This window comes from Astyanax mexicanus, chromosome 11, assembly GCF_023375975.1.
Source record: "Astyanax mexicanus isolate ESR-SI-001 chromosome 11, AstMex3_surface, whole genome shotgun sequence".
Classification (NCBI taxonomy): Eukaryota; Metazoa; Chordata; class Actinopteri; order Characiformes; family Acestrorhamphidae; genus Astyanax; species Astyanax mexicanus.
The window spans coordinates 30863757-31435041 of NC_064418.1; the positions used below are offsets into that span (position 1 = coordinate 30863757).

The window sequence follows — 571285 nt, forward strand, 5'->3', positions numbered from 1 at the left end:
CTTGTATTGTGTTCCATGACTTGTCACTTGTCTGCTCACATGGACAATTCAAGCCAGGTTACGATCAGCCTTTCTTACAAGATAACACCTCCCAACTTATGTTTGGAATTCCCAAATTATCAGTTGAGGCCCTGTAAACACATGTCTTAAGAAGGAAATTATTGTTTATTTTCTTGATCCAATCTCATTGTAACTACCTACAGTCAGTAGGCAGTCAACTGACATACAGAGCAATTCAAACTATTTCAAAATGTATTCCTAAAATATGGAGATAAAAAAATATATAGTGTCTGAATGACTATCCATGCTAAAAGGTCTGCCATACATTAGCTATTTACACAAAATGCTCAGTCACACTTTAGGTAAAGGTATCTAGTTAGAAGCGTTCTTCTACTCTGAACCTGAGGGCAATATTAACCAAGGGCAGCACAAATGGTCAGGCAGTCAACTGTGAAGGTAACCAACTGGACACGTACGCCTCAAACACCACAGACAAACAGGGTGGTAAACATGTTTGGACACTGGCCACCTGCTTTGTACTATTAGTCCAGCCTTCCCTACACTAACCTAAAACTATAACTTATTCTTATGTAATGTCAATTTATATGTATGAATCTTTTCGTGTAGGTTGACAGAATTCACAGTTTTAATATTGTATTTTCATGTTTTTGGTCATCAACTTTCTCTCACTAGAATACCCAGCATGCATAACATGACTGCTAAACTAGGTGCAGATGTAAACGATACTACTTCTGCTGCCAAAGAAAACTCAGGACACTGTGTTTCTATATTTATTCAGCTTTAAATGATAAACAAGGATAGAACCAAAGAAAATCAGTTAGGTGAGGTATGTTAGCTACATATCTAGGTAACTTAGTCTTGCTTACTTAAGCTTTTAGCTTGCAGATCTTCCTCATCTGACAAGTCATTTTTCTTTTTTTTATTTTAATTTCTTTTCTCATTTTCTCCCCAATTTACACAAATTACCCAACCCACTTATTAGGACTCCCCTTATCACTAGTGATGCCTCAACACCAGGAGGGTGAAGACTAGCACATGCCTCCTCTGATACATGTGAAGTCAGCCACCGCTTCTTTTCCAAATGCTACTGATGCAGCATTGCCAAGTAACATCACAGCGCGCTCGGAGGACAGCGCAGTGACTCAGTTCCGATATATCAGCTCACAGACGCCTCTTGCAGCAGACATCACCCTTTGGAGTGATGCCCCAACACCAGGAGGGTGAAGACTAGCACATGCCTCCTCCAATACATGTGAAGCCTCTTTTCAAACTGCTGCTGATGCAGCATTGTCGAGTAGCACAACAGTGCGCTCGGAGGAAAGCGCAGCGACTCGGTTTAGATACATTAGCTCACAGACGCCTTCAACATGCTGATCAACATCACCCTTTGGAGTAATGTGAGAAGAGAGCGCCATTTACCGCATTTACCCACCCAGAGAGAGCAAGGCCAATTGTGCTCTCTCAGGGCTCCGGCAGCCGATGGCAAGCTACATGAATCTCCTGATCATAGTGGCAGCGCTTAGCCCGCTGGACCGCTCGGAGCCCTGGTGTCATTTTCCATTTTAAGGAAATACATAATTTTTTTTTCATTCTTATAATTATTTTAGAAGATATTCTGCCTCCAAAAACAAAAAATGCAAAAAACTGCTGCTTTCATAATTATGTTTCTATTTTCACAAAAACACCAGGCAGTGTTGCTCAATTAGTCATGTAATGCAGAAAGAAAAGAATTTCTGACCCTGAAATGTCACATTACATGGTTGTGCATCATCTTTTCTGCCCACAGGCTTGTCCAGTAGCCCACAGGGCAGCACTGTGAATGACAAGTGCGTGTGGACTTTCCTGCTGACTCAAAGTGTGGGCACAGACATTCTTGCCTCCTGACAAAACAAAGAAATGACTGCACTGATGAAGAGACTTCCAACTTCTAGTGGTTATTTGGACTATTGTGATGATAATAAAGACTTCTGTTCAGCCTGATGATGAATGAATCCCAGCATTAGAAAGATAGATTACACTAGAGAAGAAATTAATTACACAACGAAAGTATTGACCTTCCTAAGCAGTTGAAACTTTACAGCAAAAAAGAATGCATACAGCAAACACAGAATATCACAGGGACACTACGTATACAGAGTGTGACAGTGTGATAAAGCTGGAGTAGGTGATTTTGTGTATTTATGAGAAACATTTTTGCATGTTTTTTAAAATATTCTTTACATCCCAATAGCAACTAATAAATTAAATGCTCTTACAATAAAAAATAAAGAAGAGATCAAACCAAGGTTGCCATCTTTCTGTTTCATATTATAACTTGCTACTTTGTACAAAACATAGCATGCTACAAATGCAGCTACAGTAGCCTATGCATTAGTCCTAATGCTAGCTAAGCTAATGTTAGCTAAACTGCAGGGGTGAGCTAGCTAGCATAGCTATTGTTGTCATTTACTAGACTGGCTATGCACATGTAGTTCATGCGTTTTGGGGGAGGGGCTTTGATTAAAAGATGTAAAATAAACTTTTAAAAAGTATCTCCATTCACACAGACAAAAGATGAAAACGTGTCAATAGGCATTCTATCCATGTAAGTTACGATTGTACCATATTGAGAGAAACATCAAGACACCATGAAAAAGGAAGAAAATAAAAGTTTGATCTCAAACTTCACACTACTCATTATGTACTATACTAACATATCAATATATATATATATATATATATATATATATATATATATATATATATATATATATATACAGTTATAGTAAAACACAATTTGCTGCAATATAGAACCATTAATTTTCATTTCTATGAGGTACTGTCCGTATGAACAGACATTTGAACAGGTTTTCAGCTACAGTTGCACAACTCCAATCGTGAAGGGCCTCTCTAGCAAAATTTGGTAGTTGACTTACTCAAACCCACGCACTTAGACTGGTAATTAATGAGTTGATGAGTTGACTCAGGTGTGTTTGGGCAGACAAGCAGACCAAAGTATGGCTTTGCAAGACTGAAGTTGTGCTCCCCTGAGAAACAAAAAGCACATAAATTCTAATGTTAATAGTCATGGGTCAACTGATTGACCCCTTTACAGGCCTTGTCCTTGATACACGCTACAAGTGTAGATGATACAAAACTCTTTTTTTTCTGCAATAAAGTAGTTTTTTTTTTTACATTCTGAACACTTTGAGCACTTTGAGGGCTTTGAAGACTCCTACAGGTTACTTGGAGAAGCTGCCTGTACACTCTTTACTCCCTTTAATAATCTAAGATCAGTAACAGGAATCAAACCCAAAATCTGCAGGTTTGAAAATAGACATAAAAACTCGACAATCATAGCAAAACTTTAAAGGACATGAAATGTTTGTTTTGTATTCAGGAAAATACTACATTTAGGAAAGTGACAATTTCATGATTTTGTTCATTATATTTTTTTATTTTTTTATTTTTTTTCTATTACAATTAGAATTTGAAGTAACATTTATTATCAAACATGAAACTTTTTATGTACTGCATGAATAGAAATCCTCAAGTTTTAGATGTGAAATATCAGGCAGAAAGTTAACAAAATGCTGGTCTATTAATTAACATATCACTAAAACAGATATAGTGACAACATAACTGGAATTCTTAAATCACAGGTATATGTTTGATATGATGTTTCATTATAGCGCATAGCTTAAACCTATGCATGTCTCTATATATGGTATGTTCCTTTGGTCAGAACCACATGCGAATTATGAGTTCATGCAAAGTTTCTTTGGTGTTTAAGTGCGTGAGAAAATGTAAGAAAAGGAAATGGAACTGCTGAAAGGAAACGTTCAGTGGTAAGAATGAGGGCACTGAATGTATGGTTTCTGAGATATGGTCCTGTTTCCTTAAATGCACTGAAGTATAGTAAGTAGCATCTGCATGGCCTTTAGCACACTCTTCAGCTACCCCAGTGACAAGCCTTTAACTTTACAATTACCACAAAGACCCATAATAGCATTGTGAAAGGCCACAGTCAGTACATTTACATGTCTATGGAGCGGAGGAGACAGATGTTTGTTGCACGAAGAAAGAGCACAGAGACTTACTGAATAACAAAAGATAAGAATGATTGACAAATGATGCACATATGACATTTTAGTTTGGACAGCAACGTGTTCTGTACTCAACAAAGGCCCCCAACCATCAATAGCTATTTCACTGCATGAAATATTGATGTTTCCGAGAATAGCTCTTATAAAATGCCATCACACATCCGTGCAGGTATGCTGACTTTAAAGTGCTGCAGGCTTCTTGGCTGAAGAATTTTTAAGAAATGCTGCACTAGAGAAGCAACTGAAATGTGTAATTATACTGAAATTATTTTTTATGATGAATTCTACCATAATGCACTAATTTAAGATGCTTGGAAAAACATGCTTAAATCAATGGTGGGCAAGATTATCATAAATTAAGCATAATTATGTTTTTTGACCTTTTTGACCACAAATTTAATTTAATGATCCTTGTTTAGCTGTTGTTACAGTATTCTTACGGCAGTTTAAAGTCATTTTCATGAAAAAGCAGATGTCTTTACAAGAAATGTGAAAGTTACAGAGTCAGTGAATTTTCCACATTTTGTCACCTTTCAACCACAAACTTATGTATATTAAATGTATTTCATACAGATTTTAAGTGATAAATCAACACAAAGTAGCACATAATTGTGACGTGAAAAGTAAATAATACATTGTTTTGTGGAGAAGTTTAAAGTAGGGTTAGGTTATAAAAACATATCCTAAGTTTTGAGCATCCCGAGGAGTACTGTACAATCCATCATCCAAAAATAGAAAAGTATTCTACACCTGCAAACCTACCAAGTATTGGCAATTCACTCAAACTGACAGACTGAGCAAGGAGAGCATTGGTCAGAGAAGCAGCCAAGAGTCCCATGGTCACTCTGGAGGAGCTGCAGAAATCCACAGCTCAGGTGGGAGAATCTGTCAACAGGACAACTACAAGTTGTGAATTCCACAAATCTGGCCTTTATGGAAGAGTGGCATTAAGAAAGCCACTGTTTAAAGAAGGACATAAGAAGTGCTGTTTGTACAGAAAACATGTGGTAGAAGGTTCTGTGGTCAGGTGAGACCAAAGTTGAACATTTTGGCCTAAATACAAAGTCCTTTAAGTAGCAGAAAAGTAACACTACTCATCATCCTGAACACACCATCCCCACTGTGAAACATGGTGGTGGCAGCATCATGCTGTGGGGAAGCTTTTCTTCAGCAGGAACAGGGAAGTTGGTCAGAGATGATGAAAAGATGGATGGGGCTAAATAAAGGGCAATCCTGGAAGAAAATGTGGTGGAGGTTGCAAAATACTTGAGATTGGGAAGGAGATTCTAGACAATGTCTCTAAACATACAGCTAGAGCTACAGTGGAATTGGTTAGAATGAAAATAAAAAATATGCATGTGTTAGAATGACCCTGACCTAAATACCACTGAGCACAGATGCTCTCAATCTAACTTGGCTAAGCTTAAGCTGTTTTGTAAAGAAGAATGAGCAAAAATTTCAGTCTCTAGATGCGCAAATCTGGTAAAGACAAACCTCAAAGCACTTGGAGCTGTAATTGCAGTGAATGGTGGCTCTACTAAGTATTGATATAAGGGGGCTAAATACTTTTACATATCACACTTTTCAGATTTTATTTGATTATATTTTTAAATCTATGTATCATTTTCGTTCCACTTCACCCTTTTGTCTATTTTGAGTTGGTCTATCTCTTAACATTTCAATAAAATATATTTAAGTTTGTGGTTGTAAGGTGACAAATTGTGACAAAGTTCAGGGGGTATGAATACAAGCCACTGTATGTTATCAAACAGTTCTGTTCATTTTGAAGAGATGTGCATAAAAAAAATCATGGGATAGCACTATGTAATTATTCTATATGATTATGGGTTACCTCACTGGATGGCCTGGGAAAGCCCACATCTGTATAGGTTGTGAGGGGTTACCTTGTGAGTGAGACCACCCCCATTCCATTTCCAAAATTGTGAGGATATTTAACATTCCTCATCCACAGTGTCACATGTGTACTGGTAGTACATCACAGGTGGAATTACCACCACAGTGGACAGTGCAGTAGGTGGCAATGATTGTGCCCAATGGCAAAAGTCATGGTACACCACACTTATTCATGCACTGCACAGAGAATTCCACATATAAACAGTGGTAACTTGAGTAAGCACACATGACGCTTCTATTGATTATGGTCTGAACTTGGTTTTCCCAGCATCTTTGGCTTTAAACAAAGCCCACCATACATGCGGTGTAGATTTACAAACCAAGATTTACCAACAACCAGAGCAGACCCTGGGTGGCCGCGTAATACGAGATATTAGAGAGGCCACTCTGATTCACCTGGGACCCTTAAACAGAATGGAGCAGGGTAACCTGAGAGAGAGGGAAAGTGAACAAAAGAACATACCAGGTGGATTCTGGGATCTCCACAGATGGCATAGGAAATCACTGTGAGATATGCTGAGGTCTCTTCACTCTTCACTCAGCTGTTTATTATTATTATTATGTCCTAATTATACAATAATTTGTCTGTAACAGAAAACTGTGATATGTGTACCTCTGTCATTTTCATAACTTTAGATTTATTTATGTTTAGTGTTTAACCCATTTAGATCCTGTATGTAATGCTGAATTTACCTGCTGTCCATTGAAGAACAAGTTTTTCACCAGGAAGCGGGAAAGTCTGATCAAACTAGGCCGTATTGTGGTATAATCACTTTCCAGCATGGAAGAGCACGTAAATAACTGAAACATAATAAATTATAGTGTTCCTTTGTATGTTAATTCTAATAGTAGCATATTTTTAAAACATCTACAGTCAACATTTATGTTATTTAGCAAAAAATATGAAAAATGAAAATGACTTTTAAAAAGAATCTCCCACACATACATGTACAGCTTTACTCAAGTCGTATGACAAACGAGTTTCACCTCAAAATGCTCTTGAAAGGACAGTTAGCCCACAATTAAGTTCTTAATTTAGTACATAACTACAGTATTAATGAATTAATTAAGTAACCCTTTTAGACCTGCATTATGTTCCAGTGATAGGAAAAAAATATGAGAATATAAGTATGCTGTTTTTCTGACACAAAAGAGGACTGTAATATTTTAATATAAACTGTAAAACTTTAATATAAACCTAAATAACTTAAAAGCAATTCAATATTTGAATGTCCATTGCATTGTTTGGGATTTTTATTTTATATTTGATATTGACCTTTTTTATTTCACAAACCATACCTAAACAGAAATACACATTAGAAAAAGTGTTCTAAATCACATAAAGTTTGTCTGAGTAGCTGTGTTTTCCAGTGCTTTTTTATTGGGTGGTTCATGGTCTATTCTGATGGACAACAGACCTCAGTTTTTGTTATCTGCAAAAAACATTTAAAAAAGAAAAGAAAGTATGTGATGTACGTTGTAATGGACACAGGGTCTGAAAGGGTTAATAATCAGTTTCATAAACCCTAAAGTAGAGGATGCCGTGTAGACACAATAGGTCACTGCATTGCACTACACTGCTTTGCATGTCTGTAAAGCAGTTTTATTATGACTACACAGCATGAACCAGGATTCTCAAACTGAGAACATAGTGGGCGAAAGCAACATATGCCGAAACTGCAGCACAGTCTCTACTGAAACACTTCTTGTTTTTAGCTTGATAATTAACTGACTAGAGTTGAACAACTGGAGTGGAACGAGGGAAAAAACACAACACTACATAACCACCAGGACCAGGGTTTAAAAACGCTGGTAGAATATTCATGATCACATGATTTAAGGTGCACTATCTGTGAAAATCTACTACACAGTGTCTGTAGAACCTCTATAAAAAGCTTATACTTGACACCAAAACATACTGACGCAGTAAATCAGATTTCATTTGGCCATTAAAGCCTGGCTCTAATACAGTGGTCAAAAGGATAAATAGAAAAGAAACAACCTTGAAAGGCTTCTGTTTGATTCTCTCTGGGTTTCCACCTCCACACTTGAGGTTGGCCTGTGCCAAATCTCTGTTAGTAACTTTTAATTTCTGGACTGTAAAACCTGCAGTGAAAAGTCTGAACCTGCCAGTTTGCCTTGCATCAATGGCTGCATAAAAAGTGCTATTTAAACTGCACCACGCTGCATATCCGTCCATGTTGTGACAGCGCAGGCTCTTTTGTGTGGCGTGGAGAGCTGTAAATCTATCCAGCTCTATCCTCACAAAGGCCTCGCTCCCGTTTACGAGAGAGGAGGGGGGAGTGTTCTCCTGTGAACAATGAGATGTCAGAACACTCGGACACCAGCGCATTCTTTCTCAGGAAGCTCCTGAACACCGTAGTAGGAAACCTGTTCATATAATGTTGGTTGAAGTATGGATGTAACTTGATGTTGTAACTTAAGTTACTTGACAGTAAAGATAATTAGATAACTATTATAGGTTAGAAATAATACAAAGAAAAGTCTAAACATTGCATCATGATTAATCATAACAACATTTGATACATCAAAGTTTCTGTTGGGCTGTTCTGTGTTCCAGCACGTCCAATGCATTAGATACAATCCAGCTACTAAAACAGTTGATTGCAAGCATTATCATCAGGGAAGATGGGCCACTTTAAAAAACCCCACCAGTTTGTCCTCAGCTTGTCCAAAAATGCATGTTAAAAGCATGTCCTTTAGCTTTGGCTAAAGGCACCAGTATCATTTCTTGACTGTATAGGGGAGCCTAAAAGCAGGGAATGCCACTGCTCATACAATTCTGTTTCAGTGCTTTCTGCATTTTAGGAAAACAATTCACCATATTAATTTAAGTACATAGCAGCATGGTCTGTGCTGTGCTGGCTCATAGTAACAATCATACAATCCATATAGATACAGATATACAGCTCTGGAAACAAATAAGAGTTTCTTTGATTTTACCTAATTGAAAACTTCTGGAATATAATCAAGATGGATGATCACAAGCCATCAAACCAAGCTGAACTGCTTTAATGTTTTGGTGTGGCATAAAGTTATCCAAAAGCAGCGTGTAAGAATGGTGAAGGAGAACATGCCAAGATGCATGAAAACTGTGATTAAATATTTATTTCTGAACACTTAAAACGTGATGAATATGAACTTGTTTTCTTTGCATTATTTGAGGTCTGAAAGCTCTCTAAATACATGATCTAAATCAATTTTTTTTACTTGAAATTTGGGAGAAATGTTCTTTGTAGTTCGTAGAATAAAACAACAAAGTTCATTTTACTCAAACATAGACCTATAAATACCAAATTCAGAAACTGATTCAGAAACTGAAGTGGCCTCTTATTGTTTTTCCAGAGCTGTATATTCTTGATCATACCAACAATGCAATATAAAATGTAATACACATGAACCAGAACTGTTTTAAATAAACACTGTATTGTTCAGTTTTTACATAGCCAGTTTTTACATAGCCTTTTGACATATTAGCTTCATTTAGCAATGTAAAAACTGCATCTCCACTGTCAGGTTCAAAATGCCGTTAGATTTTTCTTTTATCATTTATGCTGATATATATGGATTAAAACTCATAACTAACTCTCATGCTTTTTTATCACTGTTATCACTACAACCACTAACACTAACAGCAGCAGCAGCACATGATCTGCAGCTCAGTCTACATCAGCTGCTGTCTGTGTGTGAGCAGTAAACAGTAGTAGTAAGGTGCTGCATGTAAACACAGCCTGAACTCCATTCATCTGAATCCACACACAGTCAGTCACTGGGAGGTAAACACACATTAACTCCTCGTGTGCTTTGTAATTTGCTGGACTCTTCTCAGGGTCAGAGCGTCGGGATAAAGTGCTGGGATTACCAGCAGGTCTGAGAGAGAGGAGATGGTTACTAGGGTGATGAATAACTCAGTTAATGACGGTAAGCATGGGTGATCCCTTCATTATCCAATTCACATTCCATTACTGCCTGAAATCACATCAACGAGTAATTCATTCATAACCAGTCTTTCAACAATTGAGCCCTTCCAATGTATAATCAACCATTTCTCCTTATTGGGAAAATGAGTTATGAGTTATTAATAGAGTTATATTGATAATTATATATTCATAAATTTTAGGTACATGCAAACAATGCCATGTTTATTTTAAACAGTTCTGATTCATTTGTGTGTCAAAAATGTTTCATATGAAAATGTTAAGATTTTTATTTTACATTAAAATCTCTAATGTGCCTAATTTTAAATTATATGTCTCTCAAAATGACGATTTATATAGTTTATATAGAGAATTTATATAGTTTTATATATAGATTTTTATTTTACTGTGTAGTTTGAACAGACAAACTGTCCCTTACACTGTGCCAAAATTTCTTGATAAATGGACCAACAGAAACTCTTCAAAATGACCTGAAATAAACTCTTTTTACATTGACTTCCATTAAAAGTTTACAAGGTTTTTTCTCTCTCCTGTAAAGCTGCTGTTTTGTAGATAAGTGTTTTTCATTGGACAGCAACGATATAGTTTATATACATTATATAGAGATTGATTTGTTGTGTTTGGTGCTAATCATCCATCCAACTTGCTCAAGCATAAAGGCACTGTAAACGTCTTTCTGAAAGTGATTCTAAATTATTAAGATGTATATATAGTAAAGATTTATAAAGTTAAACCCGAAAGAAAAAAAAAAAAAAAAATATATATATATATATATATATATATATATATATATATATATATATATATATATATATATATATATATATATATATATATATATATATTCACCATTCCAGCCTTTTAACTGAGACAGATTGAGAAAGATTTAGAAGGCTGTGAGCTTCATGGTGACCTCTGTATTCTAACATGAATGTTTAGGGCAGCAGGGGGACAGCGCACCACAGCGGGGCAGTTCACAGCTGATTACTCACACAATGGAAGTCAAATCCTTCACTTTCTCCACCACCTCCCCCACCCAAGCCTCCTACACACTGAAAAGATGGAACTATTTAGGCAGTGTGTTGGAAAAGTTGGTTTAAGTGTAAAACAAAACATTTCTTATTCATTGATGCTCAATTCTGATTTTGTTCAACACGGTAAAACATTTTTTAATTTATCAACTGCTTCACATTTTTAAATCTCCAGTCAGATCCATAGCAAATTAAGTGCACTGACCATGCAAATCCATGCAAACGAGATTGCATATGGTTCAGTGATGCTGAGTCAGGGGCTTTAAATTTATGGTTATTGATTTGCACCAATGTTGAATGGGGATTTTGCACAATCACAGAAAAATCTTCCCTGAAGGAACGAATAACCCCAGAAATGCATTTACGTCTCATTTCTTATTGATATATTAAAATTCTGTCTCTCCTATTTGTAAAATGTAATAATGCAGCTAACCTGTACAACAAGCCAGTGGTCAGTCCCAAAACTGTTGAAATATATGAGACCACTTCCGTTTCTGAATCAGTTTCTCTAATTTTGCTATTTATAGGTATATGTTTGAGTATAATAAACATTGCTGTTTTATTCTATAAACTACAGGAAACATTTCTTCCAAATCCCAAATTAATTACTTAGTTCAGAAATCTATATTTGGTGGAATAACCATGGTTTTAATCACATTGTTTATGCATCTTGGCATAAACCAGTCTTACACACTGCTTGTGGAAAACTTTATTCCACTGTATTAACCTCCTTTCTCTCTGTTATTTAATTGCCATGACTCCTCAAGGCAAACCACCACAGATCAGCTGTTATACAGTTAGTGGTTGGACAATAAGTGTAGGAACAAGGAGGTGGTCATCATATTTAGACTGGACAGTGTACAAGGTGAGCCAAATGTAACAAGACACCTTTTTATTTCAGAAGTGAGGGAAAAAGACTAAACCTAAAAAACCCAGCAAGTAATGGGTGACATTTCAAATATATCTGGAACATGGCACATTTTTGCATTATAGCAAAAGGAACATTATATACATGTTCCAGATATATTCTGTTTTCTGTATGTTTTAGTTACAGTTAGAACATCTAGATTTAGAATCAGGGTTTAGTGCATAGCTTTAAAGTGTTTTCAGTGCTAAATGTAATTTGTAAGCTACTATAGACAAGTTGTTCATGTGTACAAACATACTTAGCTAATAAGGCCTGAATCTGATTACGTACTCAAAAGGGGGAAAGGTTTTTAGTGCGGTACACACTGACTACATTAGGAGGTAATTTATAGCACACATCATAGTTTTATTACCACTGAATCTAATTAGAAACGATACATGACTGCTGTATGTTGACCACTTTGAATTTAATTAAATGCTATTGATTGAAAACATGATCCATTGTCTAATGTTATCCCTAGGCTGCTATGTGTCGCTGTTCTTCAAAGTGGAGGATGAGTGCTTTACATGAATACCCTTTCACATGGCAGTTGTCAGCAACAAATAGCGTCTAGACAGCAGAATCTGTATTCCAGACTACTGTCCCGAGTTTCCTTTTCTTCTATGATCCATTAGCCTTGCGGTCTGGGTATACGCTCTTTCAGGTCAACGCTGGTGAACTTAATAATTAACATATATTTATTAGACAATCCATTAATAGCTGCTGACAGCTGTCTTTGATGTGAGGGAATCTTATTATTACAGTAAAGCCTTCTCTTATCTCTATTAACTATCGTGCCCTTCCCCCAATGTGCATGTTCAGCAAGACAATAAATGGATTCACTAACCGTTTATGGATTTATCATAAATAAGACACACTTGTTGTTCCATTGATGTGACAATGATATCATGCCAAAAAGAGGGAACACTTCAAATAATATCATAAACATACAGTACAGGCCAGTATGCATTTTTATTAATGTGTTTTCTTTATTTTCATGACTATTAACACTGTAGATTCTCACTGAAGGCATCAAAACTATGGATGAACACATGTGGAGTTTCATGTACTTAACAAAAAAAGGTGAAATAACTAAAAACATGTTTTATATTCTAGTTTCTTCAAAATAGTGACCCTTTGCTCTGATTACTGCTTTGTACACTCTTGGCATTCTCTCAATGAGCTTCAAGAGGTGGTCACCTGAAATGGTTTTCCAACAGTCTTGAAGGAAGGAGTTCCCAGAGGTGTTTAGCACTTGTTGGCCCCTTTGCCTTCAGTCTGCGGTCCAGCTCACCCCATCTGGATTGGGTTCAGGTCCGGTGACTGTGGAGGCCAGGTCATTTTTTGTTAAGCACAAAACTCCACATGTGTTCATTCATAGTTTTGATGCCTTCAGTGAGAATCTACAATGTACATAGTCGTGAAAAAATAAAGAAAATGCATTGCATAAGAAAGTGTGTCTAAACTTTTGCCCTGTACTGTAATCAAATTAGCAGCTTCAAATGCACAAATGTCACTATGTACTAAGAAAAAGTACATGTATTTTTCAACTTCAATTTATCATGTTTTTGTAAAATTTACTCTAAATGTTAAATTCTGAGCTACTTACGCATACTACAGTTATTTCATATATGTTGTTTTGGTTTTGAAAATTTTCATGCACTTATCTATTTGTTGGCCATTTTAGCTAATCTATTTTGCAATGCACAACATCATGCAGATACATGCCAGTATCTTCAGGTAATGTACACATCAACTATTAGAAAGAAAGAACGTGATCACAGTGATTTTAAACGCCACATAATTGTTGGTGCCAAAAGTGTATGTGTACTTGCTCATGTTCTGGGATTTTTATTAATAAGTTACTAATAATATTGTAATGTTCAGCCATTCAGACCGGTTGGAGCTGAAAGTAACTCAGATAATCACACAGTACAATTCTCTCAAATAAAAGAGCATCTCAGAATGCTCAACACAGAGAACATTACTGTATGTCAGGGGTCGGCATTAAGTTTGGCCGCGGACCAGATATTTTCCAAGCCATTACGTGGTGGGCCACAAAAAACAGACTAGTAGCTCTCCAGCCCAGAGGGCTGTTGAACCCAATTGCAGAACAGTTGAATTCAAAGCAGGTAAACCCAAGAAGAAAGGAAAACATAAAAAAATAAAGTTTGTGGGATTGAACTCATGTCAGCAGGGTTGCGGTCCAATATACTACCGCTGCCACGGCGAGTGAATTGGAACACAGCTGGGAAAAAACACCCTTATACGGAGATAGGGAGCTTAAGAATGGGCAGAAAAACGATAATGAGCGGAAACTAAAGTCACGCCAGGCACGACAGAGAGACAGGGGAGGAATGTAAACAAAAGCTTGCCATAGAAGCATTTTATTTTATTTTTTTTTCAATATCATTCATTTCAAACAACCTCACGTCTGTTGCCGACCTGTGCTGTAGATGGACTAAAACATCAATAAGCCACCTCATGCTGAATAAAAAAATCCAATTCAACTTAGCAGTTTAAATTATTTTATGATCAACATCGATAAGGTTTAAGTAAAATCAGCAAGAAAGCATTTTTGAAAATATTGTACCAAGTTTTTTTTTTGTTGCGCAACTCAAAAAGTTCCATGTCTGTCCATCAAAAACAGGAAGCCCAGCGCAGTCGCTTACCAACTGGAGTGAAAAAAAGTGTAGTCAGTTCCATGGTAGACTGTTTGAGTATTGTTGCTGACCATGTGCATCCCTTCATTTTTTTTAAGTTTACCCATTTTATGACGGCTACACCTAGCATTAAAATACTTCATGTCCAAAGCAAAACTTATCCCAATCTGGTTTCCTGAATATGATGAGTTTAATCTTCTTCAGTGGGCTTTCCAGTTACAAAATCTTAATCCAATTTAAAAAAAATGTGAAAAATCTGCAGGAATTTTGTGAAGCAATCATAATGACATGAATCAAATATCAAACAAATCAAAGTGAAACCTTTAAATTCAAAATGAGTGCTAAGTGCTCTTGAAAAAAAAGGTTTTCTGTAAAAATGTGAAGTGGGGAACAGTGGGCTCTTTCCATATGAGAGAAAGTTCATGCCACCACTTGGGTGTCAGGCCAGAGAATTGTCTACATGCTTGTGTTCTATACATCTTTAAGGATGGTGATTTAGCCAGATCTAACTTATAATGGATCATATTTAGACTATTGCCACCAGAAAGGGAGGGGCTGGTACATTGTAGGCTTGGTAGGGTTTTAATATCTGATGCCAGCAGCTACAGAATGCTGCTACAATAGGGCAGTAACTATACTCTTCACTCCTGCCAATATATCTCATCAAAGTCCATTACTGTTGACATTTAAGCTGAATTTGAGAATCATATTTGACAGCTAAAGTAAGCTCCATATCTGCTACACAGAAGCTGCAGTGTATTTATCACTCCAGTGTGGGCATTTTGATGAAAGGCAGAGCCAAATTTGCACTCAGCAACCTGAGAGATAGGGCACATCCTAAGCAGCGTCTGTAGGCTTTTAGGCTCTCTTCCTACATGTACAGAAACTCTTAGCATTAAGGGACCTGGACTGCTGTGTCAGAGATACTGTAAGGGGTGTGTGCGTCACATTGTTTCCGTATGGACTCCCGTAATAAACTTTTGGAAGGTAGCACAATACTGTATTTCAAATTTTCACTGCTCAGACTAATCTAATGATGCAGTAGTTGTAGTACAACACATTAATGATAATGTGTTGTAGTTATAAACCTGGACTATGCTCAAATACACTGACATACAAATTAATCACTGGGCAGGAATTGTTAGTTATTGTGATGCATGAATTTTGATATGTTCCATGGAAGTTAAACAACATCTTAGAAACCATCACAGACACCATAGCAGCACCTTAGCAACCACCCAGCAACTGCTTAGCAACATCATAACAACCACCATGGATACCATAGCAACGCCTTAGCAACCACCCAGCAACTGCTTAGCAACATCATAGCAACCACCATGGATACCATAGCATAGTGGATGTAATTTTTACAGGAGCTTGTCTGTGCACACAGACAGTCATAACCAGATGCCATGGGCAAAAATCATGACCACTTCGCTGTGGGCAGTAATGCCTCCTATGACATTTTTCTAAATCATACGTGACACTGTGGACAACTTCAGAAATGGAATGTCCCATTCATCATATATTCATCATGGCACCCACTATCAGCCATCACTTCATTACATACTGCTATCCCATGACTTTTGGCATGTCATGCATGTTGGCAAAGGTGTGACCACAAAGCACACATGACTTTTTAAAGAAAGGTTTCATAGTTATATTGACTTAAGTCATTCTCTTGTATGAACATGTTCATAAATGTGACTAAGGCACTACCACTATGCTTTGGAGATCCTTTTTTCAGATCCCGTTCAATTGGTCTTGCTCTCTCAGAGTGGGTAGAAGGCGCTCTCTCCCCACATTACTCTAAAGGGTGATGTCATTCAGCACAAGCATCTGTGAGCTGATGTATCAGAACCAAGTCGCTGCACTTTCCTCCGAGCGCATTGTGATGCTACTTGGCAATGATGCATCAGCAGCAACTCAAAAATCGGCAGTGGCTGGCTTCACATGTATCAGGGAAGGCATGTGCTAGTCTTCACCCTCCTGGTTGGGGCTTCACTAGTGATAGGGGGAGTCCTAATGAATGAGTTGGATAAGTGACCTTGTAAATTGTTGAGAAAAATTGGGGGGGAAAATGTTTTAAACAATCCAACACCTGTATCACAAAAAATACCTTGTAAGAACAGCCAAATGTTAACATTTTAAAGCAATAGAACATTACTGTTTATATAGTTCTCTCACATTATAGGACATTTAAAAAAAACAACAGCAGCTTTTTTACAGCACTTGCAGGCGTCATTATTAGAGCAGGTGTGTGTGTGTGTTTGTGTCTATGTGTCACTGCATCATAAAACACACACTGGTGTCCATTCGTTAGAGCATCAGCTGTTTTGTTAATGTTTCAGTTGCTGCTACACTCAGCAGTGCTCTCCCATTGACGTCTGTCAACAAATGTGATAAAAAAGAGAAATGTATTTTCTAAAGACATTCAGAAACGTCTTTAGAAAATGTGGCTCTTTTGCTATCTGGCACAGAGCCACATAAGAGTTCAAAAATATTATAAACTGTAACAATAAATTATTTGTGGACAATTGAATAAAAACTGAATTACCCATAACGAGTAATGAAGGATAAACAACAGTTTTTGCCATTTTTATTCTTCTCAGAAGAACGATTAATAAGGCTGTTTATGCTTTTAGATCTTTATGGCTTTCTGTTTGGCTTTGCAATGATTTGCTCCATTGTCTGCAATAGCTAGTTTAAAAAAGCCTCAGAAAAAGGAGTTAATAAGGAAAGGCTCAGAAGTCTACGTCAACCAGTGAGTTCATGGCAGAGCTGAACCCAGGCTACAGTAGAAGGAGCAAGATAGGAGGAGCTTACAGTTCTGTTTACAGCTCTATTTACTCTGTATACAGCTCTGTTTACTCTGTTTACAGTTCTGTTTACACAGCTAGTTAGCGTTAGCTATCTTGTGTAAGTAATTGTATGTTTACATCGGATCTCCGGTTAATTCCGCACATTACAGAGGCCTTAAATATATAAATAGGTTTGCATGTATGCATATTTATGAGCAAGAGCCCAAATCCTGTCTTTCTTCAGAGACCAGTAATTCAGTGATCTAAGGCAGGGCTAAATAGAAACACCTGAGCACTTTTTTTCACAAAAAATGGCTCACATGGCATTCATTCATACTAGAGACCACAAATAAACATTTTAAAATGAATGAAAAAATTATGGATGAAAATCAATGTCAGTGAAAGAACATCCTATGAAAAATATGCTTTAAGCAAACATAATAAATAATTTCATAAAAATCACTTAGAGACTTAGAGACACTTAGAGAAGCTGCCTGTTTATTCTCTACTCCACTTAATAATTCCAGATCAGTAACATTTGGAAGACATGAAATGTTCGATTTATACTGACAAAAACATGGATTTTAAAATAACGTTTTGGAAAGCAGCAATTTATTTTATTATTTTTATGCATCATATTTTGACTGTTACAAACATACTTCAATTTAGTAGTAAAGTTTCTTATCAAACATGAAACCTTTTTAGGTGATGCTTGAATATCATTTCTTACACATTTGGCGTGCAATACCATTGTCAAAAATGCTGACCTCTAATATCTAGTCTGTGCATTTACAAGAAAACCAAGAGCACTGCCTGAGTCACATGATATGAAAATGTCATAATCTGTAGAATACTGTGCACATCAAGCAAAGCCTTTCTAGACTGTTTAGCCATTTACCCACTTGCTCCATGTCTCCTCCTGTTATTCTGACCTGACTGAACACAGAGCTCCAGCTGCTCTCTCTTACTGCACTGTGCCAAGAATCATGCTAATATCTTCAGTGTAGTGCAGCTGGACTGACTGCTGATTGGTTGTCTGAAAGTAAGTAAAACATACAATAAATGTCAAATAAAGTGTGACACCAGTGTGTAATGTTATTTGTGGCTTTAAGGTACTTGACATGTGGCCTTCTGTCTGTTTGATTGTTTGTTTATCACACCAAAGTTCAACTAGCCCTCAGTGTAGTTCTAGGAAAACTACTGTTTTAGGCTATGCTGGTAACCTCACTCCCACCAAACTTCAAAACTTGAGAACCTTTTTTCTGTCACAGCACATCTATTACCCACCAATGGGAGTCTAAAACATAACAGTCCTTACTCATTTTCTGGTGCTTTTTTAGCAAAGATTAATATAATAATAATAATTTCGTAAGAATGTATTGCACAAATTTAGCATGTTATATATTTAGTAGATATTTAGCATTAAGCATATTATTTTATATACTTTAGTCTTTCTGAATCTGTTTTATTTATCATTCAACTAAGAGCAGCAGCTGACCCCTAAAAGCAGCTGAATATTTGATGAATTGCACAGCTGAATGTGTGAACATGCTGAGGCCATGCTATTCCTTATCATCCTCCTTAAAACCCTGCACATCTCAGTGGGAGAAAAACTGCTAACAACATGGCATAGAAAACAAGGACAGCTGTACCACCCCCACAGCCTTTAGGAAAACTTTCATTGAAGCCACTGAAAAACTGTGATAAGCGTCATAGAGGCTTTAATCCACACTGTTTGAAACTGATGCAGCCTTTAAAAGCAGAGACATTTATTAGTCTATGTCCTTTTTTCAGGGTTAGGAACGTGTTTATATACCACTGAATGTGATAGAGGCGAGTTTTTGAAATTTAAAACACAATTCAAAACACATTATAAAAATACAACAACAAAAACACAAACCTAAACAAAAAACATACAAACATAAAAAAGAAAAGGCATTCATATAAGATTAAAAAGCTTCAAAATATCTATGGATTTATGATATTTCTTATTTTTAAAATTAGTTATTAAGTGTACAGCTCTAGGGATCTGAGTGGTTCAGCGGCCTAAGTACTGCCACTATGATCAGGAAACGGCCGGTTCGAATCCTGTTCATGTAGCTTGCCATTGGCTACCAGATCCCTGAGAGAGCACAATTGGCCATGCTCTCTCTGGGTGGGTAGATGGCGCTCTCTTCCCACATCACTGCAAAGGGTGATGTCACTTAGCACAAGGCGTCTTTGAGCTGATGTATCAAAACTGAGTCACTGAGCTTTCCTCCGAGCTCACTGTGATGCTATTCGGCAGTGCTGCATCAGCAGCAGCTCAAAAAGAGGTGGCGTCTGTCTTCACATGTATCGGAGGAGGCATGTGCTAGTTTTCACCCTCCTGGTGTTTCGGGCATCACTAGTGATAGGGGGAGTCCTAATGAGTGGGTTGGGTAATTGTAAAAAAAAATAGAAATAATTTAGTAATAAATTATTTTTAAAAATTAAAAAAAAAAAATTCCCTCCGTCATTACAGCCAGTTGGTGCTGCCCCCTTCTGGTTTATGAGTGTTTGTACTATTATTTTTCACACCCAATTCCACTAGTAACGTCAACGCAGATAGGATGAATCGAATGATAATAAAGATAATGATAATGACAACTCCAAAAGCAGTGAATAGTAAAGAGCTCTATATGTTTTATGTTTTGCTACAGTCAAACAAAACCAGTGTCAATCATTCCACTTAAAAATGATGAGTTTCTTTGATTTTACCAAATCGAAAACTTCTGAAATATAATCAAGAGGAAGATGGATGATCACAAGCCATCAAACCAAGCTGAACTGCATGATTTTTTTTGTCTCAGAAGTGGCATAAAATTATCCAAAAGCAGTGTGTAAGACTGGTGGAGGAGAACCTGCCAATATGCAGAGTTATTACACTAAATATTAATTTCTGTGATTATTATATATAATTATATTATGAATATGAACTTGTTTTCTTTGCATTATTTGAGGCCTGAAAGCTCTGCATCTTTTTTTTCAGCTATTTCTCATTTTCTACTAATAAATTCTCTAAATGTATATAATAAAACAACAATGTTCATTTTACTCAAAATATATTTATACATCGTTAAATCAGAGAAACTGAGTCAGAAACTGCAGTAGTCTCTACATTTTTTTTTTCAGAGCTCAATATACGTCTATGAAACAATAGTTTTTTTACGGGTAACATTTGTATTATTTACATCGTCGTTACAGCCAGTTGGTGCTGCCCCCTTCTGGTGTAAGAGTGTTTGTACTATTATTTTTCAGACCCAATTCCAGTACGACAATATAACATCAATACAATATAATGGTAATAATAATAATAATAATAATAATAATAATAATAATAATAATAATAATAATAATAATAATAATAATAATAATAATAATAATTACTATGTAAATCTAAAAGCAGTGAATAGTAAATAGCTCTGTATCTGGATCTGTATCATGTTTTGCTGCTGCAATAAAAGAAAACAAGTGTCAAATTTTCCATCAAATGAACAATGTATACCACATACATGTTTTATTCTGTTTTTTTTATCAATTATTTTGAGTCTTATTGTTTTGGCACATTAAGGTTACACGTTTTCTTGTTTTAATTAAGTTACATCAGTTTTTATCCACTTTATCTGTGATACACTTTTGTTGAAACACTATTCAAAAAGCTGTATAATGAACAAGCAAACACACAAAACATAAAGACAAGAACACTCAAAATATGTATTTAAGTCCTACAATTTCCCATGTTTATTTATAATACAATTTTAACACATTCGCCTAAAAATGATTTACTTAAACTTGCCAAAAGTTTCTATTTAAAATATTGCAATGTTCTTTATAACGTAAATCAATATTGACAGTGAAAGGGATTTCCGTGGCACAACTTAATTATTACAACTTGATTTATCTTTTGCCAAGATGGTGCATACGAGCTCCCCCTATATGCACTATAAAGACGCCCCTGTTACTAAGTCTGCATCAGATCACACGTTCTGCTTTACAAAAAAACACGTTCTACTGATCCTTTGTCGTTTCTTGCATAAACCAACTTAAAAGAAAAATTATCTTTTTCAGGATTGGTAGATTGATATGGTATCAAAGGTCTGAAATTATATTAACGTTTCAGAATATTTGGATTAAACCTCTGACACCAACTATTTGCAGAAGCACAGTTTAAAATGCAACAGAAGAAAACAAGAAAAAAATAGCAGCAGTGTCATATATGAGTCAATATAAATATAATGTGTCCTTTCTGTCTTCAGCATAGTTGTTACAGTTTCATACAGCTACTGTGTGACAATAACTGTTTTCATTTATTCACAAATTACAAATATAGAGGAATGTTTACCTTTACTTCAAAGTATGTATTGTAAATGTAACTATTTATTATTTTATTCATAAACATAAAAATTCTAAATCACAAAAATGAGCTTGTATTATTTTGCCTCATTTGATCTGTAGTGCTGACATGCTCTAATTATTTTTTTTTCCAGTGCAGCGGGCGGGGCTAAGCTACTGATTTATTGGCTGTTTTATGATCTATTCTGATCACAATTAGTGTTTTGAAGAAAACAAATGATGCCCATTGTAATTTACGCAGGGTCTGAAAGGGTTAAATAATTTAGACATTTCAATTCTTCATTTAGCAGTTTCTAGCCTGTCATCTTGGGATAATCGCCTCTTTAAGAAATTAACCTTTAATGTCAGTGACATCACAACCTTCATACTGTTTTTATTTCAGGGGGCTCAAGATACATGCTACATGTTCAGCAGTTCATAATAGTAATTTCAACTAATTTTTATCACATTATCTGTGTATTTAGCTGAGGTAAAGGTTAAGCTGTCCATCCTGTGATGGTATAATATACTAATTAAAATAATAACAAAAACAAAAACAAAATTAATTATTCGTATTATAAATTAAAGCACAATTTTAAGTATATTTTCTGAACAATTTGCAGTAAGAGGGCACAGTATTTTGATAACGACCTTGTGGATGAAGGGATGTGAGGTAAAGTGTATGCCAGTTTTGTTCTAAACTTGCACTTTTTTACCCAACCTTCGACAAGTGTGCACTTCTAGAAATGCTTAGATTTCGGACATGTCCTTAGTGTGGGCATACCACGTAAGCCACACGACAGTCAATAAACATGGACTACGTTAATTCAGAACTTTTTTTAGACAGATAAAAATGCGATTAATGTGTATCGCAGTGCTGCAAAAAATATTTATATTTTAACGATGTCTATTATTTTGAAAACTTTATTTAAATATTTTTTTCTTGAGGCATGCTATGTATTTTCAAACATCACAGAAGGGTTCTGATTTTTTTATGTTGTATTTTCAACCTGTGCGGTCACACTGCTTAATCCAAAATAAGATTCAACAAGCCAATAATTGCGACCGGCTCAGTTGGATTAATTCAGAATTTAAGACCCAACAACGTGGTTAAAGAGCAAGGCTTATAGAGTCAATCGATTTTCAGAACTGAGGCAAAAAGAGTAGGATTCATACGGAGCTCAAAATTCATCTACTGTGGTGACTTTTTGAAAAATACTGTTTTATATGTAGTTCATTAGAAAGCGCAGTATTCAACTAACCAAAAATAGTAAATCATTGGTTGAGAGTGGGCACACCAATCAGATTGCTGGATTCAATTAGCCAATCACAATATAAAAATCATTACACCAGTTATTGTAAGTCTAATTAACTGGGCATTAGTGTAGGCGGTTCAAGCTGACACTGCATGATAACTGGCAAAAGTGAACATTTTATATGGATCTGCTGTAGATGAATGTGCTTTAAAGAGATTAAATTATGTTTCCATCAGCAGAGGCCAAGAAATAATGATTAGCTGTACCTCTAGTCTGTTTGTTTTTATACTTTAGATCGAGAGGGACTTTAAATCTGGAGAAGGCCTCGATTGTAATACTTTTGTCGGGGTCGTTAGTGTTGTTCTGGCCAACAGATGTCGCACCAGGGCCTTTAAATGTTTGGCCTTTAGCACTGGAGTCAGTATATAAAGGGAGGTAAAGGTATAGATTAAATTAATACTTTAAACAAATCCCGTTTTATTTAAATATGCACATTCGTACATATAACTTCACTTCTTCACTTTAATAAATAAAATTACAAAAACAGTGGTATTGATTGCTTACTGTTGTCTTTCTTTCTTTTATCTTTTTGTTTCTTTCTTTGTTTATTTGTTTCTTTTTTTTCTCGTTTTCTCTTTGTATATTTCTTTCTGTCTCTATCTTTTCAAACTAAATCCTACTCCACTCTTGAGTCTAACCCAGCTGAGCTGTTGTCCGTGAACTCCTCGTCCATTGGCTGCTGGTCGCGCGCGACTTCATCCTCCCACGTGATGCAGGATAAATGCCGCGCGCTGCAGCCTCTGCTGACAGACAATCACGGTTCTGAGGTCGGAAACCACCGCCACCGCTGCTTCTTCAAAAACTTCAAGGAATGACAGCTATCATAAAAGCGATCGTTTATCTTTAACTGATTCTGAACTTTTGTTTTATCTCCGTTTTTTTCTTGGATGAGTGCCTGTGAATTATTTCTACGGTTTTAGTTTGAACAGTAACCATGACTGGAGTTTTCGACAGTCTCAGCACAGATATGCATTCCAACCAGATTACCTCGAGCAGTTACCACAGCCTGCACAAATCCCAGGAATCCCCTACTTTACCCGTGTCCACGGCCACCGACAGCAGCTACTACACGAACCAGCAGGCGGGACACTGCGCTGGCTCGCCCTACGGCCAACTCGGCGCCTACCAGTACCACAGCAACGGCATGAGCGGCGTGCAGTACGGAAACAAGTCTTACGACCTGGGATTCAACAGCTCTTTCAGTCCGTACGGCGCCTACGGCTCTAGCACCTCACCTACTCCCGCAGACGCAGGTAAACAGTTCTTCATACCGAACAATAGTTGATAAATTACCCATAAAACAAACCACGTACATTAAAAATCAATTCAGCTGTTGCACTTTAAGGCATTTGAGAAGAAAATCCAACAACTATTGCTAAAATATCTAACCCAATCTGTTGCTGTCCTAAGCTTTTTTATTATAATGCAACACATCTTATTTCAGAGCAAAAATCTAATAATTTAAAGCATTGTTAATTAAAAAAAAACTCACATTAAGCACTTAAACTTTACATCAGTGTATTTTTGGCTAGTTGTTGGTGTGCTTAAATTTAATTAATTAAATCAAATGCAACTATCCTGTAACTGCTGTTTAAGGCTTTTAAGTGGAAAACGTTGTAACGTGAAGTTGTATTAATGTTTGCAGAAAAAGAAGAGAGTGAGCCTGAAATCCGGATGGTAAACGGGAAGCCAAAGAAAGTGCGAAAGCCTCGGACGATCTACTCAAGTTTTCAGCTCGCCGCGCTGCAGAGGCGCTTCCAGAAGACCCAGTATCTGGCGCTCCCAGAAAGAGCTGAACTGGCCGCTTCACTGGGACTCACCCAAACCCAGGTATGTCCTGACCTGATTGCACATTTAAACAGAAAATACATACTAGAGCAAACAGTGTTTATGTGAGAATTCTGTCTGCTATCTAAAATCAACACAAACTGTAAAATATAGTCTAAATCAAATGTTGTAAAATATTTAGGAAAAAATACAACAATAATAATCACGTAATAATAACGATTGCTTTAACGTAATGTATTTTAGTAATTTGTAAGAGTTAAAATAGTGTAACACTCAATATAACACTCGTAGCTTGTAATAAATGTTTTAGCAATTTTATATATGAGTGTATAAATTGCTGTGTATTTAGGTGTATTTAATAAAGACCGGTTTTAACTATGATAATGCACTCTCAGAGCAAAATTATTACTACGTTGTAAATTTGTACTGAATATTAGCATCCGATTAATAGCGACTCATTCGTTAATTCCAAAATAACATCAATTTAAAAATTAGTCATTAAAACTTCGTTGTATTTAATAGACACGATAGACAAGCGATTTCAGACTGCATGATAAAAAAAAATCGCGTAGTAGCGAATATATTGCCTACGTTTTTACCAGGTTCTCACAAATTGCAAATATATTAAAAGGTACTTTTGAACCTTTTCGTGATGTGTCCAGTGGATTAACATGTCTTTATATATTATTCAAATTCTAGGTAAAGATCTGGTTTCAGAATCGACGCTCTAAGTTCAAGAAGTTGTGGAAGAATGGAGAGATTCCCCCGGAGCAGCACGTGGCCTCCAGCGAGTCTCCCCCCTGCCACTCTCCGCCCGTTAGTAGTGCCTGGGACTTTCCGCACAGCCAGAGGATGAACGGGGTTCCTTCAGCTCTGGCTCAGAGCAGCAGCTCGCCTAGCACCACGGCGCCGTCATTCCTAACCAACTACTCCTGGTACTCCAGCACAGCATCGGCGACACACCTACAGCCTAACACACTGACGGCGCACCACCCGAACACATCAGTGAGCGCCGGGACCATATTTTGACAAACAAAACAAACAAATGACTTTTTTCACCCAACTGGAAAATTCATTTTGCAAGACTGAAAGCTTCATGTGACTCAAACAAGCCTGGTTTTCCGAGACATGCCTCCACTGCTTAAATCGGCCAAGTTGAGAAGTACCATTGCGAATAAATACAGTTTTTCCTCTTCTCTTTTCTGTCGTCAACAGGCAGACGCTAAAGAATTAAACGACTCACAGTTATTTTTGTATTATTTGTTTTGTCTCTGGAGGTGGTAAAAAATTAAAAAAGAAATGTCATTGTTTAATATACCACTAAAATCCAAAGCTATGCTAAAGCTAAGGCTCCTCGTGCCCAGGTGAACGTTATAGCAGTGTTCATGTCACATTATGTAGCACAGTTTCAAGCTGTATCGTGCCTTTAAGAAAATGACCTCACTTTCGTTGTCCACCATCTTGTATTTTCAGTGTGCCCATTGCTGTTCATAATCCCTTGATTCATTTCTATTTTGTACATAAAATAAGTAGGAGGTTTGCAGTACGTGTCCCCTGTACATGTAGATTTCACTGCCATTTAGGTTATCGTATAGAGTTTCTTTTTGTAAGATGTTGAGGGGAAAAAGACATGGAAAGCACTCAAAAGCTACTGATTTCCCCCTTTTACATCTAAAGTCCCCATGTAACACGTTCCTCGGAAGTACTTTGTTTTATTTATTTTGTTTATTATGCTGAATGAACGATTCTGACATTATATGAATCAGACTTATTTAAATAAAAAAATGTTTTCATGTGAATTTATTTATTGTCCTTGTACTGTTTCAGAAAATTCAAAAATGCACAATCACTCCAAAAGGCTGGCTATGTATTGGAGTCTCTTGCTACAGGGCTTTTTATGCACTGCTGGAATTCGTGGCTCGGTCTCCTCCTCCACGCCTCCTCCCGCTGCTCTGGCGCCAGCAGAGCTCCTCGCGCTGGAAGCAGTCTGCTGAAGGCGGGATACTTGTAAATGTTTCAGACACGACTCACTAATACACCCTTCGTGCACAAACGCGACAGGTGTGTCTGGTATGCTGCAGGACATGCGAGCGTCTACGTGTGTAATAAACGACATCAGAATTTCCTTTTTTAAAACGATCCACGAAACACAAATTGTGCGACACGGCACATAGGCTATTATTAGGATTATTATTATGGCATTCCGTGTTTAAAAAGGGAGCCGGTGATGCTGTACTGAGGGTGATTTGCAGCAGGAGATGAGTGCAGACGGCGAACACGCCTCAGCCTGCTCTGGAGGAGATGAGCAGAACGGGTTCAGCCCCTCAGACTCTCTGGAGTCAGTTCAGCTACAAACATCAGAGCCAAAACAGCGCCCCAGAACTATTTCCCACAATATGCATCCCACCTACAACGTCAAGCTTCACACGAGCTCTGTCACAGACACATTCGGATTTTTTAGGCTTTTGAAATAATTATATTAGTGTAGATACATTTTTAAAATGTATTATAGTGTGCTGGTCCCGATGCTGTAAATTGGAATTTTATGTATGATATAAAATACCCGTGATAAATAATCCGGGTATTTAACGAATTACATAATAATCTACATTAGTAATTATTTATAAAAGCCCCCGAAAGATAGATTAATATAGATTACTATATAGATAAATATAATATGTTTACCCCTCATTTTATTGTTTTTAATTTAGTTCTTTACATTTTAATTTAAAATCAAAATAGGATTTTTCGGTTTTAGAGCAACCAAATCAGAAATAGAAAAACTCCAAATTCAAATGCTTTGAAATATTTTTCGTGTTGTTACAGACCAAATTAAATATAAAATCTCACTTAGTCATATGCTTTAATGTGTTTACAATATTTCGCTGAAAAAATGTTGTTAAGGACACGCCTTAAAATAGTAATTTAATTTAGCTTATAATACAGAGTTTATATAATATTTAATTATAATTATATAAATTATAACAATTATATTCTTATTATTTCAATTTCTATTAAATAAGTTAAAAATATTAAAGCAATTTAACCTGAATTAAAAATTAAAACGTTTATTCAAGATGTAGAAATGCGTAATAGCTGTCTTAACCTGCCGGTGAGTCCTTTAAAATTGTTAACGCATTTTAAAGTTGCATTATAATATGTTGTAATTGAAATGTAAAACAAATTACAGACATGAGTGACTTAAGTACGTTTGAAATTTGTGTTTTTATGTAAAATGTAAACACTTATTATTTTAAAATTGTTTTAGTTAAGCACACAAAACATAACAGGACACATGTTGCATTACCCCAAAACACTAAACCCCTGAATGAGCTGCAGCTATAAAGAAGACAGATGTAATAAGGATGTACTCTGTCAGTGATGGCCACATTACAAGATGTTGGAAGTCGCCTCAGGCTGTGGGTGCGCACATCTTGAACAGTGCAGTCCTGCGGATCGCTATCCTGCGAGAAAGAGTGCTCATAAATACCTTTATTAAATTATAATCATTATTCAGCATATTGATTAATGCAATTAAATAAAGAAAAGGGAATGTTAATATAGATATCATTCTACACACGTAAAAAGGCTCACGTCGTACGTTCTGTTGAGTCACAGGTCAACAGAAACCTTTAAAGCACGTTTTCCCCAGAGACATATGTTGGGCATATTTTACATGTGACCAAAAGGATCAAGTTAGGCGCACATTCACCTGCTCAGAAGTTCAGGTGACATGTTTGATCACTGGTCCAGTGGAAAACATCTTTTTACGCAGTGCTACAAATTCGAATAGATTGGGGGATAAAAAAGAAGACATTTCGTAAGTCAGTTTTTAAGTCGGGAAAATGTCACATAAAAGAACAGGAGTAGAGAAGCATTAGGGCCGCTCAGATGTTCTGCATGCCTCTCTCTCCCTCTCTTTCCCTCTCCCTCTCTCCCTCACAGATTAGCAATGATGCTGTTTTAGACACTTCCGGAATCCTGTAGACAACTTGAAAAATGCCATAGCCCTTCCCTAATTTATACTCTGATCTGTAATTTCATCCACAATTGCTCCAGTTTGAGCATTCTGGCTCCCCGATCCGAAAGCCTGCAATTACTGTATAATTCTTCGCAATTTTAGATGTCCTAATATGGACTGTAATTTTTGCGCAAGACAATTTCCAGCTATTTCAAGCATCAACATTGTCAAAGCTGTATGTACATAATAAATGGGAATATCAATGCATAGTTTTTAGCATAACATCTTGACTCGGCGATAATTATATCCGTTTGGAGCCTACGCAAAATTAGCCTGAATTGCATGGTAACTGCTGCTTTAAATTTTTAAAAATTACTCATAATTTTCCCAAAGATTACCAAGATCTCGAGTGCACAATGTCATCAGCGTAATGAGGAGTAAACATTTATGCTAATAATCTGCAATTTTTTCCCCCAACAGCTATAAAGAGGGAAAATAAAGCAGGAATTTTTCAGTGCTGCTCGGCTGCGCGGCTGCTAAAGCTCATAGCCCTGCTTAGAGAAGAGCTGTGTGGGACCTAAAGCCTCCAGCCAATGCAATAACCACTGGATACATATTCAAGAACAAATACTGATCTCTATATCTACACAGATGCAGACAGTATTTCTAATAGAAGGTAAGGATGGAGCTTGACTATTTCTCTCTATTTCTCTCTATTTCTGTCTTTGGGATTTTCTGTTATTTCTTTCTAGTTTTTGTTTAGTGTTTACGTTCTATATAGTGTAATTTTTCAAGTAAATATAACATGATGGATGGATTTATAGAAAAATACTTACATTTTTCTGATATTTTGAAAAACCTTGAAATGACTTTGAATTTTCAATACAGAAAACTAAAAAGAAACAACCCCCTCCTAAAATATTATCTGTAAATAATTTGACTTTGTTGGCGCTTGCGGTTATGTCTGATTGATTTAAATACAGTGCCAGGTGTGAAAAACAACATTGATTATTTTACCCACAGTGAAAGCTTGTTTAGTTTGCACATTGCTCTCTTTCCTGCAAGAAAAAAGAAATTAGAACACAAATCTATTATTGTTTTTTCTCAGACTAAAAGCAAATTCGCGACTGAATCCGTGTTTGATTTTTTTTAAAGCTAGCCTTTTCTATAGTTTGTAGCCCAAAATAAGGCAGCCCCTGTTCCATCATTTCACCGCTGCCTTAATTACTCCAACATTGTGTTATTGCTAATTTTGTCCGCTCTTCCTATTGACAATCCCTTCGTATACACCTGCAAGCAATTTGCCAGCCTTCCTTATAACGGAGCCGCTGTGAGGGGGGAGCCGAGCACCGATTTCACTCTGCCCGTCTCTCTCTCTCTTTTTTCAGCTCAGAGTGAATTTTCTTTCAGTGCTCTGTCTCTATCTCTCTCTCTCTTTTGTTAACAAAAGATTCCACGTGCGAAAAAAATTGCTCATAATTATCCTGTAGATGGGAAACTGCATTAGAATAAATAAGGGCGGAATGACTATAATTATGTGTGGTTTGATGGGCTCGACTCGTAATCAGGAGGAGAATACAGAGAAATAACGCTGACCCTCTCCGCTACACAGCTGCATTCTCAGTCACATACATGTTCATGCTTTAGGCTTTAGTCTTCTTAAGATTTATAATACGCATTAAGCACCTGTTTCATGTTGTGTAATTAAGATTTCCTTATGCACTAGCTGTATTAATTATTGAGCGTCCACATAGGTCATGAATAATGTATATATATATATATATATATATATATATATATATATATATATATATATATATATATATATATATATACTCATGTAGTATAGTATATGACAAGTTTAATAGATTATGGGGTTTTTAAATACGTTTGATTAAAATGTGTCGTCTATAGCCGCTCCGTGTAATATTGACAGGCCTACTGAGAACGAAAATTTTGGGAAAATAAAATATAAATATTAACATTCAAATTCACACCAAGGTAAAAAATATTTAAGGAAAAAAGTCTTCATTAATTATTAATTATTCATCATTATCCAATATGTTTTTGTAAACACTACAATATTACTACAAAACAAAGTACCGATAATAATAATAATAATAATAATAATAATAATAATAATAATAATAATAATAATAATAAGAAGAAGAAGAAGAAGAAGAAGAAGTGGCATTAAATTTGTTAGAACATTATTATTATTATTATTATTATTATTATTATTATTATTATTATTATTATTATTATTATTATTATTATTATTATTATCACCGTTGTTGCTGTTGCTGCTGTTTATTTTGGGGAGGAGGTTTTTTTATTGCTCGTTTGTTTTATTTTAAAATAGAAACCGTACTGGCTCCATGACATAGAAATTGTGAAAGAGAGAATCAACGGTCTCTCTCTGCTTTTGATCACTACAGTTTGCTGTAGGCTATAGCACGTTTTCCTGCTCCAGCTCAAACGAATTCAGAGCCCGGCTCTGCACAGGCCCCACATGAAGAGCGTCAAAATTAGTCAGAGTAATTGCTGACCCTCCAGGACACACACACACAAACACGAGAAACGTGGTCTGTAAGGTATTCCATAAAATGAATATATATATATATATATATATATATATATATATATATATATATATATATATATATATATATATATATATATATACATACATATGAAACCTTAAAATATACAACTTACAGCATCTGTGATCTGTGAATTTATGCAGTGGCAAAACTACAGATAGGGACCTGCAGTGACTGGAGCTCTCTGCTTGGACCTGTTTATTTTAACTTGCAATATGTATAAATAGAAATATGCTTTAGTCCAACATTATATATATATATATATATTGTCCAGGTCACGCAAGTACCTTGTATCACCATTTATGCCACTTTATTGTTTTATATAAACCTCAGTTCTTTATATTGTGTCAACATATCGCAATGAACAGACCAATAGAACTGTTCCAAAATGACTTAAATCGCATTTACTTCCACTGAAAGTTGAGATTTTCCTCTCGTGCAAATATTTATTAAGCGTGGCAATGACGATATATGTATAACAGACGTTTAATATACCACTGTATTGTTGCATTAAAAATAAAAAATACATTTTTTGGCGTCATTATTGCCTGTCCTGTTGATTAGCTCACTGGCTCTGCAGGCTCGCAGTGATTTTTGCTGTAAAAGCGCAGTTAAAACACCGGTCCCTTGAACCTGTCCCTTGTGCTCATCCTCTACTTCCCATCCCCCTGCACTGGCACCTGCCTCACACTCCATTATTCACTTAACACACACACACACCAGCGCCATTCAGCAACAAAACAGGCCACACAAGAGCAGAAAGGAGCTTATAGCGGCTAAACGAATGGCAAAAGAAACAAGCACCCTTGTTGGGAGAGGATTTACAGTGTTACAGAAACCATCTCGAGATTAATGGGGGATTCACACTGGAATAAAAGCGTCTGCTTTAAGGATGATGGGTGAACTAGAGCCGAGAGAGAGAGACATCGTTTGAATAAGCTAGTTAAATTACCTCATTGATTAGATTGATGTTGGCCGGCGGTGTTAAACTGGTTAAACTTTACAGATCTTAATATAAAAGCAGCACTGAATGAATTAATAAGAAATAAAGAATATATATAAATGTGTATGGGCTTCATCCATATACAGCAGGACGTACAAAAATATTACCACGCACCATATCACGCCTAGTGCACAAAAATGTGGTATCCAGTGGTGGCAACTTGAAAGTAAAAAAAAAAACCCTTTGGGACCTTTCTATTTCCTGTCATTTATCTTATTTGTACGTCCTCGAACATGTGTAAAATGTATTTCATATTCTGCTCATTCCCCTCTGCTGTAAAAATATCTAATGACAATGACATTTGGTAAAACATCTTTTTAAAATGGTCATTTTACTGTTAGAGTTTACACATTGTACAACGACTCCATGAAATAAACAAACAAACAAACAAACAAACATAAAAGGCAATAAATTAATCTGACAAATATAAAACTATCTTTGCTATGTAGAACGCTAAACACATGAGTTCGTAATAAACATATTCAGGTTTAAACTCCTTTTTTCACATCGTTAACAGCACAGTCTAAAAATGGCCATTTCTGTACAATGAACCAGCAGCTCATCTCAGGCTGAAGTGCTGCTCAATTTTAGTGCAGCCTCACCTCTTAAACAACATTCATTTAAATAAGCGTACAGACAAAAACAAACAGAAAAAAATAATAAAAATAAGTTACTTTAAATAAACACACACAAAAGCGCCACACACGCAACATCTTCATCTAGAAAGACTTTTTCTTTGGAATAAGGAAAACCAGCCCTTCGCATGATTTTACCCAATGCTATTCCAAATGCCACAGCCTGGGACAGCACACACTTTTTCACCCCTGCTTTGTAGAAAACGCGCCAGTTAGGACGTTTAAAAAAAATTAGATCACTGTTTTGCCTTCTTTGAATAAATTTCAGTTTTCTCCAGGCAAGGTGATAAACTTGAAGGGGTAATAAACAATATTTTAAACTTGTTACAGCTTTATATAAGTTCTTTTTTTCTGTACACAGTAAAATGTCTGGTAAAAAAGAGAGAGAAAAAAGAGCAGCAGCAGCTCGGTGTGACCCACTCGTGCGGCAGTTCGGCAGTGGACATGAGGCGTCGCTGGCTAGGTGTGTGTATATGCTTTTGTATTTGGGGGATCAGAGTGCAGAATGCGGGCTCTTCGGGCTCTTCGGGCTGCCCGCATGGGCCAGCCATACCCTCGTCCCAAGTGTCTGGACGACAGAGAGGAGGGATAGAAGGAGGAAGGGGTCAGTCGGACCGTTCACATCAGCTGCGGCTGCTGCATGGAGTCCTGGTGCGCTGTGGGATACCACGACGTATAGCTGGGGATGTAGGAGCCCGCCGAGCCCACGGAGGTCTTGACGGGCGTTGTGGAGCTCCAAACTGGTGCTGCGGACGGAGAGCCAGCGGAGAGTCCGCGACCGTTAGCCAGTGCACTGGTGTCCATGGCCCCACCGCCTTGTTTCATCAGCTTCTTAAACTTGGAGCGCTTGTTTTGAAACCAGATCTTCACCTGGAGACAGAGAAAGAGATTGGGCATCAAGGAGGATCTTCATTCCAAAATAAAAGTCATCATAAGTAGGCAATATGTTTTATTTTTGTCGAAACAGCTGGCAATATTATTCACATAATGCACACGCAATTTGTGATCCATTTAATTTTCAACTAAATCAATAATCTAAAAATAATCCTCTCATGAATTAAAAGACCAACACAAAGTTACTTCAGTCAGAACTCTATACAAGCTATAGGTTATATATAGTGGGGTGACTTCCAGGGCTAAATTCTAAACACTCACCTGGGTCTGGGTGAGTCCCAGCGATGCGGCCAGCTCCGCTCTCTCCGGCAGCGCCAGATACTGGGTCTGTTGGAACCTGCGGTTGAGCGCCTGCAGCTGGAGGCTGGAGTAGATTGTCCTCGGCTTGCGGATCTTCTTCCCCTTCCCGTTGAAGCGAACCTCTCCTCCCTCCACCACCGTGTTCTTTTCCGCTTCTGGCGCTGAGGGAGGAAAAAACACGAGCGGCCGAGTCAGAAAGCTGGAGTGTCACGCGCGCCCATCACCGCGCTGCTTTTCCAGTCTGCAGTTTAGGTATAATTACCCTTAATTGCATACATTGTTTATAGCATTACGCAATAAATAATTACCAAGCCTTAATACCCGCACATTTGGGCTAGTCCAGCAAGCCCGGCGCGCTCACCGCGAGCTGACAGCATAAACAGAAGCGGACGTTTTTAAAAAGTTGCGAGAATTTAGAAAAAAAGGCTTTTCTTACCTGAGTCCTCTAACCGAGTCTGCGTTAACGCCGTGCTGTTTTGGTACGTCTGAACAGTGGTGAGGTACGGGCTGGACGAATGGCTTCCGACTGAGTTGACGTATGGGTAACCGAGCGATCTTGGGAAGGACGGAGCAGGGCTGTACGAGCTGTCGTGCTGAGGATGGCCGGCTGAGTGTAAACAGTGCATTGAGTAATGTCCGTGAGACATGGAGGAAGGCGACATTTGTTGACTTGGTGGCCCAAATTCCATGAACACGTTCTTCCCTGAGACGGGGCTGTTTAGACTCTCTGGTATTGTAGTCATTGTCATGTCTTCGGGGCGAATCTCTCTCCTCTCTCCTGCTTTTTTTGTTTTCTTCTACGATCTCAGTGAAGGATGGATCCCAATTTAAGCTCAACTGATTTTTTCACTTTCCATTCATAAGAAAATGGAGTTTGGCTCTGTGAAAAGTCTAGGAGTGATGCAGTGGATCCACACAAACTCGCTCAAAGGTTTGAATCGGGGAATCATGAATATTTATCGGAGGTGGTCGCTGATTGGTCCGCTCGCTCCGAGGACGGCGCGGATTGGCGATCCCGGAGTAGGGTCCGAGGAATATGATCAACTCAAGAAATAAGACAAACCTGAGACCCAATTGTGCAATGCTAAAGAGGAAATTCGGGGGAGGGTCACTGAGAAAGGTTTTTTCTAAAATATCCCACAAAAAGCACGTTCATAAACACATTTCATTAAATTAGAAAAATAAATATAGATCGGCAAAACAGCTGATTTTTTAAAATTATTAACTATTACCTTAACGCCAGACTGTGCTTCTTTAACGATTAACCTAGTTTAATCTATAATAAACGAAACTACAACCATATAAAAACATTTAATATATAATAAATGTACTCCATTCTTCTTCTTCGTATTATTGTTATATTTTTTCTTCTTCGTATTATTGTTTATAGAGTATAATTATTGTCGTTTTTGATCATTTAAAAAATAGTAATACAATTTGTTGTTATTGTTAATATTATTTGCTGTTACTAATATCAGTGTTCTATAGTGTTGCAATTTAACAGTATACACAATGTATAACAAAATATAAATATTTACTACTACAAATAATAATAATAATAATAATAATAATAATAATAATAATAATATTAACAATAATTACAAAAAATATATATATATATAAATTAAAAATGTTTAGATTAATATTAATTTATATACTGTAAAATAATTAAATATACTTAATATTTAACTAATGATTTTAAAAGCTTATTGTTTTTTTTACATGTTCTTTAAAATTACTATATTAATATGACTTGTGTGTTGTTTGTGTTTTTTTATGTGTCCTTATTGTTTCAGGGACAGACGTATTACTTACAGCTTCATTTGATTAAATGCCAGTCTCAAGTACTCGGAGCCACAGCTGAAACCAGTTGAATTTGCATAACACTGTTGTTTAATTTTCATACGCATAATTAGCCATATATTTAACACTTCCACTGGCATGCAGATTCAAATCACTCTAAACCACTGAGCGGCCGTGAACGCACCTGGGCTGAGTCCTGTTTTTCTGCTCCACTGACAAACACCGCGCCCCAAGAGTGACAGTCTTTCTCTAGGTATTGATAAGTGATCACCCAGCACGATATGGACTAAACCTTAAGTACGAGGATTACACACACATACCGTTATACATAGGCAGAATAATCTTATTGATCTGTGATTGTTGAGTTAAAAAGAGAGGGACTGCACATTTAACTGCATCATTCATCACATCAGTGGACATCAGCGGACACCTTTGGTGTTTAAGATTAATGTGACAACTAAAGTGTAAGGCGTAAGTGTGTGTGTTTATAGCCTTTGGTGGCCTGTGCCGTGACCTCAAAACAATCGAAAATTGACCAGATATGAAAGCGTAGGAGCAACAGGCAATTTTATGTGTCTTAACCACGTTAATCGGTGTAAAGAGGAAAAATCAGACTATACAGACCATAACATTAATATTATTTGAACAATATTTATATAGAAAAAAAATAATTCAAATTTAACTTAGTCAACATCGAACAGTGCTCATGTTTTTGAGCATTTATTGAACATTAAATTGGATTAAATGAACATTTATTTAACGAATATAGGTGAATCATATTGTTATTTGGTTTTTAAAGACAAGAAACGTGGACCAAAGTAGCATAAATCGTTCACATATCCCTTATGTTTTGATCCACAGAGACTGATTAGTAAAAAAAAACGACAAACACGTTAATTCACCACAGCCCACATATATCCACAACGTTTATGAATCGGGTTTCCGGGAGTTTAAACCGCTTGTTTGTAATCTGTAATCCGCCAGAACTCCGGTCTCAGAGGACAGCTTCATTTTGGTAACTCGCAGGAGGTCCAAGGGTGATGGAAAACACCAAAGATGCTCCATATGACACAGTGTCAGCAGATTTAGGCTGCAGCAGCCACTGGGAGCTCAGCGAGCTGCACGCGAACTGCATTGGAAACGCAGCCTTTTTTTAGTAGGTTTGACTATTTGACGTTTAAATAAAAGAATGGCCGTCATAGCCTACTTTTTGTTTTACGCCAGACTGAAATGAAAAACGACAACATGTGTATTGCGATGTTATTGTCCTTTTAAATGGAAAACAAACCGCACACATTCTTTGTCCACCTCCTTGTGGTCTGCTAGCTGTGAGGTTTTAGCGCAGTTTTCGTGGAGCAGGTGAGAAAGCAAATAGGCTCCTACCATTGCCCATCGCAGCATCCTGGGGAAAGCGCACCATTGTACCTTCACACATTTTACTGTAGTCTGCACCGTCTCTCTGTCCCAAAACCCTCCATAGAATCACACAGCAGAGCTCCCTGTCAGCGCTCCCTTCAGCCCCCCTGAATCTCCACGATGGCTACAAAAAACCCTCGAGATCGCTTAAATTCCCTTAGTCACAAAGTCAACTTAATCAGGAAAAAAAGACAGAAAAATGAGAACCAAAAAGAGACGAGCAGAGCAAAAAACGACGGAGCTCCAAACACGGCGCAGCAGAGCTCTTCACTGACACACATTCAGCTATTTCTCCATGATATCCCCCCAAAATCGCCTGGCAAAATGGTCCCATTTAAAGCAATTTGTATTTGAAATTACATTCGCAAACTACCTGACAAAGATCTCTTATCAATAGCGAAAATAATAACAGTATTACAACCAACAATTATCATCATTGAGGGCTGAGGGAAGATTTTACATGCAGTACTTCATAGCTGAGACTGATAACTGTGATTATTGCGGCCGATTATGGTATCTAAGACTGAAATGGATGTGCAGCCTGCATATGCACCGTATTTTATTATGGGTGACAGATATGGTCAGAGGACGGTTTTTTTTACAAACAGAAACAGAAAGTCGGACACCAAAATCGCGTATAATATTGGCAAAATATAACATACTGGTGTGCGCGAAAGTTTTAGGCATCTGTGAAAAAATGAGTAAAACTTCTTATGTCGTCTGTTTATTTAATCATAGCAATAAAGAAACGGATTAAATGAAATGTTAGTGGTTTTACGTTTGTTATTGTGTTAATGAAACATTTTCAAAACTCCACGTGATAGTCTAAAACTTTTTTATAATAATCATCCAAAATAATCCTTTTTGGTAATAGAGTATTTAATTAAGTTAAATCAGGTGAGCTGTTGAAGGAATTGAACAAATCTACAATAATCCACATACTGCATGGGAGCATCCATGAACTGTAGCAACGCGTTACTCTTCAAATTAGCTCACAATTACCTACATTCATCAACATTTTCTGTTTCTAATTAATGTTTACAGTATAAATGCTTACCTGCGTCTGTCGTAAATTATATATATATATATATATATATATATATATATATATATATATATATATATATATATATATATATATATATATATATATATAGTATTTTTTTTACAAACAAAACCATTATTACTGCAAAGATTAAATAATTATTAATAGGTGCCAAAACCTCAGCATACTGCATATATTGACAATAATGACAATATGACAATAATGTCTTCCAAAATCCAGGTAAAAGTTTTAGTTTAGAAAAAAATATATACACATAAACTGCATCAGTATCCATCCAATGCAAACCAATATGTATAATTTTAAGTTATAATTTAACTGTCAAAAATATCAAAGCAGAAAGGATCATACGTGCGCCACTTCAGGCTAAAGAATTTATTTAATTGTCATGACGATCACCATCCTTGACAAAAGCACCACAAGCCATTTCCATAGAAACTAAACTAGAGCCACTTACTCTAAGCACTGTGGAGATTTGTCTTAAAAGTAATTCTACTGGACAGGAGAAAAGACCATGTCCATTCCCAAAGCTCCGACAGAAAGGGTTAGAAGATGATGAATGAAGGGGCTTTGGAAAACAGGACACAGGGAAAGTGGGGTCCTCACGTTATTTAAACACCTGCTCTCCTGCCCTGATCCAGCACGCTGGAGTGGCCTATATGTGTATGTGTGGAGGGATTCTATCTTAGAGACAACAAACACTATCTCAGCTCAAAGATGGGGAAATGGGGAAATGGGGAAATCCCTCCTTGCCCCGCCAAACTGTGTTATAGCGACACACACTTGAGTTATTGCCTCGTCTCCGGCATGAAATCACCTTCAGACATCCTTCCTTTCAGCATAACTTGATTCGACTGTAAAGGGACTTCCGACTTCATGTCCAGAGTAAATTTAAGTCAGAGTCTCTGATTAGTTTCTGTTTTTGGTGGCACAGGATTCTCTGGGAGATTTAATTGCTTCAGTATGAAGCAGCCTTGCTCGTCGTGGTTAGTCTGACCTTTCTGATGTCCATGTGATAAAGTGTGTCCCTGAGTAATATAGCCTATACAGCAACTCCAGATCCAGACAAGCCTTCTCCTATTAGCAAAAACATGTGCACCATGACTGGTGTGAAAATCCACTATGAGAATAAAATAAAGTTGAAAAGCAATTTAGATTAAGACTTTGAAGCTCTAACCTCTATCTCTAAGATTTAGAAACAAAATGCAGTGATATTTTATGATTTTATAATTTGGTCAATTAGTTTGGTTAGGTTAGTTACAAATAAAGTGTATAAAGTATATCAGAAGAACATGATGTACAGAGATGTAGAGAGAGATCTTTTTTTTGATATCCTAAGCAAGCACACTACTTTGGGTAGGACACCACAGGTCACCACTGGCTGTCATATAATTCCAATGCATTGATGGAAGTTGGTGGTCCAGAACAATCTTCAGAAACAAAATCAGAGCCAGAACTGACCTTTAGTGAAGGAACTGTTGGTGATCAAGAAGTTGATTATTTATCAGTGACTGCTTTATTAGATTTTTAAAATACCCTTATTCTTTATGGAATCTTTAAATAGGTTAAGAGGCAGAAAATGGGGCAGTTTCCCAAACAGAGATTAAGCCTAGCCTTTGACTACACAACATATGGAATGGAGATTTTCTATAAAATATAAAAATATAAAAAATGTCTAAGACTAAACTTAATTCCTGATTCTTAAGTTTCCTTCAGATTTTTTTTTTTTTTTACAAAAAATGGTTAGTCTGTAGCATCACACAAAGAGCCCTTTCTTGCTCTTTAATTTATAAGAGATTTCACTGCCAGTGAGGATCATTCGTTAAAAATCATTCATCCAGACATTTTTCAATTATTTTCAGTAAAAAAGGAGAAAAATGACAACCAGAAGTAAAAACAGAGGCGTAAAAGACTAACTTAGATTTAGGACGATGATAGCTACAAATTTCAAAGGATTTGCTCTTATTAATTTAAATACAGCTTTGGATTAACACCACTCAGCACTGCTGAACCCCCTTAAGATCCACAATAAACGTGTAATCATGTTATAAACAACCAAGCCCATTTACAACCAGATGTTGCTGCACCACAACAGGTCTCAGTCTCTGATTTCTGTAGCACCTCTGTTGTGTTTCATGTATTAGTTTAACAAACATCATGGGAACACTGCTCCCTCTACTGTAATAGTAAAATCACTCATCACATTACAGTTAATGTTAAGTAGATGAAATGAAAGTCTCCCATGATTTATGACGAGCACTTAAAAATCAGGCATGATCTCATTACTGTTTTAGTGAAGGTAAACACACACACACACATGCACTCACACACACACCTACAGATTTCTCAAGTTTCTCAGGATGACACACTGGACATAGACACTTAGGGAAATAATAGTGGAAGGAAAAACTCTCAAATGGATTGTTCTCCATCACATATTTGGATTGAACAAATTGTCCTTAAGTGCAGCAGTTTAAAAAAGCATTAACTCCACATTAACATAAACAGCTCAGACGAGTGAATAACAGCCCTGCTCCCCGTTTGGACATGTGGCCTAGTGTTTACCCAGAGATTTTCAATTACACCTTATTTACAAAGCGTCTACACACTCCGGCTAATATGAATCTGTCCCTGACTCTGTGGCAAGGAGCGCACCTATCGAAAGTGATCAGGTGTAACGATCCTGTTTCAGTGTATTTAATCAACCATGAGGATGGAGCAGTGCTTTACTGGACAAGCTTTTACTGGCTCACCATTGGACAGTTTAAGCAGGACGTACCTTCAATTTGCTGCCCCAGTAAGCTCTAATAAACAGAGACAAAAAGAGACAGAAAGATAGAGAGAGAGAGAGAGAGAGAGATAGAGAGAATGAGAGAGAGAGAGTGAGGAAGATGGGGTGGGTGTTGTAGGGGTTCTTGTTCAGATTCACAACAATATCTGAAAAAAAAAAGAAAATGTGCAGCAAAACACGAGTGCGTCAATCAATATAGGATGATTATGTATTGTGTTAAAAGTACCTCGCCTGGATCTGCAAGCTGCCTATTTAATGCAATTGAATTTATTCACACTGACAAAAATGCAAACTTGCAATGTATGACAATGAGCAAAATCTTGATGTGATTCTGGTTTGATAAAGACCTATTTACAACTGTGACATAAAATACATTTTATATTCTAACAATTAATTGTGTGAAACTTGTTGGTTAATTATTTGAAGATTATATGGCTTTGTTCCCATTTTTAAGCATTTTAAGTCTTCACAAATCCATTGTGTAAAAAACAGCATTGGTAACATATTATTAAAACGAATAAAAATTATTGTAAAAATTATTTTTAATTTAAGTTTAGAGCCTTTCAGTGCATACAAACGTCATCATTCTGCTTATAGTTTCCTATAAAGACTTAATTTATTTTAATTTATTTTATAAAAACTATAATTCACTTTCCATTACAAGTACAAGCAAATATTAAGCACCCTGTTTAAATGATGTTTTGTTGATATGCTTTTATACAGAAAATTATTTTTAAATATAGATTTTTAGAGCACAGTTATTATATTTTTGCTTTTTTTCACAGATTAGAAAAAAAGTTAAATTTTATATATTAAATGTTCAATAACATTATACTTGCCATGTTGTATGTTATATTTTTGCAGTTCTAAAAAAGTAACTAAAAAATAAATGGGCATTTAAATTTACAGATGTGTGTTCTCTACAGTATGTGCACTTAGAAAATCAATTTACCAGAAGTGCTTAAGCAGAACTTTTGCATAAGTATAAGTGAGTGTATAAGTATTGTTGTAAGCTGCGAAAACAGACCCACATTTTCACCTGTTCAGCAATCTACATCCCCATCAAGAAAATACCTTGTGTTTCCATTTTTTACATTTTTATTCACATAATGTCAATCTGTTTTATGTTTAAGACTGGAACAGTTTCATCTTTAATAATGAATAAACAAATGCCAATTCTCTAAATTAAAGATACAAGGTTTTGGTGTAATAATTTATCAAAACTTATTACAGTGCACCTCAGGGTAAAATGTTTTAAATTTGTTAAAATAGCCTTTTATAATATATTTAAATTTTGTTGAATAATGATAATAGCTGATAATGCTGATCATCTCCAGGAGACAATGGGAATGTACCAACAGATCTCTGTTAACTGTTAACATGAGGAGCCATCTAAGACAACTAAGATGCATTCTCACAGCAAATAGAAAAATACCAGAATGCAGAAATACCTTTCAAATTCAGTAGTCAGTGCATGTGTGCAAGGTAGTACAAATAAACTTTCAGTTAAAAAAAGTGTAATAAATAGCAGCCAGTGTTTACACAACTGCAGGTTGTGTGTGCTCCATATAGAATGGAGATAGATTAATGCAGGGCTCTGGGCCTCTTTTGCTCTGTCACTGCTTGGCTTCTCTTTCCCAGCTGCACACACTCAGGCCACAGTGGGAGAGAGTTAAAGGGGAGCTCTACCTCATGGCTCCTCTGGGAGAACAGACAGGAATAATTGTCTCCAGGCCCGGCCAGTGGTTCACACCTGCAAACAGAAACAGAAACACGCATACATTCAACCTCACACAAACATAAAGCTAACATCTGACATCTCCCAGTGCTTACCAGGCCTTCTGAACCCACTGAGCTTCAGAAGAGAAGAGCGGATAAGAAGAAATGTTTGATACTTTAAATTATTTGAAATTTAATATTTAATATAATTCTGGAGAAAAAGGGAATTCAGGATGGGGAAAAAATATGTCGATTCAGGTCTATTTAGCCTGAAGTTTCAGTTTTTGTATGGTAGCTTTATTTTAGGTTACACCACATATTTATTCTAAAGAAAGAAGGATAAAGACACAATAGTAAGAAAGGATAACTTTGGGAATTGCAATTGCTAAATTTTTACACTGTTTGAACAGTTACACCATAGTTTTGTAGCATCTTACTGCAGGTATGGTTAGCAAATAGCAATAAAATCAAAAGATCAGCATTATGAAATATACAATCAATATATAAAAAACACTAAAATATATGCATAGAAAAAACTAAAATTATAATAATAGTGTTTTTTTTATATTTATATTTAAAACTCAGTGTTAAAAAATATATACAACAACGAATGTTCACCTTGTCATTTCATTACCCTACTCTGGTCTTAAACCCAAAACCCAAAGCACATTAGCTCCACAAATTCATTCTAAATCCCAAATCTCCCAAATGACCGAACCCTGTCCCCAGCTTTACCATCCCTCCTCCAACCAGAGCCCCTGAGATCTGGTGGTAGATGAAAGATGGTCAGAGGCAGCCCGATTACCGAAACGAAGAGCCTCATGATTCAGTTATGGTTTATACGGGTGATTGAGTTAAAATGAGGGGGGCAGAGGTGCTCAGAATCTTCTTCGGGCTGCTATTCTACACCTATCACTCACACGCCTGAACCCTGGAGCCACGGCAGGCAGGGGAGAACCTATATAGCACAGAGCAAGCAGCAAAAGACTACCCAGCACTACTCACACACACACACATTCACACACATTCAGAGATACACACTGCATAAACACACTCCAGACATGTCTGTGACAGCCCAGCAGCCTTCACCATTATCACAGCAGCAGGGGTCAGAGAAACCTGCCCAGCCTCCTACCTGCCCCAAAATTGCCCTCCAAAATGACCAATTACCTGAGTTAGGTGCTAGTGGTAGGAAAAAAAACCTAAAATAAAAATACTATCCCAATAGATGGTGGTGGTTACTTAATGCATCAACAAGGGAGAAATGAAATGGCTGTAAAATTGTCGCTTGTCGTATATCTCTTATTCTTGTTGTGTCCACAGTCTAAAGGGTCGAGACAGGCAGTCATCAAATCTTCAAACTAGCCAGTAAATTAAAATCCATGAAAATCATACCCCGGCAAAACAAAACCATTTGGTGTGGGATGGAGTTTAGCTGCGGCCTGCCTGTGATTTTAACCAGCTGGGACTGAGGAGAGAGAGAGAGAGAGAGAGAGAGAGGGAGAAGGAGGGGATGAGAAAAAAAGAAAAAGATGAAAAAGGAACACATGCCATAATGTGGCTGGCTAAACTATTTATTTTGTCTTTTCGTCAGATGCATATTAGAACAATGCTTGATTGCGCGGCCGAGGAGAAGCGTCTCTTTGTCCAATTAATGGCCTCGCAAATGAGGAAACATGCAAATTTTCCAATTAAATAATTTGCTGTGGTGGTGGAGGAGGAGGAAGAGGAGGATGCTGCGGGACGTTCAGCTGCGGGGGCTGCGGGGGCCGCGGGGGCCACAGCGGCGGCAGGGCCCTTTTTAGGTTTTGTTAAGAGTTAAAGCCTCGAACAAAGACAGAAAGAGGTCAGTCCTCAGCGACACCTGAATGCTCTCCCTCTTTTCTCTTCCCCTTGATCCCTTGAGCCAGCCTGTCATTAGTCTTAATGATGGAAAATTGTCATGTTGATGTCTCTCTCTCTCCCTTTCTGGCCCTCTCTCTCCCTCTCTTCAGCCTCCCTCTCTTTCTCTCTCCCTCTTTTGTATAAGTAGTAGGTGGAAGCTCCATTTATTACAAAGTTCTTTTTGCCTAAAAGCCAGGGACAGTACATTTGTGGCATGAGGGAGAAAAAGGCGCTGGATGCTCTTTCCATCACTGGGATAATTATCCCCACTGTGACCTTAATGATCCGGCCTGCTCGCCCTGCGCCTCCTGCACGCGCCCAGCCGCTCTGCTCTGGGCCCTCTCTTTCTCTCTCTCTCTCTCCCTCTCTCTCTCTCCAGCTCCTCTCCTCTCCTCTCGCGACGCCCTGTGTCAGGGAATATGAAAACCCCTATAATGAAACCATTTTGGCTGATGGAAAAAAGGGCTACTAGAGCTGCACTTGCTACAAAGACGGCTCAATTATATGAGTAATTGTGATAATTTTCCTTCCATTCACGGCTCTTTCTGAAAGGGAAGGAAAAGGGGGAAAAAACAGAGAGATGCTGAAAGGGAAATTACACGGACAATGTGGAGTGTGAAAAATGTTACACATACACAGGCATGTATGCACACACACACATACACACACAAAAAATGACTGCAAGAAAAGTGTAAGACTATAAATAAATATGTTAATATACACTAGGTGGGCCGTCCACATATACGGCTCTGTTGAGCCAGGGAAAAAAACAAAGCAAAAAAGCAAAAGAGAAGAGGAGAAGATAAACACACAGAGAGATGGATAGATGAGATGGATGACCAGAGAGCAAATAATGGTATGATAAAAGTAGATGTGCAGCTGTCTGAAAATTAAACCTCTTTCTCCTTCCTATTGACAAAGCTGAGCTCCTGCAAAAGCACCCCAGTGGTTAGAGATCATTTGGAGCCCTGTGACAGGAAAAAGGATAATTACCTCTCCAAGAGAGGCAGGCGGACTGACGCGCCCTTAAGACGCTGCCGTGAATGCAGGGGCTTGATAGAAGGCAGAAGGAATAATTTTGTGCTTTGCTTTTTCCCTTTATTCTGCAGAACATGTTTTGTTGGGCAGAAGACAAGGCAGAGAGTGCCCGTGAGTGCATTAAACCCTAGGTGTTCGCAAATATAAGGTTCCACTGTCTATCAAAGCGCTACCTAGAGGAAAAAAACTCTTAAATGCATTAAAATGTCTCTTCCATTCTCCCGCCAGACAGCAATGCCAGTGAGATATGCATTAGGGCTTCTGTTTCGCAGCAGGAGTTGGATTAAACATTTCCCTCACAACAATAAAAAAGAGAATATTCTGGATTCTTCTCAGCAACTAAAAAGGGAAAAAAGAAGGGAATCATTCATATTCATAATCACTCAACGTCAATTGTAGGGATCGTAAATTTAACGTTTGCTTTTGTGCATATCGTATATAATGACACCAGGTCACTGTAGGAAAAAAACATTTCAAACGTCTCCAAAATGTCAACTTTACATGAGAAAAAAATTTGAGCATTTATATGTTGTGGTCAATTCATCATGATGGACACATATGGACACAATGTAAATAACAACTGCCAACATAAAGAGCAACAGCAGTGATATATAGCAATATATTTTAATGGTATGGTAGTATATAGCCGTAGGTAAATTGGTTCCTCACTGAATGGCATGGAAGTGTGAGGTGCTATCTTGTGAGTGAAGTTGAACACTGGCCAGCATTCTCATGGTAGTGAGGCCTGATGGATGGGACATTCCTCTTCCACAGTGTCATGCATGTGCTTGGAATACATCATAGAAGACATTACACCCACAGTGGACAGTGCAGTGGGTAATAATAATCAAGACCAGCAGCATCTGGCTAAAATTTGTTCACGCAAAGAGACATAAGATCCACATTCAATGCAAGAAGACCCACACACATATTCTACAGGTGTGTACAGCATTCTTTAACTTTAATTAATTATTATATATTTTTGTTGATTTCAACTCAAATTGTTTACGACACATAATCCTAGTGGTAAAATAATACTAACCGAGAGTAATTCTTCCTTAATGTGTGCTATAGTGTGATATCATGCAACTCATTATCCAAACTCTCTCTTTTTAGATATCTTAGTGCTATCTTAAAAAAAAAAAAAATAATAATTTAATGGGGAAGGTTACTATAAAATAAGTTACTCAAACTGCTTTTACATCTAGACTAAAGAAGTCCATTGAAGCAATAAATCACAAATCGTTTGAATCGTGACAAATGTCTCCAAAAGTCTCAACCACCTGCACCTGGAGTCCTTAATTTATAGAAAAGGAAGGGCAGTTTCAAACAGCCTGAAACAGAGCATCTTTTTTTCCTCATCCCCCCTTCCCCCCTCCTTCTGCTCTTTCTCTCTCTCTCTCTCTATCCTTAAACTGTTCCCACATGTATGAGGTCTGACCCCCCAGAGCGGGGGTCTGCCGCAATCTGGGTAAATCTCTACAGGCTAAGACAGCCATATCACAGCCTGGCAGCTCAAATACTCAGATCGGACTCAGATGATGGCTCGCTGTCGGCCACCGTGTCATCAGCCGCGTCCCAGAGACAGATCTCTTCTGGCCCATTGGGCAGACACCCTGAGGGCCCCTAACTGGGCGTGATTGGGTACCCTGTCCCAGAGAGGCAGAGAGGGGCACAAAACCAGGTTCTCAACAGGAGGAGTCTCATACCTCCCAAAATACAGGCCTGCTGCGATTTCCCCCAAACAACCCAGTAACAGAAATGGCTATCTGGTTGTAAGGTCATCTAATGGCACCAGAGACAGAGCTGGATGTGCTACAGGAGATGTAACACCAGAGCCTGAGAAAGGACCACGGTAGAAATCAGAGACAAACCTCAGACAAAAATCAGTCGCTAACTAACAGCCGTCAACGGGTAGGCTGACAGACTGATGATAACTCTCTGCACTGTTGCCAGGTTTGATTGACTGTTTCCAGCCCAATCATAGCCCCAATCCCACCCGATCAGTTAAAAGCCGGAACCAAATTGCTCTAGCCAGAAAACCAAAATGCACTGAAACCCAACCAAAGCACCATCAAATTCCCAGAGATTATATAACTAGCAATATAACACACACACCAAAAAGGAGCCACCAAAAAGAGCTGTGGGAGCAATTGATAATGACCAAAGATAATCCTCAAAACCCCAAACGACAAAAAAAAAAAAAAAAAACACACACACACATGACAGGAGACCATGAGAAACAAAGCCGTGGTCTGACATCAGCACAAACATCACGCTGCACGTTGGTAAAAGACTGAAATTATCAGCCCACACAAGATTATTTTCTCTACCGCACATCATAAAAAATAGCTCCTGTGGGGTGGGAACCATCCTTATCTGGGCTAATGATCCAAAGTAGAAACAAAGTGTGTGGACAAAGACTACTAGTCCATGTCTATTTTCTACTAATACATGTGAGAACATGCTTTGATATGGAAGCAGAACATTCAGGTGGGATTGAGAGTCATTTCAAAAGTATTAATAAAGATATAACTCTTCACATTGAAGTAATAACTAATTCATATTCACATTTTTGTTCCATATTGTCACTGTTATAAAAACTTTGTATAGGAGAAACTTTACAGAAAAAATAAAAATAATGGATTATAACTATTCGCTGACAGAAATTTTCTTTTAAAACCTACTTGTGCAGTTTTTATTAAGATACTTTTTGCTTAGTTTATGAAGAGAATGACAGTCATAATTAAAAGTTATAATTACAGTAGCTGGGAACTACTCTGCAGTTTAAAAACACATAATGTATCTAACAAACTTTTTGTTAGAACTTTCTCGCAAATACATTTCTAAAAATTCAAAGTATTGTTATATGAGCACACATCTGTTTCATTAGACTAAAAACAAAAAGCCCTCAAAAAATAAAGACATATACAGTAAAAACAAGTTATAATTCCACAGAGTCCCATTAATGATAGAAATGTGTGAGTGTAAGAAATTTATTAAAGGTTTAAAGACTTTTTTTTGCATATTGTAAAGGTTGTTTAACCCTCATGTAATGTTTCTCATTCCAGGAAGTAGTGGCTGCTTTGCACCCTGTTCTGTTCATGTTGATGAAAATCTGAAAGAATCCCAAATCTCATTATCAGACTGAACCACGTGGAGATGGAATAGTGTTAATATCTCAAAAAAATTACTACATTCTACACCACAAATGCATGCATGCACATGCATTCACTATTACGCATAATACAACCATGGTTCTATGGCATTGCATACAGAAGCATTTGTAGCATCCTATAAAAAAACATGTACAATGTACTAGTGTCAACACCAGCAGATGACATATCTCTCCAAACCATCACTGATTGTGGAAACTTCACACTAGACCTCAAGCAGCTTGGACTGTGTGTCTCTCCACTCTTCCTCCAGACTATGGGCCCTTCATTTCCAAATAAAATGCCAAATTTACTGATGATCAGTGATGGTTTGGAGAGCCATGTCATCTTTTGGTGTTGGTCCACTGTGTTTAGTAAGCATCTTACCTCTTAAATAAAGCTAGAGGCTAACCATATTAAATGATGTTTATAGATCTTTTTCCTATGATATATATTAAACTGATCACAGTACAATAAAACATTGCCTTTCTACAATAGCTCACCTGTGTCAGACCTGGGCTTTAGAATATGATTTCTGGTTCTTGGTTCATCAAAACAACAATCTGACTGTCTTTACTGGTCTATGGTGCTGAAATGTGTTGATAATGATGAAATGATGTGACTCTAACCTCATAAATAAAGCAGGAGAACAGCCTCATCACTTCACCATTTCAGCACAGCAGATCTCAATGCCTCTGGGTCTATATTAGTCAAAATAGGGATGGGCAAAATGATAAAAAGATTATATCAAGATGTTTAAAGACCTTTTCACTATGCATGGTATATACAGCTCTAGAAAAAATTGAGAGACAACTTCAGTTACGGAATCAATTTCTCTGATTTTGCTATTTATAGGTATATGTTTGAGTAAAATGAACATTGTTGTTTTTATTCTTTAAACTACAGTCAACATTTCTCCCAAATTTCAAACAAAAATATGAGTATTTATGTGTAGAAAATGAGAAAAGGCTGAAATAACAAAAAAGATGCAGAGCTTTTAGATCTCAAATAATGCAAATAAAACAAGTTCATATTCATAAAGTTTGAAGAGTTCATGAATCAATATTTGATGCCATAAGCCTAGTTTTTAATCACAGTGTCCATGCATCTTGGTATGTTCTCCTCCACCAGTTTTGCACACTGATTTTGGATGACTTTATTCCACTCATGGTGCAAAAATTCAAGCAGTTCAGCTTTTAGATTTGATGGCTTGATGGTGATCATCCCTCTTCCTCTTGATTATATTCCAGAGGCTTTTAAGTTTGTAAAATCAGAGAAACTTATAATTTTTAAGTGGTCCCTTATTTTTTTCCAGAGCTGTATATAAAGCTGTATATACGATACAATAAAACAACTGTCATGTTGCAGACCTCTGTGCGAGACCATGGCTTTTTTTGTTTGTTTTATGGAGTTTTTAGGATTACTTTTTTGTCCTTTTTGTCCTTTTCGTCCACAGAGTATAATGCTGAAATGTGTTGATGATGTTGAAATTCTGTGACTTTAACCTCATAAATAAAGCTGGAAGATAACCTCCATCACTCCAGCTTCTCAGAACAGCAGCTCTGAGCATCTGTGGGTCATTCCCATTAGGAACCTTTAGGATGAAAGGGGTTAAAGCCAGGCGAGAATTATATGTTCAGGAGGAGGAATGTGCAACATTTAGACTGAGTCTTGGCTCTTTGGCCCCAACATTCAGGCACTATTCCTGATAAAAGGGACAGCGCTGGACTGGAGGGAACAGCATGAATATCAGAAGGCCATGGCAGTGATGTCCAGCGGCCCTGGCGCTGCTGTAAAGCAGCATCCCCTGCCACAGTCAGGGGTTAAAGGGTTCCTAATGTGTCTGCGAGGCAGCAGGCTGTCAGCGGCTTTAATAAATACAGGGAGCAGTGTGAGAGAAAAGTGGAGCTGTCTATGTAGAGTGACACAGGCGAGGCCAGCAGTGCCGATGGCTCCTCTCTAATAACAGAGCAGGGTAATGACACAGCCCCGCTCCAGAGCAGCAGGAACAGGAAGATCAATCTGCAGCCAGAGACGGAGGGATGGGAGAGGAGGAGGAGGAGGAGAAGGAGGAGAGGAGAGAGGGAGGGAGGGGGAAAAAAAAGACAGACATGGGAACGTGATTTTCTATTACACTCTCCCTCCATGTAAGCCTGGATTCTCTCTCTTTCTCTCTTCATCTCTCTCTTTTCTCCATCCATCCCTCCCTTGCTGGACCATGCAGGGCTTGAACAGCTTTACATTAAAAACACAGCAGATCAATAGCCATTACAACTCCATGCTTGAATGACACGTAGTAGTGGTCCCTGTCTCCTCCACTCTCTCTCTCTCTCCAGAGTCTTCTCTCTCTCTCCACCCAGCATCGATCTCACTCTGCAATATTCCAGCTCGCAGCCTGATCCGAGTACACCCGGGGTTCACTGGGAATTGAAAAGCGGCAGAGGGAGGGAAGGAAGGAAGGAAAGAGGTGAAACAAAAAAATGAAGCAAAGGGGAGTTACCAACCAGCTGCTGCAGCACAAGTAAACAGTGTATCACTCTAGCTTTGCATTCCTCCTTCTCAATCTAATGTTTTTCCTGCGCTACCGGCCATGCAAAAAGAGAGCCAGCCCATCATCAAAGCACATCAACAACAAAAAAAAAAAAGCCCGCCCTGCACTCCATCCAGCATCCAGCTCCCGCCTTATTTACAGTGGGCCTGTCTGGTGGGGAGAAATACTCACATTGAGATCAGAATCGATAACATCTCTCTCTCCCAACCAGGAACACTGCAAACCCACAGCCGTAAAAAACAAAAACACTGGTAGCAATTTAAAAAAAGGAGGGAGTTTCTGAGAAGGCCAGCCAAAGATAAACATGCAGAAAAAAAAGCAGACAACATAAAATTAGCAGCAATTTAGACTAATTTCTCTTTAATTGTCCTCCGGGACAAGAGTTAATCTGTAGATCTCTTTACTTACCAGAAGCAATGGAGTAAAATAAGGAGTGTTGATGCAAACAAGGAGCAAAAAATAAAAACACTTTTTCTAAAAAAAAAAAAACATCAGAAACAGCCAATTATTACACATCGCAAAAAAAAAAATCAGGTTTGCACCATATTTGGATAGTACATTTCTGATTGACCACGTCCTAAACCATAGCCATGAAATTCCAATAGTTTGCTAACAAATTAAACATCTGAAGATGATCAAAATGGCTGAATTCAGTTTGAAATTCATTGAGTTTAAATGCAAAACAAAAAAATATATAGCAAACAAACTATATATCAGCTATTCATCCTTCTATTTGTCACCTAATTAACTTATTTACTTTATAAACATTACTCCTCAAAAAAGTGAATTCCACTGAAGAAGGTGTGAAGGAATCGAGTAAGGAAACATAATAACCAAATTCAAGTTGGAAATATAGCAGGGAATATAGCATATATAAAGCCCAATGTGCCTGTAAATGGTCCTTGTTAATGACACATGACCACAAAGGTGATGGCCTTCTGAATATTGATCAGAAACCAGCAGATTTATTTTAAGTATTTCACACATACACAGACACACACAAACCCTAACACATCACATTAATATAATGTTATTAGACAGTAACTAAACCCTACATTACAGTCTACATATGTAGCATATCCAACACTCCGAAGAGGATAACAAAACACAACTGTTGTTTATTTATTTAAATGTAAAGAATAGCCAATTTTTTGACCTGGTGAAAAAAAGTACTTTTAACCTAAAGCGTTTTAGCACCCATCCAGAGTCTGACAAATTGTGATTGTAAATAAGAATGTTAATTTGGTTGCAGTCATATCATTAGTGTTAACCCAATATACTTTAATTTTTGATGATCACTGTATGGATCAGACAAAAATCCATAGACTAGTTTCTAAAAAAAGGTTTCAGATATTATGCAAATTAGCATAGTACAGTATATAGAAGGGATTAACATGAAAAAGAAGAGAAGTTCTTGCAGTTCACACTTCAAACACGGATGCTTCTGGATTTGCCTATTCTGAGCAGTGAAAAGTTACTAAAAAGTTGATTGTCTGCAATATTAACCGTTCCTACTTACTAAGTCTTCTTTAATAATGTCTTAGTTCCTAGTATAGACAAAAACTGTGCCCACTGGTACAACTTTCTCGTTTAAATTAAAAAGTACGTTCAGTGCATTATCACTTATTAGAAAACACCATGAACATCAGACCAACTATACTATTAATGAGATAAGAAATATATTGTAATTAAAAAAAAATCGATTTTAATGTACTTTCTGCTCCAGTGACTTTATTCTATTGCATAAAGTTGATGTCTTATATTCCCAGTCCATACAAATCATTGCTCCGGCTTGTGTAATTTGTCCCTCAGATTTGTGAGGCCGGGCATCAATGAGCTTTTTCAGATTTCTACAATCTTTACACAAGTCTTCTGTCTCACCTGTATTTGATGATCTTTTTGTGTGTATGTATGTGTGTATATGTGTGTGTGTGTCTCAGTTTAACACAGCCTGCAGTGTTTCCCCTTCCGAACTCTCCTCAGCAGAGCTTTATCCGAGGCCGGAGTGGCCCGATCACAGCCGCACCGCCGGGCGAGCTCTCGGCACTGCTTTGACTGCTCTGAATGGGGAGTTAATCGGGCAGAGAGGGGATTCCCACAGCCAGGCCGGGGGCAGCAGAAGCCCTGAATACCTGTCAGGTGTACAGTGACATCCCAACATTGTTCCACGAGGCTGAGATTGATTGTGGAAAGCCGAGGCGGCCCAGAAGGGGCTGATGGGTAATGTGCCTGATTGCCTGAACACAGAACAATGCTGTCCATTTCATCTGTTGTCATGCCAACCTGTGAAGAGAAAGAAATAATAAAGAAGACAGCAGAATGACAGTGTGGAATAAATCCAGGTCTAGATCTTCACATTTCTTCACTAATCTTCACAGAGATTTAAGCATAAAACTCACTGCAAAAAAAGTGTCACAATCATAACTCAAGCAGAAGGTTGAGTTTGAAGTCTATTAACCAGAGGTTCCATTAACAGCGGGACTGTTGGTGGTGTTACAAGGCCTAACTCTATATGTGAGAAATGTACCGATGACATTGAGATGCTAATGGCCTTTGGACAATTATCCTCGCATCCTGAGCAAATGGACTCGGCCATGCATGGGTGATCTCTCCTCTCCGCTGCTGCTGCTGCTGCTCCGGAGAGTTTCCTCGTCTCAGCATTATCAGTGTTAAGAGATTCACTGAATACAAATCTAATGGACATTTTTAAAGAGGGTTTTTGTTAAGGTGGATTATTACAAAGCATACCACACCAATATAAAACATCAATTCACTCTCAATTCAGTACTTAAATATGACAAAGCATCTCAAATATCTCAACATGTAATAGGCTTGTATTCGTGAGCTATAGGATATCTGTGATCTGCCGGCATAAATTCTGGCTACGTTTATAAAACTAAGATTATACTGGGCTTTCCAAACATAGTAGAGTAGAATAGAGTAGAGCAGAGTACAGTACATTAGAAAAGTACAGTACAGTAAAGTAGAGCACAGTATAAAAGAGCAGAGTAGAATAGAGAAGAACAGAGTAGAGCAAAGTACAGTAGAACAGTACAGTAAAGTAGAGCCCAGTAGAGTAAAATAGAGTAAGGTACAGTACAGCAGAGTACAGTACAGTAAAGTATGGTAGAGTAGAGTAGAGTAAAGCAGAATACGGTATAGTTGAGCAGAGTAGAATTTATTAGAGTACAGGAGAGTATAGTAAAGTATAGTTAAGTACAGGAGAGAAGAGTATAGCAGAATGCATTAGAGTACAATAGAATACATGAGAGTATAGTAGATTATAGAAAAGTAGAGTACAGGAGAGTAGAGTACAGTAAAGTTCAGTAGAGTAGAGTATAGTAGAGTAGAGTACAGGAGAGTAGAGTAAAGTACAGTACAGTAGAGTGTAGTACAGTAGAGTACAGTAGAGTAGAGTATAGTAGAGTACAGTAGAGAACACAGTAGAATAGAGGATAGTAGAGAACACAGTAGAGTACAGTATAGTAGAGTACAGTAGAGAACACAGTAAAGTAGAGTGGAGTGGATTAGAGTAGAGTAGAGTACAGTATAGTATAGTAGAGTACAGTAGAGAACACAGTAGAGTAAAGTAGAGTAGAGTGGAGTAGAGTAGAGAACACAGTAGAGAACAGTATATTATAGTTGAGTGAAGTTGAGTAAAGTGTTGAGTAGTTGAGTAGAGTAATGTACGGTGGAGAACACAGTAGTGTAGAGTGGAGTTGAGTATCGTAGAGTGGAGTTGAGTATAGTAGAGTGGAGTTGAGTATAGTATAGTATAAGAGAGTACAGTAGAGTAGAGTACGGTAGAGAACAGTAGAATATAGTAGAGTGAAGTCAAGTAAAGTAGAGTACAGTACAATAGAGTAATGTACGGTGGAGAACACAGTAGAGTAGAGTACAGTAGAGTATAGTAGAGTGGAGTTGAGTATAGTATAGTATAGTACAGTAGAGTAGAGTACGAAGGAGAACACAGTAGAGTAGAGTACAGTAGAGTATAGTAGAGTTGAGTATAATATAGTATAGTACAGTAGAGTAGAGTACGAAGGAGAACACAGTAGAGTAGAGTATAGTAGAGTGGAGTTGAGTAGAGTATAGTAGAGTACAGTAGATTACAGTACAGTATAGTAGAGCGAAGTTGAGTAGAGTATAGTAGAGTGGAGTTGAGTAGAGTATAGTAGAGTACAGTAGATTACAGTACAGTATAGTAGAGCGAAGTTGAGTAGAGTATAGTAGAGTGGAGTTGAGTAGAGTACAGTAGAGTACAGTAGAGTAAAGTAGAGTAGAGAACACAGTAGATTACAGTATATTATACTAGAATGGAGTAGAGTAGATTAGAGTAGAGTAGTTGTGCCTGGATCTGGTATGTATAAAGCATAGGAAGCAGAAACTTGGCAATTTCTCACAATCTACAGATTCTGTCTCCAGCTCCCTCAGTGGCACCAAAATCTGATTCCCGTCTTCTGCATAAAGTGTGTGTGTGTCCGACTCTCTGTCCACATGAACACAATGCTTGTCGTCACATAGTCTGGGCCTGTAATGTGCTGAGAGAGGATAGAAAAGGAGATTGTACATGAAGATGAGACCAGGTCTGCACTCACAATGCCCTCATTTAGTGAGCTGAGACTTCCAGGCTCAGAGGCCGCCAGCCCCTCTGACTTACAGCTCCAGCCCAGGAAGAAGCTTCTGCCCTGGGGACACACACACAGACATCACTGCTGATGCCTACACACTCCTCCAAAACCAGCTCACACTAATCACATGCTCCAACGTGTACTATGTGTACCAACTGCAGAAATAACAAATAAACAAATGAATAAAGTTAATATGGATGTGGTTGGTCTCATTAATGGTAACACATATGAAAGAATGTTACTGATATACACACACACACACACGCACATTTATATGAATACATGTGTTACTTCCCTATATGTACAACAACTCAGTTAGATTAATTTCTTAGTAGTAAGAATGACTAAGACAAAGCATTAAAACCTTTGAGTTTCAAACATATTGGTGCAGAAAGAAGTTAAGTCATAAACAATATTTTTTCTTTTATAAGAAAATCTCTATTCAAAATGCTGTGTAATCCAAGAGTAAGATAAATCCCTGTGTGGGAAAAAGTTGCAGTTTAACATATGATTATCTGATCTTTATTTTAGCTATATTAAGAAATGGAGATAACATAACTACAAAAATTAAACTGATGATTTAAAATGATTTTAATTGAATAGAAATTTCTTGTCAAGAAAATGTTAGAACATTTTCACATTTATTAACACATAAAATGTCTAAAATTAGAATCAGGTGCCCAACATCAGCAGCAGATGATTAGAACATTGTTAGAAAGGATTTTGGAGAATCCTGTGTATTTAAACATCAGAAATTTGTTTAGTGTAGTTTGGATTGCTCTTGATTGATGAAGTTAGTGGATCATCGTGACCAGGTCCATGACGTTTTAGTGGAAGACACTAAAAACAACTGCCAACATGGTCAGATCAGGCTGTCCTAGCAAGTTCAGCCTAAAAGCAGACAAACCACATGGTTTTCATGTGGTGTCCTATTTTTTTTACATACTTAAATGAACAAAAACCCATTTACAATTAATCACATGAAACCAATAAGTAAAGTATAATACAAATTTGGGCAGTTTACATAACATATTGTACACATGTGGAAATGGTGTAGTGGAGGCAACCCACCCCTTTTCTTTCAGAGCTCTTTTTCCTCCGGATTTCGTGCAGGGCTTAGGCTTTAGGTTGATGTTTTTTCGCTTCAGTGGATTGGAGGTGCTGACTAGCTCCTGTTAGCATATGGATAGGGTGCAGCAGCGCTCTTGTTGACAGGCCATGATGTGTAGACAGCTGATATCCACCCACTACTACAGTACAGCACACACGCAGAATACTTAATATTTAATTTTATTTTACATTTTATTAAAGAGGGCCACTCTGAGGCAGTAAATTCATGATTTGATGTGTTTCTAATAGCTTTTCTAGCAAAATAATACACACAAATTAAGGCATATTAAGAAAATAATTGAAAAATTATAAGATAATAAGATCACACCAGCTCTTGCCTTGATTCCTAGATGATGTCCAAAAGCTAAGGTGCAAAGTCCAATAATTTCCCATGTCAATAAAACAGCACAGTTTGAAGATAACACAAAGTAATTTTTCTCAACGCAACACATCGACTAGAGGGGTGAAGACGCAAAACAGGACCAGAGGGACAGCAGTTCCCGAAGTGACCAAGCACCACCATCTTTTGAATGTTTTAGCATTGTGATTCTAATCCAGAACTAATCCAACATGAATACCTAACTTTCTTAATTCTCTTGGGTATGAATACAATCAAAACCTTATAGCAATGTTCCTACAGAAGGTTTACAGTAAGATCTCGTTTACATCCGGTAAGCATTTTGAGTATCAGGATTGTATCTGGATATGACCTAATCAAATAAAATTAAGACTAAAAAAAAAACAGATACAAATTCAATCCTGTGTGATCTCAGTTGTCTTTGGTGGTCTGAGACTTAAAAAGCCCAACATATACAGTACACCAGAGAATATCATCAAAATATTCAAAGACTCTGGAAAAATCAGTGTACAAGTATAAGTGACAAGGCTGACAATTAATATTAGATGCTGGTGATCTTTGGGCCCTCAGGTGGCACTCTTATTGCAGCTAATTTCCTTCAAGATAAATAAAGTAAGTAAGTAAGTAAGTAAGTATGTTATACGTATGTATCTATCTATCTATCTATCTATCTATCTATCTATCTATCTATCTATCTATCTATCTATCTATCTATCTATCTATCTATCTATCTATCTATCTATCTATATCTCTGTATTGTATTAGTACCACTTGCTTTTAAAGCTTTTTTTACCTCATCCAATCAATAAATTTCATCAATTTTTTAATAAGGTATTGTTTTCATGAAATATTTCATAAATAATACTTTCAGTGACCGGTTTCTGTTCTTCTATGTTTGATGGTGAATAAAAAATTAGTCTTTATGAGAGATTTGTTTTTAAAATTGGGGTTATACAGTATCTCACAAAAGTGAGTTCACCTCACATATTTTTGTAAATATTGTTTAATATCTTTTCCTGCGACAACATTGAAGATAAAACACTTTGACACAATGTAAAGTAGTAAGTGTACAGCTACAGTATACTGGTTTGAATTTGCTGTGTTCTCAAAACAACTTAACACACAATCATTAATGTCTAAACTGCTGGCAACAAAAGTGAGTACACATCTAGAAATAAATTGGCCAACTTTTGCCCAGTCAGCCTTTTTCCCTTCACAGTTTCATGTGACTTGTTAGTGTTACTAAGTCTCAGGTGTGAATGGGGAGAAGGCCTGTTAAATTTGATGTTATCACTCTTACACTCTCTCTCTCATACTGGTCACTGGAAGTTGAGTGCCAACATGGCACCTCATGGCAAAGAACTTTGAAGGATCTGAAAAAAAAATTGTTGCGCTACATAAAGATGCCCTACACTATAGGAAGATTGAGTGCACATGCTCAGCATCAAATCCAGAGGTTGGCTTTTTTTGGTGTACTCATTTAACTCTTTTGTGAGATATTGTATATGGTGGATGCACTGATGAAGATAGATCCTTACAGCACAAACTGATGCAGCAAGTTAAGGCCCAGCATTCTTGTGGATATACCAATCAGCAAGAGGCTTCAGATAGTCTGTATATATATAAGCCTGTATGACAGGAGAATAGGGAGGCCCTGTGTGATCTCACAGGACAATCAGGTCCTGAGTGGAGCCCTGAGGGTCCACAGAGAGAGTGTCAAACTTAACTCTTCACTGTTCAGACCCCCATAGAGCATCGCTGAACACCTCAGTCCAATGCAGGAATGTACACACACACACACACAGTCCTCCACAGCAGGGTTCCTCAATACACTCATTCAGGCATATTCTCACAGAGCCTTCAGAATGCTCGCTAACAGCACTCTCAATATTCACATAATCTCTAAGCAGATACACCATTTCTCACTCTCTCACACACTCAGACACCCATACACACACACACATACACACGTACAGAGGTAACAGCAGGACCTCTCGCTGCATACCAGCTCCCCAGCCATGCACTCATACCATGAGGAAGTCTCTCTGAATACATTCGCACACTGGCCCAGAGGGATGCCACTTCTCCGAGCTCTAGTGGTCTTTACTCCCATCAGGCAGCCTAAAGAATCGATGATGAGAGGTGCTTTCAGGTCAGGAACACACATTTCCTCTCTGTCTGACCGCCAAAGCCGTTCTCCACTGCCCCCTTTGTGTCTTCCCTGATTAGCTGCTCCCATAGATCACCCACTAATCACGAGACCAACCTGCACTAAGGTGTGCTTATATTTAGACCTCCTGATGTGTGTGTGTGTGTGTGTGTACGCATGTGTCCCATGTCTTCCATCAGGCCGTGCAGGCAGTGCAGCCATAACCCCCCCCCCCCCCTCAATAAATTAACCAATCAGCTCACTCCCCTAAAGAGGTTGCGTGCAGCCAATTCATCAATATCCCTCCAGCCACGTATCCCCTCTTTCCTCTCTCCTAAGACACACACTGATTTGATGGAGAGACAGAACCTCTTCCGCTCAGGTAGGCTGCAGTCTTGATTACACAGCTGTAGCTACAGTACAGAGCAGGAATAGAACCTCCATATATCCAGCCACTAAGCACCCCTCATCAGAGCTGCCTCAAAAATGTTCCTCCTGCTAAGAACCACATGCTTAGGCCTGGTCCCAGACAAAGAAATGTGCACATTTGCACATGTACAGTACATGCACATATTGGGATATTTTGTATTTATTGTCTATGCATCCCTTTCTAGTGTCAGTATCTATTGTCCATGCGTTATTGTATCATATCTTTTTTCTAAGACTGCACTGGAGATCTAGTCTTACAGTGTTTTGTTGTACTGCACAACATTGCATTAATATAATGATAAAAAAGTTTAATTATACTGTTTTTTTGCCATAATGTTGGGGATCAGCTTTTGATATCTGATTGTTCATGAATAGTTTTTCAACTTGCTCAGGGAAAGCAGATAAATTACTTTTACATTTCTAAATTATGTTTATTTATGTGTGGTACCCAGATATGATCATTTGGTATCATCTGGTATTGAAAAAAATATTCAGGTGGTTGGCAGGTAAGCATCATAATCACAAATTAATATAGCACTTTTTTACAAAAGGTCAACAACACAAAGCATAAAGCCCCGAATGAGCAAGCAAAAGGCCAAATGGAAAAGAAACTCTAACTCTAAGCACATCAAAGTGTGGCCTGTTTTCCTTCATGGTTCAAAAGTCTGTGTGGAATAAGCAAATAATACTAATTTCAGTGGTTAAATTACTTGCATTTTAAACAGTTAACCAGTATATGTGGAAAAAATAAAATTATGAGTTTCTTTGATTTTACCAAGCTGAACTGCTTGAATTTTTGCACCAGGAGTTGCATAAACGTATCCAAAAGCAGTGTGTAAGACTGGTGGATGAAAACATGCCTTGATGCATGAAAACTGTTCTTAAAAACCAGGGTTATTCCCCCAAATATTGATTTCTGAACTCTCAAAACTTTCTGAATATGAACGTTTTTTTTGCATTATTCTAGGTCTGAAAGCTCTGCATCTTTTTGTTAATTTGACCATTTCTCATTTTCTGCAAATAAATGCTTTAAAGGACAATATTTCTATTTGGGAGAAATGTTGTCCGTAGTTTGTAGAATAAATAACAATGTTCATTTTACTCAAACATATAGCTATAAATAGCAAAATCAGAGGAACTAATTCAGAAAAAGTTAATGTTTTCCACATGTGTATAGGAATATATATATATTCTTATAATACCTTTTAGGTAGATCCCGTTTGTTTGCATTCGGTAAACTGGCATAGATACATCAGTATAAAAAAATTGTGAAGGTGTTAAACCAACACTGTTATTCAGTACCACCGGTTATTGAATTTTTACATTTACAACATTCATTTTATACTAACAGTGTTGTCACATCAGACTTCTCAAATACAGACAGTTATCAAAACTGTTAAAATCAGAAGTGCTTTCCACAGCTTACGCATCTAACAGAACCGAGCAAGAACATGATGGTCCACATATTGGTGCTACTGTAGAAGTAAAAATGAGTCAGGGCGTTTTTACCAACACAGGATGTTGCTGTGACTCACCAACAGGACACGTATTCCAAGTTAACCATTAAAGATTCCCAAGCTTTCGTGTTTGCTCTTCTATTCTGCAAGTCAAAAACACATGTTTTTATTCCCAAGATTTAAACAAGAAGAATATTATAAAACAGATTTCAGGCTGGAATGAAGTCCTTGCTAATGCGAACACTCAGGAGTGGCTCACAATTCTACAGAAACAACATGAAAGCATTATCTGGGAACACGACAAAGAACCCAAGCATTGTTATTCTTTTTCCCCCCGATGTTGCTGCAGTGATTCCAGAATAATCATCTTCACAGGCCATTTATTCACAGAGTAAACTAGTGAATGGGAGCAGGAGAAAAAGGGAGATTCCTGTTTTTATTTGCCCTCTGCATGTGTTTTCAGAGGCGGTAAGTGGCTCGCCGGCCCATGGGAACAGTCTGATAGAACAATATGAGAATGAGCAAGTCAAAGTTTCAACCACGGCTCCAGAATAAGCATTATTTTCACAGGCCATTTCATAAGGCTACACCATTAATCACACACAACCTCTCTGCTCTCTCCAAACTGACCCATGCTTACACCACTGTGGTCCAGCCAGAATGTAGAACTCAGAGCACATCAAAGTTTGCATACAGACATCAATTACTGTAGCTTTCTTCTGTATGAAAAAAACACAAACTAACATTGTTCACAAATGGTCAGGAGGTAAGAGGTCGCATTGCTGAAGTGCACTATTTTGAGGTTGGGATGCACACAGTATTTGGCAAACTGAAAAATCGAATTGAAACTGGCTAAAAAAATATTATATTAAAAATACCAGATTATTTATACCAAACAAAGAATAATTTATCTGAAGTCAAACTGTAGCATTTCCTATAAAGTTTAGAGATATTAGCAGCAGTGGCAGACCCTCACTGCACCCACTCCCCCTCCGAAGGTGTATCAGAAATCAGGAGAGAGCTGGAGCTATATTACCCATCGATATGTGCTTCTTACCAGCTTTTTTAACATTTCTAACAACCAGCTTTTTAACATTTTCATGTGTTTTTTAATGGTAATGCTGTTTTCCCTTGCGTGCATTAAACAACCTGAGCTCATTGTCCTTATTAGCTTGAGTGTTCCAAAAGTGGAAAAGGCAATTAATATTGAAGAGAATAATGAAAAACCAAAAAATTAAATTAAATTTGCACTGATACAAAGATTTAGGCAATACAAATACGGTACCTAAACTCCTGCTCGGAGCATGTTCTCATATGGTGCTTTTTCCCTCTTTTTATATTTAAAAATACACTAGAGTAGAAAAGTTTAAAAAGGTAGCACCACTTGTCAGAACATAAGCAAACAGCTGGCACACCGCAGACAAGGTTCATATTAACTTATCACACTTTTTTGTTAGGGGCGATTCTAGAATCAGAGGTTTAGGGGTGCTGAACATTTAAGGAACCCGGCCTGACAGCTCCCCTCTAAAAAATGTAAATAAAATTTGAGGAGAGTTCCCGAAAGAAGTGAATGGGTCATTTTAGAAGAAATAGTATAATTTGGAATCAAATTAGACACACAAAATATGTATAGCAGCAGATAAGGGGCATTTTTAGCTTATCAGAGACCAACTACCATTTTTAAAAAACAACAACACAACTTGATGCTTTCACTATTAGGGGGGCTAGGACTCGTTTTTTTCAAGAGTGCTTGAGCCCCCCTACAATAGGGCTAGCAATGTTCCAGCTTAGTAGGAATCTACTACCTACCTCTTCATAAACTGGCTGTAAGATGAGAGCTGAAAGATACAAGCTGTACATGGCTAGCTGTGCCAGCTAACTTAGCCTTAGCATTTGTTTGACTGACTGCCCATCTCTGTGTAACTTTCACTCACACCTGAATTGAGAAGCACTGCTGAGGTAATTTATGACTAAAGTTGCACTGCTAATGTAGATATCCAGCCAAATCTGTGCCTAGAGCTGGGCACTGCTTCAATATACAGTATTTTTGTGATTAAAAAAGCAATGCTGAGGTAGGTAAATGCTTTGTTGGTTTGTCTGTTGGGATAATAAAATGTTTAAATAAATATTTTGAATTTGTAGTTCTATGTATGATTACTTTTTGTAATTCAAGACAAAAATAAATGTAGGCTATAAATATTAAATACTAGGGCTGTCAACATTAAAGCGTTAGCAGGCTGTTAATGTGGAATCAGTAACTTGTTACTATTTTTCAAGGCAAGTTAATTAAGGCACCAGGTTTGACCCCTACTTCCGCCGTAATCTGCCCCGCCCCCGCCCAACGCTCCGATTAGTTTTCTGGCTGAACGATTGAACGGCGCGCTCTTATGGTGTCCAGCAGTAACACTCCGGTTCAGACTTCCAGCTCCGGTTAGAGAGCTTTGTTTGGTTTGTCACTCTCTATTTTTGTCTTTCTCTGTTTCTCTCTCCCTCTCTGTCACTCTCTCTCTCTCGTTTCTGCGCCTAATAGTGAGCTGGATAGATAGCTTTGTTTTCTCTTCGCTCTTCTCTCTCTCTCTCTCTCTCTCTCTCTCTCTCTCTCTCTCTCTCTCTCTCTCTCTCTCTCTCTCTCTCTCTCTCTCTCTCTCTCTGCGATTGTCTCTCTCCCTCCCTATTTCTCTTTCTGTCTCTCTCGCTTGTTTCTCCACCAAATTGTATTCATTAATTCATACAAGAACTAATGCAGCACTAATACACACTCTGTGAATTTAGAGTCTGTTAAAGGAACAGTGTACACATTACTGAATACTGGCCATTCCATTTCCCCAAGGCTATTTATATGGTCATCCCTGAGATTTTTATACTCCGCAAATTAAGTTCAAATGTAGAAATCCTCACAACCAAGCTAAGACATTTACAATCCAATTTATCATGCATTCTTTATTCCAACACCCTACGTTGATTTCATCTCCCCTCAAACATACAAGTATGTACTATTATTATAATTGACACCACTTATATACATATAATTGCATTTTAAATTTCTTACATTCATTCTTTTATTTACATTTAAATATCCACTATTAAAATTTGCGTCTGAAGAAAAACAAATGTGATTATTTGCAGTTAATCACAAACTTTTGTTGTGATTAATTGGATTACATTTTTTAATCGATTGACACTAATAAAAACATTGACAAACTGAAGGAAAACCTAGGAAAAGAATATGTGAGGTATTTGGCCTTAATCTAAAAGTTTTATTTTGTTTGGGTTTGGGTTTGGTTTTGGCCCAAAAATGTTCCTACTCTAAAGCAACTATCATGGAAAGTCACCATAAAACAAAATCGACTGCAATTTTGAATGCAAATCAACCACCCTCACATGCCGAAGAACATCCAAGTCCAGAGCGAACATAGAAAAAAAAGTAAGCTGTGGTCAAGCGAGATGTAGCATAGCCCTTGAGTTGTGGATAAAAGGTTCAGGTTGAGGCTAAGGATGCTTCAGTAGTGCATGAAGAGTGAGGGTTTTGTTTTGCCCCTTTGTACACTAAGAGCATGGTTCCCTCTTTCACACAGTAATGGGAGAGCTAGTATTGACACCTGCTGACAGAGGCCAAAGCCGTACGTGATGCAGTCCCTCTTCACACGGCTCAATAATATCTCTGCAGTGCAAGTGTCTCCAATTTGGTGCCTTGCGTGTGAGGACGCTCTCTCTCTCGCTCATCTTTAAAGACAAAAACAAGGTACAAGAAGTCAGTGACTGAGCCACTGTTAGAGGATAAGGAACAGCCAGAGCTGTTCAAGTACACAGAACAGGGGAACAAGAAGAGCTTTGAGGAGGTTTGATGAGACCTGGTGAGGTCTGCGCTGGTCTGCAGCCTTCAGGGGTTAACCTCCCCTTCAGCCAAGCAAAATACTCCAAGAAGCATGCAATTACAGCCTCAGTCAAAGGGCATGCGCAATTTCCAAACCTATTTACACAGTGGTAAAGGGCCTCCCTTACCTTCCCCCTCCTCCTCGCTCTGCCAGGAATATAGCAGACCGAGATAGCATGATTAAGGTCGTTTCCACTGGATAAAAACACAAGCTCAGGGAAATTCACATGAAGCATCTTGGAGAGCGGGATAGCAGTTGATTTGGGTTGGCAAGTTACAGATATGTGGGTGTTTGGGGGCTTAAAAAATGAGCAGAACACTAATGGAGCTCTTAATACAACAGAGTTTATAAAGCCTTAATCTGGAATTGATGAGACATCCATCAAACCAGGTCTGCAGTGATGAGTTAAGCAGCTGCAGAACTGAACCTGCCTGGTGGACAGAGACATAGTTAAGAGAGTCTTTGAAATTAATGAATAACCATATATCAAATCATTTCTTCCTTCATGGAGAGAAATCAGATGTTGTCTTTAATATTGTACAATATTTTGTCTTTATGAGTGAAGAAGTATATAAAATAAAACCATAATTGTGTTTTTTTTTTTACATAAAAAAGTTTTTTTTATAAAAATTAAGAAAAAATAAAAGAAAACAGAGCAATGGATGATATATGGTTATGTGTATATATAATATTCATACTTTTAACATTAAAATGAATACATACATAAGTACAGACTAAGTGTGCCACTTACAGTGCATCCGGAAAGTATTCACAGCGCTTCACTTTTTCCACATTTGAGTTCTGAAAATTTATATAAAAAAAAAAAAACTAAGTCTAAGTAAATCACATTTGCGTAAGTATTCACAGCCTTCGCCATGAAGCTCAAAATTGAGCTCAGGTGCATTCTGTTTTCACTGATCATCCTTGAGATGTTTCTACAGCTTACATGGGGTCCACCTGTGGTAAATCCAGTTGATTTGGAAAGGCACACACCTGTCTATATAAGGTCCCACAGTTGACTGCATGTCAGAGCACAAACAGCAAGCATGAAATCAAAGGAATTGTCTGTAGACCTTCGAGACAATATTGTCTCGAGGCACAAATCTGGGGATACAGGATACAGAAAAATTTCTGCTGCTTTGAAGGTCCCAATGAGCACAGTGGCCTCCATCATTCGTAAATGGAAGAAGTTTGGAACCACCAGAACTCTTCCTAGAGCTGACGTGCCATCTAAATTGAGCAATCGGGGGAGAAGGGCCTTGGTCAGGGAGGTGGCCAAGAACCCGATGGTCACTCTGTCAGAGCCCCAGTGTTCTTAACATACTTTTAATTCTTCCTTTTCACAAGGGTAGTCTGATAATTCTCAGTTCTCTAATGTCCAGTATAAGGGAAAAATAGCTTTAGCCTGTATTTTTATCATGTATATATGTTTTATCTACTGACAAATAACAGAATAAAGGGATCTAAGAAGCAGATGAAGGCATAAAAGACTAAAATGTAATGTAAAAGTATAAAATGATTTTTTGGATCATATATGAAACAAAAAGGCAAAGTCAGAAAGTATCAACTGACCATAATAAGATGTAAATAAAACACATTATTTTATTTTATTTTTTTTTCAGTAAAAAAAAAAAAGAATGACTGATTTCTCACAAAAAAGTAAGAAATGTTCTATTTGTGGCTATATGTTGCAAAGGCTTATACATAGAGATTAAACTCACCAGCTCTCCCATCCCTGAAACCAATTTCAATCACATATTTCAAACCCTGAGATGGTTCATTTGAATGTCATTGATGCTCAACTGACATTCAACTAACATTCAACTAAATGTCTATTAACTGCAACTGAGCCATATGTTGAATGTAAATGATTTTACACCTACACCTAACCCTACCCTTAACTCTTTATCAACCCTAAAAAGTTTCGCAACTTTCTGCATTTGCTTTTTTTAAAGTAAGTTTAATTTCAGATAAATGGAAGTAACTTCAGCTCGGTTTCAAGACTTAAATGTTACATAAGTAAGTAAGTGAACTAAACTTTAGTCAATTCTTTCTTTTAGTAATCTTTATTTAATCCATTTTTGCTGAATTAATCCTTTCTTTTATTAACCTTTACTTTATTTCTGCATACAATATTACCTAACTCTCATACAGAGTTCCCCAATGGTGGAACAAACTACCTTCCACTACCAGATCAGGAGAATCTCTCGCTATCTTTAAGAAACTCCTGAAGACAGAGCTCTTCAAAGAGCACTTACTCTCCTAACACCTCTAACAAACTAACTAATTCTAACCTCATCTCCTTCTTCCTCTTCTCTACTCCTCTATCCCATTATTTCCCTCTGACCTCCTTAGGGCCCTATCTATAGATGCTTTATTTTTAACTTCTATTATTTTTGTACTTAACCTCTTCTATTATTTGCACTTCAATATTGTAAGTCGCTTTGGACAAAAGCATCTGCCAAATGTAATGTAATGTAATGTAATTACAATTACTTAATTTATATTACTCAAATAATTTATGATACATAATTTATTGTAATTCCTGAAATTTAAATATTTTTAGTTAAAAACACACAAAGATTTACATAATCTCAAAGATTTATATTGTAAACAGACCAAGTCTCACTGTCTCAACACATGGATGGCATGTAATACATTCTTTTTAGCATGTGTTGAGACAGTGTAATATGTTTTTTATCCAAAAATATTTACATTTCAGGAATTATAATATATTATGTATCGTGAATTATTTGAGTAATATTGCAGAAATTATATTATTGTAATTAGGTAATATTGTATGCAGAAATTAAGTAAATGTTACTTAAAGAAAGGATTGATTCAGCAAAAATAAATTAAGTAAAGTTTAATAAAAGAAAGGATTGACTAAAGTTCAGTTCACTTATTTACTCTATGTAACATTTAGGTCTTGAAACCGAGTTGAAGTTACTTAAATTTATCTGAAATTAAATTACTTAAAAAAAGCAAATGCAGAAAGTTGTGAAACGTAAATTTTACGCATCATTTTTGTCAGTGTTGAGTTGGACGTTGGGTTACATTCAATAGAGAATCATTTACTTTCACCTTTCAGTTCAGTTGCATTTAATAGACATGCAGTTGAAGGTTAGTTGAATGTCAGTGGAGCATCATCAAATGGAGCATCCAAGTAAAGTGTTACCATATATTCTACAAATAGGCCTAGTTCCAGTCTGAGAAACAAACATATAAAGTATAATGCTTTCTCATAATAACTTCCCAAGCCCATGTCCACTACTAGTTAGCAGGATCTAAGAAACATGTGCAGAATATTCCACACAACTTGGCACAGACTCTACAGCTCCGCCCCAAGTTGGGACAGGTCTCTCCTGGGAGCGGCGTGTGGTGGAGGGGTGGGGAGGGAGCCCCTCACAGCTGTTGACCAGCACCAGGGTCCAGAGGCCCTCTGTGCTTCCTCCTCTCACAGAGACGACAGAGGCTGGCCAGGGGGCACAGCACTCTAATAATAACAACATTCAACATGCAGAAACCAGGTCAGTCCTGCCCTACCCTGACCTCCCATCACTGTGCTGATGTCTGGACAAGAGCCAGCACACAGAACAAGCTGGAGAAAGAGAGAGAGAGAGAGAGCGAATGAGCATGTGTGTGAGAGAATGAAAGAGAGAGAAAAAGAAAGAGAAAGAGAGAGAGAGAGAGCAAGAAAAGGAGGGAGAACTACTTCCACTCACTGCAGGCCGCAGGCTATCGGAACACAGGGGCTCAGATCACTTCCTCCTCAGCGCTGTGTCCTTCCTGTTCCAACCAGACCTACATCACACACCACTTTCACACACTTTCACACACACACACACACACACACCAACAACTTACGACACATTCTGCACACCAGGTTTTTTGGGCAAGGTGCCAGGGACTCGCCGACAATCCCACTGACCTTTTCAATAATTCAGTGGTTTAAGGAGCGGTCACACCGAAGTTTCCTGACGCAGTAATTGTAGGTTTCCCAGCGTAAACAAAGTTATGGTATGTGTGATCCAGCAACACAATAAGGCAGATCTCTGTGCAAATATGGTATAGTAGCGCTAAGGCAAGGGGATCAGTGTGTGAATGGGTGGCCTAACGTCGTAAGCTGATTTAGTTGTTGCTAGGAAACCCCGTTCCCACATACAGTAGGTTTGCTCTTCTGCATAGGTTGTATTCCTCTAGTGTTTATCGGGTCATTTTGCATGGCCTGTTTTCTTTTTTTTCAGATATAATGTTCTTATTTTTGTGGCATCTCAATTTTCGCCCCTAACGTTACTGCTCTCAGCAGAAGGTAAATAATACACTAATACACGGTCATAACTTATAATGTGTACAAAGATGACCTCACCAGATTAGAAACTACGTGGACTGAGGACAAAAGAGAACACGCGATGAATAGTAGTAATGAGGTGTTGCCTAACCAAATTATTACATCTAATGATGTAAGGATGATAGGCTCAGTCTGTATAGTTAGGTAATCATTAGCCCTGTAACATTTACCAGTACAATTCCAAGTATAACATACAGCCCTGGAAAAAAAAATCAGATCACTTCAAAATAATCAGTTTCTCTGATTTAACTATTTATCTATAGGTATACGTTTGAGTAAAATGAATATTGTTGTTTCAATTCTATAAACTACTGATGACATTTCTCCCAAATTCCATATAATATATGGTAATTTAGAGCATTTTTTGGCAGAAAATAAGAAACAGTCAAAATAATGAAAAAAGTAGCAAAAGGTTTAAAACATTAAATAATGCAAAGAAAACAAGTTCACAATAATAATAATAATTGTAAACTTAATTTATATAGCACCTTTCATACATCAACAAGCAAGCTAAATATAAAAAAATTAATGAACATTAATAAAATATAATACTCAAAAAAATGAAAATTATGATAGAATAAAAATACAATCAAAACCAGACAGATAAAAATAAGATCTAATCAAAGGCTAGAAAAATAAAAATAAGATAATAATAGGGTAAAAATAAAATCAGAACCAAATAATAAAACAGTTATAATAAATAAATAATAAGAAGGGTCTAAAAGAACTTTGGCGGAATTACACTGATTTTTAATCACAGCTTTCATGCATCTTGGCATGCTCTCCACAAGTCTTTCACACTGCTTTTGGGTAACTTTATTTCACTCCTGGCACAAAAATCCAAGCAGTTCAGCTTTGTTTGATGGCTTCTGACCAACTTACATCTTACATGATTACATGCAGGGGTTTTCCAATAGGGTTCAGGTCTGGAGATTAACCGTCAACTTATTTAAATGTCAGTCAGCATCTGCAGGATGATAATAACAACAAATAGAATTGTCACCAATGGGACTGCTCTCTCTGACCACCATAAAACCAACACCTGTAGCAGCATCTCCATTTGTAGAGTGTAGAATCTGCAATAATGAGAATCATGGGACTGAGGAGATTTGAGAAATGAGTTTTGAGAAGAACGATCCTCAATTATAAAAAAGAGAAACAGGCAAAAACTCAGAAAGATACAAGAGAAATGCAAGAGAGATGTAAGAAAGAAAAACACATGAGAGAAAGATGCAAGAAACAGAGACATTATAGGTTTAATGCAGCATTCCATTTAAATCCAGATGTCCACATTTTCATGTAGGAAATTTATTGGACAGCCCCCCCTCCCCATCACTATTGCACTTGTGCAATAATGTCTTGTGTCTCTTGTCTCAAGCATGTCTACATCTGTGACCTTGTTATATTGTACATTAAGTGTCTTTCTTTTATATTTATAATCTTATTTTGCTGTACTTGCTGTAAGTTTTGAGAAGAAGTGTAACACAAATCCTCTGTAGGTCCTGTACATATGCAGTACTGACAATTAAACTATATGACTTGACTTGACTTCAGGAGAGCCTCATCAACCCCAAGTTCAGAATCCAAGATGGCTGCACCACACATAAACAGCAATAAAAGTAGTACTGCACAGATTATTATCACTTGTATCTGAGTGTGTCTCATTAAATCAGTTGTACGGACAGTACTGTCTATCTTCTGTTTATCTGAGGATATGTTATGTGTTGTTATCTACTGAAATACTGTATGATAACCTGAAAATTTTTATTAAACCAGTTGTGGTAAACAACTTGTAGCTCACTTTTATTTATTAAGGTGTTCTGAAATACTGTTGAGTGCAATATCATTTCTAGCTTGCACAGCCATCGTCTGTGGTAAAAGTAATACAGAAGAAGACTGGACATAATCACATGGCCACTGGCCACACTCATCAGAAAAAGAGAGAGAGACAAAAAAGAAAGAGAGAATATGGTGTGAGAGCACAAAAGAAAGCAAGAAAAAGAGCTAAAAACCCTTTTATTGTCTTCAAAAAAATCTTCAGGCAGTGATGAAACTCACACACAAATAAACCACATCATTGATTTCAATCTGTTTGAAAAAAATAAAACAGACCATCTTCTTTGTCTCTCTATGTGGTTCATCACTCTTTGGTTTTAAAGCAAACAGCAAAAAGTAGTATTTATTTAATGTAAGGGTCTGGGTTTGGATTATAACCGCTGGAGGCCCCCCCTCTCAGGCAGGTCGGAAAGGTTGCAGCAGTGTGGTGTGATGGTGGTTAGTCTCTCTGTCTCACACACACAACTGGTTTCTCACACACTCGGCACCAAGGGAATACTCCAGGCTAATTAGCTCCCTGCATCTGGGAAATGTCAGTCTGTCTCCTCTCGGCATAAGCAACATTCCTATTTACTTACTAACCTCAACCCATCTACTGTACACTGAAGCCCTATTTACTGCTGCTATTCAACTGCGGGGCTGATCAGATTTTGGGGCTATGATCTGTCCCGCCCCCTCCTGTGGGATTTAAAGACACACTGTGGTCATATTTTGGGCGACTGCAAATGCTTTCAACCCTTAGAGCCAGATTTTTGTCTGTAAGGCCTGAGCTAGGCATGGGGGAAATAAAGAATCCAAACAAAGTGCTGACAAACAAGACATATTTAGGACACATTGTTCTTCGCGTTGCTTCTTCACGTTAAGTGAAGCAGCAGAGGAAGAAAGAATGCGAGCGACAGAGAGCATTAGACAAAATACAGAGAGTATTGGCTTAAATATTATTTCATCAGTTCCTCTGGCTATAAAAATAGCAATATAGAAACATCCACCATCTAGTACCAACCACACAAACATACTGCAGTAACAACTCCCTATAAACAAAGTATAATACTGCACATAACAAAGTGTGAACTACTCCAAACACATATCAGTACACAATTTAAATTGTTTTATTGCAATATGTATTTGTGCACACAAAATTTACTAAAGTGTGTTTTCTGTTGAAAAAAGGTTACCTTTCTCCAACACTGGCCTGATTTCTATGCCTGAGGAAATGATCCAACCACACAAACATACTGCAGTATATTCCAGTATATTACAACTCCCTTAAAAAACACACATTTTGAACAAGTATTTAGATACTGCACATATAAAAGTGTGAACTACTTCAAACACATATCAGTACACAATTTGAATGTTTTTATTGCAATAAATGCATTCATTCAAGCACTTAAATAATAAAAAAAATACTACCATGTCTATTAGCTCGGAAGCTTCACTGCCACTACACTCATTACCCCCCGTAAAGCCATATGGAAAAGATTATTGCAGTGCATTTGATGCTGTGCTTCTCTCACAACATCAGCAGCAAACTAACATTGTCTCAATTGTGTTCAAAGCACATACAAATGCATATAGACTTTTTGCACTCTAATTGAAGTAAAATTAACTAAAAACAAACCCTCTACAGTAAACAAAATAATATGAATAATGCATAATGTAGAGTTCGATTTTTTTTGTTTGTTCGATAAGTGTAATATATCAGAACAAAAAGAAACAAACAGTATTTGTGCATAGAAAATGTACCAAAGTGTGTTTTCTGTTGGAAAATGTTACTTTTCTCCCACATTGTTGAGGTGTGTAATAAGTTCAACAGAGAATGGCCAGACTTGTTGGTGCTGACAGAAAGACTACTGTAATTTAGATCTACATCAGCAGAAGACCATGCCATGTTTCTAATTCTGTCAGCCAAGAACAGAAGGCTGAGGCTGCAGTCAGCACAGGCTGGGTAATAGTGGATTAAATTTGAAGACTGGATGAAGTGGTGGATTTCACGTGGGCATGGGCTCTGAGTTGGTTTGCTTCAATTGGGCAATCATTACAGCTCACTGTAGTCTCACATGCATCCCATCTATTTTCTAACTAGAAAAAATCAGTATCAGTATTTGCAGAAAAATGCACTTGCACAAGTTTCATGTGAGGAAGCTTCTAGATGTTTACAACTCTTTGGAATCTTTGGCCTGATTTGTATTTCCACTGCTACTGTGAACAATTCTGACCTGGCTCATTGTTTCTCTAAAACAGAGAGCGTTTCACACCAGACTACTATGAATTACTTTATTTCTATTTAACCATTCAACTAACAGTTGAATTATACAGAATTCGACATTTTGAAAAATAGAATTCCCTTTTGATGGATCACAAAAATCCTAATAAAAGCTTGTAAGATGAGGTGAACAGGATCTCCTCTATGCTCACATGTGGCTATATGTTACAACCGCTTACCATGAAGCTCATGTTGACAGATTCCAGCATTACCATATGGCCCCCTGACAGAATGCTCTCAAATTAAGGATTAGCAATAATTTGAAGGCTAGATGACATCAGGTTGACAAGTGGTCAGCCTTTGCAGCGGGAGGCCTGTAAAGATCCTCTACCAGACAACATCACACACACACACCGGCATCCTGTCTGCCTCCGCCGATGCTATCTGTCCATCCTTCTCTCACTCCCTCTACTTTCCACGATGTCAAACCAGGATTTTGATTTGGCCCTGTTGCTCCCTCTCTTTGGACCTCTTTCCTCCGTGATTCATCATAGTCTGATTCGGCTAGGTTAATTGCAGTGTGCCAGACCACTGCAAGCCCCCCCAACCTCAGATGGAGAAGATTAACGTCTCCGCTCTCCGCTACAGATTAGATGTAAATACGTTTGTTGTTCGTTATATTTACTGAAGAAGAAAAAAAAACTACTCCGAAAAAAAGGGGGAAAAAAAAGGAAAGACGACTCTTTCAGGTAACAGCAGGCACAAAAAAAGACAGCCAGAGAATTCACTGCAGAGACGTTTGAGAAGCTGATTAGGTTAAACAAAAGACAGACTCCTCTTGAGCAGCTCGAGCATAATCTCAAATTACCCCCACTCAACACCACATCCTAACCATGTTTGAAATAAAGAATAACACACACCTGTTAAAAAAAGGCGCAGTGAGCTCAGATCTCTCACAGGCAGGTATGGAATGTGTTTCAGACTAACAGCATCTGGCCATTAGTAGTTGTTCAAGTCAATATACAAATGTGAACGTTATACAAGCAAGACAAAAAAAAAGGAAAAGAAAAACACACTCGAACACACACACAATAGTGTAACAAATGAACCTATCGGATGAGAACGACAATAAAGGCAGAACATTGTGTAGACATACCCCAGCAGGCAGTAGAATGGTCTGCTTTGGAGTTGGTAACCCGATCTCAATCGAGCCACGATTCAGGATGAGTATGTTTGTATGTTCAGCACTACCTACATACATCACACCTGACAAAAAACAGCAAGCACAGCCGGGGAACTGTTCTATCAGCGTCAATCATCATAACCAGATGCAAAACGAACAAGTGCTTTTTACACACGTTGCCAAACTGAAATCACAAATCACACTCAGCTATTGGTTAAATCGAGTTCACTTCTGCTACAAGGCGAAAAAGCTGAAGAAGCTGAACTTCAGCGCAAGAAAAGAAAATGTTCCAAGCACCTGCAATCACTAATTAAACGCCAGCAATCACTTGGAACGTTTGTTTGACTTCTTCTGCTGCTGAAAATGGGAAATAGGGTCCCAACTTTACAGCCAACACAAATTTTCATTAAAAGCCCATCTGCATGCTCTGCTCTGATTTGTGTTTGTTTGTGTGAAGTCTTCACACGTTGCCACTACATAAAAGAAACCTCCAGAACTGATGCATAGTGTTATGTATGATATGTATTCTAACTGTGTCTGGATTAAATGTACACAAATGTACACTGCCTGTTTTGAGCAATTAAACTAACACTACGTACTATATGCCGCAAAACTCGATGAGTTAAGCCAAATCAAATGGTTTGAGGAAACTGTTTGCGTTAAACTATTTAAATTTTAATAACTTCAATCATTTGAGCTTAAAAGCCAACTGAGTACAAACAATGCACTTGTTAAGTCAATCAAGTCAACTGCAAGTCAACTATTCAATAGGGACTGGACATTCAATCCAGTGTCTACTCCTGGACTCTTAATAGGCATAGTTCTTAATAGACGTGATGCTACTTGGACAAACAGTTACATTAACTGTTCTCTTAACTTTCAACAAGAACAAAATTTACGCTAGAAACTGGATTTAAAGTCCAGACACATTTTACTGAAGACTTAAACCTAGTGAGTATATGAAAGGCCACTGTAGCATTCAGCCGACATAAAGCCATTTTCAACAGCAGTGTTAATTTGCTCTTACAGCCTACAACACAGACACATCAAATATGAACTACTCAAATATGAAGCGCACCCTAAAGATCGCCATATTTAATGAAGCAAATCAAAAAAATTGCTGTCAGTATAATGCAAATGAATCAATTCCCCTTAATTCAAAACATGACAAAAAGTTGATCTAATAAAAAGGACTAAGAGTGGTCAGAAAAACTATTTTCAAGATAGTTTTAAGTTTGACTCAGACATCTTAACCCTCTTATAATGTTCATCTGTCAGGAACAGCAATGGCGTTCCGGGGTTAATTTGACCCGGTGCATGTTTAATTATCAAATCCTTAAAAAAATGTTTTTTTTTTTTTACTAACTCCATTGCTAATTATTTTATCAATATTTAGTGCAATGGTGTCCCTTACCTCTAACAGGTAATGGTTCAATTAGGATAATTTACTAATTAAATATTTATTTATAAAAAAACATGTTAATTTTTTTTTTGTCTTACCACTTTATTACTTTTAAAAGACCAACATATAAAACAATAGTTTCACATAACATTGAAACATAACATTACATTTTTGTTTTAGTTTTTTTATTTTTGCGGGGTGTGGTTGCAAATATGTGACATGAACCATTTTCATATCATATGTTTTATACTAGATCTGCAAACTTTAAAACAGGAAGGTTATTTTAGTTATGTAATTTTACTTATGTTAACTTACAGTAATTCATTCAGTAAGTTGAGCAGTTCGATTTTACAGTGTGCTTCTGGCAGCAGGAGAGCAAAGTGAGGAAAGCAGACATGCCAGAGGTTATCGTGAAGTGACTCTGACTCAGGTTGACCGGCTATTAGCACTTGTAAGGTGTTTATATCTTAACTGTAATTTGAGCAGGGTAAACACCTGGATTAGCCAAAGTGAGATGTGTGTTTACACGCTGTGAAGCATTACCACCAGTCCCCAGAGAGTCCCCCTCTACTGTCAACACATTCACTTTCTCTATGCCTCCCTGCTCAAGTTTAACAGGCCACCCTATCACTCCACCTGATCCTACACCCCCCCTTCTCCTTCCCTCCCTCGCTCGACCACTACAATCAGTCTTCTGCTGGCACACGCAATTAAAAGATGTCAAACCTGGTTTCTTTTTTAACAGTGTTTAGGTTGGGCTTGTCAGCGCATCAAGCGCTATCTAAAGGAGGCCTCAATTAAGAAAGCAAAGGAAAGGTCTGGTTAAGTGACCATGAGGAGGGCTGATGTCCCTCAGGTATGTGAGGGAGCAGGGAACGGACAATGCTGTGGGAATATGATCGGGATCGGGCAGGAGAGGGGAGGGCCACGGTCTGGCCCCTTTCTGCCACTCCTGGGAATTCTGGGACTAAGACGCAGAGATTCTGACAGAGACGTATCAAATTCGCGGCTTTCCGAAGTGCGGCTGGGCCGCGTTCCAAACGGTGCTTCTGTCTCAAGGAAGGGCGGCAGAGGCGCCAGCAGGTAACGAGAGGACTGCGCCCGCTTGTCGAGTGAAACCAGAGATTTAAAGCTCCAGACTTGAGGCTTCCAGTCATTATTCCAGACAGATGAGAGCCAAAGTTTCAGGCTGGAAGTACAGTATAATATACAATATTGTAATATAGGATTCTCAACCTAATCAACACACCCAATCATACTTAATGCACAGCACAATTTTTACTATAGAGTAAGAGGATTCATTCTGGACCATTTCTATTGGTCCTTTTGTTATGACATTTACCCATTTCTGGTTAGCAATGGTAAGCACCTAATGACACTGGTTGTCTTATCTAGGTTAAACCAACACAAGACCTCAAAACACAGACATTTTAATGGTTAAAAGGTGTGGAAAATGTCATCAGAGTGATCATCAGAAGCATCTACAATGGCCAAGTAAAGCATCACAACTGGACACAGAAGCAATGTAAGAAGTGTCCTGGTTATTTTAATCTAATTTTCTTAATTCAATCACATGAACAGACACAGACGTGTGCAATATCTACATGCGGGATGTGCTAGAATGGTGATGGCAGCTCCACCTCACAACTTGAGGTGAACATGACTTATTATAAAGTGTCAGGGAACACAGTGTAAAATAGCACATATTATAGTTGCTTCTAAAATGCTAAAATATCTAGGGTATTGAATATTAAAGATATACAAGAACCTACATAATACATATGATGCATATTATGATGCAGGGGTTACAATTCAATATGTTGTCTGCATGAAAATGTTAACTGAAAAACAATACAGTGTTTTTGAGAATCAATACAGTGTTGCAAAACAACTCCATTATACGACTTTTACTTCATGATACAATATATCAATAGGTTCTTAATCTCCTAAAACTTGGATGAAAAAACAGGGCTGAAATATGATAAAACACAACCTAAAAAACGCTAATCATATCTATCTGATAAATGTCTGGTTCTAATATTCTTGCATGGCCAACATTTGAATAATATCAAGCCCAACTCATGCCAAAAGTATTGGATTGACCATCAACATTACTGAGAACACAGTTCCACTGCTCTACAGCTTCACGCTCTTTCTTTACCTGCATTTGCGTCCGCCTCCCCGTCTTCCTGCCTGGCTTCCCTGACACCCGCGACAAGTTTGTACTCTTTTTGGTACAAATCTGTACTTACTTTTCTTAGTGTGATATGGATTATTAAATGTGAAATATAATGCTATTGGTGCTGCACACTTTGTATATGTATAGTGAGTGCTCAAAAGTGCTAATTAGAAAGAAAACATAAATTTGGGCCTCAGGATTTTATGGAATCTGCAGGATTGTCCTGTTGCCAGATACGTCAGGGCATCTTCAGAAAGTAAGCTGTTTTGGTGTAATTCTGCGTGCACACAGCTTGTTAAGCAGGTGGTCATAATGTTTTGCGTGAGCAGTATTTACAAAGACTGCAACCTCTGATACTAACCTCAAGCCATTCCAAAGTAAAAGACTGAATCAGTCAAACTGAATCAGGCAAATCACTGATTTGAAAAAAAAAAACAAAAAAAAAACAAAGCAACTGTGTTAACATCAGCATACAAACCGTAGTGTGGTGTATTAACTAGAACACATATTTACAACCAAACTAAAAGGATCACTTACAGCTGCGCCTTCAATAAAACAAGCTAAATCCCTGATCACAGTGCTGTCAGTCATGCAGAAGATAAATAAGGTGAAGTGGCTGTAATTTAACCTCATGTGTTTCTACTGAGCTCAGAGCTTACGTTGATGGACAGACAGCGATGACCACCGCTTGTGCAGGACGGAAAGGAAAGGGCCCCGAGGGCGAGGTGGCAGTCTCTGATCACTGTGTATGATTGTTGAGCAGGCCAGGTTACGCTGCGCCACACTGCCTCTCTTCACTCACTCTCTCCAGAGCTCCACTGGCAGAGTGATTGTAGTAGGAGAGAACCCTACAATAGACGAGCAGCAATATTACAGTTTACACAGCCCTCTGAATGATTCCTCCACAAAACATGGTTATTTTCCATCACTCACTCACTCACTCTCTCCCTCACACACACACACACACCTGCTTTACAACATCTCACCTGTGAAAGCACTGTCTAAAAGTACAGGTGTGTAATACAATAGAGTTAAGCTCCTCTCAGCGTGCAAAACTCTTAAATTCAAGTCAGGTGCATTGTACAGTCAAGTGCTCGTCAAGATTACTTTCATGTATTTAAAAAAAAAAAAAGATATAAAAAATACAAAATATCTGCATGGCTTTCTTTAAAAGTTTGGATTCCTTAAATTGTTTTACTGAGAACCTCCTCTATAACATGGATTGAGAGTTCACCACAGAGTCCAGATCTTAACCTCATTAAGAATCTTTAGGATGTGCTGGATGGAGAAGAGAGGCTTTGTGCAGCGTTCAGACTCTACCATCATCAATGCTGCTGCAAGATCTTGGTGAAAAATTAATGCAACACTGGATTGATATAAATCTTGCGACATTGAAGAAGCTTATTGAAACAATGTCACAGTGAATGTGTGCTGCAATCAAAGCTAAAGGCGGTCCAACTAAATATGAGTGTGACCTTTTTTTTTTTTTTTACCTTTGTGCTGACTTTTTTGGGCAGTGTAGTATGTTTTTGACAAAAAGACCAGCTTTTAAACCACCTTGCCTTTTTTCAGTGCTGAATTTTTCAGCAGGGATTCTATATTGAGCGGGACAAAATAGCAATATTAAGATAGATCATATTGTTGTTTTCATCTGCGACAGAGATGTATAAAGTACAAGAAAGCCAGACTTCAGTAAAACTACAGGTGATCTATCAAAAAAGTGACTTAAGTAGAAGTTGAGGTACCACTTTAAAATAAGACTACCTTTATAAAGGCTTTATAAATGGTTTACAATAGTTTATTAATGTTTCTTAATTAGGTTGTAAATGCCTTAAAAATCATTAATAATCAGTTATAACACATACGTAGAAAGGGCAACAATATAGATGGCTGTGGGTTCACTGTTTGGCAAAAAACAGGTCATTGTTGACCTTTCTATATATGTGTTATAGCTGATTATTAATGGTTTTTAAGGCATTTACAACCTAATTAGTAACTATTAATAAACTAATTGTAAACCATTTATAAACCCTTTATAAAGGTAGTCTTATTTTAAAGTGGTACCGAATTTGAAGTGTTGTTTAATAAAAAAATAAATAAATAAAAATTACTATTACATGCATGCATTATTTTTTTTACATGATGTCACCTTAGGGGTTCCATAAGAAAATGGCCATAAAACATTCAAACTAAATATTGAACTATGATTTAAAAAGTGGTTATCATAATTATACTAATTTTTAACAGGGAAAACGTTTATGATCTCTGTTTTGAGTGTCTCTGAAAAATAGTTTGAAGGGTCATGTAGCCCTAACCTTTCACCTAACCCCCTCCAGCCTTACAAGAATCAGGATACCCTAACCCTCCACACACAAAAAAAAGTGATAGGGCTCAGTGGTAGGGCCAATAGGGGAAATGGGTTTGGGCTTCAGGATATGGTGCTACATACATTTGGCAAGTTTTTATTGTGTAATTTCCTTTAAAATATTTTTAGTGCGGTCAGTGGCAATGGTATTTTTTTAATCAACTGACAGTCCTAATATTTTCCAAATATTTCCTGATGTTGCAAAAAAATGAGAAATAACATATTTAATGGCAGTTTTAATTAAAGTATGAATACATTGAATAAACAGGAAGGCTTGTCTGTGACTTCTCCACTCAAGTGGAAAACAAGTGGAAATGTTCTTATGCAGTAAGCCTTAATTGCACCAGTGAAGCCACATCAGGAACTTCATCAGGAAATCTGCAGGGTCTTCATTAGGATTTCTGTAATAACAAATGTTCTGATGTAGCTCACAAGCTAATCTCTCTGCAAACACAAAAATAAAAGCCATCAAGATCATTAACTCTTACAAGTCAATTCTGGACCACTGACAGTGGATCAGGCAGCCAAGTCCAGGCTGCAGCAGCAGCCAGAGGCATGAGTGGATCCAATTAATATCTGGAGATGGTCAACAGTTCAGGGCATTACTTATTACATCTGAAGGGGAGAGGAAACTGAAAATTAACCCCCGGACCTTAATTTTTTAACTGCAGAGAGAGAAAAAGCAGCAGAAATGGTTATTCATCAGCATGATCTGCATAAGTGGCCTGTGAAATGGCAAAGAGGTTTTAAATTGAAAGGCATAACCGTCATTAGGGAAACACTCAATACCACACGCAATCAGAAGTAACATTAGCCACAGGAGGGTCCACAGAAAAAAAGGTTATGCTATAAATTCATTTGACTTAATATGTGGCTTGAATTAAATGACTCTATATTTGAGCTCGCATTCATTCTGCTGTTAAGCCTGTACTGTATTACTGTATATAGTAAAGTCTGAGCCTTCAGAGTGAAACCTAGATTCACACTACACACCCATTGCACACTACTGTATGTGTAGCTCACTAAATATTGCTCATAGTTATATGATTTATTGTCCCTGGTAAATTAATTTTACTTCTGAATATTACTGTAATCTGACACTTCCTTCAGGGTGAAACAATTTTTTGATGATAAGTGTAATTAAACAAGTTCCTACCCAACAACTGTGGGTTAACTCATTTAGTGCATACTGGTGTGATCAAGATTTCAAAACTGCTTTAGTTAGCAGTTAGCGACAGGGCAACACTGAGAAACCCTGAGTGTTTCAGTAAGCCATAGTGATATTAGCTAGCGTTTCGTCCCACGTAGCTTGTTTTAACATTGTTAACATGCAGGCCTCAGTCTGATATACTCACCTCTGAACAGCGAAAGAGCTAGCGCTGTGGTTAGCAGATAATGCTAATACTGCTCCAGCAGCGCTAGCCAGGGTAAGCGGCAGGCTACAGGCCGATAATACTCACCTCTGAACGGCCAAAAAGATAGCGTTTAGTGTGGTTAGAAGCTAATGCTAATACTGCTGGAGGACTAAACTGAAACTCCTATACAACACTGTACTTCAGCAGAGTGGCTTTACTGCTTCTTACAACCTGACTGGTAAAATTCATACATAAGGCGCATTGATGATTTTTGGGACAATTAAAAGGATAAACACACAATTGGGCAATATACAAAACATTTATTTTTTTTTTATGAAGAAGTGCTTCAAAACCGATATATTGTTGTATTCTGAAAACAGAGCCTGTTGACCGGAGAAAATGAAGACCGAAACAAGCAAACAAGAAAATGGAAGAAAAAAGAGCAAAATGAATCTTGCCACAATAACTCCACTAGAATGTCATCAGTGGTCATCTAGTTCAACTAGCTGGTTCCCCCCCCTCCCCCCTCACACACTGCCATCTAACAGGTCAAGTTCTACTTCAAAGATGTTACACAAAAAAGGGATGGGCTGCAAGGGGCGATGTAGGCGTATGTAAATATCTATGTATCTGTGAGCACTCCAATCTTCAGCTAGTCCCTACTGCAGTCCCAGAGTGATCCAAGACTCCTGGGTCCTCCAATAATCCACAAGAGGCGTTGTGCGTGTGTGTTCATGCCTGAGACAGCCTTTCGAGGACTCTACGGTAATCTCCCAGAACTTCCTGGTAGCTCTTCTCCAGTTCCTCATGCTGTATTCTCGTGTCCATCTGACTGATGTGAGACGCCAGCTCCTCTGGACTCAAACACTTGCGCATCTTGGTCAGCTCACGCTGGTTCTTCTGTAGACAAAAGAAAAACACCACAGTACAGTTAGGAGTTAACCCTAATGTAGAATAGTGAAAATCTCTCTCAGTCTTTGCTTTTATAAAATTTTATCTCCAAAACCATTTTTATGCAGTTGAATGGAGCCAAACCTCTCTAACTGTTAAACATGGGGGTGGATGGATCATGATTTGGCTTGTGTTGCAGCCAGTGACAGACAGAACATTTCAGTGGTATAAACAAGAATGAGCCAAGCAAATACCAACAAATTCTGAAGGCAAATATCACAGAAATCTGTAGAATAATATAAAAAAATACAAAATGAATAGTTTACCTAAAAACACAACTTAAAATCCACACGAGATTACTTTAAGATGCACATGCTGAAGGTTTTATCATCACTCTGAGTTTCCTCACCAAACTCTTCTTACAAATCTGTGAATAGACCTCAAAACTGTCCAAGCAAAATCTCACAGAACTGACCTGTACTAGAGCAAAAATCCACCAAAGAAGAACTAAAAGACTCTTAGCTGGCAATGAAAAGTGTTTACAAGCTGTGATTCTTGCCAAAAAGGTTGTTACCAGGGTTGCACTGACCATGCTGGGTGCATTAAATGTTTGCTATGGGCCATTTTCCTTTTCCTTACTTTGAAAATAAAACACTAATCCTAATTAAACATATATTAATAATAAAAAATCTATTCATTTAAATAAAATCGAGTCATGTTTTCCTTATGTAGATCTTATACAAACCACTGTAAAATTAAAGGGGTCTATTATTATTAAAATTCAATGATATCTACACAGTGTCATACACATTTTCTCCAACCCATTCATCTTAAAATCTTACGTACAGTGGACTGTAATTACTCGATTACCAAACACACACATGCAAAGGTGCATGTAAAAAATTACACATCTAACTCAAAAGGTTAAACATATATATATATATATATTATACCATAAAGGAAAACATGAAGTCATTTGGTTAATAAACCAGAATGTTTATTTTAGATTCTTAGCCCCTCTTGCTTAGATGACACCGTTGCACATTTTGGTATTTACTCATTAAGCTTTATGTGATCTACATTAAGGCTTACATTACATACAACTGTGCATAATGCACATGACATTCTTATTAACCCTTTATTTATAAACAGGTAATGCCAAGGATATTAAGGTATTTAATTCATTTTAAGGTAAAACATGTTAATAGATGTTTGAACCTTCCTAATGTTTAAACAATTGCAAATAATACTTTTTTTCCCCTTATATCCTCAAGTGTCAGTCACTGATTAATATGCAGAGTAGCACATTGTATCATACACACCATTCCCACCTGCAAACACCCCCATGCCCCCCCATTCTCACCCTGAGGGAAGCCAAGCAGGAGAGAGAGAGAAAGAAAGAGCGAGAGAGAGAGAGAGAGAGGAGAAGGAGAGAAAGAGAGAGAGAGAGAGAGAAAGGAAGGAGCAGAAGAGGCCAAGAGAAAGAGCATCTGGTCTCCAGATCCTTCCATTATACTCTACTAAGGAATTCCAACTTCCTTTTCAATCCCACGTTCTCTTTCCCCCCCAGTCTCTTCTGTGTCTCTTGGTTTTTTTTTTCTGTCTAAAGTTTGTACGCTGGTTAACGTCACAGTGAGAGGTTAGGGAGCCGTGATCCGCCGTTCCCCGCTGATCCCGCATCACTGCTAAATGTTTCACTTACAGGGGGCATGGCACCATGTAGACTACTTCACATACACCAATATTATCATATCCTCCCTATGGAGCACAATATGCATACATACATTTTATAGTGCCAACATACTTTACAATAAGTTCCTAAAAAGGGCATGAAGTAAACCCTGAACATCAGTAAGTAGGCCTGATTTTCTTTGGAAATAAACTGATTATGGCAATAATACATATTAAAATTATTAGCAAGAGTAGATCATAGTAAAATGGTGAGCATGTTGCCGTCATTGTAATTCTTGGCAGGTGATTTTTGCAACTATAATGTAAATATATTAAAATGTTATGGATTTATTCATGTGAAAAAAACTTTGCAGATCGATTTTATTTAAAAACTTGATGTGATGATTATATGGCTGTGTATTGGCAACATCTTGACAATACAATATGCATCACAATACAGGGGTTTCATTCCAATATATATTGTGAGATATGACCATACAGTTGGGGTGTGCCATATTGTATCGTATACAATAATATTGCCAACATTTTTTAATATCGTGGCAATATTATAACCTGAAATATCGTGCCAAATCACCAACCCCTAATTATCACATCAGGGTACTACTTTTTTTGCTGTTTTTAGCAAAAGAAAAAATCACATTGCTCTCATTTTTTATTATATATCTACTAGATACAGATTATATCTGTCCAGTATGATTCATTCGACTTTAATTCTGGATATATGGAGATATATAAAGTGCATTATTAGTATCATGACATTCTGGATCATTGACTTCTTTTACCAACTAATAAAATTCTTGTATTTTTTTAATATATCATAAAATTAAATTTTCATTTTGTTGCAGTAGAATGTTATTGAAATAAATTTTCAATGTTTTCAATGTTTGGTCATATCGTCAGGTATCGTTATAGTAAAAATACCATTATTATTGTTATTTTTAGCGTGTTATTATTTTAGGGCCATATCGCCCAACCATACAAAACTATAAGAACTATGATTTTATTTTTTAAATTAACATTTTTAGGAAAGTGTATAGTAATATATATATTAATATAAAAAAAACTATTATTTGCATAAAAAAATCCAGTCAGAACAGTGGGATCTGAAGACTGAATTAATTACTGTTTGCCACCAAACTTTATTGTAAACTATTGATTAATTAAACACAGATTCTGTGTTATTAAGAATACAGTATTGCAAATCTTACAGATTTTTCTGATTGATAGCAATGAGTTTGGTTTAAAGCACAAATTACAAAACTACTGGTTCTATTATTGTTTCAAATATGGTGGTTGCACTTCAAAACATATGACCTGTAAACCTTCCTGTAAACCTTCCATTTTTGCAGATAACAGTTTACGAACCCATTTTAATGCACACCTGAATGTTTTTATTTTGCCACAATATGCGCATATGAGAGCTTACTGTAAGAATACTATTGCACTTATCCAAAACGCTGTATACAAAAACTCCAGATTCCAGATCAAATCAGACAGACATGTCATGGTTTTTGAGACACCAATGCTGCTCATACTCTAAGAGGAGTAGCGGCTTCAAACCACCAGGCAGAATAATAATAAAAAAAAAATAGAATAAATAAGTATAATAATAAATAAGAACAACAATAGTGTACTGCACTGCCCGACACACCAACTAACCTGGGGGGGGGGGGGGGGGAGTTAACATTAAACACGTATTGTAATAAAATGTTTAAAGGATTAAACATTATACCCATGAGGATTTAAAAAACAAGTGTTGTAATCCTGAAACTGTGTGGAGAACTGGACAGCAATAAGGAGTAAGAGAGAGCGAGAGAGAGAGAGAGAGATAGAGAGAGAGAGAGAGAGAGAGCAACAGAGTGAGGGAGTGTGTTTGTATGATGGGGTATAACTGATTGTGAACAGTTTGCTACATTCCTCTCAGCAAATAGTGTGTCTGAATGAGATGCAAATCCCTTATAATGACAGCAGCTTTGAATAGAGCTCACAGTCCTGCAGTGCAGACTATAGCCACTGCCTGGGGAGAGCCATCAGAACCCCTCCCACCTGCTTACAGGCTTCACTTTAACACCGTGCATGACCTGTGTGTGTGTGTGTGTGTGTGTGTGTGAGAGAGAGAGGGAGGGAGAAATACTTGCCATCTCTAAAAAACATGATAATTTAAACACAAAAAGCAAAAATATGCTGCCCAAATTATAAACAATTTTGATTACACATTTTCATAGTAAACTGTATTTGTCTGGCATATACATGGTTGGAGTATGTGTGGGGGAAGAATACCACCCTCCCTGCCAGACAAATCATATTACACTACACCAGTCAGAATGTAACATTACTCAGATGCAAACTACTCTAGGTATAAATGAAAATGTAAAAATGTATATCCCTATAACAAGGAAATATTTAATTATGAAAGGTCTGGCATTTTAAACCAGAGCAAACGGTACATGTATATTTATAGACTTACAGACTCACAGCATTATTAAAACTTAATTTAAAAATTTACTGTTTAAAACATACAACATTGACACCTGAAATCAGATCAGCACAGGTATTTTTCTAACAGCAATTTTTACACTTTTATTTTGTCATTTTATTTTAAAAACTTTTCCCCAGTTTATTACTCAACCCTCTCCGTTCCAAAACATCAGCTCACAGATGCCTTGTGCTGAGCGACATCACCCTTTGGAGTGATGTGGGGAGGGAGCGCCATATACCCAGCCAGACAGAGCAAAGCCAAATGTCCGATATTGTATCATCCCCTGTATATTGACCACCTACTTTTATGTTTTCCACTTATTAGGTTCAAAGCCTTTTTCTTTTTTGGTTCTGCCCCAGTAGAAATTATTCATTAATATTAGAAACGTCTGTTAAAAGATCAACTATGATGTTTTTTGTACACTAATAGCGAATGTTAATGAAGATAAGCACTGGTTATATTTTACCACCACATTCAAAAACACAGCACTTAGATTAACTCATAGCTAGCCTCTACACTTATATTCAAACCATCACTTCACTTCACGTCATGGACTTACATACCCTGTAAGGCCCAAAGAGCCTTTTCTTCACTTCCAGCCTGAACTCTCTGGCCTTCTCCTCATCGCTCATGTCTGTGTTCCTGAGCCTCAGAATCTCATACACCCGCCTGGCGTGCTTCTGTGTGAGACAAAGAAATATATATACAGTGTTAGTGCTATATATATATATATATATATATATATATATATATATATATATATATATATATATATATATATATATATATACACATTTGCTATTTAAAGCACAAATGAAAGAATGAGTGAGTAAAAAAATAATTAAATAAATGCTAGACACACATTTATCGAAATGCTATAGATGAAACGGCACAGGCCCGTGCAATTAAAGAATACACACTACAATACGACAAACCCAGAATGGACGCCGGAGACTGCGGAAAGCATGTTAAAGCATTAAAAGGCCTTTAATCAAACCCAGTTTGAGAAGCACAGCTCTGAGCTCCGCACAGTACTCCATGGGACGAGGGGTAGCCATTTTGCCTGGTCATGCCATAGGCACCAGACTGTGATAATCACCCACAAACAACAGGGCCAGGGGGATTCTGGGAAATAAAAGAGGGTGCTGGGATGTAATTGGAGCAGTTAAATAGTGGCCTAAGTGCAGAGAGAGAGAAGTCATACAGGAGCCACATTGAGGTGAACTCCCACCCATTCACAGCTAATGGCAAGCTTCCAGTGGAGTGTGGGCGTGGGTGTGTGTGTGTGAATATGAGAAAGAAAGAGAGCTTGTCTTCTTTAAGATGAAAGTCACAAATTAGTAAAAGGGTATCAGGAGGAACAAATAGAAAAGAAAAAAAAACCACTTTGATGTAACTTGCTGAGAGGCTTGATATTGTCCTTCCTTCCATTATTTTTTTTATATATAAAAAAGTTGAGTGAAGCTTTTTGAAAAAAAGCTGAAAAATCACTAGTTTCTCAGGAACACACTTAATACTGATGTCTGTAGTGATATATTTTTTTGTTTTAACTGGAAATCTGGAATAATCAGGGGTGGGTGGGTGGAGGGTTAGATGGGTTAAGCAAGGAGAACGCTTTATTAAGTTAATGTCAGGATTAAAGAAAAAAGTATTTACATGGTCATTTTTAGATATTTTTTAGATATATTTCCCCAACATTAAGCTGGCTGTATTATAGTAAGAGGTAGGGCTGCACAATATATTGTTACAGAATCGCTCCTGCCCAATAATTACATCACAGAATAGAAAAAACTGCACTGCTCTTATTTTCCAGGATATATTTATAGCAGAACAAACACACATTGTGATTCATTTTTATAATATAATGCAGCCCTAGTATGAAGCATGTGAATCAACCTTGTTGATCTTCAGTTTCTCTCGTGCTTCTGTGGCCATCTCCTCACTGAAACCGTGAGCCAGTTTCTCTGTGGAGAAGGAGGGCAAGGCCATACACAGCTTCACCAGAACAAAGTCCCTCAGCTTCACATAGTTCTCAGAGGGATCCTCAGCTAGAAAGAACCAAAAGGAAACAGCATATTAATTTCAGACCAATTAGTGTGTGAGACACTATTTTATGCAACAGTCATTACATCATAAAACTTTGACATAGAAGGATTACAACAAAAACTAAAAATGAAAGCCTAGTACCATTAAAAAAATAACATATATATGTAAATAAATATAAAATTCATACATTTTGGCACTCTTACACAGAAACTGGATATCACCATTTTTCATATAACTGTAAATGTCAGTTGTTCTTCACATTGTGATTTCAATGATAAACCAAAAGAAATCTGGTAAACCATACAGAAAATCAATATTTATTAATAAGATACATTTTACATAAAACTCCAACCATTTCAGGTGACCAAAAAAAATAAATACATTTAAGTAAAATTTAAATTGTCACATTTCGCTTAGGAGCAAACTCTTCATAACAAATTACTAGTGTGACTCAAACATTGTAAGACACTGAGTAATTTTTAGGGTGATGAGCTACCAGGTGTGTAATTAAGCCATTTTCATAGGTAAGCCTCACAAAACAACAACAACAACAAAGGGGGATTAAAAAAAACCTTCCTTCAATACCCTGTTGCAGAGCAGCAAGAAATGAGGAAAAAGCAACACGTAAGTATCTCAAAATTTCCTTTTTACATTTGCTCGGAGACTTGCTAACTTGCTGTGGCCACTCTTACAGCTAATACACTGCTTATTTTGTTAGCCTTCTTGCTAGTATTACTGTAATCTACAGTTTGCAACAGAGGAGGCTGCTTTTATACTTTTTTTCCAGCTTAAAACCATGGATGGTGCATTTTCAAGCAATAACATGTTTAGCCTTGATGCATATTGTAATAGATGCAAGCTGCCAGTGCTTTAGATATTATTATTTTTCGATTTAAGCCTGATTTAGCTTTGCTGCTAGACTGCATGTACATTGACTGCAACGACAACTGAAGCAATAATTACCTAATTATTTATATTTCCCTAAAGCAATAGCTCATTTTTATACAAGGGTTACCATTTGTTTTAAATATACAGTAGTTGGTTGCTATTCTTAGAAAAACAAACAAACAAAAAAAAACATAATTTTTTATTTTTTGTTTTGATGCAAGTTTCATTGTTTGAGTCTTGAAACTAAAAAAATAAAAGAAACAGTTTGCTAACTGATAGATCTAAATGGTGCTGTTTCTGACTATTTTGGCACATCTATTATAAAAAAAGGACATAAAACTGAATTATCAGTTACATAAAAGCTTAAATGAACTAAATCCTAATCAAGGCTCACTCTTATTATTGCATAATATTCACAAATATCTGTATATTTAAAAACAATAGTGAAACAGTGTATGCAAATTGTGTATATATTCTGTATTTTAAATTTTGCTTATATGCTGATTGCCAATATTAACAGCATCAGATTATTATATTATAGTTCTTGATTGATAAAAAGGTGTTATGAGGTTTTTGCTACAGGCACTGCTCAGTTCTTACTGCATGTGGTCCAAGGATGGATATCCAGTGAACCGGTAACAGGTTCACTGATTTTTTTTTTTTTTTTTAGGGCTCGCTCACTGATCTGACCCATGGAGGCCCCATCACACAGCTTACAGGTCTTAAAAGGATCTGCTGCTAACGCCCTGAGGACGGATACAACCAGATTTATACGAAAGTCTTGTGGATTCCATGCCTTAAATGGCACAAAGGGGACCTACTCAATATTAGGCTGGTGGTGGTAATGTTATGGCTGCAGTTATATTTCTATACCTTTTTCACATCGTAATACATTTTATTTTATCATCAATCTGCAAAAAATACATTTCTAGAGCATATTGTGGATACTGTGGATGCATAAAGAACACTGATCAACTGCGCCTTTTATTACATTCAGTGTAATTAGTCCTGTTTAATTGAATAGAGTCCAGCCCATTCTGAATAAAATCACAGCACTAAGTATTAGTAAGTATTTGAATAGAGTTTCTTAAGAATCTGCTGTGAATTATGCATTTATTTATATATGTCTTTTAATATTGTGAAACTTTTTTTTTTTAAACCAACTTCCCACCCCTATCTGCACCTGTGTTAATGTGACCTGTTGATGAATGTGATTTGATTTGCTTTTGATTTGGTATTTGTTTCCATGCTGGAGCACAGACGCACAGTGTCTAAATTAAAATCAATATCTGCACTGCTGTGAGTGTGTGTACTGTATGGACTGATTAACTGGCAGACAGAGACCCAAATACAGGTACCCACAAAAGAGAAGAAGTTAGGGCACGTAGACAAAAAAGCACAAAAAGAGGGAAAAGGAGAACAAAAACAGGAAAAAAGGACATATGAAAACTGGGCGAATGCTGGCTGCAGGTCTGCCGCGCTAGAGTGAAGCTGTGTATTCAGTTTGAATGAAAGCTAATCCCTCTCTCCCCACACAGCTCAATAATTATGCCATTGTGTGAGAGAGCCCGAGCAGCAGCATGTGGCCAGCACATTTCAGCAGCAAACTGCCTGCAATTTACATACATCCCTCCCACCTCGCCACACGTTGGACCCAAGAGCTCCAAGCAGAGCCGTGGCAGAGAGGTATTTAACTTCAGTCGATAACTATGCTGGGAAAGGAAGCTCTGATCGATCCTGTCACACAACGAGACCGCTCTGAAGAAACAAGACTAAAAAGTATGACTGTCTCATTTGCATTACAGGGGAATGGAGAACGGCAGACGCAGACGTCCCCAACGTCTGTGTGTGTGTGTGTGTGTGTGTGTTTAGAAAAGGCCCTAGGCCAACAGTGGCTCATATGAGTTACTCATAAAGTAGGAAAAATGCAAGAACTGATCCCACATGTTACAAAACATACAGAAGCGTGCATTAAAGGCCTAATTTCATTAACCTCCACAACAAAGTTAATCCAAACGGGACGCTCCCATTTAAGCACAACGCTCATAAACTAAACATTCGCCAACAGCCCATGCAATAGTCATAACATGCAGTTAGGCCTGTCACAGAAGTATTTATACAATTTTGACCTACCTACCTAAAATACTGTCACAAGAATAACTGCAAAAATAGTGATAAAAGTTATTTTAAAACCATTTTGTGCTACAGATTTAATGAAAATTTAAATTTTTGACAATTACCAATATGTAGACATTGCATTTGGAATCAGGACTGTCACGATAATTATGTTTGTTAGGACAATATGTAATATCGTCCCAGACGTAATTGTAATAGATAAATGTTATTTTATTTTATTTTATAAGACCATATTATGCCACTGACACAATGATAATATGCAAGAAACTATGAAAAAAATACCCCATTAAACACCAATGTATCTGTAATTTTTATGAATATACAATTTTTTAGGTCTTTGTTCCTCTTCCATCTTTGCATTCAATCTTGATGCATCAACTTAAAACTGTCATACAAAGAGAGACCAACTACTTTTGTGCTTCTAGTTAGGCTACAACTAATGATTATTTTAGTGGTCATGATTCTTTTTCCGGTTAGCCATGCCTTCCATCTCTGCTTCCTGTGGGTACGACTTTTGTTCCTGACTTTCTTCATCACTTCAAAACGATAGAAACAGCTAAACATGGGATTTACAGTCTTTAAATGCCCAGAAGGCATTTTAATATGTGCTGATATTTAGTCAGAAAATATGTAGCCAGTTATGAGACCGAGCTGAGTGTAACTGTTTGAGTGAGCACCCCTCTCCTTCTTCTGCTTTCTTTCTATGAAGCATGTTAGTTTTATGCATTCTACATACAAATACATTCTTAGCTCTAGCCGAGGTTGAGTCAGATAACGGTAAAAACCTCCATTGATGATTGGTTTCAGAACGGATAGCAAAATCCAATAAGGTCATGGATTTACAGCCATGTGCACAGTCAGATGCAGTGCACAAGACAACACGGAAACCTTTACCAAACACAACACAAACACCTATTGTGAGATGAAAGTGGTTTCAGTTTTTCTTGCACTGGACTACAATCTATAGATGTCTGTCTATGGATTTGACAAATGTGAAAGACTACAGCAACAGTAAAACTGTACAAAACACTATTATGGTTAAACCTTGACGTCAGTTAAGCAACAGGTCACATGTATTCCAAACTATGCCTGTTGCGGTCGGCTCTGTTTGTATGGAGGCACCATATTAATGCATTGGTCACTGTTTGTATTGCACTCTTTTCTTGCCAGAGAGAGAGATGTCAGACAGACAGAGCTAAAATATAAAACATAATAGACTAAAACGGAAAAGGTCCTCCCCGTACCTGTGACGTCCTGTACTTTGGGAGAGTTGCAGTAGTACCGGTGGACTGTCTCGAGCAGCTGAGCTCCATGACCCTCTCCCTGGAATGGTGGCAAGATCAGCATCTGACTGCTCAGAAAAAAAAAACAAAAAGAGAGAGAAAGGTTTTCATAAAAACACATAAAAAGACAGAAAACTTTGCACTGAGTGACCACAGTCAGAAGATTATGAACTTAAAACATAGATATTGAACCCTATCCTTCCACAGAGTTGTGGCTGCAGTGTGGCTTCAGGTCTTCACTGTAGTCAAGCAGCAGAAAGTCATCAGTAGTTTAAAGACTGACCAACTGATTAATCAAGTAAAAAAAGATGTGCGGCTGGATGATTAGAATCCAAACCTGCAGCCACACAGGAGCTTTGCAGAGGAGGTTGAAACCCCTGGTTTAAGGTCATGTTCTTGAATCTTTTTACTGATGCTTTTTTTTGGGTTTGTTTATTTTCTTTCTCTTTGCTCTACTCTTCTCATAGAGTTAGCTACTACCCAGCACCCACTGGCACAATATCACACCCAATTCAGCCTCACATGATACAATGGACATTTCATGATCATAATGATGATCTGATACAGATATGACAATATGTTTTGTTTAATACACATAATTCATGTCCGGACTTCTTTATTTTCTCCAGCGCAACACTTGATATAGCTCTACCAAAAGATTATCTTTGTTCATTCACTTGGCCAACATAATGAAATGTTACCACGCTGTGCCAATCAATATATTACGCTGATTTTCTAAAATGGGCTTTTTGATGGGTGCTGCTGACTTCGCCATCCTTATAATAAGCAAATGGGGGCTGGCTTATAGGATATATAAGCCAGTAATTTGGGGCATTTAGGGACAAGAGAGCCAGAGATGTATAATTTTCTTTTCCTTTTTTCAAAGAATAAAAGAGAGAAGGCACGTGCTTCCCCCGGTAATTACCTGACACGTGGTCTGGTTTTGTCTGGGTATACGTAGTAATTATACACTGTCATGTAGCCAACCGTAGCGTAGAGTGTCTCCCCATCTTTGTTGTATTTCTCAAAACTGTAGAAGGAGAAAGAGAGAGAGAGAGAGAGACAGAGAGGAAGAAAAAAGAGAAAGAGAGAGAGAGAGAGAGAGAACACAAAGGCAAGCAGGTCAATCATAGGCACGCTCCCATGCACCGGACCTTCTATCACTCTTTCAATCCCCCCTCTCTTTCTCAGTACTGGCCGTTTATCACCCCCCCACCCTACTTGTTTTCTCTCCCTTACTCTCTCTTTCTCTCACTCTCTGTGGCCCGCTGTCAGTATGAGCATGCTGGAGCAGGGCAGTTGCAGTCTGTGCACCTGCTGTAGAGAGTGAATGCATTATGCACTTAATTGGTGCACTGCAACTTAGAGAAGAGAGGAGCGGAGAGAGGGAGGCATCTAGCCTCTTCAAATCTCTCCAGTCCATTTGCCCATTGTCAGCTTTAATAGGTGCCAAACTAAAGAAAACACTAGCAGAGTCTCCTTTTCTGCCGCTAGAGATTCCATTCACTGTTTCAAAAGACAACAGCATTCAATTCAGCCTCTTGCACTAAAAAAAAAAAAAAAAAAAAAAAAAAAAAAAGCAGAAAAGAAAAGAGACAAACAACACAAAAGGAAACTCTTGCGAGATCAACAGTTCACCTCTATGCAGGGGGAAATATAATTAAACAGGCCCGGTAATTGGCCGCAAGCACTACAATGAGAGGTAGTGAGGTCTCCTCACATGTGTGCGCGCGCACATGCACCTGACAGAGTGCAAGAGATTTTTTATTTTTTATTTATTTATTTTTTTTTTTTTATCCAGCATGCTCATGTTCCGCATGCTTTATTCATTCAAAATGCATTCTCTCAAGTTCACTTCAGGGTTCAGTCAGAACTCAGAGCTGTGACTGATGTAATTAAAAAAAAAAAAAAATACACATGCCTTTCCTAAAAAAAAAAAAAAAAAAAAAAAAAAAAAAAAAACAAGTTCCTGTCACTCACAGCAAAGGTTTAGTTTAGGGCTATACCAATTCATCGACATTATCGCTAATGCAGATAACTAAAACTGATGGCAATACTGACATATTGGAGCAGTTCAAGAAGGTGTAAAAAGAAAAAAAAAGAAAAAATCTTGTTTTTACATTAATTAGACATGGTGCCACTAGGTTCATGTTTATCTGCTTTTAGCTACTTTAAGTACCGTATTTTTCGGACTATAAGGCGCACCGTATTATAAGGCGCACGATGAGTGAACGGTCTATTTTTAGTGTTAGTCCATACACAAGGCGCACTGGATTATAAGGCGCACTAAATGAAACTTTATTTATATCAGTAACAATAACTCTGAGCAATAAATCCTTCACAATATCTGTGAAAAATAACAACATCTCTGAGCAATAAATCAACAAGCACAGCAAGTACGTATTACTCCGCGACGCTCCTGACAACGGTAGCCGCAACGCTCCGACAGACCATAATATTATGTTGAAGCACAGCAAGTACGTATTACTCCGCGACGCTCCTGACAACGGTAGCCGCAACGCTCCGACAGACCATAATATTATGTTGAAGCACAGCAAGTACGTATTACTCCGCGAGGCTCCTGACAACGGTAGCCGCAACGCTCCGACAGACCATAATATTATGTTGAAGCACAGCAAGTACCGCATTACTCCGCGAGGCTTCTGACTATAATAGCGTGTTGTGCCGAATTCGGTGAATAAAACGGTTTTAAAACAGAGATAAAGATTGGATAAGTTTCATTTCTGGATGAAGTGATTTCCAGCGCTGTTTGGATATAACTGTGGATTACAGGAGACTGGATTGATGGATTCTCTTTAGTCTGGACGGGTTTTGAAGGTAGGACCTGTGGCTGAGCGCGGGTGTGTGTTCGGGGGGTGGCGGCAGTGACCGGAGGTTACCCCAGGACAAAAGGAGAGCCTTTTATTACTGGAAACATGCGCTCTGACGCAGCTCTAATTCATGAAACATACATCCTACAGTAAAAGCACAGTTCTGGAATCCGGAGAGCCAGACGGTTCGAATGGTGTATGACATGACCGCATTCGATGAAATATGGACGAACGATAAACGCAAATATGAGAGTTATGAATTATTAAAATCATAACCAAGGCATATTTCGCCCTAAATGTTTATTTTCTCTCCGCTAAATAGGCTAAATAGCTCAAAAGCAGAGATTCTAAGCTTTAAAATGGTATATTGGATGTCTATATTGAACCTGTAACTGTTCATAACTATTCAGAAACACAGCCAGTTATGAAATATTAAATATTTCTGGCCCGCCGGTGGGCCAGCGCGTGTTAAGAGGTTAACTTTACTTAGAAGTGGGCGCTAAAAAGAAACAGTTTGTGCTATTACCTCAGAACGGGTGGAAAGGAAAGTTTACCGGCACCTTGTTCTGGCCACGGAGCTACAGTGGAAACTAGCTACCTTGAGCCACAGCCGAGAGGCAGTACGGCAGTCAAAGGTAACCGTGCGCTAGCCCAAGAGGGGGATCTTTTTCTGGCGTGGGTGAGGAATTCTGCACAACAGAGCGCCGTGTACCACATAAAAATCGAGGTCAGTAAACACAAGCAAAATCCATACACAAGGCGCACTGCATTATAAGGCGCAATGACGATTTTTGGGAAAAAATAAGTATTTTAAGTGCGCCTTATAGCCCGAAAAATACGGTAGCTAAATGCATCCATGAAAAACAGTGTCCACAAACATTTGGACATTAAAGAGCCAGTTTTGCAGACAGGGATTAAACCTAGTCGTACACTAGATATTCTTTTAAACTGAAAACGCGCATTTAAAAGTAGCCCAAGACTACACTTGGTCTATGTCTGGGAAACTGCCCTATAGTGTATGTAAGGAATGAAGAAACCTCATCACAGTGAGTGTCAAAGAGCTAAAGACAAATCCAAGTTGTGCTGTTTTTAACTATGCATTAGTTAAAATTAAATTTAAGCTTCCTTCTCAGCAGTTAGAAACCGATCATAAACAATGTTCCATTAAAACGAAAATAATAGGTTACGACTAGGCTTAATCCTTGTCCGGGAAACTGACCCGAGCACCTGACGCCGCTTATAGTGGGGCATTTTCTGTGGTAAGTAATTAGATTGGATTACAAGAGGTCATGAACTATTTAATTTAGGTTCAGCTGTATAGCTCTATTAAAGTATAAAAACCTGTTTTAATTTAATATCTTTGTTAAACATTTAAACAGAAATTATTAAATTAGTTTGCTCTATTTAAATGATAATTTTTGCAAAATGATAAAAAAAAAAGTTGAGTATCAACTGATAAAAAATTTGCAAATTTCTTTCTCCAATTAATCTATTATTAATAATTAATCTATTAATGTAAACTTTATTTCTATTAATCGATTAGTTGATCCAAAAGTCATTAGTTACAGACCTAACTTTTTGGTTTTGCTTCATTATTATACAATTATCGTGAAGTCACATCACATATTTAATACATATGACCAAATCAATACAAACAATCCAGCCTCTAATATAAAAATAGAATCTAATGAAGCTATCCAGTATCCTATGTCTGGTATATTCTATGTCCACATATATAACGACTTAATAAAGCAAAAAGCTTACACAAGAAAGAAGTCCCAGCGATCATCATCTATATCAATAAAGCTGGCTGTCTCAATGAACCACATCAGGAAGGTCTGGAGACGCTCGTGATACTCTCTGAACCCAGCAGACAAAATATCCACCTGTAAAAGCAAACAGGCAAAGATTAACTACTTTTAATGACGTTTAGCAAAGTCACATTATACTTCATTAGAATTCCCAACTGGGGGTCTTAAATAGAGCACAATAGGATGCTCTAAACACAATCCAGCAGACTGTAGCATTACAATTAGTTACGGCTAATTAGAAGCCACAGACAAAGTATTTAGTGGGATAATCAATTATTGCACAATCAAAAGGTGGTAAAACAATACATGACATGGACAAAAGTACTGGGACATCTGCATCCTCTGAAATCGAGGGTATTAAAAAAAAAAAAAAAAAAAAGAGTTTATTCTGCTTAACACAGAGTAACAGTCTCTATTGTCAATGAAATTAGATTGGGTGTGGTTGATCAAAAAGTACAGGACTGTTCTCAATTCAGATATAGAGGTTTGCACACCTATATCCCACACCTGGCATGGTGGATAGGTTCATGTGTATCTGCTCCAGAGAGTCCCGTACTGTTGTGCGTGAGAGCAGAGAGCATTTTGCATGTCTGTGTCAGCAATAGGTGCAGCTTAAAGTGACTTGCATTCATGGGGACCTATAGTGTTCTATGCATCAAGACAGCATGAGATGTCTGTTATGAGACTCAACAGGATCTTCAATATTCAATAGGCCCAAACATTTTAGCAAACCCTGCTTACCTTATGAATCTGGTAGGTGAGGTCTACACCCTCTTCCACGTTGTGAACTTTGTAAGTGTGCAAGAGGCTTCCGAACGGCTTAAAGTTTCCCTCTTTCTCCAGTAGAGAGATAAAGTCATCAGTGTTGCAGCTGAAACCGGGAGGAATGATTTCTCTGATCTTCCCTTCCACATCATCAGGCTGTGGACACGCACATGCAACACACACACACACACACACACAATACAACGGTCAGTACGAGTTATTACTATAACAACAGAACAATAGGGTAAATAACCATGTAAATAATGACTAAACGACTGCAGTAGCACTTTTGTTTAGTAGTTGTTTAGTATTAAACAAAACACAAGGAAAGAAGTCATACTGATTCGCACATAAACCACATTTTTAATACATGTCTGACAAGGAGACAAACTAATTTGGTTAACAGAGGCTTGCGTGCACTCTTTGTACCGAATACATTAAGTTAACAGTACACCATTAGGTGACAAGTTTGTACTCTGTATTTCCCAGTGCTCCGGCCTCGCGCGTAACCCCAACGGAGCCACAACAGAATAATACCCTATTGTTCTGTCATTAGGCTATACTTCAGCCTTGATTGACATAGCACACGTGGAATTAAAAAAAGAAAGAATACATATTTTTGTCGAACAAAAAGGAGAACCATTAGGCAATTAGTACTGTCAGCTGAGTAGGCCTTCAGCCCCCCTCTCTCCTCCTCTCTCTGAAAGACCACTTAATTGAATACATTTACTACTTATCTTAAACCATGAATATTTGATGAAGTCCCCCCACAATAATGCGTCTCTGCTTCTCACCGGGCAATAAAATTTAATGAATTGATCTCAACCTTAACAAAAAAACCCAGGCATCTATAATAGGCTCCTCTCCTCTAAGCCTGGCGAGCGAACTCAATCAAACGAGTTTGCCCCCGCCATTCAGAGCCTTCTGGGCAGACAAAAGACCCCTCCTCTGCCCTCTTTTGAGATTTTTTACTCAGCAGAATGCGCAGTGGCTTCAGCTGCGATGTTTGCATTGTATCCATTTCCATGCGGATTGACATGAGAACACTTTGTATTAAGTTGCTAAGCAGGGCCTTTGGCATCATTTAGACGCGTGATGGGCATTAGTTCTGTAGCAGGCCTCTCGCTGCTCCACATTCAAAACAGGGAAATGAAGAAGGACAAGGACAAAACGCACGACAAAAGGCTAATGCAACACGGCGCTAATTCCTGCTCTTTCAGACATCAGCTAATATCAGCCAGGAAGCATTGCACCTGCGGCTGAGAAACACTTCTCCATTGTTACTGTTCAACTGCGTTTCAGAGGGATAAGAGAATCGGGGAATGCGCATAAAAGGCAAAGGACAAACAAGTCAGATTGTCCCTGCTCTCTTCTATACAACATTTACAAATTGCACAATCTTCTGGATAAAGAGGGCATTGTTGGGTCACTATATTAACTAACTGCGCTTCTTCAGAGCTTTTAGTCCATTCGGGAATACATCATCTTTTCAGATGAGAGCTCCACAAAGGTAAATGCCAGTGTAGGATCTAATTCTTACATAAAAGATTTCATCTTAATCAAAGAACGTCTTGTTCTGTAAGAGAAAAGGGGAATAAAGTACCTCGATATGAGCAGCAGCTCTCTCCTTCAGAAGCACTATCTACAAATTTACCACAAAAAGACTCACCTTCATTGTGGAGTATACTATATGCTGTGGCCAGCTGACAGTAGGTTAAACAGACTAGGTGATTCACGAATCAGTTACACACGTGTTGATGTTTATGTTCATTGGAGGCCTTTCGACAGACTACTACACACTGCTTCCTTGATCGCTAAACGATAAAAAACCAATTTGTCTCAGTTCTGGCAGTTATTTATTAAAATAAAAAAAAGTTCTAAAAGTTCAGTTCTAAAGGTGATTAAAAATAAAGATTAAGGCTAGAAACACATTTCACACAATTACATAAACACAAGCATTTTGAACTTCGCAAACGTGCACTGTTGCAACGTGAACCACATAACACATTCTGAACACTGCAGCAAGGGGGCGCTGGCAACAGAAAAGCAGTCAATTTGCTCAACTATAATGGACACTTATTTGCAATAAGAACAAGAACTGGAGTCTTAAAGCAAAAAGGCCAACAAGATTACCATATTTTTGCACTATAAGGCACACCAGATTATAAGGTGCACTATTAATCACGTCTATTTTCATATAAGGCGCATCAGATTATAAGGCGCATTAAGGCGACACTAGTAAGTAAACACAATGCACCATTGCTGTGCCTGCACCATGACCAAGTTTGAGAATCTTACCTGCCTGATCATTTTTTACTAACTGTAATGTACTACTGTAAAATGAAAATTATTTGTACAGTAGTCATTTTATAGTCCAAGCAGTCATTTTACATGATACTATGATTTCTTATTGCTTTATGTTTTATTGCATGCAAGTTAGCACTTCCATTCTCTCTCTGAGAGTGTGAGAGACTTCAGGAAAACCATTGTAAACCAGAACTGTTGTGGATAGTAAAGCTGAGCATTTTCAATATTGATTAGCTTCTAACCAATCACAGCCTGGGTATGAAACATTACATGACAGCACGAGAATCTTGTAAGAATACATCTATCTGATGCAAGTATGTATTAATATTAGTTTATATCACCTGCACAACAGTGTAATAAACCAAGCACAAAAAACTGAGCTTACAACCAAAAGATGGATGAGACATCCCTATGTTGAATATTCCCAGGATTAAAAAACTACCACTCAGAACTCATTTTAGACATGCTAAATCTTCGTCTACATTGTACAATCCTCAAATCTCAACACACATATTAAAGTTTTGGAGGCTTACCTCTACACAGTCAAAGGTTTCGGTGACTCTGGCTGAGTATTTCACTTTAAACAGCGTGCTCAGGTTGCCGGCAGTGTAGTACAGCTGAATCTGAAGACCTTTGTACCCAAAAGCCACCTCACTATTCAGAAAACAAACAAATATATTTACATGCGAGCCAATTAAACGTACCAATAAGAAATATTTTTTGCATAATTCTCTAGAATTAACTTTGGAAGGTACTTACTCGTCACCAAACAGCTGATGGCTGTACTCAGGGTGGAATGTTGTGCCCTCATCCTCCACATCCTCTGGGAAACGGACTATAGAAAAATAAACGCTGATTACATTAACATCTTAGGCTAAATGCAGGTACTATTACTACTACTGATTACACAAACTGTGTAAGAAAATATCAGAATAATATGATAGGTTTCGCAATGTTTTTTTTTTTTATCAATTCTCAACAACATCAACAGTATTGATGTTTTATAATGAATAGTTTACATTTTAAAGATTGGTTTCAGACAGTTGTTTTCATTTCATTTTAAGTTTAAATCCTGACTACTAGACAGTAGGATTGGGCTTTGTCTTTGAGCCCCACTGTTTTGATTGGATAAAAAGTGAACTTTTCTTTTTCTTTATGTTTACTGTCATTTTTTTTCATACACTGAAAAGTAAAACTTGTATTGATAGGTATACATTTGACAGGTACTAACTAATACACAGCTCTAGTACACATCAATATTTAGATAAGTATAAAGACAATTTCTTTCCCAACTGATTTTTCACAATTTTACTAACACTTGAATTTTTATATTACCTAATTTTAAGCATATTGCCTCATTGGTATCACATTTATACTCTGCCAGCTTCTTCTCCATCTCATTTACACCTGGAAGACAGAAAAAAAGCATGTGTAAGCAGCTGTTATAAACATAAAAGCAAAATAAACAGCAAATTCAACAGAAGTTAGAACTTTTAATCAGAATTCCAGAAGTACACAAAATTTCTCGTGATTTGCAGGTGTAAAGCAGACGACAAAATCTCCAAAACAGAAACTTTACAATAGAGAGGTAGAACCTTACCTTTCAATGGAAGTCAATGTAAAGAGTTTATTTCAGGTGACTTTGAATAAATTCTATTGGTCAATTCATCAAGAAATTGACACAGCATAAAGGACAGTTTCTGTGATTAAATTATGTGGTACGCTAAATACACATACAAATATGGGGCAGTAAAGCACTATTAAGCTGGATGCATGCTGGAGCCATTAGTGAAGTTTGTAGTCAGTTAGTTCTATTTTTCTCACCCAAAATTCCTAGAGCCAGCTACAGTAGCTAAACAAGATGTCTATTTTGTAGTAAATTTATCTCATCTTCGTTTAGCAAACAAGTTAGCCATAGCATTTTCTTACACTATAGCTTTCTTAAATTCCACCTTAAATGTGGCAGCTCCAACCAGAGGTTCCAAAACATGCCATAGTTTTAATTAAACTAATGTTAACAACAGCTTCTATTTATTCTCACTCAGTGTTTCTAGGGCCTGATAGAATAGTTCAACAAGATATCTCTCTTTTTTGGTACTTAAATGCACTGATGTTTACAGCCCTTTCAATGTCTTTAATGACTGACATTGTGTGAAAGTGTTTGAGTATGTATACAATGTAGACACCCCCCCTTGTAAGAGAGTCACATTAACTCAGCTCAACATGCCCTTATCAATAATTTTTTCCCCTGTGAGAAATGCTAAAATCACTAATACAAACTGTACAGTGGGCAAGACTTTCATTGTTTTTTACTTTTACCAGACATGGATTTACTTTAGAGAATTCAGAGGTGAAATGAGTTTAATAGAAGCCATGATGCTCCTGAACGAATCCCATCCTGGAGGGAAAACACTGCCCACCCAGAGTAAAAACTGATTGGCTGACTCACAGACTCTTTGCAGAGAACAGGCCAATCACAAAACTCTCTGTTTTGCATGTGCTTTATGAATATGCACACGAAGGGCGCACCTTTTTCTCCCTCTCCCTCCCACAGGCGATTGGGGAAAAAAAGGTCTGTGTCGCCTGCGTGCACGATTGTGTTCACTCTTGGGCCACTCGTTCTAGATTCCCGTGAGATTTTATCTGACTTGTGGGCAGCAGGGATCCGTTATTAATATTCGGTAGACTCCCACAACTTCTGGGACACTTGGGAAGTCTGACATTACATACACTGTTGCTTTAAAAAAATGACAACAATAAAATTTGCATAACTGTTGGGTGAATTCTTTATGCACCAAAACACTAATATTCTAATAATGGTAGGTTGTGTGTTCCTTATACAATTACAAAATTAGAACAATAGTTTATTAAATAAAATGCTTTAAATTGTTCTTCTATTGCCCTTGTTATCAGATACATCGGATTAATACATTAGCAAAATAATCATTAGCTGCAGACCTATTTGATACAAATGTACACGTTATAAACTATGTATAGCAACATGTAAAATGTGTGTGTGCACATACTAGAGTACAAGAGAGTGGGAGAGGTTCCTATTCAGAAGGACTCTGGTACTACCAACAGTAGTAGCTAGCGTTACAGTGTATGTGTGCAGCAGTTAAAGGAGAAGGATGTGAGGTGGATCCTTGTTTTGTATTATCAGATGGCCTGAGGAATGATGGTGTGGACGTGACGGTTGAAAATAATTCTGGACAACCCTTCAGCTACATAAGCTAATTATTAGCTTATTAACTTATCGGTTATCGTTAAAGTTTAGCATGTTAACTCAAAAAGCACGAATATCTGCCCAAAAAGACAGTAGCAGCCAGCTAAATAGAAACAGCTAGCGTTAGCTAGCTTAGTCTGGGTGCTAACGATGAGGCTGAAGTTGGCTTCTTGTAGCAATAATAAATTCCACCTTAAATAGTGGGCTTTTACATGAGGGCATGTACAGGCGCCTCCGCGTAAAGTGACGTAGCATTTAAGGTGGAACAAACAATTCCAAGAAGAAGCATACTTCAGCTTCATCTGCGATTATATAGCATTAGCTGTTGTTTTAGCAGTGTTATTCATCAGTAAATCAGTACAGGACCAGGCAGAAACAAGTAACAATAACTAAACTACAGCACTTACGGAGATTCAGCTCACTTTTGACAGGACTCGCTAATGTTTGCTAACTACAGTGGCACTAACGTGAACATCAGTTAGCTACAGCAGGCTAACTCAAATACGCTACAAATACAGTTAGCCCGCTAAGCTCTCTCTTTCTGCTCTTATTTTCCTGTAAACACCAGTTAGTTTACTTGAGTCCATACTAGACTAAAAAAAACGCTAAACACTCGCTCTAACTTTATCTACAGTAGCATTACAGTGTTTATTCGTCTGTCTTCTTCAAGCTGGCTAACGCAGCTGTAGCTAGGTTAGCTAACCATCCTGCTAGCTTAGTTATCTTAGCAGCCACAGAGCTCAGCAGTGAACTCGGCTCACAGCGCTGTTAACAGCCGACCTACAGTCACACAGAGCGCTCTCCCGGATCACTAGCGCGCACGCAGCTGATCTCTACACAGATCCTGTAATATTACACTGAGATTTACAGTTTTAATGCTCCCACCGCTTACCCGCCATTTCCACGCACTGCTTCTCCACACGACCCGCGAAATGCAAAAGCACGTCCTGTTTACCCACGTGCTTCCGCTCCCAACTTTGATTGGACGAGAAAAGCCGCTAGTCTGACAGCATTTTCCAGCGCCTTCACTGTCCAAAGCCATCACTGAGAAGAGCACTGAGACTAAAGCATGTAGTTTATAGCAGCAGCCACTCACTACACTACTTTAATACAGGATGTGTGACAGCCTGTCTTTACCCCGCATACGGACAGACAATCTTGCAGGTGGTTCTCTGTTTGCAGGGCTGCAGCTACATTCTTTTAGAGCTTAATCCCCATAATCTACATTTCTGTACAATTACAGTTCTGTAAAAAAATTATTTGGAAAGAGTTGCCCCACGGACTGTTCCAAAATTGACTAAAAATGTATTTAAAATTCTTTTTTTTTTTTTTTTACTTTTTACGCCATAGTATAAATTTTAAGTTACCTTTTTCGTTTATCTCAACTCATCAAATTAGGTTTTGTTATGTCAACTAGAGTTTAGTAGTTGACCCAGGTATTTATAATAGTTTAACGAAGCACAAATCTGGAGTGAGTTAAAGTGACATTATTTTACTAGTGTAGATAATGCTATACACGGAGATGTATAATAACAAAGTAGAACTACTTTCCTACTCTAGTTAAGTACTAAAATGCTGTCTCTTAACTCTACTGGAGTATTAGAATAATTATTTTTCCCCTACTTCCATCTGTTCTACATAATTTCCATAAGTTACTATGATATATTTTTGTGTACTGCATCATTGATACAATTATAAAAATGTAATGAATCTTTCTAAACCCACTTTATCACTGCCAGAGTGGTAGATGCTCTGCACTGTCTCTGGGTTTGATAAAGCGGCCAATCATTGAGTGAATCAAGTGATCAAACTGATCTTATAAGAAAATAACATAACACAGTACTGTACTTTTAATCATTGTCATTATCTGTAGGTGTAATATATATATATATATATATATATATATATATATATATATATATATATATATATATATATATATAATATTCTGTCAAGTACATAACTCCACATGTGTTGATTCATAGGTTTGATGCCTTCAATGAGAATCTACAATGTAAATAGTCATGAAAATAAAGAAAACACATTAAATGAGAAGGTGTGTCCAAATATCATGTTTTATTTATTTATATGTATTTATTGTAGTGATGGGAAGGTTATAGTGGAGGGAATGTTAATAAATAAACAAATAAACAAACAAACAAATAAATAAATAAATAAATGGCTGTGGTTGAAGTTGTGGGGAGGGGGCTTGGTAATATCTCTCTGAAATAAGTTTTTTGTAGGGTTGGATATTTGACAATAACTGAATGTATTACTAAACAATGAAATATTGTAATATTTTACAGCTCTAAATGCGTATTTTCTTCGTATGTGACTCTGCTTTGTTTATAACCTGCTAGGACAGCAGTTCAGCACACACACACACACACAGGCGCGTGTGTGAGTGTATTGGAGCAGTGATAGTAGCAGCTGTAGTAAGTTGTTGTCTTCTTCAGTCTCCGTCAGCCGGCGAGCAGGGCGCGTGGGCTACTCGGCGTGACGTCAGTCCCAGCATGGCGGTCAAGGTGACTCTGCCAATATTACGCTTTTCTGAGATCATTAGACTCCAGTATTAGCTGGCGTTTCTCGTTCAGATAGTTTTAAGTTGTTTAAAACAGTGATAGCGGTCAGAGTCGCAGCATTCCTGCGCTCAAGCTTAAAAAGCCTAGAAGCCGGTGGCAGGCTAGAAAAAGAGAGAGAGAGAGAGAGAGACCGAGAGAGAGAGAGAGAGAGAGAATATCTGTTTCGGATAATGCAGCAGCTTTTATGTGAAATGTTATTGTTTTATTGTTATGTCCTATTCTGTAGCCTTAATGTCGAGTTTCTTGCACAGACTCATTCCTTCAAGCTGCAGTAAATAAATGCATAGTATAAACATAAACATACCTTGAATATCCTACTGTGTTTATTAATTAGCAATTGCTGGATCTATAGCCGCTCATATGTTAATTATATAAGTTTATAGCTGTACATGTCCTTGTTTTTTAATTATGTAATAAAGAACCTATTGATAAATGAATACCTTACATTACCTGTTGCACATGTGTGCAGGTGCAGTCCACCAAGCGAGCTGACCCCAATGAGCTGAAGGAAATATTCCTGAAGGTAAGAGCCTTCCTTTAATAATGTATTGCCATTGTCATTATCTGTGGCAGCAGTGGGCAAACTGTTTAAGCATTTTACCTGAGTTAAAGTAGAGATATGCAAGGTAAAACATTAATTAAAAGAAAAAGTTTTCCAGATAGACTTGAGTAAAAGTGCAAACGTATTTGCCTTTAAATGTAGTTTTGTAACAAGGTAAAAGCACCAGTATGTATGGCTCCTTTATTGTACAATTTTTATGTGTTCTATTAGTATTTGTAACTTGTGTGCCTCTGCAATTGAATAGCTCTAATCCTGAAGTCTGTTAAAAGTATAACAAAAACAGAACACTTAGGGCAAACTATATATAAAAAAACGATCAATGAGTATAAATTGCTTTTTCTATATTCCATCTACATATTCCATACATTTAATAATTTATGTAGACATAGGCTTACTCAAAAATGTAGTTGGCGGTGCTTCTTTTATTTTGATATGTTTTGATTTTTGCACACATAATCCAAACATAATGACAGCTTTGACATCATGGTACAGGAGTAAAACGTAATCTATCAGACTTCAAATTGTAGTGGAGTTAAAGTAAAAAGGTATAGGTAAAATAAAAAAAATATTTCAGATAAGATACACAAATATATAAGTAATGTAGTATAGTAACAGATTTCCTTTGCTTTACTTCCTTCCTTCCTGCCTTCCTTCCTTCCTTCCTACATTCCTTGTAGACCCTGTCCTTTTTAACGTCTTGATTTTGTCATGGTGTGTTGAAATACCTGTGCTGCAAAGATACAGTGACAACTGTCTGTCTATATTAACATTGTTCAGGACATTACAGTAATTCACTTTCCTTGGTTTTCTAATTGATCTTTTGACAGTAGTTGAATTGTGTTTACTGTGTGCAGGCACTTAACACAATCACAGGTGCAGTGATTTACACCTTAAACTCTAGATTCATGAATTAGTTAATAAATATAACCCATACAGGGTTCTTTTAAAACTGATGTAAAACGGATGTAAAATGTTACAATGTTTATATAGTGTAGTTATGAAAGTACACTATGTTATTTTATGTTTTGTGGAGTTACATTTGTGAAACTAATGTAAATTGCAACGATTACATAGTTCTCAGTGTGAAGATGTAAAATGTTAAATGTAATTTGCTAACAGAATAGTATAGCATATTTTGTGGAGTCCTATTGGGTTCTATTTTAATATTGTAATATTTGAATTTCTGAAATTAATGTACATGGTGACAGCGGTGTGGTGCTGAAGGTGAAGAATTAATGAAATATGGATTTGTTGTACATGCAGGGTTTAAAGAAAGCTAAGTTTTTTACATGTTACATGTTCTCCTAGCCTTGCACACTGCTTGCTAGCTCTGTGTGAGTAAAGGGGTCTTAGAGGAGGTTGTGTGTCAGAGCTGGCTGAGGTCCATGGCACGAGATGAAAGGTCAAACGCCTGCTTGGACTAATTCTGTCTCTCCCCTTCTCCCTGGTATCTGCCCTTTCTCCGCTCCTCCTGACCTCTGACATTTGCTTCGCTCTCTTGTTTTCCCAACAAGGCAATTGGTCAACAAGCATGCAAATTGCAATGCGGGGCATTTTATTACACTTGGGATATTTAGCACTAAATTCCTTGTTGTTCTATGTACCTGTTTGCCTTTAACGTCTATAAAGGCACAATGGCTGCTGATGTAATGTGAAAGTGTCAGAAGCTAGGAAGCTCTTCGACAACTCTCAAAGTGAGTGGTTCACAATTTAACCTAGCAACATTTAAAAGCTGCTCGCTCTCTCTTTCTCTTTCTCTCTCTCTCTAACTCTTTCTCTCTCACTCTCCACACATGGCTGCACAGTTAACCTTGCTCGACAGCGATCAAATCTATAATTGACAGAACTATGATTTTAATACCACCCTCGTCACACAAAATAATTAAGTAGCTCTCAGAAATGAAGTCTGCTATAATGTGTAAAGGAGCCACTGAAAGCAAGAGTACTATTTCACTCAGTGCTAACTACGTGCTTGATTTGATGATGAAGTACTTTAGGCTTACCACAGCTGAACTTGCGCTCAATTATATGGTGAAGCTGTTAATAAATTGATTGGAATTAATGCTTTCCCCACAAGCATTAGCTGTAGAGTGTGGAGCATTGTGTGTGTGTGTGTGTGTGTGTGTTTGTGTGTTACAAGAGGAAGAGTGATGGACAGAAAGAGAGAGTGTGTGTGTGTGTGTGTGTGTGTGCATTTTAGACACATGTCAAAGAGGCACCCATCACTGTCAGTGCAACCTGAATTTTCTGATCCAGCTCGAGCTGCCTTGACCTTTTATGTGATTATCTCCAGCAGTACTATGAACAGATGATATACAGTACTTGTACAGCATAATACTATAAAATATATGTAGTGACTATATTTTACTGTATACTGGTGCATTGGGAAACAACAATAAACAGAATCCAGAAATCACTACTTGGATTTAGTTTAAGGTGGTTTAACAACTCTACAACCACACAGTTCAAAGAGATAAATATAATCCAAAGGCACTGCTATGATTATATACTGAATATATCACATATGTCTTAGGGAAGCACCTGGACAACCGAATAAACTGCATGTAACAAACAGGCTGTCTATAGAAATGTAGCATCACATCAGAAACTAGTATTTGGAGATATGACCTTTATAATACCCAAATGAACTTATTAAAATATATAGCTCTGGAATAAAATAAGAGACCAGTTAAAAAGTATGAGTTTCTTTTATTTTACCAAATTGAAAACCTCTGTAATATAAAAATAAAAAAGAAGAAACCATCAAACCAAGCTGAACTGCTTGAATTTTTCATAAAGTTATCCAAAAGCAGTGTGTAAAATTGGTGGAGGAGAACATGCAAAGATGCATGAAAACTGTGATTAAGTGATTAAAAACCAGGATTATTCCACCAAATGATGATTTCTGAATTCTTAAAACTTTATTAATATGAACTTGTTTTCTTTGTATTATTTGAGGTCTGAAAGGTCTGCGTCTTTTTTGTTATTTCAGCCATTTCTCATTTTCTGCAAATAAATGCTCTAAATGACAATATTTTTATTTAAAATTTGGGACAAATGTTGTCTGTAGTTTATAGAATAAAACAACAATGTTCATTTTACTCAAACATACACCTATACATATCAAAATCAGAGAAACTGATTCAGAAACTGATGTGTGCTCTTAAGTTTTTCCAGAGCTGTATATAAGGGCACAATACTTGAATAAACATAACAATGGACGTCAACTATAGGTTCTGAATGTTGGTTTAAATTAATTGCACAGCCCTAAACTTAACTGTTGCACATTTTGAACAACATCTTTTATCCCCTACATGCAAATTAGCAAAACTGTGGAGATCTTTTTGCCACAGAATTGTACAACTATGTGGAAGTAAGGAGTGTTACAGTAGCCCATGCTTGAATAACGTTTATAACTGAAGAACACTATGATCAATACATTTTTTCCCCTAACTTGTATTGGATCTATACTGATCTATTAATTCATTTAAATAACCTATATATATCATGTTTATTAATTAGCAATAACTGGATCTGTAGCCGCTCATATATTCATTGTATAAGTTTATAGCTGTATAGATCCTTGTTTTCTTTAATTATGTAACAGAGAACCTATTAATCTGTCTTTATTTCCCTCTGTTTATCGTAGTGCTGTGCGATATGTCGATAAATATTATGGGGACGATAGAAAAGTGTCTATCGTGCTACTTACCTTCTATCATCCCTATCGTTTCTACAGTAATTTCATCAATTATTCATGCAAATATATAAAGTAGGCTACGATGAAATGTATTGGCGTGGTTACTTTGCATGAACTCGGTTTATATAAGTGATAATAAATTAATCTTCGCAAAAAAACTAGATGCTGTTTTACGCTATTTGAAGGACACTTAAAAAAATGTTAATTGAGTTTATTTTGATAACTCAAATTAAATACCTGTATAATTTTGAAAAAATTAACTACTGCATTTACCTCATCTGTTTTTATTTGATACATATAAATTGCTGCACTAAAAGGTAGTAATTCTCATTTGTGAAAGTTGGGTTTAATGTCACTTTGAAATAAAGTTTGAAAAAAACTAAGCAATGATATTATTTTGTCATATTTTTGAAGAATAACTAAAAACATACTCAGATGTGATATATCATGATATATATCGTTATCGTAATGTAAAAAATTCCATATCGTGATATATGATTTTTCCCATATCGCCCAGCACTAGTGTATCGTTTTGTCTGTCTGCATATCTGCTCACTAACCAACCAACGCACCACCCAACAAACAGTTTTCTCATCATTAGGCCTCATTTTTAGAGTTTTCCAAATTTATTGAACTTATTTGAGTCCCCTTTACAAACACATTTTCTCTCAGATTTCTGAACAATTGCATAAAGAGAATGTAATATTGTGGATAAGCCTAGCATATTGTATACCTTTTCATATAAAAGGATATTGGCGTCAAATAGTTCTTATGATCATCTGCCAGCTTTTTTTTTATTTCTTTGATAAAGATCCATTTTGGCAATACTATATTACTTATATTACTGCAGAAGTCACTGACTTTTCCCCACTTTTGCATCTTTTCCAATGTTATAAACATTTCACTAGCATTCTGAACATGTCTCCAGATGCATTCAGTTGCTGTAACTTTACTGGAACCTCAGACACAATTTGCTGGCAGGTCCAAAGAAGCAGGCTGTCCTTCATTCTTCTCAGCACAAACAGGCAAAATTTTATTAAACTTCAGCTAAAAGATGATTTGAAGATGAAACATTTGATGCTGAATATGAGCTCTACGCTGAATAGTGGGAGAAAATGGAACCGAAAGTTTTGATTGTGCACTTTGAACTTGTCAGCCGTCAATGAAATCCATGATAAGTGTGAAAATATTGATGCACTTCAAACAAAGTATACACTGGATTTAGAGAGAGAAACATAAATCAATTACATTGATGTTCTCACAGAGAGAGAGAGAAACGCAGCTGAAAAGCAGCCACAGTTTCCAGCAATCACTGTTCCAATGAGGCATAGAGTGGCTATATAATAGCTGTGAGAACAGTGATACAAAAGGACAGATTGCTGCTGATTTTACACCGTATTTCATTGAAGCCTTTATAGAGAAAGTAAACAAATGTTTGTCTGTAGATCATTTAATTTCCCTCAACTGTCAGAGCTACCAGATGTACTGTTATTTCAGGAGAGGAAAATGTTCATATTTTAAATGGTCTGCTTTAGCATTCAGTGCTTTTACGCATTTAAGACATTAAATAAGATGCAGCTCTGTTTGTGTATGTGTGTGTGTTATTTTTTTTTAACAAATGAATGTTATTAATAATTACCCATCAATTTTAATCAACTTTCAAAGTTTCTAGGTCTTTTTAGTACGTTTCTGTGTTTCATTATGTCTTCTTTTACAGTATGTAAATTACAGGTTTTTAGAATTATAATTTGATGTTGAAGATACATCAACAAGTAAAAAGTGTCTATCTATTTAGATATTTATATCTGTTTATATACAGACATCACCAGTCAAAAGTTTGCCACACCTTCCCATTCAATGTTTTTTTATTAATTTATTTCCTACATAAATTAATACTGAAGTCATCCAGAATATGAAGGATTAAATAAGGAATCATGTAGTAAATGTAAAAGCGTTAATACTCTGTAAGGCATTTAGGTGCTCTTATCTAAGGAGCTGTTAGCTTTGGGTTTCTGAGCCTGGTGACTCTGTTGAATTTATCATGTATGGTCTTAATATGGTCTTCCTTTCCTGGGGCGACCTATTGAGAGTTGGTTTTTGCGACTGCGCTTAAGGATACAGTCTTAAAAAAATCCAGACATTTTTCTATACATAAGTATTTTTTTCTATACTTAGTTGAGTAGTCCTTGCCATAATATGGATTAGACCAATACTCAAATAGGGATATTCACTGTATACCAACTTTACTTCAACTGATGCTCTCACACATTCAGAGGAGAGAAAGAAATTCAAGTAATTAATTCTTGACACAGTTCAACACAGTTGTTAACTGAAAGCCATTCCAGGTGACTCTACCTTATAAAGCTGACTGAGAAAATCCAGCCAAGAGTGTGCAAAGCTGTAATCTAAGCAGGAGGTGCCTACTTTGATGAATCTTGAATATAAAACATATTCTGGTTTGTTCAATACAACATTGTTAAGTAAATAGTTCTATATATTTTTCTACATAGTTTGGATGATTTTAGTATTATTCTACAATGCAGGAATAATTACAATTTTGAAATGTAAGACATGGATGTAAGACACATAAATTCATCATGAAGCCCACTGTTTTGAGGTGTTTATTACGTAAGTAAGTCTGAAAATTGCCAGTGTGCTGACGACCAGGTGATTTGAACGATCAGAATACGAGCAAGACCTAATAGTGGGAGCCAGATGCAGCACATTCCATTAGACATGTCAGTGTAGAATCTGTATTTGTAAACCTGATTGGCATATTGTACTATTAATAATTAATAACAGGTTTCTCTCAAACTCACACAGATTGATCTGGAGCTTATTTACAGGGCAAAGGATTTGGACAGCATAAACATGTTAAGCTCTTTGGGAACTTTGTATAAACTGTAGCTGATTGAGGCTTTAAGATGCTTTTATCTGTTTGGTCCTGCAGCACGCGAGTGTGGTGGAGGATGGGGAACATTACATGACTCCTAAAGATTTTGTGCAGAATTATCTGGGACTTCACACTCAACCCAACCATAATCCCAAAACTGTACAACTCATAGCTGGAGTCGCCGACACCACTAAAGATGGGTAAGAAACAGTATTTATATCATAAGTGCATTAGCAATTACAAATCCTCATATTTTATTTTTTTCTGAAGTATGTTGATCATATCTGAATCTTTTAAACAACCTGAACAACTTTTGGTTATTATTTGTAGTTATCATAATAGCAAAGAGTAATTTAATTGGCTGTCTTTTTCCTAAGCATCTAAGGCTCCTTAACCTAATATATATATATATATATATATATATATATATATATATATATATATATATATATAGATATAGATATAGATATAGATATACATATATAGATATATATGTTTATATATATATATTTTTTTTTTTCAGCTTAGCTTATAGATCTCACAGCTTTATGTCTCTTTAATATCTTATTGCTAGCAGTAATTGCCCCTGCTATTCTATTCTATTCTGGGCTCTAATCTTCTCACTGAGGCAGTATATTATGTCATAGTCATAGTCAGTCAGCTCTGTCTGCTCTGTTGTTTTCAGTCCGCCATAAACACTCTTGTTAATTGGAGTTGGATCTTGATCCAACTCATGTTAATGGCCACTTAAGCAAAAATGTTTGCCTATTCTAAAACTATTAAACAAAATTACCTCTATCGCAACTGTGCCAGTACAGTTCCTGCAATATGAATAGTAACTGTCTATAATATTGTAAATCATAGTGTAAACGGTCTATCTGAAAACATTTGTTAGTACTAATTTCCACATATGAAAAGTTCAAGGATCTTTCTGTCTTTTTCAGATGTCTGTGCTCTTTTTTTCTCGTCCAAACAGACTGATCTCTTTCCAGGAGTTTCTCGCCTTTGAATCAGTACTATGTGTGCCGGATGCCCTCTTCATTGTTGCCTTTCAGCTATTCGATAAGACTGGAACTGGTGATATTTCTTTTGGTATGTATTACTAATGATTACTAAATTACTTATGATTTATTAAATTCAAAAGTTTTAAGAGTTCAGAAATCAATATTTGGTGGAATAAACCTGGGTTTTAATCACAGTTTTCATGCATCTTGGCATGTTCTCCTCCACCAGTCTTACACACTGCTTTTGGATAACTTTATACCACTCCTGGTGCAAAAATTGAAGCTGTTCAATTTTGTTTGATGGCTTGTGATCATCCATCTTCCTCTTGATTATATTCCAGAGGTTTTCAATTTGGTAAAATCAAAGAAACTCATAATTTTTAAGTGGTCTCTTATTTTTTTCAGAGCTGTACAATACAGAAACATATAAAATAACCATGTCTGTAATAGAGATGGCTCAATGATATGGCTTTATGTCAAATGTATACACTTTTTTTCGTGGCCATACTGCTGATTTTAAGTTAATGGCACCTTTTCACACATGCTATTTTGGTTTAAATTAAACCAAATATTAATCATAAACAAGGTTTTATTACAAATATGTCCATAGCTCTTCTATGGCAAAAATATTATATGGCATCACTTGAAAAAACAAACAAACATTAAAGTACCTTTATTTTAAAAAGTGTATTCCTTTATTGATGGTTGCTGGTTATGTTTCTTTGTTACAGAAAATGTACGAGATATCTTCAGTCAGACCACAGTGCACCATCACATCCCCTTCAACTGGAACTGTGAATTCATCCACCTGCACTTCGGCCAGGACCGCAAAAAACGCCTCAGCTACTTAGAGTTCACTCAGTTCCTCCAGGTGTGTATAAAACACAGACACACAACACAGACCACAGCTGGCAGCCACCACTAACTTACTGCAGACTGCATGTTTTCACCCTGCCATCTTGTGGAGGCTGAAGAATCTCCATGCATGAAACATATGAGAAATTGACTAGCAACCTACACTATGTGGACAAAAGTATTGAGACATCTGCTTATTCATTGTTTCTTCTAAAATCAGGGTTATTAAAATAGGTTTGTCCTGCTTTTGTTGGAGTAACTGTCTCTATTGTCCAGGGAAAGCTGTGTGTGCATTTGCACATCTGTGTCAGCAGTGGGTGCAGCTTCTATAAAAAATGAAATGAAATTTGAACCTTTAATCAATGTAATTTTGCTTCTCTAGGTTAATATTTTTATTTAAATTTTGTTAATACTGTCCTCAGTGTGTGTATGTTTACTTACTGTCCTCTAACAATATACAGTGTTACCACATACAGCTCTGGTAAAAATTAAGAGACCACTTAATTTTCTGAATCAGTTACTCTGATAGGTATATGTTTTATAGGTATAGGTATTATAGATATATGTTTGAGTAAAATTAACATTGTTGTTTTATTTTATAAAATACAGTCAACATTTCTCCCAAATTCCAAATAAAAATATTTTCATTAATAGCATTTATTTGCAGAAAATGATAAAAGGCTGAAATAACTTTATCCTCCTAGTGTTGGGGTCAAAACTAGCTAACATACTAACTTTGGCTAGCTTAAACGAGCTAGCTAACATTACCAGGGATAAAACGAGGGTTGGCGTAAAGCTAGCTAACATTAGCGGCACGTTAGCTAACATTCTAACATTAGCAGCAAGCTAACTAACATTAGCAGCAAACTAGCAAACATACTAACTTTGGCTAGCTTAAACGAGCTAGCTAACTTTACCAGGGATAGAACTAAGGTTAGTAAAGAGCTAGCTAACATTAGCGGCAAGTTAGTTAACATACGAATGTTAGTGGAAAGTTATCTAACGTTACCGAGGAGAGAACTAAAGAAATTATGACTACATTTTTGGGTCTTAAATTATATTTATTGAGGTCTCAAAAAGGTCTTAAAAAGCATTAAATTTTACTTTTAAAATGGTGCAAGAACATTACCAGGGATAGAACCATGGTTAGCAGAGAGCTAGCTCACATTAGCGGCGAGTTAGTTAACATACTAATGTCAGCGAAATGTTAGCTAGCATTACTGGGGACAGAACTACAGAAGTTATGACTACATTTTTGGGTCTTAAATTATATTTATTGAGGTCTGAAAAGGTCTTAAAAAGCATTACAATTGACTTTTTAAATGGTGCAAGAACCCTGAATAGGCAGTAAATGATAAAAGGAAAACACACACTGTATGAACAAAGATACAGCGTAAAAACGTCAATTCAAGTAAAGGTGCTGATAGAGAAGTTGCGTCTACATAAATAAGAGATACAAAAAAGCATATAACTCCAGAAGTGAAGCTGAGAAGATAGGTTCCTCTTTTGTCTGAAAGTTGTGATTTAGAGTCCGGGCGTTTCCTCTGTCCGTCAGATGTGCTGTGAGAGGAGGAACTTGGAGAAGAGACGTCTGCAGTTGCAGTGTGATGGCATGTTGAGTTATGGAGATCAGAGGGGCTGCTGTGGTAGTATCTGATCACTTTTGACAGCCTTGCTGACTCCTGGTTCGACCCTCTTCTGCACCCCCCTCCCCCTCAGCTCATGTGTCTGATTGCAGGGCTGTCCGGCTGAATCATGGCTCCGTGCTCCGGAAACACCTGCCTCCTCTCCAGGGCACACAGCACAGGATCAGACTACACCTGATGTGGTTTTCATTAAACACACCCACACATAGGAGAAGTGGACACACAGAAATACACACACACATAGAAAAAATGCTGTGGTCGTCATTGAAACTGAAGTTACCTTGATTAGTAAAAAGTGTGAGAAAAAATACACTGACTCATCATGACATCATATAGTTCAGGTCGAGGATTCTGTATGATGTATTGAAGCACAAATAAAATCTTTCATTCATTCAACTCACGTTTTTAAAAGTGTTGTTGATTAACAAAAGAAAAGAAAAGAAATATCAGTCATTCCCATCATTATGTATTATAAATGACAGTTAAATGTGCTGACTTTCAGTACAAATGACTTATGTAACCCTATGAACATGAATAATGTCAAATACAGACTGACACTCAATTCAGTATGAAGTTGAAGGTCCTGCATGCATTTTTCTGTTTCTCTGTCTCACTGTACAAGTTTGAGCATATAGTGTCTAGGGATGTGCATTGATAAGAATATAATATGTATGACAAAGCAGGGGTTACAATTCAATATGTTGCAGTATATTGCAATACTTTAAGTAAAAAAGTCCCATTATTATTATTTTCTTCCATTTTTTCCCTAATTTACACATTAATCAACCCACATATTAGGACTCCCCCTATCACTAGTGGTGCCCCAACACCAGGGTGAAGACTAACACATGCCTTCGACAATACATTTAAAGTCAGCCACCGCCTCTTGCTCTGCTGATGCAGCATTGCCGAATAGCATCACAGTGCACTCAAAGGAAAGCGCAGCAACTTTTTATACAACAGCTCACAGAAGTCTTGTGCTGATCAATATCACCCTGTGTGATGTGGGGAGAGAGAAAGACCGCTCTGAGCCCCCAAGTCCCAGTATTATGATTTTTTACGTCTGACAATAAATGTGCTGACCTTCACTATGACAGAGTAAACCTACGAACATGAATAATGTCAAATACCGATTGACGATCAATTCAGTAAAGCATTTAGGTCTTACATGCATGTTTTTTTGTCTGTCTCCACTCCACTGTAGGAGCTGCAGTTGGAGCATGCCCGCCAGGCCTTTGTTCAGAAAGACAAGAAGAACAGCGGGATGATCTCAGCTCTAGACTTCAGTGACATCATGGCCACCATTCGCCACCATGTGCTAACGCCGTTCGTAGAGGAGAACCTTGTCTCAGTGAGTCTTACGCCTCTAAACCCTTAAGGGAAGTGCACACCAGGCACATTTCCTCCAGTAAACACCCATATTCTGAGGGCCAGAGTACACAGAATGAACACACAAAAATCAGACATTTCAAGGTTCAAGGATGCTTTTAAAATGTGCAGAAAAAAAAGACAAATCAAACTAAAAAAGTGGTTCCACTTCTATGCAGTTGCTAGACTGACTGTTGCTATGGTATTCTAGGTGGTTACCTGGTGTTGGTAGCTGGCTGCTGGAGTTTTTAAGTTGTTGCTAGGTGCTGTCTGTAGTGTTTCAGGTAGTTTCTATGATGGTAAGTGGTTGCTAGGTGGTGTCTGTAGTGTTCATGTGGTGTTGGTGGTTGTTAAGTGGTTTCTTAGTGGTTGCTGTGGTATCCAAGTTAGGTGCTGTGGTGTTCCTAAACAATGGTATTGTATCCCAGGTGATTGCTATGGTTAGCTGGTTGCTGAGGTGTCTAAGGTGGTTGCTAAACAGACACCAGATGCCTACCACAACATAACAAACCGAAAAATCTTTTTTTTTTTTGCATTATTGAGTCAAACACCACAAACTCTTCATGATGTTTTATACGGTTTTATCAGAGATTTAAAAAATGTTTCTGAAACGGAAATCTGACCTTCAGTTTCCAGTATTTCAGTCTCTCCCCATTCAAACATATGAAGGTATACCTCACTTTTTAAAACACAAATTTGGACTGAAAGTAGTTAAGAGGGCTTTTTATGATCTTGGTGTTGACTTGCTCTTGGCAACTTTTAGGCTCTGCATTTCCTCGATCTTGATTTGCTGTAGCATTTCATCTTGGACTTGTCTTGAACTCAAGGATACTCTGAGGATGTTCTGAATATTCGTTCCAAAAAGTAGTCTGCTGATTTCCTTTTTCTTTTCAGCAGTGTTTGTTTGATTACTGTCTGGCAAATGCTGCCTGAGAGTCCTCCAGAGAGATCAAACCTTCTGGACTTCTGGAAAATGTAGTGGACCACTAACTTTTTAAATCATATTGTTTTTTTATGTTGTATTCATAAACACATTTGACACAAACTAGTATATTTTTTAAATCAATTGAGTACCGCCTCTTTGGTACGCAGGTTGTGGGTGGAGGCACCACACACGTGGTCAGCTTCTCGTATTTCAACGCCTTCAACTCCCTCCTCAACAACATGGAGCTCATTCGTAAGATCTACAGCACAATAGCCGGCACGCACAAGGACACACTCGTCACCAAAGGTACCTACCCCAGTCAGCCCCCCTCTGCAGGGAGTTTAGAGAGGGCTGATATTACAGATTACAGATTCCTGATTTAGTTTGTTTGAATAGAATTTGAATGTGCATGTAACAAGGCCAGACACAAGACAGAAACACGTTATCTGAAATGGGTTGTGTAGAGTCTGCAATAAAAACTAATCTGCATTTATAAAAATTAAGGTGCTACAAAGGGTTATTTGAGCAATGCCAAAAATAGCCAGGAAAGAACAAAATAATTTGGGACAGTAAGGCATTTAACACTTTCTTAAATGCTTGTTTTGTCCAATTCTTCTTGCAAACATGTTTTAAGGTGTTTAACATTTAGAAGTTATAATTGTCACATTTTTCAGTTATAAGTTCCAGACACATTCTCTACTGGTGACAGATGTAATGTGTGCAGCATATGGTTTTGTATTGTTTAAAATGTATGGGTGTCACTTAATAAAATTATCTGTTTGATGGTCCATCCCAGATGATTTTGACTACATTAACGTAAAGCTTTGATTGAGCCTTTTGTACAGTAAAGATTTAGGTGGAATTTGTGAATGTAACTTTGTACTGTACCTTAGTGCTTGACAGTGCTATTGTTAACTATTGTTAAATGACTGTTCTTAAGAAATTGTAGATCACAAGTGTCTGAGTGATCATTTAAATAATGTAATAATATTATGCACTGCAGATGAAGAAAAATGCAAATCTCCTCCAAACTTTCTTTGAGGAACATGTTTTTTCAATATTTTTTATGCGTTTGTTCTCCAGCTGGTGACCCTTTGCCCATCCTTGTTTCTCAGCCTTTTATGGATACTGCTCTTGTTCCAAATCACGATTACAGTCACCTGTTGACATCATCTGTTCAAATCAAATTAAATCTAGTCCTAAACTGCCTGTCCAAGCTTTTTGTTGGAGGCCTGAAAAGCAAATGGATGTATATTAACAAATTAGCAGAAAAAACATTAAATATCTTTGTTTTATACTGTCTGCAATCAAACAAATATCCAAGATTATGTAAGACACCTTGTTTTTTTACTTTCCAAACTTTGTCTAAATTGTTCTATCTAGAACCAAAAGTTGTTGCTCTATGGCATTGCTCAGTGAAACACCTTTTGTAACACCATGTAAAAAATAATAATTCTTTAAAATATACAGTAACAAAAGGTTTGGGCACTCCTTTTGTTTTCTTTCTTTTTTATGATTTTGTGGATTGTAAATTTAATATTGAAAACATTAAATCTCTACAGGAACACATGGAATTATTTTGTGGACTAAAAGTGTTAAAAAAAAAACAGAATATGTTTTATACTTTAGATTCTTCAAAGTACCACATTTATCACATTGATCTGCAAACTCTTGGTATTTTAATCATGCTAGAAGGTACCATTCTGTACTATAAAGTTAAACCACTAAAGTACTCATTTATGTTATACATACAGCTCTGGAAAACCTCTAGAATCAAAATCAAGAGGAAGATGGATGATCACAAGCCATCAAACCAAGCTGAACTGCTTGAAATTTGCATCAGGAGTGGTATAAAGTTATCCAAAAGCAGTGGTGACTGGTGGAGGTGAACATGCCAAGATGCATGAAACTGTGATTAAAAACCTGGATTATTCCACCAAATATTGATTTCTGACCTCTTCAAACATTATGAATATAAACTTGTTTTCTTTGCATTATTTGGGGTTCATTTTACTCAAACATATACCTATAAATAGCAAAATCAGAGAAACTGATTCATAAACTGAAGTGGTCTCTTATTTTTTCTAGAGCTGTATATATTTTAATAGAAAATGTTGCTTCTCATTTCTGTTCCACCTTTATGAAGAAAAACTGCATGGTAGATGGAAAAGTACCCTTAATTATACAATGGTTTATCGGACAGTTATGTAAGCATGTCTGATTATGTGATATTTTTCCTCTCCTCCAATCTGCCCAGAGGAATTTGTTAATGCTGCCAACAAGTTTGGTCAGATCACTCCTATGGAGGTAGACATCCTGTACCAGCTCTCTGGCCTCCACGCTCACTCAGGGTAACCACATGCTGAGCTTCTATTCTGTGGACAAACTCAAACAAACCACTCTATCCTGCTATAAATCTGCCATTAAACTGTAGCCCTGGTGCTTTTTAATGCACATTTATTTGTTCAAAATTCAGCAACCCAGCAACAGCTACCCAGACATTGTTTTATGCGGATTATTTATTATGTTAAGTCGTAATCACTGTGGAAGTAGTGGTTTGGTTGAGTTTTGTCTCATATGACTGCTGTTCCGCGGAGGAATGTTATCCAGCGTGCATGAAGAAGGTCTCCTGCCGCAGACCTGTGTCATCTGTGTGGAGCTGTGCATGAGCGCTGACATTTAAGCGTGACCCAGTGATCTAACCTACCTAACGCATTTCTCCAAAACAGGCCCTGCTGATAGAACATATAAATGCCATTAAAACATTACAGGCCTGTTTATAGCTCGTAAATTTAGCATTATTGCCAGTTTTCTGTAACAACAGTGGCTCCACTGCTTGATTTATAGGGGAAAGGAGAGCGAGGGGGAGCCGCAACAGTGCCTGCGGCGCGTGCTGGAGAACGCTCAGTGTCTCTCGCCCTGGCTTTCTGATGGAGGCTTTCTGTGTGTGTGTGTGGTTGGGGGGGTTTATAAGTGTGTGTTGCAGGCACGTGGCCAGCTTTGTTTACCTGTCTGTGTGTGCAGGCCCGCAGTAACTCGGTGTTACGGTGTTGTAAAAAAGCTTATGGAAAATGTGACTTCATGCTGCTGGGAGGGTTTCAGCACGTTTGGTGTTCTTACTTCACTGAAGTGAAGCTTTCCTGGCATCCCCTAACCCTGCTGATCTCTCTTTTTCTACCTTTTACTCTCTTGCTTTCTCTCTCTTCTTTTCTCTGTCTACACAATATGTTCAAATGCTTGTCACCACTCTTGTGCCCATTACTGATACAGATGTGCAAAGGCACACACACACTAGAGCTTAGATTCTCTGCCCGAACCCTACCTAACCCAAGGCCCGACCCGAACTCGGGCTGCATCAGCCCGAGATTTCCCACCACTCAAGAAAATGGTCTGTTTATGTTATTTTTATTTTATATAAAGCTATAGCAAAGTAACAAATCAAACTGTTTTGCACAAGTGCGCAGTGCACACTCTACTTGTCCGTATTTACGCACTTGATTTGCAGTACCGTGCAGTGTAATGCATAGCCCTATTACTGTTTTTTTGTGTTTTGCACTTTGACTATAAGCTCAATATAAAATATAATTGTTTGTTTACAAATTATTTTCATTCAGTATATTCAGGTAGTCAGCTGAACTCATTCTATAAGCACATACTATTGTTGAACCTAGACCTGACCAACTGCAGCATCAACCCCACATCATTTACTTAGTTACATCCATGTGGCGATTTTTTTTAGCCAGGCAGTGTTGAAGAAGACCTTCCTTGGTCAATAGAAACAGTTACAATACTTGTCCCAATACTTTTGTCCATATAGTTTATCTCTTCTACTGTTTCTTCCTTTCTCTTTCTTATCTGTCTCTTTCTCTATCGCTGTGCTTCAATCTCAAATTATCTCTCTCTCTCTCTGTTCTATTTTTGCTGCTCTTTTACTAATGTATATCTTTTTCATCACTTCTGATCACATTCTCTCTTTCTCTTCTGCTATATCACTATTTTTTCTCTCTCACTTTCATCCTTCTGCTGATCTCTCTTGCTTTCTGTCTTTCTCTACTGATCTCCTTACATTCCCTCTCTGTCTTTATATTGTTGTATCTCTTTATCTTTGTAACTGTGCTGATATCTACCCTCTATTGCTGTCTCTTTGTCTTTTTTTTTCTTTTCCACTACTTTCTCCTTTTTTTTCTGCTGCTCTAATTATCTCTTTCATGATGCTATCTCATCTTTCTCTTATATTCTCTCACTTTACTTTCTTTTATTTATTCTTATTTTCTGACCTCTCTTTCTCATTTTTCTATATTGTCATCTCCTTGTCATCTCTCACTCGTTCTCTTTCTCTGGTTTGACTCCTCTTTCTTATTTTCTCTTTGGAGCCAATTTTCTTACTCTATTATATTGCTGTATACTTTCTCTCTGTCTTCTGCTGTTTTTTTTTTTCTCTCTCTCTCTCTCTCTCTCTCTCTCTCTTATCTTTTTTACTGCCCTTTCACCACTGTATATCTCCTTTTATTTCTGCTAATTACTGTTTCTCTTTCTTTCTTTTTTCTCTCTCTCACTCTCATCCCCTCTGTTGATCACTGTTAATTTCTTTCTCTTCTGATCTCCACATTTTCTTTGTGTTTATATGGTTGTCTTTCTTTCTTTCTTTCTTTCTTTCTGAAAATGTTTACTATTATTGTATTATATTTCTATTGTTCTACATCCTACTCTTTCTTGCTCTCTCTTTCTCTCACTCACTTTTGCTGTCTATTTCTCTCTCCACTGCTCTTTCTTATTTTTTTTTCTTTAACTGTTATGCATCTGCTACTCTAATACTCTCCTGTTCTGTCTGTCTAATTCTCTCTTTATGCTCTGTCTTCATTTCTCTCTATATTGCTGTCCTCTTTTTTCAATGGGATGATCTCTCTTTGTACTGCTCTGCTGATTTCTCCTTCTCTATATTGGTGTTTCTCTTTTTATACTGGACTGATTATTCTATTTTTTCTATCTAATGCTGTCTTTTCTAACTAACTTTCTTTTCTCTCTACTGTTCTCTCTTTATCTGGGCTAATCTCTCATTCCCATTTACTCTCTATCTCTGTCTCTGTGCAGTCGTTTGAATCTGGCTGATATAGAGAGAATAGCTCCTCTGGAGGAAGGCGCTCTGCCGTATCACCTTGCTGAAGTGCAGAGGCAGGTAAGTCTCTCACTCTTCCGCAGTTTCCTCTCTTTGTGCTCTGGTCCTGGATGCAGATCGAGAGCACGCTTTAATCTCTGTGCTTTTTCGCTCCGTAATAACGTAACCACCTTCTTATTAGAGTGAAAATTACACACACTCTCTCCATAACGGAATTAGCAGGGAGACTTTTTCTTCTTTGTGGTCTTGCATTACGTAAAACTAATTGGAGAGTGTATTATCCCCAATTTCCTGCAGTAAAAGCTTGTCACCCTCAGTCTGCGTGGACGCATATCACACACACACCTACACACGCTCACACACTCTCTCACACACACATCTGAGAATCTTTAATAGGTGCTTTTATCAGCGCTGGGCTTTCTGAAGCCTCATTGTGTGGAGATCCTTATGCAAGGTCTGCTCCACCTGAAAGTGAAGAGCTGGATTATTCGTGAAAGGGAAAAAAGGGGAGCAGGTTTGGGGAAACAAAGTGCACAGAAAGAACAGAATCACACAAACAGAGAAAGAAAGATGAGGAGAGATGGACAGCACCAGAAAGTTAGAGGGAATGAGGTGAGGCCTAATCTATATGCACATAGACACACAAGGGGCTGTGGTCAGGCTCTCCGTCTTCACTGCTGGAGGTCTACAACACAACACACACACACACATGCACACACACATACACAGACATTCACGTGCACGCTCACACAGTTGTGGTGTTCTCAGGCCTCCTCGGGTGGAAGTCGGGGTAATTGCACTAACTCTTTGATCAGAGTGCAGCCTCGTTAGCATTCTGCCCTACAGTAAAAACAGCTGTGTGTCTGAGAAAAAGAGAGAGAGAGAGAGAGAGAGAGAGAGAGAAAGAGAGAGAGAGAGAGAGAGAGATTACTCAAACAGACCTTCATAACTCATGTAGATACTCATCAGAAAACAGAATCTCACTGGAGTAATCATATTCTGTGGATCACAGTGAACACACACTTCTAACATATAGCCTCAAGGAGAAAAAAAAAGGAGGAGAGTGAGAAAGACAGAAAAGAGAGAGAGACAGAGAAACTGAGAACAGAGAAGAATGGGTGAGAGAGGTAGAGGTAGCTCTCCTCAGGAACTGAAGAGAAATAGGAAAAGGAGCTACAGTGGGATAAAATAAAATTGAGAGAGGGTAAGAGAGAGAGAAACTAAGATTAGATTTAAAAAAGAGAGATTTCGGAGAGAGTGGGAAAGAGGAAGAAACTTGTGTAGAAAGAGAGATAATGTGAGATTGGGGATAACGAGAAAGCAAATAGAATAAGGGATTCAAGAGAAATATACCTGGAGAGAGTAAAAAAGAAACTGGGATAAAAGTGAGAAATAAATCAGGGGGAGAGTGAGGAAGAAGCTTCTCTTCCTCTTCCTCTGTAGGAAGAAAGATTGGGAAAAAATGATAAAGTGTGAGAAAAAGTGAGAACAAAGAAAAATAACAAAAAGGAAGAGAAGCGAGATCAGGAGATTTGCAATTAATAAACTTGGGAAAAGAGTGAAAGTGTGAGAAAAAGTGAGAAAAAAGAAAAATAACAAAATAGAGGAAAAAAGACAGGAGATTTACAATTAAGAAACTAAGAAATTAAGAAATCAAGGGAGAAAGAATGAGAAAGATTAAAGAGAGCAGGAAAGATAAGGAAAATAAAGACAAAGAGAGTTTGGCTGATAATAAGAAAAGAAACTGACGAAAAGAGAGATTAAGAGATATGAGAGAGACATTTGTGAGAAAGAGAGATTGAGGAACATTTTATCAGAAACTGGGTGATAGCGAGATCAGATGATTGCAATAAAGAAAAAAGAAAAAGTTAGAATGGGTCGGAAAATAGGGAGAAAGAGATAGAGGGAGTATGAGAGAGATTTAGAGTTAGTGAGACAAAAAATCTCGGGGGAAAGTGAGAGAAATGAAGTGAGAAACTGTTGGGAGAAGGAGAGATTGGGCCCAGTATCACTAGAGGATGATTTGAGTGATGGGTAAGAATCAGGAGAATCACTGTACGCCTTTTTATGACTCTAGAACTCTCTTCTGTGACCATATTCAGACAGAACCTCATCTTCACATGAACAAGAGAGAAAGAGCAGGATAAGATATGAGGCGCCTACAGCACATTCCACATCTTTCCTCTGCTGTCAACCGCTTTATAGTGCTCTTCTGTCTGCACAGTATCTGGTTGACGATTGAGTTTTATAAAGCTCAATTCATTCATCCCCTCCCTCCTGTCTTCTTCAGTGTTCTATACTCTCACTCACTCTATCTCTCTCTCTCTCTCTATAGCACACAGACGCTTCACGGCCAGTCTGGCTCCAGGCTGCGGAGTCTGCGTACCGCTTCACGTTGGGCTCCATCGCGGGAGGTGAGTGACGTCCATGCTTGGCCTGCTGAGGAGTAACTCGAGCTGGGCACACTGACATAGGGAGGCCCCTGGACTGCTTATTGAACCTATTGGCTGATCTGTGGCTCCAGGCTGTCTTTGCAGGGCAGGGTTCCGGAATGACACAAATCTTCCGGAATTGTGGAGGAATCTCGGAATAATTACGAAGGAGGAACTGATACAACGAGACCACTGACATAATGGCACACACACACACTAGGCTCATGCACATACGCACCCCCGTACGCACACACATGCACACAATAGACTACACACGCTGGCTTGTGCAGCTCAATGTTCCTACTGGGAGTTTTGAAAGAATCGTACTGTCTGTCTTCACACACACACTCTTTTTCTCTCTATCACACACACACACACACACATGCACACACTCACACACTTTCTCTGCTTATGCTTGCATTGCTAATGCTTTAGGCCAAGGCCTTGTGAATTACTATAATAATAAAGTCAATTGTCAAACAGTAACTTTAGCTAGAAAAAAAAGGATCATAACTCTTAATGAATGAAATGTCAATTCATATACTCAGCAGAATGGGGGAACCAGTATAGTATGTAATACACTGCCATAACTGTAGATATGCTGACTGACACTGATTGTACTGGCTAAATGGCTATATTAGCTGTCAGAGGTAGTAATATGTAATACTAGCATTGTGTGTCCGTGCCTATATATTATGCTATATGATCTAAGCGGGAATAATATTGGTCTTTAAAATAAAAAAAAATCTGGAATATGTCAGGCATGACTGTTATACATTTAACGTTGTTTCATTGTAGTCACAGTCATTATAACTTCCTTTTTGAGTTCAGCCCAAACTCAACAAGCTGTCCTAAAGTACTCTAACCACCACCATCAAGTTTTAAGTCAAAATCTGCCTTGAGCTTTGCAAAATGTTGTCAAAAATGCATCTGCACCAATGCATCAAAATGGGAAGTGCCAATTAAATCATGATCTTTCTAGTTAAAGTATTGATTACATTAGTTTAGCAACAGTAATAGGATCATATATATTGTAGATTACAAGTCATACAGTGCTTTAAAAGGGTGTGATATGTACCGGTAGCTGCACTTTGCTACACAGTGTCTGCCCTGTTGTTGTTTCAGTGCTTGTGCTTTCACCACTTTCATTATAGATGTGTCCAAAACTGTGCTGTATTCACTGTCCCTAACATCTGAGAATTCAACCCACTATACAGCTCTGGAAAAATTAGGAGACCATTTTAGTTTCTGAATCAGTTTCTCTGATTGTGCTATTTATAGGTATAAGTTTGAGTAAAATAAACATTGTAGTTTTATTCTATAAACTACGGACAACATTTTTCCCAAAATTCCAAATAAAAATATTGTCATTAAGAGCATTTAGTTGCAGAAAATGAGAAATGGCTGAAATGACAAAAAAAGATGCTGTGCTTTGAGACTTTAAATAATGCATAGAAAACAAGTTCTCTTAATTTTTTCCAGAGCTGTATATCTCATTTTGTATGTTCTAGGTTAGTTTTGTAAGCATTATTCCAAATTTGCATTGTTAGCAAAGGCAGTGATAATACATTATACAGTTATTTTACACATCAAAACATGATGGAAACATATCCGCAGACAGAGCTCAGAAAAGCATTGTGTGTACGAGTAGTTTAATGACACCATAACAGATAGACGTGCTAATAAACTGTATAATACTGCTGTTTTTACTACTGTTGAATCCTTCTTTTTTTCTGAACTCAGGGTGATGTTGTTGAAAGTACCTGTGTGGAACTTGGAAATCCCGACATCCAAGTTTAGATGGAATGCATGAGAGATTCTGTTCTAATTCAGAAAACAGCCTGGATTGAAACCTACCTTATAAATTCAGCAGATGTTGCTAAAAGTCTGTAGTCAAAATAGGCTGAATTTATGCAAATGTGAGTTTTTATTTCAATAAAAAGCCTTTTTTTTGCTGCTGAGTTTCCTGGAAACTTGTACAATTAAAACAAGAAAACCTTATCATATTTTACTCTTTTGTGGCATGTCTCCTTCCATCTATGTGTTTACTCCTCTCACACTCTCTATGCATGTTTGAGAGGTGCAGCCCTTACCTGTGCTTTGAAGTTGAGACAAGACATGACAAGCTTTTGAGGCTGCGATGTGCATTTCTGGCAACCTGCTGCTGAACTGATACCACACAACATGTAGCATAAAAATTCATTCTTTTTACACTGAACTGAAGAAGGAATTTTTTTGCCATTTTTAAGCATTTTTTTTTTATCACAGCAATTATTATAATACATAGACCAACCAAGCATATCATCTCAGCTCCACTGATCGTATATGAGCACTCTATAGTTCAATAATTACAGAGGGTAGTCCTTGTGGTGGTCCTGTGGGGTCCTGATCATTAAAGAACAGGGGGAAAAGATGATAATTAAGTCTGTAGAGAAACATAAGGACTACAATCTATAAATATAGAACTTCAAGGTGTCCTATATGCTCATTGGAGTTGAAGAAATTCTAGGTGTAGAAACAAGGAAGTGGTCATAATATTTTGCTTGATCTGTGTGTACAAGCTTAACCATGTGACCAGGCTCTCGTGTATGTACACATACTCATCTTTCTCACACATTCTTTCTCTCATGGTCCAGTCATACACACACACACACACAGAGCGTCTGTGGGAATTGGAGTTGTCGCTGGCAGGCATCACACAGTCTGAGCCTAATGACTGTTTTCAGCACATGCAGTGTATTCAGGTATCTACAGCATGCAAGAAGAAAACAGCAAAAACAATGGCAGTTAAATCTAGCACTGAATGGGTATTACAGGCAGAACAGATTTTTCATTTCATTCGTGTGTGTATGTGGATTAATTGGTGAGACCCAAGGATTTGATTTGTTTTGTGTGTATTTGTACAGTGTTGTCCTCTAATTGTGGGGACTAAGTTACTATATGTATCCAGCTACTTTAATTTTCACTTTAACAACCACAGCTTTTATCATCTCTGTTGAAATATATTACTAATAGACTGGGACAGTGTGCTGTTAAGGTTGTAAGGAGCAGTAAAGCTACTCCGCTAAAGTACAGAGTTATACAAGAGTTTCAGTTTAGTCCTCCAGCACTGAGTCTGAAGCAGTATTAGCATTAGCCGCTATGTGCTAGCTTTTTTGCTGTTCAGACGTGAGTATTATTTGGCACATTACCTGCTAACCAGTGCTAAGCGCTAACTCTTTCACTGTTCAGAGGTACATCAGACTTTAATCTGGACGTTTACCATGTTAAAACAAGCTACATGGGACAAACTGCTAGCTAATATTTCCCTGGGTTACTCGAACATTTAGGGTTCCTCAGTTTAGCACTGTCAGGCAGCATTAGCTACTAACTGTATACTAGCGGATAGCTGCTAATGCTAATGCTGCTGCATCCAGCCTTAGTGGAAATCTGGAAATTTAAGCATACTGAAAATAAACATAAGTGAACAATTTTCAGGAGAGAAATCTGTGTAGATTAACATCCAGCGCTTGTTTGATAGAAAAACGTTTTTTTTTAAGAATTACAGTTTTGTTTACTTAACTTAGCCTAGCTTTACAGGTCTTGCTGAATTAGAAGAAAAACATGGCGACACCTTGTTCTTTACTAGTGTTGCATAATGCGCCTTATAATCTGGTCCGCCTTATTTATGAAAATAGACCAGAAAATAGCTGTTTATTGATAGTGCACCTTATAATCGGGTGCATTTTATAGTGTGAAAAATACGGAAAAATGGTAAAAAATAGGAAAATTAAATTCTGTTCTATTCTAAAAATGACAAAGATATGATTAATCATAGTAGTTTCTGAGAAAATATATTGTCAGAAAGAACTGATTATTATGATGGGCCTATTAGATGATATTTGGGGTCTAGGGCCAAGTCACTGTGTGCTGATTGCATATAAAAGCCACAAATGCTTTTTGGACTTCAGTTAAAGCTGTAAAGGGGGACCAACTCCACACTAATGCCTATGGATTTTTAAGGGGTGTCATGAAAGTCCTGTAGATATAATGTGTAGGTGTCCCAATTATTAATTTTATCCATATGGTGTTTATTAAAAACATATTTTTCTTCTGATTTAAAAAAAATGTCATGTATGCTAGATTTGTTTATGGTAACTTGTAGGTGAACTGTCCTGTGTGTCTCCATGAGTTCTGTGGGGGAAAAAATCATGTGCGGGTTAACGCTTGTGTGTCTGGCAAATGAGGTTTAAAGTTCAGGCACTGATTAATTCCTGCCGTCTCTTATAGCCACGGGTGCCACAGCTGTGTACCCCATAGACCTGGTGAAGACACGCATGCAGAACCAGAGGTCCACTGGCTCGTTTGTGGGAGAGCTCATGTACAAGAACAGCTTTGACTGTGCAAAGAAAGTGCTACGATACGAGGGTTTCATCGGCTTCTACAGAGGTAAACACACACACCTACACCATAAGAATGAAATAAAGCTCCTGAAAACATTTACGATGACATGTCTCTAATCTACAATGGCCTATTTTTGACTGTTTGCTAATAAACGTAATTCAGAAGCAACTAAAAGCAAGTTACAGGAAAGGATAGACATGCCTTCAAAGGTAGCTCCTGATATCACCTTTAATTAAAGTGGATTATGATTCACTGAGTATTGCGTCACTGACATGTGTGGCCTACACTGGATAATGCCAAATCAAACAGCTTTAGTGTTCATGGTTGATACAACATTGAGTGGTTGGTAAATAAAGAGAGCCAGCAAACAGCCCAAGTAATGTGCTGAACAAATTCTCTGTTGATTGCTCTCATGCTCTCATACTTTTACTGGGGTCAGGATCCATTACATATCAATTCAGCCTGTCCAGACTTGGCTTTGCAAACAGTTATATTGTCACACATCGACTTTTAAATTGAGTATATTCTCTGACATTGGCAGTAAAAAGCTCAGGTTTGCACTAGATTCAGTTCAGCCTATAAAATGTAATACAATTTTGCACAGTGAGTTTATGTGGTACAAAATCTGAAGTAAGGATAAATCATACTACCTATTATGTGTATATAATACAATGGGTATATACAATACCCAGTGTGTTTATCACTGTAGTGCATAAATAATTGTCATAATGTACATTTATCTGGCTGATTTGCAATTGAGGTGTAATTAAGTACTAATATAGTACTAAGAAACTAAACATGTCTCAGTAAAAATAAGTATATTGTTTTTGAACTGCTACATTGAACAAATAATAGGACAAGTTTGGGCACCCCTGAAAAGTTTCAGGATTTTTCTTAAATAAATATCTATAAATCATTGGATGTTCAGATAAGCAATTTCAGTTAAATATATCATATAACAGATGAACACAGTGATATTTGAGAAGCGAAATAAAGTTTATAGGAATCATAGAAAATATTTTGTTAAAATTAGGCACGTGCATAAATTTGGGCACCCCAACAAAAAAATTACATCAATATTTAGTAGATCCTCCTTTTGCAAAAATAACAGCCTCCAAACACTTCCTATAGCTTCCAATGAGAGTTTGGCTTCAGGTTGAAGGTATTTTGAACCATTCTTCTTTACAAAACATCTCCAATCCAGTCAGGTTTGATGGTTTTAGAGCGTGAACCCAGTGTGTTTTTCACTGTAGTGCATAAATAATTAACATAAGTACTAATAAATCTTCAAAAGGATGAGTATGAAATGAACATTCTAATAATTTACTTTGAATGTATAAATGAATTAAAATAATAATTCTCTTTTAAGAAACAGGGTAGTAGGAACAGATATTTAGACATATTTTGTTATATTTAGACAAACGTCTTCTGATCTGGGTTGTCACCTATAGTGCTGGGTTTCCCCTCAGCGCAAAATAAGGATCATTGGTAAATGGTAGAGTGAGCATTACATGAAACACTCTATCATTCATCATTCTGTGCGGCTGTTGAGGAACTGAACTGAGGTCAGTAGGCTGCTCTGTATCTGATCACCTTTGTTATTAGCAATCATTGCACTTACATATTACAGTGAAATAAACTGTCAGACAAAAGAGATTTTAGACTTTAATCAGACTTTAACATGGACACACACTTAAAGCAGGGTCATACATAAATAAGTACATTTATCAGTTTTCACACATAACTATAGCTACACTTACCATGTACGTACCATAGATCACATACATTCGCACACATAGTTCTACTGTTAAGCATGGTGGTGGTAGCAGTGGAAATGGTACATTTTACAAATTAGATAGAGCAATGAAGATAGTCATGTCATGTCAAACACGTCATATTTTAAAGCTTTAAAACTTAAAAATAGTAAAAATGTCATTTTTAGATCTGTATTTTTACCAGCTATTGCAGGTACTGGGGTAATATTCTTCCCTTTCTTGGCCCAGTCAGGGGCCTTGCAGCTGAAGCCAGAGTTTTCACCTGTGTAACAATGATAAAATATTTTGTACTTTTGAAAGATGGACCCAAGGTTTAGTTTAAAGTTTTAAAGCATGTATAAGGAGAAAATAATAGGTCCTAAAATAGAGCCCTGTGGTACACCACAAGCATAAGGAACTGAGGAAGCAGAAAAATGAAAAATAAACCCTCCAGACAGAAAATGTAAGATTTTGCAGATAAGAGGCAAACCACTTCAGAACAGTTCCCTCGATGCCAACAACACATCAGGCACTCCATCAGGGTGGTCTGATCAACAGTGTGGAAGGCTGCACTAAGGTGTGGAGGGTGGCACTAAGGTCTAAAAGAATTAGAATAGCACACCTTCCAGAATCAACAGCAAAAAGTTGTTTATTATCTAAAGAAAAACAGACTTAGAACTATTGTGTGTTCTAAAACCTGATTGATTGATTGATCCTGGATATTATATACACTTGGATGAGACAAAACATCCCTTTGTTGAATAGCCCACCTTCGCTCTCCTGCAGCTTTCTGAGATCCAATATTTTGTGCACTTTGCCCAAACAGGCTTTTAGAATGAGTGAGACGGGGCATGTCTTGCCCCTGCAAATAAATCGCTTTTCCACCGTTATTCAGGCTCAAAGTAGCTCCACACTTTATTGGTAGAATTGAAGTGAAGAATGGAAGTGTTTTCAATTATTTTTATTTTCAAACCTAATTTATTAATTCTGCATAAGGCCTGCATATGCAGAATAACTAATTTAGGTTTGGAATTGACTGACGTTCCAACTGATTTAAGGAACAGAACTGTATTAATTTTATTGCTAATAATTTCAGGACTGTTACAAATTAAATTTGTAGACATACAAGATCCTCTGAAAATGTAAAATAGGATTGAGACTTTCTTTCTTCCATTTCTGTTCAGTCTACTCTCCTGAGTGCAGGAGTAACACTACTGAGCCACTGCTGAGGCTTAATTTTAAATGTTAGTTTAAGTAGCATAAATAAATCTACAAAAAGATTTATTTAAAAAGATAACAGTTAAGGTTTTCTTACTTTTGACTCCTGAAGATAATTTAGATCAAGCAACCATGCAAAGTGAAAGTGCACCTTCCCCCTGATTTAGTTCATGTTTTAGCATATAATTTTTTGTATGTTTTCACCATATGAGGAGTTCTTTCCAAGGTTTTTGACTTTTTGACTGTTCCACACTGTAAACATCAGAGAATGAAAAACTCTACTGCCTTGTGGATATTGATTATTTGCACTGTCCGGTCTGAAGAGTTGAGGAGTTTGAACGGTTGAGAGAAATTGTAAAGCTTGAAAATGTAATTTAGCTGAAAAATAATTGGTGATGTGACTCATGCCTGGTTTGCTTATTAAGGTCTGACCTTAAACTGCTGATCAGGTTTGATCACAGATTTTGTTGACTTTCTTGGAATTCCCATATTTTGGCACAGGTCACATTGATGATTTTGATCAGCATGAGATTTGATCAATGTTGAGTAACAGTGGTTGCATTTGCTGAAAAATCTTTAAAAAATTATAAAATGTCTGCTCATCTTTGGAAGATTAAAGGGCTCTTGACTGCATACCACATTATCTGTCAAACATGGTGGAGGCAGTGTTATGGCACAGGCATGTACGGAGTTTACTGATAATGTCATTACTGATTCAATTGTATAGTGTAGAGAAATACTTTCTGCTCTGATTTAGTCAAATGCTTCAAAACTGATAGAATGTAGCTTTACTTTACTTATTTATTTTATTTTATTTTATTCATTGTGTTATTTATTTGGTTTAGTCAGTTGTGTTGCAAAAACAACCCCGCAAAAATCCAGAACATGTGTGCCAGGGATCAAACTCTGTACCTGTCCTGCTTTGACTCCTTTATTATGGCATCACCCCCTGAAGCCTGTGTGTCTGGAGAAGTCAGGCAGCAGAGAGATTTAGCAGAGCTAGAGCAGCAGCTTCCCACAGTCCACTAATCCAATGTAGATGTCTACACCTCCAGCCAGACAACAGCCTCTTCCAGACACTGGGGGAGTCCAAGACTGCCATCTGCTGCTGCTGCATCTCACACTGCAGCCTGCCTTCTGCATTACTACTGCCTTATTGCTCTATACCCTCCTCATCTCACTTCTACTATCCTTCTCCATCTGTTCCCACTCTCGTTCCGCTTGTTTTTCCCTCCCTCCCTCTCTTTCTCTCTCTCTCTCTCTCTCTCTGTCTTTCTCTCTTTCACTCTTTTTCGTTCTGTGTGTTGTTGAGTGGTGTAGAGACGGATAGAGGGGCTGGTTTTTCGCGCTGGCAGCCTGCCGTAGCCACTCACTCAGCAGTGCCCTCGTAACTTATCATACTGGCTGACGGAGGGTTACACATACACACACACACAGAAAAACCCTGCAGATGTTCACACACACACTCACACACCCTCACACACATCGAAACACACACACACAAACTCAGCAGGCTCTCAGAGCTTTATCAGAGCAGCTGACTGAAACCCACTGAAACAACTCTCTCAACCTCTTTCTCACATAAACACACACACACACACTTATAGACACACACTCACAGAGAGACACACACTCACACAGAGACACACACACACACACACACTTATAGACACACACTCACAGAGAGACACACAGAGACAGTTCCGCCTCTGTTCCCCCCGTCTCCACAGTACCATCAGCTGCCAGACCTTTCAAAGGCTAGAAAGTTGTGTCTCATTTTTATCTTGTTTGTCTGAATGGTTACTTTGTGGAGTGCTCTAATCTGATCTGTAAATGTTACTCTGCTCTCTGGTTTCATTAGTGGAGAACTGGTTCTTTTTACTGGGATGTCAGTCTCTCTGAACTGCACACACTTGGCACTAAAGCTGTAAATGTGTTGCATGTAATTATTTCATACTAGAGTAATTATTATCACTGTTTAATTGGGCTTCATTACTGATTGAAGGTCAATTATAGATATGTTCAAGTTAAATTAGTGCATTACTACTTGTTACATGCACAGGTGGCTTGCTGAATTATGATATTTTCCAGTATTTCACAGTAATATCATGATACTGGATGATATTTAAGTATGAATAAATACAGTTGTGACTTCATACTGTCTGAGTATTGATGTTCTATACTAGATTATGTTTACACACTGGCTGTTTCCAAAACTGTGCCTACACTACAGGGGTTGGACAATGAAACTGAAACACCTGTCATTTTAGGGTGGGAGGTTTCATGGCTAAATTGGAGCAGCCTGGTAGCTATTGCAATGTACACAACATTATTGGTGACATACGAGAGTTCAAAAGAGGACAAATTGTTGTTGCACGTCTTGCTGGCGCATCTGTGACCAAGACAGCAAGTGTTTGTGATGTATCAAGAGCCATGGTATCCAGGGTAATGTCAGCATACCACCAAGAAGAACGAACCACATCCAACAGGATTAACTGTGGACGCAAGAGGAAGCTGTCTGAAACGGATGTTCGGGTGCTAACCCGGATTGTATCCAAAGAACTGCTCAAATCACGGCAGAATTCAACATGCGCCTCAACTCTCCTGTTTCCACCAGAACTGTCCGTCGGGGCAATAAATTATTGTGGTCTAAAACCAGGTGTTTCAGTTTTATTATCCAACCCCTGTATATAATGTGATAGAGTAGCGTTGTCTGAAAACATAATGGCAAATTTTCAGTACACTGTAATGTTTCCACAGTACACCATAATATACAGCGAACAATGTACCCAATCAGATATGGAATACCTGTAATTAGGGCTGCAAACATTCACACAGGCTGGATGTTATTTTTAGGATATTCTAGTATACTTTTTCCAGGGAGATGCCATCCTAAAATGATTGTTTGTCTAAGAAAAGTCTGTAGTTACTAGCTAGCGTTAGTTTAACTAATGTTAGTAAATTCAATGAAGGAATGAATCCTGTTTAAACTCACCTCAGCAGCTCTCTGCAGTATTTTAACTCACCACAGATAATATAGGTCAGTGTTTGTGTACAGACACTATACAGAACTAGTAAAGATCGACTGTAGACTACTAAACACTAAATGTGTTTGTTTGAGTTTAATAGACACAGCACTGCTATTACACTGCTATTACACTGTATGTGCATCTCTCCTGCGCTCTCTCTCACACGCTGCCAATCAGGATGCTCAGGATTTGTCGATCTCTCACTTTGTGTGTGTATCTTCCTCTCTCGCGTGCTATCTCTCTGTCTCGCTTCATCATATATTCACTTTTTTATAGTCAAAGTTATCCGTGTAAAAGTTACACCGAGTAATCGTTGCAGCCCTATCTATTGTATCTATTGCTTTTGTCTTATTTGAAGATTTTTCTCAGCATATCTGAGGAATACTGACGTTTAGATTTAAATTGTTCATGTGATGTAATTTATGCAATAAACTCACACATAATGATGTGTCCAAAATTGTTCACTCTCCTATGGAATTCGGTGCCCTATAATAGTGATCCATATAGTGACCTTTTTTTCACATTTTAGGGAATAAAAAATTTTAATGAATCAAAGAGAAGCCAGATTTTAAGGAGTTTTGAAGTGTAATTCAGTTTAACAGCACTGTCATAAATACAACACTGCTGTAAACTGCTGCAAACATACATTTGTAAACAAGTGGTAGTGAAAGAAGCATGTGGATTGAGTCAGCAGATATTACAGGATTTTATACAAATATGCACAGAATTACACATTTCTGGCCGGAGATCTCAAGCAAATGAACACAGTGCAACACAGCATTACAAGCAAGTGGCGACTGTAGCGATGCCTTACCCTATTACAGTTTAGTGGAGCATCAGAATAGTTGTGACATTGTTATTTAAAGGTGGCATTATTTTATTACATAATGTTGCTTTTAATGAACGTAAATCTTGCACTTCAGTAAATGTTTGTTTCTATTGTTTGTTCTCTTTCTGTTACCTGTCACTTGTTCTGTTTCTCCCCTGCAGGTCTGCTTCCACAACTGATCGGAGTAGCTCCTGAGAAGGCTATCAAACTCACTGTAAGTCTTTAAAGCATCTGAGTATACTAATCCCAATCGACTATCTGTTCCTGTGTTCACTCACAGCACACCCGAGCCCCAGGCTCATGTTAAATAATACAAATAAAAAACAGCTCCCACTGAAGGTGCTCTCACTGCAGGCTCTAGATCTTTGATATTTAATAGTTGTATGTTCCACAGCAGAATAGAAATTACAAAAAGATGAACATTGCATGTTGTGCTGCTAATAAAAACGTGTTTTTATCATTGACCTGTTTTGCAGGTCAATGATTTTGTGAGAGATAAATTCACTGATAAAGACGACACCATTCCACTGGCTGCAGAAATACTGGCAGGAGGCTGTGTGAGTATGAACCCCTGTCGATATGATATGCATCATGGTACACAAATTCTTAGAGTTTATTCTCATTAAATATCAAGAGAATCTGATGTCTAAAATGTCTTGGAACAATTTGAAATACAACCCTGGAAAATAAATTATGAGACCACTTCTGTTTCTGAATCAGTTTCTCTGATTTAGCTATTTATAGGTATATGTTTAATAAAATGAACTTTGTTTTATTCTGGAAACTATGGACAACATTTTTCTTAAATACCAAATAAAAATATTGTCATTTAAAGCATTTATTTGAAGTGGCTGAAATAACAAACGATGCAGAGCTTTCAGACCAAACAAGTTCAAATTATAAAGTTTTAAGAGTTCAGAAATCAATATTTGGTGGAATAATTCTGGTTTTTAATCACAGTTTTTATGCATCTTGGCATGTTCTCCTCCACCAGTCTTACACACTGCTTTTGGATAACTTTATGCCACTCCTGGTGCAAAAATTCAAGCAGTTCAGCTTGGTGGCTTGTGGCTTGATGGTTTGTGATCATCCATCTTTCTCTTGATTATATTCCAGAGGTGTTCAATTTGGTAAAATCAAAGAAACTCATCATTTTTAAGTGGACTCTTATTTTTTCCAGAGCTGTATCTTAAAATAAATATAACAAATTAAAAAATGGCCAACTTCCTGTTGGGCAGAGACACTCATACTAATACTGAAAAGGTTTATAGAAAAACAAAATGAATTTGGAGTATGCAAGACTTCGATTTAACAGTTGGGGTTTAAAAACGACATTAAATCAACTACTGTCTAACACCAGTCCTTGTCTCCTTCATATTAACAATACTTGGTTTTTGAGAATCAGTACAGTACTGCAAAAAATTATATCATGATACTTCAATATATTGATATTTTTCTATAACCCTAGTTGGATGCAGCTACATATAGTATAGAGGGGTAAGGTGTGTATTCTGCTGGGATGGGTGTGTTGTAACTGGGGGCTGTTTCAGTGCTGGGTGTGTGCGGAGTGTAGAGGAAGTAAATAGGAGTGCGTGTGGTGCCAGTGCTTGGCTCTTTGTGTGTGTGTGTGTGTTATGTGTGTGAGTGTGTGTGTGTGTGTGTGTGTGGTGCCAGTGCTCAGCTGAATGGGCTCTTGTCCCCCCGTGTTAAGCTGGTCTAAGTGAGGCAGCTGCTCTCCTCTCTGTGCTCGAGCCTTAATTGATTCTGATGTGGTGGACGTCAAACGCTCTTTTTCTTCAAACTCAAACATTATGCCTGATTTTCCGCTTCCTTTTAATGAATATTTACTTTACTAAATGAATAAATCGTGAGCTTCCAACCAGGCCTTAAATAGAGAGAGAGAGAGGGAGAAAAAGAGAGGGGAGGGGACAAGAAAAAAGAAAAAGAAGAAGAAAGAAAAAATAGAAAGCTAATTGAAAACTTCACCGGCTCGCGATTTCCATCTCCTTCAAGCAAACTTTCTGACAGATGTGAAACTACAATTACAAGCTTAGAAATGATAATGTTCTAAATGATTTTTTCTGTGTAATTTGTGTCTCTGAGACTGACTGACTGCTGTGCACACGTTATTGAACCGTCACTGGGGCTCGTAAGGAGCATCACAGCAGTCACTGGCCACCGTTCCTCTGTTCTCTGAACCCGCTAATTGACCACAATTTGGAAAACGATGCTGCGCTTTTTTTAGCCAGTGCTCTAATTTAGCACCCGGTGCCGCTGTGTGGTCAGCGGGCTTCAGAGGATGTGTACGCGGCAGTGCCGGCTGCGTGTAATGAATCCTGCTTGACAGAGAGCAGGCCGGCCGGATAGAGGAGAGAGAGGCGAGGGCCGAGGCTGGACAAAAGCAGCTCGGGTCTGGGAGGTCACGACCCCTGTCAGGGCGTAATTGGGGGGAAGATGCCCTGGAGGAATCTGGGCAAAACTGGCTGGAGCTCGATCTTATTGAGTTTGACAGCAGCGTGCATACCTGTGGCCTCCTCAGCCTCGGGCGTGCAAGAACAGCCAACATGCAGACGAGCAAAGCGTGTACGCATCCTGCCAAGTACAATACAAGCCCCTGCTCTGGGGTACTGAAGTGCTTGAGCGAAAACATCATAGAAACATGAAGTTTAACTCTTAGGTGCGAAACTGGAGGCCAGAACACTGCAGCTCGATTGTTCGACCATGAAGGTATAGTTTTGTGGTACATAGATTCAAATTTGTGCAGCTTTCTTTGTTAACCAATGTGGAATAATATAGGCTAATATATGTGGCTAACAAGTAACAGAGGCTTTTGCTAGTAGTCAAGAGTAGTTCCTTTTACATTCATTATACATGATATATACATAATATATTTTAAAATTATATTTTAAAATAATGAATAGCAATCCGTGTTGGTCATCCAGCATGACTGCACTAGTTAACCAGCATGACCAGCAAGAGAAATCATGACAAACATTAAACATCATGCTGGTCAGGAGCTGGTTAACCAGCTAAATTACCAGAAAAGTGTATATAAGTACATCTCAAACAAATAGAATATCATTGAAAAGTTTTTTATTATTTATTTCAGTTTATAATATTATATAGATTTATTACACACAAAGTGATCAGTTTTAAGCATTTTTTTTTTTGTTAATGATTATTGCTTACAGCCAATGAAAACCCAAAAATCAGTGTTAAAGTTTTAAAGTAAATAGAATATTATAAAAGGCCAATTGATACTTTTGGCAAACTCCTGCTGGACAATGAAATCTGCATCTTTATAACAGTTGTCAGCAGAGGGAAGCATGAAGTGCTGTAAGATTTTCTAGCAGATGACATGTCTCTCCAAACCATCACTGATCATCAGTAAATTTTCCATTTCATTTGTAAATCAAGGGATCAGAGTGGAGAGACACAAAGTCCAAACTGCTTGAGGTTCAGTGTGAAGGTTCCACAAAAAGTGATGGTTTGGAGAGACATGTCATCTGCTGGTGTTGGTCCACTGTGTTTTATCAAGTTTAAAGTCAGTGCAGTGTTTTCCCAGAAACTCTTACAGCACTTCATGCTTCCCTCTGCTGACAACTTTTATGGAGATGCGGATTTCATTTTCCAGCAGGATTTGGCACACTGCCCACACTGCCCAAAGTACCATTTTTTTAAATATAATATTCTAATTTTCTGAGACACTGCTTTTTGGTGTTTTTTTTGGGTGTAAGCTTTAGTCATCAACAATAAAAAAAAAATGCTCAAAACAGATCACTTTGTGTAATATATCTATATAATATATGAGTTTCACATTTTGAACTGAATTACTGAAATAAAGTAACTTTTCAATGATATTCTTATTTTTTGAGATGCACAAGTATATTTTCCCAGATGTCCATTATTTTTTTAATCTGAAAGACCAGTTTATCTACCAGCCAAGGCATATCTTTGAATTAGGCTTTTTTAAATTAACTTTTCTGAAATCTGTTAGTTGATCATGATATAGGAACAGGACTTACAGTATATTTAGATTAAGCAAAGCCTGTTGTATACCAAAATCACACAGCATGACAGCAAAGTCAAACATTACAGCAGGACATTAGTGCCAAAATTGATAGAAGTATTAATTTGTTTCATACTCACTTTATTTTACTTACTTCATTTTATTTCCACTCCTCACTTCTAGGTAAACTTGCCAGTAATACAATGACTCCAGGGTCAGTGTAACGTTTAGCAGTTTTATTTTCTGACTTCATCAAGCTAAATTTGAAATGAAGAAGAAATGGGTTTTCATTAATTTTTTTGATTAACAAGTTTTTTATTTCAGATTTTTGCAGAATTTCTTGAAAAATTAAGTGTCGAATCTTCTCTGTATTTTCAGATTTGTCAGATTTTTTATATTGTAACACAAATCTATCAAAATCTAATCAAAAATGCAAAAATAAAGAAATCAGAAAATTAAGAAAAAATTACATCAAGAAATGCAATGATGAGTTTTTCATCCAATTTTATATTTTTGCATTTAGCCTCAAACGGTCAGAAAATTACATTAATAATCGCTAATCTGACGCACCAGCTACTGCTTCCTTTTGAACCATCACTAAAAGAATGCCATTGGGCAGCTAAGCTTACTTGGAGAAGAACACTAACTGATATAACACAACTAAGTCTTAGAGACACCTGCACTGACTAGATGGGGGATAGGAACGGGCGTCCTGTTCACTCAGTGGAGTGAAGCCAATAGTAACCTGTAAGTGAGGATGGCTGTGGCATCACTAGGGCTTTAACCTCTGATCCCCTGATGAAGGGGCCAACACTTAGGTGGCTGTGCCACTCAGGAGCCCCAGCTTTCACTTGTAAATAATATATTCAAGGAATGCATTTTGTTGTGTAGATGCAAGAGGCTCAGAAGTGCACTTTCATCATTGTTGCAGTGCATGTGGTAATTTAAAGGGCCTCACTGATTTCTGGTTTAAAATGTGCATAACTTTACACAGCTATACTCAAACAGAAAAACAAAAAGGAAATAAAAAACATTATTGGTCATTGATCAGTTAGCTTGCATATTGAAAATGTAGTGAATGTTGCATTCTAAATGGAAGGATTTACCATTTTGGAGATTCATGTTTTTTCTTGGGAGAGCAATGGTAATATTTTCATTAACAGTTTAGAACTGCATTGGAGTTCATTTACCTAATTTGTGTCACAGACCCTTTAAGCCATGTGTTAAGTTCCATACATCATAATGTCCTTTTTTTAAACTCATGAAGTCCCAAAGTAACACATAATGAACATCCTGAGAGTGTCACAGGACAGTGTATGAATCTGTGATCATCTGACCTTATTTACAGAATGTTAGTGCTGGAGATAAACCTAGCTTCATTTAAAAGTACATGTTTTGCTAAAATCATGCTTTATTTACACTAGTCAGATGTAACTAGTTCTTATTTCTAAAACTAAATGTTACAAATTTAAAAATGTTGCAATCTGTGCTGTGTCATTTACAGCTTTGAAAAATTACTTAATTTTTATAATAATCTAAAAGCATTGTGTAAGACTGGTTGAGGACAACATGCCAAGATGCATGACAACTTTGATTAAAAACCAGGGTTATTCTAACTTAATTTCTACTGTTAAAAAAGGACAGATATCAGCTAAATGGAGACATTTAACAGGCATGAGAGGAAATATATTAAATTATGGTTCTGTGCGAGAGTGTTTCTGGGATTTAAGCTAATTTTATATAAATAAAAATGAATCGACATTTTGTACTGAACAGTAGCAACTCTGTGTTTACACACAATGCTGCTTTTAAATTTACAGCCGTATTTTAGGGCCAAAATTGTTACAATTATTAATTTGTGTTTTAAAATATTAAAACACGAACATTTCTATATTAATCTTGTATTTCTTTGTATTTACATTAACAGCACTAGAAAAATACATGAATGAGCTGCTCAATTCATTTAATATATATATTTTTCAATATTCTGAACCGGTTCTTGGTTCTTTTGGGGTTAAATGTAGTTCAGAGAAGACAATCCTGTTACCATTTTGAGGAGGATGTAAAAGATAAAAGATAAGGACCACAATAAAAGCAGAGCCATTCATCTTTTATAGGAATATTTCACCAAGTAGCGGATACCCCTTGATCATGATGGACCATCTCTGGGCTTTTTTTAGGAAGCTGTTCGGATGTTTACAAAGTAGACTTTGACCCTGGGCATCACCTCCACCCTCTCGTGGCCCTGATTAGGCTCCAGAGGGTTGATAGATGCTCCAGAGTCAGAGGGCGTAGAGCCCGGGGCTGTCCCCACTCTGAGTGGACTGTCCCCGGGGATGTGAGGGGGAGGCAGGGGAGAGTGTGGTAGAGAAGAGTGACGGGGATCCTGAGGGCCAGAGACTGTGTTCTAGTAAGCCTAGGGAGGGTGCAGCCTGGGGGGCAAAGCAGGAGGGGAGAGAAGGCCGGTGTTGGGGTCAGGTCTGCCAGGCTCCGTCTCACACCAGCTCTGATCCCTCATGACCCCCACGTTTCCGCCCTGAATGGACACTAGTGTTGCTGTGCTGACATGGAGACTACACTCTGACACGGTGACATCACTCTCTTAAAGAAAGCCTTGTTTTGGGGTTTATGTAGCTAATTTAGAAATGCTTATTAGGGAGGAGAATGCTGAAGTGACAAAAAATTGGAGGCCAGATTGTCAACCTTATCTGATCACCCCGAAAGACCTCAGATTCCTCGACGAAAAAACGAACAAACTGCTTTAAATGGGTGTTTTGTTACAGGTTTATTGTGGGAATATGCTAAGCATTATCTGCATCACTGTTTGTTTGGCTGAACATTAGGCTGTGTTGTTTCTTAAATCAGATTATTAGAGTTATTTGTTAAGTGATCAGATTGGATTTGCTTGTCTGCTCATCACAAATATATCGCTCTTCTTGGGCCCCTGCACTTTAATTACTCTGGATTTTTGTCATGTCGTATGTGATAAAAAAGGCAAGAAGAAATCTAAAACTTAGGCAACCAGAGTGTTCAGACTGAAGTGCATCTTTACGCATCTGATTATAATCGCAAATCAAACCACTTCCAAATGTGGTTTCGGTCAAATTAGCTAAAATCCAATTTTATAGGGATCAAAAATCAATCTAGATACAATCTAGATATGCCAAAAATCTGATTTGGACTCACAGTCTGAACAAACATAGCCTTAGATTAGATTTTCAGGTGTTTTAGTTTCTATCAATAAACGGCTAATGGCTAGCGCTTAGTGCGTAGTGCTAATGCTGCTCCAGCAGTGTTAGCCGGGGTTAGCAGCAGGCTACAGGCTGATAATATTCACCTCTACATGGCAGACAAGCTAGCGCTTAGTGGCTAATGCTAATGCTATTCCAGCCTGGGTGCTGGAGAACTAAACTGAAACTTCTGTATAACACTGTACTTTAGAGGAGTGGCTTTACTGCTCCTTACAACCTGACAAGTAAAATTCATACATAAGGTGCAGTGGATTATAAAGCACTGATGGTTTTTGGCTTAAAAGGCTTTTGAATGAGCCTTATAGTGCAAATAATACAATATAAAGTAAGCTTGTATTTGCATTTCTACCTCAGGCTGGAGGATCTCAGGTGATCTTCACCAATCCTCTGGAGATTGTGAAGATCCGTCTGCAGGTGGCCGGTGAGATCGCCACAGGGCCGCGGGTCAGCGCTCTCACTGTTGTGCGGGACCTCGGATTCCTTGGACTCTACAAGGTGAGTGCTGTAATTCCACTTTTAACATGTACCTGCTTTTATTTACCAGAACCTTTAAAGGAGCTTTAAAATGTCAAACTGTATTTTCCTCTGCATCGTTGGATAATGAGAGCTGGGTACACGGAACTGACCTCAGAGCATGAACCTCAAACACTGTTGTTTCTTCCTTCAGAAGAAAGGCCAGCCTAAACCAAACTGAAACTAAAACTTTAAACTGTATTGCAACAGTCTTGACTTGTTATAGGTTATATTTACATCCCCAAAATGACATACACCCAGCCCACTAAAAGAGCCATAGTCAAATCTGGGGACACAGTAAAAATTGTCATTGACTTTGAGAGAATATGGTGTTGTTGATACTGGAGAGCAGCACATGACCACCAGACTCTTCTACTTGGGAACATGGGCTACCCAACAAACCAGGTCTTGTGACCAGGGCTTTAACTGTCTTATCTTGTGCTTTCCTGCAGTAGTCTATTGAAAAACAACCTGAAGCTAAAGTTCTGGCTTATTTTTTTACTGGGAGGATTCAGGAAAGCCAAAATCTAGGGAAGATGGTGGAGGCAAGGCTCTGTCGTGGCTATGATCTCCTCAGAATTCTAGTTGCAAGTTATACTAAAAGTACAAATAGAAAAAGGACAGCATAACTTTGACTGTGACTTAGGAATAATTACAGTGTTCTCATTAGTGTTAAAACTACACAATATGCTTCGGCTTCTTGAGCACATCAATTAGCAGTACGTAAACCAACCAATGAAAGTAAATTGTTTTTTTTTTTTGTTTTAAACAGGCTTGTATCATGGCATCTGAGCATTTATACCCTAAACAAAAATTGCATATTATTTATGTATCAGTAAACCACAAAACATAATTCTTACATCAATGAACAATGTCTATTTTCTGGTCTATTTTAATACATAAAACTCATTGGATTATAAGGCACATTTTAAGAGACACTATAAGGAAATTCTAATTTAGTAAAGCTAAGCTAAGTAAATATAACTGTAGTAAATAAAAAATACTTTCTTTCGAACAAGTGCTGGATGTTAATCTACACCGATTTCTCTCCTAAAAACTGTTTATTTGGGTGAGTAAAGCACTTCTGTTTATTTACAGTAAGCTTAGATTCCTGAATGTCTCCAGCACTAAGACTGAAGCATTAGTATTAGCAGTTAACCTCAGCTACACCCTGAGTGCTCTGGTAAGCCAGGGAGATATTACCAGCAATATTAACAGTTTATCACATGTAGCTTGTTTTAACACGGTAAACACACAGGCTACAGTCTGATATACTCACCTCTGAATGGCAAAAATCTAGCACTTAGCTTACTTAACGGCTAATGCTAATGCTGCTGCAGTAGTGCTAGCCAGGGTTACAGGGCAGGGTACAGGGTACAAGTCAGCGGATAATGCTAATGCTGCTCCAGTCCCGGTACTGGAGAACTAAACTGAAACTCCTGTATAACTCTGTACTGCTTCTTACAACCTGACTAGTAAAATTCATACATAATTATGGGGAAAATTAAAGGATTTTTAGTGCGCAAAAGTACGGTACTAATAATATACGGAATTAGATAACAGCTGATCAGTTTTTCAGGATATCAGATGGACTGGAGTAGAACTACCCAGTGGACCTGTAAGACTGCTCTCAGTGAAGTAATTGCAGTAATTGTCCATTAGTTTGCTGGAAGCGCTGAAGTGCTGCAGAGTTTGATGTGGTTGATCTGGACTTGCGCTGCGGGGAGGGAGATGTGTGTTTGCATAATCAGAGAGTAATGCTGAGCAGCACAGATGATTAAAACACACTTGACCTGACCCCTGCAGAGCCTTCAGGATTTCTGAAGATCAGGACATTCCTATCAAAACATACTGAGAGTCTCACACACACACTCTGGGACTTTTCTGAAACTTACACTAACGTTTAAAAGTTTCAGAACACCGAGGTACATTTATTAGTCCACTGGCAGTAAAGCATGTCCCAGGCAAGTCTGCATTTCTTGTTTTGCCATCTTAGCAATAGCTTATTTATTGTCACTCCCCCTGTCAAACTCAAAATCTTCACAGCTGACAGGGTCCAGTATTCAGCTGGTCTATAAGGTGGTGTCATGTGAGCAAGCTATTACACAGGCTACAGATTCAGAAACTTGTCTTCTGATGCTGTTGTGAATTTGGGTCAGCCAGACCTCTTCCTGACAGTTTTCTCAGTTTCTGTGAGTCTTAATGGTGTAACTGTGTAATGGTGTAACTCCCCATACTATGACTGTATTTGTAATTTCTCTAAAAGAAGACCCACATTTTAAAAGACCAGTTATTATGCTTTATCTGGAGTTCTATGTTCTAGATATTATTGTAGCAGCCCAGACATGTAGTGAATACTGGATACTGTGGTAAAAAGTGCAGTCTGTTCAGTCTGTTAATAACCAATGAAATTTCCCCTTAAAAAAGGATCATTTTTATACCGTTTAAATCTTTGTAAATTTTCTGTTTTTTTCCATTTTGTAAATGATCTTTTTTCAATTTAATAAAACATTCAAAAATTTAAGAAATTGAAGAACCATCTTAAAATAATGAGAACTTATCTCAGTGTATTGAGAAATTATTTAAAAATAATGAGGAAGCGTCTCAAACAACAAGAAAGCATATCAAAATAATCAGAACTTTCTAAAAATAATTAGAACGTTCTCAAAATCAGAAAGCATATCAAATACTGGGAAAACTACCGCTAATTAAAAATGAGAAATTACAAAATTATGATATCACCTTAAAATATTGCAAACTTCAACTTATTAAAAATTATCCCAAAATAATAACAAATATAAAATAATGAAAAATAATTTAAAAATAATAGTAAAGCGTATTAAAGACCCAAAATAATGAGATATTATCTCAACATAAGGACTGTGTTGATTTAATGAGAAAGCATCTCAATGAATTAGCATTTCAAATTAATGACTTATCCTTTTTTATCCTTTTAATGAAATATCAGTAATTCGTTACTATTTTTTTTTTTTTTTTTTTAAGTTGCAGGAATGGGCTTCCCTAGGTTTTAGTTATGTTTAGCTCCTGGGTAGTTCATTGCTTTCAGTTAAACCATTTGAGGTCGCTGGATTTTGTATTACAGGTTATTTACTATATTTAAACTTCTTAAATGTCAACCAAAACTTGAGTATTAGTCTGTACACATGTCCAGGTTTGACCTGTACTCGGTAATAAACAGTACATTATTAGTAAAGGATTATGCTGCTGCCGCTGCTCTCCAAGTTCCTGTGGCTTTTTCCTCTGATCTCCGGTAGTGTTCTCTGTCTCCGTATTCTAATGAAGAGCAGACAGTGTGCAGCTCGTTAAAACACCTACTTCCTCCTCTCTGCGTGGAAAGATGCAAACACAAGCTGCCTGTGTTTAAATTGTCTGCGTCTGTGAGTCAGACTGCCTTGAGCTTGTAGACGTGTCTGTGAGAGAGAGAGTGAGAGAGAGAGAGAGAGAGAGAGAGAGAGATGTGTGCTGTGCTTTATGTACATGTATATAAATATATATGGGTGTGTGTGTGGGTGAGAGAACGTCTTCCTGCTGGCCTAACATACCCTAGCTTAGCTTTAGATTCAGAATAACCACCAACACACAGTAACTCCAGAAGCTCCCCGAGGCCTTGTTCATGAAGTTCATGAAATTCTCAGTGGGCAGTTTAGACTGTGGGCGGCATTGTGGCGCAGTAGATAGTGTGTGGGCAGCGCAGCACCAGGTTGTGGGTTCGATTCTCACTTCAGTCCCCGTCTGTTAAGAGTTTGGTGGGTCCAAATGGTTTTCATCCAGGTGCTTCTGTTTCTTCCTATGATCCAAAAACACATGGTGGGTGATTTGGCTACTCTAAATTGCCCCCTAAGTGTTAATGTGTTCGGTAGCATGGACTGGCGCCCTGTCCAGGGGGTATTCCTGCCTTGAGCCCAGTAAATCCAAGTACGACCCTGAGGAGGAAAAAGCAGATGAGAATAAATAGAAGATGAATTTACACTGTGAAAACTGGGATGAATGTGGACGAGGGATTGCTGGAGGTGAATATATAAACCTTTTAGAGCATGAAACTGCACATTTTAGGGTTCTCCCTGTTCCAACACTCATGACTCAGCCCATTAAATATTAACAAGTCCATCATGAGTTTCAAATGGGTTCGCACTAAATGCGCATATAATACATAATAAGATAATATACAGAGTATTACCTCAGTTGTAAGGAAACCTCATATGCCTGAAATGGAAACTTTACAGGAGAAAATTGGGTCACACTTTCTATGAAGCCTGTGTTTATAAGGCATTATAAATGCAGTTATAACTCATTACATCTTGGTGATAATGTTTAGTAGGAAGGAATATATACAGCTCTGAAAAAAAATAGGAGACCACTTCAGTTTCTGAATGAGTTTCTCTGATTTACTATTTATACGTTTAAGTAAAATCAACATTGTTGTTTTATTCTATAAACTACGGACAATATTTCTCCCAAATTCCAAATAAAATATAGTTATTTAGAGCATTTATTTGCAGAAAATGAGAAATGGCTGAAATAACAAAAAAGATACAGAGCTTTCAGACCTCAAATAATGCAAAGAAAACAAGTTAAAAATCAAAGTTTTAAGTGGTCAAAAATCTATATTCTCCTCCACCTTTCCTACACACTGCTTTTGGATAAATGTATGCCCCTCCTGGTGCAAAAAATCAAATGTATTTAAAGGCACAACCTCTTGGGGCTTTTCAGACGTTCTGTATTTCTTTATGACTATATGGTAGAACCTGTAGAAGAAGAAGAGTTGTTGTGCAGAGCTCAGTATCAGCTCAGTATTTCATATCTTCAGTCTGGTCTTTACCTGCAACCCCACCCAATTCCTGACTAAGCCTTTCTGCTTTAGGGAGTGAAGATGTACTTCCTGAGAGACATTCCTTTCTTTCTTTCTTTCTCTGCTCTCAACTTCCAAATCCACACTACTTAAATAACAGAGCTATCAAATATGGAGAGCACTATTGCGTTTGGCACTGTTCTTGATGAAAATTCTATTTAAAAAAAACGTATTGATCAGAAGAAATAAAGGCCTTTGATATTTTATTATTACACTAACACTTACAATGTTTGCACAATGCAAAGCAATGTGAGCTATTATCCAATGTACTATTCACTTTTCTGTTGTACTGAAATACCATAGCAACACCACAGCAACCACCCGTTACATTGTGTAAACAATCATGTAAATTACCATTTGAAATGCCACCATAGCAAACAAACTGCTATGCCACTGCAACTGTATGATAACTAAGCAACCACCTGGAATACCATAGTAATCATTTAGCAAAAACTGTTTTACCCAGAGACCACGTAGATGCAGCATTTCACAATCATTTTGTATTTTGTTTTTAGAAAATATAATGTTGCTGCTAACTGTAATTTTTTTACATGTAATTTACACTGATTGAAACCTAGTATTCACAATATTTACACATCTTTACATCCTTAGGCCAGTGTACATAAAGGTGGCAGTAGAATTCAGGATTCAAATCAAATATTCGAACTGTCTTTTTTGCTGCTGTAAAAAAAAAAAATTGTTGAATAATCCTTAAACAAATTCCACCGAATCCTAGAAAGTGTCTCTTTTAAAACAAGACCAAAGTAAATGGTCCAGTAAGTGGCATTACTTAAGTGACATGTGTACGTAGTATGTTTGTACACTTGTGTCTGTAACATTTTATTTTAGTGGGTACTGTTGAACTTGCTGAGTAATTGCTGAGTGCATATTCTAATTTTGGATCTTGACCAGTAACTCTGCCCAAACCGTGAGTAACCCTTTCTTTTTGTGGGTGTAGGGAGCGAAGGCCTGCTTCCTCAGAGACATTCCTTTCTCTGCCATCTACTTCCCTGTTTACGCTCATGCCAAGATCCAGCTAACTGATGAGGAGGGCAGACTGGGGGCGCTGCAGCTGCTCACCGCTGGAGCTATCGCAGGTACACTGCTGTTCATCTTCATCCTTAACACCAGCGACCCAAACAACCAGTGCAGCTTATAATGATCTCTGATTTGCCCTTAAACAAATTTTACAAGCTTTTGATTTTTTTTTATTTTAACCCATGATGAAGTATGTGTCACAGACTTCAGAAGTTCCTTACTTAAAATTTCCTTATAGCACATTTTAAGTCACTTTAACTCAGGAAGGCCCTGAGATCTGCGTGGGACTGTTTTTTTAAACCCGCTCCTGCATACACATTTCCGCCGCTCCCGTCCCTCGGTCCTTATAGAAATTGAATTAATTACATTTTGTTCTTCAAATTTACTTATGTATTTATTAAAACAGCAATTCAGCTCTGAGTAGTGCTGTCACGTTTCCTCCACAGTCCAAACACATGCTGTCAAGTAAATTGAAGATGCTGAAAATCTTTTTGGGTTTTTTGTTGCTTGCATGGGAATCATTGCATGATTATTATAAATGTTTTAACTATTTATTATTTCAATAATAATTCAGTTCTGTCCCGCACCGCAACATATTCTGACGGATCCTGCGAGTCCCACGGGACTCCCGCAGGTGTGCAGACCTCTACCCTAAATGACATATACTTTTTGCTTCTAGATGGCTTTTTTATATAACTAATTTTATATAACTAATTCTGACACCATTTCTAGAACAAAATGTTAAAATACGTTATAAAATTGTTGCGTTTGTGTTCCTTTAGGATTTTAACCTTAAAATATTTAAAGTAATTTTCCTACAATAAGAAACAAAATGAATGAGCTGCTCACTAAATGTATCTGAATAAATGTTTTAATTGGTGTCAGGATTCAGAAATGGGTCTGGGCTGTAACGGGTTAAATTTGCAATACCAGGCCTTTCCTCATGACTGCAATCAAGCTAGAGCCTTAACAAGCTAAATAATGAAAGTCGTCTTTGGGAGATCTGTTCATGTTCTACTCGCATAGCTTTTCACTGCCAAAAGTCATGGGATGGCAGTATGTAAATTGATCATGAAGTGTAATCTCAGTAGATGGCTTGGGAACACCCACACCTGTATAAGTTGTAAAGTGTTATCTTGTGAGGTTAAACACTGAAACATTTTGACTTACTTTGAGGCAAACTGACATTTGTTTTCACCTTTAAAATGTTTTATAATCTAATGATACTCGTATAACTACCTGATGAGAAATATTAAGTAAGGTGGCTGGATTTAAGATGTTTTCACTCTCTAGATCAGATTTTGGCAGTGCAGAAGTGTTAGGGGGATAAGGTGACCCACCACCGGTGTGAAGCCATACATTTAAAGTGTTGTGTTAGTTTTGAATTCCCTGCACAGGATTTGTCTTGCTGGAAATTCAGATCAGATTGCATACCTTTGTGTGATGACACTGTCTGAGTGTATTGTGGATAATTGAACATGTCTTGTTTAGGTGTCCCCGCTGCTTCGTTGGTGACCCCTGCTGATGTCATCAAAACGCGTCTGCAGGTGGCAGCCCGTGCAGGCCAGACAACATACAGCGGTGTGATCGACTGCTTCAGAAAGATTCTGAGGGAAGAGGGTTTCAGTGCATTCTGGAAGGGAGCAGGAGGTACATAAACACACACACACACACACACACACACACACACACACACATACACACACAGCACTGAAATGAGGGGTTCCATGACTGTGGAATGAGGCACACCTTGGCTTTTGTAATAATCGCTCTGTTGAAGACGACATTGTCCCTGTTTCAGTGTGTGTATCAACTCACACAAGCTTTCTGTACTTCTCTCCACAGCACGTGTGTGTAGGTCTTCCCCTCAGTTTGGTGTCACACTCGTCACCTATGAGCTCCTGCAGAGGTGGTTCTACGTCGACTTTGGAGGACAGTACGTTCTGCATTCATCTTTATTCATAATTATTCAAAACCCATTAATGACCCTTTTTGTTTTATTTACTTTAACCCCAAATCAAAAAACATTAAGACTCTGCATTTATTTTAACTTTCATTGCAAACAGAGTAAACTTAATTTATTTATTTAAATATACATCCATTATTGCATTTCAGGCCAGCAAAACATTGCAAAAAAACAGTTGAAACAGTAAAGCATTTAGCACTTAAGACTTGAGTCATGTTGGCAGTGAGGATTTCCATGCGATGAAGTGTTTCAGGAGTTATTTTATACCATTCATCCTGGAAACATCATAAAGTGCAGCATAATGCTTGTGATCATTGTCACATTTATAATTTTCTGTACACATTCTCTATTGGGGACAATTCAGGACTGTAGACAAGAGTTAGTCTACTCTTCTTCCATAGCCATGCCTTTGTAATATGTGCAGCATGTAGTTTTGCATTGTCTTGTTTAGGTGTATAGACAACTTTTTTAAGATCATGAACAAAATTACACCCTGAAATATTGTGCCATATCACCCACCCCTAATTATCACAGGGTACTACATTTTAAGCTGTTTTTAGAAAAAAATCAGACTGTTCTCATTTCCCATTATATATCTACTAGAGACAGATTATATGTGTCCAGTATCATTTATTTTACCTTAATCCTGGATATATGGAAATATATGGAGTGCATTATTCGTATCTCAGGTGTGCCATATATCTATCAAAGTATGCAATACTGAATTTTCATTTTCATTTTCTTGCAGTAGGGTATTCTTAAAATAATTGGTTTAGTATCATGACCATGAAATATCTTGATATTATTTTAGGGTTGTATCGTCTATTCCTAGTCTTGTTAAAAATGCTTGGATATCCTGGAAAACATGTCCTGAAGGCAGTATGTACTGCATTATTGCTGCATCACAGAAGAGTTCTGACATCTCAGATAAATAATTAATGATATATTGAAGTTGACCAAACCAAATATGAAATATCCTGGGTTCATACTCTCTGCAGTGAATTGAAAGTCAAACTAAATGTAAGAAACACTTCTTTTATTATTATTTATAAGCATTTTCCATACAGTGGCAACATTTTTCTGATTTGGATTTTAAGCGTGCTCTCTTTTTCTCTTTGCATGAGCAGCCGACCCGCTGGATCAGAGCCAACAGCAAAGCCGCGGATCTCAGATCTTCCTCCACTGAGCACAGATCACATTGGTGGATACAGGCTGGCCGCTGCAACGTTTGCTGGAGTGGAGAACAAGTTTGGTCTGCACCTGCCCAAGTTCAAATCGTCAGGTGCTGTAACAGTCAGAGCCGCTCCGACAGAGCAGACGCCCCAGGCCTCATAGAGCGCCATTCAGCTCCAGCCAGCTGTATGATCAGCCTTCAGACGCCTCTTTCCTTCAAACTCAAACCCTGCCATTTAGCCGGAGTGACACTCCTATGCATTACAACTGTGTCCCCTCCTCCTGCATGAACAGGGCTCTTCGTATTTATCTATTTATTTATTACTTCTTGCATGGTTTGCACAAATGTTACTGCACATATTGTATATGTACGTGCAGGGAAAACTTTGATCCTTTAAAAGCGCTAAATCTGTTATAAATACAGATCTGGAAAAAATTGAGAGTGATTTTGCTATTTATAGGTATATGTATGAATAAAATGAACATTGTTGTTTTATTCTATAAACTACAGACAACATTTCTCCCAAATTCCAAATAGAAATATTGTCATTTAGAACATTAATTTTCAGAAAATGAGAAATGTCTGAAATAACAAAAAAGATGCAGAGCTTTCAGACCTCAAATAATGCAAAGAAAACAAGTTCATATTCATAAAGTTTTAAGAATTCAGAAATCAATATTCGGTGGAATAACCCTGGTTTTTAATCACAGTTTTTATGCATCTTTGCATGTTCTCCTCCACCAGTCTTACACACTGCTTTTGGATAACTTTATGCCACTCCTGGTGCTAAAATTCAAGCAGTTCAGCTTTGTTTGATGGCTTGTGTTCATCCATCTTCCTTTTGATTATATTCCAGAGGTTTTCAATTTGGTAAAATCAAAGAAACTAATTTTTAAATGCTCTCTTATTTTTCTCCAGAGCTGTAAATTAGTCTGTGCCAAAACCATGAGCTACTACTATGCCTGTGTTTTAATGAATGACGGCTTTAATAATTGTAGAAATAATAATTAAAAAAAACATGCTGCTAAAATTGTGTGCACAGACTTGAGTCAGGGTGTAAAAATATTTCATTGAATTTAACGTTAATGTTATTCGTTGTATTCTGTTTAAATTTTGAATATTGTTAATATTGGGTTGTTTAAAAGACAAACCTTTAATGTTAATTGACAATACATTAAACATTTTGGAATCATCAACAAAGTCAAAGACTGTTGAATCAACACAGCAAACAGTTGAGGTTTTGAAAGAGGAGTTTATAGAGATATACAAAGACATTCAAAGAGCTGGAAGAAAAGCTATCATTTCGTACAGGATACAAACGGACTTTGTAAAGCTGGAAGAAGAGGAGCCAGTTTTGCAAACACATTGGCTTAAAAATTTCGGCAGTCCGACGATCATACAGCATCTCACTGTGTGTAATAAATATGTGATTCAGTTCAGATTGTGAAGACGTACAGCATTTCATCTTTAGACAGTATATAAAAGCAAGAGATGGAGTTGGAGTAGCACTAGCAGCAGAGAGTGAGTCTTAACCTTAGTTGCCCCAATGAGACTATGCAAATCCAGAGTGTGTTCAAAATTTCACTTTTAGGAGGACATAAGCCTTTTTACTTGTGGAAAGATAGAAAAATCATGCCCTGCGTTTAAATGTACAATCTTAACGTATTAGTGCTTTGGTTGTCAAATGCATTTTAGGGAGAGATGGCTGCGTTTACGCTGCTTTAACATTTGGCTCAAATGCATCTCAAACCATTTCCTGAAGTGATTCATTTATATATATATAAAAAAAACAAACAAACAAGTGAATCATGTAAAACACACTCTGGCTCCAGTCAACAAGAGCTGTAGAATTTCCATGCCAGTTCCATGCTACTGCTTACAATTGGTTGAAAAGTTGCATTTGGTTATTATTAAGGGGTTTGCCACCATTAACGTAGATTGAGGCCAACTGAGAAACATTAATTTATGTGTTTTTCTATGGAGTTTCTACAAGGGGGCTTTATTAAGGCTTGTGGTCGTGGGGAAGAGAGAGGATCACTGGTGACTTGTGGACTGTTTGTACAATATGATCACTGTGTCTTTAATCAAACCAGTAGAAAAGGCAGATTCCAAGTCCAGTTTGCAAATGAAATGTCTACATTTTTTAAAGGAAGGTCTTCAGAAATCTAATTAACTTTGTCATCATCATCATCATGCCTGGATGTGGGTCTAATTAATTAATTTCTTTTTTTTTTATTGAAAACCTGTAGCTGGTTTCAGGAATGGTGTAGGATTATCGGTTATTAGGATGGCAAACGCTGGGCCGCCAGCTCCTCGGCATCGTCTCGGTTTTCGTTGATTTCTGCCAGCGTCCTCACGAAGCGTGTCCACTCGTCATTCCGTGGCACAGCAATCTGCTGTAGAGGAACAGATGCAGTGAAGCAGAGATATAGAACATTCTGCAGCTCAGAGGCTTTTTTTTTTAGTCCAGCCCTCAAGCTGATGTGTAAAACCTGCAGAGCAATTCAGAGACTGTCATAGAACTGACCTCGCATGGGAGAAGGCCAGCAACTAGTGCTGCTCTCCAACTCATTGCCTCTCTCACACACTCTCAACTGCGCTCCACCTCTCTCTGCATCTTTTTCCTGCACTTGCTTTCTGCCTCCTCTTTTAAGCAACTCCCGTTGCTCTCGTTTCGCTCTGCCTCTTTTTCTATTTGCCCACTCAGCTACTCTTTGCATGAGTGTCCCAGGCACTCTGCAACCCCTGGGGGTGTTGGCTCTTAGAGACCCCTCACTGACAGAAGGTTAATTGTGGTCCGTGCATTAGCTCTCCATTCTCTTAGCACGGGCCTTTTATTCTGCTGTTTCTGACACACACACACACAGAGATGACAGCTACTAACTAGAACACTACTAGATACATCACACAGATAGGTATTTGGGATCCTGATGACAAAAATGAGATACTGCACTAGATGCACAACTGAGAAGTGCTAAAAGTGCTAAGAGAACTAAAAGTCAGTCTTTTGTACAAACTAGGGGTGGGCAATATTATATCGTATACAATATATCGTGACACAGTAATATCGTGATATTAAAAATCCGTACCGTGATAATAGAGATGTTCTGTCTTAAAATTAGTCTATTATTTACTGTGAAGCTTTAGGTGTATTTATTGTATAATTGTTATAGTTTGCAGTTTATGAGCATGCACTAAATATTCTGCAATATTTTCTGCTGCATTATATTATTTTATGCTATATTATTTATTTTGCCACATTATGATTATACTGTTATACTCTAGTACTATATTCCTGAAATTAAATAATTATTTTTCTGTTTTCCTATATCGCTAAGTATACCGTTATCGCAAAAATACCCTGAAATATTATGATATTATTTTAGAGCCATATCGCCCACCCCAGTACAAACTATTATTCTGATAAAATCTGCTGTCATGATGTGTTTTAGTGTTTTATCATCAATCAGTACTCACTTCTCCAACTTCGTAGATGAGAATCTGTCCATCCGAGTCTCCTACTGCAATCTCTCGGCCCGACTGTGCCCACCTCAGCCTGTTCAGAGCAGGGGTCCCTTCTACAGTAATACTGGCAGTAGGAACCTACACATAAAAAAACAGTAAAAGTAAAAAATAGTTACAAAAAGCCAAAATCTTATAATAGCTGAACAAACATCTCATTGCTTTGCTGTGTATGTGTGTATGTATAAGTATATGTGAGATACCTCAGTGTCATTGTTGAGGTTCCACAGGTCCAGATGTCCGACTCCATCCACGCAGGCAAACAGGGCAGGGTGAACAGGAGACCACATCACATCGTACACATAGTCTGAGTTATCCTCGAATGAGTACAGAGGCTTATTGTTCTGCAGGTCAGGGTAAAGAAAAGGAAGGAGTCATAGTAATTCATAGTTGAATCAAAACAAAATAAAACCTTTAAAAGATATCTCTCAAAAAATAAAAACAGCATCAAAACAGGTCCCAAAGAACCAGTTACTCTTCCAGCCTGTTTGCTAGCTCTGAGTGATGTACTCGTGAGAGGGGTATCTGGTCAGAGGGGATAAAACTCTTTACTCTTTATGCGTCCCTCAAGGAACAGTTGTTTTACACATTCTATTCTATTCTAATGATTTTAAGTTAGATATTGTGAGTCAGTGGACTTAAATGGGGTCGGAAGCTATGCACAAGGTCCATATTGCCATCTAGCATCACCAAGCATTAGTTCAATAAGGAATTGTAATTGTAGGGTCCTGTAACCTTGTGCAACACTGCAGCAACTCACAAAATGTCAACTGACAAGCTCTCAGGATTGGCTAAATTATTATTTGGCTGCATATGTGGACTGAAAACTGGCTGATACCGATACATAGCCGCTCAATCGTAATTCTAGTATTTACAAATATCCACCTATTCATGAATAATAATATAAAGGGTAAAAAGGGTATTCTGCTTTTACACTATGACTGATAAATGAGACTTCTTTTGAAACTGAGGTTGCAGGCTGATAGGGTACCTTGGTGCTCCACAGTTTGACGGTCCAGTCGAAGGAAGACGTGAGGAACAGATGGGAGAAGTCCACAGGGCCAGCTGCTGTGTGGCAGTGGATGCCTGTGATTGGCCCATGGTGACCTTCAAACATCTCGCTGATACCAGCCTTACTGCTCAAACACATAAACAAACAAACAGAGATCAGAGATGTCTTCAGAAGTTTAGCTCTGTTCAGGTCTGTAGTCTGTACAATAAAACACAAGCTAATTCTGAATCAAGAGAAGCTCAGAAGCTAAACAGACTCCAGCCGATACAGACGAGTCAGACGAAGCACTCGGATGAGTGTGTTTGTGTATGAGAGTCTGTGTGTGTGTACCGCACCACCCTACTGCTCATTACTCTGAGAGGTAAATAGCCAGTGTGAGAGCTGCTTCTGCCTTATTAGCCGAGTTGAGATTAGAATATCATAATCATAGCATCATAAATGAAGTGGAAACACTGCAGCTCTCTCAATCACTGACAAGCACACAGCTTAACAGCTCACTGACTAAACTCCACTGCTCTGACTGCCTCTGAACGGCTCTGAATATGACACCATCCACACGCTGCAGAAATATTACCCACTTACCACTCGGGTAAATCCGGGATATGCTTTTGTCAACAGACATGTTACTGTTTTACCTCTAATGCACAAATGACTTCTGCATCCACTTATGAATACGGATGCCATGTGAGCATATGAGTGTGCCTTTTAAAGTAGATCAACAGCACTTCTGGAACATTAAGCTACTGTATCAATCAGAATAAAAAAAATAATACAAATTTGGAACTATTGAGAACTTGTAAACAACTATAGCCAGCATACAGTAGTGGCATAAACAGCATATTAAGTAGCTGACTCAATGTCAGCCCATTATTTATTTTTTTATTGTGTACCAACAGTATTTCCCTGTTCTTAAAGCAGCACTGTGAAAAAATGCTATTTTTGCCCATGGTTTGAGCTAGTTACCGTTTTTTCTCTTTCAATTACCGCTTCTATTTGTTTCAGTTGATAAAATGTTTCAGTTGATAAAATTGCTGCCTGTGTTTATGAAAGTAGTACATTTAACAGTGTTTTAAGTTATTTTCCAGTGTTTTCGCCTGTACTCTATGTAAAGTAAGACTTGACAGGTTGAATCCACCGCTAGATTCGCGGGTTAGCCGTTTCACCGGTAAAGCTAATTAACCCCTTTAGCCGAGTTTACTAGCCTTAAACGTGGCCGGCGCACTAAACTATGGGAACTCATGGGAACCAAACAAAATTTTTACAAGCTCTCGTTCCCTCCAGAAGCCTTAAGCTCTAAGCTTTTAACAAGAAAATGCTGTATCTGGTATTGTGGGAATTGTAGTACCCCAGAATAGTACTGTTGTGGTAATTGCATTCTTTTTTAATATACCTGCCATGCCGACAGGCTGTGTAGACCGATCCGTCTTCACTGCCCACCACAAAGTTATTGACATCACCCAGAGGGAAGGACATGGAAGTGACGGCTACTGCCTTAGACTGCTTAAACACCAACTCCATACTGTCCTGCAGGAGAGAAAAAGAGAGAGAGAGAGAGAGAGAGAGAGAGAGAGAGGGAGAGTGTGAGAGGGTGACGTCAGCGCACAAAATGCCCACAGCACAGTAAATAAGCTCTCTTGACAGTTTCTGAATGGATGATGTAACTTCAGCTAACACTTCATAAATGCTTAACGTCTGACATTGTGGTTTGGCGAAATGTTTGGAATGACACAGTAAAAGTAATGCTATTCACACGTTAAAAAAATACATTACAAAATGAGCTGAGACTGATTCTATTTAAGTGAGTTGCTTTCCAAGTCCAGGAGCACCTCTAAACCACTTCCCACAGACCTTTCCCCCCTGATCACTCATTGTACATTTCCCCACTAACACTTCTCAAAAAACATCATAAGAGTGATTCATATCGACACATAGGAAAGGTGGGTGGCAACTAGGAGAACTGTATGTTGTGTGTATAATTATTTCTACATAGCAAAGATGTGGTTAAAAAGGAAATTAAATTTTGGGTACCTGTGGCTGGGACAACATGTCCAAACTCCAGGAGCACATTTTACCATCAGTGGAGATGCTGATCAGGTTGTGAGCATTCTGAGTGCCAACAACATTTACACAGTACACTGGATGCTGAGGAGATAAAAAGGGAGAGATATCAGTGAGGGTATATATAAAAAAAAAGAATAACACTTAATAAAATTAATAACAAGAGTAAGTTAGTTCTGCATATCTGATTATTATAAAATTGGTCAAATTACACTGTATTACTGAAGCAACAAAAAGAAAATTACTGTCCAAAACCCCAATAATATATATAACTTTTGTCAGAAGGCAGAATATAAAGCATTATCTTTCACAGGTTTTCATTTATTTCAGCTTTTTTTAACAGACATAACAGCCAGCCTCAGTTTGGGCTAAAGTGGTTTTGGTACGATGCTAGATAACTGTTTTTCTGAGCTGGATTATTCACAGAGTTGTTTACAGAGGTCAGAGATCTCGCTCCTCTGTGGCTGTAGGGATACCTTCTGTCATTTTTTAATTTTTTTATTCAATTTTAACATTTTCTGTCTTTGAATCCAGTAAAGCGCCATCCATGCTAAAAGAAACCCTAAAAAAAATTAGCAAATGAGTCATTGTTCTGTATAAATGATTGTCTTTTCACTGTATTTTTCGCACTATAAGGCACACCTAAAATCCTTTAACTTTCCCCAAACATTGTCAGTGCACTTTTTAATCCAGTGTATCTTATGTATGAATTTTATCAGTCAGGTTGTAAGGAGCAGTAAAGCCACTCCACAGAAGTACAGTGTTATAAAGGATTTTTTTAGTTTAGTTCTTCAGCACTGGGTCTGGAGTAGTATTAGCATTCCTGGAGCGGTTAGCTGCTAATGCTAGGCCTTAGAGCGTGGTAATCTAAGCTTACTGTACATAAACCAATGCACTTTACTTACATAAATAAACAGTTTCCAGGAGAGATATCTGTGTAAATTAACCTCCTGCACTCGTTTGAAGAGTCTTTTTTATTACAGTTTTGTTTACTTAGCTTAGCTTTACTTTACTTAGTTACCCCCCCAAAGAAAGACCTGCTGAATTATAAGTTTCTTATAGTGTCTCTTAAAATGCTCCTTATAATCCAGTGTATCTTATGTATGAAAGAAGACCAGAAAATAGACTTTCATTGAGAGTGCGCCTCATAATCAGGTGCGCCCTAACAACGAACACCAAGCAAGTGTTTTTTGGAAGCAAATTTTATTAAATATTTTCGGTTGCCAAATATCCAGTGCATCCCTGCTACGCCGTATCCCTGAAGTCTAAAGCAAGACTATTACATAACTGGTGTAGGCTCCACAGACTTTAAGGAGAATAAAAAATATATAAAAAGCCATACAATTTGAAACACACTTCTTTTTCCACTAGTGCTTCTAGTTTCCAGAGAATTCTTTGTATATATAAGCATAGATTTGTTTTACATGTTTACTGATTTTGGATGTGCCTGAGATGATGAGCATTCTTTCTCTCTCTAGAGAACACTACCTCACCTCATTTTCACTGCAATCCATTACGCGGAGCATATGGCTCAGAGAACACCTGCACAGAATGGCTATGTATATGAATAAGGCTTTCTGTATGATTCATGCGCTGTGTGGGAGCTACTGCTGTAATCAACAGGCAATCCTAATGCATAGCAGTCTCCTGCTATACAGCTCTTTTGATGATGTATGCAACCGTACCGTGTGAGCAGAGGCGGAGAGCGGGGTCCTCTGGACGGGGGTCCGCTTGTTACTCCTATTGTCCCACAGCACAATCTGTCCTGAATATGTACCACCTACCACCAGGTTAGGATGGAATTTAACAAATGCCGCTGACATCACTGCAGACTGAGAGAGGAGGGAGGGAGAAAAAAGGAGAGAAAGAGATAAAGTGCATTCATTTCATTACCAATGCAACACAGTCCATAACCTTACTATTCAAAATGCCAAAGAAATATATTTATATTTTTTGTCTCATCCATGACTTATGGATGACCTACTATAATATCTTGTGTAATGGTAGGCTGTGTCCCAAACCACACAGTTCTACAAGAAATTGCATGCAAATATAGTGCACCACCATTGAAAGTACATTTATAGGAGTTGTATGGGAAGTTTTGATGCATGTGGTTTGGTGCGGAGTTAAACGCTACAGAAATGCTACAGAAAAGGCCAGATGACTAAAACTCTGTGCATTTTAAAGCTGCAAGTAATGACTTGTGGTAATTGACTAATCTGAACCTCCATCTCTAATAACGTTAGAAACCGCTGATCATGAGATTTAAAAGGCATTTAAATGTCTAGATGTTGTTTAAACGTGGAAAGTATTGATAAGTAGTGAGTAAATATGTCCTCTGTTGTGCAGAGAGACACTAAGTTGAGTGTGAGTGAGTCATTTACTCGGTACTGGTACAAATTAACAATTAGTCGAGAATTAAATTTAAATCGACATTGTCGATTATATCGACTAATCGCCGCAGCCCTAGTGCATTCTACCAATAATAAAAGCTCTAGATTAATTCTCGATTAGTGTTCACTGAGATTAAATAGTCTATGATAATACTTTTTTTTTTATTTTGGTATGCCAAAATATTAAGGCTAAAGAACAAATTATGCCATTTTTTTATTTTTTACTTAAACGTAAATATACTAAATTCTGATTTCAATCTACTAAAGTTCTATTATCGTAACTTTGAGACACAGCAGTGCATATGACAAGGAAGACATAACAAAAGTTTACGATAGTTTACAACAGTTTTAACCAGAACCAAAAGAACAGTAAATAATATTCCAGTTCTAAAATCACTACCAAATGTGCTCCAAATAGTTCTTTGACCACTGCCATAGAAGAACCACTCTGGGTTCCATAAATAAGCACCTGTGTGTGTAAAGAGTTTAATTGGCATAATTAAAGCAAAATATTATTAAAGCACTTTTATTTTTAAAAGTGCACAGAACAGATTTAAAGACTGTACAGCTTTTGGAATATTGCTCCATTGCTATAGGTTTTTGGGGATTTTCAATTGATATCAGTCATCCAACATCATGATATTAAGAATAATGAACTGTGTGTGTCCAAGACTGGAGTAAAAATAAATCATATTTGGCAGATATCATATCATAGATAACAAAAATATTTAAGTGTTTTTTCTAAAAAAAAAATTTCTTTTGTTTCAAGCAGGAAAAAAAAATTACATGCTTTGCTTGTCCTGCACTGTGGCTATTGCACATACCCACATTGTGATGTTGATACAGAAACAGTATATTCCAAAGCCCTATTTTAAAGTTTTTAAAAGCTGCTATTAGTTTATAAAAGTAGGTATTTCTCCATGAGCAAGACTGGAGGCCATTGGCCTAATCTTACATGGATTTATTCCTTCTAAACACATAAAGAAATCATGAAATGTGTTTTCTTAAATAATACCATAATTCTTTGTGATGAAATCACTCCATCCCAGCATACAAACAATGACAGCTCTGACTGTGTGCATCCTATTATACAGTACACACTGAACTGAGAGGATTATTCCATTTGATGCACAAACATATTCATAAGTGAACAAATGAAAGGGCAGCTGGACAAGAACATGCATGCATGAGTGAATATTGGTCATCCTTAAGAGATGGACTTGCTTTCTGCACTGGAAAATGTCCAGTGGCATCACAGCGATTTTTCACTGAGTGACCGACTGTCTGACTGTCTCTCAGCTACACAAATAAACTCCCACTGCATCCAACATAATTCTGCACCATCTACCCAACACGCCTTTATTATACACCCTGTGTGCACTGTGCCAAGCTAGACACAGTGAAGGAAGACAGACTTATCCCAAATTTTAGGAGAAAAAAAAAAATTTTCCACCTCAATCTCATTTTCTCCATCACACACACACACTATTTAAGAAGGAGGGGGGCAAGTTCACACTTATACATGTATGGAGTTTTTCCTCGGTCTGTGTAGAGTGTGTGAGCCGTGTATCTGCTCTGGAAGCCAGCACATGTGGTTCTACTCAGTCTGTCCACAGCAGACCACCTCAGGGCGCACACACACAGAGGGAGAGAGAGAGAACTAAGACAGTAGAGCTTAAACTTGTGCAGCCAGTGGAAATTTCAACTCAGCTATGCATTTACATTTTCTAGGTACACCAATGTAGTGCCTAAAGAGTGTCAGAGCTCGAGGAGGACACTGCACAGGTTCATGCTTCTCTAATTTAACTCTTTTTTTCTTTCTAACCAACAGAGCTTGACTTCTCAAAAGTGACCAGTTTGCTTGAGATATCTCAACTGAGACATCAGAGGCTTCATATTACTTTATGAATAATTGTATGTATTGTTTGGGAGTTTGAGCTCAAGCTGGGAGAAAAGTCAGTCCATTTTCAGGTCAGTAAATATGTAAAGAGCAACAAAAAAGTTAAGAGAATGCACAAGATATATCAAGAGAGAGCATGAGAGAGATCAAAAGGGCAGAGAACAAGACACAATGAGAGAAAGATAAAGAGAAAAGGGCAAAAGTGAGATCAAGTAAGGGAGCAAGAGAGCTCAAAAGAGAGTGTAAGGGTGCATGCAAGAGAGTGAGAAAGCGTGATAGCAATAAAAACAGAGAAAAACCAAGAGAAAGAGAAGAGAAGAGAGCGCAGGAGAAAGAGAGCATGTATCAGAGAAAAAGAGAGAGCAAAGCATTGAGAGACAGAGCAAGATACAGAGAGCATGAGAGAAAGACAATGAGAGAGAGTGAGAGAGAGAACAGGAGAGTAAGACAGGAGAGTAAGACAGTGAGAAAGAGAATAAAAAATTAAGAGTGTGCGAGAGCAATAGAGTAAGAGTGTGAGAGTAATAGAGAGAGAAAAAGTGCAGGAGTACCTGTGTGAAAGTAATAGAGAGAGAGAGTGAGAGCACAAAAGTAAGACATTGAGAGAAAGAAAAAATAAAATATCTAGAGAGTGTGAGAGCAACAGAGCAAGAGTATGAGTAATAATGAGAAAGAGAGAGAAAAAAGAATATAGCGTACAAGAGCAATAGAGTAAGAGAGTGTGAGAACAGAGAGAGAGAGAGAGCGCAAGAATAAGACAGTGAGAGAGAAAAAAATAGAGAGCGAGAGCAATAGAGTAAGAGTGTGAGAGTGAGAGAGAGAGCGCTTGAGTAAGACAGCAAGGGAGAAAATAATATCAAGAAAGAACAAGAGAAACAGAGAAAGTGTGAGTAATAGAGAGATAGAGAGATAGAGAGATAGAGAGAGAGAGAGAGAGAGAGCAACAGAGTAAGCGTGTGAGAGTAATGGAGCCAGAGAGCGAGAGTAATAGAGCCAGAGAGCGAGAGCAACAGAGTAAGAGATTAATAGAATGTGTGAAAAAAGAATGACAGTGAAAGAGAGAAAAAAATCGAGTGTGAGAGCAATAGAGTAAGAGTGTGAGAACAGAGAGAGAGAGAGCGCAAGAATAAGACAGTGACAGAGAGTGAAAATTCAAGTGCGAGAGCAGTAGAGTAAGAATGTGAAAGTAATGGAGAGCACAAGAGTAATAGTGTGAGAATATAAAAGAGAGAGAGCGAGACAGAGATGTTGTAATTTGTGTGAAGGTGTTTTATAGGGTGCTTGTGTGTGTGTTTTTCAGGGGTGGTATTTGCGAGGTGCTGATTTTTGAAAGGTGGGCACTTCCTCCTCTACCTGGCAGTGAAAGACGTACTCCGGCGTAGTTTTCTTATACTTCATGTTCCAGACCAGGGCCACTCCGTCAGGCTCGTGAGGAGCCTCCTCGTTGTTGTTGTAAGAGGCAACCAGCAGCTCGGGATACTGCAGACACAGAGAAGCATTAAAACGCACAGAGCAGACACAAACACACACACACACACAACCCCTCGGGCACTTCTTCCCTTCCCTCCTACTGCGGTCTGAGTGTGTGGATGCCAGGCAGAACGCGTCACCGCCCTGCTTCAACAAGATTTATTACAGGGAAACTTTTCTCTCAGCAGCGATGGTGAATAGAGGCTAGCGTGCAGCGGTGTAATACTCAGCCTGCAGACTACTAAATGAGCTAAGAGTGAGCTAAAGCATGGCGGCAGAGCTGCAGAGCTGCTGGGAAGCACTGCCCCTGGCTACTGCTCAGACTTGTTCAGGTTTTTCCCCCCTTCTCTCTCTCTCTCTCTACATGTTGAAGGTTAAGATTCTTAATGTGAAGCAGTGGTTTAAGCAGTGTCGTACATGTTCCCTTTTAATATTGCTGAATACAGGATGTCTGCAGGCCAAAGATTAAATTAATATATTTAACAACTGAATTTAAATATAGACAAACAGCTCTGGAAAAAAATATGAGACCACTTCAGTTTCTGAATCAGTTTATCAGATTTTGCTATTTATAGGTTTATGTTTGAGTAAAATGAAAATTTTTGTTTTATTCTAAAAACTATAGACATTTCTTCCAAATTCCAAATAAAAATACTTATTTTTTTAAATGTAGAGCATTTATTTGCAGAAAATGACTTTAATAATAAAAAAGATGCAGAGCTTTCAAATAATGCAAAGAAAACAAGTGCATATTCATAAAGTTTTAAGAGTTCAGAAATCAATATTTGCTGGAATAACCCTGGATTTTAATCACATGCATTTTGGAATGTTTTCCACTGCTTTTGCATAACTTTATGCCACTCCTGGTGCAAAAGTTCAAGCAGTTCAGCTTGGTATGATGGCTTGTGATCATCCATCTTCCTCTTGATTATATTCCAGAGGTTCCAGTGGTCTCTTATTTTTTCCCCCAAGAGCTTTAGTACTCCCTAAAAGAGTTAATAAAGCTTAATGTATGTTAATTAAGGTGGAATATTTAACTTTAATATGTTCAATTTAATGTTGATTTCCACAAATATTATACCCCTACTAAATGTTATAAATAGGCACTCTAAAGTATCTGTAAGTCTCTGTATTTATTTATTTTATACTACCGTACATAATATTAGTTCAATGCAATCAAACATAATAAATAAGAGACCTTAAATAAAATCATATAAAATCAAACCGCATCTACTTGTTTGGTGCTTTTTACAACTCAAAGCTTTAAATATATCAGTTACAAAAAAAATAAAACAATTTATAAAATACTGTAAGTAAGCCAGTAAGACGAGAGTGGCATATAGGCGCCCACTCTCCTCAAACAAACTATTTTTAACTGCTAAAATAGTTGTAGCATCACATAAAACAGTTAATATGCTCAGGTGTACTGATATAACCACAGTCGTGATGGCAAAAATAACTAACATAATAATCATGGCTAATTAATGATGGTAATAATAAGAGCAAATATTTAGCATACCGATAATATGAGTCATGGAGAGTGGGCATTAGTAGCTGAAGGGAGGGCAGCATTTCAATTTTTTTTTTCTTTTTTTTTTAATAAACATAAAAATTCCACATCTGGGTAGCATTTTATAGTAAGTTCCACAAATAAAAGCACTTACCACAGTAATAAATACTGTTAAATGGCTAAACTAACTATTAACTGACACCTAGACACCTAGACATCCAAATTTAGGAACATATAAGAATGTTGTAAATAATAATAAATTCAGACACGAGTTACACAAATTGTAATGATTAATAATGTCTTCGCCAGTGCTTATTCGTCAAGACATTATAAAGTACTAATCAGTACTGTACCATTGATGAAAAGTGTTAAATCTGCCTATACCTCATAAGTGCAAGACAATTTAATAATAAGTACTATTTATTAGTCAATCATACTTTTTAGGACGTTCAGACACTCTGTATTTGTAAGTTATACTTAAACAAATATGCCTAAATGTCTAAAAATGCCAAAGCCACTGCAGAAAGAAAAACTAACAAAACTACATCTCTACAACTTTGCCCGCAAAGAAGAAAAAGTGCTCACCTCAGCTTCTCCTAATGCACAATAAATGATTACAGTTTGTCAGGAAAGCACAAAGTACAGAAAGACACACAGACACAAAAGCTCTGAACAATCTGCGGGGGTGACAAATGGCTTTCGGTGTGCAACCAGTGCCAGAAGTCATTTAGACTTTACATATCACAATGCAGAGCAGCACACAGAGAAACTTAATCATTCCACCTCAGCCATGATTTACCAAAGCACAGATTTCAGCCTCTGGAGAAACCACGGCAGCTAAAACAATAATACATGTCTGTTTAGATTGTATACATCTGCTCGCTGGAGTGAAATTGAGAAAGCACCAGAACACATTGAGCCGATTACACATAACTAGATGCAATGCCTGCGAGCTTCAGCGCTGGGCTTCTGTTTTGACAGCGCAAAAAGCAATTTTCATTACATCATCAGCGAATAAATGTGACATTTATCTTGAGGTTTAAACTGGTGAGCTGGAAAGCAATAAAACGAACTTCAAATGTGGTATGAGGCACTGTCACACCCAAAACTTATTATTAGTAAGTCTAGAAAAGTAAGTAAGATTAAAGTAAAAGTAAATGAATATACTGCTTTAAACGTATACTGTACTTTTTTTAATACAGTATTTCAGAAGCTTTTTCAATGGCTATTTCAATGGCTATTAATTATTATTATATAACAGTCTTGCAGACATGTGTGCTATGTGTGAAAAATCACATTGAACATTCACAGGGGCACCGGTCACATTTTTTCTCTTCAAGTCTTACCTAATTGCAAGTGCAGTGATGCAATTGGTGATGACTGTTTAAGCAGGGACACGTTTATTGTGACTGCTCTTTCCTTTAGCGCTTGAGCCTCGATATCAAAGGTGCTGAATCAGAATGGGATACAGATGTGGTTAAGTGCCGATTGGGACAAATGTTGAAGGGCTCAAGTCAACAAACACGCACACCCTGGGCAGCCCTTATACCCCGCGTTTTAGAGTCGACGAATAATTAAAAATGGCACCACAGGACCCACATGACCTTTCTCATAAACTGAGACTGACAAAAAATAACATCATGGTGCAGGTGTTCTTTACCCTGACACAGTTTTTCAAGATGACTAAGGCCCTATAAAGGTACTTACAAATTCTATTCTCCCGCCCAAAATGTAGATTTTTTTGGTTATTTTGTATGTTTGTATTTGGTCCTAATATTTGAATAACATTTTAAGCCTCAAATTTGCATCCTGGGTCTCTACATTACCAAAATCAAAGAAAAAACACATAAAATCCTACAGAGCTCTGGCTGCGTTTTGTTCTGTAAGTCACATACCTGTGGGGACCAATCCAGGCAGGTGACCACTCTGTGCTTGGACCAGCGTTCATCCATAAACTGTCTATTAAGAGACAGCTTCGCTCCAGCCTGCATCTCACTGAAAGAGTGAGACAACCCAATTTATTTATTTGTAACATTTTGAGGAATGTTTAAAACAGGTTTAGCTCATACACTAAAGATTAATTTTAAAGTATGTGCTGATTCAGGCATGTTTCTTACCAAATTCATCATAAAACAAAACAATTAAGCTCTAAATGCTGCCCAAATGCTGATATTTCTTAATGTGCAGGAATACTTTTTTTAGACTATTCAAACATCCTTAAACTGCTTCTATGGCAGCCTTATGGCTTCTAAGATCATTCCATCTTGTTTCCAGTAAGGTATGTCTATCAGGAAAGCTGTGCAGATATTGGAAAAAGAGAAAAGCATAACATATTTAAATTCATTACCCCTCCTTCTCCTCCAGGTCACGGCCACTGTAGTCAAAGAAAACATCCACGTGTTCAGAAAGAGCTCTCTCAATAATACGAGTGCTGTGGTCAAAGAAGTCCATGAACTCCTCCGAGTGCAGGATCTGCAGCTTCTCTTCCTCAGTCAGCTCATGAGGGAGTGCTAGAGAGAGGGGGGTTAAAGAGAATGAACTCTATTAGATATGAATACCTATTAATAATGTGAAGACAGAATGCACATATTTTAGAATATAAAAAAAGAAAAGTTGCTGTAAAAACAAGAACAAATACACCAACCCTTACCTTCTTCTTCCTGTTTCTGCACAGGAGTCTCCTTCTCTACCTCTGATACTGGCTCTGCGGGGGCAAGCTCTTCCTCCTCTTCTTCGTCTGTTGAAGACAATAAGCCATTACTGCACAAGGCATTAAATCAACAACTTAAAATATGAATCTTTCTCTGTCCAGCAAAATCTTGAGTCTCAAAAATGCCAACTTTACAGGACAAGTGAAGTGAGTTCACGTATGAAGATTTTATTCCAAGCCATTTATGAGCATTTCTATTGGTCCATTCATCATAATATTTGACACAATATATGCTTAAAATTTTGAGAGGAGTTAGGGAGTTGGTGATGACGTGGCTGAATGCAATCAAATCCTCACAGCAATGCTCCGAAATCACAGTTACTCCAACAAAAGCAGGATAAACTCTTTCTAACAAACTTTAGAAGAAACAATGAATGAGCAGGTCTTAATATAGCACTGTCCAAACAGTATTTTTGCATTATTATTTAGCTGAACAGCAAAGAGTTGAAGTGCTGCTAACAATTTTACAATAATTCAATTATAGCTGACTCTTGTATAAAAATAAAATAAATGATCTGTCCTGCCACAAAATGAGAGCTATTTTCATAAGACTTGCCTGGTGTTTTGAAACGCTGGGTCGCAGCTTTAGTTTTAGTATTAGTTATGTCAATAGAGTAGAGTAGTCAATAGAGTAGTGTTTGTGGGATATTTGAGTAGTTTAACTAATATTCTCATAAACTATATATTTAACAAGTATTACTATTGTAGTGTAGTGTATTTTTGTATTGTTTAGTTTTTGTGTGTATTTCACTCATTTTATAAAATGAATGTGCATTTTCGACAGCATTTAAATCTTTTTAGCAATCAGTACAAAGTCAGGTAAAACAAATATATATAGTGACATTTTTAATGCTCACTTTCGACACTAAGAAATCTAGGGGGGGGTTGATGCTAACACAGTCTTCCACTGCATGTGATCTGACTACAAAAGAAGAACTATGAATAAATAATCCTAATATAGAAGTGCTGCAGAGGTCATAAGTCAGTCACCTATAAAGCAGAAGATCCAAAGATCCTTCTGAAAAGTGACACTATGCCTGAGTTGTTACTGTGTTAATGGTAGTTTGGCATTTGAAGAAAGGAACAACAAAGCACCTCCAAAATATGTTTGCTTCACAGTTAGCCCACCCTGCCACCACAGTGTCCCCTCTCCCAATGCTGCTTCTCTTCACATTACAAACTAAGACATGTTAGGACACAGTCGGGGTCCTCGCCCCCTGCATCCCGCCGGTTAATGAGACGCACCATTCAACAGGGAGTACACTTGTTAGAACTACTATATCCTCTCTCACTCTTTCTAACACACAGACACACACACAGACCCATTCGCATACGCACAACACACACTCACAAACACAGACACACACACAGACAGACAGACACAGACAGTCAGACAGGGCAGGAGGGCGGGCAGCAGGTGCCCTAAACCTCTGCCATTGGCCGGGCCAGCTGACGAGTGGGGTGCGTGAGGCAGATGGCTCCACTGGGATTGTGTGTGTGTGAGAGAGGTGGCATAGAGATGGCACTGAGGTTTTCTGCCTGACTGCTTCTTCTCAACACACTCGCCGGAACCACAAGCCTGTGCAATTACCCGCACACCAGGGGGTCCTACGACTGCTATTCAAACGGCGAGGATGTACAACAAAATACAGCTTGTGGCCCTGACCAGCTGGCAAGCCACACACTGCTCAAACAAAACCACATCAAGCTTTTCTACAATGAGAAAACACACACACACACACACACACATGCATACAAAATCTGAAACACATCCATTGCTTATTGTAAGCTCAAAAAAAAAAAAAGAGACAAAAAAAAAACATCAGAACAGAACAACATCCGTTAACATAGCTAGAATACGTTGAGGCACAAAATGAAGGTAAATTATACATAGGAAGAAATTAGCCACATTCTGCAGGTGATTATACAGACACCACGGCACAGGCCAGATTCGTCCTTCCTCGGGAGAAAATCAAAATGATAATGTCATCTGTCAGATCTTCCATTACGAACGTCTTCATCCCGCTCTCTGAGGGAGAAGGGGGGAGAAGGAAAAAAGAAGGAGGAGGAGGAAGACGAGGGATTGTTCTGATGAGTTTACAGAGTTGCGCTGATGACACAGGCCATCTCAATGCGTTGGGCCCTTAGTCAGGGAAGGATAGAGGAGAGAAGGTTAAAATCTTTCCTTTCAAGGGCCTCAATCAGGCTCAGAGGAAAACAGTAATCAGTGTCTTTCAGTCCCGGGCCCGAGCGCATGCCGCAGCCCTTTCTCTGCCAGCCAGGCCCGAGCAATCAACCTGCCAGGCATTAGCAGCGGAAAGACAATCTCAAAATAAAGGGTATAATGCACCTGCCAGCCAAAATGGCCATTTGGAGAAAAGCTAGTGATCCTGGTGACCCCACAGGGGTAAGGGGGGAGCAGTTGAAAGAAAGGAAAAGAGAGAGAGAGAGAGAGGGAGAGAGACAGACAGGTACATTGACAGAAAGAAAGATAGAGATAGAAAGAGAGAGAGAGAGAGAGAGAGAAAGAGAGAAATTGGGGGAAGGGGGAGGGGTGAGGGGAGGGAGAGAAACATTTAACAGAATTCACCCTGATGGCAGATTCCCTTCCCCATCGACACCTCATCTCAAAGCAGCCCAATTATCGCTTTTGTATCATTTAAGGAATAAAAGCTTTTGGGGGGAGCAGAGCGGGGGGGCAGGGGGACACAGGGAGTAATCACCCGCTTTTGTGGAAGGACAATATATTAATGCAAAAGCGCCATGGGTCCAGAGGTTGTTCGAGTACAAGACTAATGCCCTTTGATCTCCAGTGCAGGTGCATGGAGTCTGTGTGAAACAGACAGAGAGAGGACCCTGAAAAAAAAACCTGACTTCCACAGTTCGACTTATCAAAGGGGACTAAGCAAACAAACCTCAGCTCTCAGCACTGCGCTTTCCGAATTGGATTTTCCAGCATTCCGATTATAGTGGGGCGCTTAATTGTGCAGGGCTCGTGTGGATGGGTTTTACTATTGAAAGAGGGCACAAAGAAGTGGGCTGGGAGCACTTCTCCGCCACTTTAAGCAGGGAAAACAGAGGGGCATGCAAATAGATGCCACTGAAGTATTTGCAAATCTATTTATTTACTCTTGTAAATCAGGAAAACTGAACTGAGAATATGTTTTGCAACTCTTATTCAATAATGTGCAGGACAACATAGCGTATGTTTGATTTACAGCACAAAAACACATACATATTAGAGATTATTTCTATTATTTTTATCACTTTGCAATTATTTTTTTATTGTGATACAAAAAATACTTTTATGAGTATACTGTGAATATCATGCAGTTGTTTTTCATTGCTTTTCATTATAGAAATGTTGTATGGTAAAGTTGTGTTTAGTAGGATGAGGAGCAGCATATTTTGAGTTAGTATTATTGCATTAAATACATGAAAGTATGGACAAAAGTACTTGAATAGCAGTTTTCTGCCATCACTGATAGATTTGTGCTTGTTAAATTCATGGTAAATATTGGAACTGTGGTAATATCATGATACAATGTTTTTACCCTATATTGCCCACTCCTAATACATATTAGTGTAATGTAGAAATGCAAAAACGTTCTAAACCTTCTTAACTCCTTTATTATGAAATTTTGACAAAACTGAAAAGAAAAAAAAGATGTATTTTTTTCTGGACAGCAAAAAAAAAAAAAAACAGCCACTTAAACATGCAACGCTTGACCATATCATATACAGAAAACTATACACTCTAACTAAAACAAATGGTTTATTGAGCAATTTAAGAGAAAAAAACATTTTTGGTTACACCTTTAGTAGAAGACCGATTGGACCTCATGAAAATGCGACAGCTAGGGCTGGATAATTCATTGAAATTTAAATGCAACGATCTCTTGCTCCTATCAGTCATTAATTGTAATCTAGGTAAAATGTTCAATTAATCCCAACATTTAAGATCACCCAGCACTAGTCATATATACACCACCAACCATCATAACATAATAGTCCTCTTTTTTTACGCCTTTTACAAGTACATATATCTATCAAGCCTCCACAGTTTAATAAGGGCTATGTTTTAGAACAAATATATCAAGCGTCGATTTCACACCTACAGGATTAAAATGATTGGCGCTTTTCCGTCACGATTCTTTATATACTTAGATATTTCTCAGCGAGCAGTGCATCCAGTGCATTATTAATTTTTCATGATTGATTAAACACATGTCTTTAAGGAGGATAATGCTCACGTAAATGATAAATTCAAGCCCAGACAATACGTCTAATTTCGAAAGGCAGGCAGTTTTGTGGTTGTGGCAGTTGAGTGCTAGGTTAAGGGTGCCTGAGTTTAGAGAGAGGCTCTCCATATGAGAGGCCTCTCACATGCCCCAGTGATTAAAATAGAGTAGTACTCCTCCTCTACAGAGAGGATGATTAAAACAATCACCTTTAATTAAAGTTCATATTCGCAAAAAAAAAAAAAGGAAAAAAAAAAAAGCGTTACGTGGTTCCAGACGATGGTTCTGAAACCTTGTGAAGCAGACATAACCCTCAGGCCAGTCTCAGAGACTGGGACTCAGTTTAGCAAATAGACTGTCCAGTCACATGATGCCCAGACCAGCACTGCTATAATGAAGCCCATTTGCAACGGCATTCAGTGTGCGATTGGTTGCTCCACAACTCTGAGATTTGCTATTAGTCAGGTAAATTTGATTTTGGTTCATTTTTACCCTTGGTGCAATTTATTTGGGAAGGTGTGAACACAGTAATTACACCAAATTTGACCAAAACAACGGTACAGAGACTTTTGAAAGGAGATGGTCTCCTCGTCCAGTCCTACAGAAAAGTTGGGGCAGTTTGTCTGTTGTGAAAACACGATTCGATCCAAACATTACAATCCAAAAAATAAATATAAAATGGGGTACTACTAGCACTCACACTACTAACACTCACACACAGCATCTGCAGTAGAGAGCACCAATAGCATTGCACATTTTCTGACACATGCGATGCGCTTTAGTAGATAACTTGATTGAATCCAGCAGAATGTCCATATAATCAATGTGGGATTATTATGCTTATTACAATTATGCAAGTGTAACTGTATTGTGGCAATTCTTAATTCTACAAACTTTATCATCTTTATCGATACCTGAAAATCTAGTGTCGGTATTGGTGTTGGAAAAGATAAAGTGCTATCAGTGCATTCGTTCTTGTAAAGCAGATATATTCCTCAGGCCTATCTCAAACAGTGGTGCTCAGTTCAGCAATTGGACAGTCCAGTCACATGATGCCCAGGCCAGCACTGCTACATGGAAGCCAATTTGGAACTGCATTCACTGGAAGATTGGTTGCTCCACCACACTCAACTGGTGCATTTGAATAGCTCAGGGGTGAGCATGAAAAATGTATGTTTCCTAAACGAATGGTGAGGCTTTCCGTTAACAGCATTCGCATCCTTATGAAAAATGCATTTTGTAGAAAGGTAGCTAGGTTTCTGAAGCTCTAAATTCAGTATTTGGACTCAAGATGCCCGGCGTCCCTTAACTTCCATTAGGCCGCCCTGCTTTTAAGATTCTCTCAAGACTGCACAAGTACAGTGCAGACAAAAGACTGCAGAAAGGACACTGAATCTGAATGGTACAAATCAAGGACTCTAATCAGCATGTGTGTCAACCCAAGCCGCCAGCAGCCATGTCTGTGTGCGTAGCATAGCAGTGCTCAGTGCCCTCTCTTTCCGTACGGCACCACCCGCTGACCTTCAGAGAGCGGACCCCTCACTGCCTCCACAGCTCACCACAAATCACTCAATCAGAGAAAAATTGAAAGAGTGAGAGTAAGAGAGTGAAAAAGTGAGAAAGAGAAATAAAGAGAGAGAGAGAGAAATAGAGAAATGTCTCTGAGTGGCAGGGACGAGAGGCGTGAAAGCCTCCCAATGTCACCCAATGCGTTTTGTTATGTGCCGGCATGCCGAAGGAGAGAGAAGACAGGGGAAAGCGAAAGAGTTGATGAAATGATTACAGAGTGGCGGTGGGGACAGTGGAAGGAGAGGTGGAGGGGAATGTCGGTGTGGTGTTGTCTGTAGATATCGGCCCTGTTAAACACACTTTTATGATGCCATGGAGAGAGTCCTTACGTCCTTACACTTTAACAAGAGAGAAGGAGAAAACAGAGCATAAAGGGGAGGGGGGGGGGGGGGTGTGAGTGCAAGATAGACCAGGAAAGAAAGAGAGTGTGAAAGAGAGAGAAAGTGTGAACAATGAAAAATATGGCAAATATACAAGTACAACACATTCAGGATGACTGGACATTAATAAAAATAAAGGTATTTCAAATGGTTTTATGCTTGATGCCACAGAATTCCTTTTACTTTTAGTTTTTTTCTTCTCCAATACATTTTTAACTTCAGAGATAAAACATGTAGACAAATTTAAATAAATAATCTGTCTAAAATTATTAAACAATTATTAAAGACAGATTAAGATTACCAGTTTAAATGGTTCTTCAAATATTTTTTCTAAAAAATGATTAAAAACATTAAAATAACCCATTAAGATTACCCGTTTCAAATGGTTTTTCAAATAATCTTTCTAAACAATATTAAATATTAAAATAACAGGTTAAGATTATCTGTTTTAAATGGTTTTATAATTGATTCCACAGAAATAACAGGTTCAGATTACCTGTTTCAAATGTTTTTATTCAAATAATCTGTCTAAAAAGTATTAAATACTTTAAAATACTAAGTTAAGATTACCTGTTTTAAACGGTTTGTATGATTGATGCCACAGAAATAACAGGTTAAGATTACCTGTTTCAAATGTTTTTTCAAATAATCTATCTAAAAATTATTAAACACATTCAAATAACAGGTTAAGATTATCTGTTTCAATTTTTTTTAATAATCTGTCTAAAAAATAAATACATCAAAATAACTGGTAACTGATAGGTTACCTGTTTCAAATGGCTTTATGCTTTATGCCACAGAAACCCAACTTTTAGTTCCATAAAGAACCTCATCCATAATAGAAGTGTGTGCATGTGAACTTACAAATTGGTAAACACCTATAACATCAAGTAAAGGTTCTTCTCACACGCTTACCTCTAATACAAACCTTGGGTTTTATTGTGCTTTCACATGTGCAATTTTTATTCCGGTTTAATAATTGTGTTTAGTGTCTGGTCCCAAATGAACAAGTTTAAGATAAAATAACTTCTGCGGGTACAATTTAACCTGGAAGGGTGGCCAGATAATTACTAATGCAATGAACGATTGCAATCACTGCTGTTGCTCTACATTTTATTTGCATAGAATTATGCATTAGCCTAGAACCCAGGACCTTCTTACTGTATTTATATTTATATTCTGACCATAAAGAAAAATCTGTGAACATTCTGCATAAGAAATTCAATAACAGATACAAAGGTTAACAAAGGCTTATGAAGGTTAATAATTATTAATTTTCTTTAATAATCTGTTTAAAAATAATTAAATACATTTAAATAACAGTTTAAAATGACATACTGTTAGTAAAGCCTGATGTAATCACTACATCTACATGCCATTTTGCTCATCTACATTCTATCTTTACTCCATTGTATTACCATACCAGATCAATACGTCCATTCAGAACTCAAACGTAGCTGGAACAGAGTCTACCTTCACCCTAACAAAAAGCCTGGTAATGCATGCAAAGCTAGTCTGAGAGTGCTATCTGAACAACTTTGAACGTACTCACGCACGCGCGCACGCACACCCCCCTAGAGCAATTACTGCCCCCTCACCCCCACCCTCCAACATGTGCTTGACATGAGGACCTGGAGATCACTACAAGCCAAACAGTGAATGGAGCTTTTTGAAGACATGCACCGAGTTCCACATAAAAGCTACGAGCTGCAATTACATACATGTTGACATGCTTCACATGCATTAGCAAGGCACGGCACACTTCTTCATATCATCCTACAATCTTCTTACAATTTCCTGTTCTGCTGCTCCCACTCCCTCACTCCTTCTATACTGCCCTCTTTCACATCATAGCCCCCCCCCCACCCCATGCTAAATGCTAATTGGCAAGAGGGACCCTATCGTTCAGTTAGGCAGGGGTAGGTAGGGGTAAGAAGGCTGTGTGTGTGTGGGTGTATGAGGGAGAGTTTAATCTTTCCTTGGCTTCTTATGTTTCCCGAGGGCCCGCAATTTTCCCCCAGCTTTCATCTCTGTGCTCGCTTAAGTCAGATCACTTCCAAGGCAAGTTCACACACACACACACACACACACACACACATAAAGAGTTCATCTGATCAGAGGGGTTATAGCCATAGCCAGACCAGACCCAGTAGCCCCACACTGCACTTCTGACAGGAATATATGTCAGCACATGATGCAAAGCTAGCTACCAGTATATAAGTAGAAATATGAACTAGGTTTTTGCATGCTATAAAGGTAGCGTGGAATAATAAACTAATATCAAAGGTTGGGAATCTGTAGGCACCTAAGCATTTGATTCGATGCTATGCATTATTAAAATGATTATCAATCTTTTTCTTCTTTACTGGATTCCTTTTCCTTTTCTGTGTGTGAGACTAAGAGAGAGAGAGAGAGAGAGAGAGCCTGAGCGAAAGTAAGAGAAAGACATAGAGTTTAGCACAGAGCCGCTGTTTCGACAGTTTGGAGGATGGCACAATAGGTAGTTTTCTGGATTCTGGACCGCGAACATAGACTTAGGAAGGTATGAGGGAAATTCGAGACTAAACAATGTGTGTACTTTAAAACATGTAATCGTACAAGCTTACTAACTGGTTTAAAAGCGTACCTATTATGCAAAATGTGCACATGTTGGAATGTCTGAATAGATTTTTGGCATTTGTGATTCGATTCAGAATCATCCACATCTGAAACAAGATCCATCTTAGAATCTAAAATTTCCCCCACCCTACTAATATCATTATTCCGGCACGCATCCTGTGTGCACACTATCCTTGCCCGAGCACAGAACAAGATTATGTTAGTGATGAGAAGTTCCTGTAAACATACATGGCGGTGTTGTGCCAAATTCAGCACAATTCAGCAGGAAAACCGCCGCACTGTGTTGCTACGTATGTAACCATAACTGAGATAACTGTGACTTTTGGCACATATATCTAAGAGGGTGCATTAAACGGCATGGGTGTTTTTCAAGAACACACTACAGCAAAAAAAAAAAAAAAAGAATATTACATTTTATTTGGCAATAATATAGCACACAGTATGATATGGCACACCCCTAACAGTGTTTTTTTTACCTTATTGTATTAGAAGTCAATGGTCCAGCATGTCATAGTACTAAGAATGTATTCAATATATCCAGGATTAAAGTAAAAATAATTATACTGGACAGATAGAATATGTCTCTAGTGGACATTTAATGAGAAATGAGAGCAGTGTGTTATTTTTTTTGCTACAAACAGCAAAAAAGTGATGTCACACCCCTACACAATATCACTGTCATGTGCTGGTACAAAACCGATATTATATATTTAACTTTTTAAGCATTGTTTTTTTTCCAAGCTGGATTACTTGGTGATAAATGATGACAGTTCAATGGCACCGCTTTGTTTTAGTTGTAAACTGTGTATAAATGTCTGTTTGATACACTGTTATATTAAGCCTAGAGTAATTAAGCCTAGAATACTGACATTTAGGTTTGACCTCTGCATTTACATAATAATTTAGGCTAATGGATTGGACTGGATTATACATTTTTCTCTCAGCATTTAATTCAATGATTTTGTCCAGTATCTATGTAGTATTTCCTTTGTAAACGCACTGTTTAAAGGCATAAGAATTGTTACTAGCTTGACAAAGCCTCAATATAGAATGTATTAAGGGCAAAAACCTAAAAGTGAACAGTTCTGGGTCTGATAGACTGAGTCTGATGGTGTAGTGGGGACCTAAATAACAACTCAACAACTATAGCATCTGTGGATGAAAGAACTGTGTAATAACACTGTGTAGTAAAGGAAAACTGTGTGTTCTAGAAGCCAAAGTACAGCACGATGATGTCAGCAGCAAGGGCAGCTGTGCTGAAAGCATTTGCATGACCAGCACTCACCCTCTTTTTGCTCGTTCATGGTGGGCGTCTGAGTCTCCTTGGTGTAGGACACCACCTCTTTGGGAGGAAAGTCCACATGGGTCACCTTTGCCATGCCCAGCTTCACCGGGCCACGCCTGGTGGGGAGGGAACACACACACACACACACATACTGACTCAATTGTTCTTGAATTCCATCAACTATAAATAGACTACAGAGCAGATTTTTTTCTAAAGTAACGAATAGATATCAAATCCTAATAGATTCAACACTACATTCCTACTATAAGCCTCATTTATCAATTCAAATTTTTGCTCAGATTGGATTTATCTATTTGGATGATTCATATTCCTAACTGTACGTGACCTGAATCTGTCTTTTGTGTGAACAAATCTGTCCCTGAAACGGCCAGTGAGTGGTTGAAAAATGATTGGGAGTGTTCCTAATGCTCAACATGGCACCTGTTTATGGAAAAACCCACCATGTCACAAAAAGAGCCAATCAGATTACTGCTAACACTGTGGAGAAGATGAACATGCTTGTGGGGAAGCCAACCCTCTCCCCATTCATGAGAATGGGAGCCTGATCTTGCGTGACTGAAAATAACTGCCCACCTGCACTGCAAATATGGCCACTGAGTATACAGACTTTCCCTTAAGGACTTTAGCCTTAAAAACAATAAATCAGAAATCAATATTTGGTGGGATAACCCTAGTTTTTAATCGCATTTTCATGCATTTTGGTATGTTCACCCCCACCAGTCTTACATACTGCTTTTTGGATAAATGTTTGTCACTCCTGATGAAAAATATTCAAGCAGCCTGGTTGAATGTCTTGTGATCATCCATCTTCCTCTTTATTGTATTCCAGAGTTTTTTAATTTGGTAAAATAAAAGAAACTCATAATTTGTATGTGGTCTCTTATTTTTTCCAGACCTGTATATGAAGTCACTCATATCTGATTTGACAGAGAGAGTGTGATTCTTTAAAAGTCATAAGAAAACCATTACCTGACAAACAAAAAACAAAGTTCTTTATACTGACATTCTTTATTACAAACATGCTTTTTATGGCATCCCTCTAAGAATATTTTAAAGCACCTTTGTATTTTATACTTTAATAGTGTTTGCACTTTTTTTTTGTCCCTTTTGTCTATGAAAAATTAATACACAAAAATTATCTAGTATAAATACAGGTGCTGGTCAACGAATTAGAATAATTTGAAATAGTGCAATCATGAAATTCTTTGAATGCATTTTTTGTGCAGAAAGCAAATCAGGTGTTCACCGCACCTGTCCTACTCGTTAGACTAATCACAGAACTCGTTACCTGGAAAAAAAATTACTCAGCTGAGCTTTCCAAAAGGCCCATTTAGGCCATTTAACTGTGACACTGTTGTTTTATTGAATTAGAATAATGGAGAAACCGTTTCATTGAATTAGAATAATTTTTATTATAATTACAATCATCACTTTCTCAATATTTTGTGGCTGCCCCCTTGGCTTGTATGACTGCCTGAAGTCTCCGCGGCATCGATTTGACCAGCTTGTCGCAAGTTTCCGCACTCACAGCTTCCCAGGCAGTGGCGATGTTCTGCTTCAGTTGGTCCAGCGTAGTAGGCTTTCTGTCGCGAATTTTCCGCTTGACGATGGCCCAAAGGTTTTCAATGACATTGAGGTCAGGCGAGTTGGCCGGGCATGCCAAAACTTCAAGCTGTTTTTTAGTGAACCAATCTTTGGTCGACTTTGCCGCATGAGCCGGTGCAAGATCCTGTTGAAATATGAAGTCTTCTTCGCCGAACTGTTCCTCAACAGTCGGAATCAGGAACGTTTCCAGAACATCTTGATATACGGCAGCATTGACAGTCTTCTTGAGGAAGCAGAGTTTCCCTACACCTCGAGCGGACATGCATCCCCAGACCATAACGCTCTGGGGAAACTTGACGGATCTTTTCACGCACTCGTGGTTGTAGGTTTCGCCACCACGACGCCAGACACGAGGACCACCGAAGGAGATGCAGAAGCGTGATTCGTCACTGAAGACCACTTTCTGCCAGTCTTCAGCAGTCCACTCGCCGTGTTCTTTGGCCCACTTCAGCCGTTTCTCCATTTGTTTCTTGTTCAGCATCGGTTTTCTGCTGGAACGCGAGATTTGAAGCCGAGTTCGCGCAGACGACGGTAAGTGGTTGATCTGGAGACGTCAGCGCCGGTCTGCTTGTTCCACAAGTCGGTGAGCTCGGAAGTGGACTTGAACCGGTTGCTGACTTCGATCTTTCTCAGCTGCTTGTTGTCGCGAGCAGAAGTTTTTCGGACGCCGGAACAGTTGGTGCGCTTGCTGCAGTTTTTCTTGAGAGCTTTGCAGACGGAAGACTGGCTGATGCCGAGCTGCTCAGCAATTTTAGTTTGGGTCAAGCCTTGTTGGCGAAGGGCTTGAATTTGAGCCACTATTCCGGTTGAGAGGTCGCGCTGCTCACCCATGATTGATTTTACAACTTAGAAATTCTACTCAACCCTGACTTTATACTGCACAGTGAACACTCTTCACAGAAAACAAAAATTCGAGCATTTATTCTAATTCAATGAAACGGTTTCTCCATTATTCTAATTCAATAAAACAACAGTGTCACAGTTAAATGGCCTAAATGGGCCTTTTGGAAAGCTCAGCTGAGCAAATTTTTTTCCAGGTAACGAGTTCTGTGATTAGTCTAACGAGTAGGACAGGTGCGGTGAACACCTGATTTGCTTTCTGCACAAAAAATGCATTCAAAGAATTTCATGATTGCACTATTTCAAATTATTCTAATTCGTTGACCAGCACCTGTATTAGCTAGCTACTCATTATTCTTGTGTTAAAGGCTACATGCAGATAGCACTGTGACCTACTTTGCACATTTTTTTTTGCTAGTTTTAGTTCTTTACTGAGTAATGGTGTTGGTGATATGGTAAACATATTATGACAATATTTAAATAATTTAAAACAAATTAAAAATATTTATTATGCACAATGTTTTTAGTAAATTATTATTATTTTTGTGTTGTTGTTTTTTGGGTAGTTTTCTTTAAGGACGGACACTATACACAATATGCTTGGAAAAGTGTTATCACAGTAAGACAAAATATAGTCATATTGTCATTATGACCCATATCACTGTACTGGACGTAGACATGCCTTGTAACATTACATTACAAATAAAAATAAATAAATGGTATTGTATGGGATGGCAAAATAACCTAAAGATACCATAGAAGGTTAAACAAATACTTCAACCTGTTGAACCTTAGGTTTATTATTCACAGGAACTATTGGGAATTATTTAAGCATGTTAATTTAAGCATATCCTGTGGAGTCCCACAGGGTTCTATTTTGGGGCCTATACAAATTGTGTTAATTATGACACTAATATAATAATGAAATTGATTCTGAATGAATTTGGACTTGTATTCAGTGTCTAAGCGGTTTAAATGCAATTACCAGTTATGCTAATAGATCACCTGGACCAATGAAAAAAAAAGGAGGTAACAGAGTAAGCAGAAGAAAACAGGCAGAGAATGCAGTACCCCAGCTCAGAGTGAAGCAGTAGTGTAGAAGGATCAGAGTCCCAGTGGAGAGTCCTGTTAGTGTCACAGCAACAAGCCAAGGTTACAGAAAGAGAGAGAGAAAGAGAGATAAAGAGAGAGAATGAGAATAAGAGAATAAGAGCAGGAGAGAAAATATGAAGAGTGGTTATTAGAGGTCATTAGCATGGTTAGAAGAAGTTTTCTGAGAGATCATTAACAAGCACTGCCTACAGCGGCTAATGAGCACAGAAGCCGTCTTTATGTCAGTTTAACGCAAGTTTATAAGGATGCATTAAATTAGCTACATCAAAAACACTCAGTGTCATAAGCTATTAGTCACATGTAGGAAGAGCTGGACATGCATCATAATGTGAGTTAGCATCAAAGGAAAACAGGTTTCACCGGTGTAAAACTGGTCTGTGTGTGAATCATGAGTGACAGGAGAAGGCCCAATCCGCCTCTCACCCAGAGCTGAAGCCGGAGACGACGTGTCTACCGGCCAGCCGCGTCTCCGGCCCCGCCATGACTAACATATGAGTGGAAGCTCTCTCTGAGTGTGTGTGTGTTGTCTATATACGTGTGCATGTGTGTGTGTGCGTGTGTGGCAGAGTGCGCCCCAGGAGGGTGTACATGAGCCTGTGTGGATGTGTGAGTGTGTATATGTGGTTAGAAAAATGACCTCCATGTGTGTAGGAAGCGGTGGTGCAGGGAAATGAGTGGACACGGAGGGCCTCGGGCGGGAAACAGACCCCTCCAGGGCTGCAATCCGTATAGATGTGTGTGTGTTTCTGGGGTTAGAGTTTCCACCACAGTCCAAATCTCCAATCAGGGGTTAAACAGTCCCCCAGGCAGCTCACAACCAATCAGATTCTGAGTTCAGTTAGTCCTAGTTTAACTAAATATGTCACTTACGTACAGAACATTAATAAACAGAACAGAAATACATGTTTGTATGCTTTTTTTTAATGTATGCATTTTTGTATAATGCCACACTGGGCAATATACTGTAAACAGCAATATTATATTCTGAAATTTTATATAACACATAAAAATGGTAATATCATATATCATGTCACACCTGCTATACAGGGTACCATCTGTGTCTGATTAAATAAAAATAAAAATAAAAAAAGAATGAATGTGGGTCATTTGGCTGAAAATGGTTTGGTTCTGAAAAAAAAATTCAGAAGATACTCAGAATGTTTGTCAAATAAACACTGTAAATTAAATAGCAGCTACAAAATGATACAATATGTTTATTAATAAAAACAAATATATTAGGTAGATATTTTGTATTTTATTTAATAACATGATTCTTTAAATCTTTAACTTTATGCTTTATGATTTTCATAATATAATACTGTATTGTATACATAACAAATTCTCTTAATAATATCGAGGTATGAGTTTTTTTAAGCATATCGCCCAGTCCTAGTATAACGTATAACAAATTCATTATTAAATGATTAGATTAAAAGTTGCGAATTTAAAAGTCCAACATCTGAATCCAAATATGAGCCGTTCCAAGAAAAACATCATCAAGATCATTCATTTCTCCCTTTTGCGAGAAATGAGTAATATTTTAAGTGCCTTTATGAATGTCAAAGAAAATAATTGATTTCTCCAAAAAAAAGGACAAAAATATATGTTATTATGGTATACATAATAATGCTCAGAAAATATGAGAAAAAGTATCATAGTAAGAGAAAATACTTTCATATTGCACTACTTCTGTATACTGGTTTGTCAATTGGCAGAAAAATAATTCAAGATCAACATATGGTGCAATAAAAAAAAAGTTACAATTAAGGTGATAAAACTCTTCAGATATTTTATTATACGTTATTTCTAGAATCTCTTATTGACTGATGTTCATTATAGAACACATTACATGAATTAACATTAATTTAATATTGGAATTATACTGGATTAACCCCTATTAAACCTCAATGGCCTCAATAGGAAATAACTGATTTCTCCAAAAAGGCACAAATTTTGATATTTGAATGTGTTTTTTTTTTCTGTTTAAGCCCATATAGTCCTACAGTGACAATTTACATTACAGCAAAATATACAGACTTATTTACATTATAATAACAACTGATGTCATACTTACATACATACTGCTAATGAATGCAAAGAAGAAAACTATTTAATTCACCTAAAAAACCAAAAAACATTTGCTCCTCACACAAGGGGTTTTCCTACGTGGCATAAGTTATTTCTGAGGTATAGGCAAAGCAGCAGCTAATAATGTGGAAGTGGAAGGAGAAACTTACTACATGTTGAAACCTGTACACAAAACCACACACACAAAGCCTTTAAACAACATAAACATTTGGCCTTTGGTGCACAGACAGACTGTCTGTCGCTCATGCAATCCCACAATCATGAAGCTCCTCAGTGCGTACAATTACAGATCAGAGCAGTAGAGAAGAAAAGAAAGGAAAAGAGGGGAGAGAGTGGGAGAGAGATATGATGGCGGTGATACCTGGGTCCTGTGGCGCCATCACCTGAATCCTGGCTACCGGCCTCACTTGGGGTGCCCACAGATTTGGCAGTGGGAGACATGGGTGCAACTGAGGAATAGAAATCAACCAGAACAGTACAATATAAGGGCATGACTATATTAATTCATTGTTTCTTTATATGATAATTTACATACAAATAAACTTCATCTATACTATTACCAGTCACACAGTGGTCAATGCAACAATAACAGGACCTTAATATACACATGGTGGACTGTAGAAGAAAAAGTATACCGCTTAAACTATTAAGTTCCTTGTTCTTAGAAATGGTGTAATATCATTATTATGCTGTTTTATTACCATTGTATCGGTAGGATTAAATTATCTTAAAATCGTAAAAATACACTTTATCACAATTATTATAAATTGTTTTTTTTACTACAGGCTTGAATGAAATTACAATAAAAAATGAGTTTATTTTAATAGAAATGAGAAAAAAATAACTGCATTTTGTTGCTAACTATGCAATGAACCATCTTTCAAATCTCATCACTATCTAAAAACAATTAAAAAAATGTACATGCAGTTTTAATGTAACACTTGCAACACCCTCAATATTAATAACATAAAATTAACCAAACAATGCATTAAAAACAAATTCTTATTTACAGTGCCAGCCTGGTAAACACCAGAGGACACTCACAGGAAAAGTGGAACCCGGGGAAATGTATGCCTAATTTGCATATTCAGCAGCTCAGGCTTATTTTCTTCTTTATTTTATTCACAGCACAGTGAAAATGTGCACACTTGCACAGACTAAAATTAAAATGATATATTGATTTCAATAGTCGTCTGTATTTAATATACTTTATAATATAAGCAACAACAACAAAAAAACACTGCATCAGATATTAGAGAAAATAAAATAAATTAGGTTCAGTTCTGTGACAAGTCTATCCTGAAACAGTTCACGCTTATACTGTGTGAATTTGTACATTTCTTTGGTTAGTGATAAAATATCTGGTTTGTACTGTTATTTCTTTTTTTTTTGATATAAGAAAGTAGTATCATGCAATCTATACTTTCAAAGCATAAAGAAATGTGTGCACATAAACAGAGTCAGTTTCAATGCTGGAGACTTAAAGCAATTAAATCTACTACTAATTTGAATCATTCACTGCATAAAACTGCAGAAATGCATCCAGCGTAACAGACCTTAAATGAGCTGGAACAAATTACTCACATAATTGAATAACTTTTATTAAATTATATGATCCCAATCATCCCATTCATCTGCTTTGAATGCTGACGGTGTGTGTGAGCAACACAAAAACACCATCTCTTAATCACCATCTCTTAACACTTAAGTCTATCCTAGAGCTTTTCTGCCCCCTTGTGTTCGATGTGTTTACTGCACCCACTGTTAATATATTAAATTGCCCTTGTCCTCAAATGTTTTTCTCAAAAAATCTAATTACTAACAACATGCACAATTTTTAGATTTATTCTACCTGTGGAAAATGTTAATATGTTATTGCTGTGAATGTTAATGATGCTTATGTTTAACAAAAGATATATTTAGGCATGTATACGCTTATGTTTAGGTAACACTACATTTAGGTAATATATACACACAGTACATTCAAATATAGGATACCATGTAACTTGGCATTCTGTGTACAACATGTTCTATATTCTATTGTGAATGAAATATGAGTTTATGACATGTTTTGGATTGCACATTTAAACAATGCATTCATGCATGTTTTTAGTGTAAGTTAAGCATTTATAGCATAAGTTAAAGTGTTTATATTCTAACTGTATTATGTAATTGTGTGTGGAACTAGTATGCACCTAAAATTCTAATTGCCTGCATGCCTGTGCTAAGGTTATGTAACAAATTTGGTTGGATGATTTCAATTTAATTTATTTTGTACGGCTAATTGTATTTGTAGTGTCAACAAATATCTTAAGGGATATTGGAAAGTTCCTCAGTTTCATCAGGCTCAACCCCACATTTAGACATTCATCCACCGATATGTCAGCAATATACTGTATAAAGCACTGTGACTATGTGGTGTAGAATAAGATTTTTGTGGACTTTCCAAAAAAGGTGGTTCAGCAGAGTTCTAGTTTTAATAGTGGCCACAGGGGGTAAAGTAAAGTAAAGGCAGTGACATGAAGTGCTAACTTACCCACTGGGACATCAGGAGTGATACCGATACTCTGCAGCATAGCTTCAGCCTCTCTCCTCTTCTTCTCCAGGTCAGAGTCATCCTGCAGTGTTACAGGTTCCTTAAGCTGCTCTGCCTAAAAACACACAGAATCACAATTTATTAGACTGGTCTTACTGACTAAAACGTTAATAAATAAATCTAAATATTTTTATTAAAACAAACCAAGGTTTCCCTACTGATGCAGCAAACTCTATCAGTCTACTTTAATTTAATCAGTTCTACCACTGGTATAGTGTTGCTGATGAGGAAGGAAACATTCTATCAAATGGCTACTATCCTGCCCGGAGTAAGCCCATCTAAGTGTGCAACGCACTCTTACACAAACATACAGACATTAAATAATCCATGTGATTTTAGACGAGACGAAAGCTACAGTTCTAGAGATTATTCTTGCAGTGATAAGTCTGTCTTTAGCTAAGTGCCAAAGATTTTGTGTTATTAAACTCACTGTATAAAACCATAATTTGTACAAATGACTTTTACCTAGCCAAGCTGCTTAATGTATTAGATTACTGTATTATGCCGATTTGAAAGCCTTAGCTTAGCTCTTCACATGGAGCTCTGAGTTTCTGAAAATCCTGAGGAAATCACTGCCTCGCATGCATCATGCAAATATATTCTGCATTTTTTTAAATATATAAATAACAATAATAACTAGGGATGCATCTGTGTGTGAATTCTTGACAAATGTAGACATCTGATATTTTGCTTGTGTATATCTCCCGATGCTGATATACACATTTACAACTTACAGAGAGACTTAACACTCCGGTATAAGTTTAAAACTAAAAATATTAAAATGAATTACTAAAGAAATACTGACAGCTTTAATCAATGGATTTTAAAGTAGCACAGCCAGTGTTCCTTTAAAGGTCTATTATTGTAATGCGCTACTGTCTGGATGTTCCGGCAGTAACTTAAATAAACTTCAGCTAGTTCAAAATGCTGCAGCCAGGGTCCTTACTAAAACGAGAAAATTTGACCATATTAGTCCAGTACTATCAGCACTGCACTGGCTTCCAGTCAAATTCCGCATAGACTATAAAATTCTCCTGTTAACGTATAAAGCCCTACACGGGCTCGCTCCTGAGTATTTACAAGACCTCATCTCCTGTTATGAACCACCGCGATTACTTAGATCTCAGGGTGCTGGTTTATTAGTAGTTCCTAAAATTCAGAGGAGCTCTGCAGGAGGAAGAGCTTTCTCTTATAAAGCGCCTCAACTCTGGAATAATCTCCCCGAATATGTTCGGGACTCAGACACAGTCTCAATCTTTAAGTCTAGACTGAAAACTTACTTGTTTAGTTTAGCTTTTGGTAATTACTGTTTTTCCCTTTAGATAAGGCTGCAGATTCAGGGGTTCATGGACAGAGGAAATTGTGGTAAACTGAGATGCTGGTGCTGTTGTTCTCCCACTGCACACGGTCACTCAGGTTTGTGGACGGTGGAGTGGGTGGATGCCAGTGTTTCAGGGAGCCTCCATGTCTATGTTACCTTCTGGCTCTCTGCCTTTAGTTAGGCTGTTTTATTTAGATCTGCTGGAGTCATTTGCCACACTCTGATAATGTTTTATATTCTCTGTTTTACATAAATCCAGTCAAAACTAATTCCATCTCTCTGCCTTCCTCTGAGTTACTGACTGCCCACCTGTCTGACCCGATACCGCGGGATGTTGGACCCTCAGGCTCTCATGTCCTCTGTCTGGCCAGACTGGAAGTTTCTGAAGTCAGCTCTTCTCCATCCACCACCACAGATCAGCTGCTCATCATCCATCTTACTCTATAAGCCATTAGTGGAGCTGCTATACACCTGAATATATAAAACCTATGTGGATGTATGAAAGACTTTTTAAAATTAATTTAAAAGCCATTTGACCAGTGGTAGGATGGTCCCCCCTTTAATGTGAGTCTTGGTCCTCCCAAGGTTTCTTCCTCCTCCTGCAGCTCTGAGGGAGTTTTTCCTTGCCTCCGCGCTCACTGGGGGTTCTGTATTATGTATATTCTATGTTTAATGTTTTGCCTGATTCCTTGTCCTGTAATCATGTTTCTGTAAAGCTGCTTTGTGCCAACACCAGTTGTAAAAAGCGCTATACAAATAAATTTGATTTGATTTGATTAGTGCAGCTAGTGTCACTTGGTCCTTTTTTCAGCATACAATAAACATGCAGAAAGTATTTATTCATTTAGTTTTAAGTATTGGCCATATTAGCAGTTATAATTCTGACATTGTGCATCAATAATAATAATAATAATAACAATAATAATAATAATAATAATAATAATAATAATAATAATAATTAAAATACTATTATGAGAACACTACACAACTACCTACTGGGTCCTACATTGCTCTAAAAAAAAGCCTTCTTTTAGATTCTGGTATAAGACATGATTTTTGCAGGATTTCCCTGAGAACTTTCAGGCTGTGAATCTATCTACCACATCCCAAAAATGTGCTTTTGGATCTAGTGAATGAAAGGTGACAGGAGAACATATTCATTAAAACCAGTTTAAGCAGACTTCTGCTTTGAGACATGAAATACTCTCAAACTGGAAGTAGTGTGTTGGATTTATTACAGACATCTTTGCTATCTCTGTACTGTCTCTTTGTACAGTGCAGGACTGGGCTGAGTGGTGTACTCTCGAGGGAAGTATCTGGTTAATGGTGTTAAAAGTAATTATTCTGCTTCCTCCACAAGGTGCGTTAATTGTATGCATTCTAGAAGTATGGAAGTTTGAGTCAGATACATTTCAAAATTCCAAAATTGCATACTTCCATACTAAACAGTATGCAAGAAAGGATAAAACAAACAAATTAAATTATATAAAACCACTTCAAAGAATTGTATCATTGTATTTTGTGGTAAAAATGTAATGTGTAAATATGCAAATGAGGAAAATGTTCTTAAAAATAAGATAACAAAAGAATTTATTAGAAAAAAAATTCTCTTCCAGTTTAATTCAGGTCTAGTGATTAAACTTTTTTTAGCCTATTTATTTTATACATCAATTATGCACATATGGCCATATGGTGGCTTTTATGTTTAACATTGTTAGCAAAAGATAATGTACAACAAAGAATAATGTGCTCTGATGAGTGAGAGGATTAGTTTATTTTATTTTAGGCATCACGCTGCTATGACATGACTAGCTGACTAGATAACTGCATGAATGTGTAGGAGCACAAACGCTGCTAATAAACTGTCTGGTGAATGTATATGATCTAAATAAGACGTTACCTCTTTCTTCTTGCGCTCCTCCTCCTTTCTCTTCTTCTCTTCTCTGATCTGTGCAAGACGCTGCTTCTTCCGCTCTAACTCTGCCTTTAACTCACTTTTATCCGACATGATGCTGCAGAACAGGAAAGAGAAGGAAATTGATTTGATTGATTTTTATAAAAAAAATGATTACATCAACGTTCCACACAATGATTCCTAAAGCCATTATCTGTAAAATGTTTTCCATCCAGTATCATGCTACACATGCAATAAAATACAATAATACACTATTACTAATATTTAAATGTAGATTAGTTTGTCATCCTTTACATTTAGGAAATGTTAAGCTTAATAATAACTCATAGAATCTTAATATAAACACTATAAAATAAATCATTTAAATGTTTAGGATCTTTTAATAAACTATTTTGGAAGGGACATTACTTAATTATTATATTATATTACTATATGAACTATTCTGACAATATTTTATTTTATTAGATTAATGCTAAAAACATGCAGCATTCTGAATAATAATTGATGCTAACTTGCCAGCAATTTGGATTTCAGTGAAACTACAAACTTTACAAAGCGGTATACATTCTTATAAATATATAACACCTATATAATGAAATGGTGTATATTGATATATTTATCTGAAACTCTGTCTACCAGTTGAGATTAGTCTTGTTGCAGCTTTTAAAATAACCCCAAACGAAACACCAATCAACATAATAACAAGCATTATAAATAAATCAAAGAGAAGCACATGATCAGCTAAAGCAGGGATGGGCAACTGGCGGCCCGGGGGCCGCACACGGCCCTCGTCATCACTCAGTGCGGCCCGCGAATAGATCAAAAATAATTTCATAATTTCATAATTTAAAAAAAAAAACAAAAAAAAAAACGTAATTCTACTTTTGACCGCTAGAGGGCGCTGCCAAACAACCACGAAAATTGACATTGACATCCAGTCCATTGTGAGCCAGCAGGCCAAACCACAGCTCTCTCATTAGCTTCAATAAATGTTGGGCCTCTGTGGTCTAGTTTTCTGCTATTATTGAATGAGCTATTTGCAATCAGTTTTTAAATCTTTTTTGTTCTTTGTTATAAATGAGTTCAAATGCCTTTTGCACTTTTATAAGCAAATGTTTTGTCCTTGTTGCTTATGAAGGACTTGTTATAATGAACTTATTTTACACAGAGGAACTACTGTATTTGCAATCAGTTTTTTAAGCAAACTTTTTGTTCTTTGATATGAAGGACTTCCTTTTTGCACTTTTTTTAAGCAAACGGTTTGTCTTTTGCCGTATTAAAATGCATTAATATGCAGAAAATAGTTGTTGATAAATGTTGGTGCTGTAAACATACAGATATGAATTCATATAAAATTTGTTCTTATTGAAAATCATTTATAGCGTTTTTCATATTCAATTATTTGAAGTGCGAGGTCATGTGGCCCTCCAATGGTCATGCTGAAAAAAATGTGGCCCTCTCCATCATGGAAGTTGCCCATCCCTGAGCTAAAGCACTCAAGCTGCTTATTCTTCTCCTGATCATTCAGACAAGGACTTGCTAAAGGGCCCAATCATATTCACAAAGAAACTGTACAGAGAACAGTGAGAGCAAGCTCCAGCAGTCATCCAGTCAGGACACTTTGCTTTTGTCTAAAATACCCAGTCTTCCCGTACGCACACTCATGAGAAAAGAAATCAAGTGGAGGACTTGAAGAGTTGCCTTTGTTTTACTGCTCAGAGCTTTTCTCTCATTTCCTGCAAACAGCACCTGACTTTTACAAAAGACTCAAGGAACCACTTAAGAATGACTCTTAATCATTCCATAAAGGCTAAATTCTCCAAATTCTGCATTATTTGCCTTGTAAAGCAAGGAAAATTGGAGCAGTACAAATTTATTTTTTTCCCTTGTACAAATAAGGGCATGATTCTTACAGTCACACTGTAACTTCTGATTTTGATAAAGATTAAAGAAATATAATGAAAACACTAGACAGTGACAGGCATCTGAATATGCTGTCCTAAATTAAGATTAAATCAATAACAACACATTCTTCTTACTGTTACCATTATTATTTGATTATTACTATAGTTACCATGTATTTATTAATTATTGAATTTCATCCTGTTCAAGCTATTGAACACAACTCAGCAGAGATTTATAAAATTACCCAGACACGTCAGGCTGGCCAACATGTTCAGCTGTAATTTACTAAAAATGATTAACTGTTAATCAATTACTCAGAGGTAAAGCATGTATTAGAAAAACACCTTATAAAAAGGTGTATAAAAATATTTAATCTCTGAACAAAAAGATAGCTTCTTATTTTAGTTTTAAATAAATAAATGAAATGATTGTCTATCTAACAAACACTAGTTGATTACAATTGGTAAGTAAGGAACTCAAGATCTCTGTAATGCAGATTTAGAAACTCCCTTTTCAGGCAAAAAATTCACACTGTTCTCGTTTCCCCATTATATATCTAATAGAGACAGATTATATCTGTCCAGTATCATTCATTTTACTTTAATCTTAGATATATGGAGATATTTGGAGTGCATTATTAGTATCATGACATTATGAATTACTGACATCTGTTACAAATCTGATAAAATTCTTGGATCTTTTAATATCTCAGTTAGGGGTGTGCAGTGTCATATTGTACGCAATAATAAAGGTAACTTTCATTTTGTTGCAGAAGTGTATACTTGATTTGAATCACTCTAAGAAAGTGTTCTTTAATAAAGATGTTTTGCATATATGAGACCACATAAAAATGTTTTCTTTGATTTTACCAAATAAAAAAAACCCTGAAATATAATCAAGAGGAAGATGGATAATAACAAGCCATCAAACTGAACTGAATTCAAGCTGAACTGCTTGAATTTTTGCACCAGAAGTGGCATAAAGTTATCCAATAGCAGTGTGTAAGACTGGTGGAGGAGAACATGCCAAGATGCATGAAAACTGTGATTAAAAACCAGGTTATTCCACCTAAATTTTTAATGAATATGAACCTGTTTTCTTCGCATTATTCAAGGTCTAAAAGCTCAGCATTTTTTTGTTATTTCAGCCATTTCTCATTTTCTGCAAATAAATGCTCTAAATGACAACTTTTTTATTTGGAATTTGGGAGAAATGTTCTCTGTAGTTTATAGAATAAAACAACAATGTTCATTTTACTCAAACCTATACCTATAAAAAGCAAAATCAGAGAAACTGATTCAGAAACTGAAGTGGTCTTATAATTTTTCCAGAGCTCTGTGTGTATATATATATATATATATATATATATATATATATATATATATATATATATATATATATGTTCATGAGTTAAAGTGCTGGAATTGATTTACACGGATTTTGAAGGGTGTGTGCGGCATTTGTCACCATGGCTTTCTGGTGACAAATGCTGGTGACGGTTAGAACAACTGCACAGCACAAACACAAAGACTAAAAAGAAGCTTTAATATCGTAGCAGTGTAAAAGTCAACTGTTTCTTTATTTCTGTAGAGAATTTTTAACGTCTAATTTCAGCTGTGGAGCTACTGGGCTGCACCCAAACCGAGAGTCCAGCCCGGCTGCACTGCAGCATCTGAGAGCAGCTCAGCGCGGTCAGCTTTCAAATATACACCGCACAGCTCGGTCAGGCAGCCAGTCATGGCTAAAAAATCACTAAACTCATAACAATACAGCGTGTTCAGCTATCAGCAGAGTTCCCTCACTGACTACATGTCCAGCAGTAAACACACAGCTCTCATCCTGTAGCCGCGATGCTCAAACCTTCAACTACAGCTAAAGCAGAGCTAACTCACAGCCATTCCCCGAGACCAGCACTCACTAAACTATACTAAAAACCCTAAGATATCTAAACGCAGAAGCACATAAAGCGTGAGAATGTTAGAAAGTGTTGTTTTAAAAACTTTAAACCGGTTAAAAGACTCAAACCAACCCGTTAGTTCGTGTCTCTGCTGTGGCTTCTGAAACCGCTGTTGTTGGCACGAACCATTCACCCGTTTCCTGCTTCAGCGCGAGCGGTGGTGACGAATAACGGCGGCCGAGAAGCGTCAAACCGCGCTGCAGCAGAACACACCGACCACACACTGGACCTGTTTCCTTACAAACTTAACTTTATGCGTTTATAGCTTATATTTACACATCTCAGCTTAAACTCTGGGCTGTTCACTGTTTAAATACACCTTTAATGTTTACATACTTTAATATGTTTTCATTGTTTATATTTATTCTATAGTATAGTATAGACGGTATTATTCATAGTGACATTTATATTGCATTATATTATATATAAATGTATGGTTACTGTCAATAATTTAAATTCTATCTATCTATCTATCTATCTATCTATCTATCTATCTATCTATCTATCTATCTATCTATCTATCTATTACATTAGGGCAGTTTTTGCTAATAAATAACATTTTGCATATATGATTATTTTTAAGTACATTTAAAATGTTCCATAATATGTATGCATATGCATTCAATGTTTTTAATTACTCTATTAATATTCTAATATTAGTATTTTTATAATATAGCTGGTCACAGGGTAAATATAAAATTTGAAGATTGGTTTGAATTGTGAAGTCTTCGCTGGAAATCTTATCTACCCCAACCAAAGATTTTATTTGTCGAAATTAATATATTATTAAATGTATATTATAAAAAGCTGTGTCTGTGTATTTAAATGAGTTAAAATGACTTAAAAGAGGAATGAGATGTGTAGTTAATGCATGTATTTTTGTTTAAATAAAAAAAGGGATTTATGGGTAAGCTGTTCCGTTTCACGTTAGAGTATGTAGTTAGTAAGGAATTAACATACGCTTAATTGTGTGTTTATGGCGCCCTCTTGTGGTGAAGTTTGAAACATCACCGTGAGGAAATCTTCACAAACATTTTCTGCAAATAAATGCTCTAAATGACAATATTTTTATTTGGAATTTGGGAGAAATGTTTTGCGTAGTTTATAGAATAAAACCACAGTGTTATTTATTTATTTATTTGTTTATTTTTACAATTTTACTCAAACATATACCTATTTTGCTAAAGAGCATAATACAAAGTATTTCATCATGACAGCACTTATTTATAAATAAAAAATATGCATATATTTTGCATCCAAAATAAAGTATTATGAAATGAAGTATTATGTTGTTCGTATTGTAATATTAAACCTTGCACTATATATGTATATAATAGTGGGGAAAATAATCCACCTTATTGTTTTACCACCAGAGGGCGCTCCACAGTAGGTTAAAAATAAATGTGTTCATTCGGAGCAATTAGGCATAATCTGATTTTTTAAATGTTTAATCTTTTTTTACTGAATTAAAAATAATTTCCTCAACACAGAACTAAAACATATGCCCAACAACATATTTATTAAACCTTTTAACCTTTAAACATTAATGTACTTTCAAAAATGTCAAAATTCGGGAAAAGTATATTCTTACTCTTTTAAAAATGTTTATTTAATCATTAACCCCATTCATTTTGGACTCACTCGTGGGCTCCCTCTAGCGGTTATCTGGGATTTTCTGATATAAAGAGGAGATAATCTTCATAACCCGGCTCTAGTTTTACTAAACTTTTACTGAAGCACGACTATGCACTGTTATAAGTTGTATAAATTATATACTTAATAAGGGTGGGTTTTTTTCCAGAAAATTTCAGTCTATAAACCTTACCTACAATATCAAAATATATCAGAATATATTGAAAAGCGTATTGCAATAAATATCGCATAGTCAGGTTCTTACAGATAAACAGCACTAATTTACAGAACACCCTTACAGTCTGAGATGTCTTTTAGAGTCAGAGAAGGAAGGGACATTTTCTGAAAGCTCTGCATCTTTTTTGTTCAACCATTTCCCATTTCTGCAAATAAATGCTCTAAATGACAATATTTTTATTTGGAATTTGGGAGGAATGTTGTCCGTAGTTTATAGAATAAAACAACAATGTTAATTTTACTCAAACATATACCTATAAATCAGAGCAAAATCGGAGAAACTGATTCGGAAACTTAAGTGGTCTCTTTTTCTTCCCCCATATATTTGCTAGTTTATGTAAAGTTATATTCAGGCATCTTATCAGCCGTACTGCATGATGACGCACGGAGACAGCGCGGGGCTTTGCGCCGCTCAGTGGCGGAAGAGTGGAGTGTCACTCAGGCGAGTTTAGCTTGTGGTCTGGCCGTTACTGGAAGTGTGTTTCTCCTCGTTTCTGGAATCATACAGCGTTTAATGGGTGAAGATAAACAGCACACGCGCATATCTCGTGGTAGGAGGTTCTCTCCAGAGCGTTCAGCTGAAAGAGAAAGTGAAGCAGCAGCGCGGCGGTATGAGTGACGGACAGTGTAGCTGGATCAGCACAGTCTGTTTACAAGTACTGCAGTGAAGAATCCGGCGTTCTGACAGTGAAACTACTTAGCTAGGTTACCTAGGCTAACCTACATAGGAACAGAGCTTAGATTCAGCCAGCCTGTGGAGAGACACATACTCAACCTAGCTAGTTAGCTGGCTACCCAGGAAAGCTAGTGACTCGCTAGTTAGTTAACCTAGATAACTAGTCAGTTGGCTAGCCCTACTATCTAACTGTTTAATCACTGTTTAATCACTAATTATCTAGTTAGCTTTACAGTAGCTAGATAGAGTCATATAGAATAATTTCTCTGTAAAAACAAGACGTTTAGCTGCATAGTTAGCTATCTTATTAGATCTTAAATCAGAATTTCCCCCCGATTGATGGCTGACACCTGCCTAACATCATGCGGATTTTAAGGACTCTAATGAACAATGCTTCCATTGGCAAGCTGGTGGATCAGTATTCCAGATTTTCCCCCTCTCCTCTGTCTATGAAACAGTTCTTAGATTTTGGTAAGTTTCTAGCTATTATATGAGCACTAAAATCAGCAGAGTTTGGTTGGGTTTGGTTTGGTTTTTAACCAAACCTAAATATTGTTGTTTGTCATTGTATGTCTTAATTTTCCTCCCCAGGTTCAGATAATGCCTGTGAAAAAACCTCATTCACGTTCCTGAGGCAGGAACTGCCAGTCAGGCTTGCAAACATTATGAAAGAGATTAACTTACTGCCTGATAACCTACTGAGGACGCCTTCAGTGCGCTTAGTGCAAAGCTGGTGAGTGTAACTAACTACTATACACTGGACTGGACCGTAAACTAGAACTGTTTAATCACTGCTCAGTTACTCATTGCTTTTTGTTTGCCATATCTCACCAGGTACATGCAAAGTCTCAAGGATATCCTTGAGTTCAAGGACAGAGATGCCAATGATGAAAAAGTGACTTTTGAGTAAGTATATAAACATCTATTCTATAAACATCTGGGTAGATTCTATTTAGCAATGTTTGTGTTTTTATGCATCTTAACGTGTCACTATGGCTATGTTCACATTACCCAGGCTGAAGTGATCTGATTTTTTCATGGCTGTGTGAACAATCCAAATCCTTTTTTTTTTTAATCAGATTTAAGTCACACATATATGCGGTCCTAAATCAGATACATGTCCGATTCATGGACATGCGGCATGAATGTGAACGGTCAAATCGGAATTCATGCGTCTTCTTGCTTTAACGCATGCGCTATGTGCTTCCAGTACCCACACATCTCTTGGTGCAGCTGTAGCTGCAAAAACAGCAAAAGCAAACCGTCCGGCCTTTTTTCTCCTCCTCGACCTGAGCGTGAACTTCAGACCAGTTGTTTGCTGTTTCTCCATTCAAGCAAAAGATGCTCCACATATGAGCTGCTAACGCATCCATTTCACCTTTATAAAGCTACGAGTCGTCTCTCAAATATGATGTTTTTTTGGTTGTTGGAAAGAAGGCGACGTACATGTATACTATACACGTATCAATGAACGCATGTGAAGCGATTCAGCGACAAAATTCGTTTACATTACACACAGATACAGGTCACTTACATTTGTGAATGTGAACCATCAAGATCTGAGCAAAAAATTGTATTTGAGCAATGTTGCTTGTAATGTGAACGTAGCCTAAGTTGCTGCTGCTGCTGCTCTTTAGTTTCACGGATGCAGTGATAAAGATCCGCAACCGACATAATGATGTGGTGCCCACCATGGCTCAGGGAGTGGTGGAGTATAAGGAGGCGTATGGTACTGACCCAATAACCAGCCAGAATATGCAATACTTTTTGGACCGCTTCTACATGAGCAGAATCTCCATCAGAATGCTCCTCAACCAGCACAGTGAGATCCTGTTATTGTCTTAATTCGACCTGTTATTGTCTTAGACATGTTCTTCCTCTTATTTTTCTTCTTATTGTATGAATAACACATTTATAAACATACTTTTTTTTCATATCCATTGCAGCTCTTCTGTTTGGAGGACGTGTACGCGTGAACCCAGCTCATCCAAAACAAATAGGAGGTATTGATCCTCACTGTTGTGTCACTGATGTGGTTAAAGGTAAGAAATCTGAGCTGTCAGATTATATGTCAAGCTGATGTCATTATCAAGGCTTGGTTTGGCTGTTCTTGTCACTGAAATGGAAGGACAGTAAGTGATACTAAGTGTTTATTTGTTGCTGTTGCAGATGCGTATGAAAATGCTAGATCATTATGTGACAGATACTACATGAACTCACCAGAATTACAACTGGAAGAATTTAATGGTAATCACAAAATCATTTTCATTTACTTCATGTATTTATGATACTTAAAAATGTAGAGAAATAAATGTAGTTTTCTGTTGTTTTTTTTTTGTTTGTTTTGTTCTCTGCAGTTAAAGAACCTAATAAGCCCATAACTGTGGTTTATGTGCCATCCCATTTGTATCACATGGTCTTTGAATTATTTAAGGTACTGTGTACCATTTCTTTCCTTACACCTTGTCCGTATAAAACACAAAATACCAGTATACATAATTAAGGACTGACTCTGCTGTGGAACTTTTCCATTGTTTGGTACCTACACATTTTAGTTCTACTCCTGGACTGCTCCTGGGTTTTTGGTTTTACTCCCACCCCTTACTTTCAATACAAGGTTTACAAGTTACTTTTTAGCATACTAAAAAGAGTACTTGGTGACAGATAACAGGCAGCATATTTGCCCAGTAGAAAAGCAAAGCCAAGTAGGGTCGAGTCCAGTAGTAGTATAGGTACCATAGGGTGAAAAAACACCATTAATGTGTGTTTAAGGTATCTTACAGTGTTAGTGTGTTGCTGTGTCTAAAGAGTTCAGGTCTAATAATATGTCCTGTGACTCCATCAGAATGCCATGCGAGCCACCATGGAGCTGTACGGAGACGCTATGGAGTATCCTCCCATCAATGTTCGGATCGCCCTGGGCAACGAAGACCTCACTGTGAAGGTACAGACGCACACTCTGATCTCTAACCTTTCACTTTTACATCTCTATCATTGCTGTTTTTTCACACATAGAAGTGCGCATTGAATTTTATCCTCCTTGAGTGCTTACTGGAATATACACTCCAAACACAGCAATAAAATCAGAGAGGTTCAGAGAATATTTATTGTGTATATATTGTAATGTTAGCTGTAGTAATTATCTGGGTATTGTACCAGGTTTTATCTGGGCATTATATCAGGTTACGTTACACCCACAGAGCCATTCAATCCAAATCTGCAGAGTATATCTGATATCTGTTTTTGATCAAGGTTGGATTGAAGGAACTGCTCCACATTTCATGTGAGACCAAACTGAGACCACTTCCTACTAAGGTTCTTTATGGTAGATTGATTGTTATGGTTTTGTTTTAAGTGTGATTACTGTATTTACATATGCCCACACAAATTACTCCAGTGGTAAAAATAAAGTGCAGGTATAAAAATTACACAAAGTCCTCCTTGTCAGGAATTTTACAGGCTTTTGATTATTGATTTGGTAAAATTTCACTCACTTGCAAACAACGTTTCTGTTTTAGTTTTTTTTTTATCAATTCTTTGATCTGATAGGTCAGTGATCATGGAGGTGGAGTCCCATTGAGGAAGATTGACAGGTTGTTCACATACACTTACTCCACCGCCCCTCGGCCTCAGATGGACGCAGCACGTGCTGCACCTCTGGTCAGTATAATTTGTAGCTGCACTGTTTACAGATGTATTGTATTGTATTGTATTTTAATGTAACTGTTGTTTGTGGTTGGTGTGGTGCAGTGCCAGTGAGCTACCACATCATGTGGGAGACTGGGGTTAAATTCTGTGTCTGGGTGACTATGCTGTGCTACACCAATTAGACTCCTTGGGCAAGACTCCTAACGCTATGTGGGCCTTTACTTCTGTAATAGGAATAATCTAGTAAGTCGCTCTGGATAAGAGCGTCAGCTAAATGCTGTAAATGTAATTTAAATGTAACTGTTAAATATGTAGGTAATCATAATTATACGTTTGAATTGTTTAGGATCATCAGCTCATTATACCCACAATATTTTGCTATTCAAAACTGAAAGTATGCTTTGGCTGATCTGGTAGAAATGTTTGCGGTCTCTGCCTTTGCAATTTATTATTTTCACATTCACTTTGAAATGTTGTCTTTAGGCTGGATATGGCTATGGGCTGCCCATCTCTAGGCTCTATGCCAGGTACTTTCAGGGGGATCTGAAGCTTTACTCACTTGAGGGCTATGGCACAGATGCAGTGATTTACATCAGAGTAAGTCATTTTACATGCATTTTAAAACCAGAAGTTAGAATTGTGTAAATCATTTAATATCCTTTTCAAGAAAAGCACTTTATTCAGTGTAGGTTTGCAATAACACACATTGTAAAATCACAAGGTGTGGTATACATGAACATAATTCCATATACAGCTCTGGAAAAAATAAGATACCATTTATGATGAGTTTCTTTGATTTTAACAAATTGAAACCTCTGAAATATAATCAAGATGAAGATGGATGATCACAAGCCATCAAACCAAGCAGAACTGCTTGAATTTTTGCACCAGGAGTGGCATAAAATAATCCAAAAGCATTGTGTATGTGGAGGAGAACATTTCAAGATTAATGAAAACTGTGATAAAAAACATATTCCACCAAATACTGATTTCTGAACTCTTAAAACTTTGTGAATATAAACAAGTTTTCTTTGCATTATTTAAGGCACAAAGGTTAAATCTTCTTTAATACGATATACTGAGAAATACTTCTGTAAGAACGGTAGATCATGCTTTGATTATTGTTATAACAATTTATTTTCTTTCTTTTCTTTTTTAAGGCACTTTCTTCAGAGTCCATCGAAAGGCTCCCAGTTTATAACAAGTCAGCATGGAAACATTACAAGACCATCCATGAGGCTGATGACTGGTGTGTGCCGAGCAAAGAGCCCAAGGACATGACTACATACCGCAGCATTTAGAGTGTGAAGTAAAGAGAGAGAGTGCGGTTTCAGCTTTAGGACAGAGCAGGGACTAGGCTTTCAACAAGTGGGAACATGTATTCTAATGCAGATCTGTGTTATGATGATTTGTATTATATAAACAAAAAGAGGTCATTGCACTACATAGAGATTAAGAGTTTGTTTTGCACCTGCAATGTTGTTGCACTGTGTATTAGCTATGAGTGATCTATTAAGTTTCTAGTGCCATATACCTCTGACACTAGTTTTCCATTGTCTGGATGCCTTTCAGGTGTATTCTGGTATTACAGATATGATAGGATTAAAATAAAAACTAGGGATGTCCTGATTCGAATATCTTAAGGCTGAATACCAGCCGATAACAATGCAAACCTATCTTTGCGTTTGTTGTATAATTAAAGCAGCCCTACAGTCTGAGTGATCTACCTGACCAGTCATCTCTCAGTTTATTTAAACACTGCATTTAAATCACTGTGTGTGTAGTGATGCACAATCTAGACTGATAGCTGAGGTGTAATAACTATTTTATGGTGAGGTGAATGAATAGCCTGTCTTAGCATTAGTGTTAAACTATCCACAGTTCTAAACAAGCTGTTTAGTGGTTGTTTAAAGCATAGAAACGTATGCAGTTATTTTGTAGATAGTATCAGATATATTTTCACACTCAACTCTTAATTCTCCCTCTAAGAACTCTCCTCAGTGCTGCTGGCTGAGCAATAATTGCCCCTTGAAGCAATCAGTGGTGATTTGAACACTGTTTAAACAAGGATTTGGAACTGGATTGGGATTCAAGTAGCCGATACTCGATCCATTATCGGTAAATATGACTGGATCGGATCAGGACATCCCTAGTAAAAAAAACAAATACGTTGATTTTAATTCTATGTGCAGGTTTGCAGTTTCATGTTTTATAATTGTTTACAAAAAGATTTCCTTCAATTATATATTATTGTTATGAGATTAGAACAGCTAGCTAAGCTAACTGCAACGACACCTTCTGAATTGTGGAAGAACTGCGTCATTATTAAAAGCTAACACTGGAAGGCCATGTTAAGAATGCTGAAGGGATCAAATGAATCAACATTTTTCCATTGAAAACAGCTCTCAGAGTTCTCTTCTATTTCACAAGTGTCTTAGAAATCTCAATAGAATTACACTCAGTTCTAAAGCCTATGAAATGCTTTCACTTTCATCTGAATTGTACCAGTAATCAAATACTTGCTGCATCACATTCCATGTTGGGCTGGCAAAGTGTTTACATTCTGGGTCTATTATTCCTGTGTATGAGAGGGTTGAGAGAATGTGTGCAAAGAAAATGGCAATGTACAGGGTTGAAAAGGGATGTTCTTCACCCCACATAATTTACATAGCTGAGTACAAGTTTATTCCCCTGCTGCTTTGTATATAGAAGTATTTTAAGTGTGAGCTGTGCTTTAGTTGTACCTTATTTATAACTGTGAATCTGTAGTTAAATTATAGAAAAAAAAGTAATGTATACAGTCGTTTGATACCCATTCTGATGTTCCATGTAAATAAAGAGTGGTGATGATCATTATTAGTGTCACTCTTATTAATATGCATATCATTTTTCCTCAGGCCCAAATTAGTAGCTGAACCAATCAACTGTTATTACTATAAATAAATACTATTTATTTCTATCTGGTACAGTCTCAAAACAAGAAGAAAAGGGCTTATTGTTTTGGGAACTTTATTGGTCCAGACAGTAACATAACCTTTGGCAAGAAGTCTTTCAGTTATTTTGTTAATTCAGCCTTTTAAAAGAGTTCAAGTTCTTGGGCTTTCTGGCATGAACTGGTTTGAGATCAATCTATGGATTTTTCAGTCATGTTTAGGTCTGGCGACTGTGTAAGTTATGAGAAAACCTTCATTGCGCCTCTTGAAATAGTCCATTGTTGATTTTGAGGCATGTACAGAATCATGTGTTATGCGCCCATCTAAGTACAGTTCAGCCACTGACCAACCTTAGAGTCTTTGTAAAACGCGAAATCCACTGGAGATCCTATGTAAACCTATAGTTACTTACACACATAGGTGAGTAATCCAGGTCCAGAAATTCACCCTGGAGTTTTGCTGGCTGAGCCACAGCAAAGCTGTCCAGGCAGTTGGCACCTATCTCAATTGCACTGTGCTGGTTGTGTTCTATAGACAAGTTCTAATCATTTGTTCCTTAGCTGTGAAGGACACCTTTAATATTGGTGTTGCCATTTTATTTTTGTGAAAGTTTGGGTGGTTTCCCTGACTGGTATTAAAAAGTCTTAAAATAGTCTTTTTGCCATTTCCCCATGTGAGAAGCGCTGCTGTACCTGCTATTCATACAAGTGCAACATATATTAACATGTAGTGATAGTTACATTAACATTACCAAGTTGACATCTCTGCAGTGCTGGGAAGTGTCCAACACTTTATTGTCAATGTGGCTACTAAGTAGAATGAACTGCAAATTCTTATAATATACTTATATAATGGCACACAAAAAGCCACATTGTTACATTTGTTGTCGCCATATCAGCAGCTGAGGCAATGTTCACAGCTAGTAGAATCATTTATAATGATAACAGTCGTCTATGCGGGTCATGAAAGTCCATGTGTGTAGACAGGATCACAAAATGCAGTGTGAAAATGAATTTATTGGTGCAGCTTATACACTTGTACCAGAGCAATGATTGGGTATCTGGACCTCATATAAGACAGTCCTGTAGCTGTACAACCAAAATCATCCCTTTTCTACAGACAGAAATCTTACAGGGCTTAGCCAATATTTCAGGTAACATTCTGGATGAATGAGAACAGACAACGGAAATCATGTTGAAAATATGTAACGGTCGTTCTACATCCACACTAATTGCACTCTCCCTTTGTCAGACAAAAGTTACAACTGAACCTTGCAGGCTTGATACTATGCCCTAGTGTGGTACGAATCACTGATATACAGTATAGATTAGCAGTTTATGGTCAACTGGGACAGAAAGAAATATATCAACGTAACAGTGCATTTAAAAAGAGAAGCTGCAGCAACACCTTATAAAAATTCACTTTTTTTTCCTTTTGTAATTTGCAAAATGACTAACATATGAGCTATTCTACTCAGTAGAAAAAGTGTACAAAAGTTAAAATCAATATGTTTTTTTTCTTAAAGCTATGCAGTTAATAGATGTGTATAAAACATTTCATTTGTACATAAAAAAACAGATCAAAGACAATATAGTGCTCTCAATCTATAACTGTACAAAATTCCAGCAAAAAAGTCTGTACAGGGCAACAGGAGACATTTCTTAAAAAAAGGTTTTTAAAGCATTAAACATGCCACAGTATTAGTGGTATTTGTGTGCGAAAACGATAAGCAGTCCAATCAACTGTCTGATCATATTCCCTTAAAGTAGCCAAGAAATGCTTTTTTTTGTTTTGTTTGTGCTTAAAAAAAATACAATACAAATTAGTTTGGCCCAGTCACGTCACATAAACCTAGATGTTCAACAACAGGAGTAACAAAACTGATGCATCTGACCCTAAGAAGGGTTTCAGTCTTGTCGACATACACTTATGATACAGTCATAATAGTGTGGGTGACTTTTTTGTGCTTAACAGACTAAGCAAGGTAGCGGCCATTCAGAGAAAAGTGTAAATATGGAAGAGATTGAGAAGAGATATACACTGGCCCTAATCTTTCCTTTAGTGTTAAGGCCTAAGGTGAAGAATTTGAAAGGACTTGGCAGGTGTGACAAAATGTGAAGACACATCTGAGGAGCTTAGCTATCTGTATCTTTAAAAAGTCCATTAAGATTCTGAACAATATTTACACTGCATTTGTTCCTTATTATAGTGCCTCATTGACTGTTATAACATTTTCTTCCAACATAGATGTGGAATGACACAGCAAAGAGCCGTCAGCTGCCTGCTCGACACAAAATAAAACAAGTGTGTCACGACTTCAAGAAGGAGAGGCAAAGATAGAGAGAAAGGAGACGGATGAAGAGAGAGAAACACAGTAGCCTCAGCAGACCGAATCAGTTTTTTCTGGCAGTCTCCCACTTCGCCTTGCTTCTTTCTCACGTTTCTCACGCTGTTTCTCCAGCTTCTCCTGTGCTTTTTTCATGTCTTTTAGTTTCTTCTTAATCATGGCACGGTCACTTTGGCTAGACACACCAAGCACCTGGAAAATAAAAGAAAGAAAAAGCCACATTACTGTCTGTGTCTGGTGAACCCTTTCTTTAAGATTTAAAAGGAAGCCTTTAAAGTTTAGCTAAAACTGGTCTAATCAACATATTGGTCTCAATTCCATTGAAGGATTAAATGCTTACTCGGGCCATGCTTTTTCATTACACACAGTTTCAAAACCAATATGCTTCTGTGTTAAATGTTACGCTTTGTGCAGGCACATTTCCTACTCCAGAGCAAGGTGTAAATAGTAAAAAAAAAAAAAAAAAACACAAAGTATAGCAACTCAGCAAGAGTACTGCTGAGCATCATTTTCCTGCTTTCACAGTTAAACTGTGGAGCAGCACAGACACCAATGCATAAGAATAAACACTCGCAATCGCATAGGCCATTTGCACAGGCTACAACACAGGCACGGGCAGTTTTGTCCAGTTTCACATTCCCGCAATGATTTCACAGAGTTAGTATACTAACTAAATGCAAAAGAAATAACTGTAATTGATCGTTTTTGATCATGTATTTTTATATGCAAAGAAGTACAGACTACATGCTTCAAATACTTAAATGCGGTAAAATAAGCAAGGATGTCTCCACTATTTCACTATTATAAATAAAAATGCTGCAATTGTGGAGCCACACCAGTGGATTCCTAACATTTTTACATTTTTTATTTATTCATTTATTTTTTAAAGCTGAAAAACTAAGAACACTGTGCTAGCACTCCATGTCCAACCATGTCTGTGTGGAAAATCCACTGGAATGGTTACCCTTCGTGCTCAGAACCATTCATTCCTGCAGTGTAAAATGCTTTAGAGCTTCTTTTATGTGACTCAGGTTCTTCTCAGGTTGACTCCCTCTTCTCATTTCACTCATTTACACATCTACTCATTTCACATAACCTGCATATAAATATATATTAACCTAGATTTGGATTTGTTTTGCTATAATCATTTACTTACTTTGAGTCGATCGCTGTCCAGGTTCAACAGCTGTTGCCCATCCACACCCTTGGCTGTAAACTCAGGAGTGTACTGGTCCATGTTCATGCCCATCAGCCAATGGCAGACCTGCTGAGCTGTCCACTCAGAGACTGGGCGGTTCTGCCACTGGTAGTCTTTCCCCACAGTGCAAGGCTCATCGTCCAATGTCTACAGGATAAACACATGTACACACAAGTACAAACTAGATGGTGCAATTCAAGCTACTGATCTTTACGAGAGATTACACAAGAGCTGTGATGGTAGCAACATTTAACGTTGATGCATCCTGTCCCATTCTAACACATTTTAAACAGGTTTCTGAAGTTGATACTTTTGGACAGTTAAAAAGAAGCAGTGCAGAATCTTGTGACATGCATTTCAGCTTTAGAGTGAACTAAGTTTTCCATTGCGTAGTGAGCACAGTGTACTTAAAGCAATCATGCACTTACATAATACAGAATTTTAATTATACTTCCACAATGCATCATTCATCACTGATTAAAAAAAGAAAATCGAAGTGGACTAATGCAAAATTGGGCATCGTAGTAAAATGAAAGATTAGTTGTCAGACATAAATAAAATCACAGAATAGTTATAACAGCAAATAACCCAGGGGCCCCATGTAAATGTACATGGGTATATAAGAACCAGCGTTTTAAAACAATCACTGGTCTGAATCATTGTGTACAAACATCATGATTTTAATAGAATTCAAATTTTCCCATGCCTACTACTGTAAACAACCATCTCTGAAAGTTTCTCTAGAACAGAGCAATTCCCCAAACCACTCTGATAATAAATGGTCTATTGATTATCCATTAATGTATTAGTTAGAAAATAAGATATACAAACAACAAACATTAACAAAAATGTAATTAAGAAATAAAGGAACACACAATCTTTCAAGCACTGCAGCCAAATACTCAACAGTAAAAGTTGCTTTAGCCCTACAAAGCGTGCTACAGACAACACATGCAGCCTTTTGCGCCATTCATAAGTCAAACTAAAAAAAGCCACAGAGCAGGAACTACGGCATAGTACACTACAAGAGGCGACTTCCCCTCCATACACAATTCTTGACCTTAGCCATAACCTTTTTTTCTGACAGGCCGAAAACAATAGTAGCAGCCAGGGTTGCTGTGCGCCACTCACCTCATTGGAAGAGAAGGTTAAAGTGTGCGCGCGGCCTGACAGGTTGGGTTCTGCCACTAGCCCTGCTAAATCTGAACTGGGACTGCCCGGATTCGAATCATCTAGCACTGAGAAACTCTGGAACAAGTGGAAAAACAACACACATATCTGTAACAGCTGACACTAAGTGACACCAGAGAAAATACCCATACTGCTGAAAGGTGCTGGCCCTGCTGATCAATAAAAATGTAAAATAATACACAAATTCATTGATAATTACTTAAAAAACCTTAATACTTGCACTACATTGTAAACTGCAAATACAGAATTAAGAAAAGGTCTAAACATGATGGAGGAAGACTTTCCAGAAATCATAAATAAAACACCACCCGGATCTTAGACTAGAAAACAAATGTTATGTTAAACAGGGCCAGCACTGTCCACAGAGGGCGGCATTCAGCAAGATCATTAAGCATGCAGACCTAACAATGGTCTCGGTTGCATGGCAACAAAAACAACTACTAATAAGACTACACAAAACTACAACTACACATTCAACTACAGCAACACTACAACACACACATCACAACACCACAACACTCAACGTTTTGAAAACTAAAAAAAAAAAAAAAAAGATCTAAATCTTCTCATGATTACTTGAGTTAAAAAGCAGACATGCAGATAACTCGATTTCATTGGATACACAAACAAGTTCAGACATGAACTCAAGTCTACTCCTACTGCATGCACTAAATGAAAGCTAAATGCACACTACTGCAAATTATTCTAATTGTATTAGTGAGCGACATCTAACACCTCTACCGGTCACTACTTCGTTAGCTTGGATCTAGATCAATGAATCTAATTTAGAGGGGGTGGGTGGGGGTATACTGTACCAAATCTAAGGATCGACTGAACAGAGAGGACCAGGAGAGGTTGGACTGTTTGGAAAAAGGAATGTTAGTCAATTAAGTCATCAGATGATTTATAATAGTCTCCCCATTTCTGAAAACCAGGAAAGCATGGTATAATTCTGTTATCCACTTCAGATTGTGGAAGCAGCTTCAGAGGCTTTAGCTCAGGATTTGTGCTTTTTAAAAGTCTCCGTCCTGGCAGCCCAGGGCAGCTTTCACAGCCTGTTGAATTAGTCAATGCTATCTTAAAAGATTAAAGTGTTTTTAGTGATTCTCTGTGGGTTAAGCCTCAAAATCCTCCTCTGTCTTGCTCATCTACCTATTCTCCTTCCCTCAGCTACCCTCTTTTGGTCTTCATCTTTTCTCCCTTTGTCCCTTTGCTCTTCTCTCACTCTCTCCACCCCTACTTCTCCTCTATCTTGTTGCTTCTCTGCTGTCTTGTTGCTTCTCCCTCTCCTGCTCTCATCCTGTTTCCTCTTCGTCTGTCTCTCTGATTAATGATGAGTACCATATGGTTAGTGACACAGGAACGCAGCACATCTGCTCACAGTTCTTCTCAAGTCCCAACCTCTGCCTTTCAATTTCTTATGTGGTAGGACCTGTTTTCATACTACCTGAAATATTTTGAAACTGAATTAATTGGCTTCTTGTTTTTAGTAATTTTTGCTTTTTACTGAGGATTAAGAACTAGGAAATTGGGGAGAAACACAAAGTGAATTGCCTCCTTTTCCTCCTAGTGGTGGGCAGTATGGTAAAATATCATGCATGTTAAAGTCATTTTCAGGATGCATGATGTTCACTGCAATATTCTGACAAAAGTACCTCCTTGTTTGAGCCTGTTAATCCACCCACTCATTAGCAACCTCCCACTAGCAATCACTTGAATAGCTCTGGACACTAGGATGATAGGACAAGCACATGCCTCCTCCGATACATGTGAAGCTAGCCACAAACTGTTTTTTTGTTGTTCAAACTCCCATTAATGTCTGTGACAGGGAGCATAAAATATAGATTAATCTACCCACCCAGAGGGAGCATGACCTATTGTCCTCACTTCTGGCAGTTGATGGCAAAGCAGCATAGCTTGGAATTTAAGCATAGTGTAAGTATTTTAGTTTGTTGAGCTTTTGTTGAGTCACTCCAAGCACTAGTACAGTGATTAACTTGATTAAAATTGTGCATTTCTTCCAATTAACCACTGACTGTAATGAAACAGTTGGTCAGTGTTAAGAACTGACGATATCCACAATAAGCTCAGAGAAGCACTATATATTGTACGTCACGATAACAAAATCTATCATATGATAAAATACTGTCATGCTGCCCACCCCTACTTCCTATCATAGGTTGTAAGGGGACTCAGATCATGATACTTTTACTACATTTAGACATTCTAGTTTAATAAACTGACCCACATAAATATGAAGTTTCTAATATAATACACTATAAACTATAACTCTAGCACTTTTATTACACACTTTGTATTAAAATGTGTACAGAAAAAACTTTAGAAGAGCTGCCTTATTATTACTCTAATTATATTTCTCTATACAAAATGATGAATTTCTTTTTACATTCTATTTGCATGTAACATGTACACTAACAAAACAACAACAACTGCACAATAAACAGCAGGGGAGGAAACACTGACTAAACCCACACAAATTATGGTAAAGAAGAGAACCAAACGTCTACATCAAAAGCACCTTGTTCTTGCGATCCTGCTGTTCACTGGGCTCTGTTGCAGTGTAGGGCAGGCTGCTAGACGAACAGGAAGGATCTCTCTCTTTCTCCTTGTCACCAAACCAGGAGAACGGCATGCATGTGGGGATGGACGCCATGGACTCTGAAGGTGAGACATTCACCCCTGACTCTTCGAGCAGCTCCGCTGACCCTCTGGATAAGAAAACAAAGAAATTGTTAATAAAGGATGTCCATGACACTGAGATAGCAGCAGTGTAATAAGTAGAATAGAATAGGAACACATTTTTATTCAGGATTGAGGTAGGATCAATGTAATTATAGTGACTTTAGATTGAAGACAAAGGGTTCAAGAAACACAGTTTCTTCACTAAAACATATCCAAAACTGTGCACTATGCAAGTTTGTATAAAAAGTTTGCAAAATGTTTGAGGGAAAAGCCTGGAAATTATGCGTTTACCTGCTGTCTAGTGATGCTCTCATGGCCTCTTTGTCGTGTTTCTTTCCTTTACCGCCAGACTTCCTTAGGCCCCTGAGGAAAAACAGAGATCATGTTTTTACTAAGGTTTCTTGAATAAAGCCCAAAGGTTCTATAAAGAATCATGACAACTAAAAAAAAAGATACATATTTAAATGCTTAAAAGGTTCTACACAGCAAGTACTATGTAGAACACTTTTCACTTATATACATATTTTCATCACTCTCTAGACAAATAGAAATGTACTTCACCTACCCAAAGTCTGGGAATCGTCTTTTGGATTTTCCTGCACTGTCACTGGCCTCATCTGAAATAAATAAACAAAACAAGGATCTGAAAACCTAAATACACTGTATAAACTGTGAATGTAAAAATATTTACCACACACTACAGAACACTAGCTCAAAAGCACTGCCGTGTTATTATATATTAAGCATTTGCTAAAGACTGCACGTTACCTTTAACGTCTTTGCTTTTTCCTTTGGACTCTCTCTTTCTGACGTTTCTGAGAAATCCAGAGGGGGAGGAGTCTTTAGGTGGGGAGATGATGGGGCTTTCTGTGCTGTCTGCACTAGCTCTATGGGAAGTAGGAACGGCAGGGAGCTCCAATATGCTTTTGGAGCAGCCCACAGTGCGGGCAGTGCTAGGCTCCTCCTTCTGCCCATTAGCTGGATAAGATATGGACACTGGCAGAAAGAGACTCTCCTGGATAGCTCTCCTATGACGAGGTGGAACCTCAGGACTCTGCAACTCCTCATCTTCAACCTAGATTCAGAAAAAGAGTGTGAGAGAGAAAAAGAGGGAGTTTGTCAGAACCATTTGCCAGGAAGATGCCATTTAGTTCTGATGAAGATCATATTTATTACAGACCTGAGGAGCACATGCTGGAGAACTGATAGCATCTCTAAGTTTGCTGCGTGATGGGGGTTGGCGTTTGGCCTTCTGGGCTAGCTGGCCTTTGGCCCGATGGGCACTGGTGTCCAAAAGCTCAGTTTCAGGGACTACATCTCCCCAATCAGCATCTGTGGACGACAGCATATTCAACAATAAATAACAGTCCTCCAAATGAATTTTGTTCCCCCCCCCCCCCCAACCCAACAGTAAAACTAGTGATATCTACTCTAGTATTAAAGGAGGGGATCTATCTGATAGGATCAATGTATGGCTTTGGATTAGTTGCACTGCAGTCTCAGTGATCCTAGCTTAAGTATGTTTGCAGACGGCAGCTGCAGTGTACCAATAAGACTAGCCAGGAAGACTGTCTAGATTACTCACTGCAGTCATGCAGGATCATAAAAGCTCTGTATTAAAGACAAGATTTTTTTTCTTTGCTGCATATTTGTATTTTCTTTCTTCATAGTGAATCTAGATAAAAAGTTACACTCATTGAGAGTTCCTAGTCATTTAATATGTACATCTAAATGTTTTAATATTATACATAATTTTCAGGTGTTCTGACAGTTCAAAACACTGATATAAAAACACATCAAGATTGCAATATCAACAAGAAAAGGTTTTAGACTACAGCTCTGGAAAAAAATAAGAGACACATTCAGTTTCTGAATCAGCTTCTCTGATTTAGCTATTTATATGTATGTTTGAGTAAAATGAGGAAAAAATGAGGAAAAAATTGTTTTATAATAATTTTGTAATTTAGAGCATTTGTTTGCAGAAAAAGAGAAATGGATGAAATATCAAAAAATATGCAGAGCTTTCAGACCGCAAATAATGCAAAGAAAACAAGTTCATATTTATATCGTTTTAAGAGTTCAGAAATCAATATTTGGTTAAATAACCCTGGTTTTTAAATCACAGTTTTCATGCACCTTGGCATGTTCTCCTCCACCAGTCTTACACACTGCTTTATGCCACTCTTGGTGCACAAATGCAAGCAGTTTAGCTTGGTTTGATGGTTGTGATCCTCCATTTTCTTCTTGATTATATTCCAGAGGTTTTCAATTTGGTAAAATCAAATAAACTCTTTGATTTTTAAGTGGTCTCAATTTTTTCCAGAGCTGTATAAGCCAATAATACAGCAACAACCCAGCACTAATGTAGCATAAATAATAACACTGTTACACAGAAGCTGGTAAAAAAAGAAACAGAAACTGGTAAAAGGAGGGTAAATTACCTTGTGGAAATGAGTCCGCAGATTTATTGTCAGAAGTCGTTGCATTGCCATTTTCTGCTGTAGAGTCTGGAGACTTCTGTGACTCCAAGGCTGCTACCTATAAACCAACATCAGATATAAAGAGTTGAGCCAATATTGTTGATTTTGTTAATTATACAGGTTCTTATAAAGCACTTCCATCATTATGGTGAACACAACTCACCCATAACATGCTTGGGTGCATTCATTAGGAAACTTCACAAACTTTTGAACTCAGTGTACATGCATTCCACCATCCTAAACCTTTGTCTCTTAAAGCAGGTATGGATAGCTTTTACACTTTGTTAACTCTGGTCCAGGAGGCTCCCTGCCCTGCACATTTTAGTGTATTCCCTGCTTTAACATACTGCCAGCAACTCTGAAAGGGCTTGTTAATTAACTGGTTAGTTAAATTAGGACGATATAGCCAAAATTGATATCACAATATATTTATTTGTTTCGGTTGATAAAACACAATTCCAATATCGATATGAGCAGTATAAAAAGTATAAAAGCCACTGCCTGTGGTGAATGTCTACACACCCTGAGAGTTGGGTGATATGGTAAAAATATTATATCACAATATTTATAGACATTATTGCAATACATTGAGGTTTGACATCAGCAGTGGCAGATTCTGCTATTTAAATTTCATGCATAGTACAGTGGTTTTCATTCTTTTTCTGCAGCACATTAGGATTTTTTACACCATCTAATGAAATGTGAAGTAAGGTCAGTACAAGAAGAAAATGATTCACAATATGATAAAAAATATTGATGAATTGCCCATGTCTACCTACAGGGCCAGAGTTCAGAAATGCTGCTTTACTGCTATATTAGAAATGGGAAGGTAATAGTGTATTGTATGTCAGTGTTTCTCAATTAGAGGCACCCTGTCCTGCCTATATTAGGGATTTCCCTGCTCCCATCACACCTAATTGAAAAGCCATCTGAGTTGTAGGAGAGCTATTTAAGCAGAGACACCAATTTAAATGTGCATGGCAGGATGCCTTTAAGACACTTTGTATAGACCAGTGAGAAGTTTTGAATCATGTCCATGTTAAACAAGAAATGGTACGCAAATTACTATTTCATTGCCTTCTGAGAGGGAGTTTCATAAAGACAGAAAAATAATGAATGGACGATCAATCTAACATTTATTAGTTACATTTTCTGACCATTTGAGGCTTTGAAAACCTTAAAATGTTTTACTTGCTATAGTTAATTTTGATTCAAAAATGACTGGTTTTCTTCTATGTTTACATTTTGTAACAATGTTGAGGACAAAAAGACTTTTTTACTATTCTAAATGGAAATAATGAAGAATTAAACCCAATTTTCTATTTTCAAATTTAGCTTAAAACAGGCAGAAAACTGAACTGAAATATGTTACACTAACCATGAAGCTCAGTAACATCCAGACAATATGTTAAATAGAACATTGACAAAAGAACCAACAGAATAGATCTGTCCTCACTCTTTGCTGCAGATCATCTAGCTGAGTTTTGTACCAGCTCTCCTTCTCCTCCAGAGTTTTCTTCAGGTCCTCCTCCCTTTTAATGAAGTCCAACTCTCTGTAGTGTTAAGGAAGTAAATCAGTCAGAAAATAGCATTAAGCAATGTGTTCATATGCATAACAATAGAGCTTGTACTCACTTCTGCTGGTACTCTTTTAGCAGTTTCTTGGCTTTGCCGTATTTCTTATCCAAAGCCTCAAACTGGTTCTGAGTGTCGTTCAGCTGCTCGTTGATGGCTTTGCAGAGTGCTTGAGCATCCAGCCAGTTCTTCTCCATGTACGCAATTCTTTCAGAGTTCTCCTCTATGTTGTTCTCTAGTTGTGCCTCCCGTTTCTCCCATGCCGTCCGTGCTTTCTCAGATTCCCTCAGCTAACAAAGAACAAATTAGTTAACATTACAAAACAAAAAAACATACTTGTTGCAGAATTAGCACATCCTCTGAAGTACAGTAAGTTCCATAATTTTCAAACTATGCCCCTTAGCATTCCAGTGTGCAGATCTGTTGCTGAATTCAGAACACAGATACATTATAGGGATGTGGGATGAGTTAAATGTAAACAAAGATTAAAACAGACTGTTAGAAACTTTAAAATGTCAAGTGAACATACAGTACCTTCTCGGTGATCTGGTCTATCTCAGACACAGCTATGTTGTGTTTGATCTGTAGCTGGGTGATAGAGAAAGTTGAAAGAAACTGCATCAGAAATATGACAAATATGCCAAAACACATAAACAAATTAATTATTAATAATATGTAATTCATAATAACGCATTACTTAATATGAAAAAAACAAGCCTAAATCAGAAAAAAACAGACTGTATTCTCTTTTATTGCACACATTCTAAACCCAAAACATTTAATGTTTTATTTAATTTGTTCCAACATTGTCTAGCACTACAATACAGTGTTACAGTTCACAAATACGTGTTCAAAACAGAAGCCTTATGTTAACCCAATCCAGAAGAAGTGCAACTGGGCTCAGAATCATCTTGAATGAATGCAACTTCATGCAGTGGAAATGTGTATTGGTATTGTGGACTGACAAATCCATAATCAAGATCTTTTCTGGAAGAATTGGGAACTGTGTGCTCTGAACCAATGATACAATGGACCACTTTTTATCAGCAACAAGTCCAAAAACAAGAACTTTGAGCAACATTTGCTTTATTCAACAGATTCTGCGTTCCAGGGACATCACTGCCTAAGACAACAGTACATGCTTGCAGTGACTGCCAGCCTTAGTGTAAAAGCATCTGTAATGTTGCCACTCATCCTCACAATATTTAAAAGTGGTTAATGCTTTACTGTTCCAACTTTTTCTGGAATGTACTGTAGGCCTCAAATGCAGAAACGGATGTATATAAATACTGCATTTTTCTAAGGTGCCCTTCAAATCCTTTAAAATTCCCAAAAATCATCAGTGTGCCTTATAATCCAGTGCACTGTCGGCGGCATTAGTCACTAACCGCAGCTAGTCTAAGTGGAAATCTGCAAATCTAAGCTTCCTGTAAATAATCGGAAGCGCTTTACTTACCCAAACAAACCGTGTAGGTTAACATCCGGCACTCGTTTGACTTTAAATAATCTTTTTTGTTTTTTATGAATTACAGTTTTGTTTACTTAAATTAGTTTAGCTTTACAGTTCTCACCACCCAGTAGTGAGCCCAGCTGAATTAGAAGATAAACAAGGAGACACCTCTATTTTTGACTAGTGTCGCATAACGCACCTAATAATCAGATGCGCCTCATGCACGAAAATAGACGTTTACTAACGTTTACGTGCGCCTTATAGTGCGAAAAATATGGTAACTATAAAAATTCACAATACAAAACAAGAAATTGTTCAATATTCTGCCATCTTCCCCCCACAGCTTTTTTCTGATTTGGAATTTTTTGAACAAAAACTGTATTATTAAATACGCTAAGCAGATTGTGTTTATGGCTGTCTGGTCTCTGTAATACCTCTTTAAATTTGAAGCTGAGCTGAGTGGCATCCATATTTGATGGCAGGAACATTCCCTCGCTCTCAGGTAAATCAAACACCTCCTTCACCCTCCCACCGAAACTTGAGCTCACGATCCCCTCTTCCTCTCCCTCCTCCTCCTCGTAGTGCTCGTCCTGAAAAAACAGCCATGACTTCACTGAGTGAATCATTGTGTGTGGTCCCAGACAATGACAAAGGAAAGCACATGACAGGAAATGCATCATATCCAATGGTAAACAAGGCCTACACTGCTCCATCAGCAAGTTACTTACTCACTCACGGCTGTCCACTGACAATAATTTAGCAATTTTAATTTATTCTTCATTACATATAAATTAATCAATCATGCCTGGCTTAAAAAACTAAAGAAAGAAAAAAGAATAAGGAAAACAAGGTAGTATTTATAAATGTGAGCACTGTGTTTCAATGTAGTGCCCTTAACAGTGCAGAAGGAAAAAGGACATGTATTTCTGCCCTTGTGCTTTGCATAATGCAGATGACTGCAGTGGGAACAGCATTGCCAGTATAGCTGTATTTACACAACAGAAGGCCTGTTCACATAGTCTAGTCATTCCCCATTCAAATACATTGCAGTATGCAAAAATCAACTCTCAACGTCTGAATGTAACCATCACGCAACCATATGAATAATACAAAGATCCTGAATATTTTTTAAAGTTTTTAAATAGAGTAGAAGAAATTACTTAAGTTAAAGACACATCTGAAGTGTAAAACCAAGAAACAGCATCATGTCTGTGTACAAATCTTCTGCCAAAAAAGCTACAAACTGAAATAGGCTGTCTGAACCCTAACCTAGTCTATCCTAGTGTAGTGGGCCAGCAATACTGCTCTGTGTTCTGTGCTCTGAACTTTAGTCCAGACAGCCTTAGGGTTAACTCAGAGGGTGTATGTATGGAGCGGTGCCCAGCTAGCTCACCTCCTCTGTTGACTGTTCATACGGATCCTCCAGTCTCTGCTGCTGCTGCTGGTGCCTCTCCTGCTCCAGAGTCTCACTGATCAGCCGTGCCACCTCGCTCTGCGTCCCTGGCTTCTCCCGCCCAATCAGGAAGCTGCACAGGGCAAAACTCATAGGTTAGTAAGGAGGAAGTGGGTATCTATGACCTTCTCTTATCAGTTTTGAACCCTGGGGATACTCATTTCTAAAGAGATAGAGAGTAATATACTCTGGAAAAAAATAAGAGACCACTAAAATGATAAGTTTCTTGGATTTAACCAAACTGAAAACCTTTGGAATATAATTAAGGGGAAGATAGATGATCACAAGCCATCAAACCAAATTGAACTGAACTGCTTGAATTTTTTAATCAGGAGCGGCATAAAGTTATCCAAAAGCAGTGTGTAAGACCGGTGGAGGAGAACATGCCAAGATGCATGAAACTGTGAATAAAAACCAGGGTTATTCCACCAAATATTGATTTCTGAACTCTTAAAACTTTATGAATATGAACTTGTTTTCTTTGCATTATTTGAGGTATGAAAGGTCTGCATCTTTTTTGTTATTTCGGCCATTTCTTATTTTCTGCAAATAAATGCTCTAAATGAAAACATTTCTATTTGAAATTTGGGAGAAATGATGTACGTAGTTTTTGGATTAAAACAACAAAGTTAATTTTACTCAAACATATACCTATAAATAGCAAAATCAGAGAAACTGATTCAGAAACTGAAGTGGTCTCAATTTGTTCCAGAGCTGTATATATATACACAAATATTGTAGAAATACTGTGTATGTTCATTTGCCTTTGGTAAACCATTAACGTGCCAACCAAACCTCTACAGATTACTAAGCCAGTAACGGGTTAGATGAACACCACAGTGATTACATTAAAATAAACTATAAATCACATGAGGTAATCAACAATGTAGCATCACTGCAAGTCACACCCCTTTTCCTCCCAGGTCTTTGTGATAAGGGTGATTATTGTCTGTGGTGTGAGTATATGGAAATCATATGGTGGAATAAAGAAAACGAGGACTTACTGAACAGTTCCTTTTGTGTTCTTGAGGACTGTAGCAGCAAACAGCTGCGTTACTCCCACCAAACTGATTCCATCAACTTCTACTATCTGGTCATTCACTTGTATCCTGAACAAAGATAAACACCACCATTAGTAAATACTTCTGGTCTAGTAACACATAACAGAGAACAGACACAGTCTACACAGGTCTACAGTACCACATAATAAAATAATTTGTAACATGCATGCTTCCTGTATATTACACATTCTTGTCACCAATATTTGACTCACCACTCCCTGTTGCTTTGTGAGTTTTAGTAATTTAAATGACAAAATGCAATAATTATTGAATACCTAAAAAAAAAGATTTTAATAACAGGTTGGAAGCTTAACTGGAAAGCAGAAGCAGGCATTTTCTCATCTTAACTATAAAAGCTGCAAGATATCTGAACCAATATGATGACCTGAAGTGTGTTTGCTCTAGTCCAAACAAGTTAACACAAGCAAAAAAAATCTAAGCACATCAAAATGCATCACAACTAAATCATGTAAGAAAGTTCTCTCAGCTTATTGGTCAGACCTGTGTGGGGTGGGAAGAAGAAAGTAAATACAGGAAGAGGGTCCTTTGTTCCTGACACACTTTTGTGCAGTTTTACACAGATCAGCAGCACAGATGCTGTTTGTTAATTGCCCTAGAAATTACCTGGGCATTCTATCAGGTTAAATTGCACCTCTTTAGCCACTTAGCTCAAACATGTGCACCTGATAGTTGGGTCAGCTCAAGATCAGATCATGTTCTCACCGCAAATAAACTGCTCCAGAGTTTGTTTGGAACCAAGCCAAGACCACCTGCTTTTAACAGGTGTGGTTGTTTTGGTCTTTAGCAAAGTGTGAGTATATTTTCACACCTGCCCTTAGGCCCATCCACATGTATCATGACTTAAAAAAAAAGTGAACAGTGTGACACTTCTGATCAGAGGTCAGTTGTTCTGACTATTCAGCTGTATTCATAACCATATGAAGAAAAAAAAACCTATACCTCATCAATCTTTTCAGTGCAATCTTTTTCTCTTACCTGCCATCTTTCTCTGCAGCTCCCCCCTCTGTGATAGTCTTCACAAAGATGCCAAGTTTCTCCAGGCCCTGGTCAGCCCCTACTCCCATCCCTATAATGCTGATGCCCAGCCCATTATCTCCTACAGCAGATAGAAAGAGCACCTCAGTCAAGCATTTCCTTCTGAAGTACTTTTAAAACATGGCAAAATTGTGTATACAACCTACCTTTCTCCATCTCCACAGGAAAGACATCCATCTTTTCCACACGCTTTTCCAGCTCGTACTCAGCAGACGCTGCCACAGGGTCCACCTCGTCATTCCGCCTGTCGTAGTCTTCATTTGAGTATGTGCTAAACACCTGGAAAGACAGACAGTAACATTAGACCTTATCATAATCTATTTACAGAAAACTTCCACCTCAAATCTTATCACAATTTTCATTAAACCTCATTATTTCTGGTTAAGACATGTTTACCCATCATTTCAACCGAAATTTTTAATATCAACAGCATTCACTCAAGGCCCAGTATATTAATGTATTCTCCATTTAATATTGAAGAATGACAACCATATAATCCAGATTATTACCTAAACACAGGGAAGACAAAATCTAATGAAATCTAAAAGTCAAAAGTTAAATAAAAAAAAGTGACACTTAACTTACAGTCAATCATCTCATAACATTCCTAAAGTAAATTAGCCTTTCTGTGCAAATACTTGTTTAAAAAAAAACACAGGAGCTACTGTCCACAACTGTCAAAACAGACATCAGCACTGAACACGCAATTGTTGGTCATGCACACACACCAATATTCCTAGCTCCTGAGTGACTGTTTTAAAATTTACACACACACAAAAACACACACACACACACACACACACACACACACACACACACACACACACACACACACACACACACACAAACACACAAACACACACACACACACACACACACACATACACACACACACACACACACAAACACACACCTCTTAGTAAATTACAGGGGGAACTTTGTGGTGAAATGTGATCTACAACTCCAAATTTGTTGTTGGATTGCGTAACATCATGACTCATCATGCTCTCAAAATTCACAGTATTTAAGTGATGCTGGACAAAGAAAAACAAATATTTTGGACAAACTGATCCTGTTGGTTTCCAGCTATTTAACTCAAAGTGGCTTCATGGCCCCAGATCTCTTAAAACACTGTATCTAACTACAAAGCCAAGAACCTAATTCCTGCCAGTACTCCCCCTGCCTGACCTGGCTCATTCACGCACACTCCCCAACTGAATATGTATTGGTTTAGTCATTAACTCTGTGTTCACAATATAGTATCTGCTACATATTGAAGTGACTGGGAAAGACCAATATAAACTGTTACAAATAAAACTGTAACAGATTTGAGAGATGTATATTCTGTATATTCTGTTCCATAAACAAATCAAAACATTAATGTTTCCATATGTGTATTTCTTATATGCTTAGGTAGATTTATTAATATAAAATTAATGTTATTTTTATAAAATAAATCTAAATACATTTGTTTATAAAGACAGCTTCTTGGTCCATCTCTGTATTTCTGCACATCACATCGCATTACAGTATACACTGCAAATTCTAGACAGTGACTGTATATAGTATGAATTACATGATTCAACTCCCCTTTGTTCTATACAAAAATAAACCCATGAGAAATTCTGCTCTAGAATCCAGAGGGGATTTGGTACTCATTTGGTATCCTGCTCTTTTCTCTAAGACCAATGGTTCTTTCACTGGATCCACAGAAACATTTGGGGATGGGTGGAGTTACACCCACAGTTATACCACAACAAGCCTGTAGGTCCTAGACCCATGATGTCTTCAGCTGTTGCACTGTCTATGCTTACAGTGGTATGAAAAAAATTAGAACTTGGGCACCCCAACAGAAAAATACATCAATATTTAGTAGATCCTCCTTTTGTAGATAACAGCCTCTAAATGCTTTCTATAGCTTCCAATTAGAGTCTGACTTCTGGTTAAAGGTATTTTGGACCAATTTTGTTTACAAAAGATCTCCAGTTTAGTCTGGGTTGATCATTTCTGAGCATGGACAGATTCCCAGTACCTGCACTTGCCACACAGGCCCACAGCATCATGGAACCGCCACCAAAGTTTACTGTGGGTAGCAAGTGTTCATCTTGGAATGCTGTTTTCTTTTTTTCGCCATGTGCGCAGAAAAGGCTTCTTCTGCATTACTCTCCCATACAGCCTCTCCTTATAGTTAAACGATGCACAGTGACTCCATCTGCAGCAAGATGATGATGTAGGTCTTTGGAGCTGGTCTGTGGGTTGACTATGATTGTTCTCACCATCCTTCTCCTCTGCTTATCTGAGATTTTTCTTGGTCTGCCACTTCGGGCCTTAACTAGAACTGTGCCTGTGGTCTTCCATTTCCTCACTACGTTTCTCACAGTGGAAACTGACAGCTGAAATCTCTGAGATAGCTTTTTGTATCTTTGTTTTCAGGTCATTTGAGAGTTGTTCTGAGGCTCCCATGTTGCCACTCTTCAGAGAAGATGCAAAGAGGAGAAAAACTTGCAGTTGGCTCCTTAATCCTCTCATAAATTGATTCACCTGTTTATGTAGGTCAAGGAGTTAACTAAACAAATGTAGTGTCCCAATAAATAGTGCTAATGGCAATCAAATCAATAAAAAGACAAGGGTGTCCAAATTTATGCACCTGCCTAATTTTGTTGAAAGAATGATTGCACACTTTCTGTAAATCCTATAAACTTCATTTCACTTCTCATTCATTTATCAATGTGTTTTTTTTTTTTTTTTTTTTTTTTTTTTTTTTACTGAAATTGCTGATCCGAACAATCAATGATTTATAAAGAAAAACATAAAACTTATCAGGGGTGCTCAAACCTTTTCATACCATTGTATATAGTCACTGATTCTATTGTACTCTACATATTATAATGCATAATTAGTGTTTAACAGTGAACTCTACAGGGAGCGAAATTAACACCGTTTAAAATTTTTAATTTAAAAAAACTCCACCAAATGACGGACATAGCTTAAAGTGAACTATTTCTGTAGCAGGGAGCGATTCTGAATGCACTGCCTGTTTTTAAGGGAACCGGATCTCCAAGTGTTCTCCAGCTGTTGAGTAGCGTAAACCTACGCTGATTAAAACCATCCTAAGAATAAACTACTGAGAGCACAAAAGGGTACAGAATGTGAGTGAGTGCGAGAGAGAGTGTGTGAGAAAGAGAGAGAATGATTTAAAAAGCAGAAAAAGAAAAAGAGCGAAAGCGACAGAGAAAGGAAGCAAGTTGAGATTAGTAGACTCATTTGGATGCTTTCAAAAGAATGATGTAATTCAGTAAACATTTCCACTCAGTCAGAGGCTATGTCCCAAACTGACTGCCCATGACGCTACAAAGCAAGCAGTGAGTGTTAGCCCGGATAAGCTGTTATCATCGTTCCACTCAATAAAATGTCATCTAAGAAGGCCAGACTATGGCACTTCAATTCATGCATTACTGGGTTGCCCCTACCCCAAAGTTCTGTGCGAGTAGGCAGCATTTGCTAGTTTGAGACACAATCAGAGAGGAGAGATCCTCAAGCATGTCCGGGCTAGATCAACGTCACACCTACCTTTCTGTGTTGTGCTGCCTAACATCCGACCTGAAACCTGCCTTAGTATAATAATGCTTATTAGAACTATTGAGTTCAAAGAAGCTGGTTATACATTAGCATGCCGTGCAACCCTTTACCTACTAACTAATCTCTAAAGTGCATAACCACAGCCACCTTCACACAAAAGACAATCCTGCAGGAGAAAGCTTACACACAGCTTTGTGTGTGTCCATAGTATAAGACTCGCTTGGTTGCTGACCCGAGACCAGTTTATTGTCTCGAAATCAGGCCACGCTGAGTGATTTCCTTGCTAATGATGAGGTTTAATCTGTGTCCACAGTACTGAAGGCTATGATTTCAGCAGTGGAACTGGTCCTAGATCAGAAGCCATTAACAAGCCTGAACTTCACCACAGCAATTCTTGTGAAGAGCATAACTAATCCCCTGGCTGAGAATGAGGGAGAAACCAGGAAAGAGAGAGACAGTAGGTCTGAGCATTTCTGTGGTATATAGGGTAGAAGGCAGTTGCATAGGAGGCCCATTTAGTACTACTTTAGTCAGCCTCTCCCCACCTCTTTCAGACTGGAAAATGCTTCAACTTACTGACCTTGCCAAAAACTAAATCCTGGAGTTACTGTAAGCATCAATGTCTCCCACACATTCACCCAAAGACTGCAATCTTTTTCATCTTTTCTATCATCATGGGTACACAGCTCATAGCCATAACACAAGACACCAGTGCACACAACGTTTAAGCCTTATACAGCATAGACTAAATGAAAGAATGTACTGGGAAACATGCTTATCCAATGTCCTAAATGGTACATTCAAAACAATAAAAAAAAGTCTAGCAGAAGAGTTTATTCTGCTTTTTTAACTGTACTATATACTGTCCAATGAAGATTCTCTACTAGATTTTGTAGTGCTGCTTTGAAGATTTAATTTTGTTCAGCAAAAAGATTTTAATGTTTATTTTAAATTTCCTCCCATTTTTTCTCAAATTTAACTACACCAATTGCTCCAATTGCTGACTGATATCACCCTTGGAGTAATGAGGGGAGACAGTGCCATCTACTCACTCAGAGAGAGCAATCCAATTGTGTTCTTTTAGGGTTCCGGCAGCTGATGGCAAAGTGCATGACAAAGCAGTGATCACCCGATTATTGTAGAAGCGCTTAGCCTGCTGGACCACTCAGCACCCCCCAGCAACGAGTTCTTTACTGAGCAGCACAATGATGCAAAAATTACTGCTGCCATTGCTTTTACAAAACAGCATGAATTACAGAACTACGCAGAGGTCTTTTAATTTGAAATAAGGTATACAGGATGTGCTGGAAACGGGGAGAGGAGAGAAAACAAAGACAAAGAAAGAACTCGCGAGACAGTTAGAAAGCGGTGCGCGACAGTAGCTAAGCTCCGCGGGACAGTATGTGAGTGTCGCGGGACAGCAGCAACATGACAGGGAAAGTTTTTGCTCTTACTGCCTCTCCCTATTAGGCTACAGATAGGCGTGTAGTGTCGTGATACGTTGTTTATTGTTGCGCCGCTAAAGTAGGGAGGTTGAAGAAAAAAAAAAAAATCGATTTGAAAGAATCGGGAAAAAAAATCAAACCGTGACCCCAAGAATCGATTCTGAATCAAATTGTGGGATTCCCAAAAATTCACAGCCCTAATTAAATCAATATCAAAACCACAAGAAACTATACATCACATGTGACCAGTTAAACAGAAAGAGCAAATAAAAGCTAAGGCCAATTCAAAACATTTATCGTTACGATCCTAACATTGTACAGCTTATATCTTTCAGCTTTCAGGGGTGTTTAATTCAGATTGTTTAATTCTTCTCTACAGGGACTAGACAAGCTGTGTGTGTGTGCTGACATAGCACATTTATGTCAGCAACACCTACATACAGCGAACCTTCTGTAAAAAGTATGAGCTTTTCTGCTTTAGAATGAGGTAAATTTCTCAGAAAGCTTGTTCAATTAGAGTCTGCGATTAAAATTTACACAAAAGTAATGAAACACACAGTGAAAAGTTATTGAGTGAGGAAGGAAAAAAACAAGTCTGAGAAATGAGGGAGAGAGGGGGAAAGACTCAAGATCATGGGAATCTTGTTAATTAACTGTAGAGAATATAACAGCAAAGCATATGAGCATTTGATGATTCCCAGGCTTTGGCTGAACTCTCAGTACCACGGTGGTTATGCTTGGCCTGTCTCCTCTCCTCTCCACTCCCTCTTTCTTTCTTCCTTTTCTTTTTTTCTAGCCGACTTTCCTGTTGCCATTGACTACTTCAGTAAATTGGAACAATGTTCTTTTTCTTTTCGGTAACCTAATCGTTGAGACTCAGACTTCACAGAGAGAAATGTGTCTCTTTGTACGAGACAGTGAGAAAGAGAGAGTGAGAGAGAGAGAGAGAGAGAGAGAGAGAGGGAAAGCAAAAGAGGGAGAGAGAGAGAGAGAGAGAGAGAGAGAGGGAGAAAAATAAGAGCAGTTATCTCCAGCTCTAGTTACCTTCAAGCGGAACTCTCACACACCTTTCTCTAGCTCCTGTGGCCCCGGGTCTCTGTATTTTGACTGCTTTATATGTGCAGGGGAATGACATCACTAACTGAATATGCAAACAGCTTCCTGCTTCACATTCCTCTCAGACTAGGATTGTACGATACATCAAAAATGCGATGCTAAATTGATATACAGCTCCTCTTCACCTGCCACACATATCCTGAGATTTTTGTCTGCATTTTGGTCTCATATCTAAAACAAAACTAAACTTAATTAATTAATGAAACATGCAAGAAGAAATCTTTTTAAAACAAAAAGAGGGAATTCAGATTTTACTCTGGACTTAGACAACAGCATAGCTAAATCTGCCCAAAACAGGCAGAATTCATACGTAAAAGTATTGCTATTTTTTTCCATGAATATTAAGTCTTCAGGTTTGCAAAGTTAACAGAAAGGTGCAATTTGACAATTTGGTACAATCTAAAGAGAGAAGAAAGTGTTTCCAGTGAGCTCAGAAACACCAAAAGGCCTTTGAAGGCAGAATAAACCACACTGTTGATTTAGCCACTGCAAATATTTGAACGAATTCTTGACTTGATTAGATGTTCTGAAGGGTTTTTCTTCACCAAGGAAAGAAGACTCTCAGTGAGACAGGCATATTATTGTCAAAGTCAACAATTAAAACCCACTTTCCTGGATGAAAATACAAAAAGGGTAACATCAAGATACAAACCTCTGCCAGATTATGAGAAGAAGCCTGTAAAATCAAACGCATTAAAGTTTATCCTGATTTTGTTGGAGTAACTGTCTTCACTGTACAGGAAAGGCTTTCTACTAGAATCTTAACAATCATGCATGGATTCGATTGTGTTCAGTCAGGCCGTATTAATGATGTAAAGATGTTTAATTATCACCACCCCACCTCTCAACATTAATTCTCTACAGGAACAGAACAGAATAGAGATGGAATGATCAACCAGCTATGTATCAGTATTAACCAATTGTAGTCAAAATATGCAATTAGCAATAGGCCAATGTTTCTCCAATTTAGCCAATCAGCTGCATTTACTTGACGGAGAAGTATTAATGAGCTTTCACTCGTCAGTCAGGCTCAGCTCTGCTCCCTTTTTTTTTGTTTTGCCGTTCACACATGTAGGAATTAACGAGAGAGGGTGAGAGAGAGAGAGAGAGAAAGAGAGAGAGAGAGAGAGAGAGAGAAGGGAGAGGGAGAAAGAGGAAAAAATAATAACTTTTTAACCCCACTAACTGGATAATACTTTTCTCCAAACATCTAACCACACCTGCAGACATTAAGAAAGCATTAAGAAAGCAAAAGGAATCATGTTAAAAAAAAAATGTGCAAATCTTATAGTGTACATTACTTCGTAGTACAGGTCTATAATGACCTAAAACATACTGCGACTCATTAGCATCTTAAGCGAAATACATAGCATGTTCAGATGTTATGACAGATCTGGTCAATTAATTTCTTGCATTATTTTCACCTAGACACAAAACTGAAAGCAGAAAGACGCAAAAAAACAGCTATTAAAAATAATCCTTATATTTATAAATCATGTTTCTTTTGAGCCAGTGAAGGTCTCAAAATGTCTTGGGTCTTATTGAAATATTTTTGTTTAAATTCTTGAATTAAAGCTAAGGTAACATTTGACATATTTATTGACCTAGCAGTATCTACTGAAGCAATAAGCTACCAATAGGGGGAGCTGATTTGCACAATCGTATCACTCATTACTCACTCACATTACCACAGTTATATATCTTGCCAAGAGAATAGGAGCACAAACCTTCAATGTTTTAACTACTGTATGGTGATTTATCTGTAACACAGGGAGCAGTAGATGTCTGCAACTAAATTAAACTAAGCTCCGTTGGGAACAATACAATCTGCAGCATGGCCTAAGCTTCGACATTAGACTTTAATTGGTTATTTGGTCGTTCTGAAAGCTGACAGTTGCATGTACAGATGTGTGATGTGGTTAAAACCCAAATTTCCATCTGGTTCTGATCTACAGCCACTGTACTACACTACAACACCCCCATCCCCACTCACCATCTATATCCCTCCCTGTGAATCAACATTACTCAGTCCTCTACAAAGGCCTGTTACTCCCACACACATCCAACCAAAACAAATCTGCAATACACACAGAGAAACACACAATGAGAAATCAGAGATAACTGTAACTCTGCAGTAAAAGAGAATGAAACTAAGCAGTGAATGGGGCTCCAGAACACAGAGCCAAATCAAAACACAGGACTGAGGGAGCTGCCAGCATGAGCACGGCCACAAAAACAACAAACCATTGCACCAGCATGAGAGAGAACGAGGAGCACTGGACCGTACACAATCATTTAGTACCACCCTCCCCCCTACAGCGTTCTTGGGCAGCATCCTTTGACCACAGATGAAGGATTGAAGATGACCAACAGAACAACAGGACTGTACATCTAAAAGGTGAAACAGCTAGGTAGAAGAGTCTAATAGGGACAACAGTGACAGAACATAGTATTTAAAAACTTCAGCAGCACTGTTGTGTCTGATTTGCTTGTACCAGCACAACACACACTAACACTCCAGCACCATGTGAGTGTCTCTGAAGTGCTGAGAATGATCAACAACCCAAAATAACCTGCTATGTGGTGGTCCTGTGGGGTCTTGACCATCAGGGTGAGTACAGGGTGAAAGGAGGCTAAGAAACTATGTCGTGAAACAGATGGACAAACTGTGGGCCTAAACATATCAACTGGTGTATGTATGCCATTTCAGAGACATATATATGTTTACATAAGAAACAGAAGTAACTTACATTTATGAATGTTAATTGACAAGACAGCAAATTCTGATCTGAGAAAAAAAATCTGAACCGATTAATAAGCTATTGTTAATTTATTGTAAACAATAAACGGGGAACATCTCTTTAAAACCATTGTTTCAAATTTCTCATTCTATTAAACAGTGAGATTTACGATGTAGCTCACAAACAAACACTATCAGAGACTTTATCTGATCTTATGCACAATGGATAACAAGAGCTTCAAAAGTTTTCAGGTCTGGTTGGTTTGCTGTGTCCTCCACCCTCATCCTGCAGAGATCACTGCTGAGTTTGACACACATTTCCTTCTCACATTACATTCCTACAGTACTGTGACACAGACCTTGCAGTCATGAAACACAGGCTTCACAGCACTCAGTAGGCTAATTCCTCTTATTTTTAACTTTCTAAACACATTTATTATAACGCCACATTCATTCAGAAAACTTCTATTAATGAGAAACTGCAGAGTGGTGAAGATGATACTGAGAAACAGAATAAAGGCAGAACGAAGAAGTGAATTAGTATTCATGCTGCCACCGCCTGCACTAGGTCCAGGTGTTTGGCTTGAACCCAAAGTCTGGGCAATGAGAGCAGACGAGAGAAAGAAAGACAGAGCGAGTGAGAGACAGAAAGAGAGCAAGCAAGAGAGCGAGAGACAGAGACAGAGAGAGAGGGTGGAGGGTGTGAACACATTCCACAGGACAGGCAAAGATAGGGAAATGGAAAAGACAACATCAGAGACACTGGAACAGCCAGAGCAGTGCCCCATTTCTGTGGCTCACTCTCACTCAAAAGCTATGATGAAGGAAAGAGAAATGAAAGAATGTTAAGGATGGAAAAAAGATAAATAACTTTGTAACTGGGACCAGCCATAGATGCAGGTGCTCTGACTTGGTGGATAAAAAAGTCCCACAACACTCGTTAACCATAACATTAAACAGCCTGTTGGCTAAACAGCCAAAATAGCCTACTTTTCATGTCCATAGCAGCAGCCCTACTTAAGATTGCTTTCTGCAATAGATAGTAACTATGTCTGTTAAAAGTAGAGAAATACAAGGTTGGATAAGTCTTTTTTTTTTTTGTCCTCTCTGTTATACCATACTCGTACTGAATCGTGAGATCCAAACCGCTGTGCGATCCGAATCGTGACGTTTGTGTACCATTACACACCTAGTAATCAGCAGCTACGTTTCCACTGATGTTTCCCAAAGGGTTATTTATTGGTTAACCACATAAGCCATCCATAACTAGAATAACCAAATGCTTCATCTTCTACTTAAAGCAGTGCAAAGGGAACTGAAGAACAGTTGTGCATGGCACAGGGTGACCGTATCCTCACAGCAACAGAGTAGCACTTATCTGCAAGGGATCCACAGAAACATGGGCACACACTGCATCTTTAGTTCTACTGCAGATCATCACAGTATGTAGTTTTAGAAACAAATAGGGATGCATCATCAGAAAAATAATTGGCCACAATTTTTCACAAAGGCATGAATTAAATAGTTTAAATTTTAGTTTTACAAAACCACAAATTCAATATATATATTTTAAATAGTAAATATTCTAAGTCTGTTGTTTGTTAAAAAAAAATTAGTCTTAATGTTTATACAAGTGTATATGGTTCAGTAGAAACAACTATTTCAAAAATAGTAACTTGCCAAGACCATGATTTTGCATAAAATCAATGTGTTACAAAAAATATAAAAGATTTACAAATCTCTAATCAAGAAGAACCTGGTGTTTAGCTGATGAGATGGGTCAGATGTATGAGTGGAATATGTAATGCTCTCTAGAAGCAGAACTGGGAAAACTCAGACTAGGATCACTTCTGTAATACCAACAGTAGCACAAACTACTGATTAAGATCAGCAGTGCTGGCACACTGTCTCTTTAGCCATCAGTAGATCTAAGCTGCTGCTAGCCTGCCCACAGTCTGAGCATATTTTATATTCCTAAAGCTCTGCATGAGTGCCCACTGTGACAACGCCTTACGTTTTGTGTAAATGTGTGTGTATGTTAACGTGAGTCTACACGAGACAAGGCTTTTATGTGGCTTTAGGGAGAGGCCAAAAAGCTTCCTGGAGTTGATGGAGTGGGCGGAGTTTGGATTAGCAACAGGTGCAGTTCTGCCATTTTGAGTTCCACTATAATGCCTGGCCTGCAGGTTAGCCAAACAAAGTGCATGCACAGTTTCTCTAAAAAGGACACACACACCGTACACAGCAAAATATGAGTTGGAACAGTTTTGCATCTGTAGAGGATGCACAAATGTATTGGGACACCTGCTCAATCATTGTTTCTTCTAAAATGATAAAATATTTTTATAAATATAAAATATACACTGACTGGCCAAAAAAAAAAAAAAGTTGCCACCAAAAAAAGAAAAGGGTACACACTAAAGTTTTTTGACTGCCTATAGCTTAGACTGTGGTATGCATTCGCTGTGGTATTGTTTCTATAAGCTTCTGCAATGTCAAGATTTATTTAAATCCAGTGTTGCATTAATTTTTCCCCAAGATCTTGCAGCATTGATAATGGTAGAGTCTGATCGCTGCACAAAGCCTACTCCAGCACATCCCAAAAATTCTGAGTAAGGTTAAGATCTGGACTCTGTTGTGCCTAATAACGTCTAACCACTCTTTTACAATTCCAGCCCCATAAATCCTGGCATTGTCATCTTGGAATATGCCCAATTCATCAGGGAAGAAAAAAAAATCCATTGATGGAATAACCTGCTCATTCAGTATATTCAGGCGGTCAGTAACTCAAAAGTAACTTTTCTCCAAGAAAGGCTTGCAAGGAAGTATTGGATTGAATACAATCATTCCAGAGAACACAGTCCCTCCACAATCTCTCCACAGCTTAGTGCTGGCCCATGTCTGCCATTAGGTATGGTTACAATAAGTTTATGTTCATTTCCTCCAGAGAGTCCTATTCTATTGGCAGTACGTCTCTACAGGGACTAACCAAGCTGCGTGAGTGCACATTTTCATGTGTTAGCAAAGTGCAACCTAAAGTAGATGAAGTAATTAATTAGAAGGGATTTCCACAAACATTGACATACAGTGTATGCCAAGATCGTGCAAACACATAACGAATCTCAATTTTTGCTTTTTATTTACACTTTGACAATCTAAATGCAGTTGGTTCTTTTTACAAATTGTATCACGGTCAAGAAATGACCAATAGACATGCTTTAAAATATTTCTAACACTTTTTTTAAAAAGATAACATTCCTTTTAATGTGCCATTTCAAAGATTTTAGCTAGTTTGTTTTGTTTTTTTGATAGCAACAAAGTACTAACACCGACATGCAAAACTTTACCTAAAAAGATCTACTTTCAGAGTCTACTTAAGTCTAGACTGAAGTGGTACAGTGCTTATTGGTATGTACCTATTTAACTGACTTCCAAATGGTGGACAGGTGTTAGTATGGGCGTTCTGTTCATTCTCTGGCTACACAGTTCTATACACAGTAGGGCGTGACGTATTGGATGTTTACACATTCCCCTCATAACGATCATTAAATACTTCAGTAACTTCATCTCAACTAAATCTACAACTGGTGTATAAGTGTACAGAACCAACAAAATGACGAACAGCAGAAAAGCATAGTCAGACTGAGGGAATAAGTAGATTGAGATATTAAAATAAGTGCTCTCATAATACAGTAGTGTGGCCAACATATGTTTAAATCATCATGTAAGGAATGCTCACAGCTATTTGTGGAGGCTATATTTAAAAGTCTGTAGACTTACATAGTAATATCAACTCTCCCTCTGTGTAACTCTTAGAATTAGAGAGGGCAAGAGATGGGATTGTTCGGTATTTCAGAAAATACCGCGGTATCACGGTATCACAGTTTGTTACATATATTATTAAACTGACCCTTAAAGAAATTACAACAAAGGTTTTTTGTTCAATTAACTATTTATTGTAGAAACCTGGCACAACTATATAGATAATGTCTCCTTAAAAAATATAAACTGTACACCATTAGGTGAAGGAAACCAGGTTTTTCCACTACTCTTAAGGTCATTAAGGGTGTATATATATATATATATATATATATATATATATATATATATATATATATATATATATATATATATATATATATATATATATATATATATATATATACACACACACACACACACACACACACACACACACACACACACACGTGTCACACATTACATGTCCTCTAAGAAGTAAAGATCCTGTGTTTAAACTATTCAGTACAATTATTTAAGTTTAAATTATTTAATATCTGATAAACTGAGCCTGGGTCAGTGTCTGATCAACAACTGTTGTAAACGTCCGTTTTACTGCCAAGTTGGTATATAACCAGATAGAGGGGATTTATTTCTGAGTCTGGTTTTAACACATGAAAAACAGGCACGTCAGAATTTGAAAATTAACGCATGTAAATGAATGGCGTCTTTCACATCCAGTCCGGCGAGCACCTTTACACGGACACGTGAATCCGTCGTAGCACGCACTTCACGCCTGTACCTGCGTGCCCAAATTTCGGATAACTCAGCGCTTTTGCGGGCGCTTACCGCATGGGTTGTGCATGACTACAAAGAGATTTTATTTATGTTCAGATTAAAATTATAAACTAAACACATACTTTGCGCTGCACGGCGGGGTGGTGTTCTTGGAGATGGGAGAACAGTTTGACGTATGTCCACCTTTAGCTGTGACTTTACGGCCACATTGATTATAAATCGGATAACCATCCTCGGGTGCGTTCGGCGGGTCTCTGAAATAGTCCCACACTGCAGATTTTAGTTTAGCCTTTTTTTAGGCGGACGGAGATTTGTTTAGTCTGATGCACTTTCTGCTGTTCTCACCGCTGTGTGCTGAGCAGCTGAAGCGGAGCAGAGTTGCGCATGCGCGGGTGAGTTTCTCCGCTGGCTTGCGTTTTACCGGTAATAAGCAAACACACACGGTATGATAACCGTGCATTTTAATACCATGGTATACCGTGAAACCGGTTACCGCTGCAACCCTAATTACAATACACAGTATTTATCATGTTTTGACAAACAAAATGCATCTGCAGTGACAGATTTTTAAAGACTCTCATTTAAATACTCATTACTCTCATTTAATTTCATGTAGAGTACAGTGATTTATTACATTTTTGCTGCACAGCATCCATCATCCACACTCCCTGTAATTCGTTGTTCAGTTGGGTCAGTGTTTCTTAAGCAATATGCTTATTAAAGCATATTAATATCAATTTGATACATTTTCTAACCATGATATGATACAATATTGATATATTGCCCAGCTCTAATAAGCAATAAACAAAGTTGTGAACAGGCTTGTCTAGATGATTACAACAGAGGGTAACCGAGACAGAGGAACAGAGACACAGCTGCAATGTATACCAATGGCATTAGTTGACCCTTAAAGCCAGGTGTTAAAGCTAGATCGTTGTGTTAACAAATGGTAACCTGCTGCTGCTGGAACTCATGTCTTCTTGGGCAGCAACTGCCAGACACAAATACCACACAAGTTAACAACAGTACCTGTTTTTAAGAACAACGTCAACACTCTGCTTGACTCGGGCATTTGCACTATTTCTGAAACATCTCCCAAAGTATTCTAAATTAAATATTAATATTTACATGCAAGACTTCGTGATAGCACATACACTTTGCATTAAGGATGAACCTGCCAGATTAAGACTAAAGCTGGTCTGCACAAACACCCATCAATGCAACACAGCTTTAGCAATCTAAGAGACTGCTTAGGCACAGATCGGCAGTCTGACACAAAAACCTTGCATGCCGGGACAAGATCTTCTGTTTACAGTGAGTCTGCCCACGCTCCCAGTTTCACAATGATGGGGGGAAAAAGGGAGAGAGAGGGAATGTAACAGATGTATTTCATCACTGTGAGTAAGATATCCATTACGGGGAGTCAGGCATAGTCTGCCTCAAACCTCGCCCTGTTAGCACACTCACTACTATTTTTCAAAGATTCACAGCCACACCTTAGGAGCCCAGGAAGAACTGTGGTCAGTCTAAGCAGACCTCTCTCAGCCTATGACCCCTCTCAGGCTTCCTGTGGGGTCGAGACTGGGGCATCAATCTCCTCTGCTATGCTCAGACACTCCATAAACACATACATACAAACAATGACCAGCAGATTTCTGCTTCCACAGATTTTAACAGACTTGCAAACGGTTACCTGTTAAAATTGTTTATTGCATTTTGTGTGTACACAACATTTATGAAACTATGTCAAAAGTATGCAAGGAAATGGAACTGATAGCAGTTTGAGGTGTATTTTGACAGACAAGGTTGAACTAGTTTGAATGCATGCCTATCTGAACACACACACACACAACAAACGAGCAGCCTGTCTAATAATAATAATACAGCACACAAAGAGAGTTGTTTTTCATATTTCTGTTTGAGTGAAGATAAGGAGGAGAGATAGGGAGCAAGACACATCCCTGAACTCCCCGCGCGATCGCTTGCCACACCTGTTTGTACTGTGGAATGCCATCCACAGGTACAGGTACCTGCTTGCAGTTTCGCATAACATGCCTGCTGTTGCTTCTCATTTCACCAACAACTCAAACAGTTGAGAACAAACAGAAATGTAAGTTGATTATTAACAGCCAGAGTATGAAAGAAATGCTATAGCGAAGGTGTTTGAGTGAGAAAGTAGTTATTCACTCATAAAAGACAAAACAGACAGGAAATATTCAGCAGTATTAAAGAGAATTAACAACCAGCCACGCTATGTATAAATAAGAAGTGCAGCGAACTGAATCAGGACCATATGTTTCACTCTGATTATGTTGGCACATGCTGTGTACTCTGTTCAAACTGCCCCTGGCAAACATGGGTAACATAAAAATAGAGGATTTTATAAATGAACTGAAAGACAATTATGCTGCTTTACATTCAAACCTTTCAAAACAATTCCTCATAGCACTCACCCTTAATCAAGTTTTACTATTTGGCAAAGCTTTTAATAAGCCAACACTTGGGTGTGGGCATTACAACATATGACAGGTTGGCAAATGCAACGTGTTTGAGTATTAGTATATTATATTAGACACAGACATGGCCAGTTCTTAACGAACAGGGTCCCAACTGAATGTTTCATAACAAAGACAGCAGAGAGAAATTAGTGCTAGTTTGCTGGATATAGTGCAATGCAGTATGCTCAAATTCTAAACAGTAAAATTTCAGCACACCTGATAGTTCATTGTTTCTTTTGAACCCAAGGTTATTAAAAAATGAGCATGCTGCTTTTGTTGGAATAACCGTCACTATGACCAGGATGTTGGATGATCACAAACCTCCTCACCCCCAACTCCCCATCCACCGCAAAAGTATTAAATGGAGCACATTCAACATACATCATTCTGCTTCTACACAGGGTCTAAACAAGCTGTGTGTGTGAGCATTTGCACACTTGTGTCAGCGATGTGTGCATACTAAATGCATTAATTGGAAGGGGTGACCACATACATTTGGACATATAGTGTAGTTTGGTAGCATTTTTTATGATCGACAGATGAGCTAATTAACTCTTCCAACTATACAAACCTTTACTTTTGTAGTATTTTGTGAATAGTAATGTTGTCTTCAAGTAATGCAATCCTATATTTTTGATACACTGCTCAGCCCCACTCCAAAGTTCAATATTTGGTTTCAATATCTGATGGCAGAAACTAAGTTAATGAAAAATGGAGGATTAATTTGGGGTCAAAATGTCAATCAAGCCTACAGAGCTACAGTTCTGTGGGTGTTTTTACCACAATCTACCTGATGGCACTGCACTGTTACTTTAGACACATACATGCATGGCTGCTCAAGAGCATCCTATTTCATTGGCAATGATTAAACTAGCTGTACATGAGCAACTAAATGCCTGTGTGAGTAAAGGATGCACCATTAAATAGCTAAAATCATTTAATGATCATTAAATCATTAAAAGGAGTGTCTCAATACTTTTTTTTATGACTTTTACAATGTCATTCACTTATTAAGCTTTAATCAAAGAAAAATTCAGTGTCCATTACTAGAACCATCAGAATACCCGCTTATTAAAATGTAAAAAATGTTTTGGTTCTATATAGAACTATTTTGTAGATGAGATGTGTAAGAGAATGATCTTTTACAGGTTTAATGTAAAAACAAGGATTCTTTTCCAATTTAAAGGTTCTTTACATAATCAGAAAACTTTATTTTTTGGCACTGCTCAAAACCTCACTGTAGCACCTTCATATTTAGAAATGCATGTTGCTTCCATGCACAAAATTCTTATAATTCAACTAATCCAGTACATACAGTTCTGTGGTATTTTAAATAAAAAGATACTGACTTAAAAAAAAAATAATAATAAAAAAAAAAAGAAATTAGACTAAACAGAAGAACACAGACAACCAAATACACAAACTACAAAAGTATCCTTAACTGGCCCCATGGTCAATGTGATAGTAAGGTGACTGACACTTTCAGACAAGTTTCCATGACAGAGAGAGAAAAATAACTTCAAAATCCTTTCCAATGCTTATTATTTCCAAATCCAGACAGCAATGTTTGTGAATCCTGCAAAGCCAAAACACCAGAGTGTTTTCAACAAACAGCTCTAAATGAAAGCACATGCTATTGTTTAATCACAGCAATATGCTACATCCTGACAACAGATGAATAGCATGCTATGCTAATTTCACCATAGCTCTCATATATTGCTGATATTGGACAAAAACCTGTATCTTTGCCATTTGTTATAATCTGAATCTGACAGCTGATCTTTAAATCTTGTTAAAATTTTGATGAATGGACCGAAACAATGCTCCAAAACAACCAGAAATAAAAATGCTTTCTTTGACTGTAATTAAAAGTTTAGAATGTTATTTCTCTCTTCTGTAGTTGCTACTTTGGAGATAAAAGTTTTTTTTGGTGACAGCGAGAATATGATGGTATGAATTTTGTATGCGTTCAAACATGCTTACCCTAATTGGTGCTGTAGAGAAGCGGATCTTCCTCCTAGATGATTGTTCTTCATCCTCTGACAGACCAACAATTTCATCATACTCCTCATAGGACTGATCATCTTCCTCATCCTCACCTTCTTCCTCGTCCTGCTCCTTGTCCTTGTTCTGAACAGCTTCAGTCTCCTTATCATCCACAAAAGCAGCGTTTTCAAAACTATAAAACACTGGAGATGATTTTCCAGACTCATCATGGTCCTCTTGATCACTCTCCTCTTCTTCTTCCTCCTCCTCCTCCTCCTCCTCTTCTTCTCCTTCTTCTTCCTCCTCCTCTTCTTCTTCCTCACCATCATCACAATGTTTATGTTCCTTTTCTGTCAGCTCCTCTTCCTTTTCCTGCTCCACTGCATGTTGTTCTGGTGCCTGACACACATTGCTCTCCTGCTGCTTCACCTCTGTGACCTTCTGTAGGTCTCCCTGGGGTGACTGAATTAAAAGTGCTTCAGTTAGGCCACCTTTCATATACTCAACACTGAGCTCCTGTTTAAGCTTCACCTCTTCAAATACATCATCTGCATTGTCGTCGTCATTCTCACTTTCTGACGACTCATTCTGGACCACCACAAGCTCTGCTCGGACCACCCCTACCCCAGCAGGATCTAAGGTTGGTGGGGCTTGGGCTGGTAGCTTGTCCTTGGATGGAGTCCAGACCAGGCCAGACTCATCCTTTGTCGTCTCTGGGCTCTTGACCTGGTTGTAAAAACTGCTAACGAAAGGAGATGGCTTTTGCTCTCTAGGAGAGGGACTGGTGGGTTTAGATTCTTCACTGTTGGTGCGGGACTTGGTAAAACCTTCACTTGATGAAGATGAGCGTTTAAATGGACTGGAAGGAGCGGGTGAAGAGGGCTCAACATTGCTTTTGGCCGTAGGTGAGGTGGGTTTGTAGGGTGTCGGGGACACTGGTGAGCTGGATTTGAAAGTAAAGTCAGTTACTGGGGAGGTGGGTTTGTGAGGAGAGTTGAGTGGTTTGGAATCATTATTGGGCGAGGTGGATTTTGGTGAATGGTTACTTAAATTTAAAGCTTGGTTATTATCTGCACACACAGGAGATGTGGGCATTGGACATTTTTCTGCAGGGCTACACGCCTTCTCTAGAGATTTGTCTGATGCTTTAACCACCTCTTCATTATCACTATCTGCCATGAAATTCTCCAGCCGTCGAGAAATGGGACCTGCATTTAATAATCTATTGACAGGCTTTGAGTCTTCATCCTCAATTCTCTCTTCTGACACCATCTTATCCGGTGATGTAGGGCTCCGTTCTGTTTTAATAATGTTGTTGCTATTTTCGGAAGCCCCTGTGGATCTCCTGCCTGCTCGCCTCTCTTCACACACGTTCCCTTGGGACACCCGGCCGGAGGCCCTGCCCGGGGCTGGCCTCTCTACAGCAGGCTGTTCCTTTATCCCTCGCTCAAAGAGTTTTCTGGTCACTGAGAACTTCTCTGCCAATGCTGCTTTGTCTATTTCACTGTCCTCCCCTTTTGGGGTCCTGTCTGTGCTTGGCAGTTCTAAGACGGTGGGACTGGTGGGGCTACTTATGCTACTTTTTTGGGAGCCAACAGGAAATTTTGGCAGTGAGGAGCCCTGAGATGTTTCCGTTTTTAAAGCCGGCTTCACCTCTTGATGATTCTCCTGCTGTTGGCTGTCCATCTGCAGGAAAATGTTCTTTATCTTGTTCACCCGGTTGCCAAAGGGTCGCCCTCTCGTGTCCTCCCGGGGGTCACTGGAGCCATTAGCATATGACTTAGAGGAGCTGTCAGACTTAGGCCCATCAAAAGAGCACTTAATGGCGTGGAAGTCCGACTTGTAGGCATTTCTGTGAGGAGAGGCGCTCCTCAGAGTCCTCTCGCTTTTGCTCTCTGCTTTCATCATTTTCACACACTTTACTCTGTTTCAGTCAGTGCAGGACTTAAAAACGAAACGGGGCTTGTTCCAAATCTGGATCTCCAGATCTGCAGTCAGTCTGTGTGAGTAGCTGAGGTCCTTTGGCTATCTAGCTACTCGTAAGATGCCATAAGTAGTGCAGCAGGGTTGCTCCGACTCTCATTCTTTCAAGCCAAGCAGACAGCAGACATCTGCAAAAGAGAGAAAGTAAAAAAATTATCTAGCTAGACAGATGAGGGAAAGCTCTTTTCACACGTGTGAGTGCATGTACAGTCTACACTGTGAGCCCGGACCACTTGAGTTAACTAGCTAGTTTGCTAGAGTGAAGTCTGACAATTCTAGCTTGCTTGCTTGCTTGCTAATTAAGATAACGAATTTACTCAATACTCAAAAGTTAATTAGTTATCTAGTTACACCTCACTACTGAGCAGGCAGGTCTGCAACCAATGATTTTGGAGGTCGACCAGGTAATCTGTTTGTTTAGGAACTTCTGTTGACCAAGTTGAGTGTAAACGGGACAACGGTAAAATGTGGAATTCGGCAATATCACTGTGTAACAATTTTGATAGTTACATACACAAGACTAATTTATGCCGACCTTACACACAAACGATTTTTAAGCGATTTCACTGTGGAAGACCAATTTCCAGAGGCGAGATAAAATCATGAGAGTCTTGATTTCAGTTTTTGCAAAATCTTATCCCGTGACTAACGTTAGTCTGTGACTTGTCTTTATATCTGTTAAAAGTCTTTTCAGAGTCTTTTCAAAGTTGCGTAGTGTATGGACAGCATAGGTTAGACAGACAATGTAAACCAGAACTATTTTGCTAGATTGTGTTAGTAACGTTATATAATAAAACACTGAGATAAATGTGAAACTAAATATTCTTTAATTAAGCTATTTATTCGCTGTTTACTTAGCTTGAGTCCCTCAAGCTAACCAATTTAACGCTAGCTAGGTTAACGTTACCTAGGCAACATAGGTTAACTGGGGTTAGCGTTAACTAGCTAATTAGCTAGTTAGCTAACTAATGCTAGCTAGCTGGTGAAAAAAAAACGCATACTATCTAACTACATTGAAATTTAGACCGCTGCTACCTAACAGCTAATTAGTTAGCGTGCCTCTAGCTAGGAGTGTGAGCTCAGGTTATTCTTTAGCTCGCTAACGACAAAGTGAGTTTGAACAACTGAAATCAGTGAGAACCCCCACAGAGAATCAGCTTCGTCAACTTCTCACATATTCTGACAAGTAAAACCTCCAACAAAGTGTTTTCATCCCACTTTAGACTGATCCTCCGTGCTCTCAGCTCGTTTACTAACCGGTACGAAGAGTCGAGAGAAGTTTCTCTGAAAGCGAGTACAATACACTACACTAACTCTATGGAAGTAAAGCCGGAGTCTCCAACCGTCATACCGTCCTGAACTCCTAACTTACCTCTACCCGAGTGCCATGGTCACGGAGCCGGTTTGCTTCTCTTCACATCCGCGCAAACTTGCAAGTTCTCCCCGCCATCGACCTTCTCCCGCGGTTCTCCTTCTCTCTCCTGGATGGAAGAAAACTCACACAGACCTGTCGCCTCGCGCCGCCGCTCGTTCCCGTGTGGGGCGCGCGCACGCACGCTCACACACCAGCGCATTCCACGGCTGCTAAATCCCAACCCCCTTCCTGAGAGCGAGCACGCGCGCGGGAGCGGGAGCGCGCAGGCCGACAGACAGAGGGGAGGCCCAGCAGGAATGGCGTGGGAAAAAAACCCATTCCGACAGAACCCCCTCAGCAATGCTGTCTCTGGAAAAGGAAAAGAGATAAGTACTTTAGGGGTTTCATAGCAGCGGTTACCGACTCATACTTCTCCCTGCTCTCTCTCTTCACACAAGAAAACGATAAAGTAAAACACGCATCCACACAGGGTTACCTGCCCCCCCCCCCCTCAGTTAACTATCCTTACAGTTTTAACTGTTTTGTAGTTTGGATTGTGGAAGGCACTGTCTGCATACAATTCTGAAAGCCTGAGCCCAGCAGACAAACACTGACATCTGATTTAGTGAGTATCTGATTTGTTTAGTCTCTTGGTTGTTAGAGATAATTTGGCCTATTTTTGTTTTTCTATTTATTTTTTGTAAATAAAAAAAAAACGGTTTATTCTTTCTTGCAAACACCTACTCAGACAGTGGTGTTGTATTTTGCAGGTTTGTCACAATACACTGAATACCCATTTCCCCACAGACACTAATCCCATTTCTTATTTGTACTACTTTAAATTGCACATATGACTGACACAGATGCGCAAATACACACACACAGCCTGTGTGTACAGAAATATACATTTGTTGCCAATGCAGTAAGTGTCCCATTACTTTTGTCTATAGTCAATAACCTATTTTTTTCTTTGACCTATGACAATGGCTGAGACTTGTTTTATTGTTGTGTTTTGTGTATTGAATTACAGTGTGCCTCTTTTTGTAGTGACTGCAGATTTGTTTCAATTTATTAAAGCAACATTTAACTAATTTGTAAAGTGCTTTGGTGCACATTTGTGTTTTAAGTGCTATATAAATAGAATAAACCTGACAAATCGAGTATATTGGACCCTGTGTATTCTTGTACTTTAGAATTAGACCCCTGGATCAGCCATGCTATTGTCTAGGTCTGTATATTGGCAAGAATCCGGTGAAACGATATGTATCACAATTCAATATACTGTGATTTTTTTTGTCTAATGGTATGAAAAACAATATTATATACGGGTACAACCATATTGTCTAGCACAGGGGTCACCAGTCTTGTCCCAGAAGGGCCATATGACTACAGGTGTTATTGTTCTTAAACAACCTGCAGCACACTTAATTCTACTTGTTTATTCAGTCTGTAGTCTTTAAACAATTAGTTAGTTATACTGGGTTTGCTCTTGCTTGGTAGGAGTGAAAACCTGCAACCACACTGGCCCTTTACAGATAAGATTGGTGACCCCAGGTCTCACAAACATTGTATTGTAAAGTTGTATTGTAATTCTTTGATATATCAATATTGTCCTACATTCTAATGAGTTAAGAAGGTAGGGGCCTAGCCCAAGGGCCCATCAGTCCCAAGTTATAGTTAAACCCAAGTATTCACAACCTAGTGTTTAAACCACTAAGCCACATAGCCACCATTAAAATATGTGGTCCTAACAATTAATACTAAGAGTTTGCCAAGAAGTTTCTTACCAAATGCAATGTCTTTCAAAAATGTTTTATTTATGCTTTTGTTTTGCAGAACAAAAGGTGCATGGCTATTTAATGTTCCAAGCTTAACAGTCTATTTTGGGTGTGTCCGAGTGTCTCCTGAACACAAAGTAAGTGGGTCACACTCCCAGGGTGATGTGGCAGTTGGAATCAGACGCAGTCATTTCCAGCCCAGTGTTCACACATGACTTTTATTTCAAACAGACCTCAGTTCTGGCAAACAGTTACTGGGGGCCTCATTCATTTAGTGAAATTAACATGAGAAATGCTTATGTAACAGTTTTTTTTTATAGAATATGGTCTGTTGCACTAAAACAACCAGAAATGTATCTGAACTGTAAAATAAAGGTTTGGAAATATGAATAATTAAATAAAACTACTGTATCCTCCATGAAAATAAAACTGCAGTTCCAAAAAATAGGGTACACTTTTCCATTAAAGTTGCAAAGATTGTGCCAGCTCTGACCTATTAAAGCCCATGTGTTCTCCAGTCAGTCCTATTCAATTTGCAATACTTCTCCACTGGGATTAGACAAGCTGTGTGTGTGTCCGTGACAGATGCAACTCAAAGTAGCTAAATGCATTTATTAGAAAGGGTGTCTACATTCATTTGGGGTATTTGGACATAAACAGGGACATAAATAGGGACTAAATGTTTATGTCCTAAATTTAAGGAACATTTAATCTAGGACTAGGACATGTCTCGGAAACGGACACATACTGTATGTCAGAATTAATTAGCTAATAAGATATTTTAATAGTGCATACTATATTTCATGTTGTGCTCAGTAATAAATGTGTGAAAGTAGAGCTTATTCATTTATTTTTCTTGGTCTAAAAGGGCCGTGATATTCCTCTCAGTTATGGAGATATCTTTTCAGACTGTCACTTGGCAGCTACTGCTGAAGCAGATGGTGAACTATTTTACTCGTGTGTGTTCTCTCCAGTTCTCTGTGTATCTCTCTGCTCCAGGGATGACCCAGTGTACATATTTAATCCTGAGATACATGAAAACTTAACCACAATTAATACCAACATGGGAAATTATCCAAACATTCTGGACAAAAATATATTTTTATGTTTAACTAAAGAGGGCTTTAGTTCTATCAAATAGAAACTCAACTGGATGCTTTTTTATTGGATTTTGTCAAGGGAACACATGCAGATGTGAGCACTGACAACACTCAATTCCACACTTAATTCCAAAATGTATTTTCGTAGATTTATTCTATTGCCTACACCTCCTACCTTTTTAAGTTCTTTTAACACATTTAACTATAATTTCACAAATAGTGAAATTATAGTTATAGTTATTAAACATAAATATTATCATTTGTGTATATAGTCACTGTATAATGAAAAACATGTATTTTCAAATAGTTACTTGGCAAAATGTTCTTATCTTTTTCCTTAACTGAAGTGAATGTAAAGCATTAGAGCATTTCTTTTGGTCTATTCAAGCAATTCAAGTGCTGAAGAAATCTAAAAAGGTCCCATTTCATGTTTTTCAAGTACTTCTTTAAAGACCACGAAACATGCCCAGTATCTTCAGAGGCTTTTCCCCTCAAATGAGTTGGGGTATAGTGGCATTTCCGGCTTCAAACTACTTTCTTGTTCCGGCTTGTCTAAAACTGGGTTTATCTGATGTGCACAGCTTAACACAGCCATTCACTCCTCCTCACGTACACAGCGTTGATGTAATCATCTACTAGCTCGAGGCACAACGTTTGCTACTTTGTGCCTGAAGCTTAGCAATAATTACATCAGTTGGGTACGTGACTATTTATGAATGTGATTTAATTTATGAATGGCACCAGTCTTACAATTTTTACAGTGAGCAAGATACAAATGAAAGACTTTTATTATTATTTCCTTGCAGTATGTAAAATACTGTTAACGTCCATACTGTCTGTATATAGACACTTTATTTACATATATTTGCCTGTTCAAACTGAAGCAGTTCATGTTAAAGGTATAATATGAATACTATAAAAGTTTGCAAAAAAAACAAATGAATTGTTATTAGAATAATTCTAGCCAAGAATTGTGGTTGAGAGGGAGTGAAAGTAATCTGTAAGAAGTAAACTGTTAGAAGAAGTTAGAATGAGTTGGGCAGGAATAAAAAGACGAGGCTAACAATCCCGAGAGAGAGAGAGAGAGAGAGAGAGAGAAGAGAAGAGAAGAGAGAGTAGAAACACTAAAAGACCAATGAATAGCCTGAAGTCTTGAATCAGATGTGACTGACAAGATGGAGCATATGTATGAAGCAATTCTGGAAGCTTTACAATCCTTTTGGGTATTGATCCAAGAAATATTGCCAATTCATAACCAATTCCAGGGCAGTGAGAGGAAACTAGTATAGACACCAGGAGAACATGGAAACTCCATCCAGCTAGGGACTTAAACCCAAGATCCTGGTGCTGAGAGGCAAATATGCTAACCACCAAGGTTAACAGGAATTTTGTTTTTTACCATTTTGGGCCATGTTCACATTACTTGGTTAAAGGGACTGAAATATGATTTTTTTTTTTAATCTAACACAGATCTGTTTTTTTTTTTCATGGCTGTATAGACTTATACTGTGGACGTTGCCATAGAGTTTTAACCCAGACACTATTTTTGAATTAGCCACAGTACGAGACAACAAATCAGAACCTGGCCTAAAGCCAGACATGGGCTAGAGGGGTATAAAGCTCACTATGGAATTATGGTGCTGCATTCTGTACTTTTTGGCATGAGGTTAGATGGTGAACATTCAACATGGCTTCAGTAATGTTTTTTTCACTGAAAGCAATCAAAATCTTCTCACAGCAATGCTCCAAATCTAGTAGAAAGTCTCCCTGGTACAGTAGAATGTTAACTCTAACAAAAGCAAGACAAACTACTTTTATAATTTTATACTTAATCTTTTATTGTATTTTTATATGTACATGGTTTACTCAAATAAAAGCAAGATAAACTACTTTTATACTTAATCTTTTATTGTATTTTTATATGTATCATTATTATCTTATCCTTCTTTTGTAACTTCTGTATACTATGTATACCTGCTACTGGATGTCCAGAATTTCCCTCTGGGATCAATAACATTGTCTGTCTGTCTGTCTGTCTGTCTGCCTTTTTTTCTTGATTTTAGAGGAAACAAAGTACCAATTCTGGTTACTGTTGTAACTCTTCCTATCTTAAAAGATCTGAAAAACTGTCCTCAGTTGTTCACCTGAAAGCAGATAGACACTCTTCTTTAAAGATTTAGAATCATAAAAGAAAGAAACACTGCAGTTGATAATTCTCTGAGCTCAGCTGTCAGGAGGGTGTAACACTTTTACTCTAGAGTGTCTACAGGTTCATGCATGGCTGGCTCTAGTGCCACAGCCCACGCACACAAGGCCGGCATGTGTGCTCTGACTGCCACATGCCTCCTGCTCCATCTCCTAGTAACCACAGCCCTGAAAAGCAGACAGGCAATTATTAAGGGCAGCCCTTCCTCTTCCCTTGTGTCCCTGGAGTAGAACTGTTTTGTTAAGTAAACTGTTGTTAGGTCAACCACCCACTGCTACTGTCTACAGAAGCACTGGCTCTGATGATCAAAAGAAGAAGAAAGAAAAGAAAACAGGAGTGGATTAAAAATATTATATACATTTAATGCAAAGCCGCTTTTAATTTCTCCACTTTTCCACTCTCCATTTTTTTGAATAAAGTTGCTTTAAATGGTTCCACAATTCCACTGAAAAATTACTTTTGGATCCGTTAAAAACTATGGCTGCATTCCAACCCACAGCGTCCCTAGGCAGTGCCACTGTGTAATCTGTGCTCTGTAGTTCACAGTAACAGGACTTAGCTACATGAAATCCCAGTTTTCTCCCCACCACCTGAATGCTGCTGACCTCACCTCCCCAGATTAAAATGTAAATCAGTCTATACGACTGTGTTAAAAATAGCGCCCCTCATCCCTCTCGCCCTCACATGAGCTTAAAAGCTATGTCTTGGGCTCTTTTTCTCATACCCATGGAATTACCTTCAAGCTTATCTTTGTCTGCTTAAATTTTGGCCTTAAAATAACCTTTAAAATTATTGTTTTGTTTCACTGACTAAGCAAGGCATCTCCCTTGTGACTATACTGGGCTAGCACAGTGCTAACTACACTATGTAACCTGGTGAAGCTTGTGAGAATAACCCAAGCCATATTCTGTCTTCCTTTTTTGAACTCGGAACTAAATTTTAAAGTAGGACATTTCAACCAAAATGCCACCACAAGTCCTTTTTCATATTGGGAAAGTCTGGAGAGCCTCACTAACCATACGTTCAGAAGTAAAATCAGTAGAATGATACAGTTTATCAGCACTTATATCTATTTTATTTATTTGTGTCTTATTAAAACAGCAGTACACACAAAATAGTTTAAAATGCTGTATTGGTGTTTGTATGTACAAAATACTGTACACGCATTTTTTTTCAACTGATATTGATAAAAGTGGGACACCTTCTTTGGTCGGATTTGCCATGAGACACCGGAACAAGATTGTCAAATCAGTTGTGGTAAACTCCAAAGTATTAACCCAATTATTTTCAAAATCTTTTTTGAATTAGTGTACAAATATCAGAATGTTTAACTGAAATACCATCATTCGACAGAACACATGCTTCTTTCACGTCAGATATTAGTTCTTAAGCCCTATCCAGATGGGATTAGTTTCTTAGTGGGTCCTGGGGTAATTTTCTCTTTTATAGGGTGATTTTGTTTTCGTCCGGAATGACCATGTAGGTGTTTTTCTCGGACTTACTTTGACGCAATTTCAGGCTGAATTACTTACTGTTTTTTGCTGAACTCCGTAGTCCTCCGGTAATTTTGACACATCACATTTAACAAAATAGCTATTTATCACTGCCCAGCATTGTAATTACACTTTGGGTGCACCTTTCCACGGAGATCCCTGTAAACACAACAGCAAGTAGAAATGAAGGAGCTACTGAACGCAATGTCATGTGACAGAGAAAGCCTAAAAACTCACTGGTCCTCCTGTTTTCTCAATTGCAGTCCAGATGCAAGAGTTTTATCACTGAGTAGAAGTGTGAGATATTTTTCACAGACATCCCCTGAGAAACTAATACCGCCTGGATAGGGTTTAAGTCTCTCAGCTTGCCCAGAAATGCATGTGTAATCGTGTTCTTTAATAGTGACTGGCATGAATTACAATTCCCAACTGTGGCAGGATCCCAAATGCAAGAAATATCACATATACACAATATTACAATACACATAGACTACAGCAGTACATTTTATACAAATACATAAAAGTCAACTTCTCAATTGTTCCGGCAGAAAACAGTATTACAGTCCATGTAATATGATCTAAATAAGAGAGAATGTGCTCTTAAAAATATAACTGATGATACAGTGATTAGTCAAAGCAGAGGTTGGTACACAGGCATTTACATCAGCTGTACCACTATAATTCACCAGTACAATTTACATTTTATTTACAGTTTATTAGACTTGTAAAAATGTAAAAATGTTATTAGAGACACTCACTCTAATGTGAGGCCATTAGGTCTCATGTATTTTGCACAAATGCCAAAGATTCTTTAGAGTGTGGCAATCCTCCTGCATGATTTTTTTCTTCCTGTACCAAGAAAGGGTAAATAGTTCCAAGAAAGTCTGGATTATTTGAATCAGAAAAAAACTCAAGTTAAACAAGATTTTTGAGCCTACAGTAACACTCTTTACTGCACAACATATTTATGAAGCTTACTCATTACTTAATAATAGTTATTAATCATGATGCTTCTTAGAAAGAATTCAGTTTCAGGTTCAGTTTTCATTTTGTTTCTTAGGTAACAGTGATGAATCAACGCTTTCTCCCACATACCTACACACACCACTGCTAATCTGTCTGTTAATCTCTCTATTCTTTATGAGGGTATGGCATTTAAAACAGAGGGAGAGTTCATTAACATGCATTTACTGCAATGCTGAACATATTCTATGTGTGCAAAAGTTTTAGACGCCCCTTCTCATGAATGCATTCAACGATTAGGCAGTACCCATTGCCACACTAACACTGATGTGAAATTACAAGTCATGTAAAGAAGTATCGCCAAGAGTATTGCTAATGTTAGGTGTGGGCTAGAGAGTTATGAAGTCCCCAGCACTGAGATGTGGAGCAGTAGAACTGAGTTCTCTTTGTACTTTATCAATGCTTCAAAATCTTGTAGAAAGAGTTCTTTGGACCGAATCAATTATGAATACAGAAATTTTGACTCATGTCTTCCACATTTACATTACAAGTGATCATGAAACAAATTAATAAACCTGAAATGGTATGCACTGTGACTTAACAGGATTCAAACAAATATAATGTAACAGTAGAGATAAACCCCATAATGTTACCCACTGAGACCTTACTAGATTTTAGGTCTGTTGACTCATTTTCTCTTGGTTGCTAAATGGATGGATATGGATATACTATTTTTATGCAATCATTTTGTATTGTTTGCATACATTATTGTACATTTATTAGACATTTTATAAGAAACTAGTTTTAAATCTTTTTTTATATATACACCTCTGGAAAAAAATAAGAGAAGACTTAATTTTCAGAGATCAGTTTATCTGATTTTGCTACTTATAGGTATATGTTTAAGTAAAATAAACACTGTTGTTTTATTCTATAAACTACGGACAACGTTTCTCCCAAATTCCAAATAAAAATATTGCCACTTAGAGCTTTTATTTGCAGAAAATAAGAAATGGCTGAAATAACAAAAAAGACGCAGAGCTTTCAAACTTTAAATAATGCAAAGAAAACAAGTTCATATTATGACGTTTTTAGAGTTCAGAAATCAATATTTGGTGGAATAACCCTGTTTTTATTCACAAATTTCATGCATTTTGTAAGGTCCTTCTCCACCAGTCTCACACACTGCTTTTGGATAACTTTATGCCACTCCTGGTGCAAAAACTCAAGCAGTTCAGCTTGGTTTCATGGTTTGTTATCATCAATCTTCCTCGTGATTATATTCCAGAGGTTTTAAATTTGGTAAAAATCAAAGAAACTCATAATTTTTAAGTGGTCTCTTATTTTTTTCCAGAGCTGTATTTACAAACGCAGAAATGCAAAAATTTCAATCCCGTTGGGAAAATTAAAGTTTTTTAGTTCAGAGGGAATTGTGTATGTTTACTATGTCAGGAATCAGTTGCCGTAATGAAGGAGTATAATAATAAGAGACATTATTAAGCGAAACATCAATTTGAAAAATCTTAGTTTATACACCACTGTCAAAGATAGAGTAAAAGTAAAATGGTGTGTAAATGATAGTATTAGAGAAAATGTATTATTATAAGTTGTATATTTCATTATTTGTTTTATTGCATAATCTGTGGCCCGTGACTGAACATATATTTCTCCTTCTGGTCCCCAACAAAAAAAAATGTGGACACCCCTGGAATAGATACTTTAATCTACTATAGCATATGAACTACTGCGCTGAAAATCATCAGTCTCATTAATCCTCATGGAGGCCATGAGCAAGCTAAATTCTATTCACTCATAAAATAATGCTGCCACCTTGTGGACAAATCATATCAGGTACAACAGTTCAGTTCATCAGTCCATGAAACTGTTAGTAAACCTGCAGGAAGGGGCACAAATTGCCTTGTGTTCTCTATTATTCTGTATGTAAGTAGAAAACTGTTGTAGAGAAGTGTGTTTCAGCGCCACAGAGCACAGCCACTGTCACACACAGTCACAGCAACTGAATTTACAAACTCTTTCTTTGTGTTACCAGGGAAACTGTGGGAGGAATGTGAAGATTTCAGCTTATGTTATTGGAGTCACAATGCTGTTGTCTTTCACTGTTTGTCTATAGCTGTGTGTGTCAGTCATTATGAGTTTAAAACTGCATCTCTCTCTCTCAGGACTGACTGTTTCAGAGACAAGTAGTTTAAAATCTGCACAGTAAAAGAAATGGGTGTTTATATTTTAGAGTTTAGACACACAATACTATACAAATACACTACAAACATGTTAAAAATTCTGTAGTGAATATTCCACTCTCCAGAGTGAAATAATATGCATTAGTATGCTTTGCTGTGGTTGTGTATATAAATTATTTAGACACAGTACTGTTTGTTGTCCCATATATCCTTCTTTGTTGACCGTTAAATTTGTACATCTGATGTATGTAGCGTGATCTTTGTAGGGAAGGCCTAAAAAAAGTATGTTGGGTGCTTCTGGTGTGAAATGGTTCGTTGATTTTTTTTTGTTTTGTTTTTTGGAGTTAGTTAAAGTGACAGCCTGTAAGCTTTTGGTCAGAATGTGTCATTCCTGTGAGAATTCTAAAAAGTATTTTTAAAATGTGGATTGTTGTTTAGTCTCCTTTTAACAGTGAATAAATCTGGTGACTTTAGCTAGGTTCAGTTCTAATTTAAGTTTGCTGTTCTGGTATCTCTGTGTTTACAGTAGCTCTTGTATCAGGACTATTAGCAGTGGTCTGATAACCAACTAAATCTGCTATTTCCAGAAAAAGGTTTGGGACACCCTGTGTTTAAAAAAAAAAACATGTGTCGTTGCAGGAACGGTGGCAAAACCAAGCTGATGCCATTCATTTTAATATTTTGCCCTATCTTCACTCAGGAAAAATGAATGTTTAACTAACATTGCGTTTGTGTTAAATGTGTTTTTTTTGTGTTACAAGGCGGTTGCTATCCGAATTGGATCGTGCTCACCGTGGTCGAGTCACACAGACTTTTCTCTTCTTGTTAACCATGTTCTGTGTTATGTGGAACAGTCTGGATTGTTGATTTGAACTGCAAGGGAATAGAAAGGTTTATATGGTTAGTGAAGATGAATATTAAACAGGTAGGAAGAATTTAATGATGTATGAAAGATCTATATAGGGAATGTATGGTATATATCTACTACATTTGAATTCAGGCAAATGTCAGAGGTATTAGAAATATTTGTATAATATATATATATATTTTTTTTTTTACAAATGCAGTGAAAATTCGTAATTTGAACCTTTGAAAATGAATAAATTCAGTTCTATAAGCTTAGGTTTAATACAGGTGGTTCAGTCTGGCTCTCTGGTCTTCTGTTTTGTAGAACCTGACAGCAAGTTCAATAACAAGCTGAAAACCAGCACTTCTTCTGTACCGGACACTTCCATTTCACCTCAATATAATAAGAATATTAGCATTATTTTTTTTTTACCTCTAAATAAATAATCTACATCTAATAAATACCTCTAAGTATGTAAATGATGTACTGTAAATATATAAACCAGTGGTAAATATTGTTACACACTTTGCTTTTAATTGTTACAGATTTGAGTAGTTTCTACTCTGAAAGTTTGACACTGTTCATAGAGTAACTTTAACACTATACTTACTATAACTCTGTAGGTGTTAAATTAAACCTTTTATTTTTACTGCGTATACTGTGGATTTCCTTCAGAGCATCTCTGCAGTACAGAACTGCTCCCTCGCTTGTTATCTCATGGCCTCATTACTGGGTTGTGTTTATGTTCTCCAATACTTATAGAACTTTATAGCCTAACCCCTATTAAATGACATCTGTGTGGGCTGCTCCTGTTTGTTTCACACAACCAAGGTTGCTTTGGTAGAGAGTTCAAAGTCAGCAAGTAGCAGCAAGTTAGCCTCTTATTCTCTTTCTCTTTCTTTTTCTCTGTGGGACTGAATTCCTCTGGGCTGCTGAGTGGACACTTAAATAATGAGACTTGGACACAGCTGCTCAGCATGCCTGTGTGTGGAGCTCAGACAGCAGAAAACAGAGCAAAACACTTTTCTTCTGACCCGTGACAACACATATGGCCTATAAGGCCCTAGTGTGCCAGGCAATTTCATTTATAATGCTGTTGGATGCTCTTATGGGTGATTGCATGTTAACCCAGCTACTCTGTTTACTTTATTTTACAAGCATTGGCAAGATTTGGCAAAAGACCTACCAGAGTAATTCTTTACATCTATGATTTTGTTCTAGTATGTGTCCTTAAAAGTGTCACATTAACCTTTTTGTGAGGTATTCAATAGAACTGGGATAGAACAGAACTTTTTGGTGAGCCACAGCACAGTGGAATCTAGTAATGCAGTACTCTGGATACTTGACTGACACATTAAAGTGTTTCAGGATGACTTGAAACCTAACAGTGTAATAGTGTATTCACAGTGTATTTATGTATCTGCGTAACAAAACAAGTGTGTAAAATGTAAGTTGCTAAGATGAGAGTTAGTCAAAATTCATAAATGTAAATGTATTTGGAACAACATGTGTACCCTCAGTTGGACTTAAGGCCAGGATCTAGTCTGTCCTACAATAAAACAACTAAGGAAAAATTCTAGTGGACAATCTAGACTTTGGACCAATACAGACAAATAATCAAAAGCAGTTCACCCTATACATTTACTTATACCTTGTTTTCTCTGATGTCCACATTGTGTGGTTTTATGCACCAAAAATACATGGTTGTCTTCCATCATTTACAGTGTTTAACATTTTTAGTAGAACATGATATTTGTTTCTATCCATCTATGGCTACATGATATCTGCTGTGAACGTCTGTTCTCTGGAACTCTACAATATTGAATAGTTTCTGTATTACAATTAATAGCGGAATAATTAACCTGGAATGTAGACACTGTAGGTTACTACTTCATCTCACATTACTGTTATTTTCTCAAGCTCAAGCTCCTTAGTTTCTATACTCATTTAAAATCATGGGACATGTTAAGATTCATGGAATAGCAGTATGTATATTGATCATGAAATTTTACCACATGGCACAGTTTGGAAAAGTCCACGCCATTATAAGTTGTGAAGTGTTATCTTATGAGCGAGGTTAAAGACCAGTCAGCATGCTCATGGCATGAATTTTGACGTAATTGTCCAGGCTGAACTAGATCAGCCTGTACAGAGTGTAGATCAGAGTGTACATACTCTTACTCCATCTTTACTGAGACCTTAATGGAATAGATGGAGTTGTATTAGAAAAGACAGCACTGACTCAACATTTTGCGAAGGCCAGCAGATTGTGTTCCTAACTTCTGGACACTTTTGCACAGATTTAACCCAGAAGAGACCCCATGGGCCAGAGACACAGCTGGATAGCTTGCAGCCTTGAGTACAACACCTGTTCATTTGGGTGCAACAGAAGGACATTTGCTATGGAGGCCTCCATGAAGCAGTGTAATTAACATAAAAAACTACATATACTATGGGCCACTGCAGGACCACAAGCAGAACACAGTGTCCCTCTTCTGTTTCTTTATACCCTTTGTCTGATCAGGAGAGCTGGGAGAAGAGGTAATGGTCGAAAGGCATGTAGCAGTTTACAGTATATCCCATGAATGATAAAACATACTTCATAGTCTGCATGCTTGAGAACGATTGTTATTGGGCTATTTGGGAAAAATGGGGATTGTTCGGTACATACTATTTATACATAAAAACTCAAAACAATGATTACAGGAATTTAAGTCTATAAAATGTAGAATATGGACCCTCAGATAGTGGTGTTCTATAGTTCTATAGTGCTATAGACAGTTGACACAAGAATATTGTGATTTAAAAAATCCGTATCGTAAGAATTGCACATTTTGGTAGATCTATTTTGATACATTACATTGTTGTTATGTTACATGATTTTTTGCCTTATTTTTTATTATTTAATTATTTTATACATAATCAGACTTTTGGTAAGTTAATACTGTTTCCAAAAAAAGAAACGTTTTTTGTTTGTTTCTGCTGGATGTTTGAAACTGTCATATAAAATCTAATTTACTGAATAAAATATTTTTCATTGTTTTCTCATATCGCCAAGAATCAATATCCTGAAAAATATCCTCATAAATTGTGATGAATTTATTATTATAAAGCCATATTTCCCACAACTACTCTCAAATACGGAATATAAAACTCTTAAGTTGTGTTCATAACCTTGAATATGGCTGATTCTAATGGTGTCACTCTTTAATATAGTGTTACAAGACTTAATTCTGCTTGTTTCAGCACTCCTTTGCTGTGGTCTAATATTATATTGCAATGTTTTGTTTACTTATTCATTTGCTTGTTTACTCTTATTTGGCTGGTATTTTGTTAACTGCAATGTTATGTTTTAATGGTAAGTAAAACTATTGTGTTTTATATGTTGATTTCTCAAAAGTATTAAAGTAGTGAAACATTGCATTTTTTATGAAAAAAAAATAAATACTGAATATCTATGGAAGTTAACCAGTGTCATCAGATTTTTAAATTTCAAAGCATTTTGAATTTCTAGCACTGAATTCTTTTGCATTTAAATATTGCATGTGATTTTTTGCCTCTGAATTAAACACTTGGATTTTTCAATATATCATTTATTTTACTTGAATTAAAAAAATATATAGAATAATTTATTGAAAAGTCCAATTCCAATTAAGTGCAAAATAATTAAGTGATAGAAATTCAAATGTTTTGAAATTTAAAAATCTGGTGACACTGTTTGACTTCCATAAATATCCTAATTAAGGAATGGTAAGGAATACCGTTGCACTAAATATTGATAGAATAATTAGCAATGAAGTTAGTAATTAAATATTTACACTGCTTGTTATGATTTTTTTTAGGATAATTAAACATACACCGGGTCAAACTGACCCGGGAACACCACTGAAGTACCTGACAAATGAACATAACAAGAGGGTTATTAGCATAATCATATTAACATTAATATAGAGTCAATAATGTAAGTGACCCCAACACCTGTGTGTCCAGTGCAGTGAGTGAGTGGTACAGTAGCCTATAATGCGTTTAATCTGTGCTTTTAGTGCTGTGTATGATAGACTGCAGTAGGCAGCTACTATTTCAGCCCTCCCACGCACTGTGCAGCGAGGCTGTGCTGCCACTGAAGTCCCAACCAACAGTACTGCAGACAGTGCAGTCACAGCCACAGCTACAGCGAGTCCAGCAGCAGCAGAGACAGGCTTATTATAACATTTCTCTGTAGTGTAGTTTTAGGAAGCGTTTTCTGACTGAACACAGGCTGAGAAAAGTTCATCAGTGCTGCTACGGTTAAACAGCAGTCGCTGCTGTATCATTAGGCTGCGTGTAGTGTGTGTAGAGTGCAGCGGTTATTTATTTATTAGAGTGAGCTCTGGATGTCACCTATTAAGAAGTCCGGACGATGCGAACTGCCTGCCTGAGTCCATGATCTCGTCAAAGATGGTGGCAGCTCACACTTCTGCCCATTCCTCCGCGTCTGCTGAATGGATAGTGTGTCTGGATAAGCGGTAAGCTGAGTTCTGGTCGTTTTTTTTTCTACATGTGATGCTTTTTTACTTGTCTCGTTTTGAGTTTAGTCAGGGATGTGGGTCACAGTTATCTTCCAGCATCCCTAAGAAAAGCACAGCCTCCTGATTTACACAGGAGGTAGCCTAGCTGTGTGTGTGTGTTAGAAACAGCCGAGTTTACCTGTATTTAAGGGGAAATTAACCTTTATTTGTCAGGCATCCAGGCTAAACAGTCACTGCTCACTCAGGTCAGTTTTGATGATGCTGAAGTTTGGCTTGTTCTGCATCATCTATCTGATTGGGATTTGCTAGTTTAATGTGGTCAGGGTGGTCCAGCTAGTTGATAAACTTAGATTATTTTGACCAGCATATTATTTTTTGTTTGATTTTGGTGGCTTAGCACCAAAAAGCAAGATCAACATGCCCAGGCTACACACTAAGATAAGTAAAATAAAATAAGTAAAAGTACAAAGATTGTACCTTCTATTCAGGTATAAGTCTTTTTTGTGTCCTTGTTTTTTGTAGTACCAGTAAAGATTATGTGTCAAAAACTTGATGATGCAAAATGTTCGGTCTTTCAAATGAAAAATGTTTAATTAAAATAGATATTGTTAATCTGTACAGCGATACATATTACAGAATGTACCTTTTGGCTGGTTTAATGGTACAAATCTGTACTTCCTGCTGTTAGGAAAGACTTCGTACTTCAGAGAGAACACATCTGAACCTGTAGGCCAATATTATACCTTTGATGATACAATTAGAAAAAAAGTGTACCTTTGAGTACAAGAATGTACTTATATCGTACTTTTGTTTTAGTGGATATCTAGATAACCAGAATGAACAAGTTGATCCATCTCAAGCAACACCAAGCTGGTTGATCAGCAACACCAAGCTGATTATCCAGTATGACCAAGCCAATTAGTCTGCATGACCTGCTCGACCAACCTGGTTGACCAACATAAAATCAAAAGCATCATATAATATGCTGGACATGGGTGTGTATACACCTTGGTGGTTGACCAGCTGGAACCTAACCAAGCAAGATATGGCCATTCTTAAATACCATGCTGGTTGACCAGCATAGAATATATATTTATTTATGTTTGGTCTTTTAGCTTGTTGACCACCAGCAATAAGTTTGTTATCCAGCCTGACCAGCCGCACAATCAGTGAAAGCAAAGTAGTCGACCAGCATGACTAGTATGGCCAAGCATGATCAAAATCAAATGCAGCACCCATTATATTGGTCAAAAGCTGGTTGGCAAGCTTGCTGCCCAGTATATGGTATGTTTGTGACTGTTCGACAAGCTTATTAACCCTTCTTGACCTTGAAAGACCAGCAAAGACCATCTGAAATCAGCTACCAGCTAAACTTGAGCTGGTCTTCAGCTGGATTTTTTAGCAGGACAAATCAAGCCAAAATGTGATACTTACCATTTAAGATGGAATTGGACATTTGAGTAAGGAAGCTTAAGATAGTTCATCCTTAACCAGTAGTGTTATGCCTTTCTGTCCACCTCTGAGCTCTGCAAACATCTTATTCAGCCTCACGCCTTACAGTCGTTTATGTCATCTGACCCATAGACTGTAGCTGCTGTATCTGTATCTTTGTATTTGTAAAGGTCTGTGGTTCATCAAAAACTCTGTGTACTAGGTGTGGCTTATAGTCCAGGGTGCATTACAGAGTGTTATGAGTTGTGTGTGTGTGTGTTTATATGTGTGTGTGTCCTGATGTGAGAGAGAGCAGCAGCAGCACCGCAGTGGCTTTTTTTTTTTTTACTGCAGACTCATTGTAAAGCACACTAGCACACACACACCTCATCAACACTGTTCAAGGCAGGTTTGTGTAATCAGACTCACCTTCTTTCAGTTCAGCAGACTATTGACTGTTTAGAGTACGACCCCCCCCCCCCCAGATAATGAGACAGAGAGTCTTTAGTCATTTCATTAACCTGAGCTCAGTCTATCATAACTTCATCTCCAAATTTTGCACACTTCATCATGTAGCTATGTGATCCAGATACACCACCTGCAGGTGAAAGCCGGGTTACACACAGACCTTTTTATTATGTGATTATCAGCTCCAGTCTCTTTGCTAATGTGTTTATAGCACGCGCTGATCTCGTCTTGCCAGCGTAATGGGCTCCGAGCCATGCTTATCCAGGATTAATGGCTCCATCATCTCTGAGCAAATCAATATACACACAGTTTTACAACCGTCCTCACTCAGAGATGGATGTGGATGATTAGCCAAAGCTCTCCACGTGCCGTTGACAATGGCCTTGCCAAGTAATTGGAAAGAATGCTGAAGACGATGCTATGAATTTTATACTATCAGTTTGTTTCTGCTTGGTAGGGATTTTATGTTTTTAAAAGTCTAATAGGTTTTCAACAATATGTCATTGTTCTTGCTGTGTTATAAAATAGTCCTGCAGACTGTTTAAGGATATTGAAACAAGTTGTAATATGCTAAAAAATTATATTACAATGTTGTGATGTCATGATTCAAGAAATGTTTCAAATACAAATTAAAATACTGTCTAAAATGGGAAAAATGAGAAAAAAACACCCCAATTAAGGTTCGCCCGATCTATTCTTAGTAGTATATAGTCACTATGATATCAATGATTTCTCTAAAGATACCAATGTCAATGAAAGTGTATTCAGGAAATCTATAGCAATATAAATATTAATATATGCTAAACAATAACTATTCTAAAGTTGTATGAAGCCCACAATATTGAGCTGTGGAGCAGAGGAACTGTGTACTCTGGAATTATGGTGCTTCATCCAGTAACTTTGGGATGAGTTGTGGAGTTAAGGATGAGGTTTGGTGGTGATCATTCAACATTCTCATGTCATAAACACGTTTGTTGCTGAATGCAACCAAATCCTCACTGCAATGCTCCAAAATCTAGTAAAAAGGTTTCCAGTTGATTTCAGACGAAAATTAAAATGTGTTGTCTCATTTAACATTGAATGAGTGTCCCAATTAACATTAAGAAGTGGACACAAGGTACATGTTCAGGTACATGTTTTTTATGTATTAATAAATGTATAATATTAAGCAAATTGTATCATTTTTTACATTTTCTTACATTTTCCTACAGTCCTAGTGATACATTACGTTGTAGTTTGTTTTTCTTTTTTGTACAAACACAACAGCTCACCTTTTCAGCATTATATGTCTTAATGAATGGAGCAATAGAAATGCTCCAGAACTATTTGAAATAAAATGTCTTGCCATTAACCTACATCAATCAAAATGTATTAAAGTTTTTATTGTATGTTATAACTTATCTTTTAATTTTTTTTAAATAATTTAGCATTTCTTCTGCTCCATTCATCATGAAGTTCATTATGACACAACATTAAAACAACTGCAACAAGTTCAAATCCCATTCATGTGGCTTGCTATCAGCTGCCGGAGCCCTAAAAGAGCACAAATGGCCTTGCTCTCTCTGGGTGAAAGGGTGATGTAGATTAGCACTAGGCGTCTGTGAGCTGATTGCGAGTGCGCTGTGATGCTACTCGGCAATGCTGCATCAGCAGCAGTTCAAAAAGAGGCGGTGGCTGAACGTATCGGAGGAGGCATGTGCTAGTCTTCACTCTCCTGGTGTTGGGGCATTACTAGTGATAGGGGAAGTCCTAATGAGTGGGTTGGGTAATTAGCCATGTAAACTGAGGAGAAAATGGGTAAAAAACGTGCAAATTTAAAATTGTTAGAAAAAAACTGCAGAAGTGTTTTTTTGAGTGACAGGAAAAATATGCTGGAGGCATGTTTGTCTCTCTTAGCTTGTCTGCATGGTTCATAAATGACAGAAAGCAGACTAATAAGGGGATAAACTGGAGGTATAAATGAAACCCTCTAGAGCTGAACTCTGCAACTCTGCAGTTAACTGCAATGAATAGTGCACTAATCAGCCATTTGAGGTATGTGGATTGAATGATTTAGTAGAGTGGAAAATAATGGGTGGTCTTACTGTGGTCGGTAATGTGCTGATCTGGCAGAAATTCAGTCTCACACACAAACAGTCTATGACGAATTTATTACTTATTCTGGAAAGCTAATTTCATAGAATGGGTTTGCTGGCTGGAACTAGTACTATATTATAATATATAATAGGGTTGATGTTGCTGAAGTAATTAAAATAGCAAACATTTTATGTGCATGATTTTTAAATAAAGTATGTCTGCTTTAATTTGGCATAAAATTACAAAGTCAAAATAATTTTGATTCTCCACTGATGTATGAAAAGGAGAATATTGTCTCATTTCATTCAAGGTTCAGAATGCTGCTTACAGCCCTAAGTAACAATGCTAACAAGAACTGCATAATGTTGCTTAATCTAAGCTGTAGTTCAGCCGTTTTATGTAATATTACCCTACTGTGATAGTCTGCATGCCTCTTTCACTTCCAGTGCTGGTTCAGTATAAATTCATTAGTAACGTTTCTGCTTTAGTAGTGGCTCATGCATTTATATGTCTGTCTATCTGTATGTCTGTCTGTATTTTTATTTATGTCTAAATGTTTGTGGACACTCTTCTAATGAAAGCATTGAGCTATTTTAAGTTTCACCCATTGCTGATATAGATGTGCAAATGTATACACACACATCTCGTCCCTGTTGCTTCATCACAGTAATAACACTATATAGTTGGCAGGGTATAAATGCAACACAAAAATAAACACACACAAAATAAACCACCTCTGACACCAATTTCTACATGTGAACTAATAAATAAAACCAATGCTGTTTTTAAAATCAACACAGAATTGCAAAACAAAATATTTTGATACCTTAATATATCCTTGGTATTATGTGGTTGTTAGTTAAATACATATGCCTAAAGATGCCCTTGTTCATTACATTACTACATTTAGCTTACAACCTATATGAAATAAAAATAAAATCTTTATTTTTTCTTAATTCTGAAACTGATGTGAGCAAAAACACCACAACTAAAAAGGTGAGGCAGTTCCACTGTCAGATGTACCTGCCCATGAAGTGTGTTGCTTTAAATCCTGAGTGCATGTTTCTCTAATCTTCATCTTGTGTGTCCATAAGACTTTGTCCCAGAACTCAAAAGCTTAACCGTGTTTAACTCCAGCACTACAATCCTGAATTTAAAGCTGGTCCCAGGCCAGTGGTCAGGGACAGTAAGTGTTATGTACATGCACAGAATGTCCTGTAAAACTGTTCTCAGATCAGGATTAAAATGGGCTGTGCATGGTGACAACGTGGCGCAGTGTGCCAGATGTGTTTGCATAGTAAATGGGCCTTTAGTTCTTCCTTAACAAACACACACACGCAGATGAAAGGGTGAGCATTTGCAGTTTGCTCAGGTGTGACTCACCTGTAGGTCCCACTTTAAATACACAAGGTTTCCATTTAACAAGACCCCTGACATTTACTTTGAACTAGCTGTTTAAATCCTGATATACTTTGGTGTAGTTTTAACAATGTTTCCATTAATTAGTAAAAAAAAGTTTCTCCATTTTGGTTATTTTGTTTTGTTTATTACATCACTTTAACACAGCAGATTCCAAATTTTATGATGAGTGGACCAATAGGAATGCTGAAAATTTGCAGATTTTTTTATTTTGAACATTAAACAGACATTTTTTTTACAGCAATGATTTACTCACTCTAGTACTACTGTATAATATATCTTATAAATTTGATTATTTTTTTGTCTGCTCATAGTGTATTGAGTCTATCTGTATAAATATACCAAATATTTTTGGCGAGTGAAAAAGTACATTGTATGCTTTGCTTCAAAATGTAATTTGTAACTGGCGCTACAATTTCTCTTTTGTAAGATGCTTTTATGCTAATTTAATTAACATTTTTAGTTTTCTTTGCTTCAGCTCTAAGGAAAGATGTGTAAACCTAAAAAATATAATATTAAAGGATATATACAGAATTTTTTCTGCACCGTGTTTTTTAGTCATTGAACATCTATTTTCTGGTCTATTGTCATACCTAAAGCGCACTGGATTATAAAATGCATTATGCAACACTATTAAGAAACATGTGCGCCATGTTTTCCGTCTAATTCAGAATACCTCTAAAGCTAGGTTTTTCTTTTAAAGTCAAGTGAGTGCTGGATGTTAATCTACACAGATTTCTCTTGTGAAAACAGTTTATTTGTATAAGCAAAGAGCTTCCATTTATTTACAGTCAGCTGGGTGCACCCTGCTCACCTCTGAGCAGTGAAAGAGCTAGCGCTTAGCACTGTTAGCTCCTAATGCTAATCCTGCTCCAGTAGAGCTAACCGGGGTTAGCAGCAGGCTAACCTGAAACTCCGGTATTACACTGTACTTCAGTGGAGTGGCTTTACTGCTCTTTACAACCTGACTGTTAAAATTCATACATAAGGTGCACCGGATTAAAAGGCGCACTGGCGATTTTAAAGGAAATTAAAGGATTTTAAGTGCGTTTTATAGTATATATATATATATATATATATATATATATATATATATATATATATATATATATATATATACATATATTTATATATATATATATACATATATTTATATATATATATATACATATATTTATATATATATATATATATATATTTTACTCTCTAAAGTCAATATTTAATGTTCATGTCATTTTATATACCATACTAAAAACACAGTTTATTTTAGATCACCATCGCTACCTCACATTATCTCTTACAGTTAAACAGGCTGTTCTTGTTAGCTGGCCTCAGACTGTATGCTCATGGCCCTTGTTGTGATTGTCTGTCCAGTACTGTGAACACAGCGTACTTCAGCTTGAATGGGCAGACTTAACTGCTTTAGCCAGATTTGAAAAGGTCAAATATAGCCAATGAATACATAAATAAAAATAAAACAGGTTGTTTTTACAGATGTATTTCACAAATGTATGGACTAAAGAGTGAAGGATCCATTTAAAATTTAAAAAGTTTCACTCATTTTGAATTAAAATTAAACAAGTTTTGCCCCTTTAAATTGTTTACAGATGTTCAAATGATCAAACTATCAAGTGGAACCGGGATATACTATTAACAGTGTTAGGGTTGGTTATAGGACCACAAAAAGGGTTCGACTCTTGGCTTAAGGTTTATATGAAGGTCATTTTGTCTACACACCAAACATGACAAAAAACAACACTTTAATTATATTTCAGATTTTAGGTTTTTTTTAATGAATCAGGAAGAAAAATGAACATAATATGATGTATATTGTTTATTAGGTACATAATAAACTATTGTAGTTGCTCGGGATGTTGACACCTCAAAAAGGATAATATCTCAAACTCCATGTGTCCAGAATAACGAACATCTCTGTGCCAAACTTTGAAGTTGGCTTTTTTATTCCCAAATGCCTGAAATTGGAGAATTGACCCTTTTGGAATCAACTCCCAGCCTTAATAAGGGGTTCTCATACTCTAACTCTGTCCTCAAGGACTTAATTAGACCATTTCCTTGAATTTAATCAGTCCCCCTCACTGTCTTTTTAAGCTAGCATTGTGTTATTTCTATATTTTGTATTTCTAATGTTGTGGATAATAATTTTCTGACATGCAGTAATAGTGCTGTTTTTGGTTTTGTATATTAACAATTAATAATAAAAAAATACCAGTGTGAAATAACAGCTGTTGTGTGTTTGTGTGTGTGTGTATAGACCAGCAGAGCGTTCAGCAGAAGATGTGGACATTATCATGGCCCGGCTGAAGAGTGTGAAAGCGTTTGAGAAGTTCCACCCCACCCTGCTGCAGCAAATCTCTCTGTGTGGATTTTATGAGCGTTTGGAGAAAGGCATTACATGTAGGTCACACACACATACACACACACACACACACACACACACATGAATTTATAGAATTTATATGAATTGTATTTGACCTGCATTTATCTCTTACTGTGCCTTTTTTTGTATTTGTTTATTTTTGTTTGTGTATTCTTTTGTCTAGTGTACAGACAGGGCGATATCGGCACCAGCTGGTACGCTGTCCTCTCTGGTTCACTGGATGTTAAAGTTTCTGAAACTGCAAATCATCAGGTAACATGTTGCACATCTCCTCTTAAGTGGGTTTTGAGTATTAACCTTCTTTTTTTATGATTAGAAATGATTTTTCTATCGTTCAACATTATAAATTCTCATGTGGTTAAGGTGATCTTTACAAAACAAGCAAAACTCGGTTAAACAGTTCACACAAACACACAAGCAAAAGAGCAACACTTTACACAGAGCATCGGTTTCATTTTCACCAGCATTACAGGAGCTATCAAAGACTTATTGCCAAGTAATTTGGCCCTGGCCAATTCATTTCTTTGCGTGAATTTTTTATATTGTGTCCTCCTGTGGCTGCATTTGGACATTTTTTAAAAAACACAGAGCAGTTTCAATTTTTAGATACATCACTAGATATTTATTACATTAATAATATTTAAGTCTGCTACCTTACTATTTCACCACTGTTCATCCATTTTTGCTTCTCCTTAGACAATTACATGAATTACAATCTGTCTCTTTAGAATTCCAGATCAAATGTCATTTGCTGTATATATTGGATTGTATTGGATTTTGGTACCACATATGATAATGGCAATTGAAAATGTTAGATTCAGTAAGTTATTGGCACTGCCACACACATAACACCTGTGTCACCTGATGGAAAAGATTAGAATTTAGACCCTTTGCTCTGCTGTATGAACTTAGGATATTGTGAATGAAGGATATGTTTACACATGTTTACTATATAGAAGTTGCAGAATATTTTGCAACAAGCTAAAAATGCAAAATAAAAGCACTTTCGATATTAGGCCAAATAAGTGAAACAAATGGATTCTTAACACTAAACAATGACATCTTACAAGAATTTCATTTCATTTCATTTACGCAGTGGTAAAATGAACCAAAATTAATAAAAAAATTGTGAGAAGCCATTTTTGGTACCTTGTTTGTTTTTAGTTGCAAAAATGTATTGCATCCTTAACAGCTAAATTAAAAGGTACTATTACTATCGCAAAAAAAAACAAAAAATCCTTTCTCGATTTTTCAATTTTTGACATAATTCAGATCTGTCTGTTGTTCTCTGTGTTGTGTCAACATACTGTAATGAACGGACCAATAGAAATGCTTCCATAAAAACGAAAAACAAAGTTTGTGTGGCAATAAATGTTTCACAGTGTTCTGGTTTGCACAAGACAGTCATTAAAAAGTTAAGTATGTTTAAGCAACGGAAAAATAATCATTTTCTATTTTTGAACAAGGGCTTTAAATCTGCCATTTGGCTTTTAGATTATATTTCAGGCCTGTTTTACCTTAGACGCCCTGCAAAGCCTGTAGTGATTTTTCCAATTATTCGTACTTGAGATCCTTAACCTTGGGGCTGGAACAGCACTTCCCCCCCACCCCACTATCTCTTTCTCTCTCAGTACTGAGGTACTCTGAGTGGCACATTACCTCTTTAACCTTAACCTAAGAGAGTACAGAGACAGAGATTTGGCCCGACAACATAACAAAGCTTCTTGCTCCCAGATATTTCCAAAACTGCTTGTGTCTCCACTTTTCATGCTTTAATCAGAATTTCCTGTGCTTTCTTTTAAGGATGCAGTCACTATTTGCACACTGGGCATTGGTACAGCCTTTGGGGAGTCCATTTTGGACAACACGCCTCGTCACGCTACCATTGTAACACGAGAGTTCAGTGAGCTGCTGCGCATCGAGCAGAGGGAGTTTAGGACTCTGTGGGAGGTAAGAGGAACCTCAATCAGTTGAACTGCTGTTTATGTTACAATACTTTTTTGCACAACAGCTTTTATATCTTGCATGTAAAAGGGCAAACTAGTTTAAAAATGGTTAACCACACTTAAAAGTAAGGCTAATATTTGTTTTTTTCACTTTTTTTTTAAATATATATTAAATTAACAAAAGTATTCACTCAGCCATCCAAATCATTGATTTCAGGTGTTTCAATCACTTCCATGGCCATGGGTGTATAAACCTTGGCATACAAACTGCTTCTACAAACATTACTGAAAGAATGGGTCGCTAAGGAGCTCAGTGAATTCCACAGTGGTACTGTGATAGGATGCCACTAGTCCTTAAAGTATTGGGCTTTTCTTGTTATTCTGAACATGACAGGCAAGGAAATGTTCTATACTGGGGTAGTCATAGATACTAGTTGATGTTTTAATGTTGTGCTCTATCTGTTGTGTCCACCAGGGGGAAGTAAGTGTTCTAGAAATGAAAAGAAATATTTCCACTCTTCTTACTCACTGTAGCAGACACTGCTAGCTCTCTACTTAAACTGCATTTTTACAGAATAGCACACACTTTGTGTGTCAGAGTAAATGGGCACATTTGTGACACGTTTCAAGGTTAATAGATATGCAAAGTATTAATAATAGATCCTGCAGGGAATAAGAGGAATAGAACAGTACCCATCATATAGATGGATTAACAGATATCCCTGCTGAACAATCCAGCTCAGTTTTAGCTTTTGCTGTAAGCTGGTTTTGGTGGTCAAGCTGGTCCAAAAGCTGGGCATCCAGGTGAAAACATACCATATGATGGTAAGCAATCTGGTTGACCAGTGTAGTGTACAGATGTCATATTTGATTTTGGTCATTCTTGCCATGCTGGCCCTGCTGGTCGGCCAGTGTGGTCAAGCTGGTCATTCTGGTCGACCAACCTGGCTTTGATGGTCATGCTGGTCAAGCTTGGTCATATGGATTATCTCACTCGATCAGGTTGATCATGCTTGTAAATCATTAAACTCAAACAGAAATACTCTGCGCTGGTCCAGAAGCTGTTATAGATCTTGTATGCAAAAACCCAACTTAAAAATAAATACAAATTATTTTATACAAATGAATTTAAATAATTAATCCTTTTTTCAAACATTTTTATATACTTTGAGTTGGCAGTTTTTTAGATTGTATAAGTTTTTTTTTTTCCACACAAAATCTCATAGTATTTTAGTTGGATTGGACTGGACTGTGGGGGATGGTAGGATATGTTCAAGCAATTCCTGACCTCACTGATGCTCTTGTGTCTGAATGCAATAAAATACCAACAGCAGTGCTCCAGAAATTAGCGAAAGGTTTACCGTGGACAGTGCAGACAGTTATTACAGCAAACATGGGAAAGATGCTATTTTAATACCCTTGATTTCAGAAGAAACAATAAATGAGCGGGTGTCCCAATACTTTTGTTCCTAAAGTGTGTGATGTCAAATCATAGAGTCAAATTTACGATTTAAGAGAAATAGAGATGGAGGCAAAAAAGAGAGGAGTCTTTCTCTCTGCTTCCTTTGGGACAGGAAGAGGACTGTCTCTAAGGACTGTCCTTGTGATTTAGACTGTGGTTAGTTCTGGGTCTGTATTCAGAATCAGGTGTGTACGTGTGTATGTGTGTATTGTGTTTAACAGAAGACTAAAAATACAAGGAGTAACAAAAGCACTCTGACCGCTCAAGACAGTCAGCAGCTTTTGTAATTTTTTGTCTCTTTTCTTTCCTTCACATGCTGTTATAAAATTTATATATAATTACTTAATTATAATAACTACTCAGCTCAGGTTAGCAGCCTAGCCAGCCGAAGTTAGCAGGGCTACCCAGCCTCAATTAGCAGCATAGCCGGTCCTGGTTAGCGTCGCTAGCCAGTCCTGGTTAGCATCGCTAGCCAGCCCCGGATAGCAGCGCTACTTAGCAGTGCTACGGTTAGCAGCATAGCCAGCCGTGTTTAGCAACATGGCCAGCCGCGGTTAGCAGCACTAGCCAGACCCAGTTAGCAGCTTATGTCTGATGTGTGCCATCTGATGTCTCTTAAATGAAATCAACAATCAAAAGTTAGTTATTTCTTATTTATAGTTCATTAAGGAGAAGTTAATATTTAAAATGTATAGAAATTACTGTTGGACATTCTGTTGTTTGTCAAAGTAATAAGGATTTATTGTTATTTGATATCAAAATCTGTTCACTCTGAATGTAAATCTGAAGTACATGTGACGTTATTAACAGTAACTAATTGTCATATTTCTCCTGTGCTTGTTTGAAATGAGAGATGAGCAGAGCGAGTGACGTCATTCAGCTCTGTGTTTTGCGCTGCTGTGCTAATGGAGCTTCACTTTTTCTGTTCCATTAGTCACGTACACCGGATCAGACTCTACCTAATAGCACTAAATAGCATTTAACCAAGTACGCTCTCTCTCTCTGTCTCCTATTCTCTCTCTCTCTCTCTCTCTCTCTCTCTCTCTCCCCCTTTCACTCTCAAAGTCTGATATAATCTCTTTCTCTTTTCTATCTCTCAAAGACTGAAAGAGTATGTACTGATCCACAGGTAGGTTGTTAGCATGCAATGTAGGCATTCCCTGTAAAACTAAAACTAAAACTGTTTCATTGTGTACTGGATTTTTTGGGTCGTGGACATGTTCTGAGCAGGTTGTGAACAGCTTGTGTAAAATAATAATAAAAAAGTGATTTTGTACTCATCTTTTATTTTGGAAAAAGTTTCTGACTAATGTAGAGAAGTGAAATATCTAATTTTGTGGCCTTATTTGATTTGATATATAATTTTATTGTAGTGACTTTTATACAGGTTGTCATGTTCCTCTTAAAAAGCTCTTAAATTCACATTGCATGCATATGTACGTTTAAGTTTTTAAATGTTGTAGTTTGTTTGGTTTGTATTCCATAAAAATGGCTTACGAAATGACCATGAGCAAATGTGAGTACTGGGCTGAGACCAGTTGAGAACCCTTGGACTAGACAACAGTAAATGAAAAGTCAACATAAACTTTTATCCCCACGCAATTCCATGTAGGTAAAAACTGTAATTTAAAATTAAATTTTTTGCCAAATGTTTTCTGTAAATTCAGAATCCTTTACAACATTAAGTTTCCTCCCTAAATTCTTCACGATTAACATGTTTTATGTCGAGTTATTTGGTGATATTTATGGAGGTGTTGCGATGCTAGTTGCTAGTTGTGGCCAAGTTTATAGACAGCTAATATTGACTCTTCAATACTGACTGTTCAGGACAATAAATGCCATTCTGATGTATTTTAGGCATGGTGTTCATTTGATTGAACTGTCATTAAGTGATGGAAATTTGTGATGAATATAAAGCGTGGCTGCTGATTCGTGCTCCAGTTTTAGAGACAGGCAGAGGGCTTGTCACTAATAAAAAATGGGCAGGGATGGGCTATCACATGACTTCGCCTCCTGTCTCCAAGTACATTTTTTTGCTTTCAAACTTCACAATGGGAGTAAATGGGGATATATTCAAGTCTATGGTACTATTCGGATATTCAAAATAGAATCTGTCCTAAATAGAATAAATGAGTCTCTACACTGTCCCCAGTGCACTGAAAACACAAAAACTACATTATGTTTTTCTTAATTAGGGGTTCGAGCACGTAGTGCTAGAAACCCTATTGTAATTGTTCTGATTATTATTATTATTATTATTATTATTAGGGGTTCGAGCACGTAGTGCTAGAAACCCTATTGTAATTGTTCTGATTATTAGGGGTTCGAGCACGTAGTGCTAGAAACCCTATTGTAATTGTTCTGATTATTATTAGGGGTTCGAGCACGTAGTGCTAGAAACCCTATTGTAATTGTTCTGATTATTAGGGGTTCGAGCACGTAGTGCTAGAAACCCTATTGTAATTGTTCTGATTATTATTATTATAGTTCTTATTCTTTTTCTGCCATAGAAGTGATTGGGCAGAAGAAACCGTAAGGCCTACAGGGCTGAGACTTGGTCATATGGTAGTACTTCTCACCGCTACTCAGATTCAAAAGATGAGCCCGATCGGCCTCAAGGGGGCGCTATGGCGAAGGTCAATGCGTTTGGCCTCGTAACTCCTACGCCCTGATAGCTAGAGCAAAAATTCTTGCATTATATGATTCCTTGGTTAATGGCAAATCAAAAAGGTCAATAGAACCACTAAGCTCCGCCCACTTAGATTTTTTGCTATTTAGCATAATATGCAAAACCTACTTTTGAGAACTTGTCCTAGGGTCATTGACCAATCCTGTCATATTTGGTGTCAAACAACTCAGCAGAGTCCCAACCTCAATAATTATCAAAAAAATTGAGAAATTTTTAAACAATATGGCCGCCATATGCAAATTAATCTTACCGTGGCACACCCAAATTTACTCTAACAGCTGTAACTTTTGAATGCTTAAACCTACACTAATGCCACTTTACAACTTTGATGCCAACATGATTCTGAGGTAGCCCGTCAATCTGTGTAGACATACGCCCCCAGGGGGCGGAGCCAAAGCTAAAAATCTGTTTCTCAGGAACCGTACAAGCTATGAAGCTCTCCTTTGGCATATATCATCTATGGCCTATGTCCTAATGTTTTACAGAAGGAAAATTTGATATGCAAATTTTTGCGATCGTTATTAGCCAATCAGTTTCCAGCAAGCTTTTGACATGCTAAACAATGACCAATCAGGACGATACATATACCCTACATGTATCTCAGGGCCTTCTATCATCCTTTAAAATATGGCGTTGATTGGCCTCAAGGGGGCGCTATAGCAGAAAATCAGTTATATCTAAAGGTACAAGTGGCCTAGGCTTGTTATTCTTTTTTAGTTGTATACTTTGCTGTAGCCTTTACAACTTTGTAATTACATGTGTTTACCAAAAATGCAAAGATTTTCATCAGTGGCCAAAAGAGTAAAAATTGCTCTTTTCGAACTTTTCTTTAAATCCTTAATCAATCAAAACAAATTTGGTCTTGATGCAATCTTGAGACCCTGTAGGTAAATAATTATCAAAAAAATCTTGACATTTTAACTATTTGAGGCCCATAAACCTTGATCAAACATGTACGTGAAAGCCTTTTCAGAGTTATTTGGCCAAAACTCTGTCAAAGTTTAAAACATGCCAAAACTGTTGAAGCTACTAATTAACAATGACATTTGAAGCACATGTGCCAAGTATGAGCCAAATAAGTCGTCAGTAGGCTCTACAGTGAAAAAATATCTATTTTCAATTTATTCTATTTATTGCTATTTTCCAACCTAAATGGACAGAAGACAGGAACCTTTCACCCTATCAACACACAAATTTATACACATATATAGACTGATATTGTGATCTTGATTGCAAATTTTCAGCCAAATCGGACATGTTTTGCCTCTACAACGGCTGGAAAACTACAGCGATTTTGTAGGCCTCAAGCCTGTATTATCGCTTTTTTCAAATCTAAATTGACAGAAGTCAGGAACCTTTGACCCCATTGACACAGAAATTGACATACATATATAGACTGATATTGTGATCTTGATTGCATATTTTGAGCCAAATCAGATATTTTTTGCCTCTAATATGGCCAAAGAGCAACAGCCATTTTGTAGGCCATAAGCCTGTATTATCACTTTTTTCAAACCTAAATGGTCAGAAGTCAGGAACCTTTGACCCTATCAACACACAAATTTACATACATGTATAGACAGACCACTTGATCATGAGTACCAATTTGGAGCCCAATCGGACTTTTCTTCTCTTTTTAATAAATAGAAACACACTGATAGGGAATATTCTGTCTTTCTGATAGAGTGATAGATTTCCAGCAGGTTATATGTGGTCTCTTGCTGCGCTCTGGTGGTCATTTGGTGAAACAGTTACAGTTGAATTATTCTAAATTAAAGCTCTGCTGAACTTATTCAATCTTGCTTGTCTTGCTTAATTGAAGATCTTTATCCTTCTTGGTCATGCTAGTCAGCCGCCTGGGTCATTCTTGTTTATGCTCCACTCACTTAATTTTTTTTAAATTTGCATAATATGCAAAACCTACTTTTGAGATCTTGTCCTTGGATCCTTGACCAATCATGACATGTTTGCTGTCAAACAGTTCAGCAGAGCTTACTCCTCAATAATTATTAAAAAAAATCTTTACTTTTATAAACAATATGGCCGCCATATGCAAATGAGTTCTACCATGGTGCAGTAAAATGTCTTTAACACTTATAACTTTTGAATGCTTAACCTGACACTAATACCACTTCAGTCCTTTGATCATTACATGATTCTCAGATACCCTGTCAGTTTAAGTAGACATACACCCCCCCAGGGGGCGGGGCCAATGCTCGATAGCTGTTTCTCTAGAATCATACAAGCTATCAAGGTCATCCTAGCCAATTATCATCTATGGCCCATGCACTAATGGTACACCAAATGAAAATTTGATATGGACACTTTTGTGGTCACTATTAGCCAATCACATTCCAGCAAGCTTTTAACAGGCGGAATGTTAATCAGGTCAAAACTTATATACTATATACGGGTTATTTATATGCCCTTTTTATGCCTTGTGTTTTTTTAATTTAAGAACTGAATTTGTTTCACCAAATGCCCACTAGAGTGCAGTAAGACACCACATAAAACCTGATGAACACTGCAGCTCGATTTATCAATGCTTTTCAACTAGTTTACTCACACCACTCATCTAGCATTGCCATTATGGTCTTTATGGTCATGCTGGTCACCCAGCTTGGTTATGCTGGCCATCCAGCTTGGTCATGCTGGCCATTCACATTGGTCATTATGGTCCTGCTGGTCATTCAGCTTTGTCCTCATAGTAATGGTGGTCTTCCAGCTTGGTCATACTGGCCAACCACCTTTGCCATGCTGGTCATCCAGTTTGGTCATTATGGTCTTCCAGCTTGGTCAATATGGTCAACAAGTTTGTCATCCAGATTAGTCATGCTGGTAATCTAGCTTGGTCTTCACGGTCATGCTGGTCATCCTCATCCAGTTTGGCGATGCCGGTCAACCGGCAACATGTTTTAAGCCTAACTGGCCTCCAGGGGTCTCTTTGCCTGTAACGCTCGAACCCCGTAAATCGCCGCTTGCGGCTATATTTATTATTATTATTATTATAGTTCTTATTCTTTTTCTGCCATAGAAGTGATTGGGCAGAAGAAACCGTAAGGCCTACAGGGCTGAGACTTGGTCATATGGTAGTACTTCTCACCGCTACTCAGATTCAAAAGATGAGCCCGATCGGCCTCAAGGGGGCGCTATGGCGAAGCTCAACGCGTTTGGCCTCGTAACTCCTACGCCCTGATAGCTAGAGCAAAAATTCTTGCATTATATGATTCCTTGGTTAATGGCAAATCAAAAAGGTCAATAGAACCACTAAGCTCCGCCCACTTAGATTTTTTGCTATTTAGCATAATATGCAAAACCTACTTTTGAGAACTTGTCCTAGGGTCATTGACCAATCCTGTCATATTTGGTGTCAAACAACTCAGCAGAGTCCCGTCCTCAATAATTATCGAAAAAATTGAGAACTTTTTAAACAATATGGCCGCCATATGCAAATTAATCTTACCGTGGCACACCCAAATTTACTCTAACAGCTGTAACTTTTGAATGCTTAAACCTACACTAATGCCACTTTAGAACTTTGATGCCAACATGATTCTGAGGTAGCCCGTCAATCTGTGTAGACATACGCCCCCAGGGGGCGGAGCCAAAGCTAAAAATCTGTTTCTCAGGAACCGTACAAGCTATGAAGCTCTCCTTTGGCATTTATCATCTATGGCCTATGTCCTAATGTTTTACGGAAGGAAAATTTGATATGCAAATTTTTGCGATCGTTATTAGCCAATCAGATTCCAGCAAGCTTTTGACAGGCTAAACAATGACCAATCAGGACGATACTTATACCCTACATGTATCTCAGGGCCTTCTATCATCCATTAAAATATGGCGTTGATTGGCCTCAAGGGGGCGCTATAGCAGAAAATCAGTTATATCTAAAGGTACAAGTGGCCTAGGCTTGTTATTCTTTTTTAGTTGTATACTTTGCTGTAGCCTTTACAACTTTGTAATTACATATGTTTACCAAAAATGCAAAGATTTTCATCAGTGGCCAAAAGAGTAAAAATTGCTCTTTTCGAACTTGTCTTTAAGTCCTAAATCAATCAAAACAAATTTGGTCTTGATGCAATCTTGAGACCCTGTAGGTAAATAATTATCAAAAAAATCTTGACATTTTAACTATTTGAGGCCCATAAACCTTGATCAAACATGTACGTGAAAGCCTTTTCAGAGTTATTTGGCCAAAACTCTGTCAAAGTTTAAAACATGCCAAAACTGTTGAAGCTACTAATTAACAATGACATTTGAAGTACATGTGCCAAGTATGAGCCAAATAAGTCTTCAGTAGGCTCTACAGTGAAAAAATAACTATTTTCAATTTATTCTATTTATCGCTATTTTCCAACCTAAATGGACAGAAGACAGGAACCTTTCACCCTATCAACACACAAATTTATACACATATATAGACTGATAATCTGATCTTGATTGCAAATTTTCAGCCAAATCGGACATGTTTTGCCTCTACAACGGCTGGAAAACTACAGCGATTTTGTAGGCCTCAAGCCTGTATTATCGCTTTTTTCCAATCTAAATGGACAGAAGTCAGGAACCTTTGACCCTATTGACACAGAAATTGACATACATATATAGACTGATATTGTGATCCTGATTGCAAATTTTGAGCCAAATCAGATATTTTTTGCCTCTAATATGGCCAAAGAGCAACAGCCATTTTGTAGGCCATAAGCCTGTATTATCACTTTTTTCAAACCTAAATGGTCAGAAGTCAGGAACCTTTGACCCTATCAACACACAAATTTACATACATGTATATACAGACCACTTGATCATGAGTACCAATTTGGAGCCCAATCGGACTTTTCTTCTCTTTTTAATAAATAGAAACACACTGATAGGGAATGTTCTGTCTTTCTGATAGAGTGATAGATTTCCAGCAGGTTATATGTGGTCTCTTGCTGCGCTCTGGTGGTCATTTGGTGAAACAGTTACAGTTGATTTATTCTAAATTAAAGCTCTGCTGAACTTATTTAATCTTGCTTGTCTTGCTTAATTGAACATCTGTATCCTTCTTGGTCATGCTGGTCAGCCACCTGGGTCATTCTTGTTTATGCTCCACCCAATTTTTTATTTTTTATTTGCATAATATGCAAAACCTACTTTTGAGAACTTGTCTTTGCCTCCTTGTCCAATCATGACATGTTTGGTGTCAAACAGTTCAGCAGAGTTTACTCCTCAATAATTATTAAACAAAATCTTTACATTTATAAACAATATGGCCGCCATATGCAAATTAGTTTTTCCATGGTGCAGTAAAATGTCTTTAACACTTATAACTTTTGAATGCTTAACCTGACACTAATACCACTTCAGTCCTTTGATCATTACATGACTCTCAGATACCCTGTCAGTGTAAGTAGACATACACCCCCAGGGGGCGGAGCCAATGCTCGATAGCTGTTTCTCTAGAACCATACAAGCTATCAAGGTCATCCTTGCCAATTATCATCTATGGCCCATGCACTAATGGTACACCAAAGGAAATGTTGATACATTTTTGTGGTCACTATTAGCCAATCACTTTCCAGCAAGCTTTTGACAGGCTGAATGTTAATCAGGTAAAAACGTATACACCATATGTGAGTTATTTATATGTGGCCTTTTTATGCCTCACCACTAGGCTCCCATCAGGATTAATGTGGTTTGTATTTTTCAATTTAAGAACTGATGTTGTTTCACCAAATGCCCACTAGAGTGCAGAAAGACACCACATAAAACCTGCTGAACACTACAGCTCAATTTATCAATGCTTTTTACAACTAGTTTACTCACATCACTCATCTAGCATGGTTATTATGGTCATGCTAGTCAACCAGCTTGGTCCTTATTTTCATTCTGGTCAACTAGCTGGGTATTTTGGTCATGCTGGTCAACCAGCTGGGTCTTTATGGTCATGCTGGTCTAACACCTGGGTCTTTATGGTCATAATAGTCACCCACCTTGGTTATCCAGTTTGGTGATGACGGTCAACCAGCAACAGGTTTTAAGCCTAACTGGCCTCCAGGGGCCTCTTTGCCTGTAACGCTCGAACCCCGTAAATCGCCGCTTGCGGCTATATTTATTAGGGGTTCGAGCACGTAGTGCTAGAAACCCTATTGTAATTGTTCTGATTATTATTATTATTATTATTAGGGGTTCGAGCACGTAGTGCTAGAAACCCTATTGTAATTGTTCTGATTATTATTATTATTATTATAGTTCTTATTCTTTTTCTGCCATAGAAGTGATTGGGCAGAAGAAACCGTAAGGCCTACAGGGCTGAGACTTGGTCATATGGTTGTACTTCTCACCGCTACTCAGATTCAAAAGATGAGCCCGATCGGCCTCAAGGGGGCGCTATGGCGAAGGTCAACGCGTTAGGCCTCGTAACTGCCACGCCCTGATAGCTAGAGCAAAAATTCTTGCATTATATGATTCCTTGGTTAATGGCAAATCAAAAAGGTCAATAGAACCACTAAGCTCCGCCCACTTAGATTTTTTGCTATTTAGCATAATATGCAAAACCTACTTTTGAGAACTTGTCCTAGGGTCATTGACCAATCTTGTCATATTTGGTGTTAAACAACTCAGCAGAGTCCCAACCTCAATAATTATCGAAAAAATTGTGAAATTTGTAAACAATATGGCCGCCATATGCAAATTAATCTTACCGTGGCACACCCAAATTTACTCTAACAGCTGTAACTTTTGAATGCTTAAACCTACACTAATGCCACTTTAGAACTTTGATGCCAACATGATTCTGAGGTAGCCTGTCAATCTGTGTAGACATACGCCCCCAGGGGGCGGAGCCAAAGCTAAAAATCTGTTTCTCAAGAACCATACAAGCTTTGTAGCTCTCCTTTGGCATGTATCATCTATGGCCTATGTCCTAATGTTTTACAGAAGGAAAATTTGATATGCAAATTTTTGCGATCGTTATTAGCCAATCAGATTCCAGCAAGCTTTTGACATGCTAAACAATGACCAATCAGGACGATACTTATACCCTACATGTATCTCAGGGCCTTCTATCATCCTTTAAAATATGGCGTTGATTGGCCTCAAGGGGGCGCTATAGCAGAAAATCAGTTATATCTAAAGGTACAAGTGGCCTAGGCTTGTTATTCTTTTTTAGTTGTATACTTTGCTGTAGTCTTTACAACTTTGTAATTACATGTGTTTACCAAAAATGCAAAGATTTTCATCAGTGGCCAAAAGAGTAAAAATTGCACTTTTCGAACTTGTCTTTAAGTCCTTAATCAATCAAAACAAATTTGGTCTTGATGCAATCTTGAGACCCTGTAGGTAAATAATTATCAAAAAAATCTCGACATTTTAACTATTTGAGGCCCATAAACCTTGATCAAACATGTACGTGAAAGCCTTTTCAGAGTTATTTGGCCAAAACTCTGTCAAAGTTTTAAACAGGCCAAAACTGTTGAAGCTACTAATTAACAATGACATTTCAAGCACATGTGCCAAGTATGAGCCAAATAAGTCTTCAGTAGGCTCTACAGTGAAAAAATAACTATTTTCAATTTATTCTATTTATCGCTATTTTCCAACCTAAATGGACAGAAGACAGGAACCTTTCACCGTATCAACACACAAATTTACACACATATATAGACTGATAATCTGATCTTGATTGCAAATTGTCAGCCAAATCGGACATGTTTTGCCTCTACAACAGCTGGAAAACTACAGCGATTTTGTAGGCCTCAAGCCTGTATTATCGCTTTTTTCAAATCTAAATGGACAGAAGTCAGGAATCTTTGATCCTATCAACACAGAAATTGACATACATATATAGACTGGTATTGTGATCTTGATTGCAAATTTTGAGCCAAATCAGATATTTTTTGCCTCTAATATGGCCAAAGAGCAACAGCCGTTTTGAAGGCCAAAAGCCTGTATTATCGCTTTTTTCAAGCCTAAATGGACAGAAGTCAGGAACCTTTGACCCTATCAACACACAAATTTACACACATATATATACAGACCACTTGATCATGAGTACTAATTTGGAGCCCAATCGGACTTTTCTTCTCTTTTTAATAAATAGAAACACACTGATAGGGAATGTTCTGTCTTACTTATAGAGTGATAGATTTCCAGCAGGTTATATGTGGTCTCTTGCTGCGCTCTGGTGGTCATTTGGTGAAACAGCTACAGGTGAATTATTCTATATTAAAGCTCTGCTGAACTTATTCAATCTTGCTTGTCTTGCTTAATTGAACATATTTATCCTTCTTGTTCATGCTGGTCAGCCACCTGGGTCATTCTTGTTTATGTTCCACTCACTTATTGTTTTTTTTTATTTGCATAATATGCAAAACTTACTTTTGAGATCTTGTCCTTGGCTCCTTGACCAATCATGACATGTTTGGTATCAAACAGTTCAGCAGAGCTTACTCCTCAATAATTATTAAAAAAATATTTACATTTATAAACAATATGGCCGCCATATGCAAATGAGTTCTACCATGGTGCAGTAAAATGTCTTTAACACTTATAACTTTTGAATGCTTAACCTGACACTAATACCACTTCAGTCCTTTGATCATTACATGATTCTCAGATACCCTGTCAGTTTAAGTAGACATACACCCCCAGGGGGCGGGGCCAATGCTCGATAGCTGTTTCTCTAGAACCATACAAGCTATCAAGGTCATCCTTGCCAATTATCATCTATGGCCCATGCACTAATGGTACACCAAATGAAAATTTGATATGGACACTTTTGTGGTCACTATAAGCCAATCGCATTCCAGCAAGCTTTTAACAGGCGGAATGTTAATCAGGTCAAAACTTATATACTATATACGGGTTATTTATATGCCCTTTTTATGCCTTGTGTTTTTTCAATTTAAGAACTGAATTTGTTTCACCAAATGCCCACTAGAGTGCAGCAAGACACCACATATAACCTGATGAACACTACAGCTCAATTTATCAATGCTTTTCAACTAGTTTACTCACACCACTCATCTAGCATTGCCATTATGGTCTTTATGGTCAATCTGGTCACCCAGCTTGGTTATGCTGGCCATCCAGCTTGGTCATGCTTGCCATTCACATTGGTCATTATGGTCCTGCTGGTCATTCAGCTTTGTCCTCATAGTAATGGTGGTCTTCCAGCTTGGTCATACTGGCCAACCACCTTTGCCATGCTGGTCATCCAGTTTGGTCATTATGGTCTTCCAGCTTGGTCAATATGGTCAACAAGTTTGTCATCCAGATTAGTCATGCTGGTAATCTAGCTTTGTCTTCACGGTCATGCTGGTCATCCTCATCCAGTTTGGCGATGCCGGCCAACCGGCAACATGTTTTAAGCCTAACTGGCCTCCAGGGGTATCTTTGCCTGTAACGCTCGAACCCCGTAAATCGCCGCTTGCGGCTATATTTAGGGGTTCGAGCACGTAGTGCTAGAAGCCCTATTGTAATTGTTCTGATTATTATTATTCTTATTCTTTTTCTGCCATAGAAGTGATTGGGCAGAAGAAACCGTAAGGTCTACAGGGCTGAGACTTGGTCATATGGTAGTACTTCTCACCGCTACTCAGATTCAAAAGATGAGCCCGAACGGCCTCAAGGGGGCGCTATGGCGAAGCAAAACGCGTTTTGCCTCGTTACTCTCACGCCCTGATAGCTAGACGAAAAATTCTTTCGTTTTATGATTCCTTGGTTTATGGCAAATCAAAAAGGTCAATAGAACCACTAAGCTCCGCCCACTTAGATTTTTTGCTATTTAGCATAATATGCAAAACCTACTTTTGAGAACTTGTTCTAGGGGCATTGACCCATCCTATCATATTTGGTGTCAAACAACTTAGCAGAGTCCCAAACTCAATAATTATCAAAAAAATCTTGAAATTTGTGAACAATATGGCCGCCATATTTAAATTACTCTTACCGTGGCACACCCAAATTTACTCTAACAGCTGTAACTTTTGAATGCTTAAACCGACACTAATACCACTTTAGACCTTTGATCCTTACATTATTCTGAGGTAGCCTGTCAATCGGTGTAGACATACACCCCCAGGGGGCGGAGCCAAAGCTAAAAATCTGTTTCTCAGGAACCGTACAAGCTATGAAGCTCTCCTTTGACATGTATCATCTATGGCCTATGTCCTAATGTTTTACAGAAGGAAAATTTGATATGCAAATTTTTGCGATCGTTATTAGCCAATCAGATTCCAGCAAGCTTTTGACATGCTAAACAATGACCAATCAGGACGATACTTATACCCTACGTGTATCTCAGGGCCTTCTATCATCCTTTAAAATATGTCGTTGATTGGCCTCAAGGGGGCGCTATAGCAGAAAATCAGTTATATCTAAAGGTACAAGTGGCCTAGGCATGTTATTCTTTTTTAGTTGTATACTTTGCTGTAGCCTTTACAACTTTGTAATTACATGTGTTTACCAAAAATGCAAAGATTTTCATCAGTGGCCAAAAGAGTAAAAACTGCTTTTTTCGAACTTGTCTTTAAGTCCTTAATCAATCAAAACAAATTTGGTCTTGATGCAATCTTGAGACCCTGTAGGTAAATAATTATCAAAAAAATCTTGACATTTTAACTACTTGAGGCCCATAAACCTTGATCAAACATGTACGTGAAAGCCTTTTCAGAGTTATTTGGCCAAAACTCTGTCAAAGTTTAAAACATGCCAAAACTGTTGAAGCTACTAATTAACAATGACATTTGAAGCACATGTGCCAAGTATGAGCCAAATAAGTCGTCAGTAGGCTCTACAGTGAAAAAATAACTATTTTCAATTTATTCTATTTATCGCTATTTTCCAACCTAAATGGACAGAAGACAGGAACCTTTCACCCTATCAACACACAAATTTATACACGTATATAGACTGATAATCTGATCTTGATTGCAAATTTTCAGCCAAATCGGACATGTTTTGCCTCTACAACAGCTGGAAAACTACAGCGATTTTGTAGGCCTCAAGCCTGTATTATCGCTTTTTTCAAATCTAAATGGACAGAGGTCAGGAACCTTTGACCCTATCGACACAGAAATTGACATACATATATAGACTGATATTGTGATCTTGATTGCAAATTTTGAGCCAAATCAGATATTTTTTGCCTCTAATATGGCCAAAGAGCAACAGCCATTTTGTAGGCCATAAGCCTGTATTATCACTTTTTTCAAACCTAAATGGTCAGAAGTCAGGAACCTTTGACCCTATCAACACACAAATTTACATACATGTATATACAGACCACTTGATCATGAATACCAATTTGGAGCCCAATCGGACTTTTCTTCTCTTTTTAATAAATAGAAACACACTGATAGGGAATGTTCTGTCTTTCTGATAGAGTGATAGATTTCCAGCAGGTTATATGTGGTCTCTTGCTGCGCTCTGGTGGTCATTTGGTGAAACAGCTACAGGTGAATTATTCTAAATTAAAGCTCTGCTGAACTTATTCAATCTTGCTTGTCTTGCTTAATTGAACATATTTATCCTTCTTGTTCATGATGGTCAGCCGCCTGGGTCATTCTTGTTTATGCTCCACCCTCTTATTTTTTTTTTTAATTTGCATAATATGCAAAACCTACTTTTGAGATCTTGTCCTTGGATCCTTGACCAATCATGACATGTTTGGTGTCAAACAGTTCAGCAGAGCTTACTCCTCAATAATTATTAAAAACATCTTTACATTTATAAACAATATGGCCGCCATATGCAAATGAGTTCTACCATGGTGCAGTAAAATGTCTTTCACACTTATAACTTTTGAATGCTTAACCTGACACTAATACCACTTCAGTCCTTTGATCATTACATGATTCTCAGATACCCTGTCAGTTTAAGTAGACATACACCCCCCCAGGGGGCGGGGCCAATGCTCGATAGCTGTTTCTCTAGAACCATACAAGCTATCAAGGTCATCCTAGCCAATTATCATCTATGGCCCATGCACTAATGGTACACCAAATGAAAATTTGATATGGACACTTTTGTGGTCACTATTAGCCAATCACATTCCAGCAAGCTTTAAACAGGCGGAATGTTAATCAGGTCAAAACTTATATACTATATACGGGTTATTTATATGCCCTTTTTATGCCTTGTGTTTTTTCAATTTAAGAACCGAATTTGTTTCACCAAATGCGCACTAGAGTGCAGTAAGACACCACATAAAACCTGATGAACACTACAGCTCAATTTATCAATGCTTTTCGACTAGTTTACTCACACCACTCATCTAGCATCGCCATTATGGTCTTTATGGTCACGCTGGTCACCCAGCTTGGTTATGCTGGCCATCCAGCTTGGTCATGCTGGCATATCACATTGGTCATTATGGTCCTGCTGGTCATTCAGCTTTGTCCTCATAGTAATGGTGGTCTTCCAGCTTGGTCATACTGGCCAACCACCTTTGCCATGCTGGTCATCCAGTTTGGTCATTATGGTCTTCCAGCTTGGTCAATATGGTCAACAAGTTTGTCATCCAGATTAGTCATGCTGGTAATCTAGCTTGGTCTTCACGGTCATGCTGGTCATCCTCATCCAGTTTGGCGATGCCGGTCAACCGGCAACATGTTTTAAGCCTAACTGGCCTCCAGGGGTCTCTTTGCCTGTAACGCTCGAACCCCGTAAATCGCCGCTTGCGGCTATATTTATTATTATTATTATAGTTCTTATTCTTTTTCTGCCATAGAAGTGATTGGGCAGAAGAAACCGTAAGGCCTACAGGGCTGAGACTTGGTCATATGGTAGTACTTCTCACCGCTACTCAGATTCAAAAGATGAGCCCGATCGGCCTCAAGGGGGCGCTATGGCGAAGGTCAACGCGTTTGGCCTCGTAACTCCTACGCCCTGATAACTAGAGCAAAAATTCTTGCATTATATGATTCCTTGGTTAATGGCAAATCAAAAAGGTCAATAGAACCACTAAGCTCCGCCCACTTAGATTTTTTGCTATTTAGCATAATATGCAAAACCTACTTTTGAGAACTTGTCCTAGGGTCATTGACCAATCCTGTCATATTTGGTGTCAAACAACTCAGCAGAGTCCCAACCTCAATAATTATCGAAAAAATTGTGAAATTTGTAAACAATATGGCCGCCATATGCAAATTAATCTTACCGTGGCACACCCAAATTTACTCTAACAGCTGTAACTTTTGAATGCTTAAACCTACACTAATGCCACTTTACAACTTTGATGCCAACATGATTCTGAGGTAGCCCGTCAATCTGTGTAGACATACGCCCCCAGGGGGCGGAGCCAAAGCTAAAAATCTGTTTCTCAGGAACCGTACAAGCTATGAAGCTCTCCTTTGGCATGTATCATCTATGGCCTATGTCCTAATGTTTTACAGAAGGAAAATTTGATATGCAAATTTTTGCAATCGTTATTAGCCAATCAGATTCCAGCAAGCTTTTGACAGGCTAAACAATGACCAATCAGGACGATACTTATACCCTACATGTAACTCAGGGCCTTCTATCATCCATTAAAATATGGCGTTGATTGGCCTCAAGGGGGCGCTATAGCAGAAAATCAGTTATATCTAAAGGTACAAGTGGCCTAGGCTTGTTATTCTTTTTTAGTTGTATACTTTGCTGTAGCCTTTACAACTTTGTAATTACATATGTTTACCAAAAATGCAAAGATTTTCATCAGTGGCCAAAAGAGTAAAAATTGCTCTTTTCGAACTCGTCTTTAAGTCCTTAATCAATCAAAACAATATTGGTCTTGATGCAATCTTGAGACCCTGTAGGTAAATAATTATCAAAAAAATCTTGACATTTTAACTATTTGAGGCCCATAAACCTTGATCAAACATGTACGTGAAAGCCTTTTCAGAGTTATTTGGCCAAAACTCTGTCAAAGTTTAAAACATGCCAAAACTGTTGAAGCTACTAATTAACAATGACATTTGAAGTACATGTGCCAAGTATGAGCCAAATAAGTCTTCAGTAGGCTCTACAGTGAAAAAATAACTATTTTCAATTTATTCTATTTATCGCTATTTTCCAACCTAAATGGACAGAAGACAGGAACCTTTCACCCTATCAACACACAAATTTGTACACATATATAGACTGATAATCTGATCTTGATTGCAAATTTTCAGCCAAATCGGACATGTTTTGCCTCTACAACGGCTGGAAAACTACAGCGATTTTGTAGGCCTCAAGCCTGTATTATCGCTTTTTTCAAATCTAAATGGACAGAAGTCAGGAACCTTTGACCCTATCGACACATAAATTGACATACATATATAGACTGATATTGTGATCTTGATTGCAAATTTTGAGCCAAATCAGATATTTTTTGCCTCTAATATGGCCAAAGAGCAACAGCCATTTTGTAGGCCATAAGCCTGTATTATCGCTTTTTTCAAGCCTAAATGGACAGAAGTCAGGAACCTTTGACCCTATCTACACACAAATTTACAAACATATATATACAGACCACTTGATCATGAGTACTAATTTGGAGCCCAATCGGACTTTTCTTCTCTTTTTAATAAATAGAAACACACTGATAGGGAATGTTCTGTCTTACTTATAGAGTGATAGATTTCCAGCAGGTTATATGTGGTCTCTTGCTGCGCTCTGGTGGTCATTTGGTGAAACAGCTACAGGTGAATTATTCTAAATTAAAGCTCTGCTGAACTTATTCAATCTTGCTTGTCTTGCTTAATTGAACATCTTTATCCTTCTTGTTCATGATGGTCAGCCGCCTGGGTCATTCTTGTTTATGCTCCACCCACTTAATTTTTTTTTAAATTAGCATAATATGCAAAACCTACTTTTGAGATCTTGTCCTTGGATCCTTGACCAATCATGACATGTTTGGTGTCAAACAGTTCAGCAGAGCTTACTCCTCAATAATTATTAAAAAAATCTTTACATTTGTAAACAATATGGCCGCCATATGCAAATTAGTTCTACCACAGTGCAGTAAAATGTCTTTAACACTTATAACTTTTGAATGCTTAACCTGACACTAATACCACTTCAGTCCTTTCATCATTACATGATTCTCAGATACCCTGTCAGTTTAAGTAGACATACACCCCCCAGGGGGCGGAGCCAATGCTCGATAGCTGTTTCTCTAGAACCATACAAGCTATCAAGGTCATCCTAGCCAATTATCATCTATGGCCCATGCACTAATGGTACACCAAATGAAAATTTGATAAGGACACTTTTGTGGTCACTATTAGCCAATCACATTCCAGCAAGCTTTTAACAGGCTGAATGTTAATCAGGTCAAAACTTATATACTATATACGGGTTATTTATATGCCCTTTTTATGCCTTGTGTTTTTTCAATTTAAGAACTGAATTTGTTTCACCAAATGCCCACTAGAGTGCAGTAAGACACCACATAAAACCTGATGAACCTTACAGCTCAATTTATCAATGCTTTTCAACTAGTTTACTCACACCACTCATCTAGCATTGCCATTATGGTCTTTATGGTCACGCTGGTTACCCAGCTTGGTTATCCAGTTTGGTGATGACGGTCAACCAGCAACAGGTTTTAAGCCTAACTGGCCTCCAGGGGCCTCTTTGCCTGTGATGCTCGAACCCCGTAAATCGCCGCTTGCGGCTATATTTATTATAGTTCTTATTCTTTTTCTGCCATAGAAGTGATTGGGCAGAAGAAACCGTAAGGCCTACAGGGCTGAGACTTGGTCATATGGTAGTACTTCTCACCGCTACTCAGATTCAAAAGATGAGCCCGATCGGCCTCAAGGGGGCGCTATGGCGAAGGTCAACGCGTTTGGCCTCGTAACTCCCACGCCCTGATAGCTAGAGCAAAAATTCTTGCATTATATGATTCCTTGGTTAATGGCAAATCAAAAAGGTCAATAGAACCACTAAGCTCCGCCCACTTAGATTTTTTGCTATTTAGCATAAAATGCAAAACCTACTTTTGCGAACTAGTCTGTGGATTTTTGACCAATCCTGACAAGTTTGGTGTCAAACAACTCAGCAGAGTCCCAACCTCAATAATTATCGAAAAAATCTTGAAATTTGTAAACAATATGGCCGCCATATGCAAATTAATCTTACCGTGGCACACCAAAATTCACTCTAACAGCTGTAACTTTTGAATGCTTAAACTGACACTAATGCCGCTTTAGACCTTTGGTAATAACATGGTTCTGAGGTAGCCTGTCAATCTGTGTAGACGTACGCCCCCAGGGGGCGGAGCCAAAGCTAAAAATCTGTTTCTCAGGAACCGTACAAGCTATCAAGCTCTCGTTTGGCATGTATCCTCTGTGGCCTATGTCCTAATGGTCTACCGAAGGATATTTTGATGTGTGAATTTTTGTGGTCGCTATTAGCCAATCAGATTACAGCAAGCTTTTGACAGGCTAAACAATCACCAATCAGGACGATACTTATATTGTACATGTATATGAGGGCCTTTTATCATCCATTAAAATATGGCGTTGATTGGCCTCTAGGGGGCGCTATAGCAGAAAATCAGTTATATCTAAAGGTACAAGTGACCTAGGCTTGTTATTCTTTTTGAGTTGTATGCTTTGCTGTAACCTTTACAACTTTGTAATTACATGTCTTTACCAAAAATGTATTGTTTTGCATCAGTGGCCAGTAGAGTAAAAATTGCACTTTTCGAACTAGTCCCTGGATATTCAACCAATTAAATCAACTTTGGTCTTTTCACAATCTTGAGACCGTGTAGGTAAATAATTATCAAAAAAATGTTGGAATTTTAACTTTTTATGGCCCCAACACCTTGATCAAACATGTACGTGAAAGCCTTTTCAGAGTTATTTGGCCAAAACTCTGTCAAAGTTTAAAACATGCCAAAACTGTTGAAGCTACTAATTAACAATGACATTTGAAGTACATGTGCCAATTATGAGCCAAATAAGTCTTCAGTAGGCTCTACAGTGAAAAAATAACTATTTTCAATTTATTCTATTTATCGCTTTTTTCCAACCTAAATGGACAGAAGACAGGAACCTTTCACCCTATCAACACACAAATTTATACACATATATAGACTGATAATCTGATCTTGATCGCAAATTTTAAGCCAAATCGGACATGTTTTGCCTCTACAACGGCTGGAAAACTACAGCGATTTTGTAGGCCTCAAGCCTGTATTATCGCTTTTTTCAAATCTAAATGGACAGAAGACAGGAACCTTTGACCCTATTGACACAGAAATTGACATACATATATAGATTGATATTGTGATCTTGATTGCAAATTTTGAGCCAAATCAGATATTTTTTGCCTCTAATATGGCCAAAGAGCAACAGCCATTTTGTAGGCCATAAGCCTGTATTATCACTTTTTTCAAACCTAAATGGTCAGAAGTCAGGAACCTTTGACCCTATCAACACACAAATTTACATTCATGTATATACAGACCACTTGATCATGAGTACCAATTTGGAGCCCAATCGGACGTTTCTTCTCTTTTTGATAAATAGAAACACACTGATAGGGAATGTTCTGTCTTTCTGATAGAGTGATAGATTTCCAGCAGGTTATATGTGGTCTCTTGCTGCGCTCTGGTGGTCATTTGGTGAAACAGCTACAGGTGAATTATTCTAAATTAAAGCTCTGCTGAACTTATTCAATCTTGCTTGTCTTGCTTAATTGAACATATTTATCCTTCTTGTTCATGCTGGTCAGCCGCCTGGGTCATTCTTGTTTATGCTCCACCCACTTAATTTTTTTTTAAATTTGCATAATATGCAAAACCTACTTTTGAGATCTTGTCCTTGGATCCTTGACCAATCATGACATGTTTGGTGTCAAACAGTTCAGCAGAGCTTACTCCTCAATAATTATTAAAAAAATCTTTACATTTATCAACAATATGGCCGCCATATGCAAATGAGTTCTACCATGGTGCAGTAAAATGTCTTTAACACTTATAACTTTTGAATGCTTAACCTGACACTAATACCACTTCAGTCCTTTGATCATTACATGATTCTCAGATACCCTGTCAGTTTAAGTAGACATACACCCCCCCAGGGGGCAGGGCCAATGCTCGATAGCTGTTTCTCTAGAACCATACAAGCTATCAAGGTCATCCTAGCCAATTATCATCTATGGCCCATGCACTAATGGTACACCAAATGAAAATTTGATATGGACACTTTTGTGGTCACTATTAGCCAATCACATTCCAGCAAACTTTTAACAGGCGAAATGTTAATCAGGTCAAAACTTATATACTATATACGGGTTATTTATATGCCCTTTTTATGCCTTGTGTTTTTTCAATTTAAGAACTGAATTTGTTTCACCAAATGCCCACTAGAGTGCAGTAAGACACCACATAAAACCTGATGAACACTACAGCTCAATTTACCAATGCTTTTCAACTAGTTTACTCACACCACTCATCTAGCATTGTCATTATGGTCTTTATGGTCACGCTGGTTACCGAGCTTGGTTATCCAGTTTGGTGATGACGGTCAACCAGCAACAGGTTTTAAACCTAATTGGCCTCCAGGGGCCTCTTTGCCTGTGACGCTCGAACCCCGTAAATCGCCGCTTGCGGCTATATTTATTAGGGGTTCGAGCACGTAGTGCTAGAAACCCTATTGTAATTGTTCTGATTATTATTATAGTTCTTATTCTTTTTCTGCCATAGAAGTGATTGGGCAGAAGAAACCGTAAGGCCTACAGAGCTGAGACTTGGTCATATGGTAGTACTTCTCACCGCTACTCAGATTCAAAACATGAGCCCGATCGGCCTCAAGGGGGCGCTATGGCGAAGGTCAACGCGTTTGGCCTCGTAACTCCTATGCACTGATAGCTAGAGCAAAAATTCTTGCATTATATGATTCCTTGGTTAATGGCAAATCAAAAAGGTCAATAGAACCACTAAGCTCCGCCCACTTAGATTTTTTGCTATTTAGCATATTATGCAAAACCTACTTTTGAGAACTTGTCCTAGGGTCATTGACCAATCCTGTCATATTTGGTGTCAAACAACTCAGCAGAGTCCCAACCTCAATAATTATCGAAAAAATTGTGAAATTTGTAAACAATATGGCCGCCATATGCAAATTAATCTTACCGTGGCACACCCAAATTTACTCTAACAGCTGTAACTTTTGAATGCTTAAACCTACACTAATGCCACTTTACAACTTTGATGCCAACATGATTCTGAGGTAGCCCGTCAATCTGTGTAGACATACGCCTCCAGGGGGCGGAGCCAAAGCTAAAAACCTGTTTCTCAGGAACCGTACAAGCTATGAAGCTCTCCTTTGACATGTATCATCTATGGCCTATGTCCTAATGTTTATCAGAAGGAAAATTTGATATGCAAATTTTTGCGATCGTTATTAGCCAATCAGATTCCAGCAAGCTTTTGACATGCTAAACAATGACCAATCAGGACGATACTTATACCCTACATGTATCTCAGGGCCTTCTATCATCCATTAAAATATGGCGTTGATTGGCCTCAAGGGGGCGCTATAGCAGAAAATCAGTTAAATCTAAAGGTACAAGTGGCCTAGGCTTGTTATTCTTTTTGAATTGTATACTTTGCTGTAGCCTTTACAACTTTGTAATTACATATGTTTACCAAAAATGCAAAGATTTTCATCAGTGGCCAAAAGAGTAAAAATTGCTCTTTTCGAACTTGTCTTTAAGTCCTTAATCAATCAAAACAAATTTGGTCTTGATGCAATCTTGAGATCCTGTAGGTAAATAATTATCAAAAAAATCTTGACATTTTAACTATTTGAGGCCCATAAACCTTGATCAAACATGTACGTGAAAGCCTTTTCAGAGTTATTTGGCCAAAACTCTGTCAAAGTTTAAAACATGCCAACACTGTTGAAGCTACTAATTAACAATGACATTTGAAGTACATGTGCCAAGTATGAGCCAAATAAGTCTTCAGTAGGCTCTACAGTGAAAAAATAACTATTTTCAATTTATTCTATTTATCGCTATTTTCCAACCTAAATGGACAGAAGACAGGAACCTTTCACCCTATCAACACACAAATTTATACACATATATAGACTGATAATCTGATCTTGATTGCAAATTTTCAGCCAAATCGGACATGTTTTGCCTCTACAACGGCTGGGAAACTACAGCGATTTTGTAGGCCTCAAGCCTGTATTATCGCTTTTTTCAAATCTAAATGGACAGAAGTCAGGAACCTTTTACCATATTGACACAGAAATTGACATACATATATAGACTGATATTGTGATCCTGATTGCAAATTTTGAGCCAAATCAGATATTTTTTGCCTCTAATATGGCCAAAGAGCAACAGCCATTTTGTAGGCCATAAGCCTGTATTATCGCTTTTTTCAAACCTAAATGGACAGAAGTCAGGAACCTTTGACCCTATCAACACACAAATTTACACACATATATATGCAGACCACTTGATCATGAGTACCAATTTGGAGCCCAATCGGACTTTTCTTCTCTTTTTAATAAATAGAAACACACTGATAGGGAATGTTCTGTCTTACTTATAGAGTGATAGATTTCCAGCAGGTTATATGTGGTCTCTTGCTGCGCTCTGGTGGTCATTTGGTGAAACAGCTACAGGTGAATTATTCTAAATTAAAGCTCTGCTGAACTTATTCAATCTTGCTTGTCTTGCTTAATTGAACATATTTATCCTTCTTGTTCATGCTGGTCAGCCGCCTGGGTCATTCTTGTTTATGCTCCACCCACTTAATTTTTTTTTTTAATTTGCATAATATGCAAAACCTACTTTTGAGATCTTGTCCTTGGATCCTTGACCAATCATGACATGTTTGGTGTCAAACAGTTCAGCAGAGCTTACTCCTCAATAATTATTAAAAAAATCTTTACATTTATAAACAATATGGCCGCCATATGCAAATGAGTTCTACCATGGTGCAGTAAAATGTCTTTAACACTTATAACTTTTGAATGCTTAACCTGACACTAATACCACTTCAGTACTTTGATCAGTACATGATTCTCAGATACCCTGTCAGTTTAAGTAGACATACACCCCCCCAGGGGGCGGGGCCAATGCTCGATAGCTGTTTCTCTAGAACCATACAAGCTATTAAGGTCATCCTAGCCAATTATCATCTATGGCCCATGCACTAATGGTACACCAAATGAAAATTTGATATGGACACTTTTGTGGTCACTATTAGCCAATCACATTCCAGCAAGCTTTTAACAGGCGAAATGTTAATCAGGTCAAAACTTATATACTATATACGGGTTATTTATATGCCCTTTTTATGCCTTGTGTTTTTTCAATTTAAGAACTGAATTTGTTTCACCAAATGCGCACTAGAGTGCAGTAAGACACCACATAAAACCTGATGAACACTACAGCTCAATTTATCAATGCTTTTCAACTAGTTTACTCACACCACTCATCTAGCATTGCCATTATGGTCTTTATGGTCACGCTGGTCACCCAGCTTGGTTATGCTGGCCATCCAGCTTGGTCATGCTGGCCATTCACATTGGTCATTATGGTCCTGCTGGTCATTCAGCTTTGTCCTCATAGTAATGGTGGTCTTCCAGCTTGGTCATACTGGCCAACCACCTTTGCCATGCTGGTCATCCAGTTTGGTCATTATGGTCTTCCAGCTTGGTCAATATGGTCAACAAGTTTGTCATCCAGATTAGTCATGCTGGTAATCTAGCTTGGTCTTCATGGTCATGCTGGTCATCCTCATCCAGTTTGGCGATGCCGGTCAACCGGCAACATGTTTTAAGCCTAACTGGCCTCCAGGGGTCTCTTTGCCTGTAACGCTCGAACCCCGTAAATCGCCGCTTGCGGCTATATTTATTATTAGGGGTTCGAGCACGTAGTGCTAGAAACCCTATTGTAATTGTTCTGATTATTATTATAGTTCTTATTCTTTTTCTGCCATAGAAGTGATTGGGCAGAAGAAACCGTAAGGCCTACAGGGCTGAGGCTTGGTCATATGGTAGTACTTCTCACCGCTACTCAGATTCAAAAGATGAGCCCGATCGGCCTCAAGGGGGCGCTATAGCAAAGGTCAACGCGTTTGGCCTCATAACTCCCACGCCCTGATAGCTAGAGCAAAAATTCTTGCATTATATGATTCCATGGTTAATGGCAAATCAAAAAGGTCAATAGAACCACTAAGCTCCGCCCACTTAGATTTTTTGCTATTTAGCATAATATGCAAAACCTACTTTTGAGAACTTGTCCTAGGGTTATTGACCAATCCTGTCATATTTGGTGTCAAACAACTCAGCAGAGTCCCATCCTCAATAATTATCGAAAAAATTGTGAAATTTGTAAACAATATGGCCGCAATATGCAAATTAATCTTACCGTGGCACACCCAAATTTACTCTAACAGCTGTAACTTTTGAATGCTTAAACCTACACTAATGCCACTTTACAACTTTGATGCCAACATGATTCTGAGGTAGCCCGTCAATCTGTGTAGACATACGCCCCCAGGGGGCGGAGCCAAAGCTAAAAATCTGTTTCTCAGGAACCGTACAAGCTATGAAGCTCTCCTTTGGCATGTATCATCTATGGCCTATGTCCTAATGTTTTACAAAAGGAAAATTTGATATGCAAATTTTTGCGATCGTTATTAGCCAATCAGTTTCCAGCAAGCTTTTGACATGCTAAACAATGACCAATCCGGACGATACTTATACCTTACATGTATCTCAGGGCCTTCTATCATCCATTAAAATATGGCGTTGATTGGCCTCAAGGGGGCGCTATAGCAGAAAATCAGTTATATCTAAAGGTACAAGTGGCCTAGGCTTGTTATTCTTTTTCAGTTGTATACTTTGCTGAAGCCTTTACAACTTTGTAATTACATATGTTTACCAAAAATGCAAAGATTTTCATCAGTGGCCAAAAGAGTAAAAATTGCTCTTTTCGAACTTGTCTTTAAGTCCTTAATCAATCAAAATAACTTTGGTCTTGATGCAATCTTGAGACCGTGTAGGTAAATAATTATCAAAAAAATCTTGACAATTTAACTACTTGAGGCCCATAAACCTTGATCAAACATGTACGTGAAAGCCTTTTCAGAGTTATTTGGCCAAAACTCTGTCAAAGTTTAAAACATGCCAAAACTGTTGAAGCTACTAATTAACAATGACATTTGAAGCACATTTGCCAAGTATGAGCCAAATAAGTCTTCAGTAGGCTCTACAGTGAAAAAATAACTATTTTCAATTTATTCTATTTATCGCTATTTTCCAACCTAAATTGACAGAAGACAGGAACCTTTCACCCTATCAACACACAAATTTATACACATATATAGACTGATAATCTGATCTTGATTGCAAATTTTCAGCCAAATCGGACATGTTTTCCCTCTACAACGGCTGGAAAACTACAGCGATTTTGTAGGCCTCAAGCCTGTATTATCGCTTTTTTCAAACCTAAATGGACATAAGTCAGGAACCTTTGACCCTATCAACACAGAAATTGACATACATATATAGACTGATATTGTGATCTTGATTGCAAATTTTGAGCCAAATCAGATATTTTTTGCCTCTAATATGGCCAAAGAGCAACAGCCATTTTGTAGGCCATAAGCCTGTATTATCGCTTTTTTCAAACCTAAATGGACAGAAGTCAGGAACCTTTGACCCTATCAACACACAAATTTACACACATATATATGCAGACCACTTGATCATGAGTACCAATTTGGAGCCCAATCGGACTTTTCTTCTCTTTTTAATAAATAGAAACACACTGATAGGGAATGTTCTGTCTTACTTATAGAGTGATAGATTTCCAGCAGGTTATATGTGGTCTCTTGCTGCGCTCTGGTGGTCATTTGGTGAAACAGCTACATTTGAATTATTCCAAATTAAAGCTCTGCTGAACTTATTTAATCTTTTTTGTCTTGCTTAATTGAACATATTTATCCTTCTTGGTCATGCTAGTCAGCCACCTGGGTCATTCTTATTTATGCTCCACCCACTTAATTTTTTTTTAATTTGCATAATATGCAAAACCTACTTTTGAGATCTTGTCTTTGCCTCCTTGACCAATCATGACATGTTTGGTGTCAAACAGTTCAGCAGAGCTTACTCCTCAATAATTATAAAAAAAAATATTTACATTTATAAACAATATGGCCGCCATATGCAAATTAGTTTTACCATGGTGCAGTAAAATGTCTTTAACACTTATAACTTTTGAATGCTTAACCTGACACTAATACATACCACTTCAGTCCTTTGATCATTACATGATTCTCAGATACCCTGTGAGTTTAAGTAGACATACACCCCCAGGGGGCAGAGCCAATGCTCAATAGCTGTTTCTCTACAACCATACAAGCTATCAAGGTCATCCTTGCCAATTATCATCTATGGCCCATGCACTAATGGTACACCAAATGAAAATTTGATATGGACACTTTTGTGGTCACTATTAGCCAATCACATTCCAGCAAGCTTTTGACAGGCAGAATGTTTATCAGGTCAAAACTTATACACTATATATGGGTTATTTATATGCCCTTTTTATGCCTTGTGTTTTTTGAATTTAAGAACTGAAGTTGTTTCACCAAATGCCCACTAGAGTGCAGCAAGACACCACATAAAACCTGATGAACACTACAGCTCAATTTATCAATGCTTTTCAACTAGTTTACTCACACCACTCATCTAGCATTGTCATTTTGGTCTTTATGGTCACGCTGGTTACCCAGCTTGGTTATCCAGTTTGGTGATGACGGTCAACCAGCAACAGGTTTTAAGCCTAACTGGCCTCCAGGGGCCTCTTTGCCTGTGACGCTCGAACCCCGTAAATCGCCGCTTGCGGCTATATTTAAGTTGGCTTGGAAAAGCCAACTTCTTGTTCTTCGTAATCTTCTTATTATTATTAAGTTGGCTTGGAAAAGCCAACTTACTGTTCTTCGTAATCTTATTCTTATTATTATTATTATTATTATTATTATTCTATTCGCAAAATTTAATCACTATCTCCTCCTAGGGCTTTTAACGTAGAACCTCGAAACTTTACAGGATCGTCGGACCTATACCGGTTCAGGTTGCTTGTGCTTTTTGAAGCGATATATCGTACGGTTTTCGTAAAAACTTCGTAAACGTGAGCGTTTTTTTCCCAAAGGAATGAATGGGGGAGAAATTTGAACGGCCGTGAACGTCACAATTTTTGAGATACGAAGACGTAATTCGGCTGGTCTATAAAACCTACCGCGTTCTTTCCGAAAATATGCTTTACGAAATGATGCGACGTACGGTTTTCGTACAATTGTCGTACGAAGTTTTCCCATAGAAATGAATGGGGAGCCCAGAGTTCCATCTCGCACACGAGCAGCTCTGCGCACGGAACCCCTTCTCTCCCCTGCTCCTCCAGTACTGTGAGTGTATGGAGGAGCTGCTGTATGGAGCAGCTATCAGTCAAAAGTTTGGACACCCCGGCACCACAGCCAGTGTTTAGCAACCACCTATTAACTGCTTAGTAACCACCTTAGCAACCACCTGGAAAACGTAAGCAACTGCCTAGCAACCACCTAGCAACCACTTTAGAAATGATAGCAACTGCCTAGCAACCAGATAGCAACCACCTGGAAAACGTCAACAACTGCCTAGCAACCACTTAGCAACCACTTTAGAAACAATAGGAACTGCCTAGCAACGATACAACAACTATTAGCAACCACCTGGAAAATGTTAGCAACTGCCTAGCAACCACTTAGCAACCACTTTAGAAATGATAGCAACTGCCTAGCAACCACTTAGCAACCATATGGAAAACGTTAGCAACTGCCTAGCAACCACTTAGCAACCACTTTAGAAATGATAGCAACTGCCTAGCAACCACTTAGCAACCACATGGAAAATGTTAGCAACTGCCTAGCAACCACTTAGTAACCACTTTAGAAATGATAGCAACTGCCTAGCAATCACTTAGCAACCACTTTAGAAATGATAGCAACTGCCTAGCAACCACTTAGCAACCACATGAAAAACATTAGCAACTGCCTAGCAACCACTTAGCAACACCTTAGCAACACCTTAGCAACCACCTGGAAAACGTTAGCAACTCTCAAGCAACCACTTAGTAACTACCTGGAATACGTTAGCAACTGCCTAGCAACCACTTAGCAACCACCTGGAAAACGTTAGCAACTGCCTAGCAACCACTTAGCAACCACCTGGAAAACGTTAGCAACTGCCTAGCAACCACTTAGCAACTGCCTAGCAACCACTTGGAAAACGTTAGCAACTGCCTAGCAACCACTTAGCAACTGCCTAGCAACCACCTGGAATACGTTAGCAACTGCCTAGCAACCACTTAGCAACCACCTGGAAAACGTTAGCAACTGCCTAGCAACCACTCAGCAACCACCTGGAAAACGTTAGCAACTGCCTAGCAACCACTTAGCAACTGCCTAGCAACCACCTGGAATACGTTAGCAACTGCCTAGCAACCATTTAGCAACCACCTGGAAAACGTTAGCAACTGCCTAGCAACAACTTAGCAACTGCCTAGCAACCACCTGGAAAATGTTAGCAACTGCCTAGCAACCACTTAGCAACCACCTGGAAAACGTTAGCAACTGCCTAGCAACCACTTTAGAAACAATAGGAACTGCCTAGCAACGATACAACAACTATTAGCAACCACCTGGAAAATGTTAGCAACTGCCTAGCAACCACTTAGCAACCACTTTAGAAATGATAGCAACTGCCTAGCAACCACTTAGCAACCATATGGAAAACGTTAGCAACTGCCTAGCAACCACTTAGCAACCACTTTAGAAATGATAGCAACTGCCTAGCAACCACTTAGCAACCACATGGAAAATGTTAGCAACTGCCTAGCAACCACTTAGTAACCACTTTAGAAATGATAGCAACTGCCTAGCAATCACTTAGCAACCACTTTAGAAATGATAGCAACTGCCTAGCAACCACTTAGCAACCACATGAAAAACATTAGCAACTGCCTAGCAACCACTTAGCAACACCTTAGCAACACCTTAGCAACCACCTAGAAAACGTTAGCAACTCTCAAGCAACCACTTAGTAACTACCTGGAATACGTTAGCAACTGCCTAGCAACCACTTAGCAACCACCTGGAAAACGTTAGCAACTGCCTAGCAACCACTTAGCAACCACCTGGAAAACGTTAGCAACTGCCTAGCAACCACTTAGCAACTGCCTAGCAACCACTTGGAAAACGTTAGCAACTGCCTAGCAACCACTTAGCAACTGCCTAGCAACCACCTGGAATACGTTAGCAACTGCCTAGCAACCACTTAGCAACCACCTGGAAAACGTTAGCAACTGCCTAGCAACCACTCAGCAACCACCTGGAAAACGTTAGCAACTGCCTAGCAACCACTTAGCAACTGCCTAGCAACCACCTGGAATACGTTAGCAACTGCCTAGCAACCATTTAGCAACCACCTGGAAAACGTTAGCAACTGCCTAGCAACAACTTAGCAACTGCCTAGCAACCACCTGGAAAATGTTAGCAACTGCCTAGCAACCACTTAGCAACCACCTGGAAAACGTTAGCAACTGCCTAGCAACCACTTAGCAACTGCCTAGCAACCACTTGGAAAACGTTAGCAACTGCCTAGCAACCACTTAGCAACTGCCTAGCAACCACCTGGAAAACGTTAGCAACTGCCTAGCAACCACTTAGCAACCACCTGGAAAACGTTAGCAACTGCCTAGCAACCACTTAGCAACTGCCTAGCAACCACTTGGAAAACGTTAGCAACTGCCTAGCAACCACTTAGCAACTGCCTAGCAACCACCTGGAATACATTAGCAACTGCCTAGCAACCACTTAGCAACCACCTGGAAAACGTTAGCAACTGCCTAGCAACCACTGAGCAACCACCTGGAAAACGTTAGCAACTGCCTAGCAACCACTTAGCAACTGCCTAGCAACCACCTGGAATACGTTAGCAACTGCTTAGCAACCACTTAGCAACCACCTGGAAAACGTTAGCAACTGCCTAGCAACAACTTAGCAACTGCCTAGCAACCACCTGGAAAACGTTAGCAACTGCCTAGCAACCACTTAGCAACCACCTGGAAAACGTTAGCAACTGCCTAGCAACCACTTAGCAACTGCCTAGCAACCACTTGGAAAACGTTAGCAACTGCCTAGCAACCACCTGGAAACGTTAGCAACTGCCTAGCAACAGCTTAGCATCCTTTTCAGAAATGATAGCAACTGCCTAGCAACACATTAGCAACCAAAAGTTTAACCAAAAGTTTTACGATTTCAGCATTTAAACAAGCGTTTTTAGATTTCAGTGTTTAACCAAACGTTTTTAGATTTCAGCGTTTAATCAAACGTTTTTAGATTTCAGCGTTTAACTAAATGTTTTTAGATTTCAGCGTTTAACCAAACGTTTTTAGATTTCAGCATTTAATCAAACGTTTTTAGATTTCAGTGTTTAACCAAATGTTTTTAGATTTCAGCGTTTTTAGCATTTAGCGTTTAGCCAAAAGTTAACAGCATATCAATGACTCTTCACACTCTTCAGACGGAAAAAGCTTAGCAACCATTTTAACTTTTTAACGTTATTAGCGTTCTTTTCCAAGCCAACTTAAAGTTCGTTCACGAACTTTACCTTTTCTAGTTATTATTATTATTCCGCGCTCAAAATTTAATCACTATCTCCTCCTAGGGCTTTTGACGTAGAACCACGAAACTTTGCAGTATCGTAGTACCTATACCCGAATAGGTTGCTTGTGCTTTTTTAAGCGATACATCGTACGGTTTTCGTAAAAACTTCGTAAACGTACGCTTTTTTTTCCCATAGGAAATGAATGGGGGACAACTTTGAACGTTTGTGTAGGTAACAATTTTTGACATACAAAGACAAAAATCGGACGGTCTATAGAACTTACCGCGTTCTTTCCGAAAATTTTAACGTTTTGACGATACGTCGTACGGTTTTCGTACAAATGTCGTACGAAGTTTTCCCATAGAAATGAATGGGGGGCCCAGAGTTCCATCTCACACACGAGCAGCTCTGCGCACGGAACCCCTTCTCTCCCCTGCTCCTCCAGTACTGTGAGTGTATGGAGGAGCTGCTGTATGGAGCAGCTATCAGTCAAAAGTTTGGACACCCCGGCACCCCAGCCAGGGCTTAGCAACCACCTAATAACTGCTTAGCAACCACCTTAGCAACCACCTGGAAAACGTTAGCAACTGCCTAGCAACCACTTAGCAACACCTTAGCAACCACCTGGAAAACGTTAGCAACTGCCTAGCAACCACTTAGCAACCACTAGGAAAACGTTAGCAACTGCCTAGCAACCACTTAGCAACCACTTTAGAAATGATAGCAACTGCCTAGCAACCAGTTAGCAACCACTTAGCAACCACCTGGAAAACGTTAGCAAATGCCTAGCAACCACTTAGCAACACCTTAACAACCACTAGGAAAACGTTAGCAACTGCCTAGCAACCACTTAGCAACCACCTTAGAATCGATAGCAACTGCCTAGCAAGCACTTAGCAACACCTTAACAACCACTAGGAAAATGTTAGCAACTGCCTAGCAACCACTTTAGAAATGATAGCAACAGCCTAGCAACCACTTAGCAACACCTTAGCAACCACTAGGAAAACGTTAGCAACTGCCTAGCAACCACTTAGCAACACCTTAGCAACCACCTGGAAAACGTTAGCAACTGCCTAGTAACCACTTAGCAACCACTAGGAAAACGTTAGCAACTGCCTAGCAACCACTTAGCAACCACTTTAGAAATGATAGCAACTGCCTAGCAACCAGTTAGCAACCACTTAGCAACCACCTGGAAAACGTTAGCAAATGCCTAGCAACCACTTAGCAACACCTTAACAACCACTAGGAAAACGTTAGCAACTGCCTAGCAACCACTTAGCAACCACCTTAGAATCGATAGCAACTGCCTAGCAAGCACTTAGCAACACCTTAACAACCACTAGGAAAATGTTAGCAACTGCCTAGCAACCACTTTAGAAATGATAGCAACAGCCTAGCAACCACTTAGCAACACCTTAGCAACCACTAGGAAAACGTTAGCAACTGCCTAGCAACCACTTAGCAACCACTTTAGAAATTAAAGCAACTGCCTAGCAACCAGTTAGCAACCACTTAGCAACCACTAGGAAAACGTTAGCAACTGCCTAGCAACCACTTAGCAACCACCTTCGAAACGATAGCAACTGCCTAGCAACCATTTGGCAACACCTTAACAACCACTAGGAAAATGTTAGCAACTGCCTAGCAACCACTTAGCAACCACTTTAGAAATGATAGCAACAGCCTAGCAACCACTTAGCAACACCTTAGCAACCACTAGGAAAATGTTAGCAACTGCCTAGCAACCACTTAGCAACCAATTTAGAAATGATAGCAACTGCCTAGCAACCACTAAGCAACACCTTAGCAACCACTAGGAAAACGTTAGCAACTGCCTACCAACCACTTAGCAACCACTTTAGAAACACCTTAGCAACCGCATAGCAACACCTAAGCAACCACATAGCAACCACCTAGCAACACCTTAGCAACCACCCCAGATACCATAGCAACACCTTAGCAACCACATAGCAACACCTTAGCAACCACCTAGCAACACCTTAGCAACCACCCTGTATATCATAGCAACACCCTAGCAACCACCTAGCAACACCTTAGCAACCACCCCAGGTACCATAGCAACACCATGGCAACCGCATAGCAACACCTTAGCAACCACCTAGCAACCACCTAGCAACACCTTAGCAACCATACCTGATACCATAGCAACACCTTAGCAACCGCATAGCAACACCTTAGCAACCACCTAGCAACACCTTAGCAACCACCCCAGACACCATAGCAACACCTTAGCAACCACCTAGCAACACCCTAGCAACCACCTAGCAACCACCTAGCAACACCTTAGCAACCACCCCGGATACCATAGCAACACCTTAGCAACCACCTAGCAACATCTTAGCAACCACCCCAGATACCATAGCAACACCTTAGCAACAACCTAGCAACACCCTAGCAACCACCTAGCAACCACCTGGTATATGTTAGCAATTGCCTAGCAACAGCTTAGCAACCACTTCAGAAATGATAGCAACCGCCTAGCAACACATTAGCAATCAAAAGTACAACCAAAAGTTTTTCGATTTCAGCATTTAAACAAGCGTTTTTAGATTTCAGCGTTTAACCAAACGTTTTTAGATTTCAGCGTTTAACCAAACGTTTTTTGATTTCAGCGTTTAACCAAACGTTTTTAGATTTCAGTGTTTAATCAAACGTTTTTAGATTTCAGCGTTTAATCAAACGTTTTTAGATTTCAGCGTTTAATCAAATGTTTTTAGATTTCAGCGTTTAACCAAATGTTTTTAGATTTCAGCGTTTAACCAAATGTTTTTAGATTTCAGTGTTTTTGGCATTTAGCGTTTAGCCAAAAGTTAACAGCATATCAACGACTCTTCACACTCTTCAGACAGAAACAGCTTAGCAACCATTTTAACTTTTTAACGTTATTAGTGTTCTTTTCCAAGCCAACTTAAAGTTCGTTCACGAACTTTACCTTTTCTAGTTATTCTTATTCTTTTTCTGCCATAGAAGTGATTGGGCAGAAGAAACCGTAAGGCCTACAGGGCTGAGACTTGGTCATATGGTAGTACTTCTCACCGCTACTCAGATTCAAAAGATGAGCCCGATCGGCCTCAAGGGGGCGCTATGGCAAAGGTCAACGCGTTTGGCCTCGTAACTCCTACGCCCTGATAGCTAGAGCAAAAATTCTTGCATTATATGATTCCTTGGTTAATGGCAAATCAAAAAGGTCAATAGAACCACTAAGCTCCGCCCACTTAGATTTTTTGCTATTTAGCATAATATGCAAAACCTACTTTTGAGAACTTGTCCTAGGGTCATTGACCAATCCTGTCATATTTGGTGTCAAACAACTCAGCAGAGTCCCAAGCTCAATAATTATCGAAAAAATTGAGAATTTTTTAAACAATATGGCCGCCATATGCAAATTAATCTTACCGTGGCACACCCAAATTTACTCTAATAGCTGTAACTTTTGAATGCTTAAACCTACACTAATGCCACTTTACATATTTGATGCCAACATGATTCTGAGGTAGCCCGTCAATCTGTGTAGACATACGCCCCCAGGGGGCGGAGCCAAAGCTAAAAATCTGTTTCTCAGGAACCGTACAAGCTATGAAGCTCTCCTTTGGCATGTATCATCTATGGCCTATGTCCTAATGTTTTACAGAAGGAAAATTTGATATGCAAATTTTTGCAATCGTTATTAGCCAATCAGATTCCAGCAAGCTTTTGACAGGCTAAACAATGACCAATCAGGATGATACTTATACCCTACATGTACCTCAGGGCCTTCTATCATCCATTAAAATATGGCGTTGATTGGCCTCAAGGGGGCGCTATAGCAGAAAATCAGTTATATCTAAAGGTACAAGTGGCCTAGGCTTGTTATTCTTTATTACTTGTATACTTTGCTGTAGCCTTTACAACTTTGTAATTACATATGTTTACCAAAAATGCAAAGATTTTCATCAGTGGCCAAAAGAGTAAAAATTGCTCTTTTCGAACTTGTCTTTAAGTCCTTAATCAATCAAAACAAATTTGGTCTTGATGCAATCTTGAGACCCTGTAGGTAAATAATTATCAAAAAAATCTTGACATTTTAACTATTTGAGGCCCATAAACCTTGATCAAACATGTACGTGAAAGCCTTTTCAGAGTTATTTGGCCAAAACTCTGTCAAAGTTTAAAACATGCCAAAACTGTTGAAGCTACTAATTAACAATGACATTTGAAGTACATGTGCCAAGTATGAGCCAAATAAGTCTTCAGTAGGCTCTACAGTGAAAAAATAACTATTTTCAATTTATTCTATTTATCGCTATTTTCCAACCTAAATGGACAGAAGACAGGAACCTTTCACCCTATCAACACACAAATTTATACACATATATAGACTGATAATCTGATCTTGATTGCAAATTTTCAGCCAAATCGGACATGTTTTGCCTCTACAACGGCTGGAAAACTACAGCGATTTTGTAGGCCTCAAGCCTGTATTATCGCTTTTTTCAAATCTAAATTGACAGAAGTCAGGAACCTTTGACCCTATTGACACAGAAATTGACATACATATATAGACTGATATTGTGATCTTGACTGCACATTTTGAGCCAAATCAGATATTTTTTGCCTCTAATATGGCCAAAGAGCAACAGCCATTTTGTAGGCCATAAGCCTGTATTATCACTTTTTTCAAACCTAAATGGTCAGAAGTCAGGAACCTTTGACCCTATCAACACACAAATTTACAGACATGTATATACAGACCACTTGATCATGAGTACCAATTTGGAGCCCAATCGGACTTTTCTTCTCTTTTTAATAAATAGAAACACACTAATAGGGAACGTTCTGTCTTACTGATAGAGTGATAAATTCTCAGCAGGTTATATGTGGTCTCTTGCTGCGCTCTGGTGGTCATTTGGTGAAACAGCTACAGGTGAATTATTCTAAATAAAGCTCTGCTGAACTTATTCAATCTTGCTTGTCTTGCTTAATTAAACACCTTTATCCTTCTTGGTCATGCTGCTCAGCCACCTGGGTCATTCTTGTTTATGCTCCACCCACTTAATTTTTTTTTTTAATTTGCATAATATGCAAAACCTACTTTTAAAATCTTGTCTTTGCATCCTTGACCAATCATGACATGTTTGGTGTCAAACAGTTCAGCGGAGCTTACTCCTCATTAATTATTTTAAAAATCTTTACATTTGTAAACAATATGGCCGCCATATGCAAATTAGTTTTACCATGGTGCAGTTAAATGTCTTTAACACTTATAACTTTTGACTGCTTAACCTGACACTAATACCACTTCAGTCCTTTGATCATTACATGACTCTCAGATACCCCGTCAGTTTAAGTAGACATACACCCCCAGGGGGCGGAGCCAATGCTCGATAGCTGTTTCTCTAGAACCATACAAGCTATCAAGGTCATCCTTGGCAATTATCATCTATGGCCCATGCACTAATGGTACACCAAATGAAAATTTGATATGGACATTTTGTGGTCACTATTAGCCAATCACATTCCAGCAAGCTTTTAACAGGCGGAATGTTAATCAGGTCAAAACTTATACAATATTATTGATATGATTGATTATTGATATGTGCCCTTTTATGCCTCACTGCTTGGCTCTCAACAGGATAACTGTGGCTTGTGTTTTTCAATATAAGAACTGAAGTTTTTTCACCAAATATCCACTAGAGTGCAGCAAGAGACCACATTAAACCTGATGAACACTACAGCTCAATTTATCAATGCTTTTCAACTAGTTTACTCACACCACTCATCTGGCATTGTCATTACTGTCTTTGTGGTCAGGCTGGCCACCTAGCTTGGTTATGCTGCTCATCCAGCTAGGTCATTCTGTTCATTCACATTGGTCATTATGGTCCTGCTGGTCATTCAGCTTTGTATTCATAGCAATGTTGGTCATTCAGCTTGGTCATACTGGGCAACCACCTTTGCCATGCTGGTCATCCAGTTTGGTCATTATGGTCTTCCAGCTTGGTCAATATGGTCAACAAATTTGTCATCCAGATTAGTCATGCTGGTAATCTAGCTTGGTCTTTATGGTCATGCTGGTCATCCTCATCCAGTTTGGTGATGCCGGTCAATAAGCAACATGTTTTAAGCCTAACTGGCCTCCAGGGGCCTCTTTGCCTGTAACGCTCGAACCCCGTAAATCGCCGCTTGCGGCTATATTTATTATTATTATTATAGTTCTTATTCTTTTTCTGCCATAGAAGTGATTGGGCAGAAGAAACCGTAAGGCCTACAGGGCTGAGACTTGGTCATATGGTAGTACTTCTCACCGCTACTCAGATTCAAAAGATGAGCCCGATCGGCCTCAAGGGGGCGCTATGGCAAAGGTCAACGCGTTTGGCCTCGTAACTCCTACGCCCTGATAGCTAGAGCAAAAATTCTTGCATTATATGATTCCTTGGTTAATGGCAAATCAAAAAGGTCAATAGAACCACTAAGCTCCGCCCACTTAGATTTTTTGCTATTTAGCATAATATTCAAAACCTACTTTTGAGAACTTGTCCTAGGGTCATTGACCAATCCTGACATGTTTGGTGTCAAACAACTCAGCAGAGTCCCAAACTCAATAATTATCGAAAAAATTGTGAAATTTGTAAACAATATGGCCGCCATATGCAAATTAATCTTACCGTGGCACACCCAAATTTACTCTAACAGCTGTAACTTTTGAATGCTTAAACCTACACTAATGCCTCTTTAGAGCTTTGATGCCAACATGATTCTGAGGTAGCCCGTCAATCTGTGTAGACATACGCCCCCAGGGGGCGGAGCCAAAGCTAAAAATCTGTTTCTCAGGAACCGTACAAGCTATGAAGCTCTCCTTTGGCATGTATCATCTATGGCCTATGTCCTAATGTTTTACAGAAGGAAAATTTGATATGCAAATTTTTGCGATCGTTATTAGCCAATCAGATTCCAGCAAGCTTTTGACATGCTAAACAATGACCAATCAGGACGATACTTATACCCTACATGTATCTCAGGGCCTTCTATCATCCATTAAAATATGGCGTTGATTGGCCTCAAGGGGGCGCTATAGCAGAAAATCAGTTATATCTAAAGGTACAAATGGCCTAGGCTTGTTATTCTTTTTTAGTTGTATACTTTGCTGTAGCCTTTACAACTTTGTAATTACATGTATTTACCAAAAATGCAAAGATTTTCATCAGTGGACAAAAGAGTAAAAATTGCTCTTTTCGAACTTGTCTTTAAGTCCTTAATCAATCAAAACAAATTTGGTCTTGATGCAATCTTGAGACCCGGTAGGTAAATAATTATCAAAAAAATCTTGACATTTTAACTATTTGAGGCCCATAAACCTTGATCAAACATGTACGTGAAAGCCTTTTTAGAGTTATTTGGCCAAAACTCTGTCAAAGTTTAAAACATGCCAAAACTGTTGAAGCTACTAATTAACAATGACATTTGAAGCATGTGTGCCAAGTATGAGCCAAATAAGTCTTCAGTAGGCTCTACAGTGAAAAAATAACTATTTTCAATTTATTCTATTTATCGCTATTTTCCAACCTAAATGGACAGAAGACAGGAACCTTTCACCCTATCAACACACAAATTTACACACATATATAGACTGATAATATGATCTTGATTGCAAATTTTCAGCCAAATCGGACATGTTTTCCCTCTACAACGGCTGGAAAACTACAGCGATTTTGTAGGCCTCAAGCCTGTATTATCGCTTTTTTCAAACCTAAATGGACAGAAGTCAGGAACCTTTGACCCTATCGACACACAAATTTACACACATATATAGACTGATAATATGATCTTGATTGCAAATTTTGAGCCAAATCAGATATTTTTTGCCTCTAATATGGCCAAACAGCAACAGCCATTTTGTAGGCCATAAGCCTGTATTATCGCTTTTTTCAAGCCTAAATGGTCAGAAGTCAGGAACCTTTGATCCTATCAACACACAAATTTACACACATATATATACAGACCACTTGATCATGAGTACCAATTTGGAGCCCAATCGGACTTTTCTTCTCTTTTTAATAAATAGAAACACACTGATAGGGAATGTTCTGTCTTATTTATAGAGTGATAGATTTCCAGCAGGTTATATGTGGTCTCTTGCTGCGCTCTGGTGGTCATTTGGTGAAACAGCTACAGTTGAATTATTCTAAATTAAAGCTCTGCTGAACTTATTTAATCTTGCTTGTCTTGCTTAATTAAACATCTTTATCCTTCTTGGTCATGCTGCTCAGCCACCTGGGTCATTCTTGTTTATGCTCCACCCACTTAATATGTTTTTTAATTTGCATAATAAGCAAAACCTACTTTTGAGATCTTGTCTTGGACTTTTCTTCTCTTTTTAATAAATAGAAACACACTGATAGGGAATGTTCTGTCTTACTGATAGAGTGATAGATTTCCAGCAGGTTATATGTGGTCTCTTGCTGCGCTCTGGTGGTCATTTGGTGAAACAGCTACACTTGAATTATTCTAAATTAAAGCTCTGCTGAACTTATTTAATCTGGCTTGTCTTGCTTAATTGAACATCTTTATCATTCTTGGTCATGCTGGTATGCCACCTGGGTCATTCTTGTTTATGCTCCACCCACTTAATTTTTTTTTAAATTAGCATAATATGCAAAACCTACTTTTGACATCTTTCCCTTGCCTCCTTGACCAATCATGACATGTTTGGTGTCAAACAATTTAGCAGAGCTTGCTCCTCAATAATTATTTAATAAATCTTTACATTTGTAAACAATATGGCCGCCATATGCAAATTAGTTCTACCAGAGTACAGTAAAATGTCTTTAACACTTATAACTTTTGAATGCTTAACCTGACACTAATACCACTTCAGTCCTTTGATCATTACATGATTCTCAGATACCCTGTCAGTTTAAGTAGACATACACCCCCCCAGGGGGCGGAGCCAATGCTCGATAGCTGTTTCTCTAGAACCATACAAGCTATCAAGGTCGTCCTTGCCAATTATCATCTATGGCCCATGCACTAATGGTACACCAAATGAAAATTTGATATGGACACTTTTGTGGTCACTATTAGCCAATCATATTCCAGCAAGCTTTTAACAGGCTGAATGTTAATCAGGTCAAAACTTATGTACTATAACTGATATTATTGGTTATTAATATGTGCCCTTGTCATGCGTCACTGCTAGGCTCTACGAATGCCCACTAGAGTGCAGCAAGAGACCACATAAAACCTGCTGAACACTACAGCTCAGTTTATCAATGCATTTCAACTAGTTTACTCACACCACTCATCTAGCATTGTCATTATGGTCTTTATGGTCACGCTGGTCACCTAGCTTGGTTTTGCTGCCCATCCAGCTAGGTCATTCTGGTCATTCACATTGGTCATTATGGTCCTGCTGGTCATTCAGCTTTGTCATTATAGCAATGCTGGTCATCCAGCTTAGTCATACTGGCCAAACACCTTTGCCATGCTGGTCATCCAGTTTGGTGATGCCAGTCAACCAGCAACATGTTTTAAGCCTAACTGGCCTCCAGGGGCCTCTTTGTCTGTAACGCTCGAACCCCGTAAATCGCCGCTTGCGGCTATATTTATTATAGTTCTTATTCTTTTTCTGCCATAGAAGTGATTGGGCAGAAGAAACCGTAAGGCCTACAGGGCTGAGACTTGGTCATATGGTAGTACTTCTCACCGCTACTCAGATTCAAAAGATGAGCCCTATCGGCCTCAAGGGGGCGCTATGGCGAAGGTCAACGCGTTTGGCCTCTTAACTCCTACGCCCTGATAGCTAGATCAAAAATTCTTGCATTATATGATTCCTTGGTTAATGGCAAATCAAAAAGGTCAATAGAACCACTAAGCTCCGCCCACTTAGATTTTTTGCTATTTAGCATAATATGCAAAACCTACTTTTGAGAACTTGTCCTAGGGTCATTGACCAATCCTATCATATTTGGTGTCAAACAACTCAGCAGAGTCCCAACCTCAATAATTATCGAAAAAATTGTGAAATTTGTAAACAGTATGGCCGCCATATGCAAATTAATCTTACCGTGGCACACCCAAATTTACTCTAACAGCTGTAACTTTTGAATGCTTAAACCTACACTAATGCCACTTTACAACTTTGATGCCAACATGATTCTGAGGTAGCCCGTCAATCTGTGTAGACATACGCCCACAGGGGGCGGAGCCAAAGCTAAAAATCTGTTTCTCAGGAACCGTACAAGCTATGAAGCTCTCCTTTGGCATGTATCATCTATGGCCTATGTGCTAATGTTTTACAAAAGGAAAATTTGATATGCAAATTTTTGCGATCGTTATTAGCCAATCAGATTCCAGCAAGCTTTTGACATGCTAAACAATGACCAATCCGGACGATACTTATACCCTACATGTATCTCAGGGCCTTCTATCATCCATTAAAATATGGCGTTGATTGGCCTCAAGGGGGCGCTATAGCAGAAAATCAGTTATATCTAAAGGTACAAGTGGCCTAGGCTTGTTATTCTTTTTTATTTGTATACTTTGCTGTAGCCTTTACAACTTTGTAATTACATGTGTTTACCAAAAATGCAAAGATTTTCATCAGTGGCCAAAAGAGTAAAAATTGCTCTTTTCGAACTTGTCTTTAAGTTCTTAATCAATCAAAACAAATTTGGTCTTGATGCAATCTTGAGACCCTGTAGGTAAATAATTATCAAAAAAATCTTGACATTTTAACTATTTGAGGCCCACACACCTTCATCAAACATGTACGTGAAAGCCTTTTCAGAGTTATTTGGCCAAAACTCTGTCAAAGTTTAAAACATGCCAAAACTGTTGAAGCTACTAATTAACAATGACATTTGAAGCACATTTGCCAAGTATGAGCCAAATAAGTCTTCAGTAGGCTCTACAGTGATAAAATAACTATTTTCAATTTATTCTATTTATCACTATTTTCCAACCTAAATGGACAGAAGACAGGAACCTTTCACCCTATCAACACACAAATTTATACACATATATAGACTGATAATGTTGCAAATTGCAAATTTTCAGCCAAATCGGACATGTTTTGCCTCTACAACGGCTGGAAAACTACAGCGATTTTGTAGGCCTCAAGCCTGTATTATCGCTTTTTTCAAATCTAAATGGACAGAAGTCAGGAACCTTTGACCCTATTGACACAGAAATTGACATACATATATAGACTGATATTGTGATCCTGATTGCAAATTTTAAGCCAAATCAGATATTTTTTGCCTCTAATATGGCCAAAGAGCAACAGCCATTTTGTAGGCCATAAGCCTGTATTATCACATTTTTCAAACCTAAATGGTCAGAAGTCAGGAACCTTTGACCCTATCAACACACAAATTTACATACATATATATACAGACCACTTGATCATGAGTACCAATTTGGAGCCCAATCGGACTTTTCTTCTCTTTTTAATAAATAGAAACACACTGATAGGGAATGTTCTGTCTTACTTATAGAGTGATAGATTTCCAGCAGGTTATATGTGGTCTCTTGCTGCGCTCTGGTGGTCATTTGGTGAAACAGCTACAGGTGAATTATTCTCAATTAAAGCTCTGCTGAACTTATTTAATCTTCCTTGTCTTGCTTAATTAAACATATTTATCCTTCTTGGTCATGCTGCTCAGCCACCTGGGTAATTCTTGTTTATGCTCCACCCAATTAATTTTTTTTTATTTGCATAATATGCAAAACCTACTTTTGAGATCTTGTCTTTGCCTCCTTGACCAATCATGACATGTTTGGTGTCAAACAGTTCAGCAGAGCTTACTCCTCAATAATTATTAAAAAAATCTTTACATTTATAAAAAATATGGCCGCCATATGCAAATGAGTTCTACCATGGTGCAGTAAAATGTCTTTAACACTTATAACTTTTGAATGCTTAACCTGACACTAATACCACTTCAGTCCTTTGATCATTACATGATTCTCAGATACCCTGTCAGTTTAAGTAGACATACACCCCCCCAGGGGGCGGGGCCAATGCTCGATAGCTGTTTCTCTAGAACCATACAAGCTATCAAGGTCATCCTAGCCAAATATCATCTATGGCCCATGCACTAATGGTACACCAAATGAAAATTTGATATGGACACTTTTGTGGTCACTATTAGCCAATCACATTCCAGCAAGCTTTTAACAGGCGGAATGTTAATCAGGTCAAAACTTATATACTATATACGGGTTATTTATATGCCATTTTATGCCTTGTGTTTTTTCAATTTAAGAACTGAATTTGTTTCACCAAATGCGCACTAGAGTGCAGTAAGACACCACATAAAACCTGATGAACACTACAGCTCAATTTATCAATGCTTTTCAACTAGTTTACTCACACCACTCATCTAGCATTGCCATTATGGTCTTTATGGTCACGCTGGTCACCCAGCTTGGTTATGCTGGCCATCCAGCTTGGTCATGCTGGCCATTCACATTGGTCATTATGGTCCTGCTGGTCATTCAGCTTTGTCCTCATAGTAATGGTGGTCTTCCAGCTTGGTCATACTGGCCAACCACCTTTGCCATGCTGGTCATCCAGTTTGGTCATTATGGTCTTCCAGCTTGGTCAATATGGTCAACAAGTTTGTCATCCAGATTAGTCATGCTGGTAATCTTCACGGTCATGCTGGTCATCCTCCTCCAGTTTGGCAATGCTGGTAAACCGGCAACATGTTTTAAGCCTAACTGGCCTCCAGGGGTCTCTTTGCCTGTAACGCTCGAACCCCGTAAATCGCCGCTTGCGGCTATATTTAGGGGTTCGAGCACGTAGTGCTAGAAACCCTATTGTAATTGTTCTGATTATTAGGGGTTCGAGCACGTAGTGCTAGAAACCCTATTGTAATTGTTCTGATTATTATTATTATTATTATTATTATTATTATTCTTATTCTTTTTCTGCCATAGAAGTGATCGGGCAGAAGAAACCGTAAGGCCTACAGGGCTGAGACTTGGTCATATGGTAGTACTTCTCACCGCTACTCAGATTCAAAAGATGAGCCCGATCGGCCTCAAGGGGGCGCTATGGCGAAGGTCAACGCGTTAGGCCTCGTAACTGCCACGCCCTGATAGCTAGAGCAAAAATTCTTGCATTATATGATTCCTTGGTTAATGGCAAATCAAAAAGGTCAATAGAACCACTAAGCTCCGCCCACTTAGATTTTTTGCTATTTAGCATAATATGCAAAACCTACTTTTGAGAACTTGTCCTAGGGTCATTGACCAATCCTGTCATATTTGGTGTCAAACAACTCAGCAGAGTCCCACCCTCAATAATTATCAAAAAAATTGTGAAATTTGTAAACAATATGGCCGCCATATGCAAATTAATCTTACCGTGGCACACCCAAATTTACTCTAACAGCTGTAACTTTTGAATGCTTAAACCTACACTAATGCCACTTTAGACCGTTGATGCCAACATGATTCTGAGGTAGCCCGTCAATCTGTGTAGACATACGCCCCCAGGGGGCGGAGCCAAAGCTAAAAATCTGTTTCTCAGGAACCGTACAAGCTATGAAGCTCTCCTTTGGCATGTATCATCTATGGCCTATGTCCTAATGTTTTACAGAAGGAAAATTTGATATGCAAATTTTTGCGATCGTTATTAGCCAATCAGTTTCCAGCAAGCTTTTGACATGCTAAACAATGACCAATCAGGACGATACTTATACCCTACATGTATCTCAGGGCCTTCTATCATCCATTAAAATATGGCGTTGATTGGCCTCAAGGGGGCGCTATAGCAGAAAATCAATTATATCTAAAGGTACAAGTGGCCTAGGCTTGTTATTCTTTTTAGTTGTATACTTTGCTGTAGCCTTTACAACTTTGTAATTACATGTATTTACCAAAAATGGAAAGATTTTCATCAGTGGCCAAAAGAGTAAAAATTGCTCTTTTCGAACTTGTCTTTAAGTCCTTAATCAATCAAAATAACTTTGGTCTTGATGCAATCTTGAGACCCTGTAGGTAAATAATTATCAAAAAAATCTTGACTTTTTAACTATTTGAGGCCCATAAACCTTGATCAAACATGTACGTGAAAGCCTTTTCAGAGTTATTTGGCCAAAACTCTGTCAAAGTTTAAAACATGCCAAAACTGTTGAAGCTACTAATTAACAATGACATTTGAAGTACATGTGCCAAGTATGAGCCAAATAAGTCTTCAGTAGGCTCTACAGTGAAAAAATAACTATTTTCAATTTATTCTATTTATCGCTATTTTCCAACCTAAATGGACAGAAGACAGGAACCTTTCACCCTATCAACTCACAAGTTTATACACATATATAGACTGATAATCTGATCTTGATTGCAAATTTTCAGCCAAATCGGACATGTTTTGCCTCTACAACGGCTGGAAAACTACAGCGATTTTGTAGGCCTCAAGCCTGTATTATCGCTTTTTTCAAATCTAAATGGACAGAAGTCAGGAACCTTTGACCCTATTGACACAGAAATTGACATAATTATATAGACTGATATTGTGATCTTGATTGCAAATTTTGAGCCAAATCAGATATTTTTTGCCTCTAATATGGCCAAAGAGCAACAGCCATTTTGTAGGCCATAAGCCTGTATTATCACTTTTTTCAAACCTAAATGGTCAGAAGTCAGGGACCTTTGACCCTATCAACACACAAATTTACATACATGTATATACAGACCACTTGATCATGAGTACCAATTTGGAGCCCAATCGGACTTTTCTTCTCTTTTTAATAAATAGAAACACACTGATAGGGAATGTTCTGTCTTACTTATAGAGTGATAGATTTCCAGCAGGTTATATGTGGTCTCTTGCTGCGCTCTGGTGGTCATTTGGTGAAACAGCTACAGGTGATTAATTCTAAATTAAAGCTCTGCTGAACTTATTCAATCTTGCTTGTCTTGCTTAATTGAACATATTTATCCTTCTTGTTCATGCTGGTCAGCCGCCTGGGTCATTCTTGTTTATGCTCCACCCAATTAATTTTTTTTTAAATTTGCATAATATGCAAAACCTACTTTTGAGATCTTGTCCTTGGATCCTTGACCAATCATGACATGTTTGGTGTCAAACAGTTCAGCAGAGCTTACTCCTCAATAATTATTAAAAAAATCTTTACATTTATAAACAATATGGCCGCCATATGCAAATGAGTTCTACCATGGTGCAGTAAAATGTCTTTAACACTTATAACTTTTGAATGCTTAACCTGACACTAATACCACTTCAGTCCTTTGATCATTACATGATTCTCAGATACCCTGTCAGTTTAAGTAGACATACACCCCCCCAGGGGGCGGGGCCAATGCTCGATAGCTGTTTCTCTAGAACCATACAAGCTATCAAGGTCATCCTAGCCAATTATCATCTATGGCCCATGCACTAATGGTACACCAAATGAAAATTTGATATATGGACACTTTTGTGGTCACTATTAGCCAATCACATTCCAGCAAGCTTTTAACAGGCGGAATGTTAATCAGGTCAAAACTTATATACTATATACGGGTTATTTATATGCCCTTTTTATGCCTTGTGTTTTTTCAATTTAAGAACTGAATTTGTTTCACCAAATGCGCACTAGAGTGCAGTAAGACACCACATAAAACCTGATGAACACTACAGCTCAATTTATCAATGCTTTTCAACTAGTTTACTCACACCACTCATCTAGCATTGCCATTATGGTCTTTATGGTCACGCTGGTCACCCAGCTTGGTTATGCTGGCCATCCAGCTTGGTCATGCTGGCCATTCACATTGGTCATTATGGTCCTGCTGGTCATTCAGCTTTGTCCTCATAGTAATGGTGGTCTTCCAGCTTGGTCATACTGGCCAACCACCTTTGCCATGCTGGTCATCTAGTTTGGTCATTATGGTCTTCCAGCTTGGTCAATATGGTCAACAAGTTTGTCATCCAGATTAGTCATGCTGGTAATCTAGCTTGGTCTTCACGGTCATGCTGGTCATCCTCATCAAGTTTGGCGATGCCGGTCAACCGGCAACATGTTTTAAGCCTAACTGGCCTCCAGGGGTCTCTTTGCCTGTAATGCTCGAACCCCGTAAATCGCCGCTTGCGGCTATATTTAGGGGTTCGAGCACGTAGTGCTAGAAACCCTATTGTAATTGTTCTGATTATTATTATAGTTCTTATTCTTTTTCTGCCATAGAAGTGATTGGGCAGAAGAAACCGTAAGGCCTACAGGGCTGAGACTTGGTCATATGGTAGTACTTCTCACCGCTACTCAGATTCAAAAGATGAGCCCGATCGGCCTCAAGGGGGCGCTATGGCGAAGGTCAACGCGTTTGGCCTCGTAACTCCTACGCCCTGATAGCTAGAGCAAAAATTCTTGCATTATATGATTCCTTGGTTAATGGCAAATCTAAAAGGTCAATAGAACCACTAAGCTCCGCCCACTTAGATTTTTTGCTATTTAGCATAATATGCAAAACCTACTTTTGAGAACTTGTCCTAGGGTCATTGACCAATCCTGTCATATTTGGTGTCAAACAACTCAGCAGAGTCCCAACCTCAATAATTATCAAAAAAATTGTGAAATTTGTAAACAATATGGCCGCCATATGCAAATTAATCTTACCGTGGCACACCCAAATTTACTCTAACAGCTGTAACTTTTGAATGCTTAAACCTACACTAATGCCACTTTAGACCTTTGATGCTAACATGATTCTGAGGAAGCCGGTCAATCTGTGTAGACATACGCCCCCAGGGGGCGGAGCCAAAGCTAAAAATCTGTTTCTCAGGAACCGTACAAGCTATGAAGCTCTCCTTTGGCATGTATCATCTATGGCCTATGTCCTAATGTTTTACAGAAGGAAAATTTGATATGCAAATTTTTGCGATCGTTATTAGCCAATCAGTTTCCAGCAAGCTTTTGACATGCTAAACAATGACCAATCAGGACGATACTTATACCCTACATGTATCTCAGGGCCTTCTATCATCCATTAAAATATGGCGTTGATTGGCCTCAAGGGGGCGCTATAGCAGAAAATCAGTTATATCTAAAGGTACAAGTGGCCTAGGCTTGTTATTCTTTTTTAGTTGTATACTTTGCTGTAGCCTTTACAACTTTGTAATTACATGTATTTACCAAAAATGGAAAGATTTTCATCAGTGGCCAAAAGAGTAAAAATTGCTCTTTTCGAACTTGTCTTTAAGTCCTTAATCAATCAAAATAACTTTGGTCTTGATGCAATCTTGAGACCCTGTAGGTAAATAATTATCAAAAAAATCTTGACATTTTAACTATTTGAGGCCCATAAACCTTGATCAAACATGTACGTGAAAGCCTTTTCAGAGTTATTTGGCCAAAACTCTGTCAAAGTTTAAAACATGCCAAAACTGTTGAAGCTACTAATTAACAATGACATTTGAAGCACATGTGCCAAGTATGAGCCAAATAAGTCTTCAGTAGGCTCTACAGTGAAAAAATAACTATTTTCAATTTATTCTATTTATCGCTATTTTCCAACCTAAATGGACAGAAGACAGGAACCTTTCACCCTATCAACACACAAATTTATACACATATATAGACTGATAATCTGATCTTGATTGCAAATTTTCAGCCAAATCGGACATGTTTTCCCTCTACAACGGCTGGAAAACTACAGCGATTTTGTAGGCCTCAAGCCTGTATTATCGCTTTTTTCAAACCTAAATGGACATAAGTCAGGAACCTTTGACCCTATCGACACAGAAATTGACATACATATATAGACTGATATTGTGATCTTGATTGCAAATTTTGAGCCAAAACAGATATTTTTTGCCTCTAATATGGCCAAAGAGCAACAGCCATTTTGTAGGCCATAAGCCTGTATTATCGCTTTTTTCAAACCTAAATGGACAGAAGTCAGGAACCTTTGACCCTATCAACACACAAATTTACACACATATATATGCAGACCACTTAATCATGAGTTCCAATTTGGAGCCCAATCGGACTTTTCTTCTCTTTTTAATAAATAGAAACACACTGATAGGGAATGTTCTGTCTTACTTATAGAGTGATAGATTTCCAGCAGGTTATATGTGGTCTCTTGCTGCGCTCTGGTGGTCATTTGGTGAAACAGCTACATTTGAATTATTCTAAATTAAAGCTCTGCTGAACTTATTTAATCATTTTTGTCTTGCTTAATTGAACATATTTATCCTTCTTGGTCATGCTAGTCAGCCACCTGGGTCATTCTTATTTATGCTCCACCCACTTAATTTTTTTTTAATTTGCATAATATGCAAAACCTACTTTTGAGATCTTGTCTTTGCCTCCTTGACCAATCATGACATGTTTGGTGTCAAACAGTTCAGCAGAGCTTACTCCTCAATAATTATAAAAAAAAATCTTTACATTTATAAACAATATGGCCGCCATATGCAAATTAGTTTTACCATGGTGCAGTAAAATGTCTTTAACACTTATAACTTTTGAATGCTTAACCTGACACTAATACCACTTCAGACCTTTGATCATTACATGATTCTCAGATACCCTGTGAGTTTAAGTAGACATACACCCCCCCAGGGGGCGGGGCCAATGCTCGATAGCTGTTTCTCTACAACCATACAAGCTATCAAGGTCATCCTTGCCAATTATCATCTATGGCCCATGCACTAATGGTACACCAAATGAAAATTTGATATGGACACTTTTGTGGTCACTATTAGCCAATCACATTCCAGCAAGCTTTTGACAGGCAGAATGTTTATCAGGTCAAAACTTATACACTATATATGGGTTATTTATATGCCCTTTTTATGCCTTGTGTTTTTTGAATTTAAGAACTGAAGTTGTTTCACCAAATGCCCACTAGAGTGCAGCAAGACACCACATAAAACCTGATGAACACTACAGCTCAATTTATCAATGCTTTTCAACTAGTTTACTCACACCACTCATCTAGCATTGTCATTTTGGTCTTTATGGTCACGCTGGTTACCCAGCTTGGTTATCCAGTTTGGTGATGACGGTCAACCAGCAACAGGTTTTAAGCCTAACTGGCCTCCAGGGGCCTCTTTGCCTGTGACGCTCGAACCCCGTAAATCGCCGCTTGCGGCTATATTGGTATTTATAATCGCTTCCCCTGCTTTTTCTGACATAGAAGTGATTGCACAGAACAAACCATAAGGCCTAGAGAGCTGAGACTTGGTCATATGGTAGTACTTTAGACCCCTAATCTGCCGCATAACAGGAGTCCCGATCGGCCTCAAGGGGGCGCTATGGCGAAGGTCAACGCGTTAGGCCTTGTAACTCCCACGCCCTGATAGCTAGAGCAAAAATTCTTGCACTATATGATTCCTTGGTTAATGGCAAATCAAAAAGGTCAATAGAACCACTAAGCTCCGCCCACTTAGATTTTTTGCTATTTAGCATAATATGCAAAACCTACTTTTGAGAACTTGTCCTAGGGTCATTGACCAATCCTGTCATATTTGGTGTCAAACAACTCAGCAGAGTCCCAACCTCAATAATTATCGAAAAAATTGAGAAATTTGTAAACAATATGGCCGCCATATGCAAATTAAGCTTACCGTGGCACACCCAAATTTACTCTAACAGCTGTAACTTTTGAATGCTTTAACCTACACTAATGCCACTTTAGACATTTGATGCCAACATGATTCTGAGGTATCCCGTCAATCTGTGTAGACATACGTCCCCAGGGGGCGGAGCCAAAGCTACAAATCTATTTCTCAGGAACCGTACAAGCTTTGAAGCTCTCCTTTGGCATGTATCATCTGTGGCCTATGTCCTAATGTTTCACAGAAGGAAAATTTGATATTTAAATTTTTGTGATCGCTATTAGACAATCAGATTCCAGCAAGCTTTTGACAGGCCAAACAATAACCAATCAGGATGATACTTATACCCTACATGTATATGAGGACCTTCTATCATCCATTAAAATATGGCATTGATTGGCCTCAAGGGGGCGCTATAGCAGAAAATCAGTTATATCTAAAGGTACAAGTGTCCTAGGCTTGTTATTCTTTTTTACTTGTATACTTTGCTGTAGCCTTTACAACTTTGTAATTACATGTGTTTACCAAAAATGCAAAGATTTTCATCAGTGGCCAAAAGAGTAAAAATTGCTCTTTTCGAACTTGTCTTTAAGTCCTTAATCAATCAAAACAAATTTGGTCTTGATGCAATCTTGAGACCCTGTAGGTAAATAATTATCAAAAAAATCTTCACATTTTAACTATTTCAGGCCCATAAACCTTAATCAAACATGTACGTGAAAGCCTTTTTTTAGAGTTATTTGGCCAAAACTCTGTCAAAGTTTAAAACATGCCAAAACTGTTGAAGCTACTAAGTAACAATGACATTTGAAGTACATGTGCCAAGTATGAGCTAAATAAGTCTTCAGTAGGCTCTACAGTGAAAAAATAACTATTTTCAATTTATTCTATTTATCGCTATTTTCCAACCTAAATGGACAGAAGACAGGAACCTTTCACCCTGTCAACACACAAATTTATACACATATATAGACTGATAATCTGATCTTGATTGCAAATTTTCAGCCAAATCGGACATGTTTTGCCTCTACAACGGCTGGAAAACTACAGCGATTTTGTAGGCCTCAAGCCTGTAATATCGCTTTTTTCAAATCTAAATGGACAGAAGTCAGGAACCTTTGACCCTATTGACACAGAAATTGACATACATAGACTGATATTGTGATCTTGATTGCAAATTTTGAGCCAAATCAGATATTTTTTGCCTCTAATATGGCCAAAGAGCAACAGCCATTTTGTAGGCCATAAGCCTGTATTATCACTTTTTTCAAACCTAAATGGTCAGAAGTCAGGAACCTTTGACCCTATCAACACACAAATTTACATACATGTATATACAGACCACTTGATCATGAGTACCAATTTGGAGCCCAATCAGACTTTTCTTCTCTTTTTAATAAATAGAAACACACTGATAGGGAATGTTCTGTCTTTCTGATAGAGTGATAGATTTCCAGCAGGTTATATGTGGTCTCTTGCTGCGCTCTGGTGGTCATTTGGTGAAACAGCTACAGGTGAATTATTCTAAATTAAAGCTCTGCTGAACTTATTCAATCTTGCTTGTCTTGCTTAATTGAACATATTTATCCTTCTTGTTCATGCTGGTCAGCCGCCTGGGTCATTCTTGTTTATGCTCCACCCACTTAATTTTTTTTAAAATTTGCATAATATGCAAAACCTACTTTTGAGATCTTGTCCTTGGATCCTTGACCAATCATGACATGTTTGGTGTCAAACAGTTCAGCAGAGCTTACTCCTCAATAATTATTAAAAAAATCTTTACATTTATAAACAATATGGCCGCCATATGCAAATGAGTTCTACCATGGTGCAGTAAAATGTCTTTAACACTTATAACTTTTGAATGCTTAACCTGACACTAATACCACTTCAGTCCTTTGATCATTACATGATTCTCAGATACCCTGTCAGTTCAAGTAGACATACACCCCCAGGGGGCGGGGCCAATGCTCGATAGCTGTTTCTCTAGAACCATACAAGCTATCAAGGTCATCCTAGCCAATTATCATCTATGGCCCATGCACTAATGGTACACCAAATGAAAATTTGATATGGACACTTTTGTGGTCACTATTAGCCAATCACATTCCAGCAAGCTTTTAACAGGCGGAATGTTAATCAGGTCAAAACTTATATACTATATACGGGTTATTTATATGCCCTTTTTATGCCTTGTGTTTTTTCAATTTAAGAACTGAATTTGTTTCACCAAATGCCCACTAGAGTGCAGTAAGACACCACATAAAACCTGATGAACACTACAGCTCAATTTATCAATGCTTTTCAACTAGTTTACTCACACCACTCATCTAGCATTGCCATTATGGTCTTTATGGTCACGCTGGTCACCCAGCTTGGTTATGCTGGCCATCCAGCTTGGTCATGCTGGCCATTCACATTGGTCATTATGGTCCTGCTGGTCATTCAGCTTTGTCCTCATAGTAATGGTGGTCTTCCAGCTTGGTCATACTGGCCAACCACCTTTGCCATGCTGGTCATCCAGTTTGGTCATTATGGTCTTCCAGCTTGGTCAATATGGTCAACAAGTTTGTCATTCAGATTAGTCATGCTGGTAATCTAGCTTAGTCTTCACGGTCATGCTGGTCAACCGGCAACATGTTTTAAGCCTAACTGGCCTCCAGGGGTCTCTTTGCCTGTAACGCTCGAACCCCGTAAATCGCCGCTTGCGGCTATATTTATTATTATTATTCTTATTCTTTTTCTGCCATAGAAGTGATTGGGCAGAAGAAACCGTAAGGCCTACAGGGCTGAGACTTGGTCATATGGTAGTACTTCTCACCGCTACTCAGATTCAAAAGATGAGCCCGATCGGCCTCAAGGGGGCGCTATGGCGAAGGTCAACGCGTTTGGCCTCGTAACTCCCACGCCCTGATAGCGAAAGCAAAAATTCTTGCATTATATGATTCCTTGGTTAATAGCAAATCAAAAAGGTCAATAGAACCACTAAGCTCCGCCCACTTAGATTTTTTGCTATTTAGCATAATATGCAAAACCTACTTTTGAGAACTTGTCCTAGGGTCATTGACCAATCCTGTCATATTTGGTGTCAAACAACTCAGCAGAGTCCAAACCTCAATAATTATCGAAAAAATTGTGAAATTTGTAAACAATATGGCCACCATATGCAAATTAATCTTACCGTGGCACACCCAAATTTACTTTAACAGCTGTAACTTTTGAATGCTTAAACCGACACTAATGCCACTTTAGACCTATGATGCCAACATGATTCTGAGGTAGTCCGTCAATCTGTGTAGACATACGCCCCCAGGGGGCGGAGCCAAAGCTAAAAATCTGTTTCTCAGGAACCGTACAAGCTATGAAGCTCTCCTTTGGCATGTATCATCTATGGCCTATGTCCTAATGTTTTACAGAAGGAAAATTTGATATGCAAATTTTTGCGATCGTTATTAGCCAATCAGATTCCAGCAAGCTTTTGACAGGCTAAACAATGACCAATCAGGACGATACTTATACCCTACATGTATCTCAGGGCCTTCTATCATCCATTAAAATATGGCGTTGATTGGCCTCAAGGGGGCGCTATAGCAGAAAATCAGTTATATCTAAAGGTACAAGTGGCCTAGGCTTGTTATTCTTTTTTAGTTGTATACTTTTCTGTAGCCTTTACAACTTTGTAATTACATATGTTTACCAAAAATGCAAAGATTTTCATCAGTGGCCAAAAGAGTAAAAATTGCTCTTTTCGAACTTGTCTTTAAGTCCTTAATCAATCAAAACAAATTTGGTCTTGATGCAATCTTGAGACCCTGTAGGTAAATAATTATCAAAAAAATCTTGACATTTTAACTATTTGAGGCCCATAAACCTTGATCAAACATGTACGTGAAAGCCTTTTCAGAGTTATTTGGCCAAAACTCTGTCAAAGTTTAAAACATGCCAAAACTGTTGAAGCTACTAATTAACAATGACATTTGAAGTACATCTGCCAAGTATGAGCCAAATAAGTCTTCAGTAGGCTCTACAGTGAAAAAATAACTATTTTCAATTTATTCTATTTATCGCTATTTTCCAACCTAAATGGACAGAAGACAGGAACCTTTCACCCTATCAACACACAAATTTATACACATATATAGACTGATAATCTGATCTTGATTGCAAATTTTCAGCCAAATCAGACATGTTTTGCCTCTAAAACGGCTGGAAAACTACAGCGATTTTGTAGGCCTCAAGCCTGTATTATCGCTTTTTTCAAATCTAAATGGACAGAAGTCAGGAACCTTTGACCCTATTGACACAGAAATTGACATACATATATAGCCTGATATTGTGATCCTGATTGCAAATTTTGAGCCAAATCAGATATTTTTTGCCTCTAATATGGCCAAAGAGCAACAGCCATTTTGTAGGCCTCAAGCCTGTATTATCACTTTTTTCAAACCTAAATGGTCAGAAGTCAGGAACCTTTGACCCTATCAACACACAAATTTACATACATGTATATACAGACCACTTGATCATGAGTACCAATTTGGAGCCCAATCGGACTTTTCTTCTCTTTTTAATAAATAGAAACACACTGATAGGGAATGTTCTGTCTTTCTGATAGAGTGATAGATTTCCAGCAGGTTATATGTGGTCTCTTGCTGCGCTCTGGTGGTCGTTTGGTGAAACAGCTACAGGTGAACTATTCTAAATTAAAGCTCTGCTGAACTTATTCAATCTTGCTTGTCTTGCTTAATTGAACATATTTATCCTTCTTGTTCATGATGGTCAGCCACCTGGGTCATTCTTGTTTATGCTCCACCCACTTAATTTTTTATTATTTGCATAATATGCAAAACCTACTTTTGAGATCTTGTCCTTGGATCCTTGACCAATCATGACATGTTTGGTGTCAAACAGTTCAGCAGAGCTTACTCCTCAATAACTATTAAAAAAATCTTTACATTTATAAACAATATGGCCGCCATATGCAAATGAGTTCTACCATGGTGCAGTAAAATGTCTTTAACACTTATAACTTTTGAATGCTTAACCTGACACTAATACCACTTCAGTCCTTTGATCATTACATGATTCTCAGATACCCTGTCAGTTTAAGTAGACATACACCCCCCCAGGGGGCGGGGCCAATGCTCGATAGCTGTTTCTCTAGAACCATACAAGCTATCAAGGTCATCCTAGCCAATTATCATCTATGGCCCATGCACTAATGGTACACCAAATGAAAATTTGATATGGACACTTTTGTGGTCACTATTAGCCAATCACATTCCAGCAAGCTTTTAACAGGCGGAATGTTAATCAGGTCAAAACTTATATACTATATACGGGTTATTTATATGCCCTTTTTATGCCTTGTGTTTTTTCAATTTAAGAACTGAATTTGTTTCACCAAATGCGCACTAGAGTGCAGTAAGACACCACATAAAACCTGATGAACACTACAGCTCAATTTATCAATGCTTTTCAACTAGTTTACTCACACCACTCATCTAGCATTGCCATTATGGTCTTTATGGTCACGCTGGTCACCCAGCTTGGTTATGCTGGCCATCCAGCTTGGTCATGCTGGCCATTCACATTGGTCATTTTGGTCCTGCTGGTCATTCGGCTTTGTCCTCATAGTAATGGTGGTCTTCCAGCTTGGTCATACTGGCCAACCACCTTTGCCATGCTGGTCATCCAGTTTGGTCATTATGGTCTTCCAGCTTGGTCAATATGGTCAACAAGTTTGTCATCCAGATTAGTCATGCTGGTAATCTAGCTTGGTCTTCACGGTCATGCTGGTCATCCTCATCCAGTTTGGCGATGCCGGTCAACCGGCAACATGTTTTAAGCCTAACTGGCCTCCAGGGGTCTCTTTGCCTGTAACGCTCGAACCCCGTAAATCGCCGCTTGCGGCTATATTTAGGGGTTCGAGCACGTAGTGCTAGAAACCCTATTGTTATTGTTCTGATTATTATTAGGGGTTCGAGCACGTAGTGCTAGAAACCCTATTGTAATTGTTCTGATTATTATTATAGTTCTTATTCTTTTTCTGCCATAGAAGTGATTGGGCAGAAGAAACCGTAAGGCCTACAGGGCTGAGACTTGGTCATATGGTAGTACTTCTCACCGCTACTCAGATTCAAAAGATGAGCCCGATCGGCCTCAAGGGGGCGCTATGGTGAAGGTCAACGCGTTTGGCCCCGTAACTCCTACGCCCTGATAGCTAGAGCAAAATATCTTGCATTATATGATTCCTTGGTTAATGGCAAATCAAAAAGGTCAATAGAACCACTAAGCTCCGCCCACTTAGATTTTTTGCTATTTAGCATAATATGCAAAACCTACTTTTGAGAACTTGTCCTAAACTCATTGACCAATCCTGACATGTTTGGTGTCAAACAACTCAGCAGAGTCCCAACCTCAATAATTATTTAAAAAATCTTGAAATTTGCAAAAAATATGGCCGCCATATGCAAATTAATCTTACCGTGGAACACCCAAATTTACTCTAACAGCTGTAACTTTTGAATGCTTAAACCTACACTAATGCCACTTTACAAATTTGATGCCAACATGATTCTGAGGTAGCCTGTCAATCTGTGTAGACATACGCCCCCAGGGGGCGGAGCCAAAGCTAAAAATCTGTTTCTCAGGAACCGTACAAGCTATGAAGCTCTCCTTTGGCATGTATCATCTATGGCCTATGTCCTAATGTTTTACAGAAGGAAAATTTGATATGCAAATTTTTGCGACCGTTATTAGCCAATCAGATTCCAGAAAGCTTTTGACAGGCTAAACAATGACCAATCAGGACGATACTTATACCCTACATGTATCTCAGGGCCTTCTATCATCCATTAAAATATGGCGTTGATTGTCCTCAAGGGGGCGCTATAGCAGAAAATCAGTTATATCTAAAGGTACAAGTGGCCTAGGCTTGTTATTTTTTTTAGTTGTATACTTTGCTGTAGCCTTTACAACTTAGTAATTACATATGTTTACCAAAAATGCAAAGATTTTCATCAGTGGCCAAAAGAGTAAAAATTGCTCTTTTCGAACTTGTCTTTAAGTCCTTAATCAATCAAAACAAATTTGGTCTTGATGCAATCTTGAGACCCTGTAGGTAAATAATTATCAAAAAAATCTTGACATTTTAACTATTTGAGGCCCATAAACCTTGATCAAACATGTACGTGAAAGCCTTTTCAGAGTTATTTGGCCAAAACTCTGTCAAAGTTTAAAACATGCCAAAACTGTTGAAGCTACTAATTAACAATGACATTTGAAGTACATGTGCCAAGTATGAGCCAAATAAGTCTTCAGTAGGCTCTACAGTGAAAAAATAACTATTTTCAATTTATTCTATTTATCGCTATTTTCCAACCTAAATGGACAGAAGACAGGAACCTTTCACCCTATCAACACACAAATTTATACACATATATAGACTGATAATCTGATCTTGATTGCAAATTTTCAGCCAAATCGGACATGTTTTGCCTCTACAACGGCTGGAAAACTAAAGCGATTTTGTAGGCCTCAAGCCTGTATTATCGCTTTTTTCAAATCTAAATGGACAGAAGTCAGGAACCTTTGACCCTATTGACACAGAAATTGACATACATATATAGACTGATATTGTGATCTTGATTGCAAATTTTGAGCCAAATCAGATATTTTTTGCCTCTAATATAGCCAAAGAGCAACAACCATTTTGTAGGCCATAAGCCTGTATTATCACTTTTTTCAAACCTAAATGGTCAGAAGTCAGGAACCTTTGACCCTATCAACACACAAATTTACATACATGTATATACAGACCACTTGATCATGAGTACCAATTTGGAGCCCAATCGGACTTTTCTTCTCTTTTTAATAAATAGAAACACACTGATAGGGAATGTTCTGTCTTTCTGATAGAGTGATAGATTTCCAGCAGGTTATATGTGGTCTCTTGCTGCGCTCTGGTGGTCATTTGGTGAAACAGCTACAGGTGAATTATTCTAAATTAAAGCTCTGCTGAACTTATTTAATCTTGCTTGTCTTGCTTAATTGAAGATCTTTATCCTTCTTGGTCATGCTAGTCAGCCACCTGGGTCATTCTTGTTTATGCTCCACCCACTTAATTTGTTTTTAAATTTGCATAATATGCAAAACTTACTTTTGAGATCTTGTCCTTGGATCCTTGACCAATCATGACATGTTTGGTGTCAAACAGTTCAGCAGAGCTTACTCCTCAATAATTATAAAAAAAATCTTTACATTTATAAACAATATGGCCGCCATATGCAAATGAGTTCTACCATGGTGCAGTAAAATGTCTTTAACACTTTTAACTTTTGAATGCTTAACCTGACACTAATACCACTTCAGTCCTTTGATCATTACATGATTCTCAGATACCCTGTCAGTTTAAGTAGACATACACCCCCCCAGGGGGCGGAGCCAATGCTCGATAGCTGTTTCTCTAGAACCATACAAGCTATCAAGGTCATCCTAGCCAATTATCATCTATGGCCCATGCACTAATGGTACACCAAATGAAAATTTGATATGGACACTTTTGTGGTCACTATTAGCCAATCACATTCCAGCAAGCTTTTAACAGGCGGAATGTTAATCAGGTCAAAACTTATATACTATATACGGGTTATTTATATGCCCTTTTTATGCCTTGTGTTTTTTCAATTTAAGAACTGAATTTGTTTCACCAAATGCCCACTAGAGTGCAGTAAGACACCACATAAAACCTGATGAACACTACAGCTCAATTTATCAATGCTTTTCAACTAGTTTACTCACACCACTCATCTAGCATTGCCATTATGGTCTTTATGGTCACGCTAGTCACCCAGCTTGGTTATGCTGGCCATCCAGCTTGGTCATGCTGGCCATTCACATTGGTCATTATGGTCCTGCTGGTCATTCAGCTTTGTCCACATAGTAATGGTGGTCTTCCAGCTTGGTCATACTGGCCAACCACCTTTGCCATGCTGGTCATCCAGTTTGGTCATTATGGTCTTCCAGCTTGGTCAATATGGTCAACAAGTTTGTCATCCAGATTAGTCATGCTGGTAATCTAGCTTGGTCTTCACGGTCATGCTGGTCATCCTCATCCAGTTTGGCGATGCCGGTCAACCGAAAACATGTTTTAAGCCTAACTGGCCTCCAGGGGTCTCTTTGCCTGTAACGCTCGAACCCCGTAAATCGCCGCTTGCGGCTATATTTATTATTATTATTATTATTATTATTATAGTTCTTATTCTTTTTCTGCCATAGAAGTGATTGGGCAGAAGAAACCGTAAGGCCTACAGGGCTGAGACTTGGTCATATGGTAGTACTTCTCACCGCTACTCAGATTCAAAAGATGAGCCCGATCGGCCTCAAGGGGGCGCTATGACGAAGGTCAACGCGTTTGGCCTCGTAACTCCTACGCCCTGATAGCTAGAGCAAAACTTCTTGCATTATATGATTCCTTGGTTAATGGCAAATCAAAAAGGTCAATAGAACCACTAAGCTCCGCCCACTTAGATTTTTTGCTATTTAGCATAATATGCAAAACCTACTTTTGAGAACTTGTCCTAAACTCATTGACCAATCCTGACATGTTTGGTGTCAAACAACTCAGCAGAGTCCCAACCTCAATAATTATCGAAAAAATCTTGAAATTTCTAAACAATATGGCCGCCATATGCAAATTAATCTTACCGTGGCACACCAAAATTCACTCTAACAGCTGTAACTTTTGAATGCTTAAACTGACACTAATGCCGCTTTAGACCTTTGTTACTAACATGATTCTGAGGTAGCCTGTCTATCTGTGTAGACGTACGCCCCCAGGGGGCGGAGCCAAAGCTAAAAATCTGTTTCTCAGGAACCGTACAAGCTATCAAGCTCTCGTTTGGCATGTATCCTCTGTGGCCTATGTCCTAATGGTCTACCGAAGGATATTTTGATGTGTGAATTTTTGTGGTGGCTATTAGCCAATCAGATTACAGCAAGCTTTTGACAGGCTAAACAATCACCAATCAGGACGATACTTATACGCTACATGTATATGAGGGCCTTCTATCATTCATTAAAATATGGCGTTGATTGGCCTCTAGGGGGCGCTATAGCAGAAAATCAGTTATATCTAAAGGTACAAGTGGCCTAGGCTTGTTATTCTTTTTGAGTTATATGCTTTCCTGTAACCTTTACAACTTTGTAATTACATGTATTTACCAAAAATGTATTGTTTTGCATCAGTGGCCAGTAGAGTAAAAATTGCACTTTTCTAACTAGTCCCTGGATATTCAACCAATTAAATCAACTTTGGTCTTTTCACAATCTTGAGACCGTGTAGGTAAATAATTATCAAAAAAATGTTGGAATTTTAACTTTTTATGGCCCCAACACCTTGATCAAACATGAACGTGAAAGCCTTTTCAGAGTTATTTGGCCAAAACTCTGTCAAAGTTTAAAACATGCCAAAACTGTTGAAGCTACTAATTAACAATGACATTTGAAGTACATGTGCCAAGTATGAGCCAAATAAGTCTTCAGTAGGCTCTACAGTGAAAAAATAACTATTTTCAATTTATTCTATTTATCGCTATTTTCCAACCTAAATGGACAGAAGACAGGAACCTTTCACTCTATCAACACACAAATTTATACACATATATAGACTGATAATCTGATCTTGATTGCAAATTTTCAGCCAAATCGGACATGTTTTGCCTCTACAATGGCTGGAAAACTACAGCGATTTTGTAGGCCTCAAGCCTGTATTATCGCTTTTTTCAAATCTAAATGGACAGAAGTCAGGAACCTTTGACCCTATTGACACAGAAATTGACATACATATATAGTCTGATATTGTGATCTTGATTGCAAATTTTGAGCCAAATCAGATATTTTTTGCCTCTAATATGGCCAAAGAGCAACAGCCATTTTGTAGGCCATAAGCCTGTATTATCACTTTTTTCCAACCTAAATGGTCAGAAGTCAGGAACCTTTGACCCTATCAACACACAAATTTACATACATGTATATACAGACCACTTGATCATGAGTACCAATTTGGAGCCCAATAGGACTTTTCTTCTCTTTTTAATAAATAGAAACACACTGATAGGGAATGTTCTGTCTTACTTATAGAGTGATAGATTTCCAGCAGGTTATATGTGGTCTCTTGCTGCGCTCTGGTGGTCATTTGGTGAAACAGCTACAGGTGAATTATTCTAAATTAAAGCTCTGCTGAACTTATTCAATCTTGCTTGTCTTGCTTAATTGAACATCTTTATCCTTCTTGGTCATGCTGCTCAGCCACCTGGGTCATTCTTGTTTATGCTCCACCCACTTAATTTTTAAATTAGCATAAAATGCAAAACATACTTTTAAGATCTTGTCCTTGGCTCCTTGACCAATCATGACATGTTTGGTGTCAAACAGTTCAGCAGAGCTTACTCATCAATAATTATTTAAAAAATCTTTACATTTGTAAACAATATGGCCGCCATATGCAAATTAGTTCTACCATGGTGCAGTAAAATGTCTTTAACACTTATAACTTTTGAATGCTTAACCTGACATTAATACCACTTCAGTCCTTTGATCAATACATGATTCTCAGATACCCTGTCAGTTTAAGTAGACATACACCCCCAGGGGGCGGGGCCAATGCTAGATAGCTGTTTCTCTAGAACCATACAAGCTATCAAGGTCATCCTTGCCAATTATCATCTATGGCCCATGCACTAGTGGTACACCAAATAAAAATTTGATATGGACACTTTTGTGGTCACTATTTGCCAATCACATTCCAGCAAGCTTTTAACAGGCGGAATGCTAATCAGGTCAAAACTTATATACGGGTTATTTATATGCCCTTTTTATGCCTTGTGTTTTTTCAATTTAAGAACTGAATTTGTTTCACCAAATGCCCACTAGAGTGCAGTAAGACACCACATAAAACCTGATGAACACTACAGCTCAATTTATCAATGCTTTTCAACTAGTTTACTCACACCACTAATCTTGCATTGCCATTATGGTCTTTATGGTCACGCTGGTCACCCAGCTTGGTTATGCTGGCCATCCAGCTTGGTCATGCTGGCCATTCACATTGGTCATTATGGTCCTGCTGGTCATTCAGCTTTGTCCTCATAGTAATGGTGGTCTTCCAGCTTGGTCATACTGGCCAACCACCTTTGCCATGCTGCTCATCCAGTTTGGTCGTTATGGTCTTCCAGCTTGGTCAATATGGTCAACAAGTTTGTCATCCAGATTAGTCATGCTAGCTTGGTCTTCACGGTCATGCTGGTCATCCTCATCCAGTTTGGCGAAGCCGGTCAACCGGCAACATGTTTTAAGCCTAACTGGCCTCCAGGGGTCTCTTTGCCTGTAACGCTCGAACCCCGTAAATCGCCGCTTGCGGCTATATTGGTATTTATAATCGCTTCCCCTGCTTTTTCTGACTTAGAAGTGATTGCACAGAACAAACCGTAAGGTCTAGAGAGCTGAGACTTGGTCATATGGTAGTACTTTAGACCCCCACTCAGCCGCATGACATGAGTCCCGATCGGCCTCAAGGGGGCGCTATGGCGAAGGTCAATGCATTAGGCCTTGTAACTCCCACGCCCTGATAGATAGAGCAAAAATTCTTGCACTATATGATTCCTTGGTTAATGGCAAATCAAAAAGGTCAATAGAACCACTAAGCTCCGCCCACTTAGATTTTTTGCTATTTACCATAATATGCAAAACCTACTTTTGAGAACTTGTCCTAGGGTCATTGACCAATCCTGTCATATTTGGTGTCAAACAACTCAGCAGAGTCCCAACCTCAATAATTATCGAAAAAATTGTGAAATTTTTAAACAATATGGCCGCCATATGCAAATTAATCTTACCGTGGCACACCCAAATTTACTCTAACAGCTGTAACTTTTGAATGCTTAAACCTACACTAATGCCACTTTACAACTTTGATGCCAACATGATTCTGAGGTAGCCCGTCAATCTGTGTAGACATACGCCCCCAGGGGGCGGAGCCAAAGCTAAAAATCTGTTTCTCAGGAACCGTACAAGCTATGAAGCTCTCCTTTGGCAAGTATCATCTATGGCCTATGTCCTAATGTATCACAGAAGGAAAATTTGATATGCAAATTTTTGCGATTGCTATTAGCCAATCAGATTCCAGCAAGCTTTTGACAGGCTAAACAATGACCAATCAGGACGATACTTATACCCTACATGTATCTCAGGGCCTTCTATCATCCATTAAAATATGGCGTTGATTGGCCTCAAGGGGGCGCTATAGCAGAAAATCAGTTATATCTAAAGGTACAAGTGGCCTAGGCTTGTTATTCTTTTTTAGTTGTATACTTTGCTGTAGCCTTTACAACTTTGTAATTACATATGTTTACCAAAAATGCAAAGATTTTCATCAGTGGCCAAAAGAGTAAAAATTTATTCTTTTCGAACTTGTCTTTAAGTCCTTAATCAATCAAAACAAATTTGGTCTTGATGCAATCTTGAGACCCTGTAGGTAAATAATTATCAAAAAAATCTTGACATTTTAACTATTTGAGGCCCATAAACCTTGATCAAACATGTACGTGAAAGCCTTTTCAGAGTTATTTGGCCAAAACTCTGTCAAAGTTTAAAACATGCCAAAACTGTTGAAGCTACTAATTAACAATGACATTTGAAGTACATGTGCCAAGTATGAGCCAAATAAGTCTTCACTAGGCTCTACAGTGAAAAAATAACTATTTTCAATTTATTCTATTTATCGCTATTTTCCAACCTAAATGGACAGAAGACAGGAAACTTTCACCCTATCAACACACAAATTTATACACATATATAGACTGATAATCTGATCTTGATTGCAAATCTTCAGCCAAATCGGACATGTTTTGCCTCTACAACGGCTGGAAAACTACAGTGATTTTGTAGGCCTCAAGCCTGTATTATCGCTTTTTTCCAATCTAAATGGACAGAAGTCAGGAACCTTTGACCCTATTGACACAGAAATTGACATACATATATAGACTGATATTGTGATCCTGATTGCAAATTTTGAGCCAAATCAGATATTTTTTGCCTCTAATATGGCCAAAGAGCAACAGCCATTTTGTAGGCCATAAGCCTGTATTATCACTATTTTCAAACCTAAATGGTCAGAAGTCAGGAACCTTTGACCCTATCAACACACAAATTTACATACATGTATATACAGACCACTTGATCATGAGTACCAATTTGGAGCCCAATCGGACTTTTCTTCTCTTTTAATAAATAGAAACACACTGATAGGGAATGTTCTGTCTTTCTGATAGAGTGATAGATTTCCAGCAGGTTATATGTGGTCTCTTGCTGCGCTCTGGTGGTCATTTGGTGAAACAGCTACAGGTGAATTATTCTAAATTAAAGCTCTGCTGAACTTATTCAATCTTGCTTGTCTTGCTTAATTGAACATATTTATCCTTCTTGTTCATGCTGGTCAGCCGCCTGGGTCATTCTTGTTTATGCTCCACCCACTTAATTTTTTTTTTAATTTGCATAATATGCAAAACCTACTTTTGAGATCTTGTCCTTGGATCCTTGACCAATCATGACATGTTTGGTGTCAAACAGTTCAGCAGAGCTTACTCCTCAATAATTATTAAAAAAATCTTTACATTTATAAACAATATGGCCGCCATATGCAAATGGGTTCTACCATGGTGCAGTAAAATGTCTTTAACACTTATAACTTTTGAATGCTTAACCTGACACTAATACCACTTCAGTCCTTTGATCATTACATGATTCTCAGATACCCTGTCAGTTTAAGTAGACATACACCCCCCCAGGGGGCGGAGCCAATGCTCGATAGCTGTTTCTCTAGAACCATACAAGCTATCAAGGTCATCCTAGCCAATTATCATCTATGGCCCATGCACTAATGGTACACCAAATGAAAATTTGATATGGACACTTTTGTGGTCACTATTAGCCAATCACATTCCAGCAAGCTTTTAACAGGCGGAATGTTAATCAGGTCAAAACTTATATACTATATACGGGTTATTTATATGCCCTTTTTATGCCTTGTGTTTTTTCAATTTAAGAACTGAATTTGTTTCACCAAATGCCCACTAGAGTGCAGTAAGACACCACATAAAACCTGATGAACACTACAGCTCAATTTATAAATGCTTTTCAACTAGTTTACTCACACCACTCATCTAGCATTGCCATTATGGTCTTTATGGTCATGCTGGTCACCCAGCTTGGTTATGCTGGCCATCCAGCTTGGTCATGCTGGCCATTCACATTGGTCATTATGGTCCTGCTGGTCATTCAGCTTTGTCCTCATAGTAATGGTGGTCTTCCAGCTTGGTCATACTGGCCAACCACCTTTGCCATGCTGGTCATCCAGTTTGGTCATTATGGTCTTCCAGCTTGGTCAATATGGTCAACAAGTTTGTCATCCAGATTAGTCATGCTGGTAATCTAGCTTGGTCTTCACGGTCATGCTGGTCATCCTCATCCAGTTTGGCGATGCCGGTCAACCGGCAACATGTTTTAAGCCTAACTGGCCTCCAGGGTCTCTTTGCCTGTAACGCTCGAACCCCGTAAATCGCCGCTTGCGGCTATATTTATTAGGGGTTCGAGCACGTAGTGCTAGAAACCCTATTGTAATTGTTCTGATTATTATTATTATTATTATTCTTATTCTTTTTCTGCCATAGAAGTGATTGGGCAGAAGAAACCGTAAGGCCTACAGGGCTGAGACTTGGTCATATGGTAGTACTTCTCACCGCTACTCAGATTCAAAAGATGAGCCGGATCGGCCTCAAGGGGGCGCTATGGCGAAGGTCAACGCGTTTGGCCTCGTAACTCCCACGCCCTGATAGCTAGAGCAAAAATTCTTGCATTATATGATTCCTTGGTTAATGGCAAATCAAAAAGGTCAATAGAACCACTAAGCTCCGCCCACTTAGATTTTTTGCTATTTAGCATAATATGCAAAACCTACTTTTGAGAACTTGTCCTAGGGTCATTGACCAATCCTGTCATATTTGGTGTCAAACAACTCAGCAGAGTCCCAACCTTAATAATTATCGAAAAAATTGTGAAATTTGTAAACAATATGGCCGCCATATGCAAATTAATCTTACCGTAGCACACCCAAATTTACTCTAACAGCTGTAACTTTTGAATGCTTAAACCTACACTAATGCCACTTTAGACCTTTGATGCCAACATGATTCTGAGGTAGCGTGTCAATCTGTGTAGACATACGCCTCCAGGGGGCGGAGCCAAAGCTAAAAATCTGTTTCTCAGGAACCGTACAAGCTACGAAGCTCTCCTTTGGCATGTATCATCTATGGCCTATGTTCTAATGTTTTACTGAAGGAAAATTTGATATGCAAATTTTTGCGATCGCTATTAGCCAATCAGCTTCCAGCAAGCTTTTGACAGGCTAAACAATCACCAATCAGGACGATACTTATACCCTACATGTATATGAGGGCCTTCTATCATCCATTAAAATATGGCGTTGATTGGCCTCAAGGGGGCGCTATAGCAGAAAATCAGTTATATCTAAAGGTACAAGTGGCCTAAGCTTGTTATTCTTTTTGAATTGTATACTTTGCTATAGCCTTTACAACTTTGTAATTACATGTATTTACCAAAAATGCAAAGATTTTCATCAGTGGCCAAAAGAGTAAAAATTGCTCTTTTCGAACTTGTCTTTAAGTCCTTAATCAATCAAAACAAATTTGGTCTTGATGCAATCTTGAGACCCTGTAGGTAAATAATTATCAAAAAAATCTTGACATTTTAACTATTTGAGGCCCATAAACCTTGATCAAACATGTACGTGAAAGCCTTTTCAGAGTTATTTGGCCAAAACTCTGTCAAAGTTTAAAACATGCCAAAACTGTTGAAGCTACTAATTAACAATGACATTTGAAGTACATGTGCCAAGTATGAGCCAAATAAGTCTTCAGTAGGCTCTACAGTGAAAAAATAACTATTTTCAGTTTATTCTATTTATCGCTATTTTCCAACCTAAATGGACAGAAGACAGGAACCTTTCACCCTATCAACACACAAATTTATACACATATATAGACTGATAATCTGATCTTGATTGCAAATTTTCAGCCAAATCGGACATGTTTTCCCTCTACAACGGCTGGAAAACTACAGCAATTTTGTAGGCCTCAAGCCTGTATTATCGCTTTTTTCAAATCTAAATGGACAGAAGTCAGGAACCTTTGACCCTATTGACACAGAAATTTACATACATATATAGACTGATATTGTGATCTTGATTGCAAATTTTGAGCCAAATCAGATATTTTTTGCCTCTAATATGGCCAAAGAGCAACAGCCATTTTGTAGGCCATAAGCCTGTATTATCGCTTTTTTCAAACCTTAATGGACAGAAGTCAGGAACCTTTGACCCTATCAACACACAAATTTACACACATATATATGCAGACCACTTGATCATGAGTACCAATTTGGAGCCCAATCGGACTTTTCTTCTCTTTTTAATAAATAGAAACACACTGATAGGGAATGTTCTGTCTTACTTATAGAGTGATAGATTTCCAGCAGGTTATATGTGGTCTCTTGCTGCGCTCTGGTGGTCATTTGGTGAAACAGCTACAGGTGAATTATTCTAAATTAAAGCTCTGCTGAACTTATTCAATCTTGCTTGTCTTGCTTAATTGAACATATTTATCCTTCTTGTTCATGCTGGTCAGCCGCCTGGGTCATTCTTGTTTATGCTCCACCCACTTAATTTTTTTTAAAATTTGCATAATATGCAAAACCTACTTTTGAGATCTTGTCCTTGGATCCTTGACCAATCATGACATGTTTGGTGTCAAACAGTTCAGCAGAGCTTACTCCTCAATAATTATTAAAAAAATCTTTACATTTATAAACAATATGGCCACCATATGCAAATGAGTTCTACCATGGTGCAGTAAAATGTCTTTAACACTTATAACTTTTGAATGCTTAACCTGACACTAATACCACTTCAGTCCTTTGATCATTACATGATTCTCAGATACCCTGTCAGTTTAAGTAGACATACACCCCCAGGGGGCGGGGCCAATGCTCGATAGCTGTTTCTCTAGAACCATACAAGCTATCAAGGTCATCCTAGCCAATTATCATCTATGGCCCATGCACTAATGGTACACCAAATGAAAATTTGATATGGACACTTTTGTGGTCACTATTAGCCAATCACATTCCAGCAAGCTTTTAACAGGCGGAATGTTAATCAGGTCAAAACTTATATACTTTATACGGGTTATTTATATGCCCTTTTTATGCCTTGTGTTTTTTCAATTTAAGAACTGAATTTGTTTCACCAAATGCCCACTAGAGTGCAGTAAGACACCACATAAAACCTGATGAACACTACAGCTCAATTTATCAATGCTTTTCAACTAGTTTACTCACACCACTCATCTAGCATTGCCATTATGGTCTTTATGGTCACGCTGGTCACCCAGCTTGGTTATGCTGGCCATCCAGCTTGGTCATGCTGGCCATTCACATTGGTCATTATGGTCCTGCTGGTCATTCAGCTTTGTCCTCATAGTAATAGTGGTCTTCCAGCTTGGTCATACTGGCCAACCACCTTTGCCATGCTGGTCATCCAGTTTGGTCATTATGGTCTTCCAGCTTGGTCAATATGGTCAACAAGTTTGTCATCCAGATTAGTCATGCTGGGAATCTAGCTTGGTCTTCACGGTCATGCTGGTCATCCTCATCCAGTTTGGCGATGCCAGTCAACCGGCAACATGTTTTAAGCCTAACTGGCCTCCAGGGGCCTCTTTGCCTGTAACGCTCGAACCCCGTAAATCGCCGCTTGCGGCTATATTTATTATTATTATTATAGTTCTTATTCTTTTTCTGCCATAGAAGTGATTGGGCAGAAGAAACCGTAAGGCCTACAGGGCTGAGACTTGGTCATATGGTAGTACTTCTCACCGCTACTCAGATTCAAAAGATGAGCCCGATCGGCCTCAAGGGGGCGCTATGGGGAAGGTCAACGTGTTTGGCCTCGTAACTCCTACGCCCTGATAGCTAGAGCAAAAATTCTTGCATTATATGATTCCTTGGTTAATGGCAAATCAAAAAGGTCAATAGAACCACTAAGCTCCGCCCACTTAGATTTTTTGCTATTTAGCAGAATATGCAAAACCTACTTTTGAGAACTTGTCCTAGGGTCATTGACCAATCCTGTCATATTTGGTGTCAAACAACTCAGCAGAGTCCCAACCTCAATAATTATCGAAAAAATTGTGAAATTTGTAAACAATATGGCCGCCATATGCAAATTAATCTTACCGTGGCACACCCAAATTTACTCTAACAGCTGTAACTTTTGAATGCTTAAACCTACACTAATGCCACTTTACAACTTTGATGCCAACATGATTCTGAGGTAGCCCGTCAATCTGTGTAGACATACGCCCCCAGGGGGCGGAGCCAAAGCTAAAAATCTGTTTCTCAGGAACCGTACAAGCTATCAAGCTCTCGTTTGGCATGTATCCTCTGTGGCCTATGTCCTAATGGACTACTGAAGGATATTTTGATGTGTGAATTTTTGTGGTCGCTATTAGCCAATCAGATTACAGCAAGCTTTTGACAGGCTAAACAATCACCAATCAGGACGATACTTATATTGTACATGTATATGAGGGCCTTCTATCATCCATTAAAATATGGCGTTGATTGGCCTCTAGGGGGCGCTATAGCAGAAAATCAGTTATATCTAAAGGTACAAGTGGCCTAGGCTTGTTATTCTTTTTGAGTTTTATGCTTTGCTGTAACCTTTACAACTTTGTAATTACATGTCTTTACCAAAAATGTATTGTTTTGCATCAGTGGCCAGTAGAGTAAAAATTGCACTTTTTGAACTAGTCCCTGGATATTCAACCAATTAAATCAATTTTGGTCTTTTCACAATCTTGAGACCGTGTAGGTAAATAATTATCAAAAAAATGTTAGAATTTTAACTTTTTATGGCCCCAACACCTTGATCAAACATGTACGTGAAAGCCTTTTCAGAGTTATTTGGCCAAAACTCTGTCAAAGTTTAAAACATGCCAAAACTGTTGAAGCTACTAATTAACAATGACATTTGAAGCACATGTGCCATGTATGAGCCAAATAAGTCTTCAGTAGGCTCTACAGTGAAAAAATAACTATTTTCAATTTATTCCATTTATCGCTATTTTCCAACCTAAATGGACAGAAGACATGAACCTTTCACCCTATCAACACACAAATTTATACACATATATAGACTGATAATCTGATCTTGATTGCAAATTTTCAGCCAAATCGGACATGTTTTGCCTCTACAACGGCTGGAAAACTACAGCGATTTTGTAGGCCTCAAGCCTGTATTATCGCTTTTTTCAAATCTAAATTGACAGAAGTCAGGAACCTTTGACCCTATTGACACAGAAATTGACATACATATATAGACTGATATTGTGATCATGATTGCAAATTTTGAGCCAAATCAGATATTTTTTGCCTCTAATATGGCCAAAGAGCAACAGCCATTTTGTAGGCCATAAGCCTGTATTATCACTTTTTTCAAACCTAAATGGTCAGAAGTAAGGAACATTTGACCCTATCAACACACAAATTTACATACATGTATATACAGACCAGTTGATCATGAGTACCAATTTGGAGCCCAATCGGACTTTTCTTCTCTTTTTAATAAATAGAAACACACTGATAGGGAATGTTCTGTCTTACTTATAGAGTGATAGATTTCCAGCAGGTTATATGTGGTCTCTTGCTGCGCTCTGGTGGTCATTTGGTGAAACAGTTACATTTGAATTATTCTAAATTAAAGCTCTGCTGAACTTATTCAATCTTGCTTGTCTTGCTTAATTGAACATATTTATCCTTCTTGTTCATGATGGTCAGCCACCTGGGTCATTCTTGTTTATGCTCCACACACTTAATTTTTTTTTAAATTTGCATAATATGCAAAACCTACTTTTGAGATCTTGTCCTTGGATCCTTGACCAATCATGACATGTTTGGTGTCAAACAGTTCAGCAGAGCTTACTCCTCAATAATTATTAAAAAAACCTTTACATTTATAAACAATATGGCCGCCATATGCAAATGAGTTCTACCATGGTGCAGTAAAATGTCTTTAACACTTATAACTTTTGAATGCTTAACCTGACACTAATACCACTTCAGTCCTTTGATCATTACATGATTCTCAGATACCCTGTCAGTTTAAGTAGACATACACTCCCAGGGGGCGGGGCCAATGCTCGATAGCTGTTTCTCTAGAACCATACAAGCTATCAAGGTCATCCTAGCCAATTATCATCTATGGCCCATGCACTAATGGTACACCAAATGAAAATTTGATATGGACACTTTTGTGGTCACTATTAGCCAATCACATTCCAGCAAGCTTTTAACAGGCGGAATGTTAATCAGGTCAAAACTTATATACTATATATGGGTTATTTATATGCCCTTTTTATGCCTTGTGTTTTTTCAATTTAAGAACTGAATTTGTTTCACCAAATGCGCACTAGAGTGCAGTAAGACACCACATAAAACCTGATGAACACTACAGCTCAATTTATCAAAGCTTTTCAACTAGTTTACTCACACCACTCATCTAGCATTGCCATTATGGTCTTTATGGTCACGCTGGTCACCCAGCTTGGTTATGCTGGCCATCCAGCTTGGTCATGCTGGCCATTCACATTGGTCATTATGGTCCTGCTGGTCATTCAGCTTTGTCCTCATAGTAATGGTGGTCTTCCAGCTTGGTCATACTGGCCAACCACCTTTGCCATGCTGGTCATCCAGTTTGGTCATTATGGTCTTCCAGCTTGGTCAATATGGTCAACAAGTTTGTCATCCAGATTAGTCATGCTGGTAATCTAGCTTGGACTTCACGGTCATGCTGGTCATCCTCATCCAGTTTGGCGATGCCGGTCAACCGGCAACATGTTTTAAGCCTAACTGGCCTCCAGGGGTCTCTTTGCCTGTAACGCTCGAACCCCGTAAATCGCCGCTTGCGGCTATATTGGTATTTATAATCGCTTCCCCTGCTTTTTCTGACCTAGAAGTGATTGCACAGAACAAACCGTAAGGCCTAGAGAGCTGAGACTTGGTCATATGGTAGTACTTTAGACCCCTACTCTGCCGCATGACATGAGTCCTGATCGGCCTCAAGGGGGCGCTATGGCGAAGGTCAACGCTTTAGGTCTCGTAACTCCCACGCCCTGATAGCTAGAGCAAAAATTCTTGCACTATATGATTCCTTGGTTAATGGCAAATCAAAAAGGTAATTAGAACCACTAAGCTCCGCCCACTTAGATTTTTTGCTATTTAGCATAATATGCAAAACCTACTTTTGAGAACTTGTCCTAGGGTCATTGACCAATCCTATCATATTTGGTGTGAAACAACTCAGCAGAGTCCCAAACTCAATAATTATCGAAAAAATTGAGAAATTTGTAAACAATATGGCCGCCATATGCAAATTAAGCTTACCATGGCACACCCAAATTTACTCTAACAGCTGTAACTTTTGAATGCTTTAACCTACACTAATGCCACTTTAGAACTTTGATGTCAACATGATTCTGAGGTAGACCGTCAATCTGTGTAGACATACGTCCCCAGGGGGCGGAGCCAAAGCTAAAAATCTGTTTCTCAGGAAGCGTACAAGCTATGAAGCTCTCCTTTGGCATGTATCATCTGTGGCCTATGTCCTAATGTTTCACCGAAGGAAAATTTGATATTTAAATTTTTGTGATCGCTATTAGTCAATCAGATTCCAGCAAGCTTTTGACAGGCCAAACAATCACCAATCAGGATGATACTTATACCCTACAGGTATATGAGGACCTTCTATCATCCATTGAAATATGGCATTGATTGGCCTCAAGGGGGCGCTATAGCAGAAAAACAGTTATATCTAAAGGTACAAGTGGCCTAGGCTTGTTATCCTTTTTTATTTGTATACTTTGCTGTAGCTTTTACAACTTTGTAATTATATGTGTTTACAAAAAATGCTAATATTTTCATCAGTGGCCAAAAGAAAAAAAATGTCTCTTTTCGAACTTGTCTTTAAGTCTTCAATCAATCAAAACAAATTTGGTCTTGATGCAATCTTGAGACCCTGTAGGTAAATGATTATCAAAAAAGTCTTGACATTTTAACTATTTGAGGCCCATAAACCTTGATCAAACATGTATGTGAAAGCCTTTTCAGAGTTATTTGGCCAAAACTCTGTCAAAGTTTAAAACATTCCAAAACTGTTGAAGCTACTAATTAACAATGACATTTGAAGTACATGTGCCAAGTATGAGCCAAATAAGTTTTCAGTAGGCTCTACAGTGAAAAAATAACTATGTTTAATTTATTCTATTTATCGCTATTTTCCAACCTAAATGGACAGAAGACGGGAACCTTCCACCCTATCAACACACAAATTTATACACATATATAGACTGATAATTTGATCTTGATTGCAAATTTTCAGCCAAATCGGACATGTTTTGCCTCTACAACGGCTGGAAAACTACAGCGATTTTGTAGGCCTCAAGCCTGTATTATCGCTTTTTTCAAATCTAAATGGACAGAAGTCAGGAACCTTAGACCCTATTGACACAGAAATTGACATACATGTATAGACTGATATTGTGATCCTGATTGCAAATTTTGAGCCAAATCAGATATTTTTTGCCTCTAATATGGCCAAAGAGCAACAGCCATTTTGTAGGCCATAAGCCTGTATTATCACTTTTTTCAAACCTAAATGGTCAGAAGTCAGGAACCTTTGACCCTATCAACACACAAATTTACATACATGTATATACAGACCACTTGATCATGAGTACCAATTTGGAGCCCAATCGGACTTTTCTTCTCTTTTTAATAAATAGAAACACACTGATAGGGAATGTTCTGTCTTTCTGTTAGAGTGATAGATTTCCAGCAGGTTATATGTGGTCTCTTGCTGCGCTCTGGTGGTCATTTGGTGAAACAGCTACAGGTGAATTATTCTAAATTAAAGCTCTGCTGAACTTATTTAATCATTTTTGTCTTGCTTAATTGAACATATTTATCCTTCTTGGTCATGCTAGTCAGCCACCTGGGTCATTCTTATTTATGCTCCACCCACTTAATTTTTTTTTAATTTGCATAATATGCAAAACCTACTTTTGAGATCTTGTCTTTGCCTCCTTGACCAATCATGACATGTTTGGTGTCAAACAGTTCAGCAGAGCTTACTCCTCAATAATTATAAAAAAAAATCTTTACATTTATAAACAATATGGCCGCCATATGCAAATTAGTTTTACCATGGTGCAGTAAAATGTCTTTAACACTTATAACTTTTGAATGCTTAACCTGACACTAATACCACTTCAGTCCTTTGATCATTACATGATTCTCAGATACCCTGTGAGTTTAAGTAGACATACACCCCCCCAGGGGGCGGGGCCAATGCTCGATAGCTGTTTCTCTACAACCATACAAGCTATCAAGGTCATCCTTGCCAATTATCATCTATGGCCCATGCACTAATGGTACACCAAATGAAAATTTGATATGGACACTTTTGTGGTCACTATTAGCCAATCACATTCCAGCAAGCTTTTGACAGGCAGAATGTTTATCAGGTCAAAACTTATACACTATATATGGGTTATTTATATGCCCTTTTTATGCCTTGTGTTTTTTGAATTTAAGAACTGAAGTTGTTTCACCAAATGCCCACTAGAGTGCAGCAAGACACCACATAAAACCTGATGAACACTACAGCTCAATTTATCAATGCTTTTCAACTAGTTTACTCACACCACTCATCTAGCATTGTCATTTTGGTCTTTATGGTCACGCTGGTTACCCAGCTTGGTTATCCAGTTTGGTGATGACGGTCAACCAGCAACAGGTTTTAAGCCTAACTGGCCTCCAGGGGCCTCTTTGCCTGTGACGCTCGAACCCCGTAAATCGCCGCTTGCGGCTATATTTAGGGGTTCGAGCACGTAGTGCTAGAAACCCTATTGTAATTGTTCTGATTATTATTATTATTATTATTATTATTATTATTATAGTTCTTATTCTTTTTCTGCCATAGAAGTGATTGGGCAGAAGAAACCGTAAGGCCTACAGGGCTGAGACTTGGTCATATGGTAGTACTTCTCACCGCTACTCAGATTCAAAAGATGAGCCCGATCGGCCTCAAGGGGGCGCTATGGCGAAGGTCAACGCGTTTGGCCTCGTAACTCCTACGCCCTGATAGCTAGAGCAAAAATTCTTGCATTATATGATTCCTTGGTTAATGGCAAATCAAAAAGGTCAATAGAACCACTAAGCTCCGCCCACTTAGATTTTTTGCTATTTAGCATAATATGCAAAACCTACTTTTGAGAACTTGTCCTAGGGTCATTGACCAATCCTGTCATATTTGGTGTCAAACAACTCAGCAGAGTCCCAACCTCAATAATTATCGAAAAAATTGTGAAAATTGTAAACAATATGGCAGCCATATGCAAATTAATCTTACCGTAGCACACCCAAATTTACTCTAACAGCTGTAACTTTTGAATGCTTAAACCTACACTAATGCCACTTTACAACTTTGACGCCAACATGATTCTGAGGTAGCTTGTCAATCTGTGTAGACATACGCCCCCAGGGGGCGGAGCCAAAGCTAAAAATCTGTTTCTCAGGAACCGTACAAGCTATGAAGCTCTCCTTTGGCATGTATCATCTATGGCCTATATCCTAATGTTTTACAGAAGGAAAATTTGATATGCAAATTTTTGCGATCGTTATTAGCCAATCAGTTTCCAGCAAGCTTTTGACATGCTAAACAATGACCAATCAGGACGATACTTATACCCTACATGTATCTCAGGGCCTTCTATCATCCATTAAAATATGGCGTTGATTGGCCTCAAGGGGGCGCTATAGCAGAAAATCAGTTATATCTAAAGGTACAAGTGGCCTAGGCTTGTTATTCTTTTTTAGTTGTATACTTTGCTGTAGCCTTTACAACTTTGTAATTACATGTATTTACCAAAAATGGAAAGATTTTCATCAGTGGCCAAAAGAGTAAAAATTGCTCTTTTCGAACTTGTCTTTAAGTCCTTAATCAATCAAAATAACTTTGGTCTTGATGCAATCTTGAGACCCTGTAGGTAAATAATTATCAAAAAAATCTTGACATTTTAACTATTTGAGGCCCATAAACCTTGATCAAACATGTACGTGAAAGCCTTTTCAGAGTTATTTGGCCAAAACTCTGTCAAAGTTTAAAACATGCCAAAACTGTTGAAGCTACTAATTAACAATGACATTTGAAGCACATTTGCCAAGTATGAGCCAAATAAGTCTTCAGTAGGCTCTACAGTGAAAAAATAACTATTTTCAATTTATTCTATTTATCGCTATTTTCCAACCTAAATGGACAGAAGACAGGAACCTTTCACCCTATCAACACACAAATTTATACACATATATAGACTGATAATCTGATCTTGATTGCAAATTTTCAGCCAAATCGGACATGTTTTCCCTCTACAACGGCTGGAAAACTACAGCGATTTTGTAGGCCTCAAGCCTGTATTATCGCTTTTTTCAAACCTAAATGGACATAAGTCAGGAACCTTTGACCCTATCGACACAGAAATTGACATACATATATAGACTGATATTGTGATCTTGATTGCAAATTTTGAGCCAAATCAGATATTTTTTGCCTCTAATATGGCCAAAGAGCAACAGCCATTTTGTAGGCCATAAGCCTGTATTATCGCTTTTTTCAAACCTAAATGGACAGAAGTCAGGAACCTTTGACCCTATCAACACACAAATTTACACACATATATATGCAGACCACTTGATCATGAGTACCAATTTGGAGCCCAATCGGACTTTTCTTCTCTTTTTAATAAATAGAAACACACTGATAGGGAATGTTCTGTCTTACTTATAGAGTGATAGATTTCCAGCAGGTTATATGTGGTCTCTTGCTGCGCTCTGGTGGTCATTTGGTGAAACAGCTACATTTGAATTATTCTAAATTAAAGCTCTGCTGAACTTATTTAATCATTTTTGTCTTGCTTAATTGAACATATTTATCCTTCTTGGTCATGCTAGTCAGCCACCTGGGTCATTCTTATTTATGCTCCACCCACTTAATTTTTTTTTAATTTGCATAATATGCAAAACCTACTTTTGAGATCTTGTCTTTGCCTCCTTGACCAATCATGACATGTTTGGTGTCAAACAGTTCAGCAGAGCTTACTCCTCAATAATTATAAAAAAAAATCTTTACATTTATAAACAATATGGCCGCCATATGCAAATTAGTTTTACCATGGTGCAGTAAAATGTCTTTAACACTTATAACTTTTGAATGCTTAACCTGACACTAATACCACTTCAGTCCTTTGATCATTACATGATTCTCAGATACCCTGTGGGTTTAAGTAGACATACACCGCCCCAGGGGGCGGGGCCAATGCTCGATAGCTGTTTCTCTACAACCATACAAGCTATCAAGGTCATCCTTGCCAATTATCATCTATGGCCCATGCACTAATGGTACACCAAATGAAAATTTGATATGGACACTTTTGTGGTCACTATTAGCCAATCACATTCCAGCAAGCTTTTGACAGGCAGAATGTTTATCAGGTCAAAACTTATACACTATATATGGGTTATTTATATGCCCTTTTTATGCCTTGTGTTTTTTGAATTTAAGAACTGAAGTTGTTTCACCAAATGCCCACTAGAGTGCAGCAAGACACCACATAAAACCTGATGAACACTACAGCTCAATTTATCAATGCTTTTCAACTAGTTTACTCACACCACTCATCTAGCATTGTCATTATGGTCTTTATGGTCACGCTGGTCACCCAGCTTGGTTATGCTGGCCATCCAGCTTGGTCATGCTGGCCATTCACATTGGTCATTATGGTCCTGCTGGTGATTCAGCTTTGTCCTCATAGTAATGGTGGTCTTCCAGCTTGGTCATACTGGCCAACCACCTTTGCCATGCTGGTCATCCAGTTTGGTCATTATGGTCTTCCAGCTTGGTCAATATGGTCAACAAGTTTGTCATCCAGATTAGTCATGCTGGTAATCTAGCTTGGTCTTCACGGTCATGCTGGTCATCCTCATCCAGTTTGGCGATGCCGGTCAACCAGCAACATGTTTTAAGCCTAACTGGCCTCCAGGGGTCTCTTTGCCTGTAACGCTCGAACCCCGTAAATCGCCGCTTGCGGCTATATTTAGGGGTTCGAGCACGTAGTGCTAGAAACCCTATTGTAATTGTTCTGATTATTATTAGGGGTTCGAGCACGTAGTGCTAGAAACCCTATTGTAATTGTTCTGATTATTATTATTATTATTATTCTTATTCTTTTTCTGCCATAGAAGTGATTGGGCAGAAGAAACCGTAAGGCCTACAGGGCTGAGACTTGGTCATATGGTAGTACTTCTCACCGCTACTCAGATTCAAAAGATGAGCCCGATCGGCCTCAAGGGGGCGCTATGGCGAAGGTCAACGCGTTTGGCCCCGTAACTCCTACGCCCTGATAGCTAGAGCAAAAATTCTTACATTATATGATTCCTTGGTTAATGGCAAATCAAAAAGGTCAATAGAACAACTAAGCTCCGCCCACTTAGATTTTTTGCTATTTAGCATAATATGCAAAACCTACTTTTGAGAACTTGTCCTAGGATCATTGACCAATCCTGTCATATTTGGTGTCAAACAACTCAGCAGCGTCCCATGCTCAATAATTATCGAAAAAATTATTAAATTTGTAAACAATATGGCCGCCATATGCAAATTAATCTTACCGTGGCACACCCAAATTTACTCTAACAGCTGTAACTTTTGAATGCTTAAACCTACACTAATGCCACTTTACAACTTTGATGCCAACATGATTCTGAGGTAGCATGTCAATCTGTGTAGACATACGCCCCCAGGGGGCGGAGCCAAAGCTAAAAATCTGTTTCTCAGGAACCGTACAAGCTATGAAGCTCTCCTTTGGCATGTATCATCTATGGCCTATGTCCTAATGTTTTACAGAAGGAAAATTTGATATGCAAATTTTTGCGATCGTTATTAGCCAATCAGATTCCAGCAAGCTTTTGACAGGCTAAACAATGACCAATCAGGACGATACTTATACCCTACATGTATCTCAGGGCCTTCTATCATCCATTAAAATATGGCGTTGATTGGCCTCAAGGGGGCGCTATAGCAGAAAATCAGTTATATCTAAAGGTACAAGTGGCGTAGGCTTGTTATTCTTTTTTAGTTGTATACTTTGCTGTAGCCTTTACAACTTTGTAATTACATGTGTTTACCAAAAATGCAAAGATTTTCATCAGTGGCCAAAAGAGTAAAAATTGCTCTTTTCGAACTTGTCTTTAAGTCCTTAATCAATCAAAACAAATTTGGTCTTTTTGCAATCTTGAGACCCTGTAGGTAAATAATTATCAAAAAAATCTTGACATTTTAACTATTTGAGGCCCATAAACCTTGATCAAACATGTACGTGAAAGCCTTTTCAGAGTTATTTGGCCAAAACTCTGTCAAAGTTTAAAACTTGCCAAAACTGTTGAAGCTACTAATTAACAATGACATTTGAAGTACATGTGCCAAGTATGAGCCAAATAAGTCTTCAGTAGGCTCTACAGTGAAAAAATAACTATTTTCAATTTATTCTATTTATCGCTATTTTCCAACCTAAATGGACAGAAGACAGGAACCTTTCACCCTATCAACACACACATTTATACACATATATAGACTGATATTGTGATCTTGATTGCAAATTTTCAGCCAAATCGGACATGTTTTGCCTCTACAACGGCTGGAAAACTACAGCGATTTTGTAGGCCTCAAGCCTGTGTTATCGCTTTTTTCAAATCTAAATGGACAGAAGTCAGGAACCTTTGACCCTATTGACACAGAAATTGACATACATATATAGACTGATATTGTGATCCTGATTGCAAATTTTGAGCCAAATCAGATATTTTTTGCCTCTAATATGGCCAAAGAGCAACAGCCATTTTGTAGGCCATAAGCCTGTATTATCACTTTTTTCAAACCTAAATGGTCAGAAGTCAGGAACCTTTGACCCTATCAACACACAAATTTACATACATGTATATTCAGACCACTTGATCATGAGTACCAATTTGGAGCCCAATCGGACTTTTCGTCTCTTTTTAATAAATAGAAACACATTGATAGGGAATGTTCTGTCTTTCTGATAGAGTGATAGATTTCCAGCAGGTTATATGTGGTCTCTTGCTGCGCTCTGGTGGTCATTTGGTGAAACAGCTACAGGTGAATTATTCTAAATTAAAGCTCTGCTGAACTTATTCAATCTTGCTTGTCTTGCTTAATTGAACATATTTATCCTTCTTGTTCATGCTGGTCAGCCGCCTGGGTCATTCTTGTTTATGCTCCACCCACTTAATTTTTTTTAAAATTTGCATAATATGCAAAACCTACTTTTGAGATCTTGTCCTTGGATCCTTGACCAATCATGACATGTTTGGTGTCAAACAGTTCAGCAGAGCTTACTCCTCAATAATTATTTAAAAAATCTTTACATTTATAAACAATATGGCCGCCATATGCAAATGAGTTCTACGATGGTGCAGTAAAATGTCTTTAACACTTATAACTTTTGAATGCTTAACCTGACACTAATACCACTTCAGTCCTTTGATCATTACATGATTCTCAGATACCCTGTCAGTTTCAGTAGACATACACCCCCAGGGGGCGGGGCCAATGCTCAATAGCTGTTTCTCTAGAACCATACAAGCTATCAAGGTCATCCTAGCCAATTATCATCTATGGCCCATGCACTAATGGTACACCAAATGAAAATTTGATATGGACACTTTTGTGGTCACTATTAGCCAATCACATTCCAGCAAGCTTTTAACAGGCGGAATGTTAATCAGGTCAAAACTTATATACTATATACGGGTTATTTATATGCCCTTTTTATGCCTTGTGTTTTTTCAATTTAAGAACTGAATTTGTTTCACCAAATGCCCACTAGAGTGCAGTAAGACACCACATAAAACCTGATGAACACTACAGCTCAATTTATCAATGCTTTTCAACTAGTTTACTCACACCACTCATCTAGCATTGCCATTATGGTCTTTATGGTCACGCTGGTCACCCAGCTTGGTTATGCTGGCCATCCAGCTTGGTCATGCTGGCCATTCACATTGGTCACTATGGTCCTTCTGGTCATTCAGCTTTGTCCTCATAGTAATGGTGGTCTTCCAGCTGGGTCATACTGGCCAACCACCTTTGCCATGCTGGTCATCCAGTTTGGTCATTATGGTCTTCCAGCTTGGTCAATATGGTCAACAAGTTTGTCATCCAGATTAGTCATGCTGGTAATCTAGCTTGGTCTTCACGGTCATGCTGGTCATCCTCATCCAGTTTGGCGATGCCGGTCAACCGGCAACATGTTTTAAGCCTAACTGGCCTCCAGGGGTCTCTTTGCCTGTAACGCTCGAACCCCGTAAATCGCCGCTTGCGGCTATATTTATTATAGTTCTTATTCTTTTTCTGCCATAGAAGTGATTGGGCAGAAGAAACCGTAAGGCCTACAGGGCTGAGACTTGGTCATATGGTAGTACTTCTCACCGCTACTCAGATTCAAAAGATGAGCCCGATCGGCCTCAAGGGGGCGCTATGGCGAAGGTCAACGCGTTTGGCCCCGTAACTCCTACGCCCTGATAGCTAGAGCAAAAATTCTTGCATTATATGATTCCTTGGTTAATGGCAAATCAAAACGGTCAATAGAACCACTAAGCTCCGCCCACTTAGATTTTTTGCTATTTAGCATAATATGCAAAACCTACTTTTGAGAACTTGTCCTAGGGTCATTGACCAATCCTGTCATATTTGGTGTCAAACAACTCAGCAGAGTCCCAACCTCAATAATTATCAAAAAAATTGTGAAATTTGTAAACAATATGGCCGCCATATGCAAATTAATCTTACCGTGGCACACCCAAATTTACTCTAACAGCTGTAACTTTTGAATGCTTAAACCCACACTAATGCCACTTTAGACCGTTGATGCCAACATGATTCTGAGGTAGCCCGTCAATCTGTGTAGACATACGCCCCCAGGGGGCGGAGCCAAAGCGAAAAATCTGTTTCTCAGGAACCGTACAAGCTATGAAGCTCTCCTTTGGCATGTATCATCTATGGCCTATGTCCTAATGTTTTACAGAAGGAAAATTTGATATGCAAATTTTTGCCATCGTTATTAGCCAATCAGATTCCAGCAAGCTTTTGACAGGCTAAACAATGACCAATCAGGACGATACTTATACCCTACATGTATCTCAGGGCCTTCTATCATCATATAAAATATGGCGTTGATTGGCCTCAAGGGGGCGCTATAGCAGAAAATCAGTTATATCTAAAGGTACAAGTGGCCTAGGCTTGTTATTCTTTTTTACTTGTATACTTTGCTGTAGCCTTTACAACTTTGTAATTACATGTGTTTACCAAAAATGCAAAGATTTTCGTCAGTGGCCAAAAGAGTAAAAATTGCTCTTTTCGAACTTGTCTTTAAGTCCTTAATCAATCAAAACAAATTTGGTCTTGATGCATACTTGAGACTCTGTAGGTAAATAATTATCAAAAAAATCTTGACATTTTAACTATTTGAGGCCCATTAACCTTGATCAAACATGTACGTGAAAGCCTTTTCAGAGTTATTTGGCCAAAACTCTGTCAAAGTTTAAAACATGCCAAAACTGTTGAAGCTACTAATTAACAATGACATTTGAAGCACGTGTGCCAAGTATGAGCCAAATAAGTCTTCAGTAGGCTCTACAGTGAAAAAATTACTATTTTCAATTTATTCTATTTATCGCTATTTTCCAACCTAAATGGACAGAAGACAGGAACCTTTCACCCTATCAACACACAAATTTATACACATATATAGACTGATATTGTGATCTTGATTGCAAATTTTCAGCCAAATCGGACATGTTTTCCCTCTACAACGGCTGGAAAACTACAGCGATTTTGTAGGCCTCAAGCCTGTATTATCGCTTTTTTCAAATCTTAATGGACAGAAGTCAGGAACCTTTGACCCTATTGACACAGAAATTGACATACATATATAGACTGATATTGTGATCCTGATTGCAAATTTTGAGCCAAATCAGATATTTTTTGCATCTAATATGGCCAAAGAGCAACAGCCATTTTGTAGGCCATAAGCCTGTATTATCACTTTTTTCAAACCTAAATGGTCAGAAGTCAGGAACCTTTATCAACACACAAATTTACATACATGTATATACAGACCACTTGATCATGAGTACCAATTTGGAGCCCAATCGGACTTGTCTTCTCTTTTTAATAAATAGAAACACACTGATAGGGAATGTTCTGTCTTTCTGATAGAGTGATAGATTTCCAGCAGGTTATATGTGGTCTCTTGCTGCGCTCTGGTGGTCATTTGGTGAAACAGTTACAGTTGAATTATTCTAAATTAAAGCTCTGCTGAACTTATTCAATCTTGCTTGTCTTGCTTAATTGAAGATCTTTATCCTTCTTGGTCATGCTAGTCAGCCGCCTGGGTCATTCTTGTTTATGCTCCACCCAATTAATTTTTTTTTTTAATTTGCATAATATGCAAAACCTACTTTTGAGATCTTGTCCTTGGATCCTTGACCAATCATGACATGTTTGGTGTCAAACAGTTCAGCAGAGCTTACTCCTCAATAATTATTTAAAAAATCTTTACATTTATAAACAATATGGCCGCCATATGCAAATGAGTTCTACCATGGTGCAGTAAAATGTTTTTAACACTTATAACTTTTGAATGCTTAACCTGACACTAATACCACTTCAGTCCTTTGATCATTACATGATTCTCAGATACCCTGTCAGTTTAAGTAGACATACACCCCCAGGGGGCGGGGCCAATGCTCGATAGCTGTTTCTCTAGAACCATACAAGCTATCAAGGTCATCCTAGACAATTATCATCTATGGCCCATGCACTAATGGTACACCAAATGAAAATTTGATATGGACACTTTTGTGGTCACTATTAGCCAATCACATTCCAGCAAGCTTTTAACAGGCGGAATGTTAATCAGGTCAAAACTTATATACTATATACGGGTTATTTATATGCCCTTTTTATGCCTTGTGTTTTTTCAATTTAAGAACTGAATTTGTTTCACCAAATGCCCACTAGAGTGCAGTAAGACACCACCTAAAACCTGATGAACACTACAGCTCAATTTATCAATGCTTTTCAACTAGTTTACTCACACCACTCATCTAGCATTGCCATTATGGTCTTTATGGTCACGCTGGTCACCCAGCTTGGTTATGCTGGCCATCCAGCTTGGTCATGCTGTTCATCCAGTTTGGTCATTATGGTCTTCCAGCTTGGTCAATATGGTCAACAAGTTTGTCATCCAGATTAGTCATGCTGGTAATCTAGCTTGGTCTTCACGGTCATGCTGGTCATCCTCATCCAGTTTGGCGATGCCGGTCAACCGGCAACATGTTTTAAGCCTAACTGGCCTCCAGGGGTCTCTTTGCCTGTAACGCTCGAACCCCGTAAATCGCCGCTTGCGGCTATATTTATTATTATTATTCTTATTCTTTTTCTGCCATAGAAGTGATTGGGCAGAAGAAACCGTAAGGCCTACAGGGCTGAGACTTGGTCATATGGTAGTACTTCTCACCGCTACTCAGATTCAAAAGATGAGCCCGATCGGCCTCAAGGGGGCGCTATGGCGAAGGTCAACGCGTTTGGCCCCGTAACTCCTACGCCCTGACAGCTAGAGCAAAAATTCTTGCACTATATGATTCCTTGGTTAATGGCAAATCAAAAAGGTCAATAGAACCACTAAGCTCCGCCCACTTAGATTTTTTGCTATTTAGCATAATATGCAAAACCTACTTTTGAGAACTTGTCCTAGGGTCATTGACCAATCCTGTGATATTTGGTGTCAAACAACTCAGCAGAGTCCCAAACTCAATAATTATCAAAAAAATTGTGAAATTTGTAAACAATATGGCCGCCATATGCAAATTAATCTTACCGTGGCACACCCAAATTTACTCTAACAGCTGTAACTTTTGAATGCTTAAACCTACACTAATGCCACTTTAGACCGTTGATGCCAACATGATTCTGAGGTAGCCCGTCAATCTGTGTAGACATACGCCCACAGGTTGCGGAGCCAAAGCTAAAAATCTGTTTCTCAGGAACCGTACAAGCTATGAAGCTCTCCTTTGGCATGTATCATCTATGGCCTATGTCCTAATGTTTTACAGAAGGAAAATTTGATATGCAAATTTTTGCAATCGTTATTAGCCAATCAGATTCCAGCAAGCTTTTGACAGGCTAAACAATGACCAATCAGGACGATACTTATACCCTACATGTATCTCAGGGCCTTCTATCATCCATTAAAATATGGCGTTGATTGGCCTCAAGGGGGCGCTATAGCAGAAAATCAGTTATATCTAAAGGTACAAGTGGCCTAGGCTTGTTATTCTTTTTGAGTTGTATACTTTGCTGTAGCCTTTACAACTTTGTAATTACATGTATTTACCAAAAATGCAAAGATTTTCATCAGTGGCCAAAAGAGTAAAAATTGCTCTTTTCGAACTTGTCTTTAAGTCCTTAATCAATCAAAATAACTTTGGTCTTGATGCAATCTTGAGACCCTGTAGGTAAATAATTATCAAAAAAATCTTGACATTTTAACTACTTGAGGCCCATAAACCTTGATCAAACATGTACGTGAAAGCCTTTTCAGAGTTATTTGGCCAAAACTCTGTCAAAGTTTAAAACATGCCAAAACTGTTGAAGCTACTAATTAACAATGACATTTGAAGCACATTTGCCAAGTATGAGCCAAATAAGTCTTCAGTAGGCTCTACAGTGAAAAAATAACTATTTTCAATTTATTCTATTTATCGCTATTTTCCAACCTAAATGGACAGAAGACAGGAACCTTTCACCCTATCAACACACAAATTTATACACATATATAGACTGATAATCTGATCTTGATTGCAAATTTTCAGCCAAATCGGACATGTTTTGCCTCTACAACGGCTGGAAAACTACAGCGATTTTGTAGGCCTCAAGCCTGTATTATCGCTTTTTTCAAACCTAAATGGACATAAGTCAGGAACCTTTGACCCTATCGACACAGAAATTGACATACATATATAGACTGATATTGTGATCTTGATTGCAAATTTTGAGCCAAATCAGATATTTTTTGCCTCTAATATGGCCAAAGAGCAACAGCCATTTTGTAGGCCATAAGCCTGTATTATTGCTTTTTTCAAACCTAAATGGACAGAAGTCAGGAACCTTTGACCCTATCAACACACAAATTTACACACATATAAATGCAGACCACTTGATCATGAGTACCAATTTGGAGCCCAATCGGACTTTTCTTCTCTTTTTAATAAATAGAAACACACTGATAGGGAATGTTCTGTCTTACTTATAGAGTGATAGATTTCCAGCAGGTTATATGTGGTCTCTTGCTGCGCTCTGGTGGTCATTTGGTGAAACAGCTAGATTTGAATTATTCTAAATTAAAGCTCTGCTGAACTTATTTAATCTTTTTTGTCTTGCTTAATTGAACATATTTATCCTTCTTGGTTATGCTAGTCAGCCACCTGGGTCATTCTTATTTATGCTCCACCCACTTAATTTTTTTTTTAATTTGCATAATATGCAAAACCTACTTTTGAGATCTTGTCTTTGCCTTTTTGACCAATCATGACATGTTTGGTGTCAAACAGTTCAGCAGAGCTTACTCCTCAATAATTATTAAAAAAAATCTTTACATTTATAAACAATATGGCCGCCATATGCAAATTAGTTTTACCATGGTGCAGTAAAATGTCTTCTAACACTTATAACTTTTGAATGCTTAACCTGACATTAATACCACTTCAGTCCTTTGATCATTACATGATTCTCAGATACCCTGTGAGTTTAAGTTGACATACACCCCCAGGGGGCAGAGCCAATGCTCAATAGCTGTTTCTCTACAACCATACAAGCTATCAAGGTCATCCTTGCCAATTATCATCTATGGCCCATGCACTAATGGTACACCAAATGAAAATTTGATATGGACACTTTTGTGGTCACTATTAGCCAATCACATTCCAGCAAGCTTTTGACAGGCAGAATGTTTATCAGGTCAAAACTTATATACTATATACGGGTTATTTATATGCCCTTTTTATGCCTTGTGTTTTTTCAATTTAAGAACTGAATTTGTTTCACCAAATGCGCACTAGAGTGCAGTAAGACACCACATAAAACCTGATGAACACTACAGCTCAATTTATCAATGCTTTTCAACTAGTTTACTCACACCACTCATCTAGCATTGCCATTATGGTCTTTATGGTCACGCTGGTCACCCAGCTTGGTTATGCTGGCCATCCAGCTTTGTCATGCTGGCCATTCACATTGGTCATTATGGTCCTGCTGGTCATTCAGCTTTGTCCTCATAGTAATGGTGGTCTTCCAGCTTGGTCATACTGGCCAACCACCTTTGCCATGCTGGTCATCCAGTTTGGTCATTATGGTCTTCCAGCTTGGTCAATATGGTCAACAAGTTTGTCATCCAGATTAGTCATGCTGGTAATCTAGCTTGGTCTTCACGGTCATGCTGGTCATCCTCATCCAGTTTGGCGATGCCGGTCAACCGGCAACATGTTTTAAGCCTAACTGGCCTCCAGGGGTCTCTTTGCCTGTAACGCTCGAACCCCGTAAATCGCCGCTTGCGGCTATATTTTGATTTATTTTTCTATTTTGTTGTTGCAGTAATTGCTAGTTTGCACATTATTAATAGTTTTCCTGGACTATATTCGCACATAGTTACATGTGGAGTGTGAGGATGTGTGTGTGTGTGTGTGTCTATGTCTGGCTGTGTTGTCTTATTACAGGAGCATTGCAGGCACTAGTAGGAAGTGATGGAGACAGTGTGTTTACAGTTATTGTCAGCAGAGACTGTGAGCTCTGCCAGTGGAACCATGTTGCTGAACCACCCACACAAGCTTGTATGCTCACACATCACATTTGATATAGCAACTCAAATGCTCCTGTAATAACAGGGCCTTGACTGTTGCTTATCTCTGCTTTCAAGGATAACACAGTAAAGACTGTGTCTTTCAGGACTGGATGAATGACAGAAATCAGTTTTTCTGTGAACTGAAAGCTGCACTTTCTTTACAGGGATCAGACTGGGTTCCTTTGAGCTTCTTCAGCCCACACACCCTCCCCAGATTCATCTGACTCCACAGTTCAGTCAAATGAAGAGATTCAAAGGAATAACTTACATCATCTTTAAACCAGTTTTTACTAGATGTTATTTAATGAGACATTGCCAGTGCATTGTGTTCATTTTTCAAGACACAATGAATTTCCTTCTAATAAAGGCTTTCACAAATGCATGAAGTTGCACCCACTACTGACACACACACACACAGCTTGTCTAGTCCCTGTAGAAAAGTAAGTTGTATTGCCTAATGTCAGGTGCTGGTTAGAGGGGTATACAGCTCCCCTTTGTTGTCTGGAATGATGAAGCTCCATCCAATACTTTATGATGAAATAGTGAGTTGGGGATGAGATGGTAATTATTAGACATGGGAATTTCGTATCTTTTTACAGAGATGTTCTTTTGGCTCGGCTCACAAAGAAATCTGGCTTGTTGAGCTCCCAACTGCCTCACATTGTTGCTTAAATTAAAATACATTAATATTCTACGTCCTATACATATCTTATGGTTGTTATTTAAATGGTTTTACTTATATTCTCTATACGGAACAGTGTTACAAAAACAAAATATAAAATACAAAAATTAAAAAAATTTACAAAAGTAAATGCAGAATCCAGGTGCCACCACACATCTTGACCAATCAAGGGTGGATTTAACAAAAACAATTGCCAGGGGCTGGCTCCCGTTATTCACTTTAATTCAGCAATCTGTAATACTGACAGCTATGGTCAATTGCATACCAGTAAAAAAGCACAAACATTCACAAACGCTCGGCACATGCAAACATAAAAACATACACACAGTTAAAGAGATATACTGAAATTATTTTTTGGATGGAACTGAAACAGAGAAAAGTCAAATAAGTTTGTTCATCATATACACATGCATTTCTATCCATAACATTAACAATTATTTGTAAAAAAAAAAAAAAAAAAACATTGACAGATTAATCTGTTTCTGTATTGCCTTTTGTAAAACGTGGTTGACATATAGCTTCAGAGCTCCTAAGTCCTGAGTATGTTTACATCTGGCTATTTATGTTGTGAGTGACATCCAAAAGTATTCTGTGGGTGGTAATGCCTTCTGTGATGTATTCCTGGTACACACATGATGCTGTGAATCAATTATGGTTAAATGCCTTCATAACTTGGAAATGGAATGTTGCATTTATCTGGCAACCACTATCAGTTTTTTTTTTTAACTGTGATGACTCACATTCCTTTCCTATGCACACTGTGTCCAGTGTTCTACTTTACTCACAAGATAACACCTCACAACTTATACAGGTGTGTGTGTTCCCAAGCCGTGCTCTATATTTTACACACAGCTATGCTGTCCCATCATTTTTGGCATGTCATCTTTTTTTTTCAATGCCGAATAACTGGTGTATAATAAGTGATTACTGGGGTCTTTGTTGTGGCCTATTAAAAGGACATTGATTAATGGAATACATTTCCCTCTATATTGCAGTCAGATAGGGTTGCTTGCACTCATTTAATCAAAGAAAATTGTGCATTTTTTTTCTGTGCATATGAAAAGCAATATTAGCAATGTTACATTAGCAGCCTTGAGTCTCATTTCGTGGGAGGAAATTAGACCACTATGGTTTAAACTTTGTGACTTCTATAATTTTTTCTTTCCATTTCAACAATAAAGAGTATTGAGAACAAATGAAAGGAGCTGCAGCAGTTAACCCTTCTAATTCCAGTAAAAACCATTAGCTGTGTGTGAGAGTGATAGAGACCTCCCAGTCCTAATAGAAATGGATTGGTCTACTGCACCCTATCCCTGAACCCATTTCAAAGAGAGCCATTATTCTTATTATTAGACATTATTTCTTATTATTCATCTCGGGAAATTGTGGAACTCACAGTAATTGAGTTGTTCAGTGTGAAGCTGAACTGCTGTTACTTGTTTCTTACATCATGTGGAGAGCTCTGTATTTCACTGGGTGTCAATCATTAGTAAATATATATTATGGTTACACATATTATGCAATGTATTTTCCTATTTTTCTTCTTCTACTTTTTTATTATCATATTTCTTTCATCTCCTTCCTTCCTGTTATTTAGATTTTTTTCTTCAACTCTTTCATCTTCTTTCTTTATTATCGCTGTCCAATGAAAAACATGCATCTCCAAACAGTGGCTTTATAGGAGAGAGATAAAACCTTCTTAACTTGCAATGGAAGTCAATGTGAAAATGGTTTATATTTCTATAGAATATCTATTGGTTAATTCATCAATATTTTTTACAGTGTAAGGCACAGTTTGAGTGTTGGAATTATGTATCAAACTAAAAATAGAAACAAAAAATGGAGAAATGTGTTTTTCATTGAATAATGATGATTTTCTTCTACTTCCACTTCTTCACCTTGTTTTTCTTCATCTTCTTCTGTTGACTTATTTTTTTGCCAGATTGACACTTTTCCAACTCTTGATTGTTTTGTCTAATTAAGTGACATACATACTTAATAACTATGTAAATGATTTCCATTGAAATTTGCATATATTTAAACAAGATAAAACATATCACAACACATCTTGTGGTGAACTTGTGGAGTAACAACATACTGTTATATTTTTGATACATCAGTGATCCAGATCATAAAGTATTGTATAAATACTTTGACAACCAATAAGCAAAACCTTAGCAAACAGCTGCTATACCACAGCTACACCATTAGCAACCACTTACCAACACCGTAGTAAGCCACCCAATCAAACCATTGCAGCCATTTAGTAACCATATTTTAATATCATGGCAATCACCTGGAAATCCATAGCAACCACAATAGCAACACCATAGAAACTACCTTGCAGCCATTCAACAACACAATAGCAACCACCCACTATACCACAGCAATTTCCTTTAGGAACTGCACTTTTCTAGTTACATCACTGCTGTGTGTGTGGACATACATATATTATCTGTGCGTATGTATGTATGTGTGTGTGTGTGTGTGTGTGTGTGTGTGTGTGTGTGTGTGTGTGTGTGTGTGTGTGTGTGTGCGTGCTAATAGAGTATCCAGCTTGTTAACTTGTGCTTTATAAAGCATTTGACAGGAACTTGCCTGCAGACACCTGTGACCCCACATGTGTACACACACACACACACACACACACACACACACATTCATATACATGAATGCCCACAGTGATTCATAATGTACCCTCTTTCACACCTGTGCACACATTCCACACACTTATGTAAGTCTACAATTCTGCTGTATCCTTCAAGCAGTACACACCATTGAGCTTTTAAAACATTAAAACCACCGAAATTAACTGAATACATTTCAGTACTTCTTTACAGTAGCACCTGGCAGAGGGTGGGCTATACATACTAGGCTATTACCAGACAGATACTAGACATATCTGATTCTCACAAATGATTGCCAGAACACATAGCTGGTCACAGAGTTGGGATCAGAAATTACATATCATTTCCACTGGAGGGGGTGTCAGCCCAAATCAGGATACCTAGTTTGGCTTGCACCTTTATTTTCTAATACAGCTCCGGGAAAAAATAAGTGACCACTTAAAAAAATGGTAAATTTCTGTGATTTTACCAAACTGAAAACTCTGGAATATAATAAAGAGGAAGATGGATGATCACAAACCATCAAACCAAGCTGAACTGCTTGAATCTTTGCACTAGGAGTGGCATAAAATTATCTAAAAGCAGTATGTAAGACTGGTGGAGGAGAACATGCAAGATGCATGGAATCTGTGATTATAAACCAGAATTATTCCTCCAAACATTGATGTCTGAACTCATAATTTCCCATTATGTATCTACTAGAGACAGCTATCTGTCCAGTATCATTCATTTTACTTAAATCCTGGATATATGGAGATATTGGGAGTGCATTTTAGTATCATGAAATTATGGATCATTGACTTCTGTTACAATCTGATTAAAAATCTTGTATTTTTTATATCTGTTTAGGGTGTGGCATATCATATTATATGCAATAATTTTTGTTTCTTCATTTTGTTGCAGTAGTGAATTTTTTGAAAAAAAAAAAAAATCAGTGTTTTGTCATATTGCTAAGAGTATCGTTATTGTGAGAATTTTATGAAAAATTATGATATTATTTTAGGACCATACCGCTCACCCCTAGTAGTGAGTAACAATGCAGCAAATAAATGTATTAAGCTTATTGAAAATATGTAGTGAAGTAAAAGAGGAAGAAGGAGAAGAAATAATACTCCAGATACGGCATTTTAATACCTAAGTTCAGTAGTGAAGTAGCTCTACTTTTGTTTTGTTACTCTACATCCCTGGTTTTGAGTGATAGGGTTATGATGTGTCCTCGAGGTGGATCATTTTGTGCTGGTAGGTTTTGTATATATTTGGCAGTCTATACAATATTAGGCCTGTGGTTTGAATGTTATGTGTGATTATATTTTGTACGGGCAAATATGTGTGTGATCTGTAAAGTATTCTCAATTTTAAATGTGTACTGACGATTGATGTGAGCATACAACACTCACAAACATGCAGGAGCAATACTCTCGCCAAGAAAGAGGCTCTGTAGCAGCACCTGTTTGTGTGTCAAATAACTCATTTCTATTTCAAAGCTGGCGGCATCCGATTGGTGATTATGCTGTTGGTTTTGAAGGAGAGCTTTTCCTTTTGAAGCTGCGTGGCTCTGTTGCACATAAAGCCTTTATACAGGCAGAGAGAGGTATTAATGGAAGCAAATGGGCCAACAGAGCCCTGTGTCTGCAGCAGAATCCATCTCTCTCTCTCTCTCTCTCTCTCTCTCTCTCTCTCTCTCTCTCTTCTTCTCTTTTTCTCTGTCTCTCTCAGCTCTAATGCAAACAGCAGGAACAGCATGTCCACTGCAGAGGCCCCATGCTAACATCTCATTTTTTAGTATACTCACTCATCAATTCTCCTTTCAGCTTCTGCTCTTTGCTTTTCTTCTTGACTGGTTGAGTCATTTGACCAGTTTGTTTGGTCAGACCAAATTTTGGACCATATTTTGTGGCACCTTTCACACAAACTATTTTGGCTTGGACCAAATAAAAAATTCAGAAGCTTCTAATCAAAGCAACATTATGAAAGCAAGAAGCTGCTTTGTGACACTATTTGCTGTTTAAAGCTGTATGTATATTGAGTGAAATGAGCATTGTTGTTTTATTCTGTAAACTACAGAGAACATTTCTCTCAAATTCCAAATAAAATATTGTCATTTAGAGCATTTATTTGCAGAAAATTAGAAATGGCTGAAATAACAAAAAGATGCAGAATAACCCTGATTTTTAATCAAAGTTTTATTGATCTTGGCATGTTCTCCTCCACCAGTCTTACACACTGCTTTTGAATAACTTTGAGCTACTCTTGATGCAAAACTTCAAGCACTTCAGCTTGGTTTGATGGCTTGTTATCATCCATCTTCCTCTTGATTATATTCCAGAGGTTTTTAATTTGGTAAAATCCAAGAATCGTATCATTTTTATGTGGTCTCTTATTTTTATATATTTTTTAATTAATTAAATGATCACTGCTGGTTGATGGTAGTGCTTGATAAACTGCTTGGTACTTGATAGCAATCAGTATCAGCATTATTCAATTGCATTAATATATCACAAGATCAGATACATTTACAGTACGTTAATACAGTTAATGACCCTGTGCTTCCTCAGCGTGGGTACTCTATCATGAGCAAATCTCAGAAAGACTTGTTTGGTTTGGATTGTTTGTTTAGTTTTCTTCTTTTAAAATGCTATGGGATCCCTACACATTAAAGTTTAACCAGACAAAAGGCAGATTTGCAGACAGGAAGCTGAAATGTCATGTAGTATTAATGTGTTTTGAACTCACATCATCTGAAGCACCAGCATATCAGTAACATAACAGTTATTAATGCACAACATAGTGAACTAAAGTATAATGTATAAAAATATTTGCGATAAACAGTAATACTGCAATTTTATACTGGTAGTATAATAATAATAATATACACAGCCTGGCCAAAAAAAATGCCTGTATCATCAGGGAAGAAAAAATCCATTGATGGAATAACCTGGTCTATATTTAGTATATTCAGGTAGTCAGCTGACCTCATTCTTTCAGCACATACTGTTGCTGAACCTAAACCTGCAGACCAACTGCAGCATCAAACCCACTTCATTTACTTACTTAAATCCAGGTGGCATTTTTTTTTCCAGGCACTGTAATAGCAAATGGAACTGTCACAATAACTACATTCATGGCAGAATTTACTTTGATTAACAATGTAATTGTAATTCTATGACTACATTATGCCTCTGATATCATGATATAAGTATAATAATAATAATTTAAATAATTGTATTACCTTATTTTAAGTGCACAAAAATGTATAAAATATTTGTAAATAAAACCCTTGTTTTTAAAAAAAGACTTTATAGCGTCTCATAACTGCTAATGGTTTCTTCTTGCTATTAATCTTCATGAAGATCAAATTAATGGTGCAAATACGTAGTCACAGAAACTTAGCCCTAGTTGACACTTCTGTACTGATGCTGTTTAGCAGTGTAGATTATTTACATTCAAAATTTGCTTATAGTATTACTCAATGTAGATTACATACATTCAAGTTATAAAAGATATAAAAATTTAAATAACATTCTCCTATAGAGTATGAAATATTCCTAGTAAATATTCCCTAGATATCTCTGATATCAATAGAGCTGTTTTCAGTGATTTGATCACAATGGAATTTTACTAGATCTTATAAAAAAAACAGGTTGTGTATAAGCATACAGTAATGTAAGGGACACATTTTCTCTATAGAGTTTTATAGAATGAAAAGCTATATTCATCTTGGCATAGTTAAATAATAAGAGCTTGAAAAATAACATATTGTGAACCTCAAACCCTGGCATAACTAAAAAAGGTCAACTTCTAAAAAACATGCAAACTTTAAACATTTTGAATTTTGTAAATGCTACTTAAAATAATTGCTATATTTAATTACTATTATTAAACGTCTTTTTTTTCATACTTAAGATGCACCAGATTTTAAGGCACACTATGCGACACTAGTAAGAAAGGCTACAGGCCGATAAACTCAAAATTGAATGGCAAAACAGCTAGCGCTTAGCGCAGTTAGCGGATAATGCTAATACTGTTTCAACCTAAACTGAAACTCCTGTATAACGCTGTTCTTCAGTGGAGTCGTTTTACTGCTTCTTACCTGACTAGTATTATACATACATAAGGTGCACTGGATTATAAGGCACACTGACAATTTTTGGGAAAATGAAGGGTTTTTTAAGTGTGAAAAATACGGTAATTCTTGTTCTGTTAGCTTACTATGGAAAGCTCATTGAACCTTTAATTTGACTGCATCCTGATGTTTTAGTCATTCTGCAACGTCATTTTTGGGTTAAAAAAAACACCCATTTTTAAAATATACTTTTTATATATGTCTCATTTCGGTAGATGTGTACATAAAAAAATCCTGTATAAGTGCATCGCAAATAAACACAGCCCCACATCAGCTCTAACCGCTCTAATCTTGGCCTCAGATGTATTAATTATGAATCTGCTCTGTAAAACACTCACATCTTTATGTTCAGCATGAAAAGCAACCTAACACTATAAATTATTAAGAGGGCTCTTACCTGCTTCAGCATATAGAGGTCAGCTGTTACACGTGATGTGTGTCTGTTAGTGTGCTTGTGTAAGTGGTGAAAGTGCTGGCTCATACTAAATGTTACAGGCCTAATCCTTCATTGTATTCTATCTGCTCTACTTATTTAATTACTGTATTTTTCGCACTATACATCACACTGGATTATAAGGCACACTATCAATAAACGCCTATTTTATGGTCTATAAAATCGCCACTAGGTGGCGAGACCTGTAAAGCTAAGCTAAGTTAAATAAACAAACTGTAATTCTTAAAAAAAAAAAAAATACAAAATTTCAGATGATTCAAATAAATCCACCAAGTGCTGGATGTTAATCTACACAGATTTTTCTCCTGAAAACTGTTTATTTGGGTGAGTAAAGTGCTTCAGTTTGTTTACAGTAAGCTTAGATTTCCAGATTTCCACTAAAGCTGCACCAGCAGTGCTAGCTGGGGTTAGCAGCAGGCCAAAGAGTTAGCACGTAGTGTGGTTAGTGGCTAATACCATTACTGCTGGAGAACTAAACTGAAACTTCTGTATGAAGCTGTACTTCAGTGGAGGGGCTTTACTGCTCCTTATAACCTGACTAGTAAAATTCATACATAAGGTGAACCAGATTATGGAGCACTGACGATTTTTGGGAAAATTAAAGGATTAAAGTGCGCCTTATCGTGCAAAAAATATGGTATTTAGGTTAATAAAATATCAAATCAAATCATTTTTTTCTAAATATAAGTCACACTAAACTCAAAAATCAGTCGTCAATTTTCCCATATAAAATCAGTGAAAACAACTTTTACCATATTTTGAATTAAGGTGAATTAATTAAAATGTTCTGTATCGTGTGTTTGGGCAACCTTGAAAAGAAAACACATTTTCCATTGGCTCCTGAGAACACATATTTGCATACTGGGAGTGTTCTTCCTCCTTTTACACATCATCGGTGAGCAGTCATTCTCCAGAAACCTTCCCTTACATTTTTATTAAATTTTCTTATTTCTAGGTTCAGACAGATTTAAAATCTGGACCTTGAAATCAGCTTCCAGTCCTGGATAAACTAAAGACCACTGTTTGAATAATGTTAACTCAGAGACTGTAAAAAAGATGGACGCCGTGTCGCCGTTCACATTCATTCAATGAAAATGAAGACAAAATCTTCTGCCATGTTGGCGATCCTGAAACCCGAGTCTGCGCAGTAGAGACCAGAGGAGAGAGAAACACTGTGGAGAGACAGCCTACTCATTTACACAACCCCGCCCCTAAGGGCTGCCTCCACAGACCTATACACAGTCTATGGTCCCATCCATACAGTCATTGGTCCCACCAACAGGGCTAGGTGTAACCCAGCCCTTTTACAATAACCACACCTTTTTGAATAGAGCTGAGTAACGTTTTAAAAAATACATTTTGTGGGGATATAAATATATGACAATATAGGAAGAGGTTACACTAGCTGCTGCATTTAAATAATGGAGGTAGAATTACAGTATATTGAAGTTCACTTAACTCATCAGGTTTTACTATGTTACATGATTGAGGTTAAATTATATATAGATTGAACAAAGTTATAGGAATAGACCTGAATACATGGAGACCAAAAACATCAACAGTGCAGCACCACAACCTCAAATCTATTAATAAAATGGCCTAATTGAACACTGTCTGAGTGTTGTGTGTGTGTGTGTTGTTGTTTGTGAAGGGAGGAGAGTGGTGGGTAGGGGGCTGGACCAGCAGATGACCCCTCCCTGAGAGTATAGAGTGGTTGCTAGGCGATTAGAGTACTCCAATCATCATCATCATCATCATGCTCTGATGGGTATTCATTCTCTCCAGCACTGAGCAAGACCATGCTACACACATGCACGCATGCAAACACACACACACACACACACACACACACACACACACACACGCACACACAGGCTGACACACACACGCATGCACACACGCTGCAGCCTGCTAGTACTCATTAGGACCCCGTAGCGCCATCTCGCACACACACACACACACACACACACACACACACACACACCCACGAGCGTTCGTCTGACACACATCCACTCTCAGGAGCTTCCTCAGACAAACACACACATACAGACACACACGCCTCAGTGCAGGGGAAGGTGCAGGTTCAGTAGTGTGTTATACAGACTGGTAGCAGGGAGGCGTGCAGAGAGAGACCGAGAGAGACCGAGAGTGAGCGAGAGAGAGAGAGAGAGAGAGAGAAAGAGAGAAACACTGACTGCTTAAAACCCCCTCATGGGTCATAATCTACTGTAGGTAAGTTTTCTATTCTCTCTCTCTCTTTCTTTATCTCTCTGTACCTCTTTCTCAGGGTTGTCTGAGGTGAGTGTGCTTAGTCACTGTAGCCCTTTGATCTGCTTGTATAGAATTTGTATAGAATTCTATGTCACTGCAAGTAATGAGATGTTTGCCTGAACTGGAAGTTGATACTCAGGGATTCCCTGCCTGTGTTTGCTCTGTGTGTGTGTTTATGTGTGTGTATATATATATATATTAGGGCTGTGTACTGGCAAAAGCCTAGTGATACTATATACATCACAATACAGTAAGTTATGATTTAATAATATATCGTGATATATTGAGATATTGAAGTAGGGCGATGTATTGCGATTTTTTAATTCACTTAAACTTTATGAAAACTATCCCTGTATAAAAATAAAAAACACGTAATTATAGGCACTGTATACAAAAGTTTGCTGTATGTAACTTCATTAAGTGTTACCTATAGGGACGGTTTGGGAACACTGGTAAAAGTTGTGAGGTCTTATCTTGTGAGGTTACAGAGCATGCTAATGCCAAGACAGCGATTAACAATAATCATTTATTTATATATCATTTATATATACACAGTGTCACGTGTGTTCCAGGAATATATATGAGAAGCAATTACCACCCACAGTGGACAGTGCAGTAGGGGTTAATGATTGTGAGAGGCAGCATCTGGCTAAAACTGTCTGTGCAAACTGGTCTTGAGCTAAATTCTAAGCAGAGGTGACTCCCAGAAATCACATCCACATTCAATGCAGGCATTCTGTAACTTGTTTTGGACTTGACAAAAATCATGTAACATGATGCTAATTCCTGTCCCATGACTTTTGGCAGTTTAGTGTGTATCGCTGTTATCTTGTGTTTGGGGTTTAAACACAACACAAAATTAACTATCATCTGACACAAATGTTTGAATATAAAGTACATTATTAACTATGTAAACTTTAGGTCTATTTCTAGACTTTTGTTGTTCATCATCATTACTGTGTTATTCTCATAATTAACGCCAGTTTTATAGATCCTAATATAGAACCCTGTGGGGCTCCACAAAATATTTATTTATGTTTTTATTACTTTTTAAATATTTTTTAAAATCTTTTAATCTTTTTTAATCTTAAGCCAAATCATTAAGACCACTTTCTTATTTATAATATAAGCTTGTAAGAGGCAAAAACACTCAAAAACACAAACACACATGTACAACAGAATAAGACAGAAACATCAGACAATACAAATATGTTAAACTATTACCAAATCATTAGTATGCTCTGCAATTCTGCAATGCTCAGAATTTATAACAAAATAATAAATATAGGGTTCAGAAGGTTAATTAAAAAATGTGTGTTGTTGAAACTCAAGTTGATTTTGATATTGTGGTTCTGTGGTATCTTAATATTTTTTACACGCCTAGTAAATATAGGAAAAAAAGAGAATCTCTGTGTGTGTCTGTGGGAGGGTGTGGGTGTGTGTGTGTGTGTGTGTTTCCTTTACTACCTACATAACCTACATGTGGGGGAGAGCACAGGAGTCGGTGTGAGAGTGAAAGAGTGAGTGAGAGTGTGTGTATTATGTAATCTGGGTGAATAATTCAGTTGACTAAAGTGCAGTGGAGCACAGTGAAGAGATGTGTATGTATACAGGAGCCAGATGTCCTCCAGCCGGGAATGAAATAATGGTCAGTGTATGTGTGTTTAAAATAAAGAGGGACTGTTATTTGAAGGTTTTGGGAATTATCCAAGGTTCAGTTTGTGCTATTATTTTGGGTTTGTGTGTGGGTATGTGTTAAAATGTCTGTCTTTCTTCTGTACATATTGAAGCCCATATAGAAACCCTTAATTCCTAAAACTCTGTGCATAGGGCTGCATCACATTACTCTCGTAATTAAAATCACCTTAATTTTAACGTTTAGTAATTTTTTTGTGAAAAATGTTGGAGGACAAACATACAGCATCATATTCTTAAAATCTGAGTTTATGGAAATCTGGGATACATGACAAAACAATATTGCTTAAGGAAAATGTTGATACAGGACATGATTTTATAATGGAATAATAAATCTTCACTTTAATTTGTTTTTACAGTATAACCTCTAAAGTACTGTATCTCTCACTCTTCACTGTACTCCAAACAGCCAGAGTTTATCATTGCCATTGGTTTCCATGAAAGGCAGCGAATAAAACGCTGCCTCCTTTTCAGTTTTCTGATTTTTAGCACAATGTTAAAATGATCTCTCTCTTACAAATTTAATCACTTTTAAAATACACATAAAAATGTAATAGTTGTGTATATTGTTACTTTCACACAAAACCCTTATGTATCTAAAATGACAACTTTACAGGCTAAAAAAAACTCAATTTTAATACATGTTGTCCAAGTTATTTATCTGCCTATTTATTTGTATAAAACAATTTGGATAAAAGGTTACAGTTCAACATCAATAGATCAGAATTGCATGTTGAAGCACTTTTGGAAACACTTCTGGAATAGAAACGAGCCATCTGCAGACAGATGTCCCTCTGTCCCAAGTGGGGCACTTGAAGTTATACAGTCCTATTTCTCAGGTGTGCCGGGGACCCATTTCACATTTTGACATTATAAAAGCATGGTAATAAGCATGCTCTATTAGAGCTGATATAATAAAAATAGATATTGGAATATACTGTTCGTGAAATTCACTGGAAAAGTTTAGATTTAGCCTGGAAAGTTTGCAGGAAATCATGCAATTTTTACTATTAAAAACTAAAAAAAAATTGCAAGTAGATGAAGTTATTATAGGGATATTTATATATATATATATAAATGTCATGTTTTCTTTCTTTTTTTTACATTGCAAGTTTAATATTGAAAGCATTAAAGCTTTACAGGAACACATGTGGGACTATTTTATGAACAAAAAGTGTTAAACAGATAAGAACATGTTTTATACTTTAGTTTAGTACTGTCACTTAATTGTTTTGATGTCTACAAGATTTTTAATTAGTTATTTTTTTATTTTTTTATTTAACCAGATTTCCACTGAGATTAACATCTGTTTTTTCAGGACAATTCCAGGACAATTGTAGAAAGTAGGAAAATATGAAGATTTTTTTGAACAATAATTGTACTATTGTTTAGATAAGCATCTCATGCCTCCAGTATGAGAACAATTGTACACAATAATTTATGTAAAACATGAACATGCTAGAATATGTGCCAAACATATGAAACAAACGTATGAATAAAATGTATGATTCTGAGTCAAACTGATAGCCCCACCCTTCAGCTAGGACCATAATGACATAGACTCAGCATTATCTATTCACCTGAAATTCCCTGAGATACAGGTGAGGGTCAGTCAGAGTGGACGGGGGTTTGTTTACAGCTGTCTGACCAGCACAGTGGAGAATATATTGAGACGCGAGTTTAAAATGCAGCCCACCCTGTGCGGGGTCACAGGTGTGTCGTGAGGGTGTTATTGATGCAGGGTGGATTGTCATGCTGAGTGCAGGTGTTAAAGACTCTTTCTCACTCTGGGGAAAGTGACGGCTCTAAGCGGGACCTGGAAGGATTCAGTGCTATGCTGGAGCACAGTGAGGGCTCGGGTTGTCATGGAGACGCAGAACTCTGTTCTTAAATTTTATGTTTTTCTTGTATGCTGTGTGTTTTTTTTATTCAAGCTGATTCTGTCCGTCTGTGCAGACTTTTGATTCATTTCATTACAAATGCTTCAGTTATACTGCATTTCAATTAGCAGTCTCAGTTTAGGATGTTCTCAGTAGTAGTAGGACAAGATTGGGCTATATGATATGGACAAAACATTTTATTTTTTGTGTGCGATAACACTGTTGGATATCCAGATATTGATGTGAAACATGATAGATAAATAAAAAAATAACAAAAATTAATGATGCTACCCACATTTTTTTGGCACTTGGCTTGGCTGCAATCATTTGCTAAAGGTTAAGAAGTTTGTGTGTATACTGTGGACATCTACCTCACTCTGCCTCCAGCCTTATTATTTCATGGAAACACAGTGGGCAATGTAACACAATTAACACATTAAGCTTGCTGTTATAAACAAAGTAATTGGTTATTTCACTGTGTTCATTGTAAAAATTAATATAGTGATAATGAAACAAGGTGGTTTATCTTTCAATCCTATGACAGATATTCTAAGAATGGCATCAATGTGCTTATTTGACCCTTCATACAAAGCCAAATATACTTATTTTTAAAAAGATGGTTTTGGACCGCAACAAGTTTTTTTTTTAGCAGTTTGTGCTGCCACAATGCACATTTAGTGTAAGTAGTGAAAATAGTAAACAATAATAGTACATTTTATTTAAGGCACTAATTTACTTTAACATTTACCTATTATACATAAAGTTCTGGAAAATATAAGAGATTACTTAAAAATTATGAGTTTCTTTGATTTTGCCAAATTGAAAACCTCTGGAATATAATCAAGAAGAAGATGGATGATCACAAGCCATCAAACCAAGCTGAACTGCTTGTATTTTTGCACCAGGAGTGGCATAAAGTTATCCAAAAGCAGTGTGTAAGACTAGTCGAGAACATGCCAAGATTCATGAAAACTTTTATTAAAAAACAGGGTTATTCCACCAAATATTGATTTCTGAACTCTTAAAACTTTATGAATATAACCTTCTTTTCTTTTCTCTGAAATGCTCTATATTTTGCTCTATAAATGACTATATTTCTATTGCCAATTTGGGAGAAATGTTGTCCGTAGTTCAAAGTTAATTTTACTCAAACATATATCTTTAAATAGCAAAATCAGATAAACTGATTCAGAAACTGAAGTGGTCTTTTAATTTTCTCCAAAGCTGTATCTGTGATTTTTATTACAGATAGGTACTAACATGTTGTAGCGTAACGTGTAACAGTCAGTCATTCTTTTGCTCTGCTCTGCTTTCTTTTGCTTTGAGTCCCAGTATTTGGTGTTCTTCTCCCTCGAGGAATCAGCACATCACCCAGACAGCAACCAATAGCAAGATAACCCATTTAAGTGACACTGAATGATGACCTCCTAAGCCAGCAGTATTGAGGGGATTATAAACTTTGTAAGTAGAAACAAACAGAGAGCAAATAACATAATTTAAGGAGAACCCGCCCCTTCAGATTTACTAATGAGCCTTTTAGATCCAGAGGATTGATCTTTGTCAAAAATCAATTTGTGGTCATATAAAATTACTTACCCACAGTATAATATCTGCCATGTGGATATCCTTCATCTAAAGAGAAAAATATGTCTAAAGCAGAATTCAGTTACTGCATACTGAGAGTCATATTGATTTCCTTACATTTAGAGTTCAGATAGTGTACAGGGCAGCAGATTTGGGATAAACATTGTAATGAATGCCAAACAGAAAATAGAAACCTTCATGTAATCTGTTTATATAATGCAGGAATTGCTGCAATGTACCATATCATGTATTTATTCTAATTTCTATTGTTCATTGATGTGTAAATAGTAAGTAAGTGATTGATTTTGGCTGTAGGGATGTAGGGATTCAATCATCCAATACTAGGAGCAGATATCTGTTCTGATATTAACAAAATTAACTGGATCTGGTATTGGGTAATTAGGCCAATCCATTGGATCGATCCATTCACCAATGCCCGCACCGCACTATGGTCAGCTACAGCTTATATATCAGGATTAGAGTAATTAATAGTGATTATACCCATACTAAAGCAAATAGTGAAGTGGGGAATGAACATACACTGAATAGGTGCTTCAGTGTGCTGTGGATAGGCTTTGACTCTCACCTGAGGCCCATCATGAGACACATTTTATTGTTGCAAATCTGAGTTTTGAGCATTTGACTTTATATTTAGACTATGGATTATGGATTTTACTATTGTACCTGCCTCTCTGCTTCTTGATCTCTGCCTTACCTGCCCATATAAAATATCTGCATCTGTAGCCTGCTTCAACCTTTATTACAACTGTTAAATAGTTAAACACTGCACACTTTAACTAGACTAATGTTCCTTAATGGTGCCTTGTGGACACAAGATGCTGCTCTGAATATTGTGGTTAAAACAAAGCAGTGAAACAGGATGTGGATTAAAATAGTAAAGACCCAGTTCCTTAAAATATGCCTTGATAGTTTAATATCAAGGATTTGGTTAAAACTCTTGGTATTCGTATCCAAAATCTAATTCTGGTATCATGACAACCCTAATCTGGTGCTCTTTCTATTTCAGACAGTTTTGAGGATTTTCCGAGGAGTTTACAATACACACTGATTCAAATCAACCAGCTATTGTTCCAGTAGGCCTTTGGATCAATTAAAATGAACCATAATCACTGCAACTCTTTGCCTGAATCAAATCAAGCGTTTATTGTGCTCTGAACACTTTGCATGTAGTCCTCCCCAGCCCTTCACTTGTCTCTGGGATTACTGACACTCCAGAAACTGCAGTGAGAGACTGTACATTACATAAGAAAGCAGTGGTCCACACTCTGTCAGCATTTACGCTTATAATGAACGGTTGATTACTTCACTGATCAAATCAGACTTGTGTCACTGAACAGAAGCAGAGAGTGCCACATCCTCTCACCATCTCACACAGTGCGTGTCATGATTTAAGTGTTTATACTTTATATGGACAAAAGTATTGGGACATAATTTTGCTAATTTATAATAATATATAAAATATAACCTATGAAAATTAACTGTATTTACTGCCTATTGGATGGAACACACAAATTGTTGAGAACAAAGTTCCACTGCTCTGCAGTTCAAAGCTGGAGGGTTAATACCCCTCTATCTATGGCTTTAGGCATGGTGCCAATAGGTGGATGTTTATCTGTTCCAGAGTGCCCTGTTCTACTGCAGTACTTTTCTGCAGGGACTAGCCAAGCTGTGTGTGTGCATTTTTGATATCTTTGTCAGCAATGTGTGTAATTATGCACTTCACTGTTGCTAAATACATTCATTAAAAGGGGTGCATACATTCAATTATATATACATTACATTTAATTATGGGGTGGGCGATATGGTCAAATAATATCACGATATTTCATGGTATTTTCATGATTACAATACTCTTGGCGATATGACAGAACACTGAATTAAAAAAAATAAATCAAGAATACACTACTGCAACAAAATTAAAATTTTATTTTATTATTGCATACTATACTATATGGCACACCTAACTGAGATATAAAAAAATTACAATACATTTTTCAGACTTTTTCAAACAAAAGTTAATGATACAGAATGTCATGATACTAAAATGCACTCCAAATATCTCTGTATGTTCAGGATTAAAGTAAAATAAATGATACTGGACAGATATAATCTCTCTAGTAGATATATAATGGAAAATGATAACTGTGTAAATTGGCATGAGTGGGTTGGTGATATGGTGATATTTTAAGTGTGTATGCCTCTTTTTCACAAATATGTCAAATTTAGTAATAATAAAATTTGCAGATGTGTGTTTTCTGTAGATAATTTGTAATTTCATATGAATTGCTTTTTTCTCTGGTTATAGGCGCTTAACCTTTGTCTTGTCATTTTCAAGGTTTTTTTTCTATATTAAAATAGCTTTACATCCTTACAACAGTAAATAAATCTACAATATTAAAGGCATAGTTACTGTATAAAATTAGGTTAAATTGCTTATATGTTTAAAACAATGGCTAAAATAGTAGATACAATATAATTTTTTTACTTTGAGAAAATCAGCTGAATGTGTTTGTGTGCCACACAGTCTTTTAAAGTTGTGTTTGCTTGTGCTTTTTTGACTGTGGCTGCACCCCTATTACAATCTAATTTAAACTCATTACTGCTCTAAACAGGAGGATGCTCATTTTAACTGACAGCGCCACTTAGTCAGAATGACATAATTATAACGGCTGTCTGTGGGTGAAACCTGTGCGAGTGTGTGTCTGGGGTCTGGGATAATGGTATGCTTACCCCCCACTGTCATATCTTCTTCAATCATTGGTCTCTTCTGAAACCTCAAGGGGTTCTGGGTGATTTATCATGGAGCTGCTCTTGTTTGGACAGGAGTGAAATCATTAGTGTCTGTGAGGCTCCATTGACGAGCTGCATCAGCCATGTTCAGGTCAGGAGCCCCGCGGGGAAGATCCTGCACTTAGAAAGTTCTACAGGACTGTAGAAGTATAGAATAAACTGTAGAGATCTGTCTAAAAAAGTATTGTGGGTGTGAAGGACAGTCACTGGGTACGTCCTAATTGCGTACTAATTACCAACACTAACCACTGTTTAAATATGTAGTAGTATGTAGTATAAAAGTTTAAAAGATGAGTATACTCAAATATAATCAATACATACTCAGAACCAGTCAGCTTTTGAGTGTGGTTAAAATGGACAGTTTTCTCCCACAATGCAATGCAAAACCAAAAGGGAGTTACTACTCAAACCCGGCAAAGATCAGTATATATTATATACCTTCTAGTATTAGTGCGTAGAACAAAATTTTGATGCAGCCGCTGTCTGATGGTAGGCTTGATTATGAGCGGAGAAGATTCATTGGTCCATTTGATGAGCTGGGCTGTAATGGCTGAGTAAGTGCTGAGGTGAATGGACTAATGGGCTGTAGCATTATTACATTTAATCTACAGCTGCAGGGATTCATTTCCTCTCCTGAAATATAAAACTATTCGCAGCCATGAGCTCAGAAGCACAAGCTGATTCAGCATTTATTTTTATAATTATTGCTGGGGTTAGTGGTGGAAAAGCTCTGGTGGAAATGTATAGATATCTATGTCACTTATATATAATGTAACATTTAACATTTATTTTTTTATTATGTTTATTTGTTGTCTACTTGAGTCTTTAGCACAACATTGTTTGGTGGAACAAAGCATTCTTTTCATTTTTGCCAAGTTTTGCAATGCTTTTTTTTGTCATTGTCACACAAAAGCCTCCTAAATACCTTCTCAACTTGGAAGTCAATGTAAAAGTATTTTATTCTAAGTCATTAGAATTGGAGCATTTCTATTGGTCATTTTATTATAACTTTAAAATAATATGCTGCAAGACAAACTGCACATTTTGTCAAAAAATAGTAATTATTCAATTGTTTAATAAATGCACCAGTGCATTATAAAAAAAATTGTGCATTTTGTCATGAAAAAGAAAATTTTCATGCATCAACTTTATTTTGGTTGTTTAAATGTTTCAGAATTTATTTGTTTGTTTGTCTATTTGTTTATCTATTAAATTATTTAATTAGCATTTATGTATTAATAATTATTTTGTTTATCTATTAAATTATTTAATTAGCATTTATGTATTAATAATTATTTTGTTTATCTTTTAAATTATTTAATTAGCATTTATGTATTAATAATTATATATTGGTTCATTCTCCATAAAAGCGACAATATATATAAAATTATTCAAATTCTTTATATATATATTCCACTAGTATTATGTATAGCAGATATCAAAAGTCATGGGATAGCAGTATGTAGATCGATCATGAACGTTTACCTCAGGAGATGACTTGGCAACACTTAAAGTAAAATAAATGATAATGGACAGATATAATCTGTCTCTAGTAGATATATAATAGGAAATGAGAACAGTGTGAATTTTTCTTTTGCTAAAAACAGCAAAAATGTAGTACCCTGATGGGATAATAAGGGTTGAGTGGCACGATATTTCAGGGTACAATATTCAAAAATGTTGGCTATGTTATTGCATATGATACGATATGGCACACCCACAGTGGACAGTGCATTGGGTTGTAATAATTGTGATCTGTGGCATCTGGCTAGAAATCACATCCACATTCAGTGCAGTGGGCCCCACATTTTGGAATGTCAGTGTGTAATTATACCACAAATTTTAAATATTTTTTTTCCCAATTTAGTCATGTACAGTTCCACCCACCGTCTTCTTTTCTGATTTCTGATTTTGCAAACCGATTTTATCCTCAAGCTTTGATCATGTATCAAAACTCATCTTATAACACACACACTCTCTCACACACACTCTCACATTTACATACATTCACTTTCTGTCTCTAGATTAGAGCACTGTTCCCTGAGGGAGAGAAGCATAAAGCCTGCTGTAACATCCCAGGTGTCTGCACTGACTAATGGACCCAGCAGTGCATTTCATTACCCACCATGCCTATTAATCCTTCCTGCTAAAACTGTGGAATGGCTTGTTGAGGAGAGCAGATATATTCACACATGTCTGATTTGTCTCTCTAAGCGCTTCTGATCATGATCGCTGCAGAAAGGCTGCAGTGTATATACTCTGAAATGCTAATGAGCGCTGGCGCGGAGAGGCGCAGCTGAATACATGGATCAGGTCATGGTGGCAAATGGGCAAATGGTACTCTGCATTTACAAATGTGCCAGTCGCTTGCACAGGAATTAAAATATTACATCAGAACAGGAGCTGCCTTTCAGTTCATTTATTCGACAGTAATTATAATGATGTAACAAATGACAATGTGTTGAAGCTTGAAAGCCTGCCAACATTGATTATTATACATTTTCCACCAGCCAAGTTTTTGTGAATTGTAAAAATGTGCATAAAAAAACTGAAAAGGAAAGCCGCTGATTGGTCCAGCTGTCTAAAGCGCTGCCACTATGATCAGGAGATTGTTGGTTCAAATCCTGACTATTTAGCTTGTCATCAGCTGCCGTAGTCCTGAGAGAGCACAAATTGGCCTTACTCTCTCTGGGTGGGTAGATGGCACTCTTTCCCCACACCACTCCTCGGGCGATGTCGATCAGCACAAGGCGTCTGTGGGCTGATGTATTGGAACTGTGTCACTGCGCTTTCCTCCAAATGTGCGATGTGATGCTACTCAGCATTGCTGCATCAGCAGCATTTTGAAAAGAGGCGGTGGCTCACTTCACAAGTGTCGGAGGAGGCATGCGCTAGTCTTTACCCTCCGTGTGTTGTGGCATCACTAGTAATAGGGGAAATATATTAACTGAATGAGTGGGAAAATTGACCTAGCTAAATTTGAGAAAATAGAAAAAAATAAAATAAAATCTTAAAAAGCCTAATATCAAAAAGACTAGATTATCACAGTATTGCTAAATCTAAATGGCAAAAAAGAGTGATGGAAAAGATTTTGTAATTCAGGTGTTTCAATCCTGGTCCTAGTGCCCTCTGCCTCACAAATGTATGGCGATTTTCTCATCAGCTGACCAGTGGCTAGAAACATATGGTCCAATCATGACTGTGATTCACATCCCGCATCTTGCAGGGCTGAATGGCCTGATCTAACACTCCTATGTTACACCATGGTCCAAAGTCTTTGATCAATTATTGCTTCTTCTGTAATCAAAAACTGATTGTCCTGCTTTAGTTTAACTGTATCTACTGTATTGGGTATACCTATAGTAAAACAAAAAAACTACTAAAAAATCTGTTTATCTGGTTGAGTAAAGCGCTTCTGTTTATTTACAGTTATCTTAGATTTCCAGTATTTTAGCATGGTTAGATTAGATTAGATTAGATTAGATAGAACTTTATTAATCCCAGAGGGAAAGTCAGTTATTACAGCAGCACAGTTACAATAAGAGCAAAGAACAATAATTAAAAAGTATCACAAGTAATGAAAGAGTGAAAACTAACCAGCTTAGTAAAAATACAAAAAAAAGAGTGAAAAACCTAATATAGGTTAAGATAATGTCTCACAAGACGGAGCTGCTGCAATCGGCTGCCACTAGCACGGCGCAGCATATAGTGCCAGTAAATGCTGCCCAACAGTGGTATACTGAGGAAACCTGAGTGTTCCTGTAACCCAGGGTGCTGTCAGCTAGTGGTTTGTCCCACGTAGCTTGTTTTAACATGATAAACATGCAGGCTACAGTCTAATATACTCAGCTCTGAACGGCGAAAAAGCTAGCACTTAGTGCAGTTAGCGGCTAATGCTAATACTGCTCCAGCCTCATTGCTGGAGAAACTTCACCAAAACTCCTTTATTTCATTACTCCTGTATTTCAGCGGAGTGGCTTTACTGCTCCTTACAACCTGACCAAATAATTAATACATAAGTGCACTGGATTATTAGGCGCACTGTTGATTTTTGAGAAAAATTAAAGGCTTTAGTGAGAAAAATACTGTAATTCTGACTTGTATAAATAATGTACATGAATCCACATAAAACCCTTTAAATCTAGCTACTTTTTTACCTGTCAAACATTGTTGACCCTTGTCTTTATGTTTGCAACTTCATGTGGCGTCTTTGTGTAGTGATGTACTAATACGAGTTCTACTCCTTTGCTTAAAGCTTGTGCAGTAAAGCTCATGAATGTAAAGACTCTTACATCATCGCCCTGCTGCTACTAACTCCAGCTGTAAGCTACTGATAGCTGCATTGTATTATTTTTTTTAAACATTGAGCCATCTGCCAGTCCCTTCCATCTGCACATTTGAATAGGCTTTGATACAAGGCCACACGTGCCAAATATACAGATGTAGGTGTTAAATACACTAAAGAAGAGGAGCTCTCGGGAAATTGTGAACACACTTCTGTATATTTAGTTCATGATGCTGTCTGTGTGTGTGTGAGTGTGTGTGTATGTGTGTGTGTGAGGGTCAGCATTTGGTATATAGGGGTTTGATATGCTATTTAATCCTGTCGGATTCTCAGACAGTCCAGATTAAAAGGATTACAAGCAGTCAGGGACTTTAGTGCTACATACCATCATCCCGATGCTTCATCTCAATCTGCTCATCTTTTACTCCTGTAAGCTTTAGACCAGCACTACCAACATCCAAACACTCCACACACCCACACACTGCCTGCCTAAAGACAAGACCAGTGCTGAGAACCAGGAACCATGCTCCCACACACTGCCTGTGAAAGTGGAGTCTTAAGAATAGGCTGCTCTGTGGGGATCCCAGTCTAGCTAGTCTCTAAAAAAGTATAGATTCGCGACAAATGTCAACTGACTTTGCAAGTGTTGGTTTCCAGGTGTTCTGTTGTTGAGAGCCAAGTTTGATTCTTAAGTCCAGTGTGGACCCAAACCGATAAACTACAGAGAAGGATTTCATTTTGCCAGTGTTCATTTAAAGTGGCATCGCTCCCAATCGCTTTCTCCGCCTTTCTCTCGCCGCTTTGGGGCGTGTCGCCTGAAAGAGAAAGCAGTTTATCTGCCACCAGCAACAATGCGCGGAGGTGTAGTTCAGTGCTGTGTATGAACCAGACCCTGTTCTTTTTCATCGGCCGGTGAACCCTGCTAAAACATCCAGTTCAGGACCAACTGCTCCTCTGTCTCTATTATTTTACAAAGGGGATCTTAAAGCACAAAAAAGCCTGAAAAAGCTGTACTCAGCCTGTTCAGCCTGTGGTGTGTGGTGCTGAAACCCTGTTCGCGTGGCGCTGATTGGCTAACGGCCAGCAAAAGTCGCTTCTCATTTGCATAAAGTTGAAAATACCTCAAAAAACGCATCACGTCGCTGCAGTGTGTGTTTTACGGCGCAGTAAACGCACAGACCAATCACGTGTGGTGTAAGATTACCAAATGCTCTCCTCAGCCAATCAGATCTGTGCAAACCGCTGCCCCAGGTAGTGAATTGGGACACATAAGAAAGACAAGACTGTGTGTGTGTAATGTGCTCTAATTGTGTGTTTTTTCCACATGTCGTGTGTTTGCACTGAACTAAGACCACTGATGTAATTTTGAACCAAGAGAAAATGTGTTTCTGCCAGATGTGTTTTACAGACTGTTGATTGATTGATTGAAAGCTTGGCTGTGCAGTCATGGTCACCCATTCTTTCTCTCTCAGTGTGAGGAAGATGTTCAGCCTTGAATGTCTGATCTGTTATTGTTGTGTGTGTTTCTTTCTTCAGAAATATCGTCAGTGCATGGCTGGTCTCCTGGCCCCTCCCTATGGTGTTATGGAGAGTGGGCCCAGTGCTGACCGTGAGTCCAGTCTCTCGTTTTTCTTACAGCATGTGTTTTATATGAACTGTTTCTCACAAAGAATTTTTAATTTCTAAACTTAAAAATGACAGTGTCCCCCCCCCCCTTACCCCACAGTTTGAAATTTGTACTCACAGTTTACATATGTTTGCATTGCATATTTTCATATTTATATAGAGTGGTTTAGGGTTTTATATTTTTTAATCATATCCATTTCAAGCTGTTTTTTGTGTTTGCTTAGATGTGTTTCACTGCTTCAGTAAAGCAGGTATAAGATAACTTTGAGCATCTCAAATCAAATCAAATTTATTTGTACAGTGCTTTTTACAACTGATGTGGTCACAAAGCATATAGATTCTACATCTTTAGTCACTATCTATGTTTTGTCAACATTAGGATCAGTGATGTCAATAAGAGTCAAGAAAAACATATTTTTAGAACAACTGCAGGATGTATTGAGTTTACTAACCATAAATTAACTGGTAGGCAATGGAAGACCACAGTCTTATCATAGTAAATAGCCTTATAGCCTTGTCTGATATATCAAAAGCATCATTCAAGAGTCAGTATGGATGCAGGCAGATTTGCCATTGAGTATTTCCAGCGTAAAATTTATGAACAGAAATGCAGATATTACATTTCAATATGAAAATAGGTGCATATTCTTTTATAGAACAGAATAGTTACAAGGTTAGAGTGTGCTTAAATACAAAAAAAAAAGTTTAGATCAGACCATTTCCTCATCTGTAAAACATGGTGGCGAGGGTGTCAAATTAAGTGGTCAGCACTTCCAACACATCCTACAGCAAAACAGTAGCCCCAAACGTATTCTCAAAGCAACCCTGGAGCCTTGAAAAGCTAAAAACAAAGCTTAACATGACTGAATGGACTGTACTGTTGGTAAATGGGAGCATATTTCCGTCTGAGTGCTAAGGTTATCAGAGTTAAAGCAGGAAGACTGCATTATTTTGGGCACAGTTTTTTTCAACACATTATTTAAAGCTAGAAGACTTTTAACAGTGTGTTTCATAAAGAGACATAAAGAGCCGTGTCTGGGCTGAGAGAGAGGATGTGCATTGGATAAGATTAGAGTATTACTGGACCGGATGCTCTAAATGGGCTGTTTGTCCTGAAGGAGAGGAGCTTACTGCTGTAACCTTAAGTGATGACCAAGCCTCTCTTCCTGACCTCCCTCAGGACCTGCCGGGACAGATTACACACCCCCTTACACATCCTAACACAGCCTCGCCACAAACTCCCAGCAGCCCACTCTCTCTCGCCCTGCATTTAGGAGCTGTCCTTTACGCTGATATAATGATTTATTATTTAGTCGACTGCACTTGACAGGTTGTGTTAATAAGAGAGAAGTGTGTGTGTGTGTATGTGTGCGTGCATGTGTAAATATTCTGTATTCACATTTTTTACAAAGAACATTTTGCTTTCTGTTGACTTTTAATAGGAATGCCTGACAAAGAGAACCTGGGTAACAACTCTTTAGGATCTGTGTCCAAGCACAAGGTATGACCTTTTTATGATTTATACTTTTCCCTGTATTTTACTTATAATAATTAATCCCTGAAATAACCACTAATAAAATGTTTCTGGAGTTCCAAAATGTGTAAAATTTACTTTTTTATATCTGGGAAATTAGAACTGATAAGAACCAGATACATATTTGTATAACTTTAACCGTTATAAGTATCTTTATACACTGATCCAATAGATCAAAAGCGTTATTTAGCCGACTCTACATAAAGAAAAATAGCGAGGTTACACTATAATATCTCAATATTTCACTGGAAAGCTACATAATGGAATAGACAGATTACAGTTTAAAACTTTAAAAACTGATACCTTCCAAAACCTGCAAGGCAACTGGATAGATTTAGTAAACAAAATATATATCTATTAATGAAAAAAATATTAATAAACTGCATTTACATATCAATATATTTGTCAAGAATTGCTCAAAATGGGTTCCTTGTGTAAAACGTCTGCAACCATGTCTTATAGAAATGCCCAGTGATAAATAATTACTGACGGATTAAGAAACTGTGTTTCTTAAATAGTAGAAATATTAAATATTAATTTATTTATTTTAAATATAGAAATATCATAGAAGATTAGTATATTCAGTCTTTTGATTGTCTTACAAAGTAATAAAAAAAATTAATTCCTGAAATTCTTGAAGTTTTGTTACACTGATTTACTTGAATTATGAAGTTAATGTATAAAATGTATAACTTAACCACAGTCAGTTTGAAATATTGTCCATATTAAATTTAATTGAATAACTCTCTACTACTACTATTTTTAGTAATATTTATTTTAGAAAAAATAAATATTAATTTAAATTACTTAATTTCAGTCATATCAGATTTCAGTAGCGTATAGTGTTTTGGGAAGCTACACTTGCTGGGTGGCCTGTTTTTTTCCTATTCCTGTAATTGACGCATATCCAGCCTCCTGTCTACGTGGATTCTTGTCTAACAACAACCTTTCCTTTCCATTCTGCATTCTTCCCAAAATAATGCAAGAATGCAACGTTTATTCAAAGTTTTGTCTAAATATAAACACAGCAGTCGTGGCGTGTGTGAGAGAGTCCATCACGTTTCCTGCCCCTCCTTGGCTACTGGTCATTTCCTTGCCCTTCTTAGATAGCCTGTCACACCCCTGTAGATTTACTGCTGTTATTACTTAATTTACTGCAGCTCGTCTCTGGATATTGCTTGTTGTGTTATCCTCTTGGAGCATGTGTAATATTGTTTAAAGAAACATTATATAGCGTTTTCACCTTAAAGTAACAGCTCCAGTATCACTTTGATGCTCCACTGACTCATCGAAAGAATAACATATATATTTTTATCACTTTATCCCTGCAGTGCTGCTACTGCTCTGTGTAACTTTGTAGATGTCTATAGCAACATATCAGAATATGTTTTTTTATGGCAGTGGAATACAAATGAATTACACTCCAGAAATGTAAGGGGAACTCTGGAGCAGAAAATACTAATTCTGATGCAGCATTGCCGAGTAACCAACGCGTTTGGAGGAAAGTGCAGCGACTCAGTTTCGATACATCAGCTCACCACCCTTTGGAGTGATGAAGGGAAAGCTCGCCATCTACCCACCCAGAGAGAGCATAGTCAATTGTGCTCTCTCAGGGCTCCGGCAGCTGATGGCAAGCTACATAATCGGGATTCAAACCAGCGATCTCCCAATCATATTGGCAGCGCTGGACCACTCTGAACCTTATTTATTTATAATATTTCACTTAAAAGCACAATTGCATGGTTAGTTATGTAAGGAGTTATTAAATTACAAATAATTAAATTGAAGCAATTTCGTCATTTAGAGAATCCAGTGATTTTTAAGAGGAAAATATACACAGAATATAACAAACAGGCTTCTAAAAATATTTATTTTTTGTTCAGAAAAAAAAAAACATTCATTCTAGTTATTAAAAAAATCTGGTTACATCCAGAATACCAAATATGGGCATACCAAGGACTACAGAATGATGCACTATGGTCTGTGATCACTTGGCATTTTGAGCCACCCCTAAAGGACACACTTTACACCTGCATTCCTGGACAAGCTGAGAGACAGAGCTGGCATATGAAGTGAACTAAGCATGTGGACCGCAGTAGCCGAATAATATTACATTTTTTTTTAAATAGTTACAGTAGAGGTGCTGTTCTCCCTTTCACAGGTCAGTGGATCGTTAAGGTGATTTTGAAGCTGTTATTTTAGGCTAAATATTAATGAACTATAGTGAGAAATGATGCCTATATATGACAGCAAATCACAGAATGCTTTTGCTGGAGAACATAATAACAGTGACTTGTAAAGGATAAAACCTAGTATCGAATGATATTCTGCTGTTTATAACAGTCATGTATGAGTTTTATTGTACAGCTCTTGATATATAAGTCTTCATCAAGTATGAGCAACTGTCAGCACCTAGGGCAAATCCACCCTTCCCCCACTCTCTCCCTCCCTCTGTTTCTCTCTCTCTCTCTCTCTCTCTCTCTCTCTATCACATACACATACACACATAATCTAACCCCACTGTGGCTGAGCTCCTCTGAGACTACATTTCATAATATAGTCTTCATTCACAGAAGCATGAATAATGTCTCGTATGACTGAACCATCATCCAGTGTTACATTTGTGGAGTTGTACAGTTGATTTCTCCTACTTCTCTGATGTTTTGAGTCATTTCTCGCAATTGGCTCGATTTAACTCGATGCACAACTGGATTACCCCATTTTCCCACAGTGGGTGGGCAGTATGAAGTGGCTGAACGCCTGCTTGCCTGACTGAGCAAATTATTTTCAACGATGCACTCCTGGCTTAGTGTTGTATTTGCCTCGGGTGATCAGGCCTTCATTAATGTTGAGCCCTGGTGCTTTTGTTTTGAGGAAGTGTGCGTTGTAATAATAATATTCATTTTCATTCAAGGTTACGCAGCTGTTTCTTATGTCCTGTATCTCAGTATTTAATATTAATCTCTTTTTATATTTGTTACCTGTCTGTTCCCATTCATAATGCAGCATTGAAATGTGTTTTGTTAGGCTGTAGTGGATGTAAAGAAGCGTTTTATAGTGTAATATGTAATTGAAAGAGTGTGTGTGGATGTTAAAAATGCAGTCTGCTGACGTGTGCACTGGGCATGACTGCAGGGCAGAACCGTCTCACCTCAGCTCAGAGAGAAACAGAAGGAGAGCAGCTCCTGCAGCCATGCCTGCTGTTCAGCACACACACTTACTGATGTTCCTCTGTCCATTATTACACTGCAGAATTGAACTGCTGTGTTTATATGCATTGAAGGCTTCATTCAGATTATGAGGAAAAATATGCTGTTAACTGTTTTTCATTATATTGCACAAATGCATCACTTTGAATTATGGTATACTTTTTACTGTTATTATTTTCCACTCCACTTATGAAATGTTATCACCGAAAGGAATAGTTGTGTGGAAAATTGGGGAAGTTTTTAAAATGTTATTCTGCTATATCGTAAGAATGCAGGGTTATAGAAAAAAGGTGGGGTCACATCTAGGAATGAATAAAGTATGAAGAATAAAGTAATTAAAAGCCTTGGATGAAACAGTCAGCTAGTTAATGCTACAGATCATGTGTTGTAGCCATTCAGAAAGCAGTAGTGTAGTTATACAGTACCAGTCAAAAAATTGGACATTCTAAAATGTTCTGCATTGGAGATTAATACTTAAAGTCATCCAAACTATAAAGAAAAAATACTTAAATTATAATTATAATTATTTCTGAAACAAAAAAAAATCAACAAACCAGAATATGTTTTATATTTTAGATTATTCCAAGTAGACAGCTCTTACTCAGATAACAGCTTTGCACATTCTTGGCTTCATGAAGTAGAGTCACCTGAAATTGTTTTCAGTTAACAGCTGTGCTAAACTCGTCAAGAGTGAATTACTTGAATTTCTTATCTTTTAATGTGTTTAATAGCATCAGTTGTAAAGTTGTGAAGACGTAGAGTTGGTTGGTATACAGTAAATATCTCTATTTGAAAAATGTTCTAATCAATATTATGGCAAGAACTACTCAACTAAGTAAAAAAAAAATACTTTAAAAAATGAAGGGCAGTCAATCAAGTATCCTCAAGTGCAGTCGCAATGATGAAACTGGCTCTCATTAGGACCGCCCCAGGAAAGGAAGCCGAGAGTTAGCTCTGTTACACAGGATAAGTTTATCCGAGTTACCAGCCTCAGACATTGCCAGTTAACAGCACTCCAGATAAGAGCTAACTTGCTAAAATGCTTCAATTTTGGTGTGTATTTTGGTTTGTTTAACACTTTTAAGTTATTACATGATTCCTTATGTGTTGCTTTATAGTCTGGATGACTTCAGCACAAATTTACAATGTATAAAATAAAATAAAATAAAAACATTGAGTGAGAAGTTGTGTGGATATTTAACATTCCATAGTCCACAGTGTCAGAATATGGCAAAAGCCATGGAACATAGTACTAGTTCCTGTCCTATGACATTTTGCATGCCAGATTACATAAGGTTAATTACTTTTCAGGAGATAAATAGCCTCTTTTTGTTTTTTGCGAGAAATAGGAATGGAAATTTTGACTTTCTCCTCCTTTGCTTTCTCTTTATTAAAAAGGGATAGTAAAATAGAAATGGTTATTTGAATTGCTCTGTTCCCATAGTAGAGCTGTGTTTAGTTCTCCAGCACAGAGACTAGAGCAGTATTAAGAGTACCCACTAACTGCGCTAAGCACTAGCTCTTTCATTGCATTCTTCGTGAAAAATACAGGAGATTAACTTGTGGAAGAAAGTAGTAATTTCTTTTGTTCTATCTATATCCTTTAAAAAAACAGCATTTCTAAAATGTAGATCAGAGCTAGAAAGATTTAGAAAGATTATCCATTTTTAACCGGTAATGACTGGCGGTGAATAGATGCATGCGAAGTGTTAAGAAGTTAGGTTGTTTTTCTCTTTATCTTTAACAGACAGAGATGTTTTTTACAGGTTTTTGGTAGAAAACCAGTGTATTACTCAGCAGTAGCTGAGTGGGAAAGTGATTTGTGCATTGTGATGACTGCAGTTTCTCAGGTTTCTAGCACAGTTCTTCAGGCTGCAAAGGGATGAAAACCTCATTGATTATTGATGTGTTCTTCAGTTGCCACTGTCTGGGCGAGTAGCTTTGCTGTTTAAGCAGCAAAACAGAGAGTTTGTTAAACTAAAGTGACACTTTAATCGTTTTACAAAGCAAATAAAAGATCATAATTTATTTGTCTCACACTCTCTCTCATTCATTCTCATTTTTTGTTGTTTCATCTTGTCTCTTTCTTCATTGTGTACATCAGTTTTTTTTCTACATTTTCTTTTTCAGAGATCATTTATTGAAAACATTGCCAAACTCCACCCCAAACCCATAATACAGGTACTAATTCCATCCCATCAGCAGATTGACAGCTGTGTGAGCCAGCCACAGCAGTGGATCCTGCAGAGCTCTGTTCTGATGCAGATATTTTCGTGAATTGTAGGTGCCATCAGAGAAGATTCTGCGAGCAGGCAAAGTGCTGAGGAGCGCCATACTCTCTCAAGCACCTCACATGATCCGAGACAGGAAGTTTCACCTTAAGACGTACAGGTGAGTGTCTGAGAAACAGGGAGAATTCAGAATGTACTGCAAAAAAAATCAGTTTGCTTAATTTGCTTAAAACCTCATAAATATTAATTTGTTTTTAAAGCTGAGTAAAAGTAAGAACAGGCCTTTCATTGAAGCGTGACACCCTAGTATGTGTGTGTGTATGTGTGCAGGCAGTGCTGTGTCGGCACAGAGCTGGTTGACTGGCACATGCAGCAGAGCTCCTGTGTGCACTCACGGGTTCAGGCTGTGGGGATGTGGCAGGTTCTGCTGGAGGAGGGAGTTCTCAACCATGGTCAGTTATGCTTTGGTCAGTCTGTAACGGTGCTAAAACATATGATTATGTTCCATGACTTTTGTCTATCTCTAAGTTAAAGAAGCTTAAATGAGAACTCCGGTGTAAAAATTTACTTTTGGTGTAGTAAAACATGATAAAGAGTACTAACCTTTGTTATACAGTCCCCCTCCGCTCTCCTGCAGCTTTCAGAGATCCAGTTATTTTGTGATTTTTGCCCAGCCCTCTTTACAACAGGCACTTCGGGGCATCCACTTGCCACTCCACACCTCATTCGTAGATTCGGGGGCACCCTGACATTTAAAATGATGCATTATTAACTTTGAAAAAAGTAAAAGAAGCTTATTGAAATCCACTGTTTACAACCCGTAGTTTAACCTACTGTGCTGTCCACCTTGGGTGGTAATGCATTCAATTATGCATCCCCGGTAAAAACATGGCACCCACTATCAGGCATCCCACAATTCACCTTGCCATGAGCACATTGGGCAGTGTTCAGTCTTCACAAATTATACTGGTATTGTGGGCATTCCTAAGCCACTCTCGTTATTTTCATGATCAAGTAATATACTGCTGTCCCATGACTTTTGGCATTTCAATGTATACAGTGTGACTATGCACTATTTACTATACTATACCCCCTGCTTTTAGACTGTAATTGTTTGTGTTATACCTCACCTCTCATTGTAAATCACACCAACCTTTTTTGTTATATAAAAAATTTTTAAAGGTTAAGTCAAAGTTGAGTCGCAAGTCATCACATTCGTGATTTGAGTCGGACTTGAGTTCAAGTCATGTGACTTAAGTCCTCACCTCTGGTGATTACATGTTCCTCCAACAATGCCAGTGAGCATTTAATAAGGTGTACTTACCTATTTACTATTTACCGTTACACTAACATTGCGCCTTTCTGCCACTTAAGGCACTCAAGGATGCTATAAAATTACATTACAGAAGCAGCAGCCAATCACGCACAGCGTATTCTCAACCAGAACAACCGTCCACCTAGAGGACTGCATCGAGCACTTAGAAGTTAACCCAGCTTACATACCAATCTATATCTGGGTATACAGTCACACACCATGGCATTTTTTTGGCAATTTAGAGTATTGAATTTACCTGAACTCCATGTTTTTTGTACTGTGGGAGGAAACCCATGCAGAAACGGGAAGAACATAGAAACTCCACCCAGATAGGGACTTGATCCCAATACCCCAGTGCTGGGGGGCGAACGTGCTAACCACTAAGCCACCATGCTAATAAAAGTGTAGCTAATAAATTGCCCACTCTGTATATCACTGATGTGACACTTGTACTTTTATCTTCATATCTCAACCAGTTCATTATCATCAGATTGCTCAGTGTGTGAGTGTGAGCAGTGTGAATAGAATAGAACTGAGCTGATGTTTCACTTCATGAATAAAGCAGGCATCATTTAAAGGCTTTGTTGCTCTCGGTTGGCACACACTCCAGTCCAGATGCAGCACGCCTCGCTCGTTGTACGTTATGAGTTCTGACAGGACATCTATTCCAAGTCAGTCAAGACCAGTGAAACAAATACAATCAGGGCAGCACACTGTGGTGCTGTCATCTGTCATGTAAGGCCGGATTCACGGGCTACACGATTCTAGGCCTGATTTTCTAGCTGTTAGTTTTCCGAGGTCACCAACAAAAGTCTCAGATTGGAGGCTCAGAGTAGTCCAGCGGAGCTTCCCCTGTGATCCGAGGATCACTGTTTCGAATCATGGATCATGTTACTTGCCATTAGAGTCTGAGAAAGCACAATAGCACATGTTAGATTGTCTTTTTTCCCTCAAAATCAAACAATACATTTACACAACTGTACGCATACTATGAGTATAATTCAGTAAACATAATGCAGTTCAACTACAGAAAAACAATATAGTGTGAAATTACAAAAGATAATGCAGAAAAAAGACAACTGGAACAATATAGTATTATTTGTTCTTGTTTTGAGGACTTATGAGACAAGATTTAACAAGTTTTCATACTCTGTTGGCTTAGCAAAGGGAACTGTTTTCTTTTTTTTTTTTTAATCTTTAATGTTTTATGTTAGCTCACATAAAATGACAGTACAATGAACATAACATTTTATTTAATTAGATTTATTTAATTTTTTTAATTAGATTTTTTAATTTTTTAATTTTAATTATCTTTAACCCTACAGAGGCAGTGGCTGGCTTTCATGTATTGGTGGAAGCATGTGCTTGTCTTTACCCTAATAGTAATATAGGGAGTCCTAATGAGTGGAAAAAATGGGGAGAAAAAATCAGAAGTAAATTATAAATAAATTATAAAATAAAAGCCTCAGATTGGAGGCAAATTGCCCTACACTCTGCATTTGCTAAGTTGCTATGTGTGAAAAACAGATATTAATTTTGGAAAAAATACATATGTGCTCCTCCTGGTGAAAGATCATGTATTTCGTGGCCCATGTCTCTAATCATGCATGTAGTCTTAAAGCCACAGTGACACAGCCAGTCTCAATAAAAAGAAACAAGTTATCTAATGTGAAGGCTACAATAATATGATATAAATGTGGCATAAATGTTTGTGTGTATTTGTTTTCAAATATTTGAGAATGCCATTCTATTCTGTTCTGTTGTGCTGCAGTTGACCAGGAGCTGAACTTCCAGGATAAATATCTGTTCTATCGCTTCCTGGATGATGAGCAGGAGGATGCGCCACTCCCCAGCGAGGAAGAGACGAAGGAGAGCAACGAAGAACTGCAGGACACACTCCTCCTCCTGTCTCAGATGGGCCCTGATGCCCACATGCGCATGATCCTTCGAAAACAGTACGCTCTCGCCCCAGAAACACGAGCGACCTCTGAGACTGTATCATCATTATCTTACCCACAAGGGCACCGCTATAAATAGAGCTGCTTCCAAATGTAACTGATTTATATTATATGGGTCTGGTGTTCTGCTTAGACCTTCTTTAAGGAGAGCTTAATCTAAGAACATAAAACACTGAAGGGTAGAGAATTTTAAGATCTTCTGTGAAGAGAGCTGTTTACTACCTAAAGCCTAATGCTAAATCTAAAACCTCACTGTCATTCACTATCATTTACTATTCATCGGTTTACTGTTCAGGTTATGTCTTTTTGCCTATTTCTTACTCTCTTTCTCTCTGTTTCTCTCTTTCTAGGCCCGGCCAGAGGACAGTAGATGATTTAGAGATTATTTATGAGGAGCTGCTGCATATAAAAGCCTTATCACACCTCTCTACGACAGTATGTGCAGACCCTTCTGTCTTAAATTACATTAACGTGTCTGTGGTTTCCCCAAAGTGGAAAGCTTGTGCGGTGTAACCTTCATGAGCAGCGTTTGTTCAAACTGCACTGCATTAAACTTGAAGGTCAAAAATCTATTACAGCAATAAGTCCTGAAATTGCTTGTGCTTAAAATAAAAATCCAGCTTTAAACCTAAACTGTAACAAATGTAAAGTTTGGACGATTTAAACCAGAGTAGTTTTTGGAAAGTGGTGTTTCTAGATCCTCATTTATCAACTTTTTTAGTTTTTTTTTTATGTATTATTTTTCAGATAATACATTTAGGATATGTCAGGGTAACCCTAGGTATGAACTAGCCAGAATTAAAGAACTGTCACTTTAATTTGACTATAATCAGGTTTATATACTACACTGTGCTAAATTAAAAAAATGAGCATGCAGACTGTTGTTGTTGTGCCACTTTAGACATTACCCTACATAATACATTTGCTCATTCAGTGTTTTTTTTAACACACATATACAGCACAACTCAAATGTTTGGACACATCTTCTCATTTATTGTTTTTTCTTTATTTATTTTCTACATAATATATTAATATTAAAGACATAAAACAATATTGTTCTGCAACTCCAAAAATGCATTCAAGATGCTGAGAAAACTATTCCGCATGACTCTACCTCATAAAGACACTGAGATTAAAATACCAAGAGTGTGCAAATCTGTCCTCAAAGCTAAATGTGTCTTCTTAAAAGAATCTAAAGTATAAAACCTTCTCTTTGTTTAACACAGTTTTTTTTTACAAAATAATTCCACATGTGTTCCTGTATAACTTTAATGTCTTCTCTATTAATTTTACAAAGTAATCATAAAATGATTAAGAAGTTGCGTGTCCAAACTCTTAACTGGGACTGTATGAATGGATTTACAGCTCTGGGGTGGTACAACTGCCTGCTTATTAAGAAACATGAGCTTAAAAGTAAATCCCATCAACACCACAGCACCACAAGTCAAGAATGTGAGAATAGGAAGACCTCCCTACATGATAGGGGGAACTCCTAACCTGAGGTTGGATTTCACTGAAAGATCATCACTTACAGATTAAGAAAAAGGACATTGACCAATTATGATAATATATAGAAAAGAATAATGATCACATTATATTAATGCATTTGCTGACAATGAAGGGATTCTATAATGTGTTGCCTGTTGTTAATTTTTTTGTCTTCTCAGGTGAAAAGAGAGTTAGCAGGTGTCCTAATTTTTGAATCCCATGCGAAAGCAGGAACAGTGTGTAAGTGCATAATCTAAATTTAACATGATTGAACTACAACACATTTCCTTGCATACATCTAAAATACAGCTCTGGAAAAAATTAAGAGACCATCTCAGTTTCTGAATCAGTTTCTCTGATTTTGCTTTTTATAGGTATATGTTTGAGTAAAATGAACATTGTTGTTTTTTTCCATAAACTGCAGACTCTCCCAAATTCCAAATAAAATGAGTCATTTAGAGGATTTATTTGCAGAAAATGATGCAGCGCTTTCAAACCTCAAATACTGCAAAAACATATGTTCATCTTCATAAAGTTTTAAGAGATCAGAAATAAACACTTGGTGGAATAACCCTGGTTTTTAATCACAGTTTTATGCATCTTGGCATGTTCTCCTCCACCAGTCTTACACACTGCTTTTGGATAACTTTAAGCCACTCCTGGTGCAAAAATTCAAGCAGCTTAATTTGATGGTTTGTGATCATCCATCTTCCTCTTGATTATATTCCAGAGCTTTTCAATTTGGTAAAATCAAAGAAACTTATCATCATTAAGGTGTCTCTTATTTTTTTCCAGAGCTGTACATAGGAAACTAGAATAATCAAAACTGGTTGTAATCAAGCATGATCTGCTGTAATCTTTGTCTTGTGTTTGTCGCTCATTGTCTCTCAGTGTTTAATCAGGGTGAGGAGGGCACCTCATGGTACATCATCCTTAAGGGCTCAGTGAATGTGGTCATCTATGGAAAGGTAAGATCAGTTACAAGGCTTTCTTATTCAAGTGATGAATAAAGCCTATAATCCGTTTTAAAGCTTGCCGGCTAATCACATCATAGGCGTTTATTACGATTTGCTATGTGCGAGTGTGTGCGCTTGTGTGTGTGCTTGTGTGTGAGTGTTTAGACACTAAATTAAAGTTTTAGACAGTGTGTTTGCTCTGAGTGGGCATGGCATGACCAGTGTTTGGAAGTTCAAATTGGTGTGTGTGTGTGTGTTTATGTGTGTTCGGCAGGGTGTGGTCTGCACACTGCATGAGGGTGATGATTTTGGAAAGCTGGCTCTGGTGAATGATGCGCCGCGTGCAGCCTCCATCGTCCTGAGGGAAGATAACTGCCATTTCCTGAGGGTGGATAAAGAGGACTTTAACAGGATCCTCAGGGTAAGGGATTAACTGTGTTGTTTGATTTTTATAGATACAGATGTGTTAATCACCTATTTTATTGTATTTCTGTGACATTAAGATAATGAAGGTTCTTTGATGCTTATGTTTATATAATTTTGAATTATTATGTGTGTTTTCTTCTCTTTCTTTTTCTTTTAAATGTAAGCTCTATCTTGGTTTGTTATCTGACTGCTTGGCGACACAGGAAAATCCCTCTTTAGTTTTTTAGACAATAGGCACCTTGGCTCAGGAAGCCAAAACAGTGTCTGCCTGGAATCCCTGTGTGTGTGTGTGTGCGTGTGTGTGGAGCATTACTATTGGTCCATTCAATTTTTTTTTACATAGCAGGAGTGTCTAAACTTTTTTTGTTGTGTAAATGTAGATTTTTCAAATTGATGTTTTATTCCATAATGTTTTCCTAAAAGCTCAGGAACATTAATGTAGGCAGGGTTGCCAGATCCAATAAAAATATCCAGCCCAAAGTCAGTCTAAAACCCGCCCTTCAGAACCTTAAAATAGCCCAAAATATATGTCTATTACTTGATTGAAGCAAATGGCAAAACAGCTATAAGTGTATGGCTTAGTATTTTGTTTATAAGGGATTTATTATCAATATTGCTATTTACCTTAAAGTCATAATATTATTGTAACATTAGTGTTTTACTATTTCTTTTTATATCCAAAAGTATATAAAAAAATGTAATTTAAATATAAATAAATATTTAAATTTTCCCATGCGACTGGATTTTCAAACAAGCCCAATTTGGCGGAAAAAAAAACGCGAACCTGGCAACTCTGAATGTAGGCGTAATGAAGGAAGGAAAGGAGATGAGGAGCGTTTTAGATTGGGTTTATGTGATAGCGACACCTAGCGCTCAAACTTTGAATCTCACATTATAAAAACCTGCTTAGTAGCGGGCCAACTTTCATTTTATTTCTAAAATACCTCCTAGTTTGTTCACCCCTGGTGTAAAGGACACCAGTAAAATATGTTTTTTTATATGATTTTTCTAATCAGATGTCCTTTCCCTGGAAACAAATACAATTCAATTCCTAAGAAGGGTTTACTTTATACCTCAGTATTCGGATTGTTCTAACAAGTAACATTGTAGTGCTCTCTGTGTCGACTTATCTTCACCACAGTTTTCACTCTATAGTGAACAGCTGAACCTTTAAATGGCAATTTGTATTTAACATAGTGCTCTCCAAGGATCAAGAACACCAAAATATATGCTCAGTATCATTCAGGAGAAGTTCTTAGTGGGGCAAATAAAATGAACTATTTGGAAGTTACCAAGGCTGGTACCTGAAAAACTAGTTTTAGGTGTGAATTTTATGTCTAAAATATTTCACTATTAGAGTCCATTGTTTAATGTCTCATACAGTGAAATAGCAAAAATGCAGCCTGCTCTTCATCTTCATCATATTTGGGCCTCAGACTTTTGTTAGAGCTGTTGTTAAAACACACTGGAAGGTTAGAGTCTCCCTCTGTTGGTGATTTTACAGCATTGCAGCAATACATTCTGTAGCACTCTAAGCAGGGTTCTTCTTGGTCATTTTCCTGCTTAAAATGTAAAATATAGTCTATTGGCCAAAATATGTTTTGGAGTGGAGCTGTGAAGGTAATATAATAGACATTTGTATTAATCTTTTATACTAACCAGAAAGAAAAACACTAGAAAAAGTAATAAATTGAAATTTAGCAACTTTTAAGGTTTTTGTTGTTTTTTATTTTTCGGTTTTCTAGATGACCCATTCAGGAAATACATATGCATGTCAACCAACTACGGTCTCTTATTTAATAACACCAGCATATAATCAAGTTTTCAACCTTCAGTACCTACACCTAAATATAAAAGTAAAACTTGAAATTTAAAAAAATACTTTTTTCTAGCCTTAATGTTCCACTTAGTAAATTCTGAAGAGTCTAAAGAGCTCTGCCAAGTAGCATCACAGCGCTCTCAGAGGAAAGCGCAGCGACTCGGCTCTGATACATCAGCTCACAGACGCCTTGTGCTGGTTGACATCACCCTTTGGAGTGATGTGAGGAGACAGCACCATCTACCCACCCAGAGAGAGGAAGGCCAATTGTGCTTTTTCAGAGCTCCGGTAGCCGATGGCAAGCTACATAAACAGGATTCGAACCAGCAATCTCCTGATCATAGTGGCAGAGCTTAGCCTGCTGGACCACTCGGAGCCCCACAACAATTTGAAAACTTTTCTTTATTGCCGTTACAATGCCTGTTAGAGTTAATAAACCCCATGCACACCCCATACATACTCATACTACAAACAGAGGACTATCTATAAACTATCTATTGTGATATTTTAAATTTCCTATTAATCTCAGCATAACACTTCACCCCTGTATTCAGTGTAAGGCCCACACAGGACAGTGCTTACTGTAGGAGTGTGTGTGGTATTGTTCTCAGCTCCAGCATGGTTAATCTGCTGACTACACTTTCACTCACTGCTACTTTCACAACAGTACTAATCCACCATGCTGACCCCACCATTCAGTAATCCAGCCTCTGGATCTCTGTGTGAGCGAGTGTGTCTGTGTGCAGAGTGTATATGTGTGATCGGTAAGTGCCTGTATGTGTGATAGCAAGGAACCCTTGTAACCAACGAGTGCATTTTGTACGTGTGTGTGTATGTTTTTGTGTGTTTAGGATGTAGAGGCTAATACTGTGCGACTGAAAGAACATGAGGAGGATGTTTTAGTTCTCGAGAAAAGCAACATCAGAAGCTCCAGCCATGCAGGATCCTCTCCACTCAAGTATGTCTCTATTTTTCTCTATTTCCTCTCTCTATTCCTCTTTTACTCTTTATCTCTCCCTCTGCATATATGTCTTTGTCGCTTTTATTTCTATTTATTTCTATAATTTATATTATTATTTCTACTTATTATATATTTAATATATATATATTTATTTGCCTTTTTTCTGTTTTTCTTTTTTATATTTGTACTGTATATCCTTCACAGTTTCTCTCTCAGGCTCTTCATCTCTCTTTCTTTCTCTGTTTCTCTTTTTCCCCATTTATCTCTCTCCCTGCCTTTATTTTTCTTTCTTAGCTTCTTTCTCTATCTATCTCTCCCTGCCTCTTTAGCTCTCTCTTTCTTTCTGCCCTTATCTCTCATTCGTTCTTCCTCTTTATCTCTGTCTATTTCTCTCTCTGTCTCTTTTATCATAAACATCATCACAGCTCATGCCAAAAGAAACTACACTGAAAGACAGAAATTAAATTAGTGTGCTGCTCACTGCTTCATCTGAATCACATAAATTCAGAGCCGTGTTTTTAGACTGGGGTTTAGCAGGTGATATTGACTGTGCTGTTATTCTGTGCTGCAGGTACACTGTGATGTCCGGCACTCCAGAAAAGATTCTGGAGCACTTTTTAGAGACCATGAAGTTAGATTCCCAGTTTACAGAGTCAGGTACTCCCAAAACATCTACAGCGGACATACTAGTGCATCTCAAAATAATCAAATATCATTGATAAGTTACTTTATTTCAGTAATTCAGTTCAAAATGTAAAACTTGTAAGTATTACACACAGAGTGATCTGTTTTAAGTGTTTATTTCTTTTATTGTTGATGACAGCCAATGAAAATCCAAAAATCAGTGTCTCAGAAAATGTGAATATTATGAGCAGTGTGCCAAGTCCTGCTAGAAAATGAAATCTGCATCTACATAAAAGTTGTCAGCAAAGGGAAGCATGAAGTGCTGTAAGATTTTCCAGGAAAACACTGCGCTGACTCTGGACTTGATAAAACACAGTGGACCAACACCAGCAGATGACATGGCTCTCCAAACCATCACAACTGGTCTTATATAATATTCAAATTTTCTAAGACACTAATTTTTGGGTTTTCATTGACTGTAAACCATAATCATCAACAATAAAAGAAATAAACGCTTAAAATAGATCACTCTGTGTGTAATACATCTATATAATATGTAAGTTTTACATTTTAACTGAATTACTAGAATAAAGTAACTTTTCAATGATATTTAACACTAATATAATACATGTTTTAAAATAATAATATTAATATAGTAATAATAATATATGATGTGATAATGATGTTCTGTTCGCCTGTTTTGTCTGCAGATCCAGCGCTGGATGATTTTGTGCTTATGCACTGTGTGTTTATCCCCAATACTCAACTGTGTCCACTCCTCTTGGCCCAATATCCTTTAACTCATTCTGTCTCTTTCTCTTTCTTGTCCCTTAAACCTCAATTAATTTGTATGTCTGTGCTTTTTATAAAAATACTCATAGTAATGTCATGAATTCCTCCCCTACAACAGCAGGAAACATTTAATTAATAGGAAATGTTTGCAGTAATTATTCTGTAGATGGGTCTGAGTCTCTGTATCAGGTCTGTTGCTGTCTTCTAGCTTTTGTCCTTAACCCCAGTGCACCTACCACGCACACGCTTCTCAGGGCAGTGATCAGGAGAGGCTGGACTACGCTCTGAATAACAAACGCAGGGTCATACGGCTGGTGCTGCAGTGGGCTGCCATCAACACGGACCACCTGCAGGAGGAGGAGAGTTCACTGGCCTTCCTGCAGGTTTTACTCACAAACACAACACAACACAAACATAAACACTAACAGCAAGGATAATTCCACTCGTTATAATTCCGTTCAGCTCACAACACTGCAGAAACATATACATCAATTCATTTCTGTTAATGATTTTATTATAATAAAGCTAATATGCATAATTACAAATAATAATAGTCATTATTTTTATAATCTATTAATTAAGGATTCTTTTATTGAATAGTTCTCACCCTACAGCTGGAAGTTTCATCGTAGTTAGCTTTATAGTTTTTACAGAATCATATTAGATTATAAATATTTTCTTTCCCCTCCTTTATTTCCTTTTTATAATTTTTGTGTCCTTTCTCATTTTTCTTTTCTACTTATCCTTATTCTTTATCTTTTTATCCTCTTTATCTTTATCCTCTTTTGTATATCTTATTTTTTCTTCTTCTTTTTTCCCCTTTATTCCTCTTATTTTATACCCCCATCTTTTCTTTTCATTTTCACTCCTGCACTTATTTTTGTTCAATTAAATGCTTAAAATAGATCTGAGTTTTACATTTTGAACAAAATACTGAAATAAAGTAACTTTCACTAGTAAATAATCTATTTTTTTTCTTTTTCTTCTTCTTCATTTTATTCTCATTTCCTGTATATTTTTTCTTCTCCTTTTATCTTTTTTTTTTTTCTTCTCTTCCTTCCCTTTCTTTGTGTTCCTCGCCTCCTTTTCTTTGTTTTGTCTTCTTTTTTTCTTGTCATTCTTGCTGATTAGTATTATTTTTCAAAAAATCTGAATCCATTAAACAACCTAAACTACTATCTGATCTCAGCATAGGTCTGATCTTTTTTCTGTGTGTATGTTCTGTGTCTCTCATGCTGTGTTTGATCTTGTTGCTTGTGATGCAGGAGTTTTATATGGCAGTGTCTGAAGATGCCAGGCTTATTCCTGCGCTTAAAGAGCAGCTCCCTGAACTGGAGAAGATCCTCAAACACAAGTGAGATTTCATTCTTTTAGGCTGCATCGTTTATATAGATATTTAATAGGACATGGTAAATGAAAGCTAACACACTTCCTTCAGTACTTCCAGTTTCTGAGGCTCAACCCATTTGCCTTCATTTTCAGCTCCGAAGATGGGAAACCTTCTCAGAAAAAGGTGAGAGGAAATGGCGCATCTGAAATAATGGGGCAATTTTTCATTGCATATGCAGCCCTTCCTGCGGCCGTTTGTTCTTATTCTCTCTGTCTGCTTTTAGCACAAAGTGCTGCTCCGCCAGTTCAGCATGGGAGATGAGAAACTGCAGAAACGGCAGCCAATCAAGAGCACAGATGAGAGTGAGGATTTCAGACTTTGAGTGATGTCTTTTTTTGCACGGATGGCTGGACTGATGTTCTGAATGGACAGCTCAAGTCCATTCCAATAAACTGATTCACTGTAAAAAAAAAATAAAAAATAAATTCAGGCCAACTTGATATGTAATAATAATGTAACTGATTACAGAGCATTTTTGAGTTAACTTGACTTAGTTTACTCACATTTTTTAAACCCATAAGTAAATGAGCTGCTGCTTAAATGGTTTCAGGATTTAATGTATGTAGTCTATTGCTCCTCCCTATAAGTTTGTTTACTGTTTATTCCCATCTCTAGGTCTGGAACTCTAACCACCAGACTAAGGTCCTTACTGGGATTTGAATTTTTTATCTTCCTACACTTCCTACACTGTTGTGACACACAGAGCTTTGAAATTATGCTACATAAAAACTGTTCTAACTGCTCTCAGAGTAAATTTACCTTTCCACAGTTTTGTGGACACTGATATTATATATGTAGTTTCTCAGCTCTAGAGTGGCCCAGCTGTCTAACTGCCTGCTTTTTAAAAGACAGAAAAAGAGTAAAAACTTGGTAAATACATATCCAGATCCACATATCTGGTATTATCTGCACTGTGGCCTCCAGTCCATATAAAAACAGAGTGGATAAATATTTGACACATCCTTACTTCCTATATAGTGAAGTAGATTCACCATACAACTATATCATCTACTCACAAATAGCCCTGTATGTCAGATTTTAACCTATGAACAATGTAAATACTGTTCTATTACAAATGTATAATATATAGGATTAAACATTTGTGTTAATGTCTTTTTTATGGCCGTATTTCTCAGTCCTGGTCATGGCACCTCTCTGCATTGCACATTTATTGGTTTACCTGTTCTTAACACACCTGATTCAACTAGTCAGCTCATAATCGAAAATGTACTGAGTGTTTTAAATTACGAAAACCCAAAAGTGTAAATAGATATGGCGGCCAGAATCAGGATTGAGAAACGCTGCTTCATGAGATACTGCCATACCATATAGGGCTAGCCTGTTAATTCATAATTTTTTCCTGTATGTAGATGTAGGAAAAGAAATCTAAATTTTTTAAAAATATCTAGATATTTTTAATCTAGAATTGAGTTAACTCAAAAATCATTATGTAATCAGTTACTTTATAATTGTAAACAGGCCTGACTTTACATTTCTTTTGTTGCAGTTGTTCATGTGCTTTCAGAACTTTAGATCATTCTTTTCCGGAGGCTCGTATTTAAATTTACCTTGTTGTTTTGTATCTCTAGTCCTGTTTAAGGTGTACTGCAGTGACCACACCTACACCACCATACGAGTGCTTGTGTCCGCGTCTGTCCGAGAGGTTCTGTCTGCTGTAGTTGATAAACTGGGCTCACGAGATGACCTCCTACTGGTGCACCTTAGCTCAGCAGGAGGTGAGATACACATACACATACACTCGTATGCAGCGCGCCCTTGATATAATTAAGCGGGAGCTAATTCATCTCCTTTGAGAAGAAGAAGAAATGCCCAATTTAAAAGTGGTGAGTGCATTGCTATCACACTCTATTTCATCTGAGCCATCAGCTGGATGTGATAACGACTTTGGAGTGTGTGACCTCTGGCCGCCTGCCACGCAAGTGCTTTATTCTCAGCAGCATATCACTGTTGCTGTGCTGTATAAAATTCTGCGCAGTACTGTGGCTGCTGGAGTCCAGTTCCCTCTGTCAGGACATCAGTCTGCCTCACAGAGGCCTCACACTGACCTTTATAACCACACCACATATACACAGGCATGGTGTTTACCATGGTGGATGTGATTTGGCACTGGCTACATTTTGCCATTGCGTTTCTGATGATGAAGTCCCACATAGCGTCCAAAAATGCGTGGGCTGTGTGTAGTGTCAGCACTTAGTTGTTATGCAGATGTATTGCTGCGTATCTGCCACATTTACAAGTTTGTGATGATGAAGAGGAGAGTGAAGGCTCAGGGTTATTAACCAACAACAAGCATGCACACACACACACACTGTTATGACAACCAGATGTGGTAACACACACTCCCTGACCTTACATCAGGGTAAAGTTTGGGACAGAAATAGTAATACTGTCACAGCTGGCTCTGAAAACGCTCCTGCTCTCTCTCCCACACTCAGCTCTACCTGCAATCTCCAGTCTCTGGACTACGATACCCAGGATGCACCACACACTGACACTCACAATCACATGATACTGCACACAGCACCTCCAGAAGGTACATCACCAGAATTCTAAACACCTGATCACTGGCCTATATAAACCCCTCACTCCACTTCACCTCTGCAGAGTATTGATGGATTATCCTTTTACAGCGTGTTTCTCTTTGCCTGTTTTTATATTTACCGACCTTGATTTTGGATTATTCTCTGATATTGTCTTGCCTGTATATGACCCCTGGACTGTTAATCGTTAAACGCCTTCTCTTTTTCAATGCTTTTGCTTTATTTTCATGACTGTTTACATTGTAGATTCTTACTGAAAGCATCAAAACTATGAATGAACACGTGGAGTTTTGTGTACTTAACAAAAAAAAGTGATTACTGCTTTGCACACTCTTGGCATTCTCTCAATGAGCTTTAAGAGGTGGTCACCTGAAATGGTTTTCCAACAATCTTGAAGGAGTTCCCAGAGGTGTTTAGCACTTGTCGGCCCCTTTGCCTTCACTCTGCGGTCCAGCTCACCCAAAACCATTTGGATTGGGTTCAGATCCGGTGACTGTGAAGGCCAGGTCATTTTTGTTAAGTACGTAACTCCACATGTGTTCATTCATAGTGTTGATGCATTCAGTGAGAATCTGCAATGTACATAGTCATGAAAATAAAGGAAATGCATTGAATAAAATGGTGTGCCCAAACTTTTGGCCTGTACTGTAGAGGTACCGCTGTCACACCTGTGTACTGCATCATGCCGCATTAGGTTCCTTAATGGTGTCCTGCGAATGATTTCTAATCCATCCCATGCACCTTTAATTTGCTCATGTCTATCCTGCAGATTTTGTGGTGTACTATCTGTGTCTTTAAGGCAAGCTCTTAAGACGTCAGCAGTTTGTGGACGAGCATTGTCCTGTTAAATCAGCACACCATATAGAGAGATCCTTAATGACCCCCACTTTGATGTCTGTGTTCTTTTTCAGATAAAGTGGTGCTGAAGCCCAGTGAAGTGTCCATCTTCTCCTCTCTCAGTATTAACGGACGTCTGTTTGCCTGCTCGAGGGAACAGCTGGACTCTTTGGTACAGGATAATCAGAAACACATAAACAGTGCTGAAGGGCTAGTGTCCGGCCCAGTTTGGTGCTTTTGTTTCAGCTCACCAACACACTAAATAAAGCTGGGTATTAACTGATAAGCTCAGATAGGTGTGTTAGATCAGGAGGTGTGATGATGGACACAACCCGGAATAGACATTAGACGTCAGACAAGAGATGACAGTGCTTAAAGGAGAAAATATGATAATGAAAACAAACTTTTTTGAATAGACCATCTCTGTTCACCCCCAGCATTCAGAAATACTAAGCTTTTAGCCAATGCTCCCAACATGTTAACGATAAAATAAAGACATAGCGCTGGCCATGAAAATAAATGGCTATTTTTACACAATTTACAAGCTCGAAGTAGGTCAAAACTTAATTGGTAGAATTCCTAGGAACCTGACATTTAAAATGAGGCACTGAGAACTTTTTTTTTGTGATCAATTTTTTATTGTTTTTTAACAAACAAAAGTATAAAATTAACAATTCAGTACAAAAAAGAGACAATACAACATAGGCAGATACAGATAAAAAGCATCTCAGTCACACCAAATAAAGAGAGAGAGAAAAAAAAGGATGTACAAGGTGAGAGTCTAATGTTGGCTAATTAGATAAAAGCAAGTACTTAAGGATTGATCTAATGGTATCCCACCCCACAAGTGTAGCTGCATTAGCTTTATTTATCATTGCAGTAGTCTGTTCAAGAGAGACAATGTCATGATAGAATAATAGCCATTGTTTTGAGAGTCTTGTTTTGGGATTAAACCAATTAAATATTATAGTCTTCTTAGCTGCTGTTAAGCCAGTAAAGATTAGTCTCTTTTGAACTAGTGTAAATGTAAAAGAACTGTCATCATTTAATAAACAAAGACATGGATTTTTGTCAATATGAATTTCAAGCATATCAGACATTGTAAGTAGAATTTAGTCCCAGAATTTAGAAATCATACTGCACTCCCAAAACATGTGTTAAAATGTCCCAACAGAATCAGTTACAGACAGTACAGTAAGGCGTGGGAATCTTGCCCATTTTGTATCTTAAGTATGGAGTGGAATAAGCCCTGTGTATACATTTATAGTATGCAAGATGTTCCAGTTTCCTTTCCCACTTAAAGGTTATTTTTAAGGGAGAGTAGGATCTATCTAATATAGTATTGTTAAGACGTGTTACTAGCCCTTGTTTAGAAGTCTGACAATTAAACCATCTAGACATTGGATGCAAGGAGATTGGACATTCCCAGGGAACTCCTTATGCCTTCATGGCAGATCTGAGTCTGAGATACAGACAGTAACATGTGTCGGGAATAGAGATTTTTTCTCTTATTTTCGAAAATGTGCATAAGCCAAAGCATCAAACAAGTCACCAAAGGTAAAGATACCCTTTTCCTTCCAAGGGGGATATACAAAAGGCCGTCCACCAGATACAAAGTTATAGTTATGCCACAATAGAGTTGAGAAGGTGAGGCACTGAGAACTTTGAAAGTGAACAGTTTATTTAAAAAGACTGTTCATATACACAGTATATGTATAATAAAATATCTCTAACATACGGTGACGGCAGTATAAATTGAGTAGCTGCTCCCATCTTAGTCATTTATGCCGAGATTTAAACATTTTTTTATCCTACTTGAGTCAGTTGGTCAGTTTACAGTCATTCTTTGTTATATAGGACTCTAATCTACTCTAAGCTGAGGAATTCTATTCTGTTCTGTATAATAAAATATCTCTAACATTCATGTGATTTTTCTACAGAATTAATTTTGCTATCTAGAGAACTTACTTAAGCTACAATGTGTATAAATGTGTCGGACCCTCAGAATTCTACCAATAAAGTGTGGAGCTACTTTAAGCTTGTGATATGTGAGCGAATAGCGGTTAGAATGTGTTTGATTGTGATTTATTGATTTTTATAGACTCCACTGCCAGAGCAGGAGGGGCCATCGGTTGGGTCCATGTCCAACTTTGAGTTGATGAGCTCCAAAGACCTGGCCTATCAACTAACAATGTATGATTGGGAGCTCTTCAACTGTGTTCATGAGGTACACCCCCACACAAACCCATACAAACACACAAACACTCACATACCAAAACACTCACATTAGAATGTTTGGAATCTGAAAAATAGGAGATCTTTTCGTAAATTTCAGTAATGTTTCCTATGCTTATTTTCAGCATGAGCTGATCTACCATACGTTTGGGCGGCAACACTTCAAAAAGACGACAGCCAATCTGGATCTTTTCCTCCGCCGCTTTAACGAGATCCAGCTGTGGGTCGTGACCGAGGTGTGCCTCTGTTCGGCCCTCAGCAAACGCGTCCAGTTACTGAAGAAGTTCATCAAGATCGCTGCACAGTGAGACACAGTCCAATTCTCACATTTATTAGCTGCTCTTTATTAAGAAGAGCCAGACAGACATTGGGAACAGTCACTAAGGCATATATTAGTTTGGTTTTAATTGTCTCCGATAATTGATTCATGCTGCATAGTGACGTTTCTGTATGTGAAAAAGTAATCAGTATTTTCTTTCTTTCTTTTAGTTGTAAAGAGTTTAGGAATTTGAACTCTTTCTTCTCCATTATTATGGGCTTAGGCAATCCGGCTGTCAGTCGACTAAGTCAGACATGGGAGGTAAGAGATTACTTCACACATACAGGGTCTAATCTGACATGTTGGACTTTTTAATGCGGAAACCAAAAAGCATTCATTTATGTCCTATTCAGATGGGATTAGTTTTACATGCAAAGGTGAGATAATGCAATCATTGTCAGAGTTTCACAGTTTCTCAGTTGTATTGGCCTTTCTGCCAGTCATTTTTATGATTGACTCTCATTTATGCTTTTATTAGAGATAACAGTGCCTTTTAGAAACTGCATACTGTACTTAGCCATCAACATATCCTTAGGATATATTATGCATCTTTTCACGGCCTTCATATGCTGGAGGAGCTGTTAAGTTTTTTATTCTTCACAGCACAGATACAAAGTGATGCAGTGAACTACAGTTAAATCCAGAATACGACCCAAAGAACTCATCAAAGACATATTGTCTTTAAGCAAGCTTTAGGCAATTCATTGTGTAGCATAATCTATAGACATTTTATGAACATGTAGCTGATAAACACCAAATTTTCATCATTACTGTAGGTGGATTATAAGAAAAGGTGACGGCAGGATAAATTTAGTAGCTGCTCCCATCTTAGTCATTTATGCAGAGATTTAAACATTTTTCTATCCTATGTGAGTCAGTTCATTTTACTGTCATTCTTTGGTAAAATTACATCACGTCACTGTCGAAATAGGACTTTAATGTACTCTGAGGAATTCTATTTTAGATATGGGTCACAACTAAGAGCTTTCAAACCTCACAGTTTTAGTTTCCTTCTATCATTGCACTAATGGAAAAGGACGATAACTAGTCTTCCTAGTTAATGTGTATGTACAGTATGCTTATGATTGAACCTAACCAACAATAAGGGCAGCATTGTGTTTATTTATTATGTAGTGATAGAAACCAGAATAGCACACAGTATGATTCATCATGTGTCCCAGCTGCTCTGAGGGCAGATTTTAATAAATTAAAATAGTAGTAGCATTCGTTTTTTCCCTGCCCTAGGCAACTGATATTTTTGTCCTTGGTAGGAACAAACATGTTACACTCCCTTGGATGTTTTCCACTTATTGCTTTTATAAATAGAATCATGGTCAATATAATTTGGCTTATTTACCAAGAATTGAAAATATATAAAGAAGTGAAAACAGATTTCTAAGTAATGCCAATTAAATCAAATATGTAATGTAAAATAAATTATATTCACCCCCTTTAAAGTGACATTAGACAAAAATCTCTTTAGAGCATTATTCATTTTACAGAAGAATAGTAGTTCTTATAGGCACTGTACACACACACACACACACACACACACACTGAAAAGGCAGCATATTTTCTTGACTAGACTTCTTTCATTAATTGAATCACTCTTTACAGAAACTGCCCAGCAAGTTCAAGAAGTTTTATGGGGAATTTGAAAACCTGATGGTAAGTTAATGGGTTTGCAATATTTAAAAAAGCATTTTAGTAAACCTATGGTAACAGTAAGTTATTTCTCAATCACAGCAGCCACTTATGAAGTTTCTTAATACAGTTTCCATTTTATTATTTTCTTCAATGTAATACAGTGTTGGGTGTGGACTTCACACAAACAATATTCTGTGGTATTTCCTGATTCATTTTAATGCTATGAGGGAAATAAAAATGTGTTTGCACAGTTAGTGTGTAATAACCTTTAACCTAAATATCTTCATATCTTGTCTGCCTGACTGTTGGCTTGATAGTAATGATTGAAATACAATATGGGTTTTTCTGCCATTCTCTTTCTCTAATTCTAATTCTATTTTGGTTTCTCAGGACCCTTCTAGAAATCACAGAGCGTATCGCCTCACTGTGGCTAAACTTGACCCCCCTATCATCCCCTTCATGCCCTTACTCATTAAAGGTGGGTGCTGTGGAGCTGATATTTGTTATATATTTAAATGCAATAACTTACAATAACCTTGTAGCAATGCTAAGGCTTTTACATGCTCTTTATAGAAAAGAAGACTAAACACACAAAAAGAGATTTCAAATTCAGACTCTAATTAAAATGTAGTTTCTTCTGCTTCACATTTCATGTGCCTTTGTCATTCCTAGTCAATAAACCAAGTAAATAATACGCCTTTACTATCTGTTTGCAAACACACATATGCTATTGATTGGATGTTTAGAACAAAAGTGTCATTTTTTTCCACAAATCAATTAGACTTTAGATAGTTGATTCCGCTTCCTTAAAAATAGAAATTTTAGCTGTTGGTAGACTGTACATCTCAGGTTTAGATTATACAATTTAGGGTTAGAACCCAGTATGTATAGAGATTAGTGATGAAATGGATCAAACGTAATTCTTGAAAACAACAGTTCAGGACACATAAATCACAGATAAATCCCCCAATCCCATAAGGTTTAATCATTTACTGATTAAAGTTACTTTTAAAGTAATTTAAACACTGAACACAGCCACTCATCTGCAGAGACTCTGATGTCTGAGGGGGGAGCAGAGTTATATAAGTGTAAGGTGTAGGAGTCCCATATAGACATGGGTTAGATGTAAAAAGAAGAAATCTTCAAGTAAATCAACCTCAGAACGAGATAGTTCCCTGTTAACTTTTAATGTAGAACAGAACGAAAGAAAAAAAATAGCACAAGAAAGATGCAATTGCTCCACTAGCCTGCTACAGATTTTCAAAATAAAGATCACAAATACAAACAAAGTAGTAATAAATGATATTTTCAAATGAAAGCTAAATTTAATGTTTCACATTTGTCTCTCTTTTCTTTTTTGCTGATCTGATCTGTGACTCATAAAATGTGATCCATTCTGAACCATGAGTTTTGTAATATGTTTAACCACAAATGGACATATAAAGCATACAGCTCTGGAACAAAATAAGAGACTAGGTAAAATGACAAGTTTCTTTGATTTTACCAAATTGAAAACCTCTGGAATATAAAGAGGAGGATGGATAATCACAAGCCATCAAACCAAGCTGAACTGCTTTACTTTTTTTTACTCAAACATATACGTATAAATAGCAAAATCCGAGAAACTGAGAGGTGGTCTCTTATTTTTTTCCAGAGCTGTATTACATTCTACACACAAAACTTGTTGTTTTACAAACATTAAATGCTTAATGCCTTTTTATTATTTCATCAGATATGACTTTTACTCATGAAGGCAACAAGACGTTCATCGACAGTTTGGTCAATTTTGAGAAAATGGTAAGTTTATCTGTTTATAGAATAGTTCAATGTGTGTCATATTAATAAAGAAATGTTATTAATGTATATGTATTTTAATGCTTACAGCGAATGATTGCCAACACAGTGAGAATAATGAGATACTGCAGAAGCCAGCCATTCAGTAAGTCCAAGACCTGCATACGTAAATTCCTGTTTTAGTTTTCAGCATTACCTTATTTTGATGTGCTGTAAATAGTATGTGACAGAAATTAGGTGACCACTGTGCTTCCTGCTTACACATGGTGCTTTTGTAATTTGACACTTTCAGGTCAATTGGGTAATACTGTGGCCTGGAAATCCCAAACTGTGTAGTGACTTTAGAGGTTTTAAAATAGAAAGATCATTCTTTTATTTTTCTCTCTTTCTTTCTCTCTCTCATTTAAAGCCCATGAAGCTCCACAGGCCACTAAGAATCACCAGGATGTTCGGAGCTACATTCGTCAGATTAGTGTGATTGACAACCAGCGTACCCTGTCCCAACTTTCTCACAAGCTGGAGCCCCGGAGGACCTGAGCTCTGCTCTACTAAAGAACTACAGTACCCATGCTGCTTCAGTACTGCCAATGAATAAGCTAGCGATGACAGCGTTCTTCCTCCCATCTTCACTGGGGACCTGGCATACCCTCATTGGAATTATTTATACCATTGCCAAAATACAGCTGAATTGTATTTTGATTGACTGAAGGATTCACGATAGAATACAATCTTTTGCAGTTTTTTGTACCTCTGTGTGCTTCACTTGCTATATTTTTCCTGACATGCTGAGATGTTGCCCCATAATTCCAGGTTTTGTTTTTGGATCCACCCAAAAGAACTGAAATCTGGTCATAGAAACATCTTTTAAGATTTGTTGGGATGTTTTGTGAGGAACTTTTTACAATTCTGAGGTTTTAAGAAGGAATCATTGCTCAAAAATCGCACCTAAAGACTGTGAAGAAGCTTCTTAAACTGCAGATGTTCTTCTGTTTAGTTTTTGTACATGACTTTCTGTTTTTGAATACTTGAGTTTTGTGGATGTTTTGCATCTGATGTAATAGTAAAAGTGTTTTATTTATTCACACCTCAGCATGAAATGACTCTAAACACTCCTCTGTGGGATCCTAAGCACATTTTACAAGCCTATAAGTGAATTGTGTGCAAATTTCTACTTATATACTGTACACATGGGTCAGCTATAACATTGAAACCACCTGCTAAATACTGTGTAGGTCTCCCTTGTGCCACCAAAAAGCTTTAACCTGTCAAAACATGGACTTATAAGAATACCCTGAAGGTGTTCTTTGTCATCTGTTATCAAAAAGTCTCACTGCCAGCTTTGCTAGCTTCCCTTATTCCTGTTGTGCATCTGATTGCCATAGCTTGCTTAGGAATGTGACCAGACCACCTTCTTTCATTGCTCCATGCTCTAGGTTTTGAAGCCTACTGGAGGTGCTTTTGGCAGGGAACAGGCATTGGCATGGGCATTCAGATAGACTCTGTGGCAACACAGGCCCACATGCAGCAAGATGCAGCAAGACGCAGTTCACTGTGTTCAGAAATGTACAAATCATCTGTGGGATCAAATCTAGCCCTAACTCCTCACATACATCCGAGGCCCTTGTTCAACAACATATATTGGACACTTGATGCCCAATATTTCCCATCCCTAACCAGATAATCAGTGTTATTTGTGTCATCTTTTAGTGGTTTTAATGTTATGGCTGATGTATGTGTGTATTGTATAGTGCAGCTTGTATGTGATAGCACAGTGGCCATATGTTTTTGTTATGTTTTGAGTCTGTTCTCCAGAACACATTGACATAAGTACATAAGTATTGGGACACTTCGTTCATCATGGTTTCTTCTGAAATCAAGTGTATTAAAAAATTGTTGAATAACTTTCTCTTCTGAAACATTGCTGTCAGGATTTGATTGCATTCAGCAACAAGATCATTAGTAAGGTAAAGATGTTGGATGGATACCCACCCACCTCATCCCCATCTCATTCATTCCTCCCCAACTTATCAATTCATCCCCAACTCATCATTACATCCCAACTCATCAACCCATTCCAAAAGTAATAGAGAGGCCACAGTTCCACCGCTCTACAGCCAGTGCTAGAGGAATCTGTGGCATTAGGTAGTGTCAGTAAGTACGTAGTTATCTGCCCCAGGGAGGTCTATTCAATTGGCAGTATTTCTCTACAAACTTTTGAAAAGCTATTTGGACATATAGTGTATCAGGAAAAGAATGTGCAGCCCTTTTTAAACCTCTGTTCAAGTTAGGGAACTAGAGGGAATTAGTGTTTCTGTTCCATGGCCAGCCATGTGTCACTGCACCATTTAGCATATTCTAAACAAGACAGACAAGTGAACCACCTAACCTGGAATCTTTCCAGCACTCAATTGACTTGCTGTAAGCAAGACTGCAGGCAAATGAGCAGGAACCAAATAAGGAAATATTACAGACCCTGCAGCACGGCCAGGGAAGATACCACAAGACTGCAAAAGTCTGAGTCACATACTTTGAGTAGTTATTTCCTGCAAAAGATGTTGCAAGAGTTGACCAAGCATCAACTATGTCAATTCTATTTGTTAATTTTCCCAATTACAGTACTTACAGTTCCCTGAAAGCTGTTCCAGATATGACTCACCAGTACAAACATAAATACCTGCACAATAAAAGTTATGTTCTGTAAAATGTTTCATTTTACATCTGCTGGAGTACAGAGACAAAACATCAAAAACATGCCACAGTTCAGTTACTACTGGACTAAATGTGTGTTATGTAAATATTTCAGCATAATTAAAAGAAGGCTTATTTGGTGATATGTACTTGTCCCTGCCATTTTTATTTCTATTTTTGTTATATTTAGTACAAATGTCTTAATTATGAAAACTGTTTTATAAGCATATCTGAATCCCAATATAGTAGTGCAGGGGTATCTAATTACTTTAGCATCCTGAAGGTCACAATTCACCCTTCAGCCAGTTTCTTCAGAGATTTTCAGGCTTTAAATTTATCCTTAAATACAGTCCCAAACATTCGATTACTAAATCGATTTCGATTTAGTCTTCAATAGATGTTCCTTGCTTTTTTCCTTTTAGGTGGCAAAGATACATTTCTTTTCTATTATATATTTTTGTTTTTGTTTTTGTTTGGGGCAAAAAATGGCTTGTGTTGTCACAAGCCTATTAATAGGCAAGATTATGAAAGCTTTTTCACATTACTCATGCAGTTAGCATAGCATATGATTATAGGCTGGTTGATGGCACTGCCACAGATCTCAGTAGCCATGTAGCATAGCATAGACTTATCACAAGAACAAATTATTATTTTTTTGTAGCTATTTCTGAGTCATACTGAAAATTATTGCTGTCTTCTTGGTGCTGTGTCTGGTTATCAATTGCTAAACTGGATTTGCTACCTGTTCCTTCCTTTTTAGTCAGCTGAGAGTTAATGACTTAAGGTTGTTGTAATTAACTATTGGCCTAAAACATGCAGGGCAGCAAAGTTGGATTAAAACAGACCAACCTACACTGCCTGGCCAAAAAAAAAGTCAATCAGTGCAAGATTTTGGTGAACAATTAATGCAATACTGGATCGAAATAAATCTTTTGACATTTTAAAAGCTTATTGAAACAATGCCACAGGGAATGCGTGCCGTAATCAAAGCTAAAAGATGTCCAACAAAATATTATGTGTGAGTGTGTAACCTTTTCTTTATTTTGGTGGCGATTGTTTTTTTGCCTAAATAGTGTATTTTGTTGTATATTAGTAAACAAATCTGAAAATGCACATATTTAACCATGCTACTAAGAAAAAATATATACATATAAATGTACATATATACAGTACTGTGCAAACGTTTTAGGCACCAAAGCAAATTACACTAATCCATTTATCTCAGCAATATGAGTGTATTTCCCTGAAAAAAACACCACATATGATTTGAACAGACGTAAATTAACATACAGTAAAAATTATGTTATATCCTGTGAGCCAAACTAAACAAACAAAGTGTAGTTCCAGATTTCTCCTGGATGCCCTCAGCCAGCATGTGGATATGTTCAGTTCTGTCAGCAGCTCAGCTGATTTACCATATTTACCAATTTACCAAACCAGTTTTTATGATGAGAACTAGGAATAACTCAGATGAGGAGAGATTAGATGATATTTTAAGAAAACCAGTGCTGTAAAAGCACTACGTTTTGTAAAATTGTTGGGTACCACTTTAAAATAAGACTATATTTATTTGCAACCTAATTAGTAACCATTATTAAACTAGTTGCAAACCATTTATAAACCCTTTATAAAGGTAGTCTTATTTTAAAGTGGTTCCAATTGTTGTTTGTATTTATTGTAATGCTAGTGTTTTACTGAGCTAATAAACACTTACTTCGCAGACAAGAAGCTTTTTATTCACTGAAATTCCCATAGGTGCCTAAAACATTTGCACAATAAATACTATATATATATATATAGTATAATAACAATTTTTACTCAAACATATATATACCTATAAATAGCAAAATCAGACAAACAGATTCAGAAACTGGAGCTTGTTTATGTAAAAAAAAAAAAACAAGAAAGGTTGTCCATGCTGAGTTTAAATTAATGAACATGACCAGCTCATAATAATTCAGCTGTGGTAAATAGTCGAGGCCTCGCGTGTCGTGCGCCTCGTGCTCACGGGGTGGCGCCGGTGTCGCGCGCATGGCGGGCTGTGTGGGAAGACTGTCTGCTGGTTGTAGTTGTTTGGCGGGTGGAGGTATGGGAGAAGTTACACTGCGAGCACGTGAATTCTCAGCGGAAAGGCGAGTGTGGAGTGAAGCAAGGTCCTGTGAGACTTTACCTTCAGCAGGGAGAGCAGCTCCAGCCTCGACTCAGAGCCGGCGGAAACACAAACAAGCTCGTGGAGAGGAACAGCAACCGGTATGCAGCCGTTTGAAGCATTTTATAGTTATAATGTTTTTTTTCTGTCGACAACAACGCAGTAATATTGAATTAAACATGGTCAGGGATCTGTTTCTGTCCCTGAGTAAAGAGAGCCGGATGCGGGAAGATGTCTGGACATGTTATAAAGTGGGGAGAGCGTTGATTTGTGTGGTGACTCAGCGGCAGTAGCCCTGACTGTGTTGGTGGGGGCAGATAGATAGAATAGATAGATTATAGAGCTGGAATTTATATAGCAGAGCGCCTACGTTTCAGGCGCGTGTGTGCATGCATGCTAGCTTGCTGTAGATCTATGGGGATTGGCCTAAAAGCCGGTAGCCGGTATTTAGCTAGCTTGATTGGGTTAATTTAGGGTTTGTTGTGGTTACTGATATGGAGAAGGGCTTCGCTGAATGCTGCTTCATTGTAACTTACATTAGAAAATGTGTTATTATAGAGTTATAACGAGTTTTTATATTTGTTATTCAGTATGTCTTTTTTTCTAAGCATTCCTTATTAGGGCCAGTATAGTTGTTTTAAGTATAGGGTTTTCAGAATGATGTTGGGAAACCTGTGGTACTCAGTCTGTAGGAGTGATGGAGGGATGCCTGTAGTGTCTGTCATACCTAAACTACTCATGTTTCAGCCACATGTTGTAGCTTAGTGACTTCAGGGGCTGGGCTGACAGGGTGTATATATGAGGGTCATGTGTTATTTTGTTGATGGCTGTGGGAGTGTCACTCTGTTATATAGCTTCCTGGTCAGGTTTTCACACAGTTTTTGCTTCCTAGGCTATTAATGTACAGCGTGGCCTTTCTGCAGGCCACATGTGCTCTATGGAAAGCAGGAAAATAGGAGGAACTTTTTAACCGGTTCTTGAGCTTTTACTTTCCTTTCCACTGGCAGTCACATGACCCACTGGTGAGGTATGTATGTCACAGTTCATGTTACTGCTGAAATTCCGATGAATCGAGGTCATAAACTGTCACGCAAAAAAGATTCACATTTTGAAATAGGCCACAAGTAAGTGGGACACCTAATAAATGGTTTTATTCTGATATCAAATGTATTTATCCTGGAGTTTCAGGAGGTTACCCTGCTTTTTCTGGAATGGGAAGTGTCTCCACTGTCCAGTGTGGGCTTGCTGTGAGAATTTGATTGCATTTAGACATAGGAGCAGAGTAGGGATGCACTGATTTGGGAATTCTTGGCCAATGCCAATATCCAATATCACACATGTAGCTATATAAAGCTCTGAAAAAAAAAGAGACCACTTCAGTTTCTAAATCAGTTTCCCTGATTTTGCTATTTATAGGTATATGTTTGAGTAAAATGAACATTGTTGTTTTATTCTATACACTACAGACAACATTTCTCCCGAATTCCAAATAAAATATTGTCATTTTGGGGCATTTATTTGCAGAAAATGAGAAATGTCTAAAATAGCAAAAAAAGATGTAGAGCTTTAATACCTCAAATAATGCAAAGAAAACAAGTTCATATTTATAAAGAGATCAGAAATCAATATTGGTGGAATAACCCTGGTTTTTAATCACAGTTTTCATGGCATCTCCACCAGTCCTACACACTGCTTTTGGATAACTTTTTGGTGCAAAAATTCAAGTCGTTCAGCTTGGTTTAATGGCTGGATGTGGCACAACTATTACAGAAAGTACAGTTCTGCTACTCCACAGCCTGATGCTGGGCCTTTATTTCCATCCAGCCCACACCTGGCATTTGACATGGTGTCAATAGGTTTATATTTTTCTGCTTTATAGACAAGCTGTGTATGAAGCAGCTAGATTAATTTCAGTATGTTTTAACATATAGTGTATGACATTAATTAAATATATTTTTTTAAATTTAAAGTTAAGATGTTTTTCATTAATGTGCTGTTTTGGAGATTAGGAGGATATTTTTGTGTAAATTGTAGAATTGTTCACTTATATTAGAACAAATATGTAAATAAGAATTAAAATACACAAATACCATTATTACTCAGAGTATTGGTATTACATCACTGTGGTCATTAGAACATTTCCAGCTCTTGTCATGTTAGCCTGGTGTTGTTTATAGGTGTTATCAACGCCTGGTTTGTTAAATTAGTGCTTAATAATATTAAAAGGTGAGCTGGTAATAGAATTTAACGAATTCGTATGCTGGGTAGGTGTCCAGAAGAAAACTGAAATATTTATTATACGTTATTTATGTTTAGGTCCCTTTGTTCTAATGTAATCTGGCGCTTTTACTGAGATAAAGGAATTTATATTAGGTGTATAGGTATTCCAGACTTTGTTGAGAGTTGTTTTGAATGTACAAAGGTTGGTATTGGATCTGAGCATTGCTAAGCTGCTTATTAGTGATGGTGTGCTGGTTGTGATGTGGAATAGCAGTAGAAGCATCAGCAGAAGGCCCGCACTGCTCTGCTCTCCCCTCAGGCTGTGTAGTGGCTGCGGCGCGCGCTAAATATAGCGCTGAGAGCGCGCAGCGGCGCGAGCCATCGGCGCCCCTCTGAGCAAGAATGGAGCGGAGCGCAGTCAGCGCCTCTAAAAGCCTTAATTACACCGAGCACACTGCACAGACACCAGCACACCGAGAACAAGCATTTACTGTAATACACGGATTACTGCTCTTTCTCCCTCTTCTCTCTCTCTCTTTCTCTCTCTCGCCCTCTACTCTCTCTCTCTCCCTCACTCTCTTCCTCTATTCTCTCTCTCTTTCTCTCTCTCTCTCTCTCTCTCTCTCACTCTCTTATCCCTGTCCTCTCTCACCCTCTCATCCTCTCTTTCCTTGTCCTCTTGGTCACTTCTCTCTCTCTTACTCCCCACCCTCTCTCTCTGTGCCCTCTCTCTCTCCTTCTTTCCCCTCCATGTCTGCTGCATCTTTTAACAAGATGCATTTAAATGTTGTAAGCCACACAATAAAAGGATGTGTTTTTTTCTTATTGTATGCTCCATAACTTGATGGAGATTTTCTCATCCACCACTGTCCCATTATACACTATATTGTGATGTATCATTATCACACTGAGACGGCTAATCTGGCTCAGCAAGAGGAATGCTGTATGTTATCATTAAATGAGATTAGATATGGAGTAGTCTTTTTTAGGAATCACACTCGTGTGGACCATGTGAAAGACTTCATAGCTTTCACTCACCTGCTTCTACAGCTTACAGGTTATAGAGAAGTGACAGATGGACTGAACAACTCTACTTCTTGGTTAATGTTTGGATTTTATTACATGCAGATGTGGTTTCATTTAAAGTCATGCGGTAGGTCAGTGGTGTATAAAAGTTTGAGGACATTTTTGAATGTTCTATATTTCTGCATTAATTTAACTTAAAAGTTTATCGCATTTTTACACACATCCTAAAAGTAGATGGGGTATTTGGATCTTTAGGATTGTCAGATAAAATGAATGAATCAAAGTCACGTGTTTTAATTTGATGGGATGATCAGGTGTGAAGTTAATGATATTTCCAAATACGTCCACATTGCCAAGTCCAGACCTTAATACAATAGAAATGTTGTGTAAAGAGCTGAAGCAGGCAGTTCATGGGAAGAAATCCAATAACACAGAGCTGAAGGTGTTTTGTATGGAGGAATGGGTTAAAATTCCTTTAAGCTGTGCAGGACTAATCACCAGTTACCAGAAAGATTTAGTTATAGTTATTTCTGCACAACCGTATCATACCAGATACTAAATTTAAATGTTTGCATTTGTTTGCCTTGTAAGAAAATCTGATCAAGTTTTAGGTCACATTTTGTGCAAAATTTAAAAACAATTGTCTCTATATAGTATTCAAAAACTTAAAGAACCACTTAAGTCTAATGTGGAAGGTCTAGAATGTTTTTGAACAGTTTGTACTGGTGACAGTGGTCACTGATGGTCCATGCCGTGAGTGAGTATGTAAGGGGGCTCTGAATGCCAGGGATGCCTCGGGCCTTACGCAGGGCCTGCATGCAGGGTATTGGGTAAATCTGATTCATGCACAGGGAGGTTAGCGGGAAGTATGAGGAATACGCTGCACTGAAGCATGCTGGCATAGATGAGGAGGAATATCTTGCACATGCACACACCTACACAGACATACACAATTTTGGGCTGTGGCAATATGATATACATCACAATACAGGTAATAGGATTCAATATATTGCTATACATTGCAGTATATATTGAATTTATACAGTATATATGCAGACAATGTGTTAAAAAAAATTTATATATAAAAATTTTGGAAACACACTTTTATAATCTAACTAATCCTACCAGACAATTGGGAAGTGAAGACAAAGTATAACACTACCTAATGGTCTGGGTTTACACAAAATGAACGACTGTCTTGTACATTAATCTCTAAACTTAAAATCTGGGAATCTTTACAGTATTTCAAATCATATCTTGATACTTTGATTTGTCAATATTTTCTGAGCAAATATGCTCATTCAAGCTGCTGAGCAGTTTATACACATATATGCATACATTTAAAATCACACACATTCGCCTACATACACATGTTGTCACTTATACTTAGCCACTGACACAGCCTTGCCCGCACTTAGGCATGCAAACACACTCCCCCTCCCTCTGGCACACACATCCTCTCACTGTAGAGACAGCCAGAGATGACACCAGAGACAAAGATGTAACCCTGGGTGCACACTGAGCTCAGAGCTGTAACCCTAGCTGTGTGTGTGTGTGTGTGTGTGTGTGTGTGTGTATGTGTGTGTGTGAGGGAGAAAGAGTAAGTACTGCACAGCCCTATCCCTGTCACTCTACGAGTGTGTCCATGCAGTAGGACGTACGTAAATAGTACCAGTCCAAGTAGAGTTGTGCTCATTTCTGGATGGTCTGGCGTCTGACTTTCAGCACAGGAACTCTGCCTCTAACTTCTCTAACATCTCTGCTCCTCTCTTCCTCCTCTCCCCTCGTCTTCCTCCGGCTGTACTTCGGCAGAGCAGAGGGTTTCAAAAGTGCCATTATGCCATGGCGTCTCTGGGCGCCTCCTTCGTTCAAATCAAATTCGATGACATCCACTTCTACGAGAACTGCGGCGGCGGCAGCTTCGGCAGTGTGTACCGCGCCCGCTGGCTCTCGCAGGACAAAGAGGTGGCGGTGAAAAAGCTGCTGAAGATTGAGAAAGAGGTGGGAGACATAATTGCCTGAGCTTTTCATACACGCGTTTTAATTGTCAGTGTGATAATCATTTTAATTGCCTCTCCGCATGTAGCGCCTGGTGCTGACTTTTGTACCCACCAGTCTCGATTATGCTTCCCCCCTGCTCTGAAGAGGGTGTGTGTGGCGCTGAGTGTTTCATTTGCCATCATAGAAATTCGTGCACTGTGTCTTTAAGAGAAAATTATCACATAATTAAATCATATTAGTCTCAGGTGAGCACTATGTTTGGCTCTAAATTACTCTGAAGTGATGGATTTGTCATTTTGCAATTTAGTTTTTCTAGGTTGTAATTTCAGAAGTTAGACCATACATTGTATTTTTTATGTCCACTTTAGAAGTCTTAGAAAGTGTGAATTTGTACATAAAGAGATTGAAGGTAACTTTTATATAAGGGTATAATTGAACTTTGAAATTACATTTGTAAATGGCCTCACATCTAAAAGCATCCAGCAAAACATCAGCATAATTTTCCAGTTATTGCAGTGAAAGTTTAGCTGAAGTGTCATGCTTGTCTTGTTTTGTATTGTCCAATTTAAAACAAGCATGTTAAGACATCTATTTACCAAACTATTCCATGTGAGATAATGTTTCATAACACATTTTGTATCTCTTTTTTTTCAGCAAAAAAAAAAATACTTGTAAAAATGTTTATTTAATTGAAATTAAGAATTATATTGAATAAAGATTTGGGATGCCATGTAAGACGTTTGGCCAAAAGCCAAACACAGACTTCTATTCATTTTACCACCTTCATCATCACTGCATGAAGAAAATAGTCATTTCAAAGTAAATGCCATATTTTGGAATCAATTACTGAGTCTTTTCACTTATTTGATATAGTAATTCACACTAATTCACACAATATTTGGCGCATTTTAATTAGGGCTGCACAATATTGTTATTAACGGACATTGCAGATGTTCACCAGAAATCAATTATTCAACCTTTCATAATATTAATAATTTATTAATTATTATAAATATAATTACTAGTGTGTAATAGACAGTAAGAAACAGTGTGAAATGATAATTTTGTACATCCTGCAATATAACTATTGCATATGCCCATATTGTGATAATGATACCTAAACTGCATATATTTTGCAGTCCTACATTAAATAAGTCATTAAACATTTTGATGTATCCCATAATGTGTTGCACTTCCCGCCATAATCTGCTGCTTCTATTCAACAGGCCGAGATCCTGAGTGTCCTCAGTCACCGAAACATCATCCAGTTTTATGGCGCCATTCTGGAGGCGCCGAACTATGGAATTGTCACGGGTATGTTTGGCACCACCCCCCCACCCCCCCCGCCTCCTGCTCATTTTATCATCTCCATGATTGACTTCTTTACTCACACTATTATCACTGTTTCTTTGCTGATTCGTTATTTGCCTCAGGTTTATAACAAACCAGTGAGAGTATATGAGGACCTGTGTTTGCTGGTCATTTAAGGAATGGTCACACTAAGTCAACAACTGTTAATGAAAGCATATTTAATCGCGTCCATCACTGGGTTAAGCTGCCGACGTTATGTATGCACAGCATTATCATGGCACCAGGGTAGTCATCCGGTCTGGCAGTTTTTACCTTTATTAAATTTAATGATGAGTCATAGTTAATTTTTTTTTAATGTCTTGCATTTGGTATCGCAATACACCACCATACTGTATTCATAATAAACAATATTAACTGCTCTCTAATGTAGGGGTCATTCCACAGATTAGAGTTACATAAAAGTAGATGTTCTGCTTATGAACTGGTAGCTTGCTAAAGTATACAGATAATGCAGGGAAAACAATAGTATCACAACATTCCTTTTTTGCAGCAGATGTAAAAATAGCTCAGCTGAGAGTTTTTAACTTCCTTCACTTTGAAGTGACACAGTGGAACTGCCTTGCACAATTATGAAAGCTGTGCACTATAAAACTGTAAAAATTGTAAACAACATTCAGAAGCTCTAACCAGCATAAACTTTTCTACATCAGTTTTTATGTTCATTAATTTCTAGATATCTGTTAATACTTCATGTACTGTCCCCTTAAACATTCACATTCACTGCATGTGTAGTCACATGACTCTACCACATCTAGACTATGAGGTAGAGAAGCCAACTGAACAGCTTGAACCACTTGAACAACAGATAAATGCCCCCTCTATTCTTATTATTAAATAATTATTAATTAATCGAAATCAAGGTAAAATGTTCAAATGTTTAAATATCAAAATATTATTTTGTCGATCACTACTCGATTTGTGCCACTATAACACTGTTTCAAATTTCTGCTGCCACACATTTAGTATTAAGCTTATATATTTGAGGTAACTCAACTTGTGAATTTCCTTACTGTGGGATTAGGGTAAAAAAATAATAATAGGGTAGAAAAAAAGTAGAACAATAGAAAAACGTGAGTTAAATCACTCATGATAAATCAAAGATGAAAAGAAATATAAATTTTTTTATTATTTACAATTTTATTATTTATTTGTCTCACAGGCCAGGCCTGGTATGTGTTTAGAACTGCGATAGGAAAACTTGGTGAGATAAACTGTGGGTTGTCAGGGAGCTGTCGTCTCTATTTATCAAAGGCAGATTTAATTAGCACCAGGTAAAGGAGAGACGTTTACAGCCAACTCGGCTCTCGTATTTCCACTTTCATCAGCAGGGCTATAAATCTCTCCCCGAGTCTCATCATATTTCAATACTGATTGAGCAGAGCACCCATGTTTAATAGACAATATATTTCCTGCTCTTTATTATATATATGCCCTGTAACCTCTGTATGATACAGCTGTCAGTGACTTTGGAAATTTCAATCACTGACTGCACTGAAATGGGAAATTTTAGTGAGGCTGGAAAACCACAACTGTTCTGTCATATTTATGAAGGCAGGCTGTCACCCACTTCTGCATTTTACTTAAAATATGATGTGATATTTGTTTAATTACTGTACCATAAAGACAGGCCGGTGCAGTACTCATTAATAGACTGAACACACACCTAGAGGAATTCCCGGAAAAGAGAAGGGAAGTCCTTTTAAGAAGTTGGATGAACACTGTTGCATAATGTTGGGTGTGCCCTGCGAGTGATTTCAAAGTCCAGTGCAGTGAAGAGTGAACTGGAATGTGTATTTTACAGCTTTTTTCTGCTGTAAGCTTTGATATTATTAGTATCATGTGTCATGTGTGTAGGATGTGTGTAGTATGTGCAATGTCACAATACACACCAAAAACCATACATTTCATGATAAAACTTGCTTAAGAAAAAAGAAAAAATTACACTGTTCTCATTTTCGATTTTGTATCTATCCAAGGTATTTGCCTGATATTGTTTCATTTTATTCCAGTTATCATTACACAGAGCGCATTATTGATACCATGACGTGTTGAATCAAAAATTTAATCATATTTTATCATACAATATAGGGACAAAACCTTAGTCATTTTTGTTGACCTCAGTGTTTTGGAGTGTTTGGAGTGTTTTATATTATTTGTTTAAAATGTTTAAATATGTTTATATTCCAGTTCCAATGTACTTTCTAAACATTTTTAATAATGAAAAAGTAAGTAGCATTAGCGGCATAAAAAGAAAAATATTGGGTCTGCCATTCATTATAATAAGGTTTAAAAAAATCTAAAGGAAAAAAAATAACTAATTATGATATTGAAGTCAGGTCATTAGGTTAAATAAATAATATGATTTACACATTTTGAAATGAACTACAGAAATACATTGAACTTATTCAATGATATTCAATTTTTTGAGATGCACAAGTATATACAGTCATATCTATGGCTGGTTGCATATAATCACTAAAGTTATTATGGAGCTACTGAGTTTCTGTCCTTGTGTATGTCCTTGTGTGTGGGCGTGTTTGTGTGTGGTGAGCTGTGTGAGAGTATTAAGCTGTGTTTGGGATTTATTCAGGGTATTATGATAAATGATCTAAGGGTATAATGGGTCCTTGACCAGGCAGCATGTAAACACACTCCAGTCTGCCTCCTCAGTAAGAGAGAAAAGAGAGGCTGAGAGGTTTTCTCCGGACAGAGAATGGAATCTCCACTGCTGGGTGTCATATTTAAACTGTCATCATAATAAATATGAAGCTTATTTACATGTTTCCATGTTTGCTTTCCATGTTTCCATGGGAAGAGACCGGACAGTAGGGGTCACTCTCTCTCCTTCACAGCGGGATGTATCCACTCGGCTCAGCATCCATATAGTATTATGACGAAGTTGAGCATTTGATTAGTCTTGTCTTAAGACATTTAGCAGTGCTACAGGGTCAGATTTTAAACAAGAGTGGCTTTATGACCAGACTGCTTCAGTTTTATACTGGAAGGAAAAATGAGCATACTGAATGCTCAGGGGTGGGCGATATAAAATCATGATATTTCATGGCATTTTCATAATAATGATACTGTTGGCGATATGACAAACACTTAATTAAAATAAATATTTCATGAATACACTATTGCAACAAAAAAAAATTAAATTGTATTATTGCATATGATATGATATAGCACACCCCTAACTGAAATATTAAAAAATACAATCATTGTATCTGATTTGTAACGAAAGTCAATAATCCAGAATGTCATGATACTAATATTGCACTTCAAGTATCTCCATATATCCAAAATTAAAGTCAAATAAATGATACTGGACAGATATAATCTGTGTTTAGTATATAATATGGGAAATAAGAACAGTGTGAAATATATTTTTGCTAAAAACAGTAACAAAATAGTACCCTAATGTGATAATTAGGGGTGGGTGATACGTACGATACGGTACGATACGATATGGCACGCCCCTACAGTATGTTGTGCTGGGGCTGTGAAATAGTTTTAATCCTTGTCTAAAGGCATCAGTTGTGAATAAACACCATATAAATGCATTTAATTTGACTGCAGCAATATGCTTTTGGTACTTGTTAATTAGTGTTTCACAACACCATTTAGAAATGTTGGCCCACTCACTGCTTTTGGATAATTTTATGTCACTCCTGGTGCAAAAATTCAAGCAGTTCTGCTTGGTTTGATGGCTTGTGATCATCCAGCTTCCTCTTGATTATATTCCAGAGGTTTTTAATGATTTGGTTAAATCAAAGAAACTCATTATTTTACGTAGTCTCTTATTTTTTTCCAGAGCTGAATATTTGTTATTTTTAAAGAAGAATTCACACCAAACACAACATTGTACATTACACCTCTGAGACAAAGGCCAGCATATGGGTTCAGAACAGTAATTTGCTTTAATGGCTGCGCAACTTAAGTTAAGTTAAACTTGGTGGTTATAATATAAATGTATAACTACTATTTTAAATGATAGTATATGAGAAAAAACACTGTCATTTAATGGGTAGTTGATGCTGTTTACTCTGAATTAACCTTGTTTGTGTGTTTTTCAGAGTATGCTAGTGGGGGATCATTGTATGAGTATCTCTCAAGTGATGCAAGTGAAGAAATCAGCATGAAACAGATCATGACCTGGGCAACAGAGATGGCTAAAGGTAAACAATCTCGCACTGAAAAATCTGCACGCTCAGAAACACACACATACACACACACAGACCGTATATTCTGCATGCTGTTGCTAAATATTTGCAGTCAAATAAAATTGAGATATTGTTGGCTGTTTATTCAGAGCTAATTTAAAATATCTAACAATTAAAGTATTTTTAATGTATAGTGAGAATGTATTTGTTGTATTGCTGCACTGCATCATGCTCGCACATATTGTTTGAAATGCTACTGCTGTTGTAATGTGTTTTCTAACTCATGTTACTCTGTGCTTTCTGCAGGAATGCACTACTTACACGCTGAGGCTCCAGTGAAAGTTATCCACAGGGATCTCAAGTCCAGAAATGGTATTTCTGAAAACAATCAGCGTGTGTGTGTGTAGAAGAAAGGCTCTTCGTGAGATGCTTATTTGTGTTTAAGAGCCCGTAGCAGCAACAATAGAAGCCTTGCTAGAATAGGAAGAACGTGACTGTGTTCACTGACTCACTGACCTGTAATCCATGTCTTTCTTTTTTAGTGGTCATGACTGCAGATAAAGTACTCAAGGTATATAATCTCTTTTTCTAATTATTTTTTAAAAATATAATGTTCATCCTTTAAAGTAAAGGTGCCAAATGTATATAAGTTGTTTAATGGTGCAGAAGCTACAGGTGCCAGCAGGTTACTGCTCTGTTGTTTTAAGGTGAAATATTAGCTTAAAGCTCTAATATCAACACACAGCATACAATTTGTTTTGCTGTTTATATCTTAGAAAATATATTTTAAACATTTTATATCATTAAGATCCTGTAATTGTGACCACTTGACTTGTGACCACTTTGTTATAACATGCACACACTGGCTATAATACCTATCAAAGATACCACAGAATCTGCACAATTGCCTTCTGTTGATACTCTATACTGTTCTACAGATCATGAACAGCTAAATTGCTGATCAAATTCATGATCACATTCTCAAACTCTCTGCTTGTGCCAAAATAACTCACTCTAAGCTTTATTCTAATCCAGACAAAACTATTTTTTTTTGGCAATGCTCTTTTATTTTTTACAAGTGTTTTTTTTCTATGAGGTCACTACAACTAATACATTTGGCATTTTTATTTTCAAAGGAATATGCAAATCATTTACAGTTCTTAACTTTTTTAATTCTTTAAAATTTTGTAACTCAAATAAGTTTCTATATAAATGTTATTATTAATAGTAGTAGTCATAGTAGTAGTAGCAACAATACTATTATTATTATTATTATTATTATTATTATTATTACTAGTAGTAGTAGTAATAAGAGCAGTAGTACCCGTATTATTATTATTATTAGTAATAGTAGTAGTACTAAAAGTATTATTACTATTATAAGTAGGGATGTGACGAGACACTTATCTCACGAGACGAGACACTATACTGGGTTCACGAGAATGAGACGAGACAAGATTTCAAAATATTTTAAAGAAAACTTCAGAATTGAAAAATTACTTGAAAAATTGAGTTTTATTTGACAATCATACAACGCCAGATTGATCATACAACGACTCTTTTCTTTCACAAATTGAGTCTATAAAATATAGAAACAATATAAATATAAAAATAATATAGTGCAAACCTCAACCAGCCATATTAAGACTATGGTTTCTGTTTTTTTTTCTCCTGAGTCTCTTGTAACTTAACTATGTATAAGACTATGATTAAAGTGCAAACAGACAGAACATTTTTTTTACAATACAGTACAGAGCTAAGGGATTAGTACAACTGTCTATTATACAGTCAGGTCCTTTTTCGAAAATATCAGCATGTCTATATTTTCTGGAAGCAGTTGAGACCTATGGGCAGAGACCTATGTCTCCTGCAGTTGAAAAGACATGCTTATTTGGCACAAAGTGTTTTTGCATTGTGCTTGTATTAGCCACAGTGTACGGCACATTTTTTTTTTAACAGTACTTACATAAGTTTTGTGTCTTTTCGGTCACTGTTATCGTTTATTGTTTCCACTGGGAAGCCAGAAGCCAGACATACGACTGAAAAGTGCATCTTTTATGTGAATGACCAAATTTTCCTCTTTTGCTGAGAGTTGCTCTGACTGTTCAGCCACAGCACTTACTGTCAATGCTACTGTGTTGCCAGATCCCTTTTAAAAAGTCCATACTAAAGTCCATACTTTTAAAAAAGTCCATACTGTTTTTTTCTTCCTGCGAGACAGGTTCAGGCTTGACGAGAAATATTTTAATCTCACAAGATCTCGTGCCATGAGATCTCGTCACACCCGTAACAGTATTAATACTATTATTGTTATTATTAGTAGTAATAGTAGTAGTAACATTATTATTACTGTTATTGTTATTAGTAGTAGTAGTAGTAACAGTATTATTACTATTATTATTATTATTATTATTATTATTAGGAGTAGTAGTAGTAGTAGTAATGTATTTATTAATAATTTGTGTCTATGACATATTGTACAGTGTTGCATTGTAAACCCCTCTCTCTCTCTTTTGCATTTGACTTTAGATCTGTGATTTTGGGGCGTCCAAGTTCCACTCACATACCACACACATGTCTCTGGTGGGCACATTCCCCTGGATGGCCCCGGAGGTTATTCAGAGCTTGCCTGTGTCTGAAACCTGTGATACATACTCCTATGGAGTGGTGAGTCCCTGTATGTGTGAGTGTGCCAGAATGGACAAGGAAAAAAACTCAAATGGGACAGAATTCTCTAATTCAAATAAGTTTTCTTGATAGTGTAATGATTGATGCAGGCTGATGGGATGCAAATAAGTAATTTGTTTACTCTTTAGTTATCCCCGGTTCAACTTGCATAGACAGGGCATAGCATGTGCAAACACTGTGTGTATATTCTGTGTATAGTTAGGTTGTTAGGTACAATAATGTATACATTTTTGTGAATTTAAGAACAGTGAGTGCCTTTTCATATGTTGTTATGGTGTATGTGTTTGTGTGTGTGTGTGTGTGTGTGTGTGTGTGTGTGGCTTAGGTTTTGTGGGAAATGCTGACTCGTGAGATTCCATTCAAAGGACTGGAGGGGCTGCAGGTGGCTTGGCTGGTGGTGGAGAAGAATGAGGTAACATGATACAGCAGTTAACTGACTGAATGCAATCTGTAGTAATATACACCAACCAGCCATATCATTAACACCACTGACAGGTGACATGAAGAATATTGGTTATCTGTCAAAGGGTGGGCTGTATATTTAGCAGCAGTTGATTTAATACGATGTGTTTACAGCAGAAAATGCTAGCATAAGGATCTGAGCAGCTTTGGCAATGACCAGATTGTGATGGCCTGACGACTGGGGGATTAGAGCATCTTCAAACCATCACACAGATCTTGTGCCGTGTTTCAATAGTCAGTAACTTTTAAAAGCACTCCAAGTGCGGAGGTGAAGAGGCAACTGGGTCATGGTGCTCAATGCTCACTGATGCTGTCCCTCGAGGCCCCAGCTAGCAGCTTGGCAGCAGATACCACAGATCAGAAAAGGTCAGATCTGCTGTAAGGGCACAAGGGGAACCTACTCAATGTTTTGGGGATGATGATCATTTTAAATAAACCATGTTATTCTATAGAGATAAAAAAAATTCATATAGATAAAATATATATTTTTTTCTTTTTTGTTGTTTATTTATTTAATTCTTTTGCACTGCATAGGTTCCAGGTTTGTTTGTAGGGAAGCTGCTTGCAACGTTTTTTTCTTTTTTCAACTGTCAAAACCCACACATCAGATATTTGACTCGACCTGCTTACTAAACTCTACCTACCGGTTAATCTTGTATGCTTAACCTGGTATGCATTGGTGGCTATGTCCAAATAGCGTTTTAAATTTCCTTTGCTGTATGCTCTTCTGATCTGTATTGGCAGATCTAATATTTTTATAATCCACATAGCAGATCAACTATAGAACTTCCATAAAATGTTGAATAGTTTTTTTGCTTTTCCTTTAGTAGTTTGAGTGCAGTATGAAATGTAAGAATGTGTGTTTGTGTGTTTGTGGCTGCGTTGCAGAGGTTAACCATTCCCAGCAGCTGTCCAGCCAGTTTTGCAGGCCTGATGAGAAAATGCTGGGAAACAGATCCAGTGGTAAGAATCAAGTCATCTGTCATGACCAAGTTTGTGTTTACACAGTAAACCCATTTATACAGTATTAGCCAGTGTATGTTTTCAATAAGAGCACGTTGTTTGCAAGTATATTATGGATTTGGTGTTGCATAGCAACCAGGCAGTAAATATTTATTATACATGCACTGAAGCACTTTCAGTACATCCCCTTCAGTAATTACATGGCCATAGTTACCGTATTTTTTGCAATATGATGCGCAATTAAAATCCTTTAATTAAATCCTTTAATTGCACAAAAAGTATATATTTCCTAAAGACAGAGAGCACTTTGTTGTCTTTATTAAGACATGACCTGATAGAAGGAGGATCCCTGATCCCTCCATGCATTTTAAGGGTTGATAAGATCTGAAAACTATGCTTATGGAGGACAAGAGGGTTGTTTTTGGTCGCATTATCGTCTGTTTCCATCTCCAGTTCAGTTTGTCAAATCACGTAGCTCGTCAAACACTCCGCACCCAGTTCAGTGAGGATGATTAATAGATGTTCTCTGGCTCAGCTCTCATTCTGCCACTCATTAGGGATCAGTAAGGAGCACATCTTTTTTTGTTTACCACAAGAACCAGTTCACAATTCCCTAAACATGACAACACACTTAAGATTAGATCTGCGATACGAGGCTAAAGGCTTGAGACGCAGTGTTCCATCTTACAATGACCTGCTTGTGTGTTTTAGATAGTTACAACAACAGATACTTCACACATCTGTTTTTATTTCCACAAAATGTTACACTTTATGTTCCGAAGAAGCCATGCTCCTCTTTTAATTTGTCAATTTATCAGCATCCTACTCCAGACACACAGCTGATGTAATATCTGTAGAAAAAAAATAAAATTGTAGAATAAGAAACCCTGAGTCTGAGGTTACCAAGCCCATTAGCTCCGTCCAGTACTTTTAGTGAGTTAGAATGGTGTTTAGGATCTAGAACTATCTATCCAACATTTGATATCACGAATGCCCAAATTAGATGACCTCAGGAGGGTTTTTCCCAGTATAGAATTTGCGCACTAATTAAATCTATTTTTGTCTTGTTGCAGAAAAGACCCTTGTTTAAAGAGATCATGTCCACACTTGAAGCCATGTGTAATGACAGCCAGCTCTCTGACCAGTGCAATTCCTTCCTGCAAAACAAAGCAGAATGGAGGTAATGTCACGTGTATGCATCCACACATACAGCTATATACACACCTTGTCTCATGGAAGGTAGAAAACGTACGTGTAGGATATACTTGATATGCCTCCTGCGTTTAATATGGATGTGAAGTCACTTGTCTGTTCACAAGACAATTCAAGACAGATACTAGCATCTCAAAATCATTGCCACCCACTGCACTGTCCACTGTGGGTGGTAATGCCTTACTTCTGGCACCCACAATCAGACTTGCTCAAACTCTTAATAATTCACATCACTTGGTCTAAATGGCTAGTTTAGACCCCAATGACCAGATTTCTTGTAGACCTTATGACCTCTGACTTTGATCTTTCCTTTTCTCCTCTTTGTATTGAAAGTTCCCTGCTTTTATTGTAAATAGTTATTTGTAATAAAATAAAAAAGTAAATAGATGATAAAAATTGTTAATTTACATTCTGGGGAAGTCAGATATTCGACTGTTAAATTGCACTACCATTGTTATAGAGACAATTGAGATGTATTTGAGACATTGTGAGCATAATGACATTTTTTGTATTGTCTGTTTCTCTTTAATGGACTTTAAAAAATAATAATAATAATAATAAAAATAACATCACCTTGCTATGAGCATAATGGTCAGTGTTTAACCTCACTCACAAGATAACACCTTACAACTTACACAGATGTGCATGCTCCAAAGCTGTCCCCTAAGTTTACACTTCACAGTTCACAGTTTACAAACTGTTGTCCCTTGACTTTTGGCATGTCAGTATGATAATGCACTTTTACTGAGATTATTAGTATTATGGTTTAATTAGTGACCATTTTAGTGACCCTTAATGACCCTTTGTAACATTTAAATTTTGCTTTTTTTGTTACTTATACTTTTACTATAGCTAGCATAAGTCTAGCAAACTTCTCTTTAAAATAATTAAAAATATATCTTTTTTTACATGTTGAAATTTAGGTGCTGACATCTAGTGACATTTACTTTAACAAAAGCACAGACATATTATTTTTCTGATACCCTTGACTTCAGAAGAAACTATAAATGAGCAGGTGTTTCAGTACATTTGTAGATATAGTGCATAAAAGTTATTATAAGCAGAGTTGTGCAGAGTATGTAGAGTAAATAAATACAGCATAGGCCTACACACATATACCCTCCCTGCAGAATCATTTAAAGCACCTTTATTTTTAACTTTATTTACTACTGTAATTTTATTTAGCATAAGTGTAAAATTTAAAATGGTAGCTGCATATTAAGTAGCAACATTCAGATTACTATGAGGCATAGTGAAGGCTGGGGGTTCAGTATTCTGTCCTGCTGACAGACCCATCTAGATGTTTCTGGGTGTCTGTTACTATATTAAGATTAAGAGATTCCTGTCCCTCGGGTCCTTCCCCTCTAAGAAAGAGGGTGAGCGAGTGTGTGTTTGTGTGCAAGAGAAAAGAAAGTAAAGTGTCTGCAAAAAAAGTGGCAGCCGAGTGCGCATGTGAATGTGAAATTCCGTGTGCGTTTGTCAGGAAAGCAACAAGCAAGGAAATCAATTACACGGGAAGTTTGGGGTGGGACTGGCTGAGGGTCATGGGGAGGGGGCCGGCTGAGTGGGAGGTCCATGTTGCATCACATGCGTGTTTATAAATAATTACTGTGGGAAGAAATTTTACGGCCTTTAAACTGGGCTCTACACTCACCCCCTCTGGTGGCCATTACAGTGAATGTGGAATTAGAAAATAATAAAGAGTATGGGGTAGATTTCATATACTTTTGCAGTTAAAAGAAGATTTTTAGTCTCATTTTAGTGCTGCTGTTTGTATATTGTACCATATATTATATATAAACATATATTCTATACATATATTATAATAAATTATATATCAATTAAAAATTAATCGTAAAGGTTCTATTTTAAAACAGTCATATACAAAAGTCACCCCAATAATGCTGATTTTGTAAATATATGTTTCTATTAAACAAAAAACATGTATTTCCACTGCAGCAACTTTATTGGTGAAGAAAATATTTTTTTAAATATATTTTTAAAGCATTTCTGATGCTCCATTCATCAATATTAATCAAATTTTTGATACATTTTACATTAAGTAAAAAAAAGTGAAAAATAAAAAGCAAAATATTTAGAGTCTTTAATGTCTGAATAGATTTTTTTCTTTTTTGTGTCATATCATTAAATAGCCTAGAATTGGTTTAAAAGTATAAATATTAATAAATATTATTAAACATGAGTATTATTAATATAATATATGTGCCGACATTTTCCCAAAATCTGTATTTAAAAAAAAGAAATAATAAGATCTAAGAATTATTTAAGGTAACAGGACAAAGTGTTGAGATTGACATTCTCAGTCATAGTTACAATAAGATCAAATATACAGAAAAACAAATGAGGGAACTTAATTTTGGTCTTCTCATGATCTTCAGAAGAACTAACTGATGTAACGGCCTGTTGTAGATGTGACTTGTAGAATGATTCATAAATCACTGATAACCAAAGCCTTCATATTCTAATAATCCAGTCCAGTCCCACTTATTTCCCACTGGACGTCCTGTTTTAATTAGTTATATGCCATTTTAAATCTCCTTCTAATTATGATTCAGTGATTATGTTAATGTATATTTGATATTTTTGAATAAGAGTAAGTAAAATAGATCATGTGTGTGTATGTGTTGTGTGTGTGCAGGCGTGAGATTGAGGCCACTCTGGAGCGCTTAAAGAAGCTGGAGAGAGACCTGAGCACTAAAGAGCAGGAACTGAAGGATAGAGAACGCCGCTTAAAGATGTGGGAAAGGAAACTCGTAGAGCAGTCCAACACACCGGTCAGTCCTTTCTCTCTCTCTCTTTTTTTCTTTATATTTTACTGCTGTCGCTGCTTGCCTGTAGTCAGAGAGCACAGCCTGCACTTGCTGTGGGCCCACTTACCTGGCTGCCTGTGTGTGACTGGAGGAAAAGCAAGTCGCCTTTACTGTTTCATTTAACCCACTAAACTGGAGGTGTATCATCCAGCTATTTATATTGAATTCAGTATTTAATTCAGTATTTAATTCTGTAAATACTATAATCTGTTTAGTTTTCTACATACTGATGTCCCAAATTTTATGCTTTTCCATGTTTGTTCTTCATTTTTGCCATTTATTCTTTACATTGTGTTGAACTTTCATGCTGAAATACTTTCAATACTTCTTCTATGAGTTGAATAGTTAGGGATGAGGTGGGGTGGTGATAACTCCCTTAAAAAAAGTTTTTTTCCCCAATAGCTTCGGTTTTGGAATAAATAATGAGAAGTAAATGGAGAATCATATGTAAAGTAAAGAATTGAAGTGTAGACCCTCACACATCCTCTTCCTGCCTAAAATGATCATTTTATGGAGATCTCTTGATGAGAACTAGAGTTTTTATTACTGATATACCTCATTCTGATTTGAGATGTTCGGATCCTGTCATTGTAGAGTACAGCATGCTGAATGATGGTAACCAGTGTGTTTGTATGGCTTGGCTTTGGGTGCTTGCCCAGGACTAATGGGGAGACACTAATGAACCTTTACACACATTTGCTGGTTTATTTTCTCATCTTTACCTTACAGCTTCTCTGTACACCATCTGTATCTGTTGCTAAAAGGTTTTCACCAGTTTTCCAGTTTCCTCCGCTCCAGCTTGTGTTTGTGACCTGAATCTAATGCTGTGTTCCATTAAACTTGGATGTCTGATGTCAGCTATTATTGTTAGCGTTGTCCCAGGTTAACATTGCTAGTGATGGCAGTTGATAACAACACATTATGGTACTTTGTGCATCCAAACTTCATGGATACATGTCCACAGACAGACTTTAGACAGTACTGTGTGTAGAACATATTTAATTGAATATAATTTAATAGACAGAAGTGATAAGAAATGTATAATACTACTGTTGATGTGCGGGCCGCCATATTCAATTCTGAAATTAGGGTTGGTGAGCCTCTCCCGACTTTCCTAGTAGGAAAATCAGCCTGTAGGAGTTTTTCAGTTAAAATGCCCTAATAGGAACTATTATAGAAATCCTGACTTGCCAGTTAAAATGGAACACAGCATAAATCCTCTTTTTGTATTTCTATTTTTTCCTTTATTTGTCCTTTCTTTTTTTGTCCTGTTTCAACTTGTCTTTGTCTTTTTGTTTCTTTTTCCTTACTCTCTTACCTTTTCTTTTTCTCTGTTTCTCTCCCTTTTTACCTTTTATCCACCCTTCTCTCAGCTCTTTTTCCCGGTGGCTGCTCAGATAAGCTCGGAGTCGTTTTTTGAGGCTAAGGTGGAGGAGCTGAAAAGCTCGGAGATGTCGTGTGAGATCAGGGGCTCGTGTAATGGAGATCTGGGGGGCTTGGCTCTGGAGGCCATGATGAAGGGTTTTGACGACATGTTTGCTCTGGACCGTCCCTCCTGTGCCGTGCTCCAATCGGGCATGCAGGTCAGCATGCAGGCCACACAGAACTCCTCCCAAACCTGCTCCATACGGAAGGGACACAAAATCAGCATGGCAGCCTTTAGTTGGTCGGATTCCAGCGACAGCGATTAGGCACTGGAGTGGACCCCCTGCTCCTAATGTATGTAATGCTGAAAGGCATCAGTCAGTGTTCCTGCCTCAATGAACTGTGGCTTTATGACCGGTTTCTACACAGATGCAAACATATTAATAGCGTTGAACTAGTTGTGTTGTAGTAACCAGGGATTTTATGAGCTTTTAATAAGGATATGTTTATATATAGTGTGCTTACAGTTGCAATAATTGTCATTTTTAAAAAAGCACTAACAATATTCTCAAAATGCAGTTTAATGTAAAACACAGAACAATTGCAATGGAAATCTCTTGCCAAGGTCAGAGGTGAATGTTTATCTACTGCTATGTATGGACTGCATTAGCCCACCCGGTCCGGCGTCTCCGGAGTCCTTATGGATGTCATTTGTGGCAAATGAAGTGGATGTATAGCGGCATGCTGAGGGGCGACCAAGCAGCGTGTCAGCCTGGCGAGGATGTGGCGCTTTTATGATGAAGTGACATTTCACTGACATTAAGATTGGCCAATTTGAGCAGTGTGGAAAGCAGTGAGGCTGCTGAGACGCACATAGGCAGGATCGCTGAGAGAGAGAGAGAGATAGAGAGAGACAAAGAGAGCAAGATTATCTTCTGAAAACTCAGTGACACTTTGCTAGAAGACACACGTTGAGGAAACTCTTGAGTTTTTGTCTTTCAGACAGCTGTGGCTCAGTTATCCTTTTTTGTATCTCACATCCAGCATACAAACCTGCATGCATATACACTGTTTATGTTCTACTGTTATTCTCTCTTTATACACATTATTACTACACAATACTTGCTTATTTGGACATAGTTTTTCAAAGCATATCAGTGTTGAGATCTTTTAACTGGTAGAGAGAAAGAACAAGCTCAGTTTAATGTTTGCTTGATCGTTTAAGACTTATTTTGGGGGACCTAGACTTGGTAGTATGATATAATCCTTTACATTTTCTTTACATTTGAGAATAGTTTCTATTTATTTGACTTGAAAATATTGGTAAATAATACTTAATTCCTAAAAAACACACATTTGACTTTTTTTTAACAGGATATTTTCACGTTTGCGTATGACAGTATTTTTAAGGTGACTTTCCATAGAAAGCAAACTAGTAGTAACTGGTTAAACAGGGTAAATTTAATGATTTATTATTTAATGTACTATTCATGGATTTGAGGAGGATGAAATCTGTTCATATTAGCATATTCAGATTAAAATATTTGTACTTTAATTTTATATTTATATTTACTTAAAAAAATACACACAGAAAAATAGTACTGTATTAAAAGCCATTTCAGCTTGCTTTCAATAGGAATTCCAATGTATGTGACTAAAAGGCCAATTTACGATTCATACAATGTGTACTCTTTATAGGACCCGTGTGTCTATGCAAAAATGATTGACGTGAACCAAATTTGAATAGAGAATGTTACAAAGCAACTAGTGTAACCTAAACTACACCTCAACCTATAACTGAGCTTTAAATAGAGAGTGAATTACAAAATATGTAAAAAAGTAAATAAATAAATAAACTCTTTATGCTAATGTTATGAGTTTCTTGGGTACAGGGTTAATCATGTTTCTATGAATTTAATGATTGAATTGTTGTTGTTTTTGCATTTGGGTTTGAGTATTGCCAGTATATTCGTTTCTGCTTTCTATGTTTTCATCCTGTCTGCTTCTGCTATTCTTATGCAATAAAGTTTGTCACAAATCAGGCTTCAAGAGTTCATTAAAAGACTGTTTGCTCTTTTTTGTTTTTTTGCTCTTCTGTTTCTGCTTTTGGAGTCACTTCTTTATTTGATTTCTCTGCATATTTAACCCTTTAAAGCCATGTAGCCAAGTAAAAAAATAATATTTGATTAATATTTGTTTCTGAGACCTTTACAATATCAATGTTAAAACTAAGAATTAATAATGGTCTCAAATAAATAAATAAACAAAAATAAAATACTGTATGCATCAGAAAAAAATGCTACATATTTATAAGTTTCAGATTACTTAAGTAAAGTTTTAAAGACAACTTGGATTATACAGGAAACTCAACATTTTCTGTTTAAAAATGCTTTAGAACATTTAATGACTTGTATATCTAATATGATGCAAAATAAAAGCTTTATTTATTTGTGAAATAATTTATCAAAACATCAAATAAACACTTTGAAGCACATTCAGATTATCTTCAGTCTCTTTTATGGTTCAGGCTTTAAATGGTTAAAATATTTCCCTGGAGTTTTTCTTCCTTTTTTTCCATGACTTGGTCTCTGAACCTCTGGAGTAAAAACAGGATACACTAGGCTTTAGTGACACAGACTCATGTGACTTCAGGATAAAGGAGTGAGTGCAGGTTCATTCACTTCCAGTTAGGTGTGCATCATGTTGCACTTTGGTCTGTGAGCCGACACTTAACTATTAATCACATGCTAGTCACCAGTTTTGAGTCTCCATGAGTCTAATGATTTACAGTACCAGGAAAGAGCATGACACACCTAGACTATTTATACATTTCTTAAACTACTGATTATGAAGAGTATCAGATCTGATAACTCATGCTTATGAAATGATGGAATGCCCAGAAGAATGCTAATCATAGCTCTTTTATTTAAAGCTCCCTTAGCAGTGCTGTGTTGCATACATTTGGCTACATAAATACATTTAAACAGCTTTATGAAGTGTCACATAGGGAAGCATTTTAACTGGCTTGTAGTAAATCTACAAATCTAGTCAACAAGTGCTTAACATACACTGATAGGCCACATATTACTATCGGGCCTGGCTCAGGTTCTGATCATTCACTTGGTCTTGCCATGAGCACACTGGCCAGCATCCAGCCTCACTGGATGAGCATGTGTGGGCGTTCCCAAGCAGCAATTCATAATAAATGTACATACATTTATCCCATGACTTTTGGCATGTCACTGAATGCTGAGCCCTTGTTAGCTTCTAAAAAGCTTCTGTGTTTCATTAATTGATTTTGATATATATATTTTTTTATTTTAACAACATGAACAACATTTATACAAAAGCCTTTTTTATCAAAATGTAATTAAATTATTGCTAACATAAAAAAATATATATTCCAGTCCTTATATCCAGCAAACACACATTTTCTTTATTTGGACAACTGAACCTACCGGTATTTAGTTGTATATTTTTCCCAATATTTTGTATAAAGCAAATAGGAATTACAGTAATTACAATGCACAGGAGTGTAGTGCTGGGTGATATGGGAAAAATCATATATCACATTATGGATTTTTTTATATCACGATAACGATATATATCATGATATACCACATTTAAGTATGTTTTCCATTATTCTTCGAAAAATATGACAAAATAATATCATTCCTACTTTATTTCAAAGTGACATTAAACCAAACTTTTACAAATGAGAATTACTATCTTTTAGTGCAGCAATATATATGTATCAAATGAAAACAGATGAGGTAGATGCAGTAGCTGATTTTTTCAAAAGAACAATGCGTCTCCATTGTTCAGCTGTCATGAGTTTAATAGCGTAAAGCATGTCGCAAACCGGCGTGTCCGTCAAATAACATATGCGTCATGTCGCAAAATCACATTGTGAACCTTTTTAGCGAAGATTACTTTACTATGACTTATATAAACTGAGTTTATGCAAAGTGACCACACCAATACATTTCATCGTCCCTACTTTATATATTTGCATGAATCATTGATGAAATTACTGTAGAAACGATAGGGAAACACTTTTCTATCGCCCCCACGATATTGATCGTCATATTGCACAGCACTACAGGAGTGTGTTGTCTGCAGAGAACCTATTCTTGTTTTCATTATTTTTTTTTTCTAAGTCAGCGGAACATTTATTAAAACTTTTGCCCACTGCAGTACATGCCTATGTGATGAACTGCAATGTTTTTAAGACGATGGATACTAAAATAATTTTGTGAGGAAGGTGAAATGGCACAAAGAGAATGCTTATAATAGCTTCTGGGCACTCTCTGAAACATTCTGCTGTGGCTTTGACTGAGCAGAAGGTCAGAATAGAGCAGTATTGTCCTACATAGCGCCATGAGGCCGGAGTGTACTCTGTACCCTGCTGAACTCTGCCCGCTCTGAGCTAGGAGAGGAATTTCAAATACTGACTCACTCATGCTGACTCTCTCTCTCTCTCTCTCTCTCTTTATATATATCTCTATCTAGCTCTCTCTCTCTCTTTCTCTTTTCGTATCTCTCTCTCTTTCTCCATCCCTGCTCTTCTCTGTCAACAGTCTGCTTCCCATCCTCATAAGCCCATGCAAGCCATTTGTGAAATGCAAGATGGCTGCTCGAAATTCACTATTATGTCACTCTAATTAGGCAAATGTATGTAATGGAACTTTGGCAGCCGGTGGATGTGTTTTTTTTTATATTATTTTGTTTACTTCCTCTGATATGAATCCTACACAGACGAGGGAGTTGAGGGCCCATCTGGCCAGACAGAGGGGAAACACAACACTCTCTCTCTCTCTTTCTCTACCCATCTTATTCGTTTTTTTCTCTCCTTCTCTTTCACTCTCCAAATGAATGACACCCCATGCTGTAAGAGGTGTGACTCCATGCACAGATTACTCATTCATTTTGATTTCCTCCCCATCATTTCCCACAGCTATATTCTTGTACTGTAATGTTTCATGCTAATAACACAAGTTGTGTTTTGACTGACGTTTGCATGTTCCTTAGCACAAATGTCCCCCTGCAGTTTGTTAGGACATTTCTTCTTAAAGGGCTCCATATCTTTATACAGCTCACTTTTCACGTTTTTTATAGTATGACTAGCGTTTCCTGTAGAACCATAAATACAGTTATCGTCAAATAAATATTTGCAGAAATTGTTTCACTGAAAAGGAGGTGTCTATTTGGAATGCCATTCAGAAGGAAGATAAAAGTTACCAACAATAAATCAACAAAAAATAAATAAATAAATAAATAAAAGGTGTCCTTCCGCTAAAATCCACTTTAAATCCACTTTTTCTTGTTCTTTGTGAAATACAATAGGTCTCTCTGAGTTGAATATGCATGCTGGATATGAAACTCTTCCTAAACCTCCATTATCTGCAGTAGCTAGTAAAAGTAAATATTCAGAAAAACGAGCACCACCAAAAAAGCACCATGTCTGTGTCAACTCGTAAAATTAGTATTCATGGCCTCACCCACCTTGGCTCGTGACCACCCACGAGCAGTGCTAAAGCCGCCACATCGCATCAGACAGGAGCTAACAGCGCTAGGAGCAGCATAGCAGTTCGTTCCTGTGTTATTTGTGCAAATAACACATCAGTGTTATTTATATGCTTTGCCCAGTAATTCAGAGCTAAGGAACGAATGGTTAGAATTTGTCTATGGAACACCATCAGCGAAGTACGATTGAGATAGGTAGGTGTGTATGTTTAAAACAGTTCTGTTTACAGTAGTTTAAAGTAAAAAATCCACCCCAACTTCCTGGGTGGCTCCGCTGCAGCTCAGCCAACCCTGGGAAGAGCTGGATTTTTACTTTCTGGACCTGGATTACACACTTCTGTGTAAGTAACTAGGTTTACATAGGATCTCCGGGGGATTTTGCATTTTACAGAGATTCTAAGTCTAGGTCAGTGGCTGAACTGCACTTAGCAAGGCATTACACATGTTGTAAAGTAACATATGACACTGCAAAGACTGTTATTAGTTTAAAAATGTTTTTATTTTAAAACTGTTGACCATCTTGCTGCCTCTTGGTGTCGCAGTACTGTAAGTCAATTTGAGGCGATATGTTTTCGTGTATGAATATTCATGAGCAAGAGCTGAAATCCTATAATTTCTTCCCCTACACTTCTCCTTGGGACTAAAGCACTGTTATACCGGACCACCGGAGCACTTTTTTTTCTTTTAGCTCACATAGTGTTTATTCATACCACCATTCTTCAAGTGTGTATTATTTTTTTATACGTTTTATTTTCTCATTTTTCTGTAGCTGCTTCCAAACCTGGCCATCCATGCTTGGACAGAAGAACATGTGGTCAGTATACGAATACATTTGATTTTAGTATACAGTATATGGCTAAAAATATTTATTTTTAGACTTACTTACTAAAAAGACCTTGGCTTTATATTCCACAGCATTTCTGGATGTCCCAGATCTTTGGAACAGGTAAGAAGTGCTAAAATCTATCAAGATTTTCTTTGTTCATTGCTTTATTTGTTTGTCACTCTAGAAATGTGTTCCACAAGATTACAGTTCTTCCTGTGTGTGTTCTTACAGGAGAGGCGAGCTGTGAGATGCAGCGCTATGCTGAAATCTTTATGCAGAACCACATTACAGGTCGCAGACTGCTGCTTCTCTCTGAGTTAGATATGAGAGATATGGGCATCACCTCCAAAGGACACATCATACACATGAAGGTAGAAAACTAAAGCTGACACTTGTGTTGAATGTATTGTTTTTTGCAATGGCAAGAAAAGCTAACAGCTTTTAGAATGAAGAATAATGCAGGACTTGTTTACATGTAATAGTCTTTGAGGCATAGTAACAAAAACAGCCAAATAAACAAGGGATGGAAATAGCCATGTGGAATTTAAAGCATCATTATGAAAACATAATTATGAAAGAATTAGTACTTCTCTCCTCTGGGCTGCTCCTACTATCAGGAAATGCTATTTACACTTTGAGCCACCACATGCTTTACACATGCATTTCTGGACAAGCTGAGACACAATCAAAAGTGAAATAAGCATGTGGATTTTAGCTATAGAGTAATTTCAAACCAGAGACCAAAGTAAGCCAAAATCTTCTGCCATGTTGGCGATCCTGATACCCGAGTCTGCGCAGTACAGACCAGAGGAGAGAGAAAGACTGTAGAAAGACCGCCTACTCATTTAAATAACCCCGCCCCTGAGAGCTGCCTCGCGGTCACAGACTGCTGAGCTGATGGTCTGTTATTGGTCCCGCCCATAACCAGCCCTTTTACAATAACCACACCTCTTTGAATAGAGCTGAATAACGTTTAAAAAAATGAATTCTGTGGGGATATAAAAATGTTTGTTACAATATAAGAAGACGTTACACTAGCTGTTGCATTTAAATAATGGAGGTAGAATTACAGTATATTGGAAAAAAAACGTGATTGAAAGTTGTCTGTTTTGCCATTGAAACCTATGGGGATGGGTGGGGTTACACAGCTTTCTGAAACCGAACAGCAGGGGGCGCCCAACCTGTGGTGGCTTCACTTTTGAGAGACGATGCTCTGTCCAGCTATACACAGTTTATGTTTCAAACCAATACGGCTCGTACGAGCGCTATTCTGCTTACTTCACCAAAGATACATAGTTTAGTTGAAATTTTCTCAAACCTGGAGTACGAATGATTTTCTTAATTCCAGTGCTGTATTTCTCACTGAAAGATCTATATTTAGGCCATACATGGTTAGTGACTTGTTTACATGCAACAGTCTTAGAGGCATTGTAACAAAAACAGCCTGTTTTATTCTGACAGATAAATAAGGAAGAAAAATAGCGGGAAAATGTGGAATTTATCGTTAAAAGCATCATATTGAAAGCATCATTATGAGAGAATTAGTACTTCCTTTCTCTGGGCTGCTCCTACTATCAGACAGTGTAATTCACACTTAGAGTCACAACATGCTTTACACATGGATTTTTGGACAAGCTGAGACACAATCAGAAGTGAAAAGAAGCATGTGAACTGAAGCAGTATAGTAATTTCATACAAATATTTGGCTTACTTCACCAAAGATACATAGTTTAGCTGAATTCTTGAAAGAATCTGGAGTAGAAATGATAGAGGTGATTTTCTTAATTCCAGTGCTGTATTTCTAATCTTAAAAACACTGAAAAATCCACATTTAAGCCAGTACTACTATAATACATGTTTAGTGCTTATGTGTATTATATTTGTTGTGGTGCCATGAGTGTGTTTACTAATAAATTACACACAGTTTTGAACATTACCATTGCTTCTTTATTTTAGGCTGAAATTGAAAAATTAACCAACGATTACCTGGGACTGTTCCACTTCCCTCCATTAACCAAGGTAGGCCTGGAGTTATACATATCAGCTGTGAATTTGGTTCATCTATATCATTTCTTCTATAGTTTGAGCTCATAATCTACTGGTTATTGTATTTTTTTCTTCACTATTTAAGCTTCGGAACAACTAGAAATGCTAGTTTGTATTGCCATTGCACATTTTTTTTTGAGTAATTCTTAGCCATAATAAAGTTGAAGAGCATAAGAGGTTAATTTACATCAAGTTGTGGCATAGACCCACATACACCTTTAATGTTAGTGAAGTGATGTTTAGACTTATGTTTTTTTTTCTTATGATGGAGTGTTTCCACCTCTCTGTATCCACTTGTCTTGTGTGAGTGCTCCTACAGCAAGGATATTGTCATCCAGACTGAAAAACTTAAATACAGGTTGATGTGATAAGTGTTTTGTTCCTCTGTCAGGATGAGTGGGCCCAAGAAGAAGAAGAGGAGGGCTGGAGGAAGAGTGTAAATCTGGAGTTGGTGTTTGGTTATCACTGGAAGCCAGGAAATGGATCACAGGTACTTTCCAATAGAACATCCCTGCAGAAAAGTTCTTAGATGCATTTCTTTTCTGAAGATCTGAGAAGATTACGTAATAGGCATTAGTTCATTTGGAGAGCTCATCCTCAGAGCTGAAAATAAACACTGTACTGCAGTGCAGTAGATGCTGCAGTATGAGCAGTAGATATCAGGTTTCTGCACTTCTTCTGAGAAACTTTTTTGAAGGCCTGTCACAATAACAATATAATTGATTTATTGCACAATACATGCACATGACCTTAATCATTTTTGCTTACCTTTTTATTACTCTTATTAATAAAAATGAATCTGTGTGTTTGTTTGAAAGTGTTATTCGCTTAGGAAATTCAAATATTTTGTATTCTAATTCCAATATTTAAATATTCTTAAAAGCCATTATATCGTTGAAATTCATTTTTTTTACAGTAATTTCTGGGAAAATATTTTGTCCAAACAAAAAAGTTATCATGACAGGCCTAGTTCTGTTTTTCCTCAAGAAAAATATTTTTCATATTCAGATTTAATTAGTTTTTCACCTGATACAACACATTGTTTGGTACAGATATGTTTTTATGTTTATACAATATTTTTTTCATTATTATTTGTACTCATTATTTTGTGATGTCGCTTGTGCGACGGTTCAGAAGGAGGCCTTTTGTTCACTGGCGGCTGACGGCTTGTCATCAGCGTCTAAAACCTAGGCTCTTTAGGGTGTCAAGATAGCGATACTCTTCACTGTGAAGTTGCCATTTCCTTAAGTAAAGCTGCCTGTTATTCTCCCATCAGCTATTGACCACCGTCACGCTAAGCACATTTTCTGTTCACAAGATTGTTTTTTTCTTCTTCTTCTCCTTCGTCTCTTCTTTAAAAATAAACAGAAAAAAAGATAAATAAATCTTTCATCTGAAGCGATACGTAGCACCCGCCCCCTTTCTGCTTGGCGAAGGCTTTGTTCGGATCTCAAAGAGAGGAGAAAGGCCGCTTCTCCACTTGCTGCTTGAATTTAATCAAAAATGGCCCATTTAGCCAGAAGTCATTTTCTTTTTAAAAGGCAAATGTTATTTAATCTTTCAGCTGTTCATTGTCCCATCATAAATAGTCCCCTTTCAGTGCGTGCGGCGGGGCTGAAGCGAGGCCGCTAATTGCCTCCCATTTCTCCTGACATGTGGTGGTTTAGTGGGGAGGAAACTCAGCAGGGAGAAGGAAACAGGAGGCTGAGAAAATGAGAGCTAATTATTTTCCCCTGCCTGGTGTCAGGCTCCGTGTCAGCCTTGTTTTTACAAACTGGAAGGTTTTTTTGCACTAAATAAAACAAACGCGCTCTGCTCACTTTTCCCCTCTCTTTCTCTCTCTCTCTCTCTCTCTCTCATTCTCTCTCTCCTTCTCTAGCCTCCTCCCACATCCCTCACTTGCTCTTTCCCTCTCTCTCCATCTCTCCTCTCTCTCTCTTCAACTCTCCATCTTTTCCTCTCCTCTCTCTCTCTCTCTCTCTCTCTCTCTCTCTTGCTCTTCCTCCCTCTCTCTCTCTTCCTCTCTCTCTCTCTCTCCTCTCCCTCTTTGCTGGCGGTGTCATGGTAGCAGCTGCACTTCTCAAAGACTAAATGAGGGGCCTGCGATTGTGCACTGGCCATCTGACAGGCAGCGAGTGTGCTGTTAATGAGGATATCAGCGCTGAGTCGAGGGAAAGGTGCTGAATTATGTATGAGGCGTCATTAGACGCTCGCTGTGCTGGCCGCCATCACAGCACATTGTTTCTGCCGGTGTGATTAGGCCGGGCCCAACAGCGGGGCCAGCGCTGGGCCAACACGCTAGCAGCCCGTTCCAGCGAGGAGGAGCCTGGCAGCTTTACAGGGCCACAGGGCTTCTGACATCCACGCTTTGAGGACCTCTGACACTGATGCTTTGAGATCCGTCCAGCACGCAGACACGGACACGCACACGCACACTCACTCATACATACAGAGCGCCACACGCTCCTCCTTTAAACACGCCTGCAACATGCCATGCACTCCTGAGCACAGCGCAGATGATCTGGCCTCTGATTTTCTGGACATGCTAGATTGGCTTGCAGCAGAGGCAGGGGAAGCTGTGGGCTTTAAGTAACAACCAGTACCTTGCGCTCTTGGATGGAGGGGCAATGGAATCATTACTGCTCTGTCAGCAAGTGCACTGTGTGCACACAGAGCCAGGCGGCTTCAGCATGCCCCTTGATAGGAGGCCACTTTGTTTTTTTATTTGGGACACAGCTTGGAAGAGCTGTATGTACATGTTCATTGTTTTTTAAACCAGTGTTTTGGTCATTACCAATAACTGTACGAAGGCTTGGGTGGTACAAAGGCTCTCAAAACTGTAGCCCCATTAGTTTACCAACTATCCACCACAAAAAAATTTAATAACAACAAAGATGTTTTTATTCCTTAAACTGTCTTTTCATATCCATTTGTCTATTTCCAACAGTTCCTCTCAGATATCGTTATTATAGAATCTCATTTAATAATTTCATAAGAAGATGGGTAACACTGAGAAACTGATTGAGGTTATGGACAGGTTATGGGACCATTGTGTTCATTACATGAAGTAGCTTATTTATATTGGAACTTACATTAACTGCACATTTACTCTTGAAAAAATACACTTAGTATAATAATATATGATTTGCCTCTGGTCATTTAGGCTGCTCTGTAAGCTTAATAAAGGCAGACTTGAAGAGAATGAAGAGTCTTGATTTTGGTATAGAGGAGAAGGGGGCGGGTCTACTTAACGAGTAGGCGAGTCTGGCTCCGCCTCTGCCTCTGGTCTCTATTCACAGACTCTTATTGCATATTTGACATGGTGGTGAATAATGTTGGCCTTATTTTTATTAAATAGCACCCATGCTATATAAATTCATTAGTAGTCATTAAAACAGAGTGATTAATTGAAAACTAGAAAAGTGCATTTCCTGAAGGAAACACCAAATGTTTGCAAAGCTGAAGTATGAAAAAAGAGTAATGAAAAAATAAAAAATATAAGAGAAAATGCTGGTTGGTATGACTGTAAGATGTTGTATGATAACTCTGTGATTTATGCTTGGGTGAAAATGAATGAGGGATGAATTAACAACTGCCAAATGACCTGCTGATGACCTGATTGCCCAGAACGACTGGGTTCTGTTGAAGTTGTGTTGAATTACTTTACTTACAACTTTCTCTAAGAGCCAGTCTCATTATTAATTAATATAACACTTATAAAACATCTACAAAACATCTGTAATTTTAGTACTACAGTAATGAGAAAGACATAGCAACACTAAGCATCATTTACTGTGTATGTCACCCTCTTTGCTTATCCTTTACTCACACACAGAGTTAATGATGATTAAAATGATAAATGGCTGATTCAGTTTAAAACGCACAAACTAGTCAGCAGATCCAGTTCAGAAACATAAAAACACATATTTCATATCTGATATCTGTCTCTGTGCAAAAAACTGTTCACTGTGTAAAAACAAACATAGCAAAATGCACTGATGTTTCTATTAGGTTTAATTCTGAGTATTTAAGATGATTCTGACTGTCTTCTCTTCTCCTCTGTCGGTCTTCTGTAGGACTGCAAATGGAAAATGTACATGGAGCTTGATGGAGATGAAGTCGCCATTGCCTACATCAAAGATGTTACTTTTAATGCAAATCGACCAGATGTGGAACTGTTAAAGATGACTAAGGTATATTACATACTGTTCTTTAAAAGAAATACATTATACAAGTGTATTTGACATAGAGAAGACATTTATACAATATTTATACAATGTACATGTACAATTGTTTTCAGCCACCGTTTGTGATGGACAAGTGGATCATTGGCATATCTGACAAACAGACTGTTGACTGCATCATAAACTATGAGGTAACTAAAGTCTGAAAAATCACATAATTTAAAATGTACTTTACTTGATAATACCTATAGAATCAGTTATTGCAGGTTATATTTCAGGTAGTTGCTGTTTTATATGAACTGCTTTGTAATAAACACAGTAGATCACTGAAACAAGCTAAGATATTCTAAGGTTTTAGGCTTTTCATTGAAACAATCTGTGCTTATATTAAGTAAATGATATGTAAAATGTGAAAGGTACTATTAAGTAAAATATATTTTTCTTTAAATAAGTTTTTAAAATACTATTGTGCTTGATCAGTAATCTTTTACATTCTTGAACCTTTTGTCATTTTTTTATAAAATGAAAGAGGAAAATGTAATTAATGCATGTGTGAATGTTCTTGGATTCAAATGATTAGATCATTTTCACACAGAAAAATTATTTTTGAATTTCTTTTTTTTTACATTTTGTGAATAGACCCATAAAAAATGAAATGCTTCAGAATGATTTGAAATATTATTTTACCTTTATTTCCATTAAGGGTTAGGAATACTTTGTCCTGCAAATGTTTGCCCTATAATGAAGATATAGTGTAAATTTAATATAAAAATTTTTGAATTAGACACAAGGGCTCAGGACCTGCCTGTGTATCGCTGACCTTTTGCATGTTTTTTCATCAGAGTGATGTCAGATCTCCAAAGAGCACGAGACACGTGCACTCAGTGCACTGGAGCTTAGCCAGTGGGGGAGACGAAATCAAAGCTGTAGAGCTGCTCATAGATACTGCACCATCAAACGGAGAGGGGAACTTCAGGAGCCGCTCCAACTCCGGTACTGGTCTGCACTCATGTACACCTTTGGGAGTTCTGAATAGAAAGGAAGGTCAAATCAGTACATCATTTAAATTTGAATTAAATATATACATCAGTATGTTTTTCTGTAGAGAAATATACATATTTAGGAAAAAAGTTTTTTTTTTCTTTTAATTTAATAATCCACACTTCACTTTGTATGAATATTTCTTAATGACTAGACCAATTAAATGGTCCAAACTGACAGAAAATAAAATCTTGTTACAAAAACATACATGACAATTTGCCAGAATTATGTAGTTCTACTCTAATGTTACCATAGCCCTATCCAGACGGGATTAGTTTTTTAGGGGGTCCTGGGGTAATTTTATTTTTATTTGGGGGTCCTCTGTGATCCATGTATGCGCTTTACAGTACCTATTGATTTTCGCTGAACTCCGTGGTCCTCCGGTAATTTTATTCCTGTCTGGACGGACATCTCTGAGTTTTGTCAGCTTGCATTTAATAAAATAGCTATTTGTCCACAGCCATGCACCGTAATTACATATTGGGTGCGCATTTCCACGGAGATCCACATAAACACAGTGGAAACAGTGAGTGTAAATGGAGGAGCTACTGAACGCAATGTCATGTGACCGAGAAAGCCAAAAAACTCACTATTCCTCCTGTTTTTTCAATTGCAGTCCAGATGCAAGAGTTTTATCACTGAGTAGAAGTGTGAAATATTTTTCACAGACGCCCCCCTAAGAAAGTAATCCTGTCCAGATAGGTATCATGATGTATAGATTTTTTTTACAGTGCATTTAGTCCAGTACCATTTTTGCATTACTTGTATTTGAAAGTCTTTACCCTTACCATTGTCAGTTCATTACTTTTTTCAGTTAATCATGTAGTTGAGCATGGGTCTTGTCCACATGTATAAGATAGCAGTTCATTTAACAATAGCAATGTCCTTGACAAAATCTTTCGCCATTCTTCTGCAACAACCATTTAATTTTCAAAGTTGTTCCACCAACTTAGACGTATGACCAGGTCAGACCTTTGGTGGGTAGTCCAGGTCCAGAAAGTAAAAATTCACCCCAGGATTCTGTTCAAACTGTCTACGCAGGTCCACTGCAGCAAATATATATATATACATACAAAGTCATCCTGGCAGTTAGCACAAAATCTTGGCATTAATTTCTACTGTCCGGATCTGGACTGAGTTGTATCTTTATCTTAACGGGTGTTTTGCAAGAGTTCAATTTTTAGTATGCTTAAATGTAGTTTGTGTGTAATCAAAGGCAAAAATGCATAGAAAAGATAAAAAAGTTCAGTTGACTCTTAAAATGCTAATTGGCATAAAAATAAACCTTTTTTGATTTTGAGAAGCTATTGTTGATTTTATTAAAAAGTAACATATTGCTTCTGTTGTTTTGGTCCAGGCATTGATCCTCAGTGGATTTCTCATTTGAGGCTAAAGCAGATGATGGAGAACCAAGCCCAAGAGCGCAACACTCCCACTCCCAGCTCCTCTGATTCCATGACCCTCCCTCAGTTCTTGTCTGTTTTTGGGAACCAAACATCATATGCTTCTGCTGTGCGAAAATCACCCAATCACAGTCCACTTTCACCATGGGCCAACTCCAGGAGCTCCTCCCCTACACTCTCCACCAAACTCTCCTCCCTCCACCTGGGGTCAAAGGGCAGCAGCCCGTCCAGTACGACCTCTGAGAGCGCGTCTGAGAGAGAGCGGCCTTTTAGTGCGGGAGCTGCTTATAAATACCCCAGAAACTACTACAACAACTACAGCCTTAGCAATAAGCATGCGACTGTAGGAGTAGACAGGAGGCTCTCTAACGGGTACAATCATCATGTGAATCAAGCTGACGCTAGAGGATATCAACACGGTGGACGAGCCCGGACCAACAGCAGCGTGGTACAACAGAACCACCCAAGAGTTATCCCAGGCATCGTAACAATATCAGCAGAAAAGCAGAAGAATGAACCAGAGGAGGCTAAAGGCAACGACGGCGGGTGGATCAAGGTAGAGCGCAAAAAGCCTCCCAAACAAGAACACAAGCAGCAAGACCAGAGAGCGCTCAGAGGCCGTCCACGGAGAGGAGGACGAGGGGGTGGACGTGGGCGGAACTAAGGGCTTTAGGTCGTGTGAGTGGACGTGCAGAGTGTCCATGAGGAACTGTTTTAATAATAATAACATGAGCATTACATTATTTAAACAAATAAGAAAAACATCTGAAAAAAAATTTGTGTGACAAGAATTAATTTAAGAAGAAATATATACATGAATTAGTACATATTTTAATATAATATATATATAAAATGCAGATTTATTTATTTATTTTTTAGCCTTATAGCTTTTCGGAACAAGGGTCCAAAGCTGTGCCAGGGTTCTTGTAGAAAACCTACTAAATGGTCTTTTTAGTGACCATTATTAATCCAAAGATGATGTCAATGCTAGCTTGATGATGTGTTATGTAAGCATTCCTTATGCAACTCTTAAACACAGTAAAATACTTTTAAGGCAGGGAAAGGAATGTCAGTTGATCAGGTGTTTTTAACACAATTTCTATACATAGAAGACCAAAGCCTTCACCTCTGCTGCCATTACCTCTTCCACCAAAAGGGACTTTTTCACTACAGATTCTTCTACAGCATTCCTACGATTATTACCCATTATTACTGACTGTTATATTGTCTGGAATTTATGTTGTTTTCTGTAAATACTACGCATGCGTGTGTGTGTTTAAGTATGGGCCTGTGCCTGAACAGTATGATGCACTGTAAGAAGCCTTATATGAACTGTGACAAGTTTTATTGTCAAAGGCTTTTAGAGGGTTTTATTTTGACATTATCAACATAATAATATATAAAAATGTAGTGTGTAGATGAATAAATATATATATATTGACTTCAGAAATAAAATAAAATAAATTAATAAAACATTTTTAAAAACACTGTAAAAACTGTAGCACACTTGTGTGTTCTTTTCACTACTACAAAGTGAAGGATGTGGTCTGAAGAAATAGCGCGCGCTTTACGCCCCTTATGCAAATAGTTTAAAGTCATTTGGCGCCACCGCGAAGATCCTGAAAGGAGCATATGTGTAAAACTGATTCATGTTATTTAAGATTATAATATTTTATGATCGTTATAACAGCCTTTTAATGTGTTATAATGAGATTAGACCCATGATTTCGACTTAATATTATTTTGCAAGGCAGAATTTTATTTATAATTAACGAATAGTTCAGTAGATTTTTAGAGCCCTTTCAGGACTTCGCCGTGGCGCGTAATGTTGCCACGCCTCTCAAAAATTTCCCGCGAACTTACAGACTAGGCGCCCTGCAGCAAAGGGCTGTGCTTTATTCCCTCACTGCAGCAGAACAGGAAAAGACCAGGCAACAATATGCGCACCAAGGTAAGAAAATATACTTATTTATCCATTTTATTAGCATGTAATAATGTATAGTTTGTTTTGTTAATATAAACGTAACTACAGGAACATTAACTAGCTTGCATGTGGGTCATTTATGAGCTACGGATAGTTGAATGGTTATTGGACAAAGCTGCTGGTTAGATTGCTAACTGTATGCTTAGATGTCGCCTCTAACCTTTCTTATAAATATATCTTATTTTTTATAATGCACTACGTTTTTACAATACCGAGCCCAGCTTCTGCAAAGTTAGTACAATGTGCTGCCTTCAAGTCTACCTCAGAAGTTTGACTTTTTAACTTCTAAATACGACGTGATTTGTGTCGTGTTGTTCCCACAAAAACAACATAAACACCCTAAAAAGTTAGAGTTTATTTAGCAGGAGTGGCATAAAGTTATCCAAAAGCAGTGTGTAAGACTGGTGGAGGAAAACATGCAAAGATGCATGAAAACTGTGATATTGATTTCTGAATCTTAAAACTTTATTAATATATGAACATGTTTTCTTTGCATTATTTGAAGTCTTAAAGCTTTGCAACTTTTTTGTTATTTTAGCCATTTCTTATTTTCTGCAAATAAAATGCTCAAAATGTCTAAAAAGTCTCTTAATTTTTTTTTCTAGAGATATATTTTTGTTACCAAGAGAGCAAAAAATACGATTTTTTTCAACGTGCGGATGCAAAAATCATGTAAAATCAATTTCAATTTCTGTTAAAGCCTTTTTAACACACTCAACTCGAAAATTTGGATCTCGTGAAAATAGTTCAAAGTTTCTTTTTTTTAAAACCTAACCTAGCTACAAAGAGTTTGTAGTGGCGTTCCTAATAACTCTAACATGCAACATAGCAATGGAATATAGCTAACTAGTTAGTTAGACATGACTTAAAGGCAGTAATAACGTGTTTATAACTCTTTTTTTGTTCGAGTTTTATTCATCATTTATATTCGAGTCTTTGTTGTAAACTTAAGATAAGAGTCTTAAGTGAAGCTCTGGTGCATGTTCTCACTCCTTTGTTGTGGTATTTATTCTCCACCCTGCAGAGACAGCAGCAGACCCTTCCCCCCACCAGAATGAACCTGAGGAGTTATAGAAACTCTCCTCTGGTGCCCATTGAGACCTCCTCCTCTTCCTCTGATGACAGCTGTGACAGTTTCGGCTCTGATGGCTTTACAACTACGGTATAACTCTATCAAAACTACATAACAACCCACCCTGGTCTTTCACACATTTACAGTTATTATACTGTTATTTACTAAGCACTGATTTCACCACTGCTGTTCAGGTTAAGCAGGTATGTAGAACTACTTCACTAAAATGCTGTATCTGTATCTACTGGAGTATTATTTTTTCTTTTACTTTTACTTCACTACATATTTTCGATTTGTAATAACTATATAACACACTACTGTACTTTTACTTTTAGTAGTACATTTTAGAATAAACTACTTTAATACTGTACTACATTAAAATACTGTAGTACAAAAGATTAGAATATTTTAGTACTTCCACTTCACTTTGGAGCTTAAAGAACACTTAAAGTCACTTTTTTTGATAGAGCACTTTTACTATTATCATATATTTTTTTTACATTTTATATTTTGCACTATAAGGCGCATTTAAAATCCTTTAATTTTCCCAAAAATCATCAGTGCGCCTTATGAATTAATTTTATCAGTCTGGCTGTAGGGAGCAGTAAAGCCACTCGTCTGAAGTACAGTGTTATACAGGAGTTTCATTTTAGTTCTTCAGCAGTATTAACATTAGCCGCTAACCACGCTAGCTTTTTTTTTAGCTGTTTAGATGTGAGTATTATCGGCCTGTAGCCTGCTGATTACCCCGGCTAGCACTACTGGAGCAGTATTAGCGGTTAGCCGCTGTGAAGATTAACATCCAGCGCTCATTTGTCTTTTTAGTTACTTTATTTACATATTAATGTTGCTTTTTGTGAAATTAGGCTTTACATTGTATTTTTCCTGTCATGCAGAAAAAGCCTCTTAGACAGACCAGAGCCTCAGCCCAGAGAGGAAAGGTCATCCGGACCCCGTCAGTGTCTGAGGAGGAGGCCTGCAGTGGCTTTGAGGAGACTTGCTTCAGTAATAAAATGAAAGCCATGGTGAGTTGGATCACAGTTTTTTTTTACTGCTTATCAGGTACAGCCCAGCGTTTGTTTTTGGCAGTGTCTATAGTTGTATATTTGGACTTTAGCCTATTTACTCTTAAGGTTGTTTTTCCCTGAATAGAAAGATAAGCACTTTTAGGTCACACTAAATTTGTGTGTCTGATAAATTAGTTGTTTGTAGTTTTAATAGTTTACTTAATTCTGGTCTTTATTTGTCTTTCATTTAGAAAATGGATTCAGACTCTTCAGATTCTGCAGAGTCTCCGAAGAGGTCTCGCCGCTCTTTCACTCTGAGGGTGGCCATGAAGTTCCCTGTTAAAAAAGGCAATCAAAAGAAGTCAGCAAGTTCTGAACCTGCTCCCAAACCTAAAGACACAGAACCTGATTCAGATGAGGAGGAGAACTTCATTGTGAAGAGAGCACTTAACATTAAAGAGAACAAGGCTATGGTAAGAAAGCTTATGGAATCTGCTGGTTTATTTTTTTATTTATCAGGACATTAATTTAGTGTTGTCTTAAACCAGCACTGACTGTCTCTTTTGTCTAGACATTACTGTTAAGTTATCAACTGAATAGTTTTTCAGGTCAATGTAAGATTTTATATTGTTTCCTTCTTTGTAGCTAGCTAAGCTAATGTCAGAGCTGAACAAAGTTCCTGGTCTCTTCCCTAGAAGGACATCTCTGCCCATGACCAATACGGTGAGTCTCACAGCTTATTCAATATTAGTAATCAGCAGTTCAATACTAGTAGTGTGTTTGTGTAGGAATTTTGTAATGTGCAAATTGGACATTTTTCTCTCCTTTACTGTAGAAGAGAAAGTTCTTTGGTTTTAAATGAAAATGCTCTCTTTCGTGTAGCCTCGGCGTGTTCCTCGCCGTTCTCTGGGAACTCCTGCAGTACGGCGTCAAAATCCTGAACGCATGTCGCGTCCTCACACTCGCTCACGCTCTCTGGTCGATGGGCCACCAACCCCACCTCCTGAGGAAGAAACCGAGGACAAGTTCAGCCTGGTGCGCAGGTCCAGATACAGTGAGGACGGTGATGATGAACCGGTAAGATTAAAAGCATGTTTTATAATCATACTGAAGATTTTTTTTTCATGTACATAGAGTAACTTTTGTGTGTGTGTGTGTGTGTTTCTATGCAGGCTCCACGTCGTCGACGCACTTACAATGGTATTCTTGCCATCCCGCATGTGGTGATACCTGTGGAGGAGATCACCCAGCTAGAACTGGACAATATCTGCGGCAATGTCCGGGAGAAGGTCTACAACAGAAGCACTGTAAGTTTATAGCTGCTTAGGTCACTTCAGTTGCTGTCACTGAGTCAGACCACAATTACAGTCTGTTTTTAGGATCCAGTACATATATATATTGGGTTAAAGCCAAACCATGTAGATGCAGTATAAACAGACCATAGACCGATTTAGAAAAGTCACAGTCTGACTGCTCAAACCACTTCGCAAGATGGTCTTGAGCCATGTTATTGCAGTGTAAATACATTCAGCTGCCAAAACCTTGCTCATTGCATATGAGACATCAGTAATTATTGCTGCGTAACAATTGGGTTTGCATATTTTATCCCACAGATTTTATCACATGTATTTTCAGATATTCAATTTCAAAGATTAAACTACCAAGTGTAAATGCATCAGGTAAAATCTTATAAGGATACTTTCCACCTACTATTCCCATGATGTGACCAGGTATAAACATGGTATCAGACTCATCAGTACTAATCGTTTTACAGTGATTAACATACTAGTGCATCTTAAAAATAAAAAAGAAGGTTTTTTTTTTTGTTTGTTTTTTTTTTAAGATGCACTAGTATGTTATTCACTGTAAAAATCTTACAGCACTTCATGCTGACAACTTTTATGCAGATGCTGATTAGGGGTAGGGTTAGGGTTAGTTTTTCATTTCATTTCATTTTCCAGCAGGACTTGGCACACTGCCCACACTGCCAAAAGTACCAATTGGTCTTATATAATATTATAATTTTCTGAGATTTTTTGGTTTTCATTGCCGGCAAGCTATAGATCACTCTGTGTGTACTACACCTATATAATATATGTTTCCCATTATGAACTGAATTACTGAAATAAAGTAACTTTTCAATGATATTGTAATTTCTGTAGCTGCACTAGTAAATGTGAAATTATCTTTTGATTAACTCCAGGTTAACAGGAGCAATTATGGTCTTTTTGCAAAGCTATTGTCTGACATTCTGTCCACTCCATAGGGCTCAACCTGTCACCAATGTCGCCAGAAGACAACAGACACCAAAACTAATTGTCGTAACCCAGAATGTGTGGGGGTGAGAGGACAGTTCTGTGGACCCTGTTTGCGGAACCGCTATGGAGAGGAAGTCCGGGACGCTCTGCTGGACCCGGTGAGTACAGAGATACACTGACCACATCAGTCTGTGCTTAACGTTAAGTAAAGCACAACTTTAAGCTCCTGCAGCACTTAAGACTGTGCTGCTTGACATTTGGCGGAATTGTGCTGTGATGGTGAATAAGTATGGAGCTGATCTGCAACTCTCTCTGCAGGAGTGGAGGTGCCCCCCATGCAGAGGCATCTGCAACTGCAGCTTCTGCAGGGCCAGAGATGGACGTTGTGCTACAGGTGTGCTGGTCTACCTAGCCAAGTACCATGGCTATGACAACGTTCACGCTTACCTTAACAGGTAATGAATTTATTTTTTAAAGATATTTATATTTTCTCGTCTGACCTTATTTTTAAGTAAAGTCTTAAACGTTTCCTTTTTCCCCTTCCTGCAGCCTGAGAAAGGAGTTGGAGGAGAGGGAGTGAGAAATGTCAGCACCCTTCAGTCCCTGCTGATTTTACTCCATCACTGCCTGTTAGTTCTGTTTAATTTTCAGATTTTTGCATTTTAGAACTTGATCCAAGTTAACCTGCCTTTCGAGTAGCCAACTAAGCATAATCTCCATAAACTGTTCAATTTTACATTGTTTTAAATGTATAAAATTAAAGACGATTGCTTAGTGGAGTTATTCTTCATGAACTTTACTGTAATTGAGAGCTTACCTTATGTGTGGCTGTAATAAGCTTCCGTTTTCCATGAATGCCATTCAGATCAATAGTTATGATCAACCGTTCATATGATCTATGTACTGTAAAATGCTATTTTCTAATAAAAATGTTTTTGTAGTTTGTTGTATTTTTTTGCGGATGAGCCAGCGCTGCCTTTTGCACCATAGCTATTTAAATGTTTACTTAAAATCACTTGTGTGTGTAATATATATATATATATATATATATATATATATATCAAATTTTATTTTTTCTCTAAAGGGCTTAAATTTTATTTTTAATAATAAAATAATTATAATTATTGATTTAGCTATTTTCATAAAAGTATTAAGCAAAGAAGTCCCTGTCCGTCCGGTTATCTTGAGATAAATGTCTATTTAAGAAAGTAAACGGTTTATTTAGAGTAGAGTTATTCTGGTTTATTTAGAATTAATCTGGTTTAGTTAGAGTAGAATTATTCTGGATTATGTAGAGTTATTCTAGTTTATTTAGAGTAGAGTTAATTGGGTCTATTTAGAGTAGAGTTATTGTTTATTTAGAGTAGAGTTAACCTTTACTTATTCTGGTAAAGAATATTCTAAAAATATTCTGGTTTATTTAGAATAGAGTCATTCCGATTTATTTGGAGTTAATTTGATTTATTTGGAGTAGAGTTATTCAGTTTTATTTAGAGTGAAGTTAATTCTGTTTATTAACTTATTATTAACTCTAAATAAAGTCTGGTTTGTAGATGTAAATGTAATGGCCTCATCAGCAGCACTTCCAGCCTGAGGCAGCATTTGTTTGTATACTGGAACACGCTTGGCTAACCTAGCTAGGTTAGGATAGATAAGACTAGGTTATGCTAGGCTAGCTAGTTGTCTAAGCCCTGTTAACTCTCTTACTACAGTCCGAGTGAACTGTAAACGCTACCGAACTCAGTAACTGAAACAGCTTTACTCTGTAACTCAGTAATACTTGGGTAAAATAGAGAATTAGCGGTGTGAATACCAGAACTTGAGGCTAGTTTCCCTCATGGTGGCCGGTTGAACTGGCTGGCTGTGCAGCGCGGCTGCAGCTGAGGTCAATCTTCCATAATTGGCCTTTCCATTTTTTCAGTGTCATAAGTATTTTATTTTTTTTACAATTACTTTTGCAATTAGGTCAATTACAAGACACTATGCTTAGTAACATAATGTATTTTAAAGTTATTTTGTGTTCACATTTATACATGTAATTTCCTGGGGACAGAAAGGACACCCATATATATGTTTTACAATATCACCCAGCCATACCTCATGTTTGCAATATCAGATTATTTTTTATTTTCGTAATAGTTGTATTTTTTATTCACCATTAAAGAGCCAGGGTCTCTGGTCCATGTCCTTCCAGTGCGTTTGTGAAGTGGGGAGGGCTGCTGTCCTGCTGCCCCATCTCCCCTTCTGTCCTGCTTTTACTAGAGAAGCCTGATATACTGCATTGCCTGCTCACAGCCTTCATTAGAGAACTGTCACTAATGGTGTGGAAATAATTAGCAGACTCTAATGGGAAGTCTTACACCTGTAAATCATTTGTCCTATTAAAGCATATTAGATCTCTCTCTCTCTCTCTCTCTCTGCATGTGTGAACAGTGCAGATTCTTACAATCTTGTTTGTGTCATAAGTGGTAAAGGTGATGTGATTTTTTTTTTTTTTCGGTCAATTTTGGGTCCTTTTGACCTTTACTGAGCTGAAAATATATTCATATTTCAGTGGCAAAAAAATTGAACTAAGAAATGGAATAATGACTGTGATTACAATGTTTACTGGGTAAAAAAAGAAAGGGTAAAATAAGACAATCCTAAATTACTCCCACAGTGGGGAAATGTGAAATGTTACGGCAGCAAAAGTGATAGCAAACCACACAAAAATAGAATAAAGTATCAACTGTGATAAATAATAAAAATGTTTAAAAAATATATACATCAATTAGTCTCTATCACGCTGTTGTGCCTTTAGCCTGGATACAAGATGAGATATGGTTGGGCATTTATGTATACAGGTTTTGTATGTTATCCTGCAGCACATTTGGCCACAGGTGTTGCAGCTGGGCCTGTAGGTCCTGCACATTCATAGGATGATATTGCTCCTCTCCCAGCTGGTCCTATAAATGCTTGATTGGTGATCAATCCGGCAATTCTGCAATCCAGGGAAACCCTTGCTGTGGGTGAGCAAGCACTACACTACTAAAAAAAAGCCAGTTGGAAGCCCCCTCATAAGATACAAAACATGTAGCTGCAGGACGTTCTGTATATATTGCTAAACTGATAATAAAAAAAACACTAAGAAAACAAGTTCATATTCTAACGTATTAAGAGTTCATCAATTAATATTTGGTGGAATATGCCTGTTTTTAAATCTGAGTTTTCATGCATCTTGGCATGTTCTCCTCCACCAGTCTTACACACTGCTTTTGGATAACTTTATGCCACTCCTGGTGCAAAAAAATCAAGCAGTTCAGCTTGGTTTGATGGCTTGTGATCATTCATCTTCCACTTGATTATATTCCAGAGGATTTCAATTTGATAAAATCAAAGAAACTCAACATTTAAGTGGTCTCTTATATTTTTCCTGAATGTTTCCTGAGATAACTGCATGCCCAGTTTCGAAGAAAAACCAGGGTGCATAATATTTGGGTCAGTGAGTGTGTATATGTATATATTTAGACTATAACTTCCAAACTGATTGGATGGCACCCAAGGCCAATACTGATCTCCTTCTCTTTCAGGATGATGACTATGACTGTTGGTTCTGGCTTTATGTAAACCCAAGCAGCCTAGCAATCTTGTTCTAACTGATCCCAGGGTGGAAAAAAAAAATCACGTGACTCTTAAAGAATTTCCCGTATTTTTTTTATTTGCACATGTGAATCTTTCTCAGTTGTGCAGGAAACGAACGCTTCCAAAAGTATTATTTGCATAATAAAGATGCACTTGAAAATACTGGTATTAAATACCAATGATCATCCACTTTAGGGTGATGAATATTTAGGGAAATAATTGTTTACGACGCTCGAGCATTGAGCTGATCTGGTAATCAGGCTATGAAATACAATATTTATTCATTAGAGCGGACTTAATGAGGCCTCGCGGCGCTAATTAGGAAAAGCAGCGTAGCGCTAAATGAGGCTCGCGCTAGTCTACCTGTACGGAGGAGGGAGGTGTGGGGGGTGTGGGGGTATGGGATTGGGGGGGGGGGGGGGTAAAAGCTGCCCCCGCCCGGGGTCGCTGCTGCCCACTCCTGAGCGCTGAGCTCCGCAGAGCTGCTTTACGGCGCTGCAGCGCATTAGAGCAGGACGCGGTGACTGCAGCGATCAGCCGAGCTGTTATAAAGACTGATTGATAATTATGAGGAGCCCTGTATTAAGAGACCCTTTAATCAGGACTTCTGCTCACGTGGCCTTATTTTGCTTGTTGAGTTATTGAGTTAGGACAATGCAGCTATTCGCTTACAGAAATCTCCTGCAGCTGCAGTTCATCTACTCCTACTAGATACTGCAGAAGATCTCTATATATGTTTGAGTAAAATAAACATTGTTGTTCATTAATAAAAAATATTAGGCGTTTATTTGCAGAAAATGAGAAATGGCTAAAATAATAAAAAAGATACAGAGCTTTCAGACCTCAAATAATGCAAAGAAAACAAGATTATGTTCATAAAGTTTTAAGAGTTCAGAAATCAAGATTTGGTGGAATAACCTTGGTTTCTTAGGAAGGTTTTAAGCATCTTGGCATGTTCTCCTCCACAAGTCTTACACATGCTTTTGGATAACTTTATGCCACTCCTGGTGCATAAATTCAAGCAGGTCAGCTTGGTTTGATGGCTTGTGATATTATATTCCAGAGGTTTTCAATTTCCTTGATGAAAAGAAAATAGTCAAATAAATGCTTAATATCTGTGATATTAAATATGTTAATTATATATAAATAATATTATATATAGGCAGTGTGTCACTGCCTGAGAGACAGTGGGTAATACCTACCGCAGTGTTTACTATTTAAAGTAATATGTACTATTTCTTCTCTTTTTTTCTTTTAATTTTCAGTAAAGTATCTGTGCGCATAGTTTTAAGTGTATATATAAATTATATGTATATATTCTACATATGTATTTTATCGTTCACTTTTGCTGTCACTTATTTGGTAATTATTGTTGTTTTAATTTATTTTAGTTTGTGTAATTATTGTTGTTTTAATTTGATTTATTTATTATTATTATTATTATTATTCCTGTAATATTTTGGGAACATTGTTGTCATTACAGTCATGTCAATAAAGCTACTTTGAGTCTTTTATTTAAATTATGATTTAATATTGTTTATATTATTATATTATGTAGGGTGAATTAAAAGTGTTTGGGATTGTTTTTTTTCTGTGTTTTTTTTTGCTATTAATGGAACAACATAAGCAAGCGCATGATCAATTTCTGTAATACTAAAGATTGTTTTCACATTTGTTTTCACAGCTATGGTGCCACACACAAAAAAATAAACCTTGTATAGCTAAACTGTCAAATTGAACCCTATGCCTCAATCACCATTAATTTACCCTATTATATGATTTACATACCACATAGTTTGTTATAATTTAAGTTTTAATTTGTATTGTATTTTTTCTCACCACACTCTGCTGTGAATGTTTGATGGTTGATGGTGGCATGATTCTGGGACTGTGCTCTGATGCCAACAGCAGTCTGGTCCTTGTGTCAGGAGCATTATCAGGGGAAAAAAAAAACAGCGGCTGCCTGCAGTTGTTCCATCTCACAGGAAATTGCCAACTCACCCTAACAAAGGAAAGCATAAGTGCACTCACAGTGCGGCCCTCAGAGCAAGCCAGATAAGATGACATTATAAATAGTGAATTTCTTTCAGAGGAGACGTGAGGGAGGGAGAAAAACCAGGCAGCTGAACTTCACCATTCTCTCATTTTCCTTCCCTTTTTTATATCATTTTCTGCCTGCCACAATACTGCCCTTTTGTTCTAAAGACAAGATCTTCTGAAGACTTGGAGGACCAGATGTGTGGACTACACTGACTTTCTGGATACTGACAGTCCTCTTTCCACAAGAGAGAGTGAGATTAATTGTAATGTTATAGAGAGGGGGGTTCCTCCTAATGTGTTTTAAAAGGAGCAGAAAGAGATAGTGACAGAGAATCCTCACCAACTGTAGCTGATCTTCTGGAATGAGGATGAATGATTTCCAGTCAGTCTGGGCCTTGAGACATTCCTGTATTGATGTATCTTCTCACTTCTGTGCTTTTGGATCAGATGTGCAGATGTTATATGATGTGCAGTACTGCTCTTCTCCTGAAGAGGGAGCTCTAATACAGGCATCCTAAGCTAGAACGAGTGAGTGAGTGTACCTGGCAGAGAGGTGGAGAGAGGCAGAGAGTGAGAGAGGCTAGATGGGGTAGCCATTAAAGGTCTTATTGTCTAAATTGGCAGACAATCACTGACCAGGAGTGTCAAGGCCACCAAGGAGGTAAAGAGATTGAATTGTAGAGATTAAACTATTAAGGGCAGATAATACAAAATCCATTAGCCGCTTTAACGCTGAGTTCAACATTTGATTTGACACAAACCTGAGGATAAAAAGAGTTTATTTTTGATAGCACATAGAGATGCTTTGTATCGGTCCAGCCTTCTTTATGTGATTATGTGTGCGTGTGTGTTTTCAGGAGCAGGCAGGCTGTGATCTTCACATTTGACTGCCTACTGTAGAGTTATGGATTATCACTGTATGATATGAGACGTGTAAGAAAGGAATGCGAGAGTGTTCACATTCTTCTCGTTGTAAAAGTGCAAGAAAAGTCATTCCAAAATCTAAAGTCCAAATTTAAGTAACAAGGGCACAATAAATTCCAGGACAATAGTAATAATTAAAAAGTGATTTGCTAATCCAGGTGTTGAATAATGACTATAAATTAGCCAACTATAAGGTGTGTATGAGCACGTTGTTTTCAAATCACTTTTAACTTTTTGTATGAATATTTGTGAATGAACACTTACAGCTCAGATAAGAGTTTTTTTTATCCTATTTTTTTATTTATAGCTGTCTGAAACTGAAAATTAAGAGACCACTTAAGTTTCTGAATCAGTTTCTCTGATTTTGTTATTTATAGGTATAGGTTTGAGTAAAATGAACATTGTTGTTTTATTCTATAAACTACAGACAACATTTTGCCCAGCTTCCAAATACAAATATTGTCATTTAGAGCATTTATTTGCAGAAAATGAGAAAGTATAGGTATGAGTATGCATAAGTAACAATTTTGTTTTCATATGTTCTTATGACCACCTGATTTTTATCCATTTCACACATGTGACTATTTGCTGACTTTTTTATATAAAACACACATTTTTACACAGTTTAAAAAATCCATAACATGTTTTCCTTTATTGATCTTTATAGATAAAAAGATGACAGTGATCACAATCCTTTCTTGTCAAGATCTACCTTCATGTAGAAATTACTCAGCTAATCCAGCATTTGAATGTGGGTTGGCCAGTGTTGGCCAGAAGTCTTATAGCAAGGTAGATCTCCATGTATTGAAATAGTGAACACTGATATTTTACATGCTCCCCCTTAAAAAAACAAAAAAACAAAAAATCAAACATTTCCTTCAGATTTATATAAGTTTCATTTTCATTTGGCTTTTTAAGATTCACCAGTTTGTCGTAGTTTTTTCTTTGCTACACTGACTTAAACAAACTGAACTAAATATAACAATATTATAATACATTTAGGTCTTAAGCTTAAGGACATATGTCACATGGTTTAGATAAAGGCCAGGTTAAAATATTGCAACAGTTTTATATCAAAATATTTTATAAGGATTATTATTCAGTAGTGAATTTGTGTAATTAAAAATGTTACTTAATATTTAAACCAATTTCTATTTAATTTTATTATGTTTTCCTATACCCATATAATTGTTGGATAAAATGTTCTTCTACTTTTAGTTTTAGATTTTTTTAAGTTGTTATAAGACTGAATGTTTTAATGCAATGATTTCTCTTACTGCACTGCCTCAGAGAGCTCAGTTCAACACTCGGCTGAGGAGGAACATCTCTCAGCTGTTTTAAGTCGGTAAAAGAATGAGTTAGAATGGATATTGAACCACTGTCAGAACACCCAGGCCGAGGCCACTCGGCTAATTAGGTGTCTCATTAAAATAACACTGTGCACCTGAACTAATTATGGCTTTCCAGAATACTTATGCAATGTAACCTATTATAGACTATTAATTTACTTTGTTTTATGCTTGGAAAGTTTGGGCTTCTGAATGAAATAAGAAATTATTTGTAGAGTTCATTTGCAAAAACAAATAAAGGTATGTTTTAAGAAAGAACATGAGCCCTTCATTTATTCTTTTTAAGTATTAGTTTAATGCATGTGATCATAAACATTCTTGGCCTTAAAAAAAAAAAAACACACACTGTGTGTTTGTGTATTTAACTCAGGTCAGCTCTGTATTTGGACTCATGCTACTCTTGTCCACTGGATGAACTGAGTGTATGATACGTATTGTGCATTCTGACCGGAGCATGACTGGGGCACAGGGGGGCCTACTTATAACTCATCCCGTTACCTGGGCTATAACATGTACATTTAATCTGACCATAAGAGCAAACTGGTGGAATGAACTGGTTTTATTGAGATCATACATTATGAGGAGAGTGTGTGAGAGAATCTCTCAGCTGTGGTGTGCCCGCACTCATAAGCTTCATTAGTTCTTCCCTCATTAAATCGCTCCCTCAATAACCTACAATACACAATTCACTGCCGTTCACTAGCCTATGAACCCAAGTCAGAGGATTACAGTCAAAGTATATGGCAAAATTTCATATATATAAATTAAAAGACATGTACTGAAGTATATGGTACATGTACAGACAGACGATATGAAAAAAAGGTATCACAATACATTTCTTAATTTTGGCCAAAATGATTTAATTCAATATATATCAGTATGAACTTTTAAAAAACACAGAAAAAACATGAAAAATGCCGGAAAAACTAATTTACCTACAAACTTTTGAACTATTCATTTGTCAATACAAGTAATGTGCCCTGTAATTTACTCCAGTGAGTGATGGATGCTATAAATAATGTATATTGAATTATCAGAAAAAAAAATATTTTACCTTCATTTAAACATTTTTATTCCATTATACAGTGCTTTGAAATAGTATTAGCCCCCCTTACAGATTTATTTTCTTTCTGCTTTTATCATACTTACACACCTCCTCCCCCCAAAACCAGGCCTGATTACTGCCAGACCTGTAGAATCAATTAACCATTTAAATAAAACCTGAACTGACAACATGATGCAGGATAAAAGCTCTCAAAAAGCAACACAATATGCTGTAATCTGATGAGAAAACAAAGTCAGTGTCTGTAAAAGGTTACAAAGTCATTTCTAAAGCTTTGGGACTCACAGTGAACCACAGTAAGAGCTATTATTTACAGATGGAGAAAACATGGAACACTGAACCTTTCTAGAAATACCTGGCCTGCCAAACGTACTACAAAAGGGCATGGACAACTCATCCAGCAGGTCACAAAAAAGAACAACATTAGGTTAGTGTTAATTTAATAATAAGATAGAGACTGGTCAAAAATGGTATTCTTTGTAGAGATCCAAGGTGAAAACAACTGCTGACCAAAAAGAACACAACAGCCCATCTCACATTTACCAACAAACATCTTAATGATCCCCGGGTCTCAGTCTCAGTAAAGTCTCAGTGCTCTCTTTGCACTGAGATAACAAAAGTGGAACTTTTTGGAAGGTGTGTGTCCCATTATATCTGTCATAAAGCTAACACATAATTTCAGAAAATAAACATTACACTGAACGTAAAACATGGTGGTGGTAGGGTGATGATCTGGGGCGGCTTTGCTGCTTTAGGACCTGGACAACTGTAATAGATGGAACTATGAATTCTGCTATTTAACAGAAAATCCTGAAGGAGAATGTCCGGCCATCTGTTTTTGACCTCAAGCTCAAGCATACTTGGGTTCTGCAGCAGGACAATGATCCAACTTGCACAAACAAGTCCACCTCTGAACAGCTCAAAACACAAATCTAAGGTTTTGAAGTGCTGTTGAGCATGATCTTTAAAAGGCTGTCAATGCTCAAAAACCCTCCATTGTTGCTGAATTAAACAATTCTGCAAAAAAGAGTGGACCAAAATTCCTCCACAGAGATGTGAAAGACTTGTTGCCAGTTATTGCAAATGCTTTATTGCAGGGGCAAATACTGTTTCACCTAGGTCCATGTTGGTTTGAATAGTTTTTTCTTAATAAATCAAATCATTTAGTGTACTAATAATAGTAATAATCATCAGAGAGATGCAAGCTTCCAAAAACACTCTTCAATATTGCCAGCTGGAATACTCAAGGATTTTGTCCTTGTTTACAAACAACACAGATGAAATGTAGCGCTTATAAACCTGTTTTTTTTTATGGCTGACTAACACAAAGTTTATTATGCTCCCAGTACAGCTTAACTGGCACAGAGAATAGCTGTAAAAATAATTTGACACATCCTAATTTAATATTCCTCTATAATAATCATTCATACACAATTTCTATATTCTCTATGAAATAAGTCATCATTATTACCACTAAAAATTCAGTTCAGCTGTTGTTGTTGTTGCTGCCAGTTTATATAAAAAGAGCATTTCCCCATCAGCAGCCTTTATTCTCCTTATCTTGCGACCTGCAAACCATAGGGATTTGTTTTCAGCTGAGCTGATATTGATATCATAATACCCTGCTGCAGGGGTATTCAGCTTGATCAAGGGTTGCGATGTCTACAGGTTGTTGTTCCAACCCTGCACAGCACAACCTGATTTCCCTAATGAGCTCTCCTCCTTATAACAAAAAGCCAGCCTAATTAGAGAAATCAGGTACTGTGGTACATGCTTGGAACAAATACCTGTAGACCTGTGGGCACTATGGCCACTAATGGACGGAGCTGAGTACCCGGGTCGTGTATTATGATGAGCCTAGTGAGAAATATCCCTTGATATGATTTATTTAATCACTATTTGTAAAGACTCTCCGCTGAGGCCAGTAGGGTCTGTTAAGTACTGGCGGTAAGTTCGTCAACGAAACCCCCATTTTGTTTACCAGTGTTTTTTCAAATCATAGCAATATCATATTGCCATATTTTGTAAAAACAGGGGTTGGACAATGAAACAGAAACACCTGGTTTTAGACCACAATAATTTTTTGTCCTGATGAACAGTTCTGGTGGAAACAGGAGAGTTGAGGTGCACATTGAATTCTGCCGTGATTTGGGCAGCCGTGGTTTTATGGTTTTTGGATACAATCCGGGTTATCACCCGAACATCCCTTTCAGACAGCTTCCTCTTTCGTCCACAGTTAATCCTGTTGGATGTTGTTCGTCCTTCTTGATGGTATGCTGACATTACCCTGGATACTGTGGCTCTTGATGCATCACAAAGACTTGCTCTCTTGGTCACAGATGCGCCAGCAAGACGTGCACCAACAATTTGTCCTCTTTTGAACTCTGATATGTCACCCATAATGTTGTGTGCATTGCAATATTTTGAGCAAAACTGTGCTTCTACCCTGCTAATTGAACCTTCACACTCTGCTCTTACTGGTGCAATATGCAATTAATGAAGATTGGCCACCAGGCTGCTCCAAATTAGCCATGAAACCTCCCACGCTAAAATGACAGGTGTTTCAGTTTCATTGTCCAACCCCTGTATATATCAATATTTAATGATTAGTTTACTTCTAAAGATGTGTCAGACCGTGGTTCGATTTTAGTCTTGTTTTAAACCCCACTGTTTAGAAAGCTGATCCCACTTTTTTTGATTGCTTAAAAAGTAAACTTATCTTTTTCTCAGATTTGATAAATATGAAAATATTAAAATAAGCTTGACATATAATTCTCACATATACTAGTGCATCTAAAAAAAAATAGAATATTATTGAAAATTTACTTTACTTCGGTAACTCTGTTTAAAATGTGAACCTTATATATTATACAGATGTATTACACACAGAGTGATCTATTTTAAGCATTTATTTATTTCCATAAATCCATACATCCGTGTCTTAAAAAAATTGAATATTATATAAGACCAATTTGTACTTTTAAGCAGTGTGGGCAGTGTGCCAAATACTGCTGGAAAATGAAACCTGCATCTCCATAAATGTTGTCGGTAGAGGGAAGCATGAAGTGCTATTAGATTTTGTGGGAAAACACTGCACTGACTTTGGACTTGATAAAACACAGTGGACCAACATCCGCAGATGTCTCACCAAACCATCACTGATTGTAGAAACTTCACTCTAGGCCTCAAGCAGCTTGGAGTGTGTCACTCTCCACTCTTCCTCCAGACTCTGCTCCCTTGATTTACAAATAAAATGCTAAATTTACTGATGGTAAATGATATTTTGGACTGGAGAGCCATGTCCTCTGCTGGTGTTGGTGCTTCATGCTTCTGCTGGCAACTTTTACAGGTGGAAACTTTATAGATTTCCATCCCTTAATAGTTTAATGCAAGCTGAATTGTTAAGTTTGAGAACCACTGTATTAAATCATAACCTCTGTATTGGGATATGCATCATATCACAAAGTTCATGCCAATACATAACCATTCTTAGATCACAAAACACATTGATTATTTTTTTTTATGATTTTTCTCAGTGGGCATGCCAAAAGTCATGGGATAGCAGAATGAATATATATATATAGATCATGAAGTGTTACCTTGTGGTAATGGCTCGGGAATGCCCACACCTGTACAAGTTGTGAGGTGTTATCTTGTGTGTGATGTTAAAGGACTGTGTGGTTAAAGTGTGGCAAAGCCACAGGCATTTAACATTACTCTATTTACAGTTTCATGTGTGTGTTTGAATTTTGTCACAAAGGCGTTAGCACCCACAGTGGACAGTGCAGTGGGTGGTTTGTGACTGGCAGCGTCTGGCTAGAAGTGTCCATGCAAACAGATAAGCAACTCTGGCACAAATCATAAACACAATTCACATACAAAGCAAAAAGCCCCACATGCATCCTTCTGGTCAGAGCATGCATGGTTGTACTTTAGGCTCCATGGCACATGCCAAAAGTCATGGGACACTATATTCTACTAATTCTCGTCCCATGACACTTGATCTGTCAGTGCAGTAGAAGACCATATCAGTTTCCTGTTGTCATACTCACTGATTTTCTCCAGTGATAGCCTGTGGTTATGAGTCATACACCAGTCTATCATCCGTATAATAAACACTGTATCTTCTGTTTCTGCTCTTAGCATACAGAGAGTAAAGAAGAGATGTGTTACTTGGTAGAGCTTCTGAAATAGATGTCAGTCTTTACAGTGCCTCCTCCTCTTCCATGGACCATTCGTTTAATGCTATACTCTAACACCACAATGTCAGTCAGTCATGAAAGTGCTTGTGCATGCTTCCATGCTCTCTTTCACTGACTGTCTTCATTACCCAAAGCTCTGACATCTACACTCAGACAATTGAACGGGTTTGTTTGAATGTACAGAGAGTGTGTGTGTGTGTGGTTAGCCACTTTTATATACTACAAATGAAAGTGCCTAATACAGTGTACTTCAGGTTAGGTCTGTCAAGTGATTTATTTGATGCTAATTTGACTTCTATGAGCGGAAATGGGTTTTCTGTGCAACACCTGTTAAGTGTAGATGCTGACTAATGCCTGGCCCACAGAACATGACAATCGGAATGATTTTGAGGCCAATTTGCTCTTCCTGACAATTGCAAAAAGTCTCCCGATTTCAGGATGATTCTAAACGACGATCTTCCTAGATTATCCTGTAGTGTGTGGAATCTATAATCCAATCTTTAGTCCTCTAAAATTCTCCCAGTACGGTCCGAACACCCTGATTGTGAATCGTACATATAAATCATGTTTAATGTTTACAACTCAGTATCCTGTAGTGTAGTGAGAATGGCGATTCTATGGTGGAAAATGTGACTTCATATACAGTTCTATAATAAGAGACCACTTAAAGACAATGATTTTCCTTAATATTACCAAATTGAAAACCTCTGTAATATAATCAACAGAAAGATGGATGATCACAAGCCATCAAATCAAGCTGACATGCTTGTTGAATTTTTGCACCAGGAGTGGCATAAAGTTATCTAAAAGCAGTGTGTAAGACTGGTGGAGGAGAACATGCCAAGATGCATGAAAACTGTTATTAAAAAAACAGGGTTATTTCACCAAATTTTACTTTCTGAACTCTTAAAACTTTATAAATATAAACTTGTTTTCTTTGCATTATTTGAGGTCTGAAAGTTCTGCATCTTTTTTGTTATTTCAGCCATTTCTTATTTTCTGCAAATAAATGCTCTAAATGACAATATTTTTATTTGGAATTTGGGAGAAATGTTGTCCGTAGTTTATAGAATAAAACAACAATATTCACTTTACTCAAACATATACCTATAAATAGTAAAATCAAATAAACTGATTCAGAAACTGAAGTGGTTATGTAAACAATTACATTCAGGACGCAGATGGTTGTTTACTCAAGCGCATGGCCAAACAGAAAGTATATCTCTAGCCTATAACGCCCTATCCACACATTATTGATTTATCTGTCTTTGTACTGGATACTGTAGTTGGTAATGATTGTGACCATCAGCATCTGGCTAGAATTGTCCGTACAAACAGACAAGCGACTTTGTCAGAAATCACAGCCATATTCAACTCAGGATGTGCAACAATATACACACACACATCTTGCAGGTCTGTGCTATATACCTTAGCTTCTATAGCACATTCTATGGCAAATGTCAGCGTAGGTGTTATTATTAATGTGCAAATTTAAAATAACACACTCTTTTTTTAGATAACATAAGAATTTGATATAGGAAAAAGAGATGCCATATCTTTCCTGCCCATTAAAAGCATTAGTATCATCACTTTGTATGTAGGATTTTTGGAAATGCAAGATTTTTGTCCAAAAGCGACAATGTAATTCTTTAAACTTTTTCCTAATGAAATGAAATAGAAGAACAGCTAGTGCTATTTGTGTTTTATAAAGATACATTGATCTGTCACAAAGTAACTGTGTAAAATTAATAATTTAAAAACTATTACAATAACATCTATCAAATAAACAATAACAGTGAGGTAATGTCACACTGTACTTGGATTGTATTGACATCAAACCTGTCAACTACATCACCGTTTAACACAACAGTCTACATGAAAATATGAACACACTGAACTGACTCAATTCCAGCATGCATTAGCCCAAATCCCAAAAGCAATGTATTGTTTAAAAACCCTAAAATATCCCAAAGCTAAGATAATTTAAATAATACATTAAAACTTGTCCCAGGAAAAAAAAAATGTAATTGCAAAATATGAAATTAAACCCTGGAGCTTGGTTCCTTAACCAAACATGCTGTGGTTGGTTAGGTTCTGTCGCAGAGGAGAGCTCTGGCGCACAGATTAATTTCCTCTCTCTGCGGAGTCGCAGGCAAGAAAACAATTAGGCGTCTAAAAAGCATTTCGCCGTGTGCCACTTGATACGGCTTTACACATCATAGGGGCAATTGTCTACAAAGAGGTCAGAGACAGTTATGACTTCCAATGTCTCTGAAAGATGCTGCTGTCAGACACCATTCTGGAACATTTCAATTAGGACTGACACAGTGGTAATGAACATAATGGTGGAAGAGGCCCATTGTTGTCTTTTCTGCTTCTCTACGTCCTTATAGAGGTGCTAAATGCCTGGAAACGAGAGGCTGTGTGTGTACACACTCTTGCACTCTGCCCTCCTTAGCCTTTCCTCTGACCCCAATCTCATAATTTAGTCACCCTCACTCAAAACAAGGTGAAAACTGCAAAGTTGTCATGATCAAACAGTCATATCATTGGCCTGTGTGTGTGTGTGTGTGTGTGTCTGTGTGTGTGTGTGTGGTGACAGGGGCAGTGCATACGGATCTTCTTTAATTGTGCCAGGCCTCACTGCCCCTGTCTGTCAATCTCCCAGCTTTGAATTGGGGGGAATTTGCTCTGCTCACGCCGTTAAATGATGTATCCAATTAAAAGCGTTAGAATTCATGATCTTCAGTCAAGGTTAAATGAAAGCACTCAGTCCTGTCACTGGGGGTGATTAAACGCTGGCTACATCAGGCAAATTCCGTGGAAAAATTAAAATTTGGGTCCGAAGCATGAATCTTTATTCATTATCCCACAGCCTCGCCATCCAAATGCTCAGCACATTTTCTCTTAATCACTGCATTCAATTCCGAACTGCCCGCTGTTGCCACACTAAAAAGGATTAAAATCTTCAAATGACAGTGTTTTTAGACACACTGACAGAAGCGACTGAAAAGTGACACTGCGTTTGATTTTCAAAGGCTCCCTTTTAAACGGGGAGAGACAGGTTTGTTTTTGTGTGGGCTGATGATGGCACCTTTAGTTTATTTAAGAAGCCGGGCAAATTGAACAGGCCATTAGTACTGTGAAAAAGGGGCTTCGTAGCCCTAAGACGAGGGACGCTGAATTACAAAGCCGTGTTTTGGTAAACATTAAAGTAAACAAGAACTGTCTCGCAGATATTTCTTAGATGGTAAACCTGTAAACGCATTAAAAATATTAAATCTTTGAAAAGTTCAGCGTTCAAGTTAAGGTACCATGTATGTAAGACTTTAGGAATTAATATAATCAAGATATAATCAAATATCAAATATAATCAAGAGGAAGATGGATGATCACAAGCCATCAAACCAAGCTGAACCGCTTAAATCTTTGCACCAGGAGTGGCATAAAGTTATCCAAAAGCAGTGTGTAAGACTGGTGGAGGAGAACATGCCAAGATGCATGGAAACTGTGATTAAAAAACAGGGTTATTCCACCAAATACTGATTTCTGAACTCTTAAAACTTTATGAATATGAACTTCTGAAAGCTTTGCATCTTTTTTGTTATTTCAGCCATTTCTCATTTTCTGCATATAAATGACAATATTTTTATGTGGAAATCTATTTTACTCAAACATATACCTATAAATAGCAAAATCAGAGAAACTGATTCAGAAGTGCTCTCTTAATTTTTTCCAGAGCTGTATATGTGTTCTGTTGACTAGAGTGCTTGAGGTGGGGAAAACAAACTCTGCAGCGTCAGAACTGGGAATGGAAACTACTGCAATATACAACACACCCATGTATTTATGTTGTATATACTAAGCACCAAAGTACATATCAATACAGTGTAAATAATTGTCATTTACTATGTAAATTATTCTTTAGCAATTATAAGTCTAAACATAAAGGTGGCTAGCTGGGCCTTTTTCACATTTATTATTAACATTGTGTTATATCACATCCAACATATGTTATCCTGTATATTTAATATTCCTGTCAGAATTGACCTTTTTTTAAGCTTGTTTATTCTGAACTTTATGTCTGAAAAAGCTTTAAAAAGGCTCATATCGTTAAAGGGTTGGCATCATCCAGACTGTGATATTTTTCAAGGGCGTAAAACATTTCGTCACCTAAAAGAAAGCATCAACGATTGACAAAAAGGAGCCGTAACGCGATGTGACGCAATTATTCACTGTGCTCAGATGAATAGTTTAGGGGCTTATTAATATGCGTGCATGTTTGGTGAGCAAGTTTTGTGTTCGGCTGTGATGAATGAGAAGGACCCAGGGAGGACACTTATGAATAATGACCTCATGAAAGAACAGAAATCAGCCGTTCTACACAGAGGTGTGTACCACACAAACACACACTAGTCGTACACACTCGTGTGCCTTGATGTACACATTACTCAGTCTTAATCTGGTCTTTATTTTGTTGAAACTGAGCGGGCCAATCAAATTTTAGATTTATTTTTTCATAGTTTACTGTAAAACTGTGAGGACCTGGACGAGATGAACAAATGCTTTTTAATTTAACAATAGGCCGTGTACAATGCAGCATTCAAAACATCAGGAAAATACACAAACATGCTAAAACTAGTGTCCCATGACTTTTGCCATGTCCTGCTGAAGCTTAATAACACTGCAATGACCTATGAGGAATATGTGTGGGTCATCCAGCATTCAAAATAAATGTGATCTTGCTTTGTGTATCACTTGTCTTTGCATTTTTTAAACAATTTTAGGCAGACGCCGCCAGTCTGCGCTGTCCACTCTGGATGATAATGCCTTAAACGATGCATTTCACTACACACGTACTACTACCCTGTGCATCTCAAAAGGTACCATTCACCTAGTTGTCACTTGCATGTCCTCGTATGTCAAATTCCCCCTATCAGGGATGTTCAGGGACCTTAGAAAAAACACTTACAAATGAAATTTGTATGCTGAAACCCTATAGAGCAGTCATTTAATGGCACTCAGCATCTTTTAACATATAGGGAATTCTAAATCAGGCACATCGGCGCCGTGGCACAAGATCAAGGCTTGGTGTAAACAAGTTTATCAGCTTGAACAACTGCCAGAGCAACTGCAGTTTCCCTGCTCAAGGGTGCAACATTCATAAATAAGATTTTGGATAACAAGAAGCCCAGTGCAGCTCGCCAGAGCAACAAAGCGAGTGCGCACCCTCAGGACAGCACCCTGAGGACAGCAGCTTAGAGCACACACCAGCGGTGGGTCTCATTTAAACAAGTCTGAGAGAGAAGAAGGAAATAAATAAGGCCTCAGGCTTCTCTTCCCTTTAATGTATTCAATTAAGCTGCTTCCCTCTGGAGACAGGCGACACACACACACACACACACACACACACAAATACACTGGTGTGAAGAGACACGATCGCCTGGAGAAGAATGCTCTGAATACTCTCATTCTCAGCTCGCTGATTAGAAATCTCTCTCAACAGGTCCTTTCTTAATTAAACTTCCCAAGAGCTGATACACTCTCACTTCAACTGTGATGGAAAACGGGAAATAAAAAAAAATAAATAAAAAAATAACTTTTTCAATAATTTTTTTGCTGCCTCAAAAGCGAAATCACTTGAAGTTGTTTTGAAATGACTTCAAGGTGTAAAAAAAAAAAAAAAAAAAAAAACCTTCAAAAGCCTGAAGTTCATACCACAAGGATGTAGGCTAGGGATCAAAGATTTCACGGATCCGTAATCTCCAAGAGCATAAAAGAGCTCCAGCTATTCACCGGGAATAGAGCAAACTTAATTACAAGCGTGAGTGTGACACTACTTCAACATCCACTATTCAAAGAATTAGAAATGTCAGTAAACTGTAACTTTGCTTCAACTGTAGGTGGTGGTTTGTCTTAGACAATGCAAGACAAATGCCTGAACTCTATCCTCCAGTTCCTTTACCTAACCACCCCACCACCTCCGCAGCCGCCGCCACCGCCACCACCGCCACCACCGCCACCCCCTTCAAAACTCTGTCTGTCTTCGACGGCAGGTATAGGACTAATGAGTCTCGTTGGTGCAATTATGAAAAATATGTCTGTGAAAGAATTAATTTGGTGTCTCTTTGTACTTGCCGCTAATTTTCCATGCAGTCCCATTGTGTTCCAAAACCCCACTGAATTTGTATCTATTAAAATGAATCTCTTATTACATTGCCTACATCGCCCCTTTGCTCTCTCATTTTTTTCCATAACAAATCAACTTAATCAAGCTCATTAAGTGTCATTATTAGCCATTTATTGTTATCTTTCCCAGTGCTCTACTGACAGGCAATCCCCACCCACTCACGTCCTCATGGCACTGCGGGCATCATTGGGCCTTGACACACACACACAAGTGCACGCGCACACACACACACACACATGCTCTCTCACTCTCATGCTTTCTCTCTGTCTTTCTTTTTCTCTCTCTTTCAGAAGCACACATGTAGGCTTGTGCAGACACATACAATATACTGTATGTAATCATACTGTTCAATATCGGTACCTATCTTAGTATGTACATATGTATACATGCATGTATGGTATTCTCGCATCCTGTGATCCTTGTTTACCATATAAAATGTCTCTTTGTAGATGCTGATAACTTCTGATCACAGATCCACTGAGATATAGTATAGGTTTGGTTTTACTTATATTCAAAAAAACATTTAAAACAACATTTAAAATCAATGGTTCTACATTGATACATACAATGATTCAAACCTAAACCGGTGGCACCTATTATTAAGACACAGAATCACGCAAATGTATATTTGTGTATTTCGAAAATGTGTCAAAAGTATTTTCATTCTTTTCTTAGGTAGAAGTATAGATCCTAGAGTGTAAAAGATATTTCTGCAGAAGTTACTCAAGTAAAAGTGTAAAAGTACTGGTTTCAAAACTACTTAAAGTGTAAAAGTAAAAGTAATGTAAGGACATAAATGCAATTAAGGACAAAAGTCTATTGTGCACTACATCCAACTCCCCCTCCCAAAAAGGTTTTTTTTCTAAAAGCCAAAATGATTATAATGTTATATTAAAATGATAATGTTGAACAAGTTTCAGCTGCAAATATGGCCATTGAAAAGGAATGCATTTTAGTACAATGCAAATATAATCTTAACTGGGACAATACACTCTAAACCAATAGGGTGTTGGAATGGTATATGTTTATGCTTTTTATCCAGCCAATCAATCAAATTCACTCTATCTGGATGGATCACTTAACTATTAACAGTAAAATAAGTTTTGAATTTTGATCAGGGGTGCCACTGTATGGCTGTGATGCTGTGTTGAGTATACGTTTAGAACTGCTGACTTGTATTCTTTTGCATTCTCTCTCCCTCTCTCTCTCTCTCTCTCTGTCTCAAACACACACACACACCCACTCAAACACACATAAGCTTCATCACATGTCCACAGCAGCTGGTTAATTACTATATATTATATTGCAGTTTCTCTTGTCATGTGTGTTTTAGCTTCAAAGTATAGCTAATCACTGCTGATGGCCCTCACACTCTGCCAAACTCAATCTGACAAAGTAATGTGTATCAACAGTAAACAGTGTGTAAATTAAACTAACTGAAAAACCCCTTAAATGACTCCAGTTTCAACTAGAAACATCTGACTAAATAACACAAATCTGACCCTTAGATGCTTCTAGAAATGTATTTGCCGCAGGAATACTACATACTTCACAACATCACTTCCCAATAGTAAATAAAAAGTGCTTTTTTTTTTACAGTTCCAGTTTTTATCAATATTGTGTCCGTTTTTTTTTTTACTTCTGTAAAGATTCATTTGATATCTTTTTTTTAAATCTTTTTTTTCTAATTGTTTCCCATTTTCTCCCCAATTTGGAAAGCCAATTACCACTCTCACTCACTAGTAATGCCCTCAACACTAGGAGGCTGAAGACTAACACATGCCTCCTCCAACATATAGTATGTGAAGCCATCCACTGCCTCTTTTCAAGCTGCCGTTCAAGCAGCATTACTCCAGTGCACTGAGGGGAAAGCACATGCTTTTGTTTATGTATGTTTATGAAATAAAGTTAGACATCAACTCATTAGACACTATTTCTATTGCTTCATTCATCATAAAATTGCCACAATGTAATGGCATTATCCAAAAGGTGTATAAACCTATTAAAATCCGTATTTTTATATGTTATACAAATACTTTGTACTGATTTATACAAAAATATAATTTTTGTGAAAAATACTTTTTACGTGGTTTTATACAATGTTTTATATAAAATTTGTAAGTATTAAAAAGAATTTCTTTGAGTGTGCCTCTATTTCAGTCAGAAGCAAACGCACCAAGATAAACGGGGGTCTAAGTTTGAAACTTGCTATCTGGTCTGGTTTTGCTTGTGTTGCTCGTTAATGAGGAATAAATATCTGTCTCATTAGCATTTCCCTCGTGTTGCCATACGTCGTTTTTCTCGCTCTGCATATTTCTGCCTACCAGATAGTAATGCAATTAAATCCCAACACGTTATAAACAAATTGCATAAGTAGATGCAATTAAGCAGAAACGTTAGAATAAAACAGCAGGAACTGAGATGGTATTGGGTAGATGGACACAAATATTGGGACACCTGCTTATTCATTGTTTATACTGAATTAAACAGTATTAAGAACAGTATATCCTTATTTTGTTGGAGTTACTATCTATATGGTACAGGGATACTGTTTTCTACTAGATTTGAGCATTGCTGTGAGGATTTAAATGGCAGAGCTAAAGCCAGGCAGTGACGCCGTCTCGTATGATAGGAGCTAACAGCGCTAGGAACAACATGGCAGTTTGATCCTGTGTTATTCGTGCAAATAACACATCAGTGTTATTTATATGCTTTGCTCAGTAATTCAGAGCTAAGGAACAAATGGTTAGAATTTGTCTATGGAACACCACCAGTGAAGTGCAATTACAAAAAACAGCTCACATGGCATTCATTCATTCTAGAGACCACAACTAGACATTTTAAAATGAAAGAAAAAACGTTGGAATGAGAGCTTTACTGACTTTAATTAAACATATAGTGTAACTTTATGGAGTTTTTCTAAGCACTGTGAAGTGCGTGAACAAAAAGAAAAACTGTTTCTGGTGCACTTCAGGTTACCTCAAGTCTGGGTTGTGATTATTAATCAATACTAATGTAAATAATGCAAAGTTTGGTTAACTTACAAAACCTTGAACTTTTCATATCAAACCTGTAGTATAATAATATCACAGCAGCATTCTGCACTGAAAAAACAGGCTGTCACAAGACCTGACAAAAATTGTATGATTTTATAATGGGAAAAAAGGGAAAGGAAAAAAGCCTATTTACAAATCAGGCCAGTAGAGGCTGTGTACTAGAACACCAGCCATTTCCTTCTCAGCAAGACTGGCTACATTACACCGGCTCATTTTCATCTCACCATTTCAAACTTTAATCAGACTTTAACTGCAGCAATATGAAAGTGTCTTAAACAAAGGCCTCTGCTCTCCACAATAACACTTAAAAAGGTCCTTTGTGTGGCTTTTTTCCCCTGCGAACAATAGCAAATTATATCAGGGTAAGAAATCTTTTATAATGAATCACACATTTGCTGATTGCAAATAATTGCGTTAGGCGTATAATATTGGCGGGGTCGTGGAGGTGACTGCGCCGTGAGTAATATGAGGATTTGATCTGTGGTCCTCGCTGATGAGGTCTATTCACAGTGCGGCTGACCTGCACCCCCCTCCGGCACATCCACCCCCCCCCCCCCCCGCACACCACCACTTCACTGTGATCAGCAGACTGTTGGTTAAAGTTTGAAGTGAGGTGCGATTAGAACAGAAAGCCTCCCTCAACTCTATAACCTCCGCCAGCAGCAGCCCTTCTCTTTACCTCTACCTGCTGCTTTCCTGAGGGGGCCATGTTGTTGCAGACTTGGTGTACGGAGGAGGCTGGGGAGTGAAGTGGGATGTTGGGGAGGGAGAACAAAAGGCCGTGAGAGCTTGGAAGGAAGAGGATGTAGTAGGGCGTACAAAAAGAACTTTCATTCATTCTTCAGATTCAGAATTTGGCGTTGATTCTTGCCGGAATTATTAGAACTAGAATGTGATTATTAATGTGATCATAGGACACAGTAATTTGATATGCACTTTAAAATACTATAATCATTTTTAAATGATCAAATAAAGAAATGTGTAATTATATCTGCTGAGAGTCAGACAGTCTATTATTGTCAATAATAGAATTATTGACAATACTTCTCTACAGTGACTAGAAAAGATGTGTGGATCTATATTAGTTAGAACAAACACTTTTAATAGTGGCATCAAATGTGTCACTGTGTTTAAAACCTAAAGCTATATAATTCAGTTTCTTAAAAAAAAACTTAAAAGTTTTTCGAAATGCATCACAGCAAATCATGCAGGAATGGTCCTGTTTCCTGGCCTTAGTGCAGATTTATGTGAAGCTCCTGTTATGTTCATTTTTCAGGAACAGCATTGGTGTTTCCATATTCCATGTCTAATTAACCAAAAGATGTCAGAAACAAAAAAAAAAACTAACAAGCAGTGCGAATATTTAATTACTAACTCCATTACTAATGAATCTATCAATATTTAGTGCAATGGTGTTCCTTACCTCTAACAGGTAATGGTTCAATTAGGGTAATTCACTGGCCAGCTCACTCAGATTATACACAATGTTTTAATGAATTCAAACCACAAACAAAACATAATTTTATTTAACTCCCATTTTTATCCCATTTTTCCCCTAATTGTCACTAGCACATGCCTCCTCTGACACATCAGCTCACAGATGCCTTGTGCTGAGTGACATCACCCTTTGGAGTGATGAGGGGAGAGAGTGCCATCTACCCACCCAGAGAGAGCAAGGCCAAATGTGCTCTCTCAGGGCTCTGGTAGCCGATGGCAAGCTACATGAACGGGATTCGAACCAGCAATCTCCAACATAATTCACTTTCGTTGGAGTCAGAAACAGTATGTTGGACTACTTGGATGTTGCAAACAATTATAATTTAATAGCAAAAAGTAAGTGTTGAGTGCTTTGTATGTAGTCTATATTGCATTATGTGAGATGTTTTGATCTCATATACAGTAAACCTAAGATACTGTGTGTTTTTATGATTACACAGAATGTGACCATGAAAAATTTTTACATAGTTAAAACACATCCATTGTGTTCTATCTTCTACAACACCAGAACATTACAGTTCACAGTACAGAACATGACCTACAGTGGATTTTACCTCTGTTAGTGTAAACTGCACCCAGTCGTTCATCCCAGCGCAGTTATTCAGTTCAGTTGAACTGCCATTAATAGATGGACATGGCTTATTTACAGCACACTGTATGACAATGAATGTAAACAAACAATCGAGTCATTGAGCACATTGTTCTGGTTTTGAAAGGATCTATCAGGGGAAATCAGAGAAGCCACAAAAACATACATTCAAAATGAATTCTTCTGTAATTACTTCAGGGTGTGAAATTCTCCAGTGAAATATTTCTGAAGCAATTTGTTGGAGGTTTATAGCAAAAAAATATCTGTGGGAGAGCAGGAGAAACACATCGGAGACAGGATAAACACCTTGCTGCTCTCTCAGTCATGCAGGCCCACAGTCCCCTAATACACACACACTGCAGACATGGAGCAGAGGGTCTCTTACTGCAAGACCACTGAGACGCCACATTGCAGACCACAACAGAGCGCCTTCACACTGGCTTCAGAAGAGCATTACCACAGGAATACATTATGAAAATAAGTTTAAGCTGTAAATCCTTCGATGGCCATACCCTGGTCAATATCAATATAATGTGCCTTTTGTCTCTGCAGCATAGCTGTTTATATTTCATACAGACACTGCATAACTATACTATATTTTTCTATTTTTATAATGTGTTCCGAATGAACACATTATAAAAAGTATAGCAGAATATTAACCACCTTTACTTTAAACATGACATTTCATACATTTTGCCTGGTGTGCAGTGCTGCAGAGCTGCTTGTTTAAGCTAAATAGTTCCTTTAAAATGTTAAAATGTTTAAAACACAACATTTTTTTGACAATAAGTTTTAAAGATGTTTTTATTGTTTCAAGGTATTCCATTATTAATATAGCTATTTTCATTAAAATATCATGCTACATTTGAACATGTTTAAGTATTCCGGTTCAATCATCCTGAGACAACCATCCCTTTAAGAAAGTATCATTTGACATCAGTGACATCACAACCTTCATATAGTTACATTTTTAAAAGACTTAATACACTTGCGGCATGTTCAGAAATGAATAAAAACATAATTTCACTTAATATTTCACATACTTGGTGAGGTAAAGCTTAAGCTGATCAACCTGGTGTGGTAATATCAAGGTAATTAAAATATATATTTTTTAGAAAATCAAAATGCATTTTTGGAAGAGAACAAGGTCACCATGAACAATTCAAAAAGTTCATAACTATAGATCAACCATGTTTTCATCAGATTAGGGGTGTGCCATATCGAATCATACGCAATAATATCAGCAACATTTTTAAATATCGTGAACGATATGATACCCTGAAATATTGTGCCATATCACCCACCCCTAATTATCACATCAGCGTAATTTTTTGCTGTTTTCAGTAAAAGACAAATTCACACTGTTCTCATTTCCCGTTATATATCTACTAGACAGATTATATATGTCCAGTATCATTTTTTTTTTAACTTTAATCCTGGATATATACAGATATTTCGAGTGCATTATTAGCATCATGACATTCTGGATCATTCTGTTACAAATCTGATAAAATTCTTGTATTTTTTTATTTCTCAGTTAGGTGTGTGCCATATCATATCGTATGTAATAATAGAATTACATTTTAATTTTCTTGATTTTTTTAAATTTAGTGTTTTTATCATACTTCAAAGAGTATATAAATATAAATAACGTGATATTATTTTAGGGTCATATCGCCCACCCCTACATCAGATGACAACTTGTTTACCCTGTCATGGCAAGATGCACAAAGGGTGGACAATAAAAGGTCAGGTATTTTGTCATTTAATGAAAATGCATGTAGGAAAGGAAATAAATAGTGAAAATATAAAGTATAAGTATAAAAAATATAAAGAAAACATGATTTCTTTGTAGTCTGAATAGGATAAATGGGATAGTCAAAAGATAAAAAATAAATACACATTATTTAAATTATCTACAAAACATAAAAAATGACTTGATTTTGCTATAAAACTTGTACAGAAGTAACTACAAGACTTTGTTAAAGTTAACCAGTGTGTTATATTGTGACTGTCTACCACTAATTTTGTGGTAATTTACAATTATGCATCACAATGTGAACTTTTTTCCCTGTGAGATGGATTTCTGATCATTTCCAACGTGATCACGCATGAGGACAATTAATGAAAATGAAATTCAAGTAATTACTGATTATTTGTAAACCATTTAACATAGGCTTAAAGGAATCACTTTTAAATAAGAAATGGATTCATCTTTAATTCATCATTGTAAACTTACTCAAGCACTAGCAACATGTGTGTTTAAATAATTCAGATAGAATCTTCTCCTAGCTGATTAAAATAATGAGAAGACGAGAGCGAGAGGCTGATGTTAGGGAATGAAGGGGGGGAAAAAGAAGCCTGGAAGTTTTTCACTTTTTCAGTTCATGAGCAGGTCATGCACATTATCACAGGAGCCCTGTGGTTAGAGGCCCTGGGTGTGTGGGTATGTGTGTGGGTGATCAGTGGTGGTCTGGCTGTGCGCGTGTGTGTTCAGAGATGGATGTCTCACTGTGAGTGAATGTGTGTGTGTGTGTGTGTGTGTGTGTCAGCCCATGCAAAACGGTGGAGGTCATCTTTAATGGGGACAGAAGTAATAAAAGGCAGAGCGGGTGGGAAGGCGTGTGAGCCACCCGGCACAACCCAAATCAACAGCTGAATCTCAGCGTCTCTGCACAGCTGTGCTGTTCACATCTGCAGCTCCTGATAGAATATAGTAAGAGAAAGGACAACAATATGATCATAATGAGAGCATATATTCACATAGCTCCTCCAGAACTGTGAAAATATAAACATTAGCAAAAACAAAAAATGTTATTGTGCTACTGTGTAATGTATGTCTTATATGCATATTAAAAAAGATTTGTCTGAGCAGCTAGCATTTGTTTGCCTTAGAAAACAAAACAAAATACCAGAATTAATTCAAATAGCATCATATTTGTTTGTCTCTGAAACTGTGTGGACATTATACCAACATCATACCATCATGCATAATACCTAACATTTGATCAATATTTTAGTTAAATGGAAAAGTTAAAAAAGTTAAATGGAAAACAAATTTATTCAGGGTCTGGGGGTATTGTGGGAAGCCAAACCAACCCAAATACAATTTTGATAAAAAGATATATTTTTTTCATTTGTGCAGTTTTTTAATGTTTATTTGTGTTTATAATGTATGTATATTGTCAAAATAAACTTTTGTGCAGTAATGTGTTTTTATGTTCATCCATGGCCAAATTATGTATTTAAATGCATTTATATATTTTTTTATTTTATGCAGGTAAAGAAGATCTAGTCCACACGTCTGTATATTCTAAAGCATAATACTGTTTATTTGTTTGATTTAAGATATGGCAGAAACATAGAATTGTGGTCGGTTCAAAAGTAATAGAACATTATATATATATATTTTTAATGTTTGTAATATGTTTAAGTCTGAAAATAATAAATTAAAAAATAAGAAAATAAGCCAATTTTTTGTCCTGAAGATGATTTGCCCAATTTTTTGATGTTTAGAAAATCAACAAACTACCATTTGTAAGACTTAGTTCTCTACTGAATATAATCCATGATGAATACAGAACTCTATTTATAACAATCCCATTGTGTATATATTGCTATGTCAATCCATGCATGATTAACATCATCTAATGGCAATCTGTCTTGTCTTTAGTACAGAACATGACCTCTAGGCCTTTCTGTCAATGACAGACTACTAATGAGGAAAAATGAAAATATCACTAGTGGCTCACTGGTTATTGATTTCAACAACATGATAGAAAATTAAGGCAAGGAATCAATTCAGGAGAAGAAAATAAAAAAGGTCCTCAGAGTGAAAGAAAAAGTCAATAGACAGAAGTACAGGCTTATCTAACTGATTAAAGGGCCGGGAAAAATGAGCATGTCGTAGAAACACTTAAACCTACAGGTCTGGACAAATTGAATGAAAGGTTCAGGACTCTTAGCTGAAGAGTTTTAACACATTGAAATAAGACTGATCTGACAATAAGTAAAGTAAGTAATCTTTACTTTATTTTCCAAAAAGCATTGTAAAATTTGAGAAAGCCCTGGTCAAGGAAAACGCAAAACTGGGAAATTCTACGTCTGCCTCAGATCTCTCTTCAGAATTCAAATTCTTTTAGATCTGAAAGGATTTTACACACACCGCATGCTCGCATGCTCACTTTAAAAGCCTAAGCAGGAGGCTGACATGATGTTTTTCTGCCCTCATTCAATTGTAAACCACGACCTCCAAGCCATATTTGTCCATCTTCCCAGTCTATTTCCATCTTCTCACCAAATAACTCCAATCTCCTGATCTCAGCATTAAATGAGGCAGCTGGACATCTCAGAGACAACTCCATCATCAGCTCAGAACAGGGACATCCACGGGGCTGCTTCAAAGCCCATTTCCTGTGCAAATGTGACACAGGAGAGAGGGCCTAAAAAGGCCCCTGCAAAACACTATTACAGAGCGTGAGGCCGGCGCTATGAAAAACCACCCGACAGCACAGGAGCAATCTGCGCACAGACCCCTTCCACAAACCGATTATCAGCTTGAAATGCAATTTTATGCATTAATACTCCACAAACCGTCTCCCCCTTCTCCTCCAAAACGTTTTTAGAGCACAAAGCCCCCTGACATATGATTACCAGCCAACTAAACAATCCTCTCTCCTCCCTGCCGGTGGCATTTCCCTGGCCGCTGTGTGGGGCCGAGCGACGGGGCCCCTGCAGCCTTGCCCTCAGCCCTGTCACGGAAGATGTGATGGAGGTGCCTGCGGGCCTCCAGGAGCTAAATCGTAGCCAGCAGATGACGTTCTTTGATTTTTAACCATTACAGAGTTTTCATAGAGCTGCAGTCAATTTATTTTATTTATTCTAATGAGGAGCATTAGCGATGGCATGGTGAGCGGAGGCCCGGGCTCGTCGCCTCGTTAATCACACTTTGCAGACACTCGCAAATCAAGTTCTAACAGCAAGCACTGAATCAAGCCCAATGGAGCGTACACTCCTTCACAATTTATGATCTTTCAAATTGCATCTTTTCAACCATTAAATTGCAAGATACCATAAATTTTTATCTTCTCTACTTCAGTCCTGGTATTGATTCTGCCGTGTGAAAAATAGAAAAGTAGTAAATTCAGGGCAGTTAGAGAGAATTTAAGCCTTGTCTCCTGAAAGGAAACCCAATGGCAGGGTGAAGGCTGTTAATTTGCCATTGAGAACAAATACCAGGAGTGATAAAATTTAAAGACTCCACAGGGAGTAAAATCTGGCCCGGGTGAGCGGCAGTCCTCTACAACCTTGAGCGCGGCTTTACGCAATCCTATATGTGAGTGTGTGTGAGTATGTGTGTGTGTGCATGTGGACTTGAAGATCTCCTAGCCATCATCCGATCCGAGAGACCTGGCAGATGTGTAGCTAAATGATAGTCCAGTCTAGTGGTAAAGCAGGGACAAGTTCAGGAGAGGAGGTGATCATGCACCCCACCCACTGACTGACGGAACAGAGGGGGGGAAGAAATGTCAAGGCTTGCAGAGTAAAGAAAAAAAAATATTACTGAATAGTGACAATTGATATTGTCTTATAAATACATTCAGGCACCTGAGGAAGCATGCTTTAGCAAAATGTTCATATAAAAGCCAAACTGAAATTGTATGTCCTTTATGAATATGAACTTGTTTTCTTTGCATTATTTGAGGTCTGAAAGCTCTGCATATTTTTTTGTTATTTCAGTCACTTCTTTTTTTCTGCAAATAAATGCTCTAAATGACAATATTTGTATATGGAATTTGGGAGAAATGTTGTCCGTAGTTTATAAAACAATATTGTTCATTTTACTTAACATATACCTATAAATAGCAAAATCAGAGAAACTGATTCAGAAACTGAAGTGGTCTCTTATTTTTGTCCAGAGCTTTATATGTACACATCATGAATACATTATTTGTTTGTCTTAAAATTGTGTTTTTTTGTATGTCTTATGTAAAGAAGATATAAACAGACGAAAGAGATAAAATGCAAGAAATAGATCAGAAAATATCATAAAATCCTAAAAGAGCAATACTAAGAAAGGAGGGTGGAAAGTATTAATTGAAGCACAAAATAAAATGCAATATCAATGTCTTATTTTATGGTCTCAGCATAATATGTAATGGCCCTAATAGATTATATAGTACCCACAACATAGACTGACATGCTAAAAGCCATGGAACAGCAGTACGAAAATTGATAAAGTGTTAAATGTTGTGAGGTGTTATCTAATGTTAATGTCAAAAATGATGCTAATGTCTCACCTTAATATATTGTATGTTTTGCCTTCAATGTATTATTTCATGGTTTCAATAAATTATATGATCTTATGACTTCAGTGTATTATCTTGTGGCCTCAACATACTGCATTTTCTAGTAGGTGCAATGTATTGTCTCAAAGTTGCCATATATTATTCAATAATCACAATATATAATTTCATGGGGTCTCAATGTACTGTATTGTCTCATGCCTTGTGTGCCTCAATATGTTAATTTCTGGCCTCAACTATTAATTTGTGGCCACTGGAAACTATAATTAACTAATTAGTGGCCTCAGTTTATTTTCTCACAGCAATGCCTTGTTAGAAATATCCACCATGTCACCTTAGAGAAACCGTACAAATGCACAGGATTAAATTGGACATATAAAATAAGAAAGGTCATGTGGAAGGAGACATGCAATTCTCAAACTTTGACTAACTAGCCTCTAACTCTTGAAGTTCACTTTTAAGATGATGGAGATATAAAGGCCATTGAATTTAACCTGAAGAAGGTGAAAAACACGCTACTTACCTGCACCATACTGTTCTGAGGGAATTGGCATAATTGTTTCAGATTACATCTCCGTAGCTGGGAGCAGTAAGGAACACACTTGACAAACAATATGGTCAGATTAGCCATTTCTGATTGGGTGCGTGGAGGAGCAATCTCACTCATTACACACCTAAGAAAAGAAACAAAAGCGTGGTTTAAAGTGACTCAATTACGCACATAAAGAGCCGAGTGACAAAGCCAGCCGCCGGGCTCCGAGTGGAGCTTTAACCCCCTCACTCCTCTTATACTCAAACTCCCACTTCCATAAAGGAGCTGTCGTTTCTGCAGGGGGCCAGGCAGGAGACTGGAGCCCGAGAGGCAGCCGGCACACGGTAAAATAAACGATATTTCTACAACTGTTGTGGACCTGAAACCTGGTGAACTGTGAAGGCTCATCTCTTAAAGGTTCTATGAACAGCTAGTTCAAGGTCATGGCTTTGGAGTACATAGAGCAACATTGCATAGTAGATTTTAATGCTATTACAGGAATTATTTAACTAAATGTTGTTTTAAAACTGTATTTAGATCCTCATCTGAATACATCTAAAAATCTGTAAATTAACTGTAAACAATATTATGAGATAAAATTATTATAGAACAGTTCAAATAAACATGGCAGCACTTGACCTAGAAGTAGTCAATCAGCCATAACATTTTTAATATCATGTGCTTCTTTAGTTTACAGTTAGAAATGTTGGGTTTACACCAGCGACTCTTAACTGGTGGGTTGGGACCCAATAGTGGGTCGCGGACATGTTCAGGACGGGTCGCGGACAGCTTTTAAAAAATAAATACATGTAAAAAAAAATAAAAATTATTTTATTTATTATTTATTATTTTTTTGTACTTGTCCTTTTTATATTAAGGGAAAAAGAGACAGAGATAGTTTCCTACTAATGTACCCTGAATGCAGAGAAGTGAAATATCTAATTTTGTGGTTTGATTTATTTTGTTCAGTTTTGATATTTAATCTTACTGTAGTAACTTCTGTATATGTAGTTGTCATGTTCCTTTTTAATTTCTTAAAAAAAAACTTATACTTAAAATTCACTTTGCATGCATGTGTATGTTAAACAGGTTTTTAAAGGCTATGTTTCAAAAATAGATTAGTTTGTTTTGTATTCTATTACAAAAGTGGGTTGGGATTTAATGACCATGAGAAATTGTGGGTCCCAGGCTGAGGCCAGTTAAAAACACCTGACTTACACTGCCAATTACTGCCACAATAGTAATTTACTTGCCCTTAAAAACTATATAAAGTTCTAGTAAAACAGCATGATTAAATCTTAAAATAATTAATATAAAGTTCTGGAAAAAAATAAGAGACCGCTTCAGTTTCTGAAACAATTTCTCTGGTGTTGCTATTTATAGCTATATGTTTGAGTAAAATGAACATTGTTGTTTTATTCTATAAACTACAGAAAACATTTCTCCCAAATTCCAAATGAAAATATTGTCATTTAGAGCATTTATTTACAGAAAATGAGAAATGGCTGAAATAACAAAAAAGATGCAAAGCCTTCAGACATCAAATAATGCAAAGAAAACAAAGATAACTTTATGACACTACTGGTGCAAAAATTTAAGCAGTTCAGCTTGATTTGATGGCTTGTGATCATCCATCTTCCTCTTGATTATATTCCAAAGGTTTTCAATTTGGTAAAATCAAGGAAAAACCTCATTATTAAGTGGTCTCTTATTTTTTTCCAGAGCTGTAGGTATGCCTAAACAAGAACTGCATCATTATTCACGAGGTCTCACTTTAAAGTACTATTAGATTTCCAGCACAGCAGAACCACAATATGTGAAACAATACCCCATAGCAATATAGTAAAATTTTATATCACAACACATTATTCATCATCACAATGTTTTTGAGAAGAAACAATGAATGAGCAGGTGTCTCGTAACTTCTGTCCATGTAGTGTATTTTAAACACTGCTTACAAATTATTGCCAACTTTGTATAGTATTTTAATCAAAATTGAATAGCAGTGCATTCATTTAATCTAATCTAATTACACCTTTTGTAATTAAATGCATCAAGCAATATCAATCAAAATAAATATATCAATATAAAAAAATACTGTCAGATTGCCCAAATATATTTTTTGAAAGAATCTATGGAAGAGGGGCTTAGGCCTACAGGATCCCAAACATAATATAAGATTTAACACAACTTCAGCAAACCCTTATTTTTAGTAAAGTTGCCCATAGTGGCGTGCTACACACTGCGGGTTTATCTGCAGGGGAGAGTAATCCAGGAACATTTTATGGCAACCGATTTTGGGTTACATTTAATTTTTTTTATTTTAATATGTGAAACATTTTATGTCACGTCTTGGATTAAGAGTCATAGAGTCACCCTATTACTGTACACCAAGAAAACTGAAAGAACTTTTAACTATTAAACATTCAGCCACGTTTCTATTTTAAAAGTCCATCATGTGTCACACCAGAACACGAGGCGATCTGAATTACATTTCAATCACTGAGACAGGAGTGCATGCCTTTACCTTAAAATGCAAAGCAATCTTATATCATGGCCAGGAAATGCATACCTGTGTATTAGGCTCATATTAACCTGTCAGCTCTTCCTAGAAATCATTATGCTTAAAAGGGGAATGAGAACATTTTAGCAGGCATATTATTACTGCAAGGGAAGCAGGGTCTGGAAACTGCTGCTGTGAAACACATGTGGAGAAAGAGTGAACAGATAAGAGGAAGAAATGGAATCTGTAATAAAGTGGCTACTTTGCTTTAAAACACATACTGCAGCACATTACACTGCATATATACACGCAAATAACTCAGATGCAGTATATATATATATATATATATATATATATATATATATATATATATATACATAGACTAATTCACAAACACAAAAAATACCTAAATATGCTTGGCTGTATAGTCACTACTGCTGCTGCACAGATAACACATGCTTTTAGCTTGCAGGTACCATTTACATACATACACTGAAAAGTACCTCTGATTTCACTTGTGTATCTAAATGTGTACATCATTTCCATTTGAATAAATCTCACTACATACATCAACACAAGAACACTGAAAGCAAAGGAACCATAAAACAAATGTGTGTTAATGTAATTGGGCCAGATTCACTAAACATCCTCTGTACCAATGCTGTGTTCCACGCAGGATATGCGGCACACAGTATTTAAGCCCTATTCATAAAAATGTATCTCAGTCTGACGCTGTCTTTTTACCACTACTGTCATTTTACATGTGACCACAGAAACAGCCAATGGAATCTGAATATGTTAATGAGCTCATGCATATTAATAAAGAGTGCTCAGCACCTTGTTAGAGTGTCCAAATGTACTGAAAAACTCAGAATCAGAACCACAGGTTCTAATAAGAGAAGCAAAAGTCAACTAACGTTAAGCAAATAGAGAATTTTATTAGGGATGTATTTTTCAATTTTCCAATTTTCAGCTTTGCTCAACACCTGGCCATCAAATATTTAGATGGTGTGGCCTAAGTGGTTTGCACCCACTGTGAAATTTGGTGGAAGATCGATAATGATCTGGGGATGCTTCAGCAAGTTGAACTGCTTGCAGTTTGGTCTTTGCGAATGACGCATGAAGAAAACTTGCTTCCTTCTATTCTGGCAATGTTCCCCAACTCTGAGGACTGTTTTTCTTTTCAGCAGGACAATGCTCCACACAGTTAGATCAATTAAGGTGTGGATGAAGGACCACCAGATCAAGACAGTGTCATGGCCAGCCCAATCTCCAGACCTAAACCCCATTGAAAACCTATGGAATGTAATCAAGAGGAAAGTTTAACTGCTTGCATTTTTGAGTGGCATAAGGTCACCCAAAAGCAGTGTGAAAGAGTGGTGGAGAGCAAGTCGAGACAAATAAAAGCTGTGATTAAAAATCTGGATTATTCTACTATTTAATGATTCTGAAATCTTCCTCAGATAAAACTTTAGTATTGTTGTTGTTTCTAGATGAGTATGAACTTGTTTTCTTTGCATCATTTGAGGTTTGAAAGCTCTGCATCCTTTTAATAATTTGACTTAATTTGATTTCTCATTTTCTGCAAATAATGCCCCAAATTACAATCAGTAGTTTATAGAATAAAACAATGTTTATTTTACTCCAACATATAACTATAAATAATAAAATCTGATAATTTTGAAGCGGCCTCTTAATTTTATTTCAGAGCTGTATGTATATATTTACATGTCTGTATATTTACCACTCAAAAAGATGACCCATTTTAGCTGACTATACCCTATATCAAAAGTATGAACAGGCTAAGTAAAACACAGATGTCAAAACTTCCACTGGGTTTCATCCTGAAAAACATAAACCCACTCTCTGCATTGTGATGCATGCATTCAGCTTCTGTAAGTGGACACATTAGCCATATGTTGGCATGTTGCCATTGGGTTACAGTCCTCTTGGGTGGGCACTAAAAACCGGCCTGGCATGGCAGACACCATGCTTTAGTCACATATTTACACCTGGGCATGCCAGGGGCTGTGTGAGTGGTTATGTACTGTATGTATGTGCGCGTGTGTGTGTGTGTGTGAGAACGAGAGAGAGAGAGAGAGACACCATTTGACTCTGCACACAAGCAAGTTTTGTGCACGAGTGTGTGTGATTGAACACATGGATGACATGCATCCAGGCTGTCCCCTGGGGGAAATGCTGGAACCTGCTGGCTGAATAATACATAAGCACAACAAACCATAATAAAAGGCATAAAAGTTCACAAACATTGGACTGATCAGACAATTACAACCCATCTGGCTTGTTAAACCCAATCTGCTGCCCCACACACACTGTGGTATATTTTTCTCTATTTGCTGAAGCAAAACATTTCTTCATCTGGAGATCCTCCAAAAGTCCAGGTGAGTGTCCAGGTATTACTGGCTCATTAGCTGGAAAACAAGCCACTAACAAAGAACATTCACACAGTAATAATGTCTGCAGGTTCAGACTGTTACCTTAGAACTGCTTAATTAATATATTTCTGTATGGATCAGTCATGTCTTTTAGAGGCAGTTTTACAGACAAGAATTAAGCCTGGTCTTGGACTACACAGCATTTTTAATGGACATTTTCTATTGAAAGGAAAATACAGCTCACAACCAGGATTAATCCATATCTGCCCTCATATGTTTTAAATTCTAAATAAATGTAAAGAAAATTTTTAAATAATGTAAAGAGCAATAAGTAATTAAAATTTTAGTTAAATCCTTTCTAATGTATTAAATATCACAACTTTTCCATGATATAGCATTTTAGTACATAAATAAGCTAAATATATAAAGTCTAACATAATAATTAAGACATTCGTTTAAGTAAACTTTTAGAAAAATATATCAGAATAAGTCTTATTATGTTCTCCTCCACTTTGGTCTGTATTGTATGAACTGCACTGTAGCGTAAAGGCACAGCTTTCATTCAGTGTTAATGGGTCGAGACCAAGGTCAATCAGGCTAATTGTGTACACGTCAATTAAACGGGAGTTTATTAACTACAGGAATTTATGTGAACGCATCAGAGGACTGCATTCTTTACTAGGCAACAAGACAGAATAATTACAGTGAAGCTTCCTGAGTACCTTTTTTTTCTAAATGAGCAGCAGGGAGCTGGATACAATCTAAAACAGGATAAAATTAAACTTTTCTTATTAGTATAATATGGTATCACATACTATATTCAAAGTAGAGGAATTTTCTTTCATGTTGTTCCTGCTTTATTCTCTAGTATACAGTTTATAACAGAGCTGGAGTGATGCTCATAAACCGAATTCTCAATAACATAGAACAATGATAATATTTATTATAACACTAAACTTACATTCACAACTTACATTCAAGACCCAATTATCATTCACAGAAATATATTATCACTGTCACCCAAAATAGGAACTTTACAGGAAAAGAAAAGCTTATTCACTTTAAATGGACTCAATGTAAAACTATATTATTTAAGGGTTGTTTTGGAGTGTTTCTATAGAAGTTGTAAAGAACAACCTGACAGTTTAAATCATCAGAAAGTTTTTGTGACATTAAGGGATGCAATGGAGGGAACTGTCCAAGCCTTTAAAAAAAAAAAAGCTGAAGTATTTTATTAATATTTCTCAAATCTCAACTTGTTTTTTAATGTAAAAAAAATGTGTTGACTTTTTATGAACCCAAGTGGATTTGTTTAAGATTAGGGGCTAATTTAAGCAGAATCTGGACTTCTAGACACAAGATAATAGTGCAATAGTGATAGGGGATTAAAGATGGAATGACAGTACGATTGTAAACAGAACCTGTATAAACATTAGTGCAAATATAGTGGTTTAAAAGCTTAAGGCTGGTACAGTGAACAAATGTGTAAAGTTCTTTAAATGTTACAGTTGCAGGGGAATTAAAGTGGGTTTAACAGTGCAAGTATAAGCAGTAGAATATGCAGTAAAATAATTAATATACAATTTTCTTTATTTTGATAAAAGAGAGGGTAAACTCCTTTAATTATAAACATACAATAACGCAAACGATTTTGAACTAAACTGTTACAATTAATAGTTAATAGTACTTCATGAATTGTGTTTAAAAATGGTGGGTCTTTTTTTGAACACAAAAAATTGTAATTGTAAGTTTTATTAAAATTGATTAAAAGCTTTTTCTACTATATTTTTCTTTTAGTCCAAATACATTTTAAGTATTTGATCTATTAATTTGCTCAGTTCATGAAAAGTCAGACTCAGCTTTAAAATATCCCAAATCCACTGAGGTGCAGTTTCCCCATTTTACAAAGAAAAAGAACAAAAGGTGATGTTTTATTCATGCCTGTCATGTACATCACGTACGTATCTGTGAACACAGTTTCAACATGTAAAGAAAAAAAATATGAATATGAAGGCAGGTGAACGTTTTCGGAAACACGTTCAGGTAGACAGAAAAATTGAACCTGACATGAATACAAAAGCCCCAGAGGAGATCGCACAGATCTTTATCTTTTCATAAAGCAGAGAGATGGGGAGGGGCAGGGGAAGAAAGAGAGAGGCATTTAAGTGCTGAACATACAGCAGCTGAAGTGTGCACGTGTGTGTGTGTGTGTGTGTGTGTGTGTGTGTGTAAGAGAGACAGAGATTTTGTTTGGTGCAGCTGTAGTAGGTTGAGCAATTGTGTGATGACAGTTTCAGCGCACAGTGTGCTCTTCAGGGTATTGTGATCATCTCCGACAGGTGATTCAGCTGAGGTGGGAAACAGCTTTATCTTGTTGTGCGTTCAATTCCTCATAAACTCACACACACACACGCACGCACACACTTCCATAGGTGTGTGAGGCTGAACACACACACTCTCACAGGTATCTGCACCCATACTCATACACAAACACACAACCACACACCTGCACACACATACACACACACACACACACACACACCTGTTGCTGTCTGGGAAAAAAAATTATATGATCAAAAATTAACTTTACAGGAAACTGTGGAAGTAAATGTTTCTGTGCAATTAATTAATCAATTAATAGAATTGAGTAATTAAATTCATCATGACACGTTACCTCAGGAGATGGTTTAGAATAACCAACACCTGTATAAGTTGCGAGGTGTTATCTTGGGACAGAGGCTGAACCCTGGCCAGTGTGCTCATGACAAGATGTGTTAAACATTCCTTAATCCACAGCTTCACATTTTTACAAAGAATACATCAGAGAAGGCATGTCCATCCATTACCACAGTGAACAGCTTAGTGTGGAATTGATGGAATGATCGTGACCGGCAGCATCTGGCTAGAATTGTCCGTGCAAACAGACAAGTGACCGAAATCACATTTGATGCAGGAGGCCACACACACACGTATCACACACATATTAAAGGTCAGTGCAGCGTTCAAGAGACCTGAGGCAAAAGTTCTGTCCCATGACAGTTGGCAAGTCAATGTAGAGCTAAGCAATAATATATGAGAGGCAGTGCTATAACGTGTAATACTGGCATTGCTGAACCTCGAGTGTATTATTGCAATTATACCACAGTTCCATTATCGCTGCTTTTTGAAAGATTTTAAGTTAAAGAGGACGAGAAAATACAATCTGTTTGGTTATAAAAACTATGTTAAAATAGTTTCATTGCTGCTCTGTTTGTAGCTGCACTGTTTGGCTTGTAAGCGCTGCATCATTGCTAGGTTACCTTTATGTGGAGGAGTAATACAAGGAGAGCTTTGGTTACGGTGCATTATCAGCTGATAACCGCACTCATACAACAGCTTTTAGCCAATCATATTGCAGGGTCGGAACTAACTGTGGTATAATAAATAATATACAATTGGTATTTGACAAAACAGATGAAAAAAATAAATAATAAAAACCCCCAAATGTTTGTTTGTTGACCTAAAGACCCAGCAATAAGTAAAACTGCACTGCAAAATGTGACTCACCACCGTTAAATCTTAATGTGATGTTGGGAAGCAAGCCTAAAAGCTTTATTTTAATATTTTAAGCATTAAGACAGCAACAAGAGGTTGCTCACTGTTATGTAATACATTTTTATAAGAATGTCATTTATTCCCCCCTCCCTTAATATTTGATCACCACTTTGTAAATACTTGCCATTTTGAATATTCAGTGTATAATAACACAGTTGTCACTGCTGTTTAGCTTCCTCGCTTATTATTTTAGAATCATCTACAGCTGTGCTTATCATTCTGGGCATGTCTAAAATTTTTACATTTTGCATCGTCATAATTCCATGCAGCTTAATTAAAACCTATGCAGTTTTATTTTACTTCATATTATAATTCCACTTCATATTATAATTAACATCATATTATAATTATCTTAATGAGCATCACTCTCAAAACAACACCTTGTATCTCCAAAATGAAAACGAGAACCTGTTTTTTAATCAAACTGAGGCAAAAAAAATGTTATGTTAGTTTGTATTCTGCAAAAGGTTTATTTCAAACGCAATGCACTGTAATAATCTGGTACTGCTTTGTTGAGTGATGCTGTTGTACATGTAAGATTTTCCCTTTTAGGAGATTAAATGTCCTAACTAGGGCTGTAAGACATGGAAAACAAATGGAATGAGCAATAGCACTGTTAGATATTCCAGTATACATGTGAAATGCAATAAATGAAGTTAAGCCAAATTATTTTATTAACAGTAAATTAAATATTGAAGACATTAAAGCCATACAGGAACACAATAATTATTTTGTAAACAAGAAGTGATAAACCAGAATATATTTTATATTTTACATTCTTTGGCACATTTAGCTTTTAAGGACGGATCTGCACACTCTTGTTATTTTCTCAGTGTCTTCATGAGGTAGAGTCAATTGGAATATATTTTTCTTAGCATCTTGAGTTCCTGGCGGTGCTAAACAGTTGTGGAGCCAAACACTTTTTTGTTTACTATGTAATTCCATATGTGTCCCTTCATTGTTTTGATGTCTTCTACAATGTAGAAGTAGTGTCCAAACCTCTGACTGGTACTGTAGAATTCACTGAATAATTAAATATAAATCCTGATTGTAATTCTACAATTTCTGTGATTAATTTTATGTTTTTCTTAGCAGTAGTGAAACTAGAAAATCTTAATTATAACTTACCTATAGAACAAGAATTAAATAATGCACAAGGCATGGATTACAGTATGCCATTTTAACTACATCAACCTGATCAGGAAAATAAAATAAATACATGATTCAAAAATATCAAGGCATCTGAACATTCCCTAACATGGGAAAGAATGAATAAAAAAGGCTGTTATATATACACACTGGTTGAAGCAAATATAGTGTTAAGTAGACTAAAATTGATTAGAAATCATATGTAAAGTGTTGTCTTCTCTGTGAATGATCTTAAAATGGTTTGCCTTAATTAAGCTGTAATATATGTTCCATTTTTGTCGATTTTATTTTACCACATGATTTGAACAAATTGTCCTGTACTCTCTTTCAAAATTTCTTAATTAATGAACCAAAATGACGTTAAATAAAATAGTTTTACATTAATTTCCATTGAAAGTTAAAAAGGGTTATTTTCTCTTCTGTAAAGTTGCTGTTTTGGAGCTAATTGTTTTTCATTGGACAGTGACGATATACAACCCAAAAAAAACAACAAAGTACACAGTGTCATTGTTGCAGAGCACTAAAAGCTAAAATCGGAGTAGTACTAGTGCGCCCTTGTGGAGAATGTTAAACGTCATGTCTGCTAAACATGATCATGTGAGTGAATCAGCCCATTCCACAAGGTTCTTCTTATGAAATATTAATGTTAATGTAACAGATTTTGTTCCAGCTCATTTTGGACAGTTTCTAGTGGTCTATTCCTTCTAACAATGTGATCAAACCATGCAAAACAAATTTTACGGTATAATCTGCATCGCTAAAACTCCAATATGCATCTCCAAAAAAGACAATTTAATGATTTAATTCCAGAACATAAACAGACACACACACACACATAGATGCACACATACACACACGTGCATATGTAAACACACACACAGTGTCACGAATGACCCAGGCAGGGAGACGAGGAGGCGGACACAGGTGCAGGTAAGGGCGATATAAATAAATTTATTAAATAAATAACAAAGAAAGACAAAGAAACAAGTAAACATGTAACAAAGATAATAAACCAAAATACTAACAAACAAGGAACTAAAACAAGACAGGATTAACTAAACTGGGCAAGGGAAATATATACAATGGAATAAACTAATAAACTTCAAGCAGGGGTATATACAAGGAACTAGGGAACACGTAAGTAAACAAGAAACTAGAAACATTAAACAAGATATAAACGAGAAACACGGGACTAAGGCTTAGGAGACAAGAAAACACTGAGAGAGACTATTAAACGGAGAGAAAGACAAAACGACATGGGAAGGTGCAAAGACCGACAGAGACAAAGTGGCACAGGGGATCTATATAAGGAAACAAGAAACACTCTAGAATTGGAAACACCTGGGGAAGGGGCGGAGCTACAAATGAGACACAGGTGGAAATCTACTAAGACGGGAGACACAGGGGAGCACAGGTCACGTGGGGAAGACACACAGAGACACGAGACAGGGCTAAGACCTGACACACAGTTAAAGCAGGACTGCAACTTCTCCACGCAGTCAGGTCTAACAGTGGATCTGATTCTCTTAGCCAGTCAGATTCACTGGTGTCAGCATAATGTTAATGAGTGGGTGCATAAGCAGAAAACTATCATCGTCACAGACTCAGGAGGGCAGAATCAGCCTCAAATCAAAACACGCTGTCAGAGGCTGACACCGCAAGCACAAAATGTTTCTTTAACAAGGGAATGGGTTTTCCCCCGGGATTTTTGGAAAGTATATAATTATGTCAGCACATTAACCAGCCCATATCCTGCCAGAAATACATCCCCATCCACTCAAGAATACAAATCCTCACCAATAAACACCAAATCTCTTACAAGACAAACTAACACAACTGGCTTGAAAAAAGAATCTGTTTGTTGTTGTTTATAACCTTATGAACGATACTATAGAATATTTTAGACACAATACTAAACTATACTAATCAGAATTCCTCTGTGGAGAAGAATGTAGATATTATTAGGAAAGGCTAAATCTATTAACAGTGCACTTACTGTCCAATATCACTACACCACCTTCCATCCAGCAATTCCTGTGAATTACTCTCTCTCTCTCAACGTTCTGCACAATTTTCCACATTGACACTAAGCAGCTCCCTGCATTAACTCTGTCATCTCAAATATGGTTCAATCATCTCAAATGTGGTCCTGCATTAGGACCCACTGCTGGGAATCAGCCACTGTGAACCATTTTACTGTAGTTCAGGTTTCTTAAACCAGTCCTGAGCAGACCCCCACACCACCATCCGTGCCTTTGCTCTAACCCAGGTCCACACACCCAGGTCCCATTTTTAGAGGGGTCATGTGTTCGGAGCTGATGGAGAAAAAAAACGTGGGCAGCTAAAGGCTTCATGTGCAAACCAAAAGGCTTTATTTTCATTTTAAATTACAAGACCTTTTGATAAATATTTATTAAAAAAAAAAAACATTGATAAATGAAAATAATTCTGCATGCATTCAAACAGCCACTCTTCCTTCTTGAAGATGCTGTTTGTCTTTCTTATATTGCCTATTTTTGGTAAATGTATATCTCACACATGTTCAGAGAGTTTTCAGTTCCACCTTTTTCATGGTCTTTTTTGATTTTGACATGGTGTGGAAGTGTTTGAGAATCACAGCCAAGTGTATATTTACATTACAAACACGGTTGTTGTGTTATTAAATAATGACGATAATAAAATGTATGTATCTGTCAGGTTAATTCTTCATCTAAGCACTAATATTTTTAATAATGCTAGGTTGTGTGTTCCTTATACAATTACAACATTATTACAAGGACAGTTTGGTTGATTAAATATAATAGCTGGAAATCAAACTTTGCTTTTTTTTTATCCGATTAAAAATTGATCAAGAATCATAATCATATTTATACTCTGCAACAGGTCAATAATCCTACAGAATCATGACAACTTTAAACTTTTTTAAACATGGACCCACTTTACATGCAAAAATGAATAATCATTTTTAATGGTTTCAATATGATACATAGCACTACCCTTCATACAGCTTTCTCTCTACAGCTGGCAAGACAAAACAAGCTTTTTTTGTTGTTTTATTTTAACAGATGTCTGTCCTCTGCTGTTGCATTTATGTAACTGTGCAGACTAAAAACTGAAAGAAATCAGATTAAGCATATACTGCACATGTGCAAAGAAATCAAATTACCGAGCTAAAATCCAGATCTAAATAATTAGAGTATGCTGTTTACATAATCACTTGAGTACCCAGATAACTGCAGAAATCTGATTATAATTGGATGGCAGAACTACTTATATGCTGTAAAGAAAGTCAAACCAAAAAAACCCACATGACTGCCAAAAAGGATGTTACACTATTCCACTGCATTAATACTTTTTTGATTATTTTTTTCCTATTGAAATATATGTTGCACCCTGCCATTGAAAAAAAACAGTTTAGAAATATAGAAATTCCACGATCAGCATATGGAAATGCCCATGCACAGTAAATCTGTTCATTTAGAGGAAAAAAAGAACTGCATCTTATTCAAACCCCACCTTGCCAAACTGTAAAACCTGGGGTTTGCTAAGTGGCACATTGGCAATTTTGTATGGCAATGGATTCCACAAAATACTAGAAGAAAAAGGATACACACTGACTTATAAAGCAAAAAAAAAAATATATATATATATATATATATATATATATATATATATATATATATATATATATATATATATATATATATATATATATATAAGCTTGCCTACTGGATTTACCAAGTACATATGGGTAAAAATTTATTAAATGTTAAAGAAAAATATCGTTGTCAATTTTTGGTTTACTGAATAATTGTATCTTACACTGGGCCAAATTTCTTGACGTACTGAGCAACAGAAACTCTTTAAAATTACGTTTTTTTTTTTTTTTTTTTTTTTTTTTTTTTTTACATAGACTTTCAATAAAAGTTTAGAAGGGTTTTTTTTCTCTCTTGTAAAGCTGCTGTTTTTGAGATACTTGTTTTCCCACTGGACAGCAATGATATTTACAATATTATTGCCATAATAAGCTAAATTATTTTGAGGTTATACATTGATTTCTGCCCTAGATGTGTCTTTCTCGTGTTGCAAGAACATATCACCACCAAAGGTCAAAGTGAGAGAGTTTTCTGTCCTCATGTCTTTCTCTCTCTCTTTCTCTGGGTATTCTAAAGTAACTGCATTGAAGTGGTGCCCTCCTAGTCAGTGATCTGATTCGGCTCACCTACCGCCTTATGTGAGAGGTGATTTGAGAAGTAGTTCTGGGCTCTTTTGCTGCTCAAGCATAGAGCACATTTCCCCCGCATGTTAACAAACATGTAATTTTCATAAACACACTGCTGTAATTGACAGCTTGATTTGGGCTCGTCTGCCATAAGGAGAAGGCAGAGGGGGCAGAAAGGGCTGCGAGGGCCTGGTGTGCAGGACTGGGATTAGCAGGGGCTCTGCTGGCAGCGGTGGGATTTATAAGTGTTCAGCGTAGGCTCACTGCCTCACTGGGGTGTACTGAGCCTCCAACTGCAGCTTTTGAGGGATTATAGCCATTACACACATTACCAGCTCGTAAAAACACCGCCTAGTAAGATCTAGCGCTCAGAATAAATGCACCATGTACTTGACTACTCTCTGGGGAACCTGGCAGTTGTAATGGCTTGTTTCATTGTACTCCACTAGCACTTCGTGGCGAGCTAAGTCCACATAATCAGCTCAGACCAACAGATGCTGTCAAATCAAAATCTTGTTTAATAAAAAATCAGCTTAGAAAGCTAACTGAGTAAGTAAATATTCTTTAGAGAGAAATCGATGTTTGGCCCTTGTACATATTTTGGTTTATAGAGACTATATTGAGCTATAGAGTGACTATTCAGTAGAAAATATACCTACAATTTATTGCAGGTCTCTGGAGTTACAATATAATGCAGTTCAACTTATACAATAAACCATTTAAACCCTCTTTATATGCAACACAGCATCTGATTCAACAAGGCCTATAGACCAAAAGAAAAAAAACTGTTGGCATAAAGCGAACATAACAGCATTAATGTTCAGGCCTGTGCAAAACAAACAAACAAACAAACAAACAAACAAATAAATAAACAAAGTGTTTTAAACGCTTCCCAGGGTTCGAGGCAGCTGACACAATGCCGAAAAGGGTTGAGAAAAGGCCCAAATCTGATCAAACCTATATAGCAGTTATTGAGCAGTGTCTGAGGAGGGTCTAATACATATTTATGTTGACAGGAGGATTTGCAAGTGAATACAAAGGCGTGAGGATTAGACATAACTCTCCATAGAGAGGCAGGTCTGAGCAGTGGCGGCCTGCCGTGGGACTGACGCTTATCTGATCCCTCTGTGAGTGGAGGACCCCCCCCCACTCACACACTCACACTACAGCCTTATCTACAGCAGCCCTCTCAGAGAGGTTATAATTTCTCGCTTCGCTGGAGCCTGAGCAGGGCTTGTTAGTGCTACAAAGAGAAAGAGAGAGAGAGAGAGAGAGAGAGAGAGAGAGAAAGAGAGAGAGAGAGCAGCAAGCAGCATTCATCTCTCTGGACACTTTCTTTTCTGATAACAGTTAGCATGTAAGGTAACAGCAGAGGACAGCAAGCAAGGCATCATTCTCTCTCTCTCTCTCTCTCTCTCTCTCTCTCTCTGACAAACGCACACAACACACAGGTACAGCAAAATCAACATAAGGGAGTGTGAGTGTGTTCTGAATGCTGATATACTGGTCACCAGCAAAGGTGACTCGCTGATCACTGCCAAAACCAGCATTTTACAATGATAAAGGAGTTATCATTGAGTATGATGGCCAGCTGAACTAGCAGGTCATGAAATAGCACGGAATTCAACACACACACAGCTCACATAGCCAGGCTCCAAAGCATGATGCTCAGCATCAAACTGTCCGAAGGTCTAAAGAAAGTAAAACTTGGACTTGTGGGCCGGACCAGACCGCACAAAGACAAAACACAAGAAGAAGAAAAAGGACAAAAGGAGAACCGGGTGTTTTCTCTGCTTGCAATCAGCAATCTGAGGGGTCCAAGCACGTCTGTAAAGACCAATGGGCAAAGGTCAGATCTGAGACGAGAAGCAGGGGGTGGACAGAGGTGGCCCTCGGAAACCTCTTAATGTCCGACTGCTAATTACAAAATAACAACTTCTCAGAAAAACAAGCAGCACCCCTGACACAAAACACAAACGCTATGTCCCTGTTGTGTACAACACACTATTACTTTAAGGTAAACACTATGTATTAATTGTAATGGTGCAAGTTTAGCAGGTTGGTGCACAAAAACTACTAACACTAACCCGTTGTATATTAACAAGAGCTGGTGATGCTCTACTGTTACTACATGTTCTCTAGCCACTGTCCCCATTGCAGTAGTGTCACATGCTTTTTTTATTGTACAAGGTATATGTGTTTTGTTTTGCATGGAATTGAAAGGTAGAATTGTCAGTCAAAACTGGTTTTAATTCAGTGCTTGAATGCTGTAACTAAATACAATTTTACTACATTCAGATGCTTTATAGAAAAACCACCCAATGAGCATGGAGATCTGTATGATATTCCAAAACAACATCTTTCACAAACATAAAATATCAGACAAAAATTTGTAAAAAGCACTTCACCAAGTTTTTGAGTGTAATTTACAAGTGGCACTAACCAGTTTCCGACTGCACTTAAATGCAAAAATCCACTCAAGACAAGGATGCATGAAGGATGAATCGAGACACATTTGCACATAATAAGACAATCCGTCTGTCACAATAACCATTTTCAAGGATGATATATCTGATAATACTGTCAATTTAAGACAAACGTCATGCCACTGATATAATCATAATTGATTTGGACATGACTTTTTTTTAAAAGAGAAACGTTATTGTAATTAAACATAGGAATTGTAGTATAATATTTTTTTTAACATCCTACATCAACAAAACATAAATAAACTAAAACCACTTATGTAAAAAAATACTGCACCTTGTTCATGGTTATATGATTTTCTTGCTAATAAACACAATGGGAAACGTTGAGTTTGACAAAAATATTTGGGTTATTGTACAAGTTTGTACAAAGTACAAGTGCTCTTTCAAAAAAGTGACTTGAGTAAAAGTTGGTTTAAGCACTACATTGAGGTAGAAGTATTAAATTATACAAAATGTACTACACAAGCACTGAAAGTAAAAGTACAAGTAATGTCGTATGTGGTTATTACAGAAAGTAGTCAAAAGTTTAAATCATATTGCAGACAGGCAGCAGAGTGAAAGAAGAAGAAAAGGTCTGTTTAATTTTTATCATTCAAAATTTGTTTCAAATCATGTGAGAAGATTGAATCGTGAATCAGCAGCTTAGGCAGTGATACTGTGGATTTGAAATGATTAGTAACATTTTTACAAGGAGTAACGATGCAGCCCATAAAAAAAACATACTGGAGTCAAAGTTTTAAATGTAGTGAAGTAAAAGTAGATGTAGGAGAAAAAAAAACAATACTCCAGTTGATATACACTAAAAACAGAGGTATGATATAAGTACTTTCTCGTACACAAAGATACACTTGTATCCTCATTGTATTGGTATTTACAGGGTCGGATGTGTTTTGTTTCTGAAGTCTTTTCTAACAGCAGGAAGTACAGTTAAGTACCATTTAACCAGCCAACAGGTATATTTAGTATTCTGTATCACTGTACTAACAAACAACATACATTTTAATTATACTTTTTTCATTTAAAAGCCAGACAGTTTTACCTCAAGTTCTTCACACATTCCATTGATCATAGTTTATGTTTATAATCTTTACTGGTACAAAAAACATGAGGAAAAAAAAGACTTTTACTGAAAGGCACTCTATGGTAGCTTAATATAAGGTACAGCCCCAGTAACAAGCCTTGTACTCTTTTAGGTACAAATCTGTACTTATTGTTCTTAGTGTATACAGATACAGAATTTTAGTACTTAATACAGTAGTGAAGTAGTTCTATTTCATTACTCTACATCTCTGTTTATCGTATGATAGGTCAATAATGTAGGTTAACTAGTTAGTTACTCTGACAGGCCTACAAGAGACACTTTAAACATGGCGTGTGCCGCTGCGTTTTCTTCATTACATACCTTGTATCAGTCTCGGCAGTGTGAGGGGATGAAGGAGTGGATTTTAGGCGGTTTTTAAGATGTGTTTGGTTAGACAGTGAGTGTAAGGTGAGCAGAAAGCTAGCTTAGCTGGCTGTGGGAGTCACACCGAAATACTTCCCCCCTACCGAGAGTAAATACCGACCGGGCCAATTCCATCAGGCACCGAAACGCTCGCGGTGACAGCGCGCGCATTGTTTTTCCCGCTTTTTTTCCTTTTTCCCGCCAAGTGCACGCTGCGAAATTCTATTTTGAGTTTTTAACTCGCCGCAGTAATTATATGCATTGTTGGCGAGCATAAAGAAAATAAAGTGCATGAATGTGTCCCGGTCAATTGGATTCTGTCAGTTCAAGCTGAATTGGGTACACAGGCGCGCGCGGCGTGCCAGCTCGTAATAACGAAGCTGTTTGTGTGGAACAATTTCTCTCTAAACAGCTCATCAGCGGCGGAGAGAGTCTGTCAGCGGCGGGCGCCGAGTGACACGTCTTCCGCCTGTTCGCCTGTTATTAGCGCGTCTCTTAAGACAAGCTCAATTATCTGACACTGCCCGTAATTTTCCTTCCCTTTTCCAGCACAATGTAAAGTTCCTCTCCTTTATTTCCCAAGCCGCTCATTTTGGACGGGGGGAAAACAAGGAGAGAGACAAGAGTGGGTGGAGGAGACGATTTGACGAGAAAATCTGAGGCGGGTTGGAGAGGGGAGGGGGGCGTGTGTGTTGAGGGGAGGGGCAGTAGGGGGAGGGGGGGTGGACGGGACAACAGGAGTCAAAAACTAATTTGATGCTTACTTTACAAGAATAAATAGTTTCAGCGGAGACTTTGTCAACTATATGGGGGGATATTTCAATGAGAGCTTGATAGATAGCTATCAGCTAAGACAAAGAGAGGGTGCTGCTGCCGCCGCTGCTGTCACTGTGGTCCTGAGAGTCTGAGAGCCCAGAGGAAACGTGTGGTGGCAGAGGCCTGAAACCTTTTCATTAGCGCAGCTAGTGCAGGCCCTCTCTCCATCACAGTTAACCCAACAGAACCCATGGGGACATACAGGTGCATCTCAAATAATTAGAATATCATTAAAATCTAATTTTATTTCAGTTATTCAGTTAAAATGTAAAACTCACACATTATATAGATGTATGACACACAGTGTGATATATTTTAAGTGTTCATTTCTTTTATTGTTGACGATTATGGCTTACAGCCAATAAAAACCCAAAAGTCAGTATCTCAGAAAATTTTAATATTATATAAGACCAGTTGGTACTTTTGACAGTATGGGCAGTGTGCCAAATCCTGCTGGTAAATGAAATCCGCACCCCCATAAAAGTTGATGTGCTGTAAGATTGTCCAGGAAAACACTGCACTGACTTTGGACTTGATTTAACACAGTGGAGCAACACCAGCAGATGACATGGCTCTCAAAACCATGACTGATTGTGGAAACTTCACACTAGACCTCAAGCAGCTTGGACTGTGTTTCTCTCCACTCTTCCTCCAGACTCTGCTCCCTTGATTTTTAAATGAAATGCAAAATTTTCTGATGGTCAGTGATGGTTTGGAGAGTCGTGTTATCTGCTGGTGTTGGTCCACTGTGTTATATCAAATCCAAAGTCAGTGCAGTTTCTACCAGTTTTTTTTTTACAGTACTTAATGCTTCCCTCTGCTTGCAACTTTTATGGAGATGCAGATTTCACTTTCCAGCAGGACTTGGCACACTGCCCACACTGCCAAAATTACCAATTGGTCTTATATAATATTCAAATTTTCTGAGATACTGACTTTTGGGTTTTCACAATCATCAACAATAAAAGAAATAAACGCTTAAAATAGATTACTCTGTGTGTAATACATCTATATAATACTGTATATGAATTTCACATTTTGATCTGAATTACTGAAATAAAGTTTTCATAATTTTTTTTTTTGAGCACCTGTGTCATAGACCCTTTAAAAGATGTAAAGCAGCACTCCTTTAACTTATTTCTCCCAAGTAACATATCCTGAACATTCTGAGAAAATCACTACAGGACAGTGTGTAAATGTGTTCATTTGTCTCACCTTATTTACAGAATGTAGGAGTGCTGAGTTAGTATTTAGACAAGAGTAGTTGATTTTAAAAGTGTATTTTACCATTATAACAATTCAATCACTTTAAATGATTCATGTCCCACATAATTGGTTCTGACACTATTTATAGAACAATATCCTAAAATAGAATATCATTTGTGTTACATCAGGATTTAACCTTAAAATATTACAGTGGCCACAATAAGAAAAACATGAATTAGTTGCTGAATTTATCTGATTACATTTTTAATTTGGTATCAGCATTGAGAATAGGTCTGAGCTCATATTGGTTAAGAAGTGAAGCACAATCGCTGCAGCACACAGCCTTAAAAAAGTAATGTTTTTTCACACCTGAAAGTCCGGAGCAGAGACCAGACCAAAGCTCATGTCTTTGTTACATTGTATAAAGTTTGTTTAGTTAGTTTTTGTTTGACGCTGCAGTTTAGTTAGCAGATTAAAAGAACCTTACTACATCCTGTCATGATCAGCTACATGGACTGCCCCAACTTGGTGTAATTGGTCTGAAAGTCCAAACCATTTATAAAAGTGTTTTCACACTACAAACAAATCGGACCATAGTTTAGTAGATCTGAACAGAGACCACCTCTGGTTCTTTGGTCTGGCCCATGGTTTGCAGCCCATTTCCCACCTGCTCCTTCTGCTTAGGCCTTAATAAAAAGTCCAGACCAAACAAGGCACATGTGAAAGCACCATTAATTAGCATGGAATGACAACAGTCATGGAATAGCAATAAATATGCAAGTTGTTTAGAAATGTTACCTCAGGGGAAAAGCTTGGGAACACCAAAATCTGTATATTTTGGTGTTATCTTGTGAGTGAGATTGAACACTGGCCAGAATGCTCATGGAAATGTGATGCGAAGTGTGCTACACTGATGGGCGATACAAACTCAAAAGTTTCTAAAGTTGTGAAGTTGTGATGTGAAAATAGTCAAAAATTAAGTCCACATTCAATGCAGAAAGCCCCACACACATATCCTGCAGCTTTAATGCTGCCACATACCTCTTAATAGATCCACTTGTTTGCTTAACATTCGGCACAGGTAAACAAATGGTTCTTCCAAACATGTACTATATGGACAAAAGTATTGGGACACATCCTCACTCAGTGTTTTAGACATTCGACTGCAAGGACAAAATGCATTAACAAGGTCAAAATATTGAATGTTGGATGATCACTATCATTACCGGGACGATTTTTGATTTGACCACTGTTGGTAGTTCCCCTCCACATAGGACTAGATGGTAAATCCTGGGCTCCCTCAATTCAAGAATTAGGAAAAATGCTTGTACACATTAAATCAATGTAATTTTTTTTTTCCAATTCCAAACTTAAAGTTAAAGTGTTTGCATATTAGACAATATTCACCAAAAAAACTTGAAAATGGAAAAAGCTTTACATTAAATGACTTAAATTTCTAAGACTTTCACACAGTACCGTATACCTGACACACAGACACAGACAGACGGGAAGACAGACTCTCACGTCTATAGCTTCTATATCAGCTTTTTGTGCAAATGATTGAAAAGCACCCAATCATAACATAAAGAGAGCCTATTTCAGCGGAGGTGCCTGACAGTATTCACTTCACCAAGGCGATACCTGCTAATGCTGCTCTACATGACCAGGAGTTGCCATGAGAACGAGCAGGAAGTGGTAATGACGGCAGTTCGAACTCAGTGTAAGTGCAGTAACGCGTGTCGGGGGCAATCGCCCTGAACACATCACCTCTCCCACGGGAAACCATGCTAATGTGCTACGGAACACGCGCTAATGTGTTACATACCGTCTGCTGAGCAGCGACCTACTGTCAAAACTGAAATCTTCCTCATTTACAGACAAGACTAATGTGAAAGACAAGGTTACAGGGATGGCAGGAACGTGTGTGTGTGTATGTGTGTGCATGTGCACCTGTGCATGTATCTGACATCCCTGGGAAAAATAGATTCAGGGCACTTTATCATGGAGTGTGCAAGGAGAGGGAATTGTATGTGTGACGGGCTTTCAAAAGGAAAGTGTTCCTTCATGTAAAACACCCATTCTTCCAGCCACTTACTCACTGGTATTTTCAGCTATCTGCACGCTGGGTGTATACCGCTGTAGGGGTCACTCCTGTAGAGAGGCCTAGTCTGTAATCACGGATACTCAGAGAAAATAGAGAAACACAACTCAAAGAAAGAGGCATTACGAGAAGTTTCCTCTTCTTTTGTTGAGGAGTGTTGTGTTCTGTTGGAAGGAGGTGGGGGGGAGGGGGGGGTGAGGGATAGTGTGTTGACCTTGGGAGTCAACTGTATGTGTATGTACGAGTCGGACGCCTCCAGACAGACGCTGTTTGACCACTGGACACGCGGTGCGTCTCATCAACAAGCGTAAGCACAGTACAAATGGGATGGAGATTGCGCTGGCCTTTGGGGCAGAGCTCTGGGGCTGTGGAGAGAGAGAGAGAGAAAGCAGAGAGCAGCAGTTGCAGCACCACCACATCCAAAACAGAGCCCAGCTGTGGAGCTGTGTTTTTCCTGCAGCAGACGGACGGCTGTAATCAGAGAGACAGTCCTGCCCAGATTACAGTCTTCAATCAGTCAGCCGGGAAAATGATATGTACATCACCATTGCTACGGACGCCACGGCACCCCACTGCATATTACCTGTGTCAAACCTGCCAGAGCCATGATGGAAGATATGCAGAGCCATCAGACACCTGCCACTCCGAGGAACTCGGAGAAGCGCTAGGAGGATGTTTAGTCCCTTGCTACCGGCAACCATTGCCATGTGGGACCCAGCGGCGACCTACGATCAATTCAGCAGCGCACACCTTTTAATACACATTTCCACAAAATAGAGACAATTCCTGTCTCATCAGACTACCAGAACCTCTGCCTCTCGCAGAGAATGGCTGCTCTTAAATGTGATTGCTGTGAAACAGAGTGGAAGTTATGTTAAGGTTTTAGGTAGGCAAATGGAAATGAAATGAAATGCACTGTATAGTCTGTATAGTATAAGGTGAAAGAAGAATGGAAAAATGTATCGACTAAAAATTCTAGCTGTGCGAGTGAAGCGGAAAGAGCCTGCATAACTTTTAGGGCCTGATATAAGGAGCCCAACCGATGAAAACAGGATAAATAAACAGAAATGTATGAAAAGAATGCACAGAATGAAAATACTTAATCAATACTGTATAAGGAAAGAGATCTTTGCTTTTGTAATAAACCAAGAAAGACAATTACCATGCATACAAACACATACATATACACTTAAATACCAAAATAAGTCAAAAGTATCATATCCAATGACTTTTTGTTTTGTGAGGTTCCACATGGTCCAATAGAATTGCTCTAAAATGCTCTGAAAAAATATTTTTACACTCACATTCATAATTATTTGAGAAATATTTTTCCTCCTACTGTAGAGGTGATGTTTTAGAGATGCAAGATTTTTAAATGAAAGCAACAATATGTTGAGAAAAGAATAACAGTTAGAACAGTTTTAGACAATACAGCTCTGGAAAAAAAAATAAAATAAAACACCACTTAAAAATGATGAGTTTCTTTGATTTGAGCAAATTGAAAACCTCTGGAATATAATCAAGAGGAATATGGATAATCACATCCATAGCCACATTTATGCATCAGGGGTGGCATAAAATTATCCAAAAGCAGTGTGTAAGACTGGTGGAGGAGAACATGCCAAGATGCATGAAAACTGTAAATAAAAACTAGGGTTATACCACCAAATATTGATTTCTGAACTCTTAAAACATGAACTTAAAAAAAATATGAACTTGTTTTCTTTGCGTTATTTAAGGTCTAAAAACCCTAAATGCTCTAAATTACAATGTTTTTATTTGGAATTTGGGAGTAATGTTGTCCGTAGTTTACAGAGTAAAACAACAATGTTAATTTTACTCAAGCATATACCTACAAAAAGCAAAATCAGAGAAACTGATTCAGAAACTGAAGTGGTCTCTTAATTTTTTTCCAGAGCTGTACATTGTTTGAAAAATAATTGCAATAAAAAATATTTGTTAGTGAAAGACCATTTCATGCTATTGATATAATGATGATGATAATGCATTTACACATTACTTTTAAAGAGCAATAAACTTTTAATTACCATATTTTTCGGGCTATAAGGCGCACTTAAAATACTTATTTTTTCCCAAAAATCGTCATTGCGCCTTATAATGCAGTGCGCCTTGTGTATGGATTTTGCTTGTGTTTACTGACCTCGATTTTTATGTGGTACACGGCGCTCTGTTGTGCAGAATTCCTCACCCACGCCAGAAAAAGATCCCCCTCTTGGGCTAGCGCGCGGTTACCTTTGACTGCCGTACGTAAATTACTGCAATAAAATCAGTTCTCTTGCTAAACAGTAAACAGAATGGACAATACTGAGGTTACTTACACATTTCATACAATAAAGTCGATAATCTAGGCCTTCAGACACTATGTAGATATGGATTTCATTTCAGATCCACCAGCAGCCTACTTGATTCAGTTTAATAAAGGAAGGGTGATATTAGCTATAGGTTCTGGATTAAAACTGTAAATACTGGACTTCATTAAGGTGAGCACACCCAAAAAAAAAAGTAAATAATAAATCAGATAAGGCCTACCATCCAGTTAAAACCATTGCATCTCATTTTCAAAGACACTAAATAAAAAAACTAAATATATATATTTATTTTTTATTAATTATTTATTTAAGTTTCTTTAAAAATGAAATAATTTAAAATATCAGAGAGAAACCAAAATGCACATAGTGTTTGAAGGGGCATTTGACAGCATCCCCCCCCCCCCCCCCCCCCCCGAAAAAAGCAGAGTGTCATTTAAACAACTCTTAAACAAACAGATGACAAAGAATAATATTATTTAAATCTTCCTCCCTGGAAGAGCAGAGAGATACAAACCTGTAATTTTCCCTGAAACAAGAAAGCACCTAATTAGACCCTGTGAGCATCACACACCTCTCTCGGCCGGAGAAAACACATCAAACAATTGCAGCTCAGGATGCTCTCTGTTTTTCTGCTCGCCCCATTTCAAATTCCACGTCTCTCAGTCCTGCATCCTCCAAGACACCTCAGTTAAATGCAGATGACAAATAATGGCAGCAAACTCACAGACAAAAACAATCCAGAGCAGTGCATTCTGGGTCTGCGGGGGGAATCGTTTGCATAATATCCCCCTCTTCTCACCCACCACAGGTACCCCATCACCTTGAGACTAATGCCCTGACCACAATGTCACTTTCTCGCTGTCTCTCTCTCTCTAAATCTATTTTCTCACCCTCCAATATCTCTGCTTTTCTTTCTATCTCACAGACTCTTTCTCACACACACATACACACACACACCTCCTCGAGCCCTGCTGGCACTGTAGAGGGAGGTCACTAAATTGTCTCTACTTTGAAAAAAGAAACAGGGGAAAAAAAAGCACTGACCTGCAGCAAAATTGGCCATATTCAGCAGTGGGGGAATATCAGATTATTGAGTTGATCCATGCTGAGTTGTCTTGCCCGTGGAAAATGATCTGCTTCATTGTGTGTGTGTTCTGCAGTTGATCAAGGGCAGGAGTGTGCGGTGAATGCAGAGCGAGCGGGTAGGAGGCACGCCGAGAGCTTTCACTTTCTAAAGACAGTTAGAGGAGACAGACAGAGGAGCACAGCAGAGAAACTTTCAGCTATAGCACCATCGCTCTCCCCGTCTGCCAAACTGACAGCATAACTGCCTGAACTCCAACACTTCCACACTGCAAAAAAGCAGGAATAAAAGCAATGCTTATCAACATAACAAGGGTGTAATTTATTAAAATATCATGAAGCACTACAATTGAAATTTTAATGAGAATTGTTCTGTTAAATTAATGTAAAGATATTGTGAATTTAACATAAATATAAAAGTAAAATATTGTATCACAATTTTTAAAAACATTATTATTGTATTTATTAATAGATAATATTTCTCTCGATACATATGATTGCAGTCAAAATGCATAAGTTAACAATGTTTCCTAAAAACTAAAAAATTACCAAATTAACTAAATTCAAATACTATCCCACAGTACAGTAAACTTTTAATCAAGTCATGTCCAATTAAACATGACTTGATTTAAAATGTGCAGTTCCATTAGTGTTCTTTAAGCACTGGTATAGTAGAGCTGATATACTCACTTAATTGTTATAAAAGAAAGTATAAAGTATATAGTCATTTTGATAAGGACTTTAATTACACTATTATGAAATATCACTATATTGTCCACCTCCACCTGGATGCAAGATATTTTTGTTATTTGCAAAATAACACAAAACAGCTAATAACAGATTTGGTGTAATAAAAAAATAAATAAAATAAATAAATGATCTATAATGCAAATATTTAGAACGTACTATAATGCAAATATGTATATTTTACTAAATATGTCATCACTGCCACATATTTATTTTATCTCCGACATAATTTTATTACATTGAGATCCACTGAAAGTTTAAATACATTTTCCTATTCCTATTTCCTACGTTTTTAAATTACAGAAGTTATATATTATCAGCGTAAAATATCTAAAAACACATAACACTGCATGTAATAATTTCATAAAAAGTTCATCAACCTTTCCCCTTATCAACATACCAATAAAACAGCACACTGGGTTAAGCAAAATGCTTTACCTCAGTGAATCAAGACTCCAGATATTTACAACAGGCTATGTGTGAATATATTATAGCATGTGGTTCAAATGCAGGCCTGTCAAATCAAGGTAGTATAGGGTTTCTGAATGCTGCTGAATGAGACCGTCTTCATATGGCTCACAAATACGGAATTTAAATGATTCTTCCAACTCACTGTGCGAAGTTGTCTTCTTTCAGTCTGATTGAATGTTGGTCATCTCAGTAAATTGCTGCTATATATTTCAACGTCTCTACAGAGCTTAAAAAAAGAGAATGAAAGTGTGAGGCAGTTAGACAAGCAGTTAGATTAAATGGGAGAGACATGAGGCCTTAGGATTTTTTTTTCCATTTCTTTTTTAATGTGTGCAATCGTGAAGTAAAGATAATAAAATACACCATTTCTACCAACTGTTCCCATAACAATCCAGTCTCAGAAAGCCCAGCTCCCTGAGGAATATCTAATTGTGTCACAAATACAGCAGAAAATGCCTTTATGCTATTATACCATGCGTTCCCTGCTACTCTCCTGAATCTTGCTAGTTATCTTATTTATGTATTTTGCACATGAATTGCAATAAAAAGTGGAAGACCGTGCAATTACTCTGCAATTCAGGATGAGTGGGCCGGTGAAGGGGGAACATGCAAAAGCCATTTTCCTCCACAAACCCTAACACAGTCTCGAAGATGCAGGAGAACACTTGGAATTATACCTCTCCCAGCCCGAATCACACCTAAAATTGCGATTGCCGAACACTCTTTTCCTTTTTTAAATGAAAACCCGTTGCGTTCTGTTACTGTCCTGGGCTGGGACCTCTTGAGCGCCTGGCCGATGATGCTGTTCTCTACAAACACACCAGCATTAACATCTCAAAGAGGTTCAAGAAAAGAAGCTGCTGCAGTGTAATTAATGTAAATGCTTATCTAAAAGATTTGATAAGCCACACAGAACTGAGAAGAGTCCTCCCAAATAATTGAAGAGAAGCACCATCCTCTCAATGTAATCTACAATCAGAAGACTGATGTTCTGTTTTGCCTTCAACACCTTTTGTTGTTGGCAAAATCATATTCAATATAGTTTATACACTTTGGGTAGGCATAAACCCACTTAATGAGCATCTACAACAGTGACAAAAATATATTTAAAAGAAGCAAAGCAATGCCAATAGTGACAAGTGTTGCGGCACTCACTGTACTGAGGTACTTCCAGCTACCTTCCCCCCAGGAGGCCTTCTGGTGAGAAGTGGCCCCAGATGGCAGGCTTTATCTGGGCAGTCCAGCAGAAACTCTCCCCTTTCCTCCTCCATCCGCAATGAAGCAATTCCACTTATCAGTACAGCGGCGTGGCCAGGGCTCCATGCAGGGCCAAAATCGATCTTCTCGCACCGCGGGCGCTGCCTTTATGGCAGTATAGAGCATTCTGCTCCTCATTCCTCTATCTGCAGAGAAAAAGCAAGCACTGTACATGACACAAGGTCAAAAAGAACTCGCAACACAAAACTCACCTATCAGACAGCACTCGTAAGAGGCTTATCTGCTCGTATGCAGGAGAAGGCCAGGTTAACCGGTCCATATTCAGAAGAACGAGAAAGAGTTCCTGACTCCACAGCAGAGTGTAGTTAGCTGAAACTCCTGCAAGACCTTGCAGTAATGGCTGTGCTCATGCAGTGGAAAGGTAAGGCTATGATTCATGAACCCTAAATCGCCCTTTTCTCCATCTCTGCCCTTGTCTCCCCCCGTTCCTGCAGGCCCGCACAGCGCTATTACAATATTCAGATTACCGTGCACTGGAAATTAATTGGACTAATTAACATACAAGTAAATGATGATACCGTTAACACATTTCATTAACTCAAACTGTCATTCCATGTTCGTGGTGCACTCCGTATTGCATTACAATGAATTGAATTCATTAAATTATGCAAATGAAAGGTGCCAGGGAATGGACGTGTCCTTTCTTAACGTTCACAGACTCGCTTTTCTCTGGATCTCATCTGCTGCAAATTGACTTTAATGCAGGAACATGTGCTTTTCACTTTGCTATGACAGATAAAAGATTTTCGTAGACATACTCTGAATGAAGCAAACCTCTTCACTTAGAAAAAAAAAAAAGACAACTTGAAACGTTTGTGCGGCTGCGTTTTGTTCACGATGTCTGGGTTTCAGTGTCAGGGCTTTTCTACATGTAGAACGTGCTACAACTCTTGAGTAAAAGAAATGCTAGACAAGACTATAGACATACAATGACTGTATGTTAATACATCAAACAAACAATCTTTGAAATGAAAAGATTGGAAGACCATCAACACAAATATCATGATGGTAGATGGGGGAATATAATCCACCAGATGTGTTTATAAAGTATATCAGGGTCATAAAAATACTTTTGATAATTCATCAAAATGTAGATTACAAGAAAGTACATATTTTTGCTTATTAAAAGAAATAAAAAAATACAAAATAATTCAGCAACAACTTGTACAGTAACTTATATAGTTACTGTCCCAGCAAAATTTAACGAAGCCCTAATAAGATTGTATCCTAACCTCACTACACTAAACACTGTTCTTCACCATTATCAAATCCCAACCTCATCTTACTCATTAATAATCTGATTAAACAGAACCATCAGAGCAGAACACAGCAAGGCAGAAAGTGGTCCTAGGGTCAGCTGACCTCTCCCTCTGCAACTGTGACTGCAGTGACATCTGCTGGACTACACCCAGGGGTTACACACACACACACACACTGAGGACAGACAATAGACAGAAAGAATTACACATAAGGGGGCTGAACATGTACTCTAGGGAAGGACATGCATACAATTTCTCTCACTCGTAAAAAAAAAAAAAAAATCAACCAGCATAACAGACAGTTTAACCTCCCCTACTCCTCCCCTGACACACCCACAACTCCACAGTCAAGCACATTAAGCACCAGACAACACAACGCAATACAGGTGAAAAAGCACCAATATGGGTCTCAATGTCTGATATTTGATCAATATCTTGGAGGGTCTAAATGTTCTAAAAAGGATAAACCTTCGATATTCACATTTTTAATGAAGTAATATTATAATTAATAATAATAATAACAACAACAATAATGATCTATATCTATTTAGGAAATTATTTCTATCAGTAAACAGGCAAGAAAACAGAAGAGCTGACAACCAAAGAGTTCTGTTTAGTCATTTTAGTGTGAAATAAAAAGCTGCCCTCAAAAGCGGGCATTGTACAACAGTTTTGAGTGTATTTTTTTTTTCTTTTTTGGAAAAACGACCAAATAAAAATACAAGAGACATGTTACAATGCTATATATAATAAACAAAATCAAATTTTGACATCACAAACTAGGGCCACATATTAAAAAATATCTGCAAATTTCCAGAAGAAAACAATAATTCAGAAAACAAAATAGTGTTTCATCAATTGCAATTTACAACTTAGCACGGACAATTTCCATTTCAATTTAGTTTGAATCATCATCATGTTTAACCTTCTAGCTTTTAATAATTGAAACCTCCCAAAAACTGACTGATAACAGAAGTGGAAATTCATTACTTGATTATATTAAATAACCTGGCATATGAAAGTGCAAAACAACTCCAGAGATGAAGGGGAAAACAAAAATTAGAACCATCACTTGAGGACCAAACTGCTTATTAAGAGACACAAACTGAGGGCAGAAAGAGTCTCACGTCCTTCAGCAATCTGGGACGTATAGAAAAAATTCATGTTCTCTTTACAAAAGTTTTTACTTTATCAAACTGTGAGTATAGAACAGTAATGAACAGGTGTCATTTCCAAGTAAAAAGAGCTAGTTCTCCTGATCTCTGCTGCAACCTAAGCTCAATAACTCCCCCAACCCCTTTCCTAACATGGCTATAGTAGATCAGAGCAGTAAAAACCACTGCTTCTAATGACCTCATTCAATCAAATGACTTCAAACTACTTTTGAACCACAGTCATTCTACAGATGGTAATGCAGTGAGATTAAAATTCCACACTTCTTTTACAGACCAGATTTGACCTAAGCAAGAAAGTGAACACTCTCTGCTTGTCAGAGGACTGTTCAAAAGTGAGTGATTTGATTGAATTTGGTCCAAACTGTTTCAACACTGGAGGGAGAATGGCCTTGTAATGCAGCCCTCCTACCTGATCATAACGTGGCACAGCTTTACAATCTCTCGCTCTCTCACACACTCTCGCGCACACTCACCACAAAAATCATTCCTGCTTCATGCAACCAAACACTGTGACACTTCATTGATTGGTTTGAATCTAAAACACAGATCAGATCTGCCCATATTTCTACTTGGTAATGATTCAGTTTAGATAGTTCACTCTTAAAAAAAGTAACATATTGGAATAATTATACATATTAAAAAAATGTAAAAAGCTCATTCAAGGAGATGTAGACACCACAAAACCAGTTCACTATGCAAAGCCTCATATAAATATTTTCTTGCTCAAAAAGACTTGACAACAAATGCATAACATTGGATCAACTGTAAGAGATTCATAAAGAAGAAACAGTTTTTAATTACATTGATTGTTTTTTGTTTTGCCACCTGCAAATTTCTTCACAATGCTTCAGCTTAGAGAGGGAGCCTTGCAAAGCCTCGATTTGACTAAACAAATGAAAAAAAAGGACCACATGGAAGAAATCATATATGCATGACAGGTAGTCAAGGAAGAGCATCGAACAGACACGTTAAAGACACATTCGGACATGAAGTACTTACTGGTAAGGGCCAGTAAATGAGCGGCACACTTCATTCTAGCATTCAGTTCATGTTATACATTTAATAACCTCCCTTATGGTGCGGCCAACTAATGGCAAAACATTACCTAAACAATCCACAACATCAGATTAATATTCCATTCCTCACACTTTCCAGCTCTGCAGCTTCCTGTATGAAGACTACCCCATTGAGACACACACATTGACACGGTTGCTTTACAACTCATCAGCAACTCTACTTTTGTACACAGAGTATGATACAAAATAAGGCATTTCAGTGTTTTTATATGGGAACCACATGAACCGACGCTCTTCTGCTCCACTCTGGCCATAAAAAGACTGCAGACAAACATAAATCAATATTCTATATTTGCAAAATATATTTATATGTATATATATGCATTTACGCAAATGTACAGATTTACGTAAATGAGAATAATCTGTGTGGGTATAAAAAGCATGGTAAATGTGTGAGAAGGGAGTCAATGGTCAAAACTGAGGTCCAGGAGCGAGAAGCAAGAAGGAGAGGATAATGGAAAGGTTAAAAAAAAAAAACAAAAAAAAAAGAAAAGAAAAGGAAGCCACTGAATCTTGGCAGCCAAATAAAATGTTCAGTTGCATCCCTATGAAGTGGTTCCTTCCTTAAAGAGTCTACCATGCCCCCCCCCTCTTTGGTTACAAGGCTCCCGATGGTCACTCAGTGGCGTCGCTGGCCGCGACAGCGACTAGCTGCAGAGGGATCTCCGCTGTAGTAAGCAGATCCTGCGAGTTGGACGTATTAATGGTAGCGTTAACCGTAGCAAGGCCTTGGACAGCACCCGGCTGGATGTTGGTGAGGATGAGTGTGGTACCGCCTGACGTGATGATGCTGTCAGAAGAGGCGGACGTGTCCATGGTGGCCACCACTGTGCCACCTCCACCCTTCTTATTCTGATGTGTCTTTATGTGCTTGGCCAAGTGGTCACTGCGCATGAACCGCTTCGAGCACTGTGGACACACAAACTTCTTCTCCCCTGGTAAAACAAACAAAAACATTCAAATGATGCACGTACTTAACTGAACACAAAACACATGAACACTGTCAGTTATGCCAAACATATGCCATGCAAATCTGAAAAATCATATTACAGACATCCTGTACTAAATGACATTACCTTACCTCCATGTATAAAATTTTTTCCCTAAACAGGGCTACAAATAGATGCCACTGTGACTTAATGCAGTGCCAAGAAAAACAATGTGAACCTTTTGTAATTTCATGGTTTTCTGCAAAAATGTGTCATAAAATGTGATCTGTTATGCGAATTATATATTATAATAATTATATATTAATTATATGGGAAATATAATGTGCCCAAAATAATAACAAACATTATGATCTTGCAGGTGTTAACTGAAAACTCATTCAACATTTAAAATAGTAGAGGAAAAAGTGTGTGAACCATTGAAATCAATAGCTGGTTGACATAATAACACTAAAAATATGCTGCAGAATTTTTTAATACACTTGGAAATTCAACTTTCCCTTAATAATAGCAAGCTGTTTTCATAGTGATGTGTAATGCCACATCAATCTTAGTGTCATCTGTCAACCATTTGTCAGTACCACTGTGGTGTGTCAGTGTACTCTTTCGCAATCTTCTGGAGCGCAGCATTGTTTTTTTAAGTAAAAGCAGCTTCCTTCATGTTATCTTGCCACAGACACTCTGCTTGTTTAAGGTTTACCCACTGATAAGCAAATAGATGTTAGCCTGTACCAATGACAGCGACGCAGTTTAGATACATCAGCTCACAGACGCCTTGTGCTAAGCGACATCGCCCTTTGTAATGATGTGGGGAGAGAGCACCATCTGCCCACACAGAGAGAGCATGGCCAATTGTGCTCTCTCAGGGATCCAGCTGCTGATGGCAAGCAGGATTCGAACAATCTCCCAATCACAGTGGCAGCACTTCAGTCCGCTGGACCTCTCGCAGCCCTAAATCAAAATTTTTTGAACATAGATCCTCTGAAAACTCTTTTGAGTATTTATTCGGTAAAGTAGCTTTAGTCCACACCTGCAAACTAGCAAGACTCAAAACTTGACTCTAACTAGGTTTTTTGAAATTAATAACATAAGGATACACATACATTTTCCACTAGCACCATGAGGTTTTTATGTTAGCTTTCAATTAAGACATAAATGATCATACATTTTTTGTTTCCACATTATGTCAAAGATAAAAATGAAACAAAAGGTTTATATACTTTTCCTTGCCACCGTATACTGCATAACATGCATCTATTTTTCCAGCATAATCACCTTTCTGATGATGGTAAAATTAACTATTGAAAACTGTAATTACTTTGAGGTGGACTTCTGGGGTCAGCTGTTTCAAATCCAAAAGCTATAATTTGGTTGTATTTACTTAATATCAGCTCCTACACTATCAGCCAGGTTAGGGGTGACACCACAGGGATTTCCAATGTTTGTATGCTGTATTCTACAGTACTAAAAATTATAAAAAAAATTATATGTAATTGTGAATTTAGTCAAACTGATTTTTCACCTGGATACTTAGTTTCTCCAGTAAGCGTAATGATTAAACAATAACAGTGCAAGTCATTTAAATTTCACTACAACTAAAGCTACTTCATGTGGCCCTGCCTTCTTACACGACAGCAAAACAATGTTCAAAAAATTATTTCTGAAGGGAAATATGCCAATATTAGCACAGGAACTGTTGGAATTAAGCAATGGAGATGGAAAGACAGATTAGAAAAGAAAAATGAGCTGGAAAATGGGCTGTTTAGTCACTGTATACTGCAACCAGCCAGCAGAGGCACTATACAAGATGTAGCTTTCCTTTTTCTGTGACACTGTGTTTTCCATGTTTTCTACAATCATTGAGCCAAACCGATAAGGCTAAGGTGTCAAACATTGCACTACAGAATACACCTTTCAGGTTCTCCTTTGGCTGCTATATGTTACATTTTCTTGTTATACACACACACACACACACACACATCACTGTTTCATAGTAATACATTAACACAATTAGTACTTCACTCTTACACAGAGCATTTATGTACCTGTATGTGTTCGCCGATGTCTCTGGAGCTCATCACTGCGTGTAAATCTCTTGCCACAGAACATCCAGTTGCAGACAAAGGGTCTTTCTCCCGAATGCCAGCGCAGGTGGGCTCGCAGGTGGGATGTTTTTCCATAGACCTTCCCACAGCCTACTATGTGACACACATGCTGTTTCTTCTTGCCAATGCTGGTACCCCTACATTACACAAACACACAAAGTTATATGCAGTACATAATAGAAATTCATACATATACAAACACATAATGCATTTACAGTTTATACCTTGATTCACTGGGTTCATTTCTATGTGGATTTGACTGCATTCAGCCACAAAATGCTCTCCAACTTATCCCAGAGGTATTCGATATGGACTCTACTAACCGATGCTTGCACTGAGCAGTGACCTGATCAAAGCTGGAGCTGATCAAAACCATCCTTTTACAATGATAATGCTTTATTATGAGGATCATGGAAGCTGTGTGCAATAAATAGCTGATCACTAATTTAATGGAATCTCTGCTTTAAGTCAGTAAACTGATACTGTTTAAAATGCACTGACTACTCCACAGTCAACATTTTTAAATTGTTTACAAATAATGCATGGGTTAATTGTATGTGTAAGAGTTCCAAACCACACCACATTGTGCAAAACCACAAGCACTGTGCACTTCTCTGTGTTACATTGGTTTCTAAATCACTCACTAAAGTAGCTGTTTACTACTACTGGTTTAGTCTAAAGAGAGCATGTACTGAGAGTGTACTTTTGAAAGAAGCAAACATTTCTTTTCAGAATTATAGTAACTGCTGTACCAAAGTATTTGTCTTGGGGTGGTAATCAGATTCTGAATCGCTCTTATTGCTGAATGCAATCAAATCCTTAAAGCAACCCACCAAAATCAAGTACATTACATTCCCTGGACAGGAGATACATTTACTCCAACAAAAAGCAAGATAATGTTTTTTTATACATTGCAATTTGAAAGAAAATCTCTAGTCGATGTGATATATATATATATATATATATATACTGCTCCCCCATAGCTAGTAAGCTATCTATTGATGTTACTTACTATGACTGTTGCAGGTCTTACAATAACGTTAACATTAGCAGTCAGTTTAAGGTCTGCAAAATATACACGTTAGCTTTCCATTATTCATTCACTTGGTTTGTTTGCAAACCGAGTCTGAGACCTTGTGTTTGAACAAAACTCTGCCTTGTGTACTCTGTGGACATGTACATATTGTGCAATAAACCCATTTCCTTTTCAATAGCGACAAATGCTACATTTATGTATCCTTTCTAAAATAAGCAGAAACCTACTGCATCAGTGAAATCACTTATTTATTTCACCTGCTGTGCCTCTTTGAACTGAATGTGCTGGCTTTTAGATTACTCAAGGTCAGGGTTAAAAATGTATTTAAAAAGATCTGATGTCAAAATCAGGATATAAAATATCAAAAAACACAAGGACTCTTTTTAGATGTGTTGGTGTCACGCAGATCACTCTCAGCATGTTAGGCATGTGGTGCTTTTGCTCATCTGTGTACATTATGGACATAGCATGTTTAAATATCTTACCTTCCACCGCCCTCTTTACAGTTGGGGCAGGTGCATGCAACCCTGCGTAGCCGTTTGCCCTCCTGGCCCATGCCCTCCATGTCCTCTTCTACCAATCTCACTCTCAGGTGAGACAAGTCATTGGTATTAAGAGTGGAGTCACCACCAAGAGACCACTCTTCTGAGTCCGGCTCCTCCTTTATGTGAATATCTGAAGAGAGAACAAATATTTATGTATTTTTCATCCACAAGCAAGGCTCAAAGTAATGTAATCTGTTTCAGGGTAACTATATGGTAGCAATTTTACCTCCAGGACTATCTGTGTCATCTCCATGCTGGAGTTGGATTGCTGCCTGGCCCACCGAGTTAACTGTGACGGTCTGTAAATTTGGGATCTGCCCAGAGCTGATGCTAACAGGAGTAGAGCTCAGTGAGCCCCCTTGGCCAAGAGACAGTGTTTGCACTGGCGCTAAAGTGATCTGCTGGGCTGGTGTTGTCTGGAGTTGTAAGTTCTGAAGGTTCTGAATACCCTGAACCTAAACAAATAAAATGCAGGAAGATTTTTTTTTTTAGATAATAAACGTTCTGAAGCAATATTAATCATTGCAAGTAGCAAAATGCACTCTTTATCATACCTGGAAGGTCTGCCACTGTATCTCCCCTGAAGGTGTGACGGTTTGCGCCTGAATGAGGAAGGTCCCTGGGTTGATAAGCTGTACGTTCTGAAGAGGCTGTTGGCCTTGAGCTGAAATCTGCTGCTGGACCACTTGCCCATCACTGGTCTGGAGCTGGATCACTTGCTGCCCTGCTGACACCTGGCCCTGAGAGAGGTAGCCCTCTGTTTGATCGGGCACTGCTGTGGCCTGGGTCAGCACGCCTGTGCCATCTATCGTACTGGTGGCCAACTGTGACGACGATGAGGAGGAAGATGAAGTTGTAGGCACAAACATGTCTGCTGCTGCATTATTGTTGCTGACCACCAGTGTAGACTGTGATAACTGTTCTCCCTTTTTGGAGCCTTCTGAGTGTTCCACCGTCTGATTGGTCATGATTAGCTGTCCATCAGCAGTCACTCCTGTTGCTATTGTCTGGGCCCCTGACAGCCCGAGGGAGTCCAAGTCTACACTGTTAATGGGCACAAAGGTAATGTTACCAGGCAAGCCCATAGGCACATTAGCAACCACCTGCCCCTGACTGTTAAATGTTGAACCTCCCAAAGTGACTCCCTGGATCTGCTGGACATGGCCTGTTTGAGCCATGAGGTTCTGGCTGTTGCTGAGGATGCTGGCTGATGCAGTACCAGCTACACTGATGGTCTGAGAGCCATCAGGAAGTATCTGAATATGCCCTGAAGCATCCTGCATCAGTGAGGCACCGTCCACCGTGGAGGTAGAGAAGCTCAGCTGTCCATCTGCCGTCTGGATCTGAGGGATTACCTGGTACTGGATGTTAGGCACTGCATTGGTGGAGGAGTCCGTCCCTGATGTTAGCAAGATGGGATGGCTCTGAAGGCCTTGAAGGCCCTGAAGTGGAAGGACGTACTGGCCGTTGGAGGTGACTATGCCTGCGCCAGACAGCTGCACAATGCCGGACTCATCCTTGCCTTCATCCCATCGTTCGGATGTGGCTAAATGCACGGATGTAGGGTCTGCTGCCTATGGAAGAGAGGAAAACATAATTTTGGTTTATTGAGGGGAAAAAATGATTAAGGACATTTTGACAAATACGTAAAAGTTATGTAGCTATATTAGAGTAAAATGAAGTGATGCACGTCAATATCAGAATTATATTGCCATCAGGCAATGATTGCTTTACTTTTTAATAATCATTACAAACCAATATGCTCAATATTTCAAAGCAATACTTGTAGACGTATACACGGTATGCCGGCAAAGGACCAAGCAACGTTGGCTGCACTACAACAATCGGCACTGCCTCTGCTACTTTAAAATGAATGAATAATATTATTTGGGGTGGGAAATGCAGGCCTAAAATTATATCACAATTTTCTTGTGATAACAATATTTTTGCCAATATGACAAAACACTGAATTTTAAGCAATCATTTCAACAATACACTACTGCAACTAAATAAATATTAAAGCTTATTTGGCAATATTACTGCATATAATATGTATAATACTCCTAATACTGTACAGATACAATCTGTCTTAAGTAGAAATTTAATGAGAAATTAGAACAATATGAATTTTACTGTTTGTCGCAGAAGAAAAAAAAATATATATCCCAAAAAAACAATAAAAATTAAGATATATTTTTATTAGGGATAAAATATATCCCTAAAATATTATCCAAATATTTTAGGGTATTTTTCAGCATTAACGACATTCAAACTTTTTGGCAACATTATTGTGTACAACTTGATATGGCATATCACTAGTTTTTAATAGTTTTAAACTTAAACTAGGGTTCTAGTCTCTCTGCACATTATAAACGTGTATATTGGCACTGGCGGCGCACATGTAATAGTATCGTTGCAGAATTTCCACAACGATGCATCCCTACTAAAATGCTAGTTAAATAAACATTTAACTAGTTGTAATACAGATTTAATGCTTAGTATATATTATTTTTGTAAACACCTGCACGGACATGTCATATAAAAAAACATGGGGGAAATAAGCATGAATAATAAGCATCAATCCATGATCTATTATTTTTGGTTACACAGAAAACATGGTGGTTTTTGGTTCACACGGTGTTTTTATTATTGCATGAATAAAGAGATTTTCTCTTCATTAGGTAGCTAGATTGGAAAATCTAGCTAGCTAGCTACAGTGTAGCTAAAATTCATAGGCTAGTGAACTATTTAACTAACTGCCTAGCTAACTAACTAACTAGTTACCAACATGTAGCTTAGGTTAGTTAGTTAGCAAGGCGACGCTAGCTAACTGTTAACGTTATACAGCCATAGCATGAAGGAGACATATTTTCATTCTATTAAATTAATTGGATTATATAAATAAATGAAGACTGAGTTTGAGTGCTGAATTTTCCTTTCCATTCCAATTCGTCTGAGTACTGAAGAACTGGGTGGCTGGGTTTTTGTTTTTGGACTAATCTGATCTTTAGCAGGCGGTAAGGCGGTGACTTACCACAGCAGCGGCAGCAGCAGCGCCGCCGCCGTTCTCCCTCTCGGAGGCCGGCGAGCCGAGCTCGCTGCAGGTCGCTGCCAGCAGCGCGAGCGGTGACGGCTGCGTGTCCTACCCACAATGGGCGGGTTTAAACACAGGGAAAGTGGGTGGCCGTTAGTGCGGAGCCACACAGGAAGTACCACTTTTTTTCACAACAATTTTAAAAACGTGTGAACTTCACAAAGCACCATGCATTTTAGCTCCCAACAAACCCGCCCGCGGAGCGACAGAGACACAGAGACAGAGAGAGGGAAGAAAGCGGAGCACAGTACCTGGTCTCCCCTGCTACCATCTTGCTGCGGAAACTCGCTTTGACTGCTGTCCACGTCTAAGGCAGCCATTTCCTCTCGGCTCGCAGGCTGCTAGGTTGTCGGGGCGCTGGAGAAACGGCAGCAGAAACCGGGGAACGAAGCAGAACAACCGCTCAGTCGATCGGCCGCCACACGACCCGCTCCACGCTCTACTCCCGACACCGCCGCATCCCCGCTAAGAGACCCCTAAACGCTAGCCTAGCTAATCTAACGAACTCGACGGGCTGCGCACGAACAGGCTGTTCCAGAGCCGGCTAGGCTAAGTTAGCGTTAGCTCGCTAATGCTAACAGTAAGCTAAGCTATCCTAGCTAGCTAAGAGAGAGATTAGCAGTAGAACCAGTCTGCATACTCTTAGCATTGACCGAGCTAGCCTAGCCCAGGCAAGGCTGCGGAAAGCGCCTAACGCCAAAAATGGGCTAAATGTTACAGACCAGTCTCTGTACTCTTAACTTTAATAAGCTAAAATCCCGGCTTAATTACACGCCTAACATGATTATATTAGTCGGAGGCGGGCTGCGCTCGGTGATTCCACTCTATTTTTTTCTATTTTGATTGACGGTGCGGGAAACACAAAAGGTGGGGCTTCCAGTGTTGACTGTGAAAATCGCGTCACGCACAGGATGTCCCGCCCTCCTTCTCCAACGCGATTGGCCGCCGCGTCCCGCAGCTTCGCGTCTGATTGGGCAAAGCGCGTTTCAATCACTCTCTGCAGACGCTGCTTCCCTCTTCCTGAAACACTGGGCTCGCAGAGGCGGCTATGAAGGGTGTAAACAGTGTAACGTTAAATATAAGCCAGTGCTCTCTGTAACTCAGTACATTTCTTCTCAGAACACCTTAACTGCACCTACTGGAACGTATAGCTAGCCTACAAGGTCTTCCTAAAGTTTAGGCTGTGTGTCATATATAGCTCGTTAGCTATCTACGCGGTACTTAGCTGTTAGCTCCAGGTGCAGCGAGCTGGCTAACGGCAGCTCAGGACCCTGACTTTGTTTATTGATCGCTAGTCTGGGCCTCTCACGATAACGATATTGTGTGGACGATATATCGTCAATGGAATTATAGCGAGATATACAATATCATTGTGATTTTAAGATAATATAAATGTCATTAACACAATGATAATACTTATTTTTTTATGTATTTATTAGTATATGGTTACAAGGCATATCTATTCACACTCAATACAAATGAGGTGTACAAGTGGATAATAAAGATATGTATGTGCGCAAGAATGTTATACTCCTACTGTGTTCTTTACATTTTTGTTGTAAACTTACTAAAACTTACTGTTTTAATTTTTTGCCTTTATTACGGCCATCATTATTAGTGGTGATTCAAATGATCAGCCAAGATTATCGTTTTTTTTTCTCTCCACAAAAATATATTTAATGCTATAGAGGTTTCATTTAATTGTTTAAATTAATGTTTTAATGGGATTTTCAAACTGGAAATATACATATACATTTTATATACATATAGAAGCTACCAGAGGGAATTTTCTTCGGTCAAAAACCTATAAAAAACTGTTTTATGTGGCACTGATTTTCATTTCATTTTACTATTTCCCTTACTTTAACTGAAATACCAGGAGGTTATGTCTACACCGTGTTTAATATAAACACTGCATGTACGGGTTAAGGGGACTGCTTACTATCTGTAAAAAATAAACACACATAATTACAACATATTTGTAATTTATCATAATTTGGGAAATATATAGCTACTAGTTTATTACTGCACTTACTGCAGTCCACACTGTGTGTAGGGAGTCACAGGAGTGACAGGTCAGATAGCTAGTCAGTATGTCTAGCTATGTAAGATTGAATGGTATGACCATTTGTTTTAGCCTAAAGTGACACCAGCGATACAAGTCTAACTCAATTTATCAGTTAAAGATTTAAGCTCTGCAGTATTTACTAGCTGCTAATATCAGAATCTCTAGAGCCATTCTGAATAGACATACTGTATTAGCATGACAAATATTCCTAATGTAGATATCTTAGTTTTGACTAGTCATACGACACAATTGATTTACATGGAATTTCTCTCTTATCTCCAGTTACATTTTTACTATTAAAGTACAGTTACAGACATTAAGAGTAAGAGTAGTAGACAATTTAGTATCAGATTTCTGCAATTCTGTTTGAAATGAGAGTTCCTGTGAGAGAAAACTGCATTACAAAGATCTTGAATTTGAGTTTTTGCTATTATTAACTGTGTTTAGGCTATATCAGCTTGCTATAGTCCAAAATATGTATAATTTATAGTAGGTATATATACTATAAATTATACATATTTTGTATAATTGCAGCATTTTTCAGATACATGAGAGCTTTCTTACTGTTAAGGATACACTACAATGACCTTGGAAATGGGCAAAGTGTTGTGTTTATTAAATAAATAAATATGCTCTTCACTGTGCACCAATGAATGTAAAGACAGAAGCTTTCCATATAAACATCCAGAAAAGGGACGTGTTAAGGTGTATAGGCTCATAAAGCAGATATTAAAAAATGCTAAAATTTCACAATTTAATGAAATGTGTATTTGTTCGTATATTGTTCGTAGTCACTTTCTGGTAGCGTATTGTGATCTACAATCTTTGAGCAATGAAATATATTTCTTATTAATTAATTAAAAAGATTTAAAAAGTTTTATACCCCAAAAGTAATTTTTTATTTTTAAGCTTTATCAGTGTTCAAACGGCATCTATTGTTCTTTGAATCACATGGTTACACAAGCCTGAAGAACACTGGGTCAGTATAACATTTAGCAGTTTAATTTTCTGACTGTATCAAGCATATTTGGTATAAAACGTCATTTTTTTCCCCATTCATTATAGTGAAGATGAAATGTTTTTTCATTCAATTTTTAAATGATTAAGATTTTAATTTCAGCCTTTTGCAAACAGAGTTTCAAGAAAAATGAAAAGTTATCTTCTCTTGATTTTCAGATTTGTCCATTTTTGTGTCTTATTATCATATCTTGTAACATATCTGATGTTATAATCCAACTTGCAAAATGTGAAAATAAGGATAATATATATATTTTTTCCCCTGAAATTCCGATTGTGAGGGGCAGAGATTAACAAACTAAAACTGGAAAAATGGATGAAAACTTATTTCTTGTACACTGCACTACATCAAAAAATCAAAAAAAAAAATTTTTTTTTCATTTAGCCTCAAACGGTCAGAAGATTTAATTCATAAAAGTTTTGCTGACCGTCTGGAATGTGTTTGTATACATTTTATCAGACGTTACTAGTGAATGTCTTGTACACTGTTACATTTCATGTCACTTTCAGCTGAATTTTTCACAAACTTTCCAGTAATTTTCAGTTGTGGAAGAGACTTTTGTTTGGTTGCTTGCATAAAAACTACTGATATTGCACAAATGTTAAAAAATTTATTTAGCAAAAAAAAAAAAGATAAACGTTAGCTTGTGCCCCCTTCCTCCCCGACATCTCTGTTATCCTTCCACATGTGGAGCCAAGAAGTGGGGAAAAGAGAGAAAAATGTGTATAGGACTTCACCCATTGAGGTGGTGTTGCTCCTATAAATGCTAAAAGATTAGAAAGAGTGCATTGAGATAACAGCTCAGAAACGTTCAGTGTGCTCCTGCTCTGAGACTCTGACTGTTCCTGCATCATTTCCACTGTGTCAGCTCCTCCATGAGAGTGGCCAGAGTGCAGCATTTTCCTTCAACCTTCAATTCAAACTTGAGCCATTACAGCCAGACTACAAAAGCACTTTCCCTGCACTCAGGGGCTCGCGCCAGTGAATGGTGGATATTTCCAATCACTCTGCTGTCAGTCCAAGTGTCAGGTAAACACAGGCTGGCAGACGGAGCCTTTAGAATGCTTCACAGCTGTGCCGCTCTCACTCACCTTAGCTTTTGCTCAGGAGCAAACTTGCCAGCAATCTTCCACACAAAGACCCCATGCTCAACTGGAACAGCAAAAAAGAGGAGCTGCTCAATGCATAACCTTATATCTTTAAGTAGAGACAAGAACTTAATTGCTGTGGCTTCACCTCAAGCCTCGGCACGCGAGAGGCTACGTTCTAAAGTCGATGAACTGGTTTAAAGGCCTGCCTCATCTGCAATCATCACACAGTCAGAGCAGAAACATTGAGCATGTGATTGTATTGGAGGTATTGACCGATTCAGCCTCAATAACTCCAGCTGGGAGTGACATGAGTCAACCTACAGGCAGCGACGCTAAGGACAAGTGAAACAATTGCTTTATCTGGTGGCTTTGTAGGAGTTGAGGTAAGGTAACATGAGCGTCATAAAATGCGCCAGGGTTGAGTGCCCTAACTTCTACATACAGATATGTGTAAAATTGGTTTCTCAGATGAATCAAGATTGCACACTCCTAAACAGACAAGACAGAACCATTTCAAAGCTTCTGAATATAAATCCTATGATTTATTTCTGTAATCTACATTCTGTCTCTGGAAGGGAAATCAGTCATTGTCCGGTGTTTTGTGAAGTGTGGTGGTATGGCGTGCGCTGTGAACCTCGGTGAAAATAGCGGGGCCTGCTGACCAAGTAACCACAAGTGGTCTGCGAAAGTGTCACATTAACATATTGACAGAGGCACTAGCTGGGACTGATATGTGCTGGGGGGACCCCATAGAGAGAGCTGCTCTGGCTGGAGATTCCTGTCGGCCGAGGGAAATGGAGCCTCACTGGGTGGTTTCCAAACGGTAGGCTACCGCAGAGAAGAGTGTGGCCAGAATATGAAATATGTCTCAATGACATGCTAGTGAATAGGATACAATAGAGACACTACTGATGTACTTTCCAAGTGATGTGTACATCTAAGTAAAGAACTTTGCGGGCAGTCAAACTGTTGGGTTGAGAATAATGTGTAATATTTTAGTTACAATGAACTTCTGATTTCAACACAAAAAAAGAGGAAACAAAGGATTTAATTAAATTGGAAATATTATAACATTCAAACAAAATATAACATTAAAACTCACAGCATTCTTATTGTACTTATTATGTTCAGTTTACAGACATTAATGGGTTAACATGAGAGTATTTTTTTTAATTAAAAAAAATATCCAGTGTAATGCAATAACATACATTCACTGAATACTTTATTAGAAACATTTATTTGTTTTATTATTATTATTTATAATGTATTATTTTTATTATTATTCAGCCTTAGTCATGTAGCATCATGGTCCAATCATAAGATCATGCAGAGGCCAGCAGCCCCGGCTAATGTTCACTTCAGCCATCTCTGTCATTTTGATCATGGTATGATTGACGGTGCCAGATGGTTTAAATATTTCTAGAACTGTATGTTTTACAAAACAACAGTATGTAGAGTCAGATACTGGAAGATGCAATAAAAAACATTCAGTAACTGTCAGTTCTGCAGGTGCAAATGCCTTGTTGATGAGAGAGGTCCATAGAGAATAGTCAGAATGTTTAGAACTGACAAAAAGTTTACAGTAAGAATTAAAGTCTTGCAGAAAAAAAAAAAACTTATGTACATATTCCATCATCTTGTAGAATTAAGGTTGACACAAATAACTAAAGCCTTTTTTAAAGCAAATGTAGGTCCCCAGTATTAGTATAACTCCTAACAAACCATCTGTTGCATCATTCCCAGGGCTAATGCTCCAACATTATCAGAATAAACTCAATATAAGTAACTTAGAATTAGTTTATTGGACACAGCTTTTTAATTGCATGTTTTTCTCTTTGAGATTGTTCATTGCTTGCTCTGAAAAATGTCACTAATGTCATAGTTTATTTCCATCTCTCTCATAATGTTCAGTATCAGAGAATGTTCACTACTCTTTTTTTCCAAGTGCTTGAGGGTTAGCACTGCACTGGTTTGATTTATAATGGCAGGGTTTTGGTCTTTCATGAGCTTAGCTCTTTATTTCTTCTGCCTGTCTTGGTGTGGAGCCATTGTGGTTTGCCTCTGGGCGGAGTGGCACCATTTGATTGATGACACTGACAGTGCATTTGTAGCAGAGACACAGAGAGCCCAAACCAGCCACTAATCAGCCTTTGATATCCTCTAATCCTTCATTTCACAAATCTGTTACAATGACGCAGAAATCTGATGAAAACAGCTGAGAAAGAGAGACAAAGCTGGAGCTTCGCATATGTGTTAAGCAGCCAAGCAGGATCACATGGATTCCTGTCTGGTGACTGCGGAGTCAGCTTGTTGGCATTCAGTCCGAGTCATCTTTGTGCCTCTGACATGATGAAATACCCATGGTTTATGATGTTTTGTCTCATGAGGTACATCGGCATAGTTCTAAATAACTTTATTACAGCTCCAGAAATGTTAGTGAGTGAACGACAAACAAAACATTGAAGTCAAACCACAGAAAACAACTTGTCAGTCCCAGCCCATTTAGGGCTGAGGAGCAGGCCTCAGTAATGGGTTTCAGGCTTGGCCAACGCCACTAAGACTTCGACATGAAAAGAAAAGAAGGAGAAATCTAAAGCCTCAATTTTCCTTCATGGAACGTCCTAACAGGGCTAACCACAATCTTACTTTAGCCAATAAACAGTCAACAATGTAACGGATTCCATTCATGTAAGTATGACTGATGTAAATCATCTTGCCCTTTGTCCTCTTTCACTGAGCTCTTTAAAATAAAGGTGCTATCATTTTTTTTAGTTATGCCATTGAAGAACCATTGTTTAGATTGGTAAACAGGTGTTGAATTAAATGAATGTTATTTTTACATACTGTCGTTTTAATGCCTAAGAATGGTTTACAATTAACACTCCTCACAGTTCTTTACACTCAGGACAGATTACCAGCCTATATCTAGACATACATACATTACACATACAGTACTCACTCTCTTGCTGACTCACGTCAAGGTCATTTTGATTAGACCTGATGGTGGACATAATCTTCACATCTTTGTACTGTAGGAGGAAATCAGATATGGACATAGGAAGAACATGAAAATTTTACCCAGCTAGGGATTTAAACTGAGGATCCCGGGGCTGATAGTCAAACATGTCGGTGGTGGGAAATCCTTTAACACACTGTGATTTAATTAGCACTGGATTTTAATCTACACAGAATTCTCTGTGTAGATTCACTGTTTATTTGGGTGAGTAAGACGCTTCCATTTATTTACAGTAAGCTTAGGTTTTCTATATTTTAGCGTGGTTAGCAGCAGCACTAGCCACAGTTAGCAGCAGCGCTAGCCGCCGAAGAGAACGCTACACTGAGGAATTCTGAGTGCTTCAGTAAGCCAGGGTGTTATCAACTAGCGGTTTGTCCCAAATAGTTTGTTTGAACATGGTAAACATGCAGACTACAATCCGATATACTCACCTCTGGACAGCAAAAGAGCTAGCACTGCGGTTAGCGGCTAATGCTAATAGTGCTCCAGCCTCAGTGCTAAATTTCACTGAAACTCCTTTATAATGCTGTACTTCAGCAGAGTGGCTTTACTGCTCCTGACAACCTGACTGGTAGATTCCTTTAATAAGGTGCACAAGATTATAAAGCGCACTGACGATTTTTGAAAAAATGTAAGAATTTTAAGCACGCCTTATAGCGCAAAAATATATTGTACATATTTTTTTAGAGAAAAGCTTTTTAATCAAGCCAATTTATATGGCCTTGCTAAAAAGTCAATTAATACACCTGAATTGAAGGTTTCCTTCTTGTACACACACTTTACACACACAGCTGATCGGAAAATCCTGAAACATGCAATAACGGGTGAGTTTGACTGACCTCTATACTTGACAACACCATCTGCATTTTTCGTCTGTGATTTCTTTACGTGAAAACCTTTTTCAGGATTGCTGAAATCATGGAAAGGTTGGCGTTTGTACGCATGTGTGAGTGTTTTGCTGGGTATGAAGCAGACACATTCACTATGTATGGATGTGTGTGTAGACTTCCTGGGGAGTAAATATAGATATCTCTCAGTATGACCCACAATCAAAACATGCAAACCACTACAATTTATAATATTCTATCAACTCTCACATCTTATCAACCATATTTTCTGGCCTATCACAACCTGAAGTACTGCAGCAGAAATGAAAAGGTCGTTTCATTTCCAACATCTTAGAGCGCAATTTCAGCACGGAGCAGTACACTAGGCAGAATCAACACAGACTTTTGTCTCGTAAATACAAGTAAAGATGACAATTTTTATTCAATTTCTAGTCCGAGTGAAAGGAGTGATTTGCTGTGTCTGGGAGAGAAGTGTTGTGAGAAGAGGAGCGATCGCCTCTCTATTCGAACTCCTGCAGAGAACGCAATCTCGCCTTACAGCCATCGCCATGCCATTACACACACACATAAATGCTTCACACACACGCACACACCCCACAATCTGTCTATGATATACAACCTCATTTCATCTTGAGGCACACAAAAAACAAGATGATATCCCGACCAGTGGGATTTATGGTAATGGCAAAAATATTATCATTACGGTTTTGTTTTTTGTAAGACTGTGCTGTACTTACAATTTTATGAATGCTTAATAAAATCGTCAAGTGTTTTGCAGATTCCTTCTGGAGGAGGAAAAAACACTTTTGTCTTATGAAAATGAAAATGCGCATCTGCATGGTTTGCAAAACACCTGGCCAGAAGAAAAGCATTTAAATGTTTATTGAAATCTCACTGTAATAAACAACCAATAATGTTGTAAGGTTCATTCATACATCTTTTACTGCTCCTTTTTTTCAAAGTCAGTAAGCTGATGGTAATAGAAAACACATAATAGTAGTATGTGTGTGTAGCATTACAATTACAGTTTTGTAAGAATCTAAATTGTCAGAGTAAATAATGTGTAATGTAAAGCTATTTATCTATAAACACTTACTTTATAATATATTTGGTGCAAATAAACAGAAGGTGTTGAGTCGGTGTGTATGAGTTTCCCTCCATCACCAAGTTAATCTAATTAGCGATTCATTAAAGTGATTTTGGTGAGCTGCTGGTGGAACTGAACAGATTATTATGATGGCTGGAGTTGGCTGAAATGTGAGCATTAACAAAAATCTGGAGCTTTTTGTAGCTCCAAACTTCACTGGTAGAATCCCGAGACCCCTGACATTTAAAAGGAGGCATTGAGAACTCACACTGAGAAAGTGCACAGTAGTTTATTAAAAAAGATTGTTTATACACATAGTACTTTGAGGTAGTTCTAAGGGCGCTGCCATATTGAAGTTACTATAATTTGACTGATAAGCACAAACGAAAGGCATGGAAACGCATGAATTCTAGCTGTAGCTGTCTACATGTAAATAAGGAACTTATTAAATAAGGAACACTTTACAATACTTTATGAATATGAACTTGTTTTCTCTGCATTATTTGAGGTCTGAAAGCTCTACATCTTTTTTATTTGAGCTATTTCTTATTGTCTGCAAAGAAATGCTCTAAATGACAAAATTTTGAGGGGAATTTGGGAGAAAGGATTTCGATAGTTTTAAGAGTTCAGAAATCAATAATTGGTGGAGTAACCTTGGTTTTTAATCACAATTTTCATGTATCTTGGCATGTACTCGTCCACCAGTCTTACACACTGCTTTATGTCACTCCTGGTGCAAAAATTCAAGCAGTTCAGTTTGGTTTGATGGCTTGTGATCATCCATCTTCCTCTTGATTATATTCCAGAGTTTTTCAATTTGGTAAAATAAAATTTAAAAATTCATGATTTTTAAGTGTTTTTTTTGTAGAGCTGTATAAATATATAGGTCTTCATTTGTGTTTTGGAAATGTTTAAGTAATTCCTTAAGCATTCTGTTCAGCGGGTTGGTTTCCAAACAAATGAGATGAAGTCTGGGGAATGTTTTAAGAACTGAAAAGAAAAGAAAATAACAATACTCACAAGTGTGCATTGTGATATACCTGAGCAGAAAAAATAAGCAACATAAAGGTTAATTCCAGTCTCATTACACAGAGGCAGCTCTTTTTCCTGTAGGAGATAATCAGGACGGTATGCAGTGGTGGAATCAGAATCCCTCCACAGATACTATTCTGTGTGTCCCTCTGTCAGGCCAGTCTTTTAATTCTGTAATCAGAGAACAGCAGGTTCCCCCTATCACAGTCCCCACACAGCAGCCAGTCAATACAGACATCCCTAAACACACGCCGCCTGCTTCTCTCCAATGTTTTATTGAGTGTGGACATCTGGGCTACTGTAAAACATGCATTATCTGAGCGGGGAGTGGAGCAGCGGCCCGCTTTGTCCCTGCTGTCAGCTGTGGCAGAGTCGCTGCGTTTGATGGAGATTAATGAAGTATCAGGAGAGTAATACGCTTCTTCAAGCGCTCTTACAATCTGGAGTAGAGGGCCATCCCAGTCTTAAATAGCAAAGCTGTCAGCGGTGAGAGGACCTTTCACTTTGGCACGGAGGAGTACAGTGCTCTCAGAGAAAAGCAGACACAGATAATGCAGCGGCGGCAATGGTGGGGCAGGTAGAGAGAGAGAGAGGGGGGGGGGGGGCGGGCACCTCCTGGCAGGTAGCTATCAAAATCTCCCCACTCATTCACACTAAACTAATTCCCTCACTGCTGCTCTCTCCTATAGGATGAAGTAATGCCCTGGAGCTGCTCCGCCATGATGGGCCTGATTCATAAAACACTGCTGTTTCCAGACCTGTTTGTGTTTGTGAAAGTCTGGGACAAAGATTTCGTTTGAAATAATGACAGGTGAGAAAAGAGAGGTGAGAATTGGTCAAGTCCACATAGACTCTTCTCTCTCTATCTATCTTTTTCCCTTTTTCCGTCTCTCCCCATCTCTCTCACACACATGCACACACACTCACGCAGAAGAAAAATGACCATGTTTTATTCATAGGGCATCTAGGATCCCACTGGGTGACTATACCTCTTCTTCTGTCAATTCCTATTCAAACATACAACTAAAATGGAAATAACTCTCTTTCATTTGAGAGTATTCACACTTTCCTGAGGAAACAAAATAACTGCCATCATCTCTCTCCGTATACATTAGGTCCATTTGTTCCCCTTCCGGCCGAACTCAAAATAATTGACTTGAAGTGCAAATACGGACGAGTTTATGCATTCTGGTTCTGAACAGCGCACAATTAATTAGAAGAATCAATGTTCCTTTTAAAGACTCAGGAGACCATTTAATCCAAGCTCAATACCAGCAGACTGGCTGGATGGAGAGGGAGACAGGAAAAAAAAATCAATGGCTATTTGTGAATCGTGAGTATGTATTAAAGACAGCCTCGTCTCGCTGCTTCATTTGCACTTGAAAGCAGCCATCTGGAGCAGCAAGCTTGGCTTAAGCAGATATGATTACTAATAATGTGATATACCCGTACACTAGCCTATTCAAACAGCCAATTCCCACTGCTGAAATTAAAAAGCATTGGTTTCTGCCTTGGGAGAAGTCAGATAGACACTGAAACATGCACAACCGCACACACACACACACAGAAAGAGAGACAGCAGAGAGAAGGAGAGATAGAGAGAATGAGAAAATATACATAGAGGGGGGAAATGGGTATGAAGGGTCCCGTTTAGATGTGCCAGACAGAGGCCCGTCTGAGTGTTAAAAGACTGAGAGATCTAACCACCCTCTGTCAGACTCCATTAGCCCTGTTAAACTACTAACTGTTAACTGAATTCACCCAACATGTTTTACATAAATGTAACAAGCTTTGATTTTTATATATATTTGTTTAATGTTTGTTTATATACATTTTTTTATAATTAAAAAATGGCCTTTACATTTCCTCATGAATGGACCAATAGAAATGCTCCAAAATGACATATTTTTTTTTGTAAACGTGCCAGTTTGGACATACAAGATCGTTTATGATATTTTTATGACGATTTCACATGATTTATAATTGTCTTTTACATTGAGTCAAAATTTCATGATGAATGGACCAATAGGAACGTGCAAAATGACTTTGACATAAAATATTTTTACACTGACTTCTATTGAACATTATCTTTTTTTCTGTATAGGTTCCAATTTGCAATTTTCAAAGTTTTTTTTTTTGTTACAGTGACAACAGTATTGGATTAAATAGTAAATGAGAATAGACATTTTTACAACAACAAAATAGCCCAAAGTATGCAGTTATTATTGGTTGACCAATAATCAAGAAAGATTGATGGGTAATGACATAGTTTTAGGTGTAAATAGTGCAGATAGTAAATCTCTACTGCATTTTTAATCAAATAAAGCCGAAACTGAAGGAGGCGATCAGGTTATGTAGGTTGTTGTAGAGGACAAATGTGTCAGGTCCCCTGAGCTGCACTTAATCAGGGTTAAAGGGCTGTCTCAATTACACACACACACACACACTGTTTGGGATTACTGCTTAACACTTTCTAAAGCTCAGACTGCTTTGGGCTATCATTTGATCCCTAATTGTTTAATCCACCTATCATGATAGAATCTCATTCTAAATCCCTGCTGCTTCACATTCATTACAGAAATAAAAAATAAAATACAGCCTGATCAGTGGAAACAGGCCACACTCCACACAGGCATGACAAAGGTTACATAGGTCTGTATTTTTTTAACTCCTTAACAGTCATTTAAGGATAAGATAGATAGATAGACAAACAGACAGAGAGACAGACAGATAGATAGACAACAACATTTTAGTTTTGTTACAATGTGAAAAACTGTGTGCTTTAATTTCTGGTTAAAGGTCACAGACATGTTATCAAAAACCCTGTACATTGGCATGACCTGGTCATACTTTCTATCATATATTAACAGCCAACAGTGTTTTATCCAATTTACACCCACTCTCTTAAAAGAAATACACAAGGTATATAAATATAACATCCTCAGGGTTACAACTTTTAAACTTTTTTTGTTTCTGTTTGTTTATGCCAAATCATATATGTCAGTTTTAGTTTATGTCTACTCAGAGTCTCAAATCGTGTCAGGATTTGTGTATATCTGTTCAGTTTATCAGTTAATGTATGTTATATGTCTTTGTCTGTTTTGTGTTCTTTTTAGCTTAGTCAATCTATATATGTATATCTATATATCAATCTATATAGTATCTCAACAATGAGATTTTTATTGGGAGAGTCGGTTCTGGGTAAAACAATTTTTTTTTTGAACAGCAGCAGGCTCATTAGTTGTTTATATTTTAGGAGCAATCTGTATGTGTTTGTGAGTGACGTTTACACATAATTATCAGTGACAGGAAACATTACCTGAGATCCACTTCTATTAAGTAGGACTTCATATTATGCTTTTCAATTGGATGCCTGAATTTATATGTTAACTCCCACTAAGCAGCGTACAAAACAGATTAAAGCACCTCGTCACAACATTTGATTGAGAACAAGAGCAAATTAGCATGAACAGGTGTTGCAGCGCAAAAACCTGCAGGGCATGCGTTCCCTCAGAGACTGACCTGAATAGCCCACACACTCATTACAGTGTACTACTGCTGATAACATGCAAATGTGCAGACGTTAAGTAAGACGCCAAATGTTTATTTTACATTACAAAAGCCTGAAAAAGTCAGCTGAGACAAAGTTAGTTTAACTTGTGTAAAACTGTGGATCCTCTTCTCAGCTGGACTAAACAAATCTTTACTTATTTCTATGCTACCCTGTGTCCAGACTTACACTTCTTAGAAAAAAAACCTTTGATTGATGTGGAACAATATACCATATGACATTAAGTACTTTAAACTTTAAAAAAGTTTGATAATACTTTCTATAAATGTCATGTCTTTAAGATTTATGAACACATTCATAGCACATTATAATACATTCAGAAGGACTTATAAACATTTATAACACATTTATAGTCACATTTATTATGCCTTATGAATTGTGTTTATAATGCATTATTAGCTGTGTTTGTAATTCTTTATGCATCAGTACCAATACACCAGTCCTAGCTTGCATAGTGCTTATGAACACACACATAGAGCATGTATTCTGGTATGCTATTACATAAAAAAGTATTATTTATATAATCCTTTTTTGCCTTGCCTTAATTTGGCTGTATACATACAGTTTATAACTATTTATAACAAATACAGGCCTTATAACTAGGATAGAATATTCTACAGAGTGAATTAAATTGGACAGTTTACTACAGTATTACAAACACAGCTTATGAGGCACTATGAACACAATTTATAATGGACAACAAAAACATGTAATACATTGTGTTATGCATTTTTATAATTATGCATTGTCCTTTTTGATGACTTTTCCATGCATTATAATATATTCTGAATGTGTTTTTAACACATAGTCTTATAGACATGACATAGAAAGTAGGTTAGCAACTTTTACAAAGATTTACCTTCTGAAATGAAGCTCTCATTTATCAAAAATAATTTGTGATTGGGCTTTTACAACTCTAGACAGGGGTGTCAGAAGCATTTTTAGTGTGGGGGAGTGGTGCTGAGCGGTAAAACATTTCATCTGGTGTCCTGGAGGGAAAATTAAAACCAGTATGTATTTTTCACATACCACCACACCGCTAGAGGTGCTGTGGAGTGCTACGTAAAACAGCACAGCCAAAGAAGTAGATGCAGCTCGCTAGCTAAAGATAGCCAGTTAGCATAACAAGCTAATACACTTTATATATTTTTTTATGAATTAGATGCCATTTCCTGCATTCTGGTGTATTTGTAATAGCTTGTCAAACGCCTAATTTTACTTACCAAAGTGTCTTTATTCTTCTTGACTATTTTAGAGTCAAAAACCAGTCAGCAGCTCTACCTGTCTGCAGCTCACTGTGCTTTTCAGTAACACTGTCCGTGTATTTACACAATTAAGCTCAGCTAAGCAAACTTTAACCACATTTCAACACAGAGGCAGCTACACATCACACTTAAGCCCTACTAAGCTAGCTAGCTAGCATGGTTGCTAAGCAACCTGAATACACGTTGTGTTAGCTAGCTTCCAAAAACAGAGCCTGAAGTTGCCAAAGCATATAGAATATATAGCATATAGATACACAGTTTACCTCATTTAAGATGCTTAAAAGTGTCACACAGGAGGTTTAAGTGTCTGTTAGCCACATTTATTTGGGCATTAGTCTCATAGCCCCGCCCACTACTTTTTGCATTTTTCAATACAACACTTAATTATATATATAATAATTAATTAGGTTGTAAACTCTTAAAAAATAACAAATAAGCAGTAACATTACATTAAAGCATTTACATATCTAATACAATAACATAGTCATTTAATATGAGTTTACTACAAGTCATTAAAAATGTTAGTATACATCACATAATTATTACGGGGTAAGTAATTGATCTGGACAGTTAAAATAATAAAGTTATTATGAACAAATATGTTAATGCTGATAGAAAAGTAAGTAACATAAAAGTAAGATAAGTAAGTTACCCAGAAAGATCTGAGGTTTAACAGCATAAATAAATGTGGAATCACTATAGCTTCAAATGACAGGTCACTGTCGCCCTTTCTATTTATGTTGTTGTAACTGCGTTTTTAATATTCCTTCATAAACTAGTTAAAACTCCTTTATAAAGGAGTATAATTGTATATTGTAAAGTGGTACCCAAAGCTCCTTATACTTGGAATTCATTTAGCTTTTTTTTCGGGACATATAGTAAATAGAAACACAATTTACCTCATCAAAGATCAAATATGAGCGTCACACAGGGGGTTTAACTGTCCGTTGGACATGTTTTGGGAATGAGTCTAGCTGCTGTGCTTTTCTCTCGCTCTGCTTCCTGTTGCTCCCAATGCAGCTCCTAGCCCCGCCCACTACTCGTTTGAGTGACGACTGAATCAATCACCTTGCACCAACTGAAACACTATAGTATTCATATTCATGAATTATTCTGAACATTGTATAGACCCTTTCAATGAGGGAAACAACAACAAAGCTTGTCTGCGCATGTCTGTTCCCTCAACGCTTCCGGTGGCGCTATTTTCAAGTATACAGCTGTCAAAATGAGAGCGCATATTTCGCAAGTTTCCCGAAAACAGAGCAAACATATGGTCAGAAATTATTCAAAAATGGTCAAACCTCTTTTCCTGATCCGTTTGATAAGGATTTAAGAGGGAAGTCTTTTCCTCTGATTTAAAACGCGTGACATACCCAAATGTGATCACTACCTTGTTGAAAGCGTACCGCAGTTTGGGCGCATATAATTAATTTCTCAGTGGAAAAGTTGGAAATATTTGTTCCTATAGTATAGAAAACATCACTATAGTGTATTTTGAGGTTGGAGCAAGTTAAACGCTATCCAAAACGTACTCTGCCTAGTTTATAGATAAGAAGGAGGGAGAAGTTGTGAACTGCATGGCAGGTTAGCAGTGTGAAAAACGAAAGCAGGCGTGTTTACTATAGAGGACCAAAAATGACATAAGCATTAATAAATAAATGTTGAAATAAATAAATAAATAAATAAATGGTGACATAAATAAATGCACACATAAATGAATAAATAAATATATAAATAAGAAATGTGCTAAAAGAAAAAAGAAAATTGCTAAAAGAAAAAACTGGCCCGTTTTTGTTATTGTGGGCCACAAAAAATGTGTTTTTAAAAGTGATACAGAGGGCCAATTAATATCTGTCCGCAGGCTGCAGTTGGCCCCAGTGCAAGACTTTGGACATCCCAGTTTAACATGAGTCTCTAAGCTCTATCAGTGGACCTCTTTTGCTGTGGCAGGAGAAGCTGACCCAGTTCCAGTGGTGTGAGCTGGAATGTTACAGAACGCTGCTCCTGGCCTGAGGCGCTTCCCGGGAAAACCACAACGTGCCGCAATACAACGATGCAGCAGTTAAGACAAATGTCTCACACTTCCCCTCAGGACGAAGACACATCTGCACAGACCACTGAGAGCCTGAGAAAACTTCTAAAGGGCTGTCTTTTGTCTTCTGGTGAGGTTCCTGAAGGACACATGTTTGTGAGAAGCTCCTCAAATTTGTGTGTTCAGATCTGTGATGAATGTACAGAACGTCTAGAGCATTGTAAAACTGAAGCACAGTGTAGAATTTCCACTGGTTTAAATTGCTTTAACAGTTTGTTTAATGAACATGACAGTATATCACTTTGAGAGTCAGAATGCTTGTGTTTTCACGTGGTTTAATCACACTGCTCTTTTTTGCTGCCTTTTTGTGAGTCATTTTTTTTATTGGAAAGTTAATCATGTTTGAGACACTGGGCTCCTTTGTAATGATTCTTTCATGTTTTGGTGAAGAACATGCTCTGATGATTTCAGTCTCAGCTTTATTTATAAAGGCCTGAAAGAAAGCACACATCATTCTGAAACAAATATGCACTGAATTAGTTTTATTCAAATTCAAAAGCATTTCACCATGAAAAACATTCCTTGGATTTACATAGTAATTATGGTGATGGGAATTGAATGAATTCATGAATGATGGAATGAATGAATGAATGAATGATTTTATTATAAAAGCACATGTTTTTCTAAGTTCACTTTATTGTGCAATTAATTGTTACACATTTAATAACAGGTAAAAAAATAATCTTCCATTTGATATACCTAAATGTTTTTTATTCAGATATTGTGTTTTAGAACACTTTTGACAGGTATCTCAGGCCTCATAATGGCAAATGGTGTATCCATATATACACTGACATAGCAAAAGTCATGGGACGGTTTTATGTGAATTGATTGTGAAGATTTACTTCAGGGGATGGCTTAGGAATTCTCACATCTGTATAGATTGTGAGGTGTTATCATGTGAGTGAGATTGAAAATGTGCTCAAAGAGACATGAATTACCGTATTTTCTTCAGCGCTGAATTTTTTGAAAACGTTTTTAAAATTCATCAATACAATGCTTGATGCCACATTTAAATAAGGATTCTTTATAAATGAGTTTAATTATGGTTATTAATTAGGTTTAAAAATATTAATGAGCAGTTTCAACAAATAAATAGAAAGAGTAACTGTTGCCTGTTGTTTGTCAAAGCCAGCCAGTATTAGCATACCTAATAAAATAACAGATAAAATCAGTTAAATCATTTAATATTACAATATATACAACATTATAATTACTGAGTGAATAATTAATCAAATTAATTAAACTAATAGTGAACAGATAATTATTACTAACTGATGGAAAAGACAAATTAAGATAAGTATCCAGAAAGATCTGAGGTTTTACAGCATAAATTGAAAAAATATATAAAACACTTTTTTACTTTTTTAAGCTTTACTTTTTTATGTATTGTGACTGTTTCTTAATGTTTTTTTTAAATATTTACAACCTAATTAATATCATTAATAAACTTCTTTATAAATTATTTATAGTGAATATTTAAAGTGAATAAGCACAATTTTGTATTTTAAAGTGGTACCCAAGGCTCCTTATAATTTGAATCATTTTGTCTTTTTCTGAGACTGCATTTAAAAAAAGAGAGATACAATGAGTGACATCTTGGTAATCCTTGGTGTGGTGATCTTACAATGAAGGTAACATGTTCTCTATAAACGTAATACAGCACTGTTATATCTATTTATCCACATGGAAATAATGAGCACAATTAAATTAAGTCATTTCAGTGCATCACTTTATTTCTTTCTGTTCTTTCTTTTCTTTCAGTGTAGTATATGACCGATGTTTGTGCGTTGTATCTAACCAGGCCAGCTCAGTTAAGAAGGTCAGAACATGTCGGCGGTTGTGAAAGAAGATATGCAAGCCTCTATCCTTGCTCTCTTCATCCGTGTAACAGTCCTTATGTAAAGAATTTCACACTTTATTTAACTCGCCTGATGCTATCAGTGTCACTGTGCTGCAGCGATTGGGGGGTCTGCAGAGGGGCTGCATGGTGCAGCTGAATACGGCAGAGCAGGGCTTCTTCTTTACTGACACTGCTTTGGAAATGGACAGAGGATCCTTAGGGAAATACTCATGTAGAAAGAAAGAGAGAGAGAGAGAGACAGTGAGAAGGAGGTGTAAGGCTGGAGGTTGTGGTTAGTAGAGCTGGTGTGGTGGATGTGCAGGGCGTGTGGATCGGCAGTGTTTAGCAGAGTGGCGATCAGTGGGATTGTCAGGCCCTTGCAGTAATTTCTCCCCGTGTGGAAAGGTAAAGGTGAGCTGCTGTTATGTGCCGTGGGACTGTCAGTCCTCTCTGATCACCAGAGACTTCCCTCATTTGCACCCTGACAGCGCTCCCTTGGCCCGCCGCTTTGGAAAAGACGGAATTTCATTACTGTGGGTATAATGAAGCCCCTCTTCAAAGGCCCACACGGATCACTGTAGAATACCTGCAGAGTCTCAGCTCCTCTCCTGCTATAGGGACAGAAGACTAGAGTGAGGGAAGGAGAAAGAAAGAGATAGAGCAAGAGAATGAGGGGGAGAGGTGGACAGAAGCAGATGAGAGAAAGAATGAAATAAAGTGAGAAAGAAAAAAAGGAAGAAAGAAAGGTTGAGCGGGAGAGAAATGAATATATTGTGAAGGAGTAGATGGCTTATGGTCAGCCAGTGTCCTGCCGTGTGATAGAGGATGGGGTGATGTCGCTGATCACTGGGCGTGGAGAGATTTAAGGTGTTTAAGGGGTTTAAGGCCATGTGAATAGGTGAGGGCTGAGGGCTGCTGGCAGCTGGAGCGCATCCTCAGCAGATAATGTTGCGGATGCCACTCCGCTCAACTCTGCCCTCAAACACTGCTCGGCCGAGATATCAGCTTCCCAGCACATATCAGTGCCCTTCAGCCACACTGCTGATCCAGATCCACACCTTCAATTGATTTGTGCAAGGCAATCCCAGCTCACTGTGAGAGACAGCACAACAGAGGCCGCTGTATGCCTTGTGGTGGAACTGTATGCATGTTGTAAGATTTTATATTAATTTATATATATATATATATATATATATATATATATATATATATACACAGTATTGTGCAAAGGTTTTAGGCACCTGTGTGAATTTCAGTAAAGAAAAAGCTTCTTATCTGTGAAGTAAGTGTTTATTAGCTCAGTCAAACACTAGCATTACAATTTTACAAAAAGCTGAGCTTTAACAGCACCGTTTTACTTAAAACATCTCCTAATCTCTCCTCATCTGAGTTTAATAGAGTCATTTCTAGTTCTCATCATATCAACACCTGGTTTGGTAAATTGATAAATTTGGTAAATCAGGTGAGCTGCTGACGGAACTGAACATATACACATGCTGGCTGAGGAGCATCCAGGAGAAATCTGGAACTACACTTTGTTCTTCCGTTTGGCTCACAGGATATAACATACTTAGTTAAAAATGAGAATTTTTAAAATGAGAACGTTTTACTGTATGTATGTTTATATGCATCTGCTCAAATCATATGTGGTGCTTTTTTAGGCAAAAACACTCATATTGCTGAGATAAATAGATTAGTGTAATTTGCTTTGGTGCCTAAAATTTTGCACAGTACTGTACATGAGTGATTTGGCAGTGGCTTCTGACATGAAGTTCACAGAGTGTTACAGAATGTATTTACACAGAAATGTAAATATATAACTTCTATTGCTACAAACAAATGGATAAAAAGGTGATACAAGTTGTATTATTTGGTTCAATTACTCATATATACTTTAAATGATGGCTGTTCTGCCTGTGATGATCTCTACACCCTTAAGTTCCTCCCAACTTACACTATAATTTATAATTTTCGGATTTTTGTTTTTTGTTTCAGACATCTTTTGGATAATTAAACATGCCAACTGACCCAGGAACACTCTTGCTGTTGCTGAGGAGGGTTAAAATGCATTCTTGCTTAGACTTTTATTAAAAAGGACATATTATACATCGTTGTACGCCTGGGTGATAATATGCAAGATTCCTTATTGTGACGCATAAGATTCCTGATACCTCTTATAACTCTTTCAACTGATTTAAATGGTACTTGGAGTGTTTATAGGGGCTGTTAAGACCCAAGTGGAAATACAAAAGCATGCATTTATTATGAGTTTTGCACACTATGTCCCCTATAAGGCATTTTGCTCAAACAATCTGATAAAAATACCCATTCAAACTTTTGAAAGTTGGATTTTTAAAAGTGTTCCACTGTTGTGACTATTGTGCTGCTGATTTCCACTAGCTTTGTTATTGGATTTTTACTGTTATGTAAGCACTGAACAGTGCTGTGCAGTCACTTATTCACTCTGAGACGCTTGGAAGACATTCAAGAACAGTTTGTTCTTCTATTCAGGCTAAATAATCTACTTGCTGCAGTGAATTCTGTAGAAAAGATACTGCTGCCACTTAAAGCTTAATTTTACTGAAGGCACAGTTAGTATTTTAGCTATTATAATAGATAGGGTTACATTCAGAAACTGCCAGTGTAACATTTAATTTATTCACATTTAAAAGAAATGAAACAACAGCACAAAATACTCATATCAAGCCATGTAATTCATATAACTTTTATTGATTTCATAGATTAGACATCAATACTTACTGAAATCACATTCTTCTTTTAAATAGCAGCAGAAACAGTTAAACAGGCACAAACAGTACAAAAATGTAAAATAAAAAACAATTAATAATAACAAATAATAATACAAACTTTACTTAATTCATACAGATACAAAAAGTGGATTAATGTAGGTGTATAAGGGCATTTGCTTTTTTGCATATGTAGTTGGTATTCAATGAAAATCCTGTTATAAATATAAATAAAAATATATATAAATATAAAATATTCTACAGATACAGTCAAGACAATACAAAATACACGGTATGTAGAAGGAAATGTAGTATTTAGTATGTATTTCCCTAATAAATTTTTATAAGCCCAAAGTGCTTACATAGTGACTAAATAAAGAGGAGTGATCCAGAAAACGTCAAATGCCAGGGAATGCTGAATTTGAGTGGTGTCAGAAACTGGGAAATATTTTGTTTGTTCTAATTGTAAACTGCACTCAAATATTTGACCTTTTCAGTAAATGTTTTCATTATTTATTTACATAAATTAAATTTGATAAATCTTATTAAATAAATTATAATTAATTGCACCCCAGTACTTCCACTTGACTTATATTAATTTCACTTTGTCACGGAGACCCAGGCAGGGAGACGAGGAGGCGGACACAAATGCAGGTAAGGGAAAAATGAATGATTTAATAAATAAATAACAAATAAACAATGAAACAAGTAACGTAAACATGTAACCAAGATAAACGAATAATCAAAAACCAAAACAACGAGTGAAACTAGAGAACATAAACCTAAACAAACAAGAAGTACTTATGATAAACTAACGGAATAAATACAAGTAGCTAATCTAGAAAATAAACACAAAGCAGGGATATATTCAAGGAGCTTAGGGAGACGGAAATAAACAGGAAACTAGAAACATAAAACTAGAGATAAACACAGAGACTAAGGCGCGAGGAACAGAGGCAATGAAACACAGAGAAAGACGAACGACAGGGGAAGGTGCAAAGACCAACGGAGACAAAGTGGCAGAGGAGGGCTATTTAAAGAAACAGGAAACATACTATAATTAGAAACACCTGGGGAAGGGGCGGAGCTACAAATGAGACACAGGTGGAAAAGTACTGAGACGGGAGACACAGGGGAGCACAGGTCACGTGGGGAAGACACACAGAGACACGAGACGAGGCCAAGACGTGACACACTTACTGTATTTTTTGCACTAAAAGGCACACCAGATTATAAAATGCATTCATAATCAATGAACATTTTTTTTTTATTTTCTGGTCTATTTTTATACATTAGGTGTACTGGATTATAAAGCGCATTATGCAACACTAGTTATGGAAAAGGGGTGTCGCAATGTTTTCCTTCTAAGTCAGCAGGTCTTGCCGCTGGATGGCGAGACCTGTGAGCTAAAGCTAATCTAAGTAAATAAAACTGTAATTTCATAAAAAAAACATTTTCTTTTGAAGTCAGACGAGAGCTTAATGTAAATCTACAAAGATTTCTCTCCTGAAAATTGTTTTTTTGGGTGAGTAAAGCTCTTTTGTTTATTTACAGTAAGCTTAGACTGCCACTGCTAGCGGCTAATGCCGGCCAACAGCACTACACTGTAGAGCCCTGAGTATTCCGGTAAGCCAGAGCAATATTAGCTAGCGGTTTGTCCCGCGTAGCTTGTTTTAACACGGTAAACACGCAGACTCTAGTCCGATATATTTGCTTCTGAACGGTAAAAGAGATAGCGCTTAGTGCTTAGCGGCTAATGCTACACCAGCAGTGCTAGCCAGGGTTAGCAGCAGGCTACAGGCCAATACTACTTACTTGTCGAAAGAGCTAGCACTTAACACAGTAAGCAGCTAATGCTAATAATGCTGGAGTTACTAAACTAGTAACTAAATTAGCAGAGTGGCTTCACTGCTCCTTACAACCTGACTGGTTAAATTCATACATATGGCACACTGAATTATAAGGCGCACCAATTTTGGGGAAAATGAAAGTATTTTAGGTGCGCCTTATAGTGCGAAAAATACTGTAATATTTTGCAGTGTTTGTGGACTACTCTGTATCTTGTTTTGGGATATCTTTGGGATAGATCTCCATATTTAGTGGGCGGATCTTCCTGTAATCACCTAAATGAAGTGAAGTAAAACACTGAAATAAAACAAAATATGAGATATAGAAAGTGAACATTCCGTTGGTTTAAAGCCAGTATAAGACATAACACCTAAGAGGTTTGATCAAGGTTTTTAAATAAAGCACAAAGGAACTTGTAAGCCTGGAAAGGAATATAATAAAGTTATTTATTTATATTTCCTCAAAGAAAGGCCATCTACTTCCTTTGCACCACTGCAAAGGTTTCTGCCCTGGTATGCTTCCCATCCCAGTATATAATACATGCACTACACACTACTTTTACAGTGTTTATCGGCTTTCCCCCCTTGTGGACAACTGCTTACCAATATTTCAGCCATACGCATAATTCAACATACCAACAACTTATACTGCATGAAGAATATATGCTGAAGATCTCCTGTGTTTCTGTTTGACTGTTTAACTGAAGGACCCACTGCTGTTCTGTTCATACAATAAAATCAAAACATTTTATACATGCATTGTTTTGCTAGACCAATCTAGGCAACACACAAACACATAAACACAAAAACACACAAAGTGCTACTTTTTCTAACCATTTTCCCAAACCTCCTCAAATGCATAGCCGCTCTCTCTAATAAAAGACCATTTATATGCATAGATGAGGTGGAAGGAGAGTGACAAATGAGCCAAACAAATGACGTTCCTGCTCTGCATCAATATGACTTGAGCCTGTCGTTTGAGCTGCGCCGCGTCCCCTCTCTCTGCTCCGTGGAGCACGGCCGGGGAACTGTTGAGCACTTTTAATTATGTATATAATAAGGTTGGGGTCAACATATTTCATGCCAGGAGAATGATGTGTATTTAATGACTCCAATACATTACCCACCCTGTGTAATCTCACTGACAGAGTGCCTGTAAGTTTAACTACCATTAATCAGCATCATGGTTTGTCTGTGTGGAAAGGAACAGATGAGTGTGTGATTTGCCTCGCGCAGGCCGAGGTAGGGGGAAGACGCGGCAGGCAGAGCGACAGCTATGCAGAGTAGCCTGATAGATAATGCTCACCTCGAGCATGCCTAATAAAGCATGCCAGAGGGCTTAGCAGCGCCGTGTTACAGAGTGTAGTTTTTACAGTGTAAGATGTATTGCGTTAATATAGTTACTCACTGATGCTTACCTGACTAAATGCCCTTCATTCCGAATCAAGGCTGGCTGCAATCAGTTATGTTCCCCAGCTCAGTTTTCCGAAACGAATAGGGTTTTTTGGCTACTGTTGTTGTTGTCCTTGGTCGAGAGAGAGGTTTCAGAGAGTTTGGAGAGCTTTCATGTATAGACACACACACACACATATACCTTTACAACAAAGTGCTGTAAATATATAAAGAGGTCAGAGTTAGAAATGATGTCATCATTTTCGAAAGTACATTACTTTCTTATATACTTTCTACTTCTACGTGCACTGTATAAAGTGTATCCACTTTAATTCCAACTACAATTTCAAACTTTTAACTGCATGCACTCATTCACTTTACCAAATAGCTCAAGCTTTTTTACCTCATATATATTTGCACTAATGTTTATACGGGTCCTGTTTACAATGGTACTGCCATTCCCTCTTAATCCTCCTCATCACTACAGCACTATGTATTGTCTTGTGTCTCTTGTCTCACGTATGTCTACATCTGTGACCTTGTTGTTTTGTACTTTTAGTGTATCTCATTCTTTATATTTATGTTTTTATCTTGCTGTACTTGTTGTAACTTTGGGAAGAAGAGTAATATAATTTCAATCCTCTGTATGTACATATACAGTATTGACAATAAATAAATCTACTTGACTTGACTTGTCTAAAAGCAAATATACAGCATTTTATATTTAACTTTCCTCTCACAATCTTGTAAACACGGCTCAATATTAATGTTTTCTTGAAGCAAAAGTGCAACAAAACGCAAAGGCAAAAACCAGAATCCATGAGCTTTACAAGTCACTGACTTCATTAAAACACTATAGACTACACTTAATCACCATGATGTCATCCATTGAAAGTTTCTAAAAGAACACATATTAATGAAGTTTCCTAATAAAATCATGTAAACATGGCTTAATATTAATGTTTCACCATGAAGCAAATATGCTTTTCCTCTCTGGTGTACACTTGCAGTTGTGAAAACCAGAATCCAAGAGCTAAACAAGTCACTGACTTAATTACAACACTATAGATTACCATTAAACACCATGATATCACCTATTTAAAGTACAGCTCTGGAAAAAATATAATACCACAGGATGAGTTTCTTTGATTTTACTACATTGAAAACCTCTGAAATATAATCAAGATTTAAAGCTGAACTGCTAGAATTTTTGCACCAGGAGTGGCATTAAAGTTATCCAAAAGAAGTGTGTAAGAGTGAGGAGGAGTACATGCCAAGATGCATTAAAACTGTGATTGAAAACCAGGGTTATTTCACCAAATATTTATTTCTGAACTCTTGAAACTTTGTAAATATGAACTTGTTTTCTTTGCATTATTTGATGTCTGAAAGCTCTGAATCTTTTTTGTTATTTCGGCCATTTCTCATTTTCTGCAAATAAATGCTCTAAATGTGAATATTTTAATTTGGAATTTGGGAGAAATGTTGTCCGTAGTTTATAGAATAAAATAACAATGTTCATTTTGCTTAAACATATACTTATAAATAATAAAACCAGAGAAACTGATTTAAAAACTAAAGTGGTCTCTTAATTTTTTCCAATTCTTGCAAGACCCTCAAATTTCAATGTTTCACACTGAAGCAAATAAGCTTTTCCTATCCGGCATACCACTGCAAAGGCGAAAACCAGAATCCAAGAGCTCAACAAGTCACTGACTTCATTACAAGTGCTCCGAAGCCTTTTATTCTCTTTACAAACACTCGCACGAATGAATGCTAAGCCAAACATCTGTATTGATGCAAATCCCTCTCATGTTTGTTGATGTGCTTCAACTCTCGGAGGCCCTGGCAAAACTGAGACAGAAGCGCAGGGGGCGGAACCCCCCTGTACAGGCCCACAAACGGCCGCATGAAAAGCCACATCAATTTCAGCACAGACAAGCGCCGTCACACAGATTAGGCAGCCACAATGCAGTGGGGCCTTATCTCCAGCGGCAGGAGGAGGGCAGCCTGATCTGCGCAGGATGGAAACATTCTCACCACGTAATGGACAAAATCAATTGTTGCCCTCCTCAATCAATGCGGGCCCTTGCTCACCGCTCAGCAGCTCCTGCTGTAATTGAAATTCTCTGTGGCCTGCGGCAGCGGCAGCGCGAGGCGGCCGTGCGACCAGGCTGGAGGTGGCCGATAACTGTCCAGGCCTCTGCAAGCGTGTGAGCAGGTAGAAGGGAGCAGGACTCACCTGGATGCTTCAACTGATCTGAGGAAACACATTCAGACACACATTCTACACTTTAGGTTAAAGGTGAACTCATTATTTACAGTACCATTCTTTTACAAAGCCAACTTTTGAGGAATGTTCAATCAGTGAAGATATTAGGAATTAATAGGGGTGGCACAATGCCAGGTTTTCCACTCTGATACAAATACTGATACTGCAACCTTGAGTATCTGACTATACCAAAATTCCAACTAGGGGTGAAAGAAAATAATATTGATTTATTGATTTATCAAAATATCACAATATTTTTTTTTGCAATACTGTATCGATTTTCAAAAAAAGATTATCATGTTTTTTTGCTTCAAATGTAAAGATACTACCTTTTTCCCTCTCCTAAACTAAGCTGTTAATAATTAGTTATTTGTCCACAATAATAATCCACATTGCTATACAACATATCTAAATAGCATCCTGTTTAAAAGTTTCCCTGTGACACAAACATTGTACTTTCCTATTAAGCCTAGAATACTGGCATGCTGGCTTGAAGACATGTAGGCTTGAGTTCTAATATTTTTTGTGCTTTTACATGATAGTGATATCTGTATTTTACATAATATTTGTTTCAATTTAGTGCTATTAAGACATTAAGGCTATATAGACACCATAGCGCATTGTTACATCACCTGCACTACTTTTTTCTTTCTGTCTTAAGATGTGTTTTGTCTTATGTTTGATATGTTTCAGTACTTAGGTAGCACTGCCTTTACCAGACACAATAAATAACTGATCAAGCATGGACCATGCTCTTGTAAAATCAGGTAGTTGCTTAAGGACCACTGGCAAAATATAACATATGAAGTGATATGCCACATCATATTATGTAAGATACTGATTATTGGACCGATACTGAACTGTATATCAGATCGATAATCCCCCTAGTTATTATCTGTGCCTTGCTGGATCTGCTGGACTATAAATGGCTACATTTCGTCCAATATATAGACTGATTAAATAAACAAAATAAGACCTCACGTCTGAGTCCCGAATATATTATTCCCTTATGAGCGCATTTGATTAATTAGCATACTTGCTGTCTCATTTAGAGACATTCAAAACTCTTCCCAACATCATTTTCCATGCTCCAAAAAATCTGCTGTCACAATTTCTTTTCTCTCCGCCGAGAATTTCACATTGCGAGAACAATGAGCCCAAAATGTCTAAGTTATAATTATACCTGAGATGACAGATGACAGTTAAAAACTTAATTTAGAATAAAATCTCCTTTGACTGAGTTGTTCCGTAAAGAGAGGGATCCTTGCTTTATAATGGTAATTACTCTGCCATTTATTATTCTATCAGCGCACGCAATTAAACGAGTGCGCGGAGGACACAGTTGATAATAAAGTGTGGGGAGAGTGAATGCTAATTAACCTAAGAGACGGCTGCTCCTCTCTCTCTCAGTCTGTGCTGCTTCACCCCTCTACTTCTGTGCTTTTCCTCCTCTGCACTCCTCCACATGGTGCCGTGACCCGGTCAGCTGCTTCCTCTGCTCCGCCTGGCCACCAGCTCCAGAGTTAGCTCTGGAACCCACGGCCGCAATAATTACAGACTAAAAAGGGGTATTTTATATTCCTATCATTAATCATTGTTTACCATATTGTTTCAGGGTGTTCCGTTTTAAAGGTCACGGCACAAACACTATCTTGTCTCTCTTTACTTTGTTGCTGGAGTTTTTGCACTCAGCCTGGTGCGCCCTTTAACGCTCTGTAACAAGTAAAATGTAATTATTAAAATATTTAAATAATCTACATGTATTATACTTACCCGGTTACATGGTTTATCTTTTCATCAGTGTTGTTAATTGTTTGAAATTGAGGTAATATGTTAATGATGAATCGAAAATGACAATCAGAACCTAAATAGTACATACTAATGAGTTTCGCTACTAAAATCTGTTATATATTTCCCTTCCCTCTGTATGTGTTCATATACTGTCACAAAAAATACTGCTACATGCATTTTCATATGACTACAGCCCTTCCATTCTGCAACATGGAATTAAAACAATGAGCAAAATTCAATATACAGCTCTGGAAAAAAAAAAAGACACCACCTAAAATTTATGAGTTTCTCTGATGACTTGTGACTATCCATCTTCCTCTTGATTATATTCCAGAAGTTTTAAATGTGAAAAATCACATTTAAAACTTCTGGAATATAATCAAGAGGAAGATGGATAGTCACAAGTCATCTAACCAAGCTCAACTGCTTTAATTTTAGTCATGCAAAATCAGTGTGAAAGACTGGTGGAGGAGAATATGCCAAGATGCATTAAAACTGTGATTGATTATTCCACCAAATATTGATTTCTGAACTGTTGAAACTTTTATGAATATGAACTTGTTTTATTTTTTTGTTATTTCAGCCATTTCTCATTTACTGCAAATAAATGCTCTAAATGACAGAATTTTCTATTTGGATTTTGGGAGAAATGTTTTCCGTAGTTTATAGAATAATTAGTCAAACATAAACCTATAAATAGCAAAATCAGAAAAAATGATTCAGAAACTGAAGTTGTCTCTTAATCTTATTTTTTTTTCCAAAGATAATATATAATCATGCCAGGTTGTCTCTGTTTTTCATAACACAAAACAAATCTAAACCATCAGTGAGGCCTGTGCAAATGTTTAGGCACCCTAATCATTGCAAATGCTCGGATTTTATTATTTTAAAATATTAAGTCTCAGACCTTGATTAGTCCTGAAGACTAAGTAGCATATTATTATTATTATAACTGCAGTTCAGGGGAACCATGGTGACCAACATAAGATCACATGAAGTCTAAGAAAACTGCTGGTACAAAAGACAAATCACCCCCACATGATTTTCTAGACTCAGCTTGAAGGTGTAACTGAGTAAAGAAGGTGGTGCACTATTTCACTGTGTAGCACAGCTTAACAATGACAGAATGTTTAAATTGGTTATGATTAAGGGTTCCTTAAAGTGACAATTTAATCAAGCATGCTAAAAAGTGCTATCTATTGTGGTTCAGTCTCGTGTCAAAGTGAATGAATCGTGATTTTAGCGAGAATTCTGTTGTCCTCTTTTTTTTAACATGGTAAATCTCTTAAGTTCTAATTCTGCATTGCTAGAATAGTTTCTTATTAGTTTTAAACGTTTACTAATTTGTGTTTTGCCTTTAACAAAGTGTTGGCTCAGTGCTGCTGTCCAAAAATGTTTTAATAATATGGGCCATTCTACTAAATGGGTGCCATTTGGTTGTTGTAACTCTTCTAAATTATTATTTTTTAACCTTTTTTCAGCTCTGAATCTAATAATACATATATTTAACTATTCAAACTATTCAAAATGTGCTTGTCAAACTCAGGCAGCTTTACTTAATTTTTTTGAGGTTTCTAAGCTGAAGATGGTTACATTTATCTCAGTCCTGTTACTAAAACGCATATGACATTTAAAAAGCATGTTTAAAAGCAAGTCCACTAATTAAAGTGATTTTCTCTCAAGAAAGTCTTTATTTTAAAGAAATGGTTGACGGCATGTTTAAATAATTGATATTAATGACAAAAAAAACACTCCTGTTAATGGCACTCAATACTGTTACTGGAACTCACTCCTGTTATTGGCACTCATTCCTGTAACTTTTTATGTTTTTAATAACAGGAATAAAAGTAACAGGAATTAGGTTTTATTTTATTTTATTTCAAAATTTTCCCATTTTCTCCTCAATTTTGCACAGCCAATTACCTAACCCACTCATTAGGACTCCCCCTATCACTAGTGATGCCCCAACACACCAGGAGGGTGAAGACTAGCATATGCCTCCTCCAATACATTTACTTTTCAAAATGCTGCTTATGCAGCATTACCAGGAAGCAGCATTATGACCTCGGAGGAAAGCGCAGCGACTCGGTTCTTATACATCAGCTCACAGATGCCTTGTGCTGCACACATCACGAGAGAGAGATCGCCATCTACCCACCCGGAGGGAGCGATGCCAAAAACATGAAAATTGCTTAATGGCAGCTATGCGAATAGCATGAGAACACTGAGCACATTCTACTTACTTTTAATCTTACTTTTGCAATTAAGTCAGTGTACAAGACACTATGCTTAACAATACAATATATTTTAAAGTTATTTTGTGTGCATGTTTATACATGTAATTTTTTGGGGACAGAAATGGAACAGATTCTGTAAAATATGCCACATACAGTAGTCTAAACAATAACGCAGCATCATGCTTTTATTTGTAGAATGATAGAAAACACAATAGCATACAGAAATCTCTGATTCTGTGTGTATGTGTGTGTGTGTGTGTGTGTGCGCACACGCACTGCAAATTCTCTGGTAGAGGATTTCAGTATGTTCAAGTGGACAGAGCCTTTGAACGCATTAACAGCAAGATGTTGGGTTTGATCTTAAAAGTAAGGATGGAATGAACGTCTGGCACAGAACGTCCCATCAGAGACTCCTCCACCTGTTTTACTGTGGGCTTCTTTAAAGCTAAGTGACTGCATTTTTGGGCTTGAAAATGAAAAACGAGGAAAAAGTCTTTGCCAAGAATGTCTTTGTCAATCACCGGTTCTAAAACTCTTTTAAGTGGATTTTGCCCCTTTTTCTACCCAGTAGGACACCTGACAGTATGGGGCAAGGCAATGCCTTCCTATCAGAACAATGTGTGTATTGGGAGGTTGTGGGGCAATTATGAGATTAGGCCCACATGCTTTCAGCTGTTTCTGATTCAAAGAATAGAATCTCAGAGCTGTTTCCTCACGCTGATCCTGACAGCATTCAGCGGCCGGCTACGCCCGTCATTATCCACAATCTCAACTTCCTGTTTCTTGTGGCAAGAGAAAAAAACAGTACCCTCAGAGCTATTCCAGCAATCCCACAGCTTTATAAACTCTGAACAGGACCATCAAATTTCCTCTCATCTGCAGCTGCTTTGGTTAGACTGTGTCTGGTTGAGCTTCTTGCACCTCTACGCCTTTGAACTGAACTCTTCATACGGCGGCGTATCTCAATATGCTTTTCTGTGTTATGCAGGTCTCGTATCTGCATTCGACAGTTGTCCTATTCCTTCGACATTTTGACCAGGTCCTCTTCAACCGGACCTGAGACTTCAGACCCGTGTTTTGAACCGGTGGCCACTTTTGAACGAGAGAAATTTGCATTTAGGTGGGAACTTGAAGACGGCAGGGCCCTGACAGTGCGAGGAGACAAATGGCTCTTGAAGGAAGGAGAAAAATCCAATCTTGGATAATAGCGGGCGAGTTTGCCACTTTGAGCCGCGCGGCCGTCCACCGCATGGCAGATTATTTGCATTCCTCAGGTATCGCTCTCTTCAGGCGCTGGAGTAATGATTCACAAATCACTCTTGCCACACTAGTCAAGGGCTGCGATCCCGTGAATAGTCCATTGTACCTACGACTGTAATTGGTGAAGGCTTGACAGAGCTGGGTGTCGGCAGCAGCATAACAAAGAAACTCTTCCGCCTGCGCTGAGGGATGATTTTCATAATGTTGCTGCGCAGACGCTAAATGAGCACAGGGGTCTTGGAGGTCCTGCCACTGAGTGACATGGGACCAGTAACACACACTCTCCGAAAGCTGCAAAACGCACACCCTGCCGTGGCAGCGCACACACAAACGAGTGTCAATTAGGAGATGTGACGCTCTGTCAGCAGCGCTTTCACAACCAATTTGAAGCAACTTTGTGACACACATCAGGATTCTGCAACATCACAAGTCTCCCCCAATTATTTGTCCGCGGACAAACAACTTGACAAATGAACTGAAAAGATGTTAATGTCAAACCATCAAATTGTTTCTTGCCAAGTCATTTTGCAGGGATGTTATTTGGACATGAATAAAATTATGTTGTGAAAATAATGGCTTGCAGAAGTGTCATGTTGCCAGGTGTTCTTTTAAAGAAACGCTCCGAATTTGAAGTTAATAAGCTAAAGTTCCCTGCAAATTACAGGTCTCCGAGCACACACACCCACACACCCATAAATGCACCTGTAAAAATTAATAGGACAAAATTCCTTAAAATAAATAAATAAAATGAAAGAGCAAAAATATTAGATATAAAGAGGTGTTGAGATAAGTACTGGTCATAACAGGGCAACAAAAGAATTTTGGAACACTGCCCTTTAAAATCAAAATCAAAATCTTTTATTTGCTAAAGTCAAGATGTGCAAGGAGTTTGTCTTGGTGCAGGTATCAACATATTTCCATTATATTTATATTCTATAAACATATACTAACTAATATACAGTAAGTAACAGGCGTGAATATATATACATGTATGTGTGCACTGTTACTAACACACAAAAATCTTTTAAACATGTATTATGTACATATTTTTTTAATGTCAGTCAAAAACCTCCAAAAAATATACAGCACAATATTTCTAATCTAAAAATGCAAAACATACCATTTCTATCTCATATGTCTATCTACACTGGCTTCTATTGAAAGATAAAAATATAGAAAAAAAAAGATATTTTGAAGATGTGACACACTATATGTTTACAATTGGTTTTAAAAAGTTGCATTTAAACATTACAGAATAAATAAATCTGGGCAAATATCTTTTCTCTGGTTAAATTATTTTTAAAAAGTGATTTGTTCTTTAGCCACTGTATGAATATGTTTAGTTCCACCAGCATCTTTAATAAGATATACAATCTGAGTTTTTGCAAAAGACACACAACCTGTCTGCTGCATGAATTCCTTTTGAGAGCAGGCTGCCAATTTATCTGATTTACTTTAATGAAGGACAGATTAGATACCGTATTTGCACTATAAGGCGCATTTAAAATCCTTTTATTTTCCCAAAAATCATCAGTGCGACTTTTAATACAGTGCATTTTATGTATGAATTTTACCAGTCAGGTTGTAAGGAGTAGTAAAGCCCCTCCTCTGAAGTACAGCTTTATGCAGGAGTTTCAGTTTAGTTCTCCAGCTTTGGGGCTGGAGTAGCATTAGCATCAGTTGCTAACTGCTATTTCCCCATTCAGAGGTATTATCGACCTGTAGCCTGTTGCTAACCCCAGCTAGCACTGCTGGGGAGCATAAGCATTATCCACTAACCACCCTAGCTCTTTCATCGTTCAGAGGTGAGTATACTGGACTGTAGCATCTGTGTGTTTACCGTGTTAAAACAAGCTACATGGGATGAACCGCTAGCTAATATAGCCCTGGCTTACCGGGTAGCGCTGTCAGGCGTCATTAGCCGCTAGCGGTTAGCTGCTAATGTAATACTCCAGCCTTAGTGCTGGAGAAATTCAGGGATCTAAGCTTACTGTAAACAAACCAAAGCGCTTTACTCACCCAAATAAACAGTTTCCAGGAGAGAAATCTGTGTAGATTAACCTCCAGTGCTCATGTGACTTTAAAAGATAGTCTTTTTTATTTACAATTTTGTTTACTTAGCTTAGCTTTACCTAACTTAGTTGGCTACCCCCCTCCATCACCCAGCGGTGAGACCTGCTGTATTATTTGTTCCTCATAGTGTCTCTTAGGATCTATTTTATGTATGAAAATAGACCAGAAAATAGACGTTCAGTGCACTTTATAATCCAGAGCGCTTTATAGTGTGAAAAATATGGTAAGTTATCTGTTGAATGGTAACTGTTTTTTTTGGAAATGGTTAAGGTACCCCACACACACAACAAATCACAGTCTACTGTTTATATATTTATTTGTATTCATTTAATAGTAGTTTATGTTTTATTACTAATAATAATGTATGTGCAGGATATGCTAAACTAAACATTCTGTGTGTGTGTGTGTGTGTGAGAGAGAGAGAGAGAGAGAGAGAGAGAGAGAGAGAGAGAGAGAGAGAGAGAGAGAGAGAGAGAACGAGTGGTGTGGGATTCTAATCCCTCATCTATTCCCTCATCTCTCAAATCACTGCTAATAGGGAGATTCAGCACTTTCTGCCCTGGGTCTTTCTCTCTGAACAAATGATGCCTGAAATTTTTATTCTTTTTTATAATGGAATTTCAATGGCCTTCACTGCAAATCTACTGGAAATTTTTGCATATCAAGTGGGCAAAATTTAATGTTAACCACGTTTTAATGTGATTAAGGCTGACAGAGACATTATTTCTGCTAATCATTCAGGGCCTGGGAAGCTCAAACACGACTGCAGAACACATCAGGCTCTGCTGGTGCCTTTAAAAAGAGGATTAAAAACACACCAAACTTCAGCATTTCAGCTTCCTACATGTACTAAGAAACACAGTTACAGTACAATCAACAGAGAAATCATTTATTTCACTTAAAATATGCTAATATGCAAAAAAAAAAAAACACATTTGTGAAAACATCACATGGCTTAAGTAATTTGTGGTGGGAATGAAAGGCAGTAGTTGATTAGAGGAGCAGTGCATTTAGCTGTATGTGGTCACCTCATGTCAGTCTCGTGGCGGGAAAACACTGCACTAATGGACTGAATCAGGATGAGGGATTCTTAATAGAGATCCAAACACTAGTGTGGTAATGTTCTGTGTGTGTTGTTTATTTAGTACATTTTCTACATGTAATTACTGTATATATAGAAGGTTTATCTTGCGTTTGTTGGAGTAACTGTCTTTACTGTCCAGGAAAAGCTTTCTACCAGATTTTGGAGAGCACAGCAGTATGGATTTGATTGCATTCAGCCATGACAGAATGTGAATTCAAAATGTAAGATGATCAGCACCCCAACTCATAACAAACATAGTGTATGGAGCACCATCTCCATTCCAGAAAACACAAGTGTACTGTTTCACAGCTCAGTTATAGAAGCTTTTGCCAATAAGTTCATATTTATTTACTCCAGAAAGTTCTGTTCTACTGGCACTACTTCTCTCACGCTACAGTTATCCAAAGAAAAGAAAGATAAACTCTTTATGCAGTCCTGATCTAAAAACAGAAGAAACAGTGCTAAAAAAAAATTGTAGTTTATGCTTTGCTGTCATGCTAATTCTTGCATCTCCAAAGCAGCAAGTTTTTTTATATTGACTTGTATTACTCATAATTTAACAACATAAAATATTTTGCAGATTTGGCATTAAATTTACAGAACAGTGGCCTGATTAAAAATTTGCCAAAAAGTAAAAAAAAAAAAAATGCATATACTATACACAGTACCTGTCACGTCTTGGCCTCGTCTCATGTCTCTGTGTGTCTTCCCCACGTGACCTGTGCTCCCCTGTGTCTCCCGTCTCAGTACTTTTCCACCTGTTTCTCATTTGTAGCTCCGCCCCTTCCCCAGGTGTTTCTAATTCTAGAGTGTTTCCTGTTTCTTTATATAGATCCCCTGTGCCACTTTGTCTCTGTTGGTCTTTGCACCTTCCCCTGTTGTTTTGTCTCTCTGTGTTTCCCTGGGTTTCATAGCCCTAGTTCTGCTCCGTGTTTATTTCTTGTTTATGTTTTCTAGTTTCTTGTTTATTTCCTCATTTCCTAGTCCTCTGCTTAGTGTTTTGTTTCTAGTAAATTCCCTGTATATATCCCTGCCTTATTTAGTTTAGTACTTATTCTGTTCCTCGTTAATTTTCTTGTATATATATATATATATTCCTTGTTTATTTTGTTATTATTATCTCCTGTTGGCTTAGTTTATGTTCTCTAGTTTCACTGGTTTGTTTTGGTTTTTGGTTATTCCTTTATCTTTGTTAAGTGTTTACTTGTTTCTTGTTTCATTGTTTATTTGTTATTTATTTAATAAATTATTTATATCGCCCTTACCTGCACTTGTGTCCGCCTCCTCGTCACCCTGCCTGGGTCATTCCTGACAGTACCAGTCAAAAGTTTGGACACATTTGTGTTTCATCATTTTAAAATGGTTTGCCTGTTTATCCAAACTATGAAAAAAACATATTGAATTATCAAGTGAAAAAAAATTGTTAAACAAACCAGAATATGTTTTTATGTAATTTTAAAGTAGGCATATCTTGCACATCTTGGTATTTTCTCAGTCAGCTTTATTAGCTAATCCCCTGGAATGGCTTTCAGTTAACAACTTATTAAGAGTTTAATTACTTCAATTTCTTGCCCTCCTAATAAGTTTGAGAGTATCAGTTGTGAAGAGGTAAAGTTGTTATATAGTAAATAGCTCTTTCGTAGCTCTCTGATTACTGACCTGAAAAAAAAAAAAAACCTTATATTTCCATTTTTTGCTTATTTTCACTTTTGGATATAATGTAAATATGGCAGTTTTTTTACATTATGTCTTTATTTGATAATGAATAAAATTTTATTCACTGACTTTTGGAATTTTGGAAATACAAATGTTTTGTCTAATAGTGCAATGTAGTGTAATATATATAGTAATATGTATGCCTGACCCCATGTCCCCATGTGACAAAAACAAACCAATGTGTGAGTGTGTATAAGTGTGTGTGAGTGTGTCCTCGTGTAACGAGGCTAATTTTGTCTTTTTACATGCCAGAGGTGGCCCCAGGCTTTGGCTCTGCTTTGATCTGCTTAAAGGACACAGGAGGGAGGGAGGAGGAGGGAGGGGGCGGAGAGAGGGAGGGAGGGGGAAGACAATAGGAGGGCAGGAGCACAGGTGTTTGTACCTGAGCCTGTGTCCCGCCCCTTTTTCAGCGTGTGTATTAAGCGGAGTGGCTTAATTCCCAGCTCAGGCAGGTAAAGCTCCCAGAGGGCGAGAGAGGGCAAACAGACAAAGAGAGAGAGAGAGAGATCCTGTTCTCACACTAAATCCTAACAGAGCACTCCCAGATACACCCCCCTTATACTCTCACACACACACACACACAACTTTATTACACTCCCTCCCACAGCTACATAGACAAAGACAAACAAAAGCACTTGAGCTACTCCTCCCTCAATGCTGCTCACTTCCTCCATCCTCCCTTCATCCTCCTCTCCGCTCTGCTGCTCCAGATGTGCGGGATGTTCCGTCCTCAGATGTTTTGAAGCCTCAGCTGGCCTGTCTGCATGTGTGCTATCCAGTACCTCATCAGCGCAACCTCAAATATTACTCCTTTAGCATCACTATTTCTTTCTTTCTTTCTCTCATCATTCCTCCCTTTACTTTTTCTCTAATTCTCGATCTTTATTTGTTTATCTCTTTTTCTCAAAATCTCGTCTTTTCTTTCACATCCCACATCAGTGCTACATCAGCTATTCCTCCTTTCCCCCATTTTCACATTTTCTCACTTTCCTTTTTCTCACTCCCTTTCTTCATCTCTCTTCTTCTATATCTCATTCATTCATTTCTTTCTCACTCATTCTTACTCACTCTGTTTTCTGTCTCACTCCTTTTTTCTGTTCTGTTTCTTTATCTCCCTTCCTGTATCTATTCTTTCATTTCTTCCATTCAGGACAACCTCAAGTATTCCTCCTTTCCAATCTTACTTTCTTTCACTTCCTTGTTTCTCTTTTTTTCTATCTATCCACTTATCCTCCCTTCATTTCTAGCTCTCTAACACTTTTACTCACTCCTTTTGTCCATCTTCGTCTCTTGCTCTCTTTTTGTTGTTTATTTTTCTTACACTCTCTCTAAAATGTTCTCTTTTTAGTCTCTATTTTTGTTCATCTCACTCTCTCTTTTCTCCATTTCATTTTTCTTTGTTCTCTCAGTCCCTCTCCTTTTCTTTTTCTCACATCCTTTCTTGTTCATTTCTTAATTTTTATCTAACATTGTTCTCATCCTCTGTTCTACTCCAACAGTTTTGTCTATCTCCTTCTCTCTTCTTTTTCTCTTTCTTTTTTCTCTCACCTTATTCCTGTTTCTTCTTTTATTTATATTTTCACACCTCTCTATAATTTTTTATATCTCCTTGTCCCTTTACTTCTGTCTAGCTTTAAATCACTTTTTCATGTTCCTTTCCCTCTTTCGCACTTTTCTCAATTCATTTTCTTTTTTTCACTCCATCTCTCTTTCTATCCACTCTAACCATTATTAACTATCCAACTCTTTTACTCACTTTACTATTTTAATTCCTTATCACTCTATTCTGTTGGTCAATATTTTTCCTTTCTCCTCTGTTCTCTTTTTTCTCACACTCCTCTCTCCTTATTTCTTTCTCTTATTATCTTCCCTTCTTTTCTTTTTTCTCTTTTTCCTCCCTTTTCCACTGTCTATGTCTCTTTTTCTCTCTCTCTCTTACATCCCTCTCTCTGTCTCTTTCTCAATCATTTAATCTCTGCTTCATTCTCTCTCTCTCTCTCTCTCTCTCTCTCTTTCTCTGTTTAAAAGCTTCCTCTCTTAATTCAGATTCCTCTCTTGGCGTGTCGGGTGAGTGAGCGAGTGTGTGAGCCCCCCCAGGCGAGCGGAGGAATGGAGAGATGAGAGGAAGAGGGGATGAGCTGATGGAGGAGTGTGAGCAGGGCTGTGGAGGGCTCAGTATGACTCCTTTCATCCTCACAGCGGTGAGCAGCAGCAAGGACACGAGAGCAGACGCTTGCTGCACCCTGTGAGCACACGCACACACACACACACACACACACACACACACACAGAAATGAGGCTGCAGACATGGCCTGTCTGGCCTGCGAGGAAAGGCTCTCTCCACTCTTAGTCCCTCTTTACGACTCTCTCGCTCTGACAGAGCAGCTGAATACCTCTATCTCTCTCTTGTCAGTTTTCTCTCTCTCTTTTTCTCCATCTCTCTGTCTTTCTTTCCATCTCTCTCTTGCCTCACAATACTCACTATTCTACATATTTTCTCAGCAGTTCTGCAGCTGGTGGACTACAAGAAAGTAGACTGACAAAGATCAGAAATATACCTCATTATCTCTCTCTCTCTCTCTCTCTCTCTCTTTCTCTCTCTCTCTCTCTCTCACACACACACACACACATACACCAAGACAGACACACACACATGCACGCACTGTGCTTTTAATCATTTTAAAAAAGTGCCAGTGTGGCAAGGAATTTTCAAAAGACCACTGCCACGTATAGCCTTGAATCAAGCCTTGAGTGCGCAAAACACACACAATGCACAGCCCCTAATCACACACTCAAACACACACACACACACACATATGTATTCACACTTACACACATACACAAACCCCATTGTGATTTAGAAATCACTGACACTGACACATTCCCTGCGAAATGTTGTCCTCTAAACGACCGGAGATGCATTATCATAGCCTGAGTTTGTCTCGCTCGCAATTTGTGACAAAAATGAACTGAGGATCCACAAAAAAAGAAAAAAAATTCAAACAATACCCCCCCTCCTCTCAAGAGTACATACATCTCCCAAAATAATTCTGTACCCTGGGCAACCATGCTGTCACTCAGCAGAAGTGACTGCAGGAAAGAAAAAAAAGGTGGAGGGAGGTGGGAGAGAGGGAGGGGGGCTGGAGGAGGATAGGGGAGTGAGGGAGAGAGAGAGGCAGAAAGAGAGAGATTGAGAAAGAGAGAGATAGAGATAGAAAGAGAGAGAGAAAAAAAGGGAGAGGGGGGATCATCAAGATGTGACAACTGTGACAAGAGCAAGGAAAGTGTAGCAGCGCCGCGCGTGAATTTCTCCATCTCTCGCTCGGCCCCATCGCTGACAGCTTAATGTGAACCACATGCAATATTTATTCTCATCCACTGTCAGACTGTCTAGTCGTCCGACCGAGTACAAAGAATGTCACTTATTAGAATAAAAGCAGAGGAACGAGCGGTAATCAAGGACATATGTACATCAGGCCTTTTTCTCTAGGCCTCGCAGCCCCTGCTCCCACTCTCCATCTCCAATCTCGCTTCCGCGCACCTCTCGCCCTGATAACAAGCTTTCAGGAGCGCTCCGTGGCAGCGCTAAATTCATTTATTTATCTCATTAGAGTTGGCAGGCCGCGGGACTCTGGCTGTGACATGTGTATTTTGTTATAACCCTTATCACCAAGCTAATAAACAAAGCCGCTCACCACAGCGCTGGCGATTGCACGCTATCATTAGCCTGACTAAAAACACGTGGAGTTTGGAAATAATCTCCCTTATCAAAAACTTCAGGCTGAAGAAGGCCTGGCCTGCACTGTGCTGCCCCAGCCATTAAGAGAGAGGATTCTCAAAGACACACCCATAAAGAGAAGTGCACCAATAACAAATATGTGCACTGATAATTGAGCCCTTCCAGCTAATAACTTTATATTGACTGTTTCTTCCTTTTGGGAGAAATCATTCTGTTATTTTCACTACTGTTGGAAGCTATTTTAGATTAATAAAATACTAAGCACATTTTATAATTTTAATTCAAAAATGTTGTCCATATTAAAAAAAAGGAAAGACTAACAGATTTCTCCCAAAATGGTAAAATGTTTGCTACGCAGTTGTTCATTGAAAGGGCTCAATCAAAGTCAATGTAAACTTCACCCTCATTTAGACTATATAGCAAGGAGTGCACAGCTAATTGGGATTGTGTTTCTTCAGGGTCCAATGTTTAAATATAACACAAAATATGTACACACTAAACAAGTACGACATATTAAACAGCATTAACAGACATAGAAATATGCATAGAAAGAATAGAACATGTCTAAATACATGTATATATGATAAAGAGAAATTATTGCTCATTACACAGCTCTGGAAAAAAAATAAGAGACTACTTAAATGACTTAAGTTTTTCCTTGATTTTACCAAACTGAAAACCTCTGGAAATATTTAACAGGAAGATAGTTGATCACAAGCCATCAAACCAAGCTGAACTGCTTGAATTTTATCCAAAAGCAGTGTGTAAGATTGGTGGAGGAGAACATGCCAAGATGCATGAAAACT

General features: G+C 37.7%; 11 protein-coding genes across 21 annotated transcripts; 6 read left to right on the top strand and 5 right to left on the bottom strand.

The window, feature by feature from the left end:
* Positions 1 to 23795: 23795 nt before the first annotated feature.
* Positions 23796 to 26638, top strand: dlx2a (distal-less homeobox 2a). The gene is given in 3 exon segments (NM_001291256.1): positions 23796 to 24303; positions 24696 to 24880; positions 25538 to 26638. Coding segments are annotated over 3 exon segments (834 nt in total). The 5' UTR covers positions 23796 to 23984; the 3' UTR covers positions 25868 to 26638.
* A 6079-nt stretch (positions 26639 to 32717) lies between these two features.
* Positions 32718 to 35453, bottom strand: dlx1a (distal-less homeobox 1a). Its single transcript, XM_007253512.4, has 3 exons — positions 34671 to 35453; positions 34196 to 34395; positions 32718 to 33910 (listed from the first exon to the last, which is right to left on the bottom strand). The coding sequence occupies exons 1-3, from the start codon at positions 34981 to 34983 to the stop codon at positions 33659 to 33661; spliced, it is 765 nt and encodes a 254-aa protein (XP_007253574.1). The 5' UTR covers positions 34984 to 35453; the 3' UTR covers positions 32718 to 33658.
* Positions 35454 to 82840: 47387 nt separating this feature from the next.
* Positions 82841 to 105888, bottom strand: hat1 (histone acetyltransferase 1). The gene is made up of 11 exons (XM_007253513.4): positions 105788 to 105888; positions 103005 to 103076; positions 102429 to 102504; positions 102203 to 102323; positions 99339 to 99518; positions 98551 to 98672; positions 94881 to 94985; positions 93917 to 94023; positions 89499 to 89650; positions 88166 to 88282; positions 82841 to 83440 (listed from the first exon to the last, which is right to left on the bottom strand). The coding sequence occupies exons 1-11, from the start codon at positions 105792 to 105794 to the stop codon at positions 83273 to 83275; spliced, it is 1227 nt and encodes a 408-aa protein (XP_007253575.1). The 5' UTR covers positions 105795 to 105888; the 3' UTR covers positions 82841 to 83272.
* Positions 105889 to 107310: 1422 nt separating this feature from the next.
* On the top strand, positions 107311 to 156507 carry LOC103036993 (calcium-binding mitochondrial carrier protein Aralar1). Of its 2 annotated transcripts, XM_022680349.2 has the most exons (18): positions 107311 to 107420; positions 107947 to 108000; positions 114690 to 114832; positions 115609 to 115724; positions 116368 to 116507; positions 119342 to 119488; positions 120598 to 120736; positions 122688 to 122781; positions 125522 to 125606; positions 127882 to 127960; positions 132248 to 132406; positions 139353 to 139405; positions 139668 to 139748; positions 146806 to 146946; positions 152793 to 152931; positions 154364 to 154522; positions 154718 to 154808; positions 155966 to 156507. In XM_022680349.2, the coding sequence occupies exons 1-18, from the start codon at positions 107409 to 107411 to the stop codon at positions 156171 to 156173; spliced, it is 2040 nt and encodes a 679-aa protein (XP_022536070.2). In that variant the 5' UTR covers positions 107311 to 107408; the 3' UTR covers positions 156174 to 156507. The 2 variants fall into 2 exon arrangements, with proteins under 2 accessions (XP_022536070.2, XP_022536071.1); XM_022680350.2 differs by lacking the exons at positions 120598 to 120736; positions 122688 to 122781; positions 125522 to 125606.
* Positions 156508 to 157244: 737 nt separating this feature from the next.
* On the bottom strand, positions 157245 to 198233 carry dync1i2a (dynein, cytoplasmic 1, intermediate chain 2a). 4 transcript variants are annotated; one of them, XM_007253515.4, is made up of 17 exons: positions 198115 to 198233; positions 194166 to 194277; positions 190885 to 190999; positions 188710 to 188797; positions 186219 to 186272; positions 182682 to 182797; positions 172528 to 172614; positions 172225 to 172387; positions 171773 to 171872; positions 168251 to 168376; positions 164290 to 164436; positions 162575 to 162688; positions 161937 to 162070; positions 160526 to 160670; positions 159738 to 159878; positions 159490 to 159615; positions 157245 to 158405 (listed from the first exon to the last, which is right to left on the bottom strand). In XM_007253515.4, the coding sequence occupies exons 2-17, from the start codon at positions 194271 to 194273 to the stop codon at positions 158295 to 158297; spliced, it is 1875 nt and encodes a 624-aa protein (XP_007253577.3). In that variant the 5' UTR covers positions 194274 to 194277; positions 198115 to 198233; the 3' UTR covers positions 157245 to 158294. The 4 variants fall into 4 exon arrangements, with proteins under 4 accessions (XP_007253577.3, XP_007253576.3, XP_007253579.3 ...); XM_007253514.4 differs by having other exon boundaries at positions 157245 to 158408; XM_007253517.4 differs by lacking the exon at positions 186219 to 186272.
* A 2081-nt stretch (positions 198234 to 200314) lies between these two features.
* Positions 200315 to 207091, top strand: pdk1 (pyruvate dehydrogenase kinase, isozyme 1). Its single transcript, XM_007253521.4, has 11 exons — positions 200315 to 201058; positions 201179 to 201320; positions 201422 to 201493; positions 202225 to 202409; positions 202534 to 202629; positions 202757 to 202834; positions 202945 to 203021; positions 203433 to 203531; positions 204137 to 204247; positions 204719 to 204832; positions 205396 to 207091. The coding sequence occupies exons 1-11, from the start codon at positions 200950 to 200952 to the stop codon at positions 205534 to 205536; spliced, it is 1224 nt and encodes a 407-aa protein (XP_007253583.3). The 5' UTR covers positions 200315 to 200949; the 3' UTR covers positions 205537 to 207091.
* A 1073-nt stretch (positions 207092 to 208164) lies between these two features.
* On the bottom strand, positions 208165 to 245138 carry ppp1r9ala (protein phosphatase 1 regulatory subunit 9A-like A). Of its 3 annotated transcripts, XM_007253518.4 has the most exons (20): positions 244938 to 245138; positions 241580 to 243693; positions 223829 to 223961; positions 223623 to 223743; positions 222570 to 222674; positions 221506 to 221638; positions 220547 to 220702; positions 219197 to 219250; positions 218723 to 218952; positions 218544 to 218640; positions 217049 to 217145; positions 215788 to 215939; positions 215376 to 215682; positions 215173 to 215224; positions 214899 to 214970; positions 214444 to 214633; positions 212720 to 212764; positions 211845 to 211961; positions 210672 to 210860; positions 208165 to 209707 (listed from the first exon to the last, which is right to left on the bottom strand). In XM_007253518.4, exons 2-20 carry the CDS (start codon positions 243488 to 243490, stop codon positions 209549 to 209551), a joined length of 4320 nt encoding a protein of 1439 aa, XP_007253580.3. In that variant the 5' UTR covers positions 243491 to 243693; positions 244938 to 245138; the 3' UTR covers positions 208165 to 209548. The 3 variants fall into 3 exon arrangements, with proteins under 3 accessions (XP_007253580.3, XP_007253581.3, XP_007253582.3); XM_007253519.4 differs by lacking the exon at positions 212720 to 212764; XM_007253520.4 differs by lacking the exons at positions 211845 to 211961; positions 212720 to 212764 and having other exon boundaries at positions 244938 to 245137.
* A 14504-nt stretch (positions 245139 to 259642) lies between these two features.
* rapgef4a (Rap guanine nucleotide exchange factor 4a) lies at positions 259643 to 415303 on the top strand. The gene is made up of 32 exons (XM_049484906.1): positions 259643 to 260009; positions 267679 to 267821; positions 267968 to 268056; positions 269608 to 269754; positions 384285 to 384357; positions 385817 to 385875; positions 389443 to 389448; positions 391248 to 391298; positions 391402 to 391508; positions 391679 to 391800; positions 394435 to 394618; positions 394972 to 395056; positions 396289 to 396349; positions 397001 to 397077; positions 397340 to 397486; positions 400162 to 400268; positions 400843 to 400928; positions 401606 to 401684; positions 401920 to 402070; positions 402953 to 403041; positions 403170 to 403200; positions 403301 to 403379; positions 404667 to 404813; positions 406550 to 406647; positions 408577 to 408702; positions 408836 to 409014; positions 409200 to 409290; positions 410647 to 410697; positions 411067 to 411154; positions 412409 to 412473; positions 412561 to 412615; positions 412880 to 415303. Exons 1-32 carry the CDS (start codon positions 259927 to 259929, stop codon positions 413005 to 413007), a joined length of 3084 nt encoding a protein of 1027 aa, XP_049340863.1. The 5' UTR covers positions 259643 to 259926; the 3' UTR covers positions 413008 to 415303.
* Positions 415304 to 417180: 1877 nt separating this feature from the next.
* On the top strand, positions 417181 to 454324 carry map3k20a (mitogen-activated protein kinase kinase kinase 20a). Of its 3 annotated transcripts, none has more exons than XM_015601746.3 (20): positions 417181 to 417408; positions 422366 to 422554; positions 423781 to 423868; positions 428002 to 428103; positions 428395 to 428460; positions 428631 to 428659; positions 430618 to 430755; positions 431102 to 431188; positions 432127 to 432201; positions 433275 to 433381; positions 436073 to 436208; positions 443905 to 443949; positions 444051 to 444081; positions 444193 to 444332; positions 445918 to 445980; positions 446399 to 446497; positions 450084 to 450200; positions 450308 to 450382; positions 451034 to 451184; positions 452590 to 454324. In XM_015601746.3, the coding sequence occupies exons 1-20, from the start codon at positions 417190 to 417192 to the stop codon at positions 453297 to 453299; spliced, it is 2667 nt and encodes an 888-aa protein (XP_015457232.3). In that variant the 5' UTR covers positions 417181 to 417189; the 3' UTR covers positions 453300 to 454324. The 3 variants fall into 3 exon arrangements, with proteins under 3 accessions (XP_015457232.3, XP_015457230.3, XP_007234925.3); XM_015601744.3 differs by having other exon boundaries at positions 422371 to 422554; XM_007234863.4 differs by lacking the exons at positions 443905 to 443949; positions 444051 to 444081; positions 444193 to 444332; ... (4 more) ...; positions 451034 to 451184; positions 452590 to 454324 and adding an exon at positions 437618 to 439686 and having other exon boundaries at positions 417191 to 417408.
* Positions 454325 to 454468: 144 nt separating this feature from the next.
* cdca7a (cell division cycle associated 7a) lies at positions 454469 to 459896 on the top strand. Its single transcript, XM_007234862.4, has 10 exons — positions 454469 to 454586; positions 455644 to 455781; positions 456588 to 456716; positions 456950 to 457171; positions 457344 to 457421; positions 457581 to 457775; positions 457871 to 458005; positions 458965 to 459114; positions 459275 to 459411; positions 459506 to 459896. Exons 1-10 carry the CDS (start codon positions 454575 to 454577, stop codon positions 459534 to 459536), a joined length of 1227 nt encoding a protein of 408 aa, XP_007234924.3. The 5' UTR covers positions 454469 to 454574; the 3' UTR covers positions 459537 to 459896.
* A 61360-nt stretch (positions 459897 to 521256) lies between these two features.
* sp3a (sp3a transcription factor) lies at positions 521257 to 530847 on the bottom strand. 3 transcript variants are annotated; one of them, XM_015601743.3, is made up of 7 exons: positions 529642 to 530847; positions 529331 to 529438; positions 526851 to 527870; positions 526523 to 526751; positions 526237 to 526426; positions 524656 to 524852; positions 521257 to 522598 (listed from the first exon to the last, which is right to left on the bottom strand). In XM_015601743.3, exons 1-7 carry the CDS (start codon positions 529708 to 529710, stop codon positions 522279 to 522281), a joined length of 2133 nt encoding a protein of 710 aa, XP_015457229.3. In that variant the 5' UTR covers positions 529711 to 530847; the 3' UTR covers positions 521257 to 522278. The 3 variants fall into 3 exon arrangements, with proteins under 3 accessions (XP_015457229.3, XP_022536064.2, XP_007234923.3); XM_022680343.2 differs by having other exon boundaries at positions 529331 to 529429; positions 529642 to 530846; XM_007234861.4 differs by lacking the exon at positions 529331 to 529438 and having other exon boundaries at positions 529642 to 530845.
* Positions 530848 to 571285: the final 40438 nt, after the last annotated feature.

Excerpts from the sequence above, each read along its gene's own strand:
- pdk1 (XM_007253521.4), top strand. The coding sequence starts at position 200,950 with ATGCGGATTTTAAGGACTCTAATGAACAATGCTTCCATTGGCAAGCTG. Across the intron at positions 201,059-201,178 it reads GAAACAGTTCTTAGATTTTG|GTTCAGATAATGCCTGTGAA; the intron begins GTAAGTTTCTAG and ends TTTCCTCCCCAG. Across the intron at positions 202,835-202,944 it reads ACAACTGGAAGAATTTAATG|TTAAAGAACCTAATAAGCCC; the intron begins GTAATCACAAAA and ends TGTTCTCTGCAG.
- ppp1r9ala (XM_007253518.4), bottom strand. The coding sequence starts at position 243,490 with ATGATGAAAGCAGAGAGCAAAAGCGAGAGGACTCTGAGGAGCGCCTCT. Across the intron at positions 215,225-215,375 it reads AAAAAGCAAAGACGTTAAAG|ATGAGGCCAGTGACAGTGCA; the intron begins GTAACGTGCAGT and ends TATTTATTTCAG. Across the intron at positions 209,708-210,671 it reads TGGACAGCGATCGACTCAAA|GTGCTTGGTGTGTCTAGCCA; the intron begins GTAAGTAAATGA and ends TTTATTTTCCAG.
- sp3a (XM_015601743.3), bottom strand. The coding sequence starts at position 529,710 with ATGGCTGCCTTAGACGTGGACAGCAGTCAAAGCGAGTTTCCGCAGCAA. Across the intron at positions 526,752-526,850 it reads TACAGTGGCAGACCTTCCAG|GTTCAGGGTATTCAGAACCT; the intron begins GTATGATAAAGA and ends TTATTTGTTTAG. Across the intron at positions 526,427-526,522 it reads TGACACAGATAGTCCTGGAG|ATATTCACATAAAGGAGGAG; the intron begins GTAAAATTGCTA and ends TTCTCTCTTCAG.
- hat1 (XM_007253513.4), bottom strand. Across the intron at positions 98,673-99,338 it reads TCACCTACCAGATTCATAAG|GTGGATATTTTGTCTGCTGG; the intron begins GTAAGCAGGGTT and ends TTGCTTTTACAG. Across the intron at positions 83,441-88,165 it reads GGCTCTTTGGGCCTTACAGG|AAGAACCAGCGTGAGCTGAC; the intron begins GTATGTAAGTCC and ends TTTTGTCTACAG.
- cdca7a (XM_007234862.4), top strand. Across the intron at positions 456,717-456,949 it reads GTAATAAAATGAAAGCCATG|AAAATGGATTCAGACTCTTC; the intron begins GTGAGTTGGATC and ends TCTTTCATTTAG. Across the intron at positions 459,115-459,274 it reads GGGACGCTCTGCTGGACCCG|GAGTGGAGGTGCCCCCCATG; the intron begins GTGAGTACAGAG and ends CTCTCTCTGCAG.
- rapgef4a (XM_049484906.1), top strand. The coding sequence starts at position 259,927 with ATGATCTCGTCAAAGATGGTGGCAGCTCACACTTCTGCCCATTCCTCC. Across the intron at positions 394,619-394,971 it reads CGCATGATCCTTCGAAAACA|GCCCGGCCAGAGGACAGTAG; the intron begins GTACGCTCTCGC and ends CTCTCTTTCTAG. Across the intron at positions 395,057-396,288 it reads TATCACACCTCTCTACGACA|GTGAAAAGAGAGTTAGCAGG; the intron begins GTATGTGCAGAC and ends TTGTCTTCTCAG.
- dlx1a (XM_007253512.4), bottom strand. The coding sequence starts at position 34,983 with ATGACAATGACTACAATACCAGAGAGTCTAAACAGCCCCGTCTCAGGG. Across the intron at positions 34,396-34,670 it reads GACTCGGTTAGAGGACTCAG|CGCCAGAAGCGGAAAAGAAC; the intron begins GTAAGAAAAGCC and ends TTCCTCCCTCAG. Across the intron at positions 33,911-34,195 it reads TGGGACTCACCCAGACCCAG|GTGAAGATCTGGTTTCAAAA; the intron begins GTGAGTGTTTAG and ends CTCTGTCTCCAG.
- map3k20a (XM_015601746.3), top strand. The coding sequence starts at position 417,190 with ATGGCGGGCTGTGTGGGAAGACTGTCTGCTGGTTGTAGTTGTTTGGCG. Across the intron at positions 417,409-422,365 it reads GTGGAGAGGAACAGCAACCG|AGCAGAGGGTTTCAAAAGTG; the intron begins GTATGCAGCCGT and ends GTACTTCGGCAG. Across the intron at positions 444,333-445,917 it reads GACACATCATACACATGAAG|GCTGAAATTGAAAAATTAAC; the intron begins GTAGAAAACTAA and ends TCTTTATTTTAG.
- dync1i2a (XM_007253514.4), bottom strand. The coding sequence starts at position 194,273 with ATGTCGGATAAAAGTGAGTTAAAGGCAGAGTTAGAGCGGAAGAAGCAG. Across the intron at positions 191,000-194,165 it reads AGGAGCGCAAGAAGAAAGAG|GCAGAGCAGCTTAAGGAACC; the intron begins GTAACGTCTTAT and ends GTGTGTTTTTAG. Across the intron at positions 172,615-182,681 it reads CATGAACGAGCAAAAAGAGG|ACGAAGAAGAGGAGGAAGAG; the intron begins GTGAGTGCTGGT and ends TGTCTTCAACAG.
- LOC103036993 (XM_022680349.2), top strand. Across the intron at positions 120,737-122,687 it reads GGACACACTCGTCACCAAAG|AGGAATTTGTTAATGCTGCC; the intron begins GTACCTACCCCA and ends CAATCTGCCCAG. Across the intron at positions 154,809-155,965 it reads TACGTCGACTTTGGAGGACA|CCGACCCGCTGGATCAGAGC; the intron begins GTACGTTCTGCA and ends TTGCATGAGCAG.